The sequence below is a fragment of the Scyliorhinus torazame genome, chromosome 22 (assembly GCF_047496885.1).
Source record: "Scyliorhinus torazame isolate Kashiwa2021f chromosome 22, sScyTor2.1, whole genome shotgun sequence".
Lineage (NCBI taxonomy): Eukaryota > Metazoa > Chordata > Chondrichthyes > Carcharhiniformes > Scyliorhinidae > Scyliorhinus > Scyliorhinus torazame.
The window spans coordinates 42,865,473-43,322,610 of record NC_092728.1 but is presented as its reverse complement, the minus strand read 5'-3'; the positions used below and the strand labels follow the sequence as shown (position 1 = coordinate 43,322,610).

The 457,138-nt window shown below is 50.9% G+C and overlaps 1 protein-coding gene across 5 annotated transcripts; it reads left to right on the top strand.

The window, feature by feature from the left end:
- The first annotated feature begins 80,984 nt into the window (after positions 1-80,984).
- Positions 80,985-451,928, top strand: LOC140399046 (glutamate receptor ionotropic, NMDA 1). Of its 5 annotated transcripts, none has more exons than XM_072488124.1 (21): positions 80,985-81,418; positions 118,725-118,859; positions 126,348-126,524; positions 182,621-182,683; positions 183,260-183,360; positions 326,305-326,426; positions 332,327-332,501; positions 345,594-345,738; positions 349,617-349,700; positions 351,423-351,558; positions 356,128-356,261; positions 370,272-370,436; positions 374,294-374,412; positions 380,428-380,540; positions 387,528-387,676; positions 388,778-388,935; positions 402,419-402,580; positions 408,984-409,093; positions 409,876-410,021; positions 440,033-440,143; positions 447,267-451,928. In XM_072488124.1, the coding sequence occupies exons 1-21, from the start codon at positions 81,164-81,166 to the stop codon at positions 447,333-447,335; spliced, it is 2,829 nt and encodes a 942-aa protein (XP_072344225.1). In that variant the 5' UTR covers positions 80,985-81,163; the 3' UTR covers positions 447,336-451,928. The 5 variants fall into 5 exon arrangements, with proteins under 5 accessions (XP_072344225.1, XP_072344226.1, XP_072344227.1 ...); XM_072488125.1 differs by lacking the exon at positions 447,267-451,928 and adding an exon at positions 440,732-442,877; XM_072488126.1 differs by lacking the exon at positions 182,621-182,683.
- The last annotated feature ends 5,210 nt before the right edge of the window (positions 451,929-457,138 follow it).

The following is a 457,138-nucleotide window of genomic DNA, read 5'->3' as shown; positions in this document are numbered from 1 at the left end:
CAACTTGGAGAGAGAGGGTAATAAACCCAACTTGGAGAGAGAGGGTAATAAACCCAACTTGGAGAGAGAGGGTAATAAACCCAACTTGGAGAGAGAGGGTAATAAACCCAACTTGGAGAGAGAGGGTAATAAACCCAACTTGGAGAGAGAGGGTAATAAACCCAACTTGGAGAGAGAGAATAATAAACCCAACTTGGAGAGAGAGGGTAATAAACCCAACTTGGAGAGAGAGGGTAATGAACCCAACCTGAAGAGAGAGAGAGCAATCAACCCAACCTGGAGAGAGAGAGAGCAATCAACCCAACCTGGAGAGAGAGGGGACAATAAACCCAACCAGGAGAGTGGGGTAATAAACCCATCTTGGAGACAGAGGGTAATAAACCCAACCTGGAGAGAGGGGTAATAAACCCAACCTGGAGAGAGGGTAATAAACCCAACCTGGAGAGAGGGGGCAATAAATCCAACTTGGAGAGAGGGGGCAATAAACCCAACCTGGAGAGAGGGTAATAAACCCAACCTGGAGAGAGGGGGCAATAAATCCAACTTGGAGAGAGCGGGCAATAAACCCAACCTGGAGAGAGGGGGCAATCAACCCAACCTGGCGAGAGGGTAATAAAGCCAACCTGGAGAGAGGGGCAATAAATCCAACCAGGAGAGAGGGGGCAATAAATCCAACCTGGCGAGAGGGTAATAAACCCAACCTGGAGAGAGGGGTAAAAATCCCAACCTGGACAGTGGCAATGAACCCAACCTGGAGAGTGGGGGTTAGAAACCCAACCTGGAGAGAGGGGCAATAAACCCCACCTGGAGAGTGGCAACAATAAACCCAACCTGGAGAGAGGGGCAATAAACCCCACCTGGAGAGTGGCAACAATAAACCCAACCTGGAGATAGAGCAATCAACCCAATTGGAGAGATGGGGCAATAAATCCAACCTAGAGAGAGGTGGGAATAAATCCATCCTAGAGAGAGGGTAATGAACCCAACCTGGAGAGAGAGGGCAATAAACCCATCTTGGAGAGAGAGGGTAATAAACCCAACCTGGAGAGAGGGGCAATAAACACAACCTGGAGAGAGAGAGCAATCAACACAACCTGGAGAGAGGGTAATAAACCCAACCTGGAGAGAGGGGGCAATCAACCCAACCTGGCGAGAGGGGCAATAAATCCAACCAGGAGAGAGGGGGCAATAAATCCAACCTGGCGAGAGGGCAATAAACCCAACCTGGAGAGAGGGGTAAAAATCCCAACCTGGACAGTGGCAATGAACCCAACCTGGAGAGTGGGGGTTAGAAACCCAACCTGGAGAGAGGGGCAATAAACCCAACCTGGAGAGAGAGCAATCAACCCAATTGGAGAGATGGGGCAATAAATCCAACCTAGAGAGAGGTGGGAATAAATCCATCCTAGAGAGAGGGTAATGAACCCAACCTGGAGAGAGGGGTAATAAACCCATCTTGGAGAGAGAGGGTAATAAACCCAACCTGGAGAGAGGGGCAATAAACACAACCTGGAGAGAGAGAGCAATCAACACAACCTGGAGAGAGGGTAATAAACCCAACCTGGAGAGAGGGGGCAATCAACCCAACCTGGCGAGAGGGTAATAAAGCCAACCTGGAGAGAGGGACAATAAATCCAACTTGGAGAGAGGGGGCAATAAACCCAACCTGGAGAGAGGGGGCAATAAACTCAACCTGGAGAGAGGGGCAATAAATCCAACCCGGAGAGAGGGGTAAAAATCCCAACCTGGACAGTGGCAATGAACCCAACTTGGAGAGAGACGGTAATAAACCCAACTTGGAGAGAGAGGGCAATAAACCCAACCTCGAGAGAGAGGGTAATAAACCCAACCTGGAGTGAAGGGTAATAAACCCAACCTGGAGAGAGGGTAATAAACCCAACCTGGAGAGAGAGAGAAATCAACCCAACCTCGAGAGAGAGGGTAATAAACCCAACCTGGAGTGAAGGGTAATAAACCCAACCTGGAGAGAGGGGGGCAATAAACCCAACCTGGCGAGAGGGTAATAACCCAACCTGGCGAGAGGGTAATAAACCCAACCTGGAGAGAGGGGCAATAAATCCAACCCGGAGAGAGGGATAAAAATCCCAACCTGGACAGTGGCAATGAATCCAATTTGGAGAGAGAGGGCAATAAACCCATCTTGGAGAGAGAGGGTAATAAACCCATCTTGGAGAGAGAGGGTAATAAACCCAACCTGGAGAGAGGTGGCAATCAACCCAACCTGGATAGAGGGATAATAAATCCAACCTGGCGCGAGGGTAATAAACCCAACCTGGAGAGAGGTGGCAATCAACCCAACCTGGATAGAGGGGCAATAAATCCAACCTGGCGCGAGGGTAATAAACCCAACCTGGAGAGAGGGGCAATAAATCCAACCCGGAGAGAGGGGTAAAAATCCCAGCCTGGACAGTGGCAATGAATCCAACTTGGAGAGAGAGGGTAATGAACCCAACCTGGAGAGAGAGGGCAATAAACCCATCTTGGAGAGAGAGGGTAATAAACCCAACCTGGAGAGAGGGGTAATAAACACAACCTGGAGAGAGAGAGCAATCAACACAACCTGGAGAGAGGGTAATAAACCCAACCTGGAGAGAGGGGGCAATCAACCCAACCTGGCGAGAGGGTAATAAACCCAACCTGGAGAGAGGGGCAATAAATCCAACCCGGAGAGAGAGGGTAATAAACCCATCTTGGAGAGAGAGGGTAATAAACCCAACCTGGAGAGAGGGGTAATAAACCCAACCTGGAGAGAGGTGGCAATCAACCCAACCTGGATAGAGGGGCAATAAATCCAACCTGGCGCGAGGGTAATAAACCCAACCTGGAGAGAGGGGCAATAAATCCAACCCGGAGAGAGGGGTAAAAATCCCAACCTGGACAATGGCAATGAACCCAACCTGGAGAGTGGGGGTTAGAAACCCAACCTGGAGAGAGGGGCAATAAACCCCACCTGGAGAGAGGTAGCAATAAACCCAACCTGGAGAGAGAGCAATCAACCCAATTGGAGAGATGGGGCAATAAATCTAACCTAGAGAGAGGTGGGAATAAATCCATCCTAGAGAGAGGGTAATGAACCCAACCTGGAGAGAGGGGGATATAAATGCAACCCTGGAGAGAGGGGGTAATAAACCCAACTTGGAGAGAGAGTAATAACCCAACCTGGAGAAAGGGGCAATCAACCCAACCTGTAGAGAGGGGGCAATAATCCCAACGTGGAGAGAGGGGGTAATGAACCCAACCTGGAGAGAGGATAATAAAGCCAACATGGAAAGTAGATAATAAACCCCACCTCGAGATAGGGGGCAATAAACCTAAGCTGGAGAGAGGGGCAATAACTACAACCTGGAGAGGGACGACAATAAACCCAACCTTGAGAGTGGGTCAATAAATTCAACCTGGAGAGAGGAGGGCTTAAATCCAACCTGGAGAGAGGAAGCAATAAACCCCACCTGGAGAGAGGGGGCAATAAATCCAACCTGGTGAGATGGAGTAATAAACCCAACATCGATAGAGGGGGCAATAAATCTAACCATGACAGAGGCAACAAACCCAGCCTGGACAATTATCCCAACCTGGAGAAAGGGTTATAAAACCAATATGGAGGGAGGGGGCAATCAACCCAATCTGGGGAGAGGGATGCCAAACCCAACCTGGGCAGAGGCAATAAACCCATCCTGGAGAGAGGGCAATAAACCCAACCTGGAGATGGGCAATAACATCAACCTGGAGAGGGGGCAATAACCCAACCTGGAGAGAGAGGCAATAAACCCAACCTGGAGAGAGGGCAATAAACCCAACATGGAGAGAGGGCGCAATAAACCCAACCTTGAGAGAGGGAGCAATAAATCCAACCTGGTGAGAGGGGGCAATAAATCCAACCTGGAGAGAGGCAATAAACCCGACCTGGAGAGAGGTAATAAACCCAACCAGGAGAGAGGGAGCAATAAATCCAACCTGGTGAGAGGGGGCAATAAATCCAACCAGGAGAGCGGCAATAAGCCCAGCCTGGAGAGAGGATGTAATAAATCCAACCTGTAGGGAGCGTAATATGCCCAAACTGGAGAGGGCGTACTGAACCCAACCTGGAGAGAGGGGCGATAAACCCAACCTAGACAGAGGCAATAAGCCCAGCGTGGAGGGAGGTGCAATAAACCCAACCTGGAGAGAGGGGACAATAAACCCAACCTGGAGAGAGGGGCAATAAGCCCAACATGGAGCGAGGGCTATAATCCCAACCTGGAGAGAGGAGGCAATAAAGCCAACCTGGAGAGAGGGGGCAATAAACACAACCTGCTGTGAGGGGCAATAAACCCAACCTGGAGATAGGGCTATAAACCCAACCTGGAGAGAGGAGGCAATAAACCCAACCTGGAGAGAGTGGGCAATAATGCCAACCTGGAGGGAGTGGGCAATAAACCCAACCTGGAGAGAGTGGGCAATAACCCCAAACTGGAGAGAGGGGGCAAAAAACCCAACCTGCACAGAGGGGCTTATAAACCCAACCTGGAGAGAGGGCAATAAACCCAACCTGGAGAGAGGTGGCAATAAACCCAAACTGGAGAGAGGGGGCAAAAAACCCAACCTGCACAGAGGGGCTTATAAACCCAACCTGGTGAGAGGGCAATAAACCCAACCTGGAGAGAGGGCAATAAACCCAACCTGGAGAGAGGGGGCAAAAAACCCAACCAGGAGAGATTGGGCATTAAACCTAACCTGGAGAGTGGGTAATCAGCACAAACTGGAGAGAGGGTGTAATAAACCCAACCTGGAGCGAGGGTAATGAACCCAACATGGAGAAGGAGGTCATTAAACCCAAACTGGAGGGAGTGGGCAAGAAAGCCAACCTGGAGAGAGGTGCGATAAACCCAACCTGGAGAAAGGAGCAATAAACCCAACATGGACAGAGGCAATACCTCCAACCTGGAGAGAGGGGGCAGAAAACTCAACCTGGACAGAGGGGGTTATAAACCCAAGCTGGAGAGAGGGCAATAAACCCAACCTGGAGAGAGGTGGTAATAAACCCAAACTGGAGAGAGGGGGCAAAATACCCAACCTGGAGAGAGGGGTAATAAACCCAACCTGGAGAGTGGACAATTATCCCAACCTGGAGAAAGGGTTATAAAACCAATATGGAGGGAGGGGGCAATCAACCCAATCTGGGGAGAGGGATGCCAAACCCAACCTGGGCAGAGGCAATAAACCCATCCTGGAGAGAGGGCAATAAACCCAACCTGGAGATGGGCAATAACATCAACCTGGAGAGGGGGCAATAACCCAACCTGGAGAGAGAGGCAATAAACCCAACCTGGAGAGAGGGCAATAAACCCAGTGTGGAGGGAGGTGCAATAAACCCAACCTGGAGAGAGGGCAATAAGCCCAAACCTGGAGATGGGCAATAACATTAACCTGGAGAGGGGGCAATAAACCCAACCTGGAGAGAGGGCAATAAATCCAACCTGGAGATGGGCAATGACATCAACCTGGAGAGGGGGCAATAAACCCAACCTGGAGAGAGAGGCAATAAACCCAACCTGGAGATAGGGCAATAAATCCAACCTGGAGAGAGGGTAATAAATCCAACCTGGAGAGAGGGGGTAATAAACTCAACCTGAAACAGAGGCAATAAAACCAACCTGCAGAGAGGGGGCGATAGACCCAACCTGGAGAGAGAGGGCAATAAACCCGCCCAGGAGAGAGGCAATAACCCCAACCTGGACAGAGGCAGAAAACCCAACCTGGAGTGAGGGGGTAATAAACCCAACCAGGAGAGCGGGTCAATCAACCCAACTTGGAGAGAGGGGGCAATACGCCATCCTGGAGAGAGGTGGCAATAAACCCAACCTAGAGAGAGGGGGCAATAAAACCAACCTGGAGAGAGAGGCAATGGACCTAACCTGGAGAGTGGGGGTAATAATCCCAACCTGGACAGAGGCAATGAACCGAGCGTGGCGGGAGATGCAATAAACCTAACCTGGAGAGAGGGCAAGAAACCCAACCTGGAGAGGGGCAATAACCTCAGCCTGGAGAGAGGGGCAATAAACCCAACCTGGCGAGATGAGGCAATAAACCCAACCTGGAAAGAGAGGGTCATAAACCCAACCTGGAGAGAGGGTAATAAACCAAACATGCAGAGAGGGCGCAATAAACCAACCTGGAGAGAGCGGCAATAAGCCCCACCTGGTCAGAGGCAATAAACCCAACCTGGAGAGAGGGGGAAATAAACCCAACATGGAGAGAGGGGCAATAAACCCAACCTGGAGAGAGGGCAATAAATCCAACCTGGAGATGGGCAATAACATCAACCTGGAGAGAGGGCAATAAATCCAACCTGGAGATGGGCAATAACATCAACCTGGAGAGAGGGGCAATAAACCCAACCTGGAGAGAGGGCAATAAATCCAACCTGGAGATGGGCAATAACATCAACCTGGAGAGGGGGGAATAAACCCAACCTGGAGAGAGGGTAATAAATCCAACCTGAAACAGAGGCAATAAAACCAACCTGGAGAGAGGGGGCGATAGACCCAACCTGGAGAGAGAGGGCAATAAACCCGCCCAGGAGAGAGGCAATAACCCCAACCTGGACAGAGGCAGAAAACCCAACCTGGAGTGAGGGGGTAATAAACCCAACCAGGCGAGAGGGTCAATCAACCCAACTTGGAGAGAGGGGGCAATAAGCCAACCTGGAGAGAGGTGGCAATAAACCCAACCTAGAGAGAGGGGGTAATAATCCCAACCTGGACAGAGGCAATGAATCCAGCGTGGAGGGAGATGCAATAAACCTAACCTGGAGAGAGGGGGCAATAAACCCAACCTGGAGAGAGAGGGCAATAAACTCAACCTGGAGAGAGGGGAAATAAACCAACCTGGAGAGATGAGGCAATAAACCCAACCTGGAAAGAGAGGTTCATAAACCCAACCTGGAGTGGGGGTAATAAACCGAACCTGGAGAGAGGGTGCAATAAACCAACCTGGAGAGAGCGGCAATAAGCCCAAACTGAAGAGAGGGTAATAAACCCAACCTGGATAGAGAGGGTCATAAACCCAACCTGGAGAGAGGGAAATAAACCCAACCTGGAGAGTGGGCGCAATAAACCCAACCAGAAGAGAGGGGCAATAAGCACAACCTGGTCAGAGCCAATAAACCCAACCTGGAGAGAGGGACAATAAGCCCAACATGGAGAGAGGGCTATAATCCCAACCTGGAGAGAGGAGGCAATAAAGCCAACCTGGAGAGAGGAGGCAAAAATCCCAACCTCAAGAGAGGGGGCAATAAACACAACCTGCAGAGAGGGTAATGCACCCAACCTGGAGAGTGGGGGTAAAAATCCCAACCTGGACAGAGGCAATAAAATCAACCTGGAGAGAGGGGGCAATAAACCCAACCTGGACAGAGGCAATAAAATCAACCTGGAGAGAGGGGGCAATAAACCCAACCTGGACAGAGGCAATAAAATCAACCTGGAGAGTGGGGGTAATAATCCCAACCTGGACAGAGGCAATAAAATCAACCTGGAGAGAGGGGGCAATAAACCCAACCTGGACTGAAGCAATAAACCCAACCTGGAGTGAGGGGGTAATAACCGCAACCTGAGAGAGAGTCAATAAATCCAACCTGGAGAGAGGGGCAATAAACCTAACCTGGATTAGGGCTATAAAGTCAACCTGTAGAGAGGAGGCAATAAACCCAACCTGGACAGAGGGGCAATAATCCCAAACTGGAGAGAGGGTAATAAACCCAACCTGGAGAGAGGGGGCAATAAACCCAAACTGGTGAGAGGGGGTAATAGACCCAACCTGGAGAGTGGGCAACAATGCCAACCTGGAGAGAGGGTAATAAACCCAACCTGGAGAGAACATAATAAGCCCAAACTGTAGAGATGGGGCAATAAACCTAACCTCGAGAGAGGGGGCAATAAACCCAACCTGGAGAGAGGGGCAATAAACCCAACCTGGAGATAGGGCTATAAACCCACACTGGAGAGAGGGTAATGAACCCAACATGGCGAGAGAGGGCATTAAACCCAAACTGGAGAGAGGGTAATGAACCCAACATGGCGAGAGAGGGCATTAAACCCAAACTGGAGGGAGGGGGTAATAACCCCGACCTGGAGTGAGGGGGTGATAAACCCAACCTGGAGAGAGAGTCAATAAACCCAACATGGAGAGAGGGGACAATAAGCCCAGCCTGGAGAGAGGGGCATTAAACCCAACTTGGAGAGAGGGGGCAATAAGCCAACCTGGAGAGAGGTGGCAATAAACCCAACTTGGAGAGAGGGGGCAAAACCAACCTGGAGAGAGGTGGCAATAAAACCAACCTGGAGAGAGGGGCAATATACCCAACCTGGAGAGAGGTGCGATAAACCCAACCTAGACAGAGGAAATAAACCCAGCGTGGAGGGAGATGCAATAAACCCAACCTGGAGAGAGGGGGCGATAGACCCAACCTGGAGAGGGGCAATAACCTCAACCTGGAGAGAGGGGCAATTAACCCGATCTGGAGAGAGGGTAATAAATCCAACCTGGAGAGTGGGGGTAATAATCCCAGCCTGCACAGAGGCAATGAAACCAACCTGGAGAGAGGCAATAAACCCAACCTGGAGTGAGGGGGAAATAAACCCAACCTGGAGAGAGAGTCAATAAACCCAACATGGAGAGAGGGGGAAATAAACCCAACCTGGAGAGAGGAGCAATAAACCCAACCTGGAGAGAGAGAGGGAAATAAACCCAACCTGGAGCGAGGGGGCAATAAACCCCACCTGGAGACAGTGGGCAATGAACCCAACCTGGAGAGTGGGTCGATAATGCCAACCTGGAGAGAGTGGGCAATAAACCTAACCTGGAGAGTGGGTAATAAGCCCAATAGTGTAGAGAGGGGGCAATAAACCCAAACTGGAGAGAGGGCAATACACCCAACCTGGCGAGAGGGGGCAATAACCCCAAACTGAAGAGAGGGGGTAATAAACCCAACCTGGAGAGAGGGTAATGAACCCAACATGGAGAGAGGGGGTATTAAACCCAAACTGGAGGAAGTGGGCAATAAAGCCAACCTGGAGAGAGGCAATACACCCAGCGTGGAATGAGGGACAATAAGCCCAACATGGAAAGAGGGCTATAATCCCAACCTGGAGAGAGGAGGCAATAAAGCCAACCTGCAGAGAGGAGGAAATTAGCCCAACCTGGAGAGGGGGGGCAATAAACCCAAACTGGAGAGGGGGGCTTAGAAACCCAACCTGCAGAGAGGGCTATACACCCAACCTGGAGAGAGGGGGCAAAAAACCCAACCTGGACAGAGGGGGTAATAAACCCAACCTGGAGAGTGGGCAATTATCCCAACCTGGAGAGGGGGTTATAAACCCAACCTGGTCAGAGGCAATAAACCCAACCTGGAGAGTGGGGCGAAAAACCCAACCTAGAGACAGGGGGAAATAAACCCAACCTGGAGAGAGGGGCAATAAACCCAACCTGGACAGAGGCAATAAAACCAACCTGAAGAGAGGGGGCGATACACCCAACATGGAGAGAGCTGGCAATAAACCCAACTTGGAGAGAGAGGCAATGAACCCAACCTGGAGAGAGGGGGCAATAAACCCAACCTGGAGAGAGGGGGCAATAAACCCAACCTGGAGAGAGTGGCAATAAACCCAACCTGGAGAGAGAGGCAATAAACCCAACCTGGAGAGAGGGGGCAATAAACCCAACCTGGAGAGAGGGGGCAATAAACCCAACCTGGAGGGAGAGGCAACAAACCCAACCTGGAGAGAGAGGCAATAAACCCAACCTGGAGAGAGGGGGCAATAAACCCAACATGGAGAGAGAGGGCAATAACCCCAACCTGGAGAGAGGGTAATAAATCCAACCGGGAGAGAAGGGGTAATAAACCCAACCTGGAGAGAGGGGGCAATAAACCCAACCTGGAGAGAGAGGGCAATAACCCCAACCTGGAGAGAGGGTAATAAATCCAACCGGGAGAGAAGGGGTAATAAACCCAACCTGGACAGAGGTAATAAATCCAACCTGAAGAGAGGGGGTGATACACCCAACATGGAGAGAGGGGGCAATAAACCCAACCTGGAGAGAGAGGCAATGAACCCAACCTGGAGAGAGGGGGCAATAAACCTAACCTGGAGAGAGAGGAAATGAACCCAACCTGGAGAGAGGGGGCAATAAACCCAACCTGGAGAGAGAGACAATGAACCCAACCTGGAGAGAGGGGGCAATAAACCTAACCTGGAGAGTGAGGCAATGAACCCAACCTGGAGAGAGGGGGCAATAAAACCAACCTGGAGAGAGGAACAATAAGCTCAACCTAGAGAGTGTGTAATATACCCAACCTGGAGAGAGGGGGCAATAATCCCAACTTGGAGAGTGGGGCAATAAACCCAACCAGAAGAGAGGTAAATAAACCCAACCTGGAGAGAAGGGCAATATGCCCAACCTGGGGAGAGGGGGCAATAAACCCAAACAGGACGAGGGTAATAAACCCAACCTGGAGACAGGGCAATAAACCCTACCTGGAAAGAGGGGCAATAAACCCAACCTGGAAAGAGGGGCAATAAACCCAACCTGGAGAGAGGGTAATAACCCCAACCTGGAGAGAGGGGGTAATAAACCCAAACAGGAGAGAGGTTATTAAAACCAACCTGGAGAGAGGGTATTTAACCCAAGCTGGAGACAGGGTAATAAACCCTACCTGGAGAGAGAGTAATGAATCCAACGTGGAGAGAGGGGGCATCAAACCCAAACTGGAGGAAGTGGGCAATAAAGCCAACCTGGAGAGAGGCAATACACCCAACGTGGAGAGAGGGACAACAAGCCCAACATGGAAAGAGGGCTATAATCCCAACCTGGAGAGAGGAGGCAATAAAGTCAACCTGGATAGAAGAGGCAATAAGCCCTGTAGCCACGTAAAATGGCTGCGTTCCGATTAATCTGGCCAAAACCCAGTTTAAAATGGCTAACCCGAAGGACTGCTGGGAAAAGCAGCTAAGAAGACACATGCAGGCAGCTGCAGACAGTATTGCATATTCGGCTCTGGGAAGTTAGCCCAGATCGATACTCAGGGCTATCAACAGTCCATCAACCCAGGTATTTGCAGTTGCATTCAGGACTGTTAACAGCCCATCTATTCAGACATCCACAGTTAAATTGGCTATCCCCGGGAATAATTGCAACATATTAGCAATTGAATGCCAGGCCAGACCTGTCGGCGCCTGCAGTGGCCGAAACAAAGACAGGTGAGCGACCACCCCCCGATCGAGGAATCGCCTCACCATTGGACACATCGACCCCAGAGATTGGGGACAAATCCAATCACTTGGGACTCAGGGTCAAGGGCCACCCCGGGAGGCGGGAAGCCCCTGGGCCCTATAAAAGTGGGGGTCCAAGTTCAGATCTCTCTCTCTCTCCTCTTCGCCTGCTCGAGACCTTCGCAAGAACAGCAACCGGCAACAGTAAGTTTGAATCCAGCGATCGCTATCCGGTAGAGACACCTAGCCACCGACCTGTAGCAGCCTTTTGAATCCCGCGGGCCAGATCTGATTGGACAAGCCATTCGTTTCCCTGACCTGGTGGGCTCTTCCTAAGTTAAGTATTGGCCAGTAGTGATAGGTTTATTATATAGAAAGTAGTATTAGGGTATTAATATTGCTTGTTGTATATAATAAATGACCGTTGTTTTAATCCTTACTAAGCGGTGTGCTGCATTATTAATCATAACCTGAACTTGAACCACGTGGCGGTATCATAAAGATACCTGGCGACTCATGAGCAAAGGTGACGTAAACAGAGCAAATAGACTAAGGTTAAAACGAGCAACATAATTGGCGACATCCTGACGGGACCCGACTTAGAAGTGGAAAACCACTCCGGGAGAACCCCAACATTTTGAATTAGAATCCAATTTGAAAAAAAAAAACACAAGTGTTCAAGCGGTTCTGGTTAATAATTCACAATTCGGAAGTGTGTGTATGCATGTGTAACTAACAGGGTTATAAGGCAAAACTGATAGATTTTTTATTGCGTCAAAACTATCGGCAGTTGGTATTTTGGAAATTAGCGCAAGCCGTACCCGCATCTACCACACCACCTTAGCTCCCTGTTCCAAATTCGAACGTAACGAGCAGATAAGAGAGAGCCATGCAGGCAATGCAAGTGATGCAGCGCCTCATGAACCCCGAAGATTTTGCTGTTGCACCAGTCAGCAGCGTAGGAGCGGGACAGTGTCCCGTTTGGGAAGTGGAAATCCGCAAATTTCTGCAGGGCAAAGGATGGCCCGTGTGGAAGGATTTCTGCAGTAACGACGACTCAGGTCCTGGAAGTATAGGGCAAACTTGGTGGAGAACCTGAGTGAGATTCACAGAAAGCGTTTAGCAAAAGCGCACAAGCCGATGGCAATTGTGTCCTGTCTGGCACAATTGCGAGGCACAGAGGAGGTCGTCAGGACGCTCCGCCAGGAAATAGAAGGCATACATCGGATGAGTAAAATCGATGTATGCGAAATTGAGAAAGAGAACCTGGAGTTAAAAGGGAAATTAGCAGCAAAGGACGAAGCGGTGGCTGACGCCAAACGGGGTCACCAATCTTGTCTGGCGCACTTGAGTAGTTTCCAGTCACAATATGAAAAGGCTTATCAGGACCTGCAGCGTGCAGTCCTGGTAAAGAATAAACAGAAAACCAGGTAGAGACGCTCCAGAAACAATGCAGTGATCTCAAGGCAGCCTTGAGAGCGCTCCACGCCACAACCACGGAACAAAGGCAGAGTACTTTGGACCATGCAAAGTGCCGAAAGCAGATTGCTGACTTGAAAGCACTGCTTTCTGTCCAAAAATGATTTCAAGAAACCTTTGGGGAAAGTTTAGACCAGGAAGACGGCCCTGATTGGGAAGAATTGCAAGAGACAGCGCAGAGATATGTTCAGGGAGCATGTACGCAGGGAAAACCCCAAAGGAGGAAAGCACCCACACCCCCCACACAACAGATAATACAGGCTCCCATGAACCCTGTAACAACCCACCGCACCGCCACAGCAGACGAGGCGGAGGTCTTATATTCCACCCCCTCACAGTGACCCAATTACAGGACGCGTGTGCCAAATTCACACCGTTCCTCCCCGCTTCAGACCCACACCATTTCTTTGCCACCATCAAACACCAGGCGACCATGTACGGCCTGGATGAGAAAGAGCAGGTAAAGCTCACGGTCCTCAGCTTAGACCCATCGGTCGTAGCAGCCCTTCCCGACCCACAGAATGTAGGAGGAGGCACCCTTGCAGAAATGCATACCACGATCCTGGATGCGATCGGGTACAACCGGGGCGACCCCGTAGACGGTCTGAATAAATGCAGACAGAAAAGGTCTGAACACCCCACAGCGTTCGCAGGATGCTTGTGGATTCATTTTGAAGCCGTTTTCGGCAACGTAGATCGTGCCCATTTGTCCCCAGACAATATGGCCAAATGGACCCGCACCCTTATCTCCCATGCCACGGAAGCAGGACAGAATGCCTGTAGCAATTATGACCCCTCGGAGGAGGCTCATAATGAAAAGTGGGTGGTCAAAAGATTGTCCCGCGTTTGGGAACAAGCGGCTCACAGTAAACCCGCAGCTAGAACCCCCGAGGAAAACCAAGCCGCCGCAGACGTGCAGGCAGTAAGAACCACTCTCCACAACCCCGCCTGGGTAAACGAGGGAAAGAACGCCCCCCAGCCAAACCGCAAGAGTGCTACAATTGCGGACAGTTGGGACATTTTGCTAAAGAATGCAATGGCCCTAAAAAAAAACACAGAGTGCCCAACCGACAGGCACTCTCGATAAGAGAAAGGCAGAGCCCATAGCGACCGAGAACTGAGGTGTCCACGTGATGATTTAAAGGAGACACTTGGTGAAAAGTGTTGTCCTTTCTGATGGAACCTGCAGAATGTTTTATGTTGTCTGTCTGTTTGTTAAATGTTGTTCGTTGTCTGTCTGTTTGTTAAATGTTGTTCGTCCTACAGGAGAATGTTCTCACCGCCCCACACCCATTCACCTGAACCTTTTAGCTCTTTCCCAAACGGACAAGCCAGACGCTTGTTCAGCGGTACCAACTTGTCCACAGATACCTGGTCACCAGACCAGACGCCCATTCAGAGGAACTAGCTTTCCAGCTGATACGTGGTCACCAGACCAGACGCCGATCATAGCTACTCTTCTGATTTGATGGTAGAATCAGAACAGTAACCCCACCATGATGACTACATTTTTGTCTGTTCTTTGGTTGCTCAGGCAGTGGAGAAACGGCGTGAGGCCTGCCCTGCCTGGGGACCCCCCTGTTGGTTAAAAATGCTCGGGTAGGGAAGATACGGTATTGGTAGCCGTCCTACCCGGGGACTCCACCCAAATCGTACCCGTCGCGGCCCACACGCACCTCATTCGACCTTTTCTTTCAAAAACAGTTTTATTTTATTTAGGCAACCTTTGGGTTGCTGCCACATGCTATTTACATCCTAGAACATTTGGATGATAAACTTAGCACTGGTCCACCATTGGGAAGTGTGCCGTGTCCAAACATTTGTTTTGAAAAAAAAAATGGGGGGAGAGTCACATACTGTGACCAATTATAAGGGTTTAATTGGCCCCAAGAAGGACAGACACACTAACACACCAGATATTAAACCAAAGTATTTACGCACACTACGCTTGTCTTACAGAACTCCAGAAGCTCCAAGTCCGGAGAAAACCAGCGAACACAGGAAAAGGAAGGAAAGAAGACAGCCATGAGGACTCCTTTCATCGTGTTCAACACTCTTTTGATGGACTTTTGGTTGTGCGGGAACGCGGACCCCATCACTCCAAACCCCTTTACTGTTAACACTTCACTGAATAATAAAACATGCACTGGCGATTTTTCCTGTAAATAAAAAGAAAATGTATGGAAATGTATGATCCTGAGCTTGACTGCCAAGCCAGGAAAAAATATATTAAATGTTGTGATTGTTATTGTATGTTTAGAGAGATAAGATTGTATAATGCTTGAAAAATTGTTTAGGTAAAATTAGAGGTTCCCAGTTTATTTTTTTTTATAAATACATGCCCCTGCCTGACATAGCGCCCTCAAGAATTGTTTAGGTAAATTTTTGTGCATAGCTAGGGTCAGAGTAGTGGCCATGTAGGAGGTGCCCCCACCCCCCCGGTCAGGGAACGAAGAGGACAACATTTATGTGATCCTTCACGCTTCGCGTTAGGATCACAAGGCGGGTGTGTAGCCACGTAAAATGGCTGCGTTCCGATTAATCTGGCCAAAACCCAGTTTAAAATGGCTAACCCGAAGGACTGCTGGGAAAAGCAGCTAAGAAGACACATGCAGGCAGCTGCAGACAGTATTGCATATTCGGCTCTGGGAACGTAGCCCAGATCGATACTCAGGGCTATCAACAGCCCATCAACCCAGGTATCCGCAGTTGCATTCAGGACTGTTTACACCTAATCTATTCAGACATCCACAGTTAAATCGGCTATCCCCGGGAACAATTGCAACATATTAGCAATTGAATACCGGGCCAGACCTGTCGGTGCCTGCAGTGGCCGAAACAAAGACAGGTGAGCGACCACCCCCCGATCGAGGAATCGCCTCACCATTGGACACATCGACCCCAGAGATTGGGGACAGAATCCAATCACTTGGGACTCAGGGTCAAGGGCCGCCCCGGGAGGCGGGAAGCCCCTGGGCCCTATAAAAGTGACGGTCCAAGTTCAGATCTCTCTCTCTCCTCTTCGCCTGGTCGAGACCTTCGCAAGACCAGCCACCGGCAACTGTAAGTTTGAATCCAGCGATCGCTATCCGGTAGAGACACCTAGCCACCGACCTGTAGCAGCCTTTTGAATCCCGCGGGCCAGATCTGATTGAACAGGCCATTCGTTTCCCTGACCTGGTGGGCTCTTCCTAAGTTAAGTATTAGCCAGTAGTGATAGGTTTATTATATAGAAAGTAGTATTAGGGTATTAATATTGCTTGTTGTATATAATAAATGACCGTTGTTTTAATCCTTACTAAGCGGTGTGCTGTGTTATTAATCATAACCTGAACTTGAACCACGTGGCGGTATCATAAAGATACCTGGCGACTCATGAGCAAAGGTGACGTAAACAGAGCAAATAGACTAAGGTTAAAAAGAGCAACAGCCCAACCAAGAGAGAGGGGGCAATAAACCCAAACTGGAAAGGGGGCTTATAAACACAACCTGCAGAGAGGGCAATACACCCAACCTGGAGAGAGGGGGCAATAAACCCAAACTGGAGAGAGGGGGCAAAAAACCCAACCTGGACAGAGGGGGCAAAAAACCCAACCTGGACAGAGGGGGTAATAAACCCAACCTGGAGAGTGGGCAATTATCCCAACCTGGAGAGAGGGTTATTATCCCAACCTGGAGAGAGGGTTATACACCCAACCTGGAGAGAGGGTTATAAACCCAACCTGGTCAAAGGCAATAAACCCAGCCTGGAGAGTGGGGCGAAAAACCCAACCTAGAGACAGGGGGAAATAAACCCAACCTGGAGAGTGGGGCGATAAACCCAACCTAGAGAGAGGGGGAAATAAACCCAACCTGGAGAGAGGGGCAATAAACCCAACCTGGTCAGAGGCAATAAAACCAACCTGGAGAGAGGGGGTGATAGACCCAACCTGGAGAGAGAGGGCAATAACCCCAACCTGGAGAGAGGGTAATAAATCCAACCGGGAGAGAAGGGGTAATAAACCCAACCTGGACAGAGGCAATAAAACCAACCTGAAGAGAGGGGGCGAAACACCCAACATGGAGAGAGCTGGCAATAAACCCAACCTGGAGAGAGAGGCAATGAACCCAACCTGGAGAGAGGGCAATAAACCCAACCTGGAGGGAGGTGCAATAAACCCAACCTGGAGAGAGGGCAATGAACCCAACCTCCAGGGAACCCAAACTGGAGAGTGGGGGTAATAATCCCAACCTGGACAGAGGCAATGAAACCAACCTGGAGAGAGGGGGTGATAGACCCAACCTGGAGAGAGGGGGCAATAAACACAACCTGGAGAAAGGCAATAACCCCAACCTGGACTGAGGCAATAAACCCAACCTGGAATGAGGGGGTAATAATCCCAACCTGGAGAGAGAGTCAATAAACCTAACCTGGAGAGAGGGGCAATAAACCCAACCTGGAGAGAGGGTAATATACCCAACCTGGAGAGAGAAGGTCATAAACCCAACCTGGAGATGATGCAATAAACCCAACCTGGAGACAGGGCAATGAACCCAACCTGGAGAGGGGCAATAACCTCAACCTGGAGAGAGGGTAATACACCCAAACCGGAGAGTGGGGGTAATAATCCCAACCTGGACAGAGGCAATGAAACCAACCTGCCAAGAGGGTTGATAGACCCAACCTGGAGATAGAGGGCAATAACCCCAACCTGGAGAAAGGCAATAAACCCAACCTGGAAGGAGGGGGCAATAAACCCAACTTGGAGAGAGGGGGTCATAAACCCAACCTGGAGCGAGGGGAATAAACCCAACCTGGAGAGAGGGGCAATAAACTCAACCTGGAGAGTGGCAATAAACCCAACTGGGACAGAGGCAATAAGCCCAACCTGGAGAGAGGGCCAAGAAAGTCCAACAATATTGAGGGGGCAATAGCCACAACTGGTCGTGAGAAAAGCATTGGTGTGTACACCTGCTCACACACTTCGTGCAGTGTGTGGAAAAAGTCCACTTCCTCTCTCCTCTGATGTTTGAAATAGGGGATCTCGTCCTCACCTGAAATTTGTAATTGAGCGATCTCTCTCCCCTCTGAGATTTTTAATAGAGGGATCCGTTCCCCTCTGAGATCTGTGATTGAGGGAACCCTCTCCTCTGAGAATTGTAATTAAAGGATCTGCTCCCCTCTGAGGTTTGTAATTGAGGGTTCTCACTCCTCTGAGATCTGTGATTGAGGGATCTGCTCTCCTCTGAGATTTGTCATAGAGGGATCTGCTCTCCTCTGAGATTTGTCATAGAGGGATCAGCTCTACTCTGAGATTTGTCATAGAGGGATCAGCTCTACTCTGAGATTTGCAATAGAGGGATCAGCTCTACTCTGAGATTTGTCATAGAGGGGTCAGCTCTACTCTGAGATTTGCAATAGAGGGATCTCTCTCTTCTGAGTTCCGTGATTGAGGAATCCCTCTCCCCTGAGATTTGTAATAGATGGATCTGCTCTACTCTGAGATTTGTAATGGAGGGATCTCTGTCTCCTCTGAGATTTGTGATAAATGGATCCCTCTGCTCTGAGATTTGTAATAGAGGGATCTGCTCTCCTCTGAGATTTGTAATGGAGGGATCTCTATCTCCTCTGAGATTTGTGATAAAGGGATCCCTCTGCTCTGAGATTTGTAATAGAGGGATCTGCTCTCCTCTGAGTTTTGTAATGGAGGTATCTCTCTCTCCTCTGAGATTTGTCATAGGGGGATCCCTCTGCTCTGAGATTTGTAATAGTGGGTTCTGCTCTCCTCTGAGATTTGTAATGGAGGGATCTCTCTCCTTTGAGATTTGTAATAGAGGGATCCCTCTGCTCTGAGATTTGTCATAGAGGGATCTGCTCTCCTCTGAGATTCGTAATAACAGGATATGCTCTCCTCTGAGATTTGTAATAGTGGGATATCTCTTTCCTCTGAGATCTGTGATTGAGGGATTCCTCTGCTCTGAGATTTGTCATAGAGGGATCTGCTCTCCTCTGAGATTTGTAATAACAGGATATGCTCTCCTCTGAGATTTGTAATAGAGGGATCCCTCTGCTCTGAGACTTGTAATAGAGGGATCTGCTTTCCTCTGAGATTTGTGATAGCGGGATATGCTCTCCTCTGAGATCTGTGACTGAGGGATCCCACTGCTCTGAGATCTGTAATAGAGGGATCTGCTCTCCTCTGAGATTTTTAACAGAGGGATCTGTTCCCCTCTGAGGCTTGTAATTGAGGGGCCTCTCTCCTCTGAGATCTGTGATTGAGGGATCTGCTCTCCCCTGAGATTTGTAATAGATGGATCTGATCTACTCTGAGATTTGTGATGGAGGGATATCTCTACTCTGAGATTTGTAGTGGAGGGTTCTCTCTTTTCTCTGAGATTTGTAATAGAGGGATCCCTCTGCTCTGAGATTTGTAATAGGGGGATCTGCTCTCCTCTGAGATTTGTAATGGAGGGATCTCTCTCTCCTCTGAGATTTGTAATAGAGGGATCCCTCTGCTCTGAAAGTTGTAATAGAGGGATCTGCTCTCCTCCGAAATTTTTAATAGCGGGATCTGCTCTCCTCTGAGATTTGTAGTGGAGGGATCTCTCTCTCCTCTGAGATTTGCAATAGAGGGATTTCACTCTCCTCTGAGATTTGTAATGGAGGGATCTCTCTCTCCTCTGAGATTTGTAATAGAGGGATCTCTCTCTCCGCTGAGATTTGTAATGGAGGGATCTCTCTCTCCTCTGCAGTCCTTCTGGTTTTACGGACCCCGAATGAGGGGCAATGGAATCAAAGAGTGCGAGGCATTGAATCACTAGGCAGGAAATGTGGATCGCAGAGTGACAGTTACAGAAATCCCTGTCAGCCATCTAACTATGGAACCTCCCAGAACAGCTGCATTTCTGATCTTTGCTGCCCCCTCCTGTGCAGTCCCTTACCCATTACTACCATGACTTGAATACACAGTAGTTGTTTTGTTACCTGTGTGGTAGGTAACATGTGCTACTCAATCCTTGGTTAGTGATGAGGTATTCCGAATCCCGATGAAGAAGATTCAAACTCTTCCAGTAGTAACAAAAGGTTTATTGAGCAACTACAAAAATATTTACATAAGTTCTTTACTTTTACTTTGATACTAGGGATAAGGTTTACAAGATATAACTATGGTAACTATACATAACTCCACTGACCATCTAAACTAGTCTGCTGTTACTTTGATCACCATGCACCCAAGAGAGAGAGAGAGCCCCAATGTGGCTACCTTTTATTCCCCTGTTGGTCCGGCCCTCTGGTGATCATGTGGTGCTACTGATGACGCATTAACCCTTGTGTACATGCACACATAGAGATCACCACATCCCCCTTTTTTTCGTGTTACATATTTTCTGTATGTTGTGAAGAAAATTGAACAAAACATAATGGATGCAGCTTGCAAATGCATTACAGAAAATCAGTGAGTTAGTCCGTCAAATGTTAATACATTTAGTCTCTTAAGTTTTTGTTTTTTGCTTGCGCAAAATAGGTAGACAAATGATTTTATGTACAAGTTGTGATGATCTTGACGATTATACAAAGCCAATTAATATTTATGAGTCCAGTCTTAATTTTAAAACAATTTGTGAGTCTGATTAATGCTTTTTTTTCTATGCTTGTGGTAGCGATTCTGTGTTACATCTTTATTGTCTGACCTGGACTTTTTCCTGCAGTGGTGTTGATTCTGTATGTCATCTTTCTTGACAGCTGGTTTGCTTGTTTGTTGTGGAGCAAATGTGAATTTGTGAGATTTGTTGCCATGCCATGGCATGTTTGTACTCTTGCCATCGTTTTGCAGTGTGCTGTGGCATTGTCCTTCATGTGCAGAGTTGTACCATGTTTTACAGGTCGTTATTTTATTGTTGTCGTTTCTGTCTTGGTCGTTTTCATTGTCCTTCTTGTTTTTGTCGTTCTTGTTGTTGTTTTCGTCATGCTCGTTGTTTCTGTTTTTGTTTTGCTTCTTGTGTTTTTTGTTGTTCCTGTTGTTGCGCTTGTAGTTTTTGATGTTGCTGTCGTTGATCTTGTTTCTGCAGCACTTTGTGTTGTTGTTGCTCTTGTTGCGCTGCATGTTGTTTTCGTTGTCGCTGTTGCACTCAATGAGTGTTCCGTTTGGATGATGTGAGTCATTGTCACAGTTATTGGTGTCAGTGTCCTTTGTGGTATCTGTTACATTGAGCGTTTCTTCTTGAGAACTGTGAGAATGATCTGATGTTGCATTGATGTTGGTGACATCAGTCATTTGTGGTGGATTTGATTCCTCTGCTTTGCTGCCTTGGTGCTCCTCTTCTAGAGTCATTTCTGGTTCACTTGAATCATCTGTGATCTCTTTGTGCTCCTCTTCTGGAGCTATTTCTTGTTCCTTTGAATCACCTTTGGTTTCTTGGTGCTCCTCTTCTGGAGTCAAAATCTTTGCGCTTTCATTTGACGTGGTCTCTCTGGTCTCATGAATAGCCTTCCTCTGATTGTTGAGTGCTTCTGTGCAGACGAGCTGAGATCTGTCAGTCTCGCTGTGATCCTGCACATCCTGTATGGGAATTGTGATTTCTTCGTCACTTGTCTCACATACAGTGGGTAGACATTCAGTGTCTTCTTCTGGTGGCTCAAATAAGCTTGATAGATCTTCATGGTCTTGTTCATGCATGGCGTTCGCTATAGAGTGTTTGCTTGCTTCCATTTTTGAGTCTGTCACCGAGCTGTCTGTGGAAGCTTGCATCACTCTCTTTGTGGAGGCTTGCGTCGCTCTCTTTGTGGAGTCTGTCATCGCTCTCTCTGTGGAGTCTGTCATCGCTCTCTCTGTGGAATCTGTCATCGCTCTCTCTGTGGAATCTGTCATCGCTCTCTTGTGGAGTTGTGCAGTGTTCTCGCTGTAGAGTCGATCTGTGCTCTCTCAACAGAGTCGTTCTGTGCACTCTGTGTGGCGTCGTATTCGTCTTGGGTATTGCTGTCACCCAATGTATCGCCGATCTGCCATGGCACCATGGTATTGGATTCATCTATAAGACCATAAGACATAGGAGCGGAAGTAAGGCCATTCGGCCCATCGAGTCCACTCCACCATTCAATCATGGCTGATTTCGACTCCATTTACCTGCTCTCTCTCCATAGCCCTTAATTCCTCGAGAAATCAAGAATTTATCAACTTCTGTCTTAAAGACACTCAACGTCCCGGCCTCCACCGCCCTCTGTGGCAATGAATTCCACAGACCCACCACTCTCTGGCTGAAGAAATTTCTCCTCATCTCTGTTCTAAAGTGACTCCCTTTTATTCTAAGGCTGTGCCCCCGGGTCCTAGTCTCCCCAGCTAATGGAAACAACTTCCCTACGTCCACCCGATCTAAGCCATTCATTATTTTACAAGTTTCTATTAGATCTCCCCTCAACCTCCTAAACTCCAATGAATATAATCCCAGGATCCTCAGACGTTCATCATATGTTAGGCCTACCATTCCTGGGATCATCTGTGTGAATCTCCGCTGGACCCGCTCCAGTGCCAGTATGTCCTTCCTGACGTGTGGGGCCCAAAATTGCCAACAGTATTCTAAATGGGGCCTAACTAATGCTTTATAAAGCTTCAGAAGTACATCCCTGCTTTTATATTCCAAGCCTCTTGAGATAAATGACAACATTGCATTTGCTTTCTTAATTACGGACTCAACCTGCAAGTTTCCCTTTAGAGAATCCTGGACTAGGACTCCCAAGTCCCTTTGCACTTCAGCATTATGAATTTTGTCACCATTTAGAAAATAGTCCATGCTCTATTCTTTTGTCCAAAGTGCAAGACCTCACACTTGCTCACATTGAATTTTATCAGCCATTTATTGGACTAAACTGTCTAAATCTTTCTGCAGCCTCCCCACCTCCTCCATACTACCTGCCCCTCCACCTACCTTTGTATCATCGGCAAACTTAGCCAGAATGCCCCCAGTCCCGTCATCTAGATCGTTATATATAAAGAGAACAGCTGTGGTCCCAACACTGGACCCTGCGGGACACCACTCGTCCCCAGTTGCCATTCCGAAAAAGAACCTTTTATCCCAACTCTCTGCCTTCTGCCTGACAGCCAATCATCAATCCATGTTAGTACCTTGCCTCGAATACCATGGGCCCTTATTTTACTCAGCAGTCTCCCGTGAGGCACCTTATCAAAGGCCTTTTGGAAGTCAAGATAGATAACATCCATTGGCTCTCCTTGGTCTAACCTATTTGTTATCTCTTCAAAGAACTCTAACAGGTTTGTCAGGCACGACCTCCCCTTACTAAATCCATGCTGACTTGTCCTAATCCGACCCTGCACTTCCAAGAATTTAGAAATCTCATCCTTAACAATGGATTCTAGAATCTTACCAACAACCGAGGTTAGGCTAATTGGCCTATAATTTTCCATCTTTTTCCTTGTTCCCTTCTTGAACAGGGGGGTTACAACCGCGATTTTCCAATCCTCTGGGACTTTCCCTGACTCCAGTGACTTTTGAAAGATCATAACTAACGCCTCCACTATTTCTTCAGCTATCTCCTTTAGAACTCTAGGATGTAGCCCATCTGGGCCCGGAGATTTATCAATTTTTAGACCTCTTAGTTTCTCTAGCACTTTCTCCTTTGTGATGGCTACCATATTCAACTCTGCCCCCTGACTCTCCTGAATTGTTGGGATATTACTCATGTCTTCTACTGTGAAGACTGACACAAAGTACTTATTTAGTTCCTCAGCTATTTCCTTGTCTCCCATCACTAGATGACGAGCGTCATTTTGGAGCGGCCCAATGTCTACTTTTGCCTCCCGTTTGTTTTTAATGTATTTAAAGAAACTTTTACTATCATTCCTAATGTTACTGGCTAGCCTACCTTCATAATTGATCCTCTCCTTCCTTATTTCTCTCTTTGTTATCCTCTGTTTGTTTTTGTAGCCTTCCCAATCTCTGTTTTTGTAGTCTTCCCACTACTCTTTGCCACATTATAGGCTTTCTCTTTTGCTTTGATGCATTCCCTAACTTCCTTTGTCAGCTATGGCTGCCTAATCCCCCTTCTGATAACCTTTCTTTTCTTTGGGATGAACCTCTGTACTGTGTCCTCAATTACTCCCAGAAACTCCTGCCATTGCTGTTCTACTGTCTTTCCCACTAGGCTCTGCTCCCAGTCGATTTTCGTCAGTTCCTCCCTCATGCCCCTGTAGTTACCTTTATTTAACTGTAACACCTTTACATCTGATTCTACCTTCTTTCTTTCAAATTGGAGATTGAATTCGACCATATTATGATCACTGCCTCCTAAGTGTTCCCTTACTTTAAGATCTTTCATCAAGTCTGGCTCATTACATAACACTAAGTCCAGAATGGCCTGTTCCCTCGTGGGCTCCATCACAAGCTGTTCCAAAAAGCCCTCCTGTAAACATTCAATGAATTCCCTTTCCTTGGGTCCACTGGCAGCATTATTTACCCAGTCCACCTGCATATTGAAGTCCCCCATGATCACTGTGACCTTGTCTTTCTGACATGCACTTTCTATTTCGTGGTTCATTTTGTGCCCCTGGTCCTGACCACTGTTAGGAGGCCTGTACATAACTCCCTTTATGTTTTTTTTGCCTTTGTGGTTCCTCAACTCTACCCACACAGACTCCACATCATCTGACCCTATGTCGTTTAGTGCTATTGATTTAATTTCATTCCTAATTAACAAGGCAACCCCGCCCACACTGCCCACCTCTCTGTCTTTTCGATAGGTTGTGAATCCCTGGATGTGTAAATGCCAGTCCTGAACTCCCTGCAACCACGTCTCTGTGATGCCTACTATATCATACCTGCCAGTCACAATCTGGGCCACAAGCTCATCTACCTTGTTCGGTACACTGCGTGCATTTAAATATAGCACCTTTAATTCTCTATTGACCGTCCCTTTTAGTTTTCTTAGTGTGGTGGACCTTGGTTTACTGAGCCTTTCCATACACTGCGTCATATTTTGTGGGATGGGGACTATCGTAACCTCTCCTGAGTTCTGTCTTCTCGTGCTTTTTTGTACTCCTAAGCAGCTACGCTTCCCACTGATTACTTCGCCTCTTGGTTCCCTGACTTTCCCTTCCCCCCCAATCTCTAGTTTAAAGTCCTATTGACCACCCTATTTATTCTTTTCGCCAGAACACTGGTCCCAGCTCGGTTCAGGTGGAGACCATCCCAACGGTATAGGTCCCCCCCGTCCCAAAACTGATGCCAGTGTCCCATGAAAAGGAACCCCTCTTTCCCACACCACTCTTTCAGCCACGTGTTAACTTCCCTTATTCTTACCTCTCTATTCCAATTTGCACGTGGTTCGAGCAGTAATCCGGAGATTATGACCCTTGAGGACCTGTTTTTTAATTTGAATCCTAGCTCTTTATAATCTTTAAACAGGTCCTCTTTCCTAGACTTGCCTATGTTGTTGGTACCGACATGGACCACAACAACTGGATCCTCCCCCTCCCTCTCCAGTATCCTTTCAAGCCGGTCAGAGATGTCCCGCACCCTAGCACCGGGCAGGCAACATACCATGCGGGACTCTTTATCCTGCTCACAAAGGATACTATCTATCCCCCTGATAATAGAATCCCCTACAACTACAACTTGCCTATTTACTCCCTCCCCTTGAATGGCCTGCTGAACCATGGTGCCTTGGTCAGCTGACTCATCCTTCCTGCAGCCCTGTTCGCTATCCACAAAGGGAGCAAGTGCCTCATACCTGTTGGACAGGGTCAAGGGCTGAGGCTCCTGAGTTCCTGACTGCTGGTTCCCTTTACCTGCCTGACTTGCAGTCACACCCTGCTGTCCTTGGCCACTGGCAGGATTTAAACTACTTACTCTGACAGGTGTGTCTGCCTCCTGAAACACAGTGTCCAGGTAAGTCTCCCCCTCCCGGATGTGCCTCAGTGTTTGAAGCTCAGACTCCAGCTCATCAACCCTGAGCCGGAGCTCTTCGAGCAGCCAACACTTACTGCAGATGTGGTCGCTGCAGCTCGCAATGGGATCTGCCAGCTCCCACATCAAGCAGCTCAAGCACATCACCTGACCAGCCATCACTAATTAATTAATTAGTTTAATTTAAGTTTACGAGTTTAGCTGTGTTTTTTTTTACATTTGGGGCAGATTTGCTATCAACCAATCAGATCACAGCTTCCCTCTGACGTCACTTTTGGGGGAAAAAAATGGAAAACAGGAAGTTACCGTTAGGTTTTTATACTCACAGAGACTGCTCCTCCTCCTCCGAACGGCTCCCGAAATTAGGCCCGAAGAAAGAGAGAGAACAAAACAGTCGGGAAAAAGCACCTTCTCCCACTCTTCACTGAATTACCTCACTGCACCAAATTACCAAATTCTCACTCGGTCTGTATCTCTCTCACTCAGGCTGTGTCTCCTTGACCTGCGCAATGCTTACTAATGTGCGCTTTCTGTCTGTCTTTTATACAGACTTTTGGATGACTCACACTAAAACTTTAAAGAGAAGAATACAATGTGTACCGTTGTGCCCCTTAACAGGCCTCAGGTGACTGCCAGATAACTGCCTCTCAGCAATTAGAGTGGGGGCAGCTTCAGCCAATCAGACACTAATCTACACTGCACTTTTAACTGAAAAACGGCACAATTAGATTAACCACTTACCTTTCCTGGTTACCTCACTGCACCAAATTACCAAATTCTCACTCTGTCTGTGTCTCACTCACTCAGGCTGTGTCTCCTTGACCAGCGCAACGCTTCATGAGAAGAGTAGTGTTGAGCATTTCAACCGTGTTGCTGATGCTGTGATCAGCATATCCGAATAACTCAGCCATGTCTGAGCAGTATGGTGTGTATTGTTCGATAGACAAATCAACCCTTTTTGTTTCGGAGTTGTGATCGTTCTCTTCATGTTCAATGAACAAATCATCTTCTTTGGTTTCAGATTTTTTATTATGCTCTTCACTTTGGGTGGTGCAGATTGCTTGTTCCAGGGTGTTGTGAAAGTTATTTTCAACTGCTGGTGTAAGTTTGGGCATTGTTCTGTCTTTTGAGGCAAGAAAACTGGGTTTGGCAGCTTTATATATATTTTTTTCAATTTTCGTGCATTTCCCTTTTAAGTGAGCGTGGTCCTGGTCCTCTGAAGTCATGACGCTCGTGACATCATGCGTAGGACTCGATTGCGCATGCGCAATATGATTTTTTTTCACTGTGCGCTCTTGGCGCAACTACGCATGTGCGGCTTCCCGCGCACGCGCAGAACACTGTTTTGCCGGTTTGCGTCTTTTAGGGAAGTGAGCATGTGCGGGTCCTTTCTCAAGATGGCTGTCGCTCAGAACTTCCGTCTTCTTAAATTTCAACCCTGCCTCTGCCTCGTGGTGAGTATTCCGCGCCCTTTTTAACAATTTTGTTTACTAGATAATGATTCTGTGTTTGTAAAGACTCAAAGTATTGATTTTGTTTTTGTTCACAAGCAAGGCATTTTTGTATAGCGATTTCTACAGTTAGATGCTTATTTTGTGATAGTTCTTCCCTCAAATTTTTATCATATAGTCCAGAAATTAATTGATTTATTATCACAGTGTCTCTGAAATTAGCATAATCACAGCCTTGTGGTATTAACTGGAGATTTGTAATAAAATCAGTGATGGGCCTGCCGTTTCTCTGGCATTTATGACAATTGTTAAATCTTTCCAGCATCTCACCAGACGGACTCTTACAGTGTTCATCAAATTTTTTGAGTATTACTTCTATTTTGGTGTCATCTTCACCTTCTAAGTAATTAAAGCAATTATATATTTCTCTAGCTTCATGCCCTCCTATTGAGAGTAGTAGTGCTATTTTCATTGCGTTAGAGACCGTGCTTAAATCATTAGCTGCGATAAATATTTGGAATATCTGTTCAAATCTTTTCCAGTCACAACTTAAATTACCGGTTGTTTCCAGCTGTCCTAGAGGTCCAATGAGTCCCATAGTTAGTCGCCGAGGATCCATTTTCTGCGAAGTCTTCCACAGTCAAATGTCCAGTCTTCTCTTTTTCTTCACTTTTTGTCTAACTTAAGCTAACTAGTTCCGTTAAAGCCCCTCGGCTGGTACCATGTTTTGTTACCTGTCTGGTCGGTAACGTGCTACTCAATCCTTGGTTAATGATGAGGTATTCCGAATCCCGATGAAGAAGATTCAAACTCTTCCAGTAGTAACAAAAGGTTTATTGTGTAACTACAACAATATTTACATGAGTTCTTTACTTTAACTTTGATACTAGGGTTAACAAGATCTAACTATGGTAACTATACGTAACTCCACTGGCCATCTAGTCTGCTGTTACTTTGATCACCGTGCACCCAAGAGAGAGAGAGAGCCCCAATGTGGTTGCCTTTTATACCCCTGTTGGTCCGGCCCTCTAGTGATCATGTGGTGCTACTGATGACACATTAACCCATTGTGTACATGCACACATATAGATCATCACAGTAGTTTTGTGCAGCTTCCTGCCTCTGGTACTTGCAGTGGTTCATGTCAGCTTGAGGCAGGCAATAATTAACATTTTTATCCCGTATTTCGGTGCATTAGTGCAAGTTAGTGTGACACATAAAATCAATGTCCAACAAGCTAAAAGTAGATACAAGTACTCTCGGCTCAGATATGTTGGAGCAGTTTTGTGTGTCAGGATTTCAGTATGTGAGAGCTTGTGGATAGTGCGGCTGTCCAGAATGAACACGCTTGCTAGGTGTCTCCATCATAAATCTCCCCGACTCAAGAGTCACAAGATTCACAGAAACTGAGCAGTATCTGAATATGTTTACTCCAGACTTTGACTACCTTCTAGACCGGGGCTATCTAAATTGTGGGTTGTGACTCCCAGGGGCAGTGAGCTACCAGACAGCTGTGGCTGCAACAGGTTGAACTATTTTCTGACAGCTGGGTGGGGCCCCTTGAAATGTTTGTGTTTTCTGTTGGTGGGCATGGCCTAATGGTCTGCTCTCCGAGGCTCCACTGCTGCTCCAAAGAAAGCCCGTGAGAAGGTCAGTGTTCGCTTTTCTTTGAGAGAATTCCTGGGCGAGATTCTCTGTTTGAGAGACTGAGTGTTAATGGCGGGACTTAATTGCATGGGGTTCTCATTCCCATTGAGGGCCCTAGTTCCGGAGTAATTCAGGACGTGCTAATGGACAAGCCCTCTGCCCACGAGAATCTAGAGCAATTCCCATTCCCGCCGGTGTCAGATTCCCTGGGGTCGGAATTGATGCTGGGGAGCTTGATATGCAGGAGCTCTTCACACACTCTCTCATTCCGGCCAATAGTTCCGAGAAAACCTGCCCCGCGCTTCGCGGAAGGGAGCTGCAGAGAATGCTAGATGCAGCGGAGGGGAGGTGAGCCACCTTCTTCCCCAGGATGGGCAAGAGGCCGCCACTCCCGGGGTGTCAACTGGGCCCGGGCGGGGCCGGCTATTGCTGTGGGAATCACCAAGCGGACTGCAGTGCCTCAAAAAGATGAAAAACATCCTTATGTCAGCTCAGGTGAGAATCGCCTCAACCTCTTTTTTATTTACAAATATTTTTATTCTCCATTTTCACATTTGCTTCAGAATTTACACCCCACCAACAAACAGTAAACGTTAACAAATACAATGTCAATCCCCTTATCAACAACAACGATTCCATCCTCCCACCCCCCAAACAACGGCCCACCTGACAATATAAGCATCAAATAAAACAAACCCTCCCAAGGTGGAGAAAAAGGAATCAGGAATCACCTATGGTCACCATTGACAAATACAGTCCACCCCCCTAACCCACCCCCCTAATACTCAATGCCATCTAATCCCCGAAAGAGTACCATGAATGACACCCATGAATTGTAGACACCCCCCACCCCCCTCCCAGACTCCGCCCCTCCACTTCCTCTTGTAAACTCCTTCCCCCAACTTTTCACCCCGGCTAGATTCACCGAAACCTGTTCTGCCAGGCTCTGATGGCCGCAGCCCCTCTCCCCACCTCACTCCCGTTCACTGGCCAGCTTAAACCGGCCAGCGTGGAGGCCCCCGCCCGGGTCTCCTTCCCCCTTGCCCGGTCCCAGGAAAACCAAGAAACCCCCTTTAGCACACAACCCCCGCATACACACCCAAGCCCCAAAGAACCATCATTGCAAATGAAAGTCCCATCTCTTCCCTTGTCCAAATATATACAGCATCGAGTCATTTAGTACATACACCAACACGCAGCGAAAAAAATAAAGTTACATGAGGCTACATCGGTTCACGACCAATTCTCAATTCTGCCACAGTCCTTCTGCCTTCGCAAACTCCTCCGCTGCTTCCGCCATCCCAAAATAAAAGTCCTTGGATTTGTAGGTCACCCTCAACTTAGCTGGATATACTATGCCGCACTGCATCTTGCTGATGTACAGTGCGTTCTCGTTCTTCACCCGGTTGAAGGCCGCCCATCTCCTCCCCAGCTCCACCGTAAAGTCCAGGTATATGCGTATACCAACTCCAGCCCACTGCACCACTCGCTTCTGCTTTGCCCAGCACAGGACTTTCTCCTTCACGCTATACCTATGGAAACACACAGTTACTACTCTTGGCGGCTCACTCGCCTTAGGTATAGGCCTCCACGACCGATGAGCCCGATGCAGTTCATATCGGGAGGGATCGTCCCCCTCCCTCAATACCTTCGCCAACATCGTGGCAAAAAACTCCGTCGGCCTCGGGCCTTCCACCCCTTCGGGCAGACCCACAATCCTCAGATTCCATTTTGGCTCGCAGACCCTTGTTGGTCTCTATCACCCTCCGCAACTCCTTCCCCATCGAGGTGAGTTGATCACTGTGCTGCGATAATGCCTCTTCCACTTCCTTCAGTGTTTCACCCTGCTCCCGCACCTCCGCCGCTGCGCTTGATACCGTAGCCCTCACCGGGGCAATCGCTTCCTTCACCAGCACTTTCAATACCGCCCCCATCTCCTTCTTCATCGCTTCCATGTGCTTTGTGAACTGTTTTTCAAGTTCCACAGCTATCACCGTGATCATTTCTTCTGCCATGAGCGGCCTCCCCTGGTGCTCCAGCCTTTTTTCCTGATAGTTCCTGCGCTGACTTTTTCACTCCCCGGCAGACTTCCGTTAACCCCCTTTTTCACGGCCGTTTTTCTCCCAAACTTCGACATTTCTCCTCCCTGTACCTTCTAACAGCCTTTTCAGCCTCCGTTGCCCCTGGGACCAGGCGTTAAAACTCCGAAATTCCTATTCCCGAGCGGGAGCCCTCCAGTGTGCGGCTGCCTCCCGCCCGCCGTTACCAGAAGTTCGCCTCAACCTCTTTGACCCTGGCATCACTCACGTCCCTCACTCTTCACCCGCCTGCATCTCCCTCAGATCCCACCCTGCACCAAATCCCAACACCTGTATTGTCCACTTTGGCCAGGTGCCTTGCACACACATGCCACCAGCTATAGACCCCCGTGTAACCCACCTCCATGTGTCTCACCATGTCCTTTTTGTGTCCCCGAGGAAAAAAGGGCTCATAATTGCCGGGAATGGGAGAAAGCCGGAGAGAGGGAGCCGGACCTCAGGGTTCTCACCCCCGCCGAACAGAGGGCGATGGAGCCAGCCGAGGTGGTGGGCGAAAGGGCTATCTCCAAGGTGGAGGTCAGAATGGGACAACCAAGTGAGTCTGGAGAGCAAAGTGAGCCCGTATACCAAATGAGTCACCCCTGACCCCCAGACCCCTCCTTCCCGAGATCTCAGCGTGTGTCTTGTCTTTTGTCTTGCAGGATCATATACAGATGAAGTGGGCACGTTTAGGGTACCTCTCCAACCCCCCCTCCCCCACCCCCACCCCAGCCACAATCCCAGCACACCCTGGAGGACATTTCATCACTGTACTCATCTGCACCCTCCACCCACGCAGATACTATCACCTCGGTGGGTCATATTAGTGAAGAGGCTCCTGGGTCACCATCTGGTGCGCATGTCACACATGCTGCAGCACGTGGAGGCAGGGACTCCCGAGGGAGCGGACAGTCAGAGGACTGCCCGATCCAGGAACCAGCTGTAGCCCGGTCAGGTATCGCGCTTCTGGAACGTATGAGCTCATCGCTGGTACAGATGCAGACACAGAGCCGGGGTCGACAGGAGGGGTGTCAGCAACTTTTCAGTGACTGCAGATGCAGTTGGAGGAGTTTACCCACTTCCAGGTGCAGGGACGATGCCGACAATGCATGGTACCCATGCCAACACTGAACAGGTGGTGCCCACGATGGAAGCCTTGGGTGAAAAGTTCACAGCCTTGGGTCAAGACGTCCAAGGCTTGGAAAACACTGTGCGGCCGATAGCTGAAGCTCAGGAAATGGGGGCCTAGTCACAGGCAGCCATGTACCAGGCCTATATGGACATTGATGCGACATTGATGGGATTGAAGGCGAATAAATCCCCAGGGCCCGAGAATCTGCATCCCAGAGTGCTTACGGAGGTGGCTCTGGAAATAGTAGATGCATTGGTGGTCACCTTCCAGGTTCTATAGACTCTGGAACTGTCCCTGCAGATTGGAGGGGAGTTCACGTCACTCCGATATTCAAAAAGGGAGGTAGAAAGAAAGCAGGGAATTATAGACCAGTAAGCCTAACATTGGTAGTGGGGAAAATGCTTGAATCCATTATCAAGACTTTATAGTGGAACATTTAGAAAGCAGTGGCAGGATCAGTCAGAGTCTGCATGGATTTATGAAGGGAAAATCATGCTTGACAAATCTGTTGGAATTCTTTGAAGTGGTAACCAGTACAGTCGACAAGGTGGAGCCAGTCGATGTGGTATATTTGGACTTTCAGAAGGCGTTTGACCAAGTCCCGCATAAGAGATTATTGTGCTAAACTACAGCACATGGGATTGGGGGTAATGTATTGAGGTGGATAGAAAACTGGTTGGCAGAGAGGAAACAAAGAGTTGGGATTAATGGGTTCTTTTCAAATTGGCAGGCAGTAACCAGTGGGGTACCACAGGGATTGGTGCTGGGACCCCAGCTATTCACAATATATATTAATGATTTGGATGAGAGAACAAAATTAACATCTCAAAGTTTGCAGATGATACCAAATTAGGTGGGAGGGTGAATTGTGACGAGGATGCAGGGATCCTACAGCAAGATCTGGACAGGTTGGGCGAGTGGGCAAACTAATGGCAGATGCAGTATAATCTGGATAAGTGTGAGGTTATTCACTTTGGAAGCAAAAACAGGAAGGTAGATTACTACCTGAATGGTTGTAAATTGGGAGAGTGGTGTGTGCAGCGGGACCTGGGTGAAGGTAAACATGCAGGTACAGCAGCCGGTAAAGAAGGCTAATGGTATGTTGGCCTTCATTGTGAGAGGTTTCGAGTATAGAAGCAGGGATGTGTTGCTGCAATTGTACATAGAACATAGAACATAGAAAAATACAGCACAGAACAGGCCCTTCGGCCCACAATGTTGTGCCGAACCTTTGTCATAGATTAATCATAGATTATCACTGAATTTACAGTGCAGAGGGAGGTCATTCGGCCCATTCAGTCTGCACCGGCTCTTGGAAAGAGCACCCTACCCAAGGTCAACACCTCCACCCTATCCCCACAACCCAGCAACCCCACCCAACACTAAGGGCAATTTTGAACACTAAGGGCAATTTATCATGGCCAATCCACCTAACCTGCACATCTTTGGACTGTGGGAGGAAACCGGAGCACCCGGAGGAAACCCACGCACACACAGGGAGGACGTGCAGACTCCGCACAGACAGTGACCCAAGCTGGAATCGAACCTGGGACCCTGGAGCTGTGAAGAAATTGTGCTATCCACAATGCTACCATGCTGCCCTTAAGAACAAATTAATCTACACTATATCATTCTACCATGATCCATGTACCTATCCAATAGCCGCTTGAAGGTCCCTAATGTTTCCGACTCAAATACTTCCACAGGCAGTGCATTCCATGCCCCCACTACTCTCTGGGTAAAGAACCTACCTCTGACATCCCCCCTATATCTTCCACCATTCACCTTAAATTTATGTCCCCTTGTAATTGTTTGTTCCACCCGGGGAAAAAGTCTCTGACTGTCTACTCTATCTATTCCCCTGATCATCTTATAAACCTCTATCAAGTCGCCCCTCATCCTTCTCCGTTCTAATGAGAAAAGGCCTAGCACCCTCAACCTTTCCTCATAAGACCTACTCTCAATTCCAGGCAACATCCTGGTAAATCTCCTTTGCACCTTTTCCAAAGCTTCCACATCCTTCCTAAAATGAGGCGACCAGAACTGTGCACAGTACTCCAAATGTGGCCTTACCAAAGTTTTGTACAGCTGCATCATCACCTCACGGCTCTTAAATTCAATCCCTCTGTTAATGAACGCTAGCCTTCTTCACAGCTCTATCCACTTGAGTGGCAACTTTCAAAGATGTATGAACATAGACCCCAAGATCTCTCTGCTCCTCCACATTGCCAAGCACTCTACCGTTAACCCTGAGGTCCAGGCCCCTCCAGAGAGTGGCCGGCAAAGGCACCTCAGGTCAGAGTGCAAAATACGCAGCAGGCCACCTCCACATCTAATGTACTGTCTGAGGTCACACCTGGAAGAAGGCTACATAAGATAAGACAGTTAGACACCGGTTTAGTTAAGGTGCAGCATACAGTTAGAGGTTGGGGGTCAGAGTGCAATACTATAAATGATGACGATTAAACACCTTGGCACCAAAACTGTGGCCTGCCTTAATTCTCTGACTGAAGGGTGTGAGGGACGGGCTTGGTGTAGAGGGTGTGCCGTGTGAAAGGGGTGGCGGTGTGTGGGAGGTTGGTGGAATGTGGGTGCTGGGAGGATGACACGGGGCAGGATCCCAGGACAATTGGACAGTCCACCTGGGGTCACCCTCAGAGGCGGCAGGGAATGGGGACCCACCACTGCTCACCATCTCCCATCTCCATCACCCCCCCACTACTGCCCCCCACCCCCCAAAGAATATATGGGTCCGTGCGATGGAATGGTCTGTACACATGCAGGGACACACCTGGGCTAACAGTGGCTCAAGGCAGGAGTCAGACTTTGTCAAACAGCTCATCTCACATCGAATCATCATCACCTGCCATCCCATTGACAAGCCCTACTTATACTACCTGCCCAGGCCCAACATCCTGTTGGAGGGGGTGCTGGGTGGTGGGATGGAGTGAAGGGAGGAGGGACAGGGGAAGATGTGAGCGGCAATGGGGAAGGGGACTCCTTCCCCATGGAGGGGGGTGGGAGGTGATTGGGGAGAGTATGGACAGGTGGGATAGGGTGTCAGAGCTGCCAGTGGTCAGGCCTCCTAGTTTGAAAATCGGAAGCTGATAAGGTTGCCCCGAGAGCGGTGGCCCTGGAGCACATGTTGGGCAGCCTGCCGTGCCAGCCTGGACTCCATGCCCGGATTGGGCTTGATGCCCTCCTCGGCCTGGTGTTCCTCCTTCTCCAGCATGTCCCCCCTCTGCTGCGCGATGTTGTGCAGGATGCAGCAGGCCAGCACGGTGTTAGAGACCCTCCTGGGGCCTTTGGGCAGGCATCATTAGCCACAACCTCAACGGGTAACCCTGGTCGCCCAATAGCCAACCCCTCACCTGAGGGAGCACCTCGAAGGTGTGTGCAACAAGTGTGCCAGGATGTAACGAGTCGTGGGCACTGTCCGCTATCAGGTGCAAACGTGCATAATGTGCAGCTGGAGGTCACACACCAACTGCATATTTAGGGAGTGGAACCCCTTTCCTATTGATGACGGGCACCTCCTGACGAGCCGGTGCACATAGGAGGGCATGTGTCCCGTCTATCACCCCTAGGCGTGGGGCATGCCTGCAATGGCAGTGAATACTGTTGCCTAGGCAGCCTCGTGGTTCTCACTTGGAGGGGAGGGGGTAATGCCCATGTCATTAGGGGTTTGCATTGTCCATGGGTGAGGGTATGGGGGACTCTCAAGATCATTCAGAGATCGGGGCACCCTTTGAAAAGGACAGCCTGATCGATGAGGAGCCGGCCTTGCCAGCGAGTTCAGCTCCCCACTGCTGAAAGAATTTCGAAGTGCAGGTTTGACCAGGGAGAACTCCCCAAGGCCCAAAGAAATTACAAATGTGGGTAAATACCGGCGTGGATCTCACACAAATATCCAGCAGGAAACACCCCACCAAACTTTCCCAAAATGACACTGAGAAATCGTTTGGCTGAATCATATCTTGAAATGAAATGAAAATGAAAATCGCTTATTGTCACAAGTAGACTTCAAATGAAGTTACTGTGAAAAGCCCCTAGTCGCCACATTCCGGCGCCTGTTCGGGGAGGCTGGTACGGGAATTGAACCGTGCTGCTGGCCTGCCTGGGTCTGCTTTCAAAGCCAGAAATTTAGCCCTATGCTAAACCAGTCCCTAACAAGCTTTTATCTGTCATTGCTCTGTCCAACTTACCAGTATCAGTCTGCAGACTCTCCTCCTCACTGTAAACAACACCACCAATGTTTGTGTTATCATAGAATCGTACAATTATAGTGCAGAAGGAGGCAATTCGGTCCATCGGGTCTGCACCAGCCCTTGAAAAGAGCACCCTTCTTAAGCCCACACCTCTAACCCTATCCCCGTAACCCAGTAACCCCACCTAAGCTTTTTGACACGAAGAGGCAATTTGTTTATCATGGCCAATCCACCTAACCTGCACATCTTTGGACTGTGGGAGGGAACCGGAGCACCCAGAGGAAACCCACACTAATTGACTAATTATACCTTCATCTGCAAACTTACTAATTATACCTTCTACAATCACATCCAAGTTGTTAATGTCCATAACAAACAGCAAGGGTCCCAGCACCGATCTCTGTGCTACACCACTGCTCACAGGCTTGCAATCGCAAAAGCAACCCTCCACCATTACGCTTTGCCTCCTATTAACAAACCAATTTTGGATCCAATTTGCCAACTTGCCTTGGATCCCATGGGCTCTAACCTTTTGGACCACCCTTCCATGTGGGACCTTGTCAAAGGTCTTACTGAAGTCCATGTAAACCACATCAACTGCATTACCCTCGTCAATATATATTTTCAAAACACTGAATTAAATTAGTTAGAGAGGGTCTCCCACCAACAAATCCATGCTGACTGTCCCTGGTTAATCCCGGTCTTCCCAAACATTGATTATTCCTGTCTGTAATAACCCTCATGAAACTCACAGGGTGACCCAATTGATCTCCCCGTCGGCCCCGTGGAATACGAGCTCCCCGACTGAGGGGCAGAGGCCTAGCTGGGACTGATGGAACAGGAACTTAAAAGCCGGCCTGGAATGGGACTGTCAAATTGCTCGTTCCTGGCCAGGATTGATCTTCTGTATGCCACGTTGAGGTATTATTTTTCTTTGACTAAATAAACCTTTGTGGTTAAACCTTCTTGGAACTCCTGTGGATTATACTGTCCCTCAGAATTTTTTCCAATAATTTCCCTACCACTGAAAATGGCCTAACTGGCCTGTAATTACCTGTCCGATCCCTGCTGCCCTTCTTGAATAAGGGTATCACATTAGCTATCCTCCACTCATCTGGCACTTCACATTTGGCCAGCAAAGATTTAAATATCTCCGCCAGGGCACCAGCAATTTCCTCTATGGCCCCCCATTGCAGCCTGGGATACATCTCGTCAGGCTCTGGATTTTTTAAGCATCTTTATGGCTGCTAATACCTCATTATTATTAATCTTAATGTCCTCTCGAACTTTACCCTCCCAGCTGTAATCTCCAGTTATCATGAGATAGGATGCAGAGCTGGGCTGAGAAGTGGCAGGTGGAGTTTAACCCTGAAAAGTGTGAGGTTGTCCATTTTGGAAGGACAAATATGAATGCGGAATACAGGGTTAACGGTAGAGTTCTTGGCATTGTGGAGGAGCAGAGAGACCTTGGGGTCTATGTTCATACATCTTTGAAAGTTGCCACTCAAGTGGATAGAGCTGTGAAGAAGGCCTATGGTGTGCTCGCGTTCATTAACAGAGGGATTGAATTTAAGAGCCATGAGGTAATGATGCAGCTGTACAAAACCTTGGTAAGGCCACATTTGGAGTACTGTGTACAGTTCTGGTCGCCTCATTTTAGGAAGGATGTGGAAGCTCTGGAAAAGGTGCAAAGAAGATTTACCAGGATGTTGCCTGGAATGGAGAGTAGGTCTTACGAGGAAAGGTTGAGGGTGCTCGGCCTTTTCTCATTAGAGCGGAGAAGGATGAGGGGCGACTTGATAGAGGTTTATAAGATGATCAGGGGAATAGATAGAGTAGACAGTCAGAGACTTTTTCCCCAGGTGGAACACACCATTACAAGGGGACATAAATTTAAGGTGAAAGGTGGAAGATATAGGAGGGATATCAGAGGTAGGTTCTTTACCCAGAGAGTAGTGGGGGCATGGAATGCACTGCCTGTGGAAGTAGTTGAGTCGGAAACATTAGGGACCTTCAAGCAGCTGTTGGATAGGTACATGGATTACGGGAAAATGATATAGTGTAGATTTATTTGTTCTTAAGGGCAGCACGGTAGCATTGTGGATAGCACAATTGCTTCACAGATCCATGGTCCCAGGTTCGATTCCAGCTTGGGTCATTGTCTGTGCGGAGTCTGCACGTCCTCCCCGTGTCTGCGTGGGTTTCCTCTGGGTGCTCCGGTTTCCTCCCACAGTCCAAAGATGTGCGGGTTAGGTGAATTGGCCAATGATAAATTGCCCTTAATGTCCAAATTGCCCTTGGTGTTGGGTGGAGGTGTTGAGTTTGGGTAGGGTGCTCTTTCCAAGAGCTGGTGCAGACTCAAGGGGCCGAATGGCCTCCTTCTGCACTGTAAATTCAATGATAATCTATGATTAATCTAGGACAAAGGTTCGGCACAACATCGTGGGCCGAAGGGCCTGTTCTGTGCTGTATGTTCTATGTTCTATGTCTTTCTCCTTAGTCAATACAGATGAAAAATATTCATTTATGTCGAAAAGATGTGTCAAACTCTTTGCTGGGAGGGGCAGCATGGTGACGCAGTGGTTAGCACTGCTGCTTCACCGTGCCAGGGACCCGGGTTCAATTCCAGCCTTGGGTGACTGTGTGGAACAAAGAACAAAGAAAATTACAGCACAGGAACAGGCCCTTCGGCCCTCCCAGCCTGCGCCGATCCAGATCCTTTATCTAAACCTGTCGCCTATTTTCCAAGGATCTATTTCCCTCTGTTTCCCGCCCGTTCATATATCTGTCTAGATGCATCTTAAATGATGCTATCGTGCCCGCCTCTACCACCTCCGCCGGCAAAGCATTCCAGGTAACGCCACCCTCTGCGTAAAAAACTTTCCACGCACATCTCCCTTAAACTTTCCCCCTCTCACCTTGAAATCGTGACCCCTTGTAATTGACACCCCCACTCTTGGAAAAAGCTTGTTGCTATCCACCCTGTCCATACCTCTCATAATTTTGTAGACCTCAATCAGGTCCCCCCTCAATCTCCGTCTTTCCAACAAAAACAATCCTAATCTACTCAACCTTTCTTCATAGCTAGCACTCTCCATACCAGGCAACATCCTGGTGAACCTCCTCTGCACCTTCTCCAAAGCATCCACATCCTTTTGGTAATGTGGCGACCAGAACTGCACGCAGTATTCCAAATGTGGCCGAACCAAAGTCCTATACAACTGTAACATGACCTGCCAACTCTTGTACTCAATACGCCGTCCGATGAAGGCAAGTATGCTGTATGCCTTCTTGACCACTCTATCGACCTGCGTTGCCACCTTCAGGGTACAATGTACCTGAACTCCCAGATCTCTCTGTACATCAATTTTCCCCAGGACTCTTCCATTGACCGTATAGTCCGCTCTTGAATTAGATCTTCCAAAATGCATCACCTCGCATTTGCCTGGATTGAACTCCATCTGCCATTTCTCTGCCCAACTCCCCAATCTATCTATATTTTGCTGTATTCTCAGACAGTCCCCCTCGCTACCTGCAACTCCACCAATCTTAGTATCATCTGCAAACTTGCTAATCAAACCACCTATACCTTTGTCCAGATCATTTATGTATATCACAAACAACAGTGGTCCGAGCACGGATCCCTGTGGAACACCACTAGTCACCTTTCTCCATTTTGAAACACTCCCTTCCACCACTACTCTCTGTCCCCTGTTGCCCAGCCAGTTCTTTATCCATCTAGCTAGTACACCCTGAAGCCCATGCAACTTCACCTTTTCCATCAACCTGCCATGGGAAACTTTATCAAATGCCTTACTGAAGTCCATGTATATGACATCTCCAGCCCTTCCCTCATCAATCAACTTTGTCATTTCCTCAAAAAATTCTATTAGGTTTGTAAGACATGACCTTCCCTGCACAAAACCATGCAGCCTATCACTGATAGGTCTATTTTCTTCCAAATGTGAATAGATCCTATCCCTCAGTATCTTCTCCAACAGTTTGCCTACCACTGATGTCAAGCTCACAGGTCTATAATTCCCTGGATTATCCCTGTTACCCTTCTTAAACAAAGGGACAACAATCACAATTTTCCAGTCCTCCGGGACCTCACCCGTGCTCAAGGATGCTGCAAAGATATCTGTTAAAGCCCCAGCTATTTTATCCCTCGCTTCCCTCAGTAACCTGGGATAGATCCCATCCAGACCTGGGGACTTGTCCACCTTAATGCCTTTTAGAATACCCAAAACTTCCCCCTTCCTTATGCCGACTTGACCTAGAGTATTTAAACATCCATCCCTAACCTCAACATCCGTCATGTCCCTCTCCTTGGTGAATACCGATGCAAAGTACTCATTAAGAATCTCACCCATTTCCTCTAACACCACGCATAAAGTTTGCACTTTCACCCCAAGTCTGTGTGGGTTTCCTCTGGGTGCTCCGGTTTCCTCCCACAGATGTGCAGATTAGGAGGATTGGCCATGACAAATTGCCCCTTAGTACCCAGGGATTTGAAGGTTAGTTGGGATTACAGGGATAGGATGGGGAAGTGGGCCGAGGCAGGATGCACTTTCAGAGGGTCGGTGCAGACTCAATAGGCTGAATGGCCTCCTTCTGCACTGTAGGAATTCTATTGTTTCAGTGCATGAAGAATGGAATTAGTAGTTTTTACTCCTTCCAAGAGAACAAGTTTTGCTCCTTCCAAGAGAACAAGGAGTTTGACATTCTCAATAGCCTTGGTTTATGACAAAATGAGATAGCGGTTTTCATTGGCTGTGCCAAATGTCATGTGAGGGTACCTTTAAGAAATGGATGTTTAAGCAATGTACCTTTAAGAAAACAGTGATGCCAGAGAGTGGGTGGGGCTCAGCTCAGTTCAGCCATTTTGCAGTTTGGTTTTGAAGTTTGAAAAGTGCCTGGCTGGTTTTGCTGAGAGCAGTTTAACAGTAGAAAGCCAGTTTGAGACAACAGCTTGAGAAGTTCTGGTTTGCTGTGATCTACTTGAAGGGAGAAAGCCAGGTTTGAGAAAGCAGCGTGGGTGTGGCTGTGTGTGTCCAGAGAGCTGCATGAAGAAAGCAAGGTGCTGGAGCTGAAGTCAACCAAGCTAATATATCTCTGCCATTCTACAGAAAATATATATATCCTTTAACCTGATGTGATACTGTTTAAAGGTGTTAAGTCTCTTGGAAGTTTGAAGGAACATTTTCAGGAATTATTTACTGTTGCAATATTTTCTGAGTCATCTTTGAAGTAAGGGGTGTTAAGAGATCCAATGTTTATTTAAGATGTTAAGTTGAGTTCATGGAATAAACAGTGTTTGTGTTTAAAAACCCACGTATCCATAATTGTAATCCCACACCTAGGGAACAAGCCGTGTGCTAGGAAAAGCAACAAATACATTAAAGGGTGAGGTTGGTTGAACTCCATGATACATTTTGGGGTTCTGAAAACGCCTCGCCCATAACACAAAGCACATGACCTGCAGTTAGCATGGTCTCTCTGACTATGCAAACATCTCATTGTTTGTTGAAAGTTTCTTGTTAAGGTGGCAATTACTGCGTAGGCTCTTTGACACAGAGTTTGTGCGTTGTGCCAACTTTCACTTCCCAGAGTACACAAATATGGATTTGCCAGTGACATTTCCAAAGATTGGGGCCTGGTGAATCACGAGGGTTGAAGTCTGAATGCTGAACTTGCTCTGGATTGTTGCTAGGTGTAAAGGCCTTTCAGTGCACTGGCACAACCTGAAGGGGCAGTAGGGATGTGGTCATGGATTATGTTCAGGATGCTAATCGTCTGCTCGATGATGGGTCGTGTCGACCTATGCGCCATGTTATATCTCTCCTCCAAGGCACTCTGAGAATGGCGCACGGGTGTCATGAGCCATTAATTGAGTGGGTTTCCCTTATCCCCAAGCAACCAGTCCTTCGGGCGCTGAGGCACCTGGGAGTGATTCAGGATGAGTGAGTCATGGAAACTGCCAGAGTGCTGTGCATGGTGTGCTCCTGATGGTCGCGCACAGTTGAATTTCTTGGAGTGGAATTATTCCCTGTTATTTGAACATCAGGGGCTGCTGCCATGGGCCTCCCAAAGCCAGATGTGTGCAATCGATTGCACCCTATATTCTAGGGAGTCTTGAGATTGTTGTGAACCCCAGAAATTTAGCAGCCTGGCGAGCTTTATCCAGTGTCAATTTCATACAATGATGAATGTGGCAGCGTGGCCCCTTTGAGTGCCCGTTGTTCACGGGCCACGTAGCCCGCCTGCGGCCTAGCGCATGAACCCTGGCCAATGGGAAGAAAGCGCGAGACCTGGGGTGTGTGGACCCAGGAGTCAAGGCATAAAGACTTGTATTTCGACTGCTGTTGCTGTACATTGTTTAACCTCGTTGGTCGTTCCAATAAATCACATTGTAATTTAAGCAGCCTCCTCGCCGAAACCTCACCGTGCAAGTTGCCTCCATGGGATGGGTCCACCTGTCTCATCCACTGGGTCATGCTGGGGCTCCATTGCCCAATATTCCTTCCCCCTGGGGAACTTGCATTGTTCTCAGCTTTTACAAGTGACAGGTAATGAGATTCTGGGGCGTCATTCTCCGACCCCCCAGCGGGTCGGAGAATGGCCGTTGGCCGCCGTAAACCTCCTTTTCATCGGCGTGAACCTGTGCTCCAGGCTCACGCCGACCAGCGTGGAGGTGAGTGACGGCCTAGGGGGTTGGCCGCTGGGCAGGCGATGGCGTGGCCGCAGTCTGAATGTGTGGGGAGAGGTGTGTCTCGGGTTGTGTGTGTGTGTGTGTGCAGCGGGGGGGTGGTTAGAGTGGGCTGGGCTCCGGGGGAGTGCCGGGAGGGGGGTCAGTGCCGGGGAGGAGGTTGGGGTCCGTGCCGGGGAGTGGGATGGGGGGGTCCGTGCCGGAGAGGGGGATGGGGGGGGCCGTGCCGGGGAGGGGGATGGGGGGGTTCCGTGCCGGGGAGGGGGAATGGGGGGGGGGTCCGCGCCGGGGAGGGGGATGGGGAAGGTCCGTGCCGGGGAGGGGGATGGGGGGGGGTCTGTGCCGGGGAGGGGGATGCGGGGGGGGGGGTCTGTGCCGGGGAGGGGGATGCGGGGGGGGGGGGGGGGTCGTCTGTGCCGGGGAGGGGGATGCGGGGGGTGTCCGTGCCAGGGAGGGGGGGGTCCGTGCCGGGGAGGGGGGTGGGGGGTCCGTGCCGGGGAGGGGGGTGGGGGGGGTCTGTGCCGGGGAGAGGGATGGGGGGGTCCGTGCCGGGGAGGGGGGTCCGTGCCGGGGAGGGGGATGGGGGGTCCGTGCCGGGGAGGGGGATGGGGGGTCCGTGCCGGGGAGGGGGATGGGGGGTCCGTGCCGGGGAGTGTGATGGGGGGGGGTCTGTGCCGGGGAGGAGGATGGGGGGCTCCGTGCCGGGGAGGGGAATGGGGGGTCCGTGCCGGGGATGGGGATGGGGGGGGGGCCGTGCCGGGGAGGGGGATGGGGGGTCCGTTCCGGGGAGGGGGATGGGGGGGGTCCGTGCCGGGGAGGGGGATGGGGGGGGTCTGTGCCGGGGAGGGCGATGGGGGGGATCCATGCCGGGGAGGGGGATGGGGGGGTCCGTGCCGGGGAAGGGGATTGGGGGGGGGGGGTCCGTGCCGGGGAGGGGGATGGGGGGACCGTGCCGGGGAGGGGGATGGGGGATCCATGCCGGGGAGGGGGATGGGGGGGTCCGTGCCGGGGAAGGGGATTGGGGGGGGGGGGTCCGTGCCGGGGAGGGGGATGGGGGGCTCCGTGCCGGGGAGGGGGATGGGGGCGGTCCGTGCCGGGGAGGGGGATGGGGGGGGGGCGGTCCGTGCCGTGGAGGGGGATGGGGGGGCGGTCCGTGCCGGGGAGGGGGGTGGGGGGACCGTGCCGGGGAGGGGGATGGGGGGGGGGGCCGTGACGTGGAGGAGGTTGGGGTCCGTGCCGGGGAGGGGGATGGGGGGACCGTGCTGGGGAGGGGGATGGGGGGGTCCGTGCCGGGGAGGGGGATGGGGGGGTCCGTGCCGGGGAGGGGGATGGGGGGACCGTGCCGGGGAGGGGGATGGGGGGGGGGGCCGTGACGTGGAGGAGGTTGGGGTCCGTGCCGGGGAGGGGGATGGGGGGACCGTGCTGGGGAGGGGGATGGGGGGGTCCGTGCTGGGGAGGGGGATGGGGGGCCCGTGCCGGGGAGGGGGATGGGGGGGGGCCGTGACGTGGAGGAGGTTGGGGTCCGTGCCGGGGAGAGGGATGGGGGTTCCGTGCCGGGGAGAGGGATGGGGGGCCCGTGCCGGGGAGGAGGGGGTGCGAGGGCAAGTGAGTTGGTGCCAGCCTCCAACAGTTGGACCCATGCGGTCCATGCCACCTGGCTGGGGGGAAGGAGAGGATATGGGCAATGATGACATGTCGTTACCCCCCGCCCCTCCCCCAACCAGGCCGTCATGTTTTCCGATCATCCAGCGATGTTGGCCGCCGTGGCGGCAGGCGCTAATGTCCATGTTGCCCTGGATGAGGAGGAGGAGGAGGAGCGTGCCAGAGAGGCGGCGCAGGCTGCCAATGAGGGGCAGGTGGCATCCGCCCAGGCTGGAGGGACACCTGACCGACAGGACGAGGTGGGGGAGGAGGACGTCGCGGCCCCACGGCAACGGAGGCACCCGAGGGCGCCCAGTGTGTACCGGCCCCGGCAGTCATACCAGGACCTCACGGACCGGGAATGCAGGAGGAGACTCCGGATGAGGCGGGAAACCGTGGCACACATCTGCCACCTGCTGGCACATCTGTCACCGCGTGGCACTGGCGGGGGACACCCTCTCCCCGTGTCCGTCAAGGTTACGGTGGCCCTGAACTTTTATGCAACGGGGTCATTCCAGGCACCGAGTGGGGACCTGTCCGGCATATCGCAGACATCGGTGCATCGGTGCATCCGGGCAGTGACAGATGCCCTATATGCCATGGCGCACCGCTACATCCCCTTCCCTGTGGACCGGGCCAGCCAAGGTGCCCGGGCCGTGGGCTTCTCTGCCGTGGCCGGGTTCCCCATGGTCCAGGGCGCGATCGATGGGATGCACGTCGCGGTGCGGCCACCTGCAGATAACAGGGCCGTGTTCACTAATAGGAAGGGGACCTATTCGATGAACGTACAGGTGGTCTGCGACCACCGCATGATGATCCTGCACATCTGTGCCCGTCACCCAGGCAGTGTACACGACTCATACGTGCTGTCGCGGTCTGACCCATGGCCACAGTACCACCATCCACCCGGACCATCCCTGCATGCGGCTGTGACACTGCAGCGCACGGTCCCGTCCTCTGCCCGGGGGATGTTGATGGCGGCCCAGGGGGAAGGGGGCAGACTCACCTGGGGCTGAGGTAAGACCACCCCTCACACACACACTTGCGCTCAACGTACACGACACCCCCGCACGCTTTGGACAGAGCACAAAGGCAGCTTCTGTAGGTGTAACATTGACTTTAATAACCAAAGGAGTTCATGCACGTGCCCTAGCCCCTAAAACTCATCTGTGCCCTGCACCCGTGCCAACTTACTCAGTGTCTAATTGTTTGGCCTTACGGGCCCTTTGACTACGTCTACGTGGTTCCCCAGACGGTACAGCAGAACTGGAGGTGGACTCCTGTGATTCCTGCCCTCTGACACGGGATCCCTTTGGCGGCCGTTTCCTGGGGCGTCCTGGCCTAGATGGGCCAGGCTGCGGCCCGGGCGACTGGGATGGCGAGCTGCCAGCCTGTCCTGCCCGTTGCCCACCCGATGCACCTGGGACGGAAGGGGCGGGGGGGGGGGGAGTCTGAGGTGTCGCGGTGTTCCGGGACCTCCCCTACAGGGGGAGCCGGGACGGACCACAGCACCTCCTCCTCCCTCGGGGTGCCCGATGGCCCCCAGGCCTCCACATGGGTGGGGGATGCGAACGGACTGGCCATCCGACGCCCCCCCGACATCTGGCGCTGCCAGTCCTGGAGGCCCGTGCTGGTATCGACAGGGGTCTGCAGGTTTGCAGCCATGGAGCCCAGGGGGTTGGCAAACCCTGTCTGTGACAGTGCGACGCCGGCTTGCACATGGCCACTGGCGCCGATGCCCTGCAGAGACTGGGCTATGGTGTTGAGCGCCTCTGCCATCTGGCGCTGGCACTGGCTCATGGCCTCCTGTGAGAGGGCAGCCGTGTCCTGGGCCACAGACGCCACCTGCACGGAAAGCCCCAGGCCTCGCAAACCGTTCCCCATGTCTGACACCGTCGCACCCATTGCCTCCACCGCGGACGCCACCTGTGCGGTGTCGGCCTGGGTGGCACGCATGACCGGCACCACTTCCAGCACCTGGACGCGGGTGGACTCCTCCACCTGCGACCGCAGCCGCCGCAAGCCGCCCGTCTCCCTCTTCGCTCGTCTCCGGGTCGGTGGTTGCATCGGATCTATGGGTGGGTGTGGTAACTCCAGGAACCCGGGATCCATCTGGGCGGCAGACGTTCGCTTGGGCTAGGCTGCCCTCCGACTGCCCGGCCCCTCTGCTGCTCCTACCTCCACCTGCTGTACCGGGACGGCTGTGTTGTGCGCACCAGTGAGTGTACCAGACGCCTCATCACTAAAGTGCCCAACCGAGGTGAGTGTTTCTGCGATGGTGGAGGGTGTTGGTGACAGCAGTGGCGTTGTGTCGTGCTCTTCGTCCCACTCTGAGTCCATGGCACTTTGGGGTGGGGGTTCGTCTCCACCCATCCACTCTGTGTCACTGTCCGGTATTTCATCTTCCTGGGTAGTGCTGTCCCGGGTAGGGGTGTCCTGGGCAGTGCTGTCCCGGGTAGTGGTGTCCCGGGTAGTGGTGTCCTGGCTCGGATGTGATGGGAGCCTGTGGCTGCCCCCCTCGTCGCTGGGTGATCGCTCCCGCACGTGACGGGGGTGTCGTCTCCCTGTTGCTCCAGGTCTCTCCGTCTCCCGTGGTGTGCGAGGGGCATCCTGCGGGCGTCGCATGCTGGAGTGTCCGGGTCTCTCTGTCTCCCGTGGCCTCCAAGGGGCATCCTGCGGGCGTCGCATGCTGGAGGGTCCGGGTCTCTCTGTCTCCCGTGGCCTCCGAGGGGCATCCTGCGGGCGTCGCATGCTGGAGGGTCCGGGTCTCTCTGTCTCCCATGGCCTCCGAGGGGCATCCTGCGGGCGTCGCATGCTGGAGGGTCCGGGTCTCTCTGTCTCCCGTGGCCTCCGAGGGGCATCCTGCGGGCGTCGCATGCTGGAGGGTCCGGGTCTCTCTGTCTCCCGTGGTCTACAAGGGACATCCTGCAGGCAGTCTGCATCTGCGGGGATGGGTGCCTGGACGTTTGGTCCTGCGATACACAATGAAGCATGCATGGTTAGACACGCAGGCAGTGATCAGGTGATATAGGGGAGGGGGGATATGGGGACGGGCTGTCGGTGGCTCACTTGCTAGTACGCCCCCGACCTCTGCATCAGCAACCTCCCGGTCGTCACGTCCGCCAGTCAGTTCCAGGGCCCTTTCCTCGTGTTTGGTCAGTGGCCTCTCATCAGCGGGCCCTCCTCCAGTCCTCACATGCTCCCTATTGTTGTGTGCGTGCTTCTCCTGTGGGGGGGGGGGGAGGGGTGGCAGGGGTAAAAGGCAACAGTGTTAGGCAGGTATATGAATGCACGCCATCGGTTGCGCGTGCATTGCAGAGGTTAAGGTTAGGGCTGGATTCACTTGGGGATATGGGGGAGGGGGGGATATGGGGGAGGGGGGGATATGGGGGAGGGGGAGATATGGGGGAGGGGGGGATATGGGGGAAGGGGGGGATATGGGGGGGGGATATGGGGGAGGGGGGATATGGGGGGGGATATGGGGGAGGGGGGATATGGGGGAGGGGGGGGATATGGGGGAGGGGGGGATATGGGGGAGGGGGGATATGGGGGAGATATGGGGGCTGGGGGAGATATGGGGGCGGGGGGGATAAGGGGGCGGGGGGGATAAGGGGGCGGGGGGGATAAGGGGGCAGGGGGGATAAGGGGGCGGGGGGGATATGGGGAGGCTCACCCTGCCTGCTCTGACGAGGTCGTTCACCTTCTTGTGGCACTGGGTGCCTGTCCGTGGTGTCAGGGCCACAGCGGTGACGGCCTCTGCCACTTCCCTCCACAGACGCCGGCTGTGGCGTGGGGCAACTCTGCGGCCGTGCCCGGGATACAGGGCGTCCCTCCTCTGCTCCACCGCGTCCAGGAGCGCCTCCACATCCCGTGACTCGAACCTCGGGGCTGAGCGACGCCAGCCATCCAGTCGGGTGTTGCGGTCGGGTGTTCCGGTCGGTTGGGGGCGAGCTGCGCGGCCTTATGAGCCGTCACGCCGTGCAGCGCGTATGACGCTGCACGGCGTGAACCACGTGCGCAAGCGCGGATCCCGTTACGTCGCTGCTAGCCCATTTCGGGCTGGAGACTTTCGACCCATTTTTCCGACGTGACGCAAGTCGGATTTGCGCCGTTTTTTGCGCCGATCGGCGGACTTTGCGCCGATAACGGAGAATTTCGCCCCTGATACCTAGCTAAGGGAATACTTAAAAATGAAAAAAAAAACACTCATTCACAGAAATAATAGCCAGAAATTGTGAAACTCCATCCCTAAGCAGCAATATGAATTTCGGAATACCATTTAATTAGAAGGAAATGTGGCTTAAGGCAGTAGCAGGACGTTAGCTGCTGGGTGGGTCACAGTGGGCTTGGACCCACCACAAACAGCACCTCGGGAGACCTGCTGGGACATCTCTTTACGAACAATTCATTTGGAAGTCGGACAAGGACCAGGACCCAGTCTCCTGGGCAGACATTGGCTGCACGAAATCCAATTGAACTGGCAGGAAATTTTCAAAATGCGAACCGCCTGCCTATAATAATAATATTTATTATTGTCACAAGGAGGTTTACATTAACTCTGCAATGAAGTTACTGTGAAAAGCCCCTGAGGCACGATCAATTTGACTGGAGACGAAGTTGAATTCAAACTGAGGCTTTATTAGTATCAGAAGTGGGGCCTCCTACAGCAGCTGACAAAATAGCTGCGAGCTGAAGGCCATGCATATCTATAACCCGGCTCCTGGGCGGAGCTAGCATGCAGGGGCCCAGGTGAACCTGTAGTGCAGGTTCTACTGTACAACCCTGAATATAGGAACACAGTGGTTTACCACATTCACCCCCTGTTAAAATTGAGTCCGGCAGGGCTGGTGGATAACTATATACAATTCGCAATCCTTAATATTTACAGAACAGTAAAAAAAATGTCTCTGGTCATCCGATGGGCCGGTCAGAGGTTCAGCCGGTCCGGCGCCTTGATCGTCCTCTGGGATCGACGAAGTGGAGCCGGCGATGTTGGTGCTGTCGTGGTCGAAGTTGACTCCGGGAGCGCACCAAAATCCTCTTCATCACCGGGAGTGGGCAGGGGGAGGATGGACGGTCCTTGGGGGGGGTGATGGGGGCGACGGGGGAGGGGAGGGTGGCGCCGGGGGCGGTGTGGGGTGGAACCTGCTGGTGTCAGGTCCCTGAGGGAGACGGTATCCTGGTGGCCGTCGGGGAATGCCACGTAGGCGTACTGTGGGTTTGCGTGGAGCAGGTGCACCCTTTCCACCAACGGATCCGCCTTGTGGAGCCGCACATATTTACGGAGAAGCACGGTTCCCAGAGCTGTGAGCCAAGTTGGGAGTGATACCCCGGATGTGGACTTCATGGGGAAGGCAAAAAGACGTTCATACGGTGTACTGTTAGTAGCAGTGCAAAGTAATGAGCGAATGGAATGTATAGTGCATCAGGGAGGACCTCTTGCCAGCGGGAGGCCGGGAGATGTCTGGACCGTAGGGCCAGCTGGACGGCCCTCCATACCGTCCTATTCTCCCTTTCTGTTTGTTCTTTGTTGTTCTACCTGTCCGTTTCTCCGGGGGTTATAGCTGGTCGTTCTGCTGGAGGCGATACCCCTGCTGAGCAGGAACTGGCGTAGCGCATCATTCATGAATGAGGATCCCCTGTCACTGTGTATGTAGGCGGGGAAGCTGAACAGAGTGAAGATAGAATTAAGGGCAGACGTCATGTCGGGGCATGGGATGGCGAAGGGAAAACGGGAGTATTCATCGATCACACTGAGGAAATAAGTGTGTCGGTCGGAGGAGGGGAGGGGGCCTTTGAAATCTACGCTGAGGCGTTCAAAGGGGCGGGAGGCCTTCACCAGGTGCGCGCGGTCCGGCCGGTAGAAGTGCGGTTTGCACTCCGCACAGACCTGGCAGTCCTTGGTGATCGTCCTTACTTCCTCGGCGGAGTAGGGCAAATTTTGTGCCTTAATGGAGTGGTACAACTGAGTGACCCCTGGGTGACAAAGGCTGTCGTGCAGGGTCCGGAGTCGGTCTACCTGTGCGCTGGAACATGTACCTCGGGATAGGGCGTCTGGGGCTCGTTGAGTTTGCCAGGGCGATACTTAATCTCGTAGTTATACGTGGAAGCTCGATTCTCCACCGCAAGGTTTTGTCACTTTTGATCTTGCCCTGCTGTGTTGTTGAACATGAAGGCAACCGACCATTGGTCAGTGAGGAGAGTGAATTTTCTGTCGGCCAGGTAATGCCTCCAATGTCGCACAGCCTCAACGATCGCTTGGGCCTCCTTTTCGACGGATGAGTGCCGAATTTCGGAGGCATGGAGGGTGCGGGAAAAGAATGCCACGGGCCTGCCTGCCTGGTTGAGGGTGGCGGCAAGGGTGACGTCCGATGCGTCGCTTTCTACTTGGAAAGGAAGTGTTTTGTCTACAGTGTGCATTCCAGCTTTGGCAATATCAGCTTTGATCCGGGCGAAAGTCTGTTGGGCCTCGGCCGTCAGGGGGAAATGAGTGGACTGTATGAGTGGGCGGGCCTTGTCCGCATAGTTTGGGACCCACTGAGCGTAATACGAGAAGAACACGGTCATGATATTCAGATAATCATCATGGTGCAAACATACATACACACTGATGGACAGATCAATGGACCAATCAATACACACACAACATCACAGCTAATCACAGGCAAGAGCATACACACTATAAAACGGGGAACACGACACTTCCCGTGCATTCCAGCAGGAGAGAGCTCAGGGCACAGAGCTCACAGCGTGCCACTGTGACATTCACCATGTGCTGAGTGCTTCTCCAAGATAGTGTTAGGGCTGGGTCCACAGGTTAGAGGGTAATGAACGAACCACAGTAACCAGTTTACAGATGTTGTTATTGTTAGTAATAAAACTGAGTTGTACCATCCGCAACCGTGTTGGTTCGTCTGTGTAGCAGAGCACCCAGCACAACAAACGGCAGGCAGCGTTTGAGGGCCTTGGGGCAGTGGGGGAGGGGAAGCTCCATGAGGGGGCGCATGCGGTCGGGATCGAGCCCCAGAACTCCGTTCTGGACCACGTAGCCAAGGATGGCTAAGCGGTCAGAACACACACTTCTCCTTGTTGTACGTGAGGTTGAGGAGAGTGGCAGCGCAGAGAAATTTAGCGAGGTTGGCGTCGTGGTCCTGCTGATCATGGCCGCAGATGGTCACATTGTCTAGGTATGGAAATGTGGCCCGCAAGCCCTACCGGTCGACCATTCAGTCCATCTCCCTTTGGAAGACCAAAACCCCATTGGTGACGCTGAAGGGGACCCCAAGGAAGTGATATAGCCGGCCGTCTGCCTCGAAGGCGGTGTATGGCCGGTCCGATTTACGGATGGGGAGCTGGTGGTAAGCAGATTTCAGGTCCACCGTTGAGAAGACCCAGAAGACTGTGCAATCTGGTTAACCATGTCAGATATGCGTGGGAGGGGGTATGCGTTGAGCTGCGTGTACCTGTTGATGGTCTGGCTGTAGTCCACGACCATTCGGTTTTTCTTCCCAGACTTAACCACTGCCACTTTTGAGCTCTCCAGGGGCTGTTGCCTCGATGACTCCCTCCCGAAGCAACCGCTGGACCTCGGACCTGATGAAGGCCTTATCCTGGGTGCTGTACCGTCTGCTCCTGGTGGCGACGGGTTTGCAATCTGGAGTTAGATTGCCAAAGAGGGAAGGAGGATCGACCTTTAGGGTCGCGTGGCCGCACACAGTGAGGGGTGGTAAGGGTCCGCCGAATTTAAGGGTCAGGCTCTGGAGATTGCACTGAAATCCAGGCCAAGGATAAGTGCAGTGCAGAGGTTAGAAAGGACGTAGAGGCGAAAACCGTGGAACTCTACGCCTTGGACTGTGAGCGTGACCGTGCAGTACCCCCGGATCGTTACGCGATGGGATCCAGAGGCCAGGGAGATACTTTGATTGGTAGGGTGTACCTTAAGGGAGCAGCGCCTTACCGTATTTGGATGTACAAAGCTCTCGGTGCTCCCGGAGTCCTGTAGGCAGGAGGTCACATGGCCGTTGACTTTCACGCTGGTGGATGCGTTGGTCAGAGTGTGGGGTCGGGACTGGTCGATTGCGATGGATGCAAGTCGTGGTTGATCGTCGGGTAGTGAGGCGGCCGCTGAGTTGGGGTCCTGAAACGCCGTTGGTCTCCATGTGCTGCGGGGTGGACAGGATGGCGGCGCTCGGAGGTCCTGGGGGGGTCACAAAATGGCGGCGCCCATGGAACGCACGTGTTGTGCGGGGGAGAAGATGGCGCCGCCCATTGCTCGCACATGGCCTGGGGAGGAGGGGAGGATAGCCGCGCCCATTGTCCGTGACCGAGAGGGGTTGGGGGCGACCGCTGCCGCTGAGCGGGCCTGGCACACCGCTGCGTAGTGACCCTTCTTCCCGCAGGCCTTACAAAGGGCAGCGCGGGCCAGGCAGCGTTGTCGGGGCCGCAAAAATAGCATTGGGGCCCCCCGGAGATCACTGGCTGGCGCGTAACGCAGGCGTACTGGGTGGGTATCGCCCCCGCTGGGGCGGCTGCCTGTGGGGTCCATGAAGCGTGGTTGGGGGCGTAGGACTGTACATTGCGCAGGGCGACCGTCATGGAAAGCGCTAGTGTTTTAGTCTCTGTGAGGTCGCGCGTGGCCCCTTCTAAGAGCTGCTGCCTGATAACATCGGACCCAATCCCAGTTACTGGGATTTTATTAGTGTCAGATGTGTGGCCTCCTACAGCAGCTGACAAAATGGCTGCGAGCTGAAGGCCATGCATATTTATAACCCGGCTCCTGGGCGGAGCTAGCATGCAGGGGCCCAGGTGAACCTGTAGTGCAGGTTCTACCGTACAACCCTTAATATAAGAACACAGTGGTTTACCACAGCCCCTAATTGCCACATTCCAGCGCCTGTTCGAGTACACAGAGGGAGAATTCAGAATGTCCAATTCACCTAACACGGGACTTGTGGGAGGAAACTAGAGCACCCGGAGGAAACCCGCGCAGACACGGGGAGAACGTACAGACTCCACACAGACAGTGACCCAAGCTGGGAATCGAACCCAGGTCCCTGGAGCTGTGAAGCAACAGTGATAACCACTGTATACAAAATCATCGGGAAATATCGCGAGGTCTTTCAGGAAGGCCTCAGTAAAAACAAAGGAGCAAGGACCCGGAGGCCCTATTAAGTACTTCAGAGTGAAACCAGTCCCTATACCCATCTCACCAAGGTAGAGGCTGAACCTGGGTGGCTGGAGAGCCTTGGCATTATATGCCCAGTACAATTTCCAGAATGGGCTGCAGCAGTAGTCCCAGTACTAAAGCCCAACGTCAGTCTGCCTTTGCAGAGACGAAAAATGTTTTGTTTTTTTAAAACAATTTTTTTGAGGTATTTTAGGCATATAGAAAAAGTGACATTGTACAGTACAAAAAAAATGTCAAGACACAAATTAAACATAGTGCAAACCACGGCTCTGTTCACGCAAGGAGCTGCCTCAATATCCCCTTACTCTACCCTAGCCCCCCCCCCTGCTGACGCTTGCTCCTCTGCGAAGAAGTCAATAAATGGCTGCCACCTTCGGGCAAACCCTAGTAGTGAACCTCTCAAGGCGAACTTGACTTTCTCAAGGCCCAGAAAGCTCGCCATGTCCGATAGCCATATGATGCAATATCAATTACGACGAGACGAGAGTAGAATGTAATCGAGGCTTTATTACACAGATGTGTGGCCTCCTACAGCAGCTTACGAAATGGCTGCTGTTCGGAGAGCACACACATTTATACTCCGCCTCCTGGGCGGAGCCAGCAGGCAGGGATTTCCCCCCCGTACCTGCAGTACAGGGGCCTTACTGTAATACCTATATATACAATATAATACAACAGTGGTGACTACACATTCACCTCCTGTTAAAAAGGAGTCCAGCGGGGGTGGTGGAAAACTATATACATACAGATTGGTTTTAAAATTACAGAGAAGGTGACAAATTTAGATGATCGGGCGCCTTAATCTGTCGTTGAGAGTGCCTCAGCGCTGGTGGCAACTCAGGCATCGGCTTGGTCTTCGGTGACTCCGGGAGTGTGTCGAAATCCTCTTCAACCCTGGGTGGGAGCAAGGGGAAGATGGATTGTCCTGGAGCGGGGGCTGCGGTGGGGTGCGCCGGGGGAGGGGAGGGTGGCGCAGGGGGGGGGGGGGGGGGGGGGGAGGCTGTGGGGTCCCAGCTGGTGCCAGATCCCTGAGGGAGACTGTGTCTTGGGTGCCGTCGGGGTACACCACGTAGGCGTATTGCGGGTTCGCATGGAATAGCTGTACTCCCTCAACCAACGGGTCTGCCTTGTGGAGCCGCACGTGCTTGTGGAGGAGAACAGGTCCTGGAGCTGCCAGCCACGTTGGGAGCGAAACCCCGGAGGTGGACTTCCTGGGGACGGCAAAGAGACGTTCATGGGGGTTTTGTTAGTCGCGGTGCACAGGAGTGACCGAATGGAGTGAAGTGCGTTGGGGAGGACCTCCTGCCAGTGGGAGGCCGGGAGATTTCTGGACCGTAGGGCCAGCTGGACGACCCTCCAGACCGTCCCATTCTCCCACTCCACCTGCCCATTTCCCCGGGGGTTGTAGCTGGTCGTCCTGCTCAAGGCAATGCCCCTGTTGAGCAGGTACTGGCGCAACTCATCGCTCATAAATGAGGATCCCCGGTCGCTGTGGACGTAGGTGGGGAAGCCGAACAGAGCGAAGATGGTGTTGAGGGTTTTGATGACGGTGGCAGACGTCATGTCGGGGCATGGGACGGCAAAGGGGAAATTGGGAATACTCGTCGACCACATTAAGAAAGTACGTTTTGCGGTCGGTGGAGGGGAGGGGCACTTTGAAGCCCACGCTGAGGTGTTCAAAGGGGCGGGAGGCCTTCACCAGGCGTGTACGGTCTGGCCGGTAGAAGTGCGGTTTACACTCCGCGCAGACCTGGCAGTCTCTGGTGACAGCCCTGACTTCTTCGATGGAGTAGGGCAGGTTGCGGGTAAAAGCGTGTGACTCCCGGGTGACAGAGATCGTTGTGCAGGGTCCGGAGTCGGTCCACTTGTGCGCTGGGACATGTACCTTGGGACAGGGCATCAGGGGGCTCATTGAGCTTACCAGGGCGATACAAAATCTCGTAATCGGAGGTGGAGAGCTCAATCCTCCACCTCAAGATTTTATCATTTTTGATCTTACCCCGCTGTGTGTTATTGAACATGAAGGCAACCGACTGTTGGTCAGTGAGGAGAGTGAATCTCCTGCCGGCCAGGTAATGCCTCCAATGCCGCACAGCTTCAACGATCGCTTGGGCCTCCTTTTCGACGGAGGAGTGCCGAATTTCAGAGGCATGGAGGGTGCGTGAAAAGAATGCCACGGGCCTGCCTGCCTGGTTGAGGGTGGCGGCCAGAGTGACATCTGATGCATCGCTCTCGACTTGGAAGGGGAGCGTCTCGTCGACCGCGTGCATCGCGGCCTTAGCAATGTCGGCCTTGATACGGTTTAAGGCCTGGTGAGCCTCGGCCATCAGTGGGAAAGCGTTGGATTGAATGCGTGGGTGGGCCTTGTCCGCATAGTTAGGGACCCCCTGGGTGTAATACGAAAAGAACCCCAGGCATCATTTGAGGGCCTTGGGGCAGTGGGAGTTCCATGAGGGGGAACGGAGAATGCGATCGGGGTCGGGCCATAGAACTCCGTTCTGACCCACATAGCCGAGCATAGCGCTGGTCAAGAGACACAGCCTGAGTGAGTGAGACACAGACAGAGTGAGAATGTGAAACATGGTAATTTGGTGCACTGAGGTAATTCGGTGCAGAGTGGGAGAAGGTACTTTTTCCCGACTGTTTTGTTCTCTTTCTTCTGGCCTGTAACTTTTAATCAGCAGGGAGAGAACCTGAGAACATCTGAGACCTTCGGAAGGTAAGTAAGTGATATTTACTCATTTTTACTTTTATTACCTTTTCAAATTGTGTGTGTGTGTGTGTGTGTATGTGGGGAGGGGGGGGGGGGGGGAGCGGGGGACTGAAGTGACATCACAGAAAAGCTGTGACCTGAGTGGCTGGTTGGGAATCTACACTAAATGAAAAAAATTAAGCGTTGGTAACTAATTAAACAAAATTACTTAATTACAATTTAGAGGGGTATCTAAGCCAGAGATCGGAGAGTACTATATTTAGCTTTCACATTTATAGTAGAAATCTAGTGCTAGGAAACAGATAGTTAACAGTAACTTTTTTTAAAAAAATGTAACTTTTAACTTTAATTTACTAATTAATTGACGCAATGTCAGTTAGAGGGGTGCAGTGCTCTGACTGACTGTGAGATGTGGCAGGTCCGGGAGGCTTCCAGCATCCCGGATGGCTTCATCTGCAGAAAGTGCACCCAACTGGAGCTCCTCACAGACCGCATGGTTCGGTTGGAGCAGCAGTTGGATGCACTTAGGAGCATGCAGGTGGCAGAAAGCATCACAGATAGCAATTATATAAATGTGGTCACACCCAAGGTGCAGGCAGAGAAATGGGTGACCACCAGAAAGGGCAGGCAGTCAGTGCAGGAATCCCCTGTGGTTGTCCCCCTCTCGAACAGGTATACCCCTTTGGATACGGTCAGGGGGGATAGCCTATCAGGGGAAAACAGCAGCAGCCAGAGCAGTGGCACCACGGCTGACTCTGATGTTCAGAAGGGAGGGTCAAAGCGCAGAAGAGCAATAGTAATAGGGGACTCTATAGTCAGGGGCACAGATAGGCGGTTCTGTGGACGTGAAAGAGACTCCAGGATGGTATGTTGCCTCCCTGGTGCCAGGGTCCAGGAGTTCTCCGAACGGGTAGACGGCATCCTGAAGGGGGAGGGCTAACAGACAGAGGTCGTTGTACATATTGGTACTAACGACATAGGCAGGAAGGGGCATGAGGTCCTGCAGCAGGAGTTCAGGGAGCTAGGCAGAAAGTTAAAAGACAGGACATCTAGGGTTGTAATCTCAGGATTACTCCCTGTGCCACGTGCCAGTGAGGCTAGAAATAGGAAGATAGAGCAGCTAAACACGTGGCTAAACAGCTGGTGCAGGAGGGAGGGTTTCCGTTATCTGGACCACTGGGAGCTCTTCCGGGGCAGGTGTGACCGGAAGAAGAAGGACGGGTTGCACCTAAACTGGAGAGGCATAAATATCCTGGCCGCGAGGTTTGCTAGTGTCACACGGGAGGGTTTAAACTAGTATGGCAGGGGGGTGGGCACAGGAGCAATAGGTCAGAAGGTGAGAGCATTAAGGGAGAACAAGGGAATAGGGACAGTGTGGCTCTGAGGCAGAGCAGACAGGGAGACGTTGCTGAACACAGCGGGTCTGGTGGCCTGAAGTGCATATGTTTTAATGCAAGAAGTATTACGAGTAAGGCAGATGAACTTAGAGCTTGGATTAGTACTTGGAACTATGATGTTGTTGCCATTACAGAGACCTGGTTGAGGGAAGGGCAGGATTGGCAGCTAAACGTTCCAGGATTTAGATGTTTCAGGTGGGATAGAGGGGGATGTAAAAGGGGTGGTGGAGTTGCGCTACTGGTTAGGGAGGATATCACAGCTGTACTACGGGAGGACACCACAGAGGGCAGTGAGGCTATATGTGTAGAGATCAGGAATAAGTCACAATGTTGGGGGTTTACTACAGGCCTCCCAACAGCCAGCGGGAGATAGAGGAGCAGATAGGTAGACAGATTTTGGAAAAGAGTAAAAACAATAGGGTTGTGGTGATGGGAGACTTCAACTTTCCCAATATTGACTGGGACTCACTTAGTGACAGGGGCTTAGACGGGGCAGAGTTTGTAAGGAGCATCCAGGAGGGCTTCTTAAAACAATATGTAGACAGTCCAACTAGGGAAGGGGTGGTACTGGACCTGGTATTGGGGAATGAGCCCGGCCAGGTGGTAGGAGTTTCAGTAGGGGAGCATTTCGGGAACAGTGACCACAATTCAGTAAGTTTTTAAGTGCTGGTGGACAAGGATAAGAGTGGTCCTAGGGTGAATGTCCTAAATTGGGGGAAGGCTATTTATAACAATATTAGGCGGGAACGAAGAACCTAGATTGGGGGCGGATGTTTGTGGGCAAATCAACATCTGACATGTGGGAGGCTTTCAAGTGTCAGTTGAAAGGAATTCAGGGCCGGCATGTTCCTGTGAGGAAGAAGGATAAATACGGCAATTTTCGGGAACCTTGGATAACGAGAGATATTGTAGGCCTCATCAAAAAGAAAAAGGAAGCATTTGTCAGGGCTAAAAGGCTAGGAACAGACGAAGCCTGTGTGGAATATAAGGAAAGTAGGAAGGAACTTACGCAAGAAGTCAGGAGGGCTATAAGGGATCACGAAAAGGCATTGGCAAATAGGGTTAAGGAAAATCCCAAGGCTTTTTACACGTACATAAAAAGCAAGAGGGTAGTCAGGGAAAGGGTTGGCCCACTGAAGGATAGGCAAGGGGATCTATGTGTGGAGCCAGAGGAGAATAGCCAATGTTGTTTCTCTGTTTTAGAAGGGTAGCAAGGATAATCCAGGGAACTACAGGCCGGTGAGCCTTACTTCAGTGGTAGGGAAATTACTGGAGAGAATTCTTCGAGACAGGATCTACTCCCATTTGGAAGCAAATGGACGTATTAGTGAGAGGCAGCATGGTTTTGTGAAGGGGAGGTCGTGTCTCATTAACTTGATAGAGTTTTTCGAGGAGGTCACAAAGATGATTGATGCAGGTAGGGCAGTGGATGTTGTCTATATGGACTTCAGTAAGGCCTTTGACAAGGTCCCTCATGGTAGACTAGTACAAAAGGTGAAGTCACACGGGATCAGGGGTGAGCTGGCAAGGTGGATACAGAACTGGCTAGGTCATAGAAGGCAGAGAGTAGCAACGGAAGGATGCTTTTCTAATTGGAGGGCTGTGACCAGTGGTGTCCCACAGGGATCAGTACTGGGACCTTTGCTGTTTGTAGTATATATAAATGATTGAGGAAAATGTAACTGGTCTGATTAGTAAGTTTGCAGACGACACAAAGGTTAGTGGAATTGCAGATAGCGATGAGGACTGTCAGAGGATACAGCAGGATTTAGATTGTTTGGAGACTTGGGTGGAGAGATGGCAGATGGAGTTTACTCCGGACAAATGTGAGGTAATGCATTTTGGAAGGTCTAATGCAGGTAGGGAATATACAGTGAATGGTCGAACCCTCAAGAGTATTGAAAGTCAGAGACATCTAGGTGTACAGGTCCACAGGACACTGAAAGGGGCAACACAGGTGGAGAAGGTAGTCAAGAAGGCATACGGCATGCTTGCCTTCATTGGCTGGGGCATTGAGTATAAGAATTGGCAAGTCATGTTGCAGCTGTATAGAACCTTAGTTAGGCCACACTTGGAGTATGGTGTTCAATTCTGGTCGCCACACTACCAGAAGGATGTGGAGGCTTTAGAGAGGGTGCAGAAGAGATTTACCAGAATGTTGCCTGGTATGGAGGGCATTAGCTATGAGGGGCGGTTGAATAAACTCGGTTTATTCTCACTGGAACGACGGAGGTTGAGGGGCGACCAGATAGAGGTCTACAAAATTATGAGGGGCATAGACAGAGTGGATAGTCAGAGGCTTTTCCCCGGGGGAGAGGGGTCAATTACTAGGGGGCATAGGTTTAAGGTGAGAGGGGCAAGGTTCAGAGTAAATGTACGAGGCAAGTTTTTTTTTTTTTTTTTTACACAGAGGGTAGTGGGTGCCTGGAACACGCTACCGGAGGAGATGGTGGAAGCAGGGACGATAGTGACATTTAAGGGGCATCTTGACAAATACATGAATCGGATGGGAATAGAGGGATATGGACCCAGGAAGTGTAGAAGATTGTAGTTTAGTCGGGCAGCATGGTCGGCACGGGCTTGGAGGGCCGAAGGGCCTGTTCCTGTGCTGTACATTTCTTTGTTCTTTGTTCTTTGATGGCCAATCGGTTTGTGCTGAACACACACTTCTCCTTGTTGTAAGTTAGGTTGAGGAGTGTGGCGGTGTGGAGAAATTTGGAAAGGTTAGCGTTGTGGCCCTGCTGGTCATGGCCGCAGATGGTGACGTTGTCCAGGAACGGGAAAGTGGCCCGCAGCCCATACCGGTCAACCATTCGGTCCATCTCCCGTTGGAGGACTGAGACCCCATTGGTGACGCCAAAGGGAACCCTAAGGAAGTGGTAAAGGCGGCCGTCTGCTTAAGACCATAAGACATAGGAGCGGAAGTAAGGCCATTCGGCCCATCGAGTCCATTCACCATTCAATCATGGCTGATTTCAACTCCATTTACCCGCTCTCTCTCCATAGCCCTTAATTCCTCGAGAAATCAAGAATTTATCAACTTCTGTCTTAAAGACACTCAACGGCCCGGCCTCCACCGCCCTCTGTGGCAATGAATTCCACAGACCCACCACTCTCTGACTAAAGAAATTTCTCCTCATCTCTGTTCTAAAGTGACTCCCTTTTATTCTAAGGCTGTGCCCCCGGGTCCTAGTCTCCCCTGCTAATGGAAACAACTTCCCTACATCCACCCTATCTAAGCCATTCATTATCTTGTAAGTTTCTATTAGATCTCCCCTCAACCTCTTAAACTCCAATGAATATAATCCCAGGATCCTCTGACGTTCATCGTATGTTAGGCCTACCATTCCTGGGATCATCCGTGTGAATCTTCGCTGGACCCGCTCCAGTGCCAGTGTGTCCTTCCTGAGGTGTGGGGCCCAAAATTGCTCACTGTATTCTAAATGGGGCCTAACTAATGCTTTATAAAGCTTCAGAAGTACATCCCTGCTTTTATATTCCAAGCCTCTTGAGATGAATGACAACATTGCATTTGCTTTCTGAATTACGGACTCAACCTGCAAGTTTCCCTTTAGAGAATCCTGGACTAGGACTCCCAAGTCCCTTTGCACTTCAGCATTATGAATTTTGTCACCGTTTAGAAAATAGTCCATGCCTCTATTCTTTTTTCCAAAGTGCAAGACCTCGCACTTGCCTACGTTGAATTTCATCAGCCATTTCTTGGACCATTCTCCTAAACTGTCTAAATCTTTCTGCAGCCTCCCCACCTCCTCCATACTACCTGCCCCTCCACCTATCTTTGTATCATCGGCAAACCTAGCCAGAATGCCCCCAGTCCCGTCATCTAGATCATTAATATATAAAGAGAACAGCTGTGGCCCCAACACTGAACCCTGCGGGACACCACTCGTCACCGGTTGCCATTCCGAAAAAGAACCTTTTATCCCAACTCTCTGCCTTCTGCCTGACAGCCAATCGTCAATCCATGTTAGTACCTTGCCTCGAATACCATGGGCCCTTATTTTACTCAGCAGTCTCCCGTGAGGCACCTTATCAAAGGCCTTTTGGAAGTCAAGATAGAGAACATCCATTGGCTCTCCTTGGTCTAACCTATTTGTTATCTCTTCAAAGAACTCTAACAGGTTTGCCAGGCACGACCTCCCCTTACTAAATCCATGCTGACTTGTCCTAATCCGACCCTGCACTTCCAAGAATTTAGAAATCTCATCCTTAACAATGGATTCTAGAATCTTGCCAACAACCGAGGTTAGGCTAATTGGCCTATGATTTTCAATCTTTTTCCTTGTTCCCTTCTTGAACAGGGGGGTTACAACCGCGATTTTCCAATCCTCTGGGACTTTCCCTGACTCCTGTGACTTTTGAAAGATCATAACTAACGCCTCCACTATTTCTTCAGCTATCTCCTTTAGAACTCTAGGATGTAGTCCATCTGGGCCCGGAGATTTATCAATTTTTAGATTTCTTAGTTTCTCTAGCACTTTCTCCTTTGTGATGGCTACCATATTCAACTCTGCCCCCTGACTCTCTGGAATTGTTGGAATATTACTCATGTCTTCTACTGTGAAGACTGACGCAAAGTACTTATTTAGTTCCTCAGCTATTTCCTTGTCTCCCATCACTAGATTACCAGCGTCATTTTGGAGCGGCCCAATGTCAACTTTTGCCTCCCGTTTGTTTTTAATGTATTTAAAGAAACTTTTATTATCATTCCTAATGTTACTGGCTAGCCTACCTTCAAATTTGATTCTCTCTTTCTTTATTTCTCTCTTTGTTATCCTCTGTTTGTTTTTGTAGCCTTCCCAAACTTCTGACTTCCCACTACTCTTTGCCACATTATAGGCTTTCTCTTTTGCTTTGATGCATTCCCTAACTTGCTTTGTCAGCCATGGCTGCCTAATCCCCCCTCTGATAACCTTTCTTTTCTTTGGGATGAACCTCTGTACTGTGTCCTCAATTACTCCCAGAAACTCCTGCCATTGCTGTTCTACTGTCTTTCCCACTAGGCTCTGCTCCCAGTCGATTTTCGTCAGCTCCTCCCTCATGCCCCTGTAGTTACCTTTATTTAACTGTAACACCTTTACATCTGATTCTACCTTCTTTCTTTCAAATTGGAGATTGAATTCTACCATATTATGATCACTGCCTCCTAAGAGCTCCCTTACTTTAAGATCTTTAATCGAGTCTGGCTCATTACATAACACTAAGTCCAGAATGGCCTGTTCCCTTGTGGGCTCCATCACAAGCTGTTCCAAAAAGCCCTCCTGTAAACATTCAATGAATTCCCTTTCCTTGGGTCCACTGGCAGCGTTATTTACCCAGTCCACCTGCATATTGAAGTCCCCCATGATCACTGTGACCTTGCCTTTCTGACATGCACTTTCTATTTCGTGGTGCATTTTGTGCCCCCGGTCCTGACCACTGTTAGGAGGCCTGTACATAACTCCCATTATGTTTTTTTTGCCTTTGTGGTTCCTCAACTCTACCCACACAGACTCCACATCATCTGACCCTATGTCGTTTAGTGCTATTGATTTAATTTCATTCCTAATTAACAAGGCAACACCGCCCCCTCTGCCCACCTCTCTGTCTTTTCGATAGGTTGTGAATCCCTGGATGTTTAAATGCCAGTCCTGAACCCCCTGCAACCACGTCTCTGTGATGCCTACCACATCATACCTGCCAGTCACAATCTGGGCCACAAGCTCATCTACCTTGTTCCGTACACTGCGCGCATTTAAATATAGCACCTTTAATTCTCTATTGACCGTCCCTTTTTGTTTTCTTAGTGTGATGGACCTTGGTTTACTGAGCCTTTCCATACACTGTCATATTTTGTGGGATGGGGACTATCGTAACCTCTCCTGAGTTTTGTCTTTTCGTGCTTTTTTGTATTCCCAAGCAGCTACACTTCCCACTGATTACTTCACCTCTTGGTTCCCTGACTTTCCCTTCCCCCCCAATCTTTAGTTTAAAGTCCTATTGACCACCCTATTTACTCTTTTCGCCAGAACACTGGTCCCAGCTCGGTTCAGGTGGAGACCATCCCAACGGTATAGGTCCCTCCTGTCCCAAAACTGATGCCAGTGTCCCATGAAAAGGAACCCCTCTTTCCCACACCACTCTTTCAGCCACGAGTTAACTTCAAACGCAGTGTACGGGCGGTCCGCCTTACGGATGGGGAGCTGGTGGTAGGCGGATTTCAGGTCCACTGTCAGTACTGTGCAATCTGATTGACCATATCAGATTTGCGTGGGAGGGGGTACGCGTCGAGCTGCGTGTACCGATTTATGGTCTGACTGTAGTCAACGACCATCCTGTTTTTTTCCCCGGTTTTCACCACTACCACTTGGGCTCTCCAGGGGCTGTTGCTGGCTTCGATGATGCCTTCCCGAAGCAGCTGCTGGACCTCCGACCTGACGGAGGTCCTGTCCTGGGCGTTGTACCATCTGCTCCTGGTGGCGACGGGTTTGCAATCCGGGGTGAGGTTTGCAAACAGGGAAGGTGGGTCGACCTTAAGGGTCGTGAGGCCGCATACTGTAAGGGGTGGTAGGGGCCCGCCAAATTTCAGGGTTAGGCTCTGGAGGTTGCACAGGAAGTCCAGGCCGAGTAGCAAGGCAGCGCAGAGGTTGGGGAGGACGTAGAGCCGGAAGCCTCTGAACACTACGCCCTGGATGGTGAGGGTGGCGATGCAGTACCCCCGGATCGCCACGGAGTGGGACCCGGAGGCCAGGGAGATTCTTTGGTTAGCGGGGTGTACCGCGAGGGAGCAGCGCTTTACCGTATCAGGGTGGATGAAGCTCTCAGTGGTCCCGGAGTCTAGAAGGCAGGATATCTCGTGCCCGTCGACCTTCACCGTTGTCGAAGCGGTTGCGAGGTTGTGCGGTCGAGACTGGTCGATCGTGACCGAGGCGAGACGCGGCTGGTCGTCGGTGCTTGCAGGCGATGAGCGGCCCGATGAGGTGCCCGAAGGGCAGGGGTCCTGAGGCGGGGAAGATGGCGGAGCCCACGGGCCGCACGTGTCCAGGGGTAGGCAAGATGACGGCGCCCTTGGGCCGCACGTGTCCTGGGGCAGACCAGATGGCGGTGCCCATTGGTTCTGAGGCAAGTAAGATGGCGGCGCCCACGGGCCGCACGTGTTGAGTGGAGCAAGATGGCAGCACCCACGGGCCACACGTGGTTTGAGGAGAGGAAGATGGCGGCGCCCACTGGCCGCACGGGTGGTGGGCCGTGCGGTCGGGGGCATTAGCCTGTACGTTGCGTGAGGCAACCGTGAGCGATAACGCTAGTTTCTTGGTCGGCGCGAGGTCAAGCGTGGCTCCTTCTAAGAGGCGCTGGCGGATGTAGTCAGACCCCATGCCCGGAACGAACGCGTCTCTCATTAGCAGGTTCGAATGTTCAGTGGCCGAAACGGCCTGGCAGTCACAGTCTCTCACCAGGGCGGGCAGGGCACGCCAGAAATCTTCCACAGACTCACCAGGAAGTTGGTGCCGCGTGGATCGGAGGTGCCTGCCGTAGATCTTGTTGGTCGGATGAGCGTAATTCTCCTTCAGTAACGCCATGGCCTCTGCGTAGGTCGGCGCGTCCTAGACGAGGGGAAAAACGTTGGAGCTCAGCCGCGTGCACAGAACAACAAAGAACAATGAACAAAGAAATGTACAGCACAGGAACAGGCCCTTCGGCCCTCCAAGCCCGTGCCGACCATGCTGCCCGACTAAACTACAATCTTCTACACTTCCTGGGTCCGTATCCTTCTATTCCCATCCTATTCATATATTTGTCAAGATGCCCCTTAAATGTCACTATCGTCCCTGCTTCCACCACCTCCTCCGGTAGCGAGTGCCAGGCACCCACTACCCTCTGTGTAAAAAAACTTGCCTTGTACATCTACTCTAAACCTTGCCCCTCTCACCTTAAACCTATGCCCCCTAGTAATTGACCCCTCTACCCTGGGGAAAAGCCTCTGACTATCCACTCTGTCTATGCCCCTCATAATTTTGTATACCTCTATCAGGTCTCCCCTCAACCTCCTTCGTTCCAGTGAGAACAAACCGAGTTTATTCAACCGCTCCTCATAGCTAATGCCCTCCATACCAGGCAACATTCTGGTAAATCTCTTCTGCACCCTCTCTAAAGCCTCCACATCCTTCTGGTAGTGTGGCGACCAGAATTGAACACTATACTCCAAGTGTGGCCTAACTAAGGTTCTATACAGCTGCAACATGACTTGCCAATTCTTATACTCAATGCCCCGGCCAATGAAGGCAAGCATGCCGTATGCCTTCTTGACTACCTTCTCCACCTGTGTTGCCCCTTTCAGTGTCCTGTGGACCTGTACTCCTAGATCTCTTTGACTTTCAATACTCTTGAGGGTTCGACCATTCACTGTATATTCCCTACCTGCATTAGACCTTCCAAAATGCATTACCTCACATTTGTCCGGATTAAACTCCATCTGCCATCTCTCCGCCCAAGTCTCCAATCTAAATCCTGCTGTATCCTCCGACAGTCCTCATCGCTATCCACAATTCCACCAACCTTTGTGTCGTCTGCAAACTTACTAATCAGACCAGTTACATTTTCCTCCAAATCATTTATATATACTACAAAGAGCAAAGGTCCCAGCACTGATCCCTGTGGAACACCACTGGTCACAGCCCTCCAATTAGAAAAGCATCCCTCCATTGCTACTCTCTGCCTTCTATGGCCTAGCCAGTTCTGTATCCACCTTGCCAGCTCACCCCTGATCCCGTGTGACTTCACCTTTTGTAATAGTCTACCATGAGGGACCTTGTCAAAGGCCTTACTGAAGTCCATATAGACAACATCTACTGCCCTACCTGCATCAATCATCTTAGTGACCTCCTCGAAAAACTCTATCAAGTTAGTGAGACACGACCTCCCCTTCACAAAACCGTGCTGCCTCTCACTAATACGTCCATTTGCTTCCAAATGGGAGTAGATCCTGTCTCGAAGAATTCTCTCCAGTAATTTCCCTACCACTGAAGTAAGGCTCACCGGCCTGTAGTTCCCGGGATTATCCTTGCTACCCTTCTTAAACAGAGGAACAACATTGGCTATTCTCCAGTCCTCCGGGACATCCCCTGAAGACAGCGAGGATCCAAAGATTTCTGTCAAGGCCTCAGCAATTTCCTCTCCAGCCTCCTTCAGTATTCTGGGGTAGATCCCATCAGGCCCTGGGGACTTATCTACCTTAATATTTTTTAAGAAACCCAACACCTCGTCTTTTTGGATCACAATGTGACCCAGGCTATCTACACCCCCTTCTCCAGACTCAACATCTACCAATTCCTTCTCTTTGGTGAATACTGAGGCAAAGTATTCATTTAGTACCTCGCCCATTTCCTCTGGCTCCACACATAGATTCCCTTGCCTATCCTTCAGTGGGCCAACCCTTTCCCTGGCTAACCTCTTGCTTTTTATGTACGTGTAAAAAGCCTTGGGATTTTCCTTAACCCTATTTGCCAATGACTTTTCGTGACCCCTTCTAGCCCTCCTGACTCCTTGCTTAAGTTCCTTCCTACTTTCCTTATATTCCACGCAGGCTTCGTCTGTTCCCAGCCTTTTAGCCCTGACAAATGCCTCCTTTTTCTTTTTGACGAGGCCTACAATATCACTCGTCATCCAAGGTTCCCGAAAATTGCCGTATTTATCTTTCTTCCTCACAGGAACATGCCGGTCCTGTATTCCTTTCAACTGACACTTGAAAGCCTCCCACATGTCAGATGTTGATTTGCCCTCAAACATCCGCCCCCAATCTATGTTCTTCAGTTCCCACCTAATATTGTTATAATTAGCCTTCCCCCAATTTAGCACATTCATCCTCGGACCACTCTTATCCTTGTCCACCAGTACTTTAAAACTTACTGAATTGTGGTCACTGTTACCGAAATGCTCCCCTACTGAAACATCTACCACCTGGCCGGGCTCATTCCCCAATACCAGGTCCAGTACCGCCCCTTCCCTAGTTGGACTGTCTACATATTGTTTTAAGAAGCCATCCTGGATGCTCCTTACAAACTCCGCCCCGTCTAAGCCCCCTAAGAATCTGGAGCTTCTGTGCTTCTGAGATCGGGTCTGCGCCAGACCCAATGTATGCATCAAAGCAAGATCGCCAATGTTGGAAGTCCTTTTTGGCGTTGGCTGCTTGAGGATGCAGCTGCAGGCGATCCGGCTTGATGCAGAGGTCCACCTCTGAAAAATCTCTATGTAATAAATTGATGCACTATCAATTACGATGAGACAAGAATAGAATGTAATCGAGGCTTTATTACACAGAGATGTAGGGCCTCCGACAGCAGCTTACGAAATGGCTGCTGTTTGGAGAGCACACACATTTATACTCCGCCTACTGGGCGGAGCCAGCAGGCAGGAATCTACCCCTGTACATGTGGTACAGTGGCCTTACTGTAATACAATATAATACAACACCGGTGACTACCACACCATCCCTCAGCCCTCGGGGGCTTTGAGTCCCTCCATGCTAACAGTATTTGTCGCCGGGCTACCAGAGAAGCAAAGGCCAGAACGTCGGCCTCTCTCTCTTCCTGGACTCCCGGGTCCTCCGAAACCCCAAAGATTGCCACCTCAGGGCTCATTACCACCCCAGTTTTCAATACCCGGGACATGACATCTGCGAATCCCTGCCAGTACCCCCCCCCCCCGAGTTTAGGGCACGACCAGAACATGTGTACATGGTTAGCCGGCCCTCTGGCTCATCTAGCACACTTGTCCTCCAGCCTGAAGAATTTGCTCATCCGGGCCACCGTCATGTGGGTCCGGTGCACGACCTTAAACTGGATCAGGCTGAGCCTGGTGCATGTTGCGGTCGTGTTTACTCTGCTCAGGACTTCTGCCCAGACACCGTCCTCCTGCCCAGACACCGTCCTCCATCTCTTCCCCCCCCCCCCCCCCCAGCTCCTCCCCCCGAGCTCCTCTTCCCACTTAAGCTTCAGGTCCTCGGTGTGCGTATCCTCACTCCCATTAGCTCCTTGTAGACGTCTGAGACTCTACCCTCTCCCACCTCTCCCCTAGAAATTACCCTGTCCTGCCTCCCCTTCGGCGGTAGACATGGGAAGGACGGCACCAGTCTGCATACAAAATCCTGCACCTGTAAGTATCTAAAGTCGTTCCCTCTCGCCAGCCCAAACATCTCCTCCAGCACCCTCCTGCTCGGAAAGCTCCCTTCCAGGAACAGGTCCCCCATCCTCACAATCCCCGCCCTCCTCCAGTCGGTACCCCCCGTCCATGTTCCCCGGGACAAATCGGTGGTTGCCGCAGATTGGGGTCCACACCGATGCTCTTACCTCCCCTACATGCCTCCTCCACTGGCCCCAGATCCGAAGAGCCGCCACCACTATCGGGCTGGTGGAGGACCGTGCCGGCGGAAGCGGCAGAGGCGCCGTGACCAGGGCTGCTAAGCTAGTGCCCCTGCACGAAGCAGCTTCCACCCGCACCCAACCCGACCCCCACCCACCATCCATTTCCTGATCATCGCTACGTTAGCCGCCCAGTAATAGTTGCTGAAGTTCAGCCACGCCAGCCCCACTTCTCCTGTTCCTTTCAAGCATCACCCTCTTCACCCGCGGGGACTTCCCCGCCATTACAAATCCCAGAATAATTTTATTCAGCCTCTTAAAGAAGGACCGCGGGATAAAGATGGGAGACTCTGAAAAACAAACAAGAACCGCGGGAGAATCGTCATCTTAACCGTCTGCACCCTCCCCGCCAATGACAGCGGGAGCGCATCCCACCTCCGGACCTCCTCCTTCAGTCGCTCCACCAGCCGGGACAGGTTGAGCTTATGCAACTTGTCCCAGTCCTGTGCCACCTGAATCCCCAAATATCGGAAACCCTCCCCCACTAGCCTGAACGGCAACCCCTTCGGCCTGCTCTCCTTCCCCCTCGCCTGAATTACAAACAACTCGCTCTTAGCCATGTTCCGTTTGTATCTGGAGAATCGGCCAAATTCCCTCAGGGTTGCCATAATACTGTCCATCCCCACAATTAGGTCCGATACATATAACAGCAGATCGTCTGCGTATAACCCCCCCGGACCAGCCCTTTCCAGCCCCTAGAAGCTCTCAGTGCAATTGCCAGCGGCTTTATGGCCAGCGCAAACAGCAGTGGGGAGAGAGGGCAGCCCTGTCTTGTCCCACGGTGCAGTCTAAAATAGTCCAATGTTGTCCTGTTCGTCCTTACACTCGTCACCGGGACCTGATACAATAGCCTAACCCAGTCGATGAACCCCGCCCCGAACCCGAACTGTCCGAGTACCCCCCACAGATAAACAGATAACCCACTCGACCCGGTCAAAAGCCTTTTCAGCATCCGTGGCTACCACTATCTCTGCCTCCCAACTCTCCGGGGGCATCATAATCACGTTGAACAGCCTTCTTAGGTTGGCCACCAGCTGCCTCCCCTTTACAAACCCGGTTTGGTCCTCCACAATTACATCCGGTACACAGTCCTCAATTCTGGTCGCCAAGATCTTGGCCAGTAACTTGGCGTCTACGTTGATCAAAGAGATCGGCCTGTATGACCCACAAGCCTCCGGGTCCTTATCCCGTTTCAGAATGAGCGAGATGGTGGCCTGCGACATCGTTGGGGGTAAACTCCCTCTGTCTCTTACCTCATTAAAGACCCTGACCAGCACCGGCCCCACTAACCCGGCAAATTGTTTGTAAAACTCCACCGGCTCCCCATCCGGCCCCAGGGCTTTACCCGACTGCATGACCTTCAGGCCCCTCAATACCTCTTCGATCCTGACCAGGGCCCCCACTCCGTCCACCAACCCCTCCCCACTCTTGGGAAGGTCAGTCCGTCCAGGAATCGCCTCATCCCCCCCCCGGTCCCTCAGGTGGTTCCGAAGTGTACAGCTTCCTATAAACGTCCGTAAAGACCTTGTTCAGCCCTGCCGGGTCACCCACTAGATTACCCTCCCATCCACTACCCTCCCTATTTCCCTATCCGCTTCCCTCTTCCTTAGTTGTTGCGCAAGCATTCTACTGGCCTTTTCCCCATGCTCATAAATCGCGCCTTTTACCCTTCTGAGCTGCTCTGCAGCCTTGCCTGTAGTCAGCACCCCAAGTTCGGCCTGCAGCCTCTGTCGTTTCCTGAGTAACTCTGGCCTCGGGGATTCCGCGTAACTCCTGTCCATCCGTAGAATTTCCTTAATCAGTCGGTCCGTCTCTGCCCTATCTGTCCTGTCCCTGTACGCCCGGATTGAAATCAGCTCCGCTCTCACCACTGCCTTCAGTGTCTCCCAGAGAACCGCAGCCGAGACTTCTCCAGTATCGTTCACCTGCAGGTAATTCTGCATGCATTTCCTCAGCCTCTCGCACACGGCCTCGTCCGCAAGTAATCCAACTTCCAGCCTCCATGGTGGGCGCTGAAAGTTGTCGTTACAAAACTGCAGGTCTACCCAGTGCGGAGCATGGTCCGATATGGCAATTGCCGAATATTCTGCCCCCACCATTCCGGCCATCGCACGCAACCTGCCCGTTCTTGAACATGACCGGTCCAGGCTCGGGTCCCGGACTGTATTAAAGTTCCCGCCCATGATCAGCTTACGCGAGTCCAAGTCGGGGATCTTCCCCAGCATCCTCCTAATAAAATCCACATTGTCCCAATTAGGGGCATTGTCCCAATTAGGGGCATAGACACTGACCAGGACTACTCTCCCCCCTTCAAGCTTACCCCTCATCATAACGAACCTGCCATCCCCATCCATGACTGTGCCTTCCGCCTCAAATTGTACCCATTTATTAATCAGGATCGCAACCCCCCTCATCTTAGAATCAAACCCCGAATGAAAGACCTGACTGACCCAGCCCTTCCTTAACCCAACCTGGTCTGCCACTTTCAGGTGCGTCTCCTGCAGCAAGACTATGTCCGCCTTCAGAACCCACAGATGCGCAAACACACGCGCCCTCTTCACTGGCCCGTTTAACTCTCTAACATTCCAGGTGATCAGCCTGGTTGGGGGGCACTTCGCCCCCCCCCCCCCTTTGCCGATCAGCCATCCCTTTTCCTTGGCCAGCCCCCCAGCCATGTGTCGCACTTCATCTTTCCCGCCTCCTGACCGGCTCCACCCATGACCTCCTCACTGTTGCCATGCCCAGTTTCCGTCCCCATCAGCAGAACGACTCCCCCCCCCCCCCTGCCCCCCTGCCCCCCCCCCCCCCCCCCCTCAGCAACACCATCCTTACACCTAACCCCTGCTCTAATCTAACTATATGCACACCCCCCACCTCGGCTTCCGTTGACTAGTCCCACTCAGCTAGCCTGGGGCTCCCAGCCTCGGCGCCAACACGTCTCCCACCCATTGTTCCCAGTCACCCTCCCCCAACCCATCCATACCACTTCCCCAGATCAGCCCTACTTAAGCAAACACTCTATACCAGTCATAAACAACCCCCACAATAGCACAATTCAAGTTAAACAAGAAAAAAAAAAAGAGATAAGAAATAACAGGCACTCTCAGTCTTTCCCATACAGACACAGAAAAAGATTGCACAAAGTTCCCCTGAAGCAAGCGGAGACTATAAATTAACTGTCAACAGAGCCTCCTGCCTTGACCGGTTCCCTATGCCACGTATTGAAGACCTCCACTCAAACTGGCTGAAGGCCACACGTTTGTCCAGCCTCCAGCTGGTGCTCCATCCGGCATCCAGGAAACATGTCACCATCAACACCCACAAGTGGTTATATGAATACAATGTCTTGTCATTTTCCAGCATGAAATGGAAAATATCCTCAAGGGCTACCTGGGGTGGGAGTGTACCTGGAAGATGTATTAATCCCAGGAGCCACCGAAGAAGAACACCTGGCAAACTTACAGGAAATCCTACTCCGATTCTCGCTTCAAGCAGGAAAAGTGAGTGTTTTAGGCGGGCGAGGTGACATACTTCGGTTACCATACCGACAAGAACGACCTGCACCTTGTAAAGGACAAAGAGAAGGCCATAAAATGGGCATCAACCCCTCAAAACCCAACCGGACTGAAGTAATTCTCAGGCCTCATCCACTATTATGGGAAATTTATCCTCAACCTGGCCATCTTACTGGCATCCCTGCCACAGGACAAAGCATTCATGAAAGTGAAGCAACAGCTGCTGCCCTCCAACATCTTGGCACAGTACGATCCCACAAGACAGCTGGTATTAACATGCAATGCTTGTCCATACGGAGATGGGGCAGTCCTCTCCCATTGATAGGACGATGGCACTAAGCGACTGATTGCAGACATATCATGAAACCCGACAGGTGCAAAGTGACGCTATATGCAAATCGAAAAAGAGGGTCTGGCCATGCTGGAATTGACCCTTCACTAGTCCAGAGGGTTGTGACAATGTTCGGGACATTGTCCGGGAAACATTTGCAGTGGAAGACAGCAACAATTTTGGGTACATTCTATATTAAAGAGGCACCAGGTTTGTAACAGTACAATAGGATGGCTCTGGAGGCTTTTCTTCAGGGGGATGACATGCCTTTGGTTTATTTACAAGGGCTTTGAAAAGACAAGTTAAGTGAATTGGCAAGTGAATTAAAAGTGGAGATGCCAGCTAAAGTTAAGAAGGCAGAAATATATGATACATTGTTTGAGTGCTTGGATCTGTTAGAAACACAGGAGAGCCCACAAGCAAGTAGTCCAGGTAGTGTAGCATCAGAGGCAGTTTTGGTGGGAAAACTATTCTGGAGAGAATTCGGTTGTGGTCCGAGTATAAGAGAGAATTTCTAAAAATGGAATTAGAGTTCCAGCTTAAAGTGCTGGATATTAAAGGAGAGCTGGAGATGTGCTTACCCCTAAAATAGAACTCAGTGAGGATATGCTTAGGTTTATACAGTCTCTACCAGAATTTGAGGAAAATGGCATAGAGGCGTTCTTCATGGCATTTGAGAAAATAACAACTCAAATGGAGCGGCTAAAGGAAAAGTGGACACTACCCATGTATCAAAGTAAATTGTCAGGTCGGACACAGAAGGTTTATGCTTTCCTGTTAGAGAGCGTGTCTAAGGGTTCCGACGAGATGAAAAAGGCTACTCTGGATGCATCCGAATTAGTTTTGGGGGCATACAGGCAAAAGCTTCAGAATTTAAAGAAACAACTGGGACAGACTTACGTTGAATTTGAAAGGGTTAAGCAGAACAATTTTAATAGGTAGATACTAGCATTGGGAGTTTAAACTACCTATGAGGCTCTGAGAGATGTCGTTCTCTTAGAAAAATTTAAGATTCCATTTCTTTCTGTGATAAGAACCCACGTTGAAGACCAAAGGGTTTAAACTGCTTGAGAAGCAGCAATTATGGCTGATGATTATCAGCTAATCCATAAGTTTAAACCTTTGTCCCGTCACCCCCATAATTCTGAAAAGGACAGGAAGTGGGAGAGTGGAAGGAAGGCAGGTAAGGAATGGATAGCTGGGAATACCCTGAGATCTGCTTCTCAGATCAGGAAGGAAGATACTGAGGGTGGAGGTGTGACTCGAAGGCCGAGGTGCTACCATTGTATTAAAGTGGGACACGTTCGTTCAGCCTGCTGGAAGTTGCTGGGAAAACCCATGGGACTTATTGGGGTTCAGAAGGATGATTCTGAGAAGAGAACTAAAGTACTGTAACTTTAATTGGACATAGGAGACCTGAGGTAAACACTGCTTAGGGAGCAGGCGTGAGGAATGAGGTAGAGGAAGATATGCAGGGTTTATGTCCAAGGGGAAGATACCCCATTTTCATCAACTGATGAAGCCAAACCCATAACTGTTTGAAGGAACACAGGTGCTACACAAACTCTCTTACTGGAGAGGGATATAGTTTACCCTCCGGAGAGTTTCATGAAAGCTAAGGCATTGGTAAATGGGATAAGTGGAGATTATGGCCAGAATTCTCCGGCCGTTGGGATTGTCTGTTCCCTCCAGCAGCGGACCCGGCCCAGGGTTTTCCTGATGGTGTGGGTGTTTTCAATGGGAAATTCCATTGACACGCAGTGGGAGTAGAGAATCCCGCAGCCAGCGAACGGTGCACCGTCCAGAAACACACAGCTGGGACACCGGAGAATCCTGCCCTATAATCCCAGTTCTATTGTCTAAAGTACAATTGGAGTGTGGATGATTGTCAGTAGTTGTCAGAGCCACTAAGAAGTTACCAATGGACAGAGCAGACTTTTGGGGAACGCTTTGGCAGGAGTGAAGCTTATAGCTTCACCCATGATTGATTACAGAGAGTCCGAGGGAAGATAAGGAGACAGAACAGTTACAGGAACAGTTTCCAGACATTTTTCCGTCCTGTGTGGTGACCAGTGTGGTAGTCACGAGTGTTGTATTATGTTGTATATACTGCACTGCATACAAGGGTATTACGGTAAGGCCCCTGTACGACAGTTACGGGGGTGGATCCCTGCCTGCTAGTGCATCAATTTATTACACAGAGATTTTACAAAGATGGATCTCCGCATCAAGCCGGATCGCCTGCAGCTGCACCCTCAAGCAGACAACGCCAAAAAGGACTTCGCACGTTGGCTAGCTTGCTTTGAAGCATACATCGGATCTGCGACAGACCCAATCCCAGAAGCACAGAAGCTCCAGATTCTGTACATGCGGCTTAGCAAAGAGAGAGATAGGCAGCGAGTTAGCAAGATAGAGAGACAATGAGAGAATCAGCGAGAGAGAGAGAGAGAGAGAGAAACAGTGAGAGAGAGACAGCAACAGAGAGATAGCGATAGAGGGAGAGATAGCGATAGAGGGAGAGATAGCGATAGAGGGAGAGATAGCGATAGAGGGAGAGATAGCGATAGAGGGAGAGATAGCGATAGAGGGAGAGATAGCGATAGAGGGAGAGAGGCGATAGAGGGAGAGACAGTGGGAGAGACAGGGACAACAGAGAGAAACCATGAGAGAGACTGTGTGTGTGAGAGAGAGATAAAGAGAGAGATGGGAGAAAGAGAGAGAGAGGGTCAGGGAGAAAAAGAGAGCGGCAGAGAGAGGTCAGTGAAAAACAGAGAGGAATAGACAGAGAGGGAAAGAAAGGCAGGTAAAGAGAGAGAGAAACAGAGGGATATGCAGAGAGAGAGCGAGAGAGAGATAGAGAGGGATGGAGAGGAAAACAAAGAGACAGATATAGGGAGAGGGAGGAAAAGAGTCAGGGAGAGAGAGGGAGAGATGCAGGAAAGAGAGAGAGAGTCCGGAAGAAAAAGACAGGGACAGAGAGAGAGAGAGAGAGAGAGAAAAACAAAGAGGAATAGACAGAGAGGGAAAGAAAGGCAGGGAGAGAGAGACAGACAGACAGGTAGAGAGAGAGAAACAGAGAGGGATAGACAGAGGGAGAGAAATGCAGGGAAAGAGAGAGGGAGAGAGAAACAGAGGGGGTTAGACAGAGAGGGCGAGAAAGGCAGGGAGAGAGAGAGATAGGCAGGGAGACAGAGAGTGATAGGGATGGAGAGAGGAACAAGGAGAGAGATTATAGGGAGAGGGAGGGAGAGAGACAGAGAGCTGGAGGGAGTGTGGGGGGTGGGGGGGGGGGAGTAGGATAGAAATGGTCTGGGAGAGAGGAAGGGTGAGAAAGTGGGATGGAGAGAGGAAAGCTAGGAAAATGGGAGGGGGAGTGGGATGGAGAGAGGGAAGGAGAATGGGAGAAAGGAGGGCGAGGTGGACCGAGGAAGAGTAGGAGGTAGAGTGGGTGGTAGAGTGGAAGAGAGTTTGAATGGAGGGAGTGAGTGAGAGTCAGATGGAGGGAGGGAGTGAGAGTGGGATGGAAGAAAGGAGCACGAGCGGAATGGAGGGAGGGTGCGAGAGCGGAATGGATGGAGGGTGGGAGAATGGGATGGATGGATGGAGGGAGCGGGAGCGGGATGGAGGGAGCGGGAGCGGGATGGAGGGAGCGGGAGCGGGATGGAGGGAGGGAGAGCGGGGTGGAGGGAGGGAGAGCGGGGTGGAGGGAGGGAGAGCGGGGTGGAGGGTGCGAGAGCGGGGTGGAGGGTGCGAGAGCGGGATGGAGGGTGCGAGAGCGGGATGGAGGGTGCGAGAGCGGGAGGGAGGGTGCGAGAGCGGGAGGGAGGGTGCGAGAGCGGGAGGGAGGGTGCGAGAGCGGGAGGGAGGGTGCGAGAGCGGGAGGGAGGGTGCGAGAGCGGGATGGAGGGTGCGAGAGCGGGAGGGAGGGTGCGAGAGCGGGATGGAGGGTGCGAGAGCGGGAGGGAGGGTGCGAGAGCGGGAGGGAGGGTGCGAGAGCGGGAGGGAGGGTGCGAGAGCGGGAGGGAGGGTGCGAGAGCGGGAGGGAGGGTGCGAGAGCGGGAGGGAGGGTGCGAGAGCGGGAGGGAGGGTGCGAGAGCGGGAGGGAGGGTGCGAGAGCGGGAGGGAGGGTGCGAGAGCGGGAGGGAGGGTGCGAGAGCGGGAGGGAGGGTGCGAGAGCGGGAGGGAGGGTGCGAGAGCGGGAGGGAGGGTGCGAGAGCGGGAGGGAGGGTGCGAGAGCGGGAGGGAGGGTGCGAGAGCGGGAGGGAGGGTGCGAGAGCGGGATGGAGGGAGGGAGCGAGAGCGGGATGGAGGTAGGGAGCGAGAGCGGGATGGAGGGAGGGAGCGAGAGCGGGATGGAGGGAGGGAGCGAGAGCGGGATGGAGGGAGGGAGCGAGAGCGGGATGGAGGGAGGGAGCGAGAGCGGGATGGAGGGAGGGAGCGAGAGCGGGATGGAGGGAGGGAGCGAGAGCGGGATGGAGGGAGGGAGCGAGAGCGGGATGGAGGGAGGGAGCGAGAGCGGGATGGAGGGAGGGAGCGAGAGCGGGATGGAGGGAGGGAGCGAGAGCGGGATGGAGGGAGGGAGCGAGAGCGGGATGGAGGGAGGGAGCGAGAGCGGGATGGAGGGAGGGAGCGAGAGCGGGATGGAGAGAGGGAGCGAGAGCGGGATGGAGGGAGGGAGCGAGAGCGGGATGGAGGGAGGGAGCGAGAGCGGGATGGAGGGAGGGAGCGAGAGCGGGATGGAGGGAGGGAGCGAGAGCGGGATGGAGGGAGGGAGCGAGAGCGGGATGGAGGGAGGGAGCGAGAGCGGGATGGAGGGAGGGAGCGAGAGCGGGATGGAGGGAGGGAGCGAGAGCGGGATGGAGGGAGGGAGCGAGAGCGGGATGGAGGGAGGGAGCGAGAGCGGGATGGAGGGAGGGAGCGAGAGCGGGATGGAGGGAGGGAGCGAGAGCGGGATGGAGGGAGGGAGCGAGAGCGGGATGGAGGGAGGGAGCGAGAGCGGGATGGAGGGAGGGAGCGAGAGCGGGATGGAGGGAGGGAGCGAGAGCGGGATGGAGGGAGGGAGCGAGAGCGGGATGGAGGGAGGGAGCGAGAGCGGGATGGAGGGAGGGAGCGAGAGCGGGATGGAGGGAGGGAGCGAGAGCGGGATGGAGGGAGGGAGCGAGAGCGGGATGGAGGGAGGGAGCGAGAGCGGGATGGAGGGAGGGAGCGAGAGCGGGATGGAGGGAGGGAGCGAGAGCGGGATGGAGGGAGGGAGCGAGAGCGGGATGGAGGGAGGGAGCGAGAGCGGGATGGAGGGAGGGAGCGAGAGCGGGATGGAGGGAGGGAGCGAGAGCGGGATGGAGGGAGGGAGCGAGAGCGGGATGGAGGGAGGGAGCGAGAGCGGGATGGAGGGAGGGAGCGAGAGCGGGATGGAGGGAGGGAGCGAGAGCGGGATGGAGGGAGGGAGCGAGAGCGGGATGGAGGGAGGGAGCGAGAGCGGGATGGAGGGAGGGAGCGAGAGCGGGATGGAGGGAGGGAGCGAGAGTGGGATGGAGGGAGGGAGCGAGAGTGGGATGGAGGGAGGGAGCGAGAGTGGGATGGAGGGAGGGAGCGAGAGTGGGATGGAGGGAGGGAGCGAGAGTGGGATGGAGGGAGGGAGCGAGAGTGGGATGGAGGGAGGGAGCGAGAGTGGGATGGAGGGAGGGAGCGAGAGTGGGATGGAGGGAGGGAGCGAGAGTGGGATGGAGGGAGGGAGCGAGAGTGGGATGGAGGGAGGGAGCGAGAGTGGGATGGAGGGAGGGAGCGAGAGTGGGATGGAGGGAGGGAGCGAGAGTGGGATGGAGGGAGGGAGCGAGAGTGGGATGGAGGGAGGGAGCGAGAGTGGGATGGAGGGAGGGAGCGAGAGTGGGATGGAGGGAGGGAGCGAGAGTGGGATGGAGGGAGGGAGCGAGAGTGGGATGGAGGGAGGGAGCGAGAGTGGGATGGAGGGAGGGAGCGAGAGTGGGATGGAGGGAGGGAGCGAGAGTGGGATGGAGGGAGGGAGCGAGAGTGGGATGGAGGGAGGGAGCGAGAGTGGGATGGAGGGAGGGAGCGAGAGTGGGATGGAGGGAGGGAGCGAGAGTGGGATGGAGGGAGCGAGAGTGGGATGGAGGGAGCGAGAGTGGGATGGAGGGAGCGAGAGTGGGATGGAGGGTGCGAGAGCGGGATGGAGGGTGCGAGAGTGGGATGGAGGGAGGGAGAGCGGGATGGAGGGTGCGAGAGCGGGATGGAGGGTGCGAGAGTGGGATGGAGGGTGCGAGAGCGGGATGGAGGGTGCGAGAGTGGGATGGAGGGTGCGAGAGTGGGATGGAGGGTGCGAGAGTGGGATGGAGGGTGCGAGAGTGGGATGGAGGGTGCGAGAGTGGGATGGAGGGTGCGAGAGTGGGATGGAGGGAGCGAGAGTGGGATGGAGGGTGCGAGAGTGGGATGGAGGGTGCGAGAGTGGGATGGAGGGTGCGAGAGTGGGATGGAGGGTGCGAGAGTGGGAGGGAGGGAGCGAGAGTGGGATGGAGGGAGGGAGCGAGAGTGGGATGGAGGGAGGGAGCGAGAGTGGGATGGAGGGAGGGAGCGAGAGTGGGATGGAGGGAGGGAGCGAGAGTGATGGAGGGACGGAGCGAGCGCGGGGTGGAGGGACGGAGCGAGCGCGGGACGGAGCAAGAGTGGGATGGAGGGAGGGTGTGAGTGGGACGGAGGGAGGGTGAGAGTTGGATGGAGCGAGGGAGCAATAGTGGGATGCAGGGTGTGAGAGTGGGGTGGAGGGAGGATGAGAGTGGGACGGAGGGAGGGTGAGAGTGGGACGGAGGGAGGGTGAGAGTGGGACGGAGGGTGGGTGCGAGAGTGGGACGGAGGGAGGGAGCGAGAGTGGGACGGAGGGAGGGAGCGAGAGTGAGACGGAGGGAGGGCGAGAGTGGGATGGAGGGAGGGAGCGAGAGTGGGACGGAGGGAGGGCGAGAGTGGGATGGAGGGAGGGCGAGAGTGGGATGGAGGGAGGGCGAGAGTGGGATGGAGGGAGGGCGAGAGTGAGATGGAGGGAGGGCGAGAGTGGGATGGAGGGAGAGCGAGAGTGGGACGGAGGGAGGGAGCGAGAGTGGGACGGAGGGAGGGCGAGAGTGGGACGGAGGGAGGGCGAGAGTGGGACGGAGGGAGGGCGAGTGGGACGGAGGGAGGGCGAGAGTGGGACGGAGGGAGGGCGAGAGTGGGACGGAGGGAGGGCGAGAGTGGGATGGAGGGAGGGCGAGAGTGGGATGGAGGGAGGGCGAGAGTGGGATGGAGGGAGGGCGAGAGTGGGATGGAGGGAGGGTGAGAGTGGGATGGAGGGAGGGCGAGAGTGGGATGGAGGGAGGGCGAGAGTGGGATGGAGGGAGGGCGAGAGTGGGATGGAGGGAGGGCGAGAGTGGGATGGAGGGAGGGCGAGAGTGGGATGGAGGGAGGGCGAGAGTGGGATGGAGGGAGGGCGAGAGTGGGATGGAGGGAGGGCGAGAATGGGATGGAGGGAGGGCGAGAATGGGATGGAGGGAGGGCGAGAGTGGGATGGAGGGAAAGAGTTGGTGGTGGTGGGAGTAATAAGACCGGGAGGAGGAGGTGTGGACAGGTGGAGAGGGAGATGTCAGGGGAACTTTTTGCTATTAAATCAGCATTCTGCTCCAACATGGTCATCAGTGTTACAGCATTTCCATTCCCAATTTCGTCTCTGGGATGAATTACCCACAGCAACCAGCTCTGAAAGGATGGAATTGAAGGTGGTGGAACCAATCAGAGATGGTCTGAATCAGGAGTTACACATTTAGGACCAATAATGAGAGAGACATTTGCAACATCAGCACCAATGCTGCAGGAGCTGGATACGGCATTGCAGCATCTGTGTAAGCCAGGGAGAGAGAGAGAGACAGACAGACACACACACACACACACACACACACAGAGACAGAGAGAGAGGGGGGCAGCAGCGGAATCTGCGTGTGTGGCCGGTCAGTGTGACCCAGGCTGGCAGACTGAGCTGGGACCACACACACGAGCCTTCCTCAGGGGGGGACAGCGAGAGGCAGCGGCACCTCCCCGCTGCATAAACACAAGATGCAGCATCGCCTCCCGCTCCTGCTCACCTTCATGGTCCTGTTCCCGGTGCAATCCCAGACGGCGCCCAAAGTGGTGAACATCGGAGCGGTGCTGAGCACCAAGAAGACGGAGAATATCTTCCGGGAGGCGGTAGCAAAGGCCAACCGTAAACACGGAACCTTCAAAATCCAACTCAATGCCACGGCCGTCACTCACAAACCCAACGCCATCCAAATGGCCCTGGCAGTGTGTGAGGACCTCATCAGCAGCCAGGTAACCCTTAACTACTCACACTCAGCACTAACCAGCACAGTAACTAGCACTGAGCGTTCACCCGCGTGTTCACGAATAGCAGCAACATTTACCAATACAGAATTCTTACTGCCAGCATTTGTTGGGTCAACTGGTAATCGGCACCACTTACTAACACCGAGTATTAACTATTTTTTGAACGAGTACTGACTATTAACCAACACTGGACGAATTCGCAATATATATTCGTGCTGGCTGATCACCAGCAGCATTTATCAGCATTCGGCACTAACTAGCAACCATGTTTACCACTGCTGACCATTAACTATTGGGGCAGGCAATGGGGGAAAGAGCAGTAAAGGGGGGGGAGAGTATTGTTGGAAAGTGGGTTGAAGGTTTGGGGGGGTGTTATTGGGGATGGGGGGGGGTGTTATGGGGGGGGGGGTTTATTGGGAAGGGGGGGGGGAGAGTATTGTTGGAAAGTGGGTTGAAGGTTTGGGGGGTTTATTGGGGATGGGGGGGGTTTATTGGGGATGGGGGGTTTATTGAGGATGGGGTTTGGGAGGTTTATGGGGGTTTAGGGGGTTTATTGGGGATTGGGGTTTGGGGGGTTTATTGGGGATGGAGATTTGGGGGGTTTATTAGGGATGGGGGTTGGGGGGATTATTGGGGATGAAGGTTTGGGGGGTTATTGGGGATGAAGGTTTGGGGGGTTATTGGGGATGAAGGTTTGGGGGGGGTTATTGGGGAGGGAAGATTAGGGGGTTATTGGGGTTTGGAGGTTTATTGGGGATGGAGGTTTGGGGGGTTATTGGGGTTTGGGGGGTTTATTGGGGAATGTGGTTTCGGGGGTTTATTTGGGATGGAGGTTTGGGGGGTTTATTGGGGATGGGGGTTTGGGGGGTTTATTGGGGATGGGAGGTTAGGGGGTTTATTGGGGGTGAGGGTTTGGGTTTTTTATTGGGGATGGAGGTGTGGGGGGTTTATTGGGGATGGGGATTTGGGGGGGGTTATTGGGGAGGGAGGTTTGGGGGGTTATTGGGGTTTGGGGGGTTGATTGGGGATGGAGGTTTGGGGGGTTATTGGCGTTTGAGGGGTTTATTGGGGATGGTGGTTTGGGGGGTTATTGGGGATGGAGGCTTGGGGATTTATTGGGGATGGGTGTTTGGGGGGATTTATTGGGGATGGAGGTTTGGGGGGTTATTGGCGATGGAGGTTTGGGGGGGTTATTGGGAATGGAGGTTTGGGGGTTTATTGGGGGTTTGGGGTGTTTATTGGGGATGGGGGTTTAGGGGGTTTATTGGAGATGGGGGTCTGAGGAGGTTATTGGGGATGGAGGTTTGGGGTGTTATTGGGTTTTGGGGGTTTATTGGGGATTGAGGTTTGGGGGGTTAATGGGGTTTGAGGGGTTTATTGGGGATGGAGGTTTGAGGGGTTTATTGGGGATGGGGGTTTGGGGGCTTTATTGGCAATGGGGGTTTGGGGGGTTTATTGGGGATGGGGGTTTGGGCTGCTTATTGGGGATGGACGTTTGGGGGGTTTATTGGGGATGGAGGATTGGGGGGTTTATTGGGGATGGAGGTTTGGGGGGGTTATTGGGATGGAGGTTTCGGGGGTTTATAGGGGATGGAGGTTTGGGGGGTTTATTGGGGATAGAGGTTTGGGGGGTTTATTGAGGTTGGGGGTTTGGGGGGTTTATTGGGATGGGGGTTTGGGGGGTTTATTGGGGATGGGGGTTTGGGGGGTTATTGGGGTTTGGGGGTTTATTGGGGATGGGGGTTTATTGGGGATGGGGGTTTAGGGGGTTATTGGGGATGGAGGTTTTGGGGGGTTTATTGGGATTGGGGGTTTGAGGGGGTTATTGGGATTGGGGGTTTGAGGGGGTTATTGGGGATGGGGGTTTGAGCGGGTCATTGGGGATGGACGTTTGGGGGGATTATTGAGGATGGAGGTTATTGGGGATGGGGGTTTGGGGGGGTTATAAAGGATGGAGGTTTGATGGGATTATTAGGGATGGTGGTTTGGGGGGTTATTGGGGATGGAGGCTTGGGGATTTATTGGGGATGGGTGTTTGGGGGGATTTATTGGGGATGGAGGTTTGGGGGGTTATTGGCGATGGAGGTTTGGGGGGGTTATTGGGAATGGAGGTTTGGGGGTTTATTGGGGGTTTGGGGTGTTTATTGGGGATGGGGGTTTAGGGGGTTTATTGGAGATGGGGGTCTGAGGAGGTTATTGGGGATGGAGGTTTGGGGTATTATTGGGTTTTGGGGGTTTATTGGGGATGGAGGTTTGGGGGGTTAATGGGGTTTGAGGGGTTTATTGGGGATGGAGGTTTGAGAGGTTTATTGGGGATGGGGATTTGGGGGCTTTATTGGCGATGGGGGTTTGGGGGGTTTATTTGGGATGGGGGTTTGGGCTGCTTATTGGGGATGGAGGTTTATTGGGGATGGAGGATTGGGGGGTTTATTGGGGATGAAGGTTTGGGGGGGTTATTTGGGATGGAGGTTTTGGGGGTTTATTGGGGATGGAGGGTTGGGGGGGTTTATTGGGGTTGGAGGTTTGGGGGTTTATTGGGGATGGATGTTTGGGGGTTTATTGGGGATGTGGGTTTGGGGGGTTTATTGGGATGGGGGTTTGGGGTGTTTATTGGGGATGGAGGTTTGCGGGGTTTATTGGGGATGGGGGTTTGGGGGTTTATTGGGGATGGGGATTTAGGGGGTTTATTGGGGATGGGGATTTGGGGGTTTATTTGGGATAGGGGGTTTATTTGGGATGGGGGGTTTATTTGGGATGGAGGTTTCGGGGGTTTATTGGGGATGGAGGATTGGGGGGTTTATTGGGGATGGAGGTTTGGGGTTTATTGGGGATGGATGTTTGGGGGTTTATTGGGGATGGGGGATTGGGGGGTTAATTGGAATGGGGGTTTTGGGGTGGAGGTTTGGGGGGTTTATTGGGGATGGGGATTTGGGGGGTTTATTGGGGATGGGGGTTTAGGGGGTTTATTGGGGATGGGGGTTTGGGGGTTTATTGGGGATGGGTGTTTGGGGGTTTTATTGGGGATGGGGGTTTATTGGGGGTGGGGGTTTGGGGGTTTATTGGGGATGGGGGTATAGGGGGTTATTTGGGATGAGGGTTTTGTCGGTTATTGGGGAGGGAAGATTAGGGGGTTATTGGGGTTTGGGGGTTTATTGGGGATGGAGGTTTGGGGGGTTATTGGGGTTTATTGGGGATTGCGGTTTTGGGGGTTTAATTGGGATGGAGGTTTGGGGGGTTTATTGGGGATGGAGGTTTGGGAGTTTATTGGGGATGGGGGGTTTATTGGCGATGGGAGTTTAGGGGGTTTATTGGGGATGAGGGTTTTGGGGGTTTATTGGGAATGGGGGTTTGGGGAGCTTATTGGGGATGGGGTGTAGGGGGCTATTGGGGATTAACATTGGGGGGTTATTAGGGAGGGAGGTTTGGGGGGTTATTGGGGTTTGGGGGTTTATTGGGGATGGAGGTTTGGGGGGTTATTGGGGTTTGAGGAGTTTATTGGGGATGGAGGTTTGGGGGGTTTATTGGGGATGGGGGTTTGGGGGGTTTATTGGGGATGGGAGTTTGGGGGTTTATTGGGGATGGGGGTTTTGGGGGGTTTATTGGGGTTGGGGGTTTGAGGGGGCTATTGGGGATGGGGGTTTGAAGGGGTTATTGGGGATGGAGGTTTGGGGGTTTATTGGGGATGGAGGTTTGAGGGGGTTTATTGGGGATGGGAGCTTTGGGGGGTTATTGGGGATGGAGGTTTGAGGGGGTTTATTGGGGATGGGGGTTTGGGGGGTTTATTGGGGATGGAGTTTTGGGATTTTTATTGGGGATGGAGGTCTGTGGGGTTTATTGGGGATGGGGGTTTGAGGGGGTTTATTGGGGATGGAGGTTTTGGGGGTTTATTGGGGATGGATGTTTGGGGGTTTATTGGGGATGGGGGATTGGGGGTTTATTGGGATGGGGGTTTGGGGGGTTTATTGGGGTGGAGGTTTGGGGGGGTTTATTGGGGATGGGGGTTTGGGGGTTTATTGGGGATGGGGGTTATTGGGGATGAAGTTTTTGTGGGTTATTGGGGAGGGAAGATTAGGGGGTTATTGGGGTTTGGGGGTTTATTGGGGATGGAGGTTTGGGGGGTTTATTGGGGATTGCGGTTTTGGGGGTTTAATTGGGATGGCGGTTTGGGGGGTTTATTGGGGATGGAGGTTTGGGAGTTTATTGGGGATGGGGGGTTTATTGGGGATGGGAGTTTAGGGGGTTTATTGGGGATGGGAGCTTTGGGGGGTTTATTGGGGATGGAGTTTGGGGATTTTTATTGGGGATGGAGGTCTGTGGGGATTATTGGGGATAGAGGTTTGGGGGGTTATTGGGGATGGGGGTTTGAGGGGGTTTATTTGGGATGGAGGTTTCGGGGATTTATTGGGGATGGAGGTGGATGGAGGTTTGAGGGTCTTTATTTGGGAGGGGGTTTGTGGGGTTTATTGAGGTTGGAGGTCTGTGGGGTTTATTGGGGATGGGGCTTTGAGGGGGCTATTGGGGATGGAGGTTTGGGGGGGTTATTGGGGATGGAGGTTTGGGGGATTTATTGGGGTTTGGGGGTTTATTGGGAATGGAGGTTTGAGGGGGTTTATTGGGGATGGGAGCTTGGGGGGGTTATTGATGATGGAGGTTTGAGGGGGTTTATTGGGGATGGTGGTTTTGGGGGTTTATTCGGGATGGAGGTTTTAGGGTGTTTATTTGGGAGGGGGTTTGTGGGGTTTATTGGGGATGGGGGTTTGGGCTGCTTATTGGGATGGAGGTTTGAGGGGGCTTTGGGGATGGAGGTTTGAGGGGTTTATTGAGGATGGGGGTTTGGGGGGTTTATTGGTGATGGGCGTTTATTGGGGATGGGGTTTATTGGGGGGGTTTATTGGGCATGGGTGTTTGGGGGTTTATTGGGGATGGGCATTTGGGGGGTTTATTGGGGATTGGGGTTTAGGGGTTTATTGGTGTTGGAGGGTTTGGGGGTTTATTGGGCATTGAGTTTCTGTGGGTTATTAGGGATGGAGGATTAGTGGGGTTATTGGTGACGGGGGTTTATTGGCGATGGGGGTTTGGGGGGATTATTGGGGATGGGGGTTTGGGCTGCTTATTAGGGATGGAGGTATGAGGGGGCTTTGGGGATGGAGGTTTGAGGGGTTTATTGAGGATTGGGGTTTGGGGGGTTTATTGGGGATGGGGGTTTATTAGGGATGGGGTTTATTGGGGGTTTTATTGGGCATGGGTGTTTGGGGGTTTATTGGGGATGGGTGTTTGGGGGGTTTATTGGGGATGGGGGTTTAGGGGTTTATTGGTGTTGGAGGGTTTGGGGGCTTATTGGCCATTGTGTTTCGGTGGGTTATTAGGGATGGAGGTTTAGTGGGGTTATTGGTGACGGGGGTTTATTGGGGATGGGGGTTTGGGGGTTTATTGGGGATAGAAGTTTGGGGGGTTATTGGGGATGGGGGTTTGAGGAGTTATTGGGGATGGGGTTTGGGTGGGTTATTGGGGATGGAGGTTTCAGGGGGTTATTGGGCATGGGGGTTTGTGGGGTTTATTGGGGATGAGGGTTTGGGGGGTTTATTGGGGTTGGGGGTTTGAGGGGTTTATTGGGGATGGGGGTTTGAGGGGGTTATTGGGGATGGGGGTTTGAGGGGGTTATTGGGGATGGAGGTTTGAGGGGGTTTATTGGGGATGGTGGTTTTGGGGATTTATTTGGGAGGGGGTTTGTGGGGTTTATTGGGGATGGAGGTTTGGGGTGCTTATTAGGGATGGAGGTTTGAGGGGGCTTTGGGGATGGAGGTTTGAGGGGTTTATTGAGGATGGGGGTTTGGGGCGTTTATTGGGGATGGGGGTTTATTGGGGATGGGGTTTATTGCGGGGGTTTATTGAGCATGGGTGTTTGGGGGTTTATTGGGGATTGGCGTTTGGGGGGTTTATTGGGGATGGGGATTTAGGGGTTTATTGGTGTTGGAGGGTTTGGGGGTTTATTGGGCATTGAGTTTCGGTGGGTTATTAGGGATGGAGGTTTAGTGGGGTTATTGGGGATGGGGGTTTATTGGAGATGGGGGTTTGGGGGTTTATTGGGGATAGAGGTTTGGGGGGGTTATTGGGGATGGGGGTTTGAGTGGGTTATTGGGGATGGGGTTTGGGGGGGTTATTGGGGATGGTGGTTTGAGGGGGTTTATTGGGGATGGAGGTTTGAGGGGATTTATTGGGGATGGCGGTTTGAGGGGGTTTACTGGGGATGGAGGTTTGAGGGGTTTATTGGGGATGGAGGTTGGAGGGGGTTTATTGGGGATGGAGGTTTGAGGGTATTTATTGGGGATGGCGATTTGAGGGGGTTTACTGGGGATGGAGGTTTGAGGGGGTTTACTGGGGATGGAGGTTTGAGGGGGTTCATTGGGGTTGGTGGTTTGAGGGGGTTTATTGGGATGGAGGTTTGAGGGGGTTTATTGGGGTTGGAGGTTTAAGGGGGTTTACTGGGGATCGAGGTTTGAGGGGGTTTACTGGGGTTGGTGTTTTGAGGGGGTTTATTGGAATGGAGGTTTGAGGGGGTTTACTGGTGTTGGAGGTTTGAGGGGGTTTACTGGGGATCGAGGTTTGAGGGGGTTTACTGGGGGTTGAGGTTTGAGGGAGTTTATTGGGGATGGTGGTTTGAGGGGGTTTATTGGGGTTGGAGGTTTGGGGGGGGTTTATTGGGGTTGGAGGTTTATGGGGGTTTACTGGGGATCGAGGTTTGAGGGGGTTTACTGGGGTTGGTGGTTTGAGGGGGTTTATTGGAATGGAGGTTTGAGGGGGTTTATTGGGGTTGGAGGTTTAAGGGGGTTTACTGGGGATCGAGGTTTGAGGGGGTTTACTGGGGGTTGAGGTTTGAGGGAGTTTATTGGGGATGGAGGTTTGGGGGGGTTTATTGGGGTTGGAGGTTTGGGGGGGTTTATTGGGGATTGAGGTTTGAGGGGGTTTACTGGGGATCGAGGTTTGAGGGGGTTTACTGGGGGTTGAGGTTTGAGGGAGTTTATTGGGGATGGTGGTTTGAGGGGGTTTATTGGGGTTGGAGGTTTGGGGGGGTTTATTGGGGATTGAGGTTTGAGGGGGTTTATTGGGGATGGTGTTTTGGGGGCTTATTGGGGATGGATGTTTGGGTGGTTTATTGAGGATGGAGATTTAGGGGTATCTGCACTCTGCGGGTTATCACCGAGGATTAGGGTGATGAAGGAGGCGGCATTAGTGTGGGCCAGCTGGGCTTTGAATGTGTCGGAATTGGGGGGGTGGGGTGGAGGGAGATTTGGGGAAAGTGGGGGGAGTTGAGAATGGGCAGCCACCCCTGGAGAAATCATACGAGGGCTGGGTCACACATACCTGGAGGATAAAGGTATAAGTGACATAGTGACTGAGGGGTGCGCAGTGAAGTTGAACAGTGACCTTGCTGATGTGTGGGATGTGCAAGGGCGGGTGGGGTGTTAAAACAACTTTCAGTTATGTAGATGTCGAGAGGACCCAGGGAAATATTAGACAAATAAATATTGACGCTGAATCATTGAAAGAGTCATCAGGACAGTAAACTAAAAGCCATGGAGCTTAAAGGAAGAACGAGAAAGAGAGAGAGGGAGAGAGAAGAGAGAGAGAGAGGGTGGCAGAGAGGTTTTGGGAAGGAATTCCTGAGATCGTTCTTGGTACCTGAAGACCGATAACCTTTGGAGGGTTGTAGGAGTTGGAGGAGAGAGTTCGGGAGGATGGATATGAAATTTAAAAATCAAGGTGTTACCAGGTTCGGTCAGCAATGGCCATGGACATCTGGAAAAGAGGTTTTCGCTGAAGTTAATATTCGGAGGATTGCAGATGGGTGAGAGTATAATATGAGCATATCCTGAAAGGGTGGTGTGTTTGGGTAAAATCCTATTCAGATCGGGTCAGTTAACACAGGGGCATTAATGCACATGTTGAGCTTTCAATGCAGAAAATATGATCCTATTTCATAGTTTACACCCTAAAACTGCAATAGGCACTCCTAATAGCTGGCATCTAAAAATAATACCGTCCTTTTTCTTTATGTGGATATTTTCTGGATATTTAGGCTATGTTTTGTCCATTCAAGAAAAAATATTTTATCATCGGTCTCGAGGAGCAGTCGGGAAGAATTCTCCTCTCTGATTAACCCTTCCCCTGCTGGATCACTCTCTGCAGAGACTGCCTGGCACTTTATTGCTCCGTGTGACTTCCAGCAGATCCTGACTTGGCTGTGCAGTTTGAGTCCACTCAATTCCATGAAGCAGTGATGTTGCGTGCAGTCAGATGCACATCGCCAAGCCCTTCACTAACCATCAAACCTGTGTACTGATGGATGTTACAAAATCTTGGCAGCATTGTGGTGATTGTCCCTTCAAGGACAACACAACAGAGTAAGGGTCGGGTGGCCAGCGTGACCAATCGAGTGTGGAATCGGCCCCATGGTGAGAGAGGCTCCCAGGCAGAGACATTTGGGAGCTGGCTACCGCCATGAGTCTGCTGTACAATTCTTATTAATAAATGCGTTTTGTGTTCACATAATGAATTCTGTGAAAGTGCATCTTTACAAGCACCAACGGTGGGCAACGGAGTTCTCCCAGTCTCGGATTTTCAACATTCCTCCCTCATAGAGCAAATTCTCCCTCTGTGTACCCGAACAGGCGCCGGAATGTGGCGACTAGGGGCTTTTCACAGTAACTTCATTGCAGTGTTAATGTAAGCCTACTTGTGACAGTAAAGATTCTAGTATTATTATTATTAACTGGAATGAAGGGAGCGAGAAATTCCATTCAGATAAAGTTTCCCACCATTTCAACATGTCACAGAGTATGTTACAGCCAATGACGTACGATTGAAGAATAGTTACTGCTATGACATAGGAAATGCAGCCACCTTTGTGCACAGCAAGATCCCATAAAAGACAATGCTTTAATGACCAGATAACCTGTTTTAGTCCTAATGGTTAAGGCATTGCACAAGGCAATGGTAAGCCTCTGCAGTACTTTGCCAAATACCATGGACTTCCACTGGATTGGCCCATGGTCACTGGTACCCTGCTAGGGCCTGGTAGCTGGAGGAGAAGGTCTAAGGATAAATATTGGCTATATAAGGATATAAGTATAGGGAGAGCTCCCCTGTACTTCTTACAGGTGCAGCAGGCAGTAAAGAAGGCAAATGGTATGTTGGCCTTCATTGCGAGAGGTTTTGAGTACAGAAGCAGGGATGTGTTGCTGCAATTATTATACAGGGCCTTGGTGAGGCCACACTTGGAGTATCGTGTGCAGTTTTGATCTCCTTCTCCGAGGAAGGATGTTCTTTCTCTCGAGGGAGTGCAGCGAAGGTTTCCCAGGCTGATTCCAGGGATGGCGGGACTGTTATATGAGGAGAGATTGACTAGGTTGGCATTGTTCTCGCTGGAGTTCAGAAGAATGAGGGGGGGATCTCATAGAGACTTACAGGACTAGACAGGGTAGATGCAGGGAAGGTTACCAATGATGGGTGTGTCCAGAACGAGGGATCTGAGGATTCAGGGTAAGCCATTTTGGTCAGAGATGAGGAGACATTTCTTCACACAAAGAGTGGTGAGCCTGTGGAATTCATTACCACAGGAAGTAGTTGATGCTAAAACTTTGAATATATTCAAGAGGCGGACAGATATAGCACTTGGGGAGAAGGGATCAAAGGCTATGGGAAGAAAGCAGGATTAGGCTATTGAGTTGGATGATCAGCCATGATCGTGATAAATGGCTGTGCAGGCTCGAAGGGCCAGAAGGCCTCCTCCTGCTCCTATCTTTTATGTATCCATGTAACTATGTATGTTTCGCATGCACCTGAGGGGGGAGACGGGGCCTTGGTTTTACTACTTCATCTGTAAAGGCAGCAACTCTGACAGGTCAGCATTGAATTATGTGCTGATGTCTGTGAGGCTGAGCTGGAAGCTCCAGTTGTCTGACACAGAAATGTGAGTGTTACCCACGGCTGACTCAGGTAAGAGAGAGAGAGATTTGTGAAGTGCCTCAACGGGCTCCAAAGCACTTTACAGTCAGTGAAGTGCCATGTTTGCCTACACAAAAATCACTGTGGTTCTTTTGAAATGCCAGGTATTTCTTTTTGTTAATATTAATTTGTGTTTCTGGTACTGAGCTCCTTGGCAGCAGGGAGGAGGGGGGAAGCTTGTTGTCTTCTGAGCTATCTTGCCGTTTGACTGTAAATAATGGTCACTGTCACAGAGAGAGTTTGTCTCAGTGTGTCTGAGCAAACAGGTTGTTGGACGGTGTTGGGGTTACAGAACGTATCTATTATAGTCTTCACTGTCTTCTGTACGTTAATAGCAAGTCTTTATTAACTGCTTATATCTATATATAAATATACAGCAAGGAGCTGTCTCCCTGTTTAGGCCTTTATGGGCAGCACAATAGCACAGTGGTTAGCACTATTGCTTCACTAGTGCCAGGGTCCCAGGTCCGATTCCCGGCTTGGGTCACTGTCTGTGTGGAGTCTTCAGGTTCTCCCCGTGTGTGCGTGGATTTACTCCGGGTGCTCCGGTTTCCTCCCACAAGTCCCGAAAGACGTGCTGTTAGGTGAATTGGACATTCTGAATTCTCCCTCTGGGTACCCGAACAGGCGCCGGAGTGTGGCGACCAGGGGCTTTTCACAGTAACTTAATGCTGTCTTGATGTAAGCATACTTGAGACAATAAAGATTATTAATCATTTATGTCTCTGCTCAACCCCACACTTACCCTAATTCTGGGTCATGTGCTCTCTTACATCATTGTATGGGCAGTGCTGTTCTTAGTCCCACATTAACTCTCTCTGTGCCAGACTCTTATACTGCAGGAATCAACACAACCCCCTGACTTGCTCCACATTGGTACATATATGGGACAACAATATCCTTCTTGTAACTAAACTGTGCTTCTGAGAAACAGAGGCATAAACTGGCATTAATTCTCTGCAGTATTGGACAAATACTACAGAGTGATTCTTGTTTAGCCACTTGTTCCACATTTTACAGCAGCCCCTCACCAGCTCAGCCTGAATTGGTGAAGATCCGGTTCCATGTCTTACAGCAGCCCCTCACCAGCCCAGGCTGAATCGGTGAAGATCCTGCTCCATGTCTTACAGCAGCCCCTCACCAGCCCAGCCTGAAGCGGTGAAGATCCTGCTCCATGTCTTACAGCAGCCCCTTCACCAGCCCAGCCTGAATTGGTGAAGATCCGGTTCCATGTCTTACAGCAGCCCCTCACCAGCCCAGGCTGAATCGGTGAAGATCTGTTCCACATTTTCCTGTAGACTTGCCTAGCTCAGTTTGGTTGGATATTTGCGCAGTTTGATGCTATTTCTGGATTCTCCCACCCACTCAGATCTGCTCACGTTCTGTGGAATATTCTTTTCAATTCCTTCAGGAAGCTGTACTGATAGTCGGAGTGAGCCTCCTGAAGGCTGATGCACTGTGTAATGAGTTATCTAATTGTACATGATTTACACACACGTACAAGCTGAATACAATCACCGTCTGCACGTATTAACACATGTATCTGCAGCATGTACCAACATGTGTGTACACAGGATGGCACAGCAGTTAGCACTGCTGCCTCACAGCGCCAGGGACCAGGGTTCAATTCCAGCCTTGTGTGACTGAATGGCGTCTGCACTTTCTCCCCGTATCAGCTCCGGTTTCCTCCGGGTGCTCCGGTTTCCTCCCGCAGTCCAAAGATGTGCAGGTTAGGCGGATTGGCCCAGATTAATGCGCAGAGTTACAGAGTCACAGGGATGGGGTGGGGGAGTGGGCCTAGGTACGGTGCTCTTTTGGAGGGTCGTGCAGACTCGATGGGCTGAATGGCCCCCTTCTGCGCTGTGGGGTTTCTATGATCCTATACAGGTGCTCAGCTGCAGGCTATCTGCCTGATCTCTTATTACCAGCGAGACATAAATCTGACAATCAGTATTGTCTCTCTCTCTGTAGTCATACCTGTGTCACTTTTAGGTAACAAATACAATGAAACCTGAAATATCAGAAATACCCCCACAATCCTGTCCAAGAACTGGCCATATACGGTTTCAACTTGGACTTTTAGTAAAAGCATACACTTGTCACTATGCTGCTCAGATGCTGACTGAGCCTTGCTCCTGTGTGTACCTGAGATGTTCAGGTACAGTCCTGAACTTGCCCTTACCTCGGAGACAATCCTGCGGCACTGACAAAGCATTCTTTAGGGACAGAGGGTGAGACCGAGGTACTCTCAACACTGTCCGGGGAGCAGCTGAACAGGAAGACCTTGTTCGAATGGGAGTTTGATTGGAAGTTTGTACATTGTGTGGGTCCTTGGGGAGAAATTATGCTTAAATTTATCGTAGCGGGGGTCCCTGGGACATTAGATTTGGAGGAGCGCTGACCCTCATTACCTGGCAAAGATATTTGTGTGTTACTGAATAATGTGTGTCTTGGCAGGCTAATCTCTCGCTGTGAGCTACTTACAGCTGACAGCATTGTTGACCTAATGGACTCTCGGTATAATAACCATCCAATATTAAATGCTACTTTAAGCAAATCATATTACAAACAGTTTTTCTGCAATCTTCGAAAACATCTGAAATCAGAGCCATAACCACATCAGGATATAATTGTGTTAGTGCTGCTGATACAGAGCAGACCTCCCCATCCAGACCGATGTAGCAATATAGATACAAAAAAGAAGGCAACACATAAAAGATCATTTTGGCTCATTGGACATCAACTCCTCTGACCCTGAACCACCTGCCGTAGCCCATCCCTCTTGTCAGACCCTAACACCCCTGCCCTGACCCTAACACCCCTGCCCTGACCCTAACACCCCCAGCCCATCTCTCCTGTCAGAAAGAACAGTACAGCACAGGCACAGGGACAGGCCCTTCCGCCCTCAACCTGCGCTGGTCATGATTCCTGTCTAAACCAAAACTTTCTACACGTCCGGGGTCCGTATCCCTCTATTCCCATCCTCTTCATGTATTCTTCTTAAACGTCATTATCGTACTGCTTCCACCACCTCCCTCTGCCAGCGAGTTCCAGCCACTCCCCACCCTTGGTGCAAAACCTTCCCTCGCACATCTCCTCTAAATCTTCCTCCTCGCACCTTAAACCTATGTCCCCCTAGTAATTGTCTCTTTCACCCTGGGAAAAAGTTTGTGACTATCCACTCTGTCCATGCCCCTCATAATTTTGTAAACCTCTATCAGGCAGCCCCTCAACCTCTGTCATTCCAGTGAAAACAATCCATCAGACCCGAACCCTTCTGCCACAACGTTTGTTGTAACTGGGTGAACCTGGAGTATATCACTTGGGCCCAGTAATTGGGTCTATGTTTACCCAATTAATGCTGCAGCATCAAAGCCAAGATGGAGCAGAGGCAGAAAAGAAGACCAGGTCCTCGCGGGGGCTGCAGTCAGAGGCCTCGGGGGGTCACTTCTCCCACCTTTGTGTAAGCCGGGAGCAGTGTGTTTGGTAACAGCGATATGCCAAGGAGTTGGCCACAGAACTCTGCCACCTCCAGGAAGCAGATCAACAGCCGAAGAGAAGGAACTGCCAGTGGCCAAAGTGACGTGGCCCTCAACCTTTTCACCAGTAAACCCGCCCAGACTGGAACAGGCGAGGGAGCAAACCTCTCACAGTCTCCTACGCATCACTGCATCCAGGTGGTCACAATGGCTCTGTAGATCTGGAGAGGTAATAAAGAGAGAGAATCAGGCGTGGGCTTTCCCTCAGTGTCGGATGCTATGGATCACACTGATATGACTTTGCGGTATCACATCTCAATTGTGAGATGTAGCCCAATTCCGGTTACGGGTGTGCGGCCACACCCAGCACATTACCCAGCCGAATGATTACCTCAGCAGCAGTCAGGATCATTCGCCCCTCGCCAGCAATCCTCCAGCACCTACATCAAACCCAAGGTTGGCAAGGGCCATTCGCTGTGCACCTGACTCATGCCTCCCCTCCACACCACATGGCACATGGCCGGTGCTCACAGACCAATGGGGTACTCTCGGGCTGCTTGTGTGCAAGCCCCCAGTCCCCACTAGAGTGGGTGGGCCAATTCGTTCTGATCTGTTGCCATCAAGAAGGCACAGCCTTTGCTGCCAAGGGTTGGTGATCACCTCCGGAGGAAGAAGAAGGGGGGAGGTAGGGAGGAATCTGACACATTTATGTTCTGGATGGGCTGTCTGCGAGCATATCATTGGACTCTGGCTCCGACTGAAATGCCAGATCCACATTGTTCAACATTTCTCTGTCTCTGTCACACACCATCACAGACCACCCCCGCAATACTGAAGTAAGATACACATCCCTTAAATACTAACTTGATCGAACACTGAGTACAGTACTCAGCCTTGTCTCTTTCTTTGCCCTATTGCCTGTCTTGACCTCATAAGACCATAAGAAATAGGAACAGGAGTAGGCCATTCGGCCCCTCGAGCCTGCTCCGGCATTCAATAGGATCACAGCTGATTCCGACATTCCTCACATCCACTTGCGTTTTTTTTTTAAAAAGGTATTTTATTCCAAACATGTTCAACATGGTAGAACACAACCTTAACATCCAACAGGGTATACAATTTGTACATTTTCCCCATTTACTCTCCCCCGCGCCCACCGCAACAAACAGCTCCTCAAATACAGTCATGAACATCCTCCGCTGTACCTCAAAGCCCACCTCCAACCCGCTTAGGGCAAATTTGATTTTCTCCGAGCTGAGAAACCCGCACAAGTCTCCCAACCCCCGGCGGCATAGACGACCTCAAATGCAAAAGGATCCATCACTAGGCAAAGGCCACGACATCGGCCCCCTCCCCTCCAGCAGCTCTGGCACCTCGAAGATCGCACCACCGGGTCCGGCTTCATCTCAAACCATACAAGCCTCAATAGAGTCCCGAACAACGCCTCCCAAATGTTCTCCAACTCCTCGCACCCTCCAGAGCATGTGCAAATGGTTCACCAGCCCCCTCCCACACCTACCTACCCCTGGGAAAAATCCAGGCCCAAGTCATGTGGATGCTTTAATTGTATAAGACTCATCCTTGCGCAGGAGGAGGTTGAGTTCACTCGGTGCATTACTTTGCACCAAAGTCCCCATCCCCTTTGTGGGGGGGCACAGCGGACCTCCTATCCACGTCAAGTGTCTCGGCCAACAATCACTCTCTCCCTGTCCTATCATTAGGGGCTTTGAACAAACAAAGCTCCCTCTGGACCACCACTTTCAAAGCCTCCCCGTGGCTGCCGATATCTCCCCATTCTGATTGAGCTCAAAATAATCCCCACCTTCCCGCAGAACTCCTTATCGGCCAAAAGCCCAAATCCAACCTCTATCACGCCACGGCCGATGCGCTTGACCCGAACAAAATCTCACATCTAGATAGTGCGGAGCATGATCCAAAATCTGTATTCCCGTATATTCCGGTCCCTTCACCCCCATCAGCACGTCCAGTCGTATCACAAAACTGTCAGTCTGGGAATATACCGCATCCACACGTGAGAAGGAGTACACCCTCTCTCCTGGGTGCCTTAACCTCCATGGATCCCCTAACCCCCCTCCCATCCTCTCCATAACCCCCCCCCATCCTCTCCATAAACCCTCCCATCCTCTCCATAAACCCCCCACCCTCTCCATAACCCCCCCATCCTCTCCATAAACCCTCCCATCCTCTCCATAAACCCCCCATCCTCTCCATAACCCCCCCATCCTCTCCATAACCCCCCCCCCATCCTCTCCATAACCCCCCCCCCCATCCTCTCCATAACCCCCCCCACCCTCTCCATAACCCCCCCATCCTCTCCATAACCCCCCCATCCTCTCCATAACCCCCCCATCCTCTCCATAACCCCCCCATCCTCTCCATAACCCCCCCCCCCCATCCTCTCCATAACCCCCCCCACCCTCTCCATAACCCCCCCACCCTCTCCATAACCCCCCCATCCTCTCCATAAACCCCCCACCCTCTCCATAACCCCCCCATCCTCTCCATAAACCCTCCCATCCTCTCCATAAACCCCCCATCCTCTCCATAACCCCCCCATCCTCTCCATAACCCCCCCATCCTCTCCATAACCCCCCCCCATCCTCTCCATAACCCCCCCCCATCCTCTCCATAACCCCCCCCACCCTCTCCATAACCCCCCCATCCTCTCCATAACCCCCCCATCCTCTCCATAACCCCCCCATCCTCTCCATAACCCCCCCATCCTCTCCATAACCCCCCCATCCTCTCCATAACCCCCCCATCCTCTCCATAACCCCCCCCCCCATCCTCTCCATAACCCCCCCCACCCTCTCCATAACCCCCCCATCCTCTCCATAAACCCTCCCATCCTCTCCATAACCCCCCCATCCTCTCCATAACCCCCCATCCTCTCCATAACCCCCCCCCCATCCTCTCCATAACCCCCCCATCCTCTCCATAACCCCCCCATCCTCTCCATAACCCCCCCATCCTCTCCATAACCCCCCCATCCTCTCCATAACCCCCCCATCCTCTCCATAACCCCCCCCATCCTCTCCATAACCCCCCCCATCCTCTCCATAACCCCCCCCATCCTCTCCATAACCCCCCCCATCCTCTCCATAACCCCCCCCATCCTCTCCATAACCCCCCCCCATCCTCTCCATAACCCCCCCCATCCTCTCCATAACCCCCCCCCATCCTCTCCATAACCCCCCCCATCCTCTCCATAACCCCCCCATCCTCTCCATAACACCCCCCATCATCTCCATAACACCCCCCATCATCTCCATAACCCCCCATCCTCTCCATAACCCCCCATCCTCTCCATAACCCCCCATCCTCTCCATAACCCCCCATCCTCTCCATAACCCCCCATCCTCTCCATAACCCCCCATCCTCTCCATAACCCCCCATCCTCTCCATAAACCCCCATCCTCTCCATAAACCCCCATCCTCTCCATAAACCCCCATCCTCTCCATAAACACCCCCATCCTCTCCATAAACACCCCCATCCTCTCCATAAACACCCCCATCCTCTCCCTAAACCCCCCATCCTCTCCCTAAACCCCCCATCCTCTCCCTAAACCCCCCATCCTCTCCCTAAACCCCCCATCCTCTCCCTAAACCCCCCATCCTCTCCCTAAACCCCCCATCCTCTCCCTAAACCCCCCATCCTCTCCCTAAACCCCCCATCCTCTCCCTAAACCCCCCATCCTCTCCCTAAACCCCCCATCCTCTCCCTAAACCCCCCATCCTCTCCCTAAACCCCCCATCCTCTCCCTAAACCCCCCATCCTCTCCCTAAACCCCCCATCCTCTCCCTAAACCCCCCATCCTCTCCCTAAACCCCCCATCCTCTCCCTAAACCCCCCATCCTCTCCCTAAACCCCCCATCCTCTCCCTAAACCCCCCATCCTCTCCCTAAACCCCCCATCCTCTCCCTAAACCCCCCATCCTCTCCCTAAACACCCCATCCTCTCCCTAAACACCCCATCCTCTCCATAACCCCTCCATCCTCTCCATATACTCCCCCCCAATCCTCTCCATAAACCCCCCCCCATTCTCTCCATAAACCCCCCCCCAATCCTCTCCATAAACCCCCCCCATTCTCTCCATAACCCCCCCCCATCCTCTCCATAAACGCTCCCAGCTCTCACACCATTTTCAACCTCCCCATCAACCTAGGGCTTGACCTATCCACTCTCGGCTCCAGTACACAATTAAAATCTACCCCGTCATCAGCTGGTGAGAGTCCAAGTCCGGAATCACCCCTGACAGCCACTTCATGAATCCGGCGTCATCTCAATTAGGTGCATTTACATTCACCAATGCTATCGGAGTTCCTGCTAGCACCCCACTCACTATCATAAACCTTCCCCATCATCAGTTTTGGTCTCCTTACCTGGGAAAGGACGTACTGGCACTGGAGGGTGTGCAGAGGAGATTCACTAGGTTAATCCCAGAGTTGAAGGGGTTGGATTACGAGGAGAGGTTGAGAGACTGGGACTGTACTCTTTGGAATTTAGAAGGATGCAGGTGGGATCTTATAGAAACGTATAAAATTATGAAGGGAACTATTAGGATAGATGTGGGCAGGTTGTTTCCACTGGCGGGTGAAAGCTGAACTAGGGGGCATAGCCTCAAAATAAGGGGAAGTAGATTTAGGACTGAGTTTAGGAGGAACTTCTTCACCCAAAGGGTTGTGAATCTATGGAATTCCTTGCCCAGTGAAGCAGTTGACGCTCCTTCATTAAATGTTTTTAAGATAAAGATAGATAGTTTTTTGAAGAATAAAGGGATTAAGGGTTATGGTGTTCGGGCCGGAAAGTGGAGCTGAGTCCACAAAAGATCAGCCATGATCTCATTGAATGGTGGAGCAGGCTCGAGGGGCCAGATGGCCTACTCCTGCTCCTAGTTCTTATGTTCTTATCACCACCCCACTCCCCCTCCCCCCCCACCGGCCGGGTCCTGCACCTTCCCACTAGCACCCCACTCACTATGACAAACTCTTCCCCCCACCCCCAGCCCCCCCCCCCCCCCCCCCCCCAACCCTGGGCCGGGCCCCGCACCTTCCCACTAGCACCCTACTCACTATGACAAACCCCCCCCCCCACCCACCCTGGGCCGGGCCCCGCACCTTCCCACTAGCACGCCACTCACTGTCATAAACTCTCCCCCCCCCCCCCCCCCTGGGCTGGGCCCCGCACCTTCCCACTAGCACCCCACTCACTATGACAAACTCCCCGCCCCCCCCCCCCTCCCCTCCCCACCCAACCCCCACCCCATCCTCAGCCTCATCTGATCTTTCACCCGGAGATGTGCCTCCTGCAAGAAAATCACCTTTGCTCTCAAACCTTTCAAGTGCGCGGACGTCCAAGACCGCTCAACCGGCCCATTTAGCCTGTGGTGATTCCATGCCACGATTCTCATCAGAGGCTTCCGCCTCAGCTCCCCCTGCCATCGTCACCCTTGGGCTCCTCACTCCCCCCTGCTATCCGCCCTGTAAATCGGGCCCACCCAAGATGGCCCCAGCCCCGTCCATGGCCAAATTCACCCTCCATAACTGGCGCATTGCCTCCCCTCCCCCCCACACTGGCTAACCACCGCAGCCGCCCCCCCCCCCCCCCCCCCCGCCCCCCCTCCCCCAACTTCACTTCCATTCACCAGCATTTCTTGCCAGCGTGGCCACTCCCACCCAAAGGCCCACCATTACCACAGCCTCCCTCTACCCATCTTTCCTGCACCCTGCTCCCGTTGCTTCTCTCTAGTTCTCCTCCCCGGCACCTCCCCCAGTCCCCCACACCCAACCCAATGCGAGAAAGATTAACCCAAAATGGCCCCCACACAAATTGCCCACCCCGACCCACTACAACCCCTCATGTACTGTACAGAGTATAACAAACAGAGTGCAATACAATTAACATCATATCCCCAGCACTAAAGGACCCCCCCCTCTGAAAAAAGCAATTTAACCCAATACAAAAATACAAAAGAAAGTACAAAAAGGTGGGCAGGGGGTGCGGGACGCAACCACCCCGATAACAACCATTCCCAATCGGCAAACAAAAACATGGAACAAAATTTAACAGTGACAGAACTTTCACCTACGTCCCTGTGCAGCACCCCAGCTTATGTTCCTTAATAAAGTCATTCGCCTCTGCTGGCGTCTCAAAGTAATTCTCCCCCCCTCGAAAGTGACTCAAAGTCTGGCCGGGGACAACACCTCAAACTGAATCTGGTACCGGTACAACACTGCCTTGGCCTTGGTAAATTCCTCCCGCTTCTGAGCCAGCTCTGCACCAATTTCCTGATAAATCGGGATTCTGTTTCAAAGAACAAAGAACAAAGAAAAATTACAGCACAGGAACAGGCCCTTCGGCCCTCCAAGCCTGCGCCGATCCAGATCCTCTATCTAAAACTGTCACCTATTTTCTCAGGATCTGTATCCCTCTGCTCCCTGCCCATTCATGTATCTGTCTAGTTCCTTCTTAAATGACGCTATCGTGCCCGCCTCTACCACCTCCGCCGGCAATGCGTTCCAGGCACCACCACCCTCTGCGTAAAGAACTTTCCACGCATAGCTCCCTTAAACTTTTCCCCTCTCACCTTGAACTCGTGACCCTAGTAATTGAGTCCCCCACTCTGGGAAAAAGCTTCTTGCTATCCACCCTGTCTGTACCTCTCATGATTTTGTAGACCTCAATGAGGTACCCCTTCAACTTCCGTCTTTCTAATGAAAATAATCCTAATCTACTCAACCTCTCTTCATAGCTAGCGCCCTCCATACCAGGCAACATCCTGGTGAACCTCCTCTGCACCTTCTCCAAAGCATCCACATCCTTTTGGTAATGTGGCGACCAGAACTGTACGCAGTATTCCAAATGTGGCCGAACCAAAGTCTTATACAACTGTAACATGACCCGCCAACTCTTGTACTCAATATCCCTTCCGATGAAGGAAAGCATGCCGTATGCCTTCTTGACCACTCTATCGACCTGCGCAGCCACCTTCAGGGTACAATGGACCTGAACACCCACATCTCTCTGTACACAATTTTCCCCAGGGCTTTTTAATTTACCGTATAGTTCGCTCTCGAATTGGATCTTCCAAAATGCATCACCTCACATTTGCCCGGATTGAACTCCATCTGCCATTTCTCCGCCCAACTCTCCAATCTATCTGTATTCTGCTGTATTCTCTGACAGTCCCCTTCACTATCTGCTACTCCACCAATCTTACTGTCATCTGCAAACTTGCTAATCAGTCCACCTATACCTTCCTCCAGATCATTTATGTATATCACAAACAACAGTGGTCCGAGCACGGATCCCTGTGGAACACCACTGGTCACAGTTCTCCATTTTGAGAAGCTCCCTTCCACTACTACTCTCTGTCTCCTGTTGCCCAGCCAGTTCTTTATCCATCTAGCTAGTATACCCTGTTTCCTTCCCAATCACAATCCTGCTGTGCGCTGGCCCACCTCAGGATCCTTTCCTTGGCCTGGAAGTTGTGCATACGCATAATCACCACCCACGACGGCTCCCCGGCTATTGTCTTCTGCCTCTGGGACCTCTGGGCCCAATCCACCTCCGGGCCTTGACCAGCATTTCCTCATCCACCAACCTGGCCAGCATCCTGGCGACGTAGCCCTTTGCATTCGTTCCCTCCACTCCCTCCAGTAGGCACACAATCTGAAGATTATGCCACCTGGAGAGTTGCCACCGCTCCCTCAATCACCTTTGACCAGTCACTCTGCATTTCTTTCTGTTGATGCCGAAATTCGTCTTTAATGAAGCTCAACTGCTCCATTGGCATCTTTCTATCGATGATGACCCTTCCCCCTCCGCTATTTTTCCAATTGATCCGGCGCCATGAGTCTCCTCCAACTCTTTAGCCAGGCTCTCATATTTATATATATATATATATATATATATATACATCAAACACAACCAAAACCCAAAAATAAAACCAACAGGAAATCTTATAACAAATAAATAACCAACACCCCTGCTCCCCACCCTCCCTGCTGTTACCCTCCACCCACTCAGCCTCCTTTTGTTTAACCCCAAAATCTTCCCCCCCCCCCCCCCCCCAACCCCCCCACCCCTCCCCCTCCTGAAAGAAATCAATAAATGGTTTCCATCTCCGGGCAATTCCCCACAGACCCTCTCAAGGCGAAGTTGATTTTTTCCAGCCTATGGAATTCCGCGAGGTCGCTCACCCAAACCCCCGGTTTCAGCTGCTCCGAGTTCCTCCATTCCAACAGGAACCGACTCCGGGCTATCTGAGAGGCAAAGGCCAAAATGTCGGCCTCCCTCACTCCCTGGACTCCCAGGTCTTCCGACACTCCACAAAGTGCCAATTCTGGACTCGGGACCACCTTCACCCTCAGCACCTCAGACACCACGTCAGCGAACCTCTGCCAAAATCCCTCCAGCTTCGGACAGGCCCACAACATGTGGACATGGTTCGCAGGCCCCCATGCGCACCGCCCACACCTATCCTCCACCCCCTCAAAAAACCTGCTCATTCTGGCCACCGTCCTATGCAACTTGTGGACGACTTTAAATTGGGCTAAGCCGAGCGCACAAAGAAGTTGCACTCGCCCTTCTCAGAGCCCCCTCCCATAACCCAGCCTCCAGCACCCTCCCCAGCTCCTCCTCCCACTTCCGTTCACCTTCTCCTTTCGGGGCACACTCCCAGTCCATTAACTCCTGATAGATCACCAACACCTTACCCTCACCAACTCCTGCTTTCGACACCACCTTGTCCTGCAACCCCGGAGTGGCAGGTCGGGTAAGGATGGCACCTGTTTCCCCACATAGGCCCAAACCTGCAAGTACCGGAATCCATTCCTGCTGGGCAGCTCATACTCCTCTACCAACTCCTCCAAGCTCGGAAAGCTGCCCTCCACAAACAGGTCCCCAATCCCCGCCTGCCGCCATACCCGGAACGCCACATCCAGCCCCCCCGGAACAAACCTCTGGTTTCCGCAAATCAGGAGCCCAAACTGAGGCCTCCCTCCAGCTTCAGATGCTGCTGCCACTGTCCCCACACCCTCAGGGCCACCACCACTACTGGACTTTGAAGTACCTGGCCGACGAGACCGGCAGAGGCACCGTCAACAGTGCCCCCAAGCTAGTGCCCTTACACAAGACTGCCTCCGTCCGCTCCCATACCAACACCTCAGAGGCACCGTCAACAGTGCCCCCAAGCTAGTGCCCTTACACAAGACTGCCTCCGTCCGCTCCCATACCAACACCTCCCCCACTACTCACCTCCTAACCATGGCTATGTTTGCTGCCCAGTAATACTTCATTAAATTTGGCAAGGCCAGCCCGCCACCCCCCCATGCCCCCCCCCCCCTCCAGCAACACCTTCTTCACCCGTAGGGCTTTCCTAGCCCACACAAACCTCCAAGATCAAGAATTGATCTTCCTCAAAAAAGGCCTATGAAATGAAAATCGGAAGGTTCAGAAACACAACAAAACCTTGTGTGCCGTCACGCTCATGGACTGCACTCACCCCGCCAGTGACAACGGGAACACATCCCCCCTTTCGTTTGCTCCACTAACTGGGCCAAATTCATGTAATTGCTCCCATCCCCACGCCACCTGGATGCCCAGATACGTGAAGCTCGCCCCACTACCTTAAACGGCAGCTCGCCCAACCTCCTCTCCTGCCGTCTCGCCTGGATCGGGAAGACCTCATTCATCCCCATGTCTAACATATACCGCGAGAACTAGCCAAATTCCACCAAAATGTCCATGATCCCCCCGAATATCTTCCAATGGGTCCAATATGTAGAGCAATAAGCGATTTTCATTTCATATTTCATATAGTGAGACTCTGTGCCACCCCCTCCCCTCCCCACACTATTCCCTGCCTACCCCTTGATGCTCTAAGCGCCATTGCCAGTGGCTCTATCGCCAAGGCAAAGAGCAATGGGGAGAGTGGGCCTGCCTCGTCCCACGATACAGCTCACCGATTCGTCCTTACACTTGCTGTCAGTGCTTGATACAACAGCCGGATCCAGTCCACAAACCCCTGACTGAACCCAAACCGCCCCAGTACCTCGCACAGATATTCTCATTCTACCCGATCAAAGGCCTCCGTGTCCATAGCGACTGCCACCTCCACATTCCGTCCCCCCGAGGGCATCATTATAAAATTCAACAAACGCCTAACGTTAGCCAACAGACGCCTCCCCTTAACAAACCCCATCTGGTCTTCTCCTATCACTCCCGGCACAAAGTCCTCAATCCGTGAGGCAAAGACCTTTGCCAACAATGTGGCATCTACATTCAGCAGTGATGTCGGGTGGTAGGCCCCACACTGCTCTGGCTCCTTATCCTTCTTCAAAGTTCAAGATATTGAGGCCTGCAATCACGTGGGGCGAGCTCCCCCTTCTCCCCCACCTCATTAAATGCCCTTACCAGCAGGGGCCCCAGGTCACCCAAAAACATTTCATAAAATTCCACTGGATAACCATCTGGGCTCAGGCGGGGCCTTCCCTGCCTGCATTGCCCCCATGCCGTCCATCACCTCCACCAGTCCAATGGGTGCTCCCAACCCCTCTACCAGGCCCTCCTCCTTGGGAAACTCATCCAAGATACGCCGCTGCCCGCCCGATTCACTTGCAAGTCCTCCCAATGATCGCCGAGTACCCCGAGTCAACCACCCCACCAATAACATCTTACCTCCACAAAAAAACAATCCGAGAGCACACCCTGTGCATATGGTAGAAGTACGAAAACTCCTCCACCCTCAGCCTCCCAAACCTCCATGGGTCCACCCACCCCATGCGCTCCATGAACCCCTTCAGCTCCTTCATCACCACCGACACCCTCCCCAACCTCGGACTTGACCGATCCAACCTCGGATCAATGACCGTGTTAAAGTTCCCCCTTGTTGGGCTGATAACCTGGTTCAGTTTTCAGCAAGGGGGAGGGAGGGAGGGGGAGAGGGGTGTAATTTTTTGACTGGGAGGGGGGATGAATGCACTAACTGGGAGTATTGTAAACTGTGAGGAAGACTGTATAGAATTTCAAAAGGATATAGACAAGTTGGTTAAGTGGGGCAGACAGGTGGCAAATGCAGTTCAATGTGGAGAAGTGTGAGGTGATCAATTTGGGTAGGAAGAATGTGAGAGACAATATAGACTAAGAGGTACAATTCTTGTAGGGAGGCAGGAGTAGAGGGACCTGGGTGTATATCTGTATAGATCATTGAAGATGGCAGGACAAGTGGAGAGAGAAGTTAATAAAGCCCAGAATAAATATGTTTTATTAACAGGGGCAGAGAGTACAAGAGAAAGGAGGTGATGCAGAACTTATACAAGACACGAATGTTACGACACTCTTGGCAAGCCGCTGTCAATTCCAGCCCACTCATCCCAGGGTCACAACACAAGTGAATTAATCGATAATTCACATAAAAATACCTGAAGTCTTTGGCCCTTGGCTGCCCAATAGCTACATAGAACAGTACAGGACAGTACAGGCCTTTCAGCCCACAATGTTGTGCCGACCATTTATCCTAATCTAAGATCAACCTAACCTACACCCCTTCAATTTACTGCTGTCCATGTGCCTGTCCAAGAGTCGCTTAAATGTCCCTAATGACTCTGACTCCACCACCTCTGCTGGCAGTATTCCACACACCCACCACTCTCTGTAAATAACCTACCTCTGACATCTCCCCTATACCTTCCTCCAATCACCTTAAAATTATGTCTCCTCCTGCCAGCCATTTCCACCCTGGGGAAAGGTCTCTGGCTATCCACTCTATCCATGCTTCTCATCACCTTGTACACCTCTATCAAGTCACCTCTCTGCCTTCTTCACTCCAGTGAGAAAAGCCCTAGCTCCCTCAACCTTTCTTCATAAGACATGCCCTCCAGTCCAGGCAGCATCCTGGTAAATCTCCTCTGTACCCTCTCCAAAGCATCCACATCCTTCCTGTAATGAGGCGACCAGAACTGGACACAATATTCCAAGTGTGGTCTAACTAGAGTTTTATAAAGCTGCAGAAAAACCTCGCGGCTCTTAAACTCAATCCCCCTGTTAATGAAAGCCAACACACCATACGCCTTCTTAACAACCCTATCAACCTGGGTGGCAACTTTGAGGGATCTATGTACGTGGACCCCAAGATCCCTCTGTTCCTCCACACTTCCAAGAATCCTGCCTTTAACCCTGTATTCAGCATTCAAATTCAACCTGCCAAAATAAATCACTTCACATTTATCACGATTGAACTCCATCTGCCACTTCTCAGCCCAGCTCTGCATCCTGTCAATGTCCTGTTGTAACCTGCAACAACCCTCAACACTATCTACAACAACCCCAACCTTCGTGTCATCGGCAAACTTACTAACCCACCCTTCCACTTCCTCAACCAAGTCACTTATAAAAACCACAAAGAGCAGAGGTCCCAGAACACATCCTTGTGGGACACCACTGGTCACCGACCTCCAGGCGGAATACTTTCCACCCACTACCACTCGCTGTCTTCTTTCGGCCAGCCAATTCTGTAATCAGACAGCCAAATTTCCCAGTATCCCATGCCCCCTAACTTTCTGAATGAGCCTACCATGGGGAACCTTATCAAAGGCCTTACTGAAATCCATGATGCCTTACTGAAATCCATATACACCACATCCACTGCCCGACCTTCATCATTGTGTCTCGTCACATCCTCAAAGAATTCAATGAGGCTTGTGAGGCATGACCTGCCCCTCACAAAGCCATGCTGACCATCTTTAATCAAACTGTTTTTCTAAATAATCATAATCCTGGGCGTGATTCTCCACCCCCACGCCGAAGTGGCCGCGCCGTCGTGAACGCCGTCGAGGTTCACGACGGCACGGAACGGTCCCAGTCCCGACCGATTCAGGCCCTGACAATGGGCCAGGATCGGGGCCGCGTCATCTACACGCGCCAGGCCTTGTCGCCCGCGTAAAAGGCCAACCTGCGCATGCGTGGTTGTCGTCCTCTCTAAGTCCGCCCCGCAAGAAGATGGGGGACGGATCTTGCTGGGCCGCGGAAGAAAGGAGGTCCTCCTTCAGAGAGGACGGCCCGACGATCGGTGGGCACCGATCGCGGGCCACCCCACATTTCAGGTAAAGCCCGGTGCAGGATCCCCCCTCTCCACCCCCCCCCCTCCACAGGCCGCCCCCCCCAGCGTTCACGCACCGCTCACGACTGCAGCGACCAGCTGTGGACGGCGCCGGGGGGAACCCGCCGTTTTGGCCTGGCCACTCGGCCCATCCGGGCCTCAGAATAGCGGGGGTGCCGGAGAATCGCCATTTTGGGTGTCCGGGGCGATTCTCCGGCCTGCGGCCCGCGAAACTCGACCGGGCCGTTCCCGCCACTTGGGAGAATCGCGGGAGGGCGTCAGACCGGCGTCCCCGGAGATTTTGGCGGCCCAGGCGATTCTCCCAACCGGCGTGGGAGTGGAGAATCGCGCCCCCTATCTCTCAGAATTCTTTCCAATATTTTGCTCACCACAAACGTAAGACTGATGGGTCTGTAATTCCCAGGGGTTTCCCTATTCCCTTTCTTGAACAGGGGAACAACATTCGCCTCACTCCAATCATTCGGTGCTACTCCAGTGGAGAGTGAGGATGCAAAGACCATCGCCAACGGCGCAGCCATCTCCTCCCTCGCTTCCCGTAGTAACCTTGGGTATATCCCGTCAGGCCCAGGGGACTTATCTATCCTGATGCTTTTCAAAATTTCCAGTACATCCTCCTTAATATCAACCTGTTCGAGTCTATTAACCTGGTTCACACTGTTCCCATGAGCAACAAGGTCCCTCCCTCTAGTGAATACTGAAGCAAAATATTCATTGAAGGCCTCCCCCATCTCCTCAAACTCTAGGCACAAGTTCCCTCCACTATCCCTGATCAGCCCTACTCTCACTCTGATCATCCTCTTATTTCTCACATAAGTGTAGAACTCCTTGGGGTTTTCCCTAATCCTTCCCGCCAGGGCTTTTTCATTCCCCGTTCTAGCTCTCCTCAGTCCATTTTTGAGTTCCTTCCTGGCTACCTTGTAACCCTCTAGAGCCATGCCAGATCCTTGCTTCCTCAACCTTTATGTAAGCTTCCTTCTTCCTCTTGACTAGAAGCTCCACTTCTCTTGTCATCAAAGGCTCCTTCACCTTACCATTCCTTCCTCGTCTCAGTGGGACAAAACTATTCAGCACTCACAGCAAGTGCTCCTTAAACAATTCCCACATTACTGTTGTGCATTTCCCCAAGAACAATTGTTCCCACTTTATGCTCCTTGGCTCCTGTCTAATAGCAGTAAAATTTCCCCTCCCCCAATTAAATACCTCCCATACTGTCTGTTCCTATCCCTCTCCATGACTATGGTAAAGGTCAAGGAGTTGTGGTCACTGTCACCGAAATGCTCTCCCATCTGACACCTGGCCTGGTTCGTTGCCGAGCACCAAGTCCAATATGGCCTCCCCCCTAGTCAGCCCATCTACATATTGAGTCAGGAATCCTTCCTGTACACACCTGACAAAATCTGCTCCATCCAAACCATTTGCACTAAGGAGGTTCCAGTCAATATTAGGGAAGTTGACGTCACCCATGACAACAACTCTGGTACTTCTGCACTTTTCCAAGATCTGCCGCCCAATCTGTTCCTCTATCTCTCTGCTGCTATTGTGGGGTCTATAGAAAACTCCCAATAAAGTGACTGCTCCTTTCTTGTTTCTGACTTCCACCGATACTGACTCTGTAGACAAACCCTCCTCAACTATCTCCTTTTCTGCAGCTGTGATGCACTCCCTAATTAACAGTGCAACTCTCCCTCCTCTTTTACCCCTGTCCCTATTCTTCTGAAAACATCTAAACCCCGGAACATCTAATAACCATTCCTGCCCCTGTGAAATCCATGTCTCCGTAATGGCCACAACATCGTAGTTCCAAGTATTGATCCATGCTCTTAAGTTCATCTCCCTTATTCCTGACACTCCTTGCATTGAAACAGACACACTTTAACCCATTCCATGAGTGCAACTTTGCCCTATCAACTGTCTATCCTTCCTCACAGACCTGCTGCATACTATTTCTACGTGTTCAACACCTACCCGATCCCCTGATCCACAGCTCTGGTTACCATCCCCCTGCCAAACTAGTTTAAACCCTCCCTAAGAGCTCCAGCAAACTCCCGCCCAGGATATTGGTGCCCCTCCAGTTTAGGTGCAATTCGTCCTTCAGTAACTAGATTTTTTTTTAATAAACATTTTATTGAGGTATTTTTTTGGTATTACAACAAAAACACAATAAACAATGTGCATGAAACTATAAACATATGGAAAAGCCGTCTCCCTCCCTCACAGGTCCCACCTTTATTAACCCCCTACTCTAAGCTAAACTAACCCCCCCCCCCCCCCTTCTGCTGGCGATTAATTTCCCACAAAGAAGTCGACGAACGGTTGCCACCTCCGGGCGAACTCTAACAGTGACCCTCTCACGGCGAACTTGATTTTCTCCAAACAGAGAAAGCGAGCCATGTCCGATAGCCAGGTCTCCGACTTCGGGGGCTTTGAGTCCCTCCAAGCTAATAAGATCCGTCTCCAGGCTACCAGGGGAGCAAAGGCCAGAACGTCTGCCTCTTTCTCCTCCTGAATTCCTGGGTCTTCCGACACCCCGAAAATCGCCACCTCCGGACTCTGTGCCACCCTTGTTGTTAACACCGTGGACATGACATCTGCAAACCCCTGCCAAAATCCCCTAAGCTTCAGACAAGCCCAGAACATGTGGACATGGTTCGCTGGCCCTCCCGCACATTTTGCCCACCTGTTTTCCACCCCAAAGAATCTGCTCATCCGGGCCACTGTCATGGGAGCCCGGTGAACAACCTTAAATTGTGTCAGGCTGAGCCTGGCACATGTTGCGAACACGTTGACTCTACTCAACGCGTCCGCCCATAGACCATCCTCTATCTCTCCTCCCAGCTCCTCCTCCCACTTGCGCTTCAGCTCCTCGGTCTGTGTCTCCTCTGACTCCATAGGTTCCTTGTAAATGTCCTAGACGTTCCCTTCCCCGACCCACCCTCTGGAAAATACCCTGTCCTGAATCCCCCTTAGCGGTAGGAGCGGGAAGGTTGACACCCGTTTACGTAGGAGGACCCGCACCTGCAGATACCTGAATTTGTTTCCCTTCGCCAACCCAAACTTCTCCTCCAGCGCCCTCATACTTGGAAAGCTCCCCTCTATAAACATATCCCCCATCCTCTCAATCCCTGCTCTCCGCCATATCCGGAATCCCCCATCCATACTTCCCGGGGCAAACCGGTGATTATTACAGATTGGGGACCAGACCGATGCTCTGTCTGCTCCCACATGTCTCATCCATTGCCCCCAGACTCTCAGGGCCGCCACCACCACGGGGCTGGTGGAGTACCATGCCGGCGGGAATGGCAGAGGCGCAGTTACCAACGCCCCCAAACTGGTGCCCTTGCATGAAGCCGCCTCCATTCGCACCCATGCCTCCCCCTCCCCCACCACCCACTTCCTGATCATGGCTATATTCGCCGCCCAGTAATAGTTACTAAAATTTGGCAGCGCCAGCCCGCCCTCTCCCCGACTCCGCTCAAGCATTCCTTTCCTTGCCCGTGGGGTCTTGTCCTTCCAAACAAAGCCAGATATCACTTTGCTGACCGTTTAAAAAAGGACCGCGGAATAAAGATGGGGAGACATTGAAACACGAACAGGAATCTCGGGAGGACCGTCAACTTCACCGTCTGCACCCTCCCAGCTAATGACAACGGGAGCGCGTCCCATCTCCGAAAATTGTCCTTCATTTGGTCTACTAGCCGGGCCAGATTTAATTTATGCAGCCGGTCCCATTCCCGCACCACTTGGATGCCTAGGTACCTAAAGCTTCCCTCTACTAATCTAAATGGCAGCTCCCCCAATCGCCTCTCCTGTCTCCTCGCCTGGACCGCAAACATCTCACTTTTCCCCATATTTAGCTCATACTCCGAAAACCGGCCAAATTCCCCTGGAACCCTCCTGATTTATTCCACCCCCACTAATGGGTCCGATACATACAGAATCAGGTCGTCTGCATAGAGCGTGACTCTGTGCACCTCCCCCCCCCTCCCCGGACCACCCCCTTCCAGCCCCTTGAGGCTCTCAGCGCAATTGCCAACGGCTCTATAGCTAGCGTGAACAACAGTGGGGAGAGGGGACACCCCTGTCTCGTCCCCCGGTGCAGTCTAAAATAGTCCGATGTTGTCCTATTCGTCCCTACACTTGCCACAGGAGCCTGATACAGCAACCTGACCCAGTCAATAAAGCCCCGCCCAAATCTGAACCGTCCCAGCACCTCCCACAGATATTCCCATTCTACCCGATCAAAAGCCTTTTCTGCATCCATTGCGATCACTACCTCCACCTCCCTACCTTCCGGGGGCATCATGATCACATTTAACAACCTTCTTACATTGGCCACCAACTGCCTACCCTTAACAAACCCCGTCTGGTCCTCCCCAATAACCTCCGGAACACAATCCTCAATCCTGGAGGACAAAATTTTGGCCAGCAGGTTGGCGTCCACATTCAACAGGGATATCGGCCTGTAGGACCCACACAGCTCCGGGTTCTTGTCCCGCTTCAGAGTCAATAAAATCATTGCCTCAATAAACATCCTCATCAACACCGGCCCCAATATCCCAGAGAACTTTTTATAAAACTCCACTGGGTACCTGTCCGGCTCCAGGGCTTTACCCGACTGCATGGCCTTCAGACCCACCACTATCTCTTCCAACCCGATCGGGGCCCCCAGCCCTTCTACCAGCTCCCCGTCCACCTTTGGGAAATTCAGCCCCCCCAAGAAGTGCCTCATCCCCTCCAGCCCCATAGCCTACTGTAGAAACCCCTAAATGCCTTATTCACCCCTGCTGAATCTCCAATCAGGTTCCCATCTTCGTCATTTACTTTCCCTATCTCCCTGGCTGCCTCCATTTTTCTAAGCTGCTGTGCAAGCATCCTGCTGGCCTTCTCTCCGTGCTCATAGATCTCCCCCCTCGCCTTTCTCAGCTGCTCCACCGCCCTCCGTGTGGCTAACAAGCCGAACTCCGCCTGTAGCCTTTCCCTTAAAAGCCCTGCCTCTGGGGTATCCACATACCTCCTATCGATCTGTAGTATCTCCTTCACCACTCGGTCCGTCTCTGCCCTGTCCACCTTCTCCCTATGGGCCCGTATCGAGATCAGCTCCCCTCTGACCACCGCCTTCAGTGCTTCCCAGACCATCGCTGCTGAAATTTCCCCCATGTCGTTGACCTGCAGTTAGTTCTGAATACATTTCCTATACGCTCGCGCACCCCTTCGTCAGCCAAAAGTTCCATATCTAACCTCCAGTGCGGGCGCTGGTTACTGTCTTTACTAACCTGCAGGTCAACCCAGTGTGGAGCATGGTCTGAGATTGTGATCGCCGAGTACCCCGTGTCCACCACCCCTGCCAGTAAGGCCCTGTTCAAAATGAAGAAATCGATCCGGGAGTACACTTTATGCACAGAGAACAAAGAACATAGAACATTACAGCGCAGTACAGGCACTTCGGCTCTCGATGTTGGGTCGACCTGTGAAACCACTCTAAAGCCCATCTACACTATTCCCTTATCGTCCATATGTCTATCCAATGACCATTTGAATGCCCTTAGTGTTGGCGAGTCCACTACTGTTGCAGGCAGGGCATTCCACACCCTTACTACTCTCTGAGTAAAGAACCTACCTCTGACATCTGTCCTATATCTATCTCCCCTCAATTTAAAGCTATGTCCCCTCGTGCTAGACATCACCATCCGAGGAAAAAGGCTCTCACTGTCCACCCTATCTAATCCTCTGATCATCTTGTATGCCTCAATTGAGTCACCTCTTAACCTTCTTCTCTCTAACGAAAACGACCTCAAGTCCCTCAGCCTTTCCTCATAAGATCTTCCCTCCATACCAGGCAACATTCTGGTAAATCTCCTCTGCACCATTTCCAATGCTTCCACATCCTTCCTATAATGCGGCGACCAGAATTGCACGCAATACTCCAAATGCGGCCGCACCAGAGTTTTGTACAGCTGCAACATGACCTCATGGGTCCGAAACTCAATCCCTCTACCAATAAAAGCTAACACACCTTACGCCTTCTTAACAACCCTCTCAACCTGGGTGGCAACTTTCAGGGATCTATGTACATGGACACCGAGATCACTCTGCTCATCCACACTGCCAAGAATCTTACCATTAGCCCAATACTCTCCTGGGAGTGTTTGATGGAGACAGTGTAGAGAGAGCCCTGCTCGATATCTGACCCCATGCTGTACCTGTCCTGGCAGTGTTTGAGAGGGACAGTGTAGACGGAGCTTTACTCTGTATCTTGTCTTCCTGTTATTCCTTCAAAAATGAATCACCTCACACTTTTCTGCATTAAACTCCATTTGCCACCTCTCAGCCCAGCGCTGCAGCTTATCTATGTCTCTCTGTAGCTTGTAACATCCTTCCGCACTGTCCACAACTCCACCAACTTTAGTGTCATCTGCAAATTTACTCACCCATCCTTCTACGCCCTCCTCCAGGTCATTTATACTCATGTATGGGTAGAAGAAGAACTCCTTCCCCCTCGGCTGCCCAAATCTCCATGGATCCACCCCCCCATCTGCTCCATGAACCCTTTTAGTTCCTTTGCCATTGCTGGCACCCTACCCGTTTTTGAGCTTGACCGGTCTAAACCAGGGTCAATAACTGTGTTGAAGTCCCCTCCCATGACCAACCTGTGCGAGTCCAGGTCCGGTATCTTCCCCAGCAGCGTCTTTATAAACTCCACATCATCTCAATTTGGCGCATACACGTTTACTAATACCACCTGCACCCCCTCCAGTTTCTCACTGACCATAATGTACCGGCCTCCCACACCCGAAACTATTCTACCCGCCTCAAACACCACCCGCTTATTGATCAGGATCGTGACTCCCTCTCGTCTTTGAATCCAGTCCCGAGTGAAAGACCTGACTGACCCAGCCTTTCCTCAATCTAATCTGGTCAGTTACTCTAAGGTGCGTCTCCTGCAACATTACCACGTCCGCCTTCAGTCCCCTAAGATGCGCGAACACACGTGTCCTCTTGACCGGTCCATTTAACTCTCAAACATTCCAGGTGATCAGCCTAGTTGGGGGGCTCATTGCCACCCCCCCCCCCCTTCGCTGATCAGCCATCTCCTTTTTTGGCCCGCCCATGCTCCACACCTCCACCGGGCCGACCCCAGGCAGCCTCCGCCCCCAACCTCCTCTCTGTCCCTTGGCCCAAGTCCCTCCCTCGTCAGCAGAACAGTAACTAGATTTGTAAGATCATGTACACAATTTGTCATGTGAGAGTACCCTTTAAGAAATGGGTGTTTAAGAAATGTACCTTTAAGAAATGGAGCTGCTCATGTTACTGGAGTGATGTCAGAGTGTGGGTGGAGCTGAGCTCCACTTCTGCTTTTTTGAGTTTCAGTTTGAGAAGAGCTGGGGTGTGTCTGTGTTTTTCAGGGAGCTGCATCTGAAGTCTGCCATCCAAAGACTATCTTAATCATTTGGTGAATTCAGAATTATAAATGATTTCAGTATTGAATGTAAACCCTAATGTGCTCCTGTTTAGAAGTTTGTTAAGTTTTTGGATGTTAAAAGGACGGCATACAGATTACTTAATGTTGTATTCTTTGGGGGGTGTATTTGATTTACTGGTTGCTAAGATATTCACTGTTTGTTTTAAAAAGGTTAACTTGAGTTCATAGAATAAACATTGTTTTGTTTTAAAAACCACTGGTCCATTTTCTGCTATCCCATTCCTGTAGAGTGAGCTGTGTGCTCCCCATACCACAATCTATTAAAAGTTGTGGGTCAGGTGAACTCCATGATACACTTTGGGATTCTCTAAACCCTGACCCATAACAAATTACTATTTATTTATAACCAGAACGAATATGAAATATGCAGTTGGTTAAATGTCCTTGAACACCTGACCCCACTTAACGGCCCCACCCTCTAATCACACACACAAAGCAGACAAACACAGAGGGGTAGGAAACGGGTGAAAAAATAATAAAGATTAAGGTCAAAAAAGTTAAAGTCCTTGTTTCAGATGTGTTCGTCAATGCACCCTCTTCATTAGTGTGGGTTAAAGTCTCTGGATTACAGCATGTGAAGATCTTCTTTGCAGCACAGCAGTATCGTACTCTGTTTAGCTCATTTGGCTGGACAGCTGGTTTGTGATGCAGGACAAGGCCAGCGGTGTGGGTTCTATTTCTGTACCAGCAGAGGTTAATCATGAATGCCCTGCCTTCTCAACCTTACCCCTCACTTGAGGTACGGTGATCCTCAAGTTAAATCAGCACCAGTCAGCCATCCCCCTCAAAGAGGAAAACAGCCTATGGTCATCTGGGATTTTGGTAGCTTTACCTTGTCTACTCACAGCTTTCCCAGAAGTGGCTGCTAACCAGCCTGTTCTGGAGAGAGACCTATCAAATTCTTATCTCGCTTGATTGTTTGGAGACTTGGGCGGAAAGATGGCAGATGGAGTTTAATCTGGACAAATGTGAGGTAATGCATGTTGGAAGGTCTAATGCTGGTAGGGAATATACAGTGAATGGTAGAACCCTCAAGAGTATTGAAAGTCAAAGAGATCTAGGAGTACAGGTCCACAGGTCACTGAAAGGGGCAACACAGGTGGAGAAGGTAGTCAAGAAGGCATACGGCATGCTTGCCTTCATTGGCAGGGGCATTGAGTATAAGAATTGGCAAGTCATGTTGCAGCTGTATAGAACCTTAGTTAGGCCACACTTGGAGTATAGTGTTCAATTCTGGTCGCCACACTACCAGAAGGATGTGGAGGCTTTAGAGAGGGTGCAGAAGAGATTTACCAGAATGTTGCCTGGTATGGAGGGCATTAGCTATGAGGAGCGGTTGAATAAACTCGGTTTGTTCTCACTGGAACGAAGGAGGTTGAGGGGCGATCTGATAGAGGTCTACAAAATTATGAGGGGCATAGACAGAGTGGATAGTCAGAGGCTTTTCCCCGGGGTAGAGGGGTCAATTACTAGGGGGCATAGGTTTAAGGTGAGAGGGGCAAGGTTTAGAGTAGATGTACGAGGCAAGTTTTTTACGCAGAGGCTAGTGGGTGCCTGGAACTCGCTACCGGAGGAGGTAGTGGAAGCAGGGACGATAGTGACATTTAAGGGGCATCTTGACAAATACATGAATAGGATGGGAATAGAGGGATATGGACCCAGGAAGTGTAGAAGATTGTAGTTTAGTCGGGCAGCATGGTCGGCACGGGCTTGGAGGGCCGAAGGGCCTGTTCCTGTGCTGTACTTTTCTTTGTTCTTTGTTTGTTCTTACACATCAGCCTTTTTTTGGAGAGATAGACAGCTCTTACACTAGGCTTCTACAGAGAATTCAATGAGAGAAGGAGTTAGAGCTCCTCCATCCAAGCTTCAGACCAAAAGTGAAACTAGAAACCCAACCTTGTCTCTGAAAAACATCTCAGTGAGATCACAGCCAATCACCACTGGTTACCGGGCAAAGCACAGCACTTCAAGCCAGATCATTAGCCGCCAGCCAAGTCAGTCAAAGCGAGTCATCACATGCCACCTGCTGCTGCAATCCTCTGCTCGAATTAAAGGTACAGGCCACATACAAGCTGCTTTGCCTTAAAGTCACAGGCCCATCAATCATCTATGAATCAAAATGGCAACTGCAGAAACAAAAGAAAGGGAAAAACAAAGGAGTAGATCGGAACAAACAGGAGGGCCTTTAGACCTCAGCTGGAATATTGCATACCGTTCTGGGCCGCACACCATAGAAAGGATTTGAACACATTGGAGAGAGTGCAGAAGAGGTTTACAAGAATGGTCACAGGGATGAGAAGCTTCAGTTATGAGGATAGATTGCAGAGTTGGGACTGTTTTCCTTGGCGAGATGAAGGCTAAGAGGAGATTTGATAGATGTTCAAAAATCATAAGGGAGCTGGATAGAGTACATAGACAGAAACTGTTCCTGCTCGTAAAAGTATTAAGAATGAGAGGCCACAGATTTAAAATGATTTGTAAAAGAAGCAAATGTGATGTGAGAAAAAGCGTTTTCACACAGCGAGTAGTTGGGGTCTGGAATGCACGGCCTGGAAGTGAGGTGAAGGGAGGTTCAATCGAGGCATTCAAGAGGGCAATGGATGATTATTTGAATCGAAATAATGCACGGGGGAAAAGGCCGGGGAATAGCACTAAGGCATGATGCTCTTTGGAGAGCCAGTGGTGATACGATGGGCTGAATGGCCTCCTTCTGTACCATAACAATTCTGTGAACTGAGGCAATAATGGGAGAGAGACCTACACTATGGACAAGTGAAATGAAATGAATGAAAATCGCTTATTGTCACGAGTAGGCTTCAAATGAAGTTACTGTGAAAAGCCCCTAGTCGTCACATTCCAGCGCCTGTTCGGGGAGGCTGGTACGGGAATTGAACCGTGCTGCTGGCCTGCCTTGGTCTGCTTTCAAAGCCAGCGATTTAGCCCTGTGCTAAATAGCCCCTAACGGTGTAAGGGAAAGAGCGTTATTAATAATAGGGAGGTGAGAAAGATTGATAATCTATGAGACAATATCAAACCGAGGGCTGAAAGTAGGATTGCTGTTCTGCCCATGGTTGATTTGGGTGAGACGTCTCCAGGTTAATAATGCTGTGACGTTGGGGGTGTCTTGCTTCCTGCATGTTTTAACTTTATTTTGTATGGTTTGTGTTTTCTGCCCCCTCCCCAGGTGTACGCGATATTGGTGAGTCACCCACCTGGCCCTAGTGACCACCTCACCCCAACTCCCGTATCTTACACGGCTGGCTTCTACCGAATACCCGTGATTGGCTTGACCACACGTATGTCAATATATTCTGACAAGGTAAGGAACACCCAAACAATCTGGATGGCTTGACATTTAATATTTAAGTGGAGCGGGTTGCTGTATTTTTCGCATAATCTCGTGATCATAGAATTTACAGTGCAGAAGGAGGCCATTCGGCCCATCAAGTCTGCACCGGCCCTTGGAAAGAGCACCCTACTTTTTTTTAATAAACATTTTATTGAGGTATTTTTTTGGCATTGTAACAGCAGCAATATAAACAATGTACATGAAAATATAAACATAGTGCAAATACCACCTCCCTCCCCAACAGGTCCCACCATTAATTAACCCCCTAATCTACGCTAACCTAACACCCCCCCCCCCCCCCCCCCCCCCTCTGCTGACGATGAATTCTCTGCGAGGAAGTTGACGAATGGTTGCCACCTTCGGGCGAACTTTAACAGTGACCCTCTCAAGGCGAACTTAATTTTCTCCAGGCAGAGGAAGCCAGCCATGTCCAAAAGCCAGGTCTCCGACTTCGGGGGCTTTGAGTCCCTCCATGCTAGTAATATCCACCTCCGGGCTATCAGGGAAGCAAAGGCTAGAACGTCCGCCTCTTTCTCCTCCTGGATTCCCGGGTCCTGCGATACCCCAAAAATCGCCACCTCTGGACTCATTGCCACCCTCGTATTTAATACCGTGGACATGGCGTCGGCAAACCCCTGCCAAAATCCCCTCAGTTTTGGACATGCCCAGAACATGTGGACATGGCTCGCTGGCCCCCCCGCACACTTCGCACACCTATCCTCCACCCCAAAGAATCTGCTCATCCGGGCCAATGTCATGTGAGCCCAGTGAATGACCTTAAATTGGATCAGGCTGAGCCTGGCACATGTTGCAGTTGCGTTGACCCTCCCCAACGCATCCGCCCACTTTTGCTTCAGCTCCTCGGTCTGCGACTCCTCCGACCCCATAAGCTCTTTATACATGTCCGAGACGCTCCCCTCTCCTATCCATCCTCTAGCCACCACTCTATCCTGAATCCCCCTCAGCGGAAGGAGTGGGAAGGTTGGTACCTGCCTCCGCTGAAAATCCCACACCTGCAGATATCAGAATTCATTCCCTCCCGCCAACTCAAACTTCTCCTCCAGCGCCCTCATACTCGGGAAACTTCCTTCTACGAAGAAGTCCCCCATCCTCTCAATCCCCGCTCCCCATCCATCCTCCCCGGGCAAACCGGTGGTTATCGCGGATTGGGGGACCACACCGATGCCCCCCCTGCTCCCACATGTCTCCTCCACTGCCGCAGACTCTCAGGGCCGCCACCACCACTGGACTGGTGGAGTACCGCGCCGGCGGGAACGGCAGAGGCGCCGTTACCAATGCCCCAGACTTGTGCCCTTACAAAAAGCCTCCTCCATGCGCTCCTACGCCGGCTCCCCCCCCCCCCCCCCCCGCCCACCAGCCACCTCCTCACCATGGCTATGTTAGCTGCCCAGTAGTAATTGCTGACATTCAGCAGCACCAGCCCTCCATCCCCCCGACTCCGCTCGAGCATTACCCTCTTCACTCGCGGGGACTTGCCTCCCACAGAAAGCCCACAACAATCTTATTGATCCGCTTAAATAAGGACCCCGGGATGAAGATGGGGAGGCATTGGAAGACGAATAGGAATCTCGGGAGGACTGTAATTTTTACCGACTGCACTCTACCCGTCAGAGTCAACGGGACCGCATCTGATCTCCGGAAATCCTCCTTCATCTGATCCACCATCCGGGCCAAGTTCAGTTTATGTAGCCGGTCCCAATCCCTCGCCACTTGGATACCCATGTTCCTGAAACTGTCCCCTACCACTCGGAACGGCAGTTCCCCCAGTCGCCTGTCCTGACCTCTCGCCTGGACCACAAACATCTCGCTCTTCCCCATATTGAGCTTATACCCCGAAAACTGGCCGAATTCCTCTAAATTTCTCATAATTTCTTCCATCCCCTCCATTGGGTCTGAGACATACAGCAGTACGTCATCCGCATACAGCGAGACTCTCTGATTTCCCCCCCCAGACCAACCCCTTCAAGCCCCTTAAGGCCCTCCGAGAAATTGCCAGTGGCTCTATCGCCAGCGCAAACAGCAATGGGGAGAGGGGGAATCCCTGTCTCGTTCCTCCGGTGCAGCCTGAAATAGTCCAAAGTCGTCCTGTTTGTGCGTACACTGGCAACCGGAGCCCGGTATAGCAACCTAACCCAGTCAACAAACCCCACAGTCCTCAATCCTGGAAGACAGAATTTTGGCCAGAAGTTTGGCATCGACGTTCAGCAAGGAAATCGGCCTGTAAGACCCACACAGCTCCGGGTCCTTGTCCCGTTTCAGGATGAGCGCGGTCATGGCCTGTGACATCGTCTGGGGCAGAGCCCCTCTTTCCTTAGCCTCGTTAAAAACCTTCATCAGCACCGGCCCCAATATTCCAGAGAACTTTTTATAGAACTCGGCTGGGTAGCCGTCAGTTCCCGGGGCCTTACCCGACTGCATGGCCTTCAAACCTCCACTATCTCCTCCAGCCCGATCTGGGCCCCCAGCCCTTCTACCAGCTCCCCATCCACCTTTGGGAAAGTCAGCCCACCCAAGAAGTGCCTCATCCCCTCCGGCCCCGCAGGGGGTTCCGATGTGTACAGCCTGCTATAGAAATTCCGAAAGGTCTTGCTCACCCCCGCCGAGTCCCCAACTAAGTTCCCGTCCCCGTCAATAACTTTCCCTATTTCTCTAGCTGCCTCCCTCTTTCTGAGCTGCTGTGCAAGCATCCTGCTGGCCTTCTCCCCGTGCTCTTAAATCGTCCCCTTCGCCTTTCTGAACTGTTCCACTGCCCTCCCGGTGGTTAATAAAACAAATTCCACCTGTAGCCTCCGGCGTTCCCTTAAAAGCCCTGCCTCTGGAGCCTCCGCATACCTCCTATCCACTCGTAGAATCTCCTTTACCAGTCGGTCCGTTTCTGCCCTATCCGTCCTGTCCCTGTGAGCCCGGATCGAGATCAGCTCTCCTCTCACCACTGCCTTCAGCGCTTCCCAGACCACCGCTGCTGAGACCTCCCCCGTATCATTTATCTGCAGGTAGTTCAGCATGCACTTCCTCAGCCTCTCGCACACTACTTCGTCCGCCAATTGCCCTACATCCAGCCTCCATTGTGGGTACTGCTTGCTATCCATACTAACCTGCAGGTCCTCCCAGTGCGGAGCATGGTCCGAGATCGTAATTGCCGAATAGCCCGTGTCCACCACCCCCACCAATAGGGCCCTACCCACGACAAAGAAATCTATCCAGGAATACACCTTGTGCACATGGGAGTAAAAATAAAATTCCTTGGCCCTCGGCTGCCTAAATCCCCATGGATCCACCCCCCCCACCCATCTGCTCCATAAACCCTTTCAGCTCCTTTGCCATTGCTGGCATCCTGCCCGTTCTCGAACATGAGCGGTCCAGGCCTGGGTCAATAACTATTAAAATCCCCTCCCATAATCAGCCTGTGTGAATCCAGGTCTGGAATCCCCACCCCCCCCCAGCAACACTACTCTAAGACCCAACCCAGCTCACTGAGCTAGCTCACCCAGCTAGCTTGGTGGCCCCCGCCCCCGGCACCAAGATGTCTCCCACTTATTTTTCCCTCACTCCCTTCCCCCCGCCCATGTAAACAAATTCCCTCATGCAACAATCCCCAAACAAACACCCAGCAGCAAGAAAACACAAAATCAAAAGCACCACCCACCGAAACCCAGACAGGCACCTCTCCATCCCACAAAAGTGCACATCAATAAAATCACACAAGATAAAATACAAAAGGGATATTGCCAACATCTACCGAGAAAAAGAACCAAAAAATCGACTAACCCCCCCCCCCCCCCCCCCCCCCCCCCCTTTTTTCCCTAAGCAGAGCTCCAGAAAAAAACAGACACAAAACATACGAGAAGGCATAGCCAATTTAACAACAGAAAAACAAAACCCACCAAAAACCAAGGGGGAGAAAAGAAGAAAAAAAACCCACAGAAAAACAGAAACAAAAGGGCCCAATATATGCCAACAAGTTGTCTCTAAGTCCGAGAGTTCTCAGGCTCCCACCAGTTATTTTCTTTTCGCAAAGTCCAGCGCCTCATCGGGCGACTTAAAATAGTGATGTTGGTCCTCATGTGTGACTCAAAGACACGCCAGATACAGCAGACCGAACTTCACCTGCTTCTTAAAGAAAATAGCCGTGACTTGGTTGAAGCCTGCCCTCTTCCTCGCCACCTCCACGCTCAGGTCCTGGTACACCCGCAGGATGCTGTTGTCCCACTTGCAACTCCACGTGCGCTTGGCCCACCGAAGAATGCCTTCCATGTCCAGGAACCTGTGGAATCTCACCACCATTGGCCTCGGAGGATCCCCCGCCCGCAGCTTCCTAGCAAGCGCTCGGTACGCCCTGTCCACCTCCAATGGTTGGTGGAATGCCCCCTCCCCCAGCAGCCTTTCGAACATACCCGCCACATATGCCCCAGCGTCTGCTCCCTCAGCCTCCTCCGGGAGCCCGACAATTCTCAGGTTCTGCCGGCGGGACCGGTTCTCAAGGTCCTCCACCTTCTTCAGGAGCCTTTTCTGCTGTTCCCGAAGCATCCCCACCTCCAGCTCCACTGCTGTTTGATGCTCCTCTTGTTCAAGCAGCGCCTTCTCCACCTTCTGAATCGCCCGGTCCTGGGCGTCCAGTCTGCTCTCTAGCCGATCAATTGATTCTTTGATCAGGTCCAAGCATTCCCACTTCTGCCTGGCAAAGACATCCTGAATGGCCTGCATCACTGGATCCGTTGGTCACTGCGCTGCCACCCCAGGGGTCCGGCACTCGGCCATACTGTCTCCCGCTGCAGCTTCAACACAGCTCGTTACTGACATCTTGTTTTGCATTTCGTGCACTTCTGGTCCTTTTCTCCATACACCGATGTGGAAACAGTGCCCAATTGCCTCAGCCTTCAAATTTGCCGTTTAAAACCGGAAAAAAGTCCGGGGGGAAGGTCCAAAAGTCCGACCAGAGCGGGAGGCACCAAATGTGCGACTTACTCCTCCATAGCTGCCACCGGAAGTCAACTTTATTTACTCTTGATTGTACAGGATACCTTTAATCTGAATTGTTTCTAACACGACTATGTATTCAGATTGAGCATGACTTCAGCTCATCGATCTCTGATTACATTGTTTCCCTTGTGATGTCCAAAAGTGGTTTGATCCCAGAGGGGTGTTACATCTGGTTTCTGTCATTTCTAAAGTTGCTTTATTATCAAATTGTGCCCCCAGCTCAGAACTTTGACTCCGATTTGGGTCTACACACGGTTCCCGTGGACACGGTGTCTCCAGCTTCCCATATTAACCTGGTGTCAGCAGAATTTCACACCTGACCATTTGTCACCCAATTCAAATGAAATTCCTAGCCATTCTTTTCTAGCTGCTTACTAAAATAACTAACTTCAAAGAAGGTGCGAAATGTTGCTTTTTCCCATATAACTAAAAGTTCCACGTGCTGTGACTTAAAAGACATCCATCAGTTTTTTTTTTCGTAGAATTTACAGTGCAGAAGGAGGCCATTCGGCCCATCGAGTCTGCACCGGCTCTTGGAAAGAGCACCCTACCCAAGGTAAGCACCTCCACCCTATCCCCATAACCCAGTAACCCCACCCAACACTCAGGGCAATTTTGGACACTAAGGGCAATTTCTCATGGCCAATCCACCTACCCTGCACATCTTTGGACTGTGGGAGGAAACCGGAGCACCCGGAGGAAACCCACGCACACACGGGGAGGACGTGCAGACTCCGCACAGACAGAGAACCAAGCTGGAATCGAACCTGGGACCCTGGAGCTGTGAAGCAATTGTGCTATCCACAAGGCTACCGTGCTGCCCCTTTACAGCTATAGCAGTCAAAAGCTGTTTTCTTAACGCCTGTTTGATAAAGGCTATCTGCATTTCAAAACCTTCTTTTGCAGCTGCTGTTAACCCTTTGTGGGATTTTTCCCTACATTATCTCATGTAGCCTTAGGCCAGGTATTGCCAGACTCCCATGTTTCAAATGACATATTTTCCCATTTTTACTTTGACAGATGGTGTGACTGACACCAGGGGGGATTGTGTGAGTGGGGAGGAGGGGGGGCTGTGTGACTGGGGAGGAGGGGGGGCTGTGTGACTGGGGAGGAGGGGGGACTGTGTGAGTGGGGAGGGGGGGGGGCTGTGTGATTGGGGACGAGGGGGACAGTGTGACTGGGGACGAGGGGGACTGTGTGACTGGGGACGAGGGGGACTGTGTGACTGGGGAGGAGGGGGACTGTGTGACTGGGGAGGAGGGGGACTGTGTGACTGGGGAGGAGGGGGACTGTGTGACTGGGGAGGAGGGGGACTGTGTGACTGGGGAGGAGGGGGGGACTGTGTGACTGGGGAGGAGGGGGGCTGTGTGACTGGGGAGGGGGGGGGGCTGTGTGACTGGGAGGAGGGGGGACTGTATGACTGGGGAGGAGGAGGACTGGGGAGAATGGGGGACTGTGCGTCTGGGGAGGAGGGGGGCTGTGAGATTGGGGAGGGGGGGGCTGTGTGACTGGGGAGAAGGGGGGACTGTGTGACTGGGAGGAGGGGGGACTGTGTGACTGGGAGGAGGGGGGACTGTGTGACTGGGAGGAGGGGGGACTGTGTGACTGGGGAGGAGGGGGGCTGTGTGACTGGGAGGGGGGGGCTGTGTGACTGCGGAGGAGGGGGGACTGTGTGACTGGGGAGGAGGGGGGGCTGTGTGACTGGGGAGGAGGGGGGACTGTGTGACTGGGGAGGAGGGGGGACTGTGTGACTGGGGAGGAGGGGGGACTGTGTGACTGGGGAGGAGGGGGGACTGTGTGACTGGGGAGGAGGGGGGACTGTGTGACTGGGGAGGAGGGGGGACTGTGTGTCTGGGGAGGAGGGGGGGGACTGTGTGACTGGGGAGGAGGTGGGGCTGTGAGATTGGGGAGGAGGGTGACTGGGGAGGGGGGGGCTGTGTGACTGGGGAGGAGGGGGACTGTGAGACTGGGGAGGGGGGGACTGTGTGACTGGGGAGGGGGGGACTGTGTGAATGAGGAGGAGGGGGGACTGTGTGACTGGGGAGGAGGGGGCTGTGTGACTGGGGAGGGGGGGGGGACTGTGTGACTGGGGAGGAGTGGGGACTGTGTGACTGGGGAGGGGGGACTGTGTGACTGGGGAGGAGGGGGGGGACTGTGTGACTGGGGAGGAGGGGGGGGGGACTGTGTGACTGGGAGGAGGGGGTACTGTGTGACTGGGGAGGAGGGGGGACTGTGTGACTGGGAGGAGGGGGGTCTGTGTGACTGGGGAGGAGTGGGGACTGTGTGACTGGGGAGGGGGGGGTGGTAGCTGTGAGTGAGGAGGAGGAATCTATGACTGGTGAAAGGTGCTGTCTGTGCCTGGCGAGCTGGATGTGAATGGGGTTGTGACTGGGGGAGGGAGGAGTTCTGCTTGGAAGGGAGGCGCTTTCTATTTACTGACCCTGTGTTGTCCCACAGAGTATCCATCTCTCCTTTCTGCGCACTGTGCCACCATACTCCCATCAAGCTCAGGTCTGGTTTGAAATGATGAGGCGATTCCGCTGGGGACACATCATTCTGGTGGTGAGCAATGACCATGAGGGCCGGGCAGCCCAGAAGAAGCTGGAGACTCTCCTGGAAGAAAAGGAGTCAAAGGTTAGTTTGTTGCCTTTGTGTCAACTCCCAACTGTTACATGTCCGTAGATATCTGTACGTGAACACATTTCTCTCCATTATGAACATGGCTAACATTATGCTTTAAGCATCTACGGTGTCTTGAGTGGTACCTGACGAAATGTGTATTTATCATTCCACGTGCTTCATCGTGATCAATATCAGGCTACGTGTAATCAGCGGCAGAATGAGAGCCGTACACTGGAGCTGTGCAAAAAAAAAAAGCAGCCCGCAGCTCGTCTGAAAGCTGGACCAAGTCCTCCTCTCATCGGACCTGAACCCACCCTGTGGCACCAGGATGATGCCCACTGTCACCACACTCTCTGCCAACCATGCCACTCACTGCAGCTTCAATATGCTCCCCGGGAATCTATTTTCACACTTCACTCATCCTATTCCCGTCCCAATTCCCATTCCCAGTCAATGGGATGGGTGTGAGTGAAAGATTTCAATCTCCCGCTGGCCTGTTGTGCATCGGACGTGGGAAGAGAATGAAGTTACCATTCCTGAAACATTGTGAATCTGATCGCCAGTAAACGTGGAACATTTTGTTACTCGGAGCTGGGCAGTGACAGACCTTGGGGAAAGCTGGTCAAACTCAGGAAAAGGCGTTGCAACATCAAGCAATTGATAGATGAATGAAGCCATTAACTTTCCCACTTGAGAATCTCTTTGAGTACTTCCCAGCCTCATCATGTCCATAAGACCATAAGACATAGGAGCGGAAGTAACGCCATTCGGCCCATCGAGTCCACTCCACTATTCAATCATGGCTGATTTCAACTCCATTCTCCCATTCACTTACCTCCCAACCTACTTACCTCCAAATACCTCCCCCCTCTGCCACCCTTCCCCACCCTCCCTCACTCCCCGGCTTTCCTATCTCCCTCCTTTTTGTCAGGAGTTAGTGGTCTGAATGATTAGGAGATCAATTGCCAGACAGGGTGAAGGGTCAGTTGTCATGTTAGTTGAGGAGTTTATGGCCTGGTTTGGTTCAGGTTAATGTTTCTGATGGATTGGGATGTAATAATCTAGCTAGGTTAGAGACTGGGCTGCCTGATGAGGCAGTGCTCAATCGGGATTAGTGATTACTAGCCTGACCTGAAAGTTAGTTGTCCAACATGGTTAGGCGATGGCGACTAATTCCACTGGGGGTTTCTATCTGGCTGTTTACTGGTCAAGCTGGGGTCAGGAGCTAAAGGTCAGGCTAGGATTAAGAGAGACTGGCCCAGATGAAATGAGGGGACCATGGAGCTGATGGAGAGAGGGGTTAGTGATCCAGATGAGACAAATGGACCAGTGCTCCAGGCGGGGTGAGGGGTCAGAGCTCCAGATGGGGTGGGGGGTTGGGGATCCGGACAGGGTGAGGGGTCAGGGATCCGGACAGGGTGAGGGGGTCAGAGATCCGGATGGGGAGAGGGGTCAGAGATCCGGAAGGAGTGAGTTCTCAGGATGGAGTGAGAGATCAGTTTTCCAGATGGCATGAGCGATTAGAGGTCTGGATAAGGTGAGAGGTCAGAGATCTGAATGGGTTGAGAGATGCTGATGGAATGAGGGGTCAGACATGCGGATGGTGTGAGCGACCAGATGGAGAGACGGTTTAGATGTCTGACTGGGCTGAGGAGAGAGTGATTCAGATGGAGTGAAGGACAACGATCTGGATTGAATGATGGGTCTGTCACCTCGATGTAATGTGCGTCCAATGATTTGAATGGTATGTAAGTCCCCATGATGCAATGGGATGAAGTGTAAATTATTCTGATGGAATGACAAGTGACTGTCCATTGAAAGGAAACAGCCTTTCGACCTATCCTGCCAAGCTCCCTCAGAATCTTATTGCTTTCAATGAGGCCATCTCTCTTTCAAATGAATGCTGCAGAATATAAGTCAACTCATGACAGGACAAGCCTCTCACCCGCAAGACCAACTAATGTGTTTCACACCTTCACATTATTATTACATATACCTCTTCCCAAAGAGGAATAATGGGAAAATATTGGGAGGATTAGCAAGATGGTCACTAACCAATCTTGTGAACCTTCACTGCGTTGTCTCCAAGGCATAATATTTAACTGTAATAAGAAAAGTGTGCCAAGCAGTATCTGTGCCGAGGAAGACATCCGTTACTCTTGACCGGCGCAGCCTGACTTGCTGAGAAGTTCTGGCATTTTCTATTTTTATTCCAGCATCTACAGCTATTTGCTCAAGTATACTTCTCCTTTGTTATAGAGACCAAGGCGTGGTTTCAAAAAAAGCCCTGTGCAATTCTGGCAAGACTTCTCCATTCTTCTACCCCAGTCCCCTGGCAATATAGGCCAGCATTCCATTTATCGTCCTAATTGCTTGCCGTATCTGCAGCTGACTCTCTATCTTTCGTACAAGGTCACCCAGATTTCTCAGAACACCAACGTTGAACAGCTTCTTACCGGTTTTCTGTACTGCTTGCCAAAGTGAATACGCTCACACTTGCAAACATTATGCTCCATCTACCATCCTACTGCCCACTCACTCAACCTCACTTTGCCCTTTTACAGACTCTCTGTATCCTCCTCACAGTTCACTGTCTCAACTTTGCATCATCAGCAAACTCAGATACATCATTCTCAATCCCCTCATCTTACTCATGAATATAGATTGTAAATAGCTGAGACCTCTGGCACTGATCCTCAAAACACCCTAATTATAACCTGACTAGTTGAAAAACCCTGTTTATCAATATCTGATTTCTGACCATTCACCTTTGGATACCAAGGAGTAATTTTTTTCAGCATGGTCAATCCGCCTAACCTGCACATCTTTGGGCTTCTGTGGCACTTTATCAAATGCAATTTAAAATGCCAAATATATAACATCCACCAATTCCCCATTATCTACTTTGGTAAGTCTCAAAAACCCTCAGAAACTCTAACACATGTTTCAAATATGATTGCCCTTTCACAAACGCACTTTGATTCTGCATAATCATGTTATGAATTTCCGAGTGCATTGTCAACACTTCCTCAATAACAGATTCCAGGATTTTGCTGATGACCGGAGTCAGACTAATCACTTTGTAGTTTTCCTGTGACCTCTCCCTTCTTTTCTTGAGTAACAATGATACATGTTATTTGAAGGTGTATCATGGTGAAATGACCATGGTAACATGATTTCCTGGTAACATTGCCCCAGGTGGTCTTATGGATATACTATGTACATTTTGGTCTGAAAAGAGCACTTATTCCCTTCAAAGGGTTCCTGTGAAGAATTGGTAGGACTCAATAGTCCATGCAACATACTCTGCCCATCTTCTGGAGAAACAGGTGAGAGAGGTGAAAAAACAAAGACAAGTACAGCACAGGAATAGGCCCTTCGCCCTCCAGGCCTGTGCTGACCATACTGCCCGTCTAACCTAAAACCTTCTACACTTCCGGTGTCCGTATCTCACTGTTCCCTAAACTTTGCCCCCCGCACCTTAAACCTATGTCCCTTAGTGATTGACTCTTCCACCCCAGGAAAAAGCTTCTGACTATCCAGTCTGCCCACGCCCATCATAATTTTGTAGACTTCAGTCAGGTCGCCCCTCAACCTCCGTTGTTCCAGTGAGAACAAACCAAGTTTATCCAACTTCTCCTCATAGTTAAAGCCCTCCATACCAGGCAACATCCTGATAACCCACTTCTGTACCCTCTCCAAAGCCTCCACATCCTTCTGGTCATTGTCTGTAGGTGGAGGATGAGAATATGGGCAGGATCTTTCTGCTGATTGGTCAGGCATTTGTAATAGGTCAGCACATGTTAACATTCCTGCTGCTGATTGGCCAGCTGTACAGAATGGATAGTTGTGTGTGAGGGAAACCCGGAGCTGGGTTCTCCAGTCCCCCAGCCACGTGTTACTCAGCAGCCCACCATTCTCTGGTGGCAGGGATTTAGACTCCAGCTGCTTGTCAATGGGATTTCCCATTTAAGCCAGCCCTCGCTGTCAGGAATCCCATGGGTGGGATGCGCTGCCAGCGGGAAAAGAGAATCCCAATGGTCGGAGAATTCTGGCCCTGATGTCATTGTTGATTCACATACGATTAACACATGCCCACTGGTTATTCATTCTGTAATTACTACTCCATTGTAGCGAGAGCCAGCCTCTCGTACAACATGTACAGCCTACAATGTCTACACATGACAGTGGACATAAAGAAGTTTTGTCCATCTTTCATACCCACAAAGATGAAACAAATCTCACAATAAACCAGGAAGTGTATTAATGGATTCTACAAAATTGGGGAAACATGGGCCCTGCCTACACATAGTGGAGGGAACAAGTCAGCTGTTGTCAAACACACTCAACTTAATACCCACCACATCCATCATGCACTGGCACACATGATGCATCAGGAAAACCATGGAGATCTACCAACACCACATACCATCCTCAAACTTGAGTCTTCAGGCGAGACAGGGAAGGAGGTAAAAGAGGAGGAGTTGTCACAATTTTGATCAGGGAATCAATTACAGCATTAAGGAGGGACAACAGCATAGAAGGCTCTTTAATTTATGCCTTTAAAAACTTAAAAACCAAAAAGGAGCAATCACATTGCTGGGAGTGTTCTATAGATCCCCTAACAGTCTGAGAGAAATAGAAGAGCAAATCTGTAGGGAAACATCTAAAAGTAATAGGGTGACAGTGGGGATTCCAATACCCCTAACAATAACTGGGGTAGCCATAGTGTGAAAGGTTTAGAGAGAGGGGAATTCTTAAAATCTATCCAGGAGAACTTTTTAAGTCACTTTGTTAAAGGTCCTACAAGAGAGGGGGCAGTCCTGGACTTAATTTTCGGTAATGAAACTGGGCAAGTGGTTGAAGTATCAATGGGGGAACATTTTGAAGACAATGATCATAACTCCGTTAGGCTCAAGATTATTATGGAAAAGGACAACGATGGGCCTATGATTAAATTGCTAAACTGGGGGAACGTCGATTTTAATAAGACCAGAGTGGACTGGGAACAGGTACTTTTAGGTAAATCTGTGATTGCACAGTGGGACGCGTACAAGACCAATATGTTTCAATCAAGAAAAGGGTGGGACCAACAAATCCAGTGAACCCTGGATATTGAGGGATATACAGCATTGGAAAAGGAGAAAAAGGTAGGCTTATGGCAGATATTGAGGGCAGCACAGTAGCATTGTGGATAGCACAATTGCTTCACAGCTCCAGGGTCCCAGGTTCGATTCCGGCTTGGGTCACTGTCTGTGCGGAGTCTGCACATCCTCCCCGTGTGTGCGTGGGTTTCCTCCGGGTGCTCTGGTTTCCTCCCACAGTCCAAAGATGTGCAGGTTAGGTGGATTGGCCATGATAAATTGCCCTTAGTGTCCAAAATTGCCCTTAGTGTTGGGTGGTGTTACTGGGTTATGGGGATAGGGTGGAGGTGTTGACCTTGGGTAGGGTTCTCTTTCCAAGAGCCGGTGCAGACACGATGGGTCGAATGGCCTCCTTCTGCACTGTAAATTCTATGAAAAAATTCTATGAAAACAGCAGAAGCCCTAGAGGATTATGGAATCTACTAGAGTGAACTTAAAAAAGAAATTAGGAGAGAAAAGAGGGAACATGAAAGGATACTGGCAGGTAAAATAAAGAAAAATCCTAAGTTGTTTTGTAAATACATTAAATGTAAAAGGGAAATGAGGGAAAGAGTAGGGCCCATTAAGGATCACAGTGCTAATTTGTGTGTGGAGCTGGAGGATAGGGTTCTAAATGAATACTTTGTGTCAGTGTTCACTCGCGAGAGGCACAATGTGGGTATAGAGATCGGGGGCGAAATTCTCCGGAAACGGCGCGATGTCCGCCGACTGGCGCCCAAAACGGTGCAAATCAGACGGGCATCGCGCCGCCCCAAAGGTGCGGAATGCTCCGCATCTTTGGGGGCCGAGCCCCAACCTTGAGGGGCTAGGTCGGCGCCGGATGAATTTCCGCCCCGCCAGCTGGCGGAAAAGGCCTTTGGTGCCCCGCCAGCTGGCGCGGAAATGACATCTCCGGGCAGCGCATGCGCGGGAGCGTCAGCGGCCGCTGACAGCTTCCCATGCATGCGCAGTGGAGGGAGTCTCTTCTGCCTCCGCCATGGTGGAGACCGTGGCGGAGGCGGAAGGGAAAGAGTGCCCCTACGGCACAGGCCCGCCCGCGGATCGGTGGGCCCTGATCGTGGGCCAGGCCATCGTGGGCCAGATCGCCCCGCGGCCCCCAGGACCCCGGAGCCCGCCCGCACCACCTTGTCCCGCCGGTAAGGTAGGTGGTTTAATTTATGCCGGAGACTTCGGCAACCGGCGGGGGCGGGACTCACGCCAGCCCCCGGCGAGCCGGGTCGGAGAATCTCGCCCCTGGGATAAAATTAAAGAGATTAACATAGACAGGGAGGAGGTTCTGAGTGGTTTGGCAGACTTAAAGGTAGACAAATCTCCAGAACCAGATGAAATGTATCCCAGGCTGTTGAGTGAGGCAATGGAGGAAATAGCAGGGACGCTGGCAATAATTTGCAATTCCTCTCTGGCCACAGGAGAGGTGCCAGAGGACTGGAGGATAGCCAATTATTCAAGAAGGGAGGAAGAGATAAATCAGGAAACTACAGGCCCGTCAGTCTAACCTCAGTGGTGGGGACTCTATCGGAAGCAATTCTGAGAGACAGAATTAATCTGCATTTGGAGAGGCAGGGATTAATCAAGAACAGTCGGCATGGTTTTGTTAAGGGGTGATCATATCTGACCAAGTTGATCGAGTTTTTCGAAGAGGTGACCAGGTGTGTAAATGATAGAAATGCTTTTGGTGTAGTCTACTTGGACTTCAGCAAGGCTTTTGATAAGGTCCCACATGGATAGCAAAAAAAGTAAGAGCCCATTGGATCCAAGGAAATTTGGCACATTGGATCTAAAATTGGCTGAGTGGCAGGAAGCAGAGGATGATGGTTGAGAGGTGTTTGTCAGTGGGGTCCCTCGGATCAGTGTTGGGGCTCTTGCTGTTTGTGGTTTATACAAATGATTTAGATATGAATGCAGGAGAGTTGATCAGTAAGTTTGTGGATGATACGAAAAATGGCGGATGGTAAATAGGAGGATAGCCTTTGATTACAGGAGGATATAGACGGGCTGATCAGTGGCAAACGGAATTCAATCTGGATAAGTGTGAGGTGATGCACTTGGGCAGGACAAACAAAGCAAGGGAATGCATGATAAACGGCAGGATCCTGGGAAACACTGAGAATCAGAGGGACCTTGGTGCGCGTGTACACTGGTCCCTTAAGGTGGCAGAGCAGGTGGATGCAGTGGTTAAGAAGGCACATGGTTTACTTGCCTTTATTAGCCAAGGCACAGAGTTTAAGAGCAAGGAGGCTATGCTGGTAACATGTATAAAATGTTGGTTCGGCCACAACTACTTTATTGTTGCAGTTCTGGAATCCACATTACAGGAGGGATGTGGTAGCACTGGAAAGGGTGCAGAAGAGATTTACCAGGATGTTGTCTGGGCTGGAGAGTGTTAGTTATGAAGAGAGGTTGGATAGACTGCGATTGTTTTCCGTGGAACAGAGGAGACTGAAGGGGACATGATTGAAATGTATAAAATTATAAGGGGCATAGATAAACAGGAAGAAACTTTTCCCCTTAGTGGAGGGATCAATGACCAGGGGCATAAAGTTAAGGTAAGGGGCAGGAAGTTTAGAGAGGATGTGAGGACAAACCTTTTTATCCAGAGGGTGATGCCTGAAAGGGTGGTGAAGGCAGAGACCCTCATAACATTTCAGAAGTATTTAGATGTGCACTTGCAATGCCAAGACATACAAGGGAATCCACCAAAGACCCTGCCAATGGGAAAGGGCTGAAAATCCTGACCGTTATGTGTTATTCTATCATATTATGATCATTCTTCCCATATGGTCCTTTACTATGATGTTACACATTAATCCTAGCTCAATACACAATCCAAATGTAAAATAGATTTATGCCTGGTTAGTTCCATGACATATTGGGGGCGATTCTCCACTCCCGCTCCGGTTGGGAGAATCACCTGGGCCGCCAAAATTTACCGCGACGCCGGTCCGACGCCCTCCCACAATTCTCCCAAGCGGCGGGAACGGCCCTGTCGAGTTCTGCGTGCCGCAGGCCGGAGAATCGCCCCGGACACCCAAAATGGCGATTCTCCGGCACCCCTGCTATTCTCAGGCCCAGATGGGCCGAGCGGCCAGCCCAAAACGGTGGGTTCCCCCTGGCGCCGTCCACACCTGGTCGCTGCCGTCGGGAACAGCGCGGGAAAGCTGGGGGGCGGCCTGCGGGGGGGGGGGATCCTGCACCGGGGGGTACCTCAAATGTGGGGTGGCCCGCGATCGGTGCCCACCGATCGTCGGGCCGTCCTCTCTGAAGGAGGACCGCCTTCCTTCCGCGGCCCCCGCAAGGTCCTTCCGCCATCTTCTTGCGGGGCGGACTCGGAGAGGACGGGAATCACGCATGCGCGGGTGACGCCAGTTATGCGGCGTCGGCCGCGTCATGTATGCAGCGCCGCCTTTACGCGGCGACAAGGCCTGGTGCGTATAGATGACGTGGCCCCGCTCCTAGCTCACTATCGGGCCCTGAATCGGTCGGGATAGGGGCCGTTTTGCGCCGTCCGGCGTGGACACTCACGCAATGAGGCAGAGAACCGCTACAGTGATGCCCATGTATCGACAAGGGGAGTGATAGAGAGGTGCTTTGGCGTGCTGAAGATGCGTTTCAGGTGCCTGGACCTCTCTGGGGGCGCCCTCCAGTATCGGTCAGATAGGGTCGGCTGCATCATTGTGGTGTGCTGCGTCCTGCACAACATAGCCCAGCAGAGGGGCGATGTGCCGCAGGCAGAGGAGGGCGGAGTGGAGGAGCAGCAGGAAGAGGCGCAGTCCTCCCCAGATGAGGGGGATGGGGGCAATGGTCAGGGCAGACGGGGTAGACACGGGCGGGTGGCTGTCCACCTTTACCGGCTGGGCCAGCGGGCACGGGACAGACTGATAGACGCCCGCTTCACTGACTAGATGGGTGTGGGAATCGGGTAGTACGGCCACAGACCGCACACCATGGCAACAACCGACCACCCACAACCCCCACCCATCCACCCATCCAGCACCCTCACCCCCCTCCCCAATCCCACCCACCCCACCCGCATGCACACCACCCCCCCCCCCCCCCATTGCCGATCCACCTGCGGCACAACGGGCTGGGCTCACACAGTTGCGGGTGGACGCGTGTCTATCGCAAGCCATGGAGGATGTTGACAACCCGCCCTGCGATGAGCTCCTGGCTCCACATCGTTGGACTATGTCTGACCCATGGCCGCAGTACCACCATCCACCCGGACCATCCCTGCATGCGGCTGTGACACTGCAGCGCACGGTCCCGTCCTCTGCCCGGGGGGATGTTGATGGCGGCCCAGGGGGAAGGGGGCAGACTCACCTGGGGCTGAGGTAAGACCACCCCTCACACACACACACTTGCGCTCAATGTACATGACACCCCCGCACGCTTTGGACAGAGCACTTTAATAACCAAAGGAGTTCATGCACGTGCCCTAGCCTCTAAAACTCATCTGTGCCCTGCATCCGTGCCAACTTACTCAGTGTCTAATTGTTTGGCCTTACGGGCCCTTTGACTACATCTACGTGGTTCCCCAGACGGTACAGCAGAACTGGAGGTGGACTCCTGTGATTCCTGCCCTCTGACACGGGATCCCTTTGGCGGCCGTTTCCTGGGACGTCCTGGCCTAGATGGGCCAGGCTGCGGCCCGGGCGACTGGGATGGCGAGCTGCCAGCCTGTCCAGCTAGTTGCCCACCCAATGCACCTGGGATGGAAGGGGGGAGTCCGTGGTGTCGCGGTGTTCCGGGACCTCCCCTACAGGGGGACCCGGGACGGACCACAGCACCTCCTCCTCCCTCGGGGTGCCCGATGGCCCCCAGGCCTCTACATGGGTGGGGGATGCGAACGGACTGGCCATCCGACGCCCCCCCCCCCCCAACATCTGGCGCTGCCAGTCTTGGAGGCCCGTGCTGGTATCGACAGGGGTCTGCAGGTTTGCAGCCATGGAGCCCAGGGGGTTGGCAAACCCTGTCTGTGACTGTGCGACGCCAGCTCGCACACAGCCAATGGCGCCGATGCCCTCAGCGATGGCCTGCAGAGACTGGGCCATGGCCTGCAGAGACTGGGCCATGGCCTGCTGAGACTGGGCCATGGCGTTGAGCGCCTCTGCCATTTGGCGCTGGCACTGGCTCATGGCCTCCTGTGAGAGGGCAGCCATGTCCTGGGCCACAGACGCCGCCTGCACGGAAAGCCCCAGGCCTCGCAAACCGTTCCCCATGTCTGACACCGTCGCACCCATTGCCTCCACCGCGCACGCCACCCGTGCGGTGTCGGCCTGGGTGGCACGTATGACCGGCACCACTCCCAGCTCCTGGACGCGGGTGGACTCCTCCACCTGCGACTGCAGCCGCCGCAAGCCGGCCGTCACCCTCTTCGCTCGTCTCCGGGTCGGTGGTTGCATCGGATCTATGTGTGGGTGTGGTAACTCCAGGAACCCGGGATCCATCTGGGCAGCAGATGTTCGCTTGGGCTGGGCTGCCCTCCGACCGCCCGGCCCCTCTGCTGCTCCTACCTCCACCTGCTGTACCGGGACGGCTGTGTTGTGCGCACCAGTGAGTGTACCAGACGCCTCATCACTAAAGTGCCCAACCGAGGTGAGTGTTTCTGCGATGGTGGAGGGTGTTGGTGACAGCAGTGGCATTGTGTCGTGCTCTTCGTCCCACTCTGAGTCCATGGCACTTTGGGGTGGTGGTTCGTCTCCACCCATCCACTCTGTGTCACTGTCCGGTATTTCGTTTTCCTGGGTAGTGCTGTCCCGGCTAGGGGTGTCCTGGGTAGTGGTGTCCTGTGGAGTGGTGTCCTGGCTCGGCTGTGATGGTGGCCTGTGGCTGCCCCTCTCGTCGCTGGGTGGCACACGTCTGCGTCGCTGCACGCGCACGAGACGGGGGCGTCGTCTCCGTCTCCAGTGGTCTCCAAGGGACATCCTGCGGGCGTCGCATGCCGGAGGGTCCGTGTCTCTCTGTCTCCCGTGGCCTCCGAGGGGCATCATGTGGGCGTCGCATGCCGGAGGGTCCGTGTCTCTCTGTCTCCCGTGGCCTCCGAGGGGCATCATGCGAGCGTCGCATGCCGGAGGGTCCGGGTCTCTCCGCCTCCCATGGTCTCCGAGGGGCATCGTGCGGGCGGTCTGCATCTGCGGGGATGGGTGCATCGACGTTTGATCCTGCGATACACAATGAAGCATGCATGGTTAGACACGCAGGCAGTGATCAGGTGATATGGGGGAGGGGGGATATGGGGACGGGCTGTCGGTGGCTCACTTGCTAGTACGCCCCCGACCTCTGCATCAGCAACCTCCCGGTCATCAGGTCCGCCAGCCAGTTCCAGGGCCCTTTCCTCGTGTTCGGTCAGTGGCCCCTCATCAGCGGGGCCTCCTCCAGTCCTCACATGCTCCCTATTGTTGTGTGCGCGCTTCTCCTGTGGGGGGTGGTGGCAGGGGTAAAAGGCAACAGTGTTAGGCAGGTATATGAATGCACGCCATCGGTTGCGCGTGCATTGCAGAGGTTAAGGTTAGGGCTGGATTCACTTGGGGAAATGGGGGAAGGCGGATATGGGGAGGGGGATATAGGGGAGGGGGGATATGGGGGAGGGGGGATATGGGGGAGGGGGGATATGGGGGAGGGGGGATATGGGGGAGGGGGGATATGGGGGAGGGGGGATATGGGGGAGGGGGGATATGGGGGAGGGGGGATGTGGGGGAGGGGGGATGTGGGGAGTGGGGGAGGGGGATATGGGGAGGGGGGAGATATGGGGGAGATATGGGGGAGGGGGGAGATATGGGGGAGGGGGGGATATGGGGGAGGGGGAGATATGGGGGAGGGGGGGATATGGGGGAGGGGGGATATGGGGGAGGGGGGATATGGGGGAGGGGGGAGATATGGGGGAGGGGGGAGATATGGGGGAGGGGGGGATTTGGGGGAGGGGGGATATGGGGGAGGGGGATATGGGGGAGGGGGATATGGGGAGGGGAATGTGGGGAAGGGAGGATATGGGGGGGCTATGGGGGAGGGGGGTACGGGGGAGGGGGGATATGGGGGAGGGTGGGGAGGGGGGATATGGGGGAGGGGGGATATGGGGGAGGGGGGATATGGGGGAGGGGGGATATGGGGAGGGGGGATATGGGGGAGGGGGGATGTGGGGGAGGGGGATATGGGGGAGGGGGGATATGGGGAGTGGGGGAGGGGGATATGGGGAGGGGGGTTATGGGGGGATATGGGGGAGGGGGGATATGGGGAGGGGGGAGATATGGGGGAGGGGGGAGATATGGGGGAGGGGGGAGATATGGGGGAGGGGGAGATATGGGGGAGGGGGGAGATATGGGGGAGGGGGGAGATATGGGGGAGGGGGGGATATGGGGGAGGGGGGGATATGGGGGAGGGGGGATATGGGGGAGGGGGATATGGGGAGGGGAATGTGGGGAAGGGAGGATATGGGGGGGCTATGGGGAGGGGGGGTACGGGGAGGGGGGATATGGGGGAGGGTGGGGAGGGGGGATATGGGGGAGGGGGGGATACGGGGAGGGGGGATAATGGGGAGGGGGATGAGGGGGGATATGGGGGAGGGTGGATATGGGGGAGGGGGGATATGGGGGATATGGATATCGGGCAGGGGGGAGGCTCACCCTGGCTGCTCTGACAAGGTTGTTCACCTTCTTGTGGCACTGGGTGCCTGTCCGTGGTGTCAGGGCCACAGCGGTGACGGCCTCTGCCACTTCCCTCCACAGACGCCGGCTGTGGCGTGGGGCAACTCTGCGGCCGTGCCCGGGATACAGGGCCTCCCTCCTCTGCTCCACTGCGTCCAAGAGCGCCTCCACATCCCGTGACTGGAACCTCGGGGCTGAGCGGCGGCCAGCCATCCCGGTCGGGTGTTCCGGTCGGGTGGGGGGGGAGCAGCGCGTCCTGATGAGCCTTCACGCCGTGCGGCGTGTATGACGCTGCACGGCGTGAAGCACGTGAGCGAGCGCAGATCCCGTCACGTCGCTGCTAGCCCATTCCGGGCCGGAGACTTTGCGACGTTTGGGGCGGCGTGATGAAGGTCGGATTTGCGCCGTTTTTGGCGCCGATAGGCGGACTTTGCGCCGATAACGGAGAATTTCGCCCCAGATTAGTCAGACGTGACTGAAAAATCCATGCTCATTCTCTCCAAGACGTTCCTAATTCTCCACGTGTTTGCTCTGTCCTCAATAACAGATTCCAGGAACTTCCCCATAACTGAGGTTGCTCTCACAGGGCTGTGGTTATTTTCCGGTTTCTCTCCCACCCTTTGTAAATAATGGAAATATGTTGACAATTTCCAATCGAATGGCACAATTGTTGAAGCAAGAGAGGGCTGGAGGAGGTTGCAGATAGGATGGGGAGTGGCTGTAATAAGAGTTAAACGTGGGGGTGAGAATTAAAAATTTGACTTGGGGATAATCGGCCAATTGGGACATGGTGCAGAGTGAGATACAGGGGGCGATTCTCTGATATTGAGGCCAAGTGTTTGCGCCGTCGTGAACGCCATCGCGTTTCACGATGGCGTAAACAGGGCCCAGACACGACCTATTCTTGCCCCCACAGGGGGCCAGCACGGCGCTGGAGCGGTTCACACTGCTCCAGCGTCCTTACACGGCGCCAAATGGGCACCGCGCCAAATCAAGCATGCGCAGTTGGGGCAGTCCAATCCTGCGCATACGCAGTTGGGCCGCACCACACTGCGCATGCGTGGGGAACGTCTTATGCACGCCGGCCCCTCACCAACATGGAGCCGGTGTTCTGGGGCCGCGCTCAGAAGGAGGTAGGCCCGGGGGGGGGGGGGGGGGAGATTGCGGGCCAGACCCCATTGGAGGCAACCCTGGTGGTCACCCCCTGGTCTCCGAGCGGCCCGGTGCAAATCGCGTGCCGCTGGTTTCCGGGGAATCGCGTGCGGGGGTTCAGGCAGCAAGTTTGGAACTTGCTGCCTGAAAGGGTGGTGAAGGCAGAGACCCTCATAACATTTAAGAAGTATTTAGATGTGCACTTGCAATGACAAGACATACAAGGGAATCCACCAAAGACCCTGCCAATGGGAAAGGGCTGAAAATCCTGACCGTTATGTGTTATTCTATCATATTATGATCATTCTTCCCATATGGTCCTTTACTATGATGTTACACATTAATCCTAGCTCAATACACAATCCAAATGTAAAATAGTTTTATGCCTGGTTAGTTCCATGACATATTGGGCGCGATGCTCCACTCCCGCTCCGGTTGGGAGAATCGCCTGGGCCGCCAAAATTTCCCGCGACGCCGGTCCGACGCCTTCCCGCGATTCTCCCAAGCGGCGGGAACGGCCCCGTCGAGTTCCGCGGGCCGCAGGCCAGAGAATCGCCCGAGACACCCAAAATGGCGATTCTCCGGCACCCCTGCTATTCTCAGGCCCAGATGGGCCGAGCGGCCAGCCCAAAACGGCGGGTTCCCCCTGGCGCCGTCCACACCTGGTCGCTGCCGTCGGGAACAGCGCGGGAACGCTGGGGGGCGGCCTGCGGGGTGGGGGGGGCGGATCCTGCACCGGGGGGTACCTCAAATGTGGGGTGGCCCGCGATCAGTGCCCACCGATCGTCGGGCCATCCTCTCTGAAGGAGGACCGCCTTCCTTCCGCGGCCCCGCAAGATCCATCCGCCATCTTCTTGCGGGGCGGACTCGGAGAGGACGGGAATCACGCATGCGCGGGTGACGCCAGTTATGCGGCGTCGGCCGCGTCATGTATGCAGCGTCGCCTTTACGCGGCAACGAGGCCTGGTGCGTATAGATGACGCGGCCCCGCTCCTAGCCCATTTTCGGGCCCTGAATCGGTCGGGATAGGGGCCGTTTCGCGCCGTCGTGAACCACGACGGCGTGGGCACTTCGGCGCGGGAGTGGAGAATCCCGCCCATTGTACTGGGAAACTGTCTCAAATGCCATTCGATAAACTAATTTCACAGACTAACTTTGCCAATTTGCCCTGTCCAGTGTTATGAAGATTAAGGTTCAGGTGAATGAGGGTTATTGGCCCAGAGAGAGTGAGTGAGTCCAAATGGAGTGATGGGGTGGGTATCAGTGGTCTAGATGGAGGAAGGGGCCAATGTCCGGATGGAGTTGGGGGTAGGTATCAGTGGCCCAAATGGAGTGAGGAATGGGTATCAATGGTCCGGATGGAGGTTGGAGTCAATGTCGGGCTGAAGGGAGGGGGTCACTCTCCGGATGGAGTGTGGGGACCGGTGTCAGGATGGAGTGTGGGGACCGGTGTCAGGATGGAGTGTGGGGACCGGTGTCAGGATGGAGTGTGGGGACCGGTGTCAGGATGGAGTGTGGGACCAGTGTCTGGATGGATGGAAGGGGTCAGTGTCTGGATGGAGGGAGGTTCAATGGGCATGATTGTCTGGCACTGAAGAAAAGTGTTGGTTTGTTGTAAAATCCTGAATATTGCATTCGTGTTCTCCCTGGTCTGATCTAGAACACAGTAATAAGAGGAGGCCATTCAGCCCCTTGACCCTGTTCTGTCATTGCATTAGATTTGGGCTGATTTTGGTTTTAAACTCAATTGCTGTTCTTTGTTCCATATTTCTTGACACTCTTGGATCAGGACGGTCATGCAAGTTGCCCTCGTGATCGTCGGGAAGTACTATAGTACGTTGCAAGTTGCCCTCGTGATCGTCGGGAAGTACTATAGTACATTGAAAGTTGCCCTTGTGATCGTCGGGAAGTACTATAGTACGTTGCAAGTTGCCCTCGTGATCGTCGGGAAGTACTATAGTACATTGAAAGTTGCCCTCGTGATCGTTGGGAAGTACTATAGTACATTGAAAGTTGCCCTTGTGATCGTCGGGAAGTACTATACTACATTGAAAGTTGCCCTTGTGATCGTCGGGAAGTACTATACTACATTGAAAGTTGCCCTTGTGATCGTCGGGAAGTACTATAGTACATTGCAAGTTGCCCTTGTGATCGTCGGGAAGTACTATAGTACATTGAAAGTTGCCCTTGTGATCGTCGGGAAGTACTATAGTACATTGCAAGTTGCCCTCGTGATCGTCGGAAAGTACTATAGTACATTGAAAGTTGCCCTCGTGATCGTCGGGAAGTACTATAGTACATTGAAAGTTGCCCTTGTGATCGTCGGAAAGTACTATAGTACATTGCAAGTTGCCCTCGTGATCGTCGGAAAGTACTATAGTACATTGAAAGTTGCCCTTGTGATCATCGGGAAGTACTATAGTACATTGAAAGTTGCCCTCGTGATCGTCGGGAAGTACTATAGTAAATTGAAAGTTGCCCTTGTGATCGTCGGGAAGTACTATAGTACATTGAAAGTTGCCCTTGTGATCGTCGGGAAGTACTATAGTACATTGAAAGTTGCCCTTGTGATCGTCGGGAAGTACTATAGTAAATTGAAAGTTGCCCTTGTGATCGTCGGGAAGTACTATAGTAAATTGAAAGTTGCCCTTGTGATCGTCGGGAAGTACTATAGTACATTGAAAGTTGCCCTTGTGATCGTCGGGAAGTACTATAGTACATTGAAAGTTGCCCTCGTGATCGTCGGGAAGTACTATAGTAAATTGAAAGTTGCCCTTGTGATCGTCGGGAAGTACTATAGTACATTGAAAGTTGCCCTTGTGATCGTCGGGAAGTACTATAGTACATTGAAAGTTGCCCTCGTGATCGTCGGGAAGTACTATAGTACATTGAAAGTTGCCCTCGTGATCGTCGGGAAGTACTATAGTAAATTGAAAGTTGCCCTTGTGATCGTCGGGAAGTACTATAGTACATTGAAAGTTGCCCTTGTGATCGTCGGGAAGTACTATAGTACATTGAAAGTTGCCCTTGTGATCGTCGGGAAGTTCTATAGTAAATTGAAAGTTGCCCTTGTGATCGTCGGGAAGTACTATAGTACATTGAAAGTTGCCCTTGTGATCGTCGGGAAGTACTATAGTACATTGAAAGTTGCCCTTGTGATCGTCGGGAAGTACTATAGTACATTGAAAGTTGCCCTCGTGATCGTCGGGAAGTACTATAGTACATTGAAAGTTGCCCTCGTGATCGTCGGGAAGTACTATAGTACATTGAAAGTTGCCCTTGTGATCGTCGGGAAGTACTATAGTACATTGAAAGTTGCCCTTGTGATCGTCGGGAAGTACTATAGTACATTGAAAGTTGCCCTTGTGATCGTCGGGAAGTACTATAGTACATTGAAAGTTGCCCTCGTGATCGTCGGGAAGTACTATAGTACATTGAAAGTTGCCCTCGTGATCGTCGGGAAGTACTATAGTACATTGAAAGTTGCCCTTGTGATCGTCGGGAAGTACTATAGTACATTGAAAGTTGCCCTTGTGATCGTCGGGAAGTACTATAGTACATTGAAAGTTGCCCTCGTGATCGTCGGGAAGTACTATAGTACATTGAAAGTTGCCCTCGTGATCGTCGGGAAGTACTATAGTACATTGAAAGTTGCCCTCGTGATCGTCGGGAAGTACTATAGTACATTGAAAGTTGCCCTCGTGATCGTCGGGAAGTACTATAGTACATTGAAAGTTGCCCTTGTGATCGTCGGGAAGTACTATAGTACATTGAAAGTTGCCCTTGTGATCGTCGGGAAGTACTATAGTACATTGCAAGTTGCCCTCGTGATCGTCGGGAAGTACTATAGTACATTGAAAGTTGCCCTCGTGATCGTCGGGAAGTACTATACTACATTGAAAGTTGCCCTTGTGATCGTCGGGAAGTACTATAGTACATTGAAAGTTGCCCTTGTGATCGTCGGGAAGTACTATAGTACATTGAAAGTTGCCCTTGTGATCGTCGGGAAGTACTATAGTACATTGAAAGTTGCCCTTGTGATCGTCGGGAAGTACTATAGTACATTGAAAGTTGCCCTTGTGATCGTCGGGAAGTACTATAGTACATTGAAAGTTGCCCTTGTGATCGTCGGAAAGTACTATAGTACATTGAAAGTTGCCCTCGTGATCGTCGGGAAGTACTATAGTACATTGAAAGTTGCCCTTGTGATCGTCGGGAAGTACTATAGTACATTGAAAGTTGCCCTTGTGATCGTCGGGAAGTACTATAGTACATTGAAAGTTGCCCTTGTGATCGTCGGGAAGTACTATAGTACATTGGCTTCCACATTCACAACAGGGCATTTGCCATCAAACCCAGAAAGAAACATTGCAACATATTGGTCTCATCCTGGAAAGCTCCGATTGTCCCCCAAAATTCGTGGATTACAAAGAGAAAGAATTCCAAATATCTAATCTTTTGCATGACATCAGTATGAAGTGGTGTGACGCTAATTGTAAGATAATGCCACCTTGTTCGGGATTTTCCCACCACAGGGAACTTTTCTTTATCGACCCGAACATTTAAACATTTTAAGTCCCGATGTTAGATCGATCCTCAACCTTTATACTCGATCCTAGTCTATGAATGCCTTCATAACCTTAACCTTTGACCAATACTCAAGGCGTCAGTGCAGTAACCAATCCTGATCACAGTACTTCAGAGCTTCATAGCTGGAGCGTAACTCCCCCCCCCCCCCCCCCCATTCTGTATTCCAGCCCCATTTGAGCTAAACACCAACAATCTATTTGTCGATTTTATTTCTGTGTCTTCATCCAAGTCATTAATAAATGGGGTGAAATGCTGAAGCCTCAGTCCAGATCCCAAGGGAAATCACCCTTTACAGCCTAGCAATCAGATAACATTCCTGTTATCCTCACACCGACATTCCAATCATTTACATTCCAATCAATTTCTTACTTGTGACAAGTTGGGGTTCTCTTTTCCCACTGCCAGCGAACCCCCGCCCGTGGGTTTCCCGACAGCGTGGGGCTTCAGTGGGAAAGTCTATTGACAAGCAGTGGGAAGATAGAATCCCGCTGCCAACGAATGGCGCACCGCCGGGAGACAGCTGGGAGACAGGAGAATCCCACCCGATGTTGCCTCCATTTCTGCTTGTAATACTCTTACAGAACCTTCATAAATCCATCTGGAGAATGTCCATGGACACTCTGTCTGATCCCCCAAAATAAAAACACAATCAGATTAGTCAGACATGATTGAAAAATCCATGCTCATTCTCTCCAAGACGTTCCTAATTCTCCACGTGTTTGCTCTGTCCTCAATAACAGATTCCAGGAACTTCCCCATAACTGAGGTTGCTCTCACAGGGCTGTGGTTATTTTCCGGTTTCTCTCCCGCCCTTTGTAAATAATGGAAATGTGTTTACAATTTCCAATCGAATGGCACAATTGTTGAAGCAAGAGAGGGCTGGAGGAGGTTGCAGATAGGATGGGGAGTGGCTGTAATAAGAGTTAAACGTGGGGGTGAGAATTAAAAATTTGACTTGGGGATAATCGGCCAATTGGGACATGGTGCAGAGTGAGATACAGGGGGCGATTCTCTGATATTGAGGCCAAGTGTTTGCGCCGTCGTGAACGCCGTCGCGTTTCACGATGGCGCAAACAGGGCCCAGACACGACCTATTCTTGCCCCCACAGGGGGCCAGCACGGCGCTGGAGCGGTTCACACTGCTCCAGCGTCCTTACACGGCGCCAAATGGGCACCGAGCCAACCCGCACATGCGCAGTTGGGGCAGTCCAATCCTGCGCATACGCAGTTGGGCCGCACCACACTGCGCATGCGTGGGGAACGTCTTATGCACGCCGGCCCCTCACCAACATGGAGCCGGTGTTCTGGGGCTGCCCGCAGAAGGAGGTAGGCCCGGGGGGGGGAGATTTCGGGCCAGACCCCATCGGAGGCTACCTCGGTGAAGGAGCCCACCTCTTTCCCCCCCCCCCCCCCCACCCCTCACAGGCCGCCCCCCAGCGTTCCCGCAGAGTTGCCGCTGGCAGCGACCAGGGGTGGACGCTGCCGGCGGGAACCTTTTTGTGTCGTAGCGGCCGCTTGGCCCATCCGGCCGGAGAATTGCCGCTCGCCGGTTCTCCGAGCGGCCCGGTGCAAACCGCGCGCCGCTGGTTTCCGGGGAATCGCGTGCGGGGGTCGGGGTGGCGTGGTGCAATTCGTGCGGCGCCCCGGCGATTCTCCCACCCGGCGTGGGGGAGGGAGAATAGCGCCCACAGTGTTCTGGTTGAGCTGAAGTTTATGGAGGATGGAAGACTTGTGAGGTTAAGCATTTAAGGAGGTCAAACGGTTACAGGGAGTACACAATAAATGGGAATATACTACGAAGGGTAGATGAAGTGAGAGATCTTGGTGTCCAGGTATACAGGTCCCTAAAGGCAGCAGTTCAAGTAGATATATATAGCATATGGAATACCCTCCTTCATTGGTAGAGGTATGGAATATAAAAGTAAGAATATAATGTTGGAATTGTATAAAACATTGGTGAAGCCACAACTGGACTATTGTGTGCAGTTACGTCACACAGTGGTTAGCACTGCTGCCTCAGCTCTAGGGACCCGGGTTCAATTCCAGCCTGTGACTGTCTGTGTGGAGTTTGTGTGGGTTTCCTCCGGGTGCTCTGGTTTACTCCCACAGTCCAAAGATGTGAAGGTTAGGTGGATTGGCCATGCTAAATTGCCCCTCAGTGTACAAAAGGTTAGGTGGAGTTACTGGGTTACAGGAATAGGATGGAGCCGTGGGCTTAAGTGGGGTGCTCTTTCCAAGGGGCGGTGCAGACTTGATGGGCCAAATGGCCTCCTTCTGTACTGTAGGGGTCCCATGATAACATCCCATATAAGAGGTTAATGTTCAAAATTAAACGTATGGGATTGGGGATAATATATTGGCATAGATTGAGAATTGGTTAGCAGGTAGGAAAAAGAGCATAGGAACAAATGTATCTTTTTTGAAATGGGTAGGCAGTGACAAGTGGGGTCCCACAGGGATCAGTACTTGTGCCCCAGCTGTTCACAATAAAAATTAATGATTTAGATGATGGAGCCAAAAGTAACATTTCCAAGTTTGTTGATGACACAAAACCTGGTGGGAATGTGAACGTTAAGAGGCTTCAAGGTGATTTAGACAAGTTGTGTGAGTGGGCAAATATGTGGCAGATGCAGTATAACATGGATATTTGCAAAGTTATCCACTATAAGTGCATAAACAGGATGGCAGAGTATTAATTAAAAGGTGATAGATTGGGAAATCTTGACGTACAAAGAGTTCTGGGTATCCCAGTTCACCAGTCACTGAAAGCAAGCATGCAGGTACAGCAAGCAGTTAGAAAGGCAAATGGTGTGCCGGCCTTCATTGTGGGCGGACTTGAGTACAGGAACAAGGATGTGTTACTGCAGCTGTTCAGGGCCTTGGTGAGACCACACCTGGAGTATTGTGTGCAGTTTTGGTCTCCTTATCTAAGAAGGGATATACTTGCCATAGAGGGCGTGAAGTAGTCTGGTTTCTGGGATGGCAGGATTGCCGTATGAGGAGGGATTGGGTTGACTGGGCCTGTTTTCACTGGAATTTAGAAGAATGAGAGGGGATCGAATTGGATCGTATAAAGTTCTGCCATGGCTGCACAGACTGGAGGCAGAGATGTTGTTTCCTCTGGCTGGGGGAGGGGCTAGAACACGAGGTCGCAGTCTCAGGATACGGGATAGGCAATTTAGGACTGAGATGAGGAGAAATCTCTTCACTCAGAGGGTGGTGACCCTGTGGAATTCTTGACCACAGGACGCTGTGGAGGCCAAGTCACTGAATATATTTAAGAAAGAAATAGATAGATTTCTAGACTCTAAAGGTAATGAGGGGTATGGGGAGAGTGCAATAGTGTGGTGTTGAGATAGAAGATCAGCCGTGGCCATATTGAGTCATGGAACAGGCTCGAAGGGCCGAATGGCCTCCTCCTGCTCCCAAATTTCTATAGTTCTCATGTGTCATCATCCAAATTGACTAGATCACGCTGCCAATGTGCTTTTTAATAAACGAGGTGATTGGAAGTAAATGGAGAAAGGAGTCAGAAATATTTGTAGTTTGTCAAACATACCCATGGAACAAACCGCCAGGAAAGATCATCAAAACAACCCGGGTGAAGATGTAACTAGACGTGCTTCTACACAATTAAACAACATTGGGACATCAGCCTCACAACGACTGTCGACACGAGGGAGTGCACTGCAGAAAACGAGGGACAACATTTCCCTGTCTTTGGGTCACGACGCTTCATACAGCAAGGGAATGAATTTAGAAACATGAGTAGGTCACCCATTCCCTTGAGTCCCCTATTCAGTTATCAAATCAGCTCATGGATAAATCAATGGAGACAGATATCTAGAAATAAGGGGTCAGAAACATGAATAAGAAGATAAGAAATAAGAGCAGTTGTAGCATTCAGTCCCTCGAGCCTGCTCCACCATCCAATAAGATCATGACTGATCGGATTGTGGCCTTAACTCCACCTCCCTGCCTTCCCCTCCATAACCTTTCACCCCCTTGTAGGTCAAACATCTGTCTAACACAGTCTGGAACATATTCTTTTTTAAAAAGAATTTAGAGTACCCAATTCATTTTTTCCAATTAAGGGGCACTTTAGCGTGGTCAATCCACCCAGCCTGCACATCTTTGGGTTGTGGGGGCGAAACCCACGCAAACACTGGGAGAATGTGCAAACTCCACACGGACAGTGACCCAGAGCCGGGATCGAACCTGGGACCTCGGTGCCGTGAGGCAACAGGGCTAACCCCTGCACCACCGTGCTGCCCCCAGTCTGGAACATATTCAATGACTCTGCCTCCACTGCTGGAGACTAGAAATGCACAACCCTCGGAGGGAGGACATTCCTCCTCATCGCTGCAGTAAATCGGAGATCCCTTATTTTAAAACTGTGCCCCCCGGTCCGAGATTCTCTCTCTCAGCATCTACCCTATCAAGCCCCTTCAGTATATTATATAGGGGGTCGGTTTAGTTCACTTGGCTAGACAGCTGGTTTGTGATGCAGAATCAGGCCAACAGCGTGAAGAAACAACAAAGAAAAGTAGGGGCACAGGAACAGGCCCTTCGGCCCTCCAAGCCTGTGCTGACCATGCTGCCCGTCTAAATTAAAATCTTCTACACTTCCGGGGTCCGTATCCCTCTATTCCCATCCTATTCATGTATTTGTCAAGATGCCCCTTAAACGTCACTATCGTCCCTGCTTCCACCACCTCCTCCGGCAGCGAGTTCCAGGCACCCACTACCCCCTGTGTAAAAAATTTACCTCGTACATTTCCTCTAAACCTTGCCTCTCGCACCTTAAACCTATGCCCCCTAGTAATTGACCCCTCTACCCTGGGAAAAAGTATCTGATTATCCACCCTGTCTATGCCCCTCATAATGTTGTAGACCTCTTATCAGGTTGCCTCTCAACCTCCGTCGTTCCAGTGAGAACAAACTGAGTTTATTCAACCTCTCCTCATAGCTAATGCCCTCCATACCAGGCAACATCCTGGTAAATCTCTTCTGCACCCTCTCTAAAGCCTCCACATCCTTCTGGTAGTGTGGCGACCAGAATTGAACACCATACTCCAAGTGTGGCCTAACTAAGGTTCTATACAGATGCAACATGACTTGCCAATTCTTATACTCAATGCACGGCCAATGAAGGCAAGCATGCCGTATGCCTTCTTGACTACCTTCTCCACCTGTGTTGCCCCTTTCAGGGACCTGTGGACCTGTACACCTAGATCTCTCTGACTGTCAATACTCTTGAGGGTTCTACCATTCACTGTATATTCCCTACCTGCATTAGACCTTCCAAAATGCATTACCTCACATTTGTCCGGATTAAACTCCATCTGCCATCTCTCCTCCCAAGTCTCCAAATGACCTAAATCCTGTTGTATCCTCTGACAGTCCTCATCGCCATCGGCAATTCCACCAACCTTTGTGTCATCCACAAACTTATTAATCAGACCAGTTACATTTTCCCCCAAATCATTTATATATACTACAAACAGCAAAGGTCCCATCACTGATCCCTGCGGAACACCACTAGTCACAACCCTCCAATCAGAAAAGCACCCTTCCATTGCTACTCTCTGCCTTCTATGACCTAGCCAGTTCTGTATCCATCTTGCCAGCTCACCTCTGATCCCGTGTGACTTCACATTTTGTACCAGTCTGCCATGAGGGACCTTGTCAAAGGCCTTACTGAAGTCCATATAGACAACATCCACTGCCCTACCTGCATCAATCACCTTTGTGACGTCCTCGGAAAATTCTATCAAGTTAGTGAGACATGACCTCCCCTTCACAAAACCATGCTGCCTCTCGCTAATACGTCCATTTCCTTTCGAATGGGGATAGATCCTGTCTCGAAGAATTCTCTCCAGTAATTTCCCTACCACTGACGTAAGGCTCACCGGCTTATAGTTCCCTGGATTATCCTTGCTACTCTTTTTAAACAAAGGAACAACATTGGCTATTCTCCAGTCCTCCAGGACATCACCTGAAGACAGTGAGGATCCAAAGATTTCTGCCAAGGCCTCAGCAATTTCCTCTCTTGCCTCCTTCAGTATTCTGGGGTAGATCCCATCAGGCCCTGGGGACTTATCTACCTTAATATTTTTCAAGAAGCCCAACATCTTGTCTTTTTGGATCTCAATGTGACCCAGGCTGTCTATACACCATTCTCCAGACTCAACATCCACCAATTCCTTCTCTTTAGTGAATACTGATGCAAAGTATTCATTTAGTACCTCGCCCATTTCCTCTGGCTCCACACATAGATTCCCTCCCCTGTTGTTTTCCAGTAGAGTAGACGTCACACAAAGAGATAGGCACACCGAGGTGAATCAGTCTTGTAGGTGATAGTATAGAATTGCCTGTAGAAGCAGTGTAGATGGAGACCAGGGGCGAAATTCTCCGGTATCGGCGCGATATCCGCCGACTGGCGCCCAAAATGGCGCAAATCAGTCGGGCATCGCGCCGCCCCAACGTTGCGGAATGCTCCGCATCTTTGGGGGCCGAGCCCCAACCTTAAGGGGCTAAGCCCGCGCCGGACGAATTTCCGCCCCGCCAGCTGGCGGAAAAGGCCTTTGGTGCCCCGCCAGCTGGCGCGGAAATGACATCTCCGGGCAGCGCATGCGCGGGAGCGTCAGCGGCCGCTGACGGCATTCCTGCGCATGCGCAGTGGAGGGGGTCTCTTCCGCCTCCGCCGTGGCGAAGGCGGAAGGGAAAGAATGCCCCCACGGCACAGGCCCATCCGCGGATTGGTGGGCCCCGATCGCGGGCCAGGCCACCGTGGGGGCACCCCCCGGGGCCAGATCGCCCCGCGCCCCTCCCCCCCAGGACCCCGGAGCCCGCCCGTGCCACCTTGTCTCACCGGTAAGGTAGGTGGTTTAATTTACGCCGGTGGGACCCGGCGGGGGGTCGGAGAATCTCCCCCCAGGTGTCCAGATCTTTTCTGTGAGGCTGCTTGTAGGATGGTAAAAGTAGGCTGAGCTTACAGTTCCACAATGCAATGTTACTCATTTCACAAACTAGAGGTCCATGTCACACGGCTTCCACCTCTTCACATTGCCTTTGCAAGGGATGTGTATCCCTCATCCAGATTCCTGAGATGGTTAAATGTCTGAAAATTAAGATTTGAAAGGACATTTGTGGGGTTCTTTGCCCGAGTAGATGAGAAGACTCCGGTTGACCAATGCAAGGTAAGGTAAAGTTGTCATAGTCCCAGATGACCACTGGCTGCTTTCTCCTTGGGGGGAGAGCTGGTGGTGATTTAACCTGAGGATCACCACACCTCAGGTGAGGGGCAAGGTTGAGAAGGCGGGGCCTTCATGAATAACTGCATGAAATGCAGATAGACATGTACAGCTCTCTTTGAATTTGGTCTCTGCAGCCCATGTGGGATTGTTAGTGCCTCCTCAGATATGATGAGGAGCAAGTTTCTTTGATACTGTCAGGTGGGTCCTTTTGTTCGAGGGTCACAGACAGAAATGGATTCAACCATTTTAAAAAGCCTTGTCCAATTTTTAATTTATAAAAATAGCCATGAGGATCAGCATTTATACATTGTAGAAAATATACAGAGCGAGTGTGGTAACTGGAGACTATAAATCAGGTAGTCAAACACGTTTAAACAGGGAAACTTCTTTATATAAATAAAAATTGACAATAACAGTAACTCAACAGAACAGTAGTAATGGTAATAATGATTAAAACAGGAGCTCTAGTAAAACAAGCCTTGATTACAGGCAGACTGAAAACCCGCCAAAAACCCTCAACAGACTCCAGTAAAACAATTACACCCCCCCGCCCCCTTTAATTTCAATCCCCCATCAGGACAGAAACACAATGAAAGCAATGTCTAAACTATACAAAAGTCTGTCAGGAGCCTTGCGATTGCGTTGCGACCTACACAATACCACTGGTAAACCTTGTAACGGTTGATCTAGAACCATAGGTGAGGAGGTAGATTGAGAATCTGAACATGAACCATGAATGTTCCTCTTCCACTCCCCCAGCAGAATTAATCAGCATACCTGGAATCCCAGTAACCACTTCCTGGTGAACACCCACACCCGCGTTACCTTCGACCATGTTATCTGTAACGGTTGCTGATTCCGAGACATAACATAAACAAATTGGTGTCTGCAAACCACTCTTCCATGTTGTAGCCGCACGACCCAAGATACTGGACCACTTTAGTTTAAAACTATTCCCGGTAACCGCTACCAAAGTTCCAAATGTAAACCTGATGGTCCGGTTGAACTGCCTCTTTGGGAAGGCAGTCGTGTCCCTCCTTCTGCTTCTCATGTCTCCTGCTCACATTTACCCAGATTTGGATGAAGCAGATCCCAATGAGGCTTCGGCCTTCTACCTGACAACAATCCCACTGGAGAGAGCCCGGTTGGGGATTGTGACATGATATGATGCTGGAATAAAGAGTTTTGGACTTAAAATATCACATGCCACTCTATTCAATCCCTCCTTCAGAGTTTGAACAGCTCTCTCCCGTGCCAAACCCTTCGAAGCCGGATATAATGGAGCAGTACGCACATGGCGTGTACCACTGGTCAAAAACAAACACCTGACCGTTTTAATCCCGTTTTTCAGCACTTGGCCCATAGCCTTGTCTGCCTTGGCATCGCAAGTGCACATCTAAATACTTCTACAATGTTATGAGGGTCTCTGCCTCCACCACCCTTTCAGACAGCAAGTTCCCGACTCCCACCACCCTCAGTAAAAAGGTCTTTCCTCACATCCCCACTAAACCTCCTGCCCCTTACCCTAAATCTATGACCCCTGGTCACTGACCCCTCCACCAAGGGGAAACGTTGCTTCCTGCTTATCTATCTATGCCCCTCATAATTTTATACATCTCAGTCGTGGGGAGGTGCAGTGGCACAGTGGTTAGCACTGCTACCGGGACCTGGGTTCAATTCCGGCCTTGAGTGACTGTCTGTGTGGAGTTTGCATGTTCTCCCCGTGTCTGCATGGTTTCCTCAGGGTGCTCTGGTTTCCTCCCAGTCCAAAGATATGCCGGATAGGTGGATTGGCCATTAAAAATTGACCCTTAGTGTCCAAAAGATTAGGTGGGGATACGGGAATATGGTGGTTAGGTGGGCTTACAGGAAAAGGGTGGGGGAGTGGGTTTAGGCAGGGTGCACTTTCTGAGGGTCAGTACAGACTCCTTCTGTACTATCGGGATTCTATGTCCTCCCTCAGCCTCCTCTCCTCCAAGAAAAATAACCCCAATCTATCCAGTCTCTCTTCATAGCTAAAACTCTCCAGCCCAGGCAACATCCTGATAAATCTCCTCTGCACCCCTTCCTATAGTGTGGATTCCAGATACTCTAGCTGTGGTCTAACCAACGTTTTGTACAGTTCCAGCATAACCTCCCCACTCTTAAACTATATGCCTCGTCTAATAAAGGCAAGTATACCATATACCTTCTTAATCACTGTATCCACGTGTCCTGGTACCTTAAGGGACCGGTGTACATGCACACCAAGGTCCCTCTGATGCTTCCCAGGGTCCTGTTGTTTATCATGTTTTCCCTTGCCTCGTTTGTCCTGCCCACCTCATCACCTCACACTTATCGGGATTGAATTCTATTGCCACTGATCAACCCATCTGACCACCCTATTTATATCTTTGGGTACTCGAAGGCTATCCTCCTCACTATTTACCACCCCACCAATTTTGAATTTTATTGATCAACCCTCCTATATTCATGACTAAATCATTTATACAAACAGCAAGGGCCCCAACACTGATGCTTTTGGGACCCACTGGACACGACCTTCCAGTCAGAAAAACACCCCTCCACCATCACCCTCTGCTTCCTGCCACTCAGCTAATTTGGATCCTTTTGGATCCAATTTGCCAAATTTCCTTGGATCCCATGGGTTCTTACCTTCACTATCATTCTCCCATGTGGAACCTTACCAAAAGCCTTGCTGAAGTCCAAGTAGACTATGTTAAACCTCATCTACACACCTGGTCACCTCTTCAAAAAATTCAATCAAGTTGGTCAGACATGACCTCCCCTTAACAAAACCATGCTGACTGTTCTTGATTAATCCCTGCCTGTCCAAATGCAGATTAATTCTCTCTCAGAATTGCTTCCAATAGTTTCCCCACCACAGAAATCAGACTGATTGGCCTGTAGTTTCTTTCTTCATCCCTGACCTTGGCAGCAGGGGGGGGGTCAACATGCCGAACTCTTTTGCGACGGCAGAAATGCCTGTTTGTTCCCCATACAATTGAATCCCCTGCCACAATAGTTCTGACTTTCTTCCTTCTCCCCTCTTGTGTAGCAGACCCACCCATGGTGCCATGACGTTGGCTGCCACTGCTTTCCCCTACACAGTTATCTCCCTCCAATAGTATTCAAAATGGCATATCTGTAGCAAGGGAGGTAGCCACAAGGATGTCCTGCATTACCTGCCTTCCTCTACACTGCCTGGTAATCATTCGTGCCCCTTTTGCCTGTTCAATCCTCACCTGCGGCATGACCACCTCACTGAACGTGCTATCCACGACTTGCTCAGCATCGCGGATGCTCCACAGTGAATCTACCCTCAGCTCCAGCTCCGAAATGCGGTTAACCAGTAGCTGCAGTTGGATACATGGTCCTGAACACATGGTCACCAGGGACAACTGAAGCTTCCATGATTTGCCACATAGCACAGGAGGAGCCTATCACAGTGCAAGCTCTCCTGCCACGACTGCCCTTAAGCCTCTTATTTACTCCCTTTTTTAACAAACAATTAGGCTTATATAGGAATACTATTAACTCACCTCCCTTTCACTAACTTTACTTCCCTTACCCTACTTTGTTTACTTATATTAGGAACATAGGAATTAGGAGCAGAAGTAGACAATTCAGCCCTCCACCATTCAATCAGATCATGGCTGATCTTTTCCTGGTCTCAATTCCACCCCCCTACCTGTTCCCCATATCCCTTTAACCTGTTTTTTATCAGAAATATTTCTATCTCCTTTCTGAAACCATTTAATGATCAGATTCCATCGCACTATGGGACAACGAGTTCCACAAATTCACCACCCTCTGCGGGAAGTAGCAGCATGGTAGCACAAGTGGATAGAACTGTGACTTCACAGAGCCAGGGTCCCAGGTTCGATTCCCCGCTGGGTCACTGCCCTTAGTGACCAAAAAGGTTAGGAGGGGTTAGTGGGTTATGGGGATAGGTGGAAGTGAGGGCTTAAGTGGGTCAGTGCAGACTCGCTGGGCCGAATGGCTTCCCTCTGCACTGTATGTTCTATGTTCTTCATCTCCGTTCTAAATTTACCACCTCTCAACTTACTTCCGTAACCTCTCATTCTAGATTGGCCTTCAAGGAGGAACATTTGGTTTGTGTTTACTTTATCAATCCCTTTTAGTATCTTATATACTTCGATCAGATCCCCTCTCAGCCTTCTAAACTCCAGAGAGCATAAGGCCAAATGGTTTAATCTCTCTTTATACGTCAACCCTTTCATCCCCGGAATCAATCTGGGGAACCTTCTCTGAATTGCCTGCAATGCCACCACATCCTTCCTTAAATCAAAGCTGGACACAATACTCCAGATGTGGTCTCACCAACACCCTATATAATTGCAACAACACTTCTCTACCTTATTATCACTTCATTAAAATGACCCTGACTATCACTTATTTGTGTTGTTTCTCAGTTAATCCCTTCCTCCAAACAAAAGATTCATCACTGCAAGGACAATGAGCCCAGGAATTCGACCTTGGTGTTTATGAAACTCCGCTCTGCTCCTGCCTGGACTGAGACTGATCTGCACACACAGTCCTTTTAGCTTTGCCTTCTCCCGGTTTTACCTAATTCCCTGTTTTTCACCCAAGTCCAAAAGCACTCTTCTTTAGCCAAGTTGCACTCATTATGCAGCAACAGCAGAACTAAGGTGGCCTCCCTTTTCTGGGTCTCGCTTTGGAAACTGGATTAAACCAGCTGCACAGTTAACCAGCTACGGCTGAGAGTGACTCAGCTGACTCTTGTTTAGCAACTAAACAACTGATGCACTCAGTGTCAAGAACCACAAAGACATGTGAGACTTTAACCAAGGCTTTAATACACTACATAGGAAGCTTACCCGACACAGACGACCCCAGACAAAATGGGTCCGGTCTCAGAAGTTGGGTCTTATACTTAACTCCCGGGGGTCCGGTCTCAGAAGTTGGGTCTTATACTTAACTCCTGGGGGAGTGGCTAAGGTGGAGCTCTCCATGGCCAGGTCAGGTTACATACAGGTGACCGAACCTCTACAGAGCTACAGTACAATACACAGTACCATACACAGGATTACAGGGCCACATTACACACAACTATTATATAACTATGTACAATGCGAGGGAAGTACAGTGGTGTATCACTACAACAACATCCAATCAAAAGTGCAGCTTTTAGTTACGAGATTAAATAACTAATTTAGCTTGGAATTAGCCCTGAAATTAAGTTTCATTACTACTTACCCCTTACAACCTACCGCTTGAACTCCAAAAGGACTCTTGTTTAGCCAATCAGCACCCCCCGTGCAGCAAAGCTAGCTACTGACCTGCTTTTCGAAAATGGCTGTCAAATTTGCATATTTGAACAATCACCGACGTTTCGGATTATGGTGATTCTGGACCACAGAAACTAACTCTGAAAATGAAATCTCCCCTGGCTTCCTCATCAACTTAAGTGTCTTAGCCCCACATAGACTCAGGAGAATTGAACACTGTTTTGTCCCATCTTCTATTCCATTTCCTAAAAAGATATGCTGCAACCTTTTGTAAGGTCCACGAAGAATCCAGCACGAGTTTTAAGGATACAAAGTAATAACGTTTATTTACTATAACAATATATACATAACGGTAGCAGTAACTTCCCTTGCTACCTTCTCCTTCCTGCTGGTTCCTGAACTGGCCAGCTTATTTATACTAGGAGTTTCTCCGACCCCCCTCATTGGGGAAGCTCATACTCCCACAGGATTGTGGGATAGTCATTAGTCCCCAGCCAATCGTAAGTAGGCAGGTTATAACATCCCTCCCCCCCAAAGTCCAAGGAATCCACCGAAGACCCTGGCGAAGGAAGGCGTCGGACTCGTTTGGCCGCAGGCCGGACGCCATTTGCACGCGGCGCTGGATCAGGTGGCGTGTATCGAGACGGAGACCAGCGCTTCCGTGATGAACGGCGCGGTTGTACATCCACGGCCCGTGGACCCGAGGATTCCCCCTCTGATGCATCCTGTGTCTCCATCTCGGAGTCAGAGTCTGCTGCCTCCGTCATCTCAGCGTCTCTATCTCCATTCGGTCCCGTAACGACCTGCGCAGGCTTCGAGTGAGGCACCAGTGGAAGATTTTGAGGACTACCTTCCCTTGTCTCTGGTCTTTGCGGCTGTTGAAATGAGCTCCAGGGGCGGGGAGTCTTTTGAGGGGATGATCTTCTGGACCGGACGTGGTCTACGTGTTTTCGCTGGAGACGACCCTGGGCTTGCACTTGGTAAGATATAGGGCCCGTTTGGCGAAAGATTACACCAGGAACCCATTGGACAATCACACGCGTCCCCCACAAGAGGATGCCGTCTTCCACGCTGAACTCTGACAGCTTGGAGGAAAATGCCCGCAACTCGCCTGGGAGCTGTCTATGCTGCCCACCATACAGGACTATGTGCCGAACCTTTGACAGGACTGGCTCCATCTGGGTCCACTCATGGATCTGTGATGCCGTGACAGGCAAGGTGTCCATAAAATTTAGGGTTGCAACCACCTCACCGGTCGTGGGGGTCGACATGGGGCCGGTCGATAAAGGCAATCGGCTCAGTGCGTCGGCATTTGCTATCTGCGTACCTGGTTTGTGCTCCAGAGAATACTCATATGCAGCAAGCAACAAAGCCCAGCGCTGGATCCGTGCAGAAGCAATGGGCGGTATTGGCTTATCCTCTCTGAAGAGTCCCAGCAGGGGCTTATGATCAGTCACGATAGTGAAATGGCGGCCGTACACATACTGGTGGAAGCGTTTCACCGCGAAAACCACTGCCAGGCCCTCCTTCTCGATCTGCACGTACTTCTTCTCCGCTGCAGTCAATGTGCGGGAGGCGAAAGCTATCGGTAGCTCGGCTCCGTTCTCCATCTTGTGGGAAAGGACGGCCCCAATACCATACGATGATGCATCACATGTGACGAGCAAAGGCTTTCCAGGATCATAGTGGGTTAGTAACCCAGACGACGACAATTGTTGCTTTACCCGCCGGAAAGCGGTTTCTTGCGGCTGACCCCAAACCCAGGTGTGATTTTTCTTTAGCAGCAGGTGTAAGGGGGCCAGCGTAGTTGCCAGATTGGGGAGGAACTTCCCGTAATAGTTTACGAGACCGAGAAAAGAACGAAGATGCGAAGTGTCAGTCGGGGTGGGGGCATGTTGATTTGCACACACCTTCTCTGCGACGGGGTGCAGACCCTTGCGGTCCACCCGATAACCTAGGTAGACTACTTCTTTTGCCTGAAATACGCACTTTGTGCGACGTAAACGGACTCCAGCCTCCGAAAGGCGTCTAAGGACAGCCTCCAGATTTTCCAAATGCTCTTGCTCCGACGTCCCTGTAATCAACACGTCATCTAGGTAGACAGCCACACGTGGTAAACCTCTCAAAATGCCCTCCATAACACGTTGAAAAATTGCGCAGGCAGAGGATACTCCAAAGGGCAACCGTGTATATTCATACAGGCCCCGGTGTGTGTTAATTGTTACATATGGTCGGGAGGCAGGGTCCAGCTCCAACTGCAGGTAGGCGTGACTCATATCTAATTTTGTGAATGAGAGTCCACCTGCAAGCTTGGCGTAGAGATCCTCTATGCGAGGCATTGGGTATCGGTCGAGTCGGGAAACTGTATTCACTGTAAGTTTATAGTCGCCACACAAGCGAACTGTGGCATCTGGCTTCATTACTGGTACAATTGGTGCTGCCCAGTCAGCAAAATGGACGGCCTGATAATACCCAAACTCTCCAAACGAGTGAGCTCCCCTTCTACCTTCTCGAGCAAGGCGTAAGGCACTGGGCGCGCCCGGAAATAGCGCGGTGTGGCTCCTGGTTCAACTTGGATACGGGCTACGGCCCCTTTTATTTTCCCCAAACCAGGCTGGAATACATCTGGGTACCGTCCTAGCACCTCAGTCAACCCTCCAGAAACTGTTTGGAAGATGTGCTGCCACTGCAGCCGCAAATGGCGCAACCAGTCCCGACCCAACAAGCTGGGCCCATGGCCACGCACTACGATAAGTGGGAAACGCTCCTCCTGGCGTCCATAGACAACAGGGGTCATTGTAGTTCCTGCAATGTCCAGTGGTACCCCCGTGTAGGTGGCCAACCTGGCCTGTAAGTCAGTTAATGCAAGGGTCTGTATACCCTGCTTGATGCGGTCGAATGTCCTCTGGGCGATCACGGAGACCGCTGCGCCAGTGTCCAACTCAATCTCAAGCGGGTGGCCATTGACCCGTACTGTCACCTTAATGGGGGCCACACGGGCAGCTGCCACACAATGCAGCTGCAGGCAGTCATCCTCCGTCTCCACGTCCTCAGGAGTGGTCGCCGCAGGTTCATCCACTTCGACTCCGAGAACACGGAGAGCTTTATCCACCCTGAAACGGTAAGGCGCTGCTCCCTACGCACCCATCCCACATCCCAAACCATAGCCCTCGCATCTGGGTCCCACTCAGTACAAATCACGGGGTACTGTATTGCGGATCTCTCGATCCAGGGTGCCAAATACACCCGTTTCAAATTTTATATCCTCCCTCACCTCTGTGCCCCCCTGCTGCTCGGACTGGATTTCCAGTGCAGCCACCGAAGCCTGACACTGAAGTTCGGTGGACCCTTGCCCCCCCTCACGGTGTGCTGCCTTGCGACACTGAAAGTCGTACCCCCCTCGCTATTCACTAACCTCACCCCTGACTGTAAGCCCGTCGCCACCAGGAGCTGGCACTACAGTGCCCAAGATATGGCTTTTATCAAGTCAGAGGTCCAGCGTTTACTGGGAGAGGGGGTCATCGAGGCTAGCAACAGCCCTTGGAGAGCGCAAGTGGTGGTAGTCCGGTCCGGGGAGAAGAAACGGATGGTCGTGGATTATAGCCAGACCATAAACCGATTCACGCAGCTTGATGCGTACCCCCTTCCTCGCATCGCGGAAATGGTAAATCGGATCGCCCAATACCGAGTCTTTTCCACGGTCGACCTCAAATCTGCCTACCACCAGCTCCCCATCCGACCAAAAGACCGCCCCTATAATGCCTTTGAAGCAGCCGGCCGGCTCTTCCACTTCCTCAGGGACCCCTTTGGTGTCACAAATGGGGTCTCCGCCTTTCAAAGGGCGATGGACCAAATGGTGGACCAGTACGGTTTGCGGGTTACATACCCGTACTTGGACAATGTCACCATCTGTGGCCATGATCAGCAAGACCATGACGCTAACCTCAAAATTTCCTCCAGACCGCCCGAGCCCTTAACCTGACCTATAACGAGGGCAAATGCGTTTTCCACACCACCCGGCTGGCCATCCTCGGCTATGTCGTGGAAGACGGGGTCCTAGGTCCTGACCCCGACCGCATGCCAGAGGGAGTTAAGGAACTCCCTCCCCCCCCGCAGCCTCAAGGCCCTCAAACGGTGCTTGGGGCTTTTCTCCTATTGCACCCAGTGGGTCCCCAAGTATGCGGACAAAGCCCGCCCACTCCTAAAGACCACCACTTTTCCTCTCTTGGCTAAGGCTCAATTGGCCTTCAACCGCATCAAGGCCGACATCATCAAGGCCGCCATGCACGCGGTGGACGAAACCATCCCTTTCCAGGTGGAGAGCGATGCATCAGACATTGCCCTGGCAAGCTCAGCAAGCCCCCAGATGCCCTGTCCCGCGGCACATGCGCCAACGCGCAGGAGGACCGCCTGCAAGCCATCCACAATGACCTCTGCCACCCGGGGGTTACCCGGCTCGTCCATTTCATCAAGTCCCGCAACCTACCTTACTCAACCAAGGAGGTCAAGGCCATGGTCAGGGCCTGCCAAGTCTGTGCGGAGTGCAAACTGCACTTCTACCGGCCAGACAAGGTTCGGCTCGTGAAGGCCTCGGGCCCCTTTTGAGCGACTGAGCGTGGACTTCAAGGGGCCCCTCCCGTCCACCAACCGTTATGTCTATTTCCTCACTGTGATCGATGAGTTCTCCAGTTTCCCATTCGCCATTCCCTGCCCCGACATGACCTCAGCCACGGTGATTAAGGCACTGCACAGCATCTTCACCCTGTTCGGTTTCCCCGCTTATATCCACAGCAACCGGGGTACATCGTTCATGAGCGATGAACTGCGTCAGTATCTGCTCAGCAAAGGCATCGCCTCGAGCAGAACGACCAGTTATAACCCGTGGGGAAATGGGCAAGTGGAGAGGGAGAACGCGACAGTGTGGAAGGCTGTCCTTCTGGCCCTGCGGTCGAGAAATCTCCCAACCACCCACTGGCGGGAGGTCCTACCCGATGCCCTGCACTCCATTAGGTCACTCCTCTGCACGGCCACGAATGAGACCCCTCACAACCGATTGTTTCTCTTCCCCAGGAAGTCTACCTCCGGGGTCTCGCTTCCATCTTGGCTGATGGCTCCAGGACCTGTTCTTCTCCGGAGGCACGCGAGGAGTCATAAAACGGACCCCCTAGTTGAAAATGTCCGACTGCTCCACGCCAACCCCAGTTACGCCTACGTGGAGTACTCCGACGACAGGCAAGATACGGTTTCCCTCCGGGATCTGGCACCCGCTGGATCCTCCACCACAGACGCCCCTTCCCGCGTCGCTCCCCTGCAGGACCCGTCGCCCCCTACAACACACCCCCTTCCGGCCCTCCCACCCGTTGGTGAGCCCCTACCGTATCCCCCCCTTTATACACCCGCCGGCGCCGGCTCCGCTACCCCCGGCCCTGCCTAGTTCCCCTGCCCCGACCCGGACCGAAGCTCCGACCGCTGTGCTCCCGGATGTGCCCTCAACCGGGACGTCCGTGCCCGCCGCACCACCGCCCGAATTGAGGAGGTCGAGGAGGACGATCCGGCCACCGAGACGGATGGACCTATGATGGCACTTCACCCCCGCCGGACTCCTTTTTAAACAGGGGGTGAATGTGATGAACGGTTACTGCCTTATCATCATGTAAGGTGATGTCCCCTTTAAGACCGGGCTTGTAACCCTGGGGACTCCGCCTCTGGCTCCGCCCATCTGGGAGCCATACATAAGGGCTGCCTCATGGCCTGTAACAGTCAGCTCTCGTCTCTAGCTCTAGCATAGTTATTAGTCTAATAAAGCCTTCTTTACAGTTTAATCTCTAAGTGTCATTATTGAGGGTACCTCAGGTGGAAAAATGGCAAATGGCATTCACTCAGGAGAAGTGCGAGATTAGGGTTAGGGCTAACAAGGGAAAGGAAAACACAATAAATGATAGGATACTGAGAGGAACAGAAGGATTTTGGAGCAATGTCTAAAGATCTCTGAATGGTGCATGACAGGTAAATACGGTCAACAAGGCAATGGGATCCTCTCTTTTATTGACTGACACCCAGAGTATAAGAGCAAGGTGTTTAAAGCACTAATTAAACCACAGCTAGCGTACTGCGTACAGTGCATTATGGGGATGGTGGTAATAGGTAATGTCACTGGACTAATAATCCAGAGGCCCAACCTCATGGCCTGTGGACATGGGTTTAAATTCCAGCAAGGCAGGTGATGGACCATCAGACCATAAGATGTACGAGCAGAAGGAGGCCATTCGGCCCATCAAGTCTACTCAACCATTCAATCAGACCATGACCAATCTGATATAGATCATAGAATCATATAATTTACAGTGCAGAAGGACGCCAATCGGCCCTTTCAAGTCTGCACCGGCCCCTGGAAAGAGCACCTCCAACCTATCCCTGGAACCCAGCAACCCCACCTACCCTTTTTTGGACACTAAGGGCAATTTAGCATGGCCAATCCACCCAACCTGCACATCTTTGGACTGTGGGAGGAAACCGGAGCACCCGGAGGAAACCCACGCAGACACGGGGAGAAAGTCATCCAAGGCCAGAGTTGAACCCAGGTCCCTGGTGCTGTGAGGCAGCAGTGCGGACCACTGTGCCACAATGCTGCCTGTGATAATCTTCAAGTCCAATATCCCACCTTATCCCCTACCCTTGATTCCCTTACTGATTGAAAATATGTCCATCTCAACCTTGAATATACTTAACGATCCAGATTCTATATCCCTCTGCAGTAAAGAATTTCACAGATTCATTACTCCTTTGTCTTAAATGGATGACCCCTGACTCTGCCCTCTGGTCCTAGAATCTCCCACAAGAGGAAACAACCTCTTAGCATCTACCCTGTCAAGCCCCATGCGAATTCTACGATTCTCAGTAAGTTCACCTCTCATTCTTCTAAATGCCAATGAAGACAGGTCCAACCCACTCAGCGTCTCCTCAGAAGAAAATCCCTCCATACCCGGATCAACCTCGTGAACCTTCTCTGGACTACCTCCAATGCCAGTATATCTTTCCTTAGATAAGGGGGCAAACACTGATCACAGTATTCCAAGAGCCTTGTATAGTCTTAGCATGATTTCCCTATTTTTATACTCCATTAATCTTTGAAATAAAGGTCAACATTCCATTTGCCTTCCCAATTACATGCTGAATTTACATGCTACGTTTTGTGATTTATGCACGAGGACCCCCAGATCCCTCTGTGCTGTAGTTTTCTGCAGTCATTTTCCATTTAAATTTATTCTTCCTACCAAAGTGCACGACTTTTGGAAGGCCCTATTTCCCTGAGCTAGAAATCCCGGGACCAGAAACAAAACCACCCTGTCCTATTTTGCCGTGGTTGCAAACCGGAATTTGTTGGTCTCACGATCTCCTCCTCCACCCCCACCCTCCCCCATTGAAGCAATACATATGCAGCAAGTTGGCAGGCAGCCAATCAATGGGATGGACTAGCGGAGCAAATATCACAGAGCCAGGGTCACAGAAACTAGTGTCATGGAACCATTCACACTGAGCCAGTGTCCCGGAGCCAGTATGAAGGTGCTACATTTGTAGTGCCAGTGTCTGAGAGACAGTCACAGAACGCCAGTGCTGAACAGTCAGATTCACAGAGTCACTGACACAGATCCACATTCGCAGATCTGGTGTCACAGGGTCAGAGGGCCAGTGTAACACAGACAGTGAAATGGAGCAGATACCACAAGGTCAGTGTAACAGGGAACGGAGTCAGGATTACACTGCCATTGCTACAGAGCCAATCTCACGGAGCCAATCTCACAGAGCCAATCTCACAGAGCCAGGTTCGCAATGCAGTGTCACAGGGATATAACACCAGTGTCTCGGGGTCAGTATCACATCCAGATTTACGGAATCAGTGTCTCCAAGCTGGTCTAACAGAGCCAGCCTGAGTCAATGTTACAGACCCAGCGTCTCAGAGCCAGCGTAAAGGGGCAATGTAGGCATATGAATTGTAAAAGAGAGAGTTGGGGCCAATTAGAGATCAAAAAGGGGGTTTATTCATGGCAGCTGGGGGCGTAGCTCAGATATTAAAGGAATACTTTGCATCTGTCTTTACCAAAGAAGATGCTACCCAGGCCCTAGGTGAAAGAGGAGGTAATTCAGATACTGGATGGGCTGAAAGTTGATAAGAGCAGGCATTAGAAATGTCTGTGCTAAATGCTGAGTCACCAGGACCGGATAGGACGCATCAACGATACTGAGAGAAGTGAGGGTGGAAATGGTGGCCATCATTTTTCAGTCTTCCTCAGACTCGGGGGTCTGTCCCAGAGGACTGGAGAATACGCTCATGTTCAAATAAAAGTGTAAAGATAACCCATAAGACCAGAAGACATAGGAGTAGAATTAGGCCACTCAGCCCATCGAGTCTGCTCCGCCATTCAATCATATTTCCTCATCCCCAGTAACTGCAGGCAGTTTAATGGTATAAAGCTTTGGGAAATGATAACCTGGGACAATTAACGATCACTCAGCTCAGTGTAGATTAATTAAGGAAATCCAGCATGGAATTGTTAAGGAAAAGTTGTGTTTAATTAATTTGCATGTGTTTTCTGAAGCAGTATTAGAGAGGGTTATGTGGTTGATGTACATGGACTTCCAGAAGGCATTTGATAAAGTGCCACATTAAGTGATAAAGTGCCACGCCCAAGGCCAAAGATGTGCAGGTTAGGTGGATTGGCCATGCTAAATTGCCCCTTAGTGTCCGAAAGTTTAGGTCGGGTTACTGGGTGACGGGGATAGGGTGGTGGTGTAGACTTAAGTAGGGTGCTCATTCCAAGGGCCATTGTAGACTCGATGGGCCGAATGGCCTCCTTCTACACTGTAAATTCTATGATTCTGTAAATTCTATGGTTTTACAGAGCCAGTGTCACAGAACTAGAGCCACACAGCCCGTGTCTCAGATGCAGTCTCAGATCTAGTGTCACGTAGCCAGATTCATACGTCAAGTGTAAGAGCCATACAATCACAAAGAGCCAGTAGTTTCAGGTAGATTCACAGTTCCAACATCTCAAAGGCACCTTCGCAGAGCCAGTGTCCCAGAATTTCACAGAGGCAGTTTCACACTGCCACTGCTAGAGAGCCAGTGACATAGGTCCATTTTCTTAGCGCCTGTGTAGTGATGCCAGTCTCAAAGCGGCGGCCACCCAGAGCCAATGTCACACCGCCAGTATTACATAGATTCACAGTTCCAGCACTGAACTTGGGGGGCTTTACTTTATAGTCCCCAGTGGCTTCCCGCCCTTCAGGGCGGACCCCGTACCTGATTCCAAGTGATTGGACTACTTTCCGATCACTTGGATAGATTTCTCCAATGCTGGAGCGGATCCCTGATCGCTAGGCGGTCCCTAAATGTTCGTTGGCCTTCCTTTGTCTTGGCTCCTCCTGGCGCCGAGGAGTCTGGCTTGGTTTTATTTACCTTATCTGTTGCCATTGTGCCTGGGAATCGCACATTACATGTAGATGGCTGCTGCATTACTATGCAGATGGCTGCTGGTTTCAGTGCTGTCTGGTTCCTTACAGGTTTCAATACACATGATTTCTGTATTTGCTAGTCTTTGCCTGTGTTGGCTGAATTTCCCTTCAGCCTTTGCGGTTCTCCATTTTAAGTCGGGACGTGGCCAACTCAGGTGGCTACAGTAGACCTCCATAATTCCAGTGAGAACAAACCAAGTTTATTCAACCGCTCCTCATAGCTGATGCCCTCCATACCAGGCAACATCCTGGTAATTCTCTTCTGCACCCTCTCTAACGCCTCCACATCCTTCTGGTAGTGTGGCGACCAGAATTGAACACTATCCTCCAAGTGTGGCCTAACTAAGGTTCTATACAGTTGCAACATGACTTGCCAATTCTTATACTCAATGCCCCGGCCAATGAAGGTAAGCATGCCGTATGCCTTCTTGACTACCTTCTCCACCTGTGTTGCCCCTTTCAGTGTCCTGTGGACCTGTACACCTAGATGTCTCTGACTTTCAATACTCTTGAGGGTTCTACCATTCACTGTATATTCCTTACCTGCATTAGACCTTCCAAAATGCATTACCTCATATTTGTCCAGATTAAACTCCATTTGCCATCTCTCCGCCCAAGTCTCCAAACGATCTAAATCCTGCTGTATCCTCTGATAGTCCTCATCGCTATCCATAATTCCACCAAGCTTTGTGTCGTCTGCAAACTTACTAATCAGACCAGTTACATTTTCCTCCAAATCATTTATATATACTACGAACAGCAAAGGTCCCAGCACTGATCCCTGCGGAACACCACTAGTCACAGCCCTCCAATTAGAAAAGCACCCTTCCATTGCTACTCTCTGCCTTCTGTGACCTAGCCAGTTCTGTAGCCACCTTGCCAGCTCACCCCTGATCCTGTGTGACTTCACCTTTTGTACCAGTCTACCATGAGGGACCTTGTCAAAGGCCTTACTGAAGTCCATATAGACAACATCCACTGCCCTACCTGCATCAATCATCTTTGTGACCTCCTCGAAAAACTCTATCAAGTTAGTGAGACACGACTTCCCCTTCACAAAACCGTGCTGCCTCTCACTAATACGTCCATTTGCTTCCAAATGGGAGTAGATCCTGTCTCGAAGAATTCTCTCCAGTAATTTCCCTACCACTGACATAAGGCTCACCGGCCTGTAGTTCCCTGGATTATTCTTGCTACCCTTCTTAAACAAAGGAACAACATTGGCTATTCTCCAGTCATCCGGGGCATCACCTGAAGACAGGGAGGATCCAAAGATTTCTGTCAAGGCCTCAGCAATTTCCTCTCTAGTCTCCTTCAGTATTCTGGGGTAGATCCCATCAGGCCCTGGGGACTTATCTATCTTAATATTTTTCAAGACGCCCAACGCCTCGTCTTTTTGGATCTCAATGTGACCCAGGCTATCTACACACCCTTCTCCAGACTCAACATCCACCAATTCCTTCTCTTTGGTGAATACTGATGCAAAGTATTCATTTATTCCCTCACCAATTTCCTCTGGCTCCACACATAGATTCCCTTGCCTATCCTTCAGTGGGCCAACCCTTTCCCTGGCTACCCTCTTGCTTTTTATGTACGTGCAAAAAGCCTTGGGATTTTCCTTAACCAATGACTTTTTGTGACCCCTTCTAACCCTCCTGACTCCTTGCTTAAGTTAATAAGATCCCTCCTCATCCTTCTAATTTCCAGTTATACAGACCCAGTGTTCTCAACCGTTCCTCATACAACAACCTCTTCATCCCAAGGATCATTCTTGTGAACCTCCTCTGTACCCTTTCCAAGGCCAGCACATCTTTTCTTATATACAGGGCCCAAAACTGCTCACAATACTCTAAATAGGGTCTGACCAGAGCCTTATACAGCCTCAGAAGTACATCCCTGGTCTTGTATTCTAGCCCTCTCAACATGAATGCTAACATGGTATTTGCCTTCCTAACTGCCGACTGAACCTGCACGTTAACCTTAAGAGAATCTTGAACAAGGACTCCCAAGTCCCTTTGTGCTTCTGATTTCCTGAGCATTTCCCCATTTGGAAAATAGTCTATGCCTCCATTCCTCCTTCCGATGCCAAAGAACAACGTTTACCATCTCCCCCAGGAGACAAACTATCAATCCTCCCACACTTGAAAAGCCACAACGGGGATTAGCACAAGATGTGTCACTATAAATAATCAGTTTCAGTTGTGTGATATCATCTAAGGCGGGAAATTTCAAAACCCAATTCTCCAGTTTTAATTTTGCCGATGTTTTTTTTTCTCAAACAAATTCTACAACCTCTGGGATCGTTCATTTTGGTGCTTCGTTCTAAACCATCAAAACTGAGGTCCATTGTTTGTCTAACTAACCAATTCAGTTGCCTAATTAAACATCGGAATTCCTCTAGTTCCGTTTCAGAAGCTGCCGTATCCTTTTGTGAGGCCCTACCATCAGTAGATGCTGTATGGTTAATATCCTCCAAGGAAGGCTGCTGATGTAGAATGACCTGGGAATCACTCTGCCCAATTTCTAACCCAATGTATTTGAATGCACCAGAGGCTTGACTTCCAATCTTGAACTCTATTCTAAGCCCGTGAATAAGAGTATTTTCAAATTCGCTACTACCACCCCACAAAAAATCATCTAAATGCACCATGAAGATGCCCGAAAGTTTCCCTCCATGGTGCCAATAAAACATCACTGGGTCTTCTCTCAACTGAAGACAGCCGAACTTTAACAAAACGGACTTCACGGAGAAGTCCCAAACTCTGGAGGCGTCATTCAATCCGTAAATACATTTATTTAACTTCCTGAGAACCCTTTCTGTGTTTGCCGCCTCTCTGAGGATTAAGAAGAATTTCTCCTTGAAGCTGATGTGTCTGTAAGAAAGCAGCTTTAATATCTGTCGACTTGCATTTCCAAGCATTTGTGGTTGACAGAGCCAAGAAGATCTTCAAAATAACTTTGTCTGCCATCGGTGAATCGATCATTACATCTTGGTCAAGGTCACCCAAGTTTTCTTCAAAACCTTGTGCCACCAGCCTGGCTTTGGCCTGATCATAGATTAACACAGATTATCATAGAATTTACAGTGCAGAAGGAGGCCATTCGGCCCATCGAGTCTGCACCGGCTCTTGGAAAGAGCACCCTACCCAAGGTCAACACATCCACTCTATCCCCATAACCCAGTAACCCCACCCAACACTAAGGGCAATTTATCATGGCCAATCCACCTAACCTGCACATCTTTGGACTGTGGGAGGAAACCGGAGCACCCGGAGGAAACCCACGCACACACGGGATGTGCAGACTCTGCACAGGCAGTGACCCAAGCCGGAATCGAACCTGGGACCCTGGAGCTGTGAAGCAATTGTGCTAACCACTATGCTACCGTGCTGCCCTTATAAAATCAAATTGGAGAGAATGTGGGCATTCTGATGGAACTATCAGGAAGCACCTTTTCTGTGCATATCCATCCATGAGATAGAGCTCATTTTTCCCTATCTGGGACCTCCATGTGCACCCCAAATTATTTCCAGCTTTGTCGTTCTTTCTTTTTTTCATATTTTATTAATTTATCATTTAATTTGTTGGAAGCTGATAAGATACCTTGATCATATAGGCTTCTGCTCCTTGTAGCATTCCTCGTCCATATCATATTTCCTGACCTTGTTAATCTGCCCTCTATCTTGCCTTTTATCTTTATCAGACTGCTGCTGCTTGATCTGCCCCTCCTATTATGAGATAGAATCATAGAATCATAGAATCATAGAAGTTTACAGCATGGAAACAGGCCCTTCGGCCCAACCAGTCCATGCCGCCCAGTTTTTACCATTAAGCTAGTCCCAGTTGCCCGCACTTGGCCCCTAACCCTCTATACCCATCTTACCCATGTAACTATCTAAATGCTTTTTAAAAGACACAATTGTACCCGCCTCTACTACTACCTCTGGCAGCCCATTCCAGACACTCACTACCCTCTGAGTGAAGAAATTGCCCCTCTGGGCCCTTCTGAATCTTTCCACTCTCACCTTAAACCTATGCCCTCTAGTTTTAGACTCCCCTACCTTTGGGAAAAGATGTTGACTATCTACCTTATCTATGCCCCTCATTATTTTATAGACCTCTATAAGATCACCCCGAAGCCTCCTACGCTCCAAGGAAAAAAGTCCCAGTCTATCCAGCCTCTCCTTATAACTCAAACCATCAAGTCCCGGCAACATCCTAGTAAATCTTTTCTGCACTCTTTCCAGTTTAATAATATCCTTCCTATAATAGGGTGACCAGAACTGCACACAGTATTCCAAGTGTGGCCGTACCAGTGTCTTGTACAACTTCAACAAGACGTCCCAACTCCTGTATTCAATGTTCTGACCAATGAAACCAAGCATGCCGAATGCCTTCTTCACCACCCTGTCCACCTGCGACTCCACCTTCAAGGAGCTATGAACCTGTACTCCTAGATCTCTTTGTTCTATAACTCTCCCCAACGCCATACCATTAACTGAGTAGGTCCTGGCCTGATTCGATCTGCCAAAATGCATCACCTCACATTTATCTAAATTAAACTCCATCTGCCATTCGTCGGCCCATTGGCCTAATTGATCAAGATCCCGTTGCAATCCTAGATAACCTTCTAGATAGCTGTCCTATCAACGGTTCTTGATCTCTTCCTATGGGCATGTTCATTACCAGACCTACTGTCTAAACTGACACTGTTTCAGTGCTCTCCATTTTTGTACCTCATATTCCCAATCCATGGACCTAACCTCTTTATCTTGTGCATTCACCAGATTCTATATTTTCCAGTGGCCTTACCTGCTCTACCAACTATAATTGCAACCTTCCACTGACTGGCCTCTTCTGGCAGATATGTCACTTTAGTGCCAACCTTTGGCAGTTGCCCTTGGGACAAATAGCCTCATCCCAGTTCCTCAGAATTACTATGTCCCTCTTCAGACACTCTGTCAATTTCCGCGATCTGGTCCTCATCATACTGTAACATACGTGTGTAAGAAGTAGCTGGTTCCTCAGCATTTCAATAATCCCTCTTGAATCTGCAAAATTGTAATCTGTGCCCATTAATCTCGAAGAGTGTACCCAAACAGTCTGGTTCCATGCTGAAAAATGATTGTTTTACCATCTGTACCTATGACCTTTACTGGACCTTTCCACTTGTAAAACCTATCTCTTTTATAGTATGCTATGTCTCCCTGTTTGGAGCTGGTTTCCGATGGCCGTACATTGTGCCTCAAAGCTCTCCAAATTCTTTCTGAGATTTCTGCTTCAAGGAATGCATTCAAATGCTCAGAAAAAGTAGAGCTAATCATAGTCCCCTCCCAAGCTGGAGGATGATCATTCAAGACTGACTTGGAATTTTGGAATTTCTCCTAAAAACCAACTGACATGGACGTTAGCCCCCAACCATTTGGAGCATGGGCAGCCCATGCTAAAGCCAAAGTTAATTTACAATTTGTCCTATCTACAAAAATTATATGAAGCATTTCACCCATCATATCATGATTTCTCTCACACGCCCAGTTACTGTAGCTGACTGTTTATGTTCCATCGCATATCCTGAAATTCATATGTAGGAAATTTCCCTCCATTATCAATGAGAACTTTGTCGGTGGCCCGCGTCCAATTCCTACACATTTTTCCATTATCTGTTCCACAATTATTTTCTTTTATTTACTGACCAAACCTAGATGCCAAGTCCACAAAGTGTAAAATAAAAGTGTTCCTTTCTTAAGATCCATAGCCACAACTTTATTGAATCTCTCGCAAAGGGTAAACTCATTGTCGGTCGCAATGGTGTTCTTCTCTATTTCTCATATATATAACATCTATCACTATCTGTTGTACAAGTTTGGTGTATTCTTCATCTCTTATACCCACATCCCTGAGCAACATTTTTAATCTTTGGGAAGATGGATTGGCAAATTGCTGATGCAACATTTTGTTTTCTAGACTTCTGGGGCGAAATTTTCCGGAAACGGCGCGATGTCCGCCGACTGGCGCCCAAAACGGCGCCAATCAGACGGGCATCGCGCCGCCCCAAAGGTGCGGAAAGAGTGCCCCCACGGCACAGGCCCGCCCGCGGATCGGTGGGCCCCGATCGCGGGCCAGGCCACCGTGGGAGCACCCCCCCCCCGGGGTCAGATCGCCCCGCGCCCCCCCAGGACTCCGGAGCCCGCCCACACCGCCTTGTCCTGCCGGTAAGGTAGGTGATTTAATTTACGCCGGCGGGACAGGCAGTTTATCGGCGGGACTTCGGCCCATCCAGGCCGGAGAATCGAGCGGGGGGGCCCGCCAACCAGTGCGGCGCGATTCCCGCCCCGCCGAATATCCGGTGGGAGCGGGATTCACGCCAGCCCCCGGCGATTCGCCGACCCGGCTGGGAGTCGGAGAATGTCGCCCCTGTTTCCTGATGCTCACAGTACTTCCTTAATTTCTTTACAAGGAGTATTAGGATTCATTCATGGGATACAATAGAATCATAGAATCCCTACAGCGCATAAGGAGGCCATTCGGCCCATCAAGTCTGCACCGACCCTCTGAAAAAGCCCGCTCCCCCACCTATCCCAATAGCCCCTTAACCTAACCCACACATCTTTGGACACTAAGGGAAAATTGATCATGGCCAATCCACCTAATCTGCATATCTTTGGATTGTGGGAGGAAACCGGAGCACACGGAGGAAACCCATTCAGACACAGAGAGATAACGTAGACCGAAATTGAACCCGGATCCCTGACCCTGTGAGGCAGCAGTGCTAACCACTGTGCTACCATACCGCCCACTAGTACATTTTAAGACTGTAAATTGTAAGTCCACAGTTTTTCCAAATGGCCTTGTCATTTTCCATGTCACCTTTTCCATCTGCTTTCTTCATCGATGGTTGGCTCAATAAAGATATTTTGTTGGATAAATCAATGCCAATAAAATGATTCTTTCTGGCGATTTTACAAGGAATCACTACTCTTTTCCAGGATTTAAGGGTATTATCATTCCCAAATCTGAAACTCATGGAACTTCCAAATTCTTTAAACTTGTTCTGATTTTTGTCACTTTCGAGTCGAGGTAACACTTTAGCCAGTCCATTTGACTGTCGACGTACATCTGCTGTCTAATACAGCACAACTGGAGGACTCTGCGTCCAGACTGAAACTTCTCGGTACTAAGACAGTGCCTTCTCTTTGGTTAATATCTTCCCCTTCTTCTTCAGAGTCTTCTGTCTTGTGTTTGGTTTCAAACACCCTATTATATCGCTTGGGACAGTTTGTTGCACAGCGGAACTCTGAATCACACCTAAAAAACAGGCTGACCACACCCTGGGCATTTACTTTTTCTGCTTTATTGCCGATCGGTCCACTTGTATCATGAATGCTGCCAGGGAGGAATGTTCTTCCAGGAACTTTCTGGAACCTCTGACATTTGTTCTAGCAGGGTGTGTCTTTCTGCAAATTGAGCTTCTGTCAAAACCAGAAGCTTATCCATATTTGTAACTTCAGCACAGTCCGATAACGTGAACACCAGAGCTGACTGAGAAATTTCAAGATGGAATTCTTTCAGCCTTGCATTCAGTCTGCTATTATGTCCATTACGTACTCTTCTATGGAGGTAGAGTACTTTCTAAATTTGTCAAAATCTGACCTGGCCTCAAATGCACTTAATAAATCACTCTTTTGGTAAATCTTATCCATGAAAGTTAATAATGTATCAAACCTTCAATTATGTCCAAGTGGTCTGGCTCCAATTCTGAAAATACCTTGCACCTTATTTTGCTTTCGTACAGTAATGAAAGCGGCAGAGTCTTTCCTGGTTCTTACTCACGAAGGACGTAACCCATGTCCACATGGTAACTTCATTCTTCCATTGGTCATAGGGTTGACGCTCAGAAAACAACGGTGGGTCTGCATACCCCGACTGGATTCAGCCATTTGTTTTCGAAGTTACTCTAAATCACTCTTCGAGATTCAAATTCAGAATACAGTCTTTCGTCCGAAGAAATCTTAGTTTGCAATCCTTCTTACTCACAAGCGCTAACCATTATCTGCTACCATTGTTAAGCACCGGTGGTAATTCTATAATACGAACCAGGAATCAAGGCTTGACTTCTTCGACACCAGGTTTACTGAGTTCAGTAACTACTTCTCCAACACAAAACAGTGCCACCTGCATCCCCTTTGTATATAGGTGCAGTCTATTAAATAATAAGTGCAATCTATTAAATATTAAAGTGCAATTCTAACTTAAGTACTCGGGAACATTAACTCAAGTGTCACGCAGAGCAAGTGTCACAGAGAGCAAGTATCACAGAGGCAATGTCACAGAACCAGTATCACCAGCCAGCATCAGGCAGGGCCAGTATTACACAGAGCCAGTATTACACAGAGCCAGTATTACACAGAGCCAGTGTCACGCAGAGCCAGTGTCACGCAGAGCCAGTGTCACGCAGAGCCAGTGCCACGCAAAGCCAGTGTCACAGAACCAGAATTACGCAGAGCCAGTATTACACAGAGCCAGTATTACACAGAGCCAGTGCCACGCAGAGCCAGTGCCACGCAGAGCCAGTGTCACAGAACCAGTATTACGCAGAGCCAGTATTACACAGAGCCAGTATTACGCAGAGCCAGTGTCACGCAGAGCCAGTGTCACGCAGAGCCAGTGTCACGCAGAGCCAGTGTCACGCAGAGCCAGTGTCACGCAGAGCCAGTGTCACGCAGAGCCAGTGTCACGCAGAGCCAGTGTCACGCAGAGCCAATATCACGCAGAGCCAGTGCCACGCAGAGCCAGTGTCACAGAACCAGTATTACGCAGAGCCAGTGTCACACAGAGTCAGGGTCACGCAGAGCCAGTGACACGCAGAGCCGGTGTCACGCAGAATCAGGGTCACGCAGAGCCAATATCACGCAGAGCCAGTGCCACGCAGAGCCAGTGTCACAGAACCAGTATTACGCAGAGCCAGTGTCACACAGAGCCAGTGTCACAGAACCAGTATTACGCAGAGCCAGTGTCACACAGAATCAGGGTCACGCAGAGCCAGTGACAAGCAGAGCCGGTGTCACGCAGAGCGGGTGTCACGCAGAGCCGGTGTCACGCAGAGCGGGTGTCACGCAGAGCAAGTGTCACGCAGAGCAAGTGTCACGCAGAGCAAGTGTCACGCAGAGCAAGTGTCACGCAGAGCAAGTGTCACGCAGAGCAAGTGTCACGCAGAGCCAGTGTCACGCAGAGCCAGTGTCACGCAGAGCCAGTGTCACGCAGAGCCAGTGTCACGCAGAGCCAGTGTCACGCAGAGCCAGTGTCACGCAGAGCCATGTCACGCAGAGCCAGTGTCACGCAGAGCCAGTGTCACGCAGAGCCATGTCACGCAGAGCCATGTCACGCAGAGCCATGTCACGCAGAGCCAGTGTCACGCAGAGCCATGTCACGCAGAGCCAGTGTCACGCAGAGCCAGTGTCACGCAGAGCCATGTCACGCAGAGCAGTGTCACACAGAGCCAGTGTCACGCAGAGCCATGTCACGCAGAGCCAGTGTCACGCAGAGCCAGTGTCACGCAGAGCCATGTCACGCAGAGCCAGTGACACACACAGAGCCAGTGTCACACAGAGCCAGTGACACACAGAGCCAGTGACACACAGAGCCAGTGACACACAGAGCCAGTGACACACAGAGCCAGTGACACACAGAGCCAGTGACACACAGAGCCAGTGACACACAGAGCCAGTGACACACAGAGCCAGTGACACACAGAGCCAGTGACACACAGAGCCAGTGACACACAGAGCCAGTGACACACAGAGCCAGTGACACGCAGAGCCAGTGACACGCAGAGCCAGTGTCACGCAGAGCCAGTGTCACGCAGAGCCAGTGTCACGCAGAGCCAGTGCCACGCAGAGCCAGTGTCACGCAGAGCCAGTGTCACGCAGAGCCAGTGTCACGCAGAGCCAGTGTCACGCAGAGCCATGTCACACAGAGCCAGTGTCACGCAGAGCCATGTCACGCAGAGCCAGTGTCACGCAGAGCCATGTCACGCAGAGCCAGTGTCACGCAGAGCCAGTGTCACGCAGAGCCAGTGTCACGCAGAGCCATGTCACGCAGAGCCAGTGTCACACAGAGCCAGTGACACACACAGAGCCAGTGACACGCAGATCCAGTGTCACGCAGAGCCATGTCACGCAGAGCCAGTGTCACGCAGAGCCATGTCACACAGAGCCAGTGTCACGCAGAGCCATGTCACGCAGAGCCAGTGTCACGCAGAGCCATGTCACACAGAGCCAGTGTCACGCAGAGCCAGTGTCACGCAGAGCCAGTGTCACGCAGAGCCATGTCACGCAGAGCCAGTGACACACACAGAGCCAGTGACACACAGAGCCAGTGACACACAGAGCCAGTGACACACAGAGCCAGTGACACACAGAGCCAGTGACACACAGAGCCAGTGACACACACAGCCAGTGACACACACAGCCAGTGACACACACAGCCAGTGACACACACAGCCAGTGACACACACAGCCAGTGACACACACAGCCAGTGACACACACAGCCAGTGACACACACAGCCAGTGACACACACAGCCAGTGACACACACAGCCAGTGACACACACAGCCAGTGACGCACACAGCCAGTGACACGCAGAGCCAGTGACACGCAGAGCCAGTGTCACACAGAGCCAGTGTCACGCAGAGCCAGGGTCACGCAGAGCCAGTGACACGCAGAGCCGGTGTCACGCAGAATCAGGGTCACGCAGAGCCAGTGACAAGCAGAGCCGGTGTCACGCAGAGCGGGTGTCACGCAGAGCCAGTGTCACGCAGAGCCAGTGTCACGCAGAGCCAGTGTCACGCAGAGCCAGTGTCACGCAGAGCCAGTGTCACGCAGAGCCAGTGTTACACAGAGCCAGTGTCACACAGAGCCAGTGTTACACAGAGCCATGTCACACAGAGCCAGTGACACACACAGCCAGTGACACGCACAGCCAGTGACACGCACAGCCAGTGACACGCACAGCCAGTGACACGCACAGCCAGTGACACGCACAGCCAGTGACACGCACAGCCAGTGACAAGCACAGCCAGTGACACGCAGAGCCAGTGTCACACAGAGCCAGTGTCACACAGAGCCAGTGTCACGCAGAGCCAGTGTAACGCAGAGCCAGGTCACACAGAGCCATGTCACACAGAGCCATGTCACACAGAGCCAGTGACACGCAGAGCCAGTGTCACGCAGAGCCAGTGTCACACAGAGCCAGTGTCACACAGAGCCAGTGTTACACAGAGCCATGTCACACAGAGCCATGTCACACAGAGCCAGTGACACGCACAGCCAGTGACACGCACAGCCAGTGACACGCACAGCCAGTGACAAGCACAGCCAGTGACAAGCACAGCCAGTGACACGCACAGCCAGTGACAAGCACAGCCAGTGACACGCAGAGCCAGTGTCACGCAGAGCCAGTGTCACGCAGAGCCAGTGTCACGCAGAGCCAGTGTCACACAGAGCCAGTGTCACACAGAGCCAGTGTTACACAGAGCCATGTCACACAGAGCCAGTGTCACACACAGCCATGTCACACAGAGCCAGTGTTACACAGAGCCATGTCACACAGAGCCAGTGACACACAGAGCCAGTGTTACACAGAGCCAGTGACACACAGAGCCAGTGACACACAGAGCCATGTCACACAGAGCGAGTGTTACACAGAGCCAGTGTTACGCAGAGCCAGTGACACGCAGAGCCAGTGTCACGCAGAGCCAGTGTCACGCAGAGCCAGTGTCACGCAGAGCCAGTGTCACGCAGAGCCAGTGTCACACAGAGCCAGTGTTACACAGAGCCATGTCACACAGAGCCAGTGACACACAGAGCCAGTGACACACACAGCCAGTGACACGCACAGCCAGTGACACGCACAGCCAGTGACACGCACAGCCAGTGACACGCACAGCCAGTGACACGCACAGCCAGTGACAAGCACAGCCAGTGACACGCACAGCCAGTGACACGCACAGCCAGTGACACGCACAGCCAGTGACACGCACAACCAGTGACACGCACAGCCAGTGACAAGCACAGCCAGTGACACGCAGAGCCAGTGTCACGCAGAGCCAGTGTCACGCAGAGCCAGTGTCACGCAGAGCCAGTATCGCAGAGCCATGTCACACAGAGCCAGTGTTACACAGAGCCATGTCACACAGAGCCAGTGTTACACAGAGCCATGTCACACAGAGCCAGTGACACACAGAGCCAGTGTCACACAGAGCCAGTGACACACACAGCCAGTGACACACACAGCCAGTGACACACACAGCCAGTGACACACACAGCCAGAGTCACGTAGAGCCAGTGTCACGCAGAGCCATGTCACACAGATCCAGTGTCACACAGAGCCATGTCACACAGAGCCAGTTTTACACAGAGCCAGTGTTACACAGAGCCATGTCACACAGATCCATGTCACACAGATCCAGTGTCACACAGAGCCATGTCACACAGAGCCAGTGTCACACAGAGCCAGTGTCACACAGAGCCAGTGTCACACAGAGCCAGTGACACACAGAGCCAGTGTTACACAGAGCCAGTGACACACAGAGCCAGTGACACACAGAGCCATGTCACACAGAGCCAGTGACACACAGAGCCAGTGTCACACAGAGCCAGTGTCACACAGAGCCAGTGTCACACAGAGCCAGTGACACACAGAGCCAGTGTTACACAGAGCCAGTGACACACAGAGCCAGTGTCACACAGAGCCAGTGTTACACAGAGCCAGTGTTACACAGAGCCAGTGACACACAGAGCCAGTGACACACAGAGCCAGTGACACACAGAGCCAGTGACACACAGAGCCATGTCACACAGATCCAGTGTCACACAGAGCCAGTGACACACAGAGCCATGTCACACAGATCCAGTGACACACACAGCCAGTGTCATGCAGAGCCAGTGACAAACAGAGCCAGTGACACACAGGGCCAGTGACACACAGAGCCAGTGTTACACAGAGCCAGTGACACACAGAGCCAGTGTTACACAGAGCCATGTCACACAGAGCCAGTGTTACACAGAGCCATGTCACACAGAGCCAGTGTTACACAGAGCCAGTGTCACACAGAGCCAGTGACACACAGAGCCAGTGACACACAGAGCCAGTATCGCAGAGCCATGTCACACAGAGCCAGTGTCACACAGAGCCAGTGACACACAGAGCCATGTCACACAGAGCCAGTGACACACAGAGCCAGTATCGCAGAGCCATGTCACACACAGCCAGTGACACACCGAGCCAGTGTCACACAGAGCCATGTCACACAGAGCCAGTGTCACACAGAGCCATTGTCACACAGAGCCAGTGTTACACAGAGCCATGTCACACACAGCCAGTGACACACACAGCCAGTGTCACACAGAGCCAGTGTCACGCAGAGCCAGTGTCACACAGAGCCAGTGTTACACAGAGCCATGTCACACAGAGCCAGTGACACACACAGCCAGTGACACACAGATCCAGTGTCACAGAGCCAGTATCACAAAGAGTCAGTGTCACACAGAGACAGTGTCACGCACAGCGAGTGTCACAGAGCCAGTGTCACAGAGCCAGTATCACAAAGCCAGTGTCACAAAGCCAGTGTCACAAAGAGTCAGTGTCACACAGAGCCATGTCACACAGAGCCAGTGTCACACAGAGCCATTGTCACACAGAGCCAGTGTTACACAGAGCCATGTCACACACAGCCAGTGACACACACAGCCAGTGTCACACAGAGCCAGTGTCACGCAGAGCCAGTGTCACACAGAGCCAGTGTTACACAGAGCCATGTCACACAGAGCCAGTGACACACACAGCCAGTGACACACAGATCCAGTGTCACAGAGCCAGTATCACAAAGAGTCAGTGTCACACAGAGACAGTGTCACGCACAGCGAGTGTCACAGAGCCAGTGTCACACAGCCAGTATCACACGCATCCAGTCTCACAGAGACAGTGTTACACACATCCAGTGTCACTGAGCCAGTGTCACACACAGCCAGTGTCACACACAGCCAGTGTCACACACACACAGCCAGTGTCACACACAGCCAGTGTCACAGAGCCAGTGTCACAGAGCCAGTGTCACAGAGCCAGTGTCACAGAGCCAGTGTCACACACAGCCAGTGTAAGAGAGTCAGTGTCACAGAGAGCCAGTATCACACACATCCAGTCTCACAGAGCCAGTATTACACAGAGCCATGTCACACACAGCCAGTGTCACACACAGCCAGTGTCACTGAGCCAGCGTCACACACAGCCAGCGTCACACACAGCCAGCGTCACACACAGCCAGCGTCACACACAGCCAGCGTCACACACAGCCAGCGTCACACACAGCCAGTTTCACACACAGCCAGTGTCACTGAGCCAGTGTCACACAGCCTGTGTCACAGAGACAGTGTCACAGAGACAGTGTCACAGGGACAGTGTCACAGAGACAGTGTCACAGAGCCAGTGTCACACACTTCCAGTGTCACAAAGCCAGTATCACACACACCCAGTGTCACAGAGCCAGTATCACACTCATCCAGTGTCACACAGAGTCAGTGTCACACAGAGTCAGTGTCACACAGAGCCAGTGTCACAAAGCCAGCATCATACACACCCAGTGTCACAGAGCCAGTATCACACTCATCCAGTGTCACACAGAGTCAGTGTCACACAGAGCCAGTGTCACACAGAGCCAGTGTCACACAGAGCCAGTGTCACACAGAGCCAGTGTCACAAAGCCAGCATCACACACACCCAGTGTCACAGAGCCAGTATCACACTCATCGTGTCACACAGAGCCAGTGTCACACACAGCCAGTGTCACACACAGCCAGTGTCACACACAGCCAGTGTCACACACAGCCAGTGTCACACACAGCCAGTGTCACACACAGCCAGTGTCACACAGCCTGTGTCACAGAGACAGTGTCACAGAGACAGTGTCACAGAGACAGTGTCACACAGAGCCAGTGTCACACACTTCCAGTGTCACAAAGCCAGTATCACACACACCCAGTGTCACAGAGCCAGTATCACACTCATCCAGTGTCACACACAGCCAGTGTCACACAGAGCCAGTGTCACACAGAGTCAGTGTCACACAGAGCCAGTGTCACAGAGCCAGTATCACTCACAGCCAGTGTCACAGAGCCAGTATCACTCACAGCCAGTGTCAGAGCCAAAATCACACATCCAGTGTCACACAGCCAGTGTCACACACAGCCAGTGTCACACAGCCTTGTCACACAGCCAGTGTCAGAGCCAATATCACACATCCAGTGTCACACAGCCAGTGTCACACACAGTCAGTATCAGAGCCAATATCACACATCCAGTGTCACACACAGCCAGTTTCACAGAGGCTTCAAATAAGTGAGGAGCTGTTTTTTTTGCAAGCTCCAGTGATACGTTTGACCCTGAGGAGGAGAGAGGGTTAAATTGCTTACTACACGTCATTTTCAACTGTTTATAATATTCTTCTGTGTCTACATATTTTCTCTGTGCACATTACTCATCAGAATAAAAAAAGGAACTTTGAAAACAACGACCAACATTCGTATGACAGCAGGCGAGGACCAAAGGTATATTTGCATGTAGACTGCACGAGCCAGCAATCGTAAACTAACGGAGTAGCTCACAGTCACAGAATAACCAATGAGACTGTTCTGGTAGCACGCTGTTAGTTTCAAACAGATTATTTTGGTTTGTCAATGAGAATGGTTAAAGAACATGAGTCGCCCCTACCTAACCAAATCCTGTTATAAGGACACGTGCATGTTGAATAAAGACTAACTTGCAAGTTTTTTTGAAAAAGTACCACTTAGAAATGAAAGCCATGACGTTTTCCTCTGACTTCACCCTGTTTAAGACTTTTTTTTGAAAGACCGACCAACTCTCTTTCAGGTTGAGATGCATTTCCCCCTCTCTATTCTACTCTATCAGCTGCACGCACCCTTTTTTTGGTCTTGTTCTATCTTAGTTTGCATGCCCAGTACAGAGAACTACGTAGCTCACATTGGCTCCACACGGGCCCAGTTATCTGATCGCCTTTAAGATGATCTATGCTGGAGATCAAAGGCGTCGTTGATGGGAAGAGGCCGCAAAGGATGGTTTGGGACAAATCGTGTAGTAATTCTGAATCCCTGCACCAACTACAGGCTGAGAAGGTCCTCCAGTTTGAACCTGGCACGACAAACATGACATCAATGCTGCTCGAAGCCAAGGAGTTGGAGGCAAGAGTCATCATCCTGTCCGCCAAGTAAGTGACAAATTGTTGAAGAATATAAACACGAGTTACTGTTCTGTGTGTCTGTCACCTCCCAGGCCTGTCCCTGAGCTTTGTATCCTGTCCTCTACACTCTTAGATTGTATAACATCCAGCTCCATCCCTCTAGTATGCATTCCCTGGTCTGTACACTCCCCTCTCCATTCCCCCGGTCTGTGTATACTCCCTTCTCCATTCCCCCGGTCTGTGTATACTCCCTTCTCCATTCCCCCGGTCTGTGTATACTCCCCTCTCCATTCCCCCGGTCTGTACACTCCCCTCTCCATTCCCCCGGTCTGTACACTCCCCTCTCCATTCCCCCGGTCTGTACACTCCCCTCTCCATTCCCCCGGTCTGTACACACCCCTCTCCATTCCCCCGGTCTGTACACTCCCCTCTCCATTCCCCCGGTCTGTACACTCCCCTCTCCATTCCCCCGGTCTGTACTCTCCCCTCTCCATTCCCCCGGTCTGTACTCTCCCCTCTCCATTCCCCCGGTCTGTGTATACTCCCTTCTCCATTCCCCCGGTCTGTGTATACTCCCCTCTCCATTCCCCCGGTCTGTACACTCCCCTCTCCATTCCCCCGGTCTGTACACTCCCCTCTCCATTCCCCCGGTCTGTACACTCCCCTCTCCATTCCCCCGGTCTGTACTCTCCCCTCTCCATTCCCCGGTCTCTACACTCCCCTCTCCATTCCCCCGGTCTGTACACTCCCCTCTCCATTCCCCCGGTCTGTACACTCCCCTCTCCATTCCCCCGGTCTGTACACACCCCTCTCCATTCCCCCGGTCTGTACACTCCCCTCTCCATTCCCCCGGTCCGTACACTCCCCTCTCCATTCCCCCGGTCTGTACACTCCCCTCTCCATTCCCCCGGTCTGTACACACCCCTCTCCATTCCCCCGGTCTGTACACTCCCCTCTCCATTCCCCCGGTCTGTACACACCCCTCTCCATTCCCCCGGTCTGTACACTCCCCTCTCCATTCCCCCGGTATATACACACCCCTCTCCATTCCCCTAGTCTGTACACACCCCTCTCCATTCCCCCGGTATATACACACCCCTCTCCATTCCCCCAGTCTGTACACACCCCTCTCCATTCCCCCGGTCTGTACACTCCCCTCTCCATTCCCCCGGTATATACACACCCCTCTCCATTCCCCTAGTCTGTACACACCCCTCTCCATTCCCCCGGTATATACACACCCCTCTCCATTCCCCCTGGTCTGTACACACCCCTCTCCATTCCCCCGGTCTGTACACTCCCCTCTCCATTCCCCCCGGTCTGTACACTCCCCTCTCCATTCCCCGGTCTGTACACTCCCCTCTCCATTCCCCCGGTCTGTACACTCCCCTCTCCATTCCCCCGGTCTGTACACACCCCTCTCCATTCCCCCGGTCTGTACACTCCCCTCTCCATTCCCCCGGTCTGTACACTCCCCTCTCCATTCCCCCGGTCTGTACTCTCCCCTCTCCATTCCCCCGGTCTGTACACTCCCCTCTCCATTCCCCCGGTCTGTACACACCCCTCTCCATTCCCCCGGTCTGTACACTCCCCTCTCCATTCCCCCGGTATATACACACCCCTCTCCATTCCCCTAGTCTGTACACACCCCTCTCCATTCCCCCGGTATATACACACCCCTCTCCATTCCCCCTGGTCTGTACACACCCCTCTCCATTCCCCCGGTCTGTACACTCCCCTCTCCATTCCCCCCGGTCTGTACACTCCCCTCTCCATTCCCCGGTCTGTACACTCCCCTCTCCATTCCCCCGGTCTGTACACTCCCCTCTCCATTCCCCCGGTCTGTACACACCCCTCTCCATTCCCCCGGTCTGTACACTCCCCTCTCCATTCCCCCGGTCTGTACACTCCCCTCTCCATTCCCCCGGTCTGTACTCTCCCCTCTCCATTCCCCCGGTCTGTACACTCCCCTCTCCATTCCCCCGGTCTGTACACACCCCTCTCCATTCCCCCGGTCTGTACACTCCCCTCTCCATTCCCCCGGTCTGTACTCTCCCCTCTCCATTCCCCCGGTCTGTACTCTCCCCTCTCCATTCCCCGGTCTGTACACTCCCCTCTCCATTCCCCCGGTCTGTACACACCCCTCTCCATTCCCCTAGTCTGTACTCTCCCCTCTCCATTCCCCCGGTCTGTACACTCCCCTCTCCATTCCCCCGGTCTGTACACTCCCCTCTCCATTCCCCCGGTCTGTACACACCCCTCTCCATTCCCCCGGTACATACACACCCCTCTCCATTCCCCCTGGTCTGTACACACCCCTCTCCATTCCCCCGGTCTGTACACTCCCCTCTCCATTCCCCCCGGTCTGTACACTCCCCTCTCCATTCCCCGGTCTGTACACTCCCCTCTCCATTCCCCCGGTCTGTACACACCTCTCTCCATTCCCCCGGTCTGTACACACCCCTCTCCATTCCCCCGGTCTGTACACACCCCTCTCCATTCCCCCGGTGTGTACACTCCCCTCTCCATTCCCCGGTCTGTACTCTCCCCTCTCCATTCCCCCGGTCTGTACACTCCCCTCTCCATTCCCCCGGTCTGTACACACCCCTCTCCATTCCCCCGGTCTGTACACACCCCTCTCCATTCCCCCGGTGTGTACACTCCCCTCTCCATTCCCCGGTCTGTACACTCCCCTCTCCATTCCCCCGGTCTGTACACTCCCCTCTCCATTCCCCCGGTCTGTACACTCCCCTCTCCATTCCCCCGGTCTGTACACTCCCCTCTTCATTCCCCCGGTCTGTACACTCCCCTCTCCATTCCCCGAGTCTGTACACTCCCCTCTCCATTCCCCCGGTCTGTACACTCCCCTCTCCATTCCCCGAGTCTGTACACTCCCCTCTCCATTCCCCCGGTCTGTACACTCCCCTCTTCATTCCCCCGGTCTGTACACTTCCCTCTCCATTCCCCTAGTCTGTACACTCCCCTCTTCATTCCCCTAGTCTGTACACTCCCCTCTCCATTCCCCCGGTCTGTACACTCCCCTCTCCATTCCCCCGGTCTGTACACTCCCCTCTCCATTCCCCCGGTCTGTACACTCCCCTCTCCATTCCCCGGTCTGTACACTCCCCTCTCCAATTCCCCGGTCTGTACTCTCCCCTCTCCATTCCCCCGGTCTGTACACTCCCCTCTCCAATTCCCCGGTCTGTACTCTCCCCTCTCCATTCCCCCGGTCTGTACACACCCCTCTCCAATTCCCCGGTCTGTACTCTCCCCTCTCCATTCCCCCGGTCTGTACACTCCCCTCTCCAATTCCCCGGTCTGTACACTCCCCTCTCCATTCCCCCGGTCTGTACTCTCCCCTCTCCATTCCCCTGGTCTGTACACTCCCCTCTCCATTCCCCTGGTCTGTACACTCCCCTCTCCATTCCCCTGGTCTGTACTCTCCCCTCTCCATTCCCCCGGCCTGTACACACCCCTCTCCATTCCCCCGGCCTGTACACTCCCCTCTCCATTCCCCCGGCCTGTACACTCCCCTCTCCATTCCCCCGGCCTGTACACACCCCTCTCCATTCCCCCGGCCTGTACACTCCCCTCTCCATTCCCCCGGCCTGTACACTCCCCTCTCCATTCCCCTGGTCTGTACACTCCCCTCTCCATTCCCCCGGTCTGTACACTCCCCTCTCCATTCCCCCGGTCTGTACACTCCCCTCTCCATTCCCCGAGTCTGTACACTCCACTCTCCATTCCCCCGGTCTGTACACTCCCCTCTCCATTCCCCCGGTCTGTATACTCCCCTCTCCATTCCCCCCGGTCTGTACACTCCCCTCTCCATTCCGCGGTCTGTACACTCCCCTCTCCATTCCACTGGTCTGTACACACCCCTCTCCATTCCCCCGGCCTGTACACTCCCCTCTCCATTCCCCTGGTCTGTACACTCCCCTCTCCATTCCACTGGTCTGTACACACCCCTCTCCATTCCCCCGGCCTGTACACTCCCCTCTCCATTCCCCCGGTCTGTACACTCCCCTCTCCATTCCCCCGGTCTGTACACACCCCTCTCCATTCCCCCGGTCTGTACACTCCCCTCTCCATTCCCCCGGTCTGTACACTCCCCTCTCCATTCCCCCGGTCTGTATACTCCCCTCTCCATTCCCCCCGGTCTGTACACTCCCCTCTCCATTCCCCGGTCTGTACACTCCCCTCTCCATTCCCCTGGTCTGTACACTCCCCTCTCCATTCCACTGGTCTGTACACTCCCCTCTCCATTCCCCTGGTCTGTACACTCCCCTCTCCATTCCCCCGGTCTGTACACACCCCTCTCCATTCCCCCGGCCTGTACACTCCCCTCTCCATTCCCCCGGCCTGTACACTCCCCTCTCCATTCTACTGGTCTGTACACAACCCTCTCCATTCCCCCAGTCTGTACACACCCCTCTCTATTCGCCCTCATCCACATATTCCTCCCACTCTCACATCAATCTCCATGATGCCTCCGTCTGTACACCTTCCTAGATGTCTTTCTGCACCCTTTCCTTTTACTAGGGACTGTCTCCACCAGCTAAACGTCCACTGTATATATCTGTAGCTAACTCCATTTCCCCTGGAATCGATGCCCATCCAGCTCCATTTCCCCTGGAATCGATGCCCATCCAACTCCATTTCCCCCGGAATCGATCCACATCCAGCTCCATTTCCCCCGGAATCGATGCCCATCCAACTCCGTTTCCCCCGGAATCGATCCATATCCAGCTCCATTTCCCCCGGAATCGATACACATCCAGATCCATTTCCCCCGGAATCGATGCCCATCCAACTCCGTTTCCCCCGGAATCGATCCACATCCAGCTCCATTTCCCCTGGAATCGATACACATCCAGCTCCATTTCCCCTGGAATCGATGCCCATCCAGCTCCATTTCCCCCGGAATCGATGCCCATCCAGCTCCATTTCCCCTGGAATCGATGCCCATCCAACTCCATTTCCCCCGGAATCGATCCACATCCAGCTCCATTTCCCCCAGAATCAATGCCCATCCAGCTCCATTTCCCCCGGAATCGATTCCCATCCAGCTCCATTTCCCCTGGAATCGATGCCCATCTAGCTCCATTTCCCCCGGAATCGAGGCCCATCCAGCTCCATTTCCCCCGGAATCGATGTACATCCAGCTCCATTTCCCCCGGAATCGATGCCCATCCAGCTCCATTTCCCCCGGAATCGATGCCTATCCAGCTCCATTTCCCCTGGAATCGATGCCCATCCAGCTCCATTTCCCCCGGAATCGATGTGCATCCAGCTCCATTTCCCCCAGAATCGTTGCCCCTCCAGCTCCATTTCCCCCGGAATCGATGTACATCCAGCTCCATTTCCCCCAGAATCGATGTACATCCAGCTCCATTTCCCCCGGAATCGATGCACATCCAGCTCCATTTCCCCCGGAATCGATGCCCATCCAGCTCCATTTCCCCCGGAATCGATGCCCATCCAGCTCCATTTCCCCTGGAATCGATACACATCCAGCTCCATTTCCCCTGGAATCGATGCCCATCCAGCTCCATTTCCCCCGGAATCGATGTACATCCAGGTCCATTTCCCCCGGAATCGATGCCCATCCAGCTCCATTTCCCCCGGAATCGATGCCCATCCAGCTCCAGTTCCCCCGGAATCGATGCCCATCCAGCTCCATTTCCCCCGGAATCGATACACATCCAGCTCCATTTCCCCCGGAATCGATGCCCATCCAGCTCCATTTCCCCTGGAATCGATGTACATCCAGCTCCATTTCCCCCGGAATCGATGCCCATCCAGCTCCATTTCCCCCGGAATCGATACACATCCAGCTCCATTTCCCCCGGAATCGATGCCCATCCAGCTCCATTTCCCCCGGAATCGATGCCCATCCAGCTCCATTTCCCCCGGAATCGATGTACATCCAGCTCCATTTCCCCCGGAATCGATGTACATCCAGCTCCATTTCCCCCGGAATCGATGCACATCCAGCTCCATTTCCCCTGGAATCGATGCCCATCCAGCTCCATTTCCCCCGGAATCTATACATATCCAGCTCCATTTCCCCTGGAATCGATGCCCATCCAGCTCCATTTCCCCTTGGAATCGATGACCATCCAGCTCCATTTCCCCCGGAATCGATGCCCATCCAGTTCCATTTCCCCCGGAATCGATGCCCATCCAACTCCATTTCCCCCGGAAGCGATGCCCATCCAGCTCCATTTCCGCTGGAATCGATGTACATCCAGCTCCATTTCCCCCGGAATCGATGCCCATCCAGCTCCATTTCCCCCGGAATCGATGTACATCCAACTCCATTTCCCCCGGAATCGATCCACATCCAGCTCCATTTCCCCCGGAATCGATGCCCATCCAGCTCCATTTCCCCCGGAATCGATCCACATCCAGCTCCATTTCCCGCAGAATCGATGCCCATCCAGCTCCATTTCCCCCGGATTCGATGCCCATTCAGCTCCATTTCCCCCGGAATCGATGTACATCCGGCTCCATTTCCCGCGGAATCGATTCCCATCCAGCTCCATTTTCCCTGGAATCGATGCACATCTAGCTCCAATTCCCCCGGAATCGAGGCCCATCCAGCTCCATTTCCCCCGGAATCGATGTACATCCAGCTCCATTTCCCCTGGAATCGATGCCCATCCAGCTCCATTTCCCCCGGAATCGATGTACATCCAGCTCCATTTCCCCCGGAATCGATGTACATCCAGCTCCATTTCCCCCGGAATCGATGCCCATCCAACTCCATTTCCCCTGGAATCGATGCCCATCCAGCTCCATTTCCCCCGGAATCGATGTACATCCAGCTCCATTTCCCCCGGAATCGATGTACATCCAGCTCCATTTCCCCCAGAATTGATGTACATCCAGCTCGATTTCCCCCGGAATCGATGCACATCCAGCTCGATTTCCCCCGGAATCGATGCCCATCCAACTCCATTTCCCCTGGAATCGATACACATCCAGCTCCATTTCCCCCGGAATCGATGTACATCCAACTCCATTTCCCCCGGAATCGATGCCCATCCAACTCCATTTCCCCCGGAATCGATGCCCATCCGGCTCCATTTCCCCTGGAATCGATACACATCCAGCTCCATTTCCCCTGGAATCGATGCCCATCCAGCTCCATTTCCCCCGGAATCGATGTACATCCAGCTCCATTTCCCCCGGAATCGATGCCCATCCAGCTCCATTTCCCCCGGAATCGATGCCCATCCAGCTCCATTTCCCCCGGAATCGATGCCCATCCAGCTCCATTTCCCCCGGAATCGATGCCTATCCAGCTCCATTTCCCCCGGAATCGATACACAACCAGCTCCATTTCCCCTGGAATCGATGTACATCCAGCTCCATTTCCCCCGGAATCGATGCCCATCCAGCTCCATTTCCCCCGGAATCGATACACATCCAGCTCCATTTCCCCTGAATCGATGCCCATCCAGCTCCATTTCCCCCGGAATCGATGTACATCCAGCTCCATTTCCCCCGGAATCGATGTACATCCAGCTCCATTTCCCCCAGAATCGATGTACATCCAGCTCCATTTCCCCCGGAATCGATGCACATCCAGCTCCATTTCCCCCGGAATCGATGCCCATCCAGCTCCATTTTCCCTGGAATCGATACACATCCAGCTCCATTTCCCCTGGAATCGAAACACATCCAGCTCCATTTCCCCTGGAATCGATGCCCATCCAGCTCCATTTCCCCCGGAATCGATGTGCATCCAGGTCCATTTCCCCCGGAATCGATGCCCATCCAGCTCCATTTCTGCCGGAATCGATGCCCATCCAGCTCCATTTCCCCCGGAACCGATGCCCATCCAGCTCCATTTCCCCCGGAATCGATACAAATCCAGCTCCATTTCCCCCGGAATCGATGCACATCCAGCTCCATTTCCCCTGGAATCGATGTACATCCAGCTCCATTTCCCCCGGAATCGATGCCCACCCAGCTCCATTTCCCCCGGAATCGATGCACATCCAGCTCCATTTCCCCCGGAATCGATGCCCATCCAGCTCCATTTCCCCTGGAATCGATGCCCATCCAGCTCCATTTCCCCCGGAATCGATGCCCATCCAACTCCATTTCCCCTGGAATCGATGACCATCCAGCTACATTTCCCCCGGAATCGATGCCCATCCAGCTCCATTTCCCCCGGAATCGATGCCCATCCAACTCCATTTCCCCCGGAAGCGATGCCCATCCAGCTCCATTTCCCCTGGAATCGATGTACATCCAACTCCATTTCCCCCGGAATCGATGCCCATCCCGCTCCATTTCCCCCGGAATCGATGTACATCCAACTCCATTTCCCCCGGAATCGATGCCCATCCAGCTCCATTTCCCCCGGAATCGATGCACATCCAGCTCCATTTCCCCCGGAATCGATGCCCATCCAGCTCCATTTCCCCCGGAATCTATACATATCCAGCTCCATTTCCCCCGAATCGATGCCCATCCAGCTCCATTTCCCCTGGAATCGATGCCCATCCAACTCCATTTCCCCCGGAATCGATCCACATCCAGCTCCATTTCCCCCGGAATCGATGCCCATCCAACTCCATTTCCCCCGGAATCGATCCACATCCAGCTCCATTTCCCCCAGAATCGATGCCCATCCAGCTCCATTTCCCCCGGATTCGATGCCCATTCAGCTCCATTTCCCCCGGAATCGATGTACATCCGGCTCCATTTCCCCCGGAATCGATTCCCATCCAGCTCCATTTCCCCTGGAATCGATGCCCATCTAGCTCCATTTCCCCCGGAATCGAGGCCCATCCAGCTCCATTTCCCCCGGAATCGATGTACATCCAGCTCCATTTCCCCCGGAATCGATGCCCATCCAGCTCCATTTCCTCCGGAATCGATGCCCATCCAGCTCCATTTCCCCCGGAATCGATGCCCATCCAGCTCCATTTCCCCCGGAATCGATGTACATCCAGCTCCATTTCCCCCGGAATCGATGCCCATCCAGCTCCATTTCCCCTGGAATCGATGCCCATCCAGCTCCATTTCCCCCGGAATCGATGCCCATCCAGCTCCATTATCCCCGGAATCGATGCCCATCCAGCTCCATTTCCCCCGGATTCGATGCCCATCCAACTCCATTTTCCCCGGAATCGATGCACATCCAACTCCATTTCCCCCGGAATCGATGCACATCCGGCTCCATTTCCCCTGGAATCGATGCACATCCAGCTCCATTTCCCCCGGAATCGATGTACATCCAGCTCCATTTCCCCTGGAATCGATGCACATCCGGCTCCATTTCCCCCGGAATCAATGCACATCCAGCTCCATTCCCCCGGAATCGATGCCCATCCAGCTCCATTCCCCCGGAATCGATGCCCATCCAGCTCCATTTCCCCCGGAATCGATGCACATCCAACTCCATTTCCCCCGGAATCGATGCACATCCAACTCCATTTCCCCCGGAATCGATGCACATCCAGCTCCATTTCCCCCGGAATCGATGCCCATCCAGCTCCATTTCCCCCGGAATCGATGCACATCCAGCTCCATTTCCCCCGGAATCGATGCCCATCCAGCTCCATTCCCCCGGAATCGATGCCCATCCAGCTCCATTTCCCCCGGAATCGATGCCCATCCAGCTCCATTTCCCCCGGAATCGATACACATCCAGCTCCATTTCCCCCGGAATCGATGCCCATCCAGCTCCATTTCCCCCGGAATCGATACACATCCAGCTCCATTTCCCCTGGAATCGATGTACATCCAGCTCCATTTCCCCCGGAATCGATGCCCATCCAGCTCCATTTCCCCCGGAATCGATACACATCCAGCTCCATTTCCCCCGGAATCGATGCCCATCCAGCTCCATTTCCCCCGGGATCGATGCCCATCCAGCTCCATTTCCCCCGGAATCGATGTACATCCAGCTCCATTTCCCCTGGAATCGATGTACATCCAGCTCCATTTCCCCTGGAATCGATGCCCATCCAGCTCCATTTCCCCTGGAATCGATGCCCATCCAGCTCCATTTCCCCCAGAATCAATGCCCATCCAGCTCCATTTCCCCTGGAATCGATGCCCATCCAGCTCCATTTCCCCCGGAATCGATGTACATCCAACTCCATTTCCCCCGGAATCTATGCCCATCCAGTTCCATTTCCCCCGGAATCGATGCCCATCCAGCTCCATTTCCCCTGGAATCGATGACCATCCAGCTCCATTTCCCCCGGAATCGATGCCCATCCAGCTCCATTTCCCCCGGAATCGATGCCCATCCAGCTCCATTTCCCCCGGAATCGATGCACATCCAACTCCATTTCCCCCGGAATCGATGCCCATCCAGCTCCATTTCCCCCGGAATCGATGCCCATCCAGCTCCATTTCCCCCGGAATCGATACACATCCAGCTGCATTTCCCCCGGAAGCGATGCCCATCCAGCTCCATTTCCCCCGGAATCGATGCCCATCCAGCTCCATTTCCCCCGGAATCGATGCCCATCCAACTCAATTTCCCCCGGAAGCGATTCCCATCCAGCTCCATTTCCCCTGGAATCAATGCCCATCCAGCTCCATTTCCCCTGGAATCGATGTACATCCAACTCCATTTCCCCCGGAATCGATGCCCATCCAGCTCCATTTCCCCCGGAATCGATGTACATCCAACTCCATTTCCCCCGGAATCGATGTACATCCGGCTCCATTTCCCCCGGAATCGATGTACATCCAGCTCCATTTCCCCCGGAATCGATGTACATCCAGCTCCATTTCCCCCGGAATCGATGCCCATCCAGCTCCATTTCCCCCGGAATCGATGCCCATCCAGCTCCATTTCCCCTGGAATCGATGCCCATCCAACTCCATTTCCCCCGGAATCGATCCACATCCAGCTCCATTTCCCCCAGAATCAATGCCCATCCAGCTCCATTTCCCCCGGAATCGATTCCCATCCAGCTCCATTTCCCCTGGAATCGATGCCCATCTAGCTCCATTTCCCCCGGAATCGAGGCCCATCCAGCTCCATTTCCCCCGGAATCGATGTACATCCAGCTCCATTTCCCCCGGAATCGATGCCCATCCAGCTCCATTTCCCCCGGAATCGATGCCTATCCAGCTCCATTTCCCCTGGAATCGATGCCCATCCAGCTCCATTTCCCCCGGAATCGATGTGCATCCAGCTCCATTTCCCCCAGAATCGTTGCCCCTCCAGCTCCATTTCCCCCGGAATCGATGTACATCCAGCTCCATTTCCCCCAGAATCGATGTACATCCAGCTCCATTTCCCCCGGAATCGATGCACATCCAGCTCCATTTCCCCCGGAATCGATGCCCATCCAGCTCCATTTCCCCCGGAATCGATGCCCATCCAGCTCCATTTCCCCTGGAATCGATACACATCCAGCTCCATTTCCCCTGGAATCGATGCCCATCCAGCTCCATTTCCCCCGGAATCGATGTACATCCAGGTCCATTTCCCCCGGAATCGATGCCCATCCAGCTCCATTTCCCCCGGAATCGATGCCCATCCAGCTCCAGTTCCCCCGGAATCGATGCCCATCCAGCTCCATTTCCCCCGGAATCGATACACATCCAGCTCCATTTCCCCCGGAATCGATGCCCATCCAGCTCCATTTCCCCTGGAATCGATGTACATCCAGCTCCATTTCCCCCGGAATCGATGCCCATCCAGCTCCATTTCCCCCGGAATCGATACACATCCAGCTCCATTTCCCCCGGAATCGATGCCCATCCAGCTCCATTTCCCCCGGAATCGATGCCCATCCAGCTCCATTTCCCCCGGAATCGATGTACATCCAGCTCCATTTCCCCCGGAATCGATGTACATCCAGCTCCATTTCCCCCGGAATCGATGCACATCCAGCTCCATTTCCCCTGGAATCGATGCCCATCCAGCTCCATTTCCCCCGGAATCTATACATATCCAGCTCCATTTCCCCTGGAATCGATGCCCATCCAGCTCCATTTCCCCTTGGAATCGATGACCATCCAGCTCCATTTCCCCCGGAATCGATGCCCATCCAGTTCCATTTCCCCCGGAATCGATGCCCATCCAACTCCATTTCCCCCGGAAGCGATGCCCATCCAGCTCCATTTCCGCTGGAATCGATGTACATCCAGCTCCATTTCCCCCGGAATCGATGCCCATCCAGCTCCATTTCCCCCGGAATCGATGTACATCCAACTCCATTTCCCCCGGAATCGATCCACATCCAGCTCCATTTCCCCCGGAATCGATGCCCATCCAGCTCCATTTCCCCCGGAATCGATCCACATCCAGCTCCATTTCCCGCAGAATCGATGCCCATCCAGCTCCATTTCCCCCGGATTCGATGCCCATTCAGCTCCATTTCCCCCGGAATCGATGTACATCCGGCTCCATTTCCCGCGGAATCGATTCCCATCCAGCTCCATTTTCCCTGGAATCGATGCACATCTAGCTCCAATTCCCCCGGAATCGAGGCCCATCCAGCTCCATTTCCCCCGGAATCGATGTACATCCAGCTCCATTTCCCCTGGAATCGATGCCCATCCAGCTCCATTTCCCCCGGAATCGATGTACATCCAGCTCCATTTCCCCCGGAATCGATGTACATCCAGCTCCATTTCCCCCGGAATCGATGCCCATCCAACTCCATTTCCCCTGGAATCGATGCCCATCCAGCTCCATTTCCCCCGGAATCGATGTACATCCAGCTCCATTTCCCCCGGAATCGATGTACATCCAGCTCCATTTCCCCCAGAATTGATGTACATCCAGCTCGATTTCCCCCGGAATCGATGCACATCCAGCTCGATTTCCCCCGGAATCGATGCCCATCCAACTCCATTTCCCCTGGAATCGATACACATCCAGCTCCATTTCCCCCGGAATCGATGTACATCCAACTCCATTTCCCCCGGAATCGATGCCCATCCAACTCCATTTCCCCCGGAATCGATGCCCATCCGGCTCCATTTCCCCTGGAATCGATACACATCCAGCTCCATTTCCCCTGGAATCGATGCCCATCCAGCTCCATTTCCCCCGGAATCGATGTACATCCAGCTCCATTTCCCCCGGAATCGATGCCCATCCAGCTCCATTTCCCCCGGAATCGATGCCCATCCAGCTCCATTTCCCCCGGAATCGATGCCCATCCAGCTCCATTTCCCCCGGAATCGATGCCTATCCAGCTCCATTTCCCCCGGAATCGATACACAACCAGCTCCATTTCCCCTGGAATCGATGTACATCCAGCTCCATTTCCCCCGGAATCGATGCCCATCCAGCTCCATTTCCCCCGGAATCGATACACATCCAGCTCCATTTCCCCTGAATCGATGCCCATCCAGCTCCATTTCCCCCGGAATCGATGTACATCCAGCTCCATTTCCCCCGGAATCGATGTACATCCAGCTCCATTTCCCCCAGAATCGATGTACATCCAGCTCCATTTCCCCCGGAATCGATGCACATCCAGCTCCATTTCCCCCGGAATCGATGCCCATCCAGCTCCATTTTCCCTGGAATCGATACACATCCAGCTCCATTTCCCCTGGAATCGAAACACATCCAGCTCCATTTCCCCTGGAATCGATGCCCATCCAGCTCCATTTCCCCCGGAATCGATGTGCATCCAGGTCCATTTCCCCCGGAATCGATGCCCATCCAGCTCCATTTCTGCCGGAATCGATGCCCATCCAGCTCCATTTCCCCCGGAACCGATGCCCATCCAGCTCCATTTCCCCCGGAATCGATACAAATCCAGCTCCATTTCCCCCGGAATCGATGCACATCCAGCTCCATTTCCCCTGGAATCGATGTACATCCAGCTCCATTTCCCCCGGAATCGATGCCCACCCAGCTCCATTTCCCCCGGAATCGATGCACATCCAGCTCCATTTCCCCCGGAATCGATGCCCATCCAGCTCCATTTCCCCTGGAATCGATGCCCATCCAGCTCCATTTCCCCCGGAATCGATGCCCATCCAACTCCATTTCCCCTGGAATCGATGACCATCCAGCTACATTTCCCCCGGAATCGATGCCCATCCAGCTCCATTTCCCCCGGAATCGATGCCCATCCAACTCCATTTCCCCCGGAAGCGATGCCCATCCAGCTCCATTTCCCCTGGAATCGATGTACATCCAACTCCATTTCCCCCGGAATCGATGCCCATCCCGCTCCATTTCCCCCGGAATCGATGTACATCCAACTCCATTTCCCCCGGAATCGATGCCCATCCAGCTCCATTTCCCCCGGAATCGATGCACATCCAGCTCCATTTCCCCCGGAATCGATGCCCATCCAGCTCCATTTCCCCCGGAATCTATACATATCCAGCTCCATTTCCCCCGAATCGATGCCCATCCAGCTCCATTTCCCCTGGAATCGATGCCCATCCAACTCCATTTCCCCCGGAATCGATCCACATCCAGCTCCATTTCCCCCGGAATCGATGCCCATCCAACTCCATTTCCCCCGGAATCGATCCACATCCAGCTCCATTTCCCCCAGAATCGATGCCCATCCAGCTCCATTTCCCCCGGATTCGATGCCCATTCAGCTCCATTTCCCCCGGAATCGATGTACATCCGGCTCCATTTCCCCCGGAATCGATTCCCATCCAGCTCCATTTCCCCTGGAATCGATGCCCATCTAGCTCCATTTCCCCCGGAATCGAGGCCCATCCAGCTCCATTTCCCCCGGAATCGATGTACATCCAGCTCCATTTCCCCCGGAATCGATGCCCATCCAGCTCCATTTCCTCCGGAATCGATGCCCATCCAGCTCCATTTCCCCCGGAATCGATGCCCATCCAGCTCCATTTCCCCCGGAATCGATGTACATCCAGCTCCATTTCCCCCGGAATCGATGCCCATCCAGCTCCATTTCCCCTGGAATCGATGCCCATCCAGCTCCATTTCCCCCGGAATCGATGCCCATCCAGCTCCATTATCCCCGGAATCGATGCCCATCCAGCTCCATTTCCCCCGGATTCGATGCCCATCCAACTCCATTTTCCCCGGAATCGATGCACATCCAACTCCATTTCCCCCGGAATCGATGCACATCCGGCTCCATTTCCCCTGGAATCGATGCACATCCAGCTCCATTTCCCCCGGAATCGATGTACATCCAGCTCCATTTCCCCTGGAATCGATGCACATCCGGCTCCATTTCCCCCGGAATCAATGCACATCCAGCTCCATTCCCCCGGAATCGATGCCCATCCAGCTCCATTCCCCCGGAATCGATGCCCATCCAGCTCCATTTCCCCCGGAATCGATGCACATCCAACTCCATTTCCCCCGGAATCGATGCACATCCAACTCCATTTCCCCCGGAATCGATGCACATCCAGCTCCATTTCCCCCGGAATCGATGCCCATCCAGCTCCATTTCCCCCGGAATCGATGCACATCCAGCTCCATTTCCCCCGGAATCGATGCCCATCCAGCTCCATTCCCCCGGAATCGATGCCCATCCAGCTCCATTTCCCCCGGAATCGATGCCCATCCAGCTCCATTTCCCCCGGAATCGATACACATCCAGCTCCATTTCCCCCGGAATCGATGCCCATCCAGCTCCATTTCCCCCGGAATCGATACACATCCAGCTCCATTTCCCCTGGAATCGATGTACATCCAGCTCCATTTCCCCCGGAATCGATGCCCATCCAGCTCCATTTCCCCCGGAATCGATACACATCCAGCTCCATTTCCCCCGGAATCGATGCCCATCCAGCTCCATTTCCCCCGGGATCGATGCCCATCCAGCTCCATTTCCCCCGGAATCGATGTACATCCAGCTCCATTTCCCCTGGAATCGATGTACATCCAGCTCCATTTCCCCTGGAATCGATGCCCATCCAGCTCCATTTCCCCTGGAATCGATGCCCATCCAGCTCCATTTCCCCCAGAATCAATGCCCATCCAGCTCCATTTCCCCTGGAATCGATGCCCATCCAGCTCCATTTCCCCCGGAATCGATGTACATCCAACTCCATTTCCCCCGGAATCTATGCCCATCCAGTTCCATTTCCCCCGGAATCGATGCCCATCCAGCTCCATTTCCCCTGGAATCGATGACCATCCAGCTCCATTTCCCCCGGAATCGATGCCCATCCAGCTCCATTTCCCCCGGAATCGATGCCCATCCAGCTCCATTTCCCCCGGAATCGATGCACATCCAACTCCATTTCCCCCGGAATCGATGCCCATCCAGCTCCATTTCCCCCGGAATCGATGCCCATCCAGCTCCATTTCCCCCGGAATCGATACACATCCAGCTGCATTTCCCCCGGAAGCGATGCCCATCCAGCTCCATTTCCCCCGGAATCGATGCCCATCCAGCTCCATTTCCCCCGGAATCGATGCCCATCCAACTCAATTTCCCCCGGAAGCGATTCCCATCCAGCTCCATTTCCCCTGGAATCAATGCCCATCCAGCTCCATTTCCCCTGGAATCGATGTACATCCAACTCCATTTCCCCCGGAATCGATGCCCATCCAGCTCCATTTCCCCCGGAATCGATGTACATCCAACTCCATTTCCCCCGGAATCGATGTACATCCGGCTCCATTTCCCCCGGAATCGATGTACATCCAGCTCCATTTCCCCCGGAATCGATGTACATCCAGCTCCATTTCCCCCGGAATCGATGCCCATCCAGCTCCATTTCCCCCGGAATCGATGCACATCCAGCTCCATTTCCCCCAGAATCGATGCCCATCCAGCTCCATTTCCCCCGGAATCTATACATATCCAGCTCCATTTCCCCCAGAATCGATGCACATCCAGCTCCATTTCCCCCGGAATCGATGCACATCCAGCTCCATTTCCCCCGGAATCGATGCCCAGCCAGCTCCATTTCCCCCGGAATCGATGCCCATCCAGCTCCATTTCCCCCGGAATCGATGCACATCCAACTCCATTTCCCCCGGAATCGATGCCCATCCAGCTCCATTTCCCCCGGAATCGATGCACATCCAGCTCCATTTCCCCTGGAATCGATACACATCCAGCTCCATTTCCCCCGGAATCGATACACATCCAGCTCCATTTCCCCTGGAATCGATACACATCCAGCTCCATTTCCCCTGGAATCGATACACATCCAGCTCCATTTCCCCTGGAATCGATACACATCCAGCTCCATTTCCCCCGGAATCGATGCACATCCAGCTCCATTTCCCCTGGAATCGATACACATCCAGCTCCATTTCCCCTGGAATCGATACACATCCAGCTCCATTTCCCCTAGAATCGATGCCCATCCAGCTCCATTTCCCCCGGAATCGATGCACATCCAGCACCATTTCCCCCGGAATCGATGCCCATCCAGCTCCATTTCCCCCGGAATCGATGCCCATCCAGCTCCATTTCCCCCGGAATTGATGCCCATTCAGCTCCATTTCCCCCGGAATCGATGCCCATCCAGCTCCATTTCCCCCGGAATCTATGCCCATCCAGCTCCACTTCGCCCGGAATCGATGCCCATCCAGCTCCATTTCCCCCGGAATCGATGCCCATCCAGCTCCATTTCCCCCGGAATCGATGCCCATCCAGCTCCATTTCCCCCGGAATCGATGCCCATCCAGCTCCATTTCCCCCGGAATCGATGCACATCCAGCTCCATTTCCCCCGGAATCGATCCACATCCTGCTCCATTTCCCCTGGAATCGAGGCCCATCCAGCTCCGTTTATTCTGCACCCGTCAGTACCCACAACTTTTTGGCTAGCAATTTTAGAATGGTGGAGGCTCGGGGAATACATCTCCCCATCAATCAAAGAGCCCTGTAGCCATTTTACACTCTAACAAGCATTGATTGGTATAATGTGGAATTTCCGCCCCTCACCCGGGAGGATGTCCGATCTTGGAAAGCTGCCGGCCATTCTGACTGGCCAGTAGATCACCAGTCCCTCCAAGAACAGCGTTGCAGTGTCCGGAAGAGGCATTGCAGGGGGCTGCCAGAGCCTTAGTTTTGCAAATAGAAGACTTAGGTAAGTGTCAGGGTACCAAAAGCGGGGAGGGTAGGGAAGGCCTGAGGTATCTCGAGGGGGGCCTATTGGAGTCTTGGGGGATAGGCTGTGGGTGGGGGAGGTCTGGAGGTCACTGTCCCTTAAGGGAGGGTGCCCCCACCCCAGTCAGAAGTGAGCTTCTGATGGAGTCTACTCACCCACCCCTGCCTCCACCCCCAGCTATCTGCCTGACACCTAACTACCTTCATTTCTGGCCTTCCCCTCAGAGCTGTGTCATCTGTCTGTCAACTGAAAAATTGAAGCTGGCCAGGAAATGGCCCTTAAGTGACCATCCGGTGGTGGGAGGGCTTCCCGTCCAAGGTCCTGCCCGACCGAGTGTAAAATCATTCCAAAGTCAGGGCAGGCAGGAAAAAGAGGGAATCCCATCCGTGCAAAGCCACACTCTCCACCACCCGCTCCCCACCTCAAATCCCACTGGGGCGGTTGAGGCACGATCAATTGTAAAAAGACTTAGATTGGATACAACTGTGGCTATATTGCAGTAAGATGCGTGGCCTCCTACAGCAACTGGTAAAATGGCAGCTGAATGGAGGACACGCATATTTATACTCCTCCTCCTGGGCGGAGCCAGCAGGCAGGGGCTACCGGCGAACCTGTAGTACAGGTCCTACCTTACATCCCCTAATACAGGTGTAACAGTGGTTCACCACATTCACACCCTGTTAAAATGAGTCCGGCGGGGGTGGTGTAGAACTATATACAGTATTGGAAATTATGTACAGCGTTTTATTAAAAAGAAGTGAGAAAAAAAATGTCCTCTTGAAAGTCCGGTGCCAGTTAGAGATTCAACCGGTCTGGTGCCTTGACGTTCCGCTGGGAGCGACGTAACGGTGGCGGCGATGTCGATGCTGGTGACGCCGGTGCTGGCCTGATGTTGGATGACTCCGGGGGCGTGCCAAAATCCTCTTCATCCTCTTGCGTGGGCAGGGGAAGGAGGGATAGACCTGGTGGGGTTAATGTTGGGAGTGCCGGGGGAGGGGAGGATGGCGCCTGGACGGGGAAGTGTGTATTAGTGGAACCTGCTGGTGCCAGGTCCCTGAGGGAGACAGTATCCTGGCGGCCGTCGGGGTACGCCACATAGGCATACTGGGGGTTGGCATGGAGCAGGTGAACCCTGTCCACCAACGGGTCCGGCTTGTGGAATCGGACGTGCCTATGGAGCAGGACCGGTCCTGGAGCTGCGAGCCAAGTCGGGAGCGACACCCTGGATGTGGATTCCTGGGGAAGGCAAAAACACGTTCATGGGGTGTGTTATTAGAGTCGGTGCACAGTAGCGACCGGATGGAGTGTAGTGCATCAGGGAGGACCTCCTGCCAGCGAGAAACTGGGAGGTTCCTGGACCGTAGGGCCAGCTGGACGGCCCTTCAAACCGTCCCATTCTCCCTCTCTACCTGCCCGTTTCCCTGGGGGCTGTAGCTGGTCGTCCTGCTGGAGGCTATACCCCTGTTGAGCAGGTACTGGCGCAGCTCATCGCTCATGAATGAGGATCCCCTGTCACTGTGGATGTAGGCGGGGAAACCGAACAGAGCGAAGGTGGTGCTGAGGGCCTTGATGACGGTGGTAGACGTCATATCGGGGCATGGGATGGCGAAGGTGAATCTGGAGTACTCATCGACCACACTGAGAATGTATGTGTTATGGTCGGTGGAGAGGAGGGGCCTTTGAAATCAACGCTGAGGCTTTCAAAGGGGCGGGAAGCCTTCACCAGGCGCTCACGGTCCGGCCGGTAGAAGTGCGGCTTGCACTCCGCACAGACCTGGCAGTCCCTGGTGACTGTCCTTACTTCCTCGACGGAGTCGGGCAGATTGCGAGCTTTGACCAGATGGTACAATCTTGTGACCCCCGGGTGACAAAGGCTCTCGTCTAGGGCCCGGAGTTGGTTTACTTGTGCGCTGGCACATGTACCTCGGAATAGGGCATCAGGGGGCTCGTTGAGTTTGCCGGGGCGATACTTAATCTCGTACTTATAGGCGGAGAGCTCGATTCTCCACAGCAAGATTTTATAATTTTTGATCTTGCCCCGCTGCGTGTTGAGCATGAAGGCTACCGCCCGCTGCTCAGTGAGGAGAGTGAATCTCCTGCCGGCCAGGTAATGCCTCCAATGCCGCATGGCTTCAACGATAGCTTGGGCCTCTTTTTCGACGGACGAGTGCTGAATGTCTGAGGCATGAAGGGTGCAGGAAAAGAATGCCACGGGTCTGCCTGCCTGATTGAGGGTGGCGGCTAGGGCGACGTCTGATGAGTCGCTTTCTACTTGGAAGGGCAGTGTCTCGTCTACTGCGTGCATCCCGGCCTTTGCTATGTCTGCTCTGATACGGGCGAAGGCCTGTTGTGCCTCGGCCGTAAGGGGAAACTGGGTGGACTGTATGAGTGGGCGGGCCTTGTCCGCATAGTTTAGGACCCACTGAGCGAAGTACGAAAAGAACCCCAGGCAGCTTTTGAGGGGCTTGGGGCAGTGGGGGAGGGGAAGCTCCATGAGGGGGCGCATGCAGTCGGGATCGGGCCCCAGAACTCCGTTCTGGGCCACATAGCCGAGGATGGCTAAGCGGGTCATGCTAAACACACACTGCTCCTTATTATAAGTAAGATTGAGGAGAGTGGCGGTGCAGAGGAATTTAGCAAGGTTGGCATCATGGTCCTGCTGGTCATGGCCGCAGATGGTGACATTGTCTAGGTACGGAAACGTGGCCCGCAAACCGTACCGGTCGACCATTCGGTCCATCTCCCTTTGGAAGACCGAGACCCCGTTAGTGACGCCAGGGAACCCTAAGAAAGTGATAGAGACGACCATCCGCCTCGAAGGCAGTGTATGGACGGTCCGATTTACGGATGGGGAGCTGATGGTAGGCGGATCCGTTGAGAAGACCGGTACTGCGCAATCTGATTGACCATATCAGATATGCGTGGGAGGGGGTACGTGTCGAGCTGCGTGTACCGATTGATGGTCTGGCTGCAGTCCACGACCATTCTATGCTTCTCCCCAGTTTTAACGACTACCACTTGGCCTCTCCAGGGGCTGTTGCTGGCCTCGATGATGCCTTCCCGAAGCAGCTGCTGGACCTCGGACCTGATGAAGGTCTTGTCCTGGGTGCTGCACCGTCTGCTCCTGGTGGCAACGGGTTTGCAATCCGAAGTTAGATTGGCAAAGAGGGAGGGGGGGGTCGGCCTTTAGGGTCGCCAGGCCCGCTCACGGTGAGGGGTGGTAGGGGCCCGCTGAATTTGAGGGTCAGGCTCTGGAGATTGCACTGGAAATCCAGGCCTAGTAATAGTGCAGCGCAGAGATTAGGAAGGACGTAGAGGCGGAAGCCGCTGAATTCTACGCCCTGGACCGTGAGAGTGACCGTGCAAAGCCTCGGATCGGGACGGAATGGGATCTGGAGGCCAGGGAGATCCTTTGATTGGCGGGGTGGACCGCGAGGGAGCAGTGCCTTACCGTGTCCATGTGGATGAAGCTTTCGGTGCTCCCGGAATCCAGCAGGCAAGAGGTCGCGTGGCCGTTGATTTTCACCGTAGTCGAAGCGGTGGCCAGGTTGTGAGGGCGAGACTGGTCTAGCGTCATCGAGGCGAGCAGTGGTTGATCGTCACTGGTGGCAGAAGACGGAGAGCATGGGGGGCCCAGGTCGCAGAATGTCGTCGGCACCCATGCCCCGTGGGGAAGACAAGATGGCGGCGACTGAAGATCCTGCGGTGGACAAAATGGCGGCGCCCGTGGGCCGCACGTTGTGGGGGCAGGACAAAATGGCGGCGCCCATTGGCCGCACGTTGCAGGAGCTGAACAAGATGGCGGCGCCCATGGGCGGCACGTGGACTGAGGGAGGAAGATGGTGGCGCCCACTGGCCGGTCACGGACCCGGAGGGTGAAGCTGGCGGCGCCCTCTGGCTGCGCGTGGTCCGGGGGGGTGTAGATAGCGGCGCCCATTGTGCGTGTGTCGGGGGGAGGGGGTGATAGCGGCGACTGCGCGGGCCTGGCACACTGCGGCGAAGTCCCCCATTTTGCTGTAAGCCTTGAAAATGGCAGTGCGAGCCGGGCAGCATTGGCGAGGGTGCTTCTGCTGGCCGCAGAAGTAACATCGGGGGCCCCCGGGGTGCGCGGATTGGCACGTGGCGCAGGCGTATTGGCTGGGGCGACTAGGGCGGCCGTTTGCTGGGTCCAGGAGGGATAGGAGGGGTGGGCCGTGCGGCTGGAGGGGTAGGCCTGAACAATACGTGAGGCGACCGTCACGGAGAACGCTAATTGTTTTGTCTCCGCTAGGTCGAACGTGGCCCCTTCAAGCATTCTTTGTTGGATGAGGTCCGACCCAATCCCCGTCATGAAGGCATCGCGCATGAGGAGATTAGAATGTTCGGTGGCCATAACGGCCTGACAGTCACAGTCCCGGACGAGTGGGATTAGGGCCCGCCAGAAGTCTTCGATGGACTCACCAGGGAGTTGAGAGCGAGTGGCGAGTACGTGCCTGGCGAAGAGTGTGTTCGCTTTCTACGCGTAGTTCTCTTTGAGGAGCGCCATGGCTTCCGCGTAGGTCGGGGCGTCCTGGATCAGCGGAAACACGCTTGAGCTCATCCTAGAGTACAGGACCTGTGTCTTCTGAGCCTCCGTCGGTGGGGTGTTCGCTGAGTTTATGTAAGCCTCGAAGCAAGCTAGCCAGTGATTAAAATCTTTTCTGGTGTCGGTCGATTGCGGATCCAGCTGCAGGCGATCTGGTTTGATTCGGGTGTCAATCTTGTAGAAATCTTACTGCAATAAATTGATGCACGATCAATTATACTAAGACTCAGATTGGATACAACTGTGGCTATATTGCAGTAAGATGTGTGGCCTCCTACAGCAGCTGGCGAAATGGCAGCTGAATGGAGGACTGTGGTAGTATGTATTGGGGGTCATGTGGGACTGGAAGCCCTAATGTCATTGGCTGACAGATCCCGGGTCCTGGTTGGCCGTTGACCTCAAGCTCCGCCCTGAAGGCGGAGTATAAGAAGCCGGTGTCTTCCCCCGCAGGCCAGTTTACTATCGAGCTGCTGGGGAACAGACACGCTTAATAAAGCCTCATCGACTTCACTCTATTCGTCTCACGGAGTCTTTGTGCGCTACAAGGACACGCATATTTATACTCCTCCTCCTGGGCGGAGTCAGCAGGCAGGGGCTACCGGCGAACCTGTAGTACAGGTCCTACCTTGCATCCCCTAATACAGGTGTACAGTGGTTCACCACAGCGGTGGTGTGGGGCAGGGGGGTATCCCAGCCCCTGTCTCTCAGTTCAATTTCCATTCCCCCCTGTCTGTCCATGCCCTGCTCAATCCCACAGAATTCAGTGGGCATGACTGTAACCAGCTCCAATCCACAGGGACTAAATCCACTGGATTCAGTGGAATTTCCCCTGGAACAAACCGTATCTAACTGTGCTCCTTCGCATCTCCCTCGATCTATCTCCACTCCCAGTGAATCTGCTGATAACCAACACCATGGCACCAGATACCATCAGCACAGCTTCATTCCCAGAGTTTTTCTGTTCCTCGGAAAGGTCCACCTGTGTCAGGGACGCGCCTCCTTCGACTGGGACACTCTGTCGAGGCGCTCAGCCATGACTGTCACCGACTGAGCAACGTCCTGAACGTCACCACTCATGGTGCTGATGGCGGCTCTCCACTGCCGCCTCCACCCTGGCAGGGCCAGCGCCATTTCCTGCGCCCGTAGCCTTTGGGACTCCTCCAATTGGCTATGGACTCGCTGGAGTGTCGCTGACATTCCCTTCGGAATCTCACGGCTGCCTCAGCTCCAGGATAACCTGGTCCAGAGGCTCAGCATCTGACTGAGACGCAGCAGGGTCCTGCGATCCCGCAGCCCTCTGACTGCTGTCTCGCCTGGGGGTTCCTGCCTCCACCTGATGTGCAACAGCAACTGTGTGGTGCTCACCAGATTGTGCCCCAGAAGCCTGTCCAATAATGTCGCCCGCTGAGGTGTGTGTCTCTGTACTGGTGGAGGGTGGGGTGAGAGCTGTGACACCTCGATGGTGGCATCCTCGGAATTCTCCTCCGAGGTGTTCTCTTGGAAGGCGGAGAGTGGGCACACCCGGATGGGCCGGCACTATCGGATGGAGAACCTGCGGGAGAATGGATATGTGGTCAGTGGCAGGGAAGGATCGTCAGGCTGGCATGAGCAACTCACGTGTGACACGTTATCTGTGTGGGGGGACCGGTGGATCCTCACTTTTGCGGCACAGGCCAAATACAACGTGGGGGACCTCTGTCCTCGGTCACCATCCGCGCATTCCAGGGCCCGTTCCTCCGAGAGGATTTCCGGCACCCTGTCACCCGTCTGGGTCCTTACCCACCAACTTCACCTGTGGGGAGAAAGAGAGGGAGCTGCACTGGGGGGGGGGGGGGGGGGGGGTGGGGGAGAATGGGCAGAGCTATGTCGGTCGGCACCGCCGCTGGGTGCGGTGTGCTGGAGGGTGCCAGGGCGTACTGGGGCACATGCGCGGTGTCTTGCTGGGAGGAGTACAGTGCGATCCACCGGGTCGTCGGACCAGTGCCAGGGTGCCAATGCCAAATCAGCCATGTGGCCCGATGGAAGTAGGTGAGCTTTTTACGGGGGTAGCGGCCCTCCAGGTGACACTCCCCGCTCTGACGGCTGCTGTCACTGCTTCTCAAGCGGCACCGGCTGATCTGTGGCTGATCTTCTGACTCCCTCGGGGGACAGGGTGTCCCATCGTGACTCCGCCGTGTCCGCAGTCTGGCCAGGTCGGCATCTGGATTGTGGTGCAGGTCTGCTTGGTGGCTGGCTGTGTGCTGCCTGGGGTTTGCTCAGAGGGAGAGGTTTACGAGTTGCTCTCCCTCTATAGCGGGGATGCTGTCGGGCGCTGTCCAGGTGAATCAACTGATGGAACAGCCATTTCTGCCGAGAAGCCTGTGGGGTATCATTACCAATCCTAATTGGCATTAGATTGTGGTGGCAGGGGCAGCAGGGTGGCGCAGTGGGTTAGCCCTGCAGCCTCACGGCGCCGAGGTCCCAGGTTCAATCCCGGCTCTGGGTCACTGTCCGTGTGGAGTTTGCACATTCTCCTCGTGTTTGCGTGGGTTTCACCCCCACAATCCTGAGATGTGCAGGCTCGGTGGATTGGCCACGCTAAATTGCCCCTTAATTGGAAAAAATGAATTGGGTTCTCTAAATGTATAAAAAAAAGGAAAAAAAAGATTGTGGTGGCAGTCTCGCCGTTGGGAAGCACCTGGTAATTCTCACTACTGCACGTAATGCTTTTCCCTTTTGATCATGCGCTCTGTGACTCCATTGTACTGTGACTGCAAATTAATTAACTCCCCAGGGAATCACCTTAATCAAAACAAAATTGCGTTAGCCCAAGTTTTTACGATGGTTAATTGCACATCTGGCTCATAAAAGCTTTGTTGCCTTTCAGACTGGTGTCTGTAACCAACTTCATTCCTGGTGTCTGTCTGTAACCAGCTCCATTCCTGGTGTCTGACTGTAACCAACTCCATTCCTGGTGTCTGTCTGTAACCAGCTCCATTCCTGGTGTCTGTCTGTAACCAACTTCATTCCTGGTGTCTGACTGTAACCAACTCCATTCCTGGTGTCTGTCTGTAACCAGCTCCATTCCTGGTGTCTGTAACCAGCTCCATTCCTGGTGTCTGTCAGTAACCAGCTCCATTGCTGGTGTCTGTCTGTAACCAGCTCCATTCCCGGTGTCTGTAACCAGCTCCATTCCTGGTGTCTGTCTGTAACCAGCTCCATTCCTGCTGTCTGTCTGTAACCAGCTCCATTCCCTGTGTCTGTCTGTAACCAGCTCCATTCCCGGTGTCTGTCTGTAACCAGGGAGCATGGATAGAGGATTGGTTAATTAATAGAAACTAAAGAGTGGGGATTAATGGGTGTTTCTCTGGTTGGCAATCAGTAGCTAGTGGTGTCCCTCAGGGATCAGTGTTGGGCCCACAATTGTTCACAATTTACATAGATGATGTGGAGTTGGGGACCAAGGGCAATGTGTCCAAGTTTGCAGATGACATTCCGATGAGTGGTAAAGCAAAAAGTGCAGAGGATACTGGAATTCTGCAGAGGGATTTGGATAGTTTAAGTGAATGGGCCAGGGTCTGGCAGATGGAATACAATGTTGACAAATGTGAGGTTATACATTTTGGTAGGAATAACAGCAAAAGAGATTATTATTTAAATGATAAAATATTAAAACATGCTGCTGTGCAGAGACCTGGGAGTGCTAGTGAATGAGTCGCAAAAAGTTGGTTTACAGGTGCAACAAGTGATTAAGAAGGCAAATGGAATTTTGTCCTTCATTGCTAGAGGGATGGAGTTTAAGGCGAGTGAGGTTATGGTCTCCTTACCTGAGAAAGGACATGCTGGCACTGGAGGGTGTGCAGAGGACATTCACTAGGTTAATCCCAGAGCTGAAGGGGTTGGATTACGAGGAGAGGTTGAGTAGACTGGGACTGTACTCGTTGGAATTTAAAAGGATGCGGGGGGATCTTATAGAAACATATAAAATTATGAAGGGAATAGATAGGATAGATGCGGGCAGGTTGTTTCCACGAGCGGATGAAAGCAGATCTAGAGGGCATAGCCTCAAAATAAGGGGAAGTAGACTTCGGACTGTGTTTAGGAGGAACCTCTTCACCCAAAGGTTTAAGAATCTATGGAATTCCTTGCCGAGTGAAGCAGTTAAGTCTCCTTCATTGAATGTTTTTCAGATAAAGATAGATCGTGTTTTGAAGAATAAAGGGATTAAGGGTTATGGCGTTCGGGCTGGAAGGTGGAGCCGAGTCCACAAAAGATCAGGCAAGATCTCATTGAATGGTGGAGCAGGCTCGAGGGGCCAGATGGCCTACTCCTGCTCCTAGTTCTTATGTTCATTCATTATGATCATTCCTGGTGCCTGTAACCAGCTCTATTCCCGGTGTCTGTATCCAGCTCCATTCCAGGTGCCTGTATCCAGCTCCATTCCCGGTGTCTGTAACCAGTTCCATTCCCGGTGTCTGTAACCAGATCCATTCCTGGTGTCTGTAACCAGCTCTATTCCAGGTGTCTGTAACCAGCACCATTCCCGGTGACTGTCTGTAACCAGCTCCATTCCTGGTGTCTGTCTGTAACAAGCTCCATTCCCGGTGTCTGTAACCAGCTCCATTCCAGGTGTCTGTAACCAGCTCCATTCCCGGTGTCTGTATCCAGCTCCATTACTGGTGTCTGTAACCAGCTCCAATCCCGGTGTCTGTCTGTAACCAGCTCCATTCGCGGTGTCTGTATCCAGCTCCATTCCTGGTGTCTGTCTGAAACCAGCTCCATTCCCGGTGTCTGTCTGTAACCAGCTCCATTCCTGGTGTCTGTCTGTAACCAGCTCCATTCCCGGTGTCTGTATCCAGCTCCATTCCTGGTGTCTGTCTGTAACCAGCTCCATTCCCGGTGTCTGTCTGTAACCAGCTCCATTCCTGGTGTCTGTCTGTAACCAGCTCCATTCCCGGTGTCTGTAACCAGCTCCATTCCCGGTGTCTGTAACCAGCTCCATTCCTGGTGTCTGTCTGTAACCAGCTCCATTCCCGGTGTCTGTAACCAGCTCCATTCCCGGTGTCTGTAACCAGCTCCATTCCAGGTGTCTGTAACCAGCTCCATTCCCGGTGTCTGTATCCAGCTCCATTACTGGTGTCTGTAACCAGCTCCATTCCCGGTGTCTGTCTGTAACCAGCTCCATTCCCGGTGTCTGTATCCAGCTCCATTCCTGGTGTCTGTCTGTAACCAGCTCCATTTCCGGTGTCTGTCTGTAACCAGCTCCATTCCCGGTGTGTGTCTGTAACCACTTCCGTTCCTGGTGTCTGTCTGTAGCCAGCTCCATTCCTGGTGTCTGTAACCAGCTCCATTCCCGGTGTCTGTAACCAGTTCCATTCCTGGTGTCTGTAACCAGCTCCATTCCTGGTGTCTGTAACCAGCTCCATTCCCGGTGTCTGTAACCAGCTCCATTCCCGGTGTCTGTCTGTAACCAGCTCCATTCCTGGTGTCTGTCTGTAACCAGCTCCATTCCCGGTGTCTGTAACCAGCTCCATTCCTGGTGCCTGTAACCAGCTCCATTCCTGGTGTCTGTAACCAGCTCCATTCCCGGTGTCTGTCTGTAACCAGCTCCATTTCCTGGTGTCTGTAACCAGCTCCATTCCTGGTGTCTGTAACCAGCTCCATTCCTGGTGTCTGTCTGTAACCAGCTCCATTCCCGGTGTCTGTAACCAGCTCCATTCCTGGTGTCTGTAACCAGCTCCATTCCTGGTGTCTGTAACCAGCTCCATTCCTGGTGTCTGTAACCAGCTCCAATCCCGGTGTCTGTAACCACCTCCATTCCCGGTGTCTGTCTGTAACCAGCTCCATTCCTGGTGTCTGTAACCAGCTCCAATCCCGGTGTCTGTAACCACCTCCATTCCCGGTGTCTGTCTGTAACCAGCTCCATTCCCGGTGTCTGTAACCAGCTCCATTCCTGGTGTCTGCAAACAGCTCCATTCCCGGTGTCTGTAACCAGCTCCATTCCTGGTGCCTGTAACCAGCTCCATTCCTGGTGTCTATAACCAGCTCCATTCCCGGTGTCTGTCTGTAACCAGCTCCATTCCCGGTGTCTGTATCCAGCTCCATTCCTGGTGTCTGTCTGTAACCAGCTCCATTCCCGGTGTCTATAACCAGCTCCATTCCCGGTGTCTGTCTGTATCCAGCTCCATTCCTGGTGTCTGTCTGTAACCAGCTCCATTCCCGGTGTCTGTCTGTAACCAGCTCCATTCCTGGTGTCTGTCTGTAACCAGCTCCATTCCCGGTGTCTGTAACCAGCTCCATTCCCGGTGTCTGTAACCAGCTCCATTCCTGGTGTCTGTCTGTAACCAGCTCCATTCCCGGTGTCTGTAACCAGCTCCATTCCCGGTGTCTGTAACCAGCTCCATTCCCGGTGTCTGTAACCAGCTCCATTCCAGGTGTCTGTAACCAGCTCCATTCCAGGTGTCTGTATCCAGCTCCATTACTGGTGTCTGTAACCAGCTCCATTCCCGGTGTCCGTCTGTAACCAGCTCCATTCCCGGTGTCTGTATCCAGCTCCATTCCTGGTGTCTGTCTGTAACCAGCTCCATTTCCGGTGTCTGTCTGTAACCAGCTCCATTCCCGGTGTGTGTCTGTAACCAGTTCCATTCCTGGTGTCTGTCTGTAACCAGCTCCATTCCTGGTGTCTGTAACCAGTTCCATTCCCGGTGTCTGTAACCAGTTCCATTCCTGGTGTCTGTAACCAGCTCCATTCCTGGTGTCTGTAACCAGCTCCATTCCCGGTGTCTGTAACCAGCTCCATTCCCGGTGTCTGTCTGTAAACAGCTCCATTCCTGGTGTCTGTCTGTAACCAGCTCCATTCCCGGTGTCTGTAAACAGCTCCATTCCTGGTGCCTGTAACCAGCTCCATTCCTGGTGTCTGTAACCAGCTCCATTCCCGGTGTCCGTCTGTAACCAGCTCCATTCCTGGTGTCTGTCTGTAACCAGCTCCATTCCCGGTGTCTGTAACCAGCTCCATTCCCGGTGTCTGTAACCAGCTCCATTCCTGGTGTCTGTAACCAGCTCCAATCCCGGTGTCTGTAACCACCTCCATTCCCGGTGTCTGTCTGTAACCAGCTCCATTCCTGGTGTCTGTAACCAGCTCCATTCCCGGTGTCTGTATCCAGCTCCATTCCCGGTGTCTGTAACCAGCTCCATTCCTGGTGTCTGTAACCAGCTCCAATCCCGGTGTCTGTAACCACCTCCATTCCCGGTGTCTGTCTGTAACCAGCTCCATTCCTGGTGTCTATAACCAGCTCCATTCCCGGTGTCTGTCTGTAACCAGCTCCATTCCCCGTGTCTGTATCCAGCTCCATTCCTGGTGTCTGTCTGTAACCAGCTCCATTCCCGGTGTCTGTCTGTAACCAGCTACATTCCTGGTGTCTGTCTGTAACCAGCTCCATTCCCGGTGTCTGTAACCAGCTCCATTCCCGGTGTCTGTAACCAGCTCCATTCCCGGTGTCTGTAACCAGCTCCATTCCCGGTGTCTGTAACCAGCTCCATTCCCGGTGTCTGTCTGTAACCAGCTCCATTCCCGGTGTCTGTAACCAGCTCCATTCCAGGTGTCTGTAACCAGCTCCATTCCCGGTGTCTGTATCCAGCTCCATTACTGGTGTCTGTAACCAGCTCCATTCCCGGTGTCTGTCTGAAACCAGTTCCATTCCCGGTGTCTGTATCCAGCTCCATTCCTGGTGTCTGTCTGTAACCAGCTCCATTTCCGGTGTCTGTCTGTAACCAGCTCCATTCCCGGTGTCTGTCTGTAACCAGTTCCATTCCTGGTGTCTGTCTGTAACCAGCTCCATTTCCGGTGTCTGTCTGTAACCAGCTCCATTCCCGGTGTCTGTCTGTAACCAGTTCCATTTCTGGTGTCTGTCTGTAACCAGTTCCATTTCTGGTGTCTGTCTGTAACCAGCTCCATTCCTGGTGTCTGTAACCAGCTCCATTCCCGGTGTCTATAACCAGCTCCATTCCCGGTGTCTGTAACCAGCTCCATTCCCGGTGTCTGTAAACAGCTCCATTCACGGTGTCTGTCTGTAACCAGCTCCATTTCCGGTGTCTGTCTGTAACCAGCTCCATTCCTGGTGCCTGTAACCAGCTCCATTCCTGGTGTCTATAACCAGCTCCATTCCCGGTGTCTGTCTGTAACCAGCTCCATTCCTGGTGTCTGTCTGTAACCAGCTCCATTCCCGGTGTCTGTAACCAGCTTCATTCCTGGTGTCTGTCTGTGACCAGCTCCATTCCTGGTGTCTGTCTGTAACCAGCTCCATTCCCGGTGTCTGTAAGCAGCTCCATTCCCGGTGTCGGTAACCAGCTCCATTCCCGGTGTCTGTAACCAGCTCCATTCCTGGTGTTTGTCTGTAACCAGCTCCATTCCTGGTGTCTGTAACCAGCTCCATTCCTGGTGTCTGTAACCAGCTCCATTCCTGGTGCCTGTAACCAGCTCTATTCCCGGTGTCTGTATCCAGCTCCATTCCAGGTGCCTGTATCCAGCTCCATTCCTGGTGACTGTAGCCAGCTCCATTCCCGGTGTCTGCAACCAGTTCCATTCCCGGTGTCTATCTGTAACAAGCTCCATTCCTGGTGTCTGTAACCAGCTCTATCCCAGGTGTCTGTAACCAGCTCCATTCCAGGTGTCTGTAACCAGCTCCATTCCCGGTGTCTGTATCCAGCTCCATTACTGGTGTCTGTAACCAGCTCCATTCCCGGTGTCTGTCTGAAACCAGCTCCATTCCCGGTGTCTGTATCCAGCTCCATTCCTGGTGTCTGTCTGTAACCAGCACCATTTCCGGTGTCTGTCTGTAACCAGCTCCATTCCCGGTGTCTGTCTGTAACCATTTCCATTCCTGGTGTCTGTCTGTAACGAGCTCCATTTCCGGTGTCTGTCTGTAACCAGCTCCATTCCCGGTGTCTGTCTGTAACCAGTTCCATTTCTGGTGTCTGTCTGTAACCAGCTCCATTCCTGGTGTCTGTAACCAGCTCCATTCCCGGTGTCTATAACCAGCTCCATTCCTGGTGTCTGTAACCAGCTCCATTTCCGGTGTCTGTAAACAGCTCCATTCCCGGTGTCTGTCTGTAACCAGCTCCATTTCCGGTGTCTGTCTGTAACCAGCTCCATTCCTGGTGCCTGTAACCAGCTCCATTCCTGGTGTCTATAACCAGCTCCATTCCCGGTGTCTGTCTGTAACCAGCTCCATTCCTGGTGTCTGTCTGTAACCAGCTCCATTCCCGGTGTCTGTAACCAGCTTCATTCCTGGTGTCTGTCTGTGACCAGCTCCATTCCTGGTGTCTGTCTGTAACCAGCTCCATTCCCGGTGTCTGTAACCAGCTCCATTCCCGGTGTCTGTATCCAGCTCCATTCCCGGTGTCTGTAAGCAGCTCCATTCCCGGTGTCGGTAACCAGCTCCATTCCCGGTGTCTGTAACCAGCTCCATTCCTGGTGTTTGTCTGTAACCAGCTCCATTCCTGGTGTCTGTAACCAGCTCCATTCCTGGTGTCTGTAACCAGCTCCATTCCTGGTGCCTGTAACCAGCTCTATTCCCGGTGTCTGTATCCAGCTCCATTCCAGGTGCCTGTATCCAGCTCCATTCCTGGTGACTGTAGCCAGCTCCATTCCCGGTGTCTGCAACCAGTTCCATTCCCGGTGTCTATCTGTAACAAGCTCCATTCCTGGTGTCTGTAACCAGCTCTATCCCAGGTGTCTGAAACCAGCTCCATTCTCGGTGTCTGTCTGTAACCAGCTCCATTCCTGGTGTCCGTCTGTGTCCAATTCATTCCCGGTGTCCGTAACCAGCTCCATTCCCGGTGTCTGTAACCAGCTCCATTCCCGGTGTCTGTCTGTAACCAGCTCCATTTCCGGTGTCTGTCTGTAACCAGCTCCATTCCTGGTGCCTGTAGCCAGCTCCATTCCCGGTGTCTGTAACCAGCTCCATTCCCGTGTCTATCTGTAACAAGCTCCATTCCTGGTGTCTGTAACCAGCTCTATTCCAGGTGTCTGTAACCAGCACCATTCCCGGTGACTGTCTGAAACCAGCTCCATTCCTGGTGCCTGTAACCAGCTCCATTCCTGGTGTCTATAACCAGCTCCATTCCCGGTGTCTGTCTGTAACCACTTCCATTCCTGGTGTCTGTCTGTAACCAGCTCCATTCCCGGTGTCTGTAACAAGCTCCATTCCCGGTGTCTGTAACCAGCTCCATTCCCGGTGTCTGTATCCAGCTCCATTACTGGTGTCTGTCTGTAACCAGCTCCATTCGCGGTGTCTGTCTGTAACTAGCTCCATTCCCGGTGTCTGTATCCAGCTCCATTCCTGGTGTCTGTCTGTAACCAGCTCCATTCCTGGTGTCTGTCTGTAACCAGCTCCATTCGCGGTGTCTGTATCCAGCTCCATTCCTGGTGTCTGTCTGTAACCAGCTCCATTCCCGGTGTCTGTCTGTAACCAGCTCCATTCCTGGTGTCTGTCTGTAACCAGCTCCATTCCCGGTGTCTGTATCCAGCTCCATTCCTGGTGTCTGTCTGTCACCAGCTCCATTCCCGGTGTCTGTCTGTAAACAGCTCCATTCCTGGTGTCTGTCTGTAACCAGCTCCATTCCCGGTGTCTGTAACCAGCTCCATTCCCGGTGTCTGTAACCAGCTCCATTTCTGGTGTCTGTCTGTAACCAGCTCCATTCCCGGTGTCTGAAACCAGCTCCATTCCCGGTGTCTGTAACCAGCTCCATTCCAGGTGTCTGTAACCAGCTCCATTCCCGGTGTCTGTATCCAGCTCCATTACTGGTGTCTGTAACCAGCTCCATTCCCGGTGTCTGTCTGTAACCAGCTCCATTCCCGGTGTCTGTATCCAGCTCCATTCCTGGTGTCTGTCTGTAACCAGCTCCATTCCCGGTGTCTGTCTGTAACCAGCTCCATTCCTGGTGTCTGTCTGTAACCAGCTCCATTCCCGGTGTCTGTAACCAGCTCCATTCCCGGTGTCTGTAACCAGCTCCATTCCTGGTGTCTGTCTGTAACCAGCTCCATTCCCGGTGTCTGAAACCAGCTCCATTCCCGGTGTCTGTAACCAGCTCCATTCCTGGTGTCTGTCTGTAACCAGCCCCATTCCCGGTGTCTGTATCCAGCTCCATTACTGGTGTCTGTAACCAGCTCCATTCCCGGTGTCTGTCTGTAACCAGCTCCATTCCCGGTGTCTGTATCCAGCTCCATTCCTGGTGTCTGTCTGTAACCAGCTCCGTTTCCGGTGTCTGTCTGTAACCAGCTCCATTCCCGGTGTCTGTAACCAGCTCCATTCCTGGTGCCTGTAACCAGCTCCATTCCTGGTGTCTGTAACCAGCTCCATTCCCGGTGTCTGTCTGTAACCAGCTCCATTCCTGGTGTCTGTCTGTAACCAGCTCCATTCCCGGTGTCTGTAACCAGCTCCATTCCCGGTGTCTGTAACCAGCCCCATTCCTGGTGTCTGTAACCAGCTCCAATCCCGGTGTCTGTAACCACCTCCATTCCCGGTGTCTGTCTGTAACCAGCTCCATTCCTGGTGTCTGTAACCAGCTCCATTCCCGGTGTCTGTATCCAGCTCCATTCCCGGTGTCTGTAACCAGCTCCATTCCTGGTGCCTGTAACCAGCTCCATTCCTGGTGTCTATAACCAGCTCCATTCCCGGTGTCTGTCTGTAACCAGCTCCATTCCCGGTGTCTGTATCCAGCTCCATTCCTGGTGTCTGTCTGTTACCAGTTCCATTCCCGGTGTCTGTCTGTAACCAGCTCCATTCCTGGTGTCTGTCTGTAACCAGCTCCATTCCCGGAGTCTGTAACCAGCTCCATTCCCGGTGTCTGTAACCAGCTCCATTCCTGGTGTCTGTCTGTAACCAGCTCCATTCCCGGTGTCTGTAACCAGCTCCATTCCAGGTGTCTGTAACCAGCTCCATTCCCGGTGTCTGTATCCAGCTCCATTCCTGGTGTCTGTAACCAGCTCCATTCCCGGTGTCTGTAACCAGATCCATGCCCGGTGTCTGTATCCAGCTCCATTCCTGGTGACTGTCTGTAACCAGCTCCATTTCCGGTGTCTGTCTGTAACCAGCACCATTCCCGGTGTCTGTCTATAACCAGTTCCATTCCTGGTGTCTGTCTGTAACCAGCTCCATTCCTGGTGTCTGTAACCAACTCCATTCCCGGTGTCTATAACCAGCTCCATTCCTGGTGTCTGTAACCAGCTCCATTCCCGGTGTCTGTAACCAGCTCCATTCCCGGTGTCTGTCTGTAACCAGCTCCATTTCCGGTGTCTGTCTGTAACCAGCTCCATTCCTGGTGCCTGTAACCAGCTCCATTCCTGGTGTCTATAACCAGCTCCATTCCCGGTGTCTATAACCAGCTCCATTCCTGGTGTCTGTAACCAGCTCCATTCCCGGTGTCTGTATCCAGCTCCATTCCTGGTGTCTGTAACCAGCTTCATTCCCGGTGTCTGTCTGTGACCAGCTCCATTCCTGGTGCCATTAACCAGCTCTATTCCCGGTGTCTGTATCCAGCTCCATTCCAGGTGTCTGTATCCAGCTCCATTCCAGGTGCCTGTATCCAGCTCTATTCCCGGTGTCTGTATCCAGCTCTATTCCCGGTGTCTGTATCCAGCTCCATTCCAGGTGACTGTAGCCATCTCCATTCCCGGTGTCTGCAACCAGTTCCATTCCCGGTGTCTGTCTGCAACCAGCTCCATTCCTGGTGTCTGTCTGTAACCAGCTCCATTCCCGGTGTCTGAAACCAGCTCCATTCCCGGTGTCTGTCTGTAACCAGCTCCATTCCTGGTGTCCGTCTGTGTCCAATTCATTCCCGGTGTCCGTAACCAGCTCCATTCCCGGTGTATGTAACCAGCTCCATTCCCGGTGTCTGTCTGTAACCAGCTCCATTTCCGGTGTCTGTCTGTAACCAGCTCCATTCCTGGTGCCTGTAACCAGCTCCATTCCTTGAGTCTATAACGAGCTACATTCCCGGTGTCTGTCTGTAACCAGCTCCATTCCTGGTGTCTGTCTGTAACCGGCTCCATTCCCGGTGTCTGTAATCAGCTCCATTCCCGGTGTCTGTAACCAGCTCCATTCCAGGTGTCTGTAACCAGCTCCATTCCCGGTGTCTGTATCCAGCTCCATTACTGGTGTCTGTAACCAGCTCCATTCCCGGTGTCTGTCTGTAACCAGCTCCATTCCCGGTGTCTGCCTGTAACCAGCTCCATTCCTGGTGTCTGTCTGTAACCAGCTCTATTCCCGGTGTCTGTCTGTAACCAGCTCCATTCCCCGTGTCTGTATCCAGCCCCATTCCTGGTGTCTGTCTGTAACCAGCTCCATTCCCGGTGTCTGTCTGTAACCAGCTCCATTCCTGGTGTCTGTCTGTAACCAGCTGCATTCCCGGTGTCTGTATCCAGCTCCATTCCCGGTGTTTGTCTGTAACCAGCTCCATCCCCGGTGTCTGTCTGTAACCAGCTCCATTCCTGGTGTCTGTCTGTAACCATCTCCATTCCCGGTGTCTGTAACCAGCTCCATTCCCGATGTCTGTAACCAGCTCCATTCCCGGTGTCTGTATCCAGCTACATTACTGGTGTCTGTAACCAGCTCCATTCCCGGTGTCTGTCTGTAACCAGCTCCATTCCCGGTGTCTGTATCCAGCTCCATTCCTGCTGTCTGTCTGTAACCAGCTCCATTTCCGGTGTCTGTCTGTAACCAGCTCCATTCCCGGTGTCTGTCTGTAACCAGTTCCATTCCTGGTGTCTGTCTGTAACCAGCTCCATTCCCGGTGTCTATAACCAGCTCCATTCCTGGTGTCTGTAACCAGCTCCATTCCCGGTGTCTGTAACCAGCTCCATTCCCGGTGTCTGTCTGTAACCAGCACCATATCCGGTGTCTGTCTGTAACCAGCTCCATTCCTGGTGCCTGTAACCAGCTCCATTCCTGGTGTCTATAACCAGCTCCATTCCCGGTGTCTGTCTGTAACCAGCTCCATTCCTGGTGTCTGTCTGTAACCAGCTCCATTCCCGGTGTCTGTAACCAGCTCCATTCCTGGTGCCTGTAACCAGCTCCATTCCTGGTGTCTGTAACCAGCTTCATTCCCGGTGTCTGTCTGTGACCAGCTCCATTCCTGGTGTCTGTCTGTAACCAGCTCCATTCCCGGTGTCTTTAACCAGCTCCATTCCCGGTGTCTGTAACCAGCTCCATTGCTGGTGTCTGTAACCAGCTCCAATCCCGGTGTCTGTAACCACCTCCATTCCCGGTGTCTGTAACCAGCTCTATTCCCGGCGTCTGTATCCAGCTCCATTCCAGGTGCCTGTATCCAGCTCCATTCCTGGTGACTGTAGCCAGCTCCATTCCCGGTGTCTGCAACCAGTTCCATTCCCGGTGTCTATCTGTAACAAGCTCCATTCCCGGTGTCTGTAACCAGCTCTATCCCAGGTGTCTGTAACCAGCTCCATTCCCGGTGTCTATCTGTAACCAGCTCCATTCCTGGTGTCCGTCTGTGTCCAATTCATTCCCGGTGTCCGTAACCAGCTCTATTCCCGGTGTCTGTATCCAGCTCCATTCCAGGTGACTGTAGCCATCTCCATTCCCGGTGTCTGCAACCAGTTCCATTCCCGGTGTCTGTCTGCAACCAGCTCCATTCCTGGTGTCTGTCTGTAACCAGCTCCATTCCCGGTGTCTGAAACCAGCTCCATTCCCGGTGTCTGTCTGTAACCAGCTCCATTCCTGGTGTCCGTCTGTGTCCAATTCATTCCCGGTGTCCGTAACCAGCTCCATTCCCGGTGTATGTAACCAGCTCCATTCCCGGTGTCTGTCTGTAACCAGCTCCATTTCCGGTGTCTGTCTGTAACCAGCTCCATTCCTGGTGCCTGTAACCAGCTCCATTCCTTGAGTCTATAACGAGCTACATTCCCGGTGTCTGTCTGTAACCAGCTCCATTCCTGGTGTCTGTCTGTAACCGGCTCCATTCCCGGTGTCTGTAATCAGCTCCATTCCCGGTGTCTGTAACCAGCTCCATTCCAGGTGTCTATAACCAGCTCCATTCCCGGTGTCTGTAACCAGCTCCATTCCTGGTGTCTATAACCAGCTCCATTCCCGGTGTCTGTCTGTAACCGGCTCCATTCCCGGTGTCTGTAATCAGCTCCATTCCCGGTGTCTGTAACCAGCTCCATTCCCGGTGTCTGTATCCAGCTCCATTACTGGTGTCTGTAACCAGCTCCATTCCCGGTGTCTGTCTGTAACCAGCTCCATTCCCGGTGTCTGCCTGTAACCAGCTCCATTCCTGGTGTCTGTCTGTAACCAGCTCTATTCCCGGTGTCTGTCTGTAACCAGCTCCATTCCCCGTGTCTGTATCCAGCCCCATTCCTGGTGTCTGTCTGTAACCAGCTCCATTCCCGGTGTCTGTCTGTAACCAGCTCCATTCCTGGTGTCTGTCTGTAACCAGCTGCATTCCCGGTGTCTGTATCCAGCTCCATTCCTGGTGTTTGTCTGTAACCAGCTCCATCCCCGGTGTCTGTCTGTAACCAGCTCCATTCCTGGTGTCTGTCTGTAACCATCTCCATTCCCGGTGTCTGTAACCAGCTCCATTCCCGATGTCTGTAACCAGCTCCATTCCCGGTGTCTGTATCCAGCTACATTACTGGTGTCTGTAACCAGCTCCATTCCCGGTGTCTGTCTGTAACCAGCTCCATTCCCGGTGTCTGTATCCAGCTCCATTCCTGGTGTCTGTCTGTAACCAGCTCCATTTCCGGTGTCTGTCTGTAACCAGCTCCATTCCCGGTGTCTGTCTGTAACCAGTTCCATTCCTGGTGTCTGTCTGTAACCAGCTCCATTCCCGGTGTCTATAACCAGCTCCATTCCTGGTGTCTGTAACCAGCTCCATTCCCGGTGTCTGTAACCAGCTCCATTCCCGGTGTCTGTCTGTAACCAGCACCATATCCGGTGTCTGTCTGTAACCAGCTCCATTCCTGGTGCCTGTAACCAGCTCCATTCCTGGTGTCTATAACCAGCTCCATTCCCGGTGTCTGTCTGTAACCAGCTCCATTCCTGGTGTCTGTCTGTAACCAGCTCCATTCCCGGTGTCTGTAACCAGCTCCATTCCTGGTGCCTGTAACCAGCTCCATTCCTGGTGTCTGTAACCAGCTTCATTCCCGGTGTCTGTCTGTGACCAGCTCCATTCCTGGTGTCTGTCTGTAACCAGCTCCATTCCCGGTGTCTTTAACCAGCTCCATTCCCGGTGTCTGTAACCAGCTCCATTGCTGGTGTCTGTAACCAGCTCCAATCCCGGTGTCTGTAACCACCTCCATTCCCAGTGTCTGTAACCAGCTCTATTCCCGGCGTCTGTATCCAGCTCCATTCCAGGTGCCTGTATCCAGCTCCATTCCTGGTGACTGTAGCCAGCTCCATTCCCGGTGTCTGCAACCAGTTCCATTCCCGGTGTCTATCTGTAACAAGCTCCATTCCTGGTGTCTGTAACCAGCTCTATCCCAGGTGTCTGTAACCAGCTCCATTCCTGGTGTCCGTCTGTGTCCAATTCATTCCCGGTGTCCGTAACCAGCTCCATTCCCGGTGTCTGTAACCAGCTCCATTCCCGGTGTCTGTCTGTAACCAGCTCCATTTCCGGTGTCTGTCTGTAACCAGCTCCATTCCTGGTGCCTGTAACCAGCTCCATTCCTGGTGTCTATAACCAGCTCCATTCCCGGTGTCTGTCTGTAACCAGCTCCATTCCTGGTGTCTGTCTGTAACCAGCTCCATGCCCGGTGTCTGTAACCAGCTCCATCCCCGGTGTCTGTAACCAGCTCCATTCCAGGGGTCTGTAACCAGCTCCATTCCCGGTGTCTGTATCCAGCTCCATTACTGGTGTCTGTAACCAGCTCCATTCCCGGTGTCTGTCTGTAACCAGCTCCATTCCACGTGTCTGTATCCAGCCCCATTCCTGGTGTCTGTCTGTAACCAGCTCCATTTCCGGTGTCTGTCTGTAACCAGCTCCATTCCTGGTGCCTGTAACCAGCTCCATTCCTGGTGTCTATAACCAGCTCCATTCCCGGTGTCTGTCTGTAACCAGCTCCATTCCTGGTGTCTGTCTGTAACCAGCTCCATTCCACGTGTCTGTATCCAGCCCCATTCCTGGTGTCTGTCTGTAACCAGCTCCATTCCACGTGTCTGTATCCAGCTCCATTACTGGTGTCTGTAACCAGCTCCATTCCCGGTGTCTGTCTGTAACCAGCTCCATTCCACGTGTCTGTATCCAGCCCCATTCCTGGTGTCTGTCTGTAACCAGCTCCATTCCCGGTGTCTGTCTGTAACCAGCTCCATTCCCCGTGTCTGTATCCAGCCCCATTCTTGGTGTCTGTCTGTAACCAGCTCCATTCCCGGTGTCTGTCTGTAACCAGCTCGATTCCTGGTGTCTGTCTGTAACCAGCTGCATTCATGGTGTCTGTATCCAGCTCCATTCCCGGTGTCTGTCTGTAACCAGCTCCATCCCCGGTGTCTGTCTGTAACCAGCACCATTCCTGGTGTCTGTCTGTAACCATTTCCATTCCCGGTGTCTGTAACCAGCTCCATTCCCGATGTCTGTAACCAGCTCCATTCCTGGTGTCTGTCTGTCACCAGCTCCATTCCCGGTGTCTGTCTGTAAACAGCTCCATTCCTGGTGTCTGTCTGTAACCAGCTCCATTCCTGGTGTCTGTATCCAGCTCCATTCCAGGTGACTGTAGCCATCTCCATTCCCGGTGTCTGCAACCAGTTCCATTCCCGGTGTCTGTCTGCAACCAGCTCCATTCCTGGTGTCTGTCTGTAACCAGCTCCATTCCCGGTGTCTGAAACCAGCTCCATTCCCGGTGTCTGTCTGTAACCAGCTCCATTCCTGGTGTCCGTCTGTGTCCAATTCATTCCCGGTGTCCGTAACCAGCTCCATTCCCGGTGTATGTAACCAGCTCCATTCCCGGTGTCTGTCTGTAACCAGCTCCATTTCCAGTGTCTGTCTGTAACCAGCTCCATTCCTGGTGCCTGTCTGTAACCGGCTCCATTCCCGGTGTCTGTAACCAGCTCCATTCCCGGTGTCTGTAACCAGCTCCATTCCAGGTGTCTGTAACCAGCTCCATTCCCGGTGTCTGTATCCAGCTCCATTCCTGGTGTCTGTAACCAGCTCCATTCCCGGTGTCTGTCTGTAACCAGCTCCATTCCTGGTGTCTGTCTGTAACCGGCTCCATTCCCGGTGTCTGTAACCAGCTCCATTCCCGGTGTCTGTAACCAGCTCCATTCCAGGTGTCTGTAACCAGCTCCATTCCCGGTGTCTGTATCCAGCTCCATTACTGGTGTCTGTAACCAGCTCCATTCCCGGTGTCTGTCTGTAACCAGCTCCATTCCCGGTGTCTGTCTGTAACCAGCTCCATTCCTGGTGTCTGTCTGTAACCAGCTCTATTCCCGGTGTCTGTCTGTAACCAGCTCCATTCCACGTGTCTGTATCCAGCCCCATTCCTGGTGTCTGTCTGTAACCAGCTCCATTCCCGGTGTCTGTCTGTAACCAGCTCCATTCCTGGTGTCTGTCTGTAACCAGCTGCATTCCCGGTGTCTGTATCGAGCTCCATTCCCGGTGTCTGTCTGTAACCAGCTCCATCCCCGGTGTCTGTCTGTAACCAGCTCCATTCCTGGTGTCTGTCTGTAACCATCTCCATTCCCGGTGTCTGTAACCAGCTCCATTCCCGATGTCTGTAACCAGCTCCATTCCCGGTGTCTGTATCCAGCTCCATTACTGGTGTCTGTAACCAGCTCCATTCCCGCTGTCTGTCTGTAACCAGCTCCATTCCCGGTGTCTGTATCCAGCTCCATTCCTGGTGTCTGTCTGTAACCAGCTCCATTTCCGGTGTCTGTCTGTAACCAGCTCCATTCCCGGTGTCTGTCTGTAACCAGTTCCATTCCTGGTGTCTGTCTGTAACCAGCTCCATTCCTGGTGTCTGTAACCAGCTCCATTCCCGGTGTCTATAACCAGCTCCATTCCTGGTGTCTGTAACCAGCTCCATTCCCGGTGTCTGTAACCAGCTCCATTCCCGGTGTCTGTCTGTAACCAGCACCATATCCGGTGTCTGTCTGTAACCAGCTCCATTCCTGGTGCCTGTAACCAGCTCCATTCCTGGTGTCTATAACCAGCTCCATTCCCGGTGTCTGTCTGTAACCAGCTCCATTCCTGGTGTCTGTCTGTAACCAGCTCCATTCCCGGTGTCTGTAACCAGCTCCATTCCTGGTGCCTGTAACCAGCACCATTCCAGGTGTCTGTAACCAGCTTCATTCCCGGTGTCTGTCTGTGACCAGCTCCATTCCTGGTGTCTGTCTGTAACCAGCTCCATTCCCGGTGTCTTTAACCAGCTCCATTCCCGGTGTCTGTAACCAGCTCCATTGCTGGTGTCTGTAACCAGCTCCAATCCCGGTGTATGTAACCACCTCCATTCCCGGTGTCTGTAACCAGCTCTATTCCCGGCGTCTGTATCCAGCTCCATTCCAGGTGTCTGTATCCAGCTCCATTCCAGGTGCCTGTATCCAGCTCCATTCCTGGTGACGGTAGCCAGCTCCATTCCCGGTGTCTGCAACCAGTTCCATTCCCGGTGTCTATCTGTAACAAGCTCCATTCCTGGTGTCTGTAACCAGCTCTATCCCAGGTGTCTGTAACCAGCTCCATTCCCGGTGTCTGAAACCAGCTCCATTCCCGGTGTCTGTCTGTAACCAGCTCCATTCCTGGTGTCCGTCTGTGTCCAATTCATTCCCGGTGTCCGTAACCAGCTCCATTCCCGGTGTATGTAACCAGCTCCATTCCCGGTGTCTGTCTGTAACCAGCTCCATTTCCGGTGTCTGTCTGTAACCAGCTCCATTCCTGGTGCCTGTAACCAGCTCCATTCCTTGAGTCTATAACGAGCTACATTCCCGGTGTCTGTCTGTAACCAGCTCCATTCCTGGTGTCTGTCTGTAACCGGCTCCATTCCCGGTGTCTGTAATCAGCTCCATTCCCGGTGTCTGTAACCAGCTCCATTCCAGGTGTCTATAACCAGCTCCATTCCCGGTGTCTGTAACCAGCTCCATTCCTGGTGTCTATAACCAGCTCCATTCCCGGTGTCTGTCTGTAACCGGCTCCATTCCCGGTGTCTGTAATCAGCTCCATTCCCGGTGTCTGTAACCAGCTCCATTCCCGGTGTCTGTATCCAGCTCCATTACTGGTGTCTGTAACCAGCTCCATTCCCGGTGTCTGTCTGTAACCAGCTCCATTCCCGGTGTCTGCCTGTAACCAGCTCCATTCCTGGTGTCTGTCTGTAACCAGCTCTATTCCCGGTGTCTGTCTGTAACCAGCTCCATTCCCCGTGTCTGTATCCAGCCCCATTCCTGGTGTCTGTCTGTAACCAGCTCCATTCCCGGTGTCTGTCTGTAACCAGCTCCATTCCTGGTGTCTGTCTGTAACCAGCTGCATTCCCGGTGTCTGTATCCAGCTCCATTCCTGGTGTTTGTCTGTAACCAGCTCCATCCCCGGTGTCTGTCTGTAACCAGCTCCATTCCTGGTGTCTGTCTGTAACCATCTCCATTCCCGGTGTCTGTAACCAGCTCCATTCCCGATGTCTGTAACCAGCTCCATTCCCGGTGTCTGTATCCAGCTACATTACTGGTGTCTGTAACCAGCTCCATTCCCGGTGTCTGTCTGTAACCAGCTCCATTCCCGGTGTCTGTATCCAGCTCCATTCCTGGTGTCTGTCTGTAACCAGCTCCATTTCCGGTGTCTGTCTGTAACCAGCTCCATTCCCGGTGTCTGTCTGTAACCAGTTCCATTCCTGGTGTCTGTCTGTAACCAGCTCCATTCCCGGTGTCTATAACCAGCTCCATTCCTGGTGTCTGTAACCAGCTCCATTCCCGGTGTCTGTAACCAGCTCCATTCCCGGTGTCTGTCTGTAACCAGCACCATATCCGGTGTCTGTCTGTAACCAGCTCCATTCCTGGTGCCTGTAACCAGCTCCATTCCTGGTGTCTATAACCAGCTCCATTCCCGGTGTCTGTCTGTAACCAGCTCCATTCCTGGTGTCTGTCTGTAACCAGCTCCATTCCCGGTGTCTGTAACCAGCTCCATTCCTGGTGCCTGTAACCAGCTCCATTCCTGGTGTCTGTAACCAGCTTCATTCCCGGTGTCTGTCTGTGACCAGCTCCATTCCTGGTGTCTGTCTGTAACCAGCTCCATTCCCGGTGTCTTTAACCAGCTCCATTCCCGGTGTCTGTAACCAGCTCCATTGCTGGTGTCTGTAACCAGCTCCAATCCCGGTGTCTGTAACCACCTCCATTCCCAGTGTCTGTAACCAGCTCTATTCCCGGCGTCTGTATCCAGCTCCATTCCAGGTGCCTGTATCCAGCTCCATTCCTGGTGACTGTAGCCAGCTCCATTCCCGGTGTCTGCAACCAGTTCCATTCCCGGTGTCTATCTGTAACAAGCTCCATTCCTGGTGTCTGTAACCAGCTCTATCACAGGTGTCTGTAACCAGCTCCATTCCTGGTGTCCGTCTGTGTCCAATTCATTCCCGGTGTCCGTAACCAGCTCCATTCCCGGTGTCTGTAACCAGCTCCATTCCCGGTGTCTGTCTGTAACCAGCTCCATTTCCGGTGTCTGTCTGTAACCAGCTCCATTCCTGGTGCCTGTAACCAGCTCCATTCCTGGTGTCTATAACCAGCTCCATTCCCGGTGTCTGTCTGTAACCAGCTCCATTCCTGGTGTCTGTCTGTAACCAGCTCCATGCCCGGTGTCTGTAACCAGCTCCATCCCCGGTGTCTGTAACCAGCTCCATTCCAGGGGTCTGTAACCAGCTCCATTCCCGGTGTCTGTATCCAGCTCCATTACTGGTGTCTGTAACCAGCTCCATTCCCGGTGTCTGTCTGTAACCAGCTCCATTCCACGTGTCTGTATCCAGCCCCATTCCTGGTGTCTGTCTGTAACCAGCTCCATTTCCGGTGTCTGTCTGTAACCAGCTCCATTCCTGGTGCCTGTAACCAGCTCCATTCCTGGTGTCTATAACCAGCTCCATTCCCGGTGTCTGTCTGTAACCAGCTCCATTCCTGGTGTCTGTCTGTAACCAGCTCCATTCCACGTGTCTGTATCCAGCCCCATTCCTGGTGTCTGTCTGTAACCAGCTCCATTCCACGTGTCTGTATCCAGCTCCATTACTGGTGTCTGTAACCAGCTCCATTCCCGGTGTCTGTCTGTAACCAGCTCCATTCCACGTGTCTGTATCCAGCCCCATTCCTGGTGTCTGTCTGTAACCAGCTCCATTCCCGGTGTCTGTCTGTAACCAGCTCCATTCCCCGTGTCTGTATCCAGCCCCATTCTTGGTGTCTGTCTGTAACCAGCTCCATTCCCGGTGTCTGTCTGTAACCAGCTCGATTCCTGGTGTCTGTCTGTAACCAGCTGCATTCATGGTGTCTGTATCCAGCTCCATTCCCGGTGTCTGTCTGTAACCAGCTCCATCCCCGGTGTCTGTCTGTAACCAGCACCATTCCTGGTGTCTGTCTGTAACCATTTCCATTCCCGGTGTCTGTAACCAGCTCCATTCCCGATGTCTGTAACCAGCTCCATTCCTGGTGTCTGTCTGTCACCAGCTCCATTCCCGGTGTCTGTCTGTAAACAGCTCCATTCCTGGTGTCTGTCTGTAACCAGCTCCATTCCTGGTGTCTGTATCCAGCTCCATTCCAGGTGACTGTAGCCATCTCCATTCCCGGTGTCTGCAACCAGTTCCATTCCCGGTGTCTGTCTGCAACCAGCTCCATTCCTGGTGTCTGTCTGTAACCAGCTCCATTCCCGGTGTCTGAAACCAGCTCCATTCCCGGTGTCTGTCTGTAACCAGCTCCATTCCTGGTGTCCGTCTGTGTCCAATTCATTCCCGGTGTCCGTAACCAGCTCCATTCCCGGTGTATGTAACCAGCTCCATTCCCGGTGTCTGTCTGTAACCAGCTCCATTTCCAGTGTCTGTCTGTAACCAGCTCCATTCCTGGTGCCTGTCTGTAACCGGCTCCATTCCCGGTGTCTGTAACCAGCTCCATTCCCGGTGTCTGTAACCAGCTCCATTCCAGGTGTCTGTAACCAGCTCCATTCCCGGTGTCTGTATCCAGCTCCATTCCTGGTGTCTGTAACCAGCTCCATTCCCGGTGTCTGTCTGTAACCAGCTCCATTCCTGGTGTCTGTCTGTAACCGGCTCCATTCCCGGTGTCTGTAACCAGCTCCATTCCCGGTGTCTGTAACCAGCTCCATTCCAGGTGTCTGTAACCAGCTCCATTCCCGGTGTCTGTATCCAGCTCCATTACTGGTGTCTGTAACCAGCTCCATTCCCGGTGTCTGTCTGTAACCAGCTCCATTCCCGGTGTCTGTCTGTAACCAGCTCCATTCCTGGTGTCTGTCTGTAACCAGCTCTATTCCCGGTGTCTGTCTGTAACCAGCTCCATTCCACGTGTCTGTATCCAGCCCCATTCCTGGTGTCTGTCTGTAACCAGCTCCATTCCCGGTGTCTGTCTGTAACCAGCTCCATTCCTGGTGTCTGTCTGTAACCAGCTGCATTCCCGGTGTCTGTATCGAGCTCCATTCCCGGTGTCTGTCTGTAACCAGCTCCATCCCCGGTGTCTGTCTGTAACCAGCTCCATTCCTGGTGTCTGTCTGTAACCATCTCCATTCCCGGTGTCTGTAACCAGCTCCATTCCCGATGTCTGTAACCAGCTCCATTCCCGGTGTCTGTATCCAGCTCCATTACTGGTGTCTGTAACCAGCTCCATTCCCGCTGTCTGTCTGTAACCAGCTCCATTCCCGGTGTCTGTATCCAGCTCCATTCCTGGTGTCTGTCTGTAACCAGCTCCATTTCCGGTGTCTGTCTGTAACCAGCTCCATTCCCGGTGTCTGTCTGTAACCAGTTCCATTCCTGGTGTCTGTCTGTAACCAGCTCCATTCCTGGTGTCTGTAACCAGCTCCATTCCCGGTGTCTATAACCAGCTCCATTCCTGGTGTCTGTAACCAGCTCCATTCCCGGTGTCTGTAACCAGCTCCATTCCCGGTGTCTGTCTGTAACCAGCACCATATCCGGTGTCTGTCTGTAACCAGCTCCATTCCTGGTGCCTGTAACCAGCTCCATTCCTGGTGTCTATAACCAGCTCCATTCCCGGTGTCTGTCTGTAACCAGCTCCATTCCTGGTGTCTGTCTGTAACCAGCTCCATTCCCGGTGTCTGTAACCAGCTCCATTCCTGGTGCCTGTAACCAGCACCATTCCAGGTGTCTGTAACCAGCTTCATTCCCGGTGTCTGTCTGTGACCAGCTCCATTCCTGGTGTCTGTCTGTAACCAGCTCCATTCCCGGTGTCTTTAACCAGCTCCATTCCCGGTGTCTGTAACCAGCTCCATTGCTGGTGTCTGTAACCAGCTCCAATCCCGGTGTATGTAACCACCTCCATTCCCGGTGTCTGTAACCAGCTCTATTCCCGGCGTCTGTATCCAGCTCCATTCCAGGTGTCTGTATCCAGCTCCATTCCAGGTGCCTGTATCCAGCTCCATTCCTGGTGACGGTAGCCAGCTCCATTCCCGGTGTCTGCAACCAGTTCCATTCCCGGTGTCTATCTGTAACAAGCTCCATTCCTGGTGTCTGTAACCAGCTCTATCCCAGGTGTCTGTAACCAGCTCCATTCCCGGAGTCTATCTGTAACCAGCTCCATTCCTGGTGTCCGTCTGTGTCCAATTCATTCCCGGTGTCCGTAACCAGCTCCATTCCCGGTGTCTGTAACCAGCTCCATTCCCGGTGTCTGTCTGTAACCAGCTCCATTTCCGGTGTCTGTCTGTAACCAGCTCCATTCCTGGTGCCTGTAACCAGCTCCATTCCTGGTGTCTATAACCAGCTCCATTCCCGGTGTCTGTCTGTAACCAGCTCCATTCCTGGTGTCTGTCTGTAACCAGCTCCATGCTCGGTGTCTGTAACCAGCTCCATTCCCGGTGTCTGTAACCAGCTCCATTCCAGGTGTCTGTAACCAGCTCCATTCCCGGTGTCTGTATCCAGCTCCATTACTGGTGTCTGTAACCAGCTCCATTCCCGGTGTCTGTCTGTAACCAGCTCCATTCCACGTGTCTGTATCCAGCCCCATTCCTGGTGTCTGTCTGTAACCAGCTCCATTTCCGGTGTCTGTCTGTAACCAGCTCCATTCCTGGTGCCTGTAACCAGCTCCATTCCTCGTGTCTATAACCAGCTCCATTCCCGGTGTCTGTCTGTAACCAGCTCCATTCCTGGTGTCTGTCTGTAACCAGCTCCATGCCCGGTGTCTGTAACCAGCTCCATTCCCGGTGTCTGTAACCAGCTCCATTCCAGGTGTCTGTAACCAGCTCCATTCCCGGTGTCTGTATCCAGCTCCATTACTGGTGTCTGTAACCAGCTCCATTCCCGGTGTCTGTCTGTAACCAGCTCCATTCCACGTGTCTGTATCCAGCCCCATTCCTGGTGTCTGTCTGTAACCAGCTCCATTCCCGGTGTCTGTCTGTAACCAGCTCCATTCCCCGTGTCTGTATCCAGCCCCATTCCTGGTGTCTGTCTGTAACCAGCTCCATTCCCGGTGTCTGTCTGTAACCAGCTCGATTCCTGGTGTCTGTCTGTAACCAGCTGCATTCATGGTGTCTGTATCCAGCTCCATTCCCGGTGTCTGTCTGTAACCAGCTCCATCCCCGGTGTCTGTCTGTAACCAGCTCCATTCCTGGTGTCTGTCTGTAACCATCTCCATTCCCGGTGTCTGTAACCAGCTCCATTCCCGATGTCTGTAACCAGCTCCATTCCTGGTGTCTGTCTGTAACCAGCTCCATTCCTGGTGTCTGTAACCAGCTCCATTCCCGGTGTCTGTAACCAGCTCCATTCCAGGTGTCTGTAACCAGCTCCCTTCCCGGTGTCTGTATCCAGCTCCATTCCTGGTGTCTGTAACCAGCTCCATTCCCAGTGTCTGTCTGTAACCAGCTCCATTCCCGGTGTCGGTATCCAGCTCCATTCCTGGTGTCTGTCTGTAACCAGCTCCATTCCCGGTGTCTGTCTGTAACCAGCTCCATTCCCGGTGTCTGTCTGTAACCAGTTCCATTCCTGGTGTCTGTCTGTAGCCAGCTCCATTCCTGGTGTCTGTAACCAGCTCCATTCCTGGTGTCTGTAACCAGCTCCATTCCTGGTGTCTGTAACCAGCTCCATTCCTGGTGTCTGTAACCAGCTCCATTCCCGGTGTCTGTAACCAGCTCCATTCCCGGTGTCTGTCTGTAACCAGCTGCATTCCAAGTGTCTGTAAACAGCTCCATTCACGGTGTCTGTATCCAGCTCCATTACTGGTGTCTGTAACCAGCTCCATTCCCGGTGTCTGTCTGTAACCAGCTCCATTCCCGGTGTCTGTATCCAGCTCCATTCCAGGTGTCTGTAACCAGCCCCATTCCCGGTGTCTGTATCCAGCTCCATTCCAGGTTTCTGTCTGTAAGCAGCTCCATTCCCGGTGTCTGTCTGTAACCAGCTTCATTCCCGGTGTCTGTCTGTAACCAGCTCCATTCCCGGTGTCTGTCTGTAACCAGCTCCATTCCCGGTGTCTGTCTGTAACCAGCTCCATTCCTGGTGTCTGTCTGTAACCAGCTCCATTCCTGGTGTCTGTAACCAGCTCCATTCCCGGTGTCTATAACCAGCTCCATTCCTGGTGTCTGTAACCAGCCCAATTCCCGGTGTCTGTAACCAGCTCCATTCCAGGTGTCTGTATCCAGCTCCATTACTGGTGTCTATAACCAGCTCCATTCCCGGTGTCTGTATCCAGCTCCATTACTGGTGTCTGTAACCAGCTCCATTCCCGGTGTCTGTCTGTAACCAGCTCCATTCCTGGTGTCTGTCTGTAACCAGCTCCATTCCCGGTCTCTGTATCCAGCTCCATTCCCGGTGTCTGTCTGTAACCGGCTCCATTCCCGGTGTCTGTCTGTAACCAGCTCTATTCCAGGTGTCTGTCTGTAACCAGCTCGATTCCCGGTGTCTGTAACCAGCTCCATTCCCGGTGTCTGTAACCAGCTCCATTCCTGGTGTCTGTCTGTAACCAGCTCCATTCCCGGTGTCTGTATCCAGCTCCATTCCCGGTGTCTGTAACCAGCTCCATTCCAGGTGTCTGTAACCAGCTCCATTCCCGGTGTCTGTATCCAGCTCCATTCCCGGTGTCTGAAACCAGCTCCATTCCTGGTGTCTGTAACCAGCTCCATTCCTGGTGTCTGTCTGTATCCAGCTCCATTCCCGGTGTCTGTATCCAGCTCCATTTCTGGTGTCTGTAACCAGCTCCATTCCCGGTGTCTGTCTGTAACCAGCTCCATTCCCGGTGTCTGTAACCAGCTCCATTCCCGGTGTCTGTCTGTAACCAACTCCATTCCCGGTTTCTGTCTGTAACCAGCTCCATTCCTGGTGTCTGTCTGTAGCCAGCTCCATTCCTGGTGTCTGTAACCAGCTCCATTCCCGGTGTTTGTAACCAGTTCCATTCCCGGTGTCTATCTGTAACAAGCTCCATTCCTGGTGTCTGTAACCAGCTCTATTCCAGGTGTCTGTAACCAGCACCATTCCCGGTGACTGTCTGTAACCAGCTCCATTCCTGGTGCCTGTAACGAGCTCCATTCCTGGTGTCTATAACCAGCTCCATTCCCGGTGTCTGTCTGTAACCATTTCCATTCCTGATGTCTGTCTGTAACCAGCTCCATTCCCGGTGTCTGTCTGTAACAAGCTCCATTCCCGGTGTCTGTAACCAGCTCCATTCCCGGTGTCTGTAACAAGCTCCATTCCCAGTGTCTGTAAAAAGCTCCATTCCTGGTGTCTGTAACCAGCTCCATTCCAGGTGTCTGTAACCAGCTCCATTCCCGGTGTCTGTATCCAGCTCCATTACTGGTGTCTGTAACCAGCTCCAATCCCGGTGTCGGTCTGTAACCAGCTCCATTCGCGGGGTCTGTATCCAGCTCCATTCCTGGTGTCTGTCTGTAACCAGCTCCATTCCCGGTGTCTGTCTGTAACCAGCTCCATTCCTGGTGTCTGTCTGTAACCAGCTCCATTCCCGGTGTCTGTAACAAGCTCCATTCCCGGTGTCTGTAACCAGCTCCATTCCCGGTGTCTGTAACCAGCTCCATTCCCCGTGTCTGTAACCAGCTCCATTCCTGGTGTCTGTCTGTAACCAGCTCCATTACCGGTGTCTGGAACCAGCTCCATTCCCGGTGTCTGTAACCAGCTCCATTCCAGGTGCCTGTAACCAGCTCCATTCCCGGTGTCTGTATCCAGCTCCATTACTGGTGTCTGTCACCAGCTCCATTCCCGGTGTCTGTCTGTAACCAGCTCCATTCCAGGTGTCTGTCTGTAACCAGCTCCATTCCCGGTCTCTGTATCCAGCTCCATTCCCGGTGTCTGTCTGTAACCGGCTCCATTCCCGGTGTCTGTCTGTAACCAGCTCCATTCCACGTGTCTGTCTGTAACCAGCTCCATTCCCGGTGTCTGTAACCAGCTCCATTCCCGGTGTCTGTAACCAGCTCCATTCCTGGTGTCTGTCTGTAACCAGCTCCATTCCCGGTGTCTGTATCCAGCTCCATTCCCGGTGTCTGTAACCAGCTCCATTCCAGGTGTCTGTAACCAGCTCCATTCCCGGTGTCTGTATCCAGCTCCATTCCCGGTGTCTGTATCCAGCTCCATTTCTGGTGTCTGTAACCAGCTCCATTCCCGGTGTCTGTCTGTAACCAGCTCCATTCCCGGTGTCTGTAACCAGCTCCATTCCCGGTGTCTGTCTGTAACCAACTCCATTCCCGGTTTCTGTCTGTAACCAGCTCCATTCCTGGTGTCTGTCTGTAGCCAGCTCCATTCCTGGTGTCTGTAACCAGCTCCATTCCCGGTGTCTGTAACCAGTTCCATTCCCGGTGTCTATCTGTAACAAGCTCCATTCCTGGTGTCTGTAACCAGCTCTATTCCCGGTGACTGTCTGTAACCAGCTCCATTCCTGGTGTCTGTAACAAGCTCCATTCCCGGTGTCTGTAACCAGCTCCATTCCCGGTGTCTGTAACAAGCTCCATTCCCAGTGTCTGTAACAAGCTCCATTCCTGGTGTCTGTAACCAGCTCCATTCCAGGTGTCTGTAACCAGCTCCATTCCCGGTGTCTGTATCCAGCTCCATTACTGGTGTCTGTAACCAGCTCCATTCCTGGTGTCTATAACCAGCTCCATTCCCGGTATCTGTCTGTAACCATTTCCATTCCTGGTGTCTGTCTGTAACCAGCTCCATTCCCGGTGTCTGTAACAAGCTCCATTCCCGGTGTCTGTAACCAGCTCCATTCCCGGTGTCTGTAACAAGCTCCATTCCCAGTGTCTGTAACAAGCTCCATTCCTGGTGTCTGTAACCAGCTCCATTCCAGGTGTCTGTAACCAGCTCCATTCCCGGTGTCTGTATCCAGCTCCATTACTGGTGTCTGTAACCAGCTCCAATCCCGGTGTCGGTCTGTAACCAGCTCCATTCGCGGTGTCTGTATCCAGCTCCATTCCTGGTGTCTGTCTGTAACCAGCTCCATTCCCGGTGTCTGTCTGTAACCAGCTCCATTCCTGGTGTCTGTCTGTAACCAGCTCCATTCCCGGTGTCTGTAACAAGCTCCATTCCCGGTGTCTGTAACCAGCTCCATTCCCGGTGTCTGTAACCAGCTCCATTCCCGTTTTCTGTAACCAGCTCCATTCCCGGTGTCTGTCTGTAACCAGCTCCATTCCCGGTGTCTGTATCCAGCTCCATTCCTGGTGTCTGTCTGTAACCAGCTCCATTTCCGGTGTCTGTCTGTAACCAGCTCCATTCCCGGTGTCTGTCTGTAACCAGTTCCATTCCTGGTGTCTGTCTGTAACCAGCTCCATTCCCGGTGTCTATAACCAGCTCCATTCCTGGTGTCTGTAACCAGCTCCATTCCCGGTGTCTGTAACCAGCTCCATTCCCGGTGTCTGTCTGTAACCAGCACCATATCCGGTGTCTGTCTGTAACCAGCTCCATTCCTGGTGCCTGTAACCAGCTCCATTCCTGGTGTCTATAACCAGCTCCATTCCCGGTGTCTGTCTGTAACCAGCTCCATTCCTGGTGTCTGTCTGTAACCAGCTCCATTCCCGGTGTCTGTAACCAGCTCCATTCCTGGTGCCTGTAACCAGCTCCATTCCTGGTGTCTGTAACCAGCTTCATTCCCGGTGTCTGTCTGTGACCAGCTCCATTCCTGGTGTCTGTCTGTAACCAGCTCCATTCCCGGTGTCTTTAACCAGCTCCATTCCCGGTGTCTGTAACCAGCTCCATTGCTGGTGTCTGTAACCAGCTCCAATCCCGGTGTCTGTAACCACCTCCATTCCCGATGTCTGTAACCAGCTCTATTCCCGGCGTCTGTATCCAGCTCCATTCCAGGTGTCTGTATCCAGCTCCATTCCAGGTGCCTGTATCCAGCTCCATTCCTGGTGACTGTAGCCAGCTCCATTCCCGGTGTCTGCAACCAGTTCCATTCCCGGTGTCTATCTGTAACAAGCTCCATTCCTGGTGTCTGTAACCAGCTCTATCCCAGGTGTCTGTAACCAGCTCCATTCCCGGTGTCTATCTGTAACCAGCTCCATTCCTGGTGTCCGTCTGTGTCCAATTCATTCCCGGTGTCCGTAACCAGCTCCATTCCCGGTGTCTGTAACCAGCTCCATTCCCGGTGTCTGTCTGTAACCAGCTCCATTTCCGGTGTCTGTCTGTAACCAGCTCCATTCCTGGTGCCTGTAACCAGCTCCATTCCTGGTGTCTATAACCAGCTCCATTCCCGGTGTCTGTCTGTAACCAGCTCCATTCCTGGTGCCTGTAACCAGCTCCATTCCTGGTGTCTATAACCAGCTCCATTCCCGGTGTCTGTCTGTAACCAGCTCCATTCCTGGGGTCTGTCTGTAACCAGCTCCATTCCAGGTGTCTGTAACCAGCTCCATTCCCGGTGTCTGTATCCAGCTCCATTACTGGTGTCTGTAACCAGCTCCATTCCCGGTGTCTGTCTGTAACCAGCTCCATTCCACGTGTCTGTATCCAGCTCCATTCCTGGTGTCTGTCTGTAACCAGCTCCATTCCCGGTGTCTGTCTGTAACCAGCTCCATTCCCCGTGTCTGTATCCAGCCCCATTCCTGGTGTCTGTCTGTAACCAGCTCCATTCCCGGTGTCTGTCTGTAACCAGCTCGATTCCTGGTGTCTGTCTGTAACCAGCTGCATTCATGGTGTCTGTATCCAGCTCCATTCCCGGTGTCTGTCTGTAACCAGCTCCATCCCCGGTGTCTGTCTGTAACCAGCTCCATTCCTGGTGTCTGTCTGTAACCATCTCCATTCCCGGTGTCTGTAACCAGCTCCATTCCCGATGTCTGTAACCAGCTCCATTCCTGGTGTCTGTCTGTAACCAGCTCCATTCCTGGTGTCTGTAACCAGCTCCATTCCCGGTGTCTGTAACCAGCTCCATTCCAGGTGTCTGTAACCAGCTCCCTTCCCGGTGTCTGTATCCAGCTCCATTCCTGGTGTCTGTAACCAGCTCCATTCCCAGTGTCTGTCTGTAACCAGCTCCATTCCCGGTGTCGGTATCCAGCTCCATTCCTGGTGTCTGTCTGTAACCAGCTCCATTCCCGGTGTCTGTCTGTAACCAGCTCCATTCCCGGTGTCTGTCTGTAACCAGTTCCATTCCTGGTGTCTGTCTGTAGCCAGCTCCATTCCTGGTGTCTGTAACCAGCTCCATTCCTGGTGTCTGTAACCAGCTCCATTCCTGGTGTCTGTAACCAGCTCCATTCCTGGTGTCTGTAACCAGCTCCATTCCCTGTGTCTGTAACCAGCTCCATTCCCGGTGTCTGTCTGTAACCAGCTGCATTCCAAGTGTCTGTAAACAGCTCCATTCACGGTGTCTGTATCCAGCTCCATTACTGGTGTCTGTAACCAGCTCCATTCCCGGTGTCTGTCTGTAACCAGCTCCATTCCCGGTGTCTGTATCCAGCTCCATTCCAGGTGTCTGTAACCAGCCCCATTCCCGGTGTCTGTATCCAGCTCCATTCCTGTTGTCTGTAACCAGCTCCATTCCCGGTGTCTGTATCCAGCTCCATTCCAGGTGTCTGTAACCAGCTCCATTCCCGGTGTCTGTATCCAGCTCCATTCCTGGTGTCTGTCTGTAACCAGCTCCATTCCCGGTGTCTGTATCCAGCTCCATTCCAGGTTTCTGTCTGTAAGCAGCTCCATTCCCGGTGTCTGTCTGTAACCAGCTTCATTCCCGGTGTCTGTCTGTAACCAGCTCCATTCCCGGTGTCTGTCTGTAACCAGCTCCATTCCCGGTGTCTGTCTGTAACCAGCTCCATTCGTGGTGTCTGTCTGTAACCAGCTCCATTCCTGGTGTCTGTAACCAGCTCCATTCCCGGTGTCTATAACCAGCTCCATTCCTGGTGTCTGTAACCAGCCCAATTCCCGGTGTCTGTAACCAGCTCCATTCCAGGTGTCTGTATCCAGCTCCATTACTGGTGTCTATAACCAGCTCCATTCCCGGTGTCTGTATCCAGCTCCATTCCTGGTGTCTGTAACCAGCTCCATTCCCGGTGTCTGTCTGTAACCAGCTCCATTCCTGGTGTCTGTCTGTAACCAGCTCCATTCCCGGTCTCTGTATCCAGCTCCATTCCCGGTGTCTGTCTGTAACCGGCTCCATTCCCGGTGTCTGTCTGTAACCAGCTCCATTCCAGGTGTCTGTCTGTAACCAGCTCGATTCCCGGTGTCTGTAACCAGCTCCATTCCCGGTGTCTGTAACCAGCTCCATTCCTGGTGTCTGTCTGTAACCAGCTCCATTCCCGGTGTCTGTATCCAGCTCCATTCCCGGTGTCTGTAACCAGCTCCATTCCAGGTGTCTGTAACCAGCTCCATTCCCGGTGTCTGTATCCAGCTCCATTCCCGGTGTCTGAAACCAGCTCCATTCCTGGTGTCTGTAACCAGCTCCATTCCTGGTGTCTGTCTGTATCCAGCTCCATTCCCGGTGTCTGTATCCAGCTCCATTTCTGGTGTCTGTAACCAGCTCCATTCCCGGTGTCTGTCTGTAACCAGCTCCATTCCCGGTGTCTGTAACCAGCTCCATTCCCGGTGTCTGTCTGTAACCAACTCCATTCCCGGTTTCTGTCTGTAACCAGCTCCATTCCTGGTGTCTGTCTGTAGCCAGCTCCATTCCTGGTGTCTGTAACCAGCTCCATTCCCGGTGTTTGTAACCAGTTCCATTCCCGGTGTCTATCTGTAACAAGCTCCATTCCTGGTGTCTGTAACCAGCTCTATTCCAGGTGTCTGTAACCAGCACCATTCCCGGTGACTGTCTGTAACCAGCTCCATTCCTGGTGCCTGTAACGAGCTCCATTCCTGGTGTCTATAACCAGCTCCATTCCCGGTGTCTGTCTGTAACCATTTCCATTCCTGGTGTCTGTCTGTAACCAGCTCCATTCCCGGTGTCTGTCTGTAACAAGCTCCATTCCCGGTGTCTGTAACCAGCTCCATTCCCGGTGTCTGTAACAAGCTCCATTCCCAGTGTCTGTAAAAAGCTCCATTCCTGGTGTCTGTAACCAGCTCCATTCCAGGTGTCTGTAACCAGCTCCATTCCCGGTGTCTGTATCCAGCTCCATTACTGGTGTCTGTAACCAGCTCCAATCCCGGTGTCGGTCTGTAACCAGCTCCATTCGCGGGGTCTGTATCCAGCTCCATTCCTGGTGTCTGTCTGTAACCAGCTCCATTCCCGGTGTCTGTCTGTAACCAGCTCCATTCCTGGTGTCTGTCTGTAACCAGCTCCATTCCCGGTGTCTGTAACAAGCTCCATTCCCGGTGTCTGTAACCAGCTCCATTCCCGGTGTCTGTAACCAGCTCCATTCCCCGTGTCTGTAACCAGCTCCATTCCTGGTGTCTGTCTGTAACCAGCTCCATTACCGGTGTCTGGAACCAGCTCCATTCCCGGTGTCTGTAACCAGCTCCATTCCAGGTGCCTGTAACCAGCTCCATTCCCGGTGTCTGTATCCAGCTCCATTACTGGTGTCTGTCACCAGCTCCATTCCCGGTGTCTGTCTGTAACCAGCTCCATTCCTGGTGTCTGTCTGTAACCAGCTCCATTCCCGGTCTCTGTATCCAGCTCCATTCCCGGTGTCTGTCTGTAACCGGCTCCATTCCCGGTGTCTGTCTGTAACCAGCTCCATTCCACGTGTCTGTCTGTAACCAGCTTCATTCCCGGTGTCTGTAACCAGCTCCATTCCCGGTGTCTGTAACCAGCTCCATTCCTGGTGTCTGTCTGTAACCAGCTCCATTCCCGGTGTCTGTATCCAGCTCCATTCCCGGTGTCTGTAACCAGCTCCATTCCAGGTGTCTGTAACCAGCTCCATTCCCGGTGTCTGTATCCAGCTCCATTCCCGGTGTCTGTATCCAGCTCCATTTCTGGTGTCTGTAACCAGCTCCATTCCCGGTGTCTGTCTGTAACCAGCTCCATTCCCGGTGTCTGTAACCAGCTCCATTCCCGGTGTCTGTCTGTAACCAACTCCATTCCCGGTTTCTGTCTGTAACCAGCTCCATTCCTGGTGTCTGTCTGTAGCCAGCTCCATTCCTGGTATCTGTAACCAGCTCCATTCCCGGTGTCTGTAACCAGTTCCATTCCCGGTGTCTATCTGTAACAAGCTCCATTCCTGGTGTCTGTAACCAGCTCTATTCCCGGTGACTGTCTGTAACCAGCTCCATTCCTGGTGTCTGTAACAAGCTCCATTCCCGGTGTCTGTAACCAGCTCCATTCCCGGTGTCTGTAACAAGCTCCATTCCCAGTGTCTGTAACAAGCTCCATTCCTGGTGTCTGTAACCAGCTCCATTCCAGGTGTCTGTAACCAGCTCCATTCCCGGTGTCTGTATCCAGCTCCATTACTGGTGTCTGTAACCAGCTCCATTCCTGGTGTCTATAACCAGCTCCATTCCCGGTATCTGTCTGTAACCATTTCCATTCCTGGTGTCTGTCTGTAACCAGCTCCATTCCCGGTGTCTGTAACAAGCTCCATTCCCGGTGTCTGTAACCAGCTCCATTCCCGGTGTCTGTAACAAGCTCCATTCCCAGTGTCTGTAACAAGCTCCATTCCTGGTGTCTGTAACCAGCTCCATTCCAGGTGTCTGTAACCAGCTCCATTCCCGGTGTCTGTATCCAGCTCCATTACTGGTGTCTGTAACCAGCTCCAATCCCGGTGTCGGTCTGTAACCAGCTCCATTCGCGGTGTCTGTATCCAGCTCCATTCCTGGTGTCTGTCTGTAACCAGCTCCATTCCCGGTGTCTGTCTGTAACCAGCTCCATTCCTGGTGTCTGTCTGTAACCAGCTCCATTCCCGGTGTCTGTAACAAGCTCCATTCCCGGTGTCTGTAACCAGCTCCATTCCCGGTGTCTGTAACCAGCTCCATTCCCGGTTTCTGTAACCAGCTCCATTCCCGGTGTCTGTCTGTAACCAGCTCCATTCCCGGTGTCTGTATCCAGCTCCATTCCTGGTGTCTGTCTGTAACCAGCTCCATTTCCGGTGTCTGTCTGTAACCAGCTCCATTCCCGGTGTCTGTCTGTAACCAGTTCCATTCCTGGTGTCTGTCTGTAACCAGCTCCATTCCCGGTGTCTATAACCAGCTCCATTCCTGGTGTCTGTAACCAGCTCCATTCCCGGTGTCTGTAACCAGCTCCATTCCCGGTGTCTGTCTGTAACCAGCACCATATCCGGTGTCTGTCTGTAACCAGCTCCATTCCTGGTGCCTGTAACCAGCTCCATTCCTGGTGTCTATAACCAGCTCCATTCCCGGTGTCTGTCTGTAACCAGCTCCATTCCTGGTGTCTGTCTGTAACCAGCTCCATTCCCGGTGTCTGTAACCAGCTCCATTCCTGGTGCCTGTAACCAGCTCCATTCCTGGTGTCTGTAACCAGCTTCATTCCCGGTGTCTGTCTGTGACCAGCTCCATTCCTGGTGTCTGTCTGTAACCAGCTCCATTCCCGGTGTCTTTAACCAGCTCCATTCCCGGTGTCTGTAACCAGCTCCATTGCTGGTGTCTGTAACCAGCTCCAATCCCGGTGTCTGTAACCACCTCCATTCCCGATGTCTGTAACCAGCTCTATTCCCGGCGTCTGTATCCAGCTCCATTCCAGGTGTCTGTATCCAGCTCCATTCCAGGTGCCTGTATCCAGCTCCATTCCTGGTGACTGTAGCCAGCTCCATTCCCGGTGTCTGCAACCAGTTCCATTCCCGGTGTCTATCTGTAACAAGCTCCATTCCTGGTGTCTGTAACCAGCTCTATCCCAGGTGTCTGTAACCAGCTCCATTCCCGGTGTCTATCTGTAACCAGCTCCATTCCTGGTGTCCGTCTGTGTCCAATTCATTCCCGGTGTCCGTAACCAGCTCCATTCCCGGTGTCTGTAACCAGCTCCATTCCCGGTGTCTGTCTGTAACCAGCTCCATTTCCGGTGTCTGTCTGTAACCAGCTCCATTCCTGGTGCCTGTAACCAGCTCCATTCCTGGTGTCTATAACCAGCTCCATTCCCGGTGTCTGTCTGTAACCAGCTCCATTCCTGGGGTCTGTCTGTAACCAGCTCCATGCCCGGTGTCTGTAACCAGCTCCATCCCCGGTGTCTGTAACCAGCTCCATTCCAGGGGTCTGTAACCAGCTCCATTCCCGGTGTCTGTATCCAGCTCCATTACTGGTGTCTGTAACCAGCTCCATTCCCGGTGTCTGTCTGTAACCAGCTCCATTCCACGTGTCTGTATCCAGCCCCATTCCTGGTGTCTGTCTGTAACCAGCTCCATTTCCGGTGTCTGTCTGTAACCAGCTCCATTCCTGGTGCCTGTAACCAGCTCCATTCCTGGTGTCTATAACCAGCTCCATTCCCGGTGTCTGTCTGTAACCAGCTCCATTCCTGGTGTCTGTCTGTAACCAGCTCCATGCCCGGTGTCTGTAACCAGCTCCATTCCCGGTGTCTGTAACCAGCTCCATTCCAGGTGTCTGTAACCAGCTCCATTCCCGGTGTCTGTATCCAGCTCCATTACTGGTGTCTGTAACCAGCTCCATTCCCGGTGTCTGTCTGTAACCAGCTCCATTCCACGTGTCTGTATCCAGCCCCATTCCTGGTGTCTGTCTGTAACCAGCTCCATTCCCGGTGTCTGTCTGTAACCAGCTCCATTCCCCGTGTCTGTATCCAGCCCCATTCTTGGTGTCTGTCTGTAACCAGCTCCATTCCCGGTGTCTGTCTGTAACCAGCTCGATTCCTGGTGTCTGTCTGTAACCAGCTGCATTCATGGTGTCTGTATCCAGCTCCATTCCCGGTGTCTGTCTGTAACCAGCTCCATCCCCGGTGTCTGTCTGTAACCAGCACCATTCCTGGTGTCTGTCTGTAACCATCTTCATTCCCGGTGTCTGTAACCAGCTCCATTCCCGATGTCTGTAACCAGCTCCATTCCTGGTGTCTGTCTGTCACCAGCTCCATTCCCGGTGTCTGTCTGTAAACAGCTCCATTCCTGGTGTCTGTCTGTAACCAGCTCCATTCCTGGTGTCTGTATCCAGCTCCATTCCAGGTGACTGTAGCCATCTCCATTCCCGGTGTCTGCAACCAGTTCCATTCCCGGTGTCTGTCTGCAACCAGCTCCATTCCTGGTGTCTGTCTGTAACCAGCTCCATTCCCGGTGTCTGAAACCAGCTCCATTCCCGGTGTCTGTCTGTAACCAGCTCCATTCCTGGTGTCCGTCTGTGTCCAATTCATTCCCGGTGTCCGTAACCAGCTCCATTCCCGGTGTATGTAACCAGCTCCATTCCCGGTGTCTGTCTGTAACCAGCTCCATTTCCAGTGTCTGTCTGTAACCAGCTCCATTCCTGGTGCCTGTAACCAGCTCCATTCCTGGTGTCTGTAACGAGCTCCATTCCCGGTGTCTGTGTGTAACCAGCTCCATTCCTGGTGTCTGTCTGTAACCGGCTCCATTCCCGGTGTCTGTAACCAGCTCCATTCCCGGTGTCTGTAACCAGCTCCATTCCAGGTGTCTGTAACCAGCTCCATTCCCGGTGTCTGTATCCAGCTCCATTACTGGTGTCTGTAACCAGCTCCATTCCCGGTGTCTGTCTGTAACCAGCTCCATTCCCGGTGTCTGTCTGTAACCAGCTCCATTCCTGGTGTCTGTCTGTAACCAGCTCTATTCCCGGTGTCTGTCTGTAACCAGCTCCATTCCCCGTGTCTGTATCCAGCCCCATTCCTGGTGTCTGTCTGTAACCAGCTCCATTCCCGGTGTCTGTCTGTAACCAGCTCCATTCCTGGTGTCTGTCTGTAACCAGCTGCATTCCCGGTGTCTGTATCCAGCTCCATTCCCGGTGTCTGTCTGTAACCAGCTCCATCCCCGGTGTCTGTCTGTAACCAGCTCCATTCCTGGTGTCTGTCTGTAACCATCTCCATTCCCGGTGTCTGTAACCAGCTCCATTCCCGATGTCTGTAACCAGCTCCATTCCCGGTGTCTGTATCCAGCTCCATTACTGGTGTCTGTAACCAGCTCCATTCCCGGTGTCTGTCTGTAACCAGCTCCATTCCCGGTGTCTGTATCCAGCTCCATTCTTGGTGTCTGTCTGTAACCAGCTCCATTTCCGGTGTCTGTCTGTAACCAGCTCCATTCCCGGTGTCTGTCTGTAACCAGTTCCATTCCTGGTGTCTGTCTGTAACCAGCTCCATTCCTGGTGTCTGTAACCAGCTCCATTCCCGGTGTCTATAACCAGCTCCATTCCTGGTGTCTGTAACCAGCTCCATTCCCGGTGTCTGTAACCAGCTCCATTCCCGGTGTCTGTCTGTAACCAGCACCATATCCGGTGTCTGTCTGTAACCAGCTCCATTCCTGGTGTCTGTAACCAGCTCCATTCCCGGTGTCTGTCTGTAACCAGCTCCATTCCTGGTGTCTGTCTGTAACCAGCTCCATTCCCGGTGTCTGTAACCAGCTCCACTCCTGGTGCCTGTAACCAGCTCCATTCCAGGTGTCTGTAACCAGCTTCATTCCCGGTGTCTGTCTGTGACCAGCTCCATTCCTGGTGTCTGTCTGTAACCAGCTCCATTCCCGGTGTCTTTAACCAGCTCCATTCCCGGTGTCTGTAACCAGCTCCATTGCTGGTGTCTGTAACCAGCTCCAATCCCTGTGTATGTAACCACCTCCATTCCCGGTGTCTGTAACCAGCTCTATTCCCGGCGTCTGTATCCAGCTCCATTCCAGGTGTCTATATCCAGCTCCATTCCAGGTGCCTGTATCCAGCTCCATTCCTGGTGACTGTAGCCAGCTCCATTCCCGGTGCCTGCAACCAGTTCCATTCCCGGTGTCTATCTGTAACAAGCTCCATTCCTGGTGTCTGTAACCAGCTCTATCCCAGGTGTCTGTAACCAGCTCCATTCCCGGTGTCTATCTGTAACCAGCTCCATTCCTGGTGTCCGTCTGTGTCCAATTCATTCCCGGTGTCCGTAACCAGCTCCATTCCCGGTGTCTGTAACCAGCTCCATTCCCGGTGTCTGTCTGTAACCAGCTCCATTTCCGGTGTCTGTCTGTAACCAGCTCCATTCCTGGTGCCTGTAACCAGCTCCATTCCTGGTGTCTATAACCAGCTCCATTCCTGGTGTCTGTCTGTAACCAGCTCCATTCCTGGTGTCTGTCTGTAACCAGCTCCATGCCCGGTGTCTGTAACCAGCTCCATTCCCGGTGTCTGTAACCAGCTCCATTCCAGGTGTCTGTAACCAGCTCCATTCCCGGTGTCTGTATCCAGCTCCATTACTGGTGTCTGGAACCAGCTCCATTCCCGGTGTCTGTCTGTAACCAGCTCCATTCCCGGTGTCTGTCTGTAACCAGCTCCATTCCTGGTGTCTGTCTGTAACCAGCTCTATTCCCGGTGTCTGTCTGTAACCAGCTCCATTCCCCGTGTCTGTATCCAGCCCCATTCCTGGTGTCTGTCTGTAACCAGCTCCATTCCCGGTGTCTGTCTGTAACCAGCTCCATTCCTGGTGTCTGTCTGTAACCAGCTGCATTCCCGGTATCTGTATCCAGCTCCATTCCCGGTGTCTGTCTGTAACCAGCTCCATCCCCGGTGTCTGTCTGTAACCAGCTCCATTCCTGGTGTCTGTCTGTAACCATCTCCATTCCCGGTGTCTGTAACCAGCTCCATTCCCGATGTCTGTAACCAGCTCCATTCCCGGTGTCTGTATCCAGCTCCATTACTGGTGTCTGTAACCAGCTCCATTCCCGGTGTCTGTCTGTAACCAGCTCCATTCCCGGTGTCTGTATCCAGCTCCATTCCTGGTGTCTGTCTGTAACCAGCTCCATTTCCGGTGTCTGTCTGTAACCAGCTCCATTCCCGGTGTCTGTCTGTAACCAGTTCCATTCCTGGTGTCTGTCTGTAACCAGCTCCATTCCTGGTGTCTGTAACCAGCTCCATTCCCGGTGTCTATAACCAGCTCCATTCCTGGTGTCTGTAAACAGCTCCATTCCCGGTGTCTGTAACCAGCTCCATTCCCGGTGTCTGTCTGTAACCAGCTCCATTCCTGGTGTCTGTAACCAGCTCCATTCCTGGTGTCTATAACCAGCTCCATTCCCGGTGTCTGTCTGTAACCAGCTCCATTCCTGGTGTCTGTCTGTAACCAGCTCCATTCCCGGTGTCTGTAACCAGCTCCATTCCTGGTGCCTGTAACCAGCTCCATTCCAGGTGTCTGTAACCAGCTTCATTCCCGGTGTCTGTCTGTGACCAGCTCCATTCCTGGTGTCTGTCTGTAACCAGCTCCATTTCCGGTGTCTTTAACCAGCTCCATTCCCGGTGTCTGTAACCAGCTCCATTGCTGGTGTCTGTAACCAGCTCCAATCCCGGTGTATGTAACCACCTCCATTCCCGGTGTCTGTAACCAGCTCTATTCCCGGCGTCTGTATCCAGCTCCATTCCAGGTGTCTATATCCAGCTCCATTCCAGGTGCCTGTATCCAGCTCCATTCCTGGTGACTGTAGCCAGCTCCATTCCCGGTGTCTGCAACCAGTTCCATTCCCGGTGTCTATCTGTAACAAGCTCCATTCCTGGTGTCTGTAACCAGCTCTATCCCAGGTGTCTGTAACCAGCTCCATTCCCGGTGTCTATCTGTAACCAGCTCCATTCCTGGTGTCCGTCTGTGTCCAATTCATTCCCGGTGTCCGTAACCAGCTCCATTCCCGGTGTCTGTAACCAGCTCCATTCCCGGTGTCTGTCTGTAACCAGCTCCATTTCCGGTGTCTGTCTGTAACCAGCTCCATTCCTGGTGCCTGTAACCAGCTCCATTCCTGGTGTCTATAACCAGCTCCATTCCCGGTGTCTGTCTGTAACCAGCTCCATTCCTGGTGTCTGTCTGTAACCAGCTCCATGCCCGGTGTCTGTAACCAGCTCCATTCCCGGTGTCTGTAACCAGCTCCATTCCAGGTGTCTGTAACCAGCTCCATTCCCGGTGTCTGTATCCAGCTCCATTACTGGTGTCTGTAACCAGCTCCATTCCCGGTGTCTGTCTGTAACCAGCTCCATTCCACGTGTCTGTATCCAGCCCCATTCCTGGTGTCTGTCTGTAACCAGCTCCATTTCCGGTGTCTGTCTGTAACCAGCTCCATTCCTGGTGCCTGTAACCAGCTCCATTCCTGGTGTCTATAACCAGCTCCATTCCCGGTGTCTGTCTGTAACCAGCTCCATTCCTGGTGTCTGTCTGTAACCAGCTCCATGCCCGGTGTCTGTAACCAGCTCCATTCCCGGTGTCTGTAACCAGCTCCATTCCAGGTGTCTGTAACCAGCTCCATTCCCGGTGTCTGTATCCAGCTCCATTACTGGTGTCTGTAACCAGCTCCATTCCCGGTGTCTGTCTGTAACCAGCTCCATTCCACGTGTCTGTATCCAGCCCCATTCCTGGTGTCTGTCTGTAACCAACTCCATTCCCGGTGTCTGTCTGTAACCAGCTCCATTCCCCGTGTCTGTATCCAGCCCCATTCCTGGTGTCTGTCTGTAACCAGCTCCATTCCCGGTGTCTGTCTGTAACCAGCTCGATTCCTGGTGTCTGTCTGTAACCAGCTGCATTCATGGTGTCTGTATCCAGCTCCATTCCCGGTGTCTGTCTGTAACCAGCTCCATCCCCGGTGTCTGTCTGTAACCAGCTCCATTCCTGGTGTCTGTCTGTAACCATCTCCATTCCCAGTGTCTGTAACCAGCTCCATTCCCGATGTCTGTAACCAGCTCCATTCCTGGTGTCTGTCTGTAACCAGCTCCATTCCTGGTGTCTGTAACCAGCTCCATTCCCGGTGTCTGTAACAAGCTCCATTCCAGGTGTCTGTAACCAGCTCCCTTCCCGGTGTCTGTATCCAGCTCCATTCCTGGTGTCTGTAACCAGCTCCATTCCCAATGTCTGTCTGTAACCAGCTCCATTCCCGGTGTCGGTATCCAGCTCCATTCCTGGTGTCTGTCTGTAACCAGCTCCATTCCCGGTGTCTGTCTGTAGCCAGCTCCATTCCCGGTGTCTGTCTGTAACCAGTTCCATTCCTGGTGTCTGTCTGTAGCCAGCTCCATTCCTTGTGTCTGCAACCAGCTCCATTCCTGGTGTCTGTAACCAGCTCCATTCCTGGTGTCTGTAACCAGCTCCATTCCTGGTGTCTGTAACCAGCTCCATTCCCGGTGTCTGTAACCAGCTCCATTCCCGGTGTCTGTCTGTAACCAGCTGCATTCCAAGTGTCTGTAAACAGCTCCATTCACGGTGTCTGTATCCAGCTCCATTACTGGTGTCTGTAACCAGCTCCATTCCCGGTGTCTGTCTGTAACCAGCTCCATTCCCGGTGTCTGTATCCAGCTCCATTCCAGGTGTCTGTAACCAGCTCCATTCCCGGTGTCTGTATCCAGCTCCATTCCTGTTGTCTGTAACCAGCTCCATTCCCGGTGTCTGTATCCAGCTCCATTCCAGGTGTCTGTAACCAGCTCCATTCCCGGTGTCTGTATCCAGCTCCATTCCTGTTGTCTGTAACCAGCTCCATTCCTGGTGTCTGTCTGTAACCAGCTCCATTCCCGGTGTCTGTATCCAGCTCCATTCCAGGTTTCTGTCTGTAAGCAGCTCCATTCCCGGTGTCTGTCTGTAACCAGCTTCATTCCCGGTGTCTGTCTGTAACCAGCTCCATTCCCGGTGTCTGTCTGTAACCAGCTCCATTCCCGGTGTCTGTCTGTAACCAGCTCCATTCCTGGTGTCTGTCTGTAACCAGCTCCATTCCTGGTGTCTGTAACCAGCTCCATTCCCGGTGTCTATAACCAGCTCCATTCCTGGTGTCTGTAACCAGCCCAATTCCCGGTGTCTGTAACCAGCTCCATTCCAGGTGTCTGTATCCAGCTCCATTACTGGTGTCTATAACCAGCTCCATTCCCGGTGTCTGTATCCAGCTCCATTACTGGTGTCTGTAACCAGCTCCATTCCCGGTGTCTGTCTGTAACCAGCTCCATTCCTGGTGTCTGTCTGTAACCAGCTCCATTCACGGTCTCTGTATCCAGCTCCATTCCCGGTGTCTGTCTGTAACCGGCTCCATTCCCGGTGTCTGTCTGTAACCAGCTCCATTCCAGGTGTCTGTCTGTAACCAGCTCGATTCCCGGTGTCTGTAACCAGCTCCATTCCCGGTGTCTGTAACCAGCTCCATTCCTGGTGTCTGTCTGTAACCAGCTCCATTCCCGGTGTCTGTATCCAGCTCCATTCCCGGTGTCTGTAACCAGCTCCATTCCAGGTGTCTGTAACCAGCTCCATTCCCGGTGTCTGTATCCAGCTCCATTCCCGGTGTCTGAAACCAGCTCCATTCCTGGTGTCTGTAACCAGCTCCATTCCTGGTGTCTGTCTGTATCCAGCTCCATTCCCGGTGTCTGTATCCAGCTCCATTTCTGGTGTCTGTAACCAGCTCCATTCCCGGTGTCTGTCTGTAACCAGCTCCATTCCCGGTGTCTGTAACCAGCTCCATTCCCGGTGTCTGTCTGTAACCAACTCCATTCCCGGTTTCTGTCTGTAACCAGCTCCATTCCTGGTGTCTGTCTGTAGCCAGCTCCATTCCTGGTGTCTGTAACCAGCTCCATTCCCGGTGTCTGTAACCAGTTCCATTCCCGGTGTCTATCTGTAACAAGCTCCATTCCTGGTGTCTGTAACCAGCTCTATTCCAGGTGTCTGTAACCAGCACCATTCCCGGTGACTGTCTGTAACCAGCTCCATTCCTGGTGCCTGTAACGAGCTCCATTCCTGGTGTCTATAACCAGCTCCATTCCCGGTGTCTGTCTGTAACCATTTCCATTCCTGGTGTCTGTCTGTAACCAGCTCCATTCCCGGTGACTGTCTGTAACAAGCTCCATTCCCGGTGTCTGTAACCAGCTCCATTCCCGGTGTCTGTAACAAGCTCCATTCCCAGTGTCTGTAACAAGCTCCATTCCTGGTGTCTGTAACCAGCTCCATTCCAGGTGTCTGTAACCAGCTCCATTCCCGGTGTCTGTAGCCAGCTCCATTACTGGTGTCTGTAACCAGCTCCAATCCCGGTGTCGGTCTGTAACCAGCTCCATTCGCGGTGTCTGTATCCAGCTCCATTCCTGGTGTCTGTCTGTAACCAGCTCCATTCCCGGTGTCTGTCTGTAACCAGCTCCATTCCTGGTGTCTGTCTGTAACCAGCTCCATTCCCGGTGTCTGTAACAAGCTCCATTCCCGGTGTCTGTAACCAGCTCCATTCCCGGTGTCTGTAACCAGCTCCATTCCCCGTGTCTGTAACCAGCTCCATTCCTGGTGTCTGTCTGTAACCAGCTCCATTACCGGTGTCTGTATCCAGCTCCATTCCCAGTGTCTGTAACCAGCTCCATTCCAGGTGCCTGTAACCAGCTCCATTCCCGGTGTCTGTATCCAGCTCCATTACTGGTGTCTGTCACCAGCTCCATTCCCGGTGTCTGTGTGTAACCAGCTCCATTCCTGGTGTCTGTCTGTAACCAGCTCCATTCCCGGTCTCTGTATCCAGCTCCATTCCCGGTGTCTGTCTGTAACCGGCTCCATTCCCGGTGTCTGTCTGTAACCAGCTCCATTCCAGGTGTCTGTCTGTAACCAGCTCCATTCCCGGTGTCTGTAACCAGCTCCATTCCCGGTGTCTGTAACCAGCTCCATTCCTGGTGTCTGTCTGTAACCAGCTCCATTCCCGGTGTCTGTATCCAGCTCCATTCCCGGTGTCTGTAACCAGCTCCATTCCAGGTGTCTGTAACCAGCTCCATTCCCGTTGTCTGTATCCAGCTCCATTCCCGGTGTCTGTATCCAGCTCCATTTCTGGTGTCTGTAACCAGCTCCATTCCCGGTGTCTGTCTGTAACCAGCTCCATTCCCGGTGTCTGTAACCAGCTCCATTCCCGGTGTCTGTCTGTAACCAACTCCATTCCCGGTTTCTGTCTGTAACCAGCTCCATTCCTGGTGTCTGTCTGTAGCCAGCTCCATTCCTGGTGTCTGTAACCAGCTCCATTCCCGGTGTCTGTAACCAGTTCCATTCCCGGTGTCTATCTGTAACAAGCTCCATTCCTGGTGTCTGTAACCAGCTCTATTCCCGGTGACTGTCTGTAACCAGCTCCATTCCTGGTGTCTGTAACAAGCTCCATTCCCGGTGTCTGTAACCAGCTCCATTCCCGGTGTCTGTAACAAGCTCCATTCCCAGTGTCTGTAACAAGCTCCATTCCTGGTGTCTGTAACCAGCTCCATTCCAGGTGTCTGTAACCAGCTCCATTCCCGGTGTCTGTATCCAGCTCCATTACTGGTGTCTGTAACCAGCTCCATTCCTGGTGTCTATAACCAGCTCCATTCCCGGTATCTGTCTGTAACCATTTCCATTCCTGGTGTCTGTCTGTAACCAGCTCCATTCCCGGTGTCTGTAACAAGCTCCATTCCCGGTGTCTGTAACCAGCTCCATTCCCGGTGTCTGTAACAAGCTCCATTCCCAGTGTCTGTAACAAGCTCCATTCCTGGTGTCTGTAACCAGCTCCATTCCAGGTGTCTGTAACCAGCTCCATTCCCGGTGTCTGTATCCAGCTCCATTACTGGTGTCTGTAACCAGCTCCAATCCCGGTGTCGGTCTGTAACCAGCTCCATTCGCGGTGTCTGTATCCAGCTCCATTCCTGGTGTCTGTCTGTAACCAGCTCCATTCCCGGTGTCTGTCTGTAACCAGCTCCATTCCTGGTGTCTGTCTGTAACCAGCTCCATTCCCGGTGTCTGTAACAAGCTCCATTCCCGGTGTCTGTAACCAGCTCCATTCCCGGTGTCTGTAACCAGCTCCATTCCCGGTTTCTGTAACCAGCTCCATTCCTGGTGTCTGTCTGTAACCAGCTCCATTACCGGTGTCTGGAACCAGCTCCATTCCCGGTGTCTGTAACCAGCTCCATTCCAGGTGCCTGTAACCAGCTCCATTCCCGGTGTCTGTATCCAGCTCCATTACTGGTGTCTGTCACCAGCTCCATTCCCGGTGTCTGTCTGTAACCAGCTCCATTCCCGGTGTCTGTATCCAGCTCCATTCCTTGTGTCTGTCTGTAACCAGCTCCATTTCCGGTGTCTGTCTGTAACCAGCTCCATTCCCGGTGTGTGTCTGTAACCAGTTCCATTCCTGGTGTCTGTCTGTAACCAGCTCCATTCCTGATGTCTGTAACCAGCTCCATTCCCGGTGTCTGTAACCAGCTCGATTCCCGGTGTGTGTCTGTAACCAGTTCCATTCCTGGTGTCTGTCTGTAACCAGCTCCATTCCTGATGTCTGTAGCCAGCTCCATTCCTGGTGTCTGTCTGTTACCAGCTCCATTCCTGGTGTCTGTAACCAGCTCCATTCCTGGTGTCTGTAACCAGCTCCATTCCCGGTGTCTGTAACCAGCTCCATTCCCGGTGTCTGTCTGTAACCAGCTCCATTCCTGGTGTCTGTCTGTAACCAGCTCCATTCCCGGTATCTGTAACCAGCTCCATTCCTGGTGCCTGTAACCAGCTCCATTCCTGGTGTCTGTAACCAGCTCCATTCCCGGTGTCTGGAACCAGCTCCATTCCCGGTGTCTATCTGTAAGCAGCTCCATTCCTGGCGTCCGTCTGTGTCCAATTCATTCCCGGTGTCCGTAACCAGCTCCATTCCCGGTGTCTGTAACCAGATCCATTCCCGGTGTCTGTCTGTAACCAGCTCCATTTCCGGTGTCTGTCTGTAACCAGCTCCATTCCTGGTGCCTGTAACCAGCTCCATTCCTGGAGTCTATAACCAGCTCCATTCCCGGTGTCTGTCTGTAACCAGCTCCATTCCTGGTGTCTGTCTGTAACCAGCTCCATGCCCGGTGTCTGTAACCAGCTCCATTCCCGGTGTCTGTAACCAGCTCCATTCCAGGTGTCTGTAACCAGCTCCATTCCCGGTGTCTGTATCCAGCTCCATTACTGGTGTCTGTAACAAGCTCCATTCCCGGTGTCTGTCTGTAACCAGCTCCATTCCACGTGTCTGTATCCAGCCCCATTCCTGGTTTCTGTCTGTAACCAGCTCCATTCGCGGTGTCTGTCTGTAACCAGCTCCATTCCCCGTGTCTGTATCCAGCCCCATTCCTGGTGTCTGTCTGTAACCAGCTCCATTCCCGGTGTCTGTCTGTAACGAGCTCGATTCCTGGTGTCTGTATCCAGCTCCATTCCTGGTGTCTCTCTGTAACCATCTCCATTCCCGGTGCCTGTAACCAGCTCCATTCCCGATGTCTGTAACCAGCTCCATTCCTGGTGTCTGTCTGTAACCAGCTCCATTCCTGATGTCTGTAACCAGCTCCATTCCCGGTGTCTGTAACCAGCTCCATTCCAGGTGTCTGTAACCAGCTCCCTTCCCGGTGTCTGTATCCAGCTCCATTCCTGGTGTCTGTAACCAGCTCCATTCCCGGTGTCTGTCTGTAACCAGCTCCATTCCCGGTGTCGGTATCCAGCTCCATTCCTGGTGTCTGTCTGTAACCAGCTCCATTCCCGGTGTCTGTCTGTAACCAGCTCCATTCCCGGTGTCTGTCTGTAACCAGCTCCATTCCCGGTGTCTGTCTGTAACCAGCTCCATTCCCGGTGTCTGTCTGTAACCAGCTCCATTCCCGGTGTCTGTCTGTAACCAGCTCCATTCCTGGTGTCTGTAACCAGCTCCATTCCCGGTGTCTATAACCAGCTCCATTCCTGGTGTCTGTAACCAGCCCAATTCCCGGTGTCTATAACCAGCTCCATTCCTGGTGTCTGTAACCAGCCCAATTCCCGGTGTCTGTAACCAGCTCCATTCCAGGTGTCTGTATCCAGCTCCATTACTGGTGTCTATAACCAGCTCCATTCCCGGTGTCTGTATCCAGCTCCATTACTGGTGTCTGTAACCAGCTCCATTCCCGGTGTCTGTCTGTAACCAGCTCCATTCCCGGTCTCTGTATCCAGCTCCATTCCCGGTGTCTGTCTGTAACCAGCTCCATTCCCGGTGTCTGTCTGTAACCAGCTCCATTCCAGGTGTCTGTCTGTAACCAGCTCCATTCCCGGTGTCTGTAACCAGCTCCATTCCCGGTGTCTGTCTGTAACCAACTCCATTCCCGGTTTCTGTCTGTAACCAGCTCCATTCCTGGTGTCTGTCTGTAGCCAGCTCCATTCCTGGTGTCTGTAACCAGCTCCATTCCCGGTGTCTGTAACCAGTTCCATTCCCGGTGTCTATCTGTAACAAGCTCCATTCCTGGTGTCTGTAACCAGCTCTATTCCAGGTGTCTGTAACCAGCACCATTCCCGGTGACTGTCTGTAACCAGCTCCATTCCTGGTGCCTGTAACGAGCTCCATTCCTGGTGTCTATAACCAGCTCCATTCCCGGTGTCTGTCTGTAACCATTTCCATTCCTGGTGTCTGTCTGTAACCAGCTCCATTCCCGGTGTCTGTCTGTAACAAGCTCCATTCCCGGTGTCTGTAACCAGCTCCATTCCCGGTGTCTGTAACAAGCTCCATTCCCAGTGTCTGTAACAAGCTCAATTCCTGGTGTCTGTAACCAGCTCCATTCCAGGTGTCTGTAACCAGCTCCATTCCCGGTGTCTGTATCCAGCTCCATTACTGGTGTCTGTAACCAGCTCCATTCCTGGTGTCTGTCTGTAACCAGCTCCATTCCCGGTGTCTGTAACAAGCTCCATTCCCGGTGTCTGTAACCAGCTCCATTCCCGGTGTCTGTAACCAGCTCCATTCCCCGTGTCTGTAACCATCTCCATTCCTGGTGTCTGTCTGTAACCAGCTCCATTACCGGTGTCTGGAACCAGCTCCATTCCCAGTGTCTGTAACCAGCTCCATTCCAGGTGCCTGTAACCAGCTCCATTCCCGGTGTCTGTATCCAGCTCCATTACTGGTGTCTGTCTGTAACCAGCTCCATTCCCGGTGTCTGTCTGTAACCAGCTCCATTCCTGGTGTCTGTCTGTAACCAGCTCCATTCCTGGTGTCTGTCTGTAACCAGCTCCATTCCCGGTCTCTGTATCCAGCTCCATTCCCGGTGTCTGTCTGTAACCGGCTCCATTCCCGGTGTCTGTCTGTAACCAGCTCCATTCCAGGTGTCTGTCTGTAACCAGCTCCATTCCCGGTGTCTGTAACCAGCTCCATTCCCGGTGTCTGTAACCAGCTCCATTCCTGGTGTCTGTCTGTAACCAGCTCCATTCCCGGTGTCTGTATCCAGCTCCATTCCCGGTGTCTGTAACGAGCTCCATTCCAGATGTCTGTAACAAGCTCCATTCCCGGTGTCTGTATCCAGCTCCATTCCCGGTGTCTGTATCCAGCTCCATTTCTGGTGTCTGTAACCAGCTCCATTCCCGGTGTCTGTCTGTAACCAGCTCCATTCCCGGTGTCTGTAACCAGCTCCATTCCCGGTGTCTGTCTGTAACCAACTCCATTCCCGGTTTCTGTCTGTAACCAGCTCCATTCCTGGTGTCTGTCTGTAGCCAGCTCCATTCCTGGTGTCTGTAACCAGCTCCATTCCCGGTGTCTGTAACCAGTTCCATTCCCGGTGTCTATCTGTAACAAGCTCCATTCCTGGTGTCTGTAACCAGCTCTATTCCCGGTGACTGTCTGTAACCAGCTCCATTCCTGGTGTCTGTAACAAGCTCCATTCCCGGTGTCTGTAACCAGCTCCATTCCCGGTGTCTGTAACAAGCTCCATTCCCCGTGTCTGTAACAAGCTCCATTCCTGGTGTCTGTAACCAGCTCCATTCCAGGTGTCTGTAACCAGCTCCATTCCCGGTGTCTGTATCCAGCTCCATTACTGGTGTCTGTAACCAGCTCCATTCCTGGTGTCTATAACCAGCTCCATTCCCGGTATCTGTCTGTAACCAGCTCCATTCCCGGTGTCTGTCTGTAACCAGCTCCATTCCCGGTGTCTGTCTGTAACCAGCTCCATTCCCGGTGTCTGTCTGTAACCAGCTCCATTCCCGGTGTCTGTCTGTAACCAGCTCCATTCCTGGTGTCTGTAACCAGCTCCATTCCCGGTGTCTATAACCAGCTCCATTCCTGGTGTCTGTAACCAGCCCAATTCCCGGTGTCTATAACCAGCTCCATTCCTGGTGTCTGTAACCAGCCCAATTCCCGGTGTCTGTAACCAGCTCCATTCCAGGTGTCTGTATCCAGCTCCATTACTGGTGTCTATAAACAGCTCCATTCCCGGTGTCTATAACCAGCTCCATTCCCGGTGTCTGTATCCAGCTCCATTACTGGTGTCTGTAACCAGCTCCATTCCCGGTGTCTGTCTGTAACCAGCTCCATTCCTGGTGTCTGTCTGTAACCAGCTCCATTCCCGGTCTCTGTATCCAGCTCCATTCCCGGTGTCTGTCTGTAACCAGCTCCATTCCCGGTGTCTGTCTGTAACCAGCTCCATTCCACGTGTCTGTCTGTAACCAGCTCCATTCCCGGTGTCTGTAACCAGCTCCATTCCCGGTGTCTGTAACCAGCTCCATTCCTGGTTACTGTCTGTAACCAGCTCCATTCCCGGTGTCTGTATCCAGCTCCATTCCCGGTGTCTGTAACCAGCTCCATTCCAGGTGTCTGTAACCAGCTCCATTCCCGGTGTCAGTATCCAGCTCCATTCCCGGTGTCTGTATCCAGCTCCATTTCTGGTGTCTGTAACCAGCTCCATTCCTGGTGTCTGTCTGTAACCAGCTCCATTCCCGGTGTCTGTAACCAGCTCCATTCCCGGTGTCTGTCTGTAACCAACTCCATTCCCGGTTTCTGTCTGTAACCAGCTCCATTCCTGGTGTCTGTCTGTAGCCAGCTCCATTCCTGGTGTCTGTAACCAGCTCCATTCCCGGTGTCTGTAACCAGTTCCATTCCCGGTGTCTATCTGTAACAAGCTCCATTCCTGGTGTCTGTAACCAGCTCTATTCTAGGTGTCTGTAACCAGCACCATTCCCGGTGACTGTCTGTAACCAGCTCCATTCCTGGTGCCTGTAACGAGCTCCATTCCTGGTGTCTATAACCAGCTCCATTCCCGGTGTCTGTCTGTAACCATTTCCATTCCTGGTGTCTGTCTGTAACCAGCTCCATTCCCAGTGTCTATATCCAGCTCCATTCCTGGTGTCTGTCTGTAACCAGCTCCATTCCCGGTGTCTGTCTGTAACCAGCTCCATTCCTGGTGTCTGTCTGTAACCAGCTCCATTCCCGGTGTCGGTAACAAGCTCCGTTCCCGGTGTCTGTAACCAGCTCCATTCCCGGTGTCTGTAACCAGCTCCATTCCCGGTGTCTGTAACCAGCTCCATTCCTGGTGTCTGTCGGTAACCAGCTCCATTACCGGTGTCTGGAACCAGCTCCATTCCCGGTGTCTGTTACCAGCTCCATTCCAGGTGCCTGTAACCAGCTCCATTCCCGGTGTCTGTATCCAGCTCCATTACTGGTGTCTGTCACCAGCTCCATTCCCGGTGTCTGTCTGTAACCAGCTCCATTCACGGTGTCTGTATCCAGCTCCATTCCTGGTGTCTGTCTGTAACCAGCTCCATTTCCGGTGTCTGTCTGTAACCAGCTCCATTCCCGGTGTGTGTCTGTAACCAGTTCCATTTCTGGTGTCTGTCTGTAACCAGCTCCATTCCTGATGTCTGTAACCAGCTCCATTCCCGGTGTCTGTAACCTGCTCCATTCCCGGTGTGTGTCTGTAACCAGTTCCATTCCTGGTGTCTGTCTGTAACCAGCTCCATTCCTGATGTCTGTAGCCAGTTCCATTCCTGGTGTCTGTCTGTTACCAGCTCCATTCCTGGTGTCTGTAACAAGCTCCATTCCTGGTGTCTGTAACCAGCTCCATTCCCGGTGTCTGTAACCAGCTCCATTCCCGGTGTCTGTAACCAGCTCCATTCCTGGTGCCTGTAACCAGCTCCATTCCTGGTGTCTGTAACCAGCTCCATTCCCGGTGTCTGTAACCAGCTCCATTCCCGGTGTCTATCTGTAACCAGCTCCATTCCTGGTGTCCGTCTGTGTCCAATTCATTCCCGGTGTCCGTAACCAGCTCCATTCCCGGTGTCTGTAACCAGCTCCATTCCCGGTGTCTGTCTGTAACCAGCTCCATTTCCGGTCTCTGTCTGTAACCAGCTCCATTCCTGGTGCCTGTAACCAGCTCCATTCCTGGTGTCTATAACCAGCTCCATTCCCGGTGTCTGTCTGTAACCAGCTCCAATCCTGGTGTCTGTCTGTAACCAGCTCCATGCCCGGTGTCTGTAACCAGCTCCATTCCCGGTGTCTGTAACCAGCTCCATTCCAGGTGTCTGTAACCAGCTCCATTCCCGGTGTCTGTATCCAGCTCCATTACTGGTGTCTGTAACAAGCTCCATTCCCGGTGTCTGTCTGTAACCAGCTCCATTCCACGTGTCTGTATCCAGCCCCATTCCTGGTGTCTGTCTGTAACCAGCTCCATTCCCGGTGTCTGTCTGTAACCAGCTCCATTCCCCGTGTCTGTATCCAGCCCCATTCCTGGTGTCTGTCTGTAACCAGCTCCATTCCCGGTGTCTGTCTGTAACCAACTCGATTCCTGGTGTCTGTCTGTAACCAGCTGCATTCCTTGTGTCTGTATCCAGCTCCATTCCCGGTGTCTGTCTGTAACCAGCTCCATCCCCGGTGTCTGTCTGTAACCAGCTCCATTCCTGGTGTCTGTAACCTGCTCCATTCCCGATGTCTGTAACCAGCTCCATTCCTGGTGTCTGTCTGTAACCAGCTCCATTCCTGGTGTCTGTAACCAGCTCCATTCCCGGTCTCTCTAACCAGCTCCATTCCAGATGTCTGTAACCAGCTCCCTTCCCGGTGTCTGTATCCAGCTCCATTCCTGCTGTCTGTAACCAGCTCCATTCCCGGTGTCTGTAACCAGCTCCATTCCTGGTGTCTGTCTGTAACCAGCTCCATTACCGGTGTCTGGAACCAGCTCCATTCCCGGTGTCTGTTACCAGCTCCATTCCAGGTGCCTGTAACCAGCTCCATTCCCGGTGTCTGTATCCAGCTCCATTACTGGTGTCTGTCACCAGCTCCATTCCCGGTGTCTGTCTGTAACCAGCTCCATTCACGGTGTCTGTATCCAGCTCCATTCCTGGTGTCTGTCTGTAACCAGCTCCATTTCCGGTGTCTGTCTGTAACCAGCTCCATTCCCGGTGTGTGTCTGTAACCAGTTCCATTCCTGGTGTCTGTCTGTAACCAGCTCCATTCCTGATGTCTGTAACCAGCTCCATTCCCGGTGTCAGTAACCAGCTCCATTCCCGGTGTGTGTCTGTAACCAGTTCCATTCCTGGTGTCTGTCTGTAACCAGCTCCATTCCTGATGTCTGTAGCCAGTTCCATTCCTGGTGTCTGTCTGTTACCAGCTCCATTCCTGGTGTCTGTAACCAGCTCCATTCCTGGTGTCTGTAACCAGCTCCATTCCCGGTGTCTGTAACCAGCTCCATTCCCGGTGTCTGTAACCAGCTCCATTCCTGGTGCCTGTAACCAGCTCCATTCCTGGTGTCTGTAACCAGCTCCATTCCCGGTGTCTGTAACCAGCTCCATTCCCGGTGTCTATCTGTAACCAGCTCCATTCCTGGTGTCCGTCTGTGTCCAATTCATTCCCGGTGTCCGTAACCAGCTCCATTCCCGGTGTCTGTAACCAGCTCCATTCCCGGTGTCTGTCTGTAACCAGCTCCATTTCCGGTGTCTGTCTGTAACCAGCTCCATTCCTGGTGCCTGTAACCAGCTCCATTCCTGGTGTCTATAACCAGCTCCATTCCCGGTGTCTGTCTGTAACCAGCTCCATTCCTGGTGTCTGTCTGTAACCAGCTCCATGCCCGGTGTCTGTAACCAGCTCCATTCCCGGTGTCTGTAACCAGCTCCATTCCAGGTGTCTGTAACCAGCTCCATTCCCGGTGTCTGTATCCAGCTCCATTACTGGTGTCTGTAACAAGCTCCATTCCCGGTGTCTGTCTGTAACCAGCTCCATTCCACGTGTCTGTATCCAGCCCCATTCCTGGTGTCTGTCTGTAACCAGCTCCATTCCCGGTGTCTGTCTGTAACCAGCTCCATTCCCCGTGTTTGTATCCAGCCCCATTCCTGGTGTCTGTCTGTAACCAGCTCCATTCCCGGTGTCTGTCTGTAACCAACTCGATTCCTGGTGTCTGTCTGTAACCAGCTGCATTCCTTGTGTCTGTATCCAGCTCCATTCCCGGTGTCTGTCTGTAACCAGCTCCATCCCCGGTGTCTGTCTGTAACCAGCTCCATTCCTGGTGTCTGTAACCAGCTCCATTCCCGATGTCTGTAACCAGCTCCATTCCTGGTGTCTGTCTGTAACCAGCTCCATTCCTGGTGTCTGTAACCAGCTCCATTCCCGGTCTCTCTAACCAGCTCCATTCCAGATGTCTGTAACCAGCTCCCTTCCCGGTGTCTGTATCCAGCTCCATTCCTGGTGTCTGTAACCAGCTCCATTCCCGGTGTCTGTCTGTAACCAGCTCCATTCCCTGTGTCGGTATCCAGCTCCATTCCTGGTGTCTGTCTGTAACCAGCTCCATTCCCGGTGTCTGTCTGTAACCAGCTCCATTCCCGGTGTCTGTCTGTAACCAGTTCCATTCCTGGTGTCTGTCTGTAGCCAGCTCCATTCCTGGTGTCTGTAACCAGCTCCATTCCTGGTGTCTGTAACCAGCTCCATTCCTGGTGTCTGTAACCAGCTCCATTCCTGGTGTCTGTAACCAGCTCCATTCCCGGTGTCTGTAACCAGCTCCATTCCCGGTGTCTGTCTGTAACCAGCTGCATTCCTGGTGTCTGTCTGTAACCAGCTCCATTCCCGGTGTCTGTAACCAGCTCCATTCCAAGTGTCTGTAAACAGCTCCATTCACGGTGTCTGTATCCAGCTCCATTACTGGTGTCTGTAACCAGCTCCATTCCCGGTGTCTGTCTGTAACCAGCTCCATTCCCGGTGTCTGTATCCAGCTCCATTCCAGGTGTCTGTAACCAGCTCCATTCCCGGTGTCTGTATCCAGCTCCATTCCAGTTGTCTGTAACCAGCTCCATTCCCGGTGTCTGTAACCAGCTCCATTCCCGGTGTCTGTAACCAGCTCCATTCCAGGTGTCTGTAACCAGCTCCATTCCCGGTGTCTGTAACCAGCTCCATTCCCGGTGTCTGTATCCAGCTCCATTCCTGTTGTCTGTAACCAGCTCCATTCCCGGTGTCTGTCTGTAACCAGCTCCATTCCCGGTGTCTGTATCCAGCTCCATTACTGGTGTCTGTAACCAGCTCCATTCCCGGTGTCTGTCTGTAACCAGCTCCATTCCCGCTGTCTGTATCCAGCTCCATTCCAGGTGTCTGTCTGTAACCAGCTCCATTCCCGGTGTCTGTCTGTAACCAGCTCCATTCCCGGTGTCTGTCTGTAACCAGCTCCATTCCTGGTGTCTGTCTGTAACCAGCTCCATTCCTGGTGTCTGTAACCAGCTCCATTCCCGGTGTCTATAACCAGCTCCATTCCTGGTGTCTGTAACCAGCTCCATTCCCGGTGTCTGTAACCAGCTCCATTCCAGGTGTCTGTATCCAGCTCCATTCCTGGTGTCTGTAACCATCTCCATTCCCGGTGACTGTCTGTAACCAGCTCCATTCCTGGTGTCTGTCTGTAACCAGCTCCATTCCCGGTCTCTGTATCCAGCTCCATTCCCGGTGTCTGTAACCAGCTCCATTCCCGGTGTCTGTATCCAGCTCCATTACTGGTGTCTGTAACCAGCTCCATTCCCGGTGTTTGTCTGTAACCAGCTCCATTCCTGGTGTCTGTCTGTAACCAGCTCCATTCCCGGTCTCTGTATCCAGCTCCATTCCCGGTGTCTGTCTGTAACCAGCTCCATTCCAGGTGTCTGTCTGTAACCAGCTCCATTCCAGGTGTCTGTCTGTAACCAGCTCCATTCCCGGTGTCTGTAACCAGCTCCATTCCCGGTGTCTGTAACCAGCTCCATTCCTGGTGTCTGTCTGTAACCAGCTCCATTCCCGGTGTCTGTATCCAGCTCCATTCCCGGTGTCTGTAACCAGCTCCATTCCAGGTGTCTGTAACCAGCTCCATTCCCGGTGTCTGTATCCAGCTCCATTCCCGGTGTCTGTATCCAGCTCCATTTCTGGCGTCTGGAACCAGCTCCATTCCCGGTGTCTGTCTGTAACCAGCTCCATTCCCGGTGTCTGTAACCAGCTCCATTCCCGGTGTCTGTCCGTAACCAACTCCATTCCCGGTTTCTGTCTGTAACCAGCTCCATTCCTGGTGTCTGTCTGTAGCCAGCTCCATTCCTGGTGTCTGTAACCAGCTCCATTCCCGGTGTCTGTAACAAGTTCCATTCCCGGTGTCTATCTGTAACAAACTCCATTCCTGGTGTCGGTAACCAGCACCATTCCCGGTGACTGTCTGTAACCAGCTCCATTCCTGGTGCCTGTAACGAGCTCCATTCCTGGTGTCTATAACCAGCTCCATTCCCGGTGTCTGTCTGTAACCATTTCCATTCCTGGTGTCTGTCTGTAACCAGCTCCATTCCCGGTGTCTGTAACAAGCTCCATTCCCGGTGTCTGTAACCAGCTCCATTCCCGGTGTCTGTAACAAGCTCCATTCCCAGTGTCTGTAACAAGCTCCATTCCTGGTGTCTGTAACCAGCTCCATTCCAGGTGTCTGTAACCAGCTCCATTCCCGGTGTCTGTATCCAGCTCCATTACTGGTGTCTGTAACCAGCTCCAATCCCGGTGTCGGTCTGTAACCAGCTCCATTCGCGGTGTCTGTATCCAGCTCCATTCCTGGTGTCTGTCTGTAACCAGCTCCATTCCCGGTGTCTGTCTGTAACCAGCTCCATTCCTGGTGAATGTCTGTAACCAGCTCCATTCCCGGTGTCTGTAACAAGCTCCATTCCCGGTGTCTGTAACCAGCTCCATTCCCGGTGTCTGTAACCAGCTCCATTCCCGGTGTCTGTAACCAGCTCCATTCCTGGTGTCTGTCTGTAACCAGCTCCATTACCGGTGTCTGGAACCAGCTCCATTCCCGGTGTCTGTAACCAGCTCCATTCCCGATGTCTGTATCCAGCTCCATTACTGGTGTCTGTCACCAGCTCCATTCCCGGTGTCTGTCTGTAACCAGCTCCATTCCCGGTGTCTGTATCCAGCTCCATTCCTGGTGTCTGTCTGTAACCAGTTCCATTCCTGGTGTCTGTCTGTAACCAGCTCCATTCCTGATGTCTGTAACCAGCTCCATTCCCGGTGTCTGTAACCATCTCCATTCCCGGTGTGTGTCTGTAACCAGTTCCATTCCTGGTGTCTGTCAGTAACCAGCTCCATTCCTGATGTCTGTAGCCAGCTCCATTCCGGGTGTCTGTCTGTTACCAGCTCCATTCCTGGTGTCTGTAACCAGCTCCATTCCTGGTGTCTGTAACCAGCTCCATTCCCGGTGTCTGTAACCAGCTCCATTCCCGGTGTCTGTCTGTAACCAGCTCCATTCCTGGTGTCTGTCTGTAGCCAGCTCCATTCCCGGTGTCTGTAACAAGCTCCATTCCTGGTGCCTGTAACCAGCTCCATTCCTGGTGTCTGTAACCAGCTCCATTCCCGGTGTCTGTCTGTAAATAGCTCCATTCCTGGTGTCTGCCTGTAACCAGCTCCATTCCCGGTGTCTGTAACCAGCTCCATTCCCGGTGTCTGTAACCAGCTCCATTCCTGGTGTCTGTAACCAGCTCCACTCCCGGTGTCTGTAACCACCTCCATTCCCGGTGTCTGTCTGTAACCAGCTCCATTCCTGGTGTCTGTAACCAGCTCCATTCCCGGTGTCTGTATCCAGCTCCATTCCCGGTGTCTGTAACCAGCTCCATTCCTGGTGCCTGTAACCAGCTCCATTCCTGGTGTCTATAACCAGCTCCATTCCTGGTGTCTGTCTGTAACCAGCTCCATTCCCGGTGTCTGTCTGTAACCAGCTCCATTCCTGGTGTCTGTCTGTAACCAGCTCCATTCCCGGTGTCTGTAACCAGCTCCATTCCCGGTGTCTGTAACCAGCTCCATTCCTGGTGTCTGTCTGTAACCAGCTCCATTCCCGGTGTCTGTAACCAGCTCCATTCCCGGTGTCTGTAACCAGCTCCATTCCAGGTGTCTGTAACCAGCTCCATTCCCGGTGTCTGTATCCAGCTCCATTACTGGTGTCTGTAACCAGCTCCATTCCCGGTGTCTGTCTGTAACCAGCTCAATTCCCGGTGTCTGTATCCAGCTCCATTCCTGGTGTCTGTCTGTAACCAGCTCCATTTCCGGTGTCTGTCTGTAACCAGCTCCATTCCCGGTGTCTGTCTGTAACCAGCTCCATTCCTGGTGTCTGTCTGTAACCAGCTCCATTCCCGGTGTCTGTAACCAGCTCCATTCCTGGTGCCTGTAACCAGCTCCATTCCTGGTGTCTGTAACCAGCTTCATTCCCGGTGTCTGTCTGTGACCAGCTCCATCCCTGGTGTCTGTCTGTAACCAGCTCCATTCCCGGTGTCTGTAACCAGCTCCATTCCCGGTGTCTGTAACCAGCTCCATTGCTGGTGTCTGTAACCAGCTCCAATCCCGGTGTCTGTAACCACCTCCATTCCCGGTGTCTGTCTGTAACCAGCTCCATTCCTGGTGTCTGTAACCAGCTCCATTCCCGGTGTCTGTAACCAGCTCCATTCCCGGTGTCTGTAACCAGCTCCATTCCCGGTGTCTGTAACCAGCTCCATTGCTGGTGTCTGTAACCAGCTTCATTCCCGGTGTCTGTCTGTGACCAGCTCCATCCCTGGTGTCTGTCTGTAACCAGCTCCATTCACGGTGTCTGTAACCAGCTCCATTCCCGGTGTCTGTAACCAGCTCCATTGCTGGTGTCTGTAACCAGCTCCAATCCCGGTGTCTGTAACCACCTCCATTCCCGGTGTCTGTCTGTAACCAGCTCCATTCCTCGTGTCTGTAACCAGCTCCATTCCCGGTGTCTGTATCCAGCTCCATTCCCGGTGTCTGTAAGCAGCTCCATTCCCGGTGTCGGTAACCAGTTCCATTCCCGGTGTCTGTAACCAGTTCCATTCCTGGTGTTTGTCTGTAACCAGCTCCATTCCTGGTGTCTGTAACCAGCTCCATTCCTGGTGTCTGTAACCAGCTCCATTCCTGGTGCCTGTAACCAGCTCTATTCCCGGTGTCTGTATCCAGCTCCATTCCAGGTGTCTGTATCCAGCTCCATTCCAGGTGCCTGTATCCAGCTCCATTCCTGGTGACTGTAGCCAGCTCCATTCCCGGTGTCTGTATCCAGCTCCATTACTGGTGTCTGTAACCAGCTCCATTCCCGGTGTCTGTCTGTAACCAGCTCCATTCCCGGTGTCTGTATCCAGCTCCATTCCAGGTGTCTGTAACCAGCTCCATTCCCGGTGTCTGTATCCAGCTCCATTCCTGTTGTCTGTAACCAGCTCCATTCCCGGTGTCTGTCTGTAACCAGCTCCATTCCCGGTGTCTGTATCCAGTTCCATTCCAGGTGTCTGTCTGTAACCAGCTCCATTCCCGGTGTCTGTCTGTAACCAGCTCCATTCCCGGTGTCTGTCTGTAACCAGCTCCATTCCTGGTGTCTGTCTGTAACCAGCTCCATTCCTGGTGTCTGTAACCAGCTCCATTCCCGGTGTCTATAACCAGCTCCATTCCTGGTGTCTGTAACTAGCTCCATTCCCGGTGTCTGTAACCAGCTCCATTCCGGGTGTCTGTAACCAGCTCCATTCCCGGTGTCTGTCTGTAACCAGCTCCATTCCCCGTGTCTGTATCCAGCTCCATTCCTGGTGTCTGTCTGTAACCAGCTCCATTCCCGGTGTCTGTCTGTAACCAGCTCCATTCCCCGTGTCTGTATCCAGCCCCATTCCTGGTGTCTGTCTGTAACCAGCTCCATTCCCGGTGTCTGTCTGTAACCAGCTCCATTCCCGGTGTCTGTATCCAGCTCCATTCCCGGTGTCTGTCTGTAACCAGCTCCATTCCCGGTGTCTGTCTGTAACCAGCTCCATTCCTGGTGTCTGTCTGTAACCATCTCCATTCCCGGTGTCTGTAACCAGCTCCATTCCCGATGTCTGTAACCAGTTCCATTCCTGGTGTCTGTCTGTAACCAGCTCCATTCCCGGTGTCTGTAACCAGCTCCATTCCTGGTGCCTATAACCAGCTCCATTCCTGGTGTCTGTAACCAGCTTCATTCCCGGTGTCTGTCTGTGACCAGCTCCATTCCTGGTGTCTGTCTGTAACCAGCTCCATTCCCGGTGTCTGTAACCAGCTCCATTCCCGGTGTCTGTAACCAGCTGCATTGCTGGTGTCTGTAACCAGCTCCAATCCCGGTGTCTGTAACCACCTCCATTCCCGGTGTCTCTCTGTAACCAGCTGCATTCCTGGTGTCTGTAACCAGCTCCATTCCCGGTGTCTGTAAGCAGCTCCATTCCCGGTGTCGGGAACCAGCTCCATTCCCGGTGTCTGTAACCAGCTCCATTCCTGGTGTTTGTCTGTAACCAGCTCCATTCCTGGTGTCTGTAACCAGCTCCATTCCTGGTGTCTGTAACCAGCTCCATTCCTGGTGCCTGTAACCAGCTCTATTCCCGGTGTCTGTATCCAGCTCCATTCCAGGTGTCTGTATCCAGCTCCATTCCAGGTGCCTGTATCCAGCTCCATTCCTGGTGACTGTAGCAGCTCGATTCCCGGTGTCTGCAACCAGTTCCATTCCCGGTGTCTATCTGTAACAAGCTCCATTCCTGGTATCTGTAACCAGCTCTATCCCAGGTGTCTGTAACCAGCTCCATTCCCGGTGTCTGTCTGTAACCAGCTCCATTCCTTGTGTCCGTCTGTGTCCAATTCATTCCCGGTGTCTGTAACCAGCTCCATTCCCGGTGTCTGTCTGTAACCAGCTCCATTTCCGGTGTCTGTCTGTAACCAGCTCCATTCCTGGTGCCTGTAACCAGCTCCATTCCTGGTGTCTATAACCAGCTCCATTCCCGGTGTCTGTCTGTAACCAGCTCCATTCCCGGTGTCTGTCTGCAACCAGCTCCATTCCCGGTGTCTGTAACCAGCTCCATTCCCGGTGTCTGTAACCAGCTCCATTCCAGGTGTCTGTAACCAGCTCCATTCCCGGTGTCTGTATCCAGCTCCATTACTGGTGTCCGTAACCAGCTCCATTCCCGGTGTCTGTCTGTAACCAGCTCCATTCCCCGTGTCTGTATCCAGCTCCATTCCTGGTGTCTGTCTGTAACCAGCTCCATTCCCGGTGTCTGTCTGTAACCAGCTCCATTCCACGTGTCTGTATCCAGCCCCATTCCTGGTGTCTGTCTGTAACCAGCTCCATTCCCGGTGTCTGTCTGTAACCAGCTCCATTCCTGGTGTCTGTCTGTAACCAGCTCCATTACCGGTGTCTGTATCCAGCTCCATTCCCGGTGTCTGTCTGTAACCAGCTCCATTCCCGGTGTCTGTCTGTAACCAGCTCCATTCCTGGTGTCTGTCTGTAACCATCTCCATTCCTGGTGTCTGTAACCAGCTCCATTCTCGATGTCTGTAACCAGCTCCATTCCCGGTGTCTGTCTGTAACCAGCTCCATTCCCGGTGTCTGTAACCAGCTCCATTCCAAGTGTCTGTAACCAGCTCCATTCACGGTGTCTGTATCCAGCTCCATTACTGGTGTCTGTAACCAGCTCCATTCCCGGTGTCTGTCTGTAACCAGCTCCATTCCCGGTGTCTGTATCCAGCTCCATTCCAGGTGTCTGTAACCAGCTCCATTCCCGGTGTCTGTATCCAGCTCCATTCCTGTTGTCTGTAACCAGCTCCATTCCCGGTGTCTGTCTGTAACCAGCTCCATTCCCGGTGTCTGTATCCAGCTCCATTCCAGGTGTCTGTCTGTAACCAGCTCCATTCCCGGTGTCTGTCTGTAACCAGCTCCATTCCCGGTGTCTGTCTGTAACCAGCTCCATTCCTGGTGTCTGTCTGTAACCAGCTCCATTCCTGGTGTCTGTAACCAGCTCCATTCCCGGTGTCTATAACCAGCTCCATTCCTGGTGTCTGTAACTAGCTCCATTCCCGGTGTCTGTAACCAGCTCCATTCCGGGTGTCTGTAACCAGCTCCATTCCAGGTGTCTGTAACCAGCTCCATTCCTGGTGTCTGTAACCAGCTCCATTCCAGGTGTCTGTAACCAGCTCCATTCCGGGTGTCTGTCTGTAACCAGCTCCATTCCCGGTCTCTGTATCCAGCTCCATTCCCGGTGTCTGTCTGTAACCAGCTCCATTCCTGGTGTCAGTCTGTAGCCAGCTCCATTCCTGGTGTCTGTCTGTAACCAGCTCCATTCCCGGTGTCTGTATCCAGCTCCATTTCTGGTGTCTGTATCCAGCTCCATTCCCGGTGTCTGTCTGTAACCAGCTCCATTCCCGGTGTCAGTCTGTAACCAGCTCCATTCCCGGTGTCTGTAACCAGCTCCATTCCCGGTGTCTGTAACCAGCTCCATTCCCGGTGTCAGTCTGTAACCAGCTCCATTCCCGGTGTCTGTAACCAGCTCCATTCCCGGTGTCTGTAACCAGCTCCATTCCCGGTGTCTGTCTGTAACCAGCTCCATTCCTGGTGTCTGTAACCAGCTCCATTCCTGGTGTCTGTAACCAGCTCCACTCCCGGTGTCTGTATCCAGCTCCATTCCCGGTGTCTGTAACCAGCTCCATTCCAGGTGTCTGTAACCAGCTCCATTCCCGGTGTCTGTCTGTAACCAGCTCCATTCCTGGTGTCTGTAACCAGCTCCACTCCCGGTGTCTGTATCCAGCTCCATTCCCGGTGTCTGTAACCAGCTCCATTCCAGGTATCTGTAACCAGCTCCATTCCTGGTGTCTGTCTGTAACCAGCTCCATTCCCGGTGTCTGTAACCAGCTCCATTCCCGGTGTCTGTAACCAGCTCCATTCCCGGTGTCTGTCTGTAACCAGCTCCATTCCTGGTGTCTGTAACCAGCTCCACTCCCGGTGTCTGTATCCAGCTCCATTCCCGGTGCCTGTAACCAGCTCCATTCCAGGTGTCTGTAAGCAGCTCCATTCCCGGTGTCTGTATCCAGCTCCATTCCCGGTGTCTGTATCCAGCTCCATTCCTGGTGTCTGTAACCAGCTCCATTCCCGGTGTCTGTCTGTAACCAGCTCCATTCCCGGTGTCTGTAACCAGCTCCATTCCCAGTGTCTGTCTGTAACCAGCTCCATTCCCGGTTTCTGTCTGTAATCAGCTCCATTCCTGGTGTCTGTCTGTAGCCAGCTCCATTCCTGGTGTCTGTAACCAGCTCCATTCCCGGTGTCTGTAACCAGCTCCCTTCCTGGTGTCTGGAACCAGCTCCATTCCTGGTGTCTGGAACCAGCTCCATTCCTGGTGTCTGTAACCAGCTCCATTCCCGGTGTCTGTAACCAGCTCCATTCCCGGTGTCTGTCTGTAACCAGCTCCATTCCTGGTGACTGTCTGAAACCAGCTCCATTCCCGGTGTCTGTAACCAGCTGTATTCCAGGTGTCTCTCTGTCACCAGCTCCATTCCTGGTGTCTGTAACCAGCTCCATTCCCGGTGTCTGTAACCAGCTGCATTCCAGGTGTCTCTCTGTCACCAGCTCCATTCCCGGTGTCTGTATCCAGCTCCATTACTGGTGTCAGTAACCAGCTCCATTCCTGGTGTCTGTCTGTAACCAGCTGCATTCCAGGCGTCTGTCTGTAACCAGCTCCATTCCAGGTGTCTGTAACCAGCTCCATTCCCGGTGTCTGTATCCAGCTCCATTCCTCGCGTCTGTAACCAGCTCCAATTCCCGGTGTCTGTCTGTAACCAGCTGCATTCCTGGTGTCTGTCTGTAACCAGCTCATTTCCCGGTGTCTGTAACCAGCTCCATTCCCGGTGTCTGTAACCAGCTCCATTCCAAGTGTCTGTAACCAGCTCCATTCACGGTGTCTGTAACCAGCTCCATTCCCGGTGTCTGTCTGTAACCAGCTCCATTCCCGGTGTCTCTATCCAGCTCCATTCCAGGTGTCTGTAACCAGCTCCATTCCCGGTGTCTGTATCCAGCTCCATTCCCGGTGTCTGTAACCAGCTCCATTCCCGGTGTCTGTATCCAGCTCCATTCCTGTTGTCTGTAACCAGCTCCATTCCCGGTGTCTGTCTGTAACCAGCTCCATTCCCGGTGTCTGTATCCAGCTCCATTCCCGGTGTCTGTAACCAGCTCCATTCCTGGTGTCTGTCTGTAACTAGCTCCATTCCCGGTGTCTGTCTGTAACCAGCTCCATTCCTGGTGTCTGTCTGTAACCAGCTCCATTCCTGGTGTCTGTAACCAGCTCCATTCCCGGTGTCTGTATCCAGCCCCATTCCCGGTGTCTATAACTAGCTCCATTCCTGGTGTCTGTAACCAGCTCCATTCCCGGTGTCTGTAACCAGCTCCATTCCAGGTGTCTGTAACCAGCTCCATTCCCGGTGTCTGTATCCAGCTCCATTACTGGTGTCTGTAACCAGCTCCATTCCTGGTGTCTGTCTGTAACCAGCTCCATTCCCGGTCTCTGTATCCAGCTCCATTCCCGGTGTCTGTCTGTAACCAGCTCCATTCCCGGTGTCTGTCTGTAACCAGCTCCATTCCCGGTGTCTGTCTGTAACCAGCTCCATTCCTGGTGTCTGTCTGTAACCAGCTCCATTCCTGGTGTCTGTAACCAGCTCCATTCCTGGTGTCTGTAACCAGCTCCATTCCTGGTGTCTGTAACCAGCTCCATTCCCGGTGTCTGTCTGTAACCAGCTCCATTCCCGGTGTCTGTATCCAGCTCCATTCCCGGTGTCTGTAACCAGCTCCATTCCTGGTGTCTGTCTGTAACCAGCTCCATTCCAGGTGTCTGTCTGTAACCAGCTCCATTCCCGGTGTCTGTCTGTAACCAGCTCGATTCCTGGTGTCTGTCTGTAACCAGCTCCATTCCAGGTGTCTGTCTGTAACCAGCTCCATTCCCGGTGTCTGTCTGTAACCAGCTCGATTCCTGGTGTCTGTCTGTAACCAGCTCCATTCCCGGTGTCTGTCTGTAACCAGCTCCATTCCTGGTGTCTGTCTGTAACCAGCTCCATTCCAGGTGTCTGTCTGTAACCAGCTCCATTCCCGGTGTCTGTCTGTAACCAGCTCGATTCCTGGTGTCTGTCTGTAACCAGCTCCATTCCCGGTGTCTGTCTGTAACCAGCTCCATTCCAGGTGTCTGTCTGTAACCAGCTCCATTCCTGGTGTCTGTCTGTAACCAGCTCCATTCCTGGTGTCTGTAACCAGCTCCATTCCCGGTGTCTGTATCCAGCCCCATTCCCGGTGTCTATAACTAGCTCCATTCCTGGTGTCTGTAACCAGCTCCATTCCCGGTGTCTGTAACCAGCTCCATTCCAGGTGTCTGTAACCAGCTCCATTCCCGGTGTCTGTATCCAGCTCCATTACTGGTGTCTGTAACCAGCTCCATTCCTGGTGTGTCTGTAACCAGCTCCATTCCCGGTCTCTGTATCCAGCTCCATTCCCGGTGTCTGTCTGTAACCAGCTCCATTCCCGGTGTCTGTCTGTAACCAGCTCCATTCCTGGCGTCTGTCTGTAACCAGCTCCATTCCCGGTGTCTGTAACCAGCTCCATTCCCGGTGTCTGTAACCAGCTCCATTCCCGGTGTCTGTAACCAGCTCCATTCCTGGTGTCTGTCTGTAACCATCTCCATTCCCGGTGTCTGTATCCAGCTCCATTCCCGGTGTCTGTAACGAGCTCCATTCCAGGTGTCTGTAACCAGCTCCATTCCCGGTGTCTGTATCCAGCTCCATTCCCGGTGTCTGTAACGAGCTCCATTCCAGGTGTCTGTAACCAGCTCCATTCCCGGTGTCTGTATCCAGCTCCATTCCTGGTGTCTGTAACCAGCTCCATTCCCGGTGTCTGTCTGTAACCAGCTCCATTCCCGGTGTCTGTAACCAGCTCCATTCCCGGTGTCTGTCTGTAACCAGCTCCATTCCCGGTTTCTGTCTGTAACCAGCTCCATTCCTGGTGTCTGTCTGTAACCAGCTCCATTCCTGGTGTCTGTCTGTAACCAGCTCCATTCCCGGTGTCTGTAACCAGCTCCATTCCTGGTGTCTGTAACCAGCTCCATTCCCGGTGTCTGTAACCAGCTCCCTTCCTGGTGTCTGGAACAGCTCCATTCCTGGTGTCTGGAACCAGCTCCATTCCTGGTGTCTGTAACCAGCTCCATTCCTGGTGTCTGTAACCAGCTCCATTCCCGGTGTCTGTCTGTAACCAGCTCCATTCCTGGTGTCTGTCTGTAACCAGCTCCATTCCTGGTGACTGACTGAAACCAGCTCCATTCCCGGTGTCTGTAACCAGCTCTATTCCTGGTGTCTGTATCCAGCTCCATTCCTGGTGTCTGTATCCAGCTCCATTACTGGTGTCAGTAACCAGCTCCATTCCCGGTGTCTGTAACCAGCTCCATTCCCGGTGTCTGTAACCAGCTCTATTCCTGGTGTCTGTATCCAGCTCCATTCCTGGTGTCTGTAACCAGCTCTATTCCTGGTGTCTGTAACCAGCTCCATTCCAGGTGTCTGTAACCAGCTCCATTACTGGTGTCTGTCTGTAACCAGCTCCATTCCCGGTGTCTGTAACCAGCTCCATTCCCGGTGTCTGTATCCAGCTCCATTCCCGGTGTCTATAACCAGCTCCATTCCCGGAGTCTGTATCCAGCTCCATTCCAGGTGTCTGTAACCAGCTCCATTCCCGGTGTCTGTATCCAGCTCCATTCCCGGTGTCTGTATCCAGCTCCATTCCTGGTGTCTGTCTGTAACCAGCTCCATTCCCGGTGTCTGTCTGTAACCAGCTGCATTCCCGGTGTCTGTCTGTAACCAGCTCCATTCCTGGTGTCTGTCTGTAACCAGCTCCATTCCTGGTGTCTGTAACCAGCTCCATTCCCGGTGTCTGTAACTAGCTCCATTCCTGGTGTCTGTAACCAGCTCCATTCCCGGTGTCTGTAACCAGCTCCATTCCAGGTGTCTGTAACCAGCTCCATTCCCGGTGTCTGTATCCAGCTCCATTACTGGTGTCTGTAACCAGCTCCATTCCTGGTGTCTGTCTGTAACCAGCTCCATTCCCGGTCTCTGTATCCAGCTCCATTCCCGGTGTCTGTCTGTAACCAGCTCCATTCCCGGTGTCTGTAACCAGCTCCATTCCCGGTGTCTGTAACCAGCTCCATTCCCGGTGTCTGTAACCAGCTCCATTCCTGGTGTCTGTCTGTAACCAGCTCCATTCCGGGTGTCTGTATCCAGCTCCATTCCCGGTGTCTGTAACGAGCTCCATTCCAGGTGTCTGTAACCAGCTCCATTCCCGGTGTCTGTATCCAGCTCCATTCCCGGTGTCTGTATCCAGCTCCATTCCTGGTGTCTGTAACCAGCTCCATTCCCGGTGTCTGTCTGTAACCAGCTCCATTCCCGGTGTCTGTAACCAGCTCCATTCCCGGTGTCTGTCTGTAACCAGCTCCATTCCCGGTTTCTGTCTGTAACCAGCTCCATTCCTGGTGTCTGTCTGTAACCAGCTCCATTCCTGGTGTCTGTCTGTAACCAGCTCCATTCCCGGTGTCTGTAACCAGCTCCATTCCTGGTGTCTGTAACCAGCTCCATTCCCGGTGTCTGTAACCAGCTCCATTCCTGGTGTCTGTAACCAGCTCCATTCCCGGTGTCTGTAACCAGCTCCATTCCCGGTGTCTGTAACCAGCTCCATTCCCGGTGTCTGTAACCAGCTCCATTCCCGGTGTCTGTAACCAGCTCCATTCCCGGTGTCTGTAACAAGCTCCATTCCTGGTGTCTGTAACCAGCTCCCTTCCTGGTGTCTGGAACCAGCTCCATTACTGGTGTCTGGAACCAGCTCCATTCCTGGTGTCTGTAACCAGCTCCATTCCTGGTGTCTGTAACCAGCTCCATTCCCGGTGTCTGTCTGTAACCAGCTCCATTCCTGGTGTCTGTCTGTAACCAGCTCCATTCCTGGTGACTGTCTGAAACCAGCTCCATTCCCGGTGTCTGTCACCAGCTCCATTCCTGGTTTCTGTAACCAGCTCCATTCCCGGTGACTGTCTGTAACCAGCTCCATTCCCGGTGTCTGTCTGTAACCAGCTCCATTCCTGGTGTCTGTCTGTAACCAGCTCCATTCCCGGTGTCTGTCTGTAACCAGCTCCATTACAGGTGTCTGTAACCAGCTCCATTCCCGGTGTCTGTATCCAGCTCCATTACTGGTGTCAGTAACCAGCTCCATTCCCGGTGTCTGTTTGTAACCAGCTCCATTCCCGGAGTCTGTATCCAGCTCCATTCCAGGTGTCTGTAACCAGCTCCATTCCCGGTGTCTGTATCCAGCTCCATTCTTGGTGTCTGTAACCAGCTCGATTCCCGGTGTCTGTCTGTAACCAGCTCCATTCCCAGTGTCTGTATCCAGCTCCATTCTTGGTGTCTGTCTGTAACCAGCTCCATTCCCGGTGTCTGTCTGTAACCAGCTCCATTCCCGGTGTCTGTCTGTAACCAGCTCCATTCCTGGTGTCTGTCTGTAACCAGCTCCATTCCTGGTGTCTGTAACCAGCTCCATTCCTGGTGTCTGTAACCAGCTCCATTCCTGGTGTCTGTAACCAGCTCCATTCCTGGTGTCTGTAACCAGCTCCATTCCTGGTGTCTGTAACCAGCTCCATTCCCGGTGTCTGTAACCAGCTCCATACCCGGTGTCTGTCTGTTACCAGCTCCATTCCTGGTGTCTGTCTGTAACCAGCTCCATACCCGGTGTCTGTCTGTTACTAGCTCCATTCCTGGTGTCTGTCTGTATCCAGCTCCATTCCCGGTGTCTGTATCCAGCTCCATTACTGGTGTCTGTATCCAGCTCCATTCCTGGTGTCTGTCTGTAACCAGCTCCATTCCCGGTGTCTGTCTGTAACCAGCTCCATTCCCGGTGTCTGTCTGTAACCAGCACCATTCCTGGTGGCTGTCTGTAACCAGCTCCATTCCCGGTGTCTGTAACAAGCTCCATTCCCGGTGTCTGTAACCAGCTCCATTCCAGGTGACTGTAACCAGCTCCATTCCCGGTGTCTGTATCGAGCTCCATTACTGGTGTCTGTTACCAGCTCCATTCCCGGTGTCTGTATCCAGCTCCATTCCTGGTGTCTGTCTGTAACCAGCTCCATTCCCGGTGTCTGTCTGTAACCAGCTCCATTCCTGGTGTCTGTCTGTAACCAGCTCCATTCCCGGTGTCTGTTTCCAGCTCCATTCCCAGTGTCTGTCTGTAACCAGCTCCATTCCCGATGTCTGTCGGTAACCAGCTCCATTCCTGGTGTCTGTCTGTAACCAGCTCCATTCCCGGTGTCTGTAACCAGCTCCATTCCCGGTGTCTGTAACCAGCTCCATTCCTGGTGTCTGTCTGTAACCAGCTCCATTCCCGGTGTCTGTATCCAGCTCCATTACTGGTGTCTGTAACCAGCTCCATTCCTGGTGTCTGTCTGTAACCAGCTCCATTCCGGGTCTCTGTATCCAGCTCCATTCCCGGTGTCTGTCTGTAACCAGCTCCATTCCCGGTGTCTGTCTGTAACCAGCTCCATTCCTGGCGTCTGTCTGTAACCAGCTCCATTCCCGGTGTCTGTAACCAGCTCCATTCCCGGTGTCTGTAACCAGCTCCATTCCTGGTGTCTGTCTGTAACCAGCTCCATTCCCGGTGTCTGTAACGAGCTCCATTCCAGGTGTCTGTAACCAGCTCCATTCCCGGTGTCTGTATCCAGCTCCTTTCCCGGTGTCTGTATCCAGCTCCATTCCTGGTGTCTGTAACCAGCTCCATTCCCGGTGTCTGTCTGTAACCAGCTCCATTCCCGGTGTTTGTAACCAGCTCCATTCCCGGTGTCTGTCTGTAACCAGCTCCATTCCCGGTTTCTGTCTGTAACCAGCTCCATTCCTGGTGTCTGTAACCAGCTCCATTCCTGGTGTCTGTCTGTAACCAGCTCCATTCCCGGTGTCTGTAACCAGCTCCATTCCTGGTGTCTGTAACCAGCTCCATTCCCGGTGTCTGTAACCAGCTCCCTTCCTGGTGTCTGGAACCAGCTCCATTCCTGGTGTCTGGAACCAGCTCCATTCCTGGTGTCTGTAACCAGCTCCATTCCCGGTGTCTGTCTGTAACCAGCTCCATTCCTGGTGTCTGTCTGTAACCAGCTCCATTCCTGGTGTCTGTCTGTAACCAGCTCCATTCCCGGTGTCTGTAACCAGCTCCATTCCTGGTGTCAGTATAAAGCTCCATTCCCGGTGTCTCTCTGTAACCAGCTCCATTCCCGGTGTCTGTATCCAGCTCCATTCCCAGTGTCTGTCTGTAACCAGCTCCATTCCCGGTGTCTGTATCCAGCTCCATTCCCAGTGTCTTTCTGTAACCAGCTCCATTCCCGGAGTCTGTATCCAGCTCCATTCCTGGTGTCAGTAACCAGCTCCATTCCCGGTGTCTGTATCCAGCTCCATTCCCGGAGTCTGTATCCAGCTCCATTCCTGGTGTCTGTAACCAGCTCGATTCCCGGTGTCTGTCTGTAACCAGCTCCATTCCCAGTGTCTGTATCCAGCTCCATTCTTGGTGTCTGTCTGTAACCAGCTCCATTCCCGGTGTCTGTCTGTAACCAGCTCCATTCCCGGTGTCTGTCTGTAACCAGCTCCATTCCCGGTGTCTGTTTGTAACCAGCTCCATTCCCGGAGTCTGTATCCAGCTCCATTCCAGGTGTCTGTAACCAGCTCCATTCCCGGTGTCTGTATCCAGCTCCATTCCTGGTGTCTGTAACCAGCTCGATTCCCGGTGTCTGTCTGTAACCAGCTCCATTCCCGGTGTCTGTAACCAGCTCCACTCCCGGTGTCTGTAACCAGCTCCATTCCTGGTGTCTGTCTGTAACCAGCTCCATTTCCGGTGTCTGTAACCAGCTCCATTCCCGGTGTCTGTATCCAGCTCCATTCCCGGTGTCTGTCTGTAACCACCTCCTTTCCCGGTGTCTGTAACCAGCTCCATTCCCGGTGTCTCTGTATCCAGCTCCATTCCTGGTGTCTGTATCCAGCTCCATTCCTGGTGTCTGTATCCAGCTCCATTCCTGGTGTCTGTAACCAGCTCCATTCCCGGTGTCTGTAACCAGCTCCATTCCCGGTGTCTGTCTGTAACCAGCTCCATTCCCGGTGTCTGTATCCAGCTCCATTCCTGGTGTCTGTCTGCAACCAGCTCCATTCCTGGTGTCTGTAACCAGCTCCATTCCCGATGTCTCTGTAACCAGCTCCATTCCCGGTGTCTGTCTGTAACCAGCTCCATTCCCGGTGTCTGTATCCAGCTCCATTCCCGGTGTCTCTGTAACCAGCTCCATTCCAGGTGTCTGTATCCAGCTCCATTCCCGGTGTCTGTAACGAGCTCCATTCCCAGTGTCTGTAACCAGCTCCTTTCCCGGTGTCTGTAACCAGCTCCATTCCCGGTGTCTGTAACCAGCTCCATTCCAGGTGTCTGTCTGTATCCAGCTCCATTCCCGGTGTCTATAACCAGCTCCATTCCCGGTGTCTGTAACCAGCTCCATTCCCGGTGTCTGTCTGTAACCAGCTCCATTCCTGGTGTCTGTAACCAGCTCCATTCCCGGTGTCTGTAACCAGTTCCATTCCCGGTGTCTGTAACCAGCTCCATTCCCGGTGTCTGTAACCAGCTCCATTCCCGGTGTCTGTAACCAGCTCCATTCCCGGTGTCTGTATCCAGCTCCATTCCCGGTGTCTCTGTAACCAGCTCCATTCCCGGTGTCTGTAACCAGCTCCATTCCCGGTGGCTGTATCCAGCTCCATTCCCGGTGTCTCTGTAACCAGCTCCATTCACGGTGGCTGTAACCAGCTCCATTCCCGGTGTCTGTAACCAGCTGCATTCCCGGTGTCTGTCTGTAACCAGCTCCATTCCCGGTGTCTGTAACCAGCTCCATTCCTGGTGTCTGTAACCAGCTCCGCACCCGGTGTCTGTAACGAGCTCCATTCCCGGTGTCTGTCTGTAACCAGCTCCATTCCTGGTGTCTGTATCCAGCTCCATTCCCGGTGTCTGTAACGAGCTTCATCCCGGTATCTGTAACCAGCTCCATTCCCGGTGTCTGTCTGTAACCAGCTCCATTCCTGGTGTCTGTAACCAGCTCCATTCCCGGTGTATGTAACCAGCTCCATTCCCGGTGTCTGTAACCAGCTCCATTCCTGGTGTCTGTAACCAGCTCCGCATCCGGTGTCTGTAACGAGCTCCATTCCCGGTGTCTGTCTTTAACCAGCTCCATTCCTGGTGTCTGTATCCAGCTCCATTCCCGGTGTCTGTAACCAGCTTCATTCCGGTGTCTGTAACCAGCAACATTCCCGGTGTCTGTAACCAGCTCCATTCCCGGTTTCTGTAACCAGCAACATTCCCGGTGTCTGTAACCAGCTCCATTCCCGGTGTCTGTCTGTAACCAGCTCCATTACTGGTGTCTGTAACCAGCTCCATTCCCGGTGTCTGTAACCAGCAACATTCCCGGTGTCTCTGTAACCAGCTCCATTCCCGGTGTCTGTCTGTAACCAGCTCCATTCCTGGTGTCTGTAACCAGCTCCATTCCCGGTGCCTCTGTAACCAGTTCCATTCCCGGTGTCTGTAACCAGCTCCATTCCCGGTGTCTGTCACCAGCTCCATTCCCGGTGTCTGTCTGTAACCAGCTCCATTCCCGGTGTCTGTAACCAGCTCCATTCCTGGTGTCTGTAACCAGCTCCGCACCCGGTGTCTGTAACGAGCTCCATTCCCGGTGTCTGTCTGTAACCAGCTCCATTCCTGGTGTCTGTATCCAGCTCCATTCCCGGTGTCTGTAACGAGCTTCATCCCGGTGTCTGTAACCAGCTCCATTCCCGGTGTCTGTCTGTAACCAGCTCCATTCCTGGTGTCTGTAACCAGCTCCATTCCCGGTGTCTGTAACCAGCAACATTCCCGGTGTATGTAACCAGCTCCATTCCCGGTGTCTGTAACCAGCTCCATTCCTGGTGTCTGTAACCAGCTCCGCATCCGGTGTCTGTAACGAGCTCCATTCCCGGTGTCTGTCTTTAACCAGCTCCATTCCTGGTGTCTGTATCCAGCTCCATTCCCGGTGTCTGTAACCAGCTTCATCCCGGTGTCTGTAACCAGCAACATTCCCGGTGTCTGTAACCAGCTCCATTCCCGGTGTCTGTAACCAGCAACATTCCCGGTGTCTGTAACCAGCTCCATTCCCGGTGTCTGTCTGTAACCAGCTCCATTACTGGTGTCTGTAACCAGCTCCATTCCCGGTGTCTGTAACCAGCTCCATTCCCGGTGTCTGTAACCTGCTCCATTCCTGGTGTCTGTAACCAGCTCCATTCCCGGTGCCTCTGTAACCAGCTCCATTCCCGGTGTCTGTAACCAGCTCCATTCCCGGTGTCTGTCACCAGCTCCATTCCCGGTGTCTGTAACCAGCTCCATTCCCAGTGTCTGTTACCAGCTCCATTCCTGGTGTCTGTAACCAGCTCCATTCCCGGTGTCTGTAACCAGCTCCATTCCCGGTGTCTCTGTATCCAGCTCCATTCCTGGTGTCTGTATCCAGCTCCATTCCTGGTGTCTGTATCCAGCTCCATTCCTGGTGTCTGTAACCAGCTCCATTCCTGGTGTCTGTACCCAGCTCCATTCCTCGTGTCTGTAACCAGCTCCATTCCCGATGTCTCTGTAACCAGCTCCATTCCCGGTGTCTGTCTGTATCCAGCTCCATTCCCGGTGTCTGTATCCAGCTCCATTCCCGGTGTCTCTGTAACCAGCTCCATTCCAGGTGTCTGTATCCAGCTCCATTCCCGGTGTCTGTAACGAGCTCCATTCCCAGTGTCTGTAACCAGCTCCTTTCCCGTTGTCTGTATCCAGCTCCATTCCCGGTGTCTGTAACGAGCTCCATTCCCAGTGTCTGTAACCAGCTCCATTCCCGGTGTCTGTAACCAGCTCCATTCCCGGTGTCTCTGTATCCAGCTCCATTCCTGGTGTCTGTAACCAGCTCCATTCCCGGTGTCTGTCTGTAACCAGCTCCATTTCTGGTGTCTGTAACCAACTCCATTCCCGGTGTCTGTAACCAGCTCCATTCCCGGTGTCTCTGTAACCAGCAGCATTCTCGGTGTCTGTAACCAGCTCCATTCCCGGTGTCTGTAACCAGCTCCATTCCCGGTGTCTGTCTGCAACCAGCTCCATTCCTGGTGTCTGTAACGAGCTCCATTCCCGGTGTCTCTGTAACCAGCTCCATTCCCTGTGTCTGTCTGTAACCAGCTCCATTACCGGTGTCTTTATCCAGCTCCATTCCCGGTGTCTCTGTAACCAGCTCCATTCCCGGTGTCTGTAACCAGCTCCATTCCTGGTGTCTGTAACCAGCTCAATTCCTGGTGTCTGAAACCAGTTCCATTCCCGGTGTCTGTAACCAGCTCCATTCCCGGTGTCTGTATCCAGCTCCATTCCCGGTGTCTCTGTAACCAGCTCCATTCCCGGTGTCTGAAACCAGTTCCATTCCCGGTGTCTGTATCCAGCTCCATTCCCGGTGTCTGTAACCAGCTGCATTCCCGGTGTCTGTCTGTAACCAGCTCCATTCCCGGTGTCTGTAACCAGCTCCATTCCTGGTGTCTGTCTTTAACCAGCTCCATTCCTGGTGTCTGTATCCAGCTCCATTCCTGGTGTCTGTAACCAGCTCCATTCCCGGTGTCTGTAACCAGCTCCATTCCCGGTGTCTGTCTGTAACCAGCTCCATTCCTGGTGTCTGTAACCAGCTCCATTCCCGGTGTCTGTACACAGCTCCATTCCCGGTGTCTGTAACCAGCTCCATTCCTGGTGTCTGTAACCAGCTCCATTCCTGGTGTCTGTAACCAGCTCCATTCCCGGTGCCTCTGTACCCAGCTGCATTCCCGGTGTCTGTAACCAGCTCCATTCCCGGTGTCTGTCACCAGCTCCATTCCCGGTGTCTGTAACCAGCTCCATTCCCGGTGTCTGTAACCAGCTCCATTCCCAGTGTCTGTTACCAGCTCCATTCCTGGTGTCTGTAACCAGCTCCATTCCCGGTGTCTGTAACCAGCTCCATTCCCGGTGTCTCTGTAACCAGCTGCATTCCTGGTGTCTGTAACCCGCTCCATTCCTGGTGTCTGTATCGAGCACCATGCCCGGTGTCTGTAACCAGCTCCATTCCCGGTGTCTCTGTAACCAGCTCCATTCCTGGTGTCTGTTACCAGCTCTATTCCCGGTTGCTGTAACCAGTTCCATTCCCAGTGTCTGTAACCAGCTCCATTCCCGGAGTCTCTGCAACCAGCTGCATTTGTGGTGTCTGTATCCAGCTCCATTCCTGGTGTCTGTATCCAGCTCCATTCCCGGTGTCTGTAACGAGCTCCATTCCCGGTGTCTGTCTGTAACCAGCTATGTTCCTGGTGTCTGTCTGTAACCAGCTCTATTCCCAATGTCTGTAACCAGCTCCATTCCTGGTACCTGTAACCAGCTTCATCCTGGTGTCTGTAACCAGCTGCATTCCTGGTGTCTGTCTGTAACCAGCTCCATTCCCGGTGTCTGTAACCAGCTCCATTCCTGGTGTCTGTAACCAGCTACATTCCTGGTGTCTGTAACCAGCTCCATTCCTGGTGTCTGTCTGTATCCAGCTCCATTCCTGGTGTCTGTCTTTAACCAGCTCCATTCCTGGTGTCTGTATCCAGCTCCATTCCCGGTGTCTGTAACCAGCTTCATCCTGGTGTCTGTAACCAGCTCCATTCCCGGTGTCTGTCTGTAACCAGCTCCATTCCTGGTGTCTGTAACCAGCTCCATTCCCGGTGTCTGTAACCAGCAACATTCCCGGTGTCTGTAACCAGCTCCATTCCCGGTGTCTGTCTGTAACCAGCTCCATTCCTGGTGTCTGTAACCAGCTCCATTCCCGGTGCCTCTGTACCCAGCTCCATTCCCGGTGTCTGTAACCAGCTCCATTCCCGGTGTCTGTCACCAGCTCCATTCCCGGTGTCTGTAACCAGCTCCATTCCCGGTGTCTGTAACCAGCTCCATTCCCGGTATCTGTAACCAGCTCCATTCCCGGTGTCTCTGTAACCAGCTCCATTCCTGCTGTCTGTTACCAGCTCTATTCCCGGTTGCTGTAACCAGTTCCATTCCCGGTGTCTGTAACCAGCTCCATTCCCGGAGTCTCTGCAACCAGCTCCATTCGTGGTGTCTGTATCCAGCTCCATTCCTGGTGTCTGTATCCAGCTCCATTCCCGGTGTCTGTCTGTAACCAGCTCCATTCCCGGTGTCTGTAACCAGCTGCATTCCTGGTGTCTGTCTGTAACCAGCTCCATTCCTGGTGTCTGTAACCAGCTCCATTCCCGGTGTCTGTAACCAGCTGCATTCCTGGTGTCTGTCTGTAACCAGCTACATTCCTGGTGTCTGTAACCAGCTCCATTCCTGGTGTCTGTCTGTATCCAGCTCCATTCCTGGTGTCTGTAACCAGCTCCATTCCTGGTGTCTGTAACCAGCTCCATTCCTGGTGTCTGTCTGTAACCAGCTCCATTCTCGGTGTCTGTAACCAGCTCCATTCCCAGTGTCTGTAACCAGCTCCATTGCTGGAGTCTGTATCCAGCTCCATTCCCGGTGTCTGTAACCAGATCCATTCCCGGTGTCTGTAACCAGCTCCATTCCCGGTGTCTCTGTATCCAGCTCCATTCCTGGTGTCTGTAACCAGATCCATTCCCGGTGTCTGTAACCAGCTCCATTCCCGGTGTCTCTGTATCCAGCTCCATTCCTGGTGTCTGTAACCAACTCCATTCCCGGTGTCTGTAACCAGCTCCATTCCCGGTGTCTCTGTAACCAGCAGCATTCTCGGTGTCTGTAACCAGCTCCATTCCCGGTGTCTGTAACCAGCTCCATTCCCAGTGTCTGTAGCCAGCTCCATTCCAGGTGTCTGTAACCAGCTCCATTCCTGGTGTCTATAACCAGCTCCATTCCTGGTGTCTGTAACCAGCTCCATTCCCGGTGTCTGTAACCAGTTCCATTCCCGGTGTCTGTAACCAGCTCCATTCCCGGTGTCTGTAACCAGCTCCATTCCTGGTGCGTGTAACCAGCTCCATTCCTGGTGTCTGTAACCAGCTCCATTCACGGTGTCTGTAACCAGCTCCATTCCCGGTGTCTGTAACCAGCTGCATTCCCGGTGTCTGTCTGTAACCAGCTCCATTCCCGGTGTCTGTAACCAGCTCCATTCCTGGTGTCTGTAACCAGCTCCGCACCCGGTGTCTGTAACGAGCTCCATTCCCGGTGTCTGTCTGTAACCAGCTCCATTCCTGGTGTCTGTCTTTAACCAGCTCCATTCCTGGTGTCTGTATCCAGCTCCATTCCCGGTGTCTGTCTGTAACCAGCTCCATTCCTGGTGTCTGTAACCAGCTCCATTCCCGGTGTCTGTAACCAGCAACATTCCCGGTGTCTGTAACCAGCTCCATTCTCGTTGCCTCTGTAACCAGCTCCATTCCCGGTGTCTGTAACCAGCTCCATTCCCGGTGTCTGTCACCAGCTCCATTCCCGGTGTCTGTAACCAGCTCCATTCCCGGTGTCTGTAACCAGCTCCATTCCCAGTGTCTGTTACCAGCTCCATTCCTGGTGTCTGTAACCAGCTCCATTCCCGGTGTCTGTAACCAGCTCCATTCCCGGTGTCTCTGTAACCAGCTGCATTCCTGGTGTCTGTAACCAGCTCCATTCCTGGTGTCTGTATCCTGCTCCATTCCCGGTGCCTCTGTAACCAGCTCCATTCCTGGTGTCTGTAACCAGCTCCATTCCTGGTGTCTGTAACCAGCTCCATTCCTGATGTCTGTGTCCTGCTCCATTCCCGGTGCCTCTGTAACCAGCTCCATTCCTGGTGTCTGTTACCAGCTCTATTCCCGGTGTCTGTAACCAGTTCCATTCCCGGTATCTGTAACCAGTTCCATTCCCGGTGTCTCTGTAACCAGCTGCATTCGTGGTGTCTGTATCCAGCTCCATTCCTGGTGTCTGTATCCAGCTCCATTCCCGGTGTCTGTAACGAGCTCCATTCCCGGTGTCTGTAACCAGCTCCATTCCCGGTGTCTCTGTAACCAGCTGCATTCCTGGTGTCTGTATCCAGCTCCATTCCTGGTGTCTGTAACCAGCTCCATTCCCGATGTCTCTGTAACCAGCTCCATTCCCGGTGTCTGTCTGTAACCAGCTCCATTCCCGGTGTCTGTATCCAGCTGCATTCCCGGTATCTGTAACCAGCTCCATTCCCGGTGTCTGTAACCAGCTCCATTCCCGGTGTCTGTCTGTAACCAGCTCCATTCCTGGTGTCTGTAACCAGCTCCATTCCCGGTGTCTGTCTGTAACCAGCTCCATTTCTGGTGTCTGTAACCAACTCCATTCCCGGTGTCTGTAACCAGCTCCATTCCCGGTGTCTCTGTAACCAGCAGCATTCTCGGTGTCTGTAACCAGCTCCATTCCCGGTGTCTGTAACCAGCTCCATTCCCGGTATCTGTCTGCAACCAGCTCCATTCCTGGTGTCTGTAACCAACTCCATTCCCGGTGTCTCTGTAACCAGCTCCATTCCCGGTGTCTGTAACCAGCTCCATTTCTGGTGTCTGTAGCCAGCTCGATTCCCGATGTCTGTAACCAACTCCATTCCCGGTGTCTGTAACCAGCTCCACTCCCGGTGTCTGTAACCAGCTCCATTCCCGGTGTCTGTAACCAGCTCCATTCCCGGTGTCTGTAACCAGCTCCATTTCCGTGTTTCTGTATCCAGCTCCATTCCCGGTGTCTGTATCCAGCTCCATTTCCAGTGTCTGTAACCAGCTCCATTCCTGGTGTCTGTCTGTAACCAGCTCCTTTCCCAGTGTCTGTAACCAGCTCCATTCCTTGTGTCTGTCTGTAACCAGCTCCATTCCCGGCGTCTGTAACCAGCTCCATTCCCGGTGTCTGTAACCAGCTCCATTCCTGGTGTCTGTCTGTAACCAGCTCCATTCCCAGTGTCTGTACCCAGCTCCATTCCTGGTGTCTGTAACCAGCTCCATTCCCGGTGTCTGTAACCAGCTCCATTCCTGGTGTCTGTATGTAACCAGCTCTATTCCCGGTGTCTGTAACCAGCTCCATTCCTGGTGTCTGTAACCAGCTCCATTCCCGGTGTCCGTATCCAGCTCCATTCCCGGTGTCTGTCTTTAACCAGCTCCATTCCCGGTGTCTGTAACCAGCTCCATTCCCGGTGTCTGTAACCAGCTCCATTCCCGGTGTCTCTGTAACCAGCTCCATTTCTGGTGTCTGTCTTTAACCAGCTCCATTCCTGGTGTCTGTCAGTAACCAGCTCCATTCCCGGTGTCTGCTGTCAGTAACCAGCTCCATTCCCGGTGTCTCTGTAACCAGCGCCATTCCTGGTGTCTGTCTGTAACCAGCTCCATTCCTGGTGACTGTCTGTAACCAGCTCAATTCCTGGTGTCTGTCTGTAACCCGCTCCATTCCCGGTGTCTGTCTGTAACCAGCTCAATTCCCGGTGTCTGTCTGTAACCAGCTCCATTCCCGGTGTCTGTCTGTATCCCGCTCCATTCCCGGTGTCTGTCTGTAACCAACTTCATTCCCGGTGTCTGTCTGTAACCAGCTCCATTCCCGGTGTCTGTAACCAGCTCAATTCCCGGTGTCTGTCTCCAGCCAGCTCCATTCCTGGTGTCTGTCTGTAACCAGCTCCATTCCCGGTGTCTGTTATCAGCTCCATTCCCGGTGTCTGTAACCAGCTCCATTCCCGGTGTCTGTATCCAGCTCCATTCCTGGTGTCTGTAACCAGCTCCATTCCCGGTGTCTGTTACCAGCTCCATTCCTGGTGTCTGTCTGTAACAAGCTCCATTCCCGGTGTCTGTAACCAGCTCCATTCCCGGTGTCTGTAACCAGCTCCATTCCTGGTGTCTGTCGGTAACCAGCTCTATTCCCGGTGTCTGTAACCAGCTCCATTCCCGGTGTCTGTAACCAGCTCCATTCCAGGTGTCTGTATCCAGCTCCATTCCCGGTGTCTGTAACCAGATCCATTCCCGGTGTCTGTAACCAGCTCCATTCCTGGTGTCTGTAACCAGCTCCATTCCTGGTGTCTGTCTGTAACCAGCTCCATTCTCGGTGTCTGTAACCAGCTCCATTCCCAGTGTCTGTAACCAGCTCCATTGCTGGAGTCTGTATCCAGCTCCATTCCCGGTGTCTGTAACCAGATCCATTCCCGGTGTCTGTAACCAGCTCCATTCCCGGTGTCTCTGTATCCAGCTCCATTCCTGGTGTCTGTAACCAGATCCATTCCCGGTGTCTGTAACCAGCTCCATTCCCGGTGTCTCTGTATCCAGCTCCATTCCTGGTGTCTGTAACCAACTCCATTCCCGGTGTCTGTAACCAGCTCCATTCCCGGTGTCTCTGTAACCAGCAGCATTCTCGGTGTCTGTAACCAGCTCCATTCCCGGTGTCTGTAACCAGCTCCATTCCCAGTGTCTGTAGCCAGCTCCATTCCAGGTGTCTGTAACCAGCTCCATTCCTGGTGTCTATAACCAGCTCCATTCCTGGTGTCTGTAACCAGCTCCATTCCCGGTGTCTGTAACCAGTTCCATTCCCGGTGTCTGTAACCAGCTCCATTCCCGGTGTCTGTAACCAGCTCCATTCCTGGTGCGTGTAACCAGCTCCATTCCTGGTGTCTGTAACCAGCTCCATTCACGGTGTCTGTAACCAGCTCCATTCCCGGTGTCTGTAACCAGCTGCATTCCCGGTGTCTGTCTGTAACCAGCTCCATTCCCGGTGTCTGTAACCAGCTCCATTCCTGGTGTCTGTAACCAGCTCCGCACCCGGTGTCTGTAACGAGCTCCATTCCCGGTGTCTGTCTGTAACCAGCTCCATTCCTGGTGTCTGTCTTTAACCAGCTCCATTCCTGGTGTCTGTATCCAGCTCCATTCCCGGTGTCTGTCTGTAACCAGCTCCATTCCTGGTGTCTGTAACCAGCTCCATTCCCGGTGTCTGTAACCAGCAACATTCCCGGTGTCTGTAACCAGCTCCATTCTCGTTGCCTCTGTAACCAGCTCCATTCCCGGTGTCTGTAACCAGCTCCATTCCCGGTGTCTGTCACCAGCTCCATTCCCGGTGTCTGTAACCAGCTCCATTCCCGGTGTCTGTAACCAGCTCCATTCCCAGTGTCTGTTACCAGCTCCATTCCTGGTGTCTGTAACCAGCTCCATTCCCGGTGTCTGTAACCAGCTCCATTCCCGGTGTCTCTGTAACCAGCTGCATTCCTGGTGTCTGTAACCAGCTCCATTCCTGGTGTCTGTATCCTGCTCCATTCCCGGTGCCTCTGTAACCAGCTCCATTCCTGGTGTCTGTAACCAGCTCCATTCCTGGTGTCTGTAACCAGCTCCATTCCTGATGTCTGTGTCCTGCTCCATTCCCGGTGCCTCTGTAACCAGCTCCATTCCTGGTGTCTGTTACCAGCTCTATTCCCGGTGTCTGTAACCAGTTCCATTCCCGGTATCTGTAACCAGTTCCATTCCCGGTGTCTCTGTAACCAGCTGCATTCGTGGTGTCTGTATCCAGCTCCATTCCTGGTGTCTGTATCCAGCTCCATTCCCGGTGTCTGTAACGAGCTCCATTCCCGGTGTCTGTAACCAGCTCCATTCCCGGTGTCTCTGTAACCAGCTGCATTCCTGGTGTCTGTATCCAGCTCCATTCCTGGTGTCTGTAACCAGCTCCATTCCCGATGTCTCTGTAACCAGCTCCATTCCCGGTGTCTGTCTGTAACCAGCTCCATTCCCGGTGTCTGTATCCAGCTGCATTCCCGGTATCTGTAACCAGCTCCATTCCCGGTGTCTGTAACCAGCTCCATTCCCGGTGTCTGTCTGTAACCAGCTCCATTCCTGGTGTCTGTAACCAGCTCCATTCCCGGTGTCTGTCTGTAACCAGCTCCATTTCTGGTGTCTGTAACCAACTCCATTCCCGGTGTCTGTAACCAGCTCCATTCCCGGTGTCTCTGTAACCAGCAGCATTCTCGGTGTCTGTAACCAGCTCCATTCCCGGTGTCTGTAACCAGCTCCATTCCCGGTATCTGTCTGCAACCAGCTCCATTCCTGGTGTCTGTAACCAACTCCATTCCCGGTGTCTCTGTAACCAGCTCCATTCCCGGTGTCTGTAACCAGCTCCATTTCTGGTGTCTGTAGCCAGCTCGATTCCCGATGTCTGTAACCAACTCCATTCCCGGTGTCTGTAACCAGCTCCACTCCCGGTGTCTGTAACCAGCTCCATTCCCGGTGTCTGTAACCAGCTCCATTCCCGGTGTCTGTAACCAGCTCCATTTCCGTGTTTCTGTATCCAGCTCCATTCCCGGTGTCTGTATCCAGCTCCATTTCCAGTGTCTGTAACCAGCTCCATTCCTGGTGTCTGTCTGTAACCAGCTCCTTTCCCAGTGTCTGTAACCAGCTCCATTCCTTGTGTCTGTCTGTAACCAGCTCCATTCCCGGCGTCTGTAACCAGCTCCATTCCCGGTGTCTGTAATCAGCTGCATTCCCGGTGTCTGTAACCAGCTCCATTCCTGGTGTCTGTCTGTAACCAGCTCCATTCCCAGTGTCTGTACCCAGCTCCATTCCTGGTGTCTGTAACCAGCTCCATTCCCGGTGTCTGTAACCAGCTCCATTCCTGGTGTCTGTATGTAACCAGCTCTATTCCCGGTGTCTGTAACCAGCTCCATTCCTGGTGTCTGTAACCAGCTCCATTCCCGGTGTCCGTATCCAGCTCCATTCCCGGTGTCTGTCTTTAACCAGCTCCATTCCCGGTGTCTGTAACCAGCTCCATTCCCGGTGTCTGTAACCAGCTCCATTCCCGGTGTCTCTGTAACCAGCTCCATTTCTGGTGTCTGTCTTTAACCAGCTCCATTCCTGGTGTCTGTCAGTAACCAGCTCCATTCCCGGTGTCTGCTGTCAGTAACCAGCTCCATTCCCGGTGTCTCTGTAACCAGCGCCATTCCTGGTGTCTGTCTGTAACCAGCTCCATTCCTGGTGACTGTCTGTAACCAGCTCAATTCCTGGTGTCTGTCTGTAACCCGCTCCATTCCCGGTGTCTGTCTGTAACCAGCTCAATTCCCGGTGTCTGTCTGTAACCAGCTCCATTCCCGGTGTCTGTCTGTATCCCGCTCCATTCCCGGTGTCTGTCTGTAACCAACTTCATTCCCGGTGTCTGTCTGTAACCAGCTCCATTCCCGGTGTCTGTAACCAGCTCAATTCCCGGTGTCTGTCTCCAGCCAGCTCCATTCCTGGTGTCTGTCTGTAACCAGCTCCATTCCCGGTGTCTGTTATCAGCTCCATTCCCGGTGTCTGTAACCAGCTCCATTCCCGGTGTCTGTATCCAGCTCCATTCCTGGTGTCTGTAACCAGCTCCATTCCCGGTGTCTGTTACCAGCTCCATTCCTGGTGTCTGTCTGTAACAAGCTCCATTCCCGGTGTCTGTAACCAGCTCCATTCCCGGTGTCTGTAACCAGCTCCATTCCTGGTGTCTGTCGGTAACCAGCTCTATTCCCGGTGTCTGTAACCAGCTCCATTCCCGGTGTCTGTAACCAGCTCCATTCCAGGTGTCTGTAACCAGCTCTATTCCCGGTGTCTGTAACCAGCTCCATTCCCGGTGTCTGTAACCAGCTCTATTCCCGGTGTCTGTAACCAGCTCCATTCCCGGTGTCTGTAACCAGCTCCATTCCCGGTGTCTGTAACCAGCTCCATTCCCGGTGTCTGTAACCAGCTCCATTCCTGGTGTTTGTCTGTAAGCAGCACCATTCCTGGTGTCTGTAACCAGCTTCATTCCCGGTGTCTGTAACCAGCTCCATTCCTGGTGTCTGAAACCAGCTCCATTCCTGCTGTCTGTAACCAGCTCCATTCCCGGTGTCTGTAACAAGCTCCATTTCAGGTGCCTGTCTGTAACCAGCTCTATTCCCGGTGTCTGTAACCAGCTCCATTCCAGGTATCTGTCTGTAACCAGCTCCATTCCCGATGTCTGTAAACAGCTCCATTCCCGATGTCTGTAATCAGCTCCATTCCTGGTGTCTGTAACCAGCGCCATTCCCGGTGTCTGTAACCAGGTCCATTCACGGTGTCTGTAACCAGCTCCATTCCAGGTGTCTGTATCCAGCTCCATTCCAGGTGTCTGTCTGTAAACAGCTCTATTCCCGGTGTCTGTAACCAGCTCCAGTCCAGGTGTCTGTCTGTAAACAGCTCTATTCCCGGTGTCTGTAACCAGCTCCATTCCCGGTGTCTGTAACCAGCTCCATTCCAGGTGTCTGTCTGTAACCAGCTCCTTTCCGATGTCTGTAAACAGCTCCATTCCCGGTGTCTGTAACCAGCTCCATTCCCGTTGTCTGTAACCAGCTCCGTTCCTGGTGTCTGTAACCAGCTCCTTTCCTGGTGTCAGTAACCAGCTCCATTCCTGGTGACTGTAACAAGCTCCATTCCCCGTGCCTGTATCCAGCTCCATTCCTGGTGTCTGAAACCAGCTCCATTCCTGCTGTCTGTAACCAGCTCCATTCCCGGTGTCTGTAACAAGCTCCATTTCAGGTGCCTGTCTGTAACCAGCTCTATTCCCGGTGTCTGTAACCAGCTCCATTCCAGGTATCTGTCTGTAACCAGCTCCATTCCCGATGTCTGTAAACAGCTCCATTCCCGATGTCTGTAATCAGCTCCATTCCTGGTGTCTGTAACCAGCGCCATTCCCGGTGTCTGTAACCAGGTCCATTCACGGTGTCTGTAACCAGCTCCATTCCAGGTGTCTGTATCCAGCTCCATTCCAGGTGTCTGTCTGTAAACAGCTCTATTCCCGGTGTCTGTAACCAGCTCCAGTCCAGGTGTCTGTCTGTAAACAGCTCTATTCCCGGTGTCTGTAACCAGCTCCATTCCCGGTGTCTGTAACCAGCTCCATTCCAGGTGTCTGTCTGTAACCAGCTCCATTCCCGATGTCTGTAAACAGCTCCATTCCCGGTGTCTGTAACCAGCTCCATTCCCGTTGTCTGTAACCAGCTCCGTTCCTGGTGTCTGTAACCAGCTCCTTTCCTGGTGTCAGTAACCAGCTCCATTCCTGGTGACTGTAACAAGCTCCATTCCTGGTGTCTGTCTGTAACCAGCTCCAATCCCTGGTGTCTGTAACCAGCTCCATTCCCGCTGTCTGCCTGTAACCAGTTCCATCCATGGTGTCTGTAACCAGCTCCATTCCCGGTGTCTGTCTGTAACAAGTTCCATCCCTGGTGTCTGTAACCAGCTCCATCCCTGGTGTCTGTCTGTAACCAGTTCCATTCCTGGTGTCTATAACCAGCTCCAGTCCCGGTGTCTGTATCCAGCTCCATTCCCGGTGTCTGTATCCAGCTACATTCCCGGTGTCTGTAACCAGCTCCATTCCTGGTGTCTGTAACCAGCTCCATTCCTGGTGTCTGTCTGTATCCAGCTCCATTCCCGGTGTCTGTAACCAGCTCCATTCCTGGTGTCTGTAACCAGCTCCATTCCTGGTGTCTGTAACCAGCTCCATTCCTGGTGTCTGTAACCAGCTCCATTCCCGGTGTCTGTAACCAGCTCCATTCCCGGTGTCTATAACCAGCTCCATTCACGGTGTCTGTAACCAGCTCCATTCCCGGTTTCTGTAACCAGCTCCATTCCCGGTGTCTGTAACCAGCTCCATTCCAGGTGTCTGTCTGTAACCAGCTCCATTCCCGGTGTCTGTCTGTATCCCGCTCCATTCCCGGTGTCTGTAACCAGCTCCATTCCCGGTGTCTATAACCAGCTCCATTCCCGGTGTCTGTATCCAGCTCCATTCTCGGTGTCTGTAACCAGCTACATTCCTGGTGTCTGTCTGTAACCAGCTCCATTCCCGGTGTCTGTAACCAGCTCCATTCCCGGTGTCTATAACCAGCTCCATTCCCGGTGTCTGTATCCAGCTCCATTCCCGGTGTCTGTAACCAGCTCCATTCCCGGTTTCTGTAAACAGCTCCATTCCAGGTGTCTGTCTGTAACCAGCTCCATTCCCGGTGTGTGTAACCAGCTCCATTCCCGGTGTCTGTAACCAGCTGCATTCCTGGTGTCTGTCTGTAACCAGCTCCATTCCTGGTGTCTGTAACCAGCTCCATTCCTGGTGTCTGTAACCAGCTCGATTCCTGGTGTCTGTAACCAGCCCCATTCCTGCTGTCTGTCTCTAACCAGCTCCATTCCCGGTGTCTGTTATCAGCTCCATTCCCGGTGTCTGTAACCAGCTCCATTCCCGGTGTCTGTAACCAGCTCCATTCCCGGTGTCTGTATCCAGCTCCATTCCCGGTGTCTGTAACCAGCTCCATTCCCGGTGTCTGTAACCAGCTCCATTCCCGGTGTCTGTAACCAGCTCCATTCCAGGTGTCTGTAACCAGCTGCATTCCTGGTGTCTGTCTGTAACCAGGTCCATTCCCGGTGTCTGGAACCAGCTCCATTCCAGGTGTCTGTCTGTAACCAGCTCCATTCCCGGTGGCTGTAACCAGCTCTATTCCTGGTGTCTGTCTGTAACCAGCTCTATTCCTGGTGTCTGTAACCAGCTCCATTCCCGGTGTCTGCAACCAGCTCTATTCCTGGTGTCTGTCTGTAACCAGCTCCATTTCCGGTGTCTGTACCCAGCTCCATTCCCTGTGTCTGTATCCAGCTCAATTCCTGGTGTCTGACTGTAACCAGCTCCATTCCCGGTGTCTGTAACCAGCTCCATTCCTGGTGTCTCCAACCAGCTCTATTCCCGGTGTCTGTATCCAGCTCCGTTCCCGATGTCTGTCTGTAACCAGCTCCATTCCTGGTGTCTGAAACCAACTCCATTCCCGGTGTCTGCTACCAGCTCTATTCCAGGTGTCTGTTACCAGCTCCATTCCGGTGTCTGTAACCAGCTCTATTCCAGGTGTCTGTAACTAGCTCCATTCCCGGTGTCTGCAAACAGCTCCTTTCCCGTTGCCTGTAACCAGCTCTATTCCAGGTGTCAGTTACCAGCTCCATTCACGATGTCTGTAACCAGCTCTATTCCAGGTGTCTGTAACCATCTCCATTCCCGGTGTCTGTAACCAGCTCCTTTCCTGTTGCCTGTAACCAGCTCCATTCCCGGTGTCCATATGTAACCAGTTCCATTCCCGGTGACTGGAACCAGCTCCATTCCTGGTGTCTGAAACCAACTCCATTCCCGGTGTCTGTAACCAGCTCTATTCCAGGTGTCTGTTACCAGCTCCATTCCGGTGTCTGTAACCAGCTCTATTCCAGGTGTCTGTAACTAGCTCCATTCCCGGTGTCTGCAAACAGCTCCTTTCCCGTTGCCTGTAACCAGCTCTATTCCAGGTGTCAGTTACCAGCTCCATTCACGGTGCCTGTAACCAGCTCCATTCCCGGTGTCCATATGTAACCAGTTCCATTCCCGGTGACTGGAACCAGCTCCATTCCAGTTGTCTGTAACCAGCTCCATTCCTGGTGTCTGTAACCAGCTCTATTCCTGGTGTCTGTCTGTAACCAGCTCCATTCCTGGTGTCTGTAACCAGCTCCATTCCTGGTGTCTGTAACCAGCTCCACTCCCGGTGTCTGTATCCAGCTCCATTCCAGGTGTCTGTAACCAGCTTCATTCCTGGTGTCTCTAATCAGCTCCACTCCCGGTGTCTGTATCCAGCTCCATTCCAGGTTTCTGTAACCAGCTTCATTCCTGGTGTCTGTAACCAGCTCCACTCCCGGTATCTGTAACCAATTACATTCCCGGTGTCTGTAACCAGCTCCATTCCCGGTGTCTGTATCCAGCTCCATTCCTGGTGTCGGTAACCAGCTCCATTCCCGGTGTCTCTGTAACTAGCTCCATTCCTGGTGTCAGTCTGTCACCAGCTCCATTCCCGGTGTCTGTCAGTAACCAGCTCCATTCCTGGTGTCTGTCAGTAACCAGCTCCATTCCTGGTGTGTGTCTGTAACCAGCTCCATTCCCGGTGTCTGTCAGTAACCAGCTCCATTCCTGGTGTCTGTCTGTAACCAGCTCCATTCCTGGTGTCTGTATCCAGCTCCATTCCCGGTGTCTGTCTGTAACCAGCTCCATTCCTGGTGTCTGTAACCAGCTCCATTCCCGGTGTCTGTAACCAGCTCCATTCCCGGTGTCTGTATTCAGCTCCATTCCCGGTGTCTGTAACCAGCTCTATTCCTGGTGTCTGTAACCAGCTCCATTCCCGGTGTCTGTAACCAGCTCCATTCCTGGTGTCTGTAACCAGCTCCATTCCCGGTGTCTGTAACCAGCTCCACTCCCGGTGTCTGTAACCAGTTCCATTCCAGGTGTCTGTAACCAGCTCTATTCCCGGTGTCTGTATCCAGCTCCATTCCCGGTGTCTGTATCCAGCTCCATTCCCGGTGTCTGTAACCAGCTCTATTCCTGGTGTCTGTAACCAGCTCCACTCCCGGTATCTGTAACCAGCTCCATTCCCGGTGTCTGTAACCAGCTCCATTCCTGGTATCTGTAACCAGCTCCATTCCCGATGTCTGTAACCAGCTCCATTCCCGGTGTCTGTAACCAGCTCCACTCCCGGTGTCTGTAACCAGCTCCATTCCCGGTGTCTGTAACCAGCTCCATTCCCGGTGTCTGTAACCAGCTCCACTCCCGGTGTCTGTAACCAGCTCCATTCCTGGTATCTGTAACCAGCTCCATTTCCGGTGTCTGTAACCAGCTCCATTCCCGGTGTCTGTATCCAGCTCCATTCCCGGTGTCTGTCTGTAACCACCTCCATTCCTGGTGTCTGTAACCAGCTCCATTCCCGGTGTCTGTAACCAGCTCCATTCCCGGTGTCTGTAATCAGCTCCATTCCTGGTGTCGGTAACCAGCTCCATTCCTGGTGTCTGTCTGTAATCAGCTCCATTCCCGGTGCCTGTCAGTAACCAGCTCCATTCCCGGCGTCTGTCTGTAACCAGCTCCATTCCCGGTGTCTGTCAGTAACCAGCTCCATTACCGGTGTCTGTCTGTAACCAGGTCCATTCCTGGTGTCTGTAACCAGCTCCATTCCCAGTGTCTGTAACCAGCTGCATTCCTGGTGTCTGTCTGTAACCAGCTCCATTCCCGGTGTCTGTATCCAGCTCCATTCGCGGTGTCTGTAACCAGCTCCATTCCTGGTGTCTGTAACCAGCTCCATTCCCAGTGTCTGTAACCAGCTGCATTCCTGGTGTCTGTAACCAGCTCCATTCCCGGTGTATGTAACCAGCTCCATTCCTGGTGTCTGTAACCACCTCCATTCCCGGTGGCTGTAACCAGCTCTATTCCTGGTGTCTGTCTGTAACCAGCTCTATTCCTGGTGTCTGTAACCAGCTCCATTCCCGGTGTCTGCAACCAGCTCTATTCCTGGTGTCTGTCTGTAACCAGCTCCATTCCCGGTGTCTGTACCCAGCTCCATTCCCTGTGTCTGTATCCAGCTCAATTCCTGGTGTCTGACTGTAACCAGCTCCATTCCCGGTGTCTGTAACCAGCTCCATTCCTGGTGTCTCCAACCAGCTCTATTCCCGGTGTCTGTATCCAGCTCCGTTCCCGATGTCTGTCTGTAACCAGCTCCATTCCTGCTGTCTGAAACCAATTCCATTCCCGGTGTCTGTAAACAGCTCTATTCCAGGTGTCTGTTACCAGCTCCATTCCGGTGTCTGTAACCAGCTCTATTCCAGGTGTCTGTAACTAGCTCCATTCCCAGTGTCCGCAAACAGCTCCTTTCCCGTTGCCTGTAACCAGCTCTATTCCAGTTGTCAGTTACCAGCTCCATTCACGGTGTCTGTAACCAGCTCTATTCCAGGTGTCTGTAACCATCTCCATTCCCGGTGTCTGTAACCAGCTCCTTTCCCGTTGCCTGTAACCAGCTCCATTCCCGGTGTCCATATGTAACCAGTTCCATTCCCGGTGACTGGAACCAGCTCCATTCCTGGTGTCTGTAACCAGCTCCATTCCCGTTGCCTGTAAACAGTTCCATTCCCGGTGTCTGTAACCAGTTTCATTCCCCGTGTCTGTAACCAGTTCCATTCCAGTTGTCTGTAACCAGATCCATTCCTGGTGTCTGTAACCAGCTCTATTCCTGGTGTCTGTCTGTAACCAGCTCCATTCCTGGTGTCTGTAACCCGCTCCATTCCCGGTGTTTGTAACCATTTCCATTCCCGGTTTCTGTAACCTGCTCCACTCCCGGTGTCTGTAACCAGTTTCATTCCCCGTGTCTGTAACCAGTTCCATTCCAGGTGTCTGTAACCAGCTCTATTCCTGGTGTCTGTCTGTAACCAGCTCCATTCCTGGTGTCTGTAACCAGCTCCATTCCCGGTGTCTATATCCAGCTCCATTCCAGGTGTCTGTAACCAGCTCCATTCCTGGTGTCTGTAACCAGCTCCACTCCCGGTGTCTGTATCCAGCTCCATTCCCGGTGTCTGTATCCAGCTCCATTCCCGGTGTCTGTAACCAGCTCCTTTCCCGGTGTCTGTAACCAGCTCCATTCCCGGTGTCTGTAACCAGCTCCATTCCAGGTGTCTGTAACCAGCTGCATTCCTGGTGTCTGTCTGTAACCAGGTCCATTCCCGGTGTCTGTAACCAGCTCCATTCCAGGTGTCTGTCTGTAACCAGCTCCATTCCCGGTGGCTGTAACCAGCTCTATTCCTGGTGTCTGTCTGTAACCAGCTCTTATCCTGGTGTCTGTAACCAGCTCCATTCCCGGTGTCTGCAACCAGCTCTATTCCTGGGGTCTGACTGTAGCCAGCTCCATTTCCGGTGTCTGTACCCAGCTCCATTCCCTGTGTCTGTATCCAGCTCAATTCCTGGTGTCTGACTGTAACCAGCTCCATTCCCGGTGTCTGTAACCAGCTCCATTCCTGGTGTCTCCAACCAGCTCTATTCCCGGTGTCTGTATCCAGCTCCGTTCCCGATGTCTGTCTGTAACCAGCTCCATTCCTGGTGTCTGCAACCAACTCCATTCCCGGTGTCTGTAACCAGCTCCATTCCAGGTGTCTGTCTGTAACCAGCTCCATTCCCGATGTCTGTAAACAGCTCCATTCCCGGTGTCTGTAACCAGCTCCATTCCCGTTGTCTGTAACCAGCTCCGTTCCTGGTGTCTGTAACCTGCTCCTTTCCTGGTGTCAGTAACCAGCTCCATTCCTGGTGACTGTAACAAGCTCCATTCCCCGTGCCTGTATCCAGCTCCATTCCTGGTGTCTGGAACCAGCTCCATTCCTATTGTCTTCAACCAGCTCCACTCCCGGTGTCTGTCTGTAACCAGCTGCATTCCCGGTGTCTGTAACCAGCTCCATTCCTGGTGTCTATAACCAGCTCCAGTCCCGGTGTCTGTATCCAGCTCCATTCCCGGTGTCTGTATCCAGCTACATTCCCGGTGTCTGTAACCAGCTCCATTCCTGGTGTCTGTAACCAGCTCCATTCCTGGTGTCTCCAACCAGCTCCATTCCTGGTGTCTGAAACCAACTCCATTCCCGGTGTCTGTAACCAGCTCCATTCCAGGTGTCTGTCTGTAACCAGCTCCATTCCCGATGTCTGTAAACAGCTCCATTCCCGGTGTCTGTAACCAGCTCCATTCCCGTTGTCTGTAACCAGCTCCTTTCCTGGTGTCAGTAACCAGCTCCATTCCTGGTGACTGTAACAAGCTCCATTCCCCGTGCCTGTATCCAGCTCCATTCCTGGTGTCTGGAACCAGCTCCATTCCTATTGTCTTCAACCAGCTCCACTCCCGGTGTCTGTCTGTAACCAGCTGCATTCCCGGTGTCTGTATCCAGCTCCATTCCTGGTGTCTGTCTGTAACCAGCTCCAATCCCTGGTGTCTGTAACCAGCTCCATTCCCGCTGTCTGCCTGTAACCAGTTCCATCCATGGTGTCTGTAACCAGCTCCATTCCCGGTGTCGGTCTGTAACCAGTTCCATCCCTGGTGTCTGTAACCAGCTCCATTCCTGGTGTCTATAAGCAGCTCCAGTCCCGGTGTCTGTATCCAGCTCCATTCCCGGTGTCTGTAACCAGCTCCATTCCCGGTGTCTGTAACCAGCTCCATTCCAGGTGTCTGTCTGTAACCAGCTCCATTCCCGATGTCTGTAAACAGCTCCATTCCCGGTGTCTGTAACCAGCTCCATTCCCGTTGTCTGTAACCAGCTCCTTTCCTGGTGTCAGTAACCAGCTCCATTCCTGGTGACTGTAACAAGCTCCATTCCCCGTGCCTGTATCCAGCTCCATTCCTGGTGTCTGGAACCAGCTCCATTCCTGGTGTCTGTCTGTATCCAGCTCCATTCCCGGTGTCTGTAACCAGCTCCATTCCTGGTGTCTGTAACCAGCTCCATTCCTGGTGTCTGTAACCAGCTCCATTCCTGGTGTCTGTAACCAGCCCCATTCCCGGTGTCTGTAACCAGCTCCATTCCCGGTGTCTATAACCAGCTCCATTCCCGGTGTCTGTAACCAGCTCCATTCCCGGTTTCTGTAACCAGCTCCATTCCCGGTGTCTGTAACCAGCTCCATTCCAGGTGTCTGTCTGTAACCAGCTCCATTCCCGGTGTCTGTCTGTATCCCGCTCCATTCCCGGTGTCTGTAACCAGCTCCATTCCCGGTGTCTATAACCAGCTCCATTCCCGGTGTCTGTATCCAGATCCATTCCCGGTGTCTGTAACCAGCTACATTCCTGGTGTCTGTCTGTAACCAGCTCCATTCCCGGTGTCTGTAACCAGCTCCATTCCCGGTGTCTATAACCAGCTCCATTCCCGGTGTCTGTATGCAGCTCCATTCCCGGTGTCTGTAACCAGCTCCATTCCCGGTTTCTGTAAACAGCTCCATTCCCAGTGTCTGTAACCAGCTCCATTCCAGGTGTCTGTCTGTAACCAGCTCCATTCCCGGTGTGTGTAACCAGCTCCATTCCCGGTGTCTGTAACCAGCTGCATTCCTGGTGTCTGTCTGTAACCAGCTCCATTCCTGGTGTCTGTAACCAGCTCCATTCCTGGTGTCTGTAACCAGCTCCATTCCTGGTGTCTGTAACCAGCTCCACTCCCGGTATCTGTAACCAGCTCCATTCCCGGTGTCTGTAACCAGCTCCATTCCTGGTATCTGTAACCAGCTCCATTCCCGATGTCTGTAACCAGCTCCATTCCCGGTGTCTGTAACCAGCTCCACTCCCGGTGTCTGTAACCAGCTCCATTCCCGGTGTCTGTAACCAGCTCCATTCCCGGTGTCTGTAACCAGCTCCACTCCCGGTGTCTGTAACCAGCTCCATTCCTGGTATCTGTAACCAGCTCCATTTCCGGTGTCTGTAACCAGCTCCATTCCCGGTGTCTGTATCCAGCTCCATTCCCGGTGTCTGTAACCACCTCCATTCCTGGTGTCTGTAACCAGCTCCATTCCCGGTGTCTGTAACCAGCTCCATTCCCGGTGTCTGTAATCAGCTCCATTCCTGGTGTCGGTAACCAGCTCCATTCCTGGTGTCTGTCTGTAATCAGCTCCATTCCCGGTGCCTGTCAGTAACCAGCTCCATTCCCGGCGTCTGTCTGTAACCAGCTCCATTCCCAGTGTCTGTCAGTAACCAGCTCCATTACCGGTGTCTGTCTGTAACCAGGTCCATTCCTGGTGTCTGTAACCAGCTCCATTCCCAGTGTCTGTAACCAGCTGCATTCCTGGTGTCTGTCTGTAACCAGCTCCATTCCCGGTGTCTGTATCCAGCTCCATTCGCGGTGTCTGTAACCAGCTCCATTCCTGGTGTCTGTAACCAGCTCCATTCCCAGTGTCTGTAACCAGCTGCATTCCTGGTGTCTGTAACCAGCTCCATTCCCGGTGTATGTAACCAGCTCCATTCCTGGTGTCTGTAACCACCTCCATTCCCGGTGGCTGTAACCAGCTCTATTCCTGGTGTCTGTCTGTAACCAGCTCTATTCCTGGTGTCTGTAACCAGCTCCATTCCCGGTGTCTGCAACCAGCTCTATTCCTGGTGTCTGTCTGTAACCAGCTCCATTCCCGGTGTCTGTACCCAGCTCCATTCCCTGTGTCTGTATCCAGCTCAATTCCTGGTGTCTGACTGTAACCAGCTCCATTCCCGGTGTCTGTAACCAGCTCCATTCCTGGTGTCTCCAACCAGCTCTATTCCCGGTGTCTGTATCCAGCTCCGTTCCCGATGTCTGTCTGTAACCAGCTCCATTCCTGCTGTCTGAAACCAATTCCATTCCCGGTGTCTGTAAACAGCTCTATTCCAGGTGTCTGTTACCAGCTCCATTCCGGTGTCTGTAACCAGCTCTATTCCAGGTGTCTGTAACTAGCTCCATTCCCAGTGTCCGCAAACAGCTCCTTTCCCGTTGCCTGTAACCAGCTCTATTCCAGTTGTCAGTTACCAGCTCCATTCACGGTGTCTGTAACCAGCTCTATTCCAGGTGTCTGTAACCATCTCCATTCCCGGTGTCTGTAACCAGCTCCTTTCCCGTTGCCTGTAACCAGCTCCATTCCCGGTGTCCATATGTAACCAGTTCCATTCCCGGTGACTGGAACCAGCTCCATTCCTGGTGTCTGTAACCAGCTCCATTCCCGTTGCCTGTAAACAGTTCCATTCCCGGTGTCTGTAACCAGTTTCATTCCCCGTGTCTGTAACCAGTTCCATTCCAGTTGTCTGTAACCAGATCCATTCCTGGTGTCTGTAACCAGCTCTATTCCTGGTGTCTGTCTGTAACCAGCTCCATTCCTGGTGTCTGTAACCCGCTCCATTCCCGGTGTCTGTAACCATTTCCATTCCCGGTTTCTGTAACCTGCTCCACTCCCGGTGTCTGTAACCAGTTTCATTCCCCGTGTCTGTAACCAGTTCCATTCCAGGTGTCTGTAACCAGCTCTATTCCTGGTGTCTGTCTGTAACCAGCTCCATTCCTGGTGTCTGTAACCAGCTCCATTCCCGGTGTCTATATCCAGCTCCATTCCAGGTGTCTGTAACCAGCTCCATTCCTGGTGTCTGTAACCAGCTCCACTCCCGGTGTCTGTATCCAGCTCCATTCCCGGTGTCTGTATCCAGCTCCATTCCCGGTGTCTGTAACCAGCTCCTTTCCCGGTGTCTGTAACCAGCTCCATTCCCGGTGTCTGTAACCAGCTCCATTCCAGGTGTCTGTAACCAGCTGCATTCCTGGTGTCTGTCTGTAACCAGGTCCATTCCCGGTGTCTGTAACCAGCTCCATTCCAGGTGTCTGTCTGTAACCAGCTCCATTCCCGGTGGCTGTAACCAGCTCTATTCCTGGTGTCTGTCTGTAACCAGCTCTTATCCTGGTGTCTGTAACCAGCTCCATTCCCGGTGTCTGCAACCAGCTCTATTCCTGGGGTCTGACTGTAGCCAGCTCCATTTCCGGTGTCTGTACCCAGCTCCATTCCCTGTGTCTGTATCCAGCTCAATTCCTGGTGTCTGACTGTAACCAGCTCCATTCCCGGTGTCTGTAACCAGCTCCATTCCTGGTGTCTCCAACCAGCTCTATTCCCGGTGTCTGTATCCAGCTCCGTTCCCGATGTCTGTCTGTAACCAGCTCCATTCCTGGTGTCTGCAACCAACTCCATTCCCGGTGTCTGTAACCAGCTCCATTCCAGGTGTCTGTCTGTAACCAGCTCCATTCCCGATGTCTGTAAACAGCTCCATTCCCGGTGTCTGTAATCAGCTCCATTCCCGTTGTCTGTAACCAGCTCCGTTCCTGGTGTCTGTAACCTGCTCCTTTCCTGGTGTCAGTAACCAGCTCCATTCCTGGTGACTGTAACAAGCTCCATTCCCCGTGCCTGTATCCAGCTCCATTCCTGGTGTCTGGAACCAGCTCCATTCCTATTGTCTTCAACCAGCTCCACTCCCGGTGTCTGTCTGTAACCAGCTGCATTCCCGGTGTCTGTATCCAGCTCCATTCCTGGTGTCTGTCTGTAACCAGCTCCAATCCCTGGTGTCTGTAACCAGCTCCATTCCCGCTGTCTGCCTGTAACCAGTTCCATCCATGGTGTCTGTAACCAGCTCCATTCCCGGTGTCTGTCTGTAACCAGTTCCATCCCTGGTGTCTGTAACCAGCTCCATCCCTGGTGTCTGTCTGTAACCAGTTCCATTCCTGGTGTCTATAACCAGCTCCAGTCCCGGTGTCTGTATCCAGCTCCATTCCCGGTGTCTGTATCCAGCTACATTCCCGGTGTCTGTAACCAGCTCCATTCCTGGTGTCTGTAACCAGCTCCATTCCTGGTGTCTCCAACCAGCTCCATTCCTGGTGTCTGAAACCAACTCCATTCCCGGTGTCTGTAACCAGCTCCATTCCAGGTGTCTGTCTGTAACCAGCTCCATTCCCGATGTCTGTAAACAGCTCCATTCCCGGTGTCTGTAACCAGCTCCATTCCCGTTGTCTGTAACCAGCTCCTTTCCTGGTGTCAGTAACCAGCTCCATTCCTGGTGACTGTAACAAGCTCCATTCCCCGTGCCTGTATCCAGCTCCATTCCTGGTGTCTGGAACCAGCTCCATTCCTATTGTCTTCAACCAGCTCCACTCCCGGTGTCTGTCTGTAACCAGCTGCATTCCCGGTGTCTGTATCCAGCTCCATTCCTGGTGTCTGTCTGTAACCAGCTCCAATCCCTGGTGTCTGTAACCAGCTCCATTCCCGCTGTCTGCCTGTAACCAGTTCCATCCATGGTGTCTGTAACCAGCTCCATTCCCGGTGTCGGTCTGTAACCAGTTCCATCCCTGGTGTCTGTAACCAGCTCCATTCCTGGTGTCTATAAGCAGCTCCAGTCCCGGTGTCTGTATCCAGCTCCATTCCCGGTGTCTGTAACCAGCTCCATTCCCGGTGTCTGTAACCAGCTCCATTCCAGGTGTCTGTCTGTAACCAGCTCCATTCCCGATGTCTGTAAACAGCTCCATTCCCGGTGTCTGTAACCAGCTCCATTCCCGTTGTCTGTAACCAGCTCCTTTCCTGGTGTCAGTAACCAGCTCCATTCCTGGTGACTGTAACAAGCTCCATTCCCCGTGCCTGTATCCAGCTCCATTCCTGGTGTCTGGAACCAGCTCCATTCCTGGTGTCTGTCTGTATCCAGCTCCATTCCCGGTGTCTGTAACCAGCTCCATTCCTGGTGTCTGTAACCAGCTCCATTCCTGGTGTCTGTAACCAGCTCCATTCCCGGTGTCTGTAACCAGCTCCATTCCCGGTGTCTATAACCAGCTCCATTCCCGGTGTCTGTAACCAGCTCCATTCCCGGTTTCTGTAACCAGCTCCATTCCCGGTGTCTGTAACCAGCTCCATTCCAGGTGTCTGTCTGTAACCAGCTCCATTCCCGGTGTCTGTCTGTATCCCGCTCCATTCCCGGTGTCTGTAACCAGCTCCATTCCCGGTGTCTATAACCAGCTCCATTCCCGGTGTCTGTATCCAGATCCATTCCCGGTGTCTGTAACCAGCTACATTCCTGGTGTCTGTCTGTAACCAGCTCCATTCCCGGTGTCTGTAACCAGCTCCATTCCCGGTGTCTATAACCAGCTCCATTCCCGGTGTCTGTATGCAGCTCCATTCCCGGTGTCTGTAACCAGCTCCATTCCCGGTTTCTGTAAACAGCTCCATTCCCAGTGTCTGTAACCAGCTCCATTCCAGGTGTCTGTCTGTAACCAGCTCCATTCCCGGTGTGTGTAACCAGCTCCATTCCCGGTGTCTGTAACCAGCTGCATTCCTGGTGTCTGTCTGTAACCAGCTCCATTCCTGGTGTCTGTAACCAGCTCCATTCCTGGTGTCTGTAACCAGCTCCATTCCTGGTGTCTGTAACCAGCCCCATTCCTGCTGTCTGTCTGTAACCAGCTCCATTCCCGGTGTCTGTTATCAGCTCCATTCCCGGTGTCTGTAACCAGCTCCATTCCCGGTGTCTGTAACCAGCTCCATTCCCGGTGTCTGTATCCAGCTCCATTCCCGGTGTCTGTAACCAGCTCCATTCTCGGTGTCTGTAACCAGCTCCATTCCCGGTGTCTGTAACCAGCTCCATTCCAGGTGTCTGTAACCAGCTGCATTCCTGGTGTCTGTCTGTAACCAGGTCCATTCCCGGTGTCTGTAACCAGCTCCATTCCAGGTGTCTGTCTGTAACCAGCTCCATTCCCGGTGGCTGTAACCAGCTCTATTCCTGGTGTCTGTCTGTAACCAGCTCTATTCCTGGTGTCTGTAACCAGCTCCATTCCCGGTGTCTGCAACCAGCTCTATTCCTGGGGTCTGTCTGTAACCAGCTCCATTTCCGGTGTCTGTACCCAGCTCCATTCCCTGTGTCTGTATCCAGCTCAATTCCTGGTGTCTGACTGTAACCAGCTCCATTCCCGGTGTCTGTAACCAGCTCCATTCCTGGTGTCTCCAACCAGCTCTATTCCCGGTGTCTGTATCCAGCTCCGTTCCCGATGTCTGTCTGTTCCCCAGGGTAGAGGCTTTTCCCCAGGGTAGAGGGGTCAATTACTAGGGGGCATAGGTTTAAGGTGAGAGGGGCAAGGTTTAGAGTAGATGTACGAGGCAAGTTTTTTACGCAGAGGGTAGTGGGTGCCTGGAACTCGCTACCGGAGGAGGTAGTGGAAGCAGGGACGATAGGGACATTTAAGGGGCATCTTGACAAATATATGAATAGGATGGGAATAGAAGGATACGGACCCAGGAAGTGTAGAAGATTGTAGTTTAGTCGGGCAGTATGGTCGGCGCGGGCTTGGAGGGCCGAAGGGCCTGTTCCTGTGCTGTACATTTCTTTGTTCTTTGTTTGTTCTTTGTAACCAGCTCCATTCCTGGTGTCTGAAACCAACTCCATTCCCGGTGTCTGTTACCAGCTCTATTCCAGGTGTCTGTTACCAGCTCCATTCCGGTGTCTGTAACCAGCTCTATTCCAGGTGTCTGTAACTAGCTCCATTCCCGGTGTCTGCAAACAGCTCCTTTCCCGTTGCCTGTAACCAGCTCTATTCCAGGTGTCAGTTACCAGCTCCATTCACGATGTCTGTAACCAGCTCTATTCCAGGTGTCTGTAACCATCTCCATTCCCGGTGTCTGTAACCAGCTCCTTTCCTGTTGCCTGTAACCAGCTCCATTCCCGGTGTCCATATGTAACCAGTTCCATTCCCGGTGACTGGAACCAGCTCCATTCCTGGTGTCTGAAACCAACTCCATTCCCGGCGTCTGTAACCAGCTCTATTCCAGGTGTCTGTTACCAGCTCCATTCCGGTGTCTGTAACCAGCTCTATTCCAGGTGTCTGTAACTAGCTCCATTCCCGGTGTCTGCAAACAGCTCCTTTCCCGTTGCCTGTAACCAGCTCTATTCCAGGTGTCAGTTACCAGCTCCATTCACGGTGTCTGTAACCAGCTCTATTCCAGGTGTCAGTTACCATCTCCATTCCCGGTGTCTGTAACCAGCTCCTTTCCCGTTGCCTGTAACCAGCTCCATTCCCGGTGTCCATATGTAACCAGTTCCATTCCCGGTGACTGGAACCAGCTCCATTCCAGTTGTCTATAACCAGCTCCATTCCTGGTGTCTGTAACCAGCTCTATTCCTGGTGTCTGTCTGTAACCAGCTCCATTCCTGGTGTCTGTAACCAGCTCCATTCCTGGTGTCTGTAACCAGCTCCACTCCCGGTGTCTGTATCCAGCTCCATTCCAGGTGTCTGTAACCAGCTTCATTCCTGGTGTCTGTAATCAGCTCCACTCCCGGTGTCTGTATCCAGCTCCATTCCAGGTTTCTGTAATCAGCTCCACTCCCGGTGTCTGTATCCAGCTCCACTCCCGGTATCTGTAACCAATTACATTCCCGGTGTCTGTAACCAGCTCCATTCCCGGTGTCTGTATCCAGCTCCATTCCCGGTGCCTGTCTGTAACCAGCTCCATTCCTGGTGTCGGTAACCAGCTCCATTCCCGGTGTCTCTGTAACTAGCTCAATTCCTGGTGTCAGTCTGTAACCAGCTCCATTCCCGGTGTCTGTCAGTAACCAGCTCCATTCCTGCTGTCTGTCAGTAACCAGCTCCATTCCTGGAGTGTGTCTGTAACCAGCTCCATTCCCGGTGTCTGTCAGTAACCAGCTCCATTCCTGGTGTGTGTCTGTAACCAGCTCCATTCCTGGTGTCTGTAACCAGCTCCATTCCCGGTGTCTGTCAGTAACCAGCTCCATTCCTGGTGTGTGTCTGTAACCAGCTCCATTCCTGGTGTCTGTCTGTAACCAGCTCCATTCCTGGTGTCTGTAACCAGCTCCATTCCCGGTGTCTGTATCCAGCTCCATTCCCGGTGTCTGTATTCAGCTCCATTCCCGGTGTCTGTAACCAGCTCTCTTCCTGGTGTCTATAACCAGCTCCACTCCCGGTGTCTGTAACCAGCTCCATTCCCGGTGTCTGTAACCAGCTCCATTCCTGGTGTCTGTAACCAGCTCCATTCCCGGTGTCTGTAACCAGCTCCACTCCCGGTGTCTGTAACCAGTTCCATTCCAGGTGTCTGTAACCAGCTCTATTCCCGGTGTCTGTATCCAGCTCCATTCCCGGTGTCTGTATCCAGCTCCATTCCCGGTGTCTGTAACCAGCTCTATTCCTGGTGTCTGTAACCAGCTCCACTCCCGGTATCTGTAACCAGCTCCATTCCCGGTGTCTGTAACCAGCTCCATTCCTGGTATCTGTAACCAGCTCCATTCCCGATGTCTGTAACCAGCTCCATTCCCGGTGTCTGTAACCAGCTCCACTCCCGGTGTCTGTAACCAGCTCCATTCCCGGTGTCTGCAACCAGCTCCATTCCCGGTGTCTGTAACCAGCTCCACTCCCGGTGTCTGTCTGTAACCAGCTCCATTCCTGGTGTCTGTCTGTAACCAGCTCCATTTCCGGTGTCTGTAACCAGCTCCATTCCCGGTGTCTGTCTGTAACCACCTCCATTCCTGGTGTCTGTAACCAGCTCCATTCCCGGTGTCTGTAACCAGCTCCATTCCCGGTGTCTGTAATCAGCTCCATTCCTGGTGTCGGTAACCAGCTCCATTCCTGGTGTCTGTCTGTAATCAGCTCCATTCCCGGTGCCTGTCAGTAACCAGCTCCATTCCCGGCGTCTGTCTGTAACCAGCTCCATTCACAGTGTCTGTCAGTAACCAGCTCCATTACCGGTGTCTGTCTGTAACCAGCTCCATTCCTGGTGTCTGTAACCAGCTCCATTCCCAGTGTCTGTAACCAGCTGCATTCCTGGTGTCTCTCTGTCACCAGCTCCATTCCCGGTGTCTGTATCCAGCTCCATTCGCGGTGTCTGTAACCAGCTCCATTCCTGGTGTCTGTAACCAGCTCCATTCCCAGTGTCTGTAACCAGCTGCATTCCTGGTGTCTGTAACCAGCTCCATTCCCGGTGTATGTAACCAGCTCCATTCCTGGTGTCTGTAACCACCTCCATTCCCGGTGGCTGTAACCAGCTCTATTCCTGGTGTCTGTCTGTAACCAGCTCTATTCCTGGTGTCTGTAACCATCTCCATTCCCGGTGTCTGCAACCAGCTCTATTCCTGGTGTCTGTCTGTAACCAGCTCCATTCCCGGTGTCTGTACCCAGCTCCATTCCCTGTGTCTGTATCCAGCTCAATTCCTGGTGTCTGACTGTAACCAGCTCCATTCCCGGTGTCTGTAACCAGCTCCATTCCTGGTGTCTCCAACCAGCTCTATTCCCGGTGTCTGTATCCAGCTCCGTTCCCGATGTCTGTCTGTAACCAGCTCCATTCCTGCTGTCTGAAACCAATTCCATTCCCGGTGTCTGTAAACAGCTCTATTCCAGGTGTCTGTTACCAGCTCCATTCCGGTGTCTGTAACCAGCTCTATTCCAGGTGTCTGTAACTAGCTCCATTCCCAGTGTCCGCAAACAGCTCCTTTCCCGTTGCCTGTAACCAGCTCTATTCCAGGTGTCAGTTACCAGATCCATTCACGGTGTCTGTAACCAGCTCTATTCCAGGTGTCTGTAACCATCTCCATTCCCGGTGTCTGTAACCAGCTCCTTTCCCGTTGCCTGTAACCAGCTCCATTCCCGGTGTCCATATGTAACCAGTTCCATTCCCGGTGACTGGAACCAGCTCCATTCCTGGTGTCTGTAACCAGCTCCATTCCCGTTCCCTGTAACCAGTTCCATTCCCGGTGTCTGTAACCAGTTTCATTCCCCGTGTCTGTAACCAGTTCCATTCCAGTTGTCTGTAACCAGATCCATTCCTGGTGTCTGTAACCAGCTCTATTCCTGGTGTCTGTCTGTAACCAGCTCCATTCCTGGTGTCTGTAACCCGCTCCATTCCCGGTGTCTGTAACCATTTCCATTCCCGGTTTCTGTAACCTGCTCCACTCCCGGTGTCTGTAACCAGTTTCATTCCCCGTGTCTGTAACCAGTTCCATTCCAGGTGTCTGTAACCAGCTCTATTCCTGGTGTCTGTCTGTAACCAGCTCCATTCCTGGTGTCTGTAACCAGCTCCATTCCCGGTGTCTATATCCAGCTCCATTCCAGGTGTCTGTAACCAGCTCCATTCCTGGTGTCTGTAACCAGCTCCACTCCCGGTGTCTGTATCCAGCTCCATTCCCGGTGTCTGTATCCAGCTCCATTCCCGGTGTCTGTAACCAGCTCCATTCCCGGTGTCTGTAACCAGCTCCATTCCCGGTGTCTGTAACCAGCTCCATTCCAGGTGTCTGTAACCAGCTGCATTCCTGGTGTATGTCTGTAACCAGGTCCATTCCCGGTGTCTGTAACCAGCTCCATTCCAGGTGTCTGTCTGTAACCAGCTCCATTCCCGGTGGCTGTAACCAGCTCTATTCCTGGTGTCTGTCTGTAACCAGCTCTAATCCTGGTGTCTGTAACCAGCTCCATTCCCGGTGTCTGCAACCAGCTCTATTCCTGGGGTCTGTCTGTAACCAGCTCCATTTCCGGTGTCTGTACCCAGCTCCATTCCCTGTGTCTGTATCCAGCTCAATTCCTGGTGTCTGACTTTAACCAGCTCCATTCCCGGTGTCTGTAACCAGCTCCATTCCTGGTGTCTCCAACCAGCTCTATTCCCGGTGTCTGTATCCAGCTCCGTTCCCGATGTCTATCTGTAACCAGCTCCATTCCTGGTGTCTGAAACCAACTCCATTCCCGGTGTCTGTTACCAGCTCTATTCCAGGTGTCTGTTACCAGCTCTATTCCGGTGTCTGTAACCAGCTCTATTCCAGGTGTCTGTAACTAGCTCCATTCCCGGTGTCTGCAAACAACTCCTTTCCCGTTGCCTGTAACCAGCTCTATTCCAGGTGTCAGATACCAGCTCCATTCACGGTGTCTGTAACCAGCTCTATTCCAGGTGTCTGTAACCATCTCCATTCCCGGTGTCTGTAACCAGCTCCTTTCCTGTTGCCTGTAACCTGCTCCATTCCCGGTGTCCATATGTAACCAGTTCCATTCCCGGTGACTGGAACCAGCTCCATTCCTGGTGTCTGAAACCAACTCCATTCCCGGTGTCTGTAACCAGCTCTATTCCAGGTGTCTGTTACCAGCTCCATTCCGGTGTCTGTAACCAGCTCTATTCCAGGTGTCTGTAACTAGCTCCATTCCCGGTGTCTGCAAACAGCTCCTTTCCCGTTGCCTGTAACCAGCTCTATTCCAGGTGTCAGTTACCAGCTCCATTCACGGTGTCTGTAACCAGCTCTATTCCAGGTGTCTGTAACCATCTCCATTCCCGGTGTCTGTAACCAGCTCCTTTCCCGTTGCCTGTAACCAGCTCCATTCCCGGTGTCCATATGTAACCAGTTCCATTCCCGGTGACTGGAACCAGCTCCATTCCAGTTGTCTGTAACCAGCTCCATTCCTGGTGTCTGTCTGTAACCAGCTCCATTCCTGGTGTCTGTAACAAGCTCCATTCCTGGTGTCTGTAACCAGCTCTATTCCTGGTGTCTGTCTGTAACCAGCTCCATTCCCGGTGTCTGTATCCAGCTCCATTCCAGGTGTCTGTAACCAGCTTCATTCCTGGTGTCTGTAATCAGCTCCACTCCCGGTGTCTGTATCCAGCTCCATTCCAGGTGTCTGTAACCAGCTTCATTCCCGGTGTCTGTAATCAGCTCCACTCCCGGTGTCTGTATCCAGCTCCATTCCCGGTGTCTGTAACCAGCTCCACTCCCGGTGTCTGTATCCAGCTCCATTCCCGGTGTCTCTGTAACTAGCTCCATTCCTGGTGTCAGTCTGTCACCAGCTCCATTCCCGGTGTCTGTCTGTAACCAGCTCCATTCCCGGTGTCTGTAACCAGCTCCATTCCTGGTGTCTGTCAGTAACCAGCTCCATTCCTGGTGTGTGTCTGTAACCAGCTCCATTCCCGGTGTCTGTCAGTAACCAGCTCCATTCCTGGTGTGTGTCTGTAACCAGCTCCATTCCCGGTGTCTGTCAGTAACCAGCTCCATTCCCGGTGTCTGTATCCAGCTCCATTCCTGGTGTCTGTCTGTAACCAGCTCCATTCCTGGTGTCTGTATCCAGCTCCATTCCCGGTGTCTGTCTGTAACCAGCTCCATTCCTGGTGTCTGTAACCAGCTCCATTCCCGGTGTCTGTCACCAGCTCTATTCCCTGTGTCTGTAACCAGCTCCATTCCTGGTGTCTGTAACCAGCTCCATTCCCGGTGTCTGTAACCAGCTCCATTCCCGGTGTCTGTATTCAGCTCCATTCCCGGTGTCTGTAACCAGCTCCATTCCTGGTGTCTGTAACCAGCTCCATTCCCGGTGTCTGTAACCAGCTCCATTCCTGGTGTCTGTAACCAGCTCCATTCCCGGTGTCTGTAACCAGCTCCACTCCCGGTGTCTGTAACCAGTTCCATTCCCGGTGTCTGTAACCAGCTCCATTCCCGGTGTCTGTAACCAGCTCCATTCCCGGTGTCTGTAACCAGCTCCATTCCAGGTGTCTGTAACCAGCTCTATTCCCGGTGTCTGTATCCAGCTCCATTCCCGGTGTCTGTATCCAGCTCCATTCCCGGTGTCTGTCTGTATCCAGCTCCATTCCCGGTGTCTGTCTGTAACCAGCTCCATTGCAGGTGTCTGTAACCAGCTCTATTCCCGGTGTCTGTATCCAGCTCCATTCCCGGTGTCTGTAACCAGCTCTATTCCTGGTGTCTGTAACCAGCTCCACTCCCGGTATCTGTAACCAGCTCCATTCCCGGTGTCTGTAACCAGCTCCATTCCTGGTATCTGTAACCAGCTCCATTCCCGATGTCTGTAACCAGCTCCATTCCCGGTGTCTGTAACCAGCTCCACTCCCGGTGTCTGTAACCAGCTCCATTCCCGGTGTCTGTAGCCAGCTCCATTCCCGGTGTCTGTAACCAGCTCCATTCCCGGTGTCTGTAACCAGCTCCATTCCCGGTGTCTGTATCCAGCTCCATTCCCGGTGTCTGTCTGTAACCACCTCCATTCCTGGTGTCTGGAACCAGCTCCATTCCCGGTGTCTGTAACCAGCTCCATTCCCGGTGTCTGTAATCAGCTCCATTCCTGGTGTCGGTAACCAGCTCCATTCCTGGTGTCTCTGTAACCAGCTCCATTCCTGGTGTCTGTCTGTAATCAGCTCCATTCCCGGTGCCTGTCAGTAACCAGCCCCATTCCCGGCGTCTGTCTGTAACCAGCTCCATTCCCGGTGTCTGTCAGTAACCAGCGCCATTACCGGTGTCTGTCTGTAACCAGCTCCATTCCTGGTGTCTGTAACCAGCTCCATTCCCAGTGTCTGTAACCAGCTGCATTCCTGGTGTCTGTCTGTAACCAGCTCCATTCCCGGTGTCTGTATCCAGCTCCATTCGCGGTGTCTGTAACCAGCTCCATTCCTGGTGTATGTAACCAGCTCCATTCCCAGTGTCTGTAACCAGCTGCATTCCTGGTGTATGTAACCAGCTCCATTCCCTGTGTATGTAACCAGCTCCATTCCAGTTGTCTGTAACCAGCTCTATTCCTGGTGTCTGTCTGTAACCAGCTCCATTCCTGGTGTCTGAAACCAGCTCCATTCCCGGTGTCTATATCCAGCTCCATTCCAGGTGTCTGTAACCAGCTCCATTCCTGGTGTATGTAACCAGCTCCACTCCCGGTGTCTGTATCCAGCTCCATTCCCGGTGTCTGTATCCAGCTCCATTCCCGGTGTTTTAACCAGCTCCATTCCCGGTGTCTGTAACCAGCTCCATTCCCGGTGTCTGTAACCAGCCCCATTCCAGGTGTCTGTAACCAGCTGCATTCCTGGTGTCTGTCTGTAACCAGGTCCATTCCCGGTGTCTGTAACCAGCTCCATTCCAGGTGTCTGTCTGTAAACAGCTCCATTCCCGGTGGCTGTAACCAGCTCTATTCCTGGTGTCTGTCTGTAACCAGCTCTATTCCTGGTGTCTGTAACCAGCTCCATTCCCGGTGTCTGCAACCAGCTCTATTCCTGGGGTCTGTCTGTAACCAGCTCCATTTCCGGTGTCTGTACCCAGCTCCATTCCCTGTGTCTGTATCCAGCTCAATTCCTGGTGTCTGACTGTAACCAGCTCCATTCCCGGTGTCTGTAACCAGCTCCATTCCTGGTGTCTCCAACCAGCTCTATTCCCGGTGTCTGTATCCAGCTCCGTTCCCGATGTCTGTCTGTAACCAGCTCCATTCCTGGTGTCTGAAACCAACTCCATTCCCGGTGTCTGTTACCAGCTCTATTCCAGGTGTCTGTTACCAGCTCTATTCCGGTGTCTGTAACCAGCTCTATTCCAGGTATCTGTAACTAGCTCCATTCCCGGTGTCTGCAAACAGCTCCTTTCCCGTTGCCTGTAACCAGCTCTATTCCAGGTGTCAGTTACCAGCTCCATTCACAGTGTCTGTAACAAGCTCTATTCCAGGTGTCTGTAACCATCTCCATTCCCGGTGTCTGTAACCAGCTCCTTTCCTGTTGCCTGTAACCTGCTCCATTCCCGGTGTCCATATGTAACCAGTTCCATTCCCGGTGACTGGAACCAGCTCCATTCCTGGTGTCTGAAACCAACTCCATTCCCGGTGTCTGTAACCAGCTCTATTCCAGGTGTCTGTTAACAGCTCCATTCCGGTGTCTGTAACCAGCTCTATTCCAGGTGTCTGTAACTAGCTCCATTCCCGGTGTCTGCAAACAGCTCCTTTCCCGTTGCCTGTAACCAGCTCTATTCCAGGTGTCAGTTACCAGCTCCATTCACGGTGTCTGTAACCAGCTCTATTCCAGGTGTCTGTAACCATCTCCATTCCCGGTGTCTGTAACCAGCTCCTTTCCCGTTGCCTGTAACCAGCTCCATTCCCGGTGTCCATATGTAACCAGTTCCATTCCCGGTGACTGGAACCAGCTCCATTCCAGTTGTCTGTAACCAGCTCCATTCCTGGTGTCTGTCTGTAACCAGTTCCATTCCTGGTGTCTGTAACCAGCTCCATTCCTGGTGTCTGTAACCAGCTCTATTCCTGGTGTCTGTCTGTAACCAGCTCCATTCCTGGTGTCTGTAACCCGCTCCACTCCCTTTGTCTATGTCCAGCTCCATTCCAGGTGTCTGTAACCAGCTCCATTCCTGGTGTCTGTAACCAGCTCCACTCCCGGTGTCTGTATCCAGCTCCATTCCAGGTGTCTGTAACCAGCTTCATTCCTGGTGTCTGTAATCAGCTCCACTCCCGGTGTCTGTATCCAGCTCCATTCCCGGTGCCTGTCTGTATCCAGCTCCATTCCTGGTGTCAGTCTGTCACCAGCTCCATTCCCGGTGTCTGTCAGTAACCAGCTCCATTCCTGGTGTCTGTCAGTAACCAGCTCCATTCCTGGTGTGTGTCTGTAACCAGCTCCATTCCCGGTGTCTGTCAGTAACCAGCTCCATTCCTGGTGTGTGTCTGTAACCAGCTCCATTCCTGGTGTGTGTCTGTAACCAGCTCCATTCCCGGTGTCTGTCAGTAACCAGCTCCATTCCTGGTGTCTGTCTGTAACCAGCTCCATTCCTGGTGTCTGTATCCAGCTCCATTCCCGGTGTCTGTCTGTAACCAGCTCCATTCCTGGTGTCTGTAACCAGCTCCATTCCCGGTGTCTGTCACCAGCTCTATTCCCTGTGTCTGTATCCAGCTCCATTCCCGGTGTCTGTATTCAGCTCCATTCCCGGTGTCTGTAACCAGCTCCATTCCTGGTGTCTGTAACCAGCTCCATTCCCGGTGTCTGTAACCAGCTCCATTCCCGGTGTCTGTAACCAGCTCCACTCCCGGTGTCTGTAACCAGTTCCATTCCCGGTGTCTGTAACCAGCTCCATTCCCGGTGTCTGTAACCAGCTCCATTCCCGGTGTCTGTAACCAGCTCCATTCCAGGTGTCTGTAACCAGCTCTATTCCCGGTGTCTGTATCCAGCTCCATTCCCGGTGTCTGTATCCAGCTCCATTCCCGGTGTCTGTCTGTAACCAGCTCCATTGCAGGTGTCTGTAACCAGCTCTATTCCCGGAGTCTGTATCCAGCTCCATTCCCGGTGTCTGTAACCAGCTCTATTCCTGGTGTCTGTAACCAGCTCCACTCCCGGTATCTGTAACCAGCTCCATTCCCGGTGTCTGTAACCAGCTCCATTCCTGGTATCTGTAACCAGCTCCATTCCCGATGTCTGTAACCAGCTCCATTCCCGGTGTCTGTAACCAGCTCCACTCCCGGTGTCTGTAACCAGCTCCATTCCCGGTGTCTGTAACCAGCTCCATTCCCGGTGTCTGTAGCCAGCTCCATTCCCGGTGTCTGTAACCAGCTCCATTCCCGGTGTCTGTAACCAGCTCCATTCCTGGTGTCTGTCTGTAACCAGCTCCATTTCCGGTGTCTGTAACCAGCTCCATTCCCGGTGCCTGTATCCAGCTCCATTCCCGGTGTCTGTCTGTAACCACCTCCATTCCTGGTGTCTGTAACCAGCTCCATTCCCGGTGTCTGTAACCAGCTCCATTCCCGGTGTCTGTAATCAGCTCCATTCCTGGTGTCGGTAACCAGCTCCATTCCCGGTGTCTCTGTAACCAGCTCCATTCCTGGTGTCTGTCTGTAATCAGCTCCATTCCCGGTGCCTGTCAGTAACCAGCTCCATTCCCGGCGTCTGTCTGTAACCAGCTCCATTCCCAGTGTCTGTCAGTAACCAGCTCCATTACCGGTGTCTGTCTGTAACCAGCTCCATTCCTGGTGTCTGTAACCAGCTCCATTCCCAGTGTCTGTAACGAGCTGCATTCCTGGTGTCTGTCTGTAACCAGCTCCATTCCCGGTGTCTGTATCCAGCTCCATTCGCGGTGTCTGTAACCAGCTCCATTCCTGGTGTCTGTAACCAGCTCCATTCGCAGTGTCTGAAACCAGCTGCATTCCTGGTGTATGTAACCAGCTCCATTCCCGGTGTATGTAACCAGCTCCATTCCTGGTGTCTGTAAGCACCTCCATTCCCGGTGGCTGTAACGAGCTCTATTCCTGGTGTCTGTCTGTAACCAGCTCCATTCCCGGTGTCTGTACCCAGCTCCATTCCCTGTGTCTGTATCCAGCTCAATTCCTGGTGTCTGACTGTAACCAGCTCCATTCCCGGTGTCTGTAACCAGCTACATTTCTGGTGTCTCCAACCAGCTCTATTCCCGGTGTCTGTATCCAGCTCCGTTCCCAATGTCTGTCTGTAACCAGCTCCATTCCTGGTGTCTGAAACCAATTCCATTCCCGGTGTCTGTAACCAGCTCTATTCCAGGTGTCTGTTACCAGCTCCATTCCGGTGTCTGTAACCAGCTCTATTCCAGGTGTCTGTAACTAGCTCCATTCCCGGTGTCCGCAAACAGCTCCTTTCCCGTTGCCTGTAACCAGCTCTATTCCAGGTGTCAGTTACCAGCTCCATTCACGGTGTCTGTAACCAGCTCTATTCCAGGTGTCTGTAACCATCTCCATTCCCGGTGTCTGTAACCAGCTCCTTTCCCGTTGCCTGTAACGAGCTCCATTCCCGGTGTCCATATGTAACCAGTTCCATTCCCGGTGACTGGAACCAGCTCCATTCCTGGTGTCTGTAACCAGCTCCATTCCCGTTGCCTGTAACCAGTTCCGTTCCCGGTGTCTGTAACCAGTTTCATTCCCCGTGTCTGTAACCAGTTCCATTCCAGTTGTCTGTAACCAGCTCCATTCCTGGTGTCTGTAACCAGCTCTATTCCTGGTGTCTGTCTGTAACCAGCTCCATTCCTGGTGTCTGTAACCCGCTCCATTCCCGGTGTCTGTAACCAGTTCCATTCCCGGTTTCTGTAACCTGCTCCACTCCCGGTGTCTGTAACCAGTTTCATTCCCCGTGTCTGTAACCAGTTCCATTCCAGTTGTCTGTAACCAGCTCTATTCCTGGTGTCTGTCTGTAACCAGCTCCATTCCTGGTGTCTGTAACCAGCTCCATTCCCGGTGTCTATATCCAGCTCTATTCCAGGTGTCTGTACCCAGCTCCATTCCTGGTGTCTGTAACCAGCTCCACTCCCGGTGTCTGTAACCAGCTCCATTCCAGGTGTCTGTAACCAGCTTCATTCCTGGTGTCTGTAATCAGCTCCACTCCCGGTGTCTGTATCCAGCTCCATTCCAGGTTTCTGTAACCAGCTCCATTCTTGGTGTCTGTAACCAGCTTCATTCCTGGTGTCTGTAACCAGCTCCACTCCCGGTATCTGTCACCAATTACATTCCCGGTGTCTGTAACCAGCTCCATTCCCGGTGTCTGTATCCAGCTCCATTCCCGGTGCCTGTCTGTAACCAGCTCCATTCCTGGTGTCGGTAACCAGCTCCATTCCCGGTGTCTCTGTAACTAGCTCCATTCCTGGTGTCTGTCTGTAACCAGCTCCATTCCCGGTGTCTGTCAGTAACCAGCTCCATTCCTGGTGTCTGTCAGTAACCAGCTCCATTCCTGGTGTGTGTCTGTAACCAGCTCCATTCCCGGTGTCTGTCAGTAACCAGCTCCATTCCTGGTGTGTGTCTGTAACCAGCTCCATTCCCGGTGTCTGTCAGTAACCAGCTCCATTCCTGGTGTCTGTCTGTAACCAGCTCCATTCCTGGTGTCTGTATCCAGCTCCATTCCCGGTGTCTGTCTGTAACCAGCTCCATTCCTGGTGTCTGTAACCAGCTCCATTCCCGGTGGCTATAACCAGCTCTATTCCTGGTGTCTGTCTGTAACCAGCTCTATTCCTGGTGTCTGTCTGTAACCAGCTCCATTCCCGGTGTCTGTACCCAGCTCCATTCCCTGTGTCTGTATCCAGCTCAATTCCTGGTGTCTGACTGTAACCAGCTCCATTCCCGGTGTCTGTAACCAGCTCCATTCCTGGTGTCTGTCAGTAACCAGCTCCATTCCTGGTGTGTGTCTGTAACCAGCTCCATTCCCGGTGTCTGTCAGTAACCAGCTCCATTTCTGGTGTGTGTCTGGAACCAGCTCCATTCCCGGTGTCTGTCAGTAACCAGCTCCATTCCCGGTGTCTGTAACCAGCTCTATTCCTGGTGTCTGTCTGTAACCAGCTCCAATTCCGGTGTCTGTACCCAGCTCCATTCCCTGTGTCTGTATCCAGCTCAATTCCTGGTGTCTGACTGTAACCAGCTCCATTCCCGGTGTCTGTAACCAGCTCCATTCCTGGTGTCTGTCAGTAACCAGCTCCATTCCTGGTGTCTGTCTGTAACCAGCTCCATTCCTGGTGTCTGTATCCAGCTCCATTCCCGGTGTCTGTCTGTAACCAGCTCCATTCCTGGTGTCTGTAACCAGCTCCATTCCCAGTGGCTGTAACCAGCTCTATTCCTGGTGTCTGAAACCAACTCCATTCCCGGTGTCTGTAACCAGCTCCATTCCCGGTGTCTGTAACCAGCTCTATTCCAGGTGTCTGTTACCAGCTCCATTCCGGTGTCTGTAACCAGCTCTATTCCAGGTGTCTGTAACTAGCTCCATTCCCGGTGTCTGCAAACAGCTCCTTTCCCGTTGCCTGTAACCAGCTCTATTCCAGGTGTCAGTTACCAGCTCCATTCACGGTGTCTGTAACCAGCTCTATTCCAGGTGTCTGTAACCATCTCCATTCCCGGTGTCTGGAACCAGCTCCTTTCCCGTTGCCTGTAACCAGCTCCATTCCCGGTGTCCATATGTAACCAGTTCCATTCCCGGTGACTGGAACCAGCTCCATTCCTGGTGTCTGTAACCAGCTCCATTCCCGTTGCCTGTAACCAGTTCCATTCCCGGTGTCTGTAACCAGTTTCATTCCCCGTGTCTGTAACCAGTTCCATTCCAGTTGTCTGTAACCAGCTCCATTCCCGGTGTCTGTAACAAGCTCCATTACCGGTGTCTGTAACCAGTTCCATTCCAGTTGGCTGTAACCTGCTCCATTCCCGGTGTCTGTAACAAGCTCCATTCCTGGTGTCTGTAACCAGCTCTATTCCTGGTGTCTGTCTGTAACCAGCTCCATTCCTGGTGTCTGTAACCCGCTCCATTCCCGGTGTCTGTAACCAGTTCCATTCCCGTTTTCTGTAACCTGCTCCACTCCCTTTGTCTATATCCAGCTCCATTCCAGGTTTCTGTAACCAGCTCCATTCTTGGTGTCTGTAACCAGCTTCATTCCTGGTGTCTGTAACCAGCTCCACTCCCGGTATCTGTCTGTAACCAGCTCCATTCCCGGTGTCTGTATCCAGCTCCATTTCCGGTGTCTGTCTGTAACCAGCTCCATTCCTGGTGTCGGTAACCAGCTCCATTCCCAGTGTCTGTAACCAGCTGCATTCCCGGTGTCTGCCAATAACCAGCTCCATTCCTGGTGTCTGTCAGTAACCAGCTCCATTCCTGGTGTCTGTCTGTAACCAGCTCCATTCCCGGTGTCTGTCAGTAACCAGCTCCATTCCTGGTGTGCGTCTGTAACCAGCTCCATTCCCGGTGTCTGTCAGTAACCAGCTCCATTCCTGGTGTCTGTCTGTAACCAGCTCCATTCCCGGTGTCTGTCTGTAACCAGCTCCATTCCTGGTGTCTGTCTGTAACCAGCTCCTTTCCCGGTGTCTGTCTGTAACCAACTTCATTCCCGGTGTCTGTCTGTAACCAGCTCCATTCCCGGTGTCTGTAACCAGTTCCATTCCCGGTGTCTGTCTGTAACCAGCTCCATTCCCGGTGTCTGTCTGTAACCAGCTCCATTCCCGGTGTCTGTCTGTAACCAGCTCCAATCCCGGTGTCTGTCTGTAACCAGCTCCATTCCTGGTGTCTGTCTGTAACCAGCTCCATTCCAGGTGTCTGTAACCAGCTCCATTCCAGGTGTCTGTAACCAGCTCCATTCCTGGTGTCTGTAACCAGCTCCATTCCAGGTGTCTGTAACCAGCTCCATTCCTGGTGTCTGTAACCAGCTCCATTCCAGGTGTCTTTAACCAGCTGCATTCCTGGTGTCTGTAACCAGCTCCATTCCCAGTGTCTTTAACCAGCTGCATTCCCGGAGTCTGTATCCAGCTCCATTCCCGGTGTCTGTAACCAGCTCCATTCCCAGTGTCTTTAACCAGCTCCATTCCCAGTGTCTGTAACCAGCTGCATTCCTGGTGTCTGTAACCAGCTCCATTCCCGGTGTCTGTAACCAGCTCCATTCTTGGTGTCTGTAACCAGCTCCATTCCCGGTGTCTGTAACCAGCTCCATTCCTGGTGTCTGTAACCAGTTCCATTCCCGGTGTCTGTATCCAGCTCCATTACTGGTGTCTGTAACCAGCTCCATTCCCGGTGTCTGTAACCAGCTCCATTCCTGGTGTCTGTAACCAGCTCCATTCCTGGTGTCTGTAACCAGCTCCATTCCCGGTGTCTGTAACCAGCTCTATTCCTGGTGTCTGTCTGTAACCAGCTCCATTCCCGGTGTCTGTAACCAGCTCCATTCCCGGTGTCTGTAACCAGCTCTATTCCTGGTGTCTGTCTGTAACCAGCTCCATTCCCGGTGTCTGTAACCAGCTCCATTCCCGGTGTCTGTAACCAGCTCTATTCTTCGTGTCTGTCTGTAACCAGCTCCATTCCCGGTGTCTGTAACCAACTCCATTCCCGATGTCTGTAACCAGCTCTATTCCAGGTGTCTGTTACCAGCTCCATTCCCGGTGTCTGTAACCAGCTCTATTCCAGGTGTCTGTAACCAGCTCCATTCCCGGCGTCTGTTACCAGCTCCTTTCCCGTTGCCTGTAACCAGCCCTATTCCAGGTGTCTGTTACCAGCTCCATTCTCGGTGTCTGTAATCAGCTCTATTCCAGGTGTCTGTAACCAGCTCCATTCCCGTTGCCTGTAACCAGCTCCATTCCCGGTGTCCGTATGTAACCAGCTCCACTTCCGGTGTCTGTAACCAGCTCCATTCCCGATGTCTGTAACCAGCTCCATTGCCGGTGTCTGTATGTAACCAGCTCCACTTCCGGTGTCTGTATGTAACCAGCTCCATTCCAGGTGGCTGTAACCAGCTCCATTCCTGGTGTCTGTAACCAGCTTCATTCCCGGTGTCTGTAACCAGCTCCATTCCTGGTGTCTGTTACCAGCTCCATTCCTGGTGTCTGTAACCAGCTCCATTCTCGGTGTCTGTAACCAGCTCCATTCCCAGTGTCTATAACCAGTTGCATTCCAGGTGTCTGTAACCAGCTCCATTCCCGGTGTCTGTAACCAGCTCTATTCCTGGTGTCTGTCTGTAACCAGCTCCATTCCCGGTGTCTGTAACCAGCTCCATTCCCGGTGTCTGTAACCAGCTCTATTCCTGGTGTCTGTCTGTAACCAGCTCCATTCCCGGTGTCTGTAACTAGCTCCATTCCCGGTGTCTGTAAACACCTCTATTCCTGGTGTCTGTCTGTAACCATCTCCATTCCTGGTGTCTGTAACCAGCTCCATTCCCGGTGTCTGTAACCAGCTCTATTCCTGGTGTCTGTCTGTAACCAGCTCCATTCCCGGTGTCTGTAACCAGCTCTATTCCTGGTGTCTGTCTGTAACCAGCTCCATTCCCGGTGTCTGTAACCAGCTCCATTCCCGGTGTCTGTAACCAGCTCTATTCCTGATGGCTGTCTGTAACCAGCTCCATTCCCGGTGTCTGTAACCAGCTCCATTCCTGGTGTCTCTAACCAGCTCTATTCCCGATGTCTGTATCCAACTCCATTCCCGATGTCTGTAACCAGCTCTGTTCCAGGTGTATGTTACCAGCTCCATTCCCGGTGTCTGTAACCAACTCTATTCCAGGTGTCTGTAACCAGCTCCATTCCCGGTGTCTGTAACCAGCTCCTTTCCCGTTGCCTGTAACCAGCTCTATTCCAGGTGTCTGTTACCAGCTCCATTCCCGGTGTCTGTAACCAGCTCTATTCCAGGTGTCTGTAACCAGCTCCATTCCCGGTGTCTGTAACCAGCTCCTTTCCCGGTGTCTGTAACCAGCTCCATTCCAGGTGTCTGTAACCAGCTCCATTCCTGGTGTCTGTAACCAGCTCCATTCCCGGTGTCTGTAACCAGCTCCATTCCCGGTGTCTGTATGTAACCAGCTCCACTTCCGGTGTCTGTATCCAGCTCCATTCCAGGTGTCTGTAACCAGCTTCATTCCCGGTGTCTGTATCCAGCTCCATTCCAGGTGTCTGTGACCAGCTCCATTCCTGGTGTCTGTAACCAGCTTCATTCCCAGTGTCTGTAACCAGCTTCATTCCTGGTGTCTGTTACCAGCTCCATTCCCGGTGTCTGTCTGTAACCTGCTCCATTCCCGGTGTCTGTAACCAGCTCCTTTCCCGTTGCCTGTAACCAGCTCCATTCCCGGTGTCTGTAACCAGCTCCATTCCCGGTGTCTGTCTGTAACCAGCTCCATTCCCGGTGTCTGTATCCAGCTCCATTCCAGGTGTCTGTAACCAGCTCCATTCTTGGTGACTGTAACCAGCTTCATTCCTGGTGTCTGTAACCAGCTCCACTCCCGGTGTCTGTAACCAGTTCCATTCCCGGTGTCTGTAACCAGCTCCACTCTCGGTGTCTGTAACCAGTTCCATTCCCGGTGTCTGTAACCAACTTCATTCCCGGTGTCTGTATCCAGCTCCATTCCGGGTGTCTGTAACCAGCTCCATTCCTGGTGTCTGTAACCAGCTTCATTCCTGGTGTCTGTCTGTAACCAGCTCCACTCCCGGTGTCTGTATCCTGCTCCATTCCAGGTGTCTGTAACCAGCTCCATTCCTGGTGTCTGTAACCAGCTTCATCCCTGGTGTCTGTAACCAGCTCCACTCCCGGTGTCTGTAACCAGCTCCATTCCCGGTGTCTGTAACCAGCCCCATTCCAGGTGTCTGTAACCAGTTTCATTCCAGGTGTCTGTAACCAGCTCCATTCCAGGTGTCTGTAACCAGCTCCATTCCAGGTGTCTGTAACCAGCTCCATTCCCGGTGTCTGTAACCAGGTCCATTCCAGGTGTCTGTAACCAGCTCCATTCCAGGTGTCTGTAACCAGCTTCATCCCTGGTGTCTGTAACCAGCTCCACTCCCGGTGTCTGTAACCAGCTCCATTCCCGGTGTCTGTAACCAGCCCCATTCCAGGTGTCTGTAACCAGTTTCATTCCAGGTGTCTGTAACCAGCTCCATTCCAGGTGTCTGTAACCAGCTCCATTCCAGGTGTCTGTAACCAGCTCCATTCCCGGTGTCTGTAACCAGCTCCAATCCGGTGCCTGTAACCATAGAATCATAGAATTTACAGTGCAGAAGGAGGTCATTCGGCTCATCGTGTCTGCACCGGCCCTTACAAAGAGCATCATACTGAAGTTGGGTTGATGGGAGGAGGATGGGTTGATGGGAGGTGGATGGGGGGATGGGTTGATGGGATGAGGGGTTGATGGGAGGAGGATGGGTTGATGGGAGGAGGATCGGTTAATGGGAGGAGGATGCGTTGATGAGAAGAGGATGGGTTGATGGGAAGAGGATGGATGGAGGGGTTGATGGGAAGAGGATGGGAGGATGGGTTGATGGGAGGTGGATGGGTTGATGGGAAGAGCATGGGTTGATGGGAAGAGGATGGGAGGATGGGTTGATGGGAAGAGGATGGGTTGATGGGAAGAGCATGGGTTGATGGGAAGAGGATGGGTTGATGGGAAGAGGATGGATGGAGGGGTTGATGGGAAGAGGATGGGAGGATGGGTTGATGGGAGGTGGATGGGTTGATGGGAAGAGGATGGGTTGCTGGGAAGAGGATGGGAAGAGGATGGGAGGAATGGAAGAGGATGGTAGGATGGGAAGAGGATGGGTTGATGGGAAGAGGATGGGAGGATGGGAAGAGGATGGGTTGATGGGAAGAGGATGGGAGGATGGTTTGATGGGAGGAGGATGGGTTGATGGAAGGAGGATGAGTTGATGGAAGGAGGATGGGTTGATGGGAGGAGGATGGGTTGATGAGACGAGGATGGGTTGATGGGAGGAGGGGTTGATGGGAGGAGGATGGGTTGATGGGAAGAAGATGGGAGGATGGGTTGATGGGAAGAGGATGGGTTGATGGGAAGAGGATGGGAGGATGGGAAGAGGATGGGCGGATGGGAAGAGGATGGGAAGAGGATGGGTTGATGGGAGGTGGATGGGTTGATGGGAAGAGGATGGGTTGCTGGGAAGAGGATGGGAAGAGGATGGGAGGATGGAAAGAGGGTGGGAGGATGGGAAGAGGATGGGTTGATGGGAAGAGGATGGGAGGATGGGAAGAGGATGGGTTGATGGGAAGAGGTTGGGAGGATGGGTTGATGGAAGGAGGATGGGTTGATGGAAGGAGGATGGGTTGATGGGAGGAGGATGGGTTGATGAGACGAGGATGGGTTGATGGGAGGAGGGGTTGATGGGAAGAAGATGGGAGGATGGGTTGATGGGAAGAGGATGGGTTGATGGGAAGAGGATGGGAGGATGGGAAGAGGATGGGAGGATGGGAAAGGATGGGTTGATGGGAAGAGGATGGGTTGATGGGAGGAGGATGGGTTGATGGGAGGAGGATGGATTGATGAGAGGAGGATGGGTTGATGGGAAGAGGATGGGGGGATGGGTTGATGAGAAGAGGATGGGTTGATGGGAAGAGGATGGGTTAATGGGAAGAGGATGGGAGGAGGGGTTGATTGGAAGAGGATGGGTTGATGGGAGAAAGATGGGTTGATGGGAAGAGGATGGGTTGATGGGAAGAGGATAGGTTGATGGGAAGAGGATGGGTTGATGGGAAGAGGATAGGTTGATGGGAAGAGGATGGGTTGATGGGAAGAGGATGGGTTGATGGGAAGAGAATGGGAGGATGGGAGGATGGGTTGATGTGAAGAGGATGGGTTGGATGACGATGGATGAGAGAAGATGTGATGAAGTATAAACCCCTTCATGGCCTGGGGTCAATGGTCTGTTTCCGAGCTGTAAAAACTTTGGAAGAACATTCTGTGGGGGGGTTGACGATTTCTGTGAGCTTGCCTCCTCCTCTATGTTGTTCCTCCCGCTTCCTCCAGACCAACCTGTCCCTCCTCGTAGAAAGATCCTTGATGAAGAAACAACTGAAATACCAGACTTTCCTTTTGATGATTCAGAACCCTGCAGCAACAACTGTCAGCAGATTTATAACATCAAATAAATGCCACGAACTGCTGCTTGAAAATGTCTCCAAAACCTCTTTCATGTTTTACCTAAAATTCGCCCAGATAAATAGGCAGCAAAAATAACGTGTTGACCATTATGTAATTTCTCTCTCAATAATGTTTGAAGTGGATTCCTCGGGGCTTTTCCCACCCACAGTTGCTGGGTGGGATTAGAAGGTGGTGTCAGACAGGCTCCATCCATGTCCATTCCCAGCTGTTGGCCACACTCTTCCCAGTTGGGAGGGGTAGGATTTAGCCGGCATGACTCCTCGGGTTTGCTTCTGAAACACTGCTCGCTCGTGCTTCATGTTGTTCTTGCTTTTCCTCCTCCATTGATTTCCTAGAGTATAAATTACCACAAGAACCTCCTTTTGAAAAGTCATTGCAGTGCCCGACCCCAAGATGGGTTCAGGCCATTCTACAAGGCACTGCAAGCTGTTTAAGATGGTTTAAGTAGCGGAATCCAAAGTGCTGGACAATCAAAAATGTCTGAAACACTTCTGAGTATTTTAGCTGAGACAGCTGATGACCCTTTCAAGTTGGTGCTGGAACGAGCCTTCTCCACACTCTGTGGGAGGAATCAGGAATTAACGATGCCAATTTGCGTAGAGATGGAAATGATGTGAAACATTGTGGTTGCAACATCCAGCCCTGATTTGCATTTATTTATAAAGCCCCCACCTCTTGCCAGAGAGAAGTCTGGTCATTAAATCATAGAATCCCTATAGTGCAGTAGAAGGCCTTTCTCCAATCGAGCCTGCACCGATCTTCCGAAAGAGCAGCCCAGGCCCACTCCCCCCTCCTATCCCCACAATCCCACAACCGAACCTGCACATCTTTGGACACTAAGGGACAATTGATCCTGGTCAATCCACCTAACCTGCATCCTTTGGTCTGTGCGAAAAAACCGGAGCACTTGGAGGAAACCTATGCAGATTTAGGGAGAAGGTGGAAACTCCACACAGTCATCCCAAGGCTGGAATCGAACCTGGCTGGTCCCTACCACCCTGTGTCTTTGCACTAACTGAGCGGTAGGAACTAGGTCAGTTCATAAATGAAGTCTGACCCTTTGATGAGGACCAGAGCGAGACTCCAAACCAAGACAGGAGAGATGGTGAAAAAATTGCTATGGAAAATTGGGACTAGCTTAGTGGTAAAAACTCGGCGCCATGGACAATTTGGGCCGAAGGGCCTATTTTCATGCTGTAAACCACTATGACTGTAAAATGATCTGTAGTGTGCCCAGTATTGGACGGGTTTGTCAGCTCCAATCTCAATTCTCCACAACTGTATCCTTGAGAGAATTGATATCAAAACTCTTAAGTGCCCACTTATTTTCAGTGCTTCTCAACTGTGCAGTGATGCACGATTAGTTGTTGCATGTGGCATTGTAGAATCCAGGTGGGCACATCAACATCCAGGTGCCCAGAAACAGTGGGTACACTGCAGTAAGTCAGGGACTGATAACTGCCTCATCAAATATTAATGTCTTCCTCTTCATCCTCCTCAGTGAAGATGACGCTGTAACAATGTTCAAGACTGCAACACTCCTGAATATGACGGGGCCTGGCTATGTTTGGCTTGTTGGAGAGAGAGAGATATCTGGCAGGGCCATGCAACATGTTCCAGAAGGTAAGACAACAAAGTCTGAGGGCAGGTCTCTGTACTTTCATAAATCCACATATTCCTCAGGAATTTCAGAATGTGACATGCAAACATTGTCACTGGATCTCACATCCACATGCTATTTAACTTTCGAACCTACCCATCACTGTAAAACTCTTAATATACCACACCTCTCACTGTAACACTCCAATACACCCCTATGCCTTGAATGTAACACTCTGATATACATCACATCCCTCACTGCAACACTGAAATATACCACCACCCTCACTGTAACAATCTGATATATCCCAAATCCCTCACTATAACACTCTGATATACCACACATGCCTCACTGTAACACTCTGATATATCCCAAATCCCTCACTGTAACACTCTGATATATCCCAAATCCCTCACTGTAACACTCTGATATACCCCACATCCCTCACTGCAACACTGAAATATACCACCTCCCTCACTGTAACACTCTGATATATCCCAAATCCCTCACTATAACACTCTGATATACCACACATCCCTCGCTGCAACACTGAAATATACCCCCCTCATTGTAACACTCTGATATATCCCAAACCCTCACTATAACACTCTGATATACCGCACATCCTTCACTGTAACACTCTGATATATCCCAAATCCCTCACTGTAACACTCTGATATATCCCAAATCCCTCACTGTAACACTCTGATATACCCCACATCCCTCACTGCAACACTGAAATATACCACCTCCCTCACTGTAACACTCTGATATATCCCAAATCCCTCACTATAACACTCTGATATACCACACATCCCTCGCTGCAACACTGAAATATACCCCCCTCATTGTAACACTCTGATATATCCCAAACCCTCACTATAACACTCTGATATACCGCACATCCTTCACTGTAACACTCTGATATATCCCACACCCCTCACTGTAACACTCTGATATACCGCACACCCCTCACTGTAACACTCTGATATACCGCACACCCCTCACTGTAACACTCTGATATATCCCACACCCCTGACTGTAACACTCTGATATACCCCACACCCCTCACTGTAACACTGAAATATACCCCACACCCCTCACTGTAACACTCTGATATATCCCACACCCCTCACTGTAACACTCTGATATACCCCACACCCCTCACTGTAACACTCTGATATACCACACATCCCTCACTGTAACACTCTGATATACCCCACACCCCTCACTGTAACACTCTGATATACCCCACACCCCTCACTGTAACACTCTGATATACCGGACATCCAAAGAACAAAAGAACAAAGAAATGTACAGCACAGCAACAGGCCCTTCGGCCCTCCAAGACCGTGCCGACCATGCTGCCCGACTAAACTACAATCTTCTACACTTCCTGGGTCCGTATCCCTCTATTCCCATCCTATTCATGTATTTGTCAAGATGCCCCTTAAATGTCACTATCGTCCCTGCTTCCACCACCTCCTCCGGTAGCGAGTTCCAGGCACCCACTATCTTCTGCGTAAAAAACTTGCCTCGTACATCTACTCTAAACCTTGCCCCTCTCACCTTAAACCTATGCCCCCGAGTAATTGACCCCTCTACCCCGGCAAAAAGCCTCTGACTATCCACTCTGTCTATGCCCCTCATAATTTTGTAGACCTCTATCAGGTCGCCCCTCAACCTCCTTTGTTCCAGTGAGAACAAACCAAGTTTATTCAACCGCTCCTCATAGCTAATGCCCTCCATACCAGGCAACATTCTGGTAAATCTCTTCTGCACCCTCTCTAAAGCCTCCACATCCTTCTGGTAGTGTGGCGACCAGAATTGAACACTATACTCCAAGTGTGGCCTAACTAAGGTTCTATACAGCTGCAACATGACTTGCCAATTCTTATACTCAATGCCCCGGCCAATGAAGGCAAGCATGCCGTATGCCTTCTTGACTACCTTCTCCACCTGTGTTGCCCCTTTCAGTGACCTGTGGACCTGTACTCCTAGATCTCTTTGACTTTCAATACTCTTGAGGGTTCTACCATTCACTGTATATTCCCTACGGCATGGACTGGTTGGGCCGAAGGGCCTGTTTCCATGCTGTAAACTTCTATACCTGCATTAGACCTTCCAAAATGCATTACCTCACATTTGTCCGGATTAAACTCCATCTGCCATCTCTCCGCCCAAGTCTCCAAACAATCTAAATCCTGCTGTATCCTCTGACAATCCTCATCGCTATCCGCAATTCCACCAACCTTTGTGTCGTCTGCAAACTTACTAATCAGACCAGTTACATTTTCCTCCAAATCATTTATATATACTACAAAGAGCAAAGGTCCCAGCACTGATCCCTGTGGAACACCACTGGTCACAGCCCTCCAATTAGAAAAGCATCCTTCCATTGCTACTCTCTGCCTTCTATGGCCTCGCCAGTTCTGGATCCACCTTGCCAGCTCACCCCTGATCCCGTGTGACTTCACCTTTTGTACTAGTCTATCATGAGGGACCTTGTCAAAGGCCTTACTGAAGTCCATATAGACAACATCTACTGCCCTACCTGCATCAATCATCTTAGTGACCTCCTCGAAAAACTCTATCAAGTTAGTGAGACACGACCTCCCCTTCACAAAACCGTGCTGCCTCTCACTAATAGGTCCATTTGCTTCTAAATGGGAGTAGATCCTGTCTCGAAGAATTCTCTCCAGTAATTTCCCTACCACTGAAGTAAGGCTCACCGGCCTGTAGTTCCCGGGATTATCCTTGCTACCCTTCTTAAACAGAGGAACAACATTGGCTATTCTCCAGTCCTCCGGGACATCCCCTGAAGACAGCGAGGATCCAAAGATTTCTGTCAAGGCCTCAGCAATTTCCTCTCCAGCCTCCTTCAGTATTCTGGGGTAGATCCCATCAGGCCCTGGGGACTTATCTACCTTAATATTTTTTAAGACACCCAACACCTCGTCTTTTTGGATCTCAATGTGACCCAGGCTATCTACACACCCTTCTCCAGACTCAACATCTACCAATTTCTTCTCTTTGGTGAATACTGATGCAAAGTATTCATTTAGTACCTCACTGTAACACTCTGATATACCCCACTCCCCTGACTGTAACACTCTGATATACCCCACTCCCCTCACTGTAACACTCTGATATGCCACACACCCCTCACTGTAACACTCTGATATATCCCACACACCCCGCACTGTAACATTCTGATATGGCGCCCCTCACTGTAACACCCTGATATATCCCACACTCCTCACTGTAACACTCTGATATGCCGCCCATCCCTCACTGTAACACAGAACATACAGTGTAGAAGGAGGCCATTCGGCCCATCAAGTCTGCACCGACCCACTTAAGCCCTCACTTCCACCCTATCCCCGTAACCCAATAACCCCTCCTAACCTTTTTGGTCACTAAGGGCAATTTATCATGGCCAATACACCTAACCTGCATGTCTTTGGACTGTGGGAGGAAACCGGAGCACCCGGAGGAAACCCACGCAGACACGGGGAAAGCGTGCAGACGCCGCACAGAAAGTGACCCAGCGGGGAATCGAACCTGGGACCCTGGCGCTGTGAAGCCGCAATGCTATCCACTTGTGCTACCATGTTGCCCCATACCCCACACACCTCACTGTAACACTCTGATATACCCCCACACCCCTGACTGTAACACTCTGATATACCCCACACCCCTGACTGTAACACTCTAATACACCCCACACCCCTGACTGTAACACTCTAATATACCACACATCCCTCACTGTAACACTCTGATATACCCCACACCCCTGACTGTAACACTCTAATATACCCCACACCCCTGACTGTAACACTCTAATATACCACACATCCCTCACTGTAACACTCTGATATACCCCACACCCCTGACTGTAACACTCTGATATACCCCACATCCCTGACTGTAACACTCTAATATACCCCACACCCCTGACTGTAACACTCTAATATACCACACATCCCTCACTGTAACACTCTGATATACCCCACACCCCTGACTGTAACACTCTGATATACCCCACACCCCTCACTGTAACACTCTAATATACCCCACACCCCTGACTGTAACACTCTAATATACCCCACACCCCTGACTGTAACACTCTAATATACCACACATCCCTCACTGTAACACTCTGATATACCCCACACCCCTGACTGTAACACTCTAATATACCACACATCCCTCACTGTAACACTCTGATATACCCCACACCCCTGACTGTAACACTCTGATATACCCCACACCCCTGACTGTAACACTCTAATATACCACACATCCCTCACTGTAACACTCTGATATACCCCACACCCCTGACTGTAACACTCTGATATACCCCACACCCCTGACTGTAACACTCTGATATACCCCACACCCCTGACTGTAACACTCTAATATACCACACATCCCTCACTGTAACACTCTGATATACCCCACACCCCTGACTGTAACACTCTAATATACCACACATCCCTCACTGTAACACTCTGATATACCCCACACCTCTGACTGTAACACTCTAATATACCACACATCCCTCACTGTAACACTCTGATATACCCCACACCCCTGACTGTAACACTCTGATATACCACACATCCCTCACTGTAACACTCTGATATACCCCACACCCCTGACTGTAACGCTCTGATATACCCCACACCCCTGACTGTAACACTCTAATATACCACACATCCCTCACTGTAACACTCTGATATACCCCACACCCCTGACTGTAACACTCTGATATACCACACATCCCTCACTGTAACACTCTGATATACCCCACACCCCTGACTGTAACACTCTAATATACCCCACACTCCTGACTGTAACACTCTGATATACCCCACACCCCTGACTGTAACACTCTGATATACCCCACACCCCTGACTGTAACACTCTGATATACCCCACACCCCTGACTGTAACACTCTAATATACCCCACACCCCTGACTGTAACACTCTGATATACCCCACACCCCTGACTGTAACACTCTGATATACCCCACACCCCTGACTGTAACACTCTAATATACCACACACCCCTGACTGTAACACTCTAATATACCCCACACTCCTGACTGTAACACTCTGATATACCCCACACCCCTGACTGTAACACTCTGATATACCCCACACCCCTGACTGTAACACTCTGATATACCACACATCCCTCACTGTAACACTCTGATATACCCCACACCCCTGACTGTAACACTCTAATATACCCCACACTCCTGACTGTAACACTCTGATATACCCCACACCCCTGACTGTAACACTCTGATATACCCCACACCCCTGACTGTAACACTCTGATATACCCCACACCCCTGACTGTAACACTCTAATATACCCCACACCGCTGACTGTAACACTCTGATATACCCCACACCCCTGACTGTAACACTCTGATATACCCCACACCCCTGACTGTAACACTCTGATATACCCCACACCCCTGACTGTAACACTCTAATATACCCCACACCCCTGACTGTAACACTCTGATATACCCCACACCCCTGACTGTAACACTCTGATATACCCCACACCCCTGACTGTAACACTCTGATATACCCCACACCCCTGACTGTAACACTCTGATATACCCCACACCCCTCACTGTAACACTCTGATATACCCCACACCCCTGACTGTAACACTCTGATATACCCCACACCCCTGACTGTAACACTCTGATATATCCCACACCCCTCACTGTAACACTCTGATATATCCCACAGCCCTCACTGTAAGCCTTTGATATTTCTCACGCTTGGTTCCTTTGAATGTCAGTGGATTTTGGCCAGCCCTCCACATTTCCCGGGCCGGCTCGAAGGGGTCGGGAGATCCCTGCTTTGATATCTGCTGGTTTGATTTCCTGTGCAGGTGTAATTGGCTTGCAATTGATTGATGGTAAAAATGAAAGTGCTCACATTAATGATGCGGTGGGTATCGTGGCACAATCCATCCATGAACTCTTTGAGAAGGAAAACATCACCGACCCTCCCAAAGGCTGTGTGGGGAACACCAACATCTGGAAAACTGGACCGCTGTTTAAAAGGTACTAAATTTACCCCAGGCTTGCCTCACTTTATTCATAATGTGGCATATCTTGATCTTCAAATAATCACCTCATTGCTCTGTCTAGAATGCTAAACTTGCCCTATTTTACATCCTATATATTCACTGCTGGAAATGGAATTCTTTGGGAGTTTAAAATATGTTGTTAGTGGAATTAAAATCAGTTAAAACAAGTGCGGGTCCTACAGTATGAGGGTCTGTCATGTTGCTCTGTTTATCTGGTTATAAATATGGCGGTCAATGTGGTCGCCTTTCTTAATCCTAATTATGTTTCTACTTTCAGAGTTGCCAGGTATCTCTCGATACCGCCACAAGGTTCAACCCGAATACCGATCAAAAGCCAATACACCAGTTAGTTAGTTCAAAGTCAATATTATGTATTTACACACACAGTAAGATCTACTCGTGCACAAAGTACTACAAACTAAACTATCTCTAACGTTAACGCCTGTACTTAACTTCGGGTGCCCACTTAGTCAGAGGAACAATGGCCATTGTTCGGACCTGAGGCTGTTGGGTTTGAAGAGATACAGGAGAGCAGCTAAGGTTGTCCGTCTGGTAGCGAGCGTTGACCTTGAACTTACTTGCTTCTGGTGATATAGGTGGAAGGGTCTCTCCGCCTGAGAGCCAAATCCAAGAGAGCCAATCTCTCGTGGGGGTTCCTTCTTATACTTGGAGGGGCTTTGTGCGCTTTTAGGCGGGCCTTAAACTTGGTCCCAATTAATTGGGCCGCTTCTCGATCATTATTTCGATCTTAATCAATAAAGGGGTGGGTGCCCTGATGGCTGGGCGTGTCTTAGGTGGCCATTGGCCTTGCTTTGTTTGTGTCTTTCTGGCGCCGGGATGTCTGTAACAGTATCAACTACCTGAGTGTTAGTCCCTTGTTCCTTGGAGATGGGCCATCAATATGCTAATCGACCCAGAGTTTCGATTCCGTCTGGTAACTGCTTCCCAAATATACATTCAGGCACTATGCCTGCTTGTTGTCTAGCATTGTCCACATTTCCCTACATTCTTTGTGAGCGTCCATTTTGTATTCTGGAAGTGGCCACCCCAGATAGCTGCACACCCTCCTTGTGATCCTCAACGCGAAGCGTGAAGGATCATATTACTGCATCTTCTTTGTTCTCTGCCTAAGTCGAGCACCCGCAATCAAGGACAGGCTCTGCTCTACTCTGTCCTATGGATTGGAACTTTACCTAAATTGTTTTATATACACACATTGTTATAAAATTCTACGGGGCGCTATGACATTCAGGCATGCATTACAATTAAACACGGGAACCTCTAACTATTCTCATCTAAACTATCCTTAGTCACGTAAAAGAATTTACAACAGTATAAACTACACAGTAGCAGCAATACAGGTCTCTGTAGCTTGGCAGTCAAGTATAGAGTTTTACATCTTTTTATTAGAACAAACAAACAAAAAAAAGTCGATACACTTTAATTCACTTAAAGAGAGTGGGGGATTTGCTGAAGTCCGAAAATATGGGGTCTGAATGTATATCCCGGAGTCCGGGAGGCTTTCCTTCGCCATTTCCTAAGTCTCAGTGTCTGGATGACACTACAGAGTATTGCCATGGCTAACAATGCTTCTACAATGTAGGACAGGGAATACCAGGTGATGAACTTGTCACACCAGGTTGGTGTATAAGTTGCTGTCTCTGGGTGTAGTGTGTGGCAGGGATGGGAAACATTCACAGCCTATGAGGTAGGGGTCAGGGGGGTCGCGTCCGCGCACAACTGTAGGGATCCCGCGAAGATCCAAATGTAGGTCATGATGTCTGTCTTCATGTTCTCTTCTTCCTTCCTTGGTCTTCCTGTGGCTTCTGTGGTTCTGGATTTCTGTGGACACAAGCATAATATCTGTTATTATCTTGCTTAAGATCTGTCTGTCTGTCCTTTTATTACCAATTACCCATTATAATTGGTCACCATCTGTGACTCCCTCATTTTGTTTTTTAAACCAAATATTTTGGGACAAGACATCCGAGAAGAAAATACTGTCACAGCTCGAGCAGTCTCGCAGCCTGTGCGATCGATGCGGTGGTGTACCATCCCAGTGCTTGAGGATGTAAATAGCATATGGAGAGCAACCTAAGGGTCGCTGGAAAACAAACAAATGAGTTTTGAACCAAAAGTTCCGAATGGGGTGCGTACGGGTAAGAATGGGTGGAATCCCCGGGTAGGACGGTGACCAGTGCCGTATGTGCACTACCCGAGCGTAGCTGACCAGATGGGGGTCCTCAGGCAGGGCGGGGACCAGTGCCGTTTCTCCACTGCCTGAGCGACCGGACAAGAACGGAAAGAATTTGTGTTCGCCGTGGATGTTGCCTCTGGTGATTACCTTCGAATCAGAAGAGTAGTTATGATTGGGTGTTTGCCAACAAACTTGTTCCTTTAACTGCCAGTGGGCATTAAAAGAGTGGTGGCGTGGGGCCATGAAAACGTTAAGTGAACAAACAACAATCAACATGTACAGTAACAAACATTTAATGCAACAAACTAACATAATAAAAATCATGCAGGTTCCATCAGAAAGGACACCGTAATTCTCCATCGGTTCCTTTTTACTATCAACTGGACACCTCATTGCTCAATAGCGAACAGAGTCGCAAAGGGGATCGTCTGGTGGGAGTCAGACTCTAAGTCACCATCTTCTCCCGGTTGCCATACTCGTGACTGGAGTAGTTGTGCCAAAGCTGCTTGGGGCGAATTGGGGTCCATCTCATCATTCCGGATGAGTCTGTACGAACCGTCTCGGTGCCAGTGTTTCGTGTCGAGGTTGGAGGTGGCAGGTCTCAAAGGGGTTGCTGGGATCTTGTTCGGAGTCACTGAGGGTGGGGCCTGGTGCAGGAGTGTTAAGCGTGTCGCGGTGCTATGGGGCTGTTGCTATCGCTGTCGCTGCTGGTTGAATGAAGGGAGAGGCGGAGTCGTGTCTCCGAGGGTGGAGTCGAAGTAGTGTCTGAGGATGGGCTGGACTGGTTGGGGGAGGGTAGGAATAGGTCATCCGTGGGCGGGGCGTGTTCATCTAGTGCTGCAAATGAGATGTGGTGTGAATGGTTGTTCTGTGTGCCATAAGCCTTAAGCTGGTTTATGTGAAAACATGCAGACTTGCCTTTGGGAAAAGTAATTTTATATACCGAGGGTCAGACTTCATCAGAAATGGAGTACGGTCCTGCAAATTTGGGGGAGAGGAATGAGCTGGGGTTGTATAGGGATAGCATGACCTTTTTCCCTACTAAAAATTCTGTGGCGTGTACTGTTTTGTCGAAGCAAACTTTACTTTGCTTCTTCCATGTCCCAAGCCTAACAGCTGCTGCGAGCTGGGCTGCTTTTACATTCTCGACAATCTGCTGAACTGCTTTCTCATGGGTGAGGGCGGTGACTGTGGGGCTGGCCAAATCGAGTCCTAACAAATATTCTGTCCCCTTCATGGGTCGTCCGGTCATGAGGGTGTGGGGGTGTATCCTGTCGACGAGGATACCGTGTTCCTTATGAACATGAGTGCAAAGGGGATGTGGTATTGTGCTGTTGCACCATTTTCCTTAGGGTTTCTTTGAGAGTCCTATTCATTCTCTTAACTATTCCGCTTGATTGGGGGTGATATGCAATGTGGAATTTTTGTTTGATTTTGAAAATTGTGAGGATGTTTTTCATCACTTGTCCTGTAAAATGTGAGCCTTGGTTGGACTCTATGCTGTGGGGAAGACCCCACCTTATAGATTCATAGAATGTACAGTGCACCTTGTAAAGATGTGCTGAGGGAGGATCTTGGCTGTCGCTTTAGCCGTGTTCGTTCTGGATGGAAAAACTTCCACCCATTTTGTGAAGGTGTCTGTGACCACCAACACATACTTAAAACCATTCTTGCAGGGGTGGGTAGGGGTCCTATATAATCAATCTGAAAATTCGTCCAGGGGTCATTAACAGGGCGGGTGTGACTAAGCTGACCTTTCCTTGCATATCTGTTCGGATTGTTCTGGGCGCAGATTAAACAGTTTTCAATGTCGTGTGTTACATTGGATTTTAAATCGGGCCACCACCAGAGAGGTCTGAGGTGGGCGAGGGTTGCTTCTCTGCCTTGATGTCCATGATTGTCATGGAATTGACAAATAATTTGGTTTCTGTCCTGAGTGGGGACCACATAAATACCTTCTTTTAAAATTATACCGTCAAGTGTCGTCAATGTGTTTTTGTACTTATCGTCGGGGGCTGGGAAGTTGCCTTTTAAAACATCCCTGAGGTGTTCATCTTCTTGTTGGGCCTGCGCTAAGTCCTGAATGCTGGTCTGTGAGACCTGAACCGTGTATACTGGGGCACTTACGGGAGAATTCCAAAAGTGACCGTGTCTGGAACCTGCCTTTGCTCGGGCGTCTGCCTCAACGTTACCAGCGGGGGAAGAACGCTGGTGGCTATGAACTTTAATAATACCATATTTCCGATCTTTAGCTGTCCTTAGAATATGCTGGAGTAATGGGGCTGAGGGTAGGGGTTTTCCATCTGCGGAAACGAAACCTCTAGATTCCCACAGGGGTAGGAATTCTGTTAAACTATTACAGACATATAGACTGTCGGAATATATGTCGGCTGGGGTCGGGAACGAGTCGGGGTGCTCTACAACATACGCTACGGCTGCTAGTTCTGCTGCCTGTGATCTGGTTATAAATATGGCGGTCAATGTGGTCGCCTTTCTTAATCCTAATTATGTTTCTACTTTCAGAGTTGCCAGGTATCTCTCGATACCGCCACAAGGTTCAACCCGAATACCGATCAAAGAGCCAATACACCAGTTAGTTAGTTCAAAGTCAACACTATTTATTTACACACACAGTAAGATCTACTCATGCACAACTAAACTATCTCTAACGCTAACACCTATACTTAACTTCGGGTGTCGTTGTTCGGATCTGAGGCTGTTGGGTTCGAAGAGATACAGGAGTACAGCTAAGGTCATCCGTCTGGTAGCGAGCGTTGACCTTGAACTTACCTGCTTCTGGTGGTGCTGGTGGATGGGTCTCTCCGCCTGAGAGCCAAATCCAAGAGGCTGAACCTTTGGCGGGGGTTCCTTCTTATACTTGGAGGGGCTTCACGCGCTTTTAGGCGGGCCTTAAACTTGGTCCCAATTAATTGGGCCGCTTCTCGATCGTTGTTTTGATCTTAACCAATGAAGGGGTGGGTGTCCTGATGGCTGGGCGTGTCTTAGGTGGCCGTTGGCCTTGCTTTGTTTGTGTCTTTCTGGTGCCGGGATGTCTGTAAGAGTATCAACTACCTGAATGTTAGTCCCTTGTTCCTCGGAGATGGGCCATCAATATGCTAATCGACCCAGAGTTTCGATTCCGTCTGGTAACTGCTTCCCAAATATACATTCAGGCTCTGTGCCTGCTTGTTGTCTAGCATTGTCCACATTTCCCTACATTCTTTGTGAGCGTCCATTTTGTATTCTGGAAGTGGCCACCCCAGATGGCTACAGTCATCTGGGGCAGGGTTAATGTGGGACTGAGTACAGTATCACCCACACAGTGATGTATGAGACCACATGACCCAGAACTAAGGTCAGTGTGGGGTTGAGCGGGGATGTGTTAAGTCCTGGAAATGGAGACAGCTCCTCCACAAATCGCAGAATAACACAGTGCAGAAGAGGCCCTTTGGCCCATGCAGGCTGCATTGATGCATGGAAAACACCTGACCTGCCCACCTAATCATTTTTTCCAGCACTTGGCCCATACACTTGAATGTTAAGACATGCCAAGTGCTCATCCAGGTACTTTTTAAAAGATGGGAGGCAACCCGCCTCTACCACTCTCCCAGGCAGTGCATTCCAGACCGTCACCTCTGGGTAAAAACGTTCTTCCTCAAATTTGCCGCTAAACCTCCTGTCCCTCACCTTGAATTTGTACCACTTCGTAACTGCCCATTGAGGCCTATTTAAGCCCACTCCTCCACCCTATCCCCGTAACCCAGTAACGCTACCTAACCTTTTGGATGTGGAGATGCTGGCGTTGGACTGGGGTGAGCACAGTACGAAGTCTTACAACACCAGGTTAAAGTCCAACAGGTTTGTTTCGATGTCACTAGCTTTCGGAGCGCTGCTCCTTCCTCAGGTGAATGCAGAGGTCTGTTCCAGAAACACATATATAGACAAATTCAAAGATGCCAAACAATGCTTGGAATGCGAGCATTAGCAGGTGATTAAATCTTTACAGATCCAGAGATGGGGTAACCCCAGGTAAAAGAGGTGTGAATTGTACCAAGCCAGGACAGTTGGTAGGATTTCGCAGGCCAGATGGTGGGGGATGAATGTAATGCGACATGAATCCCAGGTCCCGGTTGACGCCGCACTCATGTGTGCGGAACTTGGCTATAAGTTTCTGCTCGGCGATTCTGCGTTGTCGCGGGTCCTGAAGGCCGCCTTGGAGAACGCTTACCCGGAGATCAGAGGCTGAATGCCCTTGACTGCTGAAGTGTTCCCCGACTGGAAGGGAACATTCTTGCCTGGTGATTGTTGCGCGATGTCCGTTCATTCGTTGTCGCAGCGTGCCAGATCATCGACATGGATACCACTATTACACGTGAGAACACCACCCACCAGGTACGCGGTACATACTCGTGCGACTCGGCCAACGTTGTCTACCTCATACGCTGCAGGAAAGGATGTCCCGAAGCGTGGTACATTGGCGAGACCATGCAGACGCTGCGACAACGAATGAACGGACATCGCGCAACAATCACCAGGCAAGAATGTTCCCTTCCAGTCGGGGAACACTTCAGCAGTCAAGGGCATTCAGCCTCTGATCTCCGGGTAAGCGTTCTCCAAGGCGGCCTTCAGGACCCGCGACAACGCAGAATCGCCGAGCAGAAACTTATAGCCAAGTTCCGCACACATGAGTGCGGCCTCAAACGGGACCTGGGATTCATGTCGCATTACATTCATCCCCCACCATCTGGCCTGCGAAATCCTACCAACTGTCCTGGCTTGATACAATTCACACCTCTTTAACCTGGGGTTACCCCATCTCTGGATCTGTAAAGATTTAATCACCTGCTAATGCTCACATTCCAAGCATTGTTTGGCATCTTTGAATTTGTCTATATATGTGTTTCTGGAACAAACCTCTTCATTCACCTGAGGAAGGAGCAGCGCTCCGAAAGCTAGTGACATCGAAACAAACCTGTTGGACTTTAACCTGGTGTTGTAAGACTTCGTACTAACCTTTTGGACACTAAGGGGCAATTTAACATGGCCAATCCACCTAACCTACACATCTTTGGACTGTGGGAGGAAACCGGAGCACCCGGAGGAAACCCACACAGACACAGGCGGAAAGTGCAAACTCCACTCAGACAGTCACCCGAGGCCAGAATTGAACCTGGTCCCTGGCACTGTGAGGCAGCAGTGCTAACCACTGTGCAACTATGAACACAGGCAGCGATATTGCATGATTCCATCTCAAAAGCGTGAGGTGAAGGTGGAGTAGTTTTTGGTGGGGCTTTCACAGGCTCCCAAACAAATGTCCTGCTAAGCAGCAACCAAGAGTTCCCATGTAGGCCTCGCACAAGTCAGTCCTTTGACGTCACCACGTTTGTGAAAATTGAACAGAAAAATATAAAGAGGCCACACAATTAAACAAGTCACCCCCATCCTGTCCTCTAAATAACACAAAGGACACATTGCTTCCGAGAACATCAGTCAAGAGTCCCTCAGCAGTCCGAGCAGGGGATCTAATTACCTCTGCTGACTTCACAGGGATGCCGCTATGGAGAAGTGTGAGAGAAAGGAAGAGATTTGAGGTTGTACAAGAGAATGCTCATGGCTATGTTACACAGTGTTAGGTTTCTGTTTTATTTATGAGCCACCTAAATATTATTTGTTTTCACCATATTTCCCTCTTTCCATTGTTACCTACTGCGCGACACTTGCTTTTCATACTATTAAGGCACCATTTCTGGGTGGCGCTGAAAGGAATGCTGTGTTGGGCTGGGGGAAGTGAGGAAATGGCCTTTTGTGTGTAAGTGTTAGACGGGTGAACCAGTGGGACCTCCATGGGGGTCGCAGTCACTAGCAATCGCAGGCAGTATTTGCATTGCACTGGTATCCAGGTCAGACCGCATTCAGCCTCCTCCTCCTCCTCTTTGGAATTTTGTGAGTGAGGCTCTGCATTCTGTACCTAGTTCCTCCTACAGGAGATGTTGTACAGAGCATACCCTGACCATTCTGGAAACCTTGCTGCTGAGCATTGAAGGGGACCTCACGATCTGTTCAGGCTCCTGAAGCACATCTAATGTGGTTCGCTCAGTGACACGCCTGGCGGTCAGATAGATTTCATTGTATCCCTCCTGCTATTGGTTGGGTTCCTCACCAGCATCATCTGCTACCTTTGAAGGGGACAGCCCTTACCTCCAAGCAGCCAGCGAAAAGCCTATTTCAAGGTGCAAAAGGATTCGGGAGGGTGGACTGTTGTCGGGCATAAGCGGCAGCTGCCTCGAGATTTGTGTACATCTGTATAAACCCCTTTTTGTAGGTTTACACAGCTAAACGCTGATGGAGTGGAAGCCCTCGTGATTGATGAATATTCCTGGGTATTGTGCGGTGAGTGCAGTCAATGACATCCTCCACCTGTAGGATACCATCCAGAACTGAACCCCTTCTCATTCTGACTGGATGCTAAAGTGAACATAATTTTTCCATCCCCTGGAAAACGAATCATCGGTCAGCTTCTTTATGCTTTTCTGGGCCACTGACTGGAAGGTCCTGCAAATGTCTCCTGCAGAATCCTTTCAGGATTCTGAGGCAAAGTCAAGGGAGCTGAAGACTTTGACAGCTCCTGGTAAATCATACCCGCCAGGTCCACATGGCAGCAAACGGACACAGGTTCAATAGTAGCTTTCAAGAAGGAATTGGATAAATACATGAATAGAAACATTTCCAGGAACTTTGGGAAAGACAAGAGGAGGGGAGTGAGTGGAATTAACTGGATTGCTTTTCGAATGAGCCAGTACAGGCTCAGTGGGCTGAATGACCTTCGGCTCAGTTGTGTATCTGATGATTCAATGTTGTGATAAAGGTGCGAGTATAAATGAAAGTTTAGTCCTTCTTTTCGTCCACTTTTCTTCTGTTCTACAGTTTACCTCTTTTGAACATTATTGGATCCACAGTTTCTGACTTATTTCTGATTATATTTTTTTTACTTCTGTCGTTTTGATGTTGAGGAAGACTCCCTGTGTTTATGATCTGTCAACGTAACTGGCCTTTTAATGATCCTTTAACACTTTGTTTAGTTGACAAAATAAATTCACTGTTGCTTTGATGTTGCTGCCATTAATACTCGCTATAACAGCCATCTTACCTTGTGATCCCAAAACAACAGAAAACCTGCACTGTTTTCCCATTATGGGAATCTTTTGTAATGTTGCAGGATGTGGATCCAGCCTTGCCATTGCTCCCATACCGTGTTACAGAGCTCTGTGATTAGGTGGAATACAAGGAATGGACATGTTCCCCTGCATGATGCTGATCAGGAAACCTGCAAGGATAGACAGGCTTTGTGCAGCTTGCCAATTCTGCTCCAGCCATTCTGCAATATTTGCCAGTTGTTCCAAGTTACTGTCCTGCTTGCTTCCTGCAGCCTTTGGAGTTCCTGGCCTTCACTTGGTGTCATCGCCACTGCATTGGCTGAGACTGGATTTACTTCAGGGGGTTTGAAATTCTCAGATCTTCCTATCTCCGCTGGAACACCGGAATCAGAACCATTTCAGCTGTTTTTTTACTGATGTTCCACCAATGGGATAATCTAGAGAATTTGTATCAAAATGACTGACAATGATACCTTTACCAGGCACAAATACTGAGAGTTTAGAATATACATTTTGGTTCCTTTCAATGGCCGTTTTTATACAGCGGTGATCAAGGTCTAAGATCCCAGTCTAATTGTCACCTAATACTCAGCCAGACACATGCCCCAGCAGGGGTACTGCATGATGGTTAGGACCATCACTTATGTTGCCTTTTTCCTAGCCAGAGATGCCAAGAGTGTTTTCAGCACTGTAAGACCATAGCACGTAGGAACAGAAGGAGGCCATTTAGCCCGTTGAGTCTGCTATGCCATTCAATAAGTTCATGACTGGTCTGATATGATCATCCTTAACTCCAATTTCCCGCCTTATCCCCATCACTCTTGATTCCCTTATTGATAAAAAAATCTGTCTAGCTCAGTCTTGAACATACTTAACGAGGCCTCTGGGATAAATAAAAATGGGTGACTCCTCACTCTGAGATTGTGCCCTCTGGCCCTATATTCTCAACATCTACCCTGTCAAGTCCCCTGAGAATCCTCTATGTCTCAATAAGTTCACCTCTCAATTTTCTGAACTCCAATGAGTACAGGCCCAACCTACTCAACCTCTCCTCATAAGAAAATCCCTTCATACCGGGAATCAATTTAGTGGACCTTCTCTGGACTGCCTCCAATGTCAGTATATCTTTCCTGAGATAAGGGGACCAAAGCTGTTCCAGATGTGGTCTAATTAGAGCCTTGAACAGTTTTAGCAGGACTTCCCTTTTTTATACTCCATTCCCTGTGAGATAAAGGCCAACATTCCATTTGCCTTTCCTATTACCTGCTGAACTTGCATGCTAGCTTTTTGTGAGATATTAGGTTTTCTGCCGTCTTCCTCCATTTAAATAATATTCAGCCCCTTTATTCTTCCTACTAAAGTGCACAACTTCACATTTTCCTACATTATATTCAATCTGCCAAGTTTCTGCCCATTCCCTTTATCTGTCTATATCCCTCTGTGGACTCTTTGTGTCATCCTCACCACTTGCTTCCTCACCTATTTTTTTGTCATCCACAAATTTGGCAATATTACATTCACTTCCCACATCCAGGTCTTTAATATATATTGTAAATAATTGTGGCCCCAGCACTGATCCCTGAGGCATTCCACTAGTCACAGGTTGCCATTCTGAAAATGCTCCTCTTATCACATCTCTTGGTATTTTCTTAGTTAGCCAATCCTCTATCCCTACTAATATACTACCCCCAACACCATGGGCTCATATCTTGCTATTAGCCTTTTGTACGGTATCCTATTGAATGCTTTTTGGAAATCCAAGTGTATTCCATCGACTGGTTCTCCTTTATCTATCCTGCTCATTACTACCTCAAAGAATTCTAATTAATTAGTCAGGTACGATTTCCCCTTTATAAAGCCCTGCTGACTCTGCTTGATTATATTATGCATTTCTAAATGCTTTAGCTGTTACATCCTTTGCAACGGACTCTTTAACATTTTCCCAATGGTAGATTGTAAGCTAACAGGCCTAGAGTTACCTTTTTTTTGTCTCCCTCCCTTTTTGAATAAGGCAGTTTTCCAATCTGCTGGGACATTGTCAGAATTACCCGCTTTCTGTTTAAAAAAGGAGGTAGTCAGAAAGCAGGTTAGCTTAGAAAGAGGCCAGTTAGCTTAACTTCGGTAGTAGGAAGGATGCTGGAATCTATCATCAAGGAAGAAATAGCGAGGCATCTGGATGGAAATTGTCCTATTGGGTTCATAAAGGGCAGGTCGTGCCCAACTAATTTAGTGGACTTTGTTTGAGGACATTACCAGTGCGGTAGATAACGGGGAGCCAATGGATGTGGTATATTTGATTTCCAGAAAGCTTTTGACAAGGTGTCATACAAAAGGTTGCTGCATAAGATAAAGATTCATGGTGTTAAAGGTAAAGTAGTAGCATGGATAGAGGATTGGTTAATTAATAGGAAGCAAAGAGAGGGGATTAATAGGTGTTTCTCCGGTTGGAAATCAGTAGCTAGTGGTATCCCTCAGGGATCAGTGTTGGGCCCACAATTGTTCACAATTTACATAGATGATTTGGAGTTGGGGGCCAAGTACAATGTGTCCGAGTTTGCAGATGACACTAAAATGAGTGATAAAGCAAAAAGTGCAGAGGATACCGGAAGTCTGCAGAGGGATTTGGATAGTTTTAAGTGAATGGGCTAGGGTCTGGCAGATGGAATACAATGTTGACAAATGTGACAAATTTTGGTAGGAATAACAGCAAAAGGGATTATTATTTAAATGATAAAATATTAAAACATGCTGCTGTGCAGAGAGACCTGGGTGTGCTGGTGCATGAATCGTAAAAAGTTGGTTTACAGGTGCAACAGGTGATTAAGAAGGCAAATGGAATGTTGTCCTTCATTGCTAGAGGGATGGAGTTTAAGACTAGGGAGGTTATGCTGCAACTGTACAAGGTGTTAGTGAGGCCACACCTGGAGTATTGTGTTCAGTTTTGGTCTCCTTACCTAAGAAAGGATGTACTGGCACTGGAGGGTGTGCAGAGGAGATTCACTAGGTTAATCCCAGAGCTGAAGGGGTTGGATTACGAGGAGAGGTTGAGAAGACCGGGACTGTACTTGTTGGAATTTCGAAGGATGCGGGGGGGATCTTATAGAAACGTATACAATTATGAAGGGAATAGATAGGATAGAGGCGGACAGGTTGTTTCCACTGGCGGGTGAAAGCAGAACTAGGGGGCATAGCCTCAAAATAAAGGGAAGTAGATTTAGGACTGAGCTTAGGAGGAACTTCTTCACCCAAAGGGTTGTGAATCTATGGAATTCCTTGCCCAGTGAAGCAGTAGAGGCTCCTTCATTAAATGTTTTTAAGATAAAGATAGATAGTTTTTTGAAGAATAAAGGGATTAAGGGTTATGGTGTTAGGGCTGGAAAGTGGAGCTGAGTCCACAAAAGATCAGCCATGATCTCATTGAATGGCGGAGCAGGCTCGAGGGGCCAGGTGGCCGACTCCTGCTCCTAGTTCTTTTGTTCTTAAATACCAGTGCATCGATTATCTCTGGAAGCAGAGCATCAGCTGAGATCAGGAGCAGCATTGATCTCATGGAGTTTCGGATAGGCTTCAGCCTCAGTGATCAGCCCACAGGTCAGCACCTAACACTCTAACATTTAGCCGCTCTCATTCTGGAGGTCAGGGACTTGAAGATCTCATTAATTGCAGTTATGTCCTTAGTACAGTTGCTGAGGTGTCGTTTTTTCATTACCTGCAGGGTTTTGTTGTCCACAAAATATCGCGAAGGGTTCACAGGGCAAGTGGAATTTAACGATGAAGGAGATCGAAAGTTTTCTAACTACAGCATTGTCAACGTGCAAAAAGGGAAGCTGGTGCAAATTGGAGTGTACAACGGCTCAAATGTACGTATCAGAGAGTTAACCTTAGCATTGAACTGGGATCAACTCGGAACCTTGACCCTGACACAACCTGAACACTGACCCTGATGGTTCTCGATCAGGCTGTCCAAAGGGTATGAATTGGGTGCAAACCAGCACAATGTTTAATTTTCCCTCCGTGAAACAACCTGGGACATGAAAGGTGTTATATAAATCATCAAGGACACTTACATCAACTCCATAACCTCCCTGCCTCAACTAATCTGCTTCTGAAACCCTCATCCCTGCTTCTGATATCTCTAGACGTAATTATTCCCATGCTCTCCTGAGTTTCCAATGTCTGTAAACTGGAGTTCATCCAAAACATTGCTGACCGTATCCTTTCTCACAACGCGTCCTACTCACCAACACCCCTGTGCTCATTGACCTACGCTGGCCCCTGATCCGGCAGTGCCGGAATTGAAGAATTTAGCATTATTGTTTTCAAATCCCTCCATGCTTCACTCCTCTCGATCTCCCTCTTCCAGCCCGACAATCCTCGGAGATATTTACGTTCCTCCAATGCTGACGTCTTGTGCGTTCCCGATTGTAATCGCTCCATCATTGGCGGCCATCCCTTCAGTAGTTTCCGTCCCAAACTCTGGAAATGCCACCCCAAACCTCTCTACTTCTCTTGTATAGTGGTAAAATTATTAAATTTCAAACAGTCTGGCTCTCCAGAACTCCATGGTGAAGCATTGGGGATATTCAGCTGACTCGCAGAGATTATGCTGGTCAGCTCTCCCCTGGAATATTCTGTTGGCACACTGATGTCGAAATCAGGAGGTTATGGGTACAAGACTCACACCAGAGATTTGAGCACAAAACCTAGGCCAATGCTTCCCCGTTGTATTGAGGGAATGTTGCACAGTCTGAGGTGTCATATTTCAGACGGGGTGTTAAACTGAGGCTCCATCTGACCTCTCATAGAATTTACAGTGCAGAAGGAGGCCATTCTTCCCATCAAGCCCACACCGGCCCTTGGAAAGAGCACCCCACCCAAGCCCACAGCTCTGCCCCATACCCACAACCATACCCAACCCCTTTGGACACTAAGGGCAATTTAGCATGGCCACTCCACTTAACCTGCACATCTTTGGACTGTGGGAGGAAACCGGAGCACACGGAGGAAACCCCCGTAGACACGGGGAGAACATGCAGACTGCGCACAGACAGTGACACAGGAATCGAACCCGGGACCCTGGAGCTGTGAAGCAACTGTGCTAACCACTATGCTACCATGCTGCCTATCGAAAGAAAAATGATAAATGCCCTCATGGATATAAAAGGTTTCCTGGTACCACTCGTGAAGGGCAGGAGAATCCTGGCCACTAATTATCCCTCAACCAGCAGCATCGCACAAGCAGGTTAACTGATTATCACATTGCTGTTTGCGGAACTTGCTATGTACAAATTGTTTCCTTCATGACAACAATGACGATATTTCAAAAATACCTTATTGGCTGTAAGGCACTTTGGACATATCATGAGACGGTTTTCACCTCTTATCCAAGTTCTTCCTCGTTCAGTTGTTCTTCATATTAAATGAAGGAAGAAATAGCTACTCACTCCTGTGTCCCAGACTCCCTATCCTGCGGAAGGTGAACTTCGTAGGTAAAATCTGATGCAGGAGTTCTCGCAGGCTTGCAAGATGTGACATAAATAGGTATTTTCTCTTTTTTCCTTTATGAAGGATCTTCACCCTGCTGCATCAGTGTCACAACATTAAAAATGCAGCTCTTATCATCCCGAGATAATTAATTTTGTTCTAAGACTGCATGATAAGAAGTTAAACATTTTATGCTCGCTGGTCCACCATGTTAAAAGATTGCTTCTCCAGCTCCCTGATAATAATTTGCGTGTCGTTGATTTGCCTAGTAACAGCAGTAACAAGAATTAACCAGCCAAAATAGGATAAGACCTGTCCAGCAACAGGTAGAAATGTACCTAGCGACAGCAGTTGGCAGCATTCAAAGGACGGATGAGATGCGTATCACCCAATTATAAGATTAGAAGACATTTCGATCGAATCAGATGTTAATAGCTTATTAATAGAAGCAGATTATGCAGGCCATTGGAAGATCAATGAGGTACACACACGCCTAATTTCTGGAGTCAAGGAATTTGATAGGGGTAGACAGCCAAATAGACAGAGGGCAGAATCAAAGAGAAACAAAGGTATAATTGCCAGGACACATTGAAGCAAAGTAAAGCAGTTGACACCTGGAAGACTCAAAAGCAGAGGAACCAACTAACAGCCTGGAGGCTAAGTTTTGCATCTAAGTCTTAGGGCTAAGGGAGTGCAGAAAATCTTGAGAAATATCTTCGCTGGAACAGGACAAGATGTTTTTCAGACTTGCTTATCCTCCCTGTATTGTATGGTAACGATCAGCTGGTTTTAACTTATAGATTTATTTAATTTGGATGTTGTTTAGGAGAAATAATAATAATATAATAATCGCTTCTTGTCACAAGTAGGCTTCAATGAAGTTACTGTGAAAAGCCCCTAGTCGCCACGTTCCGCCGCTTGTTCGGGGAGGCTGGAACGGGAATTGAACCCGCGCTGCTGGTCTTGTTCTGCATTACAAGCCAGCTGTTTAGTCCACTGTGCTAAACCAGCCCCTAGAAAGGGAAAGTCTGAAGGAATTCAGGATCGTAGATATATTTTGGAACATGGATTGTGTTCTACATAAACTGTGTGTATTTAGGAATCCAGGTACTTCATTGTCTTAGAGTAGTGTAGTTCATGGGTATTTGTATTTTCTTAAATTCAATAGGTAGACTTTAAAAATTGTTATATGGTGACTGTACTGCTTAGTTTCTCTGGGGTTTCACTTGACTCCTCACATCAATTCAAAAGCAAATATATACACCCCCACGAACCGATGTTCCATATTGGGGTACCCTGGCAAATAACATCAGTGTGGTTCGTGACATGCTTCCTGCCATTGGAGAATGGGAGGGACTGTGAGGAATGTTTTGTGCTTCCGTTCAGTCCTGATACTGACAGGCTTTCTGACAATGACATTACATTGTCCCAGAGACAGAGGTTAGAAATCAAGGTGTTAGATAGAATAAAACCATAGAATTCCTACAATGCAGAAAGAGGTCATTTGGCCCATCGAGACTGTACTTACCCTCTGAAAGAGCACCCTGCTGAGGCCCACTCCCCTGTCCTATCCCCGTAATCCTATAGCCCCATCTAACCTGCACATCCTTGGACACTAAGGGGTAATTTAGCATGACTAAACTACCTAACCTGCAAATCTTTGGACTGTGGGAGGAAACTGGAGCACCCGGAGGAAACCCATACAGACAGGGGGAAAACGTGTCTGGGGAGAGCTCCACACAGTCACCCAAGGCTGGAATTGAACCCGGGTCCCTGGCATTGTGAGGCAGCAGTGCTAACTGTAGAATATACTCCTAACTAAAGCAATTGGCACCATTTTGAAAAAAACCTTTAAAGAAAACATAATCTGAATTTTCATCTAGCAATATGATTGGCTGTTGGTTGAACACACATAGATATCAATGATTGGAGCCTTCTTTGCTTAACAAAATGGTTGAAAGACTTTTTAAAAATGTAACTAATCATGTTGAGTGTTGTAAACTGGGGTATTAGACTTCAAGTCCCAAATTATAATCCACACTTGAGATTTTGGGAAATGCGGCACAATTCTCACAATGAGTTATCCTCACATTAGTTATTCACTCCTCGTCAATGTCTGTGAAACATGTTGAGCTGGTAATGGAGCTGAAGTTATTTTACTGGAAGCCTGTGTTTACTTGTTCTCCCTCGCTCTTGTGTCTTATCTTCCATATCGAGGATGCTTTTCTGACTCGGTGTTTGTCCAATTGCACAGGTTCTGCTGAATGACAAGAAAATTATCTGGCCAGGAGGAGAATTAAACACCCCCAAAGGCTTTCAGATGTCAACGAGATTAAAGGTAGAAACCTGGGCAAAATTGTTCAAGTAGCCGAGACAGTCCAGCGGCTGTAAAGCTAAAACACTGCCTTCTCTGCCGTAATCCTGAGCTTGATCACAACTGATGTCCAAAATAACTCAACTTCAATGGCTGAGTCATTGTAGACAAAGAATTAATGCTCAAGATTCACAATAGAGAAACCAGACCTGGTTAGCTGCTCATGCAGTAAGTTCATGGTTCAATGTCTCTGTTAATAAAGGAGGGCAGGCAATATGAGTGACCTGACCTGCAGCATGAAGATAAGGGAAGAGTGTGAATCGCCACTGATGGGGTAAAGGAATGAAAATTCCAGTTTAATGTTGAGGGCTTGGACAGGAAAAGTGACTGTTCTTTTTTTCACATTTTCAGACTAATAAATGTTGGGGTAGTTGTTTGTCCTGCAAAGAAGTGCAGAATCTCTACAGTGCAGAAGCAGGCCATTCGGCCCATCGAGTCTTCACCGACCCTTTGAAAGAGCGCCCTATCTAGGCCCACTCCCCCGCCCAACCCCACCTAACCTGCACATCTTTGGACTGTGGGAGGAAACCGGAGGATCCGGTGGAAACCCACGCAGACACGGGGAGAACGTGCAGACTCTGCACAGACAGTCACCCAAGGCCAGAATTGAACTCGGGCCGCTGGTTCTGTGAGGCTAACCACTGTGTCACCGTGCCGCCCAGGCAAAACAGTTCAATTACCTATTCAGTGTACAATAACTTAGTCCAGTTCTTTCTAACCTAAGCTGCCAGCTGGTACAAAGTATATTCATCTATTACCAATAGATGGCCTATTCAAGTCAGCCTGAGCAGAATGCCCGGGATCCGCTCCTTTCCTCTCACTCTCTCACTCTCACAGGAGTGGTCACTGAGGCCAAAGACAAGGGAATCATTTCACATAAAACATTCCAACAAACTATCAATCTGTGCATGTTTATATAATGTGATACAAGGTCCTGGGTATAGACGCAGGAGAATTGTGTGGATTTCCACCATTGCTGAATGGATTCGATGGAAAGGCACAGATTTGTTGTGGGATACAATGTGTAGCGCTGTGAGCTGCAATGAAAGATGTTTGAAAACTCATGTTAAAAGGCCTTTTACAGCTGTCTTTTTTTTCTTCTTTTTAATAAATTTAGAGTACCCAATTATTTTTTTCCAATTAAGGGGCAATTTAGCATGGCCAACCCACCTATCCTGCACATCTTTTGGGTTGTGGGGGCGAAACCCACGCAGACACGGGGAGAATGTTCAAACTCCACACGGACAGTGACCCAGGGCCGGGATTCGAACCCGGGTCCTCAGCGCCGCAGGCAACAATGCTAACCACTGTGCCACCATGCTGCCCTCCTTTTACAGCTGTTAATATGCCTGCTTATTTAATTTCAACATTCAGAGCTTGGACTTCTGTCCACTGGCCTCAACATGAGGCTCCTGCAACTTTTAAGATCTTGTTCTACTGTATCAGGTCTAAACTATTGCACAATAATAGCTCATTATATTTGGGGAGATTCTTTTATTTTGCATGGAATAAACTGTTTATAAACTTTCCAAGAGCCGGTGCAGACTCGATGGGCCGAATGGCCTCCTTCTGCACTGTAAATTCTATGATTCTATGACGTTCACAAGTGCACACTGTTACAAAATATTTATCCCAACATTTTATTCAGAAAGTTGATTGGATTTTCTTTGTTTACTTCGCCAAAAGATTGTCAGTATTTACCAGGAACCTTTTGTATACGTAAAGCCAACATTACCGGATGGAACATGTGAAGAACAGATTACGATTAGTGGTGACCCCATTAAAAAAGTGATCTGTACGGGGCCCAATGCAACTGTGCCAGGTAAACCACACTACGTCACTCTGCTGTTCGCAGGGAACGTCAATTTGAGCAGCATTTTAAGCGCACATCCTGACGTCATTGCGCACTTGCGCTGTACCTCGGTCGGCGGGCGCAAGCGCAGGTTGGTCACCCGCCCACCAGCAATTATGGAGCCACCCCCCCCCCGCGCATCGGTTACCCCACTTGCATCTCTGCAGCTGGGTATATTCTACTCAGTGTGGAGCACCTCTGAGGAGGAAGAGGACTGGGGACAAAGAGAGAGGAGACCAGGTGGGTGCAGCACAGGGTGCTCAGGGCCAGCTAGGGAGGTGGTGGGGGGGGGGGGGGGGGGCGCAATGGGGGCATCCCAGCAGAAAATGCCACTACCCAGCTGCCAGGATGTACAGGCAGTGAACTGACCACCTGGCTATGCCCGGGGTCCAGTGCCACAGGAGGCTACGCCTTGCAAGGGAAGCTGTCACGACCATTTGCCAGATTGGGTCGGAGGCAGCCTCCAACTATGTGGATGGACACTCAATGCCTGTGGCTCTCAAGGTCACTTGTGATGCTAAACGTTAATGCCTCAGGATCTTTCCAGGCGTCAGTCTTTGTGGAATCACTCACTCAGCTGCACACAGCTATATGAAGCTGGTGACTGATGCTCTATTCAGGTGGGTGACAACATTCATCCATTTCAGGATGGGCCTTGTAAGCCAGGCTGAGCACGGATCAGAGACCTTGCAACAATTGCAGGGTTCCCCCGAATCCAGGGCAAATTGATTGCACCCACGTGGCCATCAAGGCATCAGCCAGCCAGCCGGGCACATTTGCCAACAGGAAGGAGTTTCACTCCATGAACGTTCGGATAGTTTGTGACCACCTGACAGCTCCCAGAATGCCTTCATTCTACGTCAATCATAAGTGCCAAGGCTGCTCACGGCGCCAGCTTGCCTGGTTGGTTGGTGACAAGGGATATCCTTTGAAGAGGTGACTAATGACATCTCAGGCACCCAAGGACAGAGGCAGAGGAGAGATACAGTCGCTGCCATGTATCCACAAGGGCAGTGGTGGAAAGGAGCATTGGCCGGCTGAAGATGAGCTTCCAATGCCCGGGTCAGGCCCGGGGTGCCCTGCAACATCTGCCCAAGCGGGTGTCCCTCATTGTCATTGCCTGCTGTGCTCTTCACAATTTTGCTCTCTCGATGGGGGGGAACCACTGGATTAGGAAGACACTGAAGCTGCTGCATCTGCCTCAGATGAGGAAACCGACCTTGACTCAGGTGCAGAGCCCAGGCAGCCAAAAGGTGAGGACAGAAACCCTGATATCAGAAACCTTCAGGGAGACAAGGATACAAGGGAGGCTTTGATTCAGTATTTTTTGGCAAGGCTGGCATGCTCTTCCTTCCCATATCCTCTATGGGCACCACCTCCATCCCAAACACCTCACACTTAACCACTCCATGAGCCCCCTGTAGCATCACTGCCTGAATGGTAAAAGGTTGATACCCCAGACATCTCTTACCAGCCATTGACGTGATGAGGCTAATCGAACACACAGAGAACACTCCCGACATGTGAGAAAGCAGTGATTTATGTGGATAACGTTTAAACAAAGCAAAAACATCCAATTGGATCGATTCTAACCTCAAGTCATTTGAATAAAAAACATAAGCACCCAATGCAAACGCTTGAATGTGGTCACTGGATCTTAAGCTTACATTTGCGGTTGCTCCATCGAGGTGTTCTCTCTTTCCCCCCCCCTCCTCTCCCCCACCCCCACCCCCTCGCTCACAGCAGCATTAGAGGCAGGCTTCTGACTGTGATGCCCTGTTACCATAGATAACCTGGGTGGTCATCCTCTGGCTGGTGGAGCCTGAGCAGGCATTGCTTGGTAGAGTGCGCTCAGCAACATGGCCAGGCATTCCTCAGTCGCCGCGGACTCGAAGGATGGCGTGGTGACTGGCAGATAGGCGGAGGAGCTGCTGTCTTTGTTCGGGCACTGTGAATGGAGGACCCAAAGATGACAATCAGCTTGTCCATTATTATGAGGTGTATCCTCACCTTCTTGCTTGCCATTGAAGGATAGGCACCCATCTGTTGACCGGGACCCTGGCTCCAGTCAATTGACAGGTACAACACCATTAACTTTGACTCAAATTACTTCTTTACTGAACACAGGGCAGCACGGTAGCATTGTGGATAGCACAAATGCTTCACAGCTCCAGGGTCCCAGGTTCGATTCCGGCTTGGGTCACTGTCTGTGCGGAGTCTGCACGTTCTCCCCGTGCGTGCGTGGGTTTCCTCCGGGTGCTCCGGTTTCCTCCCACAGTCCAAAGATGTGCGGGTTAGGTGGATTGGCCATGCTAAATTGCCCATAGTGTCCAAAATTGCCCTTTGTGTAGGGTGGGGTTACTGGGTTATGGGGATAGGGTGGAGGTGTGGATCTTGGGTAGGGTGCTCTTTCCAAGAGCCGGTGCAGACTCGATGGGCCGAATGGCCTCCTTCTGCACTGTAAATTCTATGATAATCTATGACAAAATAAAATCCCAATGCTTATTACTACTACAAGAGAGGTTCGATCATACACTGCATCGAAAACATATAACTGATTCTACCTTTGTTACCACTACAAGTTCACAAGTATATATTAAATTGATAATACTTATCTAAATTCTAGTTTTGGAGGATTTGTGGAGGATGTCATTACCCAATCGCACAACCAGGCACAAGTGGGGATCGGACCCTGTCTTCAAGATGGAGGCTCGAGACGTCTTCCTTCTGCGATGTTGTTCCTCGAGGTTTCGCTGATGAAATCTGTCTCTCATTCTTACACAGATCTCACTGGCACTGATCTGATGCTTCTAGACATGTGCTCACAGGACACCACTAATGAATCAATGTCTTTTCTGGTCTTAAATGCTCAAAGGGGTTGAATTTCTTCTCAGGAACATGAAATACATGGGGCGGGATTCTCCACTCCCGTGCCGAATTGGCCGCGCCGTCGTGAACGCCGTCGAGGTTCACAACGGCGTGAAACGGCCCCGATCCCGAATGATTCAGGCCCTGACAATGGGCCAGGATCGGGGCCGCGTCATCTACATGCGCCAGGCCTTGTCGCCCGTGTAAAAGCGGCGGCGCCTAGATGACGTGGCCGGCGCCACATAACTGGCGTCATCCACGCATGCGCGGGTTGGCGGGCGCCAACCCGCGCATGTGTGGTTGCCGTCGTCTCTAAATCCGCCCCTCAAGAAGATGGCGGACGGATCTTGCTGGGCCGCGGAAGGAAGTAGGTCCTCCTTCAGAGAGGACGGCCCGACGATCGGTGGGCACCGATCGCGGGCCACCCCACATTTAAGGTACCCCCCGGTGCAGGATCCCCCCCCCCCCCACGCAGGCCGCCCCCCCCAGCGTTCACGCACCGTTCACGACGGCAGCGACCAGGTGTGGTCGGCGCCGGGGGGAACCCGCCGTTTTGGCCTGGCCGCTCGGCCCATCCGGGCCTGAGAATAGCGGGGGTGCTGGAGAATTGCCATTTTGGGTGTCTCCGGCGATTCTACGGCCTGCGGCCCGCGGAACTCGACGGGGCCGTTCCCGCCGCTTGGGAGAATCGCTGGAGGGCGTCGGACCGGCGACCCGGGAAATTTTGGTGGCCCAGGCGATTCTCCCAACCGGCGTTTAATCACTGTCTGTCTGAGGCAGCCATTGTCCAAGCTGTCCTGAAACCTATTGTAGAAATTCAATTCCCAGAAAGCCTCTGTGATTTATTTAGTATATTTGTTACTTGGCTACATTTCCCATCAGGCTACAGTGTCTCTTTTACTTACACATCTGAGAGACTGGTTGCTGCATTTTTCTCCCACACTGGCAGTGACCTCCTCATTGTGTTCCTGGAGCTGCCTCCCTATGAGGGTCACCATTGTCTCAATGGACGAGGCGGTGGGCTGGGAGTTAAGGGTTAATGAAGCGCTCATGCTCCACAAGGACTCCTCCATGACAGAGACCATGGCACGTAGGCCTTCAGGGATCGCCGCCAGATATCCCCGCACATCTCGCTGGACATTTAGCATTTACCCCCTGATCGACAACTCCAGGGGCTCAACATCTGCCTCAGACTCAATGTGGTCCTGGTCTCCAACACTCCTCCAACTGCCGGCAGTCTGGGCACTGCCTGCCTCTGCATTCTGCTCCACCACCATGCGCTACCAACTGAACCCACGCGCTGTAGCCCAGCATGTTGTCCATGATGTTTAATTGAATCATGGCTGGACGTAATGGGACGTGAGTAGAAATTTCCCATTTAAATAAATCTCTCGAGATCTCACACGTCTCGAGCATTCTTCTCGATCATCTTCGCACTGATTCTAGGAAATACACTTCTTCAGCGTTAGATGATTTTAATGAATCATTAAATGTTACCACAGCAACATTTCATTCAGAAACTGTATTTTGAGGTTTACACTTTTTGACAATCATGCACATTTCAGATTTTATTAAGCAACTGCACTGTGATGTATTGCAATATGGAAGCTGTTAGTTACAGCCCATTGTGATTGAAGCCATACTGACTGCAGTCCATGTTGTATTTGGCAGGTCGCCCCATTGTCCCTCAGTGCTGCTATGGATTCTGTATTGATTTGCTCATCAAGCTTGCCAGCACTCCTGCGTTGAACTTTACCTACGAGGTTCACCTTGTGCAGGATGGGAAGTTTGGGACACAGGAGCGAGTAGGTATTTCTTCTCTCATTTGATATGGTGAAGGAGTGAATATGGGAAACTTGGAAAAGATCTGAAAATATGTCGAGTGATTGAGGTATATTAACAAACCATACTCATTCATTATGTGTTAGGTGTCATGGACACTTTTGGTATCGCAAAGTTGCCCATGAACTTTATATATAAAATGTGTGTGTGCACGTGAGTGGGTGTGCGTGCGGGGGTTTGGAAGTTTGTGTGTGTTTCTGTGGGTGTTTATATGAATTTGTGTGGGTGTGGATATGTGAATGCATGTGTGTGTCTGTGTGTGTTTGTGTATATCTATGTGTCTGTGTGTGTGCTATGTGTATGTGTCTATGTACATTTGGGTGTCTATGTGTGTGTGTGTATATGTTTATATTTTTCTACCAGTGGAGTGAGAGATACAATTTAAAATCACAACCCAGATGCAAAACCTTTTTAACAAAAAGGAAAAATCAGCAGAATTTATGCTAATTCTCTGGCAGTGACAAAAACAGAATCTTCCAATAATTGGTCAGAGTGTCAGTTTCAGACTGAAAGCCGATGTGTATCTCTCCAGCTATACAGAGAAACTGGGGGTGCGGTTTCTGCCGTCACTCTGGCGGGACAGGGTCTGGTAGAACTAGCTTGGCCGGCTCTACAGAGATCAGGGCGCCATCTATAAAGAAATCCCCAATCTGCGTTTGAAATAAACGCCCCCCCACCCCCCTTGGTCCTGGGGGATCCCCACAAACATTGGGGTAACCCACCTCCCCTCCAACAAGCATTGGGGCAACCCCACACACACATAAGGGGCTCCCCAGAGGGCCCATCCAGGCACTGCCAGGTAGTTGTGCCCTGGCATGTCTGTCTCTCTCTCCCCCCCCCCCCCCCCAAGGACTACCCTTGTGCACCCGGTGGGTTCCCCTCAACAGCTTAGCATTTTACTAAAGTGTTGTAAACGTCACTAACACAGGAGATGTTTTTTACCTGCGGGGAACATATGGTGGGGAAGCCCGTTCAAAATATGTAAGTTTATTTTAAGGCATTTAAACAAGGTTTCTGCCCTTTCTAGTGTTATGCCACCCTGGGCTAGTGCGCGATCAATTCCAGCCCCACATGCCCCACAATCGCAACACAAGTGAATTAACCAATCATTCTTATAAAACGACCCGGAGTCTTTGGCCCTTGGCTGCCCAATAATCACAATCACCAGGTTTGTAAATGTAAACACGATTACTGTTTATATCATGAAATGTGCAGCAAATACAACTGGTTAACGACAAGCTAATACCTACTATCCACTTTAACTGCCCCACCCTCTACCCACACACACAAGACCCACCGGGCCGGGGGGGGGGGGGGCAGGGTGGGGTGAAAAATAATAAGGATGAAGGTCAAAAGACAAGAGTCTCTGCTTCATATAGTGAATCTTTTAGCACATTTTCCTCACAGCAAGCTTGCAGATTAGTGTCTCCTCTCATAGATACAGGATCATCTGTCAATTTCATGGGAGGCAAAACTTGCGAAAAATGTCAGGATTGCCCCATCCGGGGGCATGGATGGACTTTGTTTCTATAAGATCGCCCCGCAACCTTCTAAATTCCAACGAGTACAGTCCCAGTGACCGTAGAGAATGTCATCACTGATGTTCAGCGGGCCTTTGACCCCTTGCAGTGCGGGCTGAATCATCAGCCGAAATACCTCAGCTGCTGAGTTGACTCCAAAGTTGAGCTTCTTGTATCAATGAATTGTGATGAAGTGGAGTAAGTGTGGTTAGATAGCGGTGGGGAACTCGCAGACAGAGCCGACGGGAAACTCCCAGGAAAACCCGCCACAAATGACTTTTGGAAACCTTTCCATTAGATCTACCTTAAGATACTTTGATTCTTCTGCAAGTTCAATTTGATGGGAGCCTGCATTAGCATCAAGTTTAACAAAGTGTTTAGCACCATTCACTTTCTGTATGATGTTGGTGTCAAATGTCTTTCTCGTTGTATGGGTTGGTTTAGCGACCACATATCAACACAGATTCTAATCTGGTTCTCACTCTAGGATCTCGTGATAACTTGTTTGGGTGAGGCCCAAGGGTTAGGCTCAAGAACCAACTTTCTCAATATTGTCAAGGTCAAGGAGTCACTGAAGTTCCTTCTCTGTCCATCTCCTGATATGAAATGGTATTCGTATTTGTTGATGTACGAGGGGGGTACATTAGTGTCTACATGCAGTTTACATGTGACCCCTTTCAGTTTGCTGATACCAGTGAAGTGGTCAGCATACAATTTGAGAATGTTGTTGGTAAGTGTAAGATTCATGAATATGGGGCGTCATTCTCCGCCGGCGGGAGTCTCCGTTTTGCCGGCGCCCGGGGGTTTCCTGACGGCGTGGGGCTGCCCCACAATGGGAAACCTCATTGACCGGCCGGTGTAACGGAGCATCCCGCCGGCAGGTCGGGGAAGAAATGTGGCGGGGCGGGTAGGAGAATTTCGCTCATCATTGTGATTGTGCAGATCTGTTGCTGTTTGGAAACTGATAAGAACATAAGAACGAGGAGCAGGAGTAGGCCAACTGGCCCCTCGAGCCTGCTCCGCCATTCAATGAGATCATGGCTGATCTTTTGTGGACTCAGTTCCACTTTCCGGCCCGAACACCATAACCGTTTATTCCCTTTATTCTTCAAAAAACTGTCTATCTTTATCTTAAAAACATTTAATGAAGGAGCCTCTACTGCTTCACCGGGCAAGGAATTCCATAGATTCACAACCCTTTGGGTGAAGAAGTTCCTCCTAAGCTCAGTCCTAAATCTATTTCCCCTTATTTTGAGGCTATGCCCCCTAGTTCTGCTTTCACCCGCCAGTGGAAACAACCTGCCCGCATCTATCCTATCGATTCCCTTCATAATTGTATACGTTTCTATAAGATCGCCCCGCAACCTTCTAAATTCCAACGAGTACAGTCCCAGTCTACTCAACCTCTCCTCGTAATCCAACCCCTATAGTGACACATTCTCCAGCTATGACATAAAATACAACATTCCTTCTAATATCTTGGAGTGAGATTGACATTTCAAAAGTCGGAGAACATTGAGGAATTTGTCACTGTTATCGGCCGGGATTCTCCGCTTTCCGGCGGGGCGGGCCATACCGGCGCTGAGAGAGGCGTGAACCGCTCTGGCGTCGGGCCGCTCGGGAGGTGCGGAATCCTCCGCACCTTCAGGGGCTAGGCCAGCGCCGGCGGGGTTAGCGGCGCACCAACCGGCACCGAACGGCCTCCGCCGGCCGGCGCGAGTTGCCGCATGCGCGGGAGCGCCAGCGTATTCTGGCGTGATCCCAGCGCATGCGCAGGGGGGTTCTTGTCCGCGCTGGCCATGGCGGACTGTTACAGCGGCCGGCGCGGAGGGAGAGAGTGCCCCCACGACACAGGCCTGCCCACAGATCGGTGGGCCCCAATCGCGGGCCAGGCCACTGTGGCCCCCCCCCCCCACCCCCGGGGCTAGATCCCCCCCCCGCGCCCCCCCCCCCCCCCGAGGACTCCGCAGGCCGCCCGCAGAGCTAGGTCCCGCCGGTAGGGACCTTGTTTGATTTACGCCGGCGGGACTGGCCGAAAATGAGCGACCACTCGGCCCATCGCAGAGCAGAGAATCGCCGGGGGTGCCACTGCCAACGGCCCCCGACCGGATTCCCGCCCCCGCCGGAGAATCCAGCGGCGGGGCAGGATTCACGCCGCCCCCCCCCCGGCGATTCTCCGGCCCGGCGGGGGGGGTCGGAGAATCCCGCCCATAATGTCACTATTTCAGTACTCCCTGGTTTGCTGAGCATGGGGCAATCCTGACATTTTTTGAATATTTTGCCTCCCAGGACATTGACAGATGCTCCTGTATCTATGAAAGGAGTGATGTCTGAGCAGCCAATTGTCATAAAAATGAGAGCACAAAGGTATATTCAGGGTCATTGACTACATTCTGTTGCCCAGTGTTTGTGCTGCGTGTACGTGGCACCCTTCTGGTGATATCAGTCTTTGTAGTTGATTTTGTTGATGAGTGACAAACATGAGCAAAGCGGTTGATTTGTCCACAGGCTTTACACTGCTTGCAGGTAGCAGGACCCTGTCTGATGCGGGCGAGCATCACCATAGTGGAAAGATTCTTCAGATAAGTTGCATATCTACTGCTGCTGTTGCTTTTCAGGTGGTTTCCTGGCACATGAAAACAGTGGACAACTGAGCTAACCTTGTAGTGTGGTAGTTACTGCTGGCAGCCTCAACTGCATGAATCCAGTTCTTGCTAACCCCAGCAGCTAAGCCAGCTTCCTGTCCTTCTTGAGTATTTTCTGTGTAATTGAGAGACAGCCTGTGTTTGTTTTTCCCTTTCAATGTTCAGCATCACTGAAGTCACATTTGGTTGCTAGTTTCTCGATCACGTGCAACACTAGCCGATTGTTTTATATATTGATTTTTTTGGGGTGTGAACTAGGTGGACAGTGCATTTTGTTCTCAATCGTAGTCATTTTACTCAGACATAGGTATCGAAAAAACATCTTCCAAATGTTCAGCTCCATACACCATTGTGCCCCTGAAACATCGCAGCTACTTTTGTTAACATGGGATTTGATTTATTATTGTCACATGTATTGGTATACAGTGAAAAGTATTGTTTCTTGCATGCTGTACAAACAATGCATACCATTGTTATGGGCAAGGTGTTTTCAGAACCCCAAAATGTATCATGGAGTTCAACCAACCTCCCCCTTTAATGGATTTGTTGCTTTTCCGAGCACACAGCTTTTCCGAGGTGTGATATTACAATTATGGACACGTGGGTTTTTAAACACAAAACACTGTTTATTCCATGAACTCAACTTAACATCTTAAATAAACATTGGATCTCTTAACACCCCTTACTTCAAAGATAAGTCAGAAAATATTGCAACAGTAAATAATTCCTTAAAATGTTCCTTCAAACTTCCAAGAGACTGAACACCTTTAAACAGTATCACATCAGGTTAAAGGATATATATATTTTCTGTAGAATGGCAGAGATATATTAGCTTGGTTGCCTTCAGCTCCAGCAAAACAGCCAGGCACTTTTAAACTGCTCTCAGCAAAACCAGCCAGGCACTTTTCAAACTGAAACTAAAAACCTGCAAAATGGCTGAACTGAGCTGAGCTCCACCCACTCTATGACATCACTGTTTTCTTAAAGGTACATTGCTTAAACATCCAGTTCTTAAAGGCACTCTCGAATGACAGCGTACATAGGGAAAGAAGGAGAGACTGCAGAATATAATGTTACAGTTATAGCAAGGTGTAGAGAAAAGATCAACTTAATACGAGGTAGGTCCATTCAAAAGTCTGATGGCAGTAGGGAAGCTGTTCTGAGTCGGTTGGTACGTGACCTCAAACTTTGGTATCTTTTTCCTGACGGAAGAAGGTGGCAGAGTATGTCCGGGGTGCATGGGGTCCTTAATTATGCTGGCTGCCTTTCCGAGACAGCGGGATTTATAGATGGAGTCAATGGATGGGAGGCTGGTTTGCGTGATGGATTGGGCTACATTCACGACCTATTGTAGTTTCCTGCGGTCTTGGGCAGAGCAGGCTCCATACCAAGCTGTGATACAACCAGAAAGAATGCTTTCTATGGCGTATTTGTAGAAGTTGGTGAGGGTTGTAGCTGACATGCCAAATTTCCTTAGTCGTCTGAGAAAGTGGAGTCGTTGGTGGGCTTTCTTAACTAGTGTCGGCATGGGGGGACCAGGACAGGCTGTTGGTGATCTGGACACCTAAAAACTTGAAGCTCTCAACCCTTTCTACTTCATTCCCATTGATGTAGACAGGGGCATGTTCTCCATGACGCTTCCTGAAGTCGATAACAATCTCCTTCATTTTGTTGACATTGAGGGAGAGATTATTGTCGTCGCACCAGTTCACCAGATTCTCTATCTCATTCCTGTACTCTGTCTCGTCATTGTTTGAAATCCGACCCACTACGGTGGTGTCATCAGCAAATTTGAAAATCGAGTTGGAGGGGAATTTGGCCACACAGTCGTAGGTGTATAAGGAGTACAGGAGGGGGCTGAGGACACAGCCTTGTGGGTCACCGGTGTTGAGGATGATCGTGGAGGAGGTGTTGTTGCCTATCGTTACTGATTGTGGCCTGTGGGTTAGAAAGTTCAGGATCCAGTCGCAGAGGGAGGAGCCGAGGCCAAGGCCACGGAGTTTGGATATGAGTTTCGTAGGAATGATGGTGTTGAAGGCTGAGCTGTAGTCGATAAATAGAAGTCTGACATAGGTGTCTTTGTTATCTAGGTGTTCCAGGGTTGAGTGCAGGGCCAGGGAGATGGTGTGTGCTGTGGACCTGTTGCAGCGGTAGGCGAACTGTAGTGGATCAAGGCAATCTGGGAGGCTAGATTTGATTTGTGCCGTGACTAACCTTTCGAAGCATTTCATGATAATGGATGTCAGAGCCATGGACGATAGTCATTAAGGCACGCTGGTTGGCTTGGAATACAGATGATGCCTCCAAGTGCACATCGAAGTGGTCAACACCATGTTGATCGGCAATGCAGCAACAAGGAGTGACCAAGGATCCTGGATTGCATTCCATCCAAAGAAAATCTCTGGAATGATCCAAGAGTAATTTGCTGTTGCTAATCCTGAGTTGCAGAGCCTCTTGTGTGTCTGCAACAACGCCCCTGCTGTGCTGTCTGCAACATGCGGACTGTGGTAATACCAGGTATTGTGGTACCTGAGAGGTGGATGACCATTGGTTAGACCCAGGAGTCTACCATTGGCTGATGTACATAGCTCCGCCCTGAGAGGCGGAGTATAAGAACCGATGCTGTCCCAGCAGCCTTCACTTTCTGTATCAAAGCTGCTGGGGAAGAGTTCTAGCAGATTAAAGCCTCTTAGTTATGACTCACCTTGTCTCGAGAGTAATTGATTGCGCATCAATTTAATCTGCTACAACTTCAGTTGAAAGGATGGATCTCCGTATCAAACCAGAGTGCCTTCAGCTCAGCCCCCACGCGGACAACTCTGCTGCTATTTTCAAACATTGGCTGGCGTGCTTTAAGGGCTACCTCGACACAGCCGCCGACACCGCCACGGAAGGACAAAAGATGCATCTCCTACGCTCACTGGTCAGTCCTGGGATCTACCCTCTGATCGAGGAGGCGCCGAATTATGCTGCCGCAATCGAGCTGCTAGAAGGACATTATATCTGCCCTGTGAACCAGGTCTACGCTCGTCACCTACTGGCAACTAGGAGGCAAAGCCCCGAGGAAACGTTGGAAGACTTCTACCGGGCGCTGCTGGTGCTGGGCCGAAACTGTGGCTGCCCGCCAGTTTCGGGGAACGAGCACACGGAACCTTTGATCAGGGATGCTTTCGTGGCAGGTATGACCTCTCCCGATATCCGCCGAAGGCTCCTAGAAATGGACACTCTGGGACTGGCAGAGGCACGGACCCTGGCGGGGTCCATGGACGTTGCATATAAAAACGCGCTGTCCTTTGCTCCCGATCATGCGGCGGCCCCCTGGGCAGTGTGGCACCCCGTAGCGGCAGCCCCTCAGACCTTTCCCCTGACCTCGCAAGCCTGCATGGCGAGACGGCCCACTAACGCCGCCGGACACCGCTGTTTCTTCTGCGGGCTGGCAAATTATCCCTGCCCGCGCTGCCCGTCCCGCACCGCCACCTGCAAAGGGTGCGGCAAGAAGGGCCACTGTGTGGGGGTCTGCCAGGCCCGCGCCGTGGCCGCGGTCTCCAGCGACTATCGGCAACCCCCCTTTCAGGCCCCGACCGCCCCCTGTTCGGCAAATCATCCCTGCCCGCACTCACCGCCACCCCCTATCCTAAGGCCACGTGCGACCCGCGGGCATGGCCATTTTGCCCCACCCGGCCACCATGCTGGACGGGTGGGCACCGGCATTTTGTCCCTCGCCGCTGCCATCTTCATCCTCGGACACCATGTGCGACCCATGGGTGACGCCATCTTGGATGGGGCCCCAGGCCCCCAGCACAGCCAACTACATGCTGACCGACCAGAACTCTCCATTACTGCAGCTGGCCTCGATGACTCTAAACCAGAGTCGGCCCCGGACGCTGGCGAAAGCTGCAACGATGATCTCCATAAACGGCCACGTGACATCGTGCCTGATCGACTTTGGGAGCACGGAAAGCTTTGTTCACCCTGACACGGTAAGGCGCTGTTCTCTTGTCACCCATCCCGTAACTCAAAGGATCTCCCTGGCCTCCGGGTCACACGTGGTGGAGATAAAGGGGTTCTGCATAGTGTACCTCACTGTCCAAGGCAGGGAATGCCACAATTTCCGCCTGTACGTCCTGCCGCACCTCTGCGCAGCCACCCTCCTTGGGCAGGATTTCCAGTGCCATCTGCAAAGCCTGACTTTTAAATTTAGCGGCCCGATACCCCCCTTACTGTCTGCGGCCTCGCGACCCTTAAGGTCGACCCGCCTTCCCTGTTTGCGAACCTCACCCCGGATTGCAAACCCGTCGCCACCAGGAGCAGACGGTATAGCGCCCAGGACCGGACCTTTATCAGGTCGGAGGTCCAGAGGCTGCTGAGGGAAGGGGTCATCGAAGCGAGCAACAGTCCCTGGAGAGCTCAAGTAGTGGTGGTAAAGACCGGGGAGAAACATAGGATGGTCATTGACAACAGCCAGACCATCAACAGGTTTACGCAGCTGGATGCGTACCCTCTCCCCCTTTTTAGCCGACCTGGTGAACAGGATTGTGCAATACAAGGTTTTCTCCACGGTGGATCTCAAGTCTGCCTACCACCAGCTACCCCTCCGTAATGGTGACCGCCAGTACACTGCCTTCGAAGCAGATGGGCGGCTCTACCACTTTTTAAGGGTTCCCTTTGGTGTCACGAACAGGGTCTCGGTCTTCCAACGAGAGATGGACCGAATGGTTGACCGGTACGGTTTACGCGCAACGTTCCCGTATCTATATAACGTCACCATCTGCGGCCATGACCAGCAGGACCACGACACCAACCTCCGCAAATTTCTCCAGACCGCGAAAATCCTTAATCTGACATACAATAAGGATAAATGCGTGTTTAGCACTGACCGTCTAGCCATTCTAGGCTACGTAGCGCGAAGTGGAGTCATAGGCCCCGACCCTGAGCGCATGCGCCCCCTCATGGAGTTCCCCCTCCCTCACTGCCCCAAGGCCCTAAAGCGCTGCCTCGGGTTCTTCAGCTATTATGCACAGTGGGTCCCAAATTACGCAGACAAAGCCCGACCCCTGATCCAGTCCACAACCTTCCCCCTGTGAGGCCTTCAGCCGCATCAAAGCAGACATTGCAAAAGCCACGATGCGCACCATCGACGAGTCCCTCCCCTTCAAGGTCGAGAGCGATGCGTCCGACGTAGCTCTGGCGGCCACCCTCAACCAAGCGGGCAAGCCTCTGTTTTCTTCTCCCGTACTCTCCATGCTTCCGAAATTCGCCACTCCTCGGTTGAAAAGGAGGCCCAGGCCATAGTAGAAGCTGTGCGACACTGGAGGCATTACCTGGCCGGCAGGAGATTCACTCTCCTCATGGACCAACGGTCGGTTGCCTTCATGTTCGATGATGCGCAGCGGGGCAAGATTAAGAACGACAAGATCTTGCGGTGGAGGATAGAACTCTCCACCTTCAATTACGAGATCTTGTACCGCCCGGGAAGCTGAACGAGCCTCCTGATGCCCTGTCCCGCGGCACTTGTGCCACCGCACAAGTGGACCGCCTCCGATCCCTCCACAAGGACCTCTGCCACCCGGGGGTCACTCGTTTCTTTCATTTTATCAAGACCCGCAACCTGCCCTACTCCATCGAGGAGGTCAGGACAGCCACCAGGGACTGCCAAATCTGCGCGGAGTGCAAGCCGCACTTCTACCGGCCAGAGAGGGCGCACCGGGTAAAGGCTTCCCGTCCCTTTGAACACCTCAGCGTGGATTTCAAAGGCCCCCTCCCCTCCACCGACCGCAACACGTAATTCCTGAACGTGATTGACGAGTACTCCCGGTTCCCATTCGCCATCCCCTGCCCAGACATGACCACAAACACCGTCATCAGGGCCCTCCAGGGTATCTTTGCACTGTTCGGTTTCGCCGCATACATCCACAGTGATAGGGGGTCCTCCTTTATGAGCGACGAACTGCGTCAATTCCTGCTCAGCAAGGGCATCGCCTCGAGCAGGACGACAAGTTACAACCCCCGGGGTAACGGACAGGTAGAGAGGGAGAATGGAACAGTCTGGAAGACCGTCCTGCTGGCCCTACGGTCCAGGAATCTCCCAGTCTCCCGCTGGCAGGAAGTCCTCCGGTGGCCCTCCACTCCATCCGGTCACTGCTCTGTACAATCACGAACCAGACACCTCACGAACTTCTCCTTGTTTTCCCCAGGAAGTCCTCCTCCGGGACCTCGCTCCCAACCTGGCTAGCGACACCTGGATCCATCCTGCTTCGGAAACATGTGAGGGCGCACAAGTCGGACCCGTTGGTTGAGAGGGTCCACCTGCTGCACACTAATCCCCAGTACGCCTATGTAGCGTTCCCTGACGGCCGCCAAGACACGGTCTCCCTTCGGGACCTGGCACTCGCCGGAGCCTCACGCGCACCCGCACCATTGCCCCCACCCCCACCCTCCCCACAGCACCTAACTGGAGGGTCAGTACTCCCGCCGCCCCTGCCTAGGCCCGAACACGCACCGACGCCCCCTACAGGCGCCTCCACCCCCCCCCCCCCCCCCGTCCACCTTTCGCCCAAGAGCGCAGCCTGTTCCTGAGGGGATGGGGAATCCAGTCTGTTCCTGGGGGGGAGGGGGGGAGGGATCCAGTCTGTTCCTGGGGGGAAGGGGATGGGGGATCCAGCCTGTTCCTGGGGGAGAGGGGGTGGAGGATCCAGTCTGTTCCTGGGGGGAGGGGGATGGGGGATCCAGCCTGTTCCTGGGGAGGGAGGGGGGGGATCCAGCCTGTTCCTGTGGGGGATGTGGATGGGGGATCCAGCCAGTTCCTGGGGGGAGTGGGGAGATCCAGTGTGTTCCTGGGGGGGAGGGGGATGGGGGATCCAGTGTTTTCCTGGGGGGGGGGGGATCCAGCCTGTTCCTGGGGGATGGGGATGGGGGATCCAGTCTGTTCCTGGGGGGAGGGGGATGGGGGATCCAGCCTGGTCCTGGGGGGAGGGGATGGGGGATCCAGCCTGTTCCTGGGGGGAGGGGGGGATCCAGCCTGTCCTGGGGGAGGGAGGAGGGGGTGGGTGATCCAGTGTGTTACTGCGGGGAGGGGACACAACCCTAACCTGAAAAGTGGGGGGCTGGTGGGGAACTGAGCCATTGTACAAAGGAAGGTAACTTGAGCCCAGTCTGAGGTGTGCGCAGACAAGTACCGAGCCAGTAAGCGTTAATGCTTGCTGCAGTGCATTTTGATCTTGATATTTCTTCAGATAAAGCAGGATTTATGATATCTCAGAAACATTTCACATCCAGCGAATTTGCGGTAGTTCAGTTGCGGGCAGCAGAGTGGTGAGCACCGATGCTTCACAGCTCCAGGGTCCCAGGTTCGATTCCCGGCTTGGGTCACTGTCTGTGTCTGTCCCCGCGTCTGCGTGGGTTTCCTCCGGGTGCTCCGGTTTCCTCCCACAAGTCCCGAAAGATGTGCTGTTAGGTAATTTGGACATTCTGAATTCTCCCTCTGTGTACCCGAACAGGGGCCGGATTGTGGCGACGAGGGGCCTTTCACAGTAACTTCATTGCTGTGTTAATGTGAGCCTACTTGTGGCAATAAAGATTATTATTAAAAAAGGTGGGAGCAATGTCCTACTGGGATAAAATACCAGTTGTGTTGTTTGACTGGGGAAAGTTGGCTTGTGACACGACAGGAGATTCACTGTTCTTTCAATATTGTCTTGGGATCATTAGCATTCCCCTAAACCAAAAGTACAGGACAGATAAGCTTCAGCTTATCACCTCCAACAATGCAGCCTTCCCTTAGTGCTCCACTGTAGGTCAGCCTTGTTTATCGTATTTTATACCATTCTTTTATACTCATGTCCGAAAGTAGAACATAGAACGTACAGTGCAGAAGGAGGCCATTCGGCCCATCGAGTCTGCACCGACCCACGTTAGCCCTCACTTCCACCCTATCCCCGTAACCCAATAACCCCTCCTAACCTTTTATGGTCACTAATGCAATTTAGCATGGCCAATCCACCTAACCTGCATGTCTTTGGACTGTGGGAGGAAACCGGAGCACCCGGAGGAAACCCACGCAGACACGGGGAGAACGTGCAGACTCCGCACAGACAGTGACCCAGCGGGGAATCGAACCTGGGACCCTGGCGCTGTGAAGCCACAGTGCTATCCACTTGTGCTACCGTGCTGCCCTAAACAGGAACTCAGGTCTCCAATTCTCTGATTCAGGTCAAGGTGATATAATACCAACTATTACAGTCCAACAGTTAGTATATTTCCATCTTTGAATTCCTGCAGCCATGGATCTGGGCACCTACAATGCCTGGGAGAGAATTCGGGGAATAGATGATGAAGTTTCTATTCAATGAGCTGATGAAGAGTTCTTGACATCCAACTACAAACACAGCATCGCAAAAATTCAGCATTAATTTTTGGAACGACATCAATATTGTAGGGTGTTGAAAACAGGGTTGCATCTTTGTGAGACTTGGGCGGGGGTGGGGGGGGGGGGGTAATTTCGGCAAATCCACAGGCCCGTGTGGCTTTCAGTCCAGCCCATATGGGGCAAGAACGTGGCTTTATCTCCAGTTGTCCAAACCAATGCAGCTTCTGTGTCACAATGGAGCAAAGCCAGCAAGCAGCATTGTGAACTGACTGACTGTGCAAATCTCCTGCTGCAGTTTGTTCAGAAGGGTTAGGGTTAGGGGGGAAGGCAGGTGTGGTCAGTGTGTGTAATTCAAAGGGATAGGTACCCTTAAAGGTAAGTGACTACATGAGGGGCCAGATGCTTTGTTCTGCTTTAGATGTTTAAGTCAGGACTTAGAGCAGGGGAGAGGAGGGAGGAATTGTGACAGCTGAAAAATCCAACACAGAGGCACAAATCAGACCCAGTGGCAGAGCATTTTCACCCCCACACCGGCAGCACCACCTTGGAATTCGGGTAAAGGGGCCACACAGCTACAGGGCATCGACCTTTCAGGTGAGTGGTCCTATTTTGTAGTTCAGTGGACTCTTGCATTTAATTTTTGCTGGCGGCAGGTGGTAACCAGGTCGACCACCTACAGTGTTGCTCAGAATCAGTTTCCAGCTATCTCTCTCTCTCAATGGGCGCGATTCTCCACTCCCACGCCGAAGTGGCCACGGTCGCGACCGATTCAGGCCCTGACAATGTGCCAGTATCGGGGCCGCGTCATCTACCCGCGCGAGGCCTTGTCGCCCGCGTAAAAGCTGCGCCGATTAGATGACGCGGCCGGCGCCGCATAACAGACATCATTCGCCCATGCGTGGTTGCCATCCTGTCCACATCCGCCCCGCAAGAAGATGGGGGACAGATCTTGCGGGGCGGCGGAAGGAAGGAGGTCCTCCTTCAGAGAGGACGGCCCGACGATCGGTGGGCACCGATCGCGGGCCACCCCACATTTAAGGTACCCCCCGGTGCAGGATCCCCCCTCGCCCCCCCCCCCCCCCCACAGGCCGCCCCCCCAGCGTACACGCACCGCCCACGACTGTAGCGACCAGGTGTGGACGGCGCGGGGGGGAACCCGCCGTTTTGGCTTGGCCTCTCGGCCCATCCGGGCCTCAGAATCGCGGGGGCGCCGGAGAATCGCCATTTTGGGTGTCTCCGGCGATTCTCCGGCCTGCGGCCCGCAAAACTCGACCGGGCCCCTTCCCGCCGCTCGGGAGAATCGCAGGAGGGCGTCGCACCGGCGGCCCTGGATATTTCGGCGGCCCAGGCGATTCTCCCAACCGGCGTGGGAGTGGAGAATCGCGCCCAGTGTCTTTGCCGCTAATGTTTCTGAATTCTCATGAATGCTTTAACTATTTCTAGGTGAATAACAGCAATAAGAAGGAATGGAACGGGATGATGGGGGAGCTGCTGAGTGGGCTCGGTGACATGATTGTCGCCCCTCTCACCATCAATAATGAGCGTGCTCATTATATTGAATTCTCCAAACCATACAAGTACCAAGGACTCACCATTCTAGTGAAGAAGGTATCGATGCAGCCATTAGATCACCCAGCTCTCTACTCATCCAGTCATCCAGCCATGTAATCATGCAGCTTTCTAATCATCTACCATCATGCCACTGAGGTGCTTCACTATGTGTTCAACAAGAATTTTTTTTAATTCTTTCATGGGATGTGGGTGTCATTGGTAAGCCCAGCATTTATTGCAGAAGGAGGCCATTCAGCCCATCGTCTCTGCGCCGACTCTCCGAAGGAGTACTCTACCTAGGCCCACTCCCCCACCCTATCCACGTAACTTCGCGCGTTGATGATGGCCAATCCACCTAACCTGCACATATTTGGACTATGGGAGAAAACTGGCGCACCCATGGAAACCCACGCAGACACGGGGAGAACATTGACAACATCAAAAAGATGTAAGTGCATTCCAATCATTCAAGCATGTGCATTCACTGCACTTACCTCTCTTTGATGTGGTCAATGTTTAGAAACATTGGCGTTTCCCCAATTAGGCCACTGAAGCATAAAAGGATATTAATGGATCAAAGCTACAGATAGTTTTTACAAATTGTCAATCACAGACCACGACTCAAAAGCTATGAATGGTTTGCAAATAGTGGATCTGTGGGAACCAGGTGCAGGCACAGCTGCTCCCCTTTGAGGAATGGACACATGGAACTGCAAATAATTTTTTATAACTATAATGCTTCCCATTGCCCTTGGCTGGATTGCTGTTTAGCTTCCTGACAGCGGCCCCTTTTCTTGGGGGGGGCTCAGTGTGTGGGGGAGTCTGTGGAGGGGCCGATCTTTTTGTTGTAAAAACACCACAATTCCTCCGCACTGAGGGCTGGATTTTTAAGACTAAGTGCGGAGGAACTGTGGCGTTTTACAACAAAAAGATCGCCACCGACCCCTCTCCCATCCTGCAACCGGTAAGGGGCTAGCAGCCACGCTGAGTAAAACTCCCAGCTCCCACAATATAAACGCTTGGAGAATGACCGGGTCCGTGGCCGCACATGCGCACGGCGATGACCTGCAGCGGTCGCGCTGTAAAACATTGCGGCGGCCGTGGGCGGACCCGACCTGCCAGATAGTGCCACCCCCACCAGCTTCCCCAGCCCTCGCGGAAGCCGCCCCAGCCAGCAATGCGGCTCCCGCCCAACTGTGGCGGCTGCTGGACACAGTCCGCAGCCGCCACGCCGGGTTCCCGACCGCTGAGAGCACACGTCAACCACACGGTCGGGAACGCGGTCCATCAGGGGAAGGCCTTCAGGTGACGCGCTAACACTGTTCCAAAGGCGGCGCGTGACACGATGACGCCATTTCGAGGGGGCGCAGGATACTCCGCCCGATTACGAAATCAGCATCGGGGAAATGGTGAATCCCGCCCTTAGTCTCAAAAACGGTGTCCAGCCCGCAGTCTCCCAAACGGAGAATTCAGTCTCTTGTATCCAGGAATATCTTGGAGAATTTCCATCTCTGCGAACCAGACCTTTAAAAATGGTCATGCACAGTATTGATTTTTGTTTTGGAGCTGGCTGACCCTAGTTCTAACCCAGTGTGTAGGCTGCTGGGTGCAGAGGCGTACTGGCAGAAGGCCTGCCTCCGTGCTTCAACACCTTGCTGAATTCAATCAAAAAAATAATTGAAACAGAAAACAGTCCTCCAACCCCTTACCCCCTCACAATCCCGATGTCCCATCCATGTCAACCTATGCCACCTCAACACCGACCCCCATGGCCCCTCATACCCCCCTATGTCCCACATTCCTATGGCACTTTTCGCCCCTATGCCAATCTACTGCCAGCATTTGACCCCACCCACCACACTTTTACCTTACCCCCTCCATGCCAATACACCCAGCATGCAACATGGGCAAACCTCAGAAGCTATGTTATTTGTCTTTGTTCACATCACGTTTTAAACAAACATCACAATTTAAAAAAAAAATTTATGTATTGAAATTCCTTCAACTAATCTCTTCTGAAACAAACATTTTTATTCTATAACCACTTGGAGCTGTCACTTAACATGCACTCCATTGTAACCCAAATCTCATGATGATAACCCTCAGGCTCATGACAACAAACAGAATAAAATATCAAGCACTGATTTTTTTATTGAACCCCAGACTGTTTTTAAAATTTAAAGCCCAGCAGAGTTAAATCCATTGACAGATTGACAGTTCTTTGAGAGCTTCACAGTTTCAATGGGCTTATGCACTTTTTATGCACAATCATGTTTATGTTTAACAATTTCAAAGGGTGCCTTACCTCTCCCAAAGTGTGATATCCAAAGGGGCAATTTGACTTTCCAAATGAATCCATCAAGTTCAGACCTCCTCTCACATGGTCTAACCTGGACACTCCAGATTTTGTACTGGTGGCTGACCAAAATTGCACCTCAGTGGAAGCAGCTGATAATTTAAATGGGCAGCTGTTTCTGTAAAACATACATGTGCAGACCCCTACCGGCACCAGTGCTACCCCTGTGAAAATAGGAAGAAAATAGGACTTCTGGTCTCTCCATCATAGTGAAAATCTGGGCCTTAATACCTGCCTTTCTTGGAGCCAAATTATCGCCGCAGCATCATATTTCCTCATAGCTATCTGTGCCTGAAGCTCTGCACTCTTGTGCACCTTGATATTCTTGTTTTGATATTACTTCCTGGTTCCAACATCCCTGCCTGCCAAGTTAAACCATCCCCAATTGCAGTAGCAAATAGCTCCACAAGGAACTCAGTCCTGGCTTGGTTCAGGTGCAACCTGTCTGGCCTGTTCAGGACCAATCTCTCCCAATGTCCCAGGAACCTAAAACCCTCCGTCTTGCACGATCTTTCATGCATACATTCATCTGCTTTATTCTCCCATTTCTGTACTCACTTTCACACGGTACTGGGCGTAATCTTGAGATTACAAACTTTGAGAACCTGCTTGCTAATTTTCTACCCAGCTCTTTAAATTCTGACTGCAAGCCCACATCCCTCTCTGCACCTATGTCATTCGTACCAATGTGGATCACGACTGCTGGCTGTTCACACACCCACCCCTCCCCTCCTAAGGGTGTTCTGCAGCCATTCAGGGACATCCTTGACCCTAGCACCAAAAAGGCAACACACCATCCTGGATTCACGTCTGCAGCCTGTCTGTTCCCCTAACTATGGAATCACCTATCGCTATTGCTCTTCCAGTGTTTTCTGTGCTCCCTTGAACAGCTCGGTCAGCTATATTGTCATAGATTGGCTCTGGCTGCACTCCCCAGATGAACTATCACTTTCAGTGGTATTCACTGGTTTGACAATGGGATGCACTCAGGGGGCTCCTCCACTACCTGACTGTTTCTATTAGTCTGCCTGGCAGCGACCCTCGCTCCCTGCATACTGCAGGGTGACCACATCAATAAACGTGTGCTCTCAAGGTTGTGGATGTGCCACAGAGATGATTGGATTTTGTTTATTGTCACTTGTACCAAGGTACAGTGAAAAGTATTTTTCTGCGAGCAGCTCAACAGATCATTAAGTACATGAAAAGTAAAGGAAATTAAAGAAAATAAAAGAAAATACATAATAGGGCAGCTGCTGCTCCGAATCCAAAACTTGGGTAATGAGTGATTTCGATACCTGTCATCCTCTTGGGTAGAAAACAGTGCCAGGCACAGAAAGATAAAGCACATCGGAGCCTATGGGAAGGGGGAGATCGATTGAGGATATGGGGAGATCGATCAAGGCTATGGGAAGGGGGACATTGACCGAGGAAGAGGCAATGTGCGCTTATTATGCAGTTTCCCAACATTTCACTGAATCCACTTCATTGCATAGGCTGTTGTCAAAATGAGGCTAACCTTGTGTCCTCTGACTGTAGTGTTTCTGCTTCTGTTACCCAGGAAATTCCTCGCAGCACCCTGGATTCATTCATGCAGCCGTTTCAGAGTACACTGTGGCTGCTGGTGGGCCTATCTGTTCATGTGGTCGCTGTGATGCTTTATCTCTTGGATAGATTCAGGTTTGTGGTAGCCTAATAAAATTCACTTCTGCTTTTCAGCCCTTTAGCCGATCAGATCACTGAATTTCCTCTGTGTAGCGCAACAATTACTCACAAGTTGAGAAGTGATGAAGTCAATCGAGGCTTTATTAAGCAAGACTTGTTCCCCAGCAGCTCAGTTCCAGAATGCGGCTGCTGGGAGAACCCGGGCTCTTATCCCGGCGGGAGAATCAGCTGGTGAGTCAGTTTCAGCGGGAGCATTGCGGAAGTGGTTGCTGGGAGGTAAGTCTGTCCTTTAAAAGCACTTGTCTTTGCAGGGGCAGGCCAGTGGATTTCGGCGGGAGAATCAGCTGGTGAGTCAGTTTCAGCGGGAGCATTGCGGAAGTGGCTGCTGGGAGGTAAGTCAACCTTTAAAAGCACTTGTCTTTGCAGGGGCAGGCCAGTCGATTTCGGCGGGAGTGGAGCTGGCTGGTTAGTCAATTTCAGCAGGAGCTGAGAATTTTTCTTTTTTTTAAATTAGTTTTTTAGGCGGGAACAGGAAGTCGACCCGCGGACGTCTGGGAAGACCCTCACCAATAAATTCTGGTGGAGAGGAAACCCGAGACACTACACGTGTAGTGTCTCCCACCCACCCTCCTCCTCTAACCTAATAATAAAACCCATTGGTCTGAGGTAAGTACCATATTTTATTATATTATTATTATTTTTTATAAAAATTTAATTTAGTTGTTAGCCAGATCTTGGTAGAAAGTAAGAGGAATGGCAGGGAAGGGAGTGCAATGTTCCTCCTGCAGGATGTTTGAGGTGAGGGATGCAGTTAGTGTCCCAGCTGATTTTACCTGCAGGAAGTGTTGCCATCTCCAGCTCCTCCAAGACCGAGTTAGGGAACTGGAGCTGGAGTTGGAAGAACTTCGGATCATTCGGGAGACAGAAGGGGTCATAGATAGCAGCTTCAGGGAATTAGTTACACCAAAGATTGGAGATAGGTGGGTAACTGTAAGAGGGACTGGGAAAAAGCAGTCAGTGCAGGGATCCCCTGCGGTCGTTCCCCTGAGAAACAAGTATACCGCTTTGGATACTTGTGGGGGGGGGGGACTTACCAGGGGTAAGCCATGGGGTACGGGCCTCTGGCACGGAGTCTGTCCCTGTTGCTCAGAAGGGAAGGGGGGAGAGGAGCAGAGCATTAGTAATTGGGGACTCTATAGTCAGGGGCACAGATAGGAGATTTTGTGGGAGCGTGAGAGACTCACGTTTGGTATGTTGCCTCCCAGGTGCAAGGGTACGTGATGTCTGGGATCGTGTTTTCCGGGTCCTTAGGGGGGAGGGGGAGCAGCCCCAAGTCGTGGTCCACATTGGCACTAACGACATAGGTAGGAAAGGGGACAAGGATGTCAGGCAGGCTTTCAGGGAGCTAGGATGGAAGCTCAGAACTAGAACAAACAGAGTTGTTATCTCTGGGTTGTTGCCCGTGCCACGTGATAGTGAGATGAGGAATAGGGAGAGAGAGCATTTAAACACGTGGCTACAGGGATGGTGCAGGCGGGAGGGATTCAGATTTCTGGATAACTGGGGTTCTTTCTGGGGAATGTGGGACCTCTACAGACAGGATGGTCTACATCTGAACCTGAGGGGCACAAATATCCTGGGGGGAGATTTGTTAGTGCTCTTTGGGGGGGTTTAAACTAATGCAGCAGGGGCATGGGAACCTGGATTGTAGTTTTAGGGTAAGGGAGAATGAGAGTATAGAGGTCAGGAGCACAGATTTGACATCGCAGGAGGGGGCCAGTGTTCAGGTAGGTGGTTTGAAGTGTGTCTACTTCAATGCCAGGAGTATACGAAACAAGGTAGGGGAACTGGCAGCATGGGTTGGTACCTGGGACTTCGATGTTGTGGCCATTTCGGAGACATGGATAGAGCAGGGACAGAAATGGATGTTGCAGGTTCCGGGGTTTAGGTGTTTTAGTAAGCTCAGAGAAGGAGGCAAAAGAGGGGGAGGTGTGGCGCTGCTAGTCAAGAGCAGTATTACGGTGGCGGAGAGGATGCTAGATGGGGACTCTTCTTCCGAGGTAGTATGGCCTGAAGTTAGAAACAGGAAAGGAGAGGTCACCCTGTTGGGAGTTTTTTATAGGCCTCCTAATAGTTCTAGGGATGTAGAGGAAAGGATGGCGAAGATGATTCTGGATATGAGCGAAAGTAACAGGGTAGTTATTATGGGAGACTTTAACTTTCCAAATATTGACTGGAAAAGATATAGTTTGAGTACAGTAGATGGGTCGTTTTTTGTACAGTGTGTGCAGGAGGGTTTCCTGAAACAATATGTTGACAGGCCAACAAGAGGCGAGGCCACGTTGGATTTGGTTTTGGGTAATGAACCAGGCCAGGTGTTGGATTTGGAGGTAGGAGAGCACTTTGGGGACAGTGACCACAATTCGGTGACGTTTACGTTAATGATGGAAAGGGATAAGTATACACCGCAGGGCAAGAGTTATAGCTGGGGGAAGGGCAATTATGATGCCATTAGACGTGACTTGGGGGGGATAAGGTGGAGAAGTAGGCTGCAAGTGTTGGGCACACTGGATAAGTGGGGCTTGTTCAAGGATCAGCTACTGCGTGTTCTTGATAAGTATGTACCGGTCAGACAGGGAGGAAGGCGTCGAGCGAGGGAACCGTGGTTTTCCAAGGAAGTGGAATCGCTTGTTAAGAGGAAGAAGGAGGCCTATGTGAAGATGAAGTGTGAAGTTTCGGTTGGGGCGATGGATAGTTACAAGGTAGCGAGGAAGGATCTAAAGAGAGAGCTAAGATGAGCAAGGAGGGGACATGAGAAGTATTTGGCAGGAAGGATCAAGGAAAACCCAAAAGCTTTCTATAGGTATGTCAGGAATAAGCGAATGACTAGGGAAAGAGTAGGACCAGTCAAGGACAGGGATGGGAAATTGTGTGTGGAGTCTGAAGAGATAGGCGAGATACTAAATGAATATTTTTCGTCAGTATTCACTCAGGAAAAAGATAATGTTGTGGAGGAGAATGCTGAGCCCCAGGCTAATAGAATAGATGGCATTGAGGTACGTAGGGAAGAGGTGTTGGCAATTCTGGAATGGCTGAAAATAGATAAGTCCCCGGGACCTGATGGGATTTATCCTAGGATTCTCTGGGAGGCCAGGGAAGAGATTGCTGGACCTTTGGCTTTGATTTTTATGTCATCATTGGCTACAGGAATAGTGCCAGAGGACTGGAGGACAGCAAATGTGGTCCCTTTGTTCAAAAAGGGGAGCAGAGACAACCCCGGCAACTATAGACCGGTGAGCCTCACGTCTGTAGTGGGTAAAGTCTTGGAGGGGATTATAAGAGACAAGATTTATAATCATCTAGATAGGAATAATATGATCAGGGATAGTCAGCATGGCTTTGTGAAGGGTAGGTCATGCCTCACAAACCTTATTGAGTTCTTTGAGAAGGTGACTGAACAGGTAGACGAGGGTAGAGCAGTTGATGTGGTGTATATGGATTTCAGCAAAGCATTTGATAAGGTTCCCCACGGTAGGCTATTGCAAAAAATACGGAGGCTGGGGATTGAGGGTGATTTAGAGATGTGGATCAGAAATTGGCTAGCTGAAAGAAGACAGAGGGTGGTGGTTGATGGGAAATGTTCAGAATGGAGTACAGTCACAAGTGGAGTACCACAAGGATCTGTTCTGGGGCCGTTGCTGTTTGTCATTTTTATCAATGACCTAGAGGAAGGCGCAGAAGGGTGGGTGAGTAAATTTGCAGACGATACTAAAGTCGGTGGTGTTGTCGATAGTGTGGAAGGATGTAGCAGGTTACAGAGGGATATAGATAAGCTGCAGAGCTGGGCTGAGAGGTGGCAAATGGAGTTTAATGTAGAGAAGTGTGAGGTGATTCACTTTGGAAGGAATAACAGGAATGCGGAATATTTGGCTAATGGTAAAGTTCTTGAAAGTGTGGATGAGCAGAGGGATCTAGGTGTCCATGTACATAGATCCCTGAAAGTTGCCACCCAGGTTGATAGGGTTGTGAAGAAGGCCTATGGAGTGTTGGCCTTTATTGGTAGAGGGATTGAGTTCCGGAGTCGGGAGGTCATGTTGCAGCTGTACAGAACTCTGGTACGGCCGCATTTGGAGTATTGCGTACAGTTCTGGTCACCGCATTATAGGAAGGACGTGGAGGCTTTGGAGCGGGTGCAGAGGAGATTTACCAGGATGTTGCCTGATAAATGGAGGGAAAATCTTATGAGGAAAGGCTGATGGACTTGAGGTTGTTTTCGTTGGAGAGAAGAAGGTTAAGAGGAGACTTAATAGAGTCATACAAAGTGATCAGGGGGTTGGATAGGGTGGACAGTGAGAGCCTTCTCCCGCGGATGGATATGGCTGGCACGAGGGGACATAACTTTAAACTGAGGGGTAATAGATATAGGACAGAGGTCAGAGGTAGGTTCTTTACGCAAAGAGTAGTGAGGCCGTGGAATGCCCTACCTGGTACAGTAGTGAACTCGCCAACATTGAGGGCATTTAAAAGTTTATTGGATAAACATATGGATGATAATGGCATAGTGTAGGTTAGATGGCTTTTGTTTCGGTGCAACATCGTGGGCCGAAGGGCCTGTACTGCGCTGTATTGTTCTATGTTCTATGTTCTATGTTCTATACTCCGCCTTGCTGGGTGGAGCCAGCAGGCGGCAGATCCAACCAGGACCCAGTGTCTGTCTGCCAATAGCCTCTCGGCTTCACAGGTACCGTACTGCCCCTAATACATACCACCACACTCAGTCAATGTTACTTATACAGATTGAGATTCACTGGCTGTAGGACAGGCCCTGGTCGATAGGTGTGAATGTATCTTTCCTCCGGTAAGCATTGTGACGAACGACAAGCCTGACAATGCAGATTTGGCATTGATTATTGATTATTAAATCAATACTTGGTTTAATAACCAAGGAGCACAAAATATCAATGGCATAAAGGAAATAAGAAATAAGTTGAGGCAAGGAAGTTGATGAACTTTTCAAAAAAGTTGGTAATGGTGAAAATTCTCAGACTTAGAATATCTAAATGTTGAGAAGTTGATGGACTCCCAGAAAGCATTTAATGATGAAAACAGAAGATGCTGGAAATGTTCAGCAGATCTGGCAATACCTGTGGAGCAAGAAAGCAGAGTTATAGTTTCAGGTCGATGACTTTTCATCGGAAGTGGAGAAAGTTTTAAACAATTGCAGAGACGGAGACAGGGGAGAGAGGAAAGAAAAGATTTGAAGGTCCCTGATCGGGCGCAGGCAGGACTAATTAAACAGCAAAAGTGAGTGTTGGCCCAAGGCAAAAGGGCTGTTAAAATGAGACAAGCAAAGAATAAAGAGATGTGTTTGGGTTGTAACATCAGTACAAATATCATCCCATTTCAGAAAAATCTCATGGAAATTACTCCCACTGCTGAAAGCAATCAAGAAGATGATTATAAGCAATATTGCTAATTACAATCACATCTTTTCACCTTCTGCATCCTGAAATGAGCTTCACCCTCAGAAATGTGTTCAGTTTTCTTCTGAAGATCAGCAGAGATTCCATAAGTACTGTCCAGGGGACACTGGCTCTGTGGGAAAAGAAACATCTTCTGGAATCAAGCTTAACCTTATGTTTTTGTATTTTATATTGATGAATCTGAGCCACCTCTTGTGATCATAACCCCCTGCGCTTACCCTGGTGTGGGTTGAGGTAACCCAATGTTAACCAACCCTATACGAGGTGTAAAATAAGTAAACTGCAACAGGATGCCAGCCTACAGCTTTGCAGTTTGAGGTAAATGAGGCCAGTGCCTTTTCATCGGTTATTTGTCCAAAGGTCAAAATTGGCCCCATTGTATTTCACTGAAAACTGATGGTTATCGTGATAACTGTGTAGATAGTAATTTTGCACCATTAATTCCCAATATTTCATCCTGTATACAAGGACTCCATCTTGATTGTCATATAAATTGGCAATCCGTAGATCCTTTGGGATTGTAACATCTGAAGTTTCTTTCTTCTAGTCCTTTTGGGAGATTTAAAGTGAACAGTGAGGAGGAGGAGGAAGATGCACTGACCCTGTCCTCAGCCATGTGGTTCTCCTGGGGCGTACTCCTGAATTCTGGGATTGGAGAAGGTAAGAGGGAGGAACGATAGCATTAAGAGCCTCACGGAGTAATTACAGTATCCCACCGATTCAGTTTCACGTTTGCAGTTTGTGATGTTGGTGGATGTTGAGTAGGGATAAGGGTGTGTAGATGACCTGGGTCACATTGATATCCAAAAATACGAGGTGTTGGGCGTCTTGAAAAATATTAAGGTAGATAAGTCCCCAGGGCCTGATGGGATCTACCCCAGAATACTGAAGGAGGCAAGAGAGAAAATTGCTGAGGCACTGACAGAAATCTTTGGATCCTGACTGTCTTCAGGTGATGTCCCGGAGTATTGGAGAATAGCCAATGTTGTTCCTTTGTTTAAGAACGGTAGCAAGGATAATCCAGGAACTACAGGCCGGTGAGCCTTACATCAGTGGTAGGGAAATTACTGGAGAGAATTCTTCGAGACAGGTATCTACTCCCATTTGGAAGCAAGAGGCAGCACGGTTTTGTGAAGGGGAGGTCATGTCTCACTAACTTGATAGAGTTTTTCGAGGAGGTCACAAAAATTATTGATGCAGGTAGGGCAGTGGATATTGTCTATATGGACTTCAGTAAGGCCTTTGACAAGGTCCCTCATGGCAGACTGGTACAAAAGGGGAAGTCACACGGGATCAGATGGATACAGAACTGGCTAGGTCATAGAAGGCAGAGAGTAGAATTGGAAGGGTGCTTTTCTGATTAGAGGGCTGTGACTAGTGGTGTTCTGCAGGGATCAGTGCTGGGACCTTTGCTGTTCGTAGTATATATAAATGATTTGGAGAAAAATGTAACTGGTCTGATTAGTAAGTTTGCGGACGACGCAAAGGTTGGTGGAATTGCGGATAGTGATGAGGACTGTCAGAGGATACAGCAGGATTTAGAATGTTTGGAGAGTTGGGCAGCGAGATGGCAGATGGAGTTTAATCCGGACAAATATGAGGCAATGATTTTGGAAGGTAGGGAAGATACAGTGAATGGTAGAACCCTCAAGAGTATTGACAGTCAGAGAGATCTTGGTGTACAGGTCCACAGGTCACTGAAAGGGGCAACACAGGTGGAGAAGGTAGTCAAGAAGGCATACGGCATGCTTGCCTTCATTGGCCGGGGCATTGAGTGTAAAAATTGGCAAGTCATGTTGCAGCTGTATAGAACCTTAGTTAGGCCACAATTGGAGTATAGTGTTCAATTCTGGTCGCCACACTACCAGAAGGATGTGGAGGCTTTAGAGAGGGTGCAGAAGAGATTTACCAGAATGTTGCCTGGTATGGAGGACATTAGCTATGAGGAGAGGTTTAATAAACTTGGTTTGTTCTCACTGGAACGAAGGAGGTTGAGGGGCGACCTGTTAGAGGTCTACAAAATTATGAGGAGCATAGACAGAGTGGATAGTCAGAGGCTTTTCCCCCGGGTAGAGGGGTCAATTACTAGGGGGCAGAGGTTTAAGGTGCGAGGGGCTAGGTTTAGAGGAGATGTACAAGGCAAGTTTTTTTACACAGAGGGTAGTGGGTGCCTGTAACTCGCTGCCGGAGGAGGTGGTGGCAGCAGGGACGATAGTGACATTTAAGGGGCATCTTGACAAATACATGAATAGGATGGGAATAGAGGGATACGAACCTTGGAAGTGTGGAAGATTTTAGTTTAGACGGGCAGCATGGTCGGCACGGGCTTGGAGGGCCGAAGGGCCTGTTCCTGTGCTGTACATTTCTTTGTTCTTTGTTCGTCAGTCTGCATGCCACAGAAACTCCCATTTTCCAATTTTAATGACGATTCAGGGGGTCCACATCGAGTAAAGAGCTTAGTTTTATTTACAATACGATGTATACACTGCCCAGTAGATCATTGTAGCGCACAATGACTTACGAGAGAGACGAATAGAGATGAAGTCGATGAGGCTTTATTAAGCGTGACTTGTTCTCCGCAGTTCAGCAACAGACTGGAGCGGCGGGAAGAAGCCCGGGTTCTTATACTCCGCCTTCAGGGCGGAGCTAGGGGTCAACAGCCAACCAGGACCCGGGATCTGTCAGCCAATCGCATCACGGCTTCACAGTCCCACATGACCCCTAATGCATACTACCACATTCACCTCTTGTTAAAAATGAACCCGGCAGGGTGGTGCTTCGCATGGTGGTAGGGGTTTACAAGGCTGGTCCTGGGAGGAAAAATATTTTTGGCATGTCATTACAATGCCCTACACTTTGCCCTACACTGGGCTATGTACAGGGTTTGTGAACTATTTACAATATTTGTAAGAGGAAAAGAACATTCTCGTTACAGTCCAACAACATTCTTGTGTTACACCGATGCCACGAGTCGAGTGGGCGGTCTGGTCGTCCTTGTCGATCGCCTCGGCCCCGGTGGTGGTGCAGGTGCTTGTTCCAGCATTGTCGTCTCCGGGAGCTTTTCGGTGTCTGCTTCTGTTTCACTCCTGGTCGGACATGGGAGGAGGACCGATCCTCCCAGGAAGGGGGCGGTCGCGGGGTGCACCGGTGGCAGGGAGGGGGTGATCGGTGTCGGGGGGGTGTGCGTGTTGCTGGCGGGCGCCATGTCTCGCAGGGAAACCGTGTCCTGTCGGCCGTCGAGGTACGCCACTGTAGGCGTACTGCGGGTTCGCGTGGAGGAGATGAACCCTCTCGACCAACGGGTCCGACTTGTGCGCCCGCACATGTTTCCGGAGCAAGATGGGTCCTGGGGCCGCCAGCCAGGTCGGCAGCGACGTTCCGGAGGAGGACTTCCTGGGGAAGACAAGGAGCCGCTCATGAGGCGGTTTGGTTAGTGGTGGTACACAGCAGCGACCGGATGGAGTGGAGAGCGTCCGGGAGGACCTCCTGCCACCGTGAAACTGGGAGATCCCTGGACCGTAGGGCCAGTAGGACGGTCTTCCAGACCGTGCCGTTCTCCCTCTCTACTTGCCCGTTCCCCCGGGGGTTGTAGCTGGTCATCCTGCTCGAGGCTATACCCTTGCTGAGCAGGAACTGGCGCAGCTCGTCACTCATGAAGGAGGACCCCCTGTCGCTATGGATATATGCGGGCAACCGAACAGTGTGAATATGGTGCTCAGGGCTTTAATAACTGTGGCCGCTGTCATGTCGGGGCAGGAGATGGCGAAAGGGAAACGGGAGTACTCGTCCACCACGTTCAGGAAGTATGTGTTGCGGTCGGTGGAGGGGAGGGGCCCTTTGAAATCCAGACTGAGGCGTTCAAAGGGACGGGAAGCCTTGATCAGGTGCGCTCTATCCGGCCTGAAAAAGTGCGGTTTGCACTCTGTGCAGATGTGGCAGTTCCTGGTGACTGTACGGACCTCCTCCACAGAGTAGGGGAGGTTGCGGGACTTTATAAAATGGTAGAACCGAGTGATCCCCGGGTGGCAGAGGTCCTCGTGGAGGCTTGGAGACGGTCTATTTGTGCGTTGGCACAGGTGCCGCGGGATAGGGCATCGGACGGCTCGTTCAGCTTTCCGGGACGGTACAAGATCTCGTAGTTGAAGGTGGAGAGCTCGATCCTCCACCTTAAGATCTTGTCATTTTTAATTTTGCCCCGCTGTGCATTATCGAACATGAAAGCTACCGACCGTTGGTCAGTGAGGAGAGTGAATCTCCTGCCGGCCAGGTAATGCCTCCAATGTCGCACAGCTTCCACTATGGCTTGGGCTTCCTTTTCCACCGAAGAGTGGCGGATTTCTGAGGCGTGGAGGGTTCGGGAGAAAAAGGCCACGGGTCTGTCCGCTTGGTTAAGGGTGGCCGCTAGAGCTACATCGGAGGCGTCGATCTCGACCTGGAAGGGGAGGGACTCGTCGATGGCGCGCATCGTGGCCTTTGCGATATCCGCTTTGATCCGGGGTGAGGTTTGCAAACAAGGATGGCGGTTCAACTTTGAGGGTTGCGAGGCCGCAGATAGTGAGTGGGGGTATTGGGCCGCCGAATTGAAACGTTAGGCTCTGCAGGTTGCACTGGAAATCTAATCCCAGTAATGTGGGCGCGCAGAGTTGGGGAAGGACGTAGAGCCTGTAGTTTTTAAACTCCCTCCCTTGCACCGTTAGGGTCACTATGCAGAACCCTTTGATCTCTACGGAGTGGGATCCTGCAGCTAGGGAAATCTTTTACGTACTGGGACGGATGGTCAAAAAACAGCGTCTTACCGTGTCGGGGTGGATGAAGCTTTCGGTGCTCCCGGAGTCGATCAGGCATGGTGTCTCGTGTCCGTTGATCAGCACCGTTATTGTCGTCGTCTGGAGCGTCCGGGGCGTCCGGGGCCGTGCTTGATCCAGCGTCACCGAGGCCAGATGTGGTCGTAGTGTCTCAGCGTCTTCTTCGGACCCCGTGGAGCCGTCGATGCTGGGGTCCTTTGTTGTCATCCAAGATGGCGGCGTCCATGAATCGCACGCGGCCGGGGGTGGACAAAATGGCCGCCCCCACGGATCGCACATGGCTGGGGGTCACAAGATGGCGGCGCCCATCCTCCCCTCGTGGTGGCCGGGACCCAAAATGGCGGCGCCCGCGGGTCACACATGGGATGCTGGGGGGGGGTTGGGGAGCGTTTGGGATGCGCTGGACTCTTTGTTCTCCGGGGACAGCGGCGACCCCCCGAGACCGGCACACAGCCGCGAAATGGCTGCGCGGGCCGGGCAGCGCTGCCGGGGGTGTTTCGCCTGCCCGCAGAAATAGCAGCAGGCCCCCCGGGATGATCTGGCGTCTTAACCGCGCAAGCCTGTGAGGGAGGAGGGGGGGTTTGTCGCGACGGGGGTCCACGGAGCCCAAGGGGCTGCCGCGCGGTCGGAGCCGTAGGCGCGGGCGTTTTGCGAGGCCACATCTAGGGAAGCTGCGATGGCCCGTGCCTCTTAGAGTCCTAGCGACTCTTTTTCTAAAAGTCTTTGGCGGATTTGGGGAGAGTTCATACCTGCCACAAACGCATCGCGAATTAACATGTCCATGTGTTCAGTCGCGTTTACCGGCGGGCAGCTGCAGCATTGTCCCAAAATTAGCAGCGCGGCGTAGAACTCCTCTAGCGATTCTCCGGGACTTTGCCGTCTCGTTGCGAGTTGGTAGCGTGCGTAGACCTGGTTCACTGGGCGGACGTAGACGCTCTTTAGTGCTGCGAGCGCCGTCGGGAAATCCTCTGCGTCTTCTATGAGAGGGTAAATTTCCGGGCTTACCCTTGAGTGCAGGACCTGTAGTTTCTGGTCTTCTGTGATCCGGCCGGGGGCCGTTCGGAGGTAGCCTTCGAAACAAGCCTGCCAGTGTTTAAAAACTGCTGCTGAGTTCACTGCGTGGGGGCTGATCCGCAGGCATTCCGGGGCGATCCTGAGCTCCATAGTCCTTTAAGCACGCTTAATAAATTGTAGCGCACAATGACTTACGAGAGAGACGAATAGAGATGAAGTCGATGAGGCTTTATTAAGCGTGACTTGTTCTCCGCAGTTCAGCAACAGACTGGAGCGGCGGGGAGAAGCCCGGGTTCTTATACTCCGCCTTCAGGGCGGAGCTAGGGGTCAACAGCCAACCAGGACCCGGGATCTGTCAGCCAATCGCATCACGGCTTCACAGTCCCACATGACCCCTAATGCATACTACCACAATCCCTACCGGGTTTGTCTCTCTGATCGATGCCTTACTGGCCGACCTTTTATACCACGGTTAATATAGATGCCCCGCCCCTAGCGGAGGAGCTCGTACTGCACAAGGACCACAGGGAAGATAATCAGCCCCATCCTTGTAGGTCCCGTGTCGGATATTAATCAATTCTGCCTCTCTGATTCACAAACTGCCATGCGGTTTGCTGCATAGTTCTAAATATGAAATCAGTACTTTCTATCGAAAGAAGTAGTGACTTTAAAATGGGGACTGTATTCCTGATTCAATTGTCCATTCTGTCTGACCCTGTCTCATTTGAAGATTCTTTTGGGCTCGACTCCCTTTGGACAAAACTATGAACAAACTATTCTCAGTTGGTTCATTTATAATGAAGCACAGTCATCTGAAAGTGTGATTCAGCCTGATTTGGACAAGTTTAGTGAGTGGGCAAATGAATGGCAGATGTAGTATAAAGGCGAGGTTATCCACTTTGGTAGCAAAAACGAGAAGGCAGACTATTATCTGAATGGCCATAAATTAGGAGAGGAGAATGTGCAACGAGACCTGGGTGTCCTCATACATCAGTCACTGAAGGTAAGCATGTAGCTGCAGCAGGCGGTAAAGAAGGCAAATGGTATGTTGTCCTTCATAGCAAGAGGATTTGAGTACAGGAGCAGGGATGTGTTACTGCAATTATACAGGGTCTTGGTGAGGCCGCACCTGGAATATTGTGTGCAGTTTTCATCTCCTTATCTGAGGAAGGATGTTCTTGCTGTAGAGGGAGTGCAGACTGTCCAGACTGTTTTCCAGACTGATTCCTGGGATGGCGGGACTGACGTATGAGGAGAGATTGAATTGGTTCGGATTGCATTCGCTGGAGTTCAGAAGAATGAGGGGGGATCTCATAGAAACCTATGAAACTCCAACAGGACTAGAAAGGGTAGATGCAGGAAGGACGTTCCCGATGGTGGGGTGTGTCCAGAATCAGAGTGTCACAGTCTGAGGATAGGGGGTAGACCATTTAGGACAGAGATTAGGAGACATTTCTTCACTCAAAGAGTGGTTGGCCAGGAAGTAGTTGAAGCCAAAACATTGCACGTTTTCAAGAAGCAGTTACATACAGCACTTAGGGCGAAGGGGATCAAAGGATGTGGGGGGAAGCGGGATTAGGCTTTTGAGTTGGATGATCAGCCATGAATGGTAGAGCATGCTCAAAGTGTCAACTGGCCTTCTGCTCCTATTTTCTGTGTTTCTGTGAAAGACCACCTAGAGCCAATTGTAAGGCAAGCTGGTTGCTAATATAGTTGGAACGTCCAAGTCTGAAAGTGTGAGAAGTACAGAGAGGGTGCAGTGTGTCTGAGATGGAAGAGAATGAAGTCACTTAACTCTAACATGGTGCCTCTCCATCTACATTTCCAGGGGCTCCGAGAAGTTTCTCTGCTCGAATCCTGGGCATGGTTTGGGCTGGATTTGCTATGATTATTGTTGCCTCATACACTGCCAACCTGGCAGCTTTCCTGGTGTTGGACAGACCCGAGGAGCGGATCACCGGAATCAACGATCCCAGGGTAAAGCTTTCACACTAATATCACTGCTCCAGGTGCTGCAGTGCACACCACAGAGCACAGGTTTTGCAATTCTCACCTTCTCGAATTACGTGAGCTGTGTTGAGCACAGCTTTATAAAACATATCTCCTAATTCAATTATAGAGGCCACCCACTGCCACTTTGTGACCACATCACTGTCCATTAATATTAGATACTCCCACATTTGCACACTCAAATCTGAGATCACATTTTCACCATTCGCAGCTGTTCCTCCACATCATGTGAGGAAGTCCGGGGAATGCTTCTCCAGAAAATAGTGATTTTTCACACGTTATTTGGAAGAGTATTTTAATAGTTTGCTTGTAAATTTGTGTAAATACTTCAGGCGCACACATGCTATTGGATAGCTGTATTAGTGAATCAAGCCCATTGTGGCAATCTCCTCTTTTTGACTCACTTTCAACAGGTTTCTTCCTGTGCTACTTAAATGAGCCTCATGTTAGCCAGAGTAACAACGAACACTTCAGATGTTCATTGAATGTTCTTTATCTATCATTTGTTTCCCTGGTATTTGGAGCGTCAGTGTAGTCGGGAAGGTTAAATAAAACCACTATTAAAATTGTGAATCTGAAGTACACTCTGGGCGGCACGGTAGCACAGTGGTTAGCAGTGTTGCTTCACAGCTACAGGGCCCAGGTTTGATTCCCAGTTTGGGTCACTGTCTGTGTAGAGTCTGCATGTTCTCCCTATGTCTGTGTGGGTTTCCTCTGGGTGCTCCGGTTTCCTCCCACAAGTCCCGAAAGACATGCTGTTAGGTAATTTGGACATTCTGAATTCTCCCTCTGTGTACCCGAACAGGTGTCGTAATATGGCGACTAGGGGTTTTCACAGTAACTTCATTGCAGTGTTGATGTAAGCCTACTTGTGACAATACAGATTTATTATTATTGTAAAGAACTGCCTTCCCAATTCACTAACTGTGGTGTAGATTTTCAATGAAAATGACAATTGGGTGAATTCTGAACTGGTGGCTGGTTGGAAATCTACCTCAGTACCTCTATTTATTACGAATGTGGAGTAAGAGCCCAAACGTTTTTAACCCATTATTACTTTGTTTACAGCTTCGAAATCCTTCCGACAAGTTTATCTATGCTACAGTGAAGCAGAGTTCTGTGGATATCTACTTCCGGCGGCAGGTAGAGCTGAGCACCATGTATCGTCACATGGAGAAACACAATTACGAGAATGCAGCTGATGCTATCCAGGCTGTACGAGATGGGTAATACTCTCAACAACTTCTGAGACATTCATTAATCCTTCCCACACTGCTCCTGCGGATACAAAGTAATGGCACTGTTCCCTGTGCAGGCCAGAAAGTTCAATCTTCCATTTCTTAGCTTTACTGGATTCACCGATGTGAGAAAAAGCACCATTGGGGTTTCTACAATTTCCTTTAAGCAGTCAGGACTAATGAAGGAAATATCAGCCCGGGTCTCCCAATCACAACAGCGTACGGTCAGGCTTGGTAATGGTGACCTCCACAGTCATTTTGCGAGATGGCATTCACTGTTTAAAAATCACCCTGCGATTTAACCACTGCGTTGCAGTAGGCGCGGATCTGGGCGGGCCAGTTAAAGAGCAGGAAAGGCCATAATCAAATGCGAATCAGTTTGCTATCGAACAAGCCCAGTCCTGATGGCATGTTCCGGATCTCGCCCAAACATGGTGAGCATATCATCAACCCCAATTCGCATTCATTTCCATCTCATTAACGAGATTGAAGTCGAATGCTGTGACCCCTCCGGGAATTAGCCGGCTCTCCAGTGCGAAAGCACGCGGGTGCCGTTTAGTGCTCCTTATTAAAAACGTGAAGCAGGTGCAATGGCTGCTGAGGGGAACTGAGGAGGTGAAGAGCCATTTCCATTTTCTGGCATGCAGCTCAAGGGCACTGGTGCTGCTCCCCCAGTGCTTCAGGGCGGCTCAGTGGGGTAGGGCTTGGTCGGGAGGCTGAAGCATTCCAGGTCAGGGGTCGCCTCTGGGCCGAGGGTAGGGGGAGGGTTGGGAGGATGTGGAGCTCTTCATTCGATAGGCCTTCAAGCCGTCTTTCAATATTGTGGATACCCATAAACGGCAGAAGTACAACTGCTGCCTGTCTGTCCTACCAAACATCTCCAGGACAGGGCCCTGTTCCTGGTTATATGCTGATGGTCACTTTAACTCCCTTTGACTGTGGCTAGCCTCCAGCTTCACAGCTGAAGGCTATTGCTAATGAGGAATTGGCCTTGTTAATTGTCACAGCTGCAGGTTGTGTTTGCTACTTGCTCCTGCTGGTGGCTGCTGTTGCTGCTTCCATCCTTTTCCGTAGCCAGAAAGGACAGTTTTTTCTAAGATACCTGGATCCTGGAACACTGGACTCAGGAGAATGAGTTCAGAAGGCAATCCGGTTTGAAGCAAGAAGATGCTGCGGGTCCTGGTGCGCGACATTGTTCCAAATGGGTCACCTGGTAACGCCGTTGAAGAAATGCTTTTGCAGGTTGCTGATGCTTTTGTTGCTGGTGTGGTGGGTGCTGCGTGTAACTGGCATGTCACCGCGGGTGAAACACGCTGGAAGTCGCGGATGTTCACCTGCACCTTGAGCGGCAGTGGAATATGTGGATTCCAGGATTTGATTCCTGTGAGTACGGCAGGGCCTGCACTGCCTTGGCTCCTGGATGGAGAATGGCACTGATATGTAGAACAAGTAACATACTGGTGGATAGATAATTTCTACGACAAAGGTCTGGACATGATGACACATTCTCAGGCTTATCCTCCGTTTCTCTTGAGGAACCTGCGAGGGGTGATACTGTGTGTTTGGTTGTTTTTTGTGAGCTGATTTGGCTTGGTATTGTTACCATTATGGAACAGTGACGTTTCCTTGGTGTTTAATAGTTAGCGTGATATGCGGAATGTTATATAGTTGATTTTCAAATCTTCGTTACTGTTGACCGTTTCATAAACAAAATATTGCCAAGTGGGTACACAGTCCATGTCTCACACATTGATTATTGCATCACATTTCATTCAAACCTTAAAGCCTGAACAGTTTTCCTGAACACCAGAAGCGTCAGCACCATAGAGGCAGAAGCCAACAATCAGAGGGGAGGGCACCTGAGCACCATCTCCCTAATGTTCCTGGCAGGGGTCTGGGGTCCAGGGTCTAGGGGCTCCTGCTGTGGCTGGGGCGAATGTGCAGATCAAGATTCTCCCAACACTACTGGCTCGGTGGATGGCACTCTGAGAGAAGGCGGGACACATAAGGGTGGGGGAGAGGTGGGGGATTTGAGGGTGGAAGCCTATCTGATTGTTGGTCTCTCTCCTCCAATTCCTTGCAGAGATGACAATATGGATTGTGTTGCCCGGGTGACAGAAAAGGCAACGGCACAGGCTGGAGGCAACACCCCATGTTCAGGGGGCCGCCTCACACCCTGACGACCCGGCTGCCTATCAGGCCAAGGAGGAACCCAGAGGAGGATGCCAGTGACGGCCCTCGGTGTACAGGCATCGTTGGTCTTTCGAGGAGATGACGGACAGCATGTGCTGCAGGAGGCTCCGTCTCAACATGGAAATGGCGCGGCACCTGTGCCATGTCCTCGCGAACTTTGCACCCCGTGGGGGAGGAGGATACTCATACCCAGTGTCCGTGAAGGTCACTGTGGTGATGAACCTTTATGCGGCGGGTTCATTCCAGGCCTCGAGCAGGATCTTGAGCAGCATTTCATAAGCTGCAGCCCACAAGTGCATCCGTGAAGTCACGGATGTCCAGTATACTTGGCAGCGGACAATATTAGCTTTGAACTGAACCAAACCTACCAAGATGCCCAGGCAACAAGATTCTCCACCATCACTGGAATGGCCCAGGTCCAGGGGGTAATTGATAGCGTAATGTTGCCTTTCATACACCGTGGCATCAGGGAGCGCCCCTCATTAACAGGAAGGGGTTCCGCTCCCTGAATGTTCAATTTGTGTGCGACCACCACCTCTGGATCATGCACATGTGTGCACACTTCCCAGGAAGCGTGAATGACAGCTACATCCTGGGACACTCGGAGATACCCGGTATCTTCAAGGACCACCCCAGGATGTTGTGTTGGCTGTTGGGGGATAAGGGGTACCCGCTGAGGTCCTGACTGATGACGCCAGTGCAGAGGCATTGCCCCCCACCCCCCCCACCCCCTCCACCCCCCATTCCCCTCCTGCCCCCATTCCCCTCGTTCCTGTTCCTGAGGCTGCATTCTGCTGCTGGACCACTGCTGTCTTGGAGGGCTCTGACACTGGAGCCCTGGGCCATTGCGGTGGTTGGGTGGCCAGTTATCACGGACCGATTGGTCCACTCATATGTCTGGAGGCTGTGAGGGGAAGGCACCAATGTGCTGGGAATCTGGCAGAGAGAACATGGAGGAAGCTCTGGACTGACCACCCAGACTTTCTGTGGAACAGGAATTCCTATATCTGGCCAGCACTCCAGGAAGACAGCGCTTCAGAACAAGGAGTCATAGGGAGGGTGCAATAAGCGGGAGTTTATTTACCGAAGTGAACACTATCTACAAGCGCCGAACAACCGTGACAACACTGTGCAACTAGACCTTCCTGCCGCACTCCCAGGATCCACAGCGGAGGTGGAGGCTGCCTGCCGTCTGCCATGCCCTGCTGGCTGTGATAACCTTGGCAGCTGTCCTCTGGAGGGCTTAGATCTGGGAAGCCTCGGCCTGCTTTTGGGGTGCTGCTTTGTGGCAGTGCCACCCTCCTCTGCCTGTGAAGCTGGAGCTGAATTGGACACAGGACAAGCGGATTATGATGGGCTGGATACTCCCGGAGTCACCTGGGTGGATGGTCCATGGGTGGGCACCAGCTGCTCCTCCTGCCTATGGAGGCCCAAATGCCTTGGTTTCTTCCTTGGGATGGAAAGGCAACTGGAGTGAGCTTGGGAATCCCCAACGTCCTCTAGCATTGGTACTGATTGAGCCCAGCGAGTGCCTGCAGTGTGGAGTGCTTGTCCTGCAACAGTGCAGAGGTCTACCACCACAGTGGCTACCACCCTTGCTGTGTTGACCTGGTTGTGTTGGAGTGCTGACACTATCTTCCAAGACAGAAGGCGTTGGGCCTCCTCCATTCTGCCTTTCAATCTGAGGAGCATAGCTGACATCCCCTGCTGATGTTCCCAACTTTGCCATTGGAACTCCAGCAACTGGGCCATGACTGAGTCCAGAGGCATGTCATTTGACTGAGTTTCAGCAGATTCCAGCAATCCTCGGAGTGCCGTAAGCCTGGACGACCCTGCCTCAGCCTTCTGTGTATCACAGAGAGTGAGTGCTCACCAGTGAGTGACCCCTGAGGCCTCCCTAAAACTAGGTCCCCCGAGGTGTGTGTGTGTGTGTGTGTGTGTGCGCGCTGGTGGAGGAAATGGGTGAAAGTTCTGATGGTTTTTCAATGTCCACATCGGACAAATCATCTTGGCTGGTGCCGGAGCTCTTTTGGACCTTGCTGGTGGACTCCTTGGGCTGCTCCCCTGATGTGCCTACGAGAGAAGGGAGATTTCAGTCGTGCATGGCTGGGGCCTTCACATACAGGAGACATGACTCGCATCAGTTTGGTGTGATGGATGATGACGCACTGGATCCTCACTTGGTTTATTACTGCCCACCTCACCCTTGGTACAGGAGCGGTTGACTTCCTCCCTGGCCAGCTAGAGGGCTCTCTCCTAGAATTCAGAGGCAACTTTCAACTGGAACATCCCTCTGCCTGTCTGGGATCTCTCCCTCTTATTGTGTGCCAGTTAGCCTGCATGAAAACGGTTGTGGAGAGTGTGAGCAGGACATGTGTCAGGGCAGATTCTAAGGAGGCCTGGCATTTGTGGATGGTGAGTGTGAACAGCGAGGTGATGAGGACACAACCCACAGGGGAGATGTAGTTGTGTGTGTGGGAGAGGGAGGGGTGGTGTCCCTTTAGCTGGCTGTGTGTGAGCTCTCCGTGGATGTGTGATGGGTGTGTGAGTGTGCGAGTTACGAGTTATGGAATGATAGACTTACCCTGGCAAAACGGAGGAGATCATTCATCCTTTTTCAGCACTGGTTGCATGTTGCCCTGTGCATGCAGTTGGCGCTGACCACCGCTGCCACCATTATTGGGTTGGTGTCCCTGGTAGCTGGGCTCCTCCCTGTGCGAGGGTACAGGATGTCACGCTGCACCTCCACAGCATCTAGCAGTCTGCTGAGGGAGGCATCTGAGAACTTGGGGGGAGACTTCCTTGCAGCGATGTGTAACTATGGACCAAGGATAAGTGGCTGGTGAGTGCTGGGGCAGCTTTTAAATGGAGCTCCCCCATGATATTAATGGGCTCAGGTGATGGCCATGCATCTCATGGCCTGAAATTTGTTTTCAAAAGAGCCTTCCATAACGGGGGGGGGGGAAACCCACCATCGCCGCTGATGGGCTAAACAGGGCTTTTCCCACTTGCCATCAGACTTTGCCAAATTTAAGGGAAAATCCACCTTGGGTTGGAATGAATTTCTGTGTGATAATCTTGTCATAATATCCACTCATGTATATAATGAGGCAGTGATTGACACACAGGACAACCAATGAACACACACAACACAGAACAGCCAATCACCACACAGTACATGACCACTATAAAGCCCACAGGGCATTAAGACTCTCTCTCACAGGACACAGCTACTGAGATAGTTAGAGTGCACAAGCCAGTGAGCACTATCTCCATGTGGTAGAGAGCTAGTCTGGTCAAGCCAGTAGGAGGTTATCAGTTAGATTAATAGTGTCAACCCACAGCAGATTATGTCAGCAATCAGCAAGTTCAATAAAACAGATTTGGACCATCTCCTGTGTCGGAAGCCTGTTTCTAGTTTTACTGCATCCAGTTGCAGTCAACGTTGAACCAACTCACATAACACATCATGGTACCAGGGAGCTATTCATTCTAACGAACCTACCTCAGTTCACGCTGTTCCTGTTGACTGCGGGGGAATCAAGCCATCCACATCTATAACTCGCTCACGTTTGCCGATGGCGAAGACAAGACGAAGTTCAAGACAGTTCTGCTGAAATTCGACAGCCACTGCGAAACTGAAGTGAATGAGAGCTTTGAATGGTACATCTTCCAACAGAGGCTTCAGGGTAAGGATGAACCTTTTCAGTCCTTCTTGACCCATCTCCGCATCCTAGCGCAGTCATGTAATTATGACTCAATGGCTGATTCCATGATCCGGGATCAGATCGTTTTTGGGGTCCAGTCCGACACCCTGTGGGAGCAGCTCCTCAAAATCAAACAGTTGATCCTCTCCATCGCCATCGAAACGTGCGTTGTCCATGAGCATGCCAAAAATCGTTACTCCCGCATCAGGGTGGCAGAAACTGCAAAACTGGCCTCCCACGAGGCAGAAAGGGTGCAGGCCATAGCGAAAATGCAAGGCCTGAGCATCGAGGAGAGTAGCCGTTTCGCGCGTTTTTCCCGGGTCCCTACGCATGCGTGCCACGACCAAGTGGACGATGAGGCCAAAGACCCTAATGCGAATGTGCAAACGTCGGCCGACTGCACTGCCCATGCGCGATGGCGCACAGAACGTGCTGACGTCAGCGCCATGACGTGTCCAAATTGTGGCTCCGCCCATTTAAAGCGGCAATGTCCAGCCAAAGGAAGGCGATGTTTGCAGTGTGGAAAGCCTGGGCATTATGCGGCCTTCTGCAGGTCCGCTCCATCGAGCAACAGCCAGCGATCCCAGCTGCAGCGCAGACGTGTCCGCTGCGTACAACAAGGCATGCAGGATTCTGATCCCGACAGCCCAACGGACCCCGATGCTGACTGCCTCGAGTCTCCATATCGGGTGGGCATCATCACCACACGCGAGCTAATCTCCACCACGCCTGCAAACCGCCTTTCAATCCTGAGTGTGGAACCTGACGACGAGTGGTGTGCTGTCATCACGGTCAACCAGTCTCGCATCCGATTTAAATTGGACACTGGCGCGTCTGCAAACCCCATATCACAGTCGGACCTCGACAGCATCCGAGACCAACCTAGCATTCTTTCACCAGCCTGCCAGCTCCTGGACTACAATGCCAATGCCATAGCTGCCAGTGGATCGTGTCAGCTAGGTGTATCTCACAAGGCAATCAAGGTGACGTTAAGATTCAAGATCATCCGGCCTGACAAGGCATCCCTGCTCGGGGCTCGCGCATGCAAACTCCTAAATCTGGTACAGCGAGTCCATGCCATGTCCTCGACACCGGCAACTGCCTCGCCCAATGCAAATCTCCAGGCTGAGATAGACGACATTCTCACGCAACACCACAATGTGTTTGATGGGATGGGCATGCTCCCATATCGCTCCAAGATATTGCTCAAGCCGAATGCCACCCCAGTCATCCATGCACCACGCCGAGTGCCGGCTCCCCTCAAGGTTCGTCTGAAAATGCAGCTACGAGAGCTCCAAGACCAGGGCATCATCTCAAAGGTCACAGAACCAACAGACTGGGTCAGCTTCATGGTCTGCGTCAAGAAACCCTCTGGCGAACTCCGCATTTGCATTGATCCCAAAGACCTGAATCGCAACATAATGCGAGAGCACGACCCGATCCCGAAGCGTGAAGAATTAACCTGTGAGATGGCTCATGCTAAATTCTTTACCAAGCTGGACGCCTCCCGCAGTTTCTGGCAGATACAGCTGGACGAGTCCAGTCGGAAGCTGTGCATGTTTAACACTCCGTTTGGCAGGTATTGCTACAACCGCATGCCTTTTAGTATCATCTCAGCTTCCAAAGTATTTCATCGCATAATGGAGCAAATGATGGAGGGCATCGAGGGGGTGCGAGTCTATGTGGACGACATGATCATCTGGTCCACGACGCCCGAGGATCACATCGCTCGCCTCAAACAGGTTTTCCAGAGGATTCATGAAAATGGCCTCCAGCTCAACAGGGAGGTCCGCTATCAAGTTTCTGGGTAACCACATTTCACAGCAAGGTGTGCAACCTGACGCCGACAAGGTGCTGGCAATCAATGCCATGAAGACCCCAGAGGAAAAAAGGCTGTCCTCCGTTTCCTCGGGATGGTAAATGTTCTCGGAAAATTCATTCCCAACATGGCATCCCACACCACGGCCCTCCGGCATCTCCTTAAAAAGTCGACAATGTTCCAGTGGCTTCCCGCACATCAAGCGGAGTGGCTTGAGCTGAAGGCGAAGCTCACCACAGCCCCAGTACTGGCGTTCTTTGACCCGACCAAGGATACCAAGATATCCACAGACGCAAGCCAGGACGGCATTGGGGCGGTGCTCCTCCAGCGAGACGACTCCTCGTCCTGGGCTCCAGTGGCAGATGCACCCAGGGCCATGACTCCGACCGAACAACGGTATGCCCAGATCGAAAAGGAGTGCTTGGGTCTCCTGACAGGAATAGTCAAGTTTCATGACTACGTATACGGTCTGCCGAAGTTCACGGTGGAAACAGACCACAGGCCTTTAGTCCACATAATCCAGAAGGATATAAATGACATGACGCCTCGGCTGCAGCAAATTCTTCTTCATCTCTGCCGATATGACTTCGAACTCGTCTACACATCGGGCAAGGAGCTGATCATCGCGGATGCCCTACCCCGATCCATCACCACGCTGTGTGAACAGGGCAACTTCATTCGCCACATCGAGGCACAAGTGCAGTTGTGTGCCAGCAATCTCCCAGCCACTGATGAATGAGTTGTCCAAATACGCGAAGAAACTGCCAAAGATCCTCTACTGCAGCGCATGACCCCCATTTCTTCAATGTTTTTTTAAAAATATATATTTTATTCAAAAATTTTTGGCCAAACAAAACAATACAAAGGTTTTCCTTTTTTCGACAATAAAACAGTATAAATAACAGTGGCCATTTTAACAAATAAATAAATAATATATAAACTAAATGGCAACTGCCATATCAAAAATAATAACTCTCCAAAAATAAAATCGAGCAATCCAATATACATAACCTGGTACAAATATCTATGCACAAACATCCCTGAGGACCCGCCCGGGCCCTCCCCCCCCCCCCCCCCCCCCCCCCCTAATTTCTTCAATGTTAAGGATGAGTTAACGGTTATTGAGGGGATCCTTCTTAAACTAGATAGAATTGTCATTCCCCAAAGCATGCAAACCATGGTGCTCAGACAGATCCATGAGGGTCACCTTGAGGTCGCGAAATGTCGACGCAGGGCTCGGCAGGCAATTTATTGGCCTGGCATCAGCCAGGACATTGCCAACACGGTCCTCAACTGCACAACCTGCCAGAAATTTCAACCAGCTCAGCCCAAGGAAACACTGCAACAGCACGAGATTGTGACTTCTCCGTGGTCCAAGGTGGGGATAGACCTCTTTCATGCAAATGGGCGTGATTACGTGCTCTTGGTCGACTACTTCTGTAGCTACCCGGAAGTGGTGAAACTGTTGGACCTCACGTCTAAGTCAGTCATCAATGTTAAGTAATGGGTTAAGAGACATCGCAATTAGTTGTCTCATTTATATTAAGTATCCATTAATTGACACTGATATGTAAAGGGGCTTCAGGTGGCCTCTGTCAGGTGATGTATAGTTAGAGTTTTGTGCAAAGGCTGTTGGAATGAAATAAATGGGTGTTTGTGAAAAAGGAACAGAACTTTAGACTCTTCATATCACAATGACTAAAATGTTTAACAATTGGTAGCAGAGGATGGTTCCTGTGTAAATGTGAAGGGTTGAAAGATACAACTTTTCCAGATCAAACCAAGGAGTGAGTTAGAAAAGAAGAAAAGAAAAAAAGGGATATATGGCTGAACCGAGGATAAACATTGCTGGATGTGACTATCCTCCCTTATTTTCTGAAAGGGAATCGTACGACCAATGGAGAAGTGCAGTAGTTATGTGGACTAAGGTAACTGTTTTGGGAAAGAGAAAACAAGGTATGGCATTGGCTCTTTCTCTACCATATGGCAGTAAAATCCGAAACAAAGTGCTTTCTGAGCTGGAATTGGAAGAGTTAGACTCAGAAGAAGGTCTGGAGACTTTATTACATTATATGGATAAGATTTATAAGAAAGATGACTTATTAAGTGCATATGAAGCATGGTCCGATTTTGATATGTTCCGGAAAATGGAGGATATCTCCATGGAAGACTATATAATGGAATTTGGCAGACTATATAAAAGGCTGCAGAAACACAACCTGGAATTTCCACAGTCTGTGTTGGCCTTTAAATTACTTGACTGTGCTAGAGTGAGCAACATGGGTAGGCTCCTGGTTTTGACAGGAGTTCAGTTTACTGATAAGGATACCTTATTCGAACAGATGACAAAAGCTTTACAAAAGCTTCTGGGGAAACATTCGATTCCGGTGGCTCTGATGACCCAAATTGGTTGGCCTGCAATAAGGCAGAATATGGAAGATACACTACTAACAGGATGGCGAAATCGTATGGCTACGAACAGGGCTCAAGACTATAGAAGGAGACCGAGACAAGGAAATTATGAAGACAGAAACCCAGTTAGAACCTACAATAGGAAGATGAACCCCAGAAATGCACGGGGCATGCTAAATCGATGTTTTCAATGTGACTCTCAATACCATTATGCTTTCAACTGTCCAACTCGTTATGATAGAGTGTTTGAAGCGACACATGACACGGAAGAGTCAGAAGAGGAAAAAGATAGTGACCAGAAAGAAGGCATTGTCCTATTGACAAGCAGTTTGACGCCGGTAATGAGGGTGTTGGCTAAAACAAGCAGCTAACACAGAAGGGGTACTCTGGAAATGTGTATATGGATTAAATGATGCATCTAGAGTCTGGTATTTTTCGGTAAGGTCAGTTTTGTTAAACTTAGGCTGTTGCCAATTGAAAGCCGATCCTGCAATGTTTTACTGGCACTATAAAGGAAATCTTTCTGGCATTTTTATGATGCATGTCGATGATTTTTTGTGTGGTGGCACTAGTAATTTTGAAGCTATTGTAATCTCTGGTTTGAGGAAAGAATTCAGGGTTGGAAGTCAGGCTTCCGGTGCATTTAAATATATTGGACTGGAAATTGGACAGACTAAGTTAGGGGCAACTTTACGTCAGCAATCATATTTGGAAAGCATCATCCCAATAGCAATTAGTCGTGGCCGAGTTTCACAAAAAGACACAATGGTTTCAAAGATAGAAAAAGAGCGACTGCTAAGTTTAATTGGGCAACTGAACTGGTTAGGTAGACAGACTAGACCGGACGTGAGTTTTGATGTCTTAGAGTTGATTACAAAAATGAATGATCCCAAAGTGGAAGACATTATAAGAGCAAATAAAACGTTGGCGAAACTAAAAATGTAGGAGTGTGTTTTGAAGTTCCCGGTTTTAGGTGACCTTAGGCACTTGAAACTCATTGTTTATAGTGATGCGTCCTATGCAAATTTATGTGATGGGGTTTCAAGCGCAGGAGGTTTTATAATTTTCCTTTTGGGGAACAATGGTAAATGTTGCCCGCTTGTGTGGGAAACAAAGAAAATAAGGAGAGTGGTAAAAAGCACTTTGGCTGCTGAGACGTTAAGCCTTGTAGAGGCGGTGGATATGGCCTTTTATATAAGTATGATATTGACAGAAATTTTGGGATTAGAGGATTTGGGTAATATACCTATTGACTGTCACATTGACAATAAATCCCTGTGGGAAAATGTGCACTCTACAAAAAGTGTCAATGGAAAGAGGTTACGGATAGACATCGCAAGTTTGAAGCAGTTGTTGGACAGAGGGGAAATAACAAAAATTAAATGGGTCGACAGGAGCTATCAACTGTCAGACTGTTTTACGAAAAGAGGGGCGAGTTCACAGAATCTTTTGGATATTGTTAATGAAGGGCGCTTGTTTCTGTGACTGTTTTTTTTTCTTTCTCGTCGCCCAAAAAAAAAGGAGGGTGAAATCATGTGTGTTGTTTTTGAGTTTCTTGAAATTTTGTTTTCACCGAATTATTTTTTTTCTCCAAGGAAGGGGAGACTGATATGACTCTTCATATCGCAGCAACTAAAACGTTTAACAATCAAAGCCTGCAAAGAGACGTTTGCCAGGCACGGGATATCACTCACCGTAATGAGTGACAACTGTCCATGTTTCTACAGCCAAGAGTGGTCCAACTTTGCACGATCCTACCACTTCAGGCATATCACATCCAGTCCCCATTACCCGCAATCAAACGGGAAGGCTGAAAAAGGGGTCCATATTGTCAAGCGGTTGCTGTGCAAGGCTGCAGACTCAGCCTCGGATTTCAACCTGACGCTGTTGGCATACAGGGCAACCCCTCTGTCGACTGGTTTGTCTCCGGCGCAGCTACTCATGAACCGCAACCTGAGGACGACTATTCCAGCCATCCATGTTCCAGACCTTGACCAGCTCATGGTGCTGCAGAAAGTGCAGTGATCCAGGGACCAGCAGAAGATCACGTATGATGCTCATGCCACTGATCTGCCTGCGCTGGCTCCAGAAGATGTTGTTCGCGTCCAGTTGCCTGAGGGAGGCTGGTCAGCCCCAGCTGTTGTCTTCAGACAGGCTGTCCCCAGGTCTTTCATTGTTCAACTGGCTGATGGCTCCATTCTACGGCGCAACAGGAGGGCGCTCCGCAAAGTTCCCTGCCCACCGCCTGACCGCACTTCTCCGCATGTCATCATGCTGCCTCAGGACATCTCGCCCCACGTGGCCACCGATCTGGCAGCGGTCCTGCCTGTCCACGAAGCCACCGAAATGGCAGCAATCCCGCCTGTCCGGGTGCTGGCGTCCCCCCCTCCATCTCTGAGGCGATCAACAAGAATTCGTCACCCGCCACAAAGACTGAATCTATAGACTTAAATCTTGTAAATTTTGTTCAGTTTGCTCTGTATCTGCACGATAGAAACCTTCCCATGTACATATGTTCATTCATTCACCACTTGTACATAGTCATGCATGTCACCGCCACGTTCCAAAATTTATTTTAAAAAGGGGAGATGTCATAATATCCACTCATGTATATAATGAGATGCAGACAGGCAGTGATTGACACGCATCACAATCAATGAACACACACGACACAGAACAACCAATCACAAGACAGGACACCACCACTATAAAGCCCACAGGACATTACGACTCTCTCTCTCCCAGGACACAGCTACTGAAATAGTTAGAGTGCACAAGCCAGTGAGCACCATCTCCATGTGGTAGAGAGCTAGTCTGGTCAAGCCAGTAGGAGGTTATCAGTTAGATTAATAGAGTGTCAACCCACAGCAGATTATGTCAGCAATCAGCAAGTTCAATAAAACAGTGTTGGACCATCTCCTGTATCGGAAGCCTGTTTCTAGTTTCACTGCATCCAGTTGCAGTCAACGTTGAACCAACTTACATAACACATCAAATCTGACAGGACGTTGTGGGAGAAAATTGATTCTTGTGATAGCAGCAGGCAGGAGGTCAGATGGTGAGGAGTCCCCATTATGGCCTGTACGTAACGCACAGTGTCAAACAATCACTGGGTGTTACCATGCTCCGTATTGTAAAGTGGCATTGGGAACCTTTGATGGTTAAATCTAGTCACCGAACTGCCAAACCATGAAATCAATTTGGGGAGATGGCAGGGGGGCTGTTTGATACAGTCAGTCCTGCTGACACTCTGAAAGCGTTTTGGTGATATTTAGGAGGTGTTGATGGGCTGTTACAGATACAGTGAAACTGCTGCTAATCGGAGTTTGTGTCATTCTAGCAAATTGCATGCATTCATCTGGGACTCGGCTGTTCTGGAGTTCGAAGCCTCGCAGAAGTGTGATCTCATCACCACAGGAGAACTGTTCTTCCGATCGGGATTTGGCATTGGGATGCGCAAGGACAGTCCATGGAAACAGGCTGTCTCACTCGCTATATTGAGGTAAGGACACACTTTGCTGTGCTGATATTCTAAAAACCTGGCGCATGGCTGCACCTCCAACTTCTTGGGAAATCAATGGTTGACATTGTAATCTTAAAACTGTGTTTTCTAATCTATCTGCCGCTCCCCCTCACTCTAAACCCATCACAATTAGTTCTGTCTTACTCAAAGCTCAGCTCAGTCTAAATCAATCATTTCTCTCTCTCTCCCTATATCCTCTCAAACTCAATACAAACATTCCTCTCACTCCAAACATTGACCTACATGTTTTTTAACCCCAAGTCTACATCAATCAGCCCCTCTTTATTTAGGCCTAGTCAGATGGACAATATCAAAACAGGTCAGAAACACTCTAGCAGCAGCAGTGGATAGAACAGGTAAATTAATGATTCCTTTAGCCATGTTGAGTTTGACAAAAGATCAACATTTGAAACGTTAATGTATCTTTTCCCTCTGCCACATTCCTCCCTTCCTCAGGCCACCATGCTAAATGTCCATAATCTTCCCTCACTGCACCACCATCCACACTGGATCCCTAAATCCCGATCTCCTCAACTCCTCTAGTTACTCTCCCATCGCCTCTTGTTCATCTTGTCTATGGGATCCATCTCCTGCTCCCTCGACCCTGTTCCCAACTAAACTGCTGACCACCCAACTTCTCTGCCAGGTCCTCATTTTGCCACGCATTGTTAATCCTTCTCTCTCTTCCGGTACTGTCACTCTTACCTTCAGAGTTGCTATCATCGCCCCTCTCTTCAAACCTTCACCCTACTCTCCTTGCAAGTTCAACTTCCTTTTTTTCCCCTAGTCCTTGAACGTGTGTGTTAGTTACTGCCTACCAAATCTGGACCATCTTTTCCGGACCTCCATCTTTGAATCACTCATGTTTCTGTCCCTGGCACGGCACAGAAACATGCTGATCAAAGTCACAAATGACTACCTGTGCGACTGTGACAAAGGTAAACTTTCCCTCCTCATCCTTCTCAACCTGTCTGCAGCCTTTAACATGGTTGATCACACCATCCTCCTCCAACACCCCTCCACTTGTCCAGCTGGGTGGGACTGTGCTCACCTGGTTCCATTTTTATCTAACTAATCATAGCCAGAGAATCACCAGCAATGGCCTTTTTCTCTCTGCTTCCTCACCATTATTTCTGGTGTCTCCCGAGAGCCTATCTTCAGCCGCCACCTAACTCTCATCATACATGTCACTATGATATGAATGACATCATAGAATCATAGTGTCCCTACTGTACAGGAGGAGGCCATTCGGCCCAATGAGTTTTCACCGACCCTCTGAAAGACCACCCTACAGGCCCACTCACCCACCCTATCCCTGTAACCCCACCTAACCTACACATCTTTGGACACTAAGGGCAATTTTCTCATGGCCAATCCACCCAACCTGCACATCTTTGGACTGTGGGAGGAAACCAGAGCACCCGGAGGAAACCCACACAGACAAGGAGAGAAAGCGCAAACTCCCCACAGGCAGTCATTCAAGGCTGGAATTGAACCCAGGTCCCTGGTGAAGTGAAGCAGCTGTGCTAACCATTGTGCCACCTTGCCACCACTGTACCTAAGGAGACGACATTAGTTTTCGCACACACATTGATGACACCTAGCTCTAACTCACCACTGCCTCTCTCAACCTCGCCACTGCTACTGAATTATCTGATGTCTAGTATTGGAAACTTCCTACAACTAAACATTGGGAAGGTGAAGCCATTGTCTTCAGTATCCATTACAAGCTCCATTCTCCAGCTACACTCTGTCCCTCTCCCTGCAGTCTAGGGTGAACCTAGCAAATTTGATGCTATGTTTGACCCCAAGCTGAGCTTCCGAGTACATAGCCACATGAGCAAGACTGCCTATTTCCACCTCCATAACATCACTCGATTCCATGAGCTCATCTGCTGCTGAAACCCTCATCTTTGTATTTGTTACCTCAAGATGTGACAATCAAACACATTCCTGACCATTGTCCCACATTCTCCCCCCAGTAAACCTCAGGTCATCCAAATCCCTGTTGCTGTCCCAAAACTCTCACCAAGTCCTACTCCCCAATTGTCCCTATGCTCACTGATCCACACTGGCTCCAGCCTCATTGTAAACATCTCACCCTTGTTTTATTATGATCCCGGACCAGATCCCCAACAGTTGCTAGGATACTGGACAGAAACCCCAAGCTGTGCTTGTTAGGTGAATTGGACATTCTGAATTCTCCCTCTGTGTACCCGAACATGCATCGAAGTGTGGCGACTAGGGGATTTTCACAGTAACTTCATTGCAGTGTTAATGTAAGCTTACTTGTGACATTAATAAAGATTATTATTATTATATTTTATTGAATTTGTAAGACTATGAGGAAAGGATTCTTCAGGAACCCAATTTGCAGATTCTTGCTAATCAAGCTACTATTTAATCCGCCAGCATTTTCGGAAACTGCTATTCTGTTCACAGACAGATCTAAACTCACTGTTTCACAGAAGCTGTGTATCTGTCCCTATCCCAATCTAAAACTGAATTTCAAAACTGAGAACTCGACACCTGACTGCTTCAGCCCCTGTCTCCTCCCATTAACTACATAATCTTACTAAGCTAAAGACAATGGTCTGGGTTCTCTGCCGGCGGGATGCTCCATTTTGCCGGCAGCCCGGGGGTTTACAGACGCCATGGAGCTGCCCCACAGTTGGAAACCCCATTGACCAACTGGCGAAACGGAGCATCCCGCCGGCGTGCTGAACCAGAAATCCGGCGTGGCGGGACAGAGAATCTAGCCCAATGTTTCTAATTATCTACCCCTCAGGAAGCTCTGTTTACATAAACAAAATTCCATTACCCTAACTTTTACAATGCTTTAATTGCACCTCTGTCGATAAAAGGCCTGCTGCCTTTCAAATCAGGATTTTTGATAAAACATGACTGCAGCAGTCACACATTAACCTCGGAGTTTAATCCTTACTTCAACAAATATATATCATGCAATATATCTGAAATTCCTACATTCATCACAGTTTTCAAATTCCTCCATGATTTCACCACTGCCTATCCCTGTAATCTCCTCTCACCCCATGTCCCTCTGAGAGTCCACTGCTCCTCCAATTCTGCCATTTTGCATATCCTCCAATTCTGCCATTTTGCGTACACCCAATTTTAATCGCTCCACAATTTGCAGCCACCCTGTCAGATACGAGACATTAAGCTCTGGAATTGTCTTGCTAAACCTCACCTCCATTCTGTCTCTTTCTCGCCTTTTGGCCACCTGCCCTAATATCACCTCACGTACTACATGTGAAGCATCCTGGAACTTGGGATATTATGTTATATTTAAAGTGCCATATAAGTACAGATTTTGATCTTTCCAGCATGTTTTTTTTACCTAGAAAAGCACCATTTTGGTTTCTGTTTATTATAGGACAAGCAGTGTCAACTGAGTCAGCCGTGAAAAATCATCCTCATTAAAGTCTGAGGACAGAAGCTCAAATTGGAAGAGCTGCCTCATAGTCTGGCCAATCAGTAGCCTGACAAGGTCATACTTACAAAATAATAACTATCTGTCAAAGAACAAAGAAAATTACAGGCAGGAACAGGCCCTTCGGCCCTCCCAGCCTGCGCCGATCCAGATCCTTTATCTAAACCTGTCTTCTATTTTCCAAGGATCTACTTCCCTCTGTTCCCCGCCAGTTCATATATCTGTCTAGATGCATCTTAAATGATGCTATCGTGCCCGCCTCTACGTTCCAGGCACCCACCACCCTCTGCGTAAAAGACTTTCCACGCACATCTCCCTTAAACTTTCCCCCTCTCACCTTGAAATCATGACCCCTTGTAATTGACACCCCCACTCTTGGAAAAAGCTTGTTGCTATCCACCCTGTCCATACCTCTCATAATTTTGTAGACCTCAATCAGGTCCCCCCTCAACCTCCGTCTTTCTATCAAAAACAATCCTAATCTACTCAACCTTTCTTCATAGCTAACACCCTCCATACCAGGCAACATCCTGGTGAACCTCCTCTGCACCCTCTCTAAAGCATCCACATCCTTCTGGTAATGTGGCGACCAGAACTGCACGCAGTATTCCAAATGTGGCCTAACCAAAGTCCTATACAACTGTAACATGACCTGCCAACTCTTGTACTCAATACCCTGTCCGATGAAGGCAAGCATGCTGTATGCCTTCTTGACCACTCTATCAACCTGCATTGCCACCTTCAGGGTACAATGGACCTGAACTCCCAGATCTCTCTGTACATTAATTTTCCCCAGGACTCTTCCATTGACCGTATAGTCCGCTCTTGAATTAGATCTTCCAAAATGCATCACCTCGCATTTGCCTGGATTGAACTCCATCTGCCATTTCTCTGCCCAACTCTCCAATCTATCTATATTTTGCTCTATTCTCTGACAGTCCTCCTCGCTATCTGCAACTCCACCAATCTTAGTATCATCTGCAAACTTGCTAATCAGACCACCTATACCTTCGTCCAGATCATTTATGTATATCACAAACAACAGTGGTCCGAGTATGGATCCCTGTGGAACACCACTACTCACCTTTCTCCATTTTGAGACACTCCCTTCCACCACTACTCTCTGTCTCCTATTGCCCAGCCAATTCTTTATCCATCTAGCTAGTACACCCTGAACCCTATACGACTTCACTTTTTCCATCAACCTGCCATGGGAAACTTTATCAAACGCCTTACTGAAGTCCATGTATATGACATCTACAGCCCTTCCCTCATCAATTAACTTTGTCACTTCCTCAAAGAATTATCAACATCCCGGACTCCTCTATCATACCACCTGGTATCAGCTGTGGCTCAGTTGACCATGAAACCGTTATTGTAAAAACCCACCTGGTTCACTAATATCCTTTCGGGAAGGAAATCTTCCATCCTTACCTGGTCTGGCCTAGATGCGGCTCCAGGCCCGCCTCAATGTGGTTGACTCTAACAATGGGCTTAGCAAGATGCTCAGTTCAAGGGCAATTAGGGTTGGGCAATAAATGCTGGCTATTTTGAAGACGTGCAGGGGAGTTCGCCCTGTTGTCCTGGTCGACATTTATCCCTTAAGCAACGTCACAAAAAAATGACAGATTATCTGGTCATTATTCATTGACACTTCTGGGATCTTGCTGTGTGAGAACTGGCTGGCACATTTTCCACATTACAACATTTCAAAAGTACTTAATTGGCTGCAAAACTCTTTTTTCCAAATATGCTCTATCCCACCATCAGGAGTGATCCGGCAGGGATAGGGGCCCTGTGATATGCAAGTAGGTTGGAAACCTCAATACGGGCTCCCGACCTAATGAAATCTCATGACCTCAAATGAAACAAGGTCAACTGCCGATTGTCACTTATTGCCCAAAGCCGACAAATTAGTTACTGCTCCATGTTCAACATTGTTTAGCAGATTTGTGAGAGAGGGAAAGATAGAGTATGTACTCTGCGTAGAAGGTTCATTACCTATCACTGAGAATGGCTAGGTGGCACCATGACTGACCAAGCTAGCTAAATCCCGAAAGGCAGCTATCTGTTGGGAGAGGGACGTGTGTAGTTGGGGTTGAGGGAGGATGGGGAAACCAACATGAGGAAGTAACTGACTGAACACATCACCATATCATTGGTAGGGGTGACCACGGTCACTATTTCTTTTGAATACAAAGGTACAGATTTTCACCCCGGGTCAGTTTTCAGATTTGGAAGATCTTTCAAAATAAATCCGTGGTTCAGATTTTTGGTCAGAAGGGCAGGCTGGAATAGGAGTCGGGGCAGGGGACCAGAGAACCAGTGCAGGCAGAGGTTGCCAGGTGCAGAGACAGGCTCGGCGCAAGGCTTGCTTCTGTGCTTTTAAAAAGAAAGAATATTCCTTCAGCCCTAATCCCCCCCCCCCAACTCTCCCTATGCCTCATTTGAACTCAGGTCTCCAGATTATGACCTCTAAATTACTAGTCCAGTAAAATGGATACTATGCAACTGTACTCTTGGTTATTAATGGAGGAAAACCTGATTCTTTGACAGTATCGGTTCCAATCACTGTGATTTTCCTATATTCGCTTGTCAAGTTCATGGAGGCCTATCTCTTCACCTTGCTCCATGCTTGCGGAATAGTGCCCCTCAAGCTATAGAACCAATTAGCTCTCTCGAATGAGGGAGATATCCATGGCCCCTTGTGTATGGGCTAATTGGCATCACCATTATCAGACAATTCAATATATCCAGGTGAAGACTCGGGAAAATCTGTGACACACAGGGAGCTGAGTTCCCTGAAGTACATACATACAAATTAGGAGCAGAAGTAGGCCACTTGGTCCCTTGAGCCTGCACCGAGAACATAGTGTTCAGTTCCTCTTAAAATGCTTGTTGACTAGTTTTTTTTAAATCTTTCTTTAGTTTCCATGAGAATGGCTTTATGGAGGACCTGGACAAGACCTGGGTTAGATATCAGGAATGTGACTCTCGTAGCAATGCTCCAGCCACTCTGACCTTTGAAAACATGGCAGGTAAGCATTCCACGAGCCATCCATGTAACTGACGGAAAGCTCCCCATGTTTTGCTGCTTCGGAGGAGCTCCTAGGAATAAAAGATCTCAAGGATTCAACACCTGCGCACATCACTTTTCGATAGAAAGCCAAGACAGGAAGGTACAAGAAATGCGCAGAGGGTTGCTCCACAGCCTCCCAGTGCCAGTGGGATTCTTAATGATCGAAGACTGGAGACAGGACAGTCAGCTGCTTTCACTCATTAACATGAAAGTGATTGGATATCAGAATGTATTTGAACTTTAAAAGCTTGCCTTTGCCACAATTGTTGTTAGGCAACCGTCAATATCCACCTCTCCTAAGAGTTGCCATCACCTTCCAGGTAATTAGTGAAAGAGAAATGACCATGGAAATTGGTGACAGGAAGGGCTATTTCCTGGGTAACAGGACAGCGCGCTTGGATTACAGTTGTATTTGGCATTGATGAGCATAGGTTGCTGCATCGTGATCACATTTACGCTATTTGTGTGCCAGTGCCTCAAGTGTGCAGCCAACCCGTGACGGAAAATCTCGCAATAAAATGATTTGTTCAATATTGTCATCCTTGACAAATACTCCCTGAGATCGGTAAAGAGCTGCCACATATCTGTCTGGTGTGTTAAGAGTGGGTGTGACACACCCCAATTACAAAGGAAATGGGATTTGCTGGGACTTGTAGTTTGATCCATCTATTCGAGTTTCAGTCCGGAGTATCAGTCCTCCCATCTGTCACTGAACCTTGCTCTTTGTTTCCTTTCCATTAGGTGTCTTTATGTTGGTTGCTGGAGGGATTGTTGCAGGAATATTCTTGATATTCATTGAGATTGCTTACAAGCGTCACAAAGATGCTCGAAGGAAGCAGATGCAGCTGGCTTTCGCTGCAGTCAATGTCTGGAGAAAGAATCTGCAGGTATGTTTTAAAATTTGATCCCAGATACTTCTGGATCACATCACTGAGGTGCGACTAGTGACCTGTTTAAGAATTGCAGAATAGCTTCCTTCCGTGCTGTAACCATTCGGCCTGCCGAGCCCATGCCAGCTCTATGCATGAACAATTGAACTATTCCTCATAGCCCTTGAAACCATTTCTCTTCAGGTGTTTATCCACTTGAAAGTCACAATTGAAGCTGCCTCCACCACACCCCCAGGAAGTACGTTCCAGATCCTAACTATTGGCCGTGAAAGAAAGTTTTTGCTCATGTGACCATTGGTTCTTTTGCCAATTAATCACTTTAAATCGGTGCCATCTGCTTCTGGATCCTTCCGTGAAGGGGAACAGTGTCTCCCTATCCACTCTGTCCAGATTGCTCATGATTTTGAACTCCTCTCTATCAAGGCTCCTCTTAAGCCATAAAATTGGAGCGGGAGTCGACCATACAGCCTCTTGAACCTGCTCAGTCATCCAGTAAGATCATGGCTGCATTTCTGTCTCAAGTCCACTTTTCTGCCCATTTTCCATATGCCTTGACTCCCTGAGAGATCAGAATTTCGATGATCATTCCCCCAAAATCCTCTGGGATAGAAAGTACCAAAGATTCTCAACCAGGCGACTGAAGAAATTTTTCATAATCTCAGTTCTGAACCATCGTGCCCTTGTCCTGAGGCTATGGCCCATGTGTTGCAGATTCCCCAGCCAGTGTCTATCCTGTCAAATCCCTTCAGAATCTTGTGTGTTTCAATGAGATCACCTCTCATTCTTCTGAACTCCAGAGAGTATAGGCTCAATTTATTCAGCTTCTCATCACAGGACAACCCTCTCATCCCAGGAACCAATCCAAAGAATCTTCACTGTACCACCTCCAAGGCAAGTATATCCTTCCTTAGATATGGAGACCAAAACTGCGCACAATACTTGAGGTATGGTCTCACCCTATACAACTGTAGCAAGATTTCCTTGTTCTTGTACTCCAAGCACCTTGCAATAAAGACCAACATGACATTTGTCTTTCTAAATGCTTGCTGTACCTGCATGTTAACTTTCTCTTTTACTTGTGCGAGTACAAGTCTCTCCGAACATCAACATTTGAGAAGTTTCATACCTTTTTTAAAATATTCTTCTTTTTTATCCTTGTTACCAAATGAATAACCAGGTTTGTTGCCCACTCACTTAACCTGTCATTATATTCTTGCGTCTCTTTGTACCCTCCTCACAGCTTACATTTCCACCTAGCTCGGTATCATCAATATCACTCTCGGTCTCTTCATCTGGGTCATTTATTTAGATTGTAAATATCTCTGGCCCCAGGACTGATCCTTGCCGCTTTCCACTATTCACTGCCTGCCATTTGAAAATGACCCAATAATCTTGACTCTCAGCTTCCTTTCCATCAACCAATCCTCCATCCACACTACTATGTTACCATGAACTCTTATCTTACATGTTAACCTCTTGTGTGGCACCTTATCGAATGGCTTTAGAATACTAGGTCCACTGGTTCCATTTTATCTACTCTACTAGTTGCATCTTTAAGCAGCTTCTCCAATTTATACATGTTCCTCATCCCCATAACCTTTCTCTTAAATCTTTCAGCATCCTCAAGCCTTGCCATCCTTCCTAAAGTACAGTGCATGGAATTGAACATAATACTCTGGATGAGACTGAACCAGTGTTTTATGAAGGTTCATCATAATTCCATTGCTTTTGTACTCGCTGCCTCTACTTATAAATCCCCAGGCCCCGTATGTCATTTTAACCACTTTCTCAACCTGCCCCATCGCCTTCAACGATAAATGCACATGTACCCCCAGGCCGCTCTTTCCTTTAGAATTGCACCCTTTATTTTATACTCCTCTTCGTTCTACCTCACAAAATGAATCACTTCACATCTCTCTGCATTAAATTAAATTTGCCTCGTATCCATTCCACCACCTGTCTATGTCCTCTTGGAATCACCACTATCCTCCTCATAATTCACAATACTTCCAAGATTTGTGTTATCTGCAAATTTTGAAATGTGTGCCCTGGCCACCCAAGTCTACGCCATTAATGTAGATCAAGAAAAGCAGTGGTCCGAATACTGACCCCTGGAAAACCCCATTGTGTACCTGTAATCCTCTAATCTGAAAAATAACTGTTCGCTACTCTCTCTTTCCTGTCTCTCAGACAACTTTCTTTTCTGTCCCACGGGTCTTCATCTTTTCTGACACACCTTTTATGTGGAACTTTATCAAATGCCTTTTGTTCTTGCCTCAATGAAACTATGCACATAAAACAACCTGAGAATCTCACAACCCTATATTTAGCAACTCCGTGAAATGATCAAATTATGCTGTTGGCTGTGATCACCACTCCAGAATCTGCGGGGTTAATTTCGCAAATCATTTTCTTCATCGGTATCACAATATTGCACATTGGTATATCCATTTGATTGTTTAAACAAATGGCACTTCTTCATTAGGAATTTAGAATTTTCTAACTCAGAAGGATGGCATTCTGTGTATGTCCCACTGCCTGTACTGGACACTTATTTTATGATATATTGTACATTAATGCCCTCATTTCTCAAAGAACAGTCCTCGGGTCCAACATCCATGAAAACCATTGTCACATCTCCAGCTCCTTTCCTCTCCAAAGCCCTTGAGTGAGTTATGGAAACTCACTTCTATGTCCAAGTTTCTCAGAACCATGGACGGGATTCTTCGTCCTCCCAGCCTTGTGTTTCTCAGTGGCAGGATGCGGTGCACGTTCGCTGGCAGCGGGATATACTGCTCCCACTGCTGTCAATAGGAATTCCCACTGAAGCCATCCCATGCCGCCGGGAAATTTGCTGGTAAGAGTACGCTGCTGGTGGGACCAGAGAATCCGCCGCCAGCAAACGACCGAAGAATTACGGCCTACATGTTTGAATCCCTCCTATCCGATTTCCATGCTCTGCCACAGTACTTAAACAGTTCTGAAAGATAGACAATCGCTCTTTGTCCTTCACAACCTGCCTGCAGCCTTTGACATAGTTGACCACACCATCGTCCTCCAAAGCTTCGCCCCCTTCTGGGTGGGGCTAATCTCGCCTGATTCCATTCTTATCTATCTAATCGTAGCCGAAAAAAATCACTTACAATGTCTTTGTTTCCCACTTTTGTGCTATTATCTTTGCCCTCTCCTATTTTTCATCCACCCGCTGCCCCTTGGTAACATTATCCAATGTGTCAGGGCCTACTTGTAAGCTGGTGACACTCAGCTCTACCTCACGCCTCTTGTCTCTAACTTATCAAGCTACTTGCCTAATATCCGATAATGGATAAGCAGACAGTTCTTCCAACTAAATACTGGGAAAATTAAAACCATTGGTTGAGGTTTTCCAGACCCCCCTCCTCCATCCCCCCCATGTGTTCCCATGGTGGAGGCAGCTCGCGATGGGCCACTGGTGGGATCTTCCCGCCCCACTGAATTCTATGGCACTAAGCATGGCTCACCCGCCAAGGATTCAACTGGCGGGAAGGGCTGGAAAACCCTGCCCATTGTCTTTGGTATCCATTCCAAATTCCACCCATTGTCACCATGGTAACACTGCCCAATTCCTGTCCTGCCTCAGCTCATCTGCAGCTGAAAACTTCATCCATGCTGTTTTGACTTCGAGTCTGTACCGGCTCTTGGAAAAAGCACCCTACCCAAGGTCAACACCTTCACCCTATCCCCATAACCCAGTAACCCCACCCAACACTAAGGGCAATTTGGGACACTAAGGGCAATTTATCATGGCCAATCCACCTAACCTGCACATCTTTGGACTGTGGGAGGAAACCGGAGCACCCGGAGGAAACCCACACACGAGGAGGATGTGCAGACTCCGCACAGACAGTGACCCAAGCTGGAATCGAACCTGGGACCCTGGAGCTGTGAAGCAATTGTGCTATCCACAATGCTACCGTGCTGCCTACTCTGCATAAACTCATGGTCATTCGAAACTCTGTTGCCCATGTCTGAACTTGCACCAAATCCCCTTCACGCATCCCCACTGTGATCACTGCCCTGCATTGGCTATGGCTGAGCAAGGCCTCCATTTTAAAATTCTTATTCTGGTTTTCACATCACTCCATAACTTCCTCCCCCCCTAACTCCACCAGCCCAAGAAATCCATGTCAATCCCTCCACCCCACCAATCCTGTTCTCTTTGACATTCCTGATTTTAATTGCTCCACCATTGGAGGCCTTGCTTAGGTCCTAAACTCTAGAATTCCCTCCATAAATCTCTACGCTTCTGTTTCCTGCTTTAAGATGCTCCTTTAAAACATATCTCTTTAACCAAGCCTTTTGTCATCTAGGTTAATATCTCTTTCTGTAGATTAGTGTCAAATATTGTTCTATAATGCTCCTGTAAAGCATCTTGGCATGTTTTATTATGTTAAAGACTTTATATAAATGCAAGCTATTTTTACTGTTTTGTGTACTGTGTATATGTCCTTCCCCCTGCGATATGCACTGTGTACATGTTCTGCTCACTGCAATATGCACTGTTTATATGTCCTGCCCACTGTGATATGCACTGTGTATATGTCCTGCCTTCTGCGATGTGCACTGTGTATATGTCCTGTCCTCTGCGATATGTGCTGTGTATATGTCCTGCCCCCTGTGATGTGCACTGTGTATCTGTGCAGCAAAGTACGGAATTCCCTTCACAGATTTAGATTTGGCCACCAGATGAAACAGATTGCTTCTTTTACAAGTTTAGAAACTAAGTGATAAATTTTGCTGATTTTTTCAAAAGAATTGGTCTTAATGTAATCTTGTCAGGGATGGAATTGCATTTGTTTTAAAATCTTGTAAAAGTGCAGTTTCTCCCCTTCCCTTAATGCTTAAGTCTAATGTATATTTCCGTATGTGATATAGAGTCCGTGATCGAAGCACTGATGTATTACATAGACTCAGTACCTCTATGCCCTCCAAGTGGGGCAGAGACACTAAAAGGTGTGTGAGTTTGGGCACCAAAGTGCCTGACTTGGAACCTTACTCAAATGGGCATTTTCCCAGTGGGTGCTGAACAGACTATTTAAGATTCGAGTGATGCTGTAATGAGAACTCTGTGATGCCACGCCTGTGATTTCGGTAATGCCTGTCAAGAGCACCCAGGAGGTAAGTGACTGTTCCTCTGTGATTTTTGAGCACTTCACTGATTTCTGTTTGCGAATATTGGCTCAGGAGATAGTCACAGATTGGAATTAACTCTCTGTCAGCTTTTGGAGAAGCGCTGTTCCAACTGGCCCTGATTGTCATTTGGAAAGATGAGTGACATTGCAGAGAGGAGTGACATGGCTTAGTCTGAAGGCGGCTCAGGAATGTTTGGAATGTAGACTGTGTGGTGGCTAATGGAGGCTTTGTTACAGTGTAGCCACTTTTGGCACTTTGTCCACTTGGTAGTGGTCTGTGCTACTACAGGCGGGTCGGGGGGGAGGGGCAACAAGGGGTGAGGTGTTGGTTTGCAAGATTCCTGCCGTAGTGACCATTTGGATAATTTTAATCATATTTAAGTTCTTAAAATGAAATATAGAGTCAGGTGGACACTTGTGTGCCTTCTGGTAGCGATTAACCTGTCCTCAAAGGGAAGATGTCACTTAGCATCTCCCAGTGGCCTCGGAGCAGGTTTCATCGTGAGAGGTCGACTTACTCTCTGCTCATCTCTTTTGGTCAAGGGCCTCAAATATTTGCAACTTCTGTGAAGGTTTCTCGATCCACAGAAAGTTCCGAGATTAGACTTGCCAGGAGCAGATAAGATTTCACAGCAAAGAAACTCACTTGAAAGCTGCTGTGGTTTCATCAAGATTTCCTGTTTGGGGAACAGATGGAGTTTGATGTATGGAATTGTAATCCACAACATTTTTAAACCACTACCAGTTCAGTACATTCTCCTTCCCTGACGATCCTGTCTTTTGTTGGGGTGAGATCTCAGCACCTTTGGAAAAGCTCCCAACCCTTCTTTATTTGTGACTCTACAGGCAAAAAATGATGTAAATCGCACCTTTCAAGACCTCAGGATATCCCAAATGCTTCACAGCCAATGGAGTATAATTCCTGTTGTAGAAAAATGCAATCATCAGCAAGCAGCAAGGCCCCACAAACAGCTTTATCTCAGTGTTATTGACTGAGGGATGGGTATTCGTGAAGATATCGGAGGAAAACAACATTCTTTTTGAATAGTTGTGTGGGATCTATTGCATAAATATGAGCAGGACGACATGCTCTCGGTTTAATATCTGATCTAAAGGAGAGCTTCTCATGACAGTATTCTATCAGTCCTGCACCACTATCAGCCGAGAGTATCTACTCAACTCATCGCAGGACCGGGATTTAAGTCCACATCTTTCTGACTCACGGGTTGAGCGAAAGATGGTCAGGCTGCCTGAAGACAGGGGGCATTACAGCCAGTCTGGATACACTTTGACCTTCGGTCCTTTCCAGCAGGGGTTGTTCAATTTCATCAAGGAGCAAGGACAGTGGCTAATGTTCCGATTCCCTCGACCACCTGACACAGAATTTTTGTGCCCTCCAGCAGTGTGAGGTGATGTTCCAGATGCTCTGCCCCAGCTGCCTTATCAAACACCTGGTCTGGTATATATAAATGAGGGGCCTTTCACCTGCTGTCAGATAACACTCTTAAATTGAATGACACTGAGTTGGACCTGGTCCACTCAAGAGTTCTTCAGTGGTTAAGCAGAAAACACCAACCTAAACATTTCCACATCTTTTTTGTTATGTGAGGTGGAGGAGCAAAGGGTCTTCTGGCTCCACAGCCCACCTGAGAGTTTGTTGCTGGCATGCAATACGCCCCCCTTCTTCAATCTTTCCTTCCTTCCTTCCCTTCAATTCCTACCACTCTTATCGCCCTCTCAGGACATATCTGAGAGCCTCTGTTAACAAGGCAAACAGCCAAAAGTGATCACTGAGAAATGGGTAAGCAGCCTCTGGACACAACACAGACAGATCAATGTGCAGATCACCCAAGTGATTGCAATTTGGCCCAATCCTCTGTCTAGGGTGAGCAGCAGGCCATAGGTAATTTCTATCTCACTTTCTCTGTTAGCTGGGCTTGCTGGTTGTATCATGCCTCTTTAAGTTTAGTGTCGCAGATGGACAATAGAGAATGTTTATTGAGATACCTTTTAGAGGCGAGCTGGGCTAATTGATTTGTTGGAAATACGAATATCACTTTGTTTTCTCTTTCTTTTAGATTGAAAGAACACTGAATTGTGAATTCTGGACATGGTTGAAATTAGCAAACGTACATCTGTTTTATTGTAAAAATTCAAAATCCTCCTGTGGAGCAAGTACCAGTTCCTCCAGGAATGCAATATCCATTCTGTGTCTTCAATATCTAGATATCTCCATTACTTTTTATCTATGTATTTACAGTGCTTTCCAATATAAACCATCAAGAATGCACTTGTGGTCTGAACTCATACTGTGCATTGGAATGTGTATTCATAGTTGGAATTTGTACATCTGATTAGGGTTGCCTGTTGTGATTTCAAATGTAATGCTTTAATTTACAAGATGACTCTGGGATTTGGAATGTATACTCATAGTTTGGAGTGGAGATTATGGATGGATGTGAGTTCTGCTTTATGCTGTAGTTTGAATTTGTGCATCTATTTCCTGGGATGCATCACATTGTGGAATGTGCATTTATGTTTTGGAGCATGTGTCATGGTTCGGAATATGGACTGTGGTTTGAAATGTACACTGTGATATTGCACTTAGAAATGTGATTCCCACCAGGTTCTCATGCTTTGAAAAGTATCTTATAATTTGGCATGAGTATCTGCAGAAGGGATTCATGTGGATCTAGATCTGGTCTAATCACACAGGCAGAATTATCACACAGAATGGGACAGGCCCTCAGTATCATGAAATGGGCAGGCTACCAGCTGGCCCAATGTTGATTGGTACCCAGTCTACGGAGAATTTTATCATCATGTGCCCGCGGGCTTATTTAAAGGCAGCCTCTGCGTCTCAAAGGAGAGGTGCATTTTTGCGATAGACAATTGTTTTGTTACCTGTGTGGTAGGTAACATGTGCTACTCAATCCTTGGTTAATGATGAGGTCTTCTGAATCTCGATGAAGAAGACTCAAACTCGTCCAGTAGTAACAAAAGGTTTATTGAGTAACTATAACAATAATTGCATGAGTTCTTAACTTTAACTTTGATACTAGTGATAAGGTTAGTAAGATCTAACTACAGTAACTATACGTAACTCCACAAGCCATCTGAACTAATCTGATACTGCCCTGGTCACAGTGCACCCAAGAGAGAGGGAGAGACACAATGTGGTTGCTTTTTATACCCCTGTTGGTCCGGCCCTCTAGTGATCATGTGGTGCTACTGATTACACATTAACCCCTTATGTACATGCACATACAGAGATCACTACAGCAATCAGATGCCACCTGAGATGACAGGCAAAGAGTAGCTTTAAGGGACTCCTGCTTCTCCAATGCAGCACTGGACATCTTGGTGGAGGTGGCTGCCAGGAGGAGGGATGTTCTTTTTCCGGCAAGTGCAGGAGCAGGAAGGTATCCTGCAAAGTTGCTGCGATTACCAGCAGTGGACACAGGTGGCAAAAAACATCAGTACCAGGAGCATGTTCAGTTACCTGGGCAGGTTGGCAAGGTTGGCAGGTTCCCAACTCCTATCACTCAACAGTCTCAACACCCTGCATTACCTGAAATCCCAAAACTCACCATCTTTTTATCCTTTGATGAGAAGCATTCTCCTCCATTCACTGCAGCACGTTTTCCCTCATCTTCTTCTGCTGCCATTTGCACCTCCACCTCTCCTCGATATTACTTCCTATATTTCTAAACACCTCCGCCAACCCTCACACACAGGCAGGATTATTTGACCTTGACATGCATCCTCAAAAATCTCACTAGGCTACTCTTCTGTTATACTGTGAAAGCTGGCGAGCAATATTAGACAGGCAAAGAACAGGTGAAGGGTGAGCTATCATTCAAGTCCATTCCCTACCCAAGAAACAAGTAAATGCAAATTGTGAGCATGGGGTTGGGTCAAGAGCATGGCATGTAATGAGGATGGGTGACACATCTTGACTATTGTACACTTTGTTCCTTCTCACTGAAATTTCATCCTTGCACACTCTCCATGACAAAATGTTGCTGCTTTCAGCCACCCCTCTATTTCCGCTTCTTTTGCACGCTAAATGATAATCCATATTCCTCTTTTCCATTTCAGGTCAATAAAATGTAAAACTCTCAGAGGCTAAGCAACTGACAAAGCAGCAGCCAAGATGATACCGTGTTACTTTAGCAAGCATGAGCTCAGAGACTGACACTGCACATTCTGCAGAGTAGAAATTATTCTACACTGGGAACCCTGCAGCGACATGGGTAATGGGATGAGACGGCCTAGGAAGCTACTGGCCAAAGGGAGTACTCACAGCCAGTCCTGCTGTGGAGTGCACACATGAAGATCTTAAGCGAACAGCTGTGTTCAAAGTCTGCCCCCTGTACACCAGAGCCTTTCATTGAACAGAGTAGCTGGCAGAGCGCTTACTCACTACAGCACAAAACGTGTCAGAGTCTAGCTCAAGCTTACATACTTTTTCGTTCTTTCATAGGGATGTTAGGTTTGTTGACAAGGCCAGCATTTGTTGCCTATCCCTAATTACCCTTCTAGAAGGTGGTGGTGAACTGGCTTCTTGAACCGCTGCCGTCCATAAGGTATAGGTACACCCACAATGCTGTTAGGGAGGGAGCTCCAGGATTTTGACCCAGCGGCAGTGAAGGAACAGTCATATAATTCCAATTCAAGCTAGTGTGTGATTTGGAGGGGGATTTGGTAGTGGTGTTCACATGCATTTGCTTCTCTTGTCCCACTAGGTGGTAGAGGTTATGGATTTGGAAGGTACTGTCGAAGGAGGCTTAGCGAGTTGCTACAGTGCTTCCTATCTATGTTACCACTGTACATCAATAGTGGAGAGAATGAATGTTGAAGGTGGTGGATGGGGTGCCGATGAAGCAAGCTGTTTTGACCTGGATGGTGTTGAGCGTCTTGAGTGTTGTTGGAGCTGCACTCATCAAGGCAAGTGGGGAGTATTCCATCACACTCTTGACTTGTGTCTTGTAGATTGTGGACAGGCTTTGAGAAGTTAGGAGATGAGTTACTCATTGCAGAATTTCCAGACTCTGATCTTATCTTGTAGCCACCGTGTTTATAAGGTTGTTCCAGTTCAGTTTATGGTCAATGGTAGGTGATGGTAATGCTGGAGATAATGATGGAGCCACGGTGAACATTCCTTCGCTGAGATCTCATCCTGTTGCCATCATGACTCTGCGGACTAATATCTTACCAGCTTTCTAATAAATGATAAGAATTACAGATAAGAGTGTGGAGAGCATGGGCAGTGTCGTGTTCAATGATTCAATTGTTCTGTGATTGATGATGTGAGTCTAGAAACTGATCTCTGCTGACTGTGCTTGATTGGTTAATCCTGGATGTGGACTCAGAGCAAAATACACAGACACCAAAGAAAGATCTGGAAGGGTGAACTGTCAGCATGAGTGCAGAGGCCAAGCACAGCAACAAGATGTTTTCAATTCAGTGGAAGAGAAGGAAATCAAATTGAGGTTTACAAGATGATAAAAGGTTTGGATAAAGTAGACGTGGAGCGGATGCTTCCACTTGTGGGGCATTCTAGAACAAGAGGTCATAGGGGCTGATTTAGCACAGTGGGCTAAATAGCTAGCTTTTAAAGCAGACCCAGGCAGGCCAGCAGCGCAGGTTCAATTCCTGTACCAGCCTCCCCGAACAGGCGCCGGAATGTGGCGACTAGGGGCTTTTCACAGTAACTTCATTTGAAGCCTACTGTGACAATAAACGATTCTCATTTTTTCATTTTCATAGTCTAAGGATAAGAGGTAGCAAATTTAAAATGGAGTTGAGGAGAAACTACTTCTCCCAAAGGGTTGTGAATCTGTGGAATTCGCTACCCCAGAGTGCATTGGATGCTGGGACAGTGAGTAAATTTAAGGAGCAGTTAGACAGATTTTTAATTGGTAATGGGTTGAAGAGTTATGGAGAATGGGCAGGACAGTGGGGTTAAGGCCAGGATGAGATCAACAATGATCAAATGGTGGAACAGACTCGATGGGCCAAATGGACCAATTCTGTTCCTATATCTTATGAATTTATGAAATTATGTAAAATCCTCAGTGTGCATGCTGCTAAATTATTCTTGCATTGATGTTGGACCTCACATTCTGACCAATGAGGTAGTAAACACAAAAGGCATTCAGAAGACTGTTGGAATTGAGGGAGTGTTGGTGTAGCGAGGGGAGGATCAAGGGAGTGTTGGTGTACCGAGGGGTGGATTGAGGCAGTGTTGGTGTATCGGGGGGAGGATCGAGGGAGAGTTGGTGTACCGAGGGGAGCATCGAGGGAGTGTTGGTGTATCGAGGGGAGGGTCGAGGGAGTGTTAGTGTACCGAGGGGTGGATTGAGGGGGTGTTGGTGTACCGAGGGGAGGATCCAGGGAGTGTTGGTGTATCGGGGGGAGGATCGAGGGAGAGTTGGTGTACCGAGGGGAGCATCGAGGGAGTGTTGGTGTATCGAGGGGAGGATCGAGGGAGTGTTAGTGTACCGAGGGGTGGATTGAGGGGGTGTTGGTGTACCGAGGGGAGGATCCAGGGAGTGTTGGTGTATCGGGGGGAGGATCGAGGGAGAGTTGGTGTACCGAGGGGAGCATCGAGGGAGTGTTGGTGTATCGAGGGGAGGATCGAGGGAGTGTTAGTGTACCGAGGGGTGGATTGAGGGGGTGTTGGTGTACCGAGGGGAGGATCGAGGGAGTGTTGGTGTACTGAGGGGAGCATCGAGGGAGTGTTGGCGTATCGAGGGGAGGATCGAGGGAGTGTTAGTGTACCGAGGGGAGGATTGAGGGAGTGTTGGTGTACCGAGGGAGGATCGAGGGAGTGTTAGTGTACCGAGGGGAGGATTGAGGGAGTGTTGGTGTACCGAGGGGAGGATCGAGGGAGTGTTAGTGTACCGAGGGGTGGATTGAGGGGGCGTTGGTGTACCGAGGGGTGGATTGAGGGGGTGTTGGTGTATCGAGGGGAGGATCGAGGGAGTGTTGGTGTACCGAGGGGAGGATCGAGGGAGTGTTGGTGTACCGAGGGGTGGATCCAGGGAGTGTTGGTGTATCGAGGGGAGGATCGAGGGAGTGTTGGTGTACCAAGGGGAGGATCGAGGGAGTGTTGGTGTACCGAGGGGTGGATTGAGGGAGTGTTGGTGTATCGGGGGGAGGATCGAGGGAGAGTTGGTGTACCGAGGGGAGCATCGAGGGAGTGTTGGTGTATCGAGGGGAGGATCGAGGGAGTGTTAGTGTATCGAGGGGAGGATCGAGGGAGTGTTGGTGTACCAAGGGGAGGATCGAGGGAGTGTTGGTGTACCGAGGGGTGGATTGAGGCAGTGTTGGTGTATCGGGGGGAGGATCGAGGGAGAGTTGGTGTACCGAGGGGAGCATCGAGGGAGTGTTGGTGTATCGAGGGGAGGATCGAGGGAGTGTTAGTGAACCGAGGGGTGGATTGAGGGGGCGTTCGTGTACCGAGGGGTGGATTGAGGGGGTGTTGGTGTATCGAGGGGAGGATCGAGGGAGTGTTGGTGTACCGAGGGGAGGATCGAGGGAGTGTTGGTGTACCGAGGGGTGGATTGAGGGGGTGTTGGTGTACCGAGGGGAGGATCCAGGGAGTGTTGGTGTATCGAGGGGAGGATCGAGGGAGTGTTGGTGTACCAAGGGGAGGATCGAGGGAGTGTTGGTGTACCGAGGGGAGGATCGAGTGAGTGTTGGTGTACCGAGGGGAGGATCGAGGGAGTGTTGGTGTACCGAGAGGAGGATCGAGGGAGTGTTGGTATGCCAAGGGGAGGATAGAGTGAGTGTTGGTGTGGGGGGGAGGATTACTGGAGTGTTGGTGTACTGAGGGCAGGATCGAGTGAGTGTTGGTATGCTGAGGGGAGGATCGAGTGAGTGTTGGTGAGGGGGGAGGATCAAGGGAGTGTTGGTGTACCGAGGGGAGGATTGAGGGAATGTTAGTGAATTGAGGGAGTGCTCGTGCACTGAGGGGAGAATTGCCAAGGAGAATGTCTCCTCAATAATTTGACCTTAACTCTGGCAATTCTGCTGGGCAATCCTCTTCCTAGTCATCCTCTTCTTCCTCTAACCCCTTCTTCATCATCTGAAGAACTTCTTCCTCCTCCGCCTGAGACCCTCTGAAAGGTTTCATTGTGCAGCATTCCGCAAGCTGCTCAAATTTTCGAAACACATGAATCTGTAATGTAGGGCTCCATTGGATTGGGTCAGGCTCTAGATCTCTGTGGTTTTTCTCGAAAGAGCTTTAGTTTAAATGTGGTACTCAATCTCTTGGTACTGTGCTTCCTGGCAGAAGTCCTAGCCACATGTAGAGGGAAATCCACTGTCTGTCAAGAACCAGTCTCACAGCTGCTGTTCTGGGTCAAAAACAGGGTGGACTGAGAACCCAATGACTCAAAGATAAGATGGAAGCATAACATTACAAAGTGACGTTGATGGATTAAGTGAATGGACAAAACAATGGTAAATGGATTGCAATGTAGCCGAATGAGAGCTCACTTTGGTCCTAAAAAGGATTGAAAAGGATATTTCCTAAATAGTAAAAAGCTTGAAACAGTGAAGGTCCAAAGAAACTTGGGAAGTTCAGGTACATAGATCATTAGATCATTAAAATGTCATGAACAGGTATATAAAATATTCAGAAAGGCTAATGGACTATGGATTAGATTACAAATAGGTAGAAGTCATACTTCAACTGTGCAAAACCTTTGTCAGATCCACGCCTGGATTTACGGTAAGCAATTCTGGCCACCACATGTTAGGGAAAATATATTGACCTAGGAGAAAGCACGGTGTAGATTTACCAGAATAATACTTGACTCTAAGAGTTAAATTAGGTGGGTTTATGAGGAGAGATTACATAAACTGGGGCTGTACTCACTTAAATTTGGAAGGTTAAGGAATGATTTCTAGCAGAGTTTTCATGGTATTAAGGGATCAGATAGTATTTCAGAGAGAGACTATTTCTGCTGGTTTGAGTGTCGAGAATTTGGGGACAGAATCTATAAATTAGAGCCAGATCTTTCAGGAATTAAATTAGGAAATACACAAAGGATGGGAGAAGTTTGGAATTCTCACCCACAAGTGGCAAATATGTTAGATCCATTGCTAATGTTAAAACTGAAATTGTTTGATTTTTCCTCAAAGAATATAAGATAAAGGAGGGTTTATGGAGTTAGGTTATTGTTCAGCAATGGTCTCTTTAAATTATGGAAAGGCTCGAGGGGTGAAATGGCCTCCCTCTTTCTATGTAGCTGGGAATGGCACAATATGAAAGCACCATTTCTACTGCCAGTAAACTTGGCAGGGACTTACATTGTTCCCTGTCTGTGCTCAAGGACCATTTGAACATTCAGGGAGGGGAACCTCTTCCTGTTATAAAATAGAACAGTTTCCTGATTCAGGAGGGTCAGGGGTGATGGTGGTACGGGGCGATGTGTGTGCAGTCAGTGAAACTTTGTGTCGAGGGAAATCCAATGTTGTGGACAAATCCAAGAGCTCTTCTGATGAGCAACAGCAGTGAAAGGAACATCTGTGATCTGTTTCCTGGTCAGCAGGCCATGTGTTTGGTTTCAATTCTGTTGCAACAGGCTGTCTGTCTGTTGAAGCACAATCTCCTGATGCACAGCTCCTCAGACATATTGGGATAACATACTGGATAACGCCGTGGATGCCCATTCACCAGTAGTTCATAAATTATGAGGAGGTGACATTTGAGGTCGCAAGCCCCCTCTGCCTTGAGGCAGCATTGGTGACGGTGGAGAGGAGACTGCACAGTTTGGAGGTTCTGGTGGGGCAGCCCTGGACCCACTGGATCGATGCTACAAAACAGCAAGGGATGGACGGCGAGCCTGAAGTGCTGCTTAGCTTCAGAGAACATTTTTAGGGGAGAGTTCGCGTGGGACCGGGATGTTTATGCCCTGACAGCGCAGGCAGAGGCAGACAAATGTAACTCAGTCACTGACCAAGTGTGAGAAAATCTAGGTGAGGTGACTGAGCTTGGAAGGCAAGTGGCTTTACAAACCTAATTGTGTTTCTGCTCCTTTTGGAGCTTGATTTACTTTATTCCACAAAGATATAAATTATTAGTAATTCCTGTTGCCATGCATGACTGTTACTAAGAAACCAAATTTAAGTGACCCTACAACCCCCATGAGGACCATGGGGAAACGAGCATTGATCTCTCTGTGAGACTCATGGATTATGAGCTCCCTAGATAGTGGGGTTTAGGCCAACTACCTGGGGCTCGTTAAGGCAGGGGATAAAAGAAGGCCCAACTCAGGGCCTGATTAGATCTATCCTCCAGCAAGGCCTGTATTGGGAGTCAGATGCTCTACTAAGCATGTAACTGTAAATATGCCAATAAATTCACCTTCATTTGTGAAAGTTTCCTTACGAGTTATTACATTGGCGACAAGGATCTACTGAACCCTGGACTTGCCCGTCGATTTGCCTATCTGCAGGAAGTTCGTATGGAGTGCGGTATGTCTTATTGTTTAAAATGCCTTTGTTTGGTGAATTGGGTGCCTTCGGTACGGGCTGGAGAATTGGAATCACCATGCAGAGCACATATGGTACTTCTTTCAAGCAAATGGTATATTGGGGGAAGACCGACGAAAGGTTCTCCTTCAGACCACCTGCGGGGCCCATACATTTGGTATCATCAAAGGTTTGACCTACTCGGCTGCACCAGATTCCAGGTCATTTGATGAACTTGTGGTAATGGTTTTGGATCACTACGACCCCAAAATGCTGTGATTATGCAACGGTATTGATTTAACATGGCAATACACTCCCCTAGTGAGTCAGTTATAGAACATAGAACATTACAGCGCAGTACAGGCCCTTCGGCCCTCGATGTTGCGCCGACCTGTGAAACCACTCTAAAGCCCATCTACACTATTCCCTTATCATCCATATGTCTATCCATTGACCATTTGAACGCCCTTAGTGTTGGTGAGTTCACTACTGTTGCAGGCAGGGCATTCCACACCCTTACTACTCTCTGGACTTTTTTAACTCGATTGCAGCGCTTGGCTGAGCACTGCAAGTTCAGGCCATCCCTCTCAGAAATGTAAAGGGACAGAGTCATGTGCATCAATAATCCGGTCACTCAACGGAAGCTGTTAGCAGAAACTACGCTGGATTTCAGTCAGCCATTGAGCAGAATCCCTCTGGTGGAGCAGTCCCCGAGGCAGGTTTGTGGCAGACTTCACGTTGCGAGCTCTAACGCAGCCCGGTGGGATACTTCGCCCGAAGAGGATGGTGAGAGTCGGCTGCTGTGCCGCCATTGTGATCGAAGGTCACTGTGATGATAAGTAGACTATCATCTGTATATAATATGAGTAGATCATCATCTGCATGTATTTTAGGTTATATGTTTTAATGTTGTAGTTCTAGCATCCGACCAGCAGGTGGTGCGAGTATGCAGGCACATGACCCGGATGCACCATGTGTTCCAGGAGAAGGTGTTAGTAAGGAGTTTGTAGCAGTCTCATATTAGAGTTGCTCTGTAGTATCTTCATGTAAGTTAGTGTTGGACCATTATTTCCAACTGTATGAATCTTAGACATTTTAGTTATTTATTGGTGTAGTGTTAGTAATAAATAACTTTGTATTTAAAACAAAGTCTGATGTTCTTTGTTCACACGGCAACATCAAGATTCAATGTCAGTTCAATCAAAGAACATTACAGTCACGTGAGGTTGAGGCCACAGCGGTCGCCCCGGACATTGGGCGGGATTGTCCGACACCCCGCCCGGTCAGAGAATCGCCGGGGACTGGCGTGAAACCCGCCCCCACCGGTTGGCGAATTCTCCGGCACCGGATATTCGGCGGGGGCAGGAATCGCGCTGCGCCGGTCGGCGAGCCCCCGCCCGGCGATTCTCCAGCCCGCTGTTGGAATGCCTGTCCTGCCGGCGAGGAGAAAACCACCTCTCTTCCCGGCGGGACTAGGCGGCACGGGTGGGCTGGGGGGTCCTGGGGGGGGGCGGGGCGATCTGGCTCCAGGGGGTGCCCCACGGTGGCCTGGCCCGCAATCGGGACCCACCGGTCCGCGGACGGGCCTGTGCCGTGGGAGCACTCTTCTTCCCGGCGGGACTAGGCGGCGTGGGCGGGCTGTGGGGTCCTGGGGGAGGGGGGGGCGCGGGGTGATGTGGCCCTGGGGGGTGCCCCCACGGTGGCCTGGCCCGCGATCGGGGCCCACTGATCCGCGGGTGGGCCTGTGCCGTCGGGGCACTCTTTTCCCTCTGCCTCAGCCACAGTCTTCACCATGGCCGACGCGGAAGAGACACCCCCTCTGCGCATGCGCGGGGATGATGTCAGCAGCCACTGACGCTCCCGCGCATGCGCGGACTTCCACCGCCCGGCGAAGTCCTTTCGGCCCCGGCTGGCGTGGCGCCAAAGGCCTTTCCCGCCAGCTGGCGGCACGCCAACCACTCCGGCGCGGGGCTAGTCCCTCAAGCTGAGGGCTTGGCCCCTAAAGGTGCGGAGAAATCCGCACCTTTGGGGCGGTCAGATGCCGGAGTGGTTCACGCCACTCCATCCCGCCGGGCCCCCCCGGTCCCGCCGGGTAGGGGAGAATCCCGCCCAAGGGCTTTGTACATGGTCCAGGTCCAAATTTACTGGGAAGAGACTGGTTGAGGGTCCTTCGAAAAAATTGGCAGCAAATTTTTCAAATGGTCTCTGCCCATCTTTATTACGTGTTGAATAAATATCCAAAGGTTTTTCAGGAAGGTCTGGGCAGGATCAAGAGTACCAGAGCCCACATCTATGTCGATCTTACTGCTCAGTCCAGGCGAGGCTGGCTCCCTATGCAAGATCTAGGTGTCATCCGACCCGTACAGTTTGCGGAATGGGCTGCATCGATGGTGCCAATCATGAAACTTGATAAAACCGTCCAGCTGTGTGGGGACATCAAGTTTACTGGAAACAAGGCTTCGTGATTGGACCATTTCCCAAAGCCCCGGGTCGAAGATTTATATGCTTGGCCGGGGGTTGTTCATTTACAAAGCTCGATATGAGCCATATTGACCCGGAGTCTCGAAGGTTTGCCATGATAAATACACAGACACAGATTTATTAAAGACATCACTAAATCCACCTATTTTCACCTCATAATTTGACCCAATCCCCATCCCCTCCCTCGCGTCAGCTCATCTGCTGCTGAATCCCTCATCCCTTCCAGGGGCCCTGCCAAGGTGCCAGGCTAGCAGTGCCAGGGTGCCCAGGTGTCAGGTTGACACTGCCAGGGATTGGGCCTGGGGAAGCTTTACCAGGTTGACTGGAGTGGGGGAGGGGTGTTCCCAGGACCTTCCAAAGGGTGGGAAGGGAGTGCAGGGCGAATATGGTGGGGGCCTTAAGTGAGAGGGGGAGATCGGGGCAGCCTTCCAAAATGGCGCCCCGATCTGGGAGAAGTTTTTCCTGTTGGTGAGCTGAAGTCCAGCAGGACTTCTCTCTTAAGTGCGGCCTCGACGGAGAGAAACTCCCCGGGCCAAAAAAACGGCAAAGTGCCATTGAATAGCGGGGCATTTCCCGGTGCTGCAGCCGCCGATAAACATCCACTAAACACGCCCAAAACCAGACACTGAACTTTTTGGTTGAAGTGTGTTCCTTAATTCTAAACGTACAAATCCAAAGACACTGTGTGAAGTAAAGTGACTTATTTTAAACATCACAGCGTAAACTGCACAAGGCTGACTGTTTTAACACTTGTTTTTCTTTGCACAATAGGACTTTGAATTTAGAGAACGGAGCTGATAATTACAATTGCGGCGGTGGATAATTCCGTACCAGTAATTGTTCAACCTTGATGTCTTACATCACTGCCTTAAGGCCATATGTTCTTTGTCTCTTGTGAAGTTTGAGTGTTATGCTAAGGCCAAGTCATGTGATGAGCTCGTGCCCAGAATTCAGCATTAAACCATATTGGGTTGACATACTTCGATTGTGTATAAACTAAACTAAAATAAATCATTAAACGTCAATTTCCCTACAACTTCCAGGATGCTGAAAACCTTAGAATTGGGCATGTCGGCAATGGCCTAATCAACCTTCTTCATAGGATGGCAGGGGTCTCAGAAGTGCTTTATTTAGGTGAACTGGGATCCTGACTGTGCCGTCTTTCTTTCCCACAGCTACCATCACAGAAGCCCATTCTGTGGCCTCATCCAAAGGGGCTATTACACCCCAGCATTGTCATTCTATCCAATTCATCAACCACTTTCTGTTTCATGGCATGGGATACTCTTGGAGCACAGAGAGTCAGCGTTACTGATTCGTCCATCATGTGATGTATGACGGGCAGCTTCCCAATAATATCACAGTCAAACAAGTCTTTGTATTCTAGCATCTCTGGAGCTTGTTGCTGTAGGGTGTGTACAATCTGGCCCAAGGTGCATTAGCCCCAATGCAATGCTGTCCTGGAAACCCAGCAACGGTTTGACGTCCTAGTCCACTACATGGAACAGGAACTTGCCCTGCGTACAGTGCAGGGTAACTATGCCTTCTGTGCGTATGGTTTGTCCACCATATACAACGAGATTTATTTTGTTGGTGGAATCTCGTGCAGCACAGGTCTCGATTTCTGATTGGAAGCGGCTCAACAATTGCATTTTGCCCCGGTCTCAATTTTTACTTTAAATTTGGAATTGCAATGAGCGATGTTTAACGTGGTGAATATTTCACCTTTTCCCGTGATAAAGTCGACTCTTTTGCAGTAGAATGTTTTAAGGGTTTTGATGCTTTGGTTGTTTTGATTTACCTTCAGCTTCACTTTGTTCATGTTCTGAACCTCGGAGGGGTAGCCAGCTGCAACGTGACTTGCAATAGTGGCAAGTTGTTGTGGCTTGGACCCACAACACTTGGCTAAGTGATTCCATTTGCCACAGTTATTGCAATGCTTTATATATGTGAAACATGCACTTTTTTGTGTGTGCTGGCTGCTGCAGTTCAGATGTGTTGGGTATCGAGAAAACTTCCGTTTCTCTCTTTAATTCCTTGCTGATCCTCTTGGACTGCTCATATAGCATGAAGGTATCAATGGCGGATTCTAACATGAGGTTTTTCTCGCGGAGCATCTGCTTACATATAACATGACTGTGTATTCCACACATTATACGTGGTCTTATAAGTTCATTGGTGAGAGTACCAAATATGCATGTTTTTTGCCAGAATTTTCAATGTTGAGGCATATGATTCATCGAGCTGCTGGTTAGTGATGTTAAAAACGTGTTCGTCCATGTGACATTTTTTATGGGTGTGCATATCTGTTTAAATTTCTTCAATAGTACCTCAGGGCCCTCTTGGTCTTCCTTCCATTTGAAGACAAACGATTCTGATTTTTTAATGGCCTCCAGGCCCGCCAGGTAAACGGCGTGCATGCTTGTACTTGTAATTTATTGGAAAAGCCAGCATGGCAGTATACGCGCCATTCCTTTTCGAACTTTTTCCAATTGTTGGTGATGTTCTCATCGAAGATGAGCGGGTTGATGTGCCAAAGTGCTTGTACCATCTTGGCTATCTCCTGACAGCATGTAAAGTTGCTGGGTTGTGTAGGAATGATGACAAAGGACTACAATTTAAACGGTTTACTATAAGATCTTCAGCAGCTCTCACACGCCATGCCTGAGGCCATACTGATGAGAACACCTGCACTACCGACATGTCACTTCCTGTGTACAGGCCTTGGCAATGTGTACATGAATTCACATTCTACACTTCCGATGCATGCTCCTGGTGCATATTCAAAGTGGCATCCAGCATGACCCATTACATACAAGTGCATACATGCCATTGTTGCACATGCCAATGTGGACTCAAAGCCTGCACTCATTGTGCTGAAAATACAGATACTACACAAACATATTAATGATACGTGTGTCTCAGGGCAGAAGGGAGGGGAATTAAATAGAACAGCAATCAGTCGGGAAAAAGTATTTGGAAAACTAATGGGTCTAAAGGCCGAAAAGTCCCCTGGACCTGATGGGTTGCATCCCAGGATATTTAAAAAAGTAGCTACAGAGATACTGTAAGTAATTTTCCATGAATCCTTAAATTCTGGAAAATTCCCAGGGGATTGGAAAACTGCCAATGTAACACCTTTATTCAGAAAAGAAGGGAGACAACAATCAACTGTAGGCCAGTTAGCTTAAGTTCTGTCATTGGGAAAATGTTAGAGTCCATTATAAAGGATGTAATAGCAAAACATTGAGAAATGTATGGCTTCATGAAGGGGAAATCATGCCTGACAAATTTATTCAAATTTTTTTGAGGTGGTAATGGGCAGGATAGATGAGGGGAAACAGTAGATGTAATAGACTTGGCTTTCCAAAAGCGTTCGATGGTACCACACAAAAGGTTACTTAATAAGAAGCCCATTGCGTTGGAGATGGTAAATTAGCATGAATAGAGGGTTGACTAACATAAAGACAGAGAGTTGGGATAAGAGGAGCATTTTCAGGATGGCAACCTGTAACTAGTGGAGTGCCATAGGGACCCTTGCTGGTGCCACAATTATTCACAATATATATTAATGAATTGGATAAGAGAAGTGAGTGTACTATTGCCAAGTTTGCGGATGAAGCAAAAATAAGTGGGGAGTCAAGTTCTGAGGATGACACAAAGTGTATACAGAGGGATATAGACAGATTAGGTGAGTGGGCAAAACCTTGACAGATGGTATATCATGTAGAAAAATGTGAAATTATGTGCTTTAGTAGGAACAATAAAGGAGCTGAATATTATTTAAATGTAAAAACTGCAGAAAACTGCAGCAAAGAGGGATCTGGGGGTCCTCGTGCTTAAATCACACAAAGCTAGCATGCAGGTTCAGCAGATAATTGGGAAGGCAATAGAGTGTTGGCCTTTATTTCCAAGGGAATGGAGTATAAAAATAGGGAAGTCCTGCTAAAACTATACAAGGCACTAGTTAGACAACACTTGCAATACTGAGAACAGTTATGGTCTCTTTATCAAAGAAAAGATATGCTGACATTAGAGATAGCCCAGAGAAGGTTCACTAGGTTGATCCCGGATATTGAGGGATTTTCTTATGAGGAGAGGTTGAGTAAATTGGGCCTATACTCATTGGCATTTAGAAAAATGAGATGTGACCGTATTGATACATAGGATTCTCATGGAACTTGACAGGGTAGATGCGGAGAAGGTGTTTCCTTTTCTGGGAGAATCCAGGGGGCATAATCTCAGAGTGAGGGGACGCTCATTTTAGACAGAGATCTGTGGAATTCTTTGTTGCAGAGGGCTGTAGTAGCTGGGTCGTTAAGTATGTTCAAGGCTGAGATAGTCAGATTTTTAATCAGTAAGGGAATTAAGGGTTATGGGGATAAGGTGGAAAGTGGAGTTAAAAAATTTTTTTTAGAGTGTCCAATTCATTTAATCCAATTAAGGGGCAATTTAGCGTGGCCAATCAACCTACCCTGCACATCTTTGGGTTGTGGGGACGAAACGCACGTAAATGCTGGGAGAATGTGAAAACTCCACGCAGTGACCCAGAGCCAGAATCGAACCAGGGAGGTTCGAACTCACGGCGCCGTGAGGCAGCAGTGCTATCCACTGCACCACCGTGCTGATATGAGGTGGAAAGTGGAGTTGAGGATTATATCAGATCAGCCATGATCTCATTAAATGGCGGAGCAGGCTTGATGAGCCGAATGGCCTCCTTCTGCTCTTACATCTTAAGTTCTTACGTGTGCATTCATCGTCAAGAATGTTCACAGCTGGTGTTTAATCTGTTAAGTGGTGTACATCATTTTTTTTTAAAACTGGCATAACGTTCACTATTATCGCTTGCAGAATACAAATTGATAGTTTCAGAATTTTGCAGAGAATCTTGGACTAAACCAAATGTGAATTGTTTAAAAATTTGCTATAATTGATTTCTGCAGTCTTCAGTCTACCTCAGTGTTAATTATGTCTTATAAATGAATAATGCTATACCTATGCACTGTCTTGATAAGATTACATTTTTGAGAGCCTAAATACCTAGAACCTGGGGCAGCACGGTAGCACAAGTGATTAGCACTGTGGCTTCATAGTGCCAGAGTCCTAGGTTCGATTCCCTGCTGGGTCACTGTCTGCGTGGAGTCTGCACGTTCTCCCCGTATCTGTGTGGGTTTCGTCCGGGTGCTCCGGGTTCCTCCCACAGTCCAAAGACGTGCAGGTTAGGTGGATTGGCCATGATAAATTGCCCTTCGTGACCAAAAAAGGTTAGGGGGGCTATTGGGTTGTGGGGATAGAGTGGAAGTGAGGACTTAAGTGGGTTGGTGCAGACACGATGGGCCGAATAGCCTCCTTCTGCACTGTATGTTCTATGAATGAGGAACAGATTTGTTGAATCTGTACTACGTGCAACTCCACATGCTTTTCTTGTAGACAAAGAGCTGACATAATTTTTAATTATAATTTCAATGTCTCCAGAAAAGCAGTAGGAATTGCCTGTTCTCCATGAAGACATATCTGTTACCCCCAAATGTAGAACAAAGACTATTCTTATCTAAAGTTAGGAAATCAAATTTTGGTCTTTGGAAGTAACAATTAATATAACCAGCAAAATGGGGCACTTATAAAACAAAAAAGAATGGCTAAGGTAAATATTGGTCCTTGAGAGGATGAGCAGGGAAATTTAATAATGAGAGATGAGGAAATGGCTGAGGAACTGAACAGGTTTTTTGGGTCGGTCTTCACAGTGGAAAACACAAATAATACGCCAGTGACTGATGGAAATGAGGCTATGACAGGTGAGGACCTTGAGATGATTGTTATCACTAAGGAGGTAGTGATGGGCAAGCGAATGAGGCTAAAGGTAGACAAGTCTCCTGGCCCTAAAGGAATGCATCCCAGAGTGCTAAAAGAGATGGCTAGGGAAATTGCAAATGCACGAGTGATAATTTACCAAAATTCACTAGACTCTGGGGTGGTCCCGGCGGATTGGAAATTAGCAAACGTGACACCACTGTTTAAAAATGGAGGTAGGCAGAAAGCAGGTATTTATAGGCCAGTTAGCTTAACTTTGGTAGTAGGGAAGATGCTGGAATCTATCATCAAGGAAGAAATAGCGAGGCATCTGGATGGAAATTGTCCCATTGGGCAGAGGTAGCATGGATTCATAAAGGGCAGGTCGTGCCTAACTAATTAAGTGGAATTTTTTGAGGACATTACCAGTGCAGTAGATAACGGGGTGCCAATGGATGTGGTATATCTGGATTTCCAGAAAGCTTTTGACAAGGTGCCACACAAAAGGTTGCTGCATAAGATAAAGATGCATGGCATTAAGGGTAAAGTAGTAGCATGGATAGAGGATTGGTTAATTCATAGAAAGCAAAGAGTGGGGATTAATGGGTGTTTGTCTGGTTGGCAATCAGTAGCTAGTGGTGTCCCTCAGGGATCAGTGTTGGGCCCACAACTGTTCACAATTTACATAGATGATTTGGAGTTGGGGACCAAGTGCCATGTGTCCAAGTTTGCAGACGGCACTAAGATGAGTGGTAAAGCAAAAAGTGCAGAGGATACCGGAAGTCTGCAGAGGGATTTGGATAGGTTAAGTGAATGGGCTCGGGTCTGGCAGATGGAATACAATGTTGACAAATGTAAGGTTATCTATTTTGGTAGGAATAACAGCAAAAGGGATTATTATTTAAATGATAAAATATTAAAATATGCTGCTGTGCAGAGAGACCTGGGTGTGCTAGTGCACGAGTCGCAAAAAGTTGGTTTACAGGTGCAACAGGTGATTAAGAAGGCAAATGGAGTTTTGTCCTTCATTGCTAGAGGGATGGAGTTTAAGACTAGGGAGGCTATGCTGCAATTGTATAAGGTGTTAGTGAGGCCACACCCGGAGTATTGTGTTCAGTTTTGGTCTCCTTACCTGAGAAAGGACGTACTGGCGCTGGAGGGTGTGCAGAGGATATTCACTAGGTTAACCCCAGAGCTGAAGGGGCTGGATTACGAGGAGAGGTTGAGTAGACTTGGACTGTACTCGTTGGAATTTCGAAGCATGCGGGGGGGGATCTGATTGAAACATATAAAATTATGAAGGGAATAGATAGGATAGATGCGGGCAGATTGTTTCCACTGGCGGGTGAAAGCAGAACTAGGGCATAGCCTCAAAATAAGGGGAAGTAGATTTAGGACTGAGCTTAGGAGGAACTTCTTCACCCAAAGGGTTGTGAATCTATGGAATTCCTTGCCCAGTGAAGCAGTAGAGGCTCCTTCATTAAATGTTTTTAAGATAAAGATAGATAGTTTTTTGAAGAATAAAGGGATTACAGGTTATGATGTTCGGGCCGGAAAGTGGAGCTGAGTCCACAAAAGATCAGCCATGATGTCATTGAATGGCGGAGCAGGCTCGAGGGGCGAGATGGTCTACTCCTGCTCCTAGTTCTTATGTTCTTATGTTTAACAAAAAACTGCATCTGCTACTATTGGTTTGCAAAGCAGTTGTTTGTCAGCTGATCTTATAATTGCTTCACACCTGGTATTCCAAACTATTAATGACCTTTAGTAACTCTTGGCTAAAGGAGTGGACTTTCACCTTGCTAGTTGGAACACCTGAGGCGCAATTTACCGGCCGCATTCCGCAAGAAGAGAATTGCTACTGATTTACATTCCCCCTGGGAGCAAAATCGGGAAGCAATCCGGTATCCCGCGCCAGGCAAATTTATACAAGGTGAGAAAAAGGAGGGATTCTCGAGGGATTCCCGCTTACAGTTCACCATTTTGAGCAGGCGCCCCAATAGCTAGTCCCGCGACCAGCCACCTTTCACCCCGCCGCAACCTAAAGCAGCACCAACCCCCCACCCACCCACGTTTCGCAAAACAGACCTCCACTTCCAGATTTTCTGGGTGCACGCCCCTTCACCCAAGGGGGTAGCCTGAACACAGGGACTCCCTAACTCGGGAGATCCACCACAAGGAACCCTTAAATAAAGGAACCCCCACAGGGACCCCCTAAATAGAAGGACTCCCAGGGACCCCCTTAATAGGAAGACCCCCCTGTTAATAGAGAGAGCCCACAGACCCTATTAATAGGGACACCCCTAGGGAAGCCCTAGCTAAAGGAACCTCCCAAAGAGACCTCCTAACTAGAGGGACCCCTCCCACAGGGACTCCGTAAATAGAGGGAGCCCCCTCCCCACCGAGCCCCCAGAAAAGACCCCCACAGGGGTCCCCTAAATAGAGGGATTCTCCCCCAAGATTCCCAGAAAAAAGAGCTAGAGAGCAGTCTAGACAGGACCAGTGACAGAAATTACAGTTGTAACATTTATTCCAATCACTAAATGCATTTCAATCACTCAAGCGGGTGATTGCAATGCATTTGCCTGTCTTTGATGTGGTTGATGTTTGTAAACATTGGGTTTCAGCACTTAGAGTCACTCACCCATGAAGAGAGATGAATGAATCAATGTTGCAGCTATTTTGTGGAAGCTGTCAATCACAGCCCACCACTAGAATTAATGAATGGCTTGCAGCTACAGGATACACAGGTTACAGCTGTCCTCTTTCCAGGAATGGACAGGTGGTGCTTCCAAGTAAGTGTTACAACTGTAACTTCTGTCAATGCCCCTGTCTGGACTGCTCTGTCGCTCTTTTTTCTGGGAAGCTCTGGGGAGAATCCCTCTAGTTAGGGGGGTCTCTGGAGGGAGTCCCTCTAGTTAGGCAGTCTCAGTGGGGGGTTCCTTTAGTTAGCAGGTCCAAGGTAGGTCTCCCTATGAAGGGGACACCTGGTGGGGTCTCCCTGTTAAGAGGGCCCCTGGGGGCATCCCTCTATTTAGGAGGTTTCTGTGGGAGGTCCTTTTAGTTGTGGGAGGGGGTTCCCCACTTTAGGGGATCTTCGGGGGGGGGTGCAGTTGGCGGAGGTCTGGTAGGGGAGAGGTGGGCAGGCAGTGCATTGTGGGGTGAACTTTGGGGGCAACTCCTTTAAGGCGTTACCACCTTGGGGACTACCACATCGGGTACACGTTTGGTGATACCTGTGGTGAACCGCGCCCACGTGATTCCCGGCCCGGAGAATCTGGTGCCGGGTCCGCTTAGTGCATGTAAATGGATCGTTAAGATCCATTTGCATCCGTTAGCATCCTCCCACTGACGTGCAGGTGCGAACCCCAAATCCGCCACCAGTGAGGGGCCAGAGCATGCCAGTCAGTTTGGTGCCTGGTGCGAACCTCAATTTTGCCCTGACTCCCAATTCTCCGCTTGATTGTGACCCATAGTGCCAGCGTCATGGAGTGGAAAATCCAGCCCAGGTGTCGCGAGACGTTGTAATCTTGATCCCGCGCACGATGAGTGGGACCTAGACTCACATCGTTAAGTGAGCTTTAAAACCCACTTATAAATGTCTACGTCGGATTGAACGGCCACCCGGCATCTACTGGCCTCGCCGAGGAGATCCCAGGCGGACACCGTTTAGCACTGATCCCCACAACCGGGAACCAGGTGGAACGGCACTTGAGGGGTCACCCAGACGATTTGAGGCCTACGTGTGGTTGGCCTCTGGCCAGGCTGACACCCTGGCACTGCTGGTGCCACCTGAGCACCTTGGCACTGCTAGCATGGGACCCTGGCAGTGCCACCCAGGTGCCATCTTGGCACTGCCAAGATATTCAGGTGGCACTCTCAGTACTAAAATATAAATGGAATCTCCCCCCCCAAATTACTCAGTCTCATTTCGGGCACGAAAATCAGTGCAGATCACGCCAGCTGTTATTCTGGAGGGAGGCATGTATTGCACCAACATTGAAAAGGACGGGACCTAAACACACCGGCAAGCCTATGTTCACAGGCTTCAAAGTGACAGGCAAGGCACCCCTCAAAACCCCAACATCGCCGGCAACGGAGCTTCAGTGACCCATGCCCCTTCACCGCACCATCATCCTCACCAACATCATCCTCCTCTCTCCCCCCCAAGGATTGCTGCCATCAGGGCCTTCCCAGTGTGCCTCTCTTCAGGCTCCGTCTCCTTCTTGCGGCAAAGAACCCTCTTCCCCACCAATTGCCAGTACCAGGAAACCCCCCCCCCCCCCCACCTAAGTGGGCAACATCCTGTTACTGGGTTGCTAAATGCTCCCTCCCTTCATGCCCGCCCTTCAGACCCTATCCACCTTCTGCCCCCATCCCTTGGCAGTGCCAACCTGGCAGGAATCATTACTGCTCTCTACCACCGGAGACCAGATATGAGGACCACGCTGGGGGGGCTCTGAGTAAATTGTAACCCCTGGGTGATCGAGGACATGGCAGGACACTGCCCCCAAGCACCCAGGAAATGCCAGGTTCCTATTTTGTCTGCTATTTCGATTATGAGAGTGATCCATTTATGTTAAAAGGATGAACACTTCCATTATGGGTAAAGAAATTTCTTGTGAACGTGTCCATTGCTAATGTTGCTACGTACAATCTCCACCGTTGGCTGTTCCACCTCACTAACCGATCCTATCTATAAAGAGAGCGACGTGAATTTTGAAAGAATGTTAATGTGTATGGGAGAACTACCATTCCTCCAGCAAAATTGAGAAAATTGAAGAAATTAAGAACAAAAATTTGGAGAACAGAAATGGCTGTTTTTCGTGATTCTTGTTTTCCTTCATTATGTGGTCAGTGTTTGAAGGAAACACAAAATAGAGGTGTACTTATGTAAAGAGTCCCTAATCAGTTTCAGGGCTAAATTCAATCCTACAGTGATAGAAAGCTAATTTGCCTGAGGCTTTTGTGCAATTTAACTTTTGCACCACACAAACTGGATCAATACGATGAAAATCATCTTGCTCTAGTGTCTGTCTTTTGAGTGTCTTGACTGTCTATCAGTCCATGTGCCTGTTTACTAGCATCTGTCTCTCTGCCAGGGTCTTTTACAATGTGAAAATTGTTTGAAAAGAATTCCAATTTTGTTTTCAAACTTGGCAGACTTTGTCTATATTGGCACTCTTGTTACTGTACTTTTGGCTCCACAATTCAGAACTCAAGATTTTTTAAAATGTTTTTCTTTTGGTTTGAAACAATATTTCAAATAGTAACGGATCCAAGTGAATGAAGAGTACAGCTTCACACAGGAAATAATGACTGCTTAGTCTTAGATATATGAAGTGGAGCGGACTACTGGCTGTTTGAGTCAAGGTTCTCAAATGCATTCCTCTGCGTTCTTTGAAAAGGACTCCAGCTCTTCAGGACACTAGTGGAGGAATCAATTTGGAACAAGAGTCACTCATTGGAAGGACCTGATTGTTTTGCCTCAAAGTAATATACAGCTCACAACACAAAGGCATCGATTTTAAAAAACATAATAGTGTGAATGTGATTTAATGACAATGGTGCATTTTATTTTGCAGTATTTAGAAAGATACTTTTTTTTTCAATTCATATTGATTTTAATAATTTGTTAGATTTTATTTTACTTCTAAAATTGCTTTAAAACTCACACAAAGAACACTAGTGTATTAGTGGCTAGTGCACTACATACACAAAGGTTCATACATTCTCATCTTCAAGATCTGAGCCACATTCATTAGATTCACTGCTCTTTCACAAATCTCAGCTTGTGGTGAACTTTTTCCTTTGATTCTGCCATTAGTGCTGCTTGACAGACCCTCCTTTACCTGATGACAATATGGACCCCGATAGTGATTAATCACTTCCTTTCCTGGACAGCTCACTGGAACTGCCTTTCTTGGGCCAGGTTACCACATCTATTTGCCACGCCAAATATTTGTAGTGTACATCTACTTGATTTCTGCTTGCCAGAACAGTTATTAGACAAAGCTAGATTATAAATAGCTACTACCGACAGAAAAAACTCAATAACATCAAATATATCTGTTCTAGGATAGAAAAAATGGTAGCGCAGAGCCTGACCCTAAAAAGAAAGCACCTTTTAGATCGCTCACTTCAACACTGACCTCCAGCTTCAAGAGACGTAGGTCTTCCAAAGACACGGTAAGAGGAATTGGGACTCCTTTCACCATGCCATGAGTCCATTAGCCCAAAGTTCATTCGGTGCAATTACATATCCACCTCACCACATGCCCATGTGAAGCAGCTGCATTACATCTTTAACACTGGGCAAAGGAAGGAGGCGAACTTGGGAGAACTCCAGAAGTGTTGATAACATCCTTGAATGTTTATGTCTGACACTTGTTCTTGCTCTCATTGCCATTGTTAGTTGCCCTGGTGTTCTAAAGAAAATTCCCTATGCTGATTGCTGATTCATTTATGATGACAACAACCTTCAGTTAAATTCCAAAACCACCACAAGAGTCTAGGTTCATTCCCAAGATTCATATATTTCATCCTTCCTAAGCATCATGTCTTCTGCCATGTCCAAGCATCATGTTTTACACAATTTCAACAAATCATGTTCTTTATCATTCACAAGAATCATTTACAAGGATCATGTTCTTTTAACTGCTTTTTGATGATGGTGATGATGAGGATGAAATTTCTAAATTAAATTACTGACATGACTTTTTTTTGATACATTTGTTAACTGTGATGATGTAATGATGTTTTTTTTTCTCTCTGCAGACACTTTTTCTTCCTTTTAGATTTTTTAATTGACCAATTTTATCAAGTTCTTGTTGAAATTCATCTTTATCTTGGCTTGTTGCTGTAAGGTCACCAAAATCACGCAATAATCGCACATTATCAATTGTAAACTTCCTTTACTTTCATCTTGACATTTTTCACCTCCTACTTTGGATTTATTTTCCATGTATTTAGTGATATATTTGTAGGGTGGATTTCTGTTTTTTGGCTGCAATCAAGCTCAGAAATATTCCAAAGTGATCTTACATCAGGTTTTGGGGGTGGGGGAGGGACAATATGAGGGTGCTAATTTTGGATAGCTTCAGTGCTCACATTGAGTTTGAAAACAGGAGCTTAGCCCTTACTGAATATGCATTCTCACAAAAGTGACCTAGACCATAACTGAAACTATACAGGACAAATGGGAGTTGGACTTGTGGTACACTCAAGCTGAATTTGGTCACCTCATCACAAAAGCAAACTGAGCTGAAATAAGCTTGGGTTTGGCCTTGCTCAATTTAGATTTCATCCACAGAAATTGAGCTGGACCGCAAAATAATTTGGGGCTGAAGTTTCTCAAATGAAAAACAGCACAATGAATGTTCTTCCAACAATTAACAACAGCCAGCAAAATTGTAGGAATGCGCAGCTTTGTCTGAAAATGTATTTTTGTTAACTCACCTTGTGTTATAGAGAAAATAGGCATTCTCCTGTTTTTCATTAGAAGATAAATTTGACTTCCAAATGTCACAGCATTGATGTCCATGTACATGATAACATCACTAAGCCATTTTAGCTGCTTCAACATTTTTCTGGTTCAATTGTAATGTAGTAGTTTTTTTCACAACATTTATTATGTTACTGTTTTTTTTGTTTAATATTGTTGTTTCCCTTGAAAATAGATTATATGAGAAAAATGAATATAAAGCCAGGAAGCTAAAGTCCCTGGAACGCTGGCTATATTTCAAAAACTTAAACATTTAGACATTTAGATTGAATGCATGGATGCTACTGTGTAAATTGACTAGCAATATGAAAAATATAGCCAAACAACCTACTGTAAAATAAATAAAGTGAATGATAGCAGGGCAGAACAGCAAAGTAAGGCTTGTCCAGGACATGGAAGGCAGTGAGCATTGAATCAGGCTGCCTGGTTCATGCTACGCTTGAATTATAATCACAAATGAAAGCTTAATAAAACTTAATGACAAAATGCACAATTGCAACCGAGCACAATGCTGGTGCACCTTTCTGTTCTCCAGTGCTGTTAAGCCCTGATAGGACTCTTTTGGCAGATTTAAAAACTAGGAGTTGATCTGTCTTCTTGCCATTCTAAAGAGTCAGTTAGTAGCGGGCACAATATCGAAGACAGTTCTCATGAACAATGCATATGAATCTATGCTCTCTCTATTAACTATGCAACAATGTCTTAGATCATAAATAGGGTTGCCAACCCTGGTTGGACATATTCCTGGAGGTTTCATCGCATGACTTCCTGTCGCAATAACCTCACTGTCAGACCCTTGCAATTGGTCACCCGACATGTCCATCCACATGGTGCACAACATAGCTACCCCAACAGTAAGACTCTTCCTTACTCAATTGGATGATTTATTTTCCATCAGTCAAACAGCACTTTTGTCCATGACCAATATTTTTATAGCTAGCAAATAAAAATGTTCAAAGAACATTTTTTTAAATGTTTTAATTACCCTGACTATTTTTCTGTAGTGTCCTTTGCAGCCTCAAGATTAGCCTTTTATTGCTGGAAGCACCAGGGCAATCCTGGAGGGTTGGCAACCCTAGTCCTGAATAATCATGCTATTCTGCTTCTTCAATTGTACTCATCCTGAAAAGCTTGTTGGGATTTTTTTTCTTGCTTTTTAATGAACCCATTGCTTAACATGCACTTCTTATTCCAAATACAGGGCTCTAAGTTGTATTCTGTTGTATTCCTCTGGCTGCCTTATAACTGATGTCTTCATCATTCCGTCAGTCATAGCTTAAAATCATATTGTTTCCAAAGTGTTTCAAACTTCATTTATATTTTTAAATTCAGACGATGTTGACACATCAAAAAATATGCATCAGCAACTCTCGGTTCCCATTCTCCTTAATTGTACACTGTGTCATTATCTTTTTAGATCTTGTTTAGAGAATTTTAATGTACTCTTTTTAAACTGAAAAAGCATTTTACTTTCTGAATAAAATAAAATGCAAAAATTTGTCTTGTCTGTCAGCCTGATTTATGTGCCTTCCTAGTCTTTGGTATCAATTGAGCAACCTCATCTTTAACAAATTCCAATGTTGCCAACCTCATGTGTCCCTCATATCTTCTGCTCCATTGTGCAAACTCTGCCTGCCAGCTGTCATTTCTCACACCCAGCCACCTTGGCAGTCCTCAAGAAGGCAGAATCTTTATATGCTGTAGTTTTTATTCTGTTATTCTGACAAGAAACCATTTCTCTTTCTCCTTGCTTTCAGACTGAACACTGATGCTTCTTTCTGCTTCTCCTTCTTTAGATTAGAAGGTAGATTCCCCAAGCAAAGAAAATGAATGCATACCTTTTGTGAACTGCTTCTCCACCTCAGTCTGGCTCTCTAGAACTATTGCAAAGACCAGCAGGCTAGGCATGGGAAAATCCATATTAGTAAAATGTAACTTGGGTACTCTTTGTTTTCTCTTTGAATGCTAAATGGTATATGATGCGGTTGCTTGGAAAATGGTGACCTCACAAGGTCATGTGTACACAGGTGGTATTTGTAAAAGTTTAGAGATCCTTGCTTTAATGGAGGAAAGGATATTGATGCATTGGAATCTGGTTCACATTTTCACCCAAATCATGAAAATCATTGGGTGGTTACTTCTGCAGCACTCCAATTGATCCTTACATTATCTCATACTGTCTTCCACTATGTCAAAATTATCAGACAACAAATGTTATTGTAATAGATACTGTATTGCAATTTGTGTTTTAGATTAATATACATAATGCTAATTCCTGATCCATACAATTAGTCACCCACCATGAATGATATCACAATAAAATGAATGTATTCTTATTAAAACATAATGTAAAAATAAAAATACAGAAAGATTATTTTTAAGGGCAAGTACAATACAGGTGCTGACACAGACCACTATGAGTGCAGTGAACAATATGGATGGAAATGAATGAGGGGACAGCCAATGTAAAGGTTCATGACCTGAACTATGACATTTAGAAGATTTAGAGAGTTTTATAAATGGAGTCACACATAGCTATCATGAAAAATTGCAATCATTTCCATATTTTCTACCAACTCAGTGTTCAAAAAGGACTGGACCTGAAGAAATAAATATTTGGCTCTGAGAAGGATTTCATTTTGAAAATTTCACAGAACAACAGGTTAATTTTGATAATTTTTTTTGTGTTCCTTTCTAATACATTTATTTCACAAAGTAACTATTGGCACCTGGTTTTACTGATAGTGCAGCGGCTAACTGGATTTAATGTCACTTGATATCACTTTTCGGTTATGATCGTCCTTGATAAGCCCCAATCTTTGAGATTGTTTCTAGGTTTCAGGTAAATCCTGGACTATCACTGTGATCCCCAGCTTCCCTCAACTTCATTGCACCACCTGTCGGCTGTGTGAAATCTTGAAGGCAAAAATATCTGATAGTTCAGCAGGTGAACTTAGTGAAGTAGTAAAGAAAATGCTGGCCCGCTCTGGTTTTCTATTGATTTGTGCCAAAATGTAGGGTTGATCACAGAGTTTCAGCTAAACACTGTTAAAATCCCAACCGTAAAATTACCCTACAGCCATTATTTCTTGTGAGCATAACACAGCGTGAGAACCGTGATCTTGCACAGTATTTTTGATATAATGCCCTGTAGTTTTCTATGTACTTAGCTCCGATTGGATAATACCAACCAGTAAACATGGCTAAGGTCAATCATTTCAACAATCACAATGAGTTTGGACAACATCTTTGGTAACAAAATTGAAAGTGCTGTGGATTCTTATAACCTGCATCAACACAATAGTTCAAATTGATTGTAAGGTCTCTGATTTGTAAGCAAGGTTTTTCAGGAATTCTGTGCTAGAAGTTTCGATTTTCTGCCAATCTTTTATTTCCTATATGCCCGGTGATACTGGGCTGGTTTCTATCACCAGCAACGACAAAACCTACCCTCAACCTCACCACACTCCCATCATCAATGTTCACAACTTGCAGCAGCAGGAGAATTTTGAACAAATTATTCAATGATAATAGCATTCATGATATGCAAGGTGTCAGGTTATGTTTAGTTCAATAGAATTGCAATCATTTTTTTATCTCTTCTGATGAACTGATGCATTTTAAACTAAGCTTATTTTGAAGCACTAATCTAATAGTTTGAAATAATTTCCATCCCTGACAGATCGAAAACCCAATTAAGATCAAGATTTTAGTTGCTCAGTTCGATTAATTTTGTCGGGACTCTCCTGTCTCTTTATCCCTATCCTTCTGTATGTTATTGTTTGTACTTGATGTGGATTCTACAGTGTGACCACTCCCTCTTCCATACCAAACATCAGTCAATGGCAGGTTAAACACAGATCCCCAAAACAAAATTGTTGTACAAAGAGCCAAAAGGGCAAGAAATTGGCTGGGTTGAAACTGGGCAGGTCCAAAGCAGGAAAATAACTTGGAATTTGAATTTTTGGATTAGTTAGAACTAGGGGCACAGTTTCAGAATAAGGGGTCTTTCATTTAAGAAGGAGCTGTGGAAGAATTCCTTCTCTTTGAGGGTTATTGATCCTTGGAATATTCTCTCCTCCAGCGAGAGCAGCAGAGGCTGGGTCATTGAATAAATTTAAAGCTGATATGGACAGTTTTTTGATAGACTAGGGAAATGCTTATGGGAGCGTGCAGGAAAATGGAGCTAAAGCCACAATCAGATCAGCCATGATCTTGTTCAATGGAGAAACAGGATCAAGAGGCCAAATGACCAATTTCTGCACCTATTTCTGAAACCAGCCAGCCATGCATTTCTCAGTTGAAAAATGGGTAAATATCACTTAAAAGGCTGATGGGCATCTGTTGCACTCATTTGTCCACCTGAATGAACCTTCAGGCGGGTCTTTAAATGAGCAGTCAGCAATCCCTGCAAAATCAGTAGGAGGCCATTTAAATATGTTGGCTGGGATCCCGTGCATGAGGAGAAACATCTGAGGAGAAATGTTCAAAGCATAGACATACCCTAGAATTTACAGTGCAGGAGGTACATGCCAATCCTGTTTCTCCAGGTGCTGAGAGAAAGGGATTGCTGAGACCGCTCCCAAAATGTACTGTTTAGTGGAGCAAGAAGGAGCAACTCTGGCATCCAGTCCGCTCCCCAAACAGGCATCACCCACGGCGAGCTGTGTCAGGTAGCAGAGCAATTTTTTTCCCAATGAAATGTTGAGCTGCAGCAGGTTTTGCCTGTTTGATGCTTACGGCCTGGTGAGAAAATGTTAATGAGGCCTGAACCTGAAAGTGGTTGAGGGGAAGCATCACAAAAGTCCCTCATCTTTCCATTTGATAGTTCACCTAAAGATTGATATAACTTGTCATCTGAGGACAAAACAGATTGGTTGGAATGCAAATCGATGAGTTACTTTCCTTTTCATTATCTAAGCGACAATCTGATGAAGTGAATCAACTGCATGTTGTAGAACCTGCACAAAATCCCACAAGTTAAAAATGGGCAAGTTCTGAGCGATTCACTCTGCCAAATTAACACCTAGACAGTGGAAATAAAAATTATTCCTCTCCATGAGTACAGAGCTTTGAGATATACATTAGGGCGGCACAGTGGGTAGCACTGTTGCTTCACAGCTCCAGGGTCCCAGGTTCAATTCCCAGATTGGGTCACTGTCTGTGTGGAGTCTGCACATTCTCTCCATGTCTGCGTGGGTTTCCTCCGGGTGCTCCGGTTTCCTCCCACAAGTCCCGAAAGACGTGCTGTTAGGTAATTTGGACATTCTGAATTCTCCCTCTCTGGACCCGAATAGGCGCTGGAATGTGGCGACTAGGAGCTTTTCACAGTAACATCATTGCACTGTTAATGTAAGCCTACTTGTGACAATAAAGATTATTATTATTATTAGGAGCACCCCTTGGGGATCGCCATGGTGATCAATGTTAAATTTATCAAGCGCCTTTCTACTGTAAGGTTAGAAAGCATCTGCTGGATTTGATATAATGTTACACAATCATTGGCATGCAATACATAATTCATCAATCGTTGCTATTGGAAATGATGATTCAGATACTTGTTGGATCCAAACTTTTCCCAATGTACTATTTTGCTTGTCTTTCGTTAATAAATCCACGAATGCCATTTCTTGATAAATTCAACATATATTTGTCAGAATTAAATAATAAACTCTATAGATGTCATTAAAGTTAATGCCTACAATGAGGGCATCATTCTACAGGCAGATGTTTGAGATGGGAGACACACTGATTCTTTATTGTACTTGTGGAATACTGGCACTAACTTCTCTCTCTTTTGTTTTGCAGCAATACCACCCGACTGACATAAGCGGGCAACTGAATCTCTCAGACCCCTCTGTCAGCACTGTGGTGTAATTCTGTCCAGAACATTGATGTTTAAAACCAGAAAGAAATGAGTCTCAAGAATTATTGTCCTACAGCAGCAAGACTTTAGAACACCAGCAATGACCAGAGTGAAAGGGAAGGAGAGTAAAAAGTTATAATGGAATCATAACAAAATCATCAGTGTTAGTGTATTCTGCAAATCTTCAGTGTTAAGGTCACTAAGCCTTCAGTGCTACTCAGCAAACCATTACTCACACCATCAGTGTTTTATTTACTTACCAAGCCTTTACTATTACTTATTTATCAAATTTTCACTTAAAATTATTCAGCAAAACTTCAGTATTCTGCTCTGAGCCATCGATATTAAAAATATTCAGCAAATGATCAATACAGGGAAACTGTGTGTCACAGTGAGTTAGCATGGTACACCTCTGGGATCTGCCATGAATCTATCCCAGACCAGGGTAATCTTGGGCAGTATCAACTCTGTGCCAAGCAGGCATTACCCCACAACACTCTTTGTCCAATACATACATTGACATCTAATTGACAAACTCAATCACAGGGACCACAAGGGGGGCTTCTGGTGTAATAGATGGCATTGCTTCTGAAACGTCAAAGGCACGTTGTGAGCCGGGGAGAGTAGAATCAACGTGTGTTTGTTAGAATTCTTATTCAAAATCTACTATTATTGTTAAAGAGGTAAAAATCAGAGTTTTGTCATAGTAAACCTTAAAACCACACTTATTTACTGGCCATGTTTTGCTAAATGTATACAATGGGTGCATATTTTCTTTCACTTGCTAATATTAATGAAAAACCTAATATAAGTACAGCAAAGATTCAGCAAAATGGTACAAGAAATGGGAGGTTAACATCTGAAAGAATTATGTTTTTTCTCTCCAGAACACGATAGAGGAGTCCCCAAAATTAAAAAAGGTGAAAGGTTATTTTGAAAGGTATCTTTTATATTTGTCTGGCCCCTTGGAGGGGTTTGGAGGAAAGGGGACTGGGAAAGTGGCAAAGTAAACTGTGTCGGACCAGCTCCCCGACATGTTCTCAGTTGCCCTCACTTTTACCTGAAGTGATTTCAGACAGGTGATGGCAACCTGTCTGTCACCAGTAGGAAGCTTATTAAGGTAATTATGGAGGCAATTAGCAGGCATTTTTGGAAGGTTATGGAAATCAGACCACTGGGTCTGCTACTCGTCTAAGCCTAGGAAACAAGAACAGAGCGGGAGATTGGAGTGTCATATGAATCCTCTGCAGTGGTCACTTTAAACAATAACAGCTTCCATGTCTTTAATGTCAAGAACAGAATTGGAAATTGTCAGGACATCAGCAGACAAATGCTTGTTACTGCAGGCATGCAAATAGATCCACTGGATAGTGCTGGGTGTGAAGAATTAGCTGTTGATCCCATCGGCACAACGGTATTTCTAATTTTCAACATCTCTTTCTCCATTCAACTCAGCAGCACACAAGATTTACAGTGGGTCTGCTGGCCATCATTCACTTTGTGCTCTATGGGTGCTCCGCATTGTCCTTTGACCACCCACCAACTCTTATTGCAGGCAGCTTCATAATTGGTCTCCTCCGAGAAGGTCACAGCGGATGTTCCATCACATGCACATTGGTGTTCGCAACCTGAAATCAGCCAGATGTTGGGCTTGCAACTCGGATGGGAAATTCAACCCATGTTTCTGATACTGATTTAATCAACTATAAGGAGGCATAAACTCAAGATCATTATCAGAACAATGAAGGGAAAGTTGGAAGAAATGTTACATAGGATCATTGGATATTTTACTGTATTGCAGGTCATAACTTCATTTCAAATAGAATTGTATAAGTGTTTGAAAAGGGATAACATAAAGGCTTATGAGAAAGAGAAGGGCAAAAGAATGTCTCCACTTGAAGAGCTAGCACAAAAGAGGAACTGATGGGTCAAAAGACCTCTTTCTGTGTTGTAATTTCTATGAAAGTGGGAAAACCTGCTTCATAATCACACCAATCTCTTTGCGAAAGTCAGTGAATGGAAGAATAGAAGACTTAATTTGCTGGGGTCGCACTAGTTATTAATTAAATCCAGTGAGCATGGCTAATATCATAATAGACCAGCAACTTCACTATTCACGCTTTTAGTGTTGGATCTTCTCATTGGGCAGATTGTAATAAATAGGAAAATAGGATTCCAACATGTATTCTCTCTCTCCCCCTTTAGTGTGAATAAAATTTCCTTTTGATATGAAACCAGTGTTATCTCTGATGCAACCAAAATACAATAAAATGCTGCCATATTTGACCCCAAAAGTAGCAAAATAGCAGTCAGAAAATTTACTCCTGTCCACTTTACACTGAATTGTGAGGCTACCCAGTTTTTCAGAATGGAGGAAAGGGGTTCTGCTATCTAGACCTCCCATTCAAAGCATGGGTGGATACATTTATATTGGAGTCAGATAATGTTATTAAAATTCCATCATGATTTCCTGATCTCTTCATCCACATTTTCTATTTTTGCTCAGAAATCGGGGCAGTGGAGAATAGGAGGGTGTTCCAAACAGTAATTAATTGTACATCTTTTCGAGAGATTTGTTTATTCATTGATAAGTAAGTTTTATATTTTGAAGGGGCCTTAGCACTCAGGTTGGAAGTCATTCTATATTTAATTAGTCTAGCCTTTTTCAACATTGTATATCTTGGAATCCAACTCTGGGAGGACAATGGAAAGTAAGAAACCAAGAAGAATCCAAATGTTAGGTTGGGTTACCGGGATAGGGTGGGGGGGGTGGGTCTAGGTAGGGTGCTCTTTCAGGGGGTCGGTGTAGACTCAATGGGCCGAATGGCCTCTTTCTGCACTGTACATCTTCTATGAATAAGTACTGCAGCTGGAAAAATAAAATTAACCTGGCTACTACTTTTGGGAGAGTTGGGGTGGTTGCCAAGGTACATTTCAGTGGTGTTCATCAGCCTTCTTCAATTTTGTTTAAACATATATCTATTTTGACTATTCTTTAAGCCCTTTCCTTGACCTGATCTGCCAGTGGAGCCCATTAATGTGCATCTGGAGGCCAGTGTGCCTCTTCCCACCTGATGTATTGGTCTTCAGTTCACTCTCAGATTCTGACAGAATGGGGAAGCCTATGGTAGGGACTTTCAGTCTCTGCATGTCCTTGGCCGTATAAACAGTGGACAGAAACTCCCAGAGATGATAGACCTGCCAAAATCACCCTCCTTCTGTGGGAATCAGTAGAACATCCCAAAGATCTTTAGGGCCTTGAAACCCTTAAGTTTTTGACAGTTTTGCATGTAAGGAAGTGATCCTTCCTTGGAAGGAAATGAATTCAGGCATGAGATGGGGTAGGGACAATAGAATATTTAATATTTCCCAACCAATCCAGCACTTTATGAAATCATGCCTCATGCAGGACATTATTAATGAAAACACCTCACACCAATTAAACTTAACTGAATCACCATCTTCTCATTCACTGACAGTCGTTCTCTACATTCCTGACTCAACAGAAAATGCTGGAAGTACCCTGCTGATCCCGAGAGAAACAGTGTTAATGGCAGGGATTTGCCTGCCCCACTCACTGCTGGGATCTTCCAGTCCTGCTGAAAGTCAATGGATTTCTGGCTGGCCAGCGGCAGGTCCTGCCACAGCAGGGCCAGAAAATCCCGGCTAATATCTCAGATTGGTGACCCTTTGTCAGAACCTCCTTGGTTCTGATGTAAGCTCATCGACCTGAAAGGTTAACTCTGTTTCGGCCTTCACAGATGCAGCCAGACCAGTGGAATATTTCCAGCATTTCTGTTTTCCTTTCAAATTTACAACATCAGCAATACTTTACTCCCACAAAATTCACATTATTTCTTTTGCAATATTAATCAAATCTTATATAAAGCATCTAATAGCCCCAAACTTTTTCAGGGCTGAGATTGAAGTCGATGAGTGAAGCAACAACATTGTTACTAATTCACCTTGCCCAAGAATCTCTCTAACATTAAGTTATGCATTTTATTATTGACCTTTAAGCTGAAAACATAATAACGATTGCATCCCTTATACACACACATATTTTATTTCCACACACACCTGCAGAGTATATGTGTATTCCTGTGGATTTTGTTGCCTCTCATAGAAAATGATAAATATTTCCCATTTGCAGAGAGGCACTGCATGCTATTTTCTTTCATTGGACTGAATTGGAATTCTTACAAAATGAACACCCAAAATATTTGTGAACATGACAGAAATTATTCTTCCATTTTTACAGTGACAAGAACTAAAGATCTGTGAATTCATTTTTCTAGTGAATTTTGATTCGTAATTGTGTTTGTACTTTAACACTAGGGAGTGATTGTCATGCCTGCTTTCTTAGGGCAATTCCTGTAATGTGCTTAACCTGTGTCATTCACTGCTGCAGGACACTGGTACAAAATAAAGTTTGACTGGTATTGTTCCCTGTGTGAGTGGATAATAAAATATACAGTGCCTGAGAATTTTCATGTTAGTTCAGTCAATCTGTATTGGAATTGGCAATGGGTAATGCACGGTACTGAAATGGACGCACTTTTTCAATAACTCTGAAAAAATTAAAATTAATCATTTAAAAGGTATTTGACATTTATGTGGTGTTTTTTGACCATATGCATTCTGAAACTGGGTTTTGATTCAAGTGAACTCTTCGTATAACATCTATTCCCCAAAGCCCCTTAACATTAATCAACATGGAGTAGTCATGAAATTACATCAAAGCCTTGATTTTATCTCATGATGCAAGTTTGATTAGAGGTGGCAGAGGGGATGTGATACTTGCCTTTTTTTATTTATTAATTTTCGGGATATGGCTCATTTCTGACAAGGCCAGCATTTAATGTCCACCCATAAATGCGCTTGAGAAGGTGCGCATAGTAAGCTGTCTTCTTGAACCTCTGCAGCCCATGAAACGAAGGGGGCAGGATTCTCCGAGCCTCCGCGCCGAAATCGCGATTGATGCAGGGCCGGAGAATGGGCGTCAAACCCGAGATCGGGTCTGACGCCACCGGACCGGAGAATCGCCGCTAATCGGGGCCATTGAAAGAGGCCCCGTGGCAATTCACCGAGTGCAGCTGGCCGAGTTCCCACCGGCGTGGTTCTCTCATGGTTCCACCCGGCAGGAACTCGGCGTGGCGGCTGCGGACTCAGTCCGCGGCCGCCCTGGTGGGGGCAGGAGGGTCATTCATGGGGGGGGCCTCTAGGATGGCCAGGCTACCGATGGGGGGCCACCGACTCGCGGGAGCGCGCAAACTGGGAGGGGTCTATCTTCTTGGTGCCAGTCCGCGGTGTGGGTTGGCCATGTCTCGCGGGGCGGCCGACGCAGGCAGTCACTGTGCGCATGCGCGGACCCTGAGCGGACGTGCAGGGCCACGTATCAGCAGCCTGAGCTGCGAGGACTACTCCGGGGCCCTGCTAGCCCCCTGCAAATCGGAGAATCACCCTGGACTTTCTCCAGGTAAGTCCAGAATGATTCGCACGTGTTTTTCGCTGGCGTGGGGACACAAACCTGGAGAATCTCGTCCAGGTTTTCTCAAAGCATTTGCAGATCAAGTGGGCGGAATTCTGCCATAATAATAATCGCTTATTGTCACAAGTAGGCTTCAATGAAGTTACTGTGAAAAGCCCCTAGTCGCCACATTCCGGCGCCTGTTCGGGGAGGCCGGTACAGGAATTGAATCCGCGCTGCTGGTCTTGTTGTGCATTACAAGCCAGCTGTTTAGCCCACTGTGCTAAACCAGCTGTGATCCTGTCGGCAGGTTCAATGGTGGACAGGGAGGTGGAGGAATTCAACGGGAGTCCAAAAATCGGTTTTACACTGGCATTGATCAATCCTGCCGCCAATGTGAAAATCCAGCCCGTTGTGTTTCCGATGGTAGAGGCTGCAGGTTTGGGAGTTGCTGTTTAAAAAGCCTTGGCAAGTTGCTGCAGTGCACCTTGGCACTGCTGAAGGCAAGATGGGGTGAGAATTGACAGGAAGGGTGTACTGGAAAGACTGGCTATGTTTAGAGTGGATAGGTCGTCTGGTCAGGATGGTTTGCATCCCAGCTGGCTAAAGGAAGTGAAGATGGAGAAACCGCAAGGTCTTGCCATAACCTTCCAACTTCCCAAGATATATTGCAGAACAGCAAAGCAGTGAAAAGCACATATTGCAAAGTGACTTCACAGGACAAGGAGTCACATGTGATGAGTACACTGTTAAACATTGAATTTTTATTTTAATACAATTTTATTTAAATTAATCAATCTTAAAATAAGACTAGTTCAATTAATTAGCATGCACAATTAGAATGCACTGATCATTTACAATATGTTCAATTAATTTATAAGACATATGGGATAAAGTTAAAATTAAATAGGAAAGGATATTAACACTAAAGGACTCCACGTATTTCAGAAAATTAAATCTAAGGCTGTTGGATAATAGGAGTTAAGTAAAAATATTTCAAGGTTCCGCATGGGAGACTGATCAAGAAGATAAGTGCCCATTGGATCTAGGGCAATTTGGCAAATTGGATCCAAAATTATCTCAGTGGCAGGAGGCAGAGGGTGTTGGTCGAAGGTTGTTTTTGTGACTAGAAGCCTGTATCCAGCGGTGTATCGCAAGGATCAGTGCTGGGTCCCTTGCTGTTTATAGTGCACGTTAATGATCTAGACTGGAATGTGGGGGGTATGATCAGTGAGTTCGCAGATTACACTAAAATTGGTGGTGTGGTAAATAGTGAGCAGGAAAGCCTTAGATTTCAGGGCGATAGAGACAGGCTGGTTAGATGGGCAAAACAGTGGCAAATGGAATTTAACCGTGAAATCATGGAATTTACAGTGCAGAAGGAGGCCAGTTGGCCCATCGAGTCTGCACCGGCCCTTGGAAAGAGCACCATACTTAAGCCCATGCCTCCAATCTATCCCTGTACCCAGTAACCCCAGCTAACCTTTTTGGACACTAAGGGGCAATCTAGCATGGCCAATCCAGCTAACCTGCACATCTTTGGACTGTGGGAGGACACCGGAGCACCCGAAGGAAAACCACGCAGACACAGGGAGAAAGTACAAACTTCACACTGACGGTCACCCGAGGCCGGAATTGAACCTTGGTCCCTGGAACTGTGAGGCATCAGTGCTAACCACTATACCACCGTGCCGCCCATAATGTGTGAGGTGATGCATTTTGGGCGGACTAACAAGGCAACGGAATACACAATGAATGCTAGGAAGTACAAAGGACCAGAGGGACTTTAGGACTGCAGGGCAGCACGGTAGCCTTGTGGATAGCACAATTGCTTCACAGCTCCAGGGTCCCAGGTTCGATTCCAGCTTGGGTCACTGTCTGTGCGGAGTCTGCACATCCTCCCCGTGTGTGCGTGGGTTTCCTCCAGGTGCTCCGGTTTCCTCCCACAGTCCAAAGATGTGCAGGTTAGGTGGATTGGCCATGATAAATTGCCCTTAGTGTTCAAAATTGCCCTTAGTGTTGGGTGGGGTTACTGGGTTATGGGGATAGGGTGGCGGTGTTGACCTTGGGTAGGGTGCTCTTTCCAAGAGCCGGTGCAGACTCGATGGGCCGAATGGCCTCCTTCTGCACTGTAAATTCTATGATAATCTATGATAGGATGCATGTCCATAGGTCCCTGAGGACACCAGGATAGGTAGATAAGGTGGTTAAGAAAGCACATAAGATACTTGCCTTTATTAGTCAAGGCATTGAATACAAAAGCAGGGAGGTTATGATGGAGCTGTATAAAACACTCGTTATGCAACAGCTAGAGTATTAGAACATAGAACATAGAACGGTACAGCGCAGTACAGGCCCTTCGGCCCACGATGTTGCACCGAAACAAAAGCCATCTAACCTACACTATGCCATTATCATCCATATGTTTATCCAATAAACTTTTAAATGCCCTCAATGTTGGCGAGTTCACTACTGTAGCAGGTAGGGCATTCCACGGCCTCACTACTCTTTGCGTAAAGAACCTACCTCTGACCTCTGTCCTATATCTATTACCCCTCAGTTTAAAGCTATGTCCCCTCGTGCCAGCCATTTCCATCCGCGGGAGAAGGCTCTCACTGTCCACCCTATCTAACCCCCTGATCATTTTGTATGCCTCTATTAAGTCTCCTCTTAACCTTCTTCTCTCCAATGAAAACAACCTCAAGTCCATCAGCCTTTCCTCATAAGATTTTCCCTCCATACCAGGCAACATCCTGGTAAATCTCCTCTGCACCCGCTCCAAAGCCTCCCCGTCCTTCCTATAATGCGGTGACCAGAACTGTACGCAATACTCCAAATGCGGCCGTGCCAGAGTTCTGTACAGCTGCAACATGACCTCCTGACTCTGGAACTCAATCCCTCTACCAATAAAGGCCAACACTCCATAGGCCTTCTTCACAACCCTATCAACCTGGGTGGCAACTTTCAGGGATCTATGTACATGGACACCTAGATCCCTCTGCTCATCCACACTTCCAAGAACTTTACCAGTAGCCAAATATTCCGCATTCCTGTTATTCCTTCCAAAGTGAATCACCTCACACTTCTCTACATTAAACTCCATTTGCCACCTCTCAGCCCAGCTCTGCAGCTTATCTATATCCCTCTGTAACCTGCTACATCCTTCCACACTATCGACAACACCACCGACTTTAGTATCGTCTGCAAATTTACTCACCCACCCTTCTGCGCCTTCCTCTAGGTCATTGATAAAAATGACAAACAGCAACGGCCCCAGAACAGATCCTTGTGGTACTCCACTTGTAACTGAACTCCATTCTGAACATTTCCCATCAACCACCACCCTCTGTCTTCTTTCAGCTAGCCAATTTCTGATCCACATCTCTAAATCACCCTCAATCCCCAGCTTCCGTATTTTCTGCAATAGCCTACCGTGGGGAACCTTATCAAACGCTTTGCTGAAATCCATATACACATCAACTGCTCTACCCTCGTCTACCTGTTCAGTCACCTTCTCAAAGAACTCGATAAGGTTTGTGAGGCATGACGTACCCTTCACAAAGCCATGCTGACTATCCCTGATCATATTATTCCAATCTAGATGATTATAAATCTTGTCTCTTATAATCCCCTCCAAGTATTGTGTGCAGTTCTGGTCACCACACTATAGGACACATGTAATTACATTAGAAAGGATGTAGCGGAGGTTCACCAGGATTTTGTTGCCTGGGCTGGAGCGTTTCAGCTATGAAGAGAGGCTGGTTAGGCTGGGTTTTTTCTTCTTAGAGCATTTAGGACTATATACATATTGTTTCAAGAAACCCTCCTGGATGCTCCTTACAAATTCTGCTCCACCTAAGCCCCTATCACAAAGTCAATATAGGGGAAGTTAAAATCACCCACCACAACAACCCTGTTGCTTTTACATCTTTCCAAAATCTGCCTACATATATGCCCTTCTATCTCCCACTGGCTGTTGGACAACCTGTAGTAAACCACCAACATTGTGACTGCACGCTTCCTATTCCTGAGCTCTACACATTTTGCCTCGTTCCATTAGCCCTCCGAGGTGTTCTCCCGCAGTACAGCTGCGATATTCTCCTTAACCAGTAATGCAACTCCCCCACCCCTTATTTATCCCCCTCCATCCCACCTGAAGCATTTAAATCCTGGAACATTTAGCTGCCAATCCAGTCCTTCCATCAACCAAGTCTCTGTAATAGCAAAAAAAATCTTAGTTCCAAGTACTAATCCAAGTTCTAAATTCATCTAGCATAACTGTTATACTTGTTGCATTGAAACAAATGCACTTTAGACCACCAGTCTCGCTGTGTTGAGCAACAT

Bases quoted from the DNA above. Each gene is read 5' to 3' on its own strand.
- LOC140399046 (XM_072488124.1), top strand. From the start codon at position 81,164: ATGCAGCATCGCCTCCCGCTCCTGCTCACCTTCATGGTCCTGTTCCCG. The intron at 81,419-118,724 runs GTAACCCTTAAC...CCCCCTCCCCAG, and splicing joins AGGACCTCATCAGCAGCCAG to GTGTACGCGATATTGGTGAG. The intron at 410,022-440,032 runs GTATGTTTTAAA...TATCTGTTCTAG, and splicing joins TCTGGAGAAAGAATCTGCAG to GATAGAAAAAATGGTAGCGC.